Source organism: Acinonyx jubatus, chromosome C1, assembly GCF_027475565.1.
Source record: "Acinonyx jubatus isolate Ajub_Pintada_27869175 chromosome C1, VMU_Ajub_asm_v1.0, whole genome shotgun sequence".
In the NCBI taxonomy this organism is placed as follows: Eukaryota; Metazoa; Chordata; class Mammalia; order Carnivora; family Felidae; genus Acinonyx; species Acinonyx jubatus.
In genome coordinates this window covers 95,263,304-95,765,731 of record NC_069381.1, presented here as the reverse complement: position 1 = coordinate 95,765,731, position 502,428 = coordinate 95,263,304, and the positions used below count along the sequence as shown (strand labels likewise).

Below are 502,428 nucleotides of genomic sequence, written 5' to 3'. Positions count from 1 at the left end.
TGATACATGCACAGCAAAGATGTTCACTGTAATATGTCTAATTGTGAAAAAAGGGCACACAGCATGTTGAATAATATGGAAATGGTTTACTTACCTATGTAAGGCATTATACAACTACTCATAACTACATTTTGAATAGTACTTAATGATACAAAGAAACGTTTAAGATTAAGAAAGTAAAATGTGGGATTAAAGTAAAATGTGGGATTAAAACTATATCCACTGTTACCCCAATTTTGAAAAATAGTATATATTTAATATGTTTATACATACAAAAAAGGACTAGAACAATTGATGTACATGGAGGAGTTACAATTGACTTTTTATGTTTTTCAGTGACTTCCAAAATTTCATTTTATACACGGAACAATTTCTTTAGAGAACCAGAGGCTAAGAGAACCAACATCCGAAATACCCATATGTGGTAGACACTGAGCTAAGAATTTTACCACTTATATTTTTGGGTTCGAGCCTTGCATCGGGCTCTGTGCTGACAGCTCAGAGCCTAGAGCCTGCTTCGGATTCTGTCTCCCTCTCTCTCTGCCCTCGCCAGCCCCCCCCCCCACCCCCCACGCTCTGCTCTCAAAAATGAATAAACATTAAAAAAAAAAAAAGAATTTTACCCATTATCTAACCTCCAGAGCCATCAGGAGAGGGAGGCATCTCAGTCCTTGTTTTACAGATGAGGAACTGAGGCTCCACTATTTAGGCCTGGTTTCTTTTTACCCCGGGGTGCCCTGGATTCAAGCCAAGGACAATGCCTTGTTTCCTGCTGCCCCACAAGCCTCACCTGCTGCAGCTCCTAGTGGGCGCACCGGAGGCTTATAGTGACAAAACAGGGCCGTGTACAGCTTGCCCAAGAGCAAGGCCTTATTTTACTTTATAAACACTTCATATCTTCTTCCCAAAGTAGAAAACCTTTTTATTCCTGGGCAAGAAACAACCTTTATTGCGAGGCTTCGTTCTGAAGTAGTTTTTATTCGTGTGCCCAGCTCTACATGCCTGTACCCAGTCTCAGAGCCTATGGTGTCTGCTGTCCTGCTTATTGGTTTGGCACGTTGTCAGGCTGGGAGCAGAAGGACAGGGCAGAGCTGCACACCCCCAGCCCTTCCACCAGCTGGCTCCTTGGTCTCTGCCCTGGATACTAAAACAAACAGGCTGTGTGCTCTGGCTCCCTACTCAACCCAAGGGGGCGGGGGGCGGGGAGAGCAGCAAATATCCCAGCTATGTGAACAATCAGGAATATCTGGCAGCACATTTGATCTTTTGTAACTTTATTTTGGCTAAATAGTCAGGGCCTCCAGGAGGCTGGGAGGCCATCATACCCTACGTGCACCGTTCAGCTGGGTTCCAGGTATGGCCTTGGCGAAGGGTGCCCACTACGCCAGCTGGCTCTGTTCCAGAGAAGTCTCTAGTAACACTAACTGCAGACTCTCATAGAGGCAGGGGCGAGTTTTTCTCTACCATTCCAGGATTCTTCACTGCTTCCTGTTCCCTCCCGGAGGCAAAGACAGGAAGTCACTTGGACAGGGTCACAGCAAGTTAGTGACATTCGAGATTGTATCATGCTGCCTGGATCACCACTTTACCCTCCAACAATTCCTAACTTAAAAAATGGAATTTTTATCTGGGGAGAAGGGTAACAAGACTTGGGAATGGCACATGGTGCACAAAATAATAATGGGAGTGACCCGGTCCTTTCTGATTCAGACTGCATCTCTTACTGCACCCATGTCAGAGGACTGCATGTTCAAAAAAGTTGCAGAAATACTGAGTTCAACAGATTAAGTTACTGTAAGACTTCTCAGAACCTTTAGTATGCTCATGTATGCTGTGCAGAGGGTATATTGAAAAGCATTGTTTTATTTTCAGAGACAGAGAATGTGAACAGGGGAGGGGCAGAGAGAAGGGAGAGAGATTTTCAAGCAGGCTCCATGCCATTAGCACAGAGCCCCGTGTGGGGCTGGAGCCCACGAAACTGTGAGACTATGACCTGAGCTGAAATAGAGTTAGATGCTCAATCGACTTAGCCACCTAGGCGCCCCTGAAAAGTGTTTCTTAAACGTAGCCAACCATGAAACTAATGGCTCCATGGGCACTAGGATTCCAATGAACACACTTTGTGAGCTACTGCTCCGGGGTGAGCCCACGGGGATCCTGTGAAGATGGAAAAGTAAGGCCTAGGGGTGCCTGGGTGGCTCAGTTGGTTAAGCGTCTGACTTCCGCTCAGGTCACGATCTCGTGATCTGTGAGTTCGAGCCCCGCGTCGGGCTCTGTGCTGACAGCTCGGAGCCTGGAGCCTGTTTCAGATTCTGTCTCCCCGGCTCTCTCTGTCCCTCCCCCGCTCGTGCTCCATCTATCTCTCAAAAATGAATAAATGTAAAAAAAAATATTTTTAGAAAAGTAAGGCCCAAAACAAAGTCTCTCCAGCAGCCATGGGTCACTATCTTTACAACCACGGTGTTGGATCAAACGAAGGTGTCATTCTCCTCCCTGTACCTCAGCAAGTGTTTATGGTATTTTTCCACTTGCTGGTCAAAGCCCCTGGAAGAGAACTGGGCCTGGAAAAAGTTCACTGGAGTCAGAAGGTATTTCAGTGCCAGGCCCCTGAACTCAGGAGCCAGGAGAGGGGCTGCCTCGCTGCTGTGAGTCAGGGGACAATCCTGGCCCGTCCAAGTGCTCTGGTTCCCTGTGGCTGCTAAGCCATCATGGTTTCCCCTGGGGACCGAGTGGGGCCACACACCAATTTCCTCCCCAGTTTCTAGAGACATAAATTCCTCATCTGTAGACCGTAAGTGCACTGACACATTCAAGGGGGCAGTCAGTACAGTCACCATCTTCTGGGACTCTGAGAAAGGGACTGCCCCATCCCACTCTTTGCTGCAGAGGTCCGGAAGCAACGGTTTTTTGATCTGCAAAGGACGGTGGGAAGCCTGCTTCTCGAGGTGCCCAGAAAGGTTGTCATTCTTGGCCTCCTGCGAGTCCATGTCACCTTGAGATTGATCAGCAGTTTCCGGAAAGGAGTCAAACACGACACCCTGGGTTCTCGGCCTCTTTAGTCTCCTTTCTAACAACAGGCAGAGCAAGCTTGGTTTTCTTGAGGAGGAATTCATATACTGCTGCACAGAGTGCGGGACCAGGGGCACAGAGAGCCTGGGGCTCAGGCTGTCCTGAAAGTAGTCCCTGCAGGGCTGCCGACCAACAATGGGCACCACCTGGCAAGGCTTCAGTGCTGCCACAAAGGCCCGGAGCTCTGAGTAGGAGGAGTGGTCTGAGTAAGGGATGATGTGGATGTCGGGGTGGGAGCTGTGGGTTTTCCGGCTTGTGGGAAGGATGGCAATGGTAGGGTGGGTCTGGTTCCAATGTAGCATGGCAGAACGGCAGACCTCCATGTGGTCCACGGCATGGATGCGGCCGGCCTTCTCCTCCACCGTGAACACGTCTGCCAGGCCCAGAAGCTGCACCAACTCCAGGCGCCGAGGACTCAATACCACCCAGGTCTGAAACTCTAGGGCCAGCTGCTCCAGCAGCGACTCTTTTCCCAGGCTATAGAGTCCTGAACGATGTCAAAGGGAATGGGAAAAGCAAGGGATGAAAGAGAAAGAAGATACTGGAGAATCCTAATAAATCAACCAAATGTTTAACAAAAACACACAAAACTAACAGGGCAATCAGGGAGTGTATCAGGGAGGAGGTGGCATTTGAGCTGAGATACATAGAGGATGGAGGAGGGCTTCACACAGGATCCACTCACTCATTCAGTTCAACAAAGGACAGCATCTACCTGGTGTTAGGCACTATGAAAACAAGCACAAGCCTCAGTCCTCAAGGAGTGTAATCTACATGGGGACCCAGACACAGTGTGGTCAAGAGCAATGTTAGAAGCATGCACACACTATTATGAGAGCATAGGAAAGTATCTACCAGTTGATTACAGGGAAGGTTTCCTGAAAATGGCCACTGAGCGGTCCTAAAGGACAGGTGTAAGTTTACCTGGCAGGGGAAGGGGGTGGTTTGGTGTCACTAAAGTGCAGACAAGGAACTTGTAGGAAATGACACAGGAGAGGTAAGCAAGGCTTGTATGATAGAGAGCCTGTATATATTGCTAAGGAGCTTGAACTTAATTCTGTAAGCGAAAGAGAGCTATTAAAGAGTTTGCACCAGGAAAATGGCTAATTTTAATCACAGGAATATTATGATCTGAGGAGGGCTTTAGGGAAAAAAAATGACAGCAGTGTTACTGGATCGCCTGCATGAGGAGATGCTGAAAGCATAAGTACCAGTTAGAAGGCCCCAAAATGTTTTATGCTGTTGTGGAGTCGCTAGAACACACAGTTGGTTTCTCGATGTGTCTGATTTGAAGCTCGGCCATCACTTGAATATCTACGTTCTGATGAATTTCACTTGCTCATATAACAAAGGTTTATTGATTGCCTCCTCAGGCATTAATCTAAGCATCTGAGATATATCCACAAGGAAAGCAAAGAGCCCTGTCATTGTGGAATTCTAGCAGGGGGAGACAAAAAGCAAATACAATAGCATGTAAATTGTGGAATACATTATAAGGTGATGAGTGCAATATTGGCCCTCTCCTATTTAAAAACCTTCAACAGCTTTTTGTCCAAATGTAACCATTTGGATGAAATTACATTTGGGATTACATTTAGGATCAAGTTGAAGCTTACAAGCAAGCACTTCAGCCCCTCCTGCCTTTCCAGCCTCCTCACCCACTACGTGTCCACCATACCGGCTGCTGCCTCTCTGTTCCACAAACAAGACTTCTTCCTACCTCCATCCATGCTCTCAAGGAGTGTGAGTGTGTGTGTGTGTGTGTGTGTGTGTGTGTGTGTGTGTCAAGAGAAGTAGAGAACAAACAATAAGTAATAGCTTGGATTGAAGCATGGATAAGAGTAAGGTGATGAGTGCTATGAAAAAATAAAACGGTTACAGAAGATCAGGAGTTAGGCATGTGAGAGTATGAGAGTAGAGATGGTTGGAAGATTGCAATTTAAATAAGGTGGTCAGGGTAGGTTTCACGGAGAAGGGGACAACTACGAAGACCTAAAAGACACGTGAAACCCTCCCCAAACCCAAGATTCGCTAGCTTTCAGTGAGAGAAAAAGGAAAGGAAATCACTCACCAATCTTTATGTTATGCTGTGGATGCTTTCGAATGAGCTCAATAATCTGGCGGGCAGCTTCTTGTCGGGAGGGAAGAACCCAGGCTGGGTTGCAGTTGGTGTTATCTAGGTATAAGGTATGGATCTGTTTCCCTAGTTTCAGGGCTGGCTCCTTTAGCATGGATGGTGTATACCGAAAGTCACCTGGAAGAATATATGGGGGGCAGAGAGTCAGAGACAAAAGTATAGAAGACGAGCCCCTCCCACTTAAAAAAAATGTTTACTTATTTATTTTGAAAGAAAGAGAGGGAGAGAGAGCAGCAGAGGAGGGGCAGAAAGAGAGGAAGACAGAGAAGCCCAAGCAGGCTCCACACTGTCAGCACCAAGCCCAACACAGGGTTCAAACCCACGGACCGTGAGATCATGACCTGAGCCAAAAACCAAGAGTCGGACACTTAACCAGCTGAGCCACCCAAGTGCCCCAAGCCTCTCTCACTTTCAACAGCTGATGGACATTTGCTTACCAGCCTGTGGAAAAACTGTCAGGGAGTCTGGCACTAATACAGTATAGCTTCTTTTTAGAAATGTCTCCATTCTGCTTCTGTTTTTATTATTCTTTACAAGGTCTGGACCCATAAAGCATGGGAAATCAGTTGAGAAAGGTCACTGTGCTCACATGGGATGAAGCTAGGAGGCCTCCAGACCTCTGAGTTAAGGCTGCTCAAGAAAAGTAGTATCTAGTCTGGGAAGGTGGGAGAGACCCCTTGGGAGGCCCACCTGTGTAGAGGATGGTTCCAAAGTATCCTTCAAAGAGAAACATGACAGAGCCAGGGCAGTGATTGGCATCCAGGAGGGTTACAGTCATGGTCTCTCGCCCAATTTCATCTAGAGGCAGGACATGGCTCTCACCAACCTCCAGGGCTCGGATCCACTTCTTGGATACCTGGGGGGAAAATTGGTCATTCTACTGAACACAAACTCTCCTCGATACTGTCTTGGGTTAGGAATCACCTCTTTACCCAAGTGAGGGAAAGCTGACCACATCCTAAACCACCCTGTAGCAGAAGCTGTAGTAGAGATTCTCCCAAATCCCCACTCTTCCCTCCCGCCCTTTCTACAGTTTAAATGAAAGAGTCCAGAAAACACTCTAGGCAGCGTCTCTCAAACTATCTGATCATAATAATCTCTTGGGGGCACCTGTTAAAATTCTAACCAGATTTCCAGGACCTGCACCAGCTATATCTACTGGATCAGACGGGGGAGGGGGGATAGTGGGGGAGGGGGTATTGGAGAATGTGTATAGTCACCCAGCATATTAGGTGGATTCTTCTGAGACAAGTTTAGGAAATACTGGCCTAGCTTATATGAAAATACAGGTACAGTTTCCTTGGCTGGACCAAAAGATCTCCCCAACTTATAGCTGAAACATCGCAGGTCAGCCAGTCAAGAAACCACACTCCCATTCTGGGCTTAAGGACGTATTTCTGGGTTCAAACAACTCCCGCACTGGTAAAAATCGGTCCTCCTGGTCCCTAACCTACGAGTCTGAGGCTGTGACAGATAGGAAATCCCCACCCAGATGCTCGGCCCACCTCTCAGAGGACTCCAGCACCCCCCCCCCCCACCCCCGTACCTGTAAGTGACGATGCACGAGGTAAGCAGTGATTGGGGAGCAGTAGAGGGGCCGGGCCCAGGTGCTAGACAAACCCACGGTGTGGTCCGAGTGCATGTGGGACAAAAAGAAGAGCCGTGCGGAACCAGCCCGGCGCAGGCTCCAAAAGTCCACCGCGATGGGCGTATGGGGGATCAGGGTCCCGTTCATGGTGGCGGGGCTGGAGGGTCACCAGCGAGATCTTCATGGGCACGGAGCTGCCGCGTGAGGCTCCTGCAACCACGCCCTGAAGAAAGTCACGCTGGGGCAAGAACGCGGACAGAACCCCTAACGGGAAGCCAGCCCAGTAGAGGAATAAGTCCCTAGCGTGGGGAGAAAAAGGAAGTGGCCGTGCTCTTGCGAGTCCTGGGTGGAATCGCAAACCGCCAAAGACTCTCGGCCGAGCGCCACTACTACCCGCGCGCGGGAGCCGGGGCCAAGGCCGGGCGCTCAAAGCGCGCGCTGCTGGGCGGAGACAGGCCGAAGCAGCCGATTTCCGACGGCCCGCAGCGCCTCCACCAGAGGGAGCCGCGCGGCTGCGCCTGGAGGTGAGAGGTGGGGGGAAGGGCGCCCTAAGGTCGGCGTCCGGGCGACGCTAGGCGCTGGCCGCGAGAAGGTGAGTGGCAGCTGCTGTGCGCGGTCGGCCTCAAGGAGGCGGGACTTCCGCAGAAAGCTTGACTGGGCCTATCCTTGGCGGCAACCGCGCGGAGGCGCAAGAAGGGCTGGAACTGGAGAGGGAGGGGTCTGCAGACTGTCGGCGGCCCGGCTGGAAATGGGGCGGAGGGCTTCGAGGTAGCTGGAGAGGTGTCGGGGCGCCGCGATCCGGCCTGCAGGTCCCGGGCAGGAACCACAGAGCCTTGTTCGGGGCTCGCCGGGGCGCGGAGAGGCTTGGTGAGAGTGTGCTGGGGCCTGGGCTGCGGCCCCGGGGAAGCCGAGGCTGGGGCGAGATCACGCCTTTCGCGTCGCCGCTGACTGACCTTTGCTTTACCCAGGTTCCCACGTCAGGGCTGGGAGGAGCCGGCGAGTTACCTAGGGGTGTGCGGGGACTGCCCCGCGACTGTGGACGATGCCGTACCTTGGCTCCGAGGACGTGGTGAAGGAGCTGAAGAAAGCTCTGTGTAACCCTCACATTCAGGCGGATAGGCTGCGCTACCGGAATGTCATCCAGCGAGTGATTAGGTATCCCCTACCGCCCGAACTCCCCGTGGCAGCCCCCATCCCGGCCCTCCACCCCCGGCCGCTCCCAAAGAGTGAATGAACTCAGGGCAGGCTAGGATTTGGGCTTCCTGCTTCTCTGCATGGCCGTCGCAGCCTCCCTTTGTGGGACTTCCTTGACTTCGTTTACTCAGCGGGGTGGTTACGCCCATGTCTTGAACTTACACTGCTGCCTCCCCCAGATCTATAGAATCTAGTACAGAAACCCCTTTGTATCTTCAGACCCACATATCCTGCTGCTTGGCATTCCCACTTGGACATTTCTTCAAAGACTTGCAAAATAGCACCTTACATCCTTCCCCTCTCCCCAAACCTGCTCTTCCACTTATGTTTGGGTTGATTGAATGTCACCATCCAGCTGACCAAGGGAGGGACTCAGTCTTGATGACGCCCGATTTTCACTTCTCAAGTCAGATGGTATAGATACACAGTTCTAAATATCCATCCTCTTTTATTTTTATTTTTTAAAAAAATTTTTTAGTGTTTATTTTTGGGAGAGGGAGAAACAGAGCGTGAGCGGGGGAGGGGCAGAGAGAGGGGGAAACACAGAATCCGAAGCAGGCTCCTGGCTCTGAGCCGTCAGCACAGAGCCCCACGCGGAGCTGGAGCTGGAACTCAAACCGTGAGATCATGACCTGAGATGAAGTCGAAGCTGAATCGACTGAGTCCCCCAAGCTCCCCATCCATCTTCTTTTTAACGAATTTTTGTGTATTTATTTTTTATTGGTCCTGTTCTTCTGGTTTTATTACCAAAGCAATTGCAGTAGCTTGCTAATAGGTTACCTTGCCTCATTTCAAGTAGAATTTTTCTAACATGAATTTGAATGTATATAACTCTTGGCCTGCAATTGTGGTTCACAAACTTAGTATGCACAACAGTCCCTTGCAGTGCTTTAAAAAAAAAAAAAAGAAAAAGAAAAAGAAAAATCAAAGTTTTCATCCAGTCCAGTAATGCTGCTTTCAGTAGGGTGGGATGGAACCCAGGAATATGCGTTTTAAACAGACACCCCATCTGACTCCTGTAGGAAACCATAGTTTGAGAAACTGATCTACAGAATAAAGTCCAAATTTCTTACAGTACCCAAAGAACACCCTAACACAACTACTTGCAGACTCTCAAAAGAATGTAGCATTCTTGCTGATGCCTATGTGCCTTATAGCATCTATCATTACCTGTCTACTACACCTGCCTGACAAATTCCAGCTCATTCAACTAAAGTGTTACTTCTGTGGAAACATTTTATGGTTTCTTGGCAATATTAGACCTCTGATCCCCCACTGCACCTTGTCTGTTACTTCTGTTTTTTGGTTTTTTTTTAATTTTTTTTTTTTAACATTTATTTTTGAGACAGAGAGAGACAAAGCATGAACGGGGGAGGGTCAGAGAGAGGGAGACACAGAATCTGAAGCAGGCTCCAGGCTCTGAGCTGTCAGCACAGAGCCCGACGCGGGGCTCGAACCCACGGACCGTGAGATCATGACCTGAGCCAAAGTCGGCCGCTCAACCGACTGAGCCACCCAGGCGCCCCTGTTACTTCTGTTTTAATACTTACCGATCATATTGTAATTAGTGGTGTTTTTGTCTTGCTCCTTAATACGGTTTGAGTTGCTAGAGATCTGAGACCATGCTTTTTTCGAAATTATGACCCCAGAGCGTACCCCTGGAATGTAGAAGCTGAATTTCACTGGAATGTTCCAGGGATTCAATAACTATTTCTTGAATGAGTAGAAGAAAATTTATTGTAGGCCTATCGTGTGAAGTATTGTGCAATGTGATAGACAAGGTAGACCCGGTTGCTTTCCTCATAATCTAGTTGGATAACCGGGATGTGTATAGGTAAAACACCTGTTGTTATAGGCTGGGGATCATGTATTTTACTTCTTCCTGCTATGTGTGTTGGTTTTAGGCACATGACTCAGGGCTTGGACATGTCTGGTGTTTTCATGGAAATGGTGAAGGCCAGTGCCACCGTAGATATTGTTCAGAAGAAGTTGGTTTATCTGTACATGTGTACCTATGCCCCCCTGAAACCAGATCTGGCTCTCTTGGCCATTAATACGCTGTGCAAAGACTGTTCGGATCCCAATCCAATGGTGCGGGGGCTGGCATTACGGAGCATGTGTAGTCTCAGGTGAGTACCCTCTTCCAGGACTGTTTATCAGTGGTTGATGTATTCGGGAGATCATGGGACAGGTTTTTAATGATGATAATTTATCTGAGCTTCTTAATCATGGGGAACATGCAGTTGTAACCTGAACTCAGGTTTTCAGCCATTGCTTAGGCTTGAAAAACTATGTCCTATGGTTTCCTTAAAGGGAGTTTTCCATCCTCACTCTTGCTGAGATAGTTCGTGCTTTTGGTTAAAGATTTCTAAACAGTTATGTAGACATATAGTTTTGTTGCCCATGCAGTATTAGTCCAAATGAAAAGTCAAGTATGACTTTTTAAGTTTGGCCAGTGGCTTTCTCTAATTTTTTATGACATGATAGATGTACATTCAAACATCTACCAAACCTTCTGTGTTAAGGGCATAGGGCCTGAATTATGTCAAAACTAGTGTTTTAGGATCTGGCTGACTCCAGGATGTGTTGCTTAGGATGCCTGGTGTGCAGGAATACATCCAACAGCCTATTCTCAATGGTCTGCGAGATAAGGCTTCATATGTCAGGAGGGTGGCAGTCCTTGGTTGTGCCAAGATGCATAATCTTCACGGAGACTCGGAAGTGGGTAAGTTTCAGTGTAATCCATCATGATTTATATTTTTTTGTGTCTCCGTTATATGTTTGACTTTGGAAAAGGTCACGTGGCTTTGGTAGGAAATAGTAATGTGGCTGTGTACTTGTTTCTCTTTTTTTCTTTAAGGTTTATTTATTTATTGTGAGAGAGTGAGAGAGGGAGAATGAGTGGGGGAGGGGCAGAGAGCGAGGGAGAAAGAATGCTAAGCAGGCTCTGCACCAACTCAGGGCTCAATCCCATAAACCATGGGATCACAGCCTAAGCCGAGATCAAGAGTCAGTCAGATGCCTAACCGACTGAGCCACACAGGCACCCCTGTATGTGTCTCTAAGTAGAAAGGCTGGCTTGGTATTTTCTGAGATTGGAGAAGTCTTTTCTTTGGAGCCCAGGTGAGATCCTTTGCATTAGCTACTTAGAACAGTCTGGGGATGGCTTTTTTTTGTGCTTTGCATTTTATTATTGCCTTTGTTATTTTTGTAGGGGAGAAGTTCAGCTTTATCTGCCTGGAGCTATTGTCCTGGTTCTATTCCTGTGACTCTGAAACTGTTCTTTATCTGAGATCTTTATGCTCTTTTATAGACGGTGCTCTGGTAAATGAATTATACAGTTTGCTGCGTGACCAGGATCCAATTGTGGTTGTGAACTGCCTGAGGTCTCTAGAGGAAATTCTGAGACAGGAAGGAGGTGTTGTCATCAACAAGCCCATCGCCCACCATCTCTTAAATCGGTTTGGATGCCTCAGTCCTCTTTGTTATGATGAGATCTGCATCCTAGTGGGGTCTTGATATGTTGGATTAAGGGGACGTCTTGAACAACTTCTATAGAGTAGTAAAATTAACAGTAGCTATTAGTTTCCTCATGTTTTATTGAGAGAATATTCTTTTATTTGTCTTAGTTTCTTTTGATCGTATAGAGAGATGGCAGAAATACCCTGTGGAAATAGGTTCTGTCCTCCTCTACGATCATTATGTCCCCCAAACTAAGCCATTTGTGTTGTCTTAAAGAATCTGGATCTAGGTATAGCAATCACGGTCTTTGGCCTTAGATGAGTGAGAATGTGTACTGTGAACTCCTCTTGGAATTTAAAGCCTGTTTTGTGTCCACTTTAAATAGTACCTAAAAAGAATAATTCTGTTATGGCACAATCTGTTTTCAAGAATTCTCTCTTTGTTTTGATGAACAGGTGACAGTTGCACAGAGATGGTCCTCATTTGGTTGCTAAAATAATGCTTTCCTTTTTTGGACAGAATGCCAAAACTGGACCAATGGGGCCAGGCTGAAGTATTGAACTTTCTGCTACGCTACGAACCCCGCAGTGAGGAGGAGCTGTTTGACATTCTCAATCTGTTGGATAGCTTTCTCAAGAGCAGTAGCCCAGGTGTGGTGATGGGAGCCACGAAACTCTTTCTGATCTTGGCAAAAAAATTCCCCCACGTACAAACCGACGTGCTTGTGCAAGTCAAGGGACCTTTGCTGGCCGCCTGTTCTTCAGAGAGCCGCGAGCTCTGCTTTGCTGCCCTCTGTCACGTGCGTCAGATCTTGCATAGTCTGCCGGGTCACTTTAGTAGCCACTACAAAAAGTTTTTTTGCTCTTACTCGGAACCACACTACATCAAGCTGCAGAAGGTGGAGGTGCTGTGTGAGCTGGTGAACGATGAGAACGTGCAGCAGGTGCTAGAGGAGCTCCGGGGCTACTGTACCGATGTGTCAGCCGACTTTGCCCAGGCTGCCATCTTTGCCATAGGTAGGTATCTGCCGCTTTTCCTTTTTGAGCACTCAGGCCAGCCCGAAAGCTGTGGAACCATAGGGAATAAACAGGAACGAATCTTGCGGCAGAGACAAAGTACCATGCACCAAAGAACTGGGAGTCAGTGACCACAGAAGGAGTGGGGGGGGAGGTGTTTTCGTCAACACTGGTGTTGCCGTATCTGCCAGGATAGAGGCTACAGGTAACTCAGACTATAGTACCTAAAATTTACATTGCTGTCCAGAATGCTTTCCCATATATCATCTTAGCACGGTCTTGGGAGGCAGTCAGGAAAAGTGGACAAGGGTTAGCGCTTCATTTTAGAAATGAAGAAACTCAGGCACAAGAAGGTTATTGCCAGAAGGTCACGTAGTTCCTGAAGTGCGACTGGAACCCAGCTCTCCAGACTCAACGTCCTGTGTCAATTGACCAATTGTCTATTGAGCTTCTACTATGGGCTGTGTATCGTGCTCAGTGCAGAGCGGCGCAGAATGAATCCTAAATATCACAGGCTTTTTCATACTACTCTGTGTGGAATTCAAAAAGCCAGAATGACTCACAAAATGAAAGCAGCTGGGGAGCTACGTTTTGTTGGAGGGCTTCAAGCAGAAGAGGAGAAGGAACCGTCCTATGAGAATAAAGATTGGTTATTTTTAGGGGCAAGAGGAGGGAACAAAGAGGAGAGCGTAGAACTCCTGCAGTCAGGAGACTACTGTCGAGGGTTCCCAGCAGGGACACTCCTGTGCAGCTGTGCTGTACCAAGCCGTGGCCTCGTGTCTGGCTGCCACGTGAATACCTGTTACTGAAAGTTTTCAACGTTGTTCGATGGAAAAATCATTTTTACCAAACTTGGGAAGATCAAGCAAGGTGTGATTTTTTTTTTTTTTTTTTTTTTTTTTTTTAAGGTATCTTTGGTCCTCTTATGTTTGGCTGGTGGGAAATTATTTTAGAACGAGGTGCTGGTATGTGACTTACCACTTTTCTGTGCTTTCTGTTCCTCTGTAGGCGGTATTGCCAGGACCTACACAGATCAGTGTGTGCAGATTCTAACAGAGTTGCTGGGGCTTCGACAAGAGCACATCACCACAGGTAATGGCTGGCTACCCTTTGAGCATTTTTTTGTTTTGCTTTTTTTTGTCAATTGCTTGCCCTGTAGTAGTTGCCCCCCAAAAATGCTTGTTGTTCAGTAACATAGAGGTTTAAACTTTTCTTTGCGTTATCGTCTGTTGCCATCAGAGAAGCATAGGGTCCATAGATCTAACAGGTAGGGGGTTTTCAGGTTGCCATGACTCTACAAGGCTGTTCTGTACATAATGAAGGGTTCTAGGATGCTGTGCTTGTTAATTCCCCAGCTTTACCCTCTTACTGCTTTATGGCAGCAGTGGCTTCCAGGGCTGGGACTGGGGTGAGGCAAGCAAGGTACCCAGGATGCAAACATTTAAAGAGGCACTCGCTCTCAGGTTCGTGCAAGTGCTAACCCTGCATGTTTTCTTAAATTTTACACCCCCAGCACCTTGTTTGCCTCACCCTAGTTCCAACACTGGTGGCTCCATTTACACCGTCTTCAGAATATCATTGAACATGACCCCACATTTGCTTTACATTTTACCAAGCGCTTTTGCACATGTTAGCTCATTTAGCCTCCTAGCGATCCAAAAGGAGCAGCATTCATGTAAGAAATTATTGCCCGTGTCAGACATTTCTCAGATAATCGTTGACCACCCCTCCAACACCCATTTTACCGAACTTCATCTAGCAAACTAGTCTGAATATGTGACTTCTCTTAAGATTCCTTCCTGCGTGGAGCCTCTAATCCTGTGCTCTTGTATCCTGAGCTGTGTTGTAGTGGTGGTGCAAACTTTCCGAGACCTGGTTTGGTTGTGTCCTCAGTGTACGGAAGCTGTGTGTCAGGCCCTGCCCGGCTGTGAGGAGAACATTCAAGATAGCGAGGTAGATGGTAATTCTCCTTTACTAACAGGCAGAAGGGGAATGCTTGGGACCCTGCTCTGTGAAATGGAATCTAATTCTTCTTTCTACCCAGTCTGAATGTGGCTATCCTTAGAATTGACTGCCACCTCAGATTCTCTTTTGGGTATAGATAGGGTAGAAGAGATAAAAACAGGAGATTGATCTATGGTTTTTATTAAAGATGCTTTAATATCATCGTTCTCTTGAACAGTTTTGAGTCAGAGGCTTAGACAATGGAGTTTTCAGCTGGAATGAGAATCAGAATCATTTGTGGAATTAACAGATATTTGGGCTTCACCACAGGCCTACCTACTTTGATTTGCACTCTAGGTCAATTACCACTTTCATGAAGTGGGTTAGAGGAGTGTTTCAGTTGCTTCCACCGATACATTAAACCCTAGACTGGGGCGGAGGCCCCCTAACTGAAAAAGCCTTATTACCTAACCAACACGGGCTATGAGAGTCTTGAGTCTCCTTTCGTGTGGTAGCATTTTGTTCGTATTTGTTGTAAAGAGTGGTGTTGGGTGGAGGATCGATGCAGTGCGAGTTGAAGTAAATGTAGGATTATGCTTTTTCCGCTGCCATTGGGCGGGGGTGGGAAGTCGAACCTGCCACCGTGTTTCAGATAGCCGAATGTTGAGCACCTGCTCTTACCCCTTCATTCCCTAGGGGAAACAGGCCCTTATTTGGCTCCTTGGTGTCCATGGGGAGAGAATTCCCAATGCTCCCTATGTGTTGGAAGACTTCGTGGAGAATGTGAAGTCAGAGACGTTTCCAGCTGTGACGATGGAGCTGCTCACTGCGCTGCTGCGCCTTTTCCTCTCCCGGCCCGCCGAGTGCCAGGACACGCTGGGGCGCCTGTTACATTACTGCATAGGTAGGCTCTTCCGAGGGAGTCGCGCTTGCCGTGTCAGATGGTAAATACCCTCACAGCTTACACTGTTGGGTGAGTCATGTCTGGTGCCCAAGAAGACAATGTTAATGATTTTCTGGGGCTTCCTCCCTCCTTCCTTTTGTTTTCCCTGTTGTGGTTGGCACAGGGTAGAAAGAGTGTTTTGGTTTTTGTTTGTAACTAACTCAGTCTCTTGTCTTACCTCAGAGGAAGAAAAGAATATGGCAGTACGAGACCGAGGTCTCTTTTATTACCGCCTTCTCTTAGCTGGCATTGATGAAGTGAAGCAGATCCTCTGTAGCCCTAAATCTGACCCTTCTCTTGGACTTTTGGAAGATCAGGCAGAAAGACCTGTGAATAGCTGGGCCTCGGACTTCAACACGCTGGTGCCAGTCTATGGCAAAGCCCGCTGGGCAACCATCTCTAAATACCAGGGGGCAGAGCGTCGGGGCCCAGAGCTTCCTGACACTGCGTCCTTTGCCACCTCAGGTAAAAATAGTCCTTACTTTAGATCTTATCATGAAAACTCTTTATCTTTTGTAATGACTGGTAGAAAGTAGGGTATCCTAGCTATATCTCAGACTGTTGCCTGAATTGAAGTCTTTGTGAGCAAGAAAGAAGTTCCTAGTTGGTGATTTTAACGATGTATCCAAAGATAAAAGTCACATTGTGTATTTTTGGAAATCTAGATAGAAAACATAGTTCCTATAGATTAAGAAGATCTCTTACAGAAGCTTTCTGACTCTTTTAGGTCCCCTGATTCCTGAAGAGAACAAGGAGAGGGTACAAGAACTCCCTGATTCTGGAGCCCTCGTGCTAGTCCCCAATTGCCAGCTTACTGCTGAGTATTTTGAGAAAACTTGGTTTAGCCTGAAAGTTGCTCATCAGCAGGTGTTCCCTTGGCGGGGAGCAGTCCATCCTGACACTCTCCAGATGGCCCTACAAGTAGTGAACATCCAGACCATCGCAATGAGCAGGGCTGGGGCTCACCCGTGGAAAGCCTATCTCAGTGCTCAGGATGACACTGGGTGTCTGTTCCTAACAGAACTGCTGTTGGAGTCCGAGAACTCGGAAATGCAGATCTCTGTGAAACAAAATGAGCCGAGGACCGAGACACTGAATAGTTTTATTTCTGTATTAGAAACTGTGTTTGGAACAATTGGAGACATAAAATCATAACAGATTCTTGCTGCCTGTCCTAAGTGAGATGAACAGCTATCAGAGTTCCTAGTTTTTCTTATTAGAGTTGCCTGTAAGTCCAGATGATATCCAATGCAATGGAGAATGAGCAGTCTCAGAATCAGGATTCTTATGGTATTGTCCAAAGACTGTTGGCTTATTCCTCTCATACCTATTGGTGGATGACCCCATTTTTTCAGGTGATGTTGAAAAGGTTAATGTTGGTAAGGGGATGGGAACAGGCTAAGGAAAGGATTTGGATTCTTTTCTAATCCGTTTTAGGGATTGTCGTACTCATTAAAGATGCCTGAAGTCTATGGAAACTGGTGAAGTCATCGTTCGTGGAGGTCATCTTTTCTTCCCTGTGTTACTGCAATAAATTCCTCACTGGCCTCATACTCCTAATCGTGCTTTTTAAGGCCAGAGTTCAAAGTCCTTAGTGCAGTATCCAGAGTACCTCTGCCGTGTCACATCTCACTGCTTGCCCAGACGCTGTTCTTGCCAAAGCAAACCACTTGCATTCCTTGAATGCACAAGGCGCTCTCTCACCTCTGTGCTTTGGTACTTGCTTTTATTTCTTAGCTAGAACATTTCCTTACCCTCCTATCTTCTTTCTTTAAGTGAAATCTAGTCTGTCTGTCAGTGTTCCGCTCAGTCATGAGCTCTTTCAGGAAGCGTTCTGTGACCCTCACTGCCTTCATTATGGATCCTGTTCAAGCTGTCAAGGCTTCCAGTGCATGTGTCCCCCTGCTACTGTTGTAACTGTTTTCTGTCACTCTTCCTTGCTTTTAATTTTATTCATACCTACCCACATTTTATACATTAATCGAGGCAACTTATGGCAAGAGCAGATGTAATAAAATGATTTAAAGTACAAATAACCAGTAAATTATAGACAACCAGAGGATCCGCAACAGGGAAAGTAGAAATACCTCTTAAGCCCGGCTTGGTTAGAGATGGGGAGTTACACAAATGTTCAGGCTTAAGGGCCTACATACTTGGTAGAGAGGAGTCTCCAATGTAGCTCTGTAAGTGATTTAGCAGTCAGGCTGAAGAGAAGTAGTTATATAGTTGTCATCAGAGAAGAAGAAACCCTCCAATATTAATTTCTAAAAGAAATTTACACAGTTTCACATGGGTAGCACTGAGTGGTAGGTACAAAATTGTTATGGGAAGTTAGCAATGGGTTTGTCATGACTTAACGGTGTTCTTCAGTGAAAGAGAATGTAACTTTAACATGGAACTTAGGGCATTTCTTCAAGGACGTAAGATAACATGATCCAAATATCATCTAGCTTAATTCAATGACTTCTTCAACCTAGATACATAAATGGACTGCATGCCTTAAAAATTTTTTTTTCACCCCTCACGTCTCTCAACTAGGCTGTTAATAAGAAGAGTATATAACAGACAGTGTTGAATTTTCTGGCAAGGGCCTGGGGTTTGTGCATTGTTCCCCCTGGAAAATTTCCCAGGACAGTGATTTTCTTTCCTTCTATCACCATAGTTGGCCACATGGTGATTACTCAATAACTATTTATTGAATGAGTGGCTGTAAGTAATTAGATTCTGATGATATTTTGGGATTGGTGTTTGAAGTGTGTTTTGTTACATTGTATCAATCAAACACAATCATAATGGAAGTCTATCTAGACTGGGATTTCTCAAAATTGACATTTGGGGCCAGATAATTCTTTATTGTGGAGGGTTTTCCCGTGTCCTGTAGGATGATTGTTAGCAGCATCTTTGGTCTATACCCACTAGATGCCAATAGAACCCCCAGTTGTAACAAAAATATCTGCAGACATTGCCAAAGGTGCCTTGGGGGGACAAAATCACCCCCCATTGAGAATGACTGATCTAGATCATGGGTCCCCAGGGATTAGATGTAGCGTGATCAGAACAGCTTCAGAATTGCATTTTCCATAGTTTGACTTGTTTGGTTAAAACATGAATGTTTGGGGCGCCTGGGTGGCTCAGTGAGTTAAGCGTCAGACTCTTGACTTTGGCTCAGGTCGTGATATCACGGTTTATGGGATCGAGCCCTGTGTCAGGCTCTGCCATGCTAACAGTGCAGAGCCTGCTTGGGATTCTCTCCTCTTCTCTCACTCTGCCCCTCCCCAGCTCACGTGCACTCTCTCTCAAAATAAATAAACTTTAAAATAAATAAATAAACAGGGGCCCCTGGGTGGCTCAGTCAGTTAGGTGTCTGACTTCAGCTCAGGTCATGATCTCACAGTTTGTGAGTTTGAGCCCTGCTCTGGGCTCTGTGCTGACAGCTCAGAGTCTGGAACCTGCTTTGGATTCTGTTTCTCCCTCTCTCTCTCTCTCTCTCTCTCTCTGCCCCTCCCCCACTCGTACTCTGTCTCCCTCTGTCTCAAAAATACACATTAAAAAAATTTTTTTTAATCAATAAAACACTAAAATTTAAAAAAATACATAAAATGTGAATGTTCTTTGGGTACTGAAAGAAATCGAATCAAAGTGTAAAGTGTTGCCCATTTAAAGTGCAAGGGAACAGGATGTAGAGATTGGATAAATCGACTTTTTAAAAAATTACAGACTATAATTGAAATACTGATCTAAAGAAAAGTAGGTATGGCTCAGCAATTGAGTAAATGTTAACTAAAACGATCCCAGATATTGGAGCTTTTAAAAAATTAAGTCCTGGGGTGCCTGGGTGGCTCAGTTGGTTAAGTGTCTGACTTGGACTCAGGTCATGATCTCATGGGATCGTGAGTTTGAGCCCTGCATTGAGCTCTGTGCTTTCAGTGCAGAGCCTGCTTGGAATTCTCTCTCTCCCTCTCTCTGCCCCTCCGCTGTGCACACATGCATTCTCTCTCTCCCTCCCCCTCCCCCCCAATAAATAAATAAATATTTAATTTAGAAAATAAATAAAAGGTTAAGTCCTACTTGGTTGCTTGTCTGTAATGTGTGGGGCAGAACAGAAGATGAAACTTGTTTTTGAGAAAGTGTAATTTTAAAATCTCAGTGAAGAAACGATGTCTAACTGTAGCCTAGGTTTGCTAATTTACGAGCAAAATGACTAAAGCTTAAATATACCATGGAGTTAATTATATTTCTTCTCCCTAGGAGCTCTCTCTAGCCTTGGCAGACATATGTGACACATGTGATGATGTGATACATAAGTAGATGCATATTTTTTAAATCCTTGAGGGTAGTTGATATTGTGCTTTTAGAAAAATGGCCGTCTGATGTCTGCCTTGGTTGGGAAGTAGTATGTAACGCATGGAATGGGTGCCCTCTGATGACCATGGTGCTTTAGAACATTGCAGAGGCAATCATTTGTGTAGTTCCTGACCATAATTTCATTGCCATGGATTAGTGGCTCTTAAATGCCCCCATTTCCCCCAACCCCCTTTTCGGATGGGAGTTCTGGTACAATAATTCTATCCCTTTCTCATATATTGGGTGTTTGGGGGAGGGGAGGCAAATAACGGATTTTCTTAGTTAATAGATTTACACGTTGAGAGGAGCTGCACTTAAGGATCCTCATTCACACGCAGACCTGGTACAGATGACAAGATCCTGGACTTGAGCCCATGATAAAAGGTGATGAGGCTTTTGAGAGAGGGATGTAAAATGTTGTGGCCAGAGCACAAAAGAAGCAAGTGATGTGAAAAATTTCTGGCCTCATTTTTCAGTACTAACTGGGAGTACAGTATTTGAAGTGCAACAGTCAAGGGTAGATGGGCAGTGGGAGAAAGGATGGGATGATTCTTTGGGAAGGTGCTACAATAAAGGCTCAAGGAGAAATGCACAAAGCAGGAAACTTCACCACACCCTTGTCCAGGAGAGGATATTCTCCATTTCTGTAGCCTTATGACATTGATTATGCAAGATAATGCAAAGGATAGATAAGATCATGCAAAGATTAGATTCCAAAGATGGTATTTGCCCATAAGCATATCAGTTGTGAAATGAATTACTGTGGGAAAGGTTTATTATTTGAGGTAAGACAGGACTTGGTTTTAAATTTCTATTCTGCCACCTACTGATGCCACTTACCTTGGGTAAGCTATTTAACACCAGCTGATGGTATCTTATAAACCCTTTTTTTGTTTTCTTTATGTTATTTTGGAAGTATGCCAAATTAATTTGTTGGAATCCTTAAATTTTCAGTGGCTGGCTCTAGTGTGAAAGGAGGTTGGCTCAGGATTCTCTCTGAAGGACTTTCTTAGAAGTCTCAATCTTACTTAGTAGAAACCGAAGTTTCGGCCCTAGCGATAGAGGACAAAAACATAATTTGTGTTTCTAGTCCAGGGCCTCCTGGGTGACTCTGTCGGCTGAGTGTCCAATTCTTGATTTCAACTCAGGTCATGATCTCGTGGGCTCATGGGTTTGAGCCCCAAGTAGGGCTCAGTGCTGACAGCTGAGAGCCTGCTTGGGATTCTCTCTATCTCCTCCCTCTCTGCTCCACCCCCTCTCAAAATAAATAAATAAACATAAAAAAAAGAAAAGAAAAGAAAAGAAAACAGATGACTGGCTCTTAGTGTTTTGCAAGAACTTTCACTCTGAACAACTGACTCACTGTTTATGCTTGAATCCCCTATCAGTCTACCAATCAGAATACCCTTGAAGGGCTGATAGGTTTGAGTGCTGACACCCACAGCCCAAAACTAGGTGTGACTGCATTAAGAAGGCAGGTCACTGTGGGTAAGTGTCTAATCACGAGATCTCCTAAAACAGTGATGGAATCTAACCCTGTTAGGAAAATCCTACTTAATTCTGTTAGTGAATCTCAGATCCCTTTTACCCTAGTCCTTAGGCCTTGGGCTAACAGGAAGACCTTTAACATTTACTACATTTCAGAAATTGCTGGTTCATCCTATGTAACATCATCTTATTTAATCCTCATAGTTTCTCTGTGAAATACTTTGTATTGTCTCCATTCATAATTTCTCAAATGCCCAAGTTTTTTTTCCACCTTCTCAGTTTTTATGTATCCTATTTCCTCCTGGAATGGTCTTATTTTTCTTCTTTGCCTCATAATCCCTACTTGTCCCTCAGAGCTCATCTCAGATATTACTACTTCAAGGAAGCCTTTCTAACCCCCTAGGTTTGATTCCCTATTGCACATTGTAATCACACACCGTATCTCAATAAGCACAAGAAATTATGTGATCAGTCACGTAATATCTGTCATACATGCTAAAGTGTAAGCTCCTTGAGGACGGGAACTGTGTCATTTTTCTGTTATTTCTAGTGCTAGGTATGGTTCCCTACCCTTAGATACTCAGCAATTTGGGGTGCCTGGGTGGCTCAGTTGTTTAAGCGACTGACTTTGGCTCAGGCTGTGCTCTCACGGTTTGTGAGTTCGAGACCCTCACTGGGCTCTTTGCTGTCAGTGCAGAGCCCTTTCTGAGCCTGCTTCAGATCCTCTGTCTCCCTCTCTCTCTGCCCCACCCCTGATCGTGTGCATGTGAGAGTGTGCTCTCTCTCTCTCTTAAAATAAATAAACATGTAAAAAAAGATACTCAGTAAGTTAAATGTATGATTATGGCAAACAAATGCCATATGTCAGGCATTGAATGCTTATCTATTATAACTTCAGAACCTTCTTTCTTTAACTTATGCCATACACAGAACCTAACAGGAAGTATTTCTAAATGAAATTGCCCAAGAAAGCTCTTCCTCAACTCTATTTCAGTCCTAAATTGGCTAACAATACAAGTTATTAATTAATCTTAGATACTGGCTAGGGTGTGGTTCTGAGAAAAGGAACTGAAAGCCTTCGAAAAGTCTCCTGAGTTCTGTATGAGCCATCCGGAGGAGTCCCACATTTCTGAGCAGCGAGTTTTGAAGGAAATTGGTAGGGCAGGCTCTTGGATTACATGTCCCCTTAGGAAACTTTACAAGAGGTGGACACACCTGGCTTACCAGTATTTCTGACTTACTGCTGAGCTGAAAACTGCTTGTTTTGTGGAGAAGCAAAAACTCTGCAGCAACCATCTAAAATGAAGAGCCCCCGAACTTTTGAGGAGCAAACGCAATGCATTGTGGACTCTTTACTCACAGACTTCTTGAGCCCCACAGTGCAGGTTGCTAACCGGGACCTACGTTGTGCAGATGAAACAGATTCAGGTAAGGCTCCTGGCCTGAGGTGGTGATGGTAGGTCAATGAGAGAATCTGGGTAGACTTCCTTATTTCCTCTGAAGTTTCAAAAGGCAAACTAAGCTTTCAGCAATACCTGAAAATCAGTAGTCTCCATGGAAGAGAAAGATATTCTCAGTGAAGGGAGATTTTCTGATTCTCGGTGTTGACAGAATATTGAAGGTGCTCTTGGGAGAGAACAGTGCCCAATGTTGTTTAAAAGTCAAGAACTTTCTCCACTGCCCAGATTCCTGGGAGTTGCCATTCCTTCAAGCTCTGTAACAAATGTGAATGTGTTCCCTCTGTCTTAGGAGAGTCGAGCTCTTTTGACGTGGCCATCATTGCTGGTCGCCTTCGGATGTTGGGTGACCAGTTCAATGGAGAAATGGAAGATTCTGTCAAAAACATCATTTCAGAAACCATTCAGGGACAGGTGAAGTTGCTGCTTTTTTCTATTTTAGATGCTCTTTTCTTACTTCTCTTACATGACTGTGACTAGAAATATCCTGGTGAAAGATTTGGGGGCTTATCTTCATCCAAAGAGATACAGCAGGAATTCTCCAGCTGCTAGTTCTTCAGGAGTTCATCAGAGCCCAAGTGGTAGTGACATTGTTTCCATTTGTTTTCATCAGAGCTGTGCTTAAGTAGCATAGAGCACATCTGTAGCATTTTGTCCCTGGTAAAGCACTTTAGTCTCTAATATACTTGTTTTAATATTTATTTTGCTGAGAGTGGGTGTCTTCCCCTCCCCCATCCCCAGAAGGCCCAGCAACAAAACTATGTACAGGAATGATAGTCGACAAGTATGCTGCACTGAGGGGTAAGTACTTACAGCAACCCACTTGGGCATATCTGGCTTTTCATCAGAATGATGATTATTGGCAATAGCACTTGGATTCTGTATCGGATGTAAAGACCATCGGCAATGTTCTGGAAGATGTTGCTGATTAATATCAATAATGGCAGGTAATATTAACTCATCACTTAACACGTGCCAGACAGTATTCTAAATGCTTTGCACTTACCTCATTTAAGCCTGATACCACTCTATGAGGTCGTGTAGAAACTATTATCCATAAGTGCAACCTCTCCTCATGTGCATGTAATGCTGTGAGAGCAAACATCTCACCTCTTTGTTCACTGAAGTATTCACACAACCTAGAATAGCACCTTGTATGCGGGAGATCCCCGATAAGTATTTTCTGACTTGATATCCATTTAAGCAGATACGGGAACTGAGAGATAGGGAAACAAGAAATTAGGTTACTCCGTGAGTGTTGAAGTTAGGATTTGAACCACACTCTTCACCATTATGCTTTATTCTTCTTACTGAATATAGCTTGGATGGTACGCCTATTCAGGCAGAACCAGACTTGTTACTCCTAATTGCTTGCACTAAAGCTTTCCTAATGTAGCTAAGAGATGAACTTACTTTTTTTTTTAATTAAAAAAAAGTTTTTTGTAACAGTCCCAAACTCATAGGAAAGTTGTGCATATCGTACAAAGAATTTCCCTCTTGAATCATTTGCGAGTAGGTGGCTGATAGGATGTTCCATCATCCGCTAATACTTCTATGTTTCCTTCAAACAAGGCTGTGCTTTTATATATAACCATGATCTAAACCATCAAAACCAGGAAACTAGTACTGACACATTTTCATCTTATCCTCAGATTCCATTCAAATTGTTCCAGTTGTCCCAATGATGTCACTTACAACAAAAAGATCTAGGCCAGAATCAGATATTGCATTTAGTTGTGATGTCTCTTTAGTATCCTTTAATCTGAAATAGTTCCTCAATCTTTCTGTGATTTTTCATGACCATGACACTTGAAGATTATGAGTCAGTAATTTTGTAGAAGGTCCCTAAATTTGGGGTTTTTCAATGTTTCCTCTTGCGTAGATTCAGGATATGTACCTTTGCAGTAAGATCACAAAAGTGTTGCAGTGTTCTTCTCGTCGTACCTATTAAGTGGCACAAATTTCACTTTGTCCCATTACTGATGTTAACTTAATCACTTAAGATGGTGTCTGCAAGGCTTCTCTACAGCAGTTATATCTACTGCAGTTAATATGGTTAAATTTGCATAGGGAGGTATTTTGAAACCATGTAAATATCTAGTATCTCATCAACATTTCAATCTATTCATGTATTTTTTTCTTTTTTTTTACTCTTTCATGTATTTATTTTTTATATCAACATGGACTCATGAATTCCTATCTGTTACTAGTAATCTGTTACCACCATTATTTATTTGGATGTTCAAATTGTCCTAGTTTTGGCCAGTGGGAGTCCTTTCAATCTGGACTGTGTCTTTTTGGCATGTCCTGTCGCTCTGCGAGTACTTCCTTAATTTCTGACATATCTCTTGTATTTCCAGGCCCCAGCCTGAAATCAGCCATTGTCCAGGGAGCTCTGGTTGGTTTTAATGGAGAATGGTATTTGGAAACCAAGATCTAGGTACTCATGTGGATGGCCCTCCCAACTTGTTTGGACTCTGACACCCTGCTCTGACTCCCATGGGCCCCCCTACACTACACCACAGTACATCTTGCTTTGCCCCATCTAATGACTTTTGTTTTTTTGTTTTTTAATTTTTTTGTAACATTTATTTATTTTTGAGAGACAGAGCATGAGCTGGAGAGGGGCAGAGAGAGAGGGAGATACAGAATCCAAAGCAGGCCTCAGGCTCTGAGCTGTCAGCACAGAGCCGGACATGGGGCTCGAACTCACAAACTACAAGATCATGACCTGAGCTGAAGTCCGACGCTTAACCGACTAAGCCACCCACGCGCCCCATCCCATCTAATGACTTTTGGATCAATTTTGGGGGGGGGGAAGGAAAGAGGGAGAGAAAAAACAAATCTTTTTTTTTTTTTTTACTTCAGAATTTTCCAGACTTCAGTCATTCAAGCAGTACCTTCACAATTTGACTATTAAGTACTATCACGTACTTAATATTGTCCTTTCAAATCATTTTGTTGTTCTTTAAATCATTTTGCTCATCCTAAATAATGACACCTGAAATCATCGGTTTGATGGGCTACTTATGTTTTCTCTATACCCATTACAATAAATAACAAAATCATAAAATAGGAAAAGTTTGGCCTTCTACTCCTTAGATTATCTTAGATACAACCAGTGGTGCATTTGCTATTCTCTCCTATAGGAAACACTTGCTTTACTGGATTCCTGCACCTACAGCTCCTTGTAGACTTTTTTTTTTTCGATACTTCGCTGATATCCCATGTCTCTCCCCAGGCAGGAACTATACTGCAGGACACAGTAAAATCTCTCAGCCAGGCCTGGTGTGCTCAGGATTCCAGCTTAGTTTATGAGAGAGCCTTTCTGGCAGTGTCCGTGAAGCTTCTTGAATGTGTGGCCCGCATGGCTCCTGGAATAGCAAGACAGGTGGCTATCCCCATAGTAAACCTGATCAACGGGAACAGTGCCGTCCGGGAGTTTGTCCAGGGCCAGGGAGGTTGGGTAAGTATGTTGGGGCCCTGGCTCTGATAGGCATTTGCATTGTTTTTGTACTCATACCTGGGACTCCCAATTCCTGATTCTTTGTAAGTTGGAAACCAGGTAGAAAAACAGATCTCGCTACTTTGCTGAAAAGAGCAGTAAAAAGGGGAACAGTCAGAAGCTCAGGACTATGGGTGTTGGACTTCAGAGACACTTTGCCTAAAATGTTGACTACTAACTCTGCAAAGCTAAATCTCACTTTCTATATATAACTGCCTAGCAAGTATACTGGTGATAGAATGCTAATCTCAGCCTGGCTTCACTCTGCTCCCTGCTGAATTTCTGGGTCTCCTCTCCCTAACATTTTTGGATGTATGTTGAAGAAATTCAGAACCATCCCCCTATTGTCTAACAAAAACGATGTCCAGAGGAGGCATTCTAAGGTCATGTCTTAGGAATCATTAGACCCTCTGCTCTCATAGAGCACTCCTCTTCATTTCCAGCATCAGCAGAAGCCTTAGTGAGAGCCGCATTTCTTGAAGGTATCTGCAGATTATTCGTGGTTTCTTTGGGAAGCTCCTGAAAACCATCCCTTTGACTGTAGGCTATCCATTGTTCTTCCTAGGAGAATCTGGAGAGCTGAAGAAGAGGTGGGAGCTGTTTGCCAGCCTGAACATCACTGCCCCTGTGACTGCTCAGGTGATTGATTTCTGGCAGTTAAAGCAGACAACCAAATCCAAAACTGCTTTCTTTTGAACAGAACCTAATTTAGCTGAATAATTTCTTTTCTACTGATTGCTACAGTTGGGAGAAGCCCTTGGAGGTCTACAGAGATTTTGTGCTTTGTGTTTTTATGTGGGTTTTAATGAGGTACCATTTAAGCAAAGACCTCTAGACACAAAGTAACGACTTGTTAGGAGCGGAATTGGAAGCATTAGAGCCTTAGAGCCGGGCTTGGCTGGAGATCTTTTGGGAAAGGGAGCACACAGTAAACTTCCTTCAGATTTCCTCTGGTCCTTTGGGAAGGATCTTGTCTGCTCATTTTGCAATCTAAAGGACTTCAGGGAGATTTCAATTCTTTAAGTTGAGAATTTCTTTTGAATTCATAACCTGAGTCTTGTGTTAATTTCACCAAAGCAGAATTATTTTATGCATTTTTAGGTTGAAAGCAAAAAATAGCAGTTTCTGCATCTGCCCTCCTACCAGAAAGGCCAACAAAAGATAAAACAGTGAGTGCATTTTTACTGCCACAGGATGCAGGAAGTGCTGGCCTACATCTAGGACAGAGGGGCCATCCCAGCTTAGATGAAACTAGCTGCATACCACAGTGTTTTTCAAACCAAAAAGGGGCCTACATACCACTTGTGGACCTTATAAATTGCTGATTTCCAGCCCCCATCCCTAGAGATTCTGATTCTGTAGGGGTGGGCTGGGACCTAGGATGCTACCAGTTCCATAGGGGATTCTTATGTACATACAGAATTGAGACCCATCATTTTAGAGCAAGGATTGGCCATATCCTGCCTGCTCCTTTTTCTGTAAATTCTTTTATTGGATTGCAGCTACACTCACTTGTTTACATATTGTCTATGACTGTTTTAGTACCACAACGTCAGAGTTGAGAAGTTACAGCAGATACCATATGGCCTGTAAAATATATTTACTATCTGGCTCTTGACAGAAAAGTGTGTAGACCCTTGCTTTAAAGCTAAATGAACATCTCTCCTTGAATAATTTAAATTCTGTGGCAATCCTGATAATTCCTGCCAAACACAATTGTACATAGGATTACTCTGTTTTTTAGATTTTCGAGTGTTCTGTTGGTTCTGGCATAGTCCACACTTTCTTGAGAACTTTAGCAAATCAGAAAGCTCTGTGACTCCTGAGTAGTCAGTCAGTAGAGGGTATATATTTTCCCTGGCCCTACCATAAGTGATTGGAAGTGATTGGAAATGAGGCATACAGTATCCATGTTATGAATATCTTGAAATAGTCCTTAATAATCTCATAGATTCATAGGCAATCATCAAGACTCCTTAAGTCCCAAAACCAGACTACTTACCTGACTGTCAAGAAGAAAAGCATTGCTATATCTATTTTGTTTTTTGGGGTTTTTTTTTTTTTGTTTTTTTGGTTTTTTTTTGCTATATCTATTTTGAAGAGAGGCATTAATGGTTTGGTTACAGTTTGGCTAAAGTGTAACCACATCCCCTCCTTTCAGCCAGCCAGCTATCTGTTTCCCCTCAATGCACAGAATTAAAGATGTAGCGCTGGGACTATATCTTGACTTTTTCAAATTGTGTGATTTCCTCAATTCTTGGAGAAATCACAGTAGGTTTGTAATCCCAAATGAGATTTCATATTTCTTTTAAGTAGCAATTAGCTTTTTTTTTTGCTACCAGTTGAAGACACTTGATGTACTTCTTTGTCCCTTACATTACTGTAAATTCAACAGGGTGGGTTTTGTGGTATTTTACTTCTTAGGTGAAATCACTATTTTCACATTGACCAATGCTGTTTTGTTCATGAAATAAAATTGTGTCTATGTATTTGAACTAATTCTCAGCAAATCCAATTTAATTGATTGATACAGAAACAGATTGGGGGTTGTCCTGGGCAGGGGGTGGGAGGTGGGGGAAATGGGTAAAGGTGGTCAAAGGGTATAAATTTCCAGTTATAAGATGAGAAAGGTCTGGGAGAATAATGTACATCATGGTGACTATAGTTAACAATACCATATCCTGTATTTAGAAGTTGCTAAAGAGTAGATTTTTAAAGTTCTTACCACACCCATACACACAAAGCACTTTATTTATTTATCTGTCCTATGTTTATGTATTTATTAAAAAAAAATTCTTTTTTCTACACCCAGCATGGGGCTTGAACTCACAACCCTGAGACTGACAGTTGTATGTTTCACCAACTGAGCCAGCCAGGTGCCCCAAAACACACATTGTTTAACTAGGTGAGATGACAGATGTGTTAACTAACCTTACTGTGGTAATCATTTTGAAATACATACATGTGTCAAATCATTGCCCTGTACACCTTAAACGTATACAATGTTACAACGTCAATTCTCTCTCAGTAAAGCTGAAAAATACACGATAAAGGTCAGAGGCCAGCAGCCTCCTCTTTGTCTTTTCTCTTCCCTCTTAGCTTCGCTAGCTCCCCATTTTATCCTATACTGTCAGCAAGACATCCGAATAGGAATCTGTTGCCAAGTATACAGCAGTATCTGGAGACTGAGGATACAGTGCTTCTGGGGATTATACCAAGTAAATGGATGAAGCAGCTCTGGCTTAGGTGTTGTGTTCGTTCTTAGGCACCCTCTCCTGGGAGAGCTGAAGTGTTTGGGTGGCAGGAAGAAGGCACTGTAGCCCAGAGATGAAGAATACATTCAGGTTCTCTGATGTTCACAATGTAGTTTCACCAAGACTAATCATGTGACATTGGGCAAGTAATCCAAATTCCCCTGAGCCTTTGTTTCCACACCTTTTTTTTATATAAATTTTTAAAAAACATTTATTTATTTTTGAGAGATAGAGAGACAGAGCATGAGCAGGGGAGGGGCAGAGAGAGAGGGAGACACAGAATGCGGAGCAGGCTGCGGGCTCCGAGCTGTCAGCACCAAGCCCGACGTGGGGCTCGAACTCATGGACTGTGAGATCATGACCTGAGCCGAAGTCGGACGCTTAACCGACTGAGCCACCCAGGCACCCCTGGACTATTTTAAACACCGCACCATGAACAGTTTGGGGCTGCTGTCACAGTTCATAAAGTTTTGGCTTAAGCCAATCTTCTGGCTTTACCTCTCGCCTCAGTGTGATTCCTAAGATTCCTAAGTCTGACGGACTTATTTCCCTTCTTCCTAAATCCATATCCACGAGCTCCAATTCTTTGTATCTATATACCTTTTTTATCCCTATACTGCCTCAGATTGCTGTCCAGCTAGCTCAAAACCTCAGTCATGTTTCCCCTTTTCCCTGCCTCCAGCCCTACTCACCTAGACTTTCTCACTTATTCCTTGCTTTTTGTCCGGATTCTTTCTATGAGAGTTTGTTACCCCATGCCTGGACTTTTGGTAAAGTCTCTTAGGCTATTAACTGATTGTTCTGTTCCAGGCTTGCCCATTCCCATCTGTCCTAATACGGCCACCAGATTGACCAAAGCTGTGGTTTCCTTGTCTAGTCTTCTGAGTCATTTTCAGATATAATCATTTTGAAATTTTACATACTACTGAAGTAGATTATGAGACTTTTAAAAAAATTTATCAGAGGGGCCATTTCTTCAAAAAAAAAAAAAAGAAAGAAAGAAAGAAAGGAAAGAAACATTGCTTTGATTGCCATTTTCTTAAGATCTTCCAGCAGAACTTTTGAAGGTGATTGGATATGTTCATTGTTTTGATTGTACTGATGGCTTCTTGGGTGTATATACATTTCAAACTTCTCAAGCCACACACTCTGAAGTGTGTAGTTTGTTGTATGTCAGTACTACCTCAGTAAAGTCGTTATATTTTTAATTTTTTTTAATGTTTATTAATTATTTTTGAGAGAGAGGGAAACAGAGTGCGAGTGGAGGAGGGGCAGAGAGGGAGGGAGACACAGAATCCAAAGCAGGCTCCAGGCTCTGAGCTGTCAGCACAAAGCCCCACACAGGGCTCAAACCCACAGACCATGAGATCATGACCTGAGCCGAAGTCGGATGCTTAACCGACTGAGCCACTCAGGCGCCCCCTCAATAAAGTTGTTATTAAAAAAAAAATAAAACCTTCCCCAGTTTTCCATCGCCCATCAAATAAAGCCTGACTTTTTAGCCTGGCATTCAAATTCCCTCAGGGTCCGTCTCCAACTGCCCTTTCTAGCCTTGTGGATCAAGACTCTTCTCTACATGACCAATCATCCAGTCGGACTGAGAGCCACTCACTAAGCTATCCTCCTCCTGCTGTTCTCTGTTTTATATTGCTTCTCCTCAGGCTCTTCGACATATTCAAGACCCAGCTCAAAGGTCGCTTCCTCAATGAAGGCTACCCAGAAAACCCAAATACAAAGTGATCTTTGCCTTCTCAACATTCTGTTTGCATATTCCCACAAATGGCCTTAAGTTATAGTTATTTGTGTACTTCCCTCCCCTACTAGAAAAAGATCCTTGAATGAAGACAACTTGTTGTACACATCTGTAGCACCCCTCCTCCCCATTCTCTTGCGTACCTATGGACCTCATAAATATTCATTAAAAGAATAAATGAATTAAAAAAAAGAATAAATGAATAGACTCAATACTGAGTCAACAAATGAAAGATAAGATTTCAAGTTTGATTACGTTTTGAACACGATGCCAGGTCTCACCAAGAGTCCCAACTCTGTTTTAATAGAAGGAAAATTGGGTCAATTGCAAATTATCAGTTGTCGTTAGCCTCCTGAGGGTTGTACTTCCGAAACCAAAGGCAGAGCGTGATTCCCTGTGGATGGCTGGAAGCTGACTATGAAGTTCACAGCGGGTGAACCGAAGAGACTGATGAGGTCTCAGAAAGCTGTAGCGATGAGAAGCCATCATGACCAGGAGATGCATGGGGGACTTTCCTGCTGTGGGTGATGTGTGCAACAAGCCTCGTCAGAGGCATTTTATCAGCCTCTACTATGTCCATTTATAGAAGGGGAAATGGGTCTATTCTGGGAGATAAAGGGGTCGTTTTTTTCCTGGCCATTGTAGCAGCACAGAGCTGGGCTCTGCCTCAGTGGTGGCAGCATCATTCCTTCCATAACAGTGGCCCGGCTGCTCAGGCAGCAGCTCTCAGGTACATGCTCTTTTCCAGGTTCTGGGACCCCTCCCTGTAGGGAAGGCCCATCTGCTCCTGGCACAGCGAAAAGTGCCTGGCCAGAGACAGGCATGGTCTATGCCAGGCAGGAGACCTGGAGTACTTGACGGAGAGAGTAACCAAGTCAGGGTGGACCCCTCACCAACACCTAACCACATTATGTAGTGTGCTTGATCACAACAGGTGTAATTTAGGTGTGCTTAAGAGCACGTTAAGCACTGTGGGTCCCGCAAATGTATGTGGAAGGCACTACCGTGGCCTTTGATACATTTAAAACTACAGGGGGTGGCTTATGTGTCTTCTTTCGAATAAACTCTTTTCAATAAACTTGTGGGAGGCAAGAAACCTGTGGAGAAACAAAGCAAACTTCCACAGCTGAAAATAAAGACTTCGACCGAAAGGAGGCAGACTAAGAAAGTCGTGCTGAGATGGAGTTAGGGGCGGGTGTTGTGAAGAAAAGAGTAACTAAGCTTTACAGCTTTATTTTCATCTTGGCGAACATTAGGGGAAAGGTGAGAAGTAGCAAAAGAGGTGGCAGTAAAATGAGTAAGGCCTGTGGTTGATGTGGCTAGATAGTTTGGGTGGGGGGGACCCACCCAAGCCCAGGAGGGGCTTGGTGACAAGCTGAGGAATCTGGACGTGCGTGCAGTAGACCATCGGTAACTACTTCGGTTCTTTAGCATTTAAGTGGAGTTTTAAGACCTTTCACCCACGCTTGGTTCCTAGGAGACGCGAGCATGGGGTACAACTAAGAGCCTGTTGCTGATGGAATTCACATGTGCAGAAAGGGGGGCGGGGGTCAGCATGGGAATGGAAGAGACTGGTTGAATCTACAAGACATTGAGGAGAAATGACAAGCAGGCCTTGGTGACCACCAGGATGCTCACAAAGAACTGTGTGTTTCACGGATACTACACGGAGCCCATATCAAATCAATGACCCTAGTGAAACCGAAGCAAAGATTGTTAAGTGGCTTCCCCAGGGTAAAACAGGCCTCCCCATAGAGAGAGAAGGATGTTGTGAGAAACCTGAGTGTATTTCTTATTAACTGATAATACTTGTCCTAATGATCTCCTCTGATATTCTCTTTGGTTAAAGTTTCTTTCTTTTCTTTTTTTTTTTTTTTTTGTCATGGAATTCCAACCTCCGTGACGCTGATGTCGGACATTATACAGGCACGCTCCCCTCTTGCCAGTGCAGGTGACTACGAGGGGCACTCCTCTATGCTGTCATCCACCTTCTGAATAAACAGCAGAACCACAGGAGGCAGCAGTGAGGTGTTCCTTCCTGGCTCTTCTTCAGGTGCTCATTCACTTTTACTTTCCACTAGAACTCACCCCGGCGGGTCCTGACAAAGTGCTCATGGGTCTTTCACTTCATGGAATTGTTGTGTTCACTTAGGGCTTAGGCCGGACCGGTTTAAATGTTTCACCATAAATTCGTCAATTCTTTTACGTATTTGCCAGTCTTTGCTGTAGAACATGTTCCCCCTCCCCAGTTGTTGATCTTCCCACAAGATATAAATGAGTCATCAGAATCTATATCAAAAAGCATGATGCTCCTGTTGCCTTCCCGTATCGACAGAAGGAAGTGTGAAAAATTAAGTAGCAGCTTAGATTTGTTAAAATAAAACTGTTAATAAAAGTTTTTTTTGTTTTCTCCTTCGGTTGTGTTTGTCGTTTGCTTGAGTGGTCTACTCAGGAAATGGTCTTTCAGCGAAGTGGGTTTTTGAGGTTTGGTTATTTCACGATGTTTCTGTATCTTTTGGTTTTAGTGTGGAACAGACTCCCAAGAATTGCTGCTTGCTTTTGAAAAGAAATCTGCAGTTCGGCTCAGACGCTATTTTTAGATTTTTATATTTGAGGTAAAAGGAGGGGCAACTCAGCGAGTTTTTCTTTATCTCGTAGCCATCACTATGTTAGCTCTCCCTAAGAAGAGAATAAAGTTAGAGATCATTCTGAAATATGAGTTTGAGAAATATAGATTTAAAACTTATTTTATTAGGTATCTTTTTGTTTATTAATTAGTAAAGTTCTAGTTTTGTTGGAAGTAATTACATTCTAAGGGGACAGAGGGATTGTGAAACTATCTCTTTTACTTGTTAAAATACAGAAAATCATTTTTCTTTTAGGGTTATGCTTTGCTACTCTGCAAATTAACCGGTTAGTTTGGAACGTTTTTTATTTTAATGAGTAATTACAGCCATGTCTTAGTCCTGAGATGCTTTATTAACCAGTTTAAGGGTGTTTTTTCACTCTATTCTGGCTTGTTTGCTCTCGTATATCCAGCCCTACCATAATACTTAGCATTTAGTGGGTACTCAATAAATTTGTTAAACAAATTAATGGATTTTTGCTTTTTTCTAATTTAAAAAATGGTATAATAATGTTTAAAGAATTTTACAAAGCATCCTTAGGGGCACCTGGGTGGCTCAGTCGGTTAAGTGTCTGACTCTTGATCTGAGCTCAAGTCTTGATCAGGGTTGTGAGTTCGAGCCCTGCATTGGACTCCGTTGGCCATGAAGCCTACTTAAAAAAAAAAAAAATCCTTAATTCTAGCACTCACACAGTTCATTCTTTTCGGTGCCATTTAGTCTTCATTTAATCATGTACATACTTTCACGTGGTTTTAGTTATTGTGAATTTTCGATTTTGTACTTTTAAAGTTTTTCCCCTGTAAGTCTTAAGATAGCCAAGTAAAACATTGCATTATTTAGTACAACAAAAAAGTCTCCTTTAATGCTAGATGGGGACTGAGGAATACTATCCTGTTCTCAACAACTACTGTTTCACATGCAGAATCCCTCAAAGACCTTTCTTTTCCTGTTGCGAGGCTCAATAAAATGGATGTAGCTTAGTAGTGCCTCGAATTTCCTAAAGAGAGTTTAAATAATCCAAAACAGAAAAGATTGCTAATAGAGGAAGTTCTAATGGCACATTTCCCAGTTTTCTTCAGGATTATTTCAGACTAATTTTGCTAACAATTTTTTATGGAACTTCTGTCTTCAAACAGAGATGATATACTGATTTTGAGTTGCTCTCACTCCGCATGAGACATCTTAGGTAGGTTTGTACCCACTGAGGAAAGGATTTACGCAAGCTGAGATGTGGAAGCTTTCTCTCGAACAGCTTGTCTGTCAGGGACAAAATGCCACACGCACAGCGTGGCTTCCTGAAGCAATGGCCTTTTCCAAGGCACTAGTTGGATAGTAGAATGCCTTCTCTAGAAATGGTTCTTCAGCCTTTCGGCCCTGAAAGTTATACTGCTGCCAGCAAGGTGGCTGATTTTACTCTTTTTCTGTTCCTTATAGTTTACTAGCATTGCCTACAGGGGATATTGTGCCAACTTCCTGGTCAGGTGCTCCTCATGGGGGCCACTGTCCTCCTGGATCTTATACAGACCAATACTCAGTCCTGAAATCAACAGCACTTCCCTTAGTAGAGGTCAGCACTTCCCCAGCCCACGGAGAGACACATACTGTCAGAAGCAGCTGACTTTGCTTCATCCAAAAGAGAGTTTGAGGTGTATATGGCAGACATAAGATTGCTGAATAAAAAAGCCTTCTCTGATGAACAGTAATTTTCCACAGATTGCATGGACAAGAAACTTTGGGGGAGAATAGTGCAGGCAGAAGGTGTCTTAATTCCAAACGGTGTCTGTCTCCCTTTCGGACCGTAACTGAACTTGGCTGAGTTCATTTGGGACAGGAGGAAACAGAAAGAATCGACAGGGCCTTTGTGTTCATTGAGGAAATGGGGAGAGGCAGACCCCATTCCTAAGACCTGTAATTCTGCCTTTTCTCTAGGAAGCAAGAAAAAGGATGAATTTGACTTAAAGATGATGGAGTGGAACGGTGTCAGAGCTAAGCAGGCCATGTGTTATGCTCTGGTTAGCCTCTTGTTTGTTAGCACTTGAACTGTAACCAGGTTCCTTCCTCGAGAAGGAAGGCGCTAGGGCCCTGGAGTGATGATGGCTTTGTTGTGTGACCACAGAGGCTGGTTGCGTACTAATTTCCTCTAGGGCTTGTGATGAAGTCAGTTAACCACAGCCTTCAACATGCTCTGCTCTGGAGGCAGCAGTGGCTTCTTGGTGGTATCTCGGCCATGACATCCACTTGACATGCCCTCTCTTAACCCACTGGTAGACAGTTTCTCTTGCCCTGCAGCATGGACCAAAGAGAAATTCTGCAGAAGTTCCTGGATGAGGCCCAAAACAAGAAATCTAACAAAGAGGAGTTTGCCAATGAATTTCTGGTGAGTCCTACGTGTGACACTCTCAGAGTGGTTACACAGACTGTTTAACTGACTAGGATGGTCCAACTCTCCTAGACCACACTGCTCTTGGGATAAAGTGAGTATCAGGCCTTGCAGCAGGGGAAGAAAGGAGGAAGGTGACCTAAAAGTTTGACTTTTTTGAGCGGTTTGTGTGTTTTAAGTATTCTGTCCAAAACCCTGTTTTAAATACTGTGTTTGCTGGTTCTTGGAGTTTGACCAAGATTCCCACGGAGGACATACATAATTCCAGGTGTATAAACATTCCTATTAATTGAACATCTGGAGTCCCTAGGTATCCGAGTTGTGGTTTTTGCTTCAAATGACTACTTTTAATTAACATTAAGAGGAAAGAAACCAAGATTAGCTTCTCATGGAGCATTATGTTTTTAGCCTCCCCACGGAATCCCACTCGGGTGACAAAGGCTCTTGAGGAGCACCGAAACTGCCTGCTGCCATATTTCTTTATTGTTTCTTTTCCTTTTCTTCTAAGGAGAAAAATGAGAACGCGTGTTTTTGCTGTTAAATAACAGGGTCTTTGGAAGCTTCTCTTGCGTGGAGGGGTAGAATGGGATGAGGAGCAGAGACAAGTGAGGGATGTGGGGAAATACAGGTGCCAGCTGGCCTAGGGCCGACTGGATCTGATCTGCCAGGGGAACCCTGCATCTCCTCTGAGGGGACTGTGGTGATGGGTGTTGAGCCCTGGGCAGGCCTCGCTCATCCTGTACCCAGCACGTCCGATGACATAGGATATCTGATGGCATTATGTATTTTGGAATGCTTCCTTCCAGCTGGTGTTTCAGGGCTTTAAGAACTTGAAGGCTTAGCTCTTCAGCTGTGAAAGAGCGGGAAGAACAAGGGAGTTGAAGCAGAAAACCTGAAATCAAATCACGATTCTCTTGTCCACCAAATTATCAGCTCTTTGATCTGTTCCTTCGTTTCCCCAAGTCTTTGTTTCCTAACTTCCAAAATGGGGATGATCATTCGTGGCCTACCTGTCCTCACAGGTTGTCGTGATGATTAAATATCAATGAGAATTAAATGCGCTCCTTCATTCCGTAATATGTAGTGAGCACCCACCGTGTATCAAGTTCAGTTCTAGGCACTGAGGGTATAGCCATGAACAAGACAAGGCCTCTGTGCTCATGGAGCTAACATTCTGGTTCCGGAGGGCAGATGTGAAAACACTCTGTAAAGTTTGGAGTGATTAGATATCATGACAGTGATTCTATGTTAAGACAGAAGCCCCTGTGTCAACTCAACTTGGATAATATTGTGGCATTGTGAAAAATGTGCTCTCGGTGCCACTGGCCAGGCAGTGTGAGTCCCTCTAAGTGGAGCCACCGGGGAGGGAGGTTAAGGGGGAGGTCCTGGCCTGTCTTTATAATCTCCCACCAAGTTATAGCAGCCACCTCACCTCCTGTTTTCTCTGCCTCTAGCCTTGCCCCACCTTCAATCAATGTTCCATTCAGCAGCCAAGTGATCTTCTAATAATACAAATCTGGTCATTTTTCCCTGCTTAAAAACACTGTATAGTTTGTGTTTTTTTCCAGCTGTTTGAAATTGTAAAATATAAGACACATTTAGAAAATTACATAGAGCATGTGTCAGTATAATTATGAAGCAACCACCGCAGAGGTCAAGGAATGGAACATTTTCGGACCCCGGAAAACCTCTATATATGGCTTCTCCATCAGGTTCCTTACCCCCACCCCCCTACCCCCATCCCCACCCCCACCCCCGCCCTGCCCTGACCAAGGAATAATCACTATCCTGACTTTTATATTAATCACTTCCTTGCTTTTCTAGCTCTTGGTTTTAAGGACCTTGTTTTTGGGTGGTGATTAAGTAGAACCTCACTGTTCACTGACTCATGTCCTCCAGTGGAAAAACAGAGTCTTGCCCTCAGCCCCACCTAAAGGTTCAGCTGAGATACCAGAGACATTCATTTTTGGGGGAGTTGGGTAGTGGTGAATGGGTTATTTGCTTGCTTCGACAAGGTAAATACTGTCTTTAAATTGAAGGGCTTTTCATCTGGTCATTTCCCCCTTCCTACCTTAAGCCCCTTAATGTAGTTTCCCAGGATTGGATGTTTTTGAGGTTGGATCCCTGATTCTGTGACCCAAGGCCACTGCTAGCCTAAATGGTGGTTCCTTTGTGGGAATTATCGAAAGTCATCTCTGGTTCCAGGTAGACAATCTGTGCCCCCTGCCCCCTGCCAGGTCAGTGGCTCGGATTTTGGTCCACACTTCCCCCTTGGCTGTGTATCTCTGGGCAGAGCACATAGCCTTGCTATGACAGCTGAAGCCAACACCATGCTGTGTGAGTCTTTTCCTGAGCCAACACTAAATCCAATCACATTTCTGTAGTGGAAACTGCCAAGACCATTCCTATAAGGTTTTCATGCATTCATCCACGTGTTTACTGAGCGCTTACTATGTGCAAAGCATTATGCTAGATGCTGCACTATGCAATGCAGTGCTCCATGCTTTGGTGGGGTTTATCTCCTAAGACATCAGAGGATGTCTTAGAGAGGCAAACATTAAACAGCTGATTACTCTAGGAAATATTTAATTGTGATAATCTTGGTGGGGTGTCAAGGAAGCATCATATTCATTATCATATTTACTACTCATTAAAAAGAAAACATAACCCATGACATAGTTATGTTCTCTATGATGAGGAATGTCCTCTCAGAGGAGGAAACTGAGGCTCTGAGAGGTTAAGTGATTGGCCTAAGCTCACTCAGCTGTTCAGCCATAGACATGAAACTGAATCCAGATCTATCATTTCAGAGACTGGGAAATTAATCCTTGCGCAATAAGTGTCTTGCTTCAGCCAATAACACCGAACCCCTCAAAGGGTCTAGCCTGAGGGTAAGTCCCCAGTTAGTAGAGTTTCTACACAGCAGAGACAGAAGTATGCAGCCACACTACTGAAAATTTCTTTTTTTTTTAATTCTTAATAATTCCTCTATATTTGTAAATGTTTATTTATTTCGAGAGGAGAGAATGAGAGACAGAGAGAAAGAGAGAGGGGGCCAGCTGTGTGTGAGTGGGGGAGAGGCAGAGAGCGAGGGACAGAGAGAATCCCAAGCAGGCTCTGGCACTGTTAGCGGAAAGCTGGACTCAAGGCTCGATTCCATGAACCATGAGATCATGACCTGAGCCAAAATCAAGAGTCAGACACTTAACCGACTGACCCACGTGTGTGCCCCTAAAAAATTTCTTAAGCATAATTAAAAAAAAAACACCTTATTGTTGTTACTCTTATGAAACAATATTATTGCAAGTTAAAAGAAAATAAATTCACCATAGTACCAATATCCCAACAAATACAGTCTTTTTGGTGTAGAAATCCTAGTTCTTGTCCACTTATATACTGCCTTTTACATTGTTGTAATTATAGCATAGATACAATTTTGTATTCTCATATTTTCACATAACATTACACAAAAACTATCATTGTTAATTAAAACCTATATTTACAGCTTCTGATGCAGCATGGTGTAATGGAAGCATAATACTCTGAATAATAGCTAATACTTCTGTAGCTCTTAAAGAAATTGTTGTAAACACTTTTATGTATCACCTCATTTAAACCATTGAGGAAGGTACTGTTATTATTTCCATTTCATAGAGGAGGAAACTGAGACAGAGAGGTCAACTGACTTGCTGAGGGCCAGGTAGCTAGTAAGTGGTGGAACAGAGGTTCACATTCAAGTGGCCTGCTCCACCATCTATATTTGTAACAACTGTGGAATCATATACACCTTAGTTTGAATTCAGGTTCTATCTTTAGCTGTGTGACCTTGAACAAAGTCGTTAAAAAGTGGGAACAAATAAATAGTCACATTGCAGAATTGCTGTGAAGAAAATGGAGAAAATAAATGAAATGCCTGACATGTAGTAGGCACCCAAGTAATTTAATTTTTTCATACACTGGACATTTAGATTATTTCTAATTTGTCATAATTATTGACATAACATGCAACAAGTATGTTTGTCCATGTGATTTTCCCCTTCTTTTGGTTTATATCCTGGGCTAGATCCACAAAGGTGTCATTACTGGGTCAAAGAGTATTAGCATCTAATTGGCTAAGTATAGCCAAATGTATTTTTCAAAGAGCTCTTCTAATTTGCAAAGTCTGAATTTATCATCTTCTCTACCACCTTCCTAGTCTTAGTAACTATAAAAGAAAATAAATAAATCTTTTTGACTGCCTACTGTATGTTAGGCAATAAGTGGTTTACCATATATGATCTTAATCACTACAACAACCCCAAGAGGAAAATATTATCTTCATTTAACCCATAAAATGGCAAGGCCAGGATTGAAACTTGTGTGATTCCAAAACTTCTTAACCTGTACACTGCATCATAGCATGCTTTTTTTTCCTTCTGATTTAATTAGTGTAAAATAAGACTTTGTTATGTTAATTTTCAGAGCCTCAAAAATATTCAGCATTCTTTTCATTTTCTTTCTTTCTTTTTAATTGAAGTATTGCGAACACACGGTGTTACATTAGTTTTAGGTGAACAATGTACTGATTCCACAGCTCCATACTCCACAGTTATTTTCAACCTGCATTTTCTCATACAACTTTTCTGTTCATCCACTTTCAACAATAGCTAACACACGGAACTGTGTTCCAGCTTCTGTGCTGATGTGTTTCACAAACAAAACCTCATTTACTTCCTGAAGAATCCTTTACAATGGCTAACAAAGTCCTGTGTGGACCAGCCCTCAAGTGTTTCTCCAGTTCTTACAGCCTATTGAGTTTCTTGTCCTTGTCATGCTTCTTCTGCCACAGGGCCTTTGCACACATGCTGTTGCCTCTCCTTAAATATTCCCCCATATTCCTCTTTACCTAGTTAATTAACACTTCATAATTTTTCAGATCTCAATTTGGCGACCATTTCCTCAGAGAAGCCTCTCTTGACCTTCCCAATAGATCAAATACATAACACATTCTCATTAGCACCATCATTTTTTTAAAAAAATTTTTTTTAACGTCTTTTTTATTTATTTTTGAGACAGAACAGGGCAGGGGCAGAGAGAGAGGGAGACACAGAATCGGAAGCAGGCTCCAGGCTCCGAGCCATCAGCCCAGAGCCCGACGCGGGGCTCGAACTCACGGACCGTGAGATCGTGACATGAGCTGAAGTCAGACGCTTAACCGACTGAGCCACCCAGGCGCCCCATCACCGTCATTTTTTTTAAGTTCCTTTTTTTGCCCCCAGCCTCATAGCATTTTTCATAGTTCAATTTGACATCTATTAGTGTGTTTATTTGATTAATGTCTGCTCTCCCATTAGACTGAAGCTCTACAAAGGCGAGGCTCACATTTGGTTCCACTTGTCTTGGTGTCCTCAGTGACCGGCACTGGCACACGTTTGGCAAGTAGTAGACCCTGAGGAACAGAGAGGTTAAACAACTTGCCTCAGGTCATGCCCTGCATTAAGTGGTGGAACTTGGATTTGAAATAAAGCTATCTGTTGAGCCTGTGCTAGTAGCCCTTCCTCCGATCCCTGACTCTAGTGCCCCCAATTTGTGCATTAGTCTTAACCTTTTAAACTTAAAAAAATGATAGACTATCACAAATGCACAGAAAAGTACTTTAAACACACATATGCAATTTAACAACTAGTGATAAAGCAGGCATCCATACGAGCTCCGCTCAAATAGAGAAACAGAACATTGCCTACACCTCAGAAATCCCTTGGGTGTCCTGGACCGCATCTCCCTCACCCCCCACTGCCAACCCCTGCCAGAGTGGAGGTAGGTGTTGCCCTGAAATGGTGATGATTTTTATTTATTTTTTATCCCCTTCACCTATTTCGCCTATCCCCCTCCTCCCCTCCCCTCTGGCAACCACGAGTTTCTCTTTATATTTACGAGTCTGTTTCTCTTTTCGTTGCTGTTTGTTGTTTTGTCTTTTAAGATTCCACATCTAAGTGAAATCATATTTGCCTTTCTCTGCGGAATTATTTTCTTTCTTTTTCTGAATAGCTTTAAAATATATATATATATGTGTGTGTGTGTATATATATATATATGTATATATATATATACACATATATATACGCATATATATATACACATATATATATATATATACGTGTATATATATATATTGAACAGTAGGGATTAATTTTACCTGTTTTGGAACTCTATGTAATGAAATCATGTTATATGTATTTGGCTTTTTTAAAGGCCTTTTTTTCTTTCACTCTACATTATATTTATAAAATCCATCCATTTTGTTGGATGTAGCCAGGTCTTGATTTTTTTTTTCTAGTACTTTTTATGAATTCCATCAAGGTCGAATAAATGCAATTACCAAACTGTTGGGATCACAGAGTGCATTGAGCGAGGTCACGTACTCATTTAAGAACTGCCTTGGATCACCACCATCCAGTGTCTTGGCTTTAGTTTTGCAAGTCTGAAAATTCAATTTTGTTACTATGCCCAGAGTTGATCATCAGGATTAGGCATACATAAGAAATCCACCAGAAACAAGATTGCCAATGTATTAATTTTTCAAGGAGACAAATCACTGTGAGAATAGAAGTTTGCATTGACTGACAGCATATCCTATAGTTTGGAGAAAAACTTATGTGAGAAGCCAACCATAATCAGAAAGTTGCCTGCTGAGCAGAATGATTTTGGTGGCCTCAGCTGTGATGATTCAGACAATATTTTTATAGGTAGCCACCTCCTTGTCTGAACCCTCAGGAGTGGCCACCACTCTTTCCTGGACAATTCTAGGGACAACAGTGACAGTGTTGGGCATCTTACTGGTCTTTTAGGCTTAATGAGGACCATCCACTTCCATTAGCCCATTCTTTATCAGATAGATTACAGTTAATAGGCATTTCCTTTGGCCAGTTACTGCAACTGATTGTGGTTTTATGATATGTACACTCCAGCCATTATATTAAATATGGGTCAAGGCTTGGTTATATATATCACATGCTGGTCAATTTGCTGCGTGTCTTTGTTTAAAACTCCTTTGATGTACCTTTCCTTTACTACATTGGAGGTAGTTGAAGCATCTTCATTTAGAAAGCATGTGTAAAGGGGCATCTGGGTGGCTCAGTCAGTTGATGTCTGACTGTTGATTTTGGTTCAGGTCATGATCTCACAGTTGGTGAGTTTGAGCCCCACATTGGGCTCTGTGCCGATAGCGTGGAGCCTGCTTGGGATTCTGTCTCCCTCTCTGTCTCTCCTCACCCCTCTTTCTCTCTCTCAAAAATAAATAAATGAACATTAAAAAAAATACAACCAATAACATTTAACCTATCAGATGGATCTATACTTAAAACATTATAGTCCTAATGTTGGTCAGAGTTCAGAAATATGCATTGGTGTTGTAACCTTTCTGGAGGCAAAATTTGTATATCATATCTCGTATATATTTGATAATATGGATCAAAAGCCTTTAAAGTGGGCAAATTCTGGGTGCACCTGGGTGGCTCAGTCGGCTAAGCATCCGGCTTCAGCTCAGGTCATGATCTTGCAGTTCGTGGGTTCAAGCCCCACGTCAGGCTCTGTGCTGACAGCTTGGAGCCTGGAGCCTGCTTCGGATTCTGTGTCTCCTTCTCGCTCTGCCCCCCTCCCACTCGCACTCTCTCTCTCTGTCTCTCAAAAATAATTAAACATTAAAAAAAATTTTAAGTGGGAAAATTCTTTGACCACTCCTGAGAATTCATCTGAAGGAAATAAGGAAAGATATTTTTATAGGTTTTGGCTACCTATAAAAATATTGTTTAGAACGATGGTTTAGGAAGATCGGAAGCAACTTAAAGGTGCAATAATATAAAGGAACAGGTTAAGTAATTTATATTACACTCCATAGTATGGAATACTCTGCCATCATTTAAAACGTTTAACACAAATTCATGAGTAAAAAGAGCAAGTTGAAAACCCCCATATACAGTGTGATCCCGTCTTTATCACACAGGTAGATAAAACATTGGAATGTAATATAAAATCTTAAGAATGATTAAGTCTGGGTAGAGCGGGATATTAGGTGATTTTTAGAATTTTTTTTAACTTTTCTGTATTCTAAAATTTCTTCAATGAATATGCCATTACTTTTTTATTTAAGAAATCTGTATTTAAAATTTTGCTTTAGTGCTTGATTCCATTTGAAACATGAAAAAAAGGGGGGGGGATGAATTTTATGTCTCTTAGGGATAAGGTATATTTGCAGAAAAGGTAAATACTATATTCATCAAATACAAAGACGTATTTATTAAATATGAAGGATTCAATGAGTCCTAACAGAAAGAACATACCCAGTTCTAAAGGCCACGACAATGTTGGTTTGGAATACACTAGAAGTCAGACTGATACAGTAACAACTTCTGGAGACTGATCATAGACCAGAGAAGGCATGGATACATTAGAACTGAATATATCCTACTTCTATATTTACTTGTATATAAATAAATACACTCATGAACATAGTTCCTCCTGTAGGAGCCAGTGCACAAACATGTGTTGAATTGAAATTGATGAGGTTTTGGGGTGATGGGGGATTCTTGGGGTCTGGAGCCGAAGTCAAGAAAGAATTCTTGAGATGTCTTTGGGGCAAAAAGGTGATTTTATTAAAGCATGGGGACAGGATCCGTGGGCAGAAAGAGCTGTGCTGGGGCTGTGAGGAATGACTGGTTTTACACTATGGAGCTGGGGGAGGTGAAGTCACAAGGGAAGCCTCCAGAAGGACTTTCATAAGCTAAAGAAGGACTTTCCTAAGATACCTGAGGCCTTGCTATTGTCACGCTAAGGTTGTTTTCCCTCCACTAAGGCATTAACATTAGGACGGTAGGGGGTTCCTGCAGAAAAGTTCTGCTCTGTATTTGCCTCAAGTATTTGCCAATGGGCTGCAGGTTATAAGGACATTGAATTTTACTTGCCGTTTCCTTCTTGCCTTCGTTCCCCACATCACTATGGAGGGGAGGGTGATGTTGGGGCTCCGGGAAACAGTCTACAGTCTTCTGGAGATTAAGCTATTGACAAGATTGCTTTTTTCTTGTAATTTACTAAGATATTTGTAAACTGGTGGAGACCCATGTCCTGTAGGACTGGGACCTATATCAGTTGGCCATTTGTCTTTCCTTTCCTTTGTCCTTGGGCAGCCAGGAGTGCCTGAGGAATATCACACACGTTCCACCTGGGGGGGGGGGGGGTGCACTAGCTTGCACTTTGTCCTCAGCCCGCCCCCTGCTCCCTCATCAAAATGATTCATTTATGTGAAACAGCCTATCCCTTGAACACACTTATCAGCATTTTTTCACTTTTGTGCACATTAAGTTGAATTTTTTTTTTTTTTGCTACTACTGATGTGGTTTTGGAGTGGTGGTGGGGGTTCAGAGCTGACGGCCACGAAAGAACTCTTGAGATGTCTTTGGTGCAAAAAAGTGATTTTATTAAAGCATGGGGACAGGGCCCGTGGACAGAAAGAGCTACCCTGGGATTGTGAGGAGTGACTGATTATATACTTGGGAGTTGGGGGAGGTAAAGGCAAGGGGAAGTTTCCAAAGGTATTTTCATCTGCTAGGATCCCGGAGGCCTTGCTATTGTCAGGTTAAGATTGTTTCTCCCTCTAGCAAAGCATGCACATTAAGACGGTAGGAGGCTTCTAGAGAAATGTTCCACTGTGCCCGCCTCAAGTATTTGTCCATGGGCTGCTGGTAATAAGGAAATTTAATTTTATTCACCATTTCCTTCTGTCTTTGTTTCCCACATCACTACCACCAGAATAAATATATCGCATCACTTCTAATTTCTCTCAACTCTATACCCAGCCTCTCACTCCACATTTTCAGTTATTCCCAGGATTTTTTTTAAATCACACTTTTTGTCATAGCCTCACATTTTAAGTATCTAAAGTTGATCTCCTTGGTTTACTCACCCCACTTTGGCTATTGCTTATCTACCTGCTCACTTACCTGACTATTGGACAGCAGCCAAATCCCCACATGTTTGGCTGGCGAACTGGAGCGGATTGGAGGCTTGGAATAGATCATACTGACTTGTAGTTGTAGGCATTGGGGAACTACCTTGAGAGACAGCCCAACCTGATTCCCCCTCTCTCATCTAGCACAGCGGGGGGTGGGGGCGCAGATTTGATTTATCCGGCTCTGAAATGTAACTTATGCTATGTCTTCTATATCATGAGGAAGTCCTCCAAGGCAAAGATATTCTGGTCTTGTGCTTTCTTTTTCTTTTTCTTTCTGTTCTCTTTTGGAAGTGACCCTAATCCATTTATTAGTAATTAACTTACTAGTCAATGAGAAGTACCTGAAAATGGCTCCGTCCTGATTTCTACTTTTACGGCCAGGACCTCAGTTTTCCTGTCTTGAAAGGAAAAGGATAGTATAGACCATAAACCAAATGCACTTACTATAAGCTTATCAAGCTTACACAGAATCTGGTTGGTCATGTGTTTCAACCAATCAGGGCCCAGGAGGGATGCTGGCCCTGTTTCTTGTTCTCTCAGCAACTTTCCCCCGATTTCTTTTATTACTGTGAATGCATATCCCAGCGTTGCGGTTGGCAGAGAAATGCGTTCTGCCTTTGACCAACCCTTTCTCCCTCAACTTCCACCCACCCCCATGGCCATACGTTCTCTTTTATACCCTTTTGCTGTCTACTCTCAAGGCTCCTCCTTTTCTGGTGAGGTGGATCAGTTCTTCCGTCCTACTTCCGCTCTGTTTTGTTCTCTGTTGGGGGTTTCGAGCCCCTGGGTCTGGTAGGGAGAGTAGGGGAATTAAAAAAGGCCTTCACAGTGGTCTGAGCTCAAGGTAAGATATCTAAAAACAAAACAAAACAAAAAACAAACAAAAAACAACAACGACAAAACCCAACTTTCACACTTACCAAATTAGCCATTCCATAGGCATTTCCTATGTGATGTTTTGCTAAAAGAGCATGGTCTCCTTAAGTCATCCAGGAGGATGACTGCCGGAGGAGGAATGAGTGGGAAGAAAAAGTCATCCTGTTCCATTGTTGAAGGCTGCAGTCGAAGGAGCGAAACTAGCACAGGCTGATGAACGCACGTGCGCATGTGTGCACGCAAATACACAATGTCTCACACACACAATCTTTATCTGTGACATTTCACCAAATTAACAGAGGCGCATCTTACCAAGAAAAGGGCTTTTTGCTTATAGCATTCTCCCTAGAAAACATTCCACAAGCAGGCAAAACAAAACAAGTAGAAACAGTGTAACAGGCACTGTCGATGCACAAGCTCGGTTCTGGAGATTTCGAAAAGGAGCAGTTCTGGGACTTGACATCTTTTCAGCAGCTCTGGAATCAGTGGCAGCCTGAAAGTGAGCATTCTTTTAAAAAAAATTTTTTTTTTAACGTTTATTTATTTTTGAGACAGAGAGAGACAGAGCATGAAGGGGGGAGGGGCAGAGAGAGAAGGAGACACAGAATCAGAAGCAGGCTCCAGGCTCTGAGCCACCAGCCATCAGCCCAGAGCCTGACACGGGGCTCAAACTCATGGACCGCAAGATCGTGACCTGAGCTGAAGTCGGATGCTCAACTGACTGCGCCACCCAGGCGCCCCGAAAGCGAGCATTCTTTAGTGGATAAGAGCAGAGAGAGCTGAAAGAGTTGGTGTAACTTGAGTGGAAATTAAAAAAAAAAATTTTTTTTTTTTTTTTTTTTTGAGAACTTGCACATGTGGGGTGGAGGGGCAGAAGGAGAGGGAGAGAATCTTAAGCAGGCTCCCCGCTGGGTGTGGGGGGCTCTGCAGGGCTTGATCTCATGACTGTGAATTTAACTAAGGACATGCCACAGGCACATGGGAGACTATAAAAGATTTCCACTCAGGGTGCCTGGGTGGCTCAGTCAGTTAAGCGTCCGATTCTTGATTTCAGCTCAGCTCATGATCTCACAGTTGTGTAAGATTGTTGTTTGAGGGGTCAGCTTGCAGTTTGGGTCATATATATATATAAAAAAAAAAAGACTGCTTCTGGGACTGAAACTTTTGAAATTTTGCTATATAGAGAGAGATTTTATTTGGCTTAAGCTCCATTTCTACTTAAAATAGCCCTATAGTAGCCGTAGAGAAGGTAAACTTTTAATGTTTGACATTTGTGTGGAGCATATAGTTTGTTTTCAAAATGACATTGGCTTTTAAAATATTCACTAGTTTCACCTCTAGGTTTTAGCTATTTGTGGCTCAGCTGCAGTTAAGTGTGATCTTTTCACTTCTCCAAACTGAAGTCTGCTGACCTTATACTCAGGGGCTCTGTCCTGAATTGGAGGTAGTTCTAGAAGATGCTACAAGGGCAAAAGCGGACTGTTTGGGCAAAAGAGAAGGAAAGGTCTCTACAGAGAGAGCTTCTTACCTTTTTTCTCTAGGAAGATTTAATTTTTGGAATTTTATTACAGTGGCTGAAAAGACAATCCACTAAGTACAAGGCAGACAAAACCTATCCTACAACTGTGGCTGAGAGACCCAAGAATATCAAGAAAAACAGATACAAGGATATCTTGCCCTGTAAGTTTTTGTTTCTCCCTATAAATTTGTACCTTCTCCCAAATTCAGTCAAATTTTTACCCATTGCCTGCTGTTCCCAATCCTGGTACAGTGATTTGACAAATGAGTTTGTACTATATACAACCACAAAAGAATATTTACTCACTCGCTCACTCACTCACTCATCAAACACTTTTGCACAGCCACTATTCACAGTGCTAGTTTCTGACTTACGGTAAGTCCTCTGACTAAGTCCTTTTAGTTCTAATATGTCCATCATTTGTATTATAGATGATCATAGCTTAGTAGAGCTGTCTCTGATAACCTCGGATGAAGATTCCAACTACATCAATGCCAACTTCATTAAGGTACACCCCATATTCTATAGTTTTCTAGGTACCTTAAAAGGGGTCGGGATACTAGACCATATTTCTTTAGGTACCTAAGAAAGAGGTGGAGGGGATTCTAAACAAGAAGAAAAGGATATTATCTGTAGTCATCCCATGTAATTTCTGTTCCCCTTTAGGGAGTTTATGGACCCAAAGCTTATATAGCCACCCAGGGACCTTTGTCTACAACTCTCCTGGACTTCTGGAGGATGATTTGGGAATACAGTGTCCTGGTAAGGGCAGAAATGCTTTTGTTACTATATTCTCTAGTTTTTAGAGATGGAGGGAGGAGGGTATCAGGGTATGTGACTGAGGTGTCCTTTGTATTAAAATCAGTGCCTTTTTGGGTCAGTCGCTAGAATTTCAGTGTTCAGGCACATTTTTGTCAAAATCACAAAGTCACCTTTACTCAAGGAAATGAAAGTTCTCATCTTGACAGGCTCATTTGTTAACAAGAATTTACCAATTTGAATAGAGAAAAGGGAAGTAAAGACAGAAAGAAGGGTAGGAGCAATATTTTAAAATTTATCAAGATTTCTGTTTTCTTTTTTGTTCAATAACAAGAAAAAAAAAAAAAACAAAACAGAAAGAACAATGACTCTGGGACCCGTGTGTTAACTGCTTTTTCTAACTGTATCAACGCTCAGGTTTCTATTTCATCCCCTCAGATCATTGTTATGGCGTGCATGGAGTTTGAGATGGGGAAGGTGAGTTAAAGGAAAGAGAAGGGGGAAACTTGGTTGCAGAACTTGCCTTAAGTGTGCCTACGTAAAAATTATTCTGGGATGCCTGCGTGGCTCAGTCAGTTAAGTGTCCGACTTCGGCTCAGGTCATGATCTCATGGTCCGTGAGTTTGAGCCCTGAGTCAGGCTCTGTGCTGACAGCTCAGAGCCTGGAGCCTGCTTCAGATTCTGTGTCTCCCTCTCTCTCCGCCCCTCCCCCACTTGCGCTCTGTCTCTCTCTCTCAAAAATAAATAAACATTAAAAAAAATTATTCTCATCTTGCTAGCTTTCAGTTTGGGAATGCCTAATGACTCTCAAGTATTTTTTATTTACCTCTAAGAACTCCTTTTGTCCATTTGCCCAGGCTCTATATTTTTAAGTAAAAAGAAGGTATGCTTTTAAAGTAACAATTCATCTTCCCATTTTTATTAATCAAGCATCTTAAATGGCAGTCAGCACTTCTAACCCTGTGCTGTCCAACAACATGACATCCACTAGCTGCATGTGGCTATCAAGCAGTTGAAACATAGCTAACGTACCCAAGGAACTATTTAATTTAATTTAACTTTATTTTATTATTTTAATGAGTTTAAATTTAAAAACTCAGTTTTCCAATTCAGTGATTGGAGAACTTTAAGCATGATTTGAACAACTTAGGTATGTGAATCTTTTTCACCTATAAATTTTATGAACTCTAAATGGAAATTAAATGTTCCGATGAAAATTTAGTGGATTAATTGAGATGTACTGTAAATATAAAATGCACACCAGGGTCTGAAGACTGAGATAAGAAATGTCAAATATCTAATATCTGTTTTATCCGGATTACATGTGTTTTGATCGGGCTAAGATATATTATTAAAATCAATTTCATTTTTGACTTTTGAACGTGGCTATTAGAAAACTTAAAATTGAGTGTGTAGCTTACATCTTGTTTCCATTGGAGAGCACCTATCTTACCTACTGTTGACATTCACAGTTCAGTTAAAACCAAGGAATTTGGGGTTTCACTTTGCTCGTGCCGCTTTGTTTTAGTAGAGGTGATTTCTGTTAATCCTTTCGAAATAGAGCAGTCCCCTCCTTATTCGCGTGGGATATGCTCCAAGACCCCCAGTGAATGCCTGACACCAACAACAGTAACGAACTGTACACGCACCATATTTTTTCCTATACGTACATACCTATGGTGAAGTTTAACTTGTCAACTAGGCATGTTAGGAGATTAACAACAATAATAAAATAGGACAATTGAAGCAATATACTATAAGTTGTGTGAATGTGGTCTCTTTCTTTCTCAAAATATCTTATTGTACTGTACTCACCCTTCTTCTGATGATGATGTGAGATGATCAGATGCTGACACAAAGGAAATGACGTAGGTGTTTGTGATGTAGGGTTAGGCTACTACAATACTTAGTATTGCCAACAATACATCCCAGACGTTAGGTACCCGAAAGGCTGAAACTGGTAACTGTAACCATGGAAAGCAAAGCTGTGAACGAGGGGGGGACTACTGTGCTGAAAATGCCAGATCCCTATTTCTACTTTTTCAGACTTCTAGGAAGTCTGTAATTTATATATCCTTTAGTGTTTTCCCCGTCCTTGGAGATTCCAGACCACCATGATGTTGGGGGCAAAGCCCAAGGGGGTAGGACATTGCTAACGTAAGGTGAAGGACACAGAACCTGTGTCTCTCTCATTGAGAGTGGGTTTTGTTACCTACGAGAGACTAGAATATATGGAGGGAAATCATTACATTCTGTTTTGCGTAACAGAAAAAGTGTGAGCGCTACTGGACTGAGCCAGGAGAGCCACAACTGCAAGTTGGCCCTTTCTCCATATCCTGTGTAAGTATGATGGCTGCTTCCATTGCGGCTGAGCAAATGCTCCAGGATCTACTTTATAGAGACTAGTTTTTGAATATTAGTCTTTGAAGTAACTACTATTTTAATTTACTTCTTAGGAAGCTGAAAATAGAAAATCTGATTACATAATCAGGACTCTAAAAGCCAAGTTCAATAGTGTAAGTATAGAACAGGAGTGGTAAACTCAAGAGCCTACAGAGACAGAGGTAAAAACATGTATGTGGGGCGCTTGGGGTGGCTCAGTGGGTTAAGCATCTGACTTTGCCTCAGGTCATGATCTCACAGTTGGTGTATTCAAGCCCCAAATGGGTCTCTGTGCTGACAGCTCAGAGTCTGGAGCCTGCTTTGGATTCTGTGTCTCCCTCTCTCTCTGCCCTTCCCCTGCTCATGCTCTGTCTCTCTCTATCTCTCAAAAATAAATAATCACTAAAAAAAATAATAAATAAATTAAAAAAAACATATGAGGGGTGCCTGGGTGGCTTAGTCGGTTGCGCATCCGACTTCGGCCAGGGTCATGATCTCATGGTTCATGGGTTCAAGGCCCACATCGGGTTCTGTGCTGACAGCTCGGAGCCTGGAGCCTGCTTTGGATTCTGTGTCTCCCTCTCTTTCTGCCCCTCTCCTGCTCATGTTCTGTCTGTCTCTCTCAAAAATAAAATAAACATCTAAATAAATAAATAAATAAATAAATAAATAAAAACATACGTATGTGTCTCAGGCTGGGCATAAGACAATGGGGAGTAGTTGGGCCTTTGATGTATATGCAAAAGAGACCTTTGGTGTAATCTCTGCTCCCCAATCTATTACACACGATGGCACACATATGAAATGATAATATCTGTAGGATGAATAGAGGCTGTGCAGTGAGTAGAGACTGGGAATTGAGAGCTCACGCTGCCCAGTCTCTCTAAGGCAAAGGGGTTTAATATACCAGCATGTCTGTGACCCACCTGAAATACACCAGTTGTAATATCTATTTCCTCTTGTGTGTGAGTGGGGCAGATAGGGACAGACCAATAGTCAGTGACCTGAAATCACTTTTAATTGTTCTCAGAAGGCATGTGGGCACCAGAGGCCTATAGGAAAGGAAGCAGCATAAATTGCCAACAGGACAGAGATGCTACTTAGGAGGTCAGAGTAATCTTGTGCTAGAATGAGGTGGGGTCCTAACGCTGAACCCTCCTTTTATTCTGGCTATTTTTTTTTTTTATAGGAAACTCGAACTCTCTACCAGTTTCATTACAGGAATTGGCCAGACCATGATGTGCCTTCATCCATAGACCCTATTCTTGAGCTCATCTGGGATATGCGTTCTTACCAAGAGGATGACCATGTTCCCGTGTGCATTCATTGCAGGTATGATGCTGTTCTTTGAACTTTCTACCCAAAACCAACCACATGTCGTAGCCTGGCCAGGACTCCTGCTGAAACTGAAGGAAGACTGACTTTGTTGGAATGTAAGCTGGTACAGGCATGTAGCATATAGGCTCTTGATACTAGTCTCATTTTCTCCAGTTGATTAGAAAGGAATGAAGCTGAGACATGAAAGTGATAGGAAGAGAAAGGTCGGTAGCAGAAACAGACCATAATACAGTCAACCTGAGCATTAAAGTAGTATTTTCTGACAAGTTACTCGAGAACAGTGCCGCTCCAGACACCCTTGTGGGTGAGAAGTGGCCGAGGATCTGTCCCGAGGCTCAGTGTGTGCATGTGGCAACCAAGAGACGTGCTCTGGGAAATGGGGGGTTTAGAACGTTTTGTTGCCTCTCGGTTACTTCTTCCTCAATCTGCTGGTGAAATTTCCCAGCTACTGTCAAACAATGCAGTCTCTGCAACTGTATGTGCCACTGTGATCTTTCCTTTCAGTGCCGGTTGTGGAAGGACTGGTGTTATCTGCGCTATCGATTATACCTGGATGTTGCTAAAAGACGGGGTGAGTTTCTCTCCGCAGGCGCTTCCCGTTTGCCTACCCTGTTACATGCAGACTTAGGAATTGTTTGGTTCTTCCAAACACCTATTTCCATGACTCCTATTTTCTAGAATATTCACTTGTAGACTCACTTTGTCAGATGATTAAATCAGTCCCTAAGTTGGTGGTCCTCGAAGTGTGGTTCCCAGAGAAGCAGCATCAGCATCACCTGAGAACTTGTTAGAAATGTAAAATCTTGGGCCCTACCTTGGGTGAACGGAAGCAGAAACTGGAGGTGGGGGCCCAGCAAGCTCTCCAGGTGCTTCTGATGCTTCTGAAGTGTTTGAGAATCACAGCCCCAAATTACACAGGTACCCTTCCTTTATCCAAATGGCTGTAATGGATGGACTCAATCTACCCCAATCAAGCCTTGTGTTCCAATCTATAAATCATTAAAAAAATTTTTTTTAAATGTTTTGTTTATTTTTGAAAGAGAGAGAGAGAACACGTGGAGGAAGGGCAGAGAGAGGGAGACACAGATTCCTAAGCAGGCTCCAGGCCCTGTCAGCACAGAGCCCGACGCGGGGCTCGAACTCACAAACTGTGAGATCATGACCTGAGCTGAAGTCAGTGCCTAATGGACTGAGCCACCTAGGTGCCCCTAGAAATCATTTTCTTAAAGTCTAATAATAGGAAGTGAGAAGTGTGAAATATGGGCTTTAAACCTATCTGCCAACTTCTTTTATTTCATAAAATTCTCATATTTGCTCACCTACCCAGGCTCCACCTTCATTATATGTTTAACTTCAGACATCTGGTCACCCCATGTGAAATCATTCTCAAGAGTTTCTTCAGTCTTTTCTGGGGAAAACACCAGGCTCTAAATCATGACACAAGTGAAGAGAAATCTCATTCATTTTAAAGACGCATTCTTTTTCTGATATGATCTTGTGTTAGGACAACAGATGCCATGGGGGTAACAAGACCGTGAGAAATAATTTATTAGCAAAGCTAGGAACAAAGGAATAAGATATTGTTTCTCTTTATTTGATAGATCATTCCTGAGAACTTCAGTATTTTTAGTTTGATCCAGGAAATGCGAACACAAAGGCCTTCATTTGTTCAAACTCAGGTATGCAACTATTGTGAATGGATGGTAACATGTGTCTGGGTCTTCCTACCTCTCTCGGTTTCATAGTAAGGCATCCCCAAATAGCTGATTTTTAGCTATAACACCAATTTACTACTAAGTGCATGAGTCCATTTGCATTTCCTCAAACTCTGAATATATCAATATTTTTCCTACATCCCTGGCTTGGGTCACATTCCTCTCATTCCTTGTATTCTACTGTCTGTGCAAAAAATATGAAGAAACTCAGTAACTTTATGTTTCTTACAAGGGATGTTGAAAAAATTCAACAAGCTCTTTGACGTACTCAAGATATAATACCTGGGTCAGGTTAACTTGCTGGTTTGTAGTAGTGATTCATTTCTGAAACCAGAGAAAATCAGAGACTTGTAATTTCTACTTCAGGAAGTGGTAACAGAATCTGGGGAATGCATTTTATATACTCATTTTTTGATTTAATTAAAAATAAAAATAAAATCAACCATAATCCTATCACCTAGAGGTAGCCACGATTATTATTGTTCTATAGTCTCTCCTGATCCTTATTGTGTACAAACTTAAAAAACATAATTACAATCATACTATACATATGATTATATATATGTATCACAAGATACATGTATTATATATATGGATCACATATATACGGATCACATGTATACGATCACAATATTATATGCATCACAATACATTATATGTATATATATGTATGTATGTACATATGTATATATGTATCACGATATTTTAATCCACCCCAAATTACTCATGCCCCTTCATTCCATTCAGATGCTCTTCCTCGGTTTTGTCCTCTCCTCTCCCACTTAAGCTCCGCCTCCTCGATGAAACATTCCCAGCACAGATCTCTCACTCTCTACGATGTTAATTTCACCCAGATTTCCACGCCAATCGTTTTACCCACATTTCTAAATAAATGGTCTCCATCTTTAAGATGGAGTTTGGCATTCCTCATTCCTTATTCACCAAGTGTTTACTGATATTTATTAAGCAACAGACACTTTCACACAATTTGTTACAACTAATTTTTGCTGCTTAAGTAGCAAGATCTTCAAGTGTTTAAAGCACTTACAAAGTGAACTTGCACGTAGATTTGGAGGTAAAATAATTGACAGCGACAGTTTAGATATTTTCATCTAGCATTTGTGAATGGGAGGGAAAAAATGAAGAGCTATTATAATATAAGCCTTCTGTTTGGCCCACACAGGTTTTCCACTAATAGCTAGTGGAAAAAAACTTTTTTTTTCATGTGTTGACTGTAGGTGTTTCCATATTCAGCTTGTAAGGGAAAAAGTTTCTGTGAAATGTAAGCATTGGCTGGTTTAGTGCTACCAGACTTCAAAGAAGGCTGATCCCTGTAAATGTATAAAGATTCCAGGAGGTTGCATCCTAGTTGTCTAATATCACACTGTGAAACTGCATCAAGAAATACAACCATACCCCATTTCAGAGAAAGTTAATTTCAGGCCTACTTGTAAGAGTTGGAAGACAGCCGAAACGATTTTAAGTTAGCCTTCCCATGCTGGCACTATCAGCAACTAGCTGAACAAATACCTTACCAGTTGTAGCTGCTTTTTCTGACACCACGCTAACCAGGAAATAACCACTGTAACCAGCTGGGTGCTTCCTGTCTGATTTTTCTCTCTTCTAAAAAAAATAGAAGAGTGTACCAATGGATGTGTTGGGTGATAGACTCTATTGTTCTCCTGCTAAAATTGTAATTGGCAAAGGTTGTGCTTTATTTGTATGGAGTTGTGTAAAGTGTCAGGGGAAACCCTGTTTAGGCTCTTTCAGATGAAAAGTAGATACAAAATCAAGTGCTTGATCAAGTATGGCGGCAGAAAACTCCCCACAAATCTTGTAATTGTGGTGGTCTCATTTTCTATGGTGAAATCCTTTTACAAGCACAAATTTCCAAACCCTTCAGTGCTCTACGTCGCTTCAGTATCTCTGCTAGAACGTTTCAGCAGCTTGATCCAAGTGCACTAAACTAAGAGTCAGAAGATTCAAGTTCTAATTCAAGTCTGGACCTTACTTTTGAATGACCTTGCACAGTGTGAACAGGAATAACAGGCTACCTACTTTACAGATCAATTGTGAGGGTCAAGTTTGAGAATACATATTGAAGCCATCTATCTACCCATCAACCACAATTCTATCTAACTTTTTCTGGAAAAGATGAAGGTAACTGACAAAAAAAAAATGCATCCAGGATCCAACACAACTTTTAAAATGTAAGCAAGGAAAATAGAATTGCAGGGATGATGGTGGAGAGAAAGATAAGTGAGAAGGTGGAGTAGAACATAAAACATGCTGGAAGGCCCTTCCTTGTATATTTAGAGGTAGACGATCAAATATTTAGCTGCATTTAGCAGCCTAAAAGCGCTTTGCAATCCGAAATGGGCCACACAAACATAAGGGCACTAAAATTAAACTACTGTTGATGATCTTCAGATCTGCTACACTAAGATTTGACTGATGTGCATACTCCCAAACTCTGGTTCTGTATTTCACCAAGTTTTTTGTTTGTTTTCCCTTGTTCCGGTTTGTGATGCTCTGCAGGAACAGTATGAACTGGTCTACAAGGCTGTATTAGAACTATTTAAGAGACAGATGGATGTCATCAGGGGTAAAAAGTCAGGAACAGAGGTAAACATTAAACTTGATATTTTGTCTCTCTTTCTTTTTCATATTTGATTTTGGTCAAGGGATCTCAGATCAGTTGTCGAACTTACCTAATGATCCATTGTCACAAGTAAATGGGACATGGGGTGCGTGGGGCTACGCTGCCGATCTCCTGTGGAGAAGGACAAATTAATTGAAGTACTCCAATGTAGAAAATGAATCTCTTGGTTCACCTATGGTATACGATTTTCAGCGAAATTTAGAAACCATAGGAGTGAGTGACAGGGCAAGTGTATATTCTCTTTCCACGTAAATAGCTGTGTCGCCAGTTAAAAGTGAGAGTGACAACCCTAAAGTGAATTCAGAGTTGAGTACTGATGTGAATTCTCAGGTTCTTCTAGCTGCGTTTTGATTGCGTATGCCTCATCAAATTTTGTCAATATTTTAGAGCATGTAGAGGATTTTCAACTGAAGGTCTTAGGTATTAAAAACAATTATGATTTAACCAAATTCCAGTTAAGAAATATTGAGCATTCTAGGATATGCTATTTTGATCTCATCATGAAAACTGAGAAGTCAAGTACTTGTTCTATATAGTCACAAAGTATTAGGTTCTGAACAAACTTTAGGAAGACAAAATTACTGTTTTACCTTGCAAGGGTATATTTAGTTACATATACATATTAACTTAATTTTTAATATTAAAATTTTTTTTCAACATTTATTTATTTTTGAGAGAGAGAGAGAGAGAGAGAGAGCACATGTACACACAAGTGGGGGAGGGGCACAGAGAGAAGGAGACACAGAATCTGAAGCCAGCTCCAGGCTCTGAGCTGTTTGCATACAGCCTGATGTGGGGCTCAAACCCACGAACCGTGAGATCATGACTTGAGCCAAAGTTGGAAGCTTAACCGATTGAACCACCCAGACACCCCTGGATTCTTAATCTGAAAATATTCACTGAGGACCTACTGTTATCACAGTATTAAGGATACAAAGTATGTAAGACATGATTCTGATGGTAACTCCTGTCAGTTGAACGCTGAATCATGGGGAAAGGAAAGAAAGCCAGAAAAACTGTTGAGGCTTGAAATGGACTAAGTAATCCTATTGTTAGTGTCAACTTCAAGGAAAAACAATGTGGTAGAAGGACATGGAAATAAGAATATAGTTTTGTTAGAAATTGCTACTTGTATCCTGTTTATGTCTACTTCATTGGCTAGTATTCCCAGGTTAAATGATAGAGGCGATTATGGACAACCGAATTTTAATGGAAAAGATTCTCATGTTTCACTATATAAAGTGTGATGCTGACTTGGAGACATTTGTTTGTTTGTTTATACCTCTTAATCTATTTCACCCTTTCTGCCACAAGCCTCCCTTCTGGCAACCACCAGTTTCTTCTCTATAGTTAAGAGTCTGTTTTTTGCTTGTTTATTTTGCTTTTTAGATTCCCCATATCAGTGAAAGCATAAGGTATTTGTCTTTCTCTGTGTGACTTATTTCACTTAGCATAATACTCTCTAGATCTGTCCATGTTGTTGTGAATGGCAAGATTTCATTCTTTTTTGTGGCTAATATTCCATTATACATATATATATAGTAATATATGTATTATTGCATGTAGCTGTCCAGTTTACACACACACACACACACACACACACACACACACACACACACACACACATATATATCACTTCTTTATTCAGCTATGGATAGACACTTGGGCTGCTTCCGTAATTTGGCTATTGCAAATAAAGCTGCCATAAACATAGGCATGCATATATCCCTTCGAATTAGCGTTTTTATATTCTTCGGGTAAATACCCAGTAGTGTGATTACGCGATCAAATGGTAGTTCTATTTTTAATTTTTTAAGGAACCTTCATACTGTTTTCCATAGTGGCCACACCAATTTATATTCCCACCAACAATGCACAAGGGTTCCCTTTTTGCCACAACCTCTCCAACACATGTTGTTTCTTGTGTTTTTGATAGTAGCCATTCTGACAGGTGTGAGGTGACATCTCATTGTGGTTTTGATTTGCATCTCCCTGATGATTAGTGATGTTGAGCATCTTTCACATGCCTGTTGACCATCTGCATGTCTTCTTTGGGAAAATGTGTATTCACATCCTCTGCCCATTTTCTAATCTGATTTTTTTTTTGTATTGAGTGTATAAATTCTTTATATATTTTGGATATTAACCCCTTATGGATATATCATGTACAAATATCTTTTCCCATTCAGTAGGTTGACTTTTTATTTTGTTGATGATTTCCTTTGCTGTGCAAAAGCTTTTCATTGTAGTGTAGTCCCAGTAGTTTTATTTTTACTTTTGTTTCCCTTGCCTGAGGAGACATATCCATAAATATTTTGCTAAGGCCAATGTCCAAGAGATTACTGTAAGAGATTACCTATGTTTTATTTTAGGAGTTTTATGATTTCAAGACTTGCATTTAGGTCTTTAATCCATTTTTACTTTATTTTCTTATATGGTATAAGAGAGTGGTCCGGTTTAATTCTTTTGCATGTAGCTGTCCAGTTTTCCCAACACCATTTACTGCAAAGACTGTCATTCCCCATTGTATATTCTTTTCACCTTTGTCACAGATTAGTTGACTATATAAATGTGGGTCTGTTTTTGGGATCTCTGTCTGTTCCATTGATCTATGCATCTATTTTTGTGTCAGTACCATACTGTTTTGATGAATATAGTTTGTAATATATCTTAAAATCTGGGATTGTGACACCTCTAGCTTTTTTCTTCTTTCTCAAGATTGGCTTTGACTATTTGAGGTCTTTTGTAGTTCCATACAAATTTTAGGATTATTTGTTCTAGTTCTACCAATTGCTATTGGTATTTTGACAGGGGCTGCATTGAATCTGTAGATTGTTTTGGGTTGTATGAACCCAAGTGTTAACAGTATAAACTCGTCCAATTCATGAGCATGGTATATCTTTCCATTTGTTGTTGACATCTTCAATTCCTTTAACTAATGTCTTATAGGTATAGGTCTTTTACCTCCTTGGTTAAATTTATTCCTAGGCATTTTATCCTTTTTTGGTGCAATTATACATTTGACTGTTATTTTTTAATTGTTTAAAGAGAGTATTTATTAATTTCTATTTTACTAGGAAATTTTTAGAGAAAGAATGTTGAAGTCTCTCAATTGCATATTTTTGCACTCGTGGAGTGATCACATGGATTTTCTCCTTTAACCTATTAATACAGTCATATCATTGGATTTGGTGGTATCAAACCATCCCTGTACTCTTAGAATGGACCCTTCTTGAACAAAAGATATTCTTTTAATGTGTTGCTAGAGTATGCGGACTAATATTTTATTTAGGTTCCAGAAAATGACAATACTCAAATTTAGCCCAGTAGCAGTGTCATGGCTCCAGGTGAGTTGCCTGAAGTGGGCCTTTAGTCAGTAGATGGGAACATAGGAACACAGCTCAAACTCCCATAGAGGGAATTGGTTAAAGTTAACTAAAGAGGATTTCTGTTTCTGGGAAGATCAAGTGGACATACTTTTCCCTCCTATTCCTCCCACTAAGTGCAACTGGAAACAACTGACATTATAAATAAAACAACTCTAAGAAGGCTCTGAAAGATAGAAAGAAGTCAGACTAGCAAGGGACTTTGGGACCTGAGGAAAGACATGATGATAAGTTCCTTGGGTTTTCTTTTGCCTTATTTTTGCAGACTTGGAACTGAAAGTCAACAACCTGGAAATGCCAATGGTACAGACAAACAAAACAAAACAAAACAAAACAACAACAAAAGCCTGCTCTGTCTAGGCAAAGGATCAGTAAAGGGGCAGTCCAGCAAGATAGAAAACGTTTAGATAATCATTACTCTCCTTTAGTCAACACCACAGAAAATAATGGCCCCTAACCCCACCCATGTCAGCAAAGGCTGAGTGGGGTACTAGATTCCCATCTTTCTTTCTTTCTTTCTTTCTTTCTTTCTTTCTTTCTTTCTTTCTTTCTTTCTTTCTGGTTTGTTTATTTATTTTGAGAAAGAGAGCGAGCACAAGCAGGTGAGGAGCAGAGAGAAGGAGAGACAGAATCCCAAGGAGGCTCCACACTGTCAGCGCAGAGCGCCATGCGGGGCTTGAACTCAGGAACCATGAGATCGTGACCGGAGCTGAGATCAAGAGTCAGATGCTTAACCGACTAAGCCACTCGGGCACCCCCTAGATTCTCACCTTTCTAAAACCGTAGTAAAGTGCTGAAGTGGTGTCAGAGAAGATCAGGTAAAGAGCAAAGACTTTCATCCCCATTGGCCTCCATGAGAGCTTCCTGCAGTGTCAGTGGAGACCACATGGGGAGCCTCTCCTGATGTGTTTCTGCTTGGGTGTCAACAGAGGCTCAGCGAGCAGACTAGGGGAGGTCGATTCTATGTGGCAATAACAAGGCAGTAATGAGGCAGCACCTTTCCTTTCCCCTGTCAGAATGGAGTTAAAAATAGAAGAACCCAGTTAAAAGAGGCTTAACTAAGATCCAGAGCCTCATAACGATACAGAAATGTCTAGGGTTCGATTGAAAATTACATGTCATACCAAGAATCTGGGAAGACCTCAAACCAAATGAATGAAAGACAATCAATAGATGACAATACTGAGATGATAGAGATGTTAGAATTATCTGACAAAGATTTTAGAGCAGCCACTGTAAAAATGCTTCAATGAGCAATTACAAACATGCTTGAAAAGATTTTAAAAATGGAAAATCTTGGGGCGCCTTGGTGACCTTTTGCTTAAGCGTCCGACTTTGGCTCAGGTCATGATCTCACTGTGTGGTCGAGCTCCACATTGGGCTCTGTGCTGACAGCAAGGAGCCTGGAGCCTGCTTCGGATTCTGTGTCTCCCTCTCTCTGTCCCTCCCCTGTTTGCTCTCTCTCTCTCTCTCAAAAACAAACATTAAAAAAAATAATAAACATTAACAATTTTTGAAAAAAAGAAAAAGGAAAGTCTCAGCAAAGAATTAATAAAAGGGTTCAGCAAAGAAACAGAAGATATAAAGAGGAACCAAATGGGAATTTTAGAACTGAAAAAGGTAGTAACTGAAACAAAATAGCTTAGTAGATAGGCTCAAAAGCAGAATTCAGGGTACCTACAGAAAAAAAGAACTAATGAACTAGAAAATAGAACAATAGGAATTTCCCAGTCTCAACATCAGAAATAAAATAGACTGGAAAAGAGAACAAACAGAGCCTTAGGGAATTAAGGGACTATAACAAAAAAAACTAGCACTTGTGTCAGCAGAGTTCAAGAAGGAGAGGGGAAAAAAGTCAAGGCAAAAAAAGAACTTAAAGACTCATCACATTTGGGCTGCCTGGGTGGCTTAGTTGGTTGAGCGTCTGACTCTTGATTTCGGCTCAGGTCATGATCCCAAGTGTCATGGGATCAAGTCCCGTGCTGGGCTCTGCACTGAGTACAGAGCCTGCTTGGGATTCTCTCTTTCTCTCCCTCTGCCCCTCTCCCCTGCTCATACTCTCTCTCCCTATCAAAACAACAACAACAACAAAAGATGCATCATAATGAAGCTGCTGAAAGCTAAAAAGAAAACTTCTATGAAGCAGCCAGAGAAAAATGATCTTCACTATAGGGGGAAAACAATTATAATGATAGCAAATTTGTCATCAGAAACCATAGAGGCCAGATGGAAGCGACATATATTTCTCCAGTGCAGAAAGAAAATAATTGGCAACTCAGAAACTCACACCCAGTGAAAATACCCCTCAGGAATGAAGAAGAAATCAAGACATACTCAGATGGAAAAATAAACAAACAACAACCACCAAAAAACTAAGAGAATTTGTCTGGGAGACCTTGCATATAAAAAAAAAAAAAATGGCAAAGGAAGTTTTCTAAACAGAAAGGAAATGATGAAAGAAGGAAGGACATGATATGCAAAATCATGAGTAGATGTAATAGGTTTAATTTCTCTTCTTGAGCTTTCTAAATTGTTGGATGATTGATGCAAAAATTATACAGTCTTATGTGGTTCCAAATGTATTAGAGGAAGTATTTAAGCCAATATAAACAGGGAAAGGTTACGGACGTAAAGGAGGTGAGGTTTCTGTACTTGAACTAGTGAAATGATAACACCTATAGTCTGTGATAGGTTATGTGTATATAATGTAATACCTAGAGCCACCACTACAGAAGCTGTACAAAGACATACCTTAAAAAACACTATAGGTAAATCAAAACGAAATTCTAAAAAATGCAGGAAAAAGAAAAGAGAAATGAAAAACAGAACAGAAAACAAGAAATAAAATGGCGGACTTAAGCCCTAACATGTCAATAATTATGCTAAATGTAAATGGCATAAGTATACCAATTAAGAGAAAGGTTGGGGGGTGCCTGGGTGGCTCAGTTGATTAAGCATCCGACTCTTGATTTCGGCTCAGGTCATGATCCCAGGGTCATGGGATCAAGCCTGGTGTCGGACTCCGTGCTGAGCATGGAGCCTGCTTAGGATTCTCTCTCTCTCTCTCTCTCTCTCTCTCCCCCTCCCCCTGTGCCCCTCTTCCCTGCTTGTGCACTCTCTCTCTCTTTAAAAAAAAAAAAAAGGAGAGAGAGACAGATTGGCAGAGTGTATTGAAAACATAACGACTATATGTGTCTATAAGAAACATGCTGCAAATATACAGGTTGGTTTAAAGACTGGAAAAAAAAGATACATCATGTATTCATATAAACAGGAATGAAGGAAATCAGTAGAGTAACTATATTAATACCAGATACAGTAGACTTCAGAGCAAGAAAATTATCACAGGCAGGAAGGGACAATGTATAATGGTAAAAAAATCAATCCACCAATAAGTCATACATACATAGCAGTCCTAAGTGTGTACGGACCAAACAGAGCTACAAAATTTGTGAAGCAAAAATTGACAGAACTGAAAGGAGAAATAGACAAGTCTGACAACAGTAGAAGACTACAGTACCCTTCTCTTAAGAATTGATACAAAAACTCAATAGAAAATCAGCAAGAATACAGGATAACTTAACAACGCCATCAGTCAACAGGATCAAATTGATATTGATAGAGCACTCGAATCAACAACACAAGAATACACACTTTTTTCAAGTGCTGATGGAACATATACCAAGATCAATCATATTCTGGGCCATAAAACAAGCTCAAACATTTAAAAGAATTTAAATCATACAGAATGTATTCTCTGTCCACAGTGGAATCAAACTAGAAGTCAATTAGCAGAAAGATAACAGGAGAAGATTCAAACACTTATAAACTAAACTACATTTTTCTAAATTATCCATTGAGTGAAAGAGGAAGTTTCAGGGGAAATTTAAAAAAAAACACATTGAACTGAATAAAAATGAAAATACAACATATTGAAATTTGTGGGACGGAGCTACAGCAGTATTAAGAGGGAAGCTTATAGCACTCTGAATACAAACATTTGAAGACAGTAAGTCTCAAATCAATAATCTGACTTCCCACTTTAAGAATCTAAAGGGGGGGGGGCGGGAAGAGTAAAAAAAAAAAAAACCCAAAGAAAACAGAAGGAAAGAAATAATGATTGGAAATTGATGAAGTGAAAACAGAAAAATAGTGGAGAAAAGAGCTGAAATGATCAATAAAATTGACAAACCTCTATGATGGCTGATTTTTTTTTTAAGAAGAAAATAAAAATGACCAATATCAGGAGTGAAATGGGATAGGCCTACAGGCTCTGCAGACATCAGAAGGATAATAAAGGATAATAAATACAAATGAACCTGACCACTTAGACAAAATGGATTACTTCCTCAAAAAGAAAAACCAAACTATCACAGCCTACTCAACATGAAATAGATCATTTGAATAGCCCCATCACAGTTAAGGAACCTGAAGTCATAATTTTAAAACTCCCAAAAAAGAAATCTCCAGGCCCACATAATTTCACTTGAGTATTCTACCAAATGTTTAGGGAAGAATTACCACCAATTTTACACAATCTGTACCAGAAAATAGAAGAGAAGGAAACACTTTCCCCATTCATATTTTCTATTGTGGTAAGATATATAATTTTATCACTATGGAAAAAATTACCATTTTAACCATTTAAAAAAAATTTTTTTTAACGTTTATTTATTTTGGGGACAGAGAGAGACAGAGCATGAACGGGGGAGGGGCAGAGAGAGAGAGGGAGACACAGAATCGGAAACAGGCTCCAGGCTCCGAGCCATCAGCCCAGAGCCCGACGCGGGTCTCGAACTCACGGACCACGAGATCGTGACCTGAGCTGAAGTCGGACGCTTAACCGACTGAGCCACCCAGGCGCCCCCATTTTAACCATTTTTAAGCGTACAATGCAGTGGCTTTAAGTATCCTCCCTATGTGTGTGACCATCACTCCTATTTATTGCTAGAAGTTTTTCATCATCCTAAACAGAAACTCTCCACGGTCCCCACCCCAACCCCTAGCAACTTCTATTCTACTTTTTGTTTCTATAAACTTGCTTATTCTAGGTACATCAGGTAAGTGGAATTGTGTATTTATTCTTTTATATCTGGCTTATTTCATGTGGCATGTTCTTAAGGTTCATCTATTTTTTTTTTAGCACGCATCAGACTTTCATTCCTTTTTATGGGTTTACAATATTCAATTGTGTGTACATTCCACATTTTGCTTATTCACTCATCCACCAATTGACATTTGGATTGTTTCCCCCTTTTGGCTACTGGGAATAATGCTGCTGTAAAAATTGATGTGCCAATATGTGTTGAAGTCCCTAATTTAAATTATTTGGGGTATATACCCAGAAGAATCCAGGAATTGCTGGATTCTACAATAATTTTAGGTTTTGTTTTTAAAGGTACTACCAAACTAATTTTTTACAGTGGTTGCAAATTTTATATCCCCACTAGCAATGCACAAGAGTCCCAATTTCTCTACATCTTTGCCAACACTTGGCATTTTCTGTTTTGTTTTGTTTTGTTTAGATAATAGCCATCCTAATGGATGTGAAATAGTATCTTATGGTTTGATTTGCATTTCCCTCATAACTAGTGATGTTGAGCATCATCTTGTGTTCTTATCGGTCATTGGTATATCTTTTTTGTACAAATGTATATCCAAATCCTTTGCCTACTTTTTTTTTTCAAAATTTTCAAATTGTGGTAAAATACACATAAATTCACCACCTGAACTCATTCTAGGTGTATAATTGAGTGATACTATGAACATTCATTTTGTTGTGCAGTTATGACCATCATCTCTTCCCCGAACTCTTTTTATCTTGAAAAACTGAAACTTTATACCTATTAAATAATAGCTCTCCATTCCTTCCTCCCCCCTACCCTCTCCACTGCCTTTAGTAACCACAATTCTACCATATCTGTGAATTTTACTGCTAGGTACCGCTTATCAGTGAGATCACACGATATTCGCCCTTTGGGTTTGGCTTATTTCACTTAGCATAATGTCCTCGAGGTTCATCACTATCATAACGTATCAGAATTTCCTTCCTTTTTAAGGCTGAATAATATTCCATTGTATGCCACGTTTTGTTTCTCCATTCATCCATTGGTGAACAGGTGGTTTACTTCCACCTTTTGGCTATTGTAAATAATACTGCTAAAAGTATGAGTGTATACAGATCGTTTTGTGCCCTGTTTTCAGTTCTTTGGGGTATATATGCAGAAATGGAAATGCTGGATCATATAATCCTAATTTAATTTTTTCATATAATTCTAGTTTAATTTTTTGAGGTACTGCCATACTAATTTTTACAGCAGTGCACCATTTTACATTCCCACCAGCAATGTCCAAGGGTTCCAATTTCTCCACATCCTCATCAATACTTGTTATTTTGTTTATGGTAGCCATTCTAATGGGTATAAAGTAATATCTCATTGTTGTTCTGGTTTGAATTTTCCTGATTAGCGATGCTGAATATTGCTTCATGTGCTCACTGGCCATTTGTATACTGTCTTTGGAAAAATGTCTGTCAAGTCCTTTGCCAACTTTTGAATTGGGTTTTTGTTGCTGTTGAGTTTTAGGAGTTCTCTATATATTCTGGATATTAATCCCATGCCAGATATGTGACTTGCAAATATTGTCTCTCATTCTGTGTGCTGCCCTTTTACACTGTTGATTATGTACTTTGATGCATAAATGTTCTTAATCTGTTCATAAAGTTCAATCTTTCTATTTATTATTACTGCTAGTACCTTTGGTGTCATGTCCAGAAATCATTACCAAATCCAATGTCACGAAGCTTTCTGTGATTTCTTCTAAGAGTTTTATAGTTTTTGTTCTTATGTTCAAGTATTTGATCCATTCTGAGTTAATTTTTATATTATGTTGTAAGGTAAGAGTCAAACTTCATTCTTTTGGGGGCACTTGGGTGGCTCAGTCAGTTAAGTGTCCGACTTGGGCTCAGATCATGATCTCACGGTTCATGGGTTTGAGCCCCACATTGGGATCTGCGCTGACAGCTCAGAGCCTGGAGCCTGCTTTGGATTCTGTGTCTCCCTCTCTTTCTGTCCCTCCCCTACTCACAATCTATCTCTCAAAAATAAATAAATGTTAAAAAAATGTTTAGGGGTGCCTGGGTGGCTCATTCAGTTAAGCATCGACTTCAGCTCAGGTCATGATCTCATGGTTTGTGGATTCGAGCCCTGCGTTGGGCTCTGTGTTGACAGCTCTGAGCCTGGAGCCTGCTTCAAATTCTGTGTTTCCATCTCTCTCCACCCCTCCCCCACTCACGCTCTGTCTCTCTTTCTCTCTCTCTCAAAAATAAACATAAAAAAATTAATTAAAAAATGTTTAAAAACTTCATTCTTTTGCATGTGGATATCCAGTTGTCCCAGAGCCATTTGCTGAATAGAGTCTTTTCTCCATTGAATGGTCTTGGCACCCTCACCAAAAACCAGTTTCCCACATATGTGAATTTATTGCTATGCTTTCTATTTTATTCCATTGGTCTTTATGACTGTTCTATGCCAGTACCATGCTGTTTTATTACTGTACCTTTGTAGTATATTAAAAAAATTTTTTTAAACATTTTTATTTATTTTTGAGACAGAGAGAGACAGTGCAAGTGGGGAGGGGCAGATAGAGAGGGAGACACAGAATCCGAAGCAGGCTCCAGGCTCTGAGCTGTCAACACTGAGCTCGATGGGGAGCTTGAACCCACAAACCATGAGATCATGACCTGAGCTGAAGTCGGGTGCTCAACATACTGAGCCACCCAGGCGCCCGTCTTTATAGTACATTTAAAAAAAGTAAGCTCAATCAATGCTCAACGTGGGGCTTGAACTCATGACCCCAAGATGAAGAGTTACATACTCTACTGACTGAGCCAGCCAGGTGCTCCTGTAGTATATTCTGAAATCAGGAAATAGGCGTCCTCCGAATTTGCTCTTCCTTTTCAAGATTGGTTTGGCGATTCAGGGTCCCTTGAGATTCCATATGAATTTTCGCCTGGATTTTTGTATTTTTTGCAAAACACCATTGGGATTTTTATAGGAATCTAATGGAATCTGTAGCTCACCTTGGGTAATATTATTATTGTAGCAATATTATGTCTTCCTATGAACAAGGGATGTCTTTCATTTATGTCTTATTTAGTTTCTGTCAGCAATGTTTTGTGGTTTTTAGTATACAAGTCTTTCATCTCCTTGATTAAATTTATTCCTAAGCCTTTTATGACGCTAATATAATCAGAACTGTGTTCTGAATTTTCTTTTCAGATTGTTTATTACTAGTGTATAGAAAGGCAAGTGGTTTGGGTGTGATGATTCAACCTTACTGAATTTGTTGATTATTTCTAGGTTTCTGTGTGCATGTGTGGAATCTTTCAACATATGAGATTATATCATCTGCAAATGAAAATAATGTTACTTCCTCCTTTCCAGTTTTGGCACCTTTTGTTTTTCTCTTGCCTAATTGTTCTGGCTAGAATTTTAAGTACTAAGTTGAATAGAAGTGGTAAAAATTGGCATCCTTGTCTTATTCCTCATCTTAGGGAAAAGCTTTTAGTTTTTCACCATTGAATATAATGTTAGCTGTGGGTTTTTCATATATGGTCTTTATCATGTTGAGGACACTCTCTATTATTCCTAGATTGTTGAGTGTTTTTATCATGAATTTTGTCAAATGCTTTTCTTCTGCATCAACTGACATGATCAGATGGGGGTTTTCCCCTTTATTTTATTAATTTGGTGTATTATCTGGGTTGATTTTTGTATGTTGAACAATCCTTGCGTTCTGGGACTAAATCCCACTTGGTCATGCTATATAATCCTTTTAATATGATGCTGAATTCAGTTTGCTAGTATTTGGTTGAGGACTTTGCATCAATAATCATAAAAGATATTGATCTGTAGTTTTCTTTTTCTTGTAGTATCTTTGTGTGGCTTTGGTATCAGCGTAAACACTAGCCTCATAGAATGACTTAGCAAGTGTTCTCACCTATTCAGTTTTTTGGAGGAGTTTGCATTAATTCTTCATTAAATGTTTGGTGGAATTCAATAATGAAACCATCTGGTCTTGGACTTTTCTTTGTCAGAAGGTCTTTTGATTGATTACTGATTCTATCTACTTACCAGTTGTAGGTCTATTTAGATGTCTCTATTTCTTCTGGAGTCAGTTTTGGTTGATCATGTGTTTCGAGGAATTTGTCCATTTCATCCAGGTTATACAATTTGTCAGTGTACAATTGTTCATACTATTGTCTTGTGATATTTTTTATTTCTGTAAAATTGGTAGAATGTATCTAGTTATATTTCTGTAATTTGAGATTTTAGTAATTTGAGTCTTCCCTCTTTTTTTCCTTAGTCTAACTAAGGTTTGCCCCTCTTATTGATCTTTTCAAAGGATCAATTTTTGGTTTTGTTGATTGTATCCACTGTTTTCTTAGTCTCTATTTCATTTATCTCTGCTCTAATCTTTAATATTTCTTTCCTTCTGCTTTCTTTGGGTTTAGTTTGTTTTTTTTCTAGTTCCTTAGGTATGAAGTTATTGATTTGAGGTCTTTCTCCTCCCCCTCCTCCTCCTTCTCCTCCTTCTCCTTTTTTGAAAGAGGGAAGGGCAGAGGGAGAGAGAGAATCTCAAGTAGGATCCACACCCAGCACAGAGCCCAATGTGGGGCTCGATTTCACAACTGTGAAATCCTACATGACCTGAGCAGAAATCAAGAGTCAGACACTTAACTGACTGAGCCACCCAAGTACCTCAAGATCTTTCTTCTTTTTAAGAATGGGTGTCTATAGCTATAAATTCCCTCTGAATATCACTTTTACTGTATCTTATACATTTTGGTATGCTGTGTTTTCATTCATTTCTAAGCATCTTCTAATTTCTGTTGTAATTTCTTTTTTGACCCATTAGTTGTTTAATTTATAGACATTTGTGAATTTTCCAGTTTTCCTTCTGCTATTAATTTTTAGTTTCAATCCATTATAATTGGAAAAGGTACTTTGTATGATGGCAATCTTTTAAAACGTATTAAGACTTGTTTTGTGGCCTACCATATGGTATATCCTGGAAAGTGTTCCATATAAATTTGGGAAGAATATGTATGTTGTTAGGTGGACTGTTATATATGTGCTGTTAGATCTAATTGACTTATGGTGTTATTCACATCTGCCCTCTATTTCCTTATTGATCCTCTGTCTGATGTATCCATTACTGAAAGTGGGGTATTAATGTCTCTAATCAGTTTACTAGGCTTGCTGTAACAAGTATCACAAACTGAGGAGGGCTTAAAACAAATTTATTTTCTCATGGTTCTGGAGGAGGAAGTCCAAAATCAAGGTGCCAGCAAGGCCCTGCTTTCTCTCATAGCTCTAGAGAGCCTTCCTTGTTTCTTTTTAGTTTCTGGAGTTTGCCAGCAATCTTTGGCATCCATTGGCTTGTGGGTACATTGCTCCAGTCTCTGTCTCCCTCATCACATGACATTCTCCCTGTATGTCTCTGAGTCTCTGCTATATGTTTTTATAAGGGCACAAGTCATTATGATAGGGCTCACCCTAATCCATCTTGACTAATAATATCTGCAAAGACTCTATTTCCAAATAAGGTCACATTCACAGATGTCAGGGGTTGGACTTCAACATCTCTTTTTGGGAGTCATAATTAAGCCCATAATAGGTGGAATCTGATGATTGCCAATGACATTTAAAAATATATTTAAACATCTCTAAAATCAGGATATATTTCACAAATTGATGGTATCTAAGATTCTGTGTGACACATTTCATAATGTGATAATGGCTATGAAGGAAAAAAGATCGAGAGAGGATGACGAGTGTGTGGGAGTATGATTTGGGGTTGAGTGGTCAGAGAAGACTTTCTTATGCAGGTGACATTTAAGTAGAGAATCATTACTTAGAAAGAGCCAGACATGCAAAATCTGGAGCCAAGAGTATTTCAATTAGAGGGAATAGTAAGTGGAAAAGCCTTGAATTGGAAACAAGTTTGGTACACTTAAAGAATGGCAAGAAAACCAGTATAGCTGGAGAATAGTAAGGAAGAAAGAGGTAAAAATAAGTCTGAGGGCCTAATGAGCACTTATTAACATTAAGAGTTAAGAAGATGTAATTTCTGAAGATAGGGTGTTCTTGAGAGTGAAGTTACTCCCAAAGACATTTTAAAACTCCCATATTTGATGCTATAAGAAACCCTTTCTAGTTTCTATAACACTATTATTCCCTTTTTTTGGATCCCTTTGACCTCAGTTTGTGAACAAGTTCTTGTTAGGTTCAATATTTTAGAAACTCAATATTTTGGAAATCTCTTATGTGAATTATTTAAATACTTTATGCTTTCTGAAAACTAACTTCTCAACTTTATGAATTTAAAATACCTCATTGCTGAGGTGCCTGGGTGGCTCTGTCGGTTAAACGTCCGTCTTTGGCTCAGGTCATGATCTTGTGGTTCATGAATTTGAGCCTGATGGGTTGGTGAGTTTGAACCCCATATAGGGCTCGCTGCTGTCCGTGCTTCGGATCCTCGGTCCCCCTCTCTGTGTGCCCCTCCCCCACTCGCATGCTCACTCTCTCAAAAATAAATAAAACTTTAAAAAAATAAAATATCTCATTGCCATTTCTTCACCAACAACCAATGTCTTATTTTTCTTGAAGATTCAAGCAAAGTATTCAGTTCTTGAGCAAAATCCCACCCTAGAAGCAGAGTCTTATTCTAATTTACCAAAAAGGTGAGTACAATTTTACACACCTCAGCGTTATCTAATTGTTTGGGGGAGTACAAATCTCATGCTTAGAACTCATTGTGATGCTGGGAAGAGGCCTCTTTGGGGTGCTGCGGTACCATCATTGCTTTCTTTTTGTTTCAGTGGCATAAAAGAAGCAAAAATGGTGAAGCAACAGAATAAACAAAAGATAAGGCTGAAAAGTGCAGACGCTTCTTCCTTTGGCCCCAGGACTCCTGAAATAAGTGAAAAGGAAGGGTTAGTTTTACACCCTGCTGAACAGAGCAGTTCGTTTGACATTTTGGAGCTAAATTGTGGTTGTAACAAAAATGCTGACACAACCGTGAAATGGGAGCCAAAGGCATTTCCAATAGTTGGGGAGCCTCTTCAGAAACATCAGAGTCTAGACTGGAGCCCTGTTTTGTTTAATTCCAAACCTGCAAATGTAGCAGGGGGATATTTCAACTCAAAGGGGCCGATAATGCGGACCAAATCAACTTCCTTTGAACTGATGCAGCAAAGAGACACCAAGGAGCTGGATATCAAGGAGAGTGTTTTGTGTTTGAAACCTCAACCGCACAACTCTCCTCTTGGGCGGGCTCAAAAAGCGATGCACGTTTCTTCAGCAGAACTGAATTATTCACTGCCATCTGACTCTCGGCGCCAAACGGGCAATGCCTCTAATGCAAAGCAGCAGGACTCTAGTGCTGTTCAGGTGCATTCTTACATGTCCTTGGAAGATCCTTTTTTTTCATCATTGTCACCAAGTAGCACTGGTTCTAAGATGTCTCTTGATTTACCTGAGAGGTCAGATGGAACCGCTTTACCTCGTTCTCCACTGCCCGCGTCCTCCACAACCCTCTTCTCTTGCTACAATTCACATGATTCTTTAGCACTGAGTTCTCCAACTGGTCACCCTCCACCCCTGGACCAAGAGACAGCAGTAGTCGGTAAAGTATTTCTGAAAGTGTGTATAACATTTTAGATTTCACTTTGTTTCTATAGAAGATTTGGTTTCTTCTCATCCCTGCACACCCCTCCCCTCGTCTTTCTCTGCTTCTTTCTCCTTCTTCCTTCTCCTCCTCAAAGAAGTAAGTTCCAGAAGTGTTTTAATGATGCGGTAAGTTAAAAAAAGGCAATAACAAACATGTAATGGTTGATGAAACAGGCAGCAGAGGAGGCAGTCGGATCTATGCCAGTCAGAGTGCCTGTAAAGAAGGCAATCCTTATTTCTTGAAATGTGTGTGAGAGGTCCACAATTTACCCTTAATATGCAGAAACAACTTCCAAAGGAACAGCAGAAAGGATTTGATCAACAGCACCACGTGGTCACTGGGGATTCTTATTACACTTTTGCTTTTTCTGTCTTTCTTTTTTAAAAAAAAATTTTGAGACAGACACAGAGCGTGAGCAGGCGAGGCGCAGAGAGGCGGGGAGACATGGAATCTGAAGCAGGCTCCAGGTTCTGAGCTGTCAGCACAGAGCCTGACGCGGGGCTCGAACTCACAAACTGCAAGATCGTGACCTGAGCTGAAGTCGGTCACTTAACCAACTGAGCCACCCAGGCGCCCCTCTTTTTTTTTTTTTTTTTTTTAGTATATTTATTTGTTTTGAGAGAGAGTGCAAGTTGGGTGGGGCAAAGAGAGAGAGACAGAGAATCCCAAGCAGGTTCGGCACTGACAGTGTGGACTCTATTGTGGGGCTCCAATTCACAAACTGTGAGGTCATGACCTGAGCTGAAACCAAGAATCGGACACCCAGGCACCCCAAACATTTTCATTTTTTTAAAAAAGATTTTATTTTTTTTAAGTAATCTCTACACCCAACATGGGGCTTGAATGCACAACCCCGAGATCAAGAGTCTCATGTTCCACTGACTGAGCCAGCCAGGTGCCCCCACTTGGGATATTTATTGCACAATCATGTGGCTACACTGAGTTAAATAGCTAAGAACTGAATTCTCTTACGTAGGAGTTGGAAGAGGAGGACCTGATTTCTTGCTGTTCTTGTGTAATAACTTAGTAGATGAGAATGTGTAGTTAGTATCCTGTGTAGGCCTTTAATCTTATATACACCTTTACGTTCATACTTTCTCACTTTTTTAATTCTAGATTTTTGCAAATTCATATTATTTTTGTTTTATTGAGTGGTTTGAAAGTAGAAGTAAATATCCTGTTAGAGATGACTAGAATAGCTTGATATGAAAGAATGTGAAGAAAAGAGCAAGTGTGACTCTACAGGTATATAATCAGAAATTTATAAATAACATTTTACGTGAATAGGAAGTAGAGAAAGCTTTTTTTCCTATAACATTATTTATTATATAGTTTCTTAATAGATGTGTGTATATGGTATATGTAGCTTTGTAACAAAAATGTTTTATCTGGATTTAGTTCCTTCTCTGATTATTTTATATACTTTGATCTTGTTTTATAATTTAAAGGATTTTGTTTTGTTTTGTTTTATTTTGTTTTAAGATACCCACAGTATCTTAGACTTCTCTGAGTACCATCAGTAAAAACAAATCTTAGCTTTAGGGATTGTAGTGGCATTGACATGTGTGCCACCTGGTGGCAGTTTCTTGTAATAGCATTTGAATTTTTCTATACAAATTCTGAATTTTTCTACAGAAAAATAGAAAACGCTGTTACACCATCGTTTTGTAAAAAGGAAAAAAAAATCCTTATTCTTTATTGTAGAATAAAGAACGGATACTAACACATTTATAACTCTACCTACTCTGTCACTGAATCCTTGGCATGTTTCAAAGTGCTATATCATCCTTTATTGTATATTCTATGTAAAACAAAAGGGTTGTATAGAAAACAATTCAAAACTCCATGAATCAATATAACGTTTTATATTTTCTTGACTGGTACTCAGTGACTCAATCAAAATATTTTTGGGCTTTTAAAAAAATTGTAAATTTTGAAGCAACAGCAAAACCTCCTGGGTTTGCAACTTAAATAAAATGGGAGAATTTATCTTGCTATCTCCTTCAGTAAACACATACCAGCTCAACTGTTGTAGCGATGTTTGATGGAATTTACATTGCGATTAGAACGTAAGAATTTCCTTTGGATTTTTCTAATTAAAAATTATGATTCTATTTCTGACATTTTGGATAGCAACTTCTCCAAGGATAGATGATGACATTCCCCCTCCACTTCCGGAACGGACACCTGAATCTTTTATTGTGGTGGAGGAAGCCGGTGAGTACGGTTGAGTTAAGTGTAAAATAAAGTGTGGATTAACTAGATTACCTCTCAGGTCCTGTTGATGGTCTGTGTGCTATTGCTAAGTAACATTTGCTTTCTAAAAGAATGACAACACTCCTAAGAATTGGACCATATTTACTTTCTTTCAGGAGAATTTCCACGGACTGTTCCCAAATCCTTATCTTCAGCTGTGAAGGTAATAATTGGAACATCATTAGAATGCAGTGGAACATCTGAGTCAAAGAAATCTGATGACTCTGTGAGACTTAGACCAACTAAGGTCGATAACTTTTTTTTTTCTACTCATTTGGATTCAACAGACTGTAGTCCTACTTCCTGTATTTTTAGCACCTATCCACTCAGTAAGCACTAAGCAGTACTACTTGTAAAGCAACGTGCTAGAGGATGTGGGAATAAAAAGATGTATGCGACACAATTATGGGGCGCCTGGGTGGCTCAGTTAAGTGTCCAACTCTTGATTTCGGCTCAAGCCATGATTTCACGGGTTAGTTCGAGCCCCATGTTGGGATCCATGCTGACAGCGCGGAGCCTATTTGGGATTCTCTCTCCCTCTGTCTCTGCCCACCCCCACAAATAAATAAATTAGCATTAAAACAAAGACACAATTATTGCCCTTAAGAAACTTACAGGTTGGAAGTGACTAAGGATGACTTAGTGAAAGAGGAAATATTTGAGCTGGTTCCCGAAGGACAGTTAAAGCAAAAATAAATGTTTCGTAAGTAGGTAGCTTGTTCCTAGTAGTCATTTGGTAGGCTGTATTATGTTAGCTGTGATATCATAGGGTAGAGAATAATTTTTTGAATGACACGTCCTTATTACTTAAGGTAAAGTTTTTGGAATAATGCTCCCCACTTCTGGAAGAAAAACCTACACTTCAGTAATCTGTTGTGCATTTATATATTCTATGAACCAACTACCTTAAAATTTCAGAGATCAGAGAAGTAATTAACTAAACAAACATTTCAAAGTGCCTACAACTGCAATGCTGGCAGGCAAATATTCTCTATCTTTTTAATTATACTTTGAATTTGTTAGTAATTATTATTGTTAATAATCTGTCCACATGTAATAGTCTTTATCTTAACAACTCCTAGAGCCAAAACAATCACTCCTTTTCTAATGTCATGAAGTAGTTTCAATTTCAACAATTTACCTCCCGTTAAATTTCCTGGGAAACGTGCTGAATAGGAAGGAAATACATTTAAAAAAAGGATCAATTTAAGACCAATTACTGTGACATATAAAAATCACTGTAAGGTTTGGAAGGGGATACTTGCAAATGATATATTCGATCAGGGGTTAATATCCAAGATATATAAAAAACTTACACAACTCAACACCAAAAAAACCTCAAATAATCTAATTTAAAAATGGGCAGAAGACATGAATAGACATTTTCCCAAAGAAACATAGAGATGGCCAACAGACACATGAAAAGATGCCCAACATCACTAACCAGCAGGGAAATGCAAATCAAAATCGCAATGAGCTATCACCTCACACTAGTCAGACTGGCTAAAATAAAAAACACAAGAAACAAGTATTAGTGAGGATATAGAAAAAAAGGAACCCTCCTGCCCTGCTGGTGGAAATGCAAACTGGTGCAGCCACTGTGGAAGACAATATGGAGGCTCCTCAAAAAGTTAAAAATAGAATTTCCATATGATCTAGTAATTCCACTACTGGGTATTTACCCAAAGAATATGAAAATGCTAATTCAAAACGATATATGCACCCTTATGTTTACTGCAGCATTATTTACAATAGCCAAGATATGGAAACAACCCAAGTGTCCACCCATAGATGAATGGATAAAGAAGATCTCTCTCTCTCTCTCTCTCACACACACACACACACACACACACACACACACACACACACACACAGGAATATTATTTAGCTATAAAAAAGAATGAGATCTTGCCATTTGTGACAAAAAAGAGGGTATAATGCTCAGTGACATAATACAGAGAAAGACATATGATTTCACTTATATATGGACTTTAAGAAGCAAAACAAACAAGGAAAAAAGAGACAAACAGAAAAACAGACTCATAACTATGGAGAACAAACTGGTGGTTGCCAGAGGGGAGGAAAGTGGGGAGATGGGTGAAATCAGTGAAGGGAATTAAGAGTATACTTATCTTGATGAGCACTGAGTAATGTGTAAACTGTTGAATCATTATATTGTGCACCTGAGACTAATATAACTCTGTATGTTAATTACACCTGAGGTTTAAAAAAGACTAAAACATTTTTAAAAAATTCATAAGCTTGCTTTGAAAAAAAGAAAAAGAACAAAGAAACTTACAAAAAGAAAATAGAGCACTGTAAGAGTTAAGGATGCCTTTTCATAATTCAGTGAGTGCATTTATAAATTTGTAAAATAGGATCAACATTTCGTAACTGTCTCTGGAGGTATATGAAATATGATTTCAAAAATGTCTTTTATGGCTTTGAGTTTGTAAATTTGTGTATCTATCCTTCTTTCACTTTTCCTTTCTTTCTTTTTTTTAGAGTGTAAAACTGCGGAGTCCCCAGTCAGGTAAAAAAAATTTCCCTTGGCTTCAGATGACATTTAGCCCTAAGAATTTATACTATAGGAATGACTCATTAAGTTTAGAGTAATTCACCTCAGGAGATGACATAGTTCCCATAATAGCTACCACTATTTATTGATTTATTTCTGATTTTCCCAGGCTAGGAGTTTTGTTTTGTCAAGGGCAAGGTAAACACAGGGTTTTAGAATTCTGTTCCTTCATATATATTCCTCAGAAAAAAAACAAAACCTCTTTCAGATAGAATCTCTTAAAGCTTTGAAGCATTTCTGTTTTATAGGTTTTACCATTGTTAGAAATGTGATTCTTTAGATCTTTAACTTGCTGTGCTTTTCCAGTACTTTCTTGAGCTTCGCTTGTTTCATACATCAAATAACAACATCCACAGCTAACATTTATTGGGCATTGATAGGTAGTTTATATACATTATAAGACGTGGTAGTTGCCCTTAACATATTTATTCATATGAACATATTATTTAAATATGCATAGGTTGTTTAACATTGAGATTAATGAGCACGGGCTCTGGAGTCGGAGAGGCTTTAGTTCAAATCCTTGGCCTACCAGTAGTTATCAAGATGCATAACCTTGGTTAAATTATATACTTCTTTATTGATTTTTCTCATTTATAAAATGAGGATAAAAGGACTCATTTCTTAGAGGATTTTTGTAAGAGTTAAGTGAGATAATGCAGGAAGAGCTTTTAACACAGTGGTTGTCAAATAGTAAGCTCTCATTAAATGTTACCTATTATCATTTTTATTAGATAATTACTAAATAAGCAATTCCTAAGTAAGTTCAGTATGCTTTATACAGTGTTAGAATAGGCAGGGTATATAAAAAAGGGTACTGTTTAATGTTTATATGCAAATTGGGTAGACAAAATTGATACTTGGAACCATTAACTGATAATCTGTGTGGCACTGATTATAATCACCAGGAGTCTGGAAAAAGGGGAGGTATCACTGGAGTGGTTAGGAAAGGCTTCACTGAGTAGAAAAAAGAAACTTAAGAATATGGTTAGAGGAAAAAGGAGGGGATCAGGGTAACATTCCAGGAGCAGGGATTGGGATAACATTGATTTCAAAGGTAGCAATAAGCATTATGAGCATAGAGAAATGGTGAGTAGGTTAATTTAATTGCACTAGAGGATCTATTTGGGAAATATGGAAATAAATTTGGATGGATAAAATGTGGAAAGATTGTAAAGGATTTTATTTAATTCTGAAGGAATTTTTTAATTAAAATTTTTTAATGTTTATTTATTTTTGAGAGAGAGAGAGAGAGAGAGAGAGAGAGAGACAGAGTGCGAGCAGGGGAGGGGCAGAGAGAGAGGAACACACAGAATCCGAAGCAGGCTCCAGGCTCTGAGCTGTCTGCACAGAGCCTGATGTGGGCTCACCGGCCTTGAGACCATGACTTGAGCCACAGTCAGCTGCTCAACCGACTGAGCCACCCAGGCGCTCCAATTCTGAAGGTTTTTTTTAAATGTTTATTTATTTTTAAGACAGAGAGAGATAGAGCATGGACAGGGGAGGGTCAGAGAGAGAGGGAGACACAGAATCTGAAATAGGCTCCAGGCTCTGAGCTGTCGGCACAGAGCCTGACGTAGGGCTCGAACCCACAAACTGTGAGATCATGACCTGAGCCGAAGTCGGATGTTTAACCGACTGAGCCACCCAGGCATCCCCCAGTTTTGAAGGATTTTAAAGTTAGACAGATGAAATATCCAAGTCAAGGAAACCTATACAGAGGGAAAGCCGATTCATGGTAGCCAATCTAATCCAGGAAGAATGGGGAGTGACTGCTAAATTGGTACAGAGTTTCTTTTTAGGGTGATGAAAGTGGTCTGGAAATAGATAGTGGTAATGATTGCATAGCACTGTAAATGCACTGTCATTAATGGCAAATTTTGTTATGCGTATTCTATCATACACACATAGAGCTAGGCAGAAGAATTTCAGTTTAATGCGACAAGTAATAAGCATTGTAGGTTCTTCATCAGGGTAGAAATAAGATGAAAATGGTATTTTAGGAAGATATTTGGCAGGATATCATTCACTGAAAGTTCGTTTTAGTTCTCAGTGTGTTCCCTAATGGCAATCTGGAAGATGATAAGCGACTTCAGGGTAGTTATCAAATATTTATTAAGTGCCTACTATATGCTAGGGATTGCACTAGGAGCTGGAAATAAGCAGTGTACTTTATTTTGCATATCATCCAGCATATAAAAATAAACAAGAGAACTTGATTTAGAGACAAATCCTAAGGCTAAAGAACCCAAAGACTAGAGACAGGTAAAACTCTAGCCTTGAACCACATTTTCATTTTCAAAAGACACTACTATACGGGGCGCCTGGGTGGCTCAGTCGGTTAAGCGGCCGACTTTGGCTCAGGTCATGATCTTGCGGTCTGTGAGTTCGAGACCCGCGATGGGCTCTGTGCTGACTGCTCAGAGCCAGGAGCCTGTTTCAGATTCTGTGTGTCCCTCTCTCTCTCTGACCCTCACCCGTTCATGCTCTGTCTCTCTCTGTCTCAAAAATAAATAAACGTTAAAAAAATTTAAAAAAAAAGACACTACTATAATTATACTCAGTACTGTATGATATTATACACCATTTGTATCTTTAAGCCTCACTTTGTGGGAAAATAGCTCTATTATTTAAAATTCTTTACATCATGGAAAATCTCAAACACATTTTAAACATACCATAATAGCATTATCACACCAATGGAATGAACAATAATTCCTTAATATTAATCTAATATCCAGATTTTATTCAATTTTCTCAAATTGTCTCAAAAATGTTTTTTTTACAGTTGGTTCATTTGAATATGGATTCAAAGACTACACACTGCATTTGGTTTATAGATTCGTTAAGTCTTTTAAAATCTGTAACAGTTTTCCTTCCTTTTTATATTTTCTCATGCCATTTATTTGTAGAAGAGCATGGGTCATTTGTCAAAGACTGCAGATATTCCAGATTTCCCTGTTTGTATTCTCATGGTTTTATATAGCATGCTACTCTATCCCCAGGATTCTATGTAAAATGGTAGGTAGAACTAGAAGCTTGATTAATTTTAAGTTCAATTTCTTTGGAAGAATACTGTTCTCTCCCCCCCCCTTTTTAAAAAATGTTTATTATTTTTGAGAGAGAGACAGCATGGGGGAGAGGAAGAAAGAGGGGGGAGGGAAAGGGGAAGGGGGAGGGCAGAAGGTGGAGGGAGGGGAAGGCGGGGGGGGGGGGGACAGAGTATCTGAAGAGGGCTCTGTGCTGACAGCAGAGAACCTGATGCATGGCTCAAACTCATGAACGATGAGATCATGACCTAAGCCTAAGTTGGATGCTTAACCAGTTGAACCATCCAGGTGCCCCTGGAAAAATACTTTTCTACGTGAGCTAAAAGTTTTTCATGAATCATAGTCTCCTTGGCTAAAAAACTAGAAGAACAAAATTCTTGAGGTTCCAGTTATTGTTTGGTCATTTTTTATTTGCTTGTTGTGGGTTCATATTGAAAAGTTGGAAAAGTTATACAACACCAAAAAGGGATTTTGACTTATAACTTTTGATTGATGGATTTGTTTTGTTTTGTTTGTATTCTCTTATCACAGATCTACATCAAGATCGGTCTTCTCCTCCCCCACCTCCACTCCCTGAAAGAACCCTGGAGTCCTTCCTTCTTGCTGACGAAGATTGTAAGTGGATGAACATTCCTCTCAAAAAAGCTATAAAAATGAGACTTCTAACAGATTAACAATAAAATGGACCTAAATTGAAAAGGCATAAAGAATGGTTAAACAAGAGAAAAATAATACATTAAAAAAAACCCCAAAATGTATTGTAAAAATAATGCATAAAAAAGCAAAGCTAAGAATTACCGAATATATACCTATACATAGCCCAAAGGCTTAAAAAGCTATGTAACAAAACATTTTTTTTAAGGTATGCAGGCTCAGTCTATACGGACCTATTCTACTAGCTGTCCTAACACCATGGAAAATTCAACATCTTCAAAGCAGACATTGAAGACTCCTGGAAAAAGTTTCACAAGGACTAAGGTAAAGAAGATGGGAGTTTTAAGAAACATGCCAGAGGCTTTCCATTTCTGACGGTGTTCATACCCTCCACCTTTCCCCGGCTGCCAGAATCAAGAGGGAAACTAGATTATTTATAAGAGAAGCTGATTTGGGGGGCGCCTGGGTGGCGCAGTCGGTTAAGCGTCCGACTTCAGCCAGGTCACGATCTCTCGGTCCGGGAGTTCGAGCCCCGCGTCGGGCTCTGGGCTGATGGCTCAGAGCCTGGAGCCTGTTTCCGATTCTGTATCTCCCTCTCTCTCTGCCCCTCCCCCGTTCATGCTCTGTCTCTCTCTGTCCCAAAAATAAATAAACGTTGAAAAAAAAAATTAAAAAAAAAATAAAAAAAGAGCAGCTGATTTGGAAAGACAAGACTGATAATCATTAGGGGAACTGATTAAATAAATCATAAATCAAAGTATATGCATATAATGAAATACTATATAGCTAAAAAAAAGAATGAGGACTCTGTCAGTGTATTTATATATAATTTATTAACTTTTCTTTAAAAGGTAGAAAATACGGTCTATATTTGTAATATGTGTTCATAAGAGACTCTGGAAAGATACATAAGGAACTAACAATAATGTTTATCTGTGGGGGGAGTGTTAGAAACTGGGTGGATGGAGAACCAAGATGGGAGCATTTTTTACTACCATATTTTGAATCATAAATGAATGACTTATTTTCAAAAATTTAAACAGAAATTGTCCAAAAAATAATGTATTAAATATGTATTATATAGAAGAATACAGTTTCATTATGTATTAGGAAAACAGAAATATCATAAAGGATATCTACCTGCCATTGAAAAGACTACAGGTAATCTACAGGTAATCTATCTGAGAAACAACATGAAAATATAAAAAGAACAAAATACCATGGAACAGATTAAAATAAACATGCTGAGGCAATGTGAAGAAAAGAAGAAATCTGGGCAGGTTCCTGGAATAGATAAGTTAGAGACTTCACCCTCAAGGAGGCTGAGTGGGTTTTCTGAGTGGAGGGAGAAGGAAGTGGTATGGTAACAGTATGGAGTGGACCTTAGTAAATTTAGTTGGGGATACGTTTAGCAAAAGTTCTCGGCTAGAATGGGAATGGCTGTGTATCACAGCTATCTTCAGAAGCCATTGAGGATTCTGGAACGGTCCTAATAAAGAAGAGAAGTGGAAACTCCCATCTTTTTCCTCTGATATTTTGAGAACATTCTTTCGAAATACATAGGGGGATTCTTATGGAGGTGGGAAAAATGGCAAGACAAAATCAAGTGGAGGCTTTGCACTGAATTCAAATAACAAGGTGGAAAAATAATTTTGTGTGTTTTGAAGGCTATTTTTAAGGAAATTAATCCTTTTGACTGCCGTCTGTATTTCTACTTGATTAAAGTATTTCGGATTTCACAGGAAAACAAGAGAAGGCTAACGTTTCCCTTTTCATTTTTGTAGAGCTTGAAAATTTTGAGAAACATGAAAAAGAGTAAGTTTCTTTATACTTGTTTTTTAGAATACATACACCGCTTCCACAATTGTGTAGTTTCCCCTTATATAACCACTCTGGGAAAAAATTAACATTATTGTTCCTATACAGGGCCTTGCTGGGGCCCTGCGTATCAGACCAATCACCTCTAGGCCTTGTACTGTGCTAGGCTCTACAATGGTAATATTGGAAGGGAGTAAGGAGGGGGGAGGGGTTTCTGTTTAACAAACAGGAATAATAATACGGTATTTGGCACTTTCTACCCATCCTAAGATGCTGTCATGCAAGTGTGTTATTTAAAATTCCTAGCAGTCTAACCTCAGATGTATTTTCTTTGAAAATAGTCACAGCAAAGCATATTGTGAAACAAATGTGTTGATTTAACGAAACAAGCAAAGTATTGACACATTACCATTTTTGCCAAGTATTATTAGCAGTAAAAGTCTGTTGCTTATTTTTTTTTTTTTTGCTATATTGTAATGAAAACAAAACTGAAAAACTCCTGAAACTGTGGGAAACTGATTATCTTAGAAATCCTTATTTACAACTAAAAGTACATAAAGCATTGTGATATACTTTTTATAAATTTGATCCACTTGGTCAATCATCAAGGACCCAACAGCTATTTGGTATTATACCGGTGTTAGAGGGAGGGACAAAGAGCACTGAGAAAACATGATTTATGGTATCGCCTACATAAGAAGGCTTATAGCTGAATCTAACCCATTTCTTCTGAGTTTTTACTCTACTTCCCTGTCAATAGACTTGTGCTCACCTGCTTTCATTGACACCACACCTGATCTTGGAAGTGAACAGATTTCTCACCTACGATGGCTAAAATATGATTGGGAAATATACTCTTTCCTCTAATGTGAGTCAAAAGAGAATTTAAACATTTCGGAGGAAATTGTAGTATAAAACAGGGGAAATAAAATAGCCCAAAGCAAAGAAGTGACGGACTTGAATAGCTAGCCAGTTTGAAGAGCTCAGCTTACGAAACACCCAATTTTCTTTCTTAAAAAAAAAAAAAAAAAGAAAAGAAAAGAAACTCTTTATATAGCTCCAACCCTATCTTGGAGATATCAAACAAAGACACAGACACTTCAGGTAAATTTAGGTTGGCATAGATTCAATATGTGGTGAGATACTCAGAGACTCTGAGTATTATTTCTGAGTAAGACCTCCCAGATCATTCTCTAGGTCTAGGCTAATTTCAATTTCTCAGCTGCCTTTATCCTCTGGTCTTTTGTCCTTAAATGAAGAACTGGCCCTTAAAATATCTGACCCTTAAAACTGATCCTGAAGCTTGAGATGTATCTGCCTGTACTTGGGAAAAATGTCCTCTTCCCCTTCCAGATGGTTTATGACTCTTGAATTCCAGATGTTGTCCCTTTAGCCTGGATCTCCAACTGGTCTGTAGTTAAAGCGGGTTCTAATTTTGATAAAGTAAGGATTCTTCACCTGTTGTTTTAAGCCAGCATTTAAACATAGTATCCATGCATTCGCTGAATATTCATTGAGTGCCTATTAAGTGCTAGGCATTCTGTAAGGCACTGGGTATATGATGGTATATAGGTATTGGGCTATCCCTCTGTGGAACTTAAGTCCAATTAGGGATTCAGACATTAAACAAGTAAATTCACAGATACATGCATAATAATGCATGGTGATAGATGCTGTGCAGGAAACCAAGAGGGTAATTATGAGAGAGAATAACAAAGGGGATCTATTTTAGAACGAGTGGTCCAGGAGGCCCTTTCTAAGTAATGATTAAACCTGAGACATGAAGGAGCAGCCAGCCAGGAGAAAAGTGGGGAGAGGACCCCTCCAGATAGAGGGAGTAGCAAACGTAGAAGCTCTCGAGCATGGGTTTGGTGTGTTGTAGGAACTGAGAGGAAGCCATCATAGCTGCAGGGTATTATGAGGAGAGAGCAATAAAGTGTGGTGACTGACAAGATGGTGGTGGTGGGGGAGACGGTAGTTAAACCCTTATGGGTCATGTTAAGTAGTTTAGAGTTTATTGTAAGTGCAATGGTTGAAGAGCTTTAAGCGGAGATGTTACATGAGCTGGCTTTTTTTCTCTTTTTTATAAAGTTTATTATTTTGAGAGAGAGAGAGAGAGTGCATAGGCGTGTGTGTGCATGGGCGAGCACAAGTAGGGGAAGGGCAGAGAGATCGGGGGAGAAACAGAATCCCAAGCAGGCTTGGTGCCACCATTGCGGAGGTCAAACCCACCAACTGTGAGATCATGACCTGAGCCGAGATCAAGACTCCCACCCCCAACCGACTGAGCCACCCAGGTGCCCCACATGATCTGTTTTTTAAAAAGATCTTTCTGGCTGCGGTGTGGAGAGTGAATCATAGGGTGACAAGAATTAAAGCTATCAACCATGATGCCTGATGCCTACTTTTGGTGGGAAACTTTTAATTACTCAGATACCCTTCAGTTGCAAGTGATAGAAAACCCAACTTAAGCCAGCTGAAGCAGAAGAGGGGAATTCGTTGGCCTGTAACCAAGAGCTCAAATGATATAATCAGGACCCAATCTCATTCCATATCTCCACCTTTGTTTTACTCTGTGTTAGCTCATTCATAGGCAGGCTTTTACCATGTGGTTTCAGGCTTATGATGGAAAAAATGAGCTGTTTCCTGGTTGCTCAAGCAATAGTCTGATGACTAGTGCTGCTGATTGGGCCTGACTGTGTTGGTTTGGTTAATTTGTCCAACCTTGAACCAATTATTGCCAGTGTATTCTGATTAAGCAGAATCAGAATGGACACTGACCAGTAAGGAATGAGGTCAGACCTAACTGCTATGATCATGGCAATGTACCAACTGAAAATTAGCCCTAGTCATAGGTCAGTTCCTTGATCTAATGGTAGAATCAACTTCACCAGAAGTATGGAAGCTGAAAATTGGGCTGGGGTGGTTTCCTAAAGAAAAACTCAAGTTCTGTTATCAGAAGAAGGAAGAATTAACGCTGGGCAGGCCAGCATAAATGTATCTGTGACATGATACAATTCTACTGAAGCTGCCATAGGAAAAAACCAAGATATTTCATTAAATGAAAAAAGTAATTTGGGGCACTTGGGTGGCTCAGTCCGCTGAGCGTCTGACTTCAGCTAAGGTCATGATCTCACGGTTCGTGAGTTCCAGCCCCGCGTCGGGCTCTGTGCTGACAGCTCAGAGGCTGGAGCCTGCTTCGCATTCTGTGTCTCCCTCTCTCTCTGCCCCTACCCTGCACACGCTCTGTCTCTCTCTCTCTCTCTCAAAAATAAAGAAACATGAAAAAAAATTTAAAACAAAAGAAAAAAGTAAATTATAGGATAATCAGTCTTGTTTATATAATAGCCTAATAACAAAACTAAGTACTTACAAGTATATCAAGTTCAACCACATGGCATGCCATTTTCCAAAAACAAAAAGCAAACAAACAAAAAAAAAACCAAATTGTGGCAAGCCAGTATGCAAAGCAGCAATTCCCTTTGATATATTTATTTGCAGAATCTTTCATCTCCTGTTATAAAAAAAGACAATACTCCCTCCTTTTGGCGTAATTGTTTTCTTTCTGAAGGATGTATACAGCTCTCAGCTCATATGCATTATGGTGATGATTGATATGTCCTCAACTTTCTTACCTTCATGCACATCTTATGCGTGTCTCTCTCCTCAGCGCCTAGCCCAATGCTTGGCACATAAAAGATATTCAATAAATATATATTTTATTATTTTTTTAAAATTTTTTTTCAACGTTTTTATTTATTTTTGGGACAGAGAGAGACAGAGCATGAACGGGGGAGGGGCAGAGAGAGAGGGAGACACAGAATCGGAAACAGGCTCCAGTCTCTGAGCCATCAGCCCAGAGCCTGACGTGGGGCTCGAACTCCCGGACCGGGAGATCGTGACCTGGCTGAAGTCGGACGCTTAACCGACTGCGCCACCTAGGCGCCCCTATAAATATATATTTTAATAGAATCTGATTAAAATTCATTATGTCCCGCAGGGCCTCATACTCAAGTACCTCCAGGGAGAGGGAGGTTTTTCTCAAATTGTAACATTAGCCATGTGTTTACAAACATAGATGCAGTCCTCACGCTGCATACTGAAAATGTTGAAAACCAAAAAAGGGTGACTTTTTAATAATTTCTCCCTAATCATATGTTGTTTTTACACAAAGTTTTATAGAAAGTTTATACAAACCTGAAATTATTTTTTTTTGCACTGCTAGATAGTGCACGTGCAAAATGTGGATGATGTGAAAATTGGAGTGTTTTTAAAATTGGGCAGAAATTGATACATGAATATATTAGGGTGCTGGGAAGAGAAACATTTTTTATTTTATTTTATTTTTTTAGTGTCTTATTTATTCTTGAGAGAGAGAGAGACAGAGCACAAGCAGGGGAGGGGCAGAGAGAGAGGGAGACACAGAATCCAAAGCAGGCTCCAGGCTCTGAGCTGTCAGCGCAAAGCCCAATGCGGGCCCGAACTCACGAACCGTGAAATCATGACCTGAGCCAAAGTCGGTCGCTTAACTGACTGAGCCACCCAGATGCCCCGAGAAACATATTTTTAAGCCTATCTATTAGTAGCTAACGTAGCGAAACAAAGCGATATAATAATGTTTTGGGGAGATTCTGGGCCTCTATAATGGGAAAAAGGTAGGCTGGAGAGTGAAGATATTCCAGGAGTAAAGGATGCTATAAGAAAAACCATAGATGAAGTGATGAAGTCATGTGGAAAACAAATGATTTAAAAGTGTCTTAAGAGTGATGAGTGCAAAGTAAAATGAAATCAAAAGCCACAATTTGAATCCCCCCAAAGCTGTTTCACAATGTAATGGATGTTATTCCTGAATACTCTGGTGATTTTCTTTAGTGTTGGGCTTTACTATACAATCTGTTTGCAAAGAAAAGATACCCCCCCACACACACACACACAAAAGAGTTAACCCATTTGTAAGTAAGCATCTGTATTTTGTGGTATTTTATAGTAATATGTTAATTTGGGAGTCTTAATTACTTTGGAGGAAATATTTCAAGTTACGTGTTCTGATAAACAGTAATCAGAGTTTGTCTTCATCTTTTCCCTTACATTTTTTTCTTTTGATTCTAGGTGTCTCTAATTCTTCTCCAGCAAACAAGCCTGCAGACTCTGTTCAGTCAAATCGCTCCAGCTCCTTTCTGAATTTTGGTATGCGTGTTATTTTCCAGCACAGTTAAAAAAAAAAATGTTTATCTTGTAGTATGAACTTTAAATAGGATTCAAGGTTGATATATAGGTCCTCATATCTATATTTTTTTCCATGCAATTTATCTTTTTATTTTTGACCTTAGCTACCTCTTAACATCTTACCTAGGATGGAATTGCCTAGGATAGCAGAAAATAAAGCTAGGTAACCACATGATTATGTTGCCATGTAGTAAATGAATGTGTGACTAGCCAAATGAAGAAATTCTGAGATGCTATGAGACTCTAGTTCATATCTAATCAAAGTTATAAAAAATACATGAGTGTGGTCATAAGAACAACACTTGCTATCTAATTTTATAGAACTCGTTCTATAGTAGGGGCTGAAGCACAATCCTGACAGTTTAAAGGAATTGTTTGCCCCTCTGTCCCTAACTATAAACTATAAACTTAAAATGATAATTTTATGGGGTGCCTGGGTGGCTCAGTCGGTTAAGTGTCTGACTTCAGCTCAGGTCATGATCTCACGGTTCATGGGTTTGAGCCCCACGTCAGGCTCTGTGCTGACAGCTCAGAGCCTGGAGCCTGCTTGGATTCTGTGTCTCCCTCTCTCTCTGCCCCTCCCCAGCTTGCACTCCTCTGTCTCTTAAAAATAAACATTAAAAAAAAAAGAAAAAATGATAATTTTATATTATTTTAAGCATCCTTTTATTCTATATGACAAATTCATGATACTATGTAAGATAGTATCACATATACTATAAATATTTGTAAGGAATGTAGTAATTAGTGTAGGCTATAATTACTAAAAATTATTACCCAAAAAGCAGACCTCCCTCCCCCTCCCCCAGGAAAGGATCTGGGAGCCCCCATCGTACCCTGGGACAAGACCTTGAGAACTGTTGCTGTGTGGTATTGTCCTTATTTGTATGGTCAGAATTGGGTTGCTGCCACATCCAGATTGCAGGTAGCAAGAAGATAAGAGAAAAATATCTAAGAGGTGAGATCTCCTCTTCTGGTCTTGAGGTATCGGCCTGGAAGTGGCAACATCGTGTCAGCTCACATTAGCTTGAGAATTTGGACATATGCTACATCTAAATTGCAAGAGTAGCTGGGAAAAGTAGTAACACTGGGTGGGCAGTTGCTGAAATACAATTCTATTCCTGAAGAACCAAGGAAAGGTTCTGGTAGACAGGTAGCAATCCCTGGCCACACCTGGATTATGGTCTCCATTTCACCTTGGCAAAATATCAACTAGAATCTCTGGATACATTTTTTGGGCTGAAAAATTTTATTTGGGGGCACCTGGGTGGCTCAGTTGGTTTGACTCTTGGTTTCAGCTCAGGTCATGATCTCACAGTTTGGGGTTTGAGCCCTACATCGGGTTCTGTACTGACAGCTTGGAGCCTGCTTGGGATCCCCTCTCTCCCTCTCTCTACCGCCTCCCCCACTAGCGCCCTCTCTCTCTTTCAAAAATAAACATTAAAATCTTTATCTAGATTATATTGTCTAAGGTTTAAAATGTTAGAGAAAAAGAAGTTACTATTTTTTTTTAATTTTTTTTAACGTTTATTTATTTTTGAGACAGAGACAGACAAAGCATGAACAGGGGAGTGGCAGAGAGAGAGGGAGACACAGAATCTGAAACAGGCTCCAGGCTCTGAGCTGTCAGCACAGAGTTCAAGCGGGGCTTGAACTCACGGACCGTGAGATCATGACCTGAGGCGAAGTCAGACGCTTAACCGACCAAGCCACCCAGGCGCCCCAAAGAAGTTACTATTCTTATGAAATCATTTAGTTAAAAAATTCATACAGATTATCATATACCCCATGAAAAAACATACAAAACTTTGCCTGGAACACAAATGTTCCCTTCCTTCCTTCCTTTCTCTCCATCAGTGATACCACTTGAGTAACTCATGACCCATCTAACTTTACAACAATCTGTGATCTAATATGAAGATAAAATATTGAAGAGCTGCCTCCATAATATATTTCTTCTCAAATATGCTTAGATTTGAATATTTACTTACTTAAAAAGCACAACTCTTTCACTGGCTCTTTTTTTTAATTTGTGTTTTTTAACATTTATTTATTGTTTTGAGAGACATAGAGAGACAGAGCACAAGTTGGGGAGGGGCAGAGAGAGGAGACACAGAAGCCAAAGCAGGCTCCAGGCTCCGAGCTGTCAGCACAGAGTGCGACGCGGGGCTCAAACCCACGAACCACGAGATCATGACCTGAGCCGAAGTTAGATGCTTACTTAACTAAGCCACCCAGGCGCCCCCTTTTTTCTTTTTAATGAAGGAAGCAATATAAATTGTAGTAATAATTTACATACAAAAGTTTTTAATTTTGAATAAAAATTCTGTTTATAAGCATTTTTATTTTTTCTGAATTGGCCTACATGCAAAAAAGGGTAGCTTGCTGGGGCACCTGGGTGGCTCAGTTGGTTAAGTGTCCAACTTTGGCTCAGGTCATGATCTCACCATTTCTGAGTTCAAGCCCCATGTTGGGCTCTGTGCTGACAGCTCAGAGCCTGGAGCCTGCTTGGGATTCTGTGTGTGTGTGTCTCTCTCTCTCTCTCTGCCCTTCCCCCGCTCATGCTCTGTCTCTCAAAAATAAAATAAACAGTAAAAAAAAAAAAAAAAAAAAAAAGGTAACTTGCTATTGTTCTAAACTATTCAGAATTGATCAGTGAAAAAGACTGAATGCAGGTATTTCTTTCAGGTTTCAGATACTTGGTACTTACATATTATGTTCTTACTTCTATTCTCAGTTTACTTGGGTTGCAGTCAAGCTACCTGGACTGAATGGATGAGTTTGTGACTATTTGTGTGAAGCTATTTAACCTGAAATATTCCTTCTATTTTTTTTATCACTCAGAGGAGTAAAATGTATATGAACTTGGCTGTGTGCCTCTCCCCAATTTTTTTTATCATCACCATTATTAAATTTAATATTAGTAGTTTTCTTGTTTTTATCTTCTTTTCTTCTCTTCCATACTCACCTTTTCTTCCCTAGTTCTGGTATGGTTTTTGGTTTTTTTTTTTTTTTTTGTGGTTCTGATTGAAGCAACACTTGAGTGTTTATGATGTGCCATGCATTGTGCTGGATGCTTTAAGAAATATCTCATCTGACCTTTTCATCAGTTCTGTAAGGTGTACAATACCCACAATTTTGGAAGATGATGGAATTAAAGGTTTAGGAACATTTTTAGTTTTCCATGTTCTGTTCTCCCCTTGCATTTCAAAGCTTTCATTGTTCAATTTGAGTGCCTAAAGTTGTTAATTTTCAGAGTGCCTTGAAAATATACCTTCATCACAGAAAAGTCCTATGTTGCTAAAGTGATAAAGAACCGATGTTATCAACCTGCAAATCTTTTTGAAAGGATCCAGAAACAATTTTCATTGGTTCTGCACAATTTCCTTGTCCTCCTCCTTTTGAGGAGAGAGAGGGGGCAGAGAGGAATGTTTGAAGGAGACAGATAAATAAAAGTGATTACTTTAGCTTTTCACGATTGTTTATTAGTTTATTTTCCTAAGCTTTTCAAACAATATCTTAGTAAATTGAGGGCTTCCTGGGCCGAAGTAGAAATATACCTGAGTTTTTTTATTTTTTGTTTTTTTTTTGGGGGGGGCACAAGTGAGCGAGGAGCAGAGAGAGAGAGAATCCCACAAGGGGCAGAGAGAGAGAGAAAGAGAGAGAGAAAAGTGGGGCTTGTGTTCACCTGAGGGGGGGTTCGTGCTCACCAGATGTGGGACTTGAACTCACGAACTGTGAGATCATGACCTCAGCCGAAATCAGATGCTTAATGACTGAGCCACAAAGGTACCTGAAATATGAGTGAGTTTAATATAATAATTTTGTAAAGCAATAGTGCTTATTTTTCTGAAATTGAAATTTCCCAGGTTTTTTTTTTTTTTATGTGTGGTAGGTGAAAAGATGTAGACATAAGATATTACTCAAAAAAACTAAACAATTCAAAAATGGGCAAAGGACTTGAAAAGACATATTTCTGGAAAAAGATGAATGGCCAACAGGTGTGTGCAAAGATGCTAGATATCACTAATCATCAGGGAAATGCAGAGCAAAACCATAGTGAGATATCACTTCACGTGTGTCAGAATGGCCATTATCAAAGAGACAACAGACAAATGTTTGCTAGGCTGTGGAGAAAGGAGAATCCCATACATTGTTGTATGAATGTGAACTGGCGTAGCCATTACGGAAAACAGTATGGAAGTTCCTCAAAACATTGAAAATAGATCTATTACAGGATCTGGTAATCCTACTTCTGGGTATCTATCTAAAATAAGTGAAATCCTTACCTCAGAAGAGGTATCTGCACCTCATGTTCACTGCACTGTTATTTACGATACACAAGACATGGGAACAACCTAAGTTTCCACTTGACAGATGAATGGATAAGGAACATGTGTTATATATACATTTCATATATATATATATATATATATAGATAGATAGATAGATATAGATATATGCATATTATTCAGCCATAAAAAAGAAGGAAATCCTGTTTGAGACAACATGAATGAGACTTGGGGGTATTACATGAAATGAGATAAGTCAGAGAAAGACAAATACTGTATGTATCACTTACATGTGGAATCTAAAAAAGCTAAACTCACAGAAATATACAGTAGAATGGTGGTTGCCAGGGGCTGGGGGAAATGAAGAGATGTTGGCCAAAAGGTACAAACTTCCAGCTGTAAGATGAGTAAGTTCTGGGGGTCTAACATACAGCATGGTAATTATACAGTACTGTATTCTATACTTGAAAGTTTAGAGTAAATCATAAATGTAATCACCACAAAAAATGGTACTTATATGAGATGGAGGTCTTACCCAGCCTTAATGTGCTAATCATTTCATAATATATACATGTATCAAATTATCATGTTGTATACCCTAAATTGAACATGTTACATGTCAATAATATGTCAGTAAAACTGGGGGAAAAAAAGGGAGCCTGGTGGCTCAGTCGGTTAAGTATCTGACTTCGGCTCAGGTCATGATCTCATGGTTTTTGGGTTTAAGCCCCGCATGGGGTTCTCTGCTGTCAGTGTGGAGCCCACTTTGGATCGTCTGTCACCCTCTCTGCCCCTCCTCCACTCTCTCTCTCAAAAATAAACACACATTAAAAAGAAACTTGGAAGAAAAGGATATTACAATCGATCCTTGAACAATTTGGGGAATAGGTATGCCCCCCTGACCCCCATGTAGTTGAAAATCTGCAAAACTTAAAATTTCCCAAAACTTAACTAATAGCCTACTGTTGACCTGAAGTTTTATGCTTATCTTATATCTATCTATCTATCTATCTATCTATCTATCTATCTATCTATCTATCTAGATATCATATGCTGTATTCTTACAGTAAGCTAATGTTCAAGGGTCAACTGTATATGCTGAGTTACTAAAGATTGTTATAACCAGGGTTCTTCATCTAATTATTACCATGAGTAAATTTATAAGTGTTCTACAAATTTAAAATGTTATTAGTATTGTTATCATTTATGCACTAACTTAATTACTGTGCCTTTATAATCTATTATTAATTGATCAAAGATGCTGCCTAACGTTTTGAAAAAAAAATCCATGTACTTGCATACATTATAACATGCTCTAAAATCTAAGTATTCATTTCTATATACTAAAAGACTTTTCCATTTTATTTTTGTTCCCAGGGTTTGCAAATCGTTTTTCAAAACCTAAAGGACCAAGGAAACCACCAGCGACTTGGAATATTTAACGCAACTTTGGAATATAGCTGCAAGTGCATCTGGAAATAAAACTACTGGAATACTGCTAGCTAAAATAAGTGTTCCATATTTATAATTTCAACAATGAAGACACTGTAATGTTTAATAGCAATATTAGAAAAGCCATATTCAAAGAAGTGCCAGAAGTTTTACATTTTCATCTCATTTGCATTGGGTTGGAAACTGGAAATAAGTTTGTCACTTGGGATTATGTAGAGAATGCTGGATGAGAAAGTTTTAGAATGGACTTATTTTTCATTTTGGAAGTTATTTTTATTCTACTTAAGTAGAAACTTCAAAATATTTGTAAGAATTGGATCTCAACTGAATGTCTGCATTGCCAGATTTTACAATAGCAAGTGTTTCACAAAATCTGACTTGTGGTTGTGGCACAAAATGATACAAAATGACTGCTTGTGACAATAACTATTCCCTGGGAGTTATTTTTGCCTAAATGGAGTATACCTTGCACATCTTCCCAAAGGTGGAAAACCAGAGTAGTAAGAAAAGGAAACGTTATAATTAAGAGAATAAATAATAATGAAAATAATTTCATAATATATTTCAATAATGAAAATAATAAAAGAATAATGAAAATCATTTTTGTATTTGGATATACCAACTAACAGGATGTTCAACTACATTTCTGGTAAATTTTAGCCAAAGTTCTTCAATTACCAAATCTAGAAGAATAATCAACAAAATCGTTATCTTTTGGTAGCATTTTCTTCATTTCAAAGGTCCTGTATAAACATGTGCAACTTACATCCAACCAATCAGAGGTACTACTAGTTTAAAAAATTTTATTGGGGTGGGGGGGAAGGTGAGGGAGGGGCAGGGAGAAAGACGGAGAGGGAGAGGGTGGGAGGGAGAGAGAGAGGGAGAGAGAGGGAGAGAATATTTAAGTAGGCTCCTGCTGTCACCGGGCTCTGTCTCACAACACTGAGATCAGGACCTGAGAGGAAATCAATAGTCCCACGCTTAACCAATTGAGCTATCCAGGGCCCCTAAAAATTTTTCTACAAAATATTTTAAGAAAATCTGATTTTTCAAATCTAATTTTATGTAACAAGTAAGTTAGTGGGTAATTATTCTTACAAAAGATTACCGAGTTCCCCTCATGATTGAACTTTTTTTTGAAACTTAGAAAAGTTTAACTTTCAGAACCTAAAATACTCAAACAGCATTTGTTCTTTAATGTCTTTCATTACAAAGCCAGATGATAGCGCAAATTGATGAAATGTTAACTGTCTATTGAAGTACATTGCACGCAATAGGTGCACAATAAACTGTTTTGTCTTTAAGCTAACTTTACTGCAGTGTTCATTTAGCTGAATCCTCCAGGCACTACTGGCATTTCTGAGTACTTCATTGTAATCAATTATTTCCAAATATCTTTATCAAGGACCAAATATAGGAAGAGAATCTTAGGGAAAATCTAAAGTGCCGATGAAGTTGTGGATGAATTTCTGGGCAGCAACATTGGTGCACAGTGACGATTTTTGGACAGGTCTGCGGTAGACACATTTCTCAAATTTATGCAATCTTATACGTGGGACATGAAAAAAAAATCTTCAAGAAGTTTAAAAACATGGGTTTTCCACCTAGGGACGGATTCAAAATAAATGACGGCCTCTACCTTTCCAGGCATTAGAGGAGATGTGGCTCTAAGGCGAGGTGCGGCGGCGCTCACCAGGCTCCCGGGCAGTTCTCGCACCTGCCTTGTTACGCGGGTACCTGCAACCATGGCAATGCCCACGAAGAGGTTAAAACATGTCTTCACTGCAGCCCGATTAGATTCTAAACCCAAATCGCCCTCGTTTTACGTATGACCAAGTTCCCCTTTCCTCTTCATTTCGTCGCTTGTCCAAGGATAAGAGGCCGGGGATTCCTCACAAAGGTTTTGAGAGGAACGAATATGAAATTGATAAGTACCTATGGAGCCCACCGACTCCGTGTATAATGACCAAGGGGGCACACACAGACGATAATGGGAACGCGCAGACAGACTTGAAAGCCACTAACATTGTTTCGGCCGTTAAGGCGGTTGGCGGCAACTCTCCGCCCAGCGGCGGTTGCGTCGCAGCCCGAAGCGTGACTCGGCGCACGCTCTCTTTCCGCTCCTGCACTCCCAGAGCCAGGGACGCGGCGGGAGCGCGGGGGAACTACCGCTCCCATGAGGCTCTGCGAGGCCCTGGGTGCTTTAAAATAGAGCTCACTCGGGGAGGCCTGCGGAGAAGCGCTGGGAACTGTCGCTTCCGGCATGTTCAGCTCCGGAGGAAGAACGGCCGAGAAGTGGAGGGCGGGGAAGAGACTCCAATGCCCAGCGGGCCGTGCGCGGGCGGCGCTTGCGCGATACGCGGACGGGGGGGCGGTCGGGCCATTTAAATGTGTGTTTGTGGGTGAAATGGCTGCGCAGGTCGGAGCGGTGCGCGTAGTACGGGCGGTGGCGGCGCAGGAGGAGCCGGACAAAGAAGGGAAGGAGAAACCCCATGCTGGGGTCTCGCCGCGGGGAGTGAAGCGGCAGCGCCGAGCGAGCAGTGGGGGTTCTCAGGAGAAGCGGGGGCGGCCGAGCCAGGACCCCCCTCTCGCTCCCCCTCACCGGCGGCGTCGCAGCCGCCAACATCCCGGGCCGCTGCCGCCAACGAATGCAGCCCCAACCGTCCCAGGCCCTGTTGAGCCTCTGCTCCTGCCGCCTCCGCCGCCACCTTCGCTGGCACCCGCCGGGCCCGCTGTCGCTGCCCCGCTCCCGGCCCCAGGCACATCGGCCCTCTTCACCTTCTCTCCTTTGACGGTGAGCGCGGCCGGGCCCAAGCATAAGGGCCACAAGGAGCGGCACAAGCACCATCACCACCGCGGCTCCGATGGTGACCCCAGCTCCTGCGTTCCGGGCGATCTCAAGCACAAGGACAAGCAGGAAAACGGGGAGAGAACTGGAGGGGTGCCTCTGATCAAGGCCCCCAAGAGAGGTGAGAGCAGGCGAACTACCCCGAGCTCGGGTTCTAGGTCTCCCTTAGGTCCGATATCCCGCCCCTTTAGCGCTGAAAGACGCCAAACCCCTGCTTACCTCCTGCTGCTCTACTCCCTTAAGCCCACTGGGGTGGACCCTGGATTTCAAACCGTTGACACAGCCTGACCTACTTGAGTCTTCTCGTTTCGAGGCCGAGCTGTCAGTTACTAACCCCCTTACCCGGCTCTCCCTTCCCCACCCCCGCCCTTCACCCCCAGCCTTTACCAACGTTTGTTTTCAAATTCGCCAGGGTTTCCGCGCCGCGCGGTCCTTGGCGTGGGATTAGTAGCTGGGGTATTAAAAACTGCTTTTCTAAAGTAAAGGCTTGTCGCTAAAATCCTTTCTTCTTGTTTTATTTTGTGGAAATCTTTAATATAAACTCTCCTCGGCTCCAAAATATTCACGGGTATGGTGTGGGGCTTTAATGAGTTTGAATTCTTAACACAGGTTCCTCGACTCAGGTTGCTTTAGTTTCTGCAAGGTAAAATATCAAACGTAGTTTATAGTGGTTCTTTTTTATCCGGAGGTGAAATAATTTTTAATTTTATATTAATACTTCTCGATAGAGGGATGGGGAAGGTTTTCTGTCTTTTATGATCCTAGGAAATAGGACCAACCGTGCCTCTCAAAAGTGAGAAAAGTGAGAAACGTGCTGTAATGGATCGTTAGAAGGAAGAATTCCCGTTGCGATTTATTCTTTCTGGCACACAAAAAAATTGACAATTTATTTAATTCCAAGAGCCCACACTAAAGTCAAGAATACCGAACCCAGGAAATGTAGGACTACCTAATTAAATGTGGAATCTAGAGAAATTAGGTTTACTAATATTGGTGTCTTCCTGTTCCCAAGTACATGGAACATTTATTTGTATTCTCCGCAGAAAGGAGGGGGTATGAAATTTGAGTATACCGTGTGTTTGTATATGATTTCATATAGCTTGTTAGTTGTATTTCCTCAAGAAGATTTTAAGATGCTTATATAGTCGCATTGGGCCAGATGGGGTATTACATGTTAATGAACAAGTCTTTCAATGTAAAGTTTTCTGAGTCTTGGATTTCTTCCACGTACTTGGTCTTGACTCAAGTTTTTTGTGGTTCTGCGTACAAATAGTGCAGTGTTTTGCAAATAATTGCTCAAAAAATACTTACTGAATTAAATCTTTCTAACTTTGGTGGTATCCAGGTGTTATTATCAGGAATAAAACTTGTGCCAAGCTGACAGGAGTGCCAGTTTCCACCACCAATATGTGATGATCTTGTTCTCTTTTATTTCTCACCTCATTTCTTCTATGTGTGTGTTTTAACCACACAGATTTGGAGGGAATCTTAGAGATCATCCAATTTAAATTTGTATTGTGGAAGAGGAAACTGGCCCAAAGTAGTGAGGCGACTTGTCTAATTAAGTTACAGTTAATTAGTAGCAAGTACAAACATTAAAAATTTTTTTCTTTTAATGAATCATTGGCACCACAGGAAGTAGAACCCAGATCTCTTGAATCCCAGCGTCTTCCCCTAGCTGCATGTTGTTCCTTTCTTTTTTTATGCTATTTACTTTTCCCCTTTCCTTGCTTACTCCTTCCCTTTGCCTTGGAATCAGAATGACAGTAGCCAGCACCATCAAAAGTTTCTGACCTAGCCCCTTTTTATGGAGGGATGGTGGTAATTACATGTATAATAAACAACAGGGCGCTTCTCTGAGGACTCACAGGCCCTGTGTTCTTTAAAAAACAGACAAAAACAAACCTTTAACTCAGTGTTGCCTGACAGAACTTTCTCTAGTGATGGAAATGTTCTGTATTTGTACTTGCTGTACAGTATGGTAGCCACTGGGCATATGCGGCTCTTGAAACAAGTTTTGAAGGCTTTTATGTGGCTGGTATGATTGAGGAATCTCATTTTAAATTTTATTTAATTCTGATTAACTTATTGGACAATGCAGCTTGAAGCATTTGTAGTTTGCCAATATGTGAAGAGGTGGGTTAAGGCTAAGATCGGGTAATTTAAACATCTTACCTTTTTTTTGTTAATTGAAACAGTAGGCATGTAATGTTATATTAGTTTCAGGTGTACAACACGATTCCTTATTTGTATATATTGCAGAAGGATTACCATAATAAGTCTAGTTTAAACATTTTAACTTTCTTAAAAAAATGTTTATTTTTGAGAGAAAGTGCCATGCAAGGGCACAGGGAGGGGCATAGAGAGAGAAAGAGAGAGAGGGAGAGGGAGAGAGAATTCCAAGCAGGCTCCGCTCTGTCTGGGCAGAGCCTGGCTTGGGGCTTGAACTCAGGAATGGTAAGATCATGACCTCAGCTGAAATCAAGAGTGGGATGCTTAACCGACTGAGCCACCCAGACGCCCCTAAACGTTTTAACTTTTGAATGAGGGACTGTTGTATTATATATTCTGCAGGGAAAGGGCTGTGTGGCCATATACACTGGAATGTAGGAAAAAGTATATCTTGTAGCCTTCTAGATACAAGATATACACTGGCATTTTAAAAGTTCTGAGAACCTTACAGAAAACAAACTGATTTACCCTTGTTTAATCCAGGCTTTTGCACACACTTTGATCGATACCTTTTTTTTTTTTTTTTTTTTTTTTTGGCTGAACATCTTTAGATTTGTTACAGTGGTGTGGAGGAGGCATGCCTCTGGAGTCAATCTAAGTTTAACTTGTGGCTCTATTACTTACTGTTTGATCCTGGGCAAATTACTTTAACCTCTTTCAGTTTCCTGTCTGTACAAAGGGGTTGTAGTACTTCTTTTTACAAGGTTATGTAGATTAAATGGGGCAATATGTGGAAAGTACTTAAAACAGTATCTGGCTGATATTAGACACATTTAAAACTGCCTTTTATCATACTTGGTCCTTGAAACAAGTCTAAGATTAATAAGAAGAGTGGCTAGACCCTGGCTATTCACAGAGCTAGGTCTTCCCTCCCTTATTCTCAGATTTTCAGAAACTCTGACTTTTTATTTTGAGGTAATTATATATTCACCAGAAATTGCAAAAATAGTACAGAGAAGTTTTTACCCTTCATTAGTTTTTCCAAATGGTTATGTGTTACATAACTATTGTATAATATCAACACCAGGAAATTGACAGTGGTGCAATGGTGTGTGTATAATTGTGCCATTTTATCACCTGTAGATTAGTTTAACCACTACTGCAATCAAGATCCACAACTATTCCATCACCACAAAGATCCCCCCTTGTGGTAATCTCTTGAAAGTCTTAGACACCTATGTTTCTCTCCCTTCCCTAACTCCTAGCAACCACCAGTCTGTTCTCAATAATTTCATCATTTTGAGAATGTTATAAAGGGAATAATACAGTGTGTGATCTTTTAAAGTCCCCCCCCCCCCCCCCCCCACTTAGCATGGTGTTCTTCAGATCCGTTCAAGTTTTATGTATCAATAGCTCACTCCTTTTCATTGCGCAGTCGTATTCTATGTTATGGATATACCACAGTTTAACCATTCACCTACTAAGGTGACATTTTGATGGTTTCCAGCTTGTGTATTAGAATAAAGCTTCTGTGAATGTTCACATTCAGGTTTTTGTGTGGATGTAAATTTTCATTTCTCGAGGAATGCAATTGCTAGGTCATGTAGTAAATGTATGTTTAGTTTTTTTTTTTTTTTAAGCTGTTACCAAACTATTTTCTAAAATATCTGTACAATTTTACATTCTTACCAGCAGCGTATGAAAATTCCACTTTGTTCACATCCTTGCCAGTATCTGGTATTGTTACTATTTTTCTTTTATTTATTCTAATAGATGTGTAGTAATACTTCATCATGGACTTAAGCTGCATTTCCCTAGTGGCTAGTGATATTTAACATCTTTTTTTGTCATCATTTGCTGGCCATATATCTTCATCAGTAAGATGTCTTTTGTCTTTTGCTCATTTTCTAATTGAATTGGTTTTTACTGAATTTTTTTGAGAATTCTTTGTATATTACAGGTATGAGTCCTTTGTCAGATATATGGTTTGCAAATATTTCCTCCCACTTTTGTTGCTTGTCTTTCCCTCCTTTAACAGGGAGGTTAGTAGTTAGAGCCAAAGTAAATTTTGTGAGGTCTAATTTACTGATTTTTCCCCCCTTTTATGGATCATGCTTTTGATGTCATGTCTTGGTCTCAAGACTCAGGTCTCAAAGATTTTCTTCTATTTTTTTTTCCTCTTAAAATTGTAATTTTTAATGTGCATCTCTGATTCACTTAAGTTAGTTTTGTGTAAGGTGTGAGGTGTTTAGGTCCAGGTTCATATTTTTTGCCTATGGATATCGAATTTTTCCAGCACCTTTGTTGAAGACTATTCTTCTATTGGATGGCTTTTACACATTTTTAAAATATCAGTTCTACTACCTGTTTTTGTATGACTTGTCAAATAAAGATGGTTTTTACATTTTATTTTTTATTTATTTTTTAAATATTTATTCATTTTGAGAGAGTGCGAGAGCGAGCACACACGCAAAAGGGGCAGAGACAGAAGGAGACAGAGAATCCTAAGCAGGCTCTGAGCTGTCAGCACGGAGTCTGACATGGGGCTCAAACCCATGAACCAGAAGATGGTGATCTGAGCCACATCGAGAGTCGCTTGCTTAACTGACTGAGTCACCCAGACGCCCCTGGTTTTTACACTTAAAATGGTTGAAGAAAATCCCTGATGTGGAAATCATGAGAAATTTAAATTCAGTGTCCAGAAATAAAGTTTTTTTGTGACATTACTCCACTCATTCAAATGTATCATCTGTGGTAGTTTTTGCACTACAGTTTGCCAATCTCAGAGATAGATCATTCAGCTGAAAGACGTTCCTTCACACCAGCCCAACTGTACTGAATCCAACTTCATGTATAAGTTAATCACAAATTTCAGATTCCAGATGTTTGGAGTTGCTTATATATAGTTGAAACAACAATTTCTCATCTCTAAGATGGGAACTAAAGTGAGATTTGAAGAGGTGAAGTGACATGCTTAAGATTTTCTAGTTAGTAAGTGATAGAACTGAATCTAGGACCCCCTTTTTTGTTTTGTTTTTGTTTAAGTTTTTTATTTTAGAGGGCATGCAAGCAGAAGAGAGGGGTGGAGGGAGAGAGAGATTCTCAAGCAGGCATCATGCTGAGCTTGGAGCCCTGTTGGGCTTGATCCCACAATTCTGGGACCATGACCTGAGCTGAAATTAAGAGTGGACCCTTAACTGAGCCTCCCAGGTGTCCCTAGGACCCTTTTTTTTTTGATTTGTGGTCAGCTTCGCTTTTCACTAAGCCCATTTGGATTGTTAAGTTAATAAAGAGATATTAAAATGTTTTTTTATTTCTTGTAAACAACAGGTTCAAGTTTTGGTTCAACTGATAGTTATCTTGGTATTTTGAAACCTGAATTATTTTTCTTCTTTTATCGCTCATAAAACAGAACAAACTTGCTCAAAGATTATTTTAAATTCTTGTTTAGTAAATTTATGTTTTTAATAATATTTCAATATTTTGTTAAAAAAAAAAAGGCAAGGGGGGAGTCCATCCCCCTGGCTCTTTTCTTTAGTGTCATTAAATGACAGGATTGCTCTTTTGTATTCACTTGTGAGTCAGCCTTCCTTTCTCACGTTTTTTTCATCTTTGACCAACTGCCCAATTTCTATCACAGGGAGTGTCCCCAAGTCAGACAACTAATTGAAATTTTCTGTGATGTCAGAAAGCTGTTGGCAGGAATTTAAAATCCAAGTTCTGTTTGGTGATAGGAGTGAGGAATTATTTGGGGATTGATTATACAGAGAAGTAAAATAAATAGGTAGTCTCATTTATCAGAGCAACAACTTCAGGGACTGATATCTTCCTTACCCACCTAGAGAGGGGATGGGGAAAGTCTATAAGGTATGACATTTTTGCATAACATAAATAATGCCATCTTTGTGATCATGCAGAATTATCATGTAATGGGCACTCAGTAAAATATTTGTTGAATGACATAATGCTCCCTTTATTGGAGATTCTTTTAGGTCCTTGTCCATTAATTGTAACCAGGTAAGTTGATCATCTCACAGGAGGTGTTGTAGAGAGGGGTTGATTGAGAAGGCAGAAAGGAAGAGTGTAGTATAGTAGTGTATGGGAAAAGTTTGAGTTTTGGGATCCGACAAGATGAGCATTTGAATGTTGGTTGTCACCCACTAGTTCTGGGACCTACGATAACAGAACATCTTATATCAAGCTGTTTTCTTCTCCATAAAATGGACTTAATATCTACTTCGCTGATTTTGTGTGAGGATTAAAATGAGATCACATATATGATACCTAATAGATCCTTGGTGAATAATTATTTTCTTCCCTCTTTCAGAGGTTTTTGTCCTTTTATTGGGTTCTTTTAGAATACACTACATTGTATTGTAGGTCGATAATTTCTACCTCTAATTTTGATATCCCAGAGATAATTGCCAATTATTTCAAGGAATCTTATCAAATATCATTGGGAAAATGATAATGATGGTGACACTTACTGTGTTTTCAGTAGTGTGATGATGGTCTTATATTTATTGTCTTTTTTAATCCTTACAATAGCTCTGTGAGGTAGATACTAGAATTAACATCGTAAGATGAGAAAATTGAAGTTTAAAGAGACTTAAGAGCTTGTCCAGAGCCCTTAAGCAGTAAGCACTAGGGCTGGGACATTAAGCTGGGTCTCTAACTGTAAAGCACCTGCTCTTCTAGCACTGTGTACTGCCTCTGTCGTTCAACTATTTTGGGGTAATAATAGTTAACGTGTATTGAGTATTTGTTATGTTCTAGGACTATTCTAAGTACTTTATGTCCTTTGTTTCATTTACTGTGCACACTGATTTTATGAGGAGGTACTGTTACTTTCCCCCATTTTACCAATGAGGAACAAGGTGCAAAGAAATTAAGTTGTGAAAGGTAATATTTTGAGCGGAAGGTCTAGGGGCAGGGATTCAAATCCAGCCAGCCACTCTTAAGCAGCATAATGTAAAGGGATGGGGGTGGTGGTGGTAAAGTAAGGCAGTGTTATAAACATACAATGATCTTTTTAGTCAGGTTTTTATATGAAATGGGAAGTACCCCTAGTAAGACAACAAAGTTTATTTTCAGAAAACTTTAGCCTTTTTTTTTATTATGAGTAATAAAATCTAAAAAATTGTACTTGCTTTGAAAATGTATATCCACCATGATTTTTAAGAATTGAGGATATTACATTTTTTTCAGTTCTAGGTATAATTCAAGGGTAAGAATGGTGATAGTAGTTTAAGTTTTGTAATATTTGGAAAGCTAAATATTTTTGCATTAATGAACTTTTTCAATAGTGATGTTAAATGAGGCTATTTGATAGTTGATAATTTTAGCACCTATGAGGATTTTATTGATAGTGTCATGTATTAATCTAGTTATAGTTATAATGACATTTTTTAAGGCAGCAGTTTGTCTCTCAGATAAATGTATCTTCCTTTGTAGACTTACATACTTCTCTTTATATTTACTCTCATAGTCTGATATATGAAAGCTTTCCTTAATCACAGATAATAGAGTAGCTTGGCTCTTTTTCTGTAAAAGAACTGTTGATAAATTTGAGCTTTTGCACTAGAGGGGAATACTCAAAATGTTATTTCCTGAATATGTTCTCTGTTGGAAAGCTAAAGCAATCAACTCAGGAATGGAAAGATTGTGAAAACTTTAGACATTGGTACTTTTTAAAATTGAGATATAACTGACATGTAACATTGTGTAAGGTGTACAGCATATTGATTTGATACATTTATATTGCAAAGACATTGAATTTTAATGTTTTTATTTCAAGGCAGGACAACCTTGACATTCTTACAGTGCAGCAAGGGGTATCTTACTGTAATAACCTTTAACAAGTTTGTATATGTATGTCATTTTCAATTAGTTGTCATCACAATTATTCAAAAGTAAATTTTGTTTATTCATTGAAATTCATTACCTAGTATGACACAAGTAGGCTCCCATTTCTCTATAAGCAAAGGTGAGCTCTCTATATGCAGCCTTAGATTAAGAATAAAACTTTGAAAAACAGGATTAGCGAGGAGAAGGATTGAAATTTATTTCATATTTAAACTTTTATTATGTTGAAATATGAGATTACAATCAATTTAAGGTCTTTTTCATTTCCCTGTACAGTGGTGTTTTTGATGGGCCATGTTGAAATGTGTTTGGAATAAAACCCACAGAGACTTGGCCATGTTAGAAATACCATTGGTAAGCTGATAGTAATATAGAAAATGTGTTACAATCAAGGCAGCACCTTCTTGGTGTTAATTTCAGTGGCAGATCTAGGTCACAATTCATTTCCTGCATACCAAATACCTCCTCTGAAGCTTAAAATAACAGGATCTATTCAAAGATCTTTTCTTTTCTTTTCTTTTCTTTTCTTTTCTTTTCTTTTCTTTTCTTTCTTTTCTTTTCTTTCTTTCCCCATGAAATTGCTAAAACATTTAGCAGAGGGTAATTAGAGGACACTTTGAAAATTGGTCTAACATTTATATTTAATGGCATTAACATTTAGTTGCTTGGGAGAATTGCCTAAATTACCAATTTTTAATGCGGGAAAAGTGTTTAGATTAATTTTATTTGTAAGAAATAGAAATGACTAAGTGTTTTAACAAATTGTCAAATATTTAGTTGTATATAGAGTAAAAGATGGACTGCTTTTTCTCTTGGCAATTTAAGCAATCCGATTACATGTATAATTTTGGTATATCATCTCAGTTTCATTACAAGTGATGTTTGCAAATGAAGGGTTTTCTTTTTGTTTAAAAACAGATATTAAACAGAATGCAAGTCATTTGGTATCTATACACTAAAGTTTTTGACTTACATTTTCTTTAGAAGTTTTTATAACTTGTAATAGTTGGCGATTTGGAATAATTTTGTATAGAGTACTGCAACTATCATATTTGCATATTATACCAAATAAATTATTTACTGTAAATTTTGTTGAACTTTTTCTTCCCAGGTGTAGCGATAGGATTAATTGGAGTATCTGTCTTAACACTGAATTACTTGAATTGTGTCAGAAATACTGTTGTTGGGTGGACAAATTCTATAGTAAATACCACATCGAGCTTGAAAGGTTGGTCAGGACTATTTAATCCTAAAGATTTCTTGCTAGATATCTTTAACATCTAGTAAATGAGAGATGCTATTTTATTTTGGTTTTGTCAATCCATGATGATCCCTTAAAAATTAAAGATGAATTTTTAGTTTTAAAAGTAATATATGTTTATGGTAGGAAATTAGAAAATACAGATAAGCAAAAAAGACATATTGTTAATTCTTCCAGTCTAGATAACTACCATTAACACTTTGGTATGTATTTCTTCAGATATTCTTCTGTGTTGTATATGTGCAAAACATACAGATTTTTTCCTGTCTTTAGGTCCTTTGCCTCTCCCTGGTATATTTTCCCCTAGAAAACATGCCTGGCTTGTTTTATTACTTAGGACTCACCCTAAATATCACCTCCCAAAGAGAAGTTTCCTCTGCATCTAGAGTAGCTTACTGATACTTTGTTTTTCTTGTCAAACTAGATTGTAAAGTTGAAGAGAGTGGAGATTAGATTGTGTCTGTCTTAGCACCATATCCCCAGTGCCCAGAAATGTCCTGGCACTTAGTGGGTACTTAATACATGTGTGTATGTTTACTATAAACATGGAGTCAGATTATACACATGTTAGATGCTCTGGAAAGAAAGGTAAGATCTATATTTCTTAGATTGTTTATAGTCTAGAGGAGAGGTAGAAGATTAGATATGTGATAACACAGAATGCGGTTAAGAGCTGTGATAGGGAAGTACGGCGCTAACGAAGCACTTGGTAGGAGTAGCTGTCCAGATTGGGTAGAGATGAATTTGTTAGAGAATGCTTCCTGGAAGATTGGCAGTGTAAGCATTTTATAACCTTGTAATCCATCAGTTATTTCATCTATAATATAACTTACAATGGGTGGGTAGTATTTTGTCAGTATGTAATTACCAGAGTTTAATCAATATCCTAGTACTTAGAATAGACATTTAGGGGAGTCCCTAAATAACTGTCGTGGATATTTTTGTGTATCTTCAGTTATTTTCTCAGGTAATTTTTCCTTGGGAGTGGATTCTGGGTCTGAGAATTAAAACTGAAAAGGCTTTTGGTGTATATACCCATTTTGGTGGGTGCCAAATTGCCCTTCGTGAAATTTGTACTGGTTTATCCTTCCAGCAACAGTATATGAAAATGCCGAAAAAAGAAAACTTTATGCCAGTTTGGTAGGCAGAATGGTGTCTTACAGCTTAATTTGCCTTTGTTTGATTTGCCTGTATGTGTCATGGCAAAATATGACAGGCTTCAGTTTAGATTTTACAGTGGTTACTGAACGGATATTCCATATAGTATGGCATATGTGAAATTACTTGGATATTTCCTTTACTTTTGATTGCAAGTCAAATTATATGCTTACATTCCCATTATCTACTTTTTAGCATAGTTTTCAACCCAGAATATAATTGTATTTTAAGATCTTTGTCTCATTCATTTTACAAACATGGCAAATTCAGAGAAACAGAATAGGCCATTTAATTTGAGATCAAGTACCTTAAGAAGTTTGTATGTTAACACTAGGCCTAGCAACTAACTTCTTTTTAATTATTGTGGCCAGAAACACCAGATGAAAATGGTAAAACCCAGAGAGCTGATGATTTTGTCTTGAAGAAAATAAAGAAGAAAAAGAAAAAGAAACACCGAGAAGATATGCGAGGAAGACGCCTTAAAATGTACAATAAGGAAGTACAAACCGTCTGTGCTGGCCTGACCCGCATCAGTAAGGAAATCCTCACCCAAGGACAAATAAATAGCACTTCAGGAGTAAATAAGGAGTCCTTCAGGTATCTGAAAGATGAACAGCTGTGCCGATTAAATTTGGGCATGCAAGAATATCGGGTACCCCAGGGAGTACAAACACCTTTTATGACTCACCAGGAACATTCTATTCGTAGAAATTTCTTAAAAACAGGTACTAAATTTAGCAACTTTATTCATGAGGAACACCAGTCCAATGGTGGTGCACTTGTCCTTCATGCTTACATGGATGAACTCTCATTTTTGTCTCCAATGGAGATGGAGAGATTTTCTGAGGAGTTTCTTGCTTTGACATTCAGTGAAAATGAGAAAAATGCTGCTTACTATGCTTTAGCAATAGTGCATGGAGCGGCTGCTTATCTCCCAGACTTCCTGGACTACTTTGCTTTTAATTTCCCCAACACTCCTGTGAAAATGGAGATTCTGGGCAAGAAAGATATCGAAACAACCACCATTTCAAATTTTCACACTCAGGTAAGATAAAATCGCTGTTAAATTATTTAGTAAATACAGTATCTTGACAGTATTAACCTCATTCTGTTTTGTTTGCACATACCAGCACACTTGATAAAAATTCACGGTGGTAAAGGGGATTCACATTGTTTATTGCTTTCATCGAAAAGTCTTAATTGCTGAAGTTCTTGGGGATGTGGCTTGTTACTGGGTCTAAGAAATGCTTTATATATGTTGTACATAATTACGAGTCTTTATGGAAAACCAGCTTGAATTTGTGAATCCAGTCTTTCACAAACCAGGTAATGTTAGGGTGGAGGATGTGATTTAGATTTGGTAGCATCTAGGTAACTTTAGTTAAGACTGGCTTACGGCATGATACAACACATGAGGGCATTGACCTATTTATTTGCCAGGTTTTTGCTGTTTTTGTTTCTCTTCTTTCAGTAACTTGTTGGCAGTCTATCCCAGAAACATATCCCATTTATATGACTTGGAAGTGTCACTAGGAAGACCGCCATAGCCTCTGCTCCTTCTGCCTATGCACTGTTGTAGGTGAAGACATTTTCTAAAGCCTTGCTTGGGCAGCTAGGCTTAAGTCAGCAGGGAAATCTCTCCTTCCTAACAGTGGTTTTTAACTGAACATTTTTTTGAATGAAGTTATTTTAGGGTATAGAAAGAAGTAAATAACATGTCCTAGTTATTTTCTTAACTTCCTTTTCTCATAAGAATTGTGAATATGAATGGTCAGCTATAAGTTTGTATCATAGATGTAAATTCTATGCAAGTTTAGTGGAGAATATTTGGCTTTTTAGAGCTTTATGATTATATAACCTGTTTTTTCAGGTTATCTAATAATTTGCGGCCATTCTTTTCCTTAAGACTTTTTTTTTAGTTAAATAGACTGTTGCATAATAAGACTCTCAGCTGCCTGCCTGCATTAGAGTGGTTTCAAGCCACTTGGATTTATTTGAAACCTCCTCTAACTTGAATCTTTTTAATGATTCTTCCCATCCTTGCCTCCAGTGAGGGGAGTATCCAGTTTAGATTCATGAGCTTCAGAATTTCTCTAATTGAAGTTCTCTCTGCAGTAGAGAGAGCAGGAGCAGCCAATCTGGAGAGGTCGCAAGATGGGGCTGCCCAAGATGTTGGAACACGATGTGCAATAAAGGGCTTCGTCTTGGATTTTGGCCTTGTTACCACAATCAGGTACCGAAGTGCTGACTTTTGTAGTAGATTTTCTTTTTACTTTTACTTTTTTTTTTTTTAAAGGAGTTTTGCCCTTTGAAGGTTAAGAATCCTATTTTTATAAATATTGTAGAGAAGGGACTGAAAACCGTTTTCCTGATATAGGCCATAATCCCCATAAGTCCCTATTTAACAAAGAAAGATACTGCTGAGAGCAGAATTAACATGCTTCATCACTTTTTTAGTTTAGAAAATGCAGCAAATTTTCTCTTACTGATAGACCAACAAGCATATTTGAGAAAGAGGCCAGAAATTTGGGTGAAAAAGTCTTGGCTTTGTAATGGTAACTTTTTAACTTTCATGTTAGTTTATAGTGGATCAAGCTTGTCAGTAGTACCCAGTCTAAATAGTTAATGAAAAAAAGTATCTCTAAATATTCCCTGCTGATTTTTGTCCTCCAATTTTTTAAAAATGGAGCTGAAATTTAAATGACTGTACCAACAACTTACCTTGAGATTTACTTTGGACTTATAAAATAACAACTTCTTAAGAACATACCAGATTATTATTAAATTAGGTATCATTAAGCACTTCAACCACATAAGAATATTGAGGACTACTGAATAAGTCTTGTGCAGTGGTAATCCTGGAACTTAATTCTATTTGTGAATTCTCAGTCATTGGAGGAGAAATATGGGGTGGCTTTGGGAGACTGAAGTAGTCCATGAAACTTGAAATTTGCACCTGTCAAATCTTTGGCAGATGTTAGGATGGCAGCTAACCCAGTAGTTGAAATGAATCCAGCAGTTCATGGTTTATAGAAATCTTTTCACATTCACATGTGAATATTTGAAATGACCTATGGTATAGGTAAGCAGTTTAATCTCTGTTTTCCTCTGAAGAAACTGAGGCTTTGTTACCCAAGTTCACGTAGCTAGTAAGTAGAAGTGAGGGTACTAACCTAGGCCACTTGAAAAATATGCCTATCATTTTACCATAATTCTTTATTTCAGCCGTTGGAGAAGAGACGAGTGCTTTTATTTGTCTAACACTGTAGTTAGTGAAATTAAAATATCCCAGTTTAACACAATATTCAAAAAGCTATTAATTTTTAATCAGTACCTTTAGGTTGTTGGGAATTAAGTGAATACCTTAAATATTTTGGACTTCTTTGTTTAATAAAGTCTTGAGAAGTTCTGTGAAGCCTCTTAAATTGAAGATACTTTTTTGTTATCTTAGACAGTTTTTGGAAGTTATATAGTTTAAATATGTAGCCATAATAATTATTTATGACTATTATTTCAAGATAGTTTATTCAGCAAGCATTTATTGAGAGCATACCATGTACTGGACATTCTGTTCTTAAAAGGACTAATTGATGAGCTCATTCTAGTGGAGGAGATGTATAGACCAAAATTATAATACAGTTTGCTAAGTACTAGAATAGAGGTATGCATAGGGGAAACCTTGTGATACGGGGAGCACAGTTTGTGGTATTACCTAACAGACTTAAGGTGATTAGAAAAGGCATTTTAAAGCATGTGATGCTTGAGTAGAGTCTTGAAAGAAGATTAGTACTTAGCTTAATAAGGGCATTTTAAGCAAAGAGAAAAACAGCCTAGGCAAACACACAGAGGCATTAGAGAATGTGGTACTTTCAGGGAGCTTGACATGGCAAGAACACATGTTGACCATTGAGGGGGGGTGGTGGGAGTTAAGACAAGAGAGACAAGATCAGGATTGTGAGGAGTTTTATGTGATATGCCTAAAGAAAGTTAGCACTTTTTTCTAAAGGTAATGGTGAATCACTGGTGAATTTTCATAGGGGAATGCTATCGAGTTATGTTTGCCAAGATTACACAGTAATGTCTTCACATGGGATTGAGGAAGAGAATGAGATTGGAAGGTAGAAGACTTGTTAGATGACTATGATAACCAGATCAGAAATGATTGATGTCTAAACTGATATTGATATTGAGAGGAAGGAATGAAATTTGAGAAATAATTAGAAGATGAGATGAATTGCATTTGGTGAGGGAGGATAGAGTCTTAAATATGGTTTGGATAAGTGGGCAGATGGTGGTTCTGGTCACAAAGTTAATACAGACTTGAAAAAGCTAGTTTTTAGGGGTGGAAGCAGTTGATGAGTTCAGGTTGAGATATTTTGTGTTGGAGGTACCTGGGAAGACTAAAGGTTATAGATGTCTATTAGGTAGTTGAATATATGGATCTAAGATTGGGAGACGTGTGTAGGCTGGGGATGGAGCGGTTGGATCCATTAGCATATAGCTGATCCAGGGACAGCCTTAGAATGGAAAAGAGAAGAAGCTGAGAATGAAATCCTGTGATGCACCCACATGTAAGTATGAGGAACGTGGAAAAGAGGTCAAAAAGAAGGAGCGGTAGAAGGAAGATTTAGGATACAAGTTTTCTGGGTTTCAAGAATGATGGAGAATTAAGTATCGCGAGATAAGGATGAGAAAATGTCAAGTTGCTCAATTAGGAATCTTCTTGGAAACCAGTGCTTGTCAAGACCAATGCTTTGCAAACCATGGCCTAATATTGTAAATGATGGGGCTTTTTGCTCTGTGTACGAATTTGGCATCACCAGGGAGCTTTCTAGAACTGCAGACTCTCAGATTCCTGCCCACATCTTCTGAATCAGAATCTGCATTTTTGCAGGTGATTTATAGACCCATTAAGGTTTGGGAAGCACTACTTTAGAAGTTATCTGCACTAGTTTGAGGAAGTAAAATGTAGGTTTGTTTTGTGCAAGAATAATTCTAGCTCCTGTTATTTTTATATTTTTAAATTATTGTAGTGGCAAAGTGAGGATGCACATAAAGGTGTTTTTTCTTTTCATATTCTATCAAACTCATATTCTAACACCAAAGGAGGTAAGTTCATGATAAGTACCTAGTGCAACACCAAACTGATCCTCAAATTTGATTACTTAACTCTCAGCAGTTGATACAGGATAACTTTGTAAATTTGTTTCTAATCTGAAGAACTACATGTGTATTGACACAGCATGGTATTTTTATAATTCTGTAGGATTATTCAGATCTAATTAAGTTTTTTTTTTTTTAAGTTTATTTTGAGAGAGAGAGCATGTGTGTGTGTGCACAGAAGAGCGAGGGAGAGAGAATCCCAAGTGGGCTCTGTGCTGACACAGAACCCGCCACAGGACTTGAACTCCTGAACCATGAGATGATGACCTGAGCCAAAATCAAGAGTTGGACACTTAACAAACTGAGCCACAGGTGCCCCAGATCTAATTAAGTTTTAGTCATTGGCTAAATAACAATTTGATCAAAAAGTTTGTGGAATCTTTTAGTGAATGGAGAAAAATTAGTGTCCACTTAGAATATGTTTCTCCCTAAAATATATATGTTTTAGGAATAAGTATAATTCATGATTTTTTTGCTTTGGTGTTATATCTTATAATTATTGGCTTTTTAAAAAACTTAAAAAAATTTTTTTTAGTGTTTATTCATTTTTGAGAGACAGTGCAAGCAGGGGAGGGGCGGAGAGAGAGGGAGACACAGAATCCGAAGCAGGTTCCAGGCTCCGAGCTGTCAGCACGGAACCTGATGTGGGGCTCGAACTCACAAACTTTGAGATGGTGACCCGAGCCAAAGTTTGGACGCTCAACCGACTCAGCCACCTAGGCACCCCTTTAAAAACTTTTTTAAGGTTTTAAACTTGAAGTGTTTTGGTTCTGTAATAAATATATAATCCTTGGCTCCCCTCCTTATAAAAATCCTATGGCAGTTGATAAACTGATTGAAAATTAGAATAGTCTTCTAGTCATCTTATGGACCAACAGGATTGTAGAGTAGGTGGGCGCCATTTCCAAGCGTTCATTTTATAGATGAGGAAGGTCACATTTTGATTGTGACCTTTCCCAAGGATGAATAGTGGTAGATCTTCAAAGAAGAATTGTTTTTTCTTCTGTCACTGAATGGAATTAAATCCCACAGGTGAGGGTAAGCAAGTTTTATGTGTATATAAAATGCAGATTTTGATTTTGTAGGTCTGGGTGGGGCTTTATAGTCTGCATTTCTGATGGGTTTCCAGATGTTTCTGATTTTGCTGGTCACAGACCAGCAAGGCTATAGATTGTAAATTCTGTACATGAATTGCAAGCCAAAGCAGCAACAACAAAACACTAAAAATATAGTGAAGTTAAATCAAGAGTTGTTTTAAATATCGCCATCTGAGACTATTTTCATCTTAGATCAACTAAGTAATCGAAGGGTGTGTATGAAGGAGGATGTGTATATGTATGTGTGGAGGAGAGAGGCACTTGATTTAAAAAGCAACATATCTTCCATAGTAAGATTTTGTTTTATCTGGCAAATGTGCATATGTTCAGTTCTACTTAAAAATTTTTTTCTGTATACATACAATATTGAAGTCTATTATTGAGGATCATAGCTCTTTATTTAGGTGGTGGTAGAAGTTCTTATAAATATTACCTTTATTACTCTAAAATGGTAATGTCTCTTTTCCAGAGAAAATCAACAAATGTTATTTCTCCATTGTGGGTTGTTGCAAGGCCTAAAATGGGCTTTTTAGGTGCTCCTCATCTTTGATTACTATAGTTAACATTTTATGGTGAATTGGTAGTACTAATTAATAGAGTCAAACTAGTAGAGTGCTTTGTAGCTTGGTAAATAACTGAGAAACTCTTTACGATCTACACATCAGTGTGTTATATAAAAGGAGAAATAAATATTTTAAGTAGCTGGCTTTATAAAATAAACCAGCATAGGAATGGTAGGTTTGGTTCTTTTTTTCCCCTCTCATTCTAAGTACAGCTTATAATTAACTCATTTTGACTCACACTGCTTTTTCACTGTATGTTTTAAAGTGGGAATGCCTTTCCATTCACAGGTCACAAGGTTAGGAAGATTGCCGGCTAGCTTTTTTTTTCTGTTTTTTAAACAATCAGCTTAAACAGTCTTCTTCCTAAAACAGGAGTTTTGTAGAGTAATTAACCCCTGCCCTCAGTGCGTGGTGGGATGATGGGGGAGGTCCATATAGTGTATTTCTAGCTTGGTGTTCTTCTGAGGTTTGGGTAATTTAAAAAAGTTTTTTAAAATTTTTTAAAAGTTTGTTTATTTATTTTGAGAGAGAGAGAGGGAGAGAGAGAATCCCAAGCAGGCTCCTCACCGTCAGCATAGAGCCCAACGCAGGGCTGCAACTCCTAAACTGCGAGATTGTGACCTGAGCTGAAATCAAGAGTCAGACACTTAAAAGACTGAGCCACCCAGGCACCCCAAGTTTTGTTTTGTTTTCTTTTGTTTTTAAAGAATTTCTTTTTTCTTTTTTTAAAATTTTTTAATGTTTATTTACTTTTGAGAGAGAGAAAGAGACAGAGCACAAGTAGGGGAGAGCCAGAGAGAGAAGGAGACACAGAATCCAGAGCAGGCTCCAGGCTCAGAGCTGTCACCACAGAGCCTGATGCGGGGCTCGACCCATGAATGGTGAGCTGAAGTTGGATGCAGAACCGACTGAGCCACCCAGACGCCCCTGAAGAATTTAATTTTTAGATCAGTTTTAGGTTCACAGCAAAATTGAGGACAAGGTACAGAGATGTCCCATATACTCTCTGCCCCCATATTTGCACAGCCTGCTCCACTGTCAACATCCACCTCCCCATCCCTGTGGTATATTAGTTAGCAGGTGTTGAACCTACATTGACTGATCATAATCACTCAAAGTCCATAGTTTACATTATAGTTAACTCTTGGTGTTGTACATTCTGTGGGTTTGGACAAATGTATAATGACATGTATCCATCATTATGTTAGCATACAGAGTATTTTTGCATCCTAAAAATCTTCTGTGCTCTGCCTCTTCATTCTTTTCCTTCCTCTCCCAACCTCTGGCAAGCACTTACCATTTACGGTCTCCATAGTTTTGCCTTTTCCAGAATGTTATATAATTGGGATCCTGGTATGTAGCCTTTTCAGATTGGCTTTTTTTCACTTAATAATATGCATTTAAGGCTCCTCCATGTCTTTTTCATGGATTGATAGCTTTTTTTTTTTTTGAATAATATTCTCCTGTCTGAATATACTAAAGTGTATCCATTCACCTATTAAAGGACATCTTGGTTGCTTTCAAGTTTTGGCAATTATGAATAAAGCTGCTGTCTTCCAAGTTTTTAACTGATTTATGACTGTCTTAAAAAGTATATGTATTTGGAGCACAGTTGGGCTTATGTCACTCTCAGCAATTGATAGAGGATAACTTTGTGAAGTTAAGTTTTTAATCTAAAGGACTATATAATCTATTGACAGAACAATATGTATATCAAATATAATTGCTTAAACTTTTATAGGTATTATATAAATTTTTTTTTTAATGCATGAGAAGCGAACTTTTCTTACAGGCATTTTCTCCCTTGATTACACAATCCTTCTCCCCTCCCCACTTTGCCTTCTGATTTTTACTAAAGGTTGAGTTTTCTCTGTCATTATGTCTCTTGCTTCCAAAAGTAGTCTTACTTTTTACTGTTCTTTGGTCTCTATTTATCTCCCTCCAATCCTCCTACTACTCCTCTACTCAACTTGTTCTTTGCTTTCGAGTGCCATTTCCAGGCTAGAGTTTTTCAAGCATGCCAGATTCTAGGAATAATCTGGAGTTGCTAGTTCCAGATACATATTTAGAATGTCAGGTTCCTCTCCTGGAAATTCTGATTCATTAGGTCTGGAGTGAGGCCTGAGATAAATACTTCAAGTGATTCAGTTCCTATGAACAGGCAAGTTTAAGAAACGTTTAAACTATATACCATCTACCATTAATTACTCTGTTTTCCTTCATTTGACATGTAGATGTCATCCTTTTAGAATTTCAGAGAAATCATAAACCAAGGACTGTTAGAGATAATCTTGTCTAACATAGTGCAGATATTTTAGAAAATCATTTTGGGGTTGATAATTATTTATGAGCTTGTCTCTTCTTAAGGTTTCATAAGCCTGCCAGTGGACCATCATCATTGTCTGGAAAGCTTGCTTATTTTCTTTGGTCCACTTGCTTACTAGTTCATGAAGACTATTCAGACTTTTTATCTGCATACATCTTTTCTGCTTTCCCTTTCCCTCCTATTAAAATAGAAGAGATATCCCGCCTTATCAAAAGCTAATCTTTCACCTGTGTTCTAGATTCTATTCCTCACTTTGCTTAGGATTGTCACAAAATATATATAATAAAATTAATATTTAACTACTTTTAAGTATGTAATTCATTGGCATTAAGTGCTTTCACAGTGGTATACAACCATCGCCATTATTCATTTCTAGAACTTATTCATCATCCCAAATAGAAACTACTCATTTGCTTAGGATGTTTACCCACCTCCACCTCCTTAATCTTCTCCCCCTCCATTCTCATATAATGTGTGAATTATATTAGGTGAATTCTTTGTTTCCTTCATTTATAATAAAATACTAAGCTTTCTTTCTCCTGAAAAATAAATCCTTCTGAATTTGTGGTTTATTATTTCTCTGCATCTTGTAATATTTTGCTACATATGTATGAACATATAAACTACATATAACTATTTTTTGTGATTTAACACTTAGTATTTTGCATTGTTTTGGTTCAATATTGCTTTAGAGAATTATGTTGATACATCTAACTCTAATTCATTTTAACCACTATATTTGCTATTTTGTTGTATGATTATATCACTATTTATTCTCCTGTTTTGTACATTTAGGTTGTTTACGGTTTTGTAATATTATCATGTTGCAGTAAGAATATATGTAGAGGTAGGTGTCCTGTATACATCTGATGTGTCCTATACATGTATGCCCTGAAATTTGTTTGCCTTTTTCTCCCGTCCTGGGATTCCGTGACTATTCTGTTGACTGAATTTAGTGACTCCAATAAGATCTCACATGTCTGAAGTCTTTATTATACCATTACATTTTTTGGTAGTTCAGATAGGTGTGGAATTCTAGGTTGGAGATCATTTTCTTGAGATTTACAAAGGCATAACTCCAATGTCTTTAAGCTTCTGGTGCTGCTATTGAGAAATCCAGTATTGTAATGATTCCTGATATTTTTAGGTGTCTTGTTTTTTTCTCTTTGGAAACATTTTAAAACCTCTTTACTGCAGAGTTTCAGAATATGGAGGATAATGTGCCATAAGATGGTTTTTATTTTCATATTGGGTTTTGTGTTTTAATTTATTGTGAACTATTTCAGACATACATAGAGGTGTAAAGAATAATAAACACCTGTGCTCTTACCACTTGGCCCAGAAATAAAATGTTACTAATACAATCGAAGGCCACTTCCAACCCACGTGATTTTCTCAGATTTCATTGTGTGTGAGCCTTTTTGTATTCACTCTGTTGAGTATTTAGGCCTTCTCAATATGGAAATACGTATCCTTTTGTTTGGGTAAGTTTTCTTGTATTATTTTTGTTACTTTCCTTACCTCAGTCTTCGCTGTTCTTTTTTCCTGAAACTTTTATTAGTTGAACGTTAGGCCTCTTGATTGAATCTCTAAATTTTTCCTATCACTCCTTTTATTTTTCTTCGTCATTTTTGTCTACTTTCTGGGGAGATTTAACTATCTTCTTTTCCTCCTATTGATTTATTTCAGCTGTGATGTTTTGAATTTAAGACCTTGTCCTTTTTTTAATTTGAATAACTTTTTGTTTCATGGATCCAGTATCGTCTTTCATCTATTCAATGGTATTAATCATGCTTGTTTTGAAATTTTCTTGTAGTTTGTTTCATCAAGTTCTTTTTTGTTTGTTTTAATCTTCTGTTTATGTTAGATATTTTCTTTAAATGTCTGGTGATCTGTTGATGTTTAAACATGAGTCAGTACAAAACTAGTTGGAAACTGTGAACACATAGGTGGGATTTGCCGCTGATGACTGGGTAGAGAATCTGGCCATATCGTTATAAGAAAAGCTCCAAATGTCAATATTTAGAGATCTTTTCTCTGGGGCTTTTAATTTGTACAGCTAAGAATCCAGGGGATTACTTACCAGTGGAGTAGAGTAGTTTATACCTGTTTGCCAGAATTTTTGGAGCTGAACTATGGAAATGGGTAGGTGAGTTCATTGTTTAATATATGGAATTTAACCTTAATTGTCTGTTGTCAGTATAATGGCCCAGTGCCATGCTTGTACCTGGTATCTTTGTTTCCATAGTCTCTTTGGTTCACTTTCTCCGCAAAATAAGATAAGAAAAGAATATGGGATGGGGTGAGGAGCAGGGAACATAGGTGGAGTGGAGGGATCTAACTAATTCTTTTACAAATATTAAACCCATTTAGCTCCATGCTTTGTTTCCCACCTTCTACTTAGGCTTTCCATGATTCTTTAGCATAAACTGACTTTTTGGTTGTCTTCTATGTAGGTACTCGGTATTGAAAGTTCTCAGTCTGCTAATTCCCCTGTATACTTTTCCCCTTATAAAAAATGATGTGCTAATGTATCTGTCAGTTTTTACTTGTGTTCTCTTTGAGCTTCTGGGATTTATAGCCCTTAGCTTTTATTCTCACTTCAGTGGGTTTTAATAAGGAATAGACATAAATCTTTTGTTTTGTGTGCCATGTTTGAATAGCAGTCCTCTTCACCTTTTCACCTTTACCAGATTCTTCCCATTAACATCAAACCATCACACAAAAGAAAACTTAAATAGAAAGATATATTATGTTCTTAGATTAAGAAGAGCCAACATCAAAATTACGAAAAAGAAAAGCAGTGATGGAGGAGTGCTCTACCAGATACCAATACGTTCTAGAGATTTATGATTATGGGGTGCTTGGGTGCTCAGTCTAAGCATTCGACTCTTGATTTTGGCTCAGGTCATGATCTCACAGTTTGTGAGTTTGAGCTGCATCAGGGTCTGCACTGCCAGTGTGGAGCCTACTTGGGATTCTCTTTCTGCTCCTCCTCTGTGCATGTGCGTGCACGTGTGCTCGCTCTCTCTCTCAAAAAATAAACTTAAGTAAAGATTTAATGATTAAATAAGTATTAGTTTATGAATATTATTCGGTGAAACAGAAAAGTAAGTCTAGAAATAGGCCCAGGTATATACAGGCTTCTGATATATAAAAGTGACAGTATCTCAAATCACTGATGGCAGAAAGATGATCATGTTGGGACATCAGGGTATTTATTTAGAATTCATCTTAGTATCCATATCACTGGTACCAAGATAAATTCCAAATGGGATCAAAGATTTAAATGTAGAAAATGTAGACCTAAATGTAATAGAAGAAAACATGGAAGAATTCTTTCATAACTTTGGAGTTCAAAAGGTCTTTCTAACTATGACCAAAACAAAACAAAAATCACTGTAGACACAGTCAAAAGACAAGTTATGAAAAGTTGTATACAGTTCATATCACTGATAGAAGATTAACCTTCCTAAACCATTAAGAGTTTTAGAAATAGGTAAGAGAAATAAATACTAGCAACCCAATTTAAAAATAAGCAAGCATTGTCAATGGGTAGTTCACAGAAAAAGAAATACAAAGGGCCCTTTATTTTTTTTTTTTTAATTTTTTTTAATGTTTATTTATTTCTGAGGCAGAGAGAGACAGAGCATGAGTGGGGGAGTGTCAGAGAGAGAGGGAGACACAGAATCAGAAGCAGGCTCCAGGCTCTGAGCTGGCAGCACAGAGCCCGACGCGGGGCTCGAACTCACAAACTGTGAGATCATGACCTGAGCCGAAGTCGGTCGCTCAACTGACTGAGCCACCCAGGCATCCCCTACAAAGGGCCCTTTAATCTCTTGTTTTAAAAGATCTATAGCTTCATTCCTAAGAGAGTGAAATTAACACTACTAAGATGGTAGTTCTTACCAAATTAATAAAAATCTAAAAGCTTGATAACATTCTTAATAGTGAGGTCGTAGGGCAACACATACTTTCTTAGAGTGCCAGGGGGAATGAAAGTTTATACACTCCTATTGAGGTTTGCATGGTCTTTCTGTTTAAAAAATTCTCTCTTGATCTTATTTCCTCCTCTCTACCAGCCTTTTTTATTTTCACAGCCTAACTTCTTGAGTTGTTTACACCTGCTGTCCTCATTTTCTCATCTCTCCTCAGGCTACTGGGTTTTGTTTCTGCCCTCATAATTTATCTGAAAAACCTCTCGTGTTAAGGTCACCAATGGGCATTTAAAAACAATTTTTTTTAATGTTTTATTTATTTTTTAGAGGGAGACAGCAAGCAAGGGAGGGGCAGAGAGAGAAGGAGACACAGAATCCAAAGCAGGCTCCAGGCTCTGAGCTGTCAGCACAGAGCCCGACGTGGGGCTGAGCTCATGAACTGTGAGATCATGACCTGAGCTGAAGTTGGACGCTTAACCTGTGTGCCCCTCCATTTTTCATCTTCATCTTACTGAAGTCTCAACAACATTTTGACCAAACCTCTTCAAATATTTTCTTATTTTGACTTTCATTATTTTGTGCTGTCTTGGTTTTCTTCTTCTCTGACCATTTGACAACTCCTTTATGTTCTTTTTTTTGTCAGCTTTTTTTTTTTTAATTGTATCTTTCCAAGACCCCTACTCTTTGAATTCTTTATATTTTCTGTGCCAGTGATAAGATTTATATTCTCAGTCTAAATCACTTGATTTCAGACCCAGCTTCCCTCTTGACATACCCACTTGGGCATTTTAGAGGTATTTGGTATTAGTTCCTATTGCTCCTGTAACAAATTACCATAAACATAATGCCTTAAAACAATACAAATTTATAGCTTTTTACAGTTCTGAAGGCTCTGAAGGAGAATCTGGGTTTTGTTTGTTTGTTTTTTGCTTATTTTAGCTTCTAGTAGTCTTCTGTATTACCTGGTTCGTGGCCTCTTCCTCCATCTTCAAAGTGCATCATTCCACTCTCAGGTTCCATCATCACATTGTCTTCTTTTCTCTGCAGTCAATTCTCCCTGTGCTTCCTTATAAGAAATAAGGACGCCTGTGGTTATATTTAGGGCTCACCTGGGTAGACTAGGCTACTCTCCCCATTTCAGGATTCTTAATTTATTTACAGCTGCAAAGTTCTTTTGCCATATAAGGTAACGTTCACAGGTTCCAGGGATTAGGACCTGGATATCTTTGGAACCCATTATTCAGCCCACCACACATTTGAAGCTCCTCATGTTCAAGACTGAAGACCTCACCTTCCCACCCAAAGAGTGGTTTCTCTATTGGTTTGCAAAGGGCAGAGCTGGGGAGACATCTTTGACAGTCACTTCTTTGCTGTGTCATATCTAGTGTGTCTCCAAGTTCTGACAATTTTATGTCCTGAATATTTTTTCAGATCCTTTTTCTTTACTTTTTTCTAATCAGCTCCACTGTTACTAGTTTAGTTTATTGTTTATTTGGAATAGTACAGAAGCGTAACTGGTTTCTTTCAGTAACCCTCTGAGAAAATGAAACAGAAACAAAAACGCCAAGCCCCCTCTGCCCTGAAAAGATAAATCGATAACTTTCCTGTTACTACTTTAGATCCTTCAGTGATTTCCCAAAGCCTTTAGTGTAGGCTTCAAGGCTCTGCATAATCCAGCTATAGCTCATTTGTCCAGTCTCATCTTTATTTTTTTCTTTTCCTTTCTGTGTTTAGCATTATTAGCTTTCTTCATTGGAAAGGGCGACTCTTAAGGGATTTTGTTGTTGCCTTTAAACTTGTTTTACAGATTTTAGCTCAATGTGACTTTGAGGAACACTTTGTTCTCTAGATCAGGATCCTTTGTTCTCTTTCTCAGTGTATTTATTCGTTCTATTCTGACGACTTGTCACAGTTTATAATTAGATATTTGTTTAGATTACTGTTTGCCTCTCCCTATTAGACTGTAAACTTCCAGGGGCCAAGAGTGGGTCTGGTTTGCTATATCTATATTTAGGACAGTGTCTGACATGTAATAAACAGTAAACTTTTATTCAATGAGTGATACCAATTTTCCTATAATTCCTGTTTTTTATTTATATGAGTCCACTCTTCTACTTCAGTCTTCTTAAGTTAAATACTTTTTTTAATGTTTATTTGAGAGAGAGAGAGAGAATGTGTGCATGTGCGTGCAAGTCGGGGAGGGGCAGAGAGAGAGGGAGACACAGAATCTGAAGCAGGTTCCGGCCTCTGAGCTGTCTGCACAGAGCTTGTCACAGTGCTTGAACCCATAAACCACGAGATCATGACCTGAGCCCAAGTCGGTCACTTAACCGACTGAGCCGCCCAGGCGTCCTAGTTACAGATTTTTAAAAGCTCAGAGCAGGAGCTAATACTCTGGATGTCATCTGTTTAGTACAGAGTATTATCTCCCTTAGTATGCAAAGTAAGGGCGTATGTTGTGGGTTTGGTTCCAGACCACCATAATAAAGCAAGGGAAATTAATGTTTTGATTTCCCAGTGTATATAAAAGTTATGTTTGCACTGTACTGTAGTCTGTTAAGTATGTAATAGCAATATGTCTAAAGAAACAATGTACATACTTTAAAAATACTCTATTGCCAAAAAATGCTAACTGCCGTCATCTGTGCTTTCGGCAAGTCGTAATCTTTTTGCTGGCAATGGGTCTTGATGTGGATGGCTGCTGATTGATCAGAGTAGTAGTTGCTGAAGGTTGGGTGGCTGGCAATTTCTTGAGACAGCAGTGAAGTTTGCCACATTGATTGACTCTCTCTTTCACAAACAATATCTTTGTGCCATGTGATGCTGTTTGATAGCATTTTACCCACAGTAGAACTTCTGTCAAAATTGGAGTCTAACTTCGCAAACCCTGCTGCTGCTTTATCAACTAAGTTTCTGGAACATTCTAAATCCTTGTCATCATTTTGACAGTCTGCACAGCATCTTCACCAGTAGCAGATTCCATCTTAAGAAACCACTGTCTTTGCTCATCCATCAGAAGCAGCTCCTCATCCGTTCAAGTTTGATCATGAGATTGCAGCCATTCAGTCCCATCTTCAGGCTCCGCTTCTCATTCTGGTTCACTTGCTGTTTCCACCACATCCATAGCTACTTCCTCCACTGAAATCTGGAACCCCTCAAAATCATCCATGAGGACTGGATTCAACTTATTCCAAATTCCTGTTAATATTGTATTTATACCTTTTCGTATGAATCACTAATCTTCCTTTTTTTTAAATTTATTTTGAGAGAGAGCATGTGCACGTGAGCAAGCAGGGGAGGGGCAAAGAGACAGAGAAGCCCCATCAGGCTCCATGCTGTCAGTGTAGAGCACGACGGGGGGCTTGATCTCATGAATCTTGAGATCATGACCTGAGCTGAAATCAAGAGTCAGATGCTTAACTGACTGAGCCGCCCAAACACCTCATGAATGTTCTTAATGGCATCTAGCAATGGTGAGGCCTTTCCAGGCTTTCCATTTACTTTGCCCAGGTCCATCAGAGGAATCACTATCTGTGGTGGCTACATAGCCTTACAAAATGTTTTTTTTTTTTTTTTTAAATAATAAGACTTAAAAATTGAAATGACTCCTTGATCCATGGACTGCAGAATAGATGTTGTGTTAGAAGGCATGAAAACAATATTTATATCATTGTACATCTCCATTAGAGAACTCTTGGGTAGCCAGGTACATTGTCAGTGAGCAGTAATATTTTGAAAGGTATCTTTTTTTCTGAGCAGTAGGTCTCAACAGTGGGCTTAAAATATTCAGTAAACCATTGTAAGCAGATGTGCTGTCATCCAGGCTTTGTGTTTCATTTATAGAGCACAGGCAGAATAGATTTAGGGTAGTTTTCAAGGGCCCTACGATTTTTGGAATGGTAAATGAGCTTTGGTTTCAACTTAGAGTCACCAGCTGCATTACCCTCTCATAAGAGAGTCAGCCTATCCCTTGAAGCTTAGAAGCCAGTCACTGACTTCTCTAGCTATGAGAGTCCTAGATGGCAGCTTCTTTCAATATAAGGCTATTTTGTCTACATCGAAAATCTGTTATTTACTGTAGCCACCTTCATTAATTGTCTTTGCTGGATCTTCTGGATAAACTTGCTGCATCTTCTACATCAGCACTTGCTGCTTCTTTTTCCTTAAATCTCATGAACCAGCCTCCTCCTGCAGCTTCCTTAAGTCTCTTATCCTTCACAGAATTGATAAGAGTTGGCCTTTGCTCTGAGTTAGGCTGTGGCTTAAAGGAATGTTGTCTGGTTTGATCTTTTATCCAGACCACTACAACTTCCATTGTATCAGCAGTAAAGCTCTCTTCCTTATCATTTGTGTGTTGCACTGTAGCAGCACTTTTAATTTCCTTCCAAAAATTTTCCTTTATTCACAACTTGGCTGTTTGGTATAAGAGGCCTAATTTTTGGCCTGTCTTGGTTTTTGACCTGCCTTCCTAACTGAGCTTAATAATGTCTAGCTCTTGAGGGTGCTTAGGTGGCTCAGTTGGTTGAGTGTCCGACTTTGGCTCAGGTCATGAACTCACAGTTCTGTGGGTTTGAACTGTTGGGCTCTGTGCTGACAGCATGGAGCCTGCTTCAAATTCTGTCCTGTCTCTCTCTCTGCCCCTTCCCTGCTCAACACGGTCTCTCTCTCTCAAAAAAACCATTAAAATAATAATAATCTCTTGCTCTTGATTTAAAATGAGAGACCTGTGACCCTTCCTTTCACTTAAACACTTAAAGGCCATTGTAGAGTCATTAAATGAACTAATTGTAGTTTTGTTGTGTCTGGGGAATAAGGCCTAAGCCTGAGGAGAAGAGAGAGGGATGGGGGCAATAGCTGATCAGTAAAGCAGAACACACACAATATAGATTGTTAACTGTCTTGTGTGGTGTGGTTTGTAGTGCCTCAAAACAATTATAGTAATGACATCAAAGAGCATTGATCACAGATCATCATAACAAATAAAATAATAAAGAAAAAGTTTGAAATACTGTGAGAATTACAAAAAATTTGCTTACAAAGTGAGCAAATGTTAGAAAAGTGGTGCTGATAGGCTTACTCTTGGCAGGGTTGCCTTAGACCTTCAATTTGTAAAAAGTCAATTATCTATGAAGCATAATATCTGTGAAATGCAGTAAAGTGCAGTACAATAAAATGATGTGTGCTAGTATACAAGATCTAAGACATAGGCTAAACCACCATAACAAAGAGATGTCGCATACAGTGGCTGGAGCAAAATAAAAGTTTCTCTGGAGTCATAAATCCAGAGGTTAAGCAACTTTGTTCTGTTACATTATGTCATCCAGGATTCTCCTTTCCTTTTAAGTTTTGCCAGTCCCTTTGGTTGTGTTGTCTGCATAGTTGAACCTGGCTCTCAAGACAGAAAGAGGAAGTAGAGAGCTGCTTACTTATAAAGGCATGCTCTGGAAATTACATATGTAACTTGTACTAAGATCTCATTGACCAGAACTTAGTTCCAGGCCACACTTGGCTGCCGAGGAGCCTAGCTCATTGGCTATATGCCCAGGAAGTTCTTTTTCTAAAAAAGAAGGGTAGAATTAGTAGTTTGTTTGGCATAGGTGTCACACAGTTGGTACATGTTGAATTTCTGGTCATAAATGCTGTCCATCTTCTAACTTGTGCACTTAATTATTTAAATGCTTTATAAACATTAGCATTTATGAACATTTTTACATCAGTGGTACACCGTTCATCAGCTTTACTACTTTTTTTTTTTTTTTTTTTTGGCCACAGTTTAATGGCTGGTTTTTACATCCTTTCTAGCCACAGGATAAATTATAAGTTTATAATATTACATTTTTTATATAAAAAATAATTCAAATCCCTATTTTTAGGTTTACTTCCTTTCTCTTTCCAAATAGGAAAGGATGCTTATATTTATTCATGTCACATATTAATTATCCTAGGTGTTTGCATTTTAAGTTGTCTTCAAGTTCATTGCTGTTGATTTAATGGGATTAAATTAGGTAAACTTCAAACACTGTGATATAAAAATATTCAGTCTTACTTTGTGTGTAATGTGAATTCCTTCAATTAATAATGCATTAAGAGTTGCATAATCTCCAAGCTATCAAAAGTGGCACATAGCAGTGTGCTTTTTCAGGATTAGTCTTGAGTTCTGTAAGCTTTAAATTGTAATGTGTCTTTAGCGTAGTTCTTAACATAAAATGCCCCTATTCTGTATATTTGAAAGCCTTTCTTGGTAAAGGAATTTCTAATAATTGGGAATAGTTGGTGGGGGTGTTGTAGGGAGACTGATATTTATTACTCCTGAAAGCATGCAATTCCTAGAACTGGTACTGAAGGTTAGTAAATCTCCGTTAGTTGTTTTAGGGTGCCTGGCTAAGAAAAGTTAGAATAATGCTTAGAAAGCTTCCCTACTTCTCCTTTATCTGCATCCCGTGATCATCTTCTTTCCCAATCTGCCCCCTCTGACTTTTCATAGCATGATGATCATTCATACAAATGATGGGAAGGTAACTCATACAAATACATATGGAAAGTAATTTTGTCCTGGGAAGTTGCTGCTTAATGATCATATAAGGTGATTTTCGGAAAGATTTGTAAGGAGTTAAGAAATCCCCGATATTTGAGAATAGGATCTAAGCCCTTTTTTTGTTGTTGTTGTTTGTATTGTGTATGTATAGGCGTGCTATTAAATTGTCTACAGGAAAAAATAGTGGGTTCTGAAAATGTTGCTAAAGAACTAATAGTAAAGAACTGTGTAAAAAATGCTAGATGGTCTGGGGCGCCTGGGTGGCTCAGTTGGTTGAGCATCCGACTTCAGCTCAGGTCATGATCTCGCAGTACAAGGGTTCGAGCCCCATGTTGGATTCTGTGCTGACAGCTCAGAGCCTGGAACCTGCTTCAAATCTGTGTCTCCCTCTCTCTCTGCCCCTCCCCCCCTCACACTGTCTCTCTCAAAAATAAACAAACATTAAAAAAGTTAAAAAAAAAACTAGATGGTCATTTATGCCTTGTATTGAGGCAAAAGGATATTTAAAACAATCCCAATTGATTCTTAGTTTTTTTTTTTAATGTTCAATAGTGACCTGCCTTATAAAGGTACAGCTGTATATTAGGCCTTTCAATCTAATCTGCACCATAACTAAGATAAGTGAATGTTTGGTTACTGATCCAAGGTGGAAATTCTGCTTAGAATTCAGCATTTTTAGTTTAGTCATTTGTATGCATGGATCTGTCTTTATCCTTGAGAAACATTTTACTTATTTATTTCTTTGTTTATTTTTAAGTTTATTTGTTTATTTTGAGAGAGAGGGTGCAGGGAAGGGGCAGAGAGAGAGAATCCCAAGCAGGCTCTGCACTATTAGTGGGCTCGAATCCATGAACTGTGAGATCATGACCTGAGCTGAAACCAGGTTGGACACTTAACCAACTGAGCCACGTAGGTGCCCTGAGAAACATTCATTTTAAATTGGAGGTGGGAAGGGGCACCTGGCTGGCCTTAGTTGGTTAAGTGTCTGACTTGGTTTCACCTCAGGTCATGATCTCATAGTTAGTGGGTTCGAGCCTCACATTGGGCTCTGTGCTGACAGGTCAGAGCCTGGAGCCTGCTTTGGATTCTGTGTCTTCCTCTCTCTCTGCCTAAGAAAATACAAGAAGTGACATAGAAGAATAATATCAGATTGTATCAAATCAATTGGTAGATTCCGTTAAAATTTTTTTTAAAGTTTAAAATTCCAATTAGTTATCATACAGTGTAATACTAGTTTCAGGTGTACTAGTAGATTCCATTTGAATGCTTGGATTCTCTGGGCTGCAAATTGGTATAAAATATGCCCTAAATTCACTAGAGAGTTGATGTAAAGAAAAGTCTCTGTGTTTCAGAAAAGGAAAAGATGAAGGGTGATCAGGAAGGTTTCCAGAAAAAAAGAACTGATCTTTGAAAGATAAGATTTGGGTTGATAGAAAAGAGGACATTCCAAGTATGGCATATTTAAGAGAAAAATCATTGTAGGTAGAAGTAAGTTTGGCATAAGTTGGGTGGACAAAAAGATCAGTTTGCCTAGGGTAGAGGATCTTACATGCAAGTAACTGGGAGGGAGATTGGGTTTGATAACAGCCTGGTATCTTGCCTGATATGAAGGTTTTCACTAGGGAATACAAAATGGATGTGGAAGATTAATCTGACGGTGGTCTCTCTCTCTCTCTCTCTCTCTCTCTCTCTTTTTTTTTTTAAATTTTCTCTGCCCTGCCAGTTTTTTTATTTGCCGATTTTTTTTTTCCAAAATAAATATCAGTTTAGAGTGTTTTCAAAGTATAAAAAGTCATTCTCAGAGAAGTTTAAGTGTATCTTAATGTCTTCAATGTTTCTTTGAGATGTTGGGATCATAGACTAACTTGCACTTTGAAATTTCTGTTTGTGGCACTTACCATATTAAATGTGTTTGTCAGTGTGCGAGAGCATCTTTCTGTAACTATGGGCTTTATCCAAGGTACAGAATGTTGAGTTCATAGTATGTAAAAGAAATAGCAACATTGGAAACAATACTGTTTTATAATTCTTTAATTATATTATAGCGTACTTCAGTCCTTTATCCTCCCTCTTTCGTTTTATCTCAGGTCAACAGGACATACTGCTGTGGCACCTACCGAGCAGGTCCCATGCGGCAGATAAGTCTTGTTGGAGCAGTAGATGAAGAAGTTGGTGATTATTTCCCAGAGTTCCTTGATATGTTAGAAGAATCACCATTTCTGAAAGTGAGTGTTAATTCCAATTATTAGAGTTCTGATCATTATTTAAGTGGACACTTTCTGTGAAAAAAATGTTAAGTTAATTTTGTCTAGTAAAATTACATTTTATCCAGTGTTTTGAATAGGAATGTTTAAAAAATTGGTTCAGAATAATTAACTTCAATGATTCTTTTTTACATATAAATTACTATCTAATATAGCATTTATTCATATACAAAATCAACTTCCTAGAGCTTTATTTTGGGTGGTAGTGGGATTAACTTGTAAATAGTCAAAAAGATTTTTTTTAACGTGACTCATTTATCTGACTTCTAGATGACTTTGCCCTGGGGTACACTTTCCAGCCTCCGACTCCAGTGTAGGTCCCAGAGTGATGATGGGCCTATCATGTGGGTTAGGCCAGGAGAGCAGATGATCCCTACAGCAGATATGCCAAAGTCACCCTTCAAAAGACGACGGTAAACATTTATTTTTCCCAAATAAGCAAAAGCACTTTTTAAAAATTTGGTTGCTAATAAAAATGATTGAGACCTGAACACAGTTTGAAAACCATTTTAAGAGCTATCTTAAATAAATCTTTAGTGGTCAGTTTCTTAGTCCAGCCTTCTCATTAGTCACCAGAGTGAGGCATCCTTCTAAAAAACAACTCTACTTTTTGCCTGTTTTCTTAAAACCTGGGTCCTAACTGCTTACAAGGTGAAAGTCCAAACTTCTTTGTGTGGTCTACAAGGATCTTTCATAATCTGGCCCCAAAAGTTCTTCTAGCTAGATCAGTTTATAGTTACTCCAGCCATGCAGAGTTCACTTTGCAAACTGTGGTCTTTGACAACTCTGTGCTTTTGCACTGTTCTTTTTATTTGGAATGGCTTCTCCCCCATTTTCCTTTCTCCCTGACAGGCGCTTAATAAGTTTTCAAAACTAAACTTAGATGTCACTTCCTTTGTGAAGCATAGACAATTAATTGTTCCCTTCTCTGTGCTCACACATCATTCTTCATTAATGATCTGTTTACATGTTTTTGGTTTTTGCTAAATTTTGAGCTCTGAGGACAGTGACTGTTTTATTCTTCTCAATCTCCATGGCACATGAGCAGGTGATCAGTCTTTGCTGAATGAAACCAGTAATGTATATCTCCTATAGTAATTCATACTGGGCTAACATATTTTGTGTTTCAGACACTTAAAACAAATGTAGATTAACTTATTCTGGTACTGTGAAAAATCTAATGAGACTGAAAATGATTCATATTTGTTTCGACTATGGAAATAGCAACCCCAGATAAGTACCCAGAAGTGCATTTTAATAGACTAGTGTAGACCTTACCTTAAAGCTCCCAGGGGAATGATGCTAAAGCTAAGTATGGAATAACCTTAGGTACTTGAGATACTGTGCGAAAGTACTTTGTAAAAACTATATGTGAATGCAAGGTGATGAAATGGTAGAACGTGGAGTAAACTAAAACTTCTGCACGTTGCTAGACCACAGCAGGTTTTGTACATCATGATGATGAGTCTTGAAATTCTAAATTCTTAAGTACTGTATGTATACAGTACTGTGATCTTTCCACAAAGGAAGCGACCACTGTTTGTTTCTTGATTATTACAAACTTTTAGAAAAATCAGATAATAGTAAAAAAACAAAGGCAAAATATACCCATAATCCCACCCATTGAGGCATATCAGCCTTTCAGATTTTAGTTTGTGTTATACTCATAAACTTTATACACAAATGAGCTTATTCTTTATGTGATGTTTACTTTTAAACTTGGTTTTTTTAATCCCTTAAGTTTATGTGTTCTATTAGATGCACTTATATCATCATTTCTAAATGACTACTTTGTTCTCACTGAGTGGTTGTATCAGGATTTATTTAACCAGTTCTTTTTTAGTGTAAATTTTGTGACAAACATGACAGTGGTATGCTGGAGCCAGCTCACAGGGCCATTATTAGCCTCCCTGTTCCACATAGAATGAGGTCACATTAGTTGCTTGAAATTGGCCATGTTGGGAGTATTTATACCACAGAAATAAGCAAATCAGCTACAGTCAGCCGTCTTCCCCCCAAACCGTTTGTTTGGAAATGTATAACACATCACTGATTGTGGGGTACCTGCTGGCTGGCTTGTTGGCTGACTACATGGATGGCTGGTTGGTAGGGAGACACAGAATCCAAAACAGGCTCCAGGCTCTGAGCTGTCAGCACAGAGCCTGACGCGGGGCTCAAACTCACAGACCGTGAGATCATGACCTGAACTGAAGTCGGACACTTAACTGACTGAGCCACCCAGGTGCCCCATTAACATTTTTTTAAATTTTGTTGATCTGATTGGGCAGAAATGTCTCATTTTAATTAGTTTTTCTTTGAGGGTTTGTGTTTCTTTTGTGATTCCTTTTTCATTTTACCCATATTTCTACTAGGCTGTTTTTTATTTAAAATTCTCTGTAGGACTATTAACTATTTTTTTTAATGTTGCACATTTTCCTCATTCTTTTTTAGCTTCAGTTTTATCTTTACTCAACCCCTCCCCCACCAACCCTCCCATTTATTTTTCCTTACAGAGATTTTTATATGTTGTCAGATCTGTCTTTTCCTCTGAGGTTTCTATCCTACTGGCAGGCTTAGAAATGCCTTTTCTCATTATTATAAAATATTCATCTATATTTTCTCCTAGTACTTTTGTGATTTCAGTATTTACATGTTTTACTTACATGGTATTGATTTCAGGACAGAGGGAGAGATTGATCAATTTTTCCAAGTAGTTAGGCACCTGTACCAACATCATTTGCTTAATAATTTATTTTTTCTCCACTAAGATGAGGGGCTATCAAATTTTATTTTTATTGGGGTTAAATATTCTTAAGCAAAGTATCCAAAGGCACTTTGAACTAGAGTGAATAATTCAGAACTTAAAACGCTAACGTCATCTTTTTGTGTTAATGAGAATGCTCTATTGCTGAAAATAGTGAAATCACTGTGAGAAGTGTCGGGTGATCAAGGGCACTGCTAATGAAGATGGCCTTTGAATTTATGGACTTTGAAGAAATACATGCACAGGGTTTTAAAAAATCAAATAGTACGGTAGGGTTTGTAATGAAAAATCCTGGCCACCTTTCCCTCCAGATGCAGATACCTTTTTACCAGAGGCAAAAACCATTTCTGTTTTTAATGTCTTTTGTTTTAAGACTTTGGCAGGAAATTTGCCAATTTCTTGGTATGACAGATTAGGACTCCTTCCCTTCACTTTGTCTCCCATTAGTTAAATGACTCTCTACTTTCTTCCTCCTCCTTTCTACTTTTTGTCAGCTGTGCTTATGCATTGTTGAGGTTAATTCATATTGTGCTTTAAAGCCATAATTAGGTTTTATATGCTTTATCAATAGGTGTATTCTAGGATTTGAAAACCAGTAAATGCCATTTATATTATGGGAAGGTAAGTTTATGCAGACCCAACCAATAGGCTAAAAAGTTACATTCTAAAGTTCCAATGTTACTTATTACTCAAAGGGGTAATATACAAAAGAATCTTTCCTATATTTCACCTAGATACTGAAAATCATGCTACATTTTAAATAGTTTCATGTTTGGACTGTGTTTTTTTTTTTTGTTTGTTTTGTTTTGTTTTTAATCTGTTTTCCCTGCAGTTTCTGATTGCCCCTCTTTTGAAGGGGGACATACACTTTTCTTGACCATATCCCTAATATCTTCTATTCTCTTTTTTGCTCCAAATACATTTCTTTCTTCTAGAATCACCCTTTCTCTATGGCTTTGACTTTGGCTATGGTTTTTTTTTTTTATATAGTTGTTTTTGTTTTTTGTTTTTTTGAGAATGTTGATAGTTACCTTGCTTTCTGTGCTTTTATCATATCCTCAAGAATCCAAAACTTTAATCATACTGTATGCTCTAACACATAACTTTTTTACCTGGAAGTCTTTTGGAGCTCTGTGTTCTCTTCAATGCGAAAAGCTTTTTTCACAGTTATCAACGTAGGACCTCCCACTTCATGCATTTCTGTATTAACCTACAGTTGTCTTCTTGGGTTTATTTCCTTCTTTTGATTTAGCACATTCTCAAGTAACATTCTAAGAAAAGGAAGAAAAGGAATATTCTCAGAAATATTCTGAGTCATGATATGTCTGAAAATTCCTTTTTTTCTCATGAAATAGGATTGATAGCTTAACTGGATTTCAGAGGATGTATTTTCCCTTAAAACTTGTAGCTTACTACAGTGTTTTCTGGTATCTAATATTGTTTATGAGAAGTCTTAATGCCAATGTAATTTTTTTTTTTTATAGGTAACCTATTTTCCTCTCTGAAAGCTTAGTTTCACAATGATACATCTTTGGGTCTTTCATTCTTATTATTATATTTAATCTTTCTTGTGATTTGATAGGTCCTAGAAAGATACTCCTTTCATTTCTGGGAATTTTTCTTGCTTAACTGCTTTGGCAATCTCTTCATTTTCTGTTACTTCTTTCTGAAACTACTGTTGACGGAGTAATAGATCTCCCAGTTTGATTATCCTCATATTTCTTATTATCTGTTTGCTTTTGATTTGGGGGTATGCACTCGACTTTTTTCTTTGGAATTCTTACATTTTAGCATTGTTTATTTTGGTCTTTGTCAGGCTGCTACAGGCTGTCTTCACATATTTGGTGATTTGTGGTTGACACATTCATATTTAGAAATAAAGCATTGGGCTTACCGGACGTTCTATTTATACTTCAGTGAGGCTTATCACTAGGTAGGCTTCACTTTAGAGTTAATAGGCATAGAATTGGACATGAAAGGGTATGGCCACATGCCAGAGGATTACATTAGTTCTATGAATATGGTAAGTTTAGTGTGTTTAGAGAACATGAAGGGTTTTTTTGTTTCTGTTTTTCTGAAAGTTTATCAGGATGCTTTTGGCTACAAGCAGCAAAAATTTGATTCAAACTGGTTCATAAAATATTATCTTATGTATTAAGAAGTCTAGAGAGCTTGGCTCTTGGCACCAAATATATATATATGGTCAGTGATTCAGTACTTTCATCAAGGAATTGGGTCTTTTTCTCTGCTGTCATATTCTTTGCCTGGGCTTTGTACTCACAGTGGCTTTCTTTATGGTTGCTGGATGATTATTGTGGTCTAGGTATCACATATGGATCTAGTTATATGCAATAGAAGAAAAAAAGCATCTTTTCTTCTGTCATACAAGCTAGGAAACTTCCCAGAAGTCTCCTTAGCAAATTTCCTCTCTTACTGCTGGCCAGAGTCAGTTTGTGTCCATTTTTTTTTTTCAATATATGGAATTTATTGTCAAATTGGTTTCCATACAACACCCAGTGCTCATCCCAACAGTTGCCCTCCTCAATACCCATCACCCACCCTCTCCTCCCTCCCACCCCCCATCAAGCCTCAGTTTGTTCTCAGTTTTTAAGAGTCTCTTATGCTTTGGCTCTCTCCCACTCTAACCTCTTTTTTTTTTTTTTTTCCTTCCCCTCCCCCATGGGTTTCTGTTAAGTTTCTCAGTATCCACATAAGAGTGAAAACATATGGTATCTGTCTTTCTCTGTATGGCTTATTTCACTTAGCATCACACTCTCCAGTTCCATCCACGTTGCTACAAAAGGCCATATTTCATTTTTTCTCATTGCCACGTAGCTCTCCATTGTGTATATAAACCACAATTTCTTTATCCATTCATCAGTTGATGGACATTTAGGCTCTTTCCATAATTTGGCTATTCTTGAGAGTGCTGCTATAAACATTGGGGTACAAGTGCCCCTATGCATCAGTACTCCTGTATCCCTTGGGTAAATTCCTAGCAGTGCTACTTCTGGGTCATAGGGTAGGTCTATTTTTAATTTTCTGAGGAACCTCCACACTGCTTTCCAGAGCGGCTGCACCAATTTGCATTCCCACCAACAGTGCAAGAGGGTTCCCATTTCTCCACATCCTCTCCAGCATCTATAGTCTCCTGATTTGTTCATTTTGGCCACTCTGACTGGGGTGAGGTGATATCTGAGTGTGGTTTTGATTTGTATTTCCCTGATGAGGAGCGACGTTGAGCATCTTTTCATGTGTGTTTGTGTCCATTTTTAAATCAGTTACTGGCAAGGGGAATGCGTTTGCCACAGTTTGTCAGGATTCATCAGGATCTACCTTTGAAACTTGTAAATGAGGTCACTTATGGGGCAGGAGCAGATACCTAATGAGAATCAGAGTTCTGTCAGGGAAATAAATAGGATAGATGGATGCTGAGTGGATCAATCATAGCATGGGGGTAGATGCCAGACCTCATTTCTACTCACAGGGGTGGTGGGTGCCTGGTTTATTTGCAGAATTTCACTTTAATTCCCCCTTTCTCAGTCTTACTACATTTCTGTCTGTCAACATCATGATAATGGGCTTTTTTTTTTTTTTCTTTTTTTTTTCTTTTTTGCACCTATTAGTCTTCAAGGTCTTTTGGGCAGGCCAGCTGCCTTTTTAGTTGCTATTCTCTTCTAGTGTATTCCAGGCCTGTGGCTTTCTCTGCTCAGTTTTACTAGACACTTTTAATCATTTTCCATCTTCCAGAAATTTGTTGATATTGTTCATGCACTAATTCATTTCCTTTGTTAGTTCTTATTCATTCCTTTACTATCACCTTTAGATTATTATATTTAGAAATTCTTGAGCACATGAAAAAGCAGAAGATAATATACTAAAGTCTCATGTAGTCAATGTCAGCAGTTATCAACTCACAGCCAGTTATGTTTCATCTGTATTCTTATCCATTCGCCCATCTCCTCTCTCCCACCCCTACCATATTAGTTTGAAGCCTTTTACTTTCATTTTAATGTGGAAGGAGATCATGTACATGCTCAGTTTTCCATCTTGAATCAAGTCTGTTTTGAGAATTAAGATGACTGAGGGTGAAGAAACATACAGCCTTGAACTTTGAATTGTGTTTCCTATTGCTTGAAAACTAAATTTTGTAAATTGTAACACTACATTTGAGCCAAATAAAAAGTATAGCCTCTACATTATCATGACATCCCAAGAGAAGAAGGTAATGACATTGAGCATTACGGTATAGTGTGTTAAATGTTAATGATCAAAATCATGGAACCCTTATCAGTTCTGATCTTATTTAAAATTTGGTATTTTAGCAGACTTTTTCACCTTACTGCTATTAATACTTTCCTCCCCTCCCCCCTTTACTTCACAACCAAATCAACTCCAGATCAATGAATGAAATTAAAAATCTCCAGTACCTACCTCGGACCAGTGAACCCCGTGAAGTCCTCTTTGAAGATAGGACAAGAGCTCATGCTGACCATGTAGGTCAGGGGTTTGACTGGCAGAGTACGGCTGCTGTTGGGGTTTTGAAAGCTGTACAGTTTGGTGAATGGTAAGTTAATGAAACTCAGCTATAAGGTTGGTTAATGCTGTCTGAGAAAATGTGGACTCCATTTAAAAGTTTGGGGACTAATTTTTTTTTAGAAATTGTGGTAAAATACCCATAACATGAAATTAAAATGAAAAATCTTTGCCATTTTAAGTGTACATTTCAGTGGTGTTAAGTATATTTACATTGTTGCAAAGCAGATTTTGAGAGCTTTTTTGTCTTGCAAAACTGTAACTCTGAAACCAGTAAACCTTAACCCCTTTTCTCCTCTCTCCCCAGCTCCTGGTAGCCTTCATTGTACTTACTGTTTCTATGAATTTGACTACTTTAAATACCTCGTATAAGTGGAATCACACAGTAGTTCTTTTGTGACTGGCTTATTTTAGTTAGCATAATATCTTCAAGGTTCATCCATATTATATCATGTGTCATAATTTCCTTCCTTTTTAACGCTGAGTAGTATTACATTATATGTATATGGCACATTTTGTTTATCTGGTTTCACTCATCAGCGGACACTTGGGTTGCTTCCACCTTTTGGCTGCTCTGAAAAAACATCTCTTCATGTCTCTCCTTTCAGTCTTTTGGGTATATCCCCGGAAGTGGAATTGCTGGATCATTTGATAATTCTATTTTTAATTTTTGGAGGAACTGCTATACTATTTTCCACAGTGGCTGCACCCTTTTACATTCAGTTGGAATCCAAAGCTCAGAGCATGGAATTTAGTTTGTCTAAAAACTGTTTTGTTTTGTTTTTCATATCTATAACTTCAGGGCCTTCAGTATTACTATAGAGTTTGACCTTTTTTGGAAGCATAGTTCAATCACAGCTTGACAGTAAGTATTTCAAGTTAAAGATCATTCTGTCACCCCCCCCCCCCCCCCTCCAGTTTGAAAACTAGAAGGTGTGATAGTTATGTGGCTGGTATGTTTTCTCTCCACCGTGTTCCATCCTGATGACGACATTACAGGGTGGTGAAAGGATGCAGTTGCAACTAGTTTAGAATGAAACTGTTTTTAGTCACTGCTGTTTTTTGTAACAACTAATCTAATTTTCATTTTTTTAAACAGCTTTATTTATTTTTTAAATGTTGGTTAAAGAAGCAAATGTATATTCCTGTGTGTCTATTTCTGTGCTAGTAGGAGCATTTCCAGGAATAGGAGAACTGAAATTTGTCATCATTTTCCGTTATGAGATGCAGGTTTCTAAAACTTAATTTTGTTTATCTTAGGAGTGACCAGCCTCGCATAACCAAAGATGTGATTTGTTTTCATGCTGAGGATTTTACTGATGTTGTACAGAGACTTCAGTTAGACCTTCATGAACCTCCAGTTTCCCAGGTGAAACTTTTGCTTTTTTATTACCTTTTGAGTGAGATAACAGAAATAAGGATCTGTACCCAGTTTATTTTGCATTTGATCTTATAGTTGGATACATGGGATGGTAAATTTAATTTCAAGTGCTATTAAAAGCTGTGTGTGGAGAGTGTCAAAAATCATTAACACAGAGCTTCCCAAATAGAATGCTTGAGATCCCTTTAATCTTTGGGATACCCGGTTGGCCCAGATGGCCAGAGGGTCCGGACTGCTCAGTTCTGGCTGTAAAGAGTCTCAGCTGAGGACCCCTTGGAGTACTGTGTGCCCTCATCTATAAAAGGCAACATATAAATGTTGTCCTTAGTTGTGGCAAAGAATATGTTATTGATACTTAGCTGCACTTTGAAATAGTTGTTTAAATGATTCCTTAGGCTATCCTGACTTGAACCTGTACTTTGTTATCAGAGAGGTAGTAAAATATGAGGAAAAATGTTTCCCAAGCATTACAGGAAATTTTAGAAAGTTGTCTGATACTTAGTATTGCCTGCCTTTAATTTGGCCCTACTACTGTTTTCCTGTGCTAATTCTAATACTTTGTTTGACTGAATTACTACACTACATATTTTGAAGTCTCATATAACTTTTCTTTTTTCTGCAGTGTGTACAGTGGGTGGATGAAGCTAAACTAAACCAAATGAGGCGGGAAGGCATTCGTTATGCTAGAATTCAGCTGTGTGACAATGATATTTACTTCATCCCTAGAAATGTCATTCATCAGTTCAAAACAGTGTCAGCAGTGTGCAGCTTAGCTTGGCATATAAGGCTTAAACAGTACCACCCTGTTGTGGAAGCCACTCAAAACACAGAAAGCGGTTCTAGCATGGACTGTGATTTAACTGGAAAGCGAGAATTAGAAGTTGACTCCCAGTGTGTGAGGGTAAAAACTGAATCTGAAGAGACATGCAGAGAGATGCAGCTTTTGACGACTGCTTCATCGTCCTTCCCTTCATCAGAACTTAATCTACAGCAAGATCAGATGACTCCACCTATTCCAGTTTTAAAGGTGGAAAGTAGACTGGACTCTGACCAGCAACACAATCTACAGGAACATTCGAGCACTCCTGTGTGATATGTACATATTCAAACACATTTTTTAACTTTTTTAAATTTTGATGTGAAGTTATAGTTTTATAACTGGCTTAAGTTAAGTTTTATTGGAGAAATCTTGCCTATAATTCTATAAAGAGAAATGACATTCCACAAATGTCAAGCATATCTTTTTTACACAGATTATGCAAAGTTAAGAGTTGTATCTTATCCCGTTAGTACAGTATGTAATAGTGGGTCTGCTGCTACTTTCTGTTTTAAGGTGTGAGGTAACAATTCAATCTCTTCTTCAAATCAAACTGAGAATTCTCTGGAATAACAGATTCTTATTTGGTAAATTATTCACTTCCCTTAATTTTATCTTGCCTCGTCTCTTGCCATATTTGCTGTTTTTATGATAGAAGGTCAGATTTATGCTTTAGTACTTGTGTCTTTATGGCACAGCTTCAATTTTCTACAGTAAAAATGGCATAGGTTGCAGGAAAGTGTTCCTGCATCTTGTACGTGGGCAAGTAAGTTCCAACCATAAAGAACAGGTAGTTTCTAAGGAAAATCCAGTGGCTCTCTGGTTTCTTAACAAAAGAGAAAGCACAGCACTTTCTGATCCAAACTGTCTTTTTTTTTGTATCTGTTATTTAAAGCCCAGTGGATATTTCAATTAAAAATATCTAAAGATGAATAGTCCTTGGTCATTCATTATCCATGGTTCATTAATCTCTTCTAGAAACATGGTTAACTATGGAAGATAATTGGGTAAAAGAGATAATGTTGACATGATACTCTATCGTTCTGCTACCTAGCATCCTCACACTTTGTGTGGATACTTTTGCTTCTTAAACTGATCATGAGTATCAAACCTAGAGAATGATATCAGTCTTTCTGATGAGGCTGCCATATTTTGTGCATGAAACTTAGGAAAAACTTTTTTTGTCACTTGGCTTCAATCTTTTCATGATAAAGATCTGTTGAGACACTTTGATTCACAGTTTTAACTGGTGAATACTTGGGTTTATTTACTATTACTGTGTGTTGCTACGGTCTAACAACGATTATGGCACTAGACTTCATCCTAGAGTTTCAGGTAACCTAATGCTTAGTGCCTGAGTATTTAAAATTTTTTTTTCAAACAGGCACAGTTCATATAGCTAGTGTAGTCTTAACTTTCTATTATTTTAGAATGTTAACATGATACACATTTCACTTTCTCTTAGTTAATAATACAATAGGCCTTTTGTTCATTAAAGGAAGAGTATTCCCCACACCTAAGACCAGATTCTTGTATCTACCTGGTTATAGTGCAATTTGGAGATTTTTTTCCTGGAGGGTGAGATTTGGAATATTTACATTAACATAGGCAAAAAAAAAAAAAAAGATGCTGCTTTATTATGTCTGTCACCATGAAAACTTAGCTGCATCTTTTGAAATATCAAATATGAATTTTCTCTAAAATATTCTGAAATAGGCTAAATCTTATATAAATATTACTTTGTGCAATATTGTTGTGTAGTTTAAATGCATATTAGCAAAGTATAGAGGTCACTGTGTAAACCGATAGAAAAGTAACCATCAGCAAATACTGCAGTGATTAGTTAGAATCTGTATTATTCCTTATATATATGTATATGTATGTATTCTCTGTTACAAAGGATGAAGACAAATAGAGAAACATTTCAATGTAAACCATTTATGAATTGGAAGTGATGTTGGTTTTAGTTATCTTTGTAAATAAGGTAATTAGAATGGTATGAAAAGTAATGTGATTATTGCAGGGGTGTTTTAAAATCTTGGGTATAAATTCTAGGGTGAATTCTAGTTTATCAAGACTAGTTTTTAAAGGGACCTGCCTTTGAGGGTGTTTTTGTTATTTTGGAGGGGGGAGGGGTTAATCACAAAAGTATGTGGATTTAGGTTTTCTCTGTTTTTGTTTTTCTGTCCAGAAGAATTTCATAGAGCTTTACTAGGCTGTGCAAAGTAGAATTCTTCTCAGGCAACATTTGCTTTTTAAAATAATCATGAAGAACAAGGTTGTTAAAGCAAAAACTTTTTTTTTTTTTTTTTTTAAATTTTTCTTGTCTTCCAAGATCCGATTTCCCCATCTCCCACTTGCCATCCAGCAGATGCCATCTGTCATCTAAGCTGGTCATTACTAATAAACAAGGAGACTGTCTCCTGACAGCCAGCACTGTGTATAATCACTCAGGAACCAGCGGATCTGCAAAGACCTACAATCAAAAGCAAATCCCCATTTTCCTTTTCCAAAACATTCTACCCTCACCTCCAATATAAACACGTGAAAAGAGTATACAAATGTTTAAAATCATGTACTAATAAATTCATTGTATGTTAGAATTGCAATAGAATGGAGAGAGAAACATTTAGCTAGTCATGTATCTGGAAACTGAATGTCCTATGTGAGTATTAGATTTAATAGCATGCTTTAAAGACTGATGAATATAAAAGCTCAAGTTTTGAGTTTATTACTGCTTTCAAAGTTGTATCCTAGTTTAGTGATACAAATGATTGCAACTTTTCTAAATCTTGAAATTACTTGGTTTGGTGGAGTGAGGCATGGAGCAATCTGGCGTCTTCTGATTTGTAAAGTAGTGATGGCAGTGAAGTTGTAACTGAAATTTAAGCTGATCTTCCTTTTTGGTATATTATCTGTTGTGCCAACTCTTTGAGATTACTTGCAGAACGTGGCTGTAAGTTTGAGTATTTTGTGGAGCAGAGGGATATTTTAAAAATGTGCTTATGGAAAGGACCCGATAAACGAATATTCCTAACTTAGTAACTAGAATGATTTTATGGTATTCATAAATAAGGATAAAAGTCTTCCCCCTGCCCCAGAAGTCATTCTGTAATTACCAATATATGTTAGGAGTAGGATTATGATTCAAAGAGGTATCCCAAATTCATAAAGCAATAATAATAAAAACCTACATATTAGTTTTCCCCTCCAAATTTTTAACTCTTTAAAAATGAATCCCTAAGCTTAATTGTACTTTCAATTTGCTTATTCAGTACTTAGGATTTGTTTCACTTAACTTTATTATTTTTAATTAAAATCTTGAAAGGTGCCCTTTCCCCTTGGAGACAGTTGGAATATCAGTTGACTAACATTACAAGCTCTTGTAGGGGGAAAATGGAGCTTGTTAAATAAAATCCTTTACCAAACCTTAGGAAAAGATGTCTTGCAACATCTTGCATCAGTCTTAATAGGCATAAAGTTCACACTTAATGCCTGGAGAAACTTTTGCTTATTGCCTTTCCCTCTATAAATAGTGTCTAGAATGAAAACTAATTTAGAAACAAGACTCAAAGATTCAAGAAAACCCTTAGTGAATATATTCTTGATCATTAATATTAGCCCATTATATTTTCATCTGTATTTGCCATTAAAAATTTATTTGCATTTATACTTTTAGGATAATTGAGTTTGTGTCTTTCTAATAAATCTATTTTATCATTGCTACAGGTTAAAAAAAAGAGCCTTTCACTAGTACATGGCAGAAGTTCATATTTCTGCTAAGTTTTTTTTTTTTTTAAACAAGTGTAGCTGTATTTATTGGTCATGCAGTAAGTAGAGGAAATGTACAAGACAAATGTTTTTCTTTACCACATAAGGGACCTATGCTCATCCTGAAAGTTTGTTGCTTTAAAAGCAAGTATCTCCATAAATATTATGGCCTTCCATTTTCTTCATAAATTTTTTATGATCCACTTGTGCATGTAGTTGAGACCACTGTCTCTTAATATAGCACTTTTCAATTCTCTAAAGAAATACTTATGTACTACTTCTATCACATGTTGTAAATTTTCATGTAATAGTGTTTTCTGTGACTAAACTCCATTTTGATTGGCAGCTAAGACTTTTTTTCCTGTGGCTTTAATTTATCTAAGAGGTCTTTGCATATAGATGAAATGTATAATTTGCCTGGCGGACTATTTGCGTTGTGTGGCCTTAGTTTGTTTATTGACATTAACGAGTGTTTTAAAAAGGTTTTTAATGAATAGTCTTAAATCTAAATTTGTGTGAATAATAATCCTTTTAACACAGTGCTTTTTTGTAGCTGTCTAAGTGTGTTAAATTGTTAAGCTATTTCTTTGTAAAATAGGACAATGGAATGCATAGAGGTTTTTTTTTTCCCTGTAAAGTATTTTTTTAATAAACAAAAGTCTGATTTGTCCTTTACTTATGTTTCATGAGAAAATGAATAGTACGTGTGAATTCTAGATACCTGAAACCTGTTTTTAAAGTATTAATCCTCCCACCTTGTTATGTCCCCATTAGTTTCTAGTATTTTAGAAAAAGTCTTGTGACCTTCCTAAAAGAAAAGGTCATAGATAATGAGAAAATGCTGTCACATTGAGGTGCAGCTAGTTTGGGGGAAGAAAAGCTACACTTGGCATTTGTGGTAGTTGTGCCTTCTGATGCTTAAATTGGGTTTTTATCTACTTGAGGACAGCCAAATTGTTCATCTGGCTGTGCCCGTATTTTTCAAAGTACATGCGTGCAGTGTTAATGAAGATGGTGAGCAGACATTTTGGACATCGTTGATGTATTAAGTGATACAATGCAGTGGATCTTCTTCCTCCAGATTTTGTGTGAACTTCTTTTTGAAATACTTGTCCTAAGCCCTGATAGATAGACCTTGGTTGGGAAGGGAACTAATGGTTTTTCAGTAAGTGCTGTGGGCCATTTAATATTCACAGCCTTTAGTATTTACTAGGTAGATAACAAATACAGGTGAGAAAACAGGCTTGTTAGGTTGAATAAATTGCTGAAGATCACACAGTGCTTTAATTGGAACAGGGATTTGAATGCAGTTCTTGGTTTAAAGCCTATGCAGTGTTCAGTGGCAGTCTTAGCACTGAAAAGTTTGTAAGATGATTTGCCCCTTCCTACTATTCCCTAATGCAACTTCAGTTCTTTCATGAATTCCCCAAAAAGTCTCTGTGCGCTAAGCAACGAAGTAAAATATTTTTGTTATTAATGTAATTTAGGACTTAAATATTTAAAGATGACTTTATCATTTGTCACTTTTTTTTTTTTTAAGTTGGCCATTTGTTCCGAAACCCAGCAGAATTATGTTTAAGAAAGGGGGAAAGCTGTCAGGAAACAAACCAGAAAGGGAACCACAGCCTATGCGTGCCGTATAAAAATCAAGCCTGGATGAAATAATTTTTAATTAGTTCTGTAGGAGTTATTTATACTTTTTAGTGGATTTTCCTTAGCAGTAGAATGGGATAACTTCACCTTACCCCGATTTAATAGGCAAGAAATGTTTGTAAAACATTTAGAACCTCACTTCTCAGGCTTTCTGAAGTGGAAGCCGATGTGACCATTATCTGTCATTAGCTTTACCTGACTCTGCTGGGGCAAGCAAGGACACTGCTTCAAGTGGGGTGGGAACGGCCGTTAGGGGTCAGTGTTCCACTAATGGCCAAAAAGCCCTGCACTATAGAGGAGGAAAGCAGCTCAAAACCTTAGGAAGGTATCCTTAGATACTCCTTTTAGCGCGCAGCCATTCCTTTCTCCTGACCCCTATCAGCCTGCTCGAACTCTTAGCCTAGAGACAGTTCTTCCCGCCGCCACCCTCCCCTACCCTAATTTGGGAAACGTGCCCTGGAACTGCGCCAAGCCTTGGCCCTCCTCTTCCCTCAGTCTCGAGCACCCGCAAAGTTTAAATCTCAGAGCTGCTGAGAGTTAAGGGTGACAAGCAGCCCACCGCGCCCTTCGTCCGGGGACGGCGTAAATGCAAGAAAACTGCGTTCATCCAGCCCAGACTGAGAACCTATGTGCCAGGCGCCTGCCAGGCTCCAACCGCACTGAACCCACAGCCCTTTAGGGAAGACCGACAGTAAATAATGGAGCACAAAGAAACCTGTAAGACAAAGAGAAGTGTTACAAAGGAATGAACGGGCAGCTCTTAGGACATTTGGACCGACCTCCTTCAGGTCGACGTCTGGGCAAGTCGTTTCTCAGGAAGTGACCTGACGCGTGATCTGAGTGAGGGTCGTGTGGCTCCCCAGTCCCTGCGTCCGGGAGCCCGGCGGAGGCCCCCGGGGCCAGGCCCGGGCGGGGGCGGAGCCACTTTCGTGCAAAACCCGGAAAGCGGAAGCCGCAGCGGGGCTGCACCGTGGTCTGCGGCGCTGCCCTCGCCCAGCTCGCGGCCGGCTGAGTCACGGCCCGCCCGCCAGCCGGGCCTCGCAGGACGCCCGCCCGCCCTTCGCCCCGCAGCGCCTGCCTCCCGCGCCGGGGTGGGGGGGGGGGGCCCTCCGCTCCGCACCCGAAGAGCCGGGCGCCGAGCCTCCGGCCGTTGCCGCAGCCCCTGGCGGCCAGCGAAGCCCTCCTTCACGTCTCATCCCCGTCCTTTCCCAGTTGATTCCTGGCTTATTTGGGGGTCGGTCCGGTGACCCTGAAGGTCGCGCTTGGAGGGCGCCGGGGCTGCGGCAGCAGACTGCCCTCCTCCCGGCGCGGGCGGCCGGCTGCCCCCGAAGCCCGCGCGGCCGCCGCGGTCTCCATGGTAACGGCCGCGCCGGCGTCTGCGCCCCGGAGGGAAGATGCGGCCTGCGGCGCCCGCCGCCTCTCCCCCGGCCTCATGGCGGGCCCGGGGCCACTGAGGAGGAAGGTCCCGGCCGCCGGACTGCGGGGCAGCGGGCAGCAGGTGAGAGCCGGACGCCGGGGAGCGGAGGAGGGGGTGCGGGCCAACTCCAGCCACCTGCCCTCCCCTCCCCTCCCCTGCAGCCTTGAACACACTCGCACCAAATATCGCAGAGACGCTTCTCCCGGCGCCACTGCACCAGAGGTTTTTGGTTTGCTTCTGTTTTTGTCTTTTTTTCCTGGCAACCAGCCGGAGAAGGAGACAGTCAGCAGCTCATGGAGACGCCGAGAGAAGCGATTTTTGAGTTCTACCCAAACTGGGAGAGTACCTTTCCGCAACCGGACTCACCGACTGCTTTTCCTTCGTTTTCAGTGAAATCCCATTCTCTGGCTGGAGACACAGATGGCCTCAAATGAGAGAGATGCTATATCGTGGTACCAAAAGAAGGTAATATCAACCTTTTTTTTTTTTTTTTTTTTTATTTGTAAAGCAGACTTCCTGCAAAATGCCCCCGCAAAGAATCCCCCGTTAGCTTTCCCTAAGCTCGGTAGTGCCGGCAATTCCAGCACGGTGTCTCTCTCCCAACATCAACGGACAAACCGAGGCGCAAGGTCATTAGGTCTTTTAGGCTCTGTTCCCGGTCCCCGAATAGGACTCTCAAGTCCCCTCCCTTCTCCAGGCCGCATACACCGTGCCCCAGCAACGCTCTGAAAGTTTGCTTCTGATCAAACTGCTGTGTTTTTTTTAGACGTGAAATTTGTATCTTCACAGCTCAGATTGGTACTGGCAACAGTCTTACTGAGCTGTCCGTTACCTTTTTATTCCTCTCTAGTTTTCCTACTGATGTTTTCCTTAAGAAGTGGAAATATCTTGTAAGGTAATGCTTAATTTGAAATATTTTGGACAGTACTTTTTAACTTACTTTTCGATCCAGCTACTTTAGACTTGAGTGCAACAGTCCTTTAAATAACTTACTCTAACCTCTGAGAAGCATAAACATTCCCCAGATATTGTATTGATGCTTAGTAGTTTCGTGACTTTTGTGACATTTGACCTAAATAACAGGATTTCCTTTGCATCATTCAAATAGCCTGCTCCCTATTTCAGATTGGAGCATATGATCAGCAGATATGGGAAAAGTCAATCGAACAGACTCAGATTAAGGTAAATTGATTTCTTTGATTCTAGCTTTGTTTTACTGAATTAATGTGGAGAGTGGTTTGCACTTTTTATAAAATCTGCACTTATCCACCAAGTCTGGCATTCTTTATTCTTTGAAGTCTAGAAGGAAGACAAAACACTGCAAGCAGAATGATAAATGACAGTTGACATTTGACCTCAATATCAGGGAAATAGGAGTGTGGTTGGTCTGTGATGAATTAGAAAGCAAATGTCCCCTACAAAGGGGGCTGTGGCTGCTTAACTCTCGTCAGTTTTATTCTGTGGCAATGCAGGCCAAGGACTGCCAGAGCCTCAGGAAGATGCTTTTTTATGCGAAATATCCAGACTTTTTTCAGAGCATCTTCCCTCCCCCCTGCCTTTCCGCCTCCTCCTCCACTTCCTCTTCCACCGTCTTCTCCCTCTTCTTCCTTTCTTTCTCCTTTTTCTCTTCCCGTGCAAGCTACATCACATCCATTTGTGGCCTGAATCACTTTTTCAATTACCGGTTTAGAGTGTGGTCTTAAGTTTTTCAGGTTCTTAAACTTTTTTCTACCCTGCTCTTAGAACTGAGCAGATTCATGGGGTTATTTCATGTTAACCAACCAAAAACTGATGTGTGATTCAGAATGCCAGTTTATTAACTTATAATAGGGGAGGGGAGGGTTAAATAATCTAATGCTCCAGAGTCAGGGTTGTGGTGTCAGTATGTACTGGGACAGGTGGGAGGTTGGTGCAAATTAGTCACGGGAGGGTTGCTTGGTAGCCAAATGTTATTGAATAGTCTTGAGAGATGTGGAAAAGCCTAAACCATCCCAGCCCCTAAAAGAATGTCTCTCCCTATTGACTTTAATACTTAGATCTACAGATTCAGGGTCTTACTTCCTTGGAAAGTGCTGAATAATGGCTGGCAGATTCTTCTTTTTGGACCTTGCTATTTTAAACATTTGTTGCAGATCCTTTATTAACACTTAAAAAATACATGTATGTGTGGGTGTAATACAATTTAATAGTTTTGTTTATAAGTCACATTGATTGCCCTGGGATGTTTAAATCTCTGGTGAAATACATTTAACCAACACTTGTAGGGTGCATAACAGGCCAGTCAACTACAAAGCTGTTAGAACTACATGGTACATGGCAAACTTTTACAGTTTTGTGCTGTCCTTGATTTTTTTTTTTTTATATTAAAGGGACATGGGGAAGGATGAATAAACTCCCACATTATATTTTGTAACTCTCTAAAATCCTGGCCTGTTAGTCTTTTGTGAGTTGCTGTAAAGTACTGATAGTAAGATGTAATGAAAAGAGCACAGAACTGGGAGCGAGATCCTCTTTTAGTGATCTCTAGCCTTGTGATCTTGAACAGCGCTGTAGTGTCTCTGGGTTTTGGTTTCTGTATCGTTAAAAAGATTTTATTGACTGCCTTCCCCTACCCAACTAAAGATTTTCTCAACTCTCATTTCCGTGCCATTTTATGCAGACCTTCCTTTTAGTATACCAAATCAAAAGTATTTGTTAACCTGTGCATCTTCATAGGCCTCAAAGCAGGAATTGTGTTTGCATCCCATTTTTAGAACCTCTTGATTCTTACTAGGACCTCAGTATCTGTTGCTCAGTGTAATTAACGCTGTCTATTATATATGTTGTTATTCATTGTTCTGTCACAAGGTAATCTACCTAACAACTCCTTAATGTATACTTTGAATTTAGCAGCAGTGGAAAGGATCAAATTAAAGACAACTCTAAAAATTTACTAAGCTAATGTACCAACATGTTCTAGGCTTTGAGAGTACAGTCAACAAGATATATATGAATTTCAGTCTAGTGGTGGTGGGAGAAGAGCCAAGGTATCTTTTCAAATATGTTTTCGTCTCAGACAAAAATGGACCAAAATATAGGACACAAAGTATTTAATGCAATTTAAAAATAGATTACACAAATATAAATATTTTTGGCAAAAAAATTAAAAAAAGAAAATTAAATAATAATATTGACATCAGATCACAGTACAATAAAATTAGAAATTACACAATACACGTATAATTCAAGAGGCAAGAATGTACAATAGGGAAAAGGCAGTCTCTTCAACAAATGGTCTGGGAAAACTGAACAGCTACACGCAAAAGAATGAAATTGGACTATTTTCTTTTTTTTTTTTTTTTAATTTTTTTAATGTTTATGTTTGAGACCGAGACAGAGCATGAACAGGGGAGGGTCAGAGAGAGAGGGAGACACAGAATCTGAAACAGGCTCCGGGCTCCGAGCTGTCAGCACAGAGCCCGATGCGGGGCTTGAACCCACGGACCGCGAGATCATGACCTGGGCCGAAGTCGGACGCTCAACCGACTGAGCCACCCAGGTGCCCCTGGACTATTTTCTTATACACAAAAATGAACTCAAAATGCATTAAAGACCTGAATGTGAGACCTGAAAACGTTAAGACTCCTAGAAGAAAACATAGCCAGTAATTTCTTTGGCATTGGCCTTAGAAATTCTAGACCTGTCTCCTCAGGCAAGGGAAACAAAAACAAATTTAAACGATTGAATCAGCATCAAAATAAAAGACTTTTACACAGCAAAGGAAACCATCAACAAAACAAAAAGGCAATCTGCTCAATGGGAGAAGATATTTGCAAATGATCTATCCAATAGGGGTTAACGTCCAAAGAACTCTTACAAGTCAAGACCAAAGAAGCAAATAATTGATTAAAAATGGGCAGAGGATCTGAAAAGACACTTTTCCAAAGAGGACATAAAAGTGGCCAACAGAAGCATGAACAGAAGCTTAACATTTCACCAGGAAAATGCAAATCCAAACCACAGTGAGATACCACCTCACACCAGTCAGAATGGCTAAAATAAAAAACACAAGACCCAGCAAGTACTGATGAAGATATGAAGAAAAAGGAACCTCGTTCACTGTTGATAGGAACGTAAATTGGTGTGGCCACTGTGGAAAACAGTACGCAGATTGCTCAAAAAATTAAAAATAGAATCACTACATGATCCAGTAATTTCACTACTGGGTATTTACCCAAAGAAAACAAAAACATTAATTTGAAAAATTGCATGCACCCTTGTGTTTATTGAAGCACCACTGACAATAGCCAAGATATAGAAGCAACCTAAATGTCCATCAATAGATGAATGGATTATATATATATATATAACATATATATATAGTGGATGGTCCAAGGTGGATGGACCTGGAGAGTATAATACTAAGTGAAATGAGTCAGAAAAAGAAAGACAAACACCACATGATTTCACTCATGTGGATTTTAGGAAACAAAAAAGGAGACCAAAGAGACTCTTAAATACAGAGAATAAACTGGTAGTTGCCAGAGGGGAGGTGGGTGGCAGGTGGGTGAAATAGATCAAGGGGATTAAGAGGATGCTTAGTGTGATAAGTAACATACAGAATTGTTGAATCATTACATTGTAACCTGAAACTGTATGTTAATTATACCTCAATAAAAAAGTAGTAAAACAGATTAAAAGGTTATTACCACTGAAAAGAGAAAAATTTGCAAATGTGGGAACATGGCAATAAAAATAGTGATTATTTCAGTTAAAAAAAACTTCAAAATTATAGAAGATGTAAATTAAAAAAAATCTTAACTTGGGTTATGAAAAGTGTATGAACTCTTCTGCAAACGTTTTCTGAGCTACTGTGTTTAAGGATTTTGCTAGGTGCTGAGCATAAGAGGAAAAGTACTTATGAACAGAAGTATAGTATTTGTTTAAGAGAAGAGCAAGTAGCCCTATCTGGTTGGAGTATAAGGTATATAGATGAGATGATAGGCCATAAATCAGTTTGGAGCTGACTTGAATGCTTTACTAAGAAATTTTCATACTATTCTGTAGAAAACAGAAAATTTTTCATGGTTTTCGAATAGAGGAGCCACATCGTGTTTGTGTTTTTGAAGAATAGACGTTACAACAAAATCTATGGAATGTTTCTGAAGTAATACTTGATAAAATTATATTACTCTAAAAATGTATATATGAACAAAAAAATGTCTAGATTGACTAGGAAGAGTTATAGAGATTCAAGTTAAAATATGAAGAATCTAGAGAAACAAAACAGTAATTCCAAGAAGGGAAAGAAATACCAAAAATAAAACAAAGGCAGTCATTATGTATTCTTCAATTGCTAAATATTTGTTGAGCACCTACCTACCATATGTCAGGTAGTAGACTAGGTACTAATGTCTACATAATGATGAGCAAAAACGCTCAGTATTTTTCTTTGCATGGAGCTTAAAGTGGGAGAGGAACAATAAAAATCCTCTTAGTGAATAAAAATTTGTAATAAATGCTAAGAAGGACAGCTGTTCTCTACAAACTATTATACTTACGACAAGGGAAATGGACTTAGTCAAGGTGGTCAGAGAAGCCTTCGCTAAGGAATTGATACTTCAAATGAGATCTGAAGGATGAATAGCAATTAATTAAGTCAAGAACAGATATACTACAGAAACCTACAGAAACTCTTTCAGAAAACAGGAGGAAGTACACTTCTCAACTCATTTTATGAGCCGTATTATCCTGATTCTAAAGCCAGACAAAGACATCACAAGAAAATTCATTGTGAACGTAGGTGTGAAATATTTAAGAAAAGATTAGCAAACCAAATTCAACAACATATAAAATGGACTATCTACTGGGAACAAGTGGGGTTTATCCTAGGAATGAACATTGGTTTAACATTTGAAAATAAATTAATATACCATATTAATTGAATAAAGGACAAAACTGCATGATCTCATTAGAGACAGAAAAAGCATTGGACAGAATTTAATGCCCATTAACAATAAACTAGAAATAAAAAGTCATTTCCTCTAAAAAAAAAAAAAAAAAAAAGTAATTTGCTCCTAAAATCAGGAACAAAGCAAGGAAGTCTGCTCTCACCACAGCTATTTAACATTGCTAACCAGTGCTGTAAGGGAAGGAAAAGAAATAAAAAGCATTGAGATAGAAAAGAAAAAATTGCCTTCATTCCTGATATGTACCCATATTTAGGAAATCCTAAGGCACCTACAAAAAATTACTAACATTAGCAAATGAGTATAGCAAGGTCTTTAGAATCCAGGTCAATAAACAGAAGTCATGTATTTTTAAAAACCAGCAATGACTAATCCAAAAGTGAAATTAAGAAAAGGATTCATTCAAATAGCTAAAAAAGAATACAGTACTTAGGAATAAGTTTAACATAGAAAGTATAAGACCTGTCCACTGAAAGCTACAAAACATTGCTAAGAGAAATTAAAGATCTAAATAAATAGAGTAACATTTCACGTTCATGATCTGAAAGACTCAATATTGTTAAGTTTATTGTTAAGGTGGCAATTCTCTGCAAATGCGTCTACAGATTCAATATAATCCTTTCAAAATTCCAATAGCCTTTTTTTTTTCTTTTTTGGTAGAAATTGATGAGCTAAGTCTAAAATCAATAAAGAATGCAGAGGTCTTAGAATATTCAAAACAAGTTTAAAAATAAGAAAGACTTGGAGTACTTACATTACTGGATCTCAAAATTTACTATAAAGCTATAGTAATCCAGGAAATATAGTATTGGCATGAGTAATAAATAGATCAGTGCAACAGGATAGAGTATCTAGAAATAAATCCTTATGGTTTTGATAAGTTGGTTTTTGACAAAGATGCCAAAGCATTTCAAGGGAGAAATGATAGTGTTGTCAACAAATTGCACTGGAACAATTGGATATCCACATGTATAAAAATGAGCTTTGATTTTTACCTCACACCACACACAAAAACCAATTAAAATGGACCATACACTTAACTGTAAAATCTAAAGTATAGATTTTCTAGAAGAAAAGATAGAAGATCTTTGTGACCTTGGAATAGGACAGATTTCTTAAAAACATATCTATAGAGGAAAGATTGATAAGTTGGGCTTCATAAAAATTTAAAATTTATCTTCAGAATATCCCATTGAAAAATGAAAGCAAGCCATATGCTGGGAGAAAATATTATACATATATATAACGTGTGTGTGTGTGTATATAATACAGTGTTTGTATAATATATAAAGAACTCTTACAACTCAGTAAGAAAACTACAACTCATCAAAAAACCCAATATAAAAATGGGCAAAATACTTGAGTAGATATTTCACCAAAGAAAGCATATGAATGGTTAATGAGCACAAGAAAAGATGCTCAACATTATTAGTCATTAGGGAAGTACAAATTAAAACCATAGGGAGATACTACCATTAACTTGTTAGACTGGCATGCAGGAATTAGAATGCTTGTACAATGCTGGTGGAAATGGAAAGTGGAAAATAGTTTGGTGGTTTCTTAAAAAATTAAACCTGTACTTCACATATGACCTAGCATTTCCATTTCCACTCCTGGGGATCTATCCAGGAAAAATAAAAACATACGAGCACATGCAAATGTTCATAGCAGTACTGTTCATAATCGCCAAAAACTAGAAAAAATTCCAAATGTCTATCAGTTGGTAGGTGGATAAACAAATGTGTTTTATCTATGCAATGGGATACAACTCAGTTAAAACTATTAATATAGGGAAGCCTGGGTGGCTCAGTTGGTTAAGTGTCATGGTTTGTGAGATCGAGCCCAGCATAGGGTTCTGTGCTATCAGTGCAGAGCCTCCTTAGGATTCTCTCTCTCCCTCTCTCTCAGTGCCTCTCCCCTGCTCACACACTCACGTGTGCATGTGTGTTCTTTCTCTGTCTCTCTCTCAAAATAACCCCCCAAAACTATTAATACATGTTACAACATAGATGAACCTCAAAAATGTTATGCTATGTGAAAGGAACCAGACACAAAAGACTATATATTGTGTAATTCAGTTTATGTGAAATTTCTACAAGAGGCAAATCTATAGATTAGAAAGCAGATTAGTGGTTGCCTGTGGCTGGGGGATAGGAACAGAGACTTATTGCCATTCTTGCTTTTGAGTTGATGGAAATGTTCTTAAGCTTGAATGTGATGATAGTTGCACAACTATATAAATACACTAGAAATCTAAGTTCGTTAATTACTAAAAACTACACACCTAAAAATGGGTGAGTTTTATAATATGTGAATTATATCTCAATATAGCTATTTTCTTAAGTCACACCAATAGAAAAAAATAGGAGAAATCATAATGTTATACACAAGAATTTCATACATATTCCCAATGACAATTGTCTTCTAAAATTTCTTAATTGGGAGAATATATTGAATTTAAGGTCTAACATTATTTTCAGTGATGAAGCTCACCTTAGTCACTCCCATATCCCTTGGGATATATTTGCTAAGATGAGCATTCTAATTAATATTGGTTTTTCTTTTTATTTATTTTTTATTTAAAAATTTAAAAAAATTTAATGTTTATTTCTGAGAGAGCGATAGTGCATACGTGCATACAAGTGGGGGAGGGGCAGAGAGAAAGGGAGATGCAATTCGAAATAGGCTCCAGGCTCTGAGCTGTCAATACAGAGCCCCACAAGGGGCTTGAACCCATGAACTGTGAGGTCATGACCTGAGCTGAAGTCGGGCGCTTAACTGACTGAGCCACCCAGGTGCACTTATTTTTTTTTTAATGTTTATTTATTTTTGACAGAGAGAGAGAGAGAGAGAGAGAGACAGAGCATGAGTGGGGGAGGGGCAGAGAGAGAGGGAGACACAGAATCCGAAACAGGCTCCAGCCTCTGAGCTGTCAGCACAGAGCCTGACGCGGGGCTCGAACTCACAGACCACTAGATCATGACCTGAGCCGAAGTCGGACACTCAACCGACTGAGCCACCCAGGCACCCCCAGGTGCACTTATTTAAAATTTTTTTTAAGTTTTAATTTAAATTCTATTTAGTTAACATATATAATATTAGTTTCAGGTGTACAATACAGTGACTCAACACTCTCATACATCATCCAGTGCTCATCACAAGCACCCTCCTTAATCCCTGATTTAACCCATCCCTTCACCCACCTCCCCACTGTTAACCATCAGTTTGTTCTGTATAGTTAAGAGTCTATTTCTTGGTTTATCTCTCTCTCTCTTTTTTTTCCCTTTGTTCATCTGTTTTGTTTTCTCAAAGTCTACATGACTTCATGACTACCGTGAAATCATATGGTGTTTGTCTTTCTTTGACATATTTCACCTAGCATAATATTCTCTAGCTCCATCAATGTTGTTGCAGATAGCAAGATTTCATTCTTTTATAGGGCTGAGTAATATTCCATTGTATATATATACACATCATGCCACATCTTCTTTATCCATTCATCAGTTGATGGACACTTGGGCTGTTTCCATGATTTGGCTATTGTACGTAATGCTACTATCAATATCAGGGTGCATGTATCTCTTTGCATTATTTTTTTTATTTAAAAAAATTTTTTTTAATGTTTATTTTTGAGAGAGAGAGACAGAGAGAGACAGAGTGCAAGCAGGAGAGGGATAGAGAGAGAGGGAGACACAGAATCTGAAGCAGGCTCTAGGCTCTGAGCTGTTAGCACAGAGCCTGACACGGGGCACAAACCCGTGAACTGCGAGATTATGACCTGAGCCGAAGTCGGATGCTTTAACCAACTGAGCCACCCAGGTGCCCCTGCGTTATTATTTTATTCTTTGGTTTTTTTTCCTAATTAATATTAGAATAATGAAACTCAGTGTTTGAAAATGATATGATTTTATACCTAGAATATTTTTATTTTTATGCCTACAAAATTTTAAAAGGCTAATAATCATAAACACAAAAGTGACTTCAACTGTGTTTGTAATGTTTTATTTCTTAAGCTGGATGGTAGGGACATGACAGATGAGATTCCTGATTGAAGATGATGATTTAAATATGTGCCATGATCCCCATCTGATTTCTTCTGACATCCCTCTAAAATTACAATGAATAAGGGGCACCTGGGTGGCTCAGTCAGTTAAGTGCCCAACTTCAGCTCAGGTCATGATCTCATGGTTCATGGGTTCGAGCTCTGCATCGGGCTCTGTGCTGACAGCGCGGAGCCTGGAGCCTCCTTCAGAGGTTCTCTGCCTCTCCCCCGCTTGTACTCTGTCTCTCTCTCAAAAATAAACAAACATTAAAAAAAAATTTTTTTTTAATTATAATGAATAGGAAAAAGATATCGGCCCTCAAGGTTTAAAAGAATGGGAGAGAAGACTATAAGTCAGAGCTATTAACACAATTTTGAAAGTTGGAAAGTGAAGAAAGTAAAAATATAAGTGTCTGTAATAGGGAATGCCAGTAGGAAACGAGTGAGCTTTCTGTTGAAAACTCCTCTATTTAATTTCTAAAAGACTTAGGAATTAATGAGGTGGAACTGGATTGTTTGAGCTTATTTATAAGTGTCAGTCGATCTGTCCCCAGATCATTTTCCTTATTCTACATGGTCACGTAGATACCCTTATCTTCCCCTGACAGAAGGTTGGATTGAAGCTTGCTTTCTGGAGAGGCTGAGCCAGAGAAGTTCTGGATTCTGGAACACCAGACACAAAGTTAGAGTGGTGTGAAATACTGCACTAATAATGGAGATTAAGTAGAAATCTGGTGGCCAGGTTTATAATCTCCAACAGAAGACTGGGATTGCCTTTTGCAGAAACTGGCCAGCTAAGAAGACCTAAACATACTGGAAATGAAATGGCTGTTTATGGTGAGGCCTGCTGTTTAACAAGCTTCACTCTTTGCACACTGAGCTCACATTCAGCATGTTAGTGCCTCACTTTTTTTTTTTTTTAATGTTTATTTATTTTTGAGAGAGAAAGAGAAAGAGAACAGGAGGGGTAGAGACAGAGGGAGACAGAAGATCCAAAGCAGGCTCTGTGCTGAGAGTGGACAGCCTGATGCAGGACTTGAACCCACAAACCTCAAGATCATGACCTGAACTGAAGTTGGATGCTTAACTGACTGAGCCCCCCCAGGCGTCCGTTACTTTTAAATGTAAATGGATAGTTGAAGATCATCAAATATTTGAGACCTAAAGAAAAAGAAGGAAAGAGATAAAAGAAATGACAAAGGAATCCTAAGAATGCTATTTTTAAAGATATAATTAATATATATAAAGAACTGTATACTTAAAAAAAAAGAAAAAGAAAAAATGGACTGAGGATGAAAAAGTAAGAGAACCAGAAAGCAAAAGTAACCAATAAGCTTAGTAGAAAAGTTGGAAGGTAAAGTTGCAGCTATTTCTCTGAAAAATTATACAAAAAAAAACCAAACAAACCAAAAAACAAGGAAAAAGACAATAGAGGGGAGCCTGGGTGGCTTAGTTAAGCATCTGACTTCATCTCACATCATGATCTAGCAGTTTGTGAGTTTGAGCCCCACATCGGGCTCTTTGCTGACAACTTGGAACCTGGAACCTGCTTCAGATTCTGTGTCTCCCTCTCTCTCTGCCCCTCTCCCACTCATACTCTTTCTCTCTCTATCTCTAAAATAAATAAATGTTAAAAAAATTAAAAAAAAAAAGAAGAAAATAGGAAAGTGAGTACAGTTCATAATGGAAGCCTGACAGCTAATAGATAGATGTTCCAGAAAAAAGGAAAGACATGGAGGGGAAGAAATTATCAAATAAATAATACCTTTCCCAGAACTTAAATACACACATTTCCAAATTGGAAGAATTTTTAAAAATATCTATATTAGTTATAGGTATATTACACACTGATTTGACGTTTGTATAAATTATAAAATGCACCATGATAAGTGCAGTTAGCATTTGTCACCATAAAAGTATGATATTCTTGACTGTATTCACTATGCTGTACTTGACATCCCCGTGACTTACTCATTTTATAACTGGAAGTTTGTACCTTTTAATCCCCCTCACCTGTTTTGCCCAGCCCCAATCCTCCTTTCCTCTGGCAACCCCCATTTATCCTCTGTATTTGTAAGTCTCTTTTTGTAATTTGTTTGTCCATTTGTTCTTTAGATTCTACACATAAGTGAAGTCATGTATTTTTTGTCTGACTTAACTGCACTTAGCTCTAGGTCCATCCATGTTGCCCTAAATGGCAGTATTTCATTCTTTTTTTTTTTTTTTAATGGCTCACTAATATTCCATTGTATGTATTTACCATATCTTTATTCATGCAGCTATCAGTGGACACTTAGGTTGCTTCCATATCTAGGCTGTTCTCAGTAACACTGTAGCAAACATAGGGTTGCATATATCTTTTTTTGAATTAGTGTTTTTGTTTTCTTCAGGTATACACCCAGAAATAGAATTGCTGGATTAGATGGAATTTCTCCTAAGTTTCTGAGGAACCTCTATACTGTTTTCTGTAGTAGTAGTGGCCGCACCAGTTTGCATTCCCACAAACATTGCACAAGGGTTCCCTATCTCCACAACTTTGCCAACACCTATTATTTCGTCTTTTTGATACTAGCCATTCTGACGGGTGTGAGATGACATCTCATTGTGGTTTTGATTTGCTTCCCTGGTAATCAGTGATTTTGAACATCTTTTCATGTGTCTATTGGCCATCTGTGTATGTATTTGGAAAAATGCCTATTTAGTTTCTCTGCCCATTTTTTAATTGGATTTTATTTAGTTTTTTGGTATTGAATTCTGTGATTATTTATATATTTTGGATATTATTCCCTTATTGAATATATTATTTGCAGATATTGTCTCCCATTCAGTAAATTGCTTTTTCATTTTGTTGATGGTTTCCTTCACTGAGCAAAAGCTTTTTATTTTGGTGTAGTCCCCCTGTTTATATTTGCTTTTGTTGTCCATGCCCAAGGAGACATATTAATAAGTATGTTGCTAAGACCAGTGTCTAAGAGTTTACCACTTATGTTTTCTTTTACGAGTTTTATGGTTTCAGGTCGTATATTTAGGTCTTTAATGCATTTTGAGTTTATCTTTGGATGTGGTGGAAGAAAGTGGTCGAGTTAAATTCTTTTTCCTGTAGCTGTCCAGTTTTCCCTAACCATTTATTGAAGAGACTCTTTTTCTCATTGTGTAGTCTTGCTTCCTTTGTTGTAGATGAATTGACCATACAAGTGTGGGTTTATTTCTAGGCCCTCTATTCTGTTCCATTGATCTATGGTTTGTTTTTGTGCCAGAACCATACTGTTTTCATGACTATAGCTCTGTAGTATACTTTGAAATCTGGTATTCTGATACCTCCAGCTTTGGTTTTCTTCTCAAGGTTGCTTAGGCTATTTGAGGTCTTTTGGGGCTCCATACAAATTTTAGGATTAGTTTTTTCAGGTTCTGTGAAAAATGCTATTGCTATTTTGATTGGGATTGCCCTGAATCCATAGATTGCTTTGGATAGTATGGACATCTTAACAGTACTATCCCAATTCGTGAGCCATGGCATATCTGTTCATTTATTTGTGTCATCCTCAGTTTCTTTAATCAGTGGCTTAAAAGTTTTTGAATACAGGTCTTTCACCTCCTTGGTTAAATTTGTTCCTAGGTATTTTATTCTTTTTGATGAAATCAACAGTGAGTTTGTTTTAAAATTTCTCTTTCTGTAGTAGTTATTGGTAGAGAGAAATGCAACAAATTTTTGTATATTAACTTTATGCCCTACAACTTTACTGAATTCATTTATTCTAATAGTTTTGGGCAGAGTCTAGGATTTTCTAGATATAATATGTAATCTTCAAATAAGGATGGTTTTACTCCTTCCTTACCAATTTGGATGCCTTTTATTTCTTTTTCTTGTCTGATTGCCACAGCTAGGAGGTCCAGTCAGTACTGTGTTGAATAAAAGTGGTGAGAGGGGACATCCTTGTCTTGTTCCTGATCTTAGAAGGAAAGCTTTCAGCTTTTTACTGCTGATATGATATGAGCTGTGGGTTTGTCGTAGATGGCCTTTCTTATGTTGCTGAAAGGATCTTTTGAGCGATTAACACCTTTACTAAGGAGCAGTATCATATTTCAGAACTTAATTAAAGTCTACCTTGTTTCTCCTGTGAGTCTCTTTTACTATTCTCACACCAAACACTTTGCTGTGTCACCAACCATGTGGAAGTTTTCCCCAACACCATGCACTTCTCCCTGAAACCACCCAGGAGTCCTACAATCTAACTCAGCTCTGACACTGTCTACCTGGAGATAGTGTCAGCTCCCACACGTTAAAGGCTCAGTCCCACTTTGGATACCAGTCGTAAGTAGTAGGTCCCCAGGTTCCCCACAACTTTCTGTCCTACTTGGCTACAAATCAGGTTCCCATGATCTGCTCCTCAGGTTTGATTAATTTGCTAGGGTGGCTTACAGAACTCAGAAACACTTACTTAGATTCACAAGTTTACTAAAGGATATCATAACGGATGCAGATGAACAGCCAGATAAAGAGATACAGAGGGCAAGGTCTGGGAGGATCCAGAGCATAGGAGCTTCTGTGCCTGTGGAGTTGGGGTGCATCACCTTCCTGGTGTGGATGTGTACAACAACCTGGATGCGCTTTGAACCCCATACTATGGGGGTTTTCATGCTGAGTTTATTAACCAAGTATAAGGCACCACCTGAAGATATATTCAGGTCTTCAGAGTTTCAAAACCTTATGTCCCCTTTCAGAAAGCATGGGAAGACATGTAGTGTATTGGAATGAAATGAGTAACCCATAAAAGGGGAATCCATAGTACCAGGAAACAGGATAGCCAGCACAGAGAGAGGTTAAGGGAATTCCAGGATAATTAAGAGGTGTCCCAGGTTGGCAGTTTATATCAGGCCTAGAAAGCAATGAGACCAGAAAGAAGCAAGAGGACAGAAAACTGTGATACAGACATCTTCCAGGGGGAAAGAAAGAAACTGGTATTTGTTGTGTTTTAGCATATTTGGAGCAGATTTGTAACACTTATAGGGAGTTACAAGATGAATTAGTAATGTATATGCAGAAAATTAAGTGAGTGAGAAAATGAGGCTTGCCATATATGGCCTTTATTATGTTGAGGTACATTCCCTCTATACCCACTTTGTTGAGAGTTTTTATCATAAATGGATGTTGAATTTTGTCAACATGCTTTTTTTTTTGCATCTGTTGAGATGATAGGATCATTTTGATCTTTAATTTTGTCAATGTCATATATTACATTGATTTGTGCATGTTGAACCATCCTTGCATCCCTGGAATAAATCCCACTTGGTTGTGGTGTATGATCCTTTTGATTTATTGTTGAATTCAGTTTGCTAATATTTTTTCTGAGAATTTTTGTATCTGTGTTTATCAGGGATATTGGCCTATTATTTTCTTGTAGTGTCCTTGTCTGTGTTAGTATTACGGTAATGCTGGCCTCATAAAATGAGTTTGGAAGCATTCCCACCTCTTCTAATTTTTGAAAGAGTTTGAGAAGGATTGGTATTAATTCTTTGAATGTTTGGTAGGTAGAATTTACTAGTGAAGCCATCTGGCACAGGAATTTTTTTTTAATGTATAATATTTTTTAAGTTTATTTATTTTGAGAGAGAGAGAGCATGAGTAGGGGAAGGGCAGAGAGAGGGAGAGAGAGAGAATCCCAAGCAGGCTCCATGCCATCAGCATAGAGCCTGATGTGGGGCTTGAACTCATGAACTGTGAGATCATGACTTGAGCCGAAACCCAAGAGTCGGATGCTCAACTGACCAAGCCACCCCGGTGCCCCTACAGGAATTTTTTTTGACTGGGAGGATTTTGATTACTGATTCAGTCTTCTTACTATTAATCAGTCTGTTCAAATTTTCTATTTCTTCCTGATTCAGTTTTGGGAGGTTGTGTTTCTAGGAGTTTATCCTTTTAGGCTGCCCAATTTGTTGGTATATAATTGTTCATGTTAGTTTTTTGGTTTTTTTTTGTTTTTTTTGATCCTTTTTTCTTATGGTATCTGTTGTAACATCTCCTCTTTCATTTCTGGTTCTGTTTATTTGAGTCCTCTCACCCCTGCCCCCACCTTGGTAAGTCTAAAGGTTTATTTTGTTTATCTTTTAAAAGAAACTAGCTCTGGGTTTATTGGTCTTCTCTATTATCTTTTTAGTCTCTATTTCATTTATTTCTGCTCTGATATTTGCTGGTTTCCTTCTACTAACTTTGAGCTTGCTTGTTCCTCTTTTCTAGTTTCTTGAGATGTAAAGTTAAAGTGTTAATTTGTTAGGGTTCTTTACTAATGTAGGTTGGCATTTATTACTATGAACTTCCCTCTTAGGATTGCTTTTGTTTCATCCCCTAAGTTTTGGTATGTTGTATTTTTATTTTCATTTGTTCTCAAAGTTTTAAATATCTCTTTTGACTTCTTCTTTGACTCATTGGTTATTAGCACGTTGTTTAATCTCCACATACATAATTTCATTCTTCTTAAATTTTATTAGACTTGTGGCCTAATATGATCTATCCTGGAGAATTTTTTATGTACACTGGATAATGTATATTCTGTTGCTTGTGGATGGGATGTCCTGCACATATCTGTTAAGTCCATCGTATCTAATGTGTCTTTTGAGGCCAGTGTTTCCTCATTACCTTTAATTTTTATTCCATTTATTTAAACTAATAGAAAAATCCAGTTAACCCATTTCTCCCACCCTTACCCCCAGCTCTTGCAACCACCAATCTGTTTTGTGTATCTATGAGCTTGGTTTGTTTGTATTGTTTTGTTTATTTATTTGTATTTACTTATTTTTATTAAAAAAATTTAAAAAAATGTTTAATTATTTTTGAGAGAGTGCAAACCAGGGATGGGCAGAAAGGGAGACAGAATCTAAAGCAGCCTCAGGCTCTGAGCTGTCAGCACAGAGCTTGACGTGGGGCTTGAACTCACAAGCAGTGATATCATGACCTGAGCTGAAGTCGGACGCTTAACCAACTGAGCCACCCAGGCGCCCGTGTTTTGTTTTTTTTAGATTCCACATTTAAGATAGATCAGAAGTTATTTGTCTTTCTCTGACTTATTTCACTTAGCATAATGCCCTAAGGTCCATCCGTGTTGTTGCAAAAGGCAAGATCTCACAGCCCACAGCTAACATTATTCTCAATGGTGAAGAGCTGGAAGCTTTTCCTCTAAGACCAGGAACAAGACCGGATGCCCATTTTTTTCACTTTTACTCAACATAGTATTGGAAGTCCCAGCCGGAACAATTAGGCAAGAGAAAGAAATACAAGGCATCCAAATCAGAAAGGAAGAAGTAAAACTGTTACTTTTTGCTGATGATATTATATCATATTTAGAAAACCCTAAAGATTCCACCAAAGACAATGATAATAAATGAATTCAATAAAGTTGCAGGATACAAAATCAATACATAGAAATCTGTTGCATTTCTCTATACTAAGAACAATCACAACAAGAAAAAAACACAATGAGAATATACCATTTGTAAATATTGATGCACCCAATGTAGGAGCACCCATATATATAAAGCAAATATAAATAGACTGAAAGGGAGAAATAGACAACGATACAGTAATCATTGGGAGCTTCAGTACCCTACTTTCAGCAATGGATATATCATCCAGAGAGAAAAATCATCAAGGAAACATTGGACTTGAATAGACCGTATAGAACTAACAGACATCGAAAGAACATTCTGTCCAACAGCAGCAGCAGTGCACATTCTCTTCAAGCACACATGGAAACTTCCCCAGGATAGATCATACGTTAGGTCATAAAACAAGTCTTAACAAATTTAAGAAGATTGAATATATTTCAGGTACCTTTTCTGACCACAGTGGTATTAAATTAGAAATCAATAACAGGAGGAAAACTAGAAGATTCACAAATATGTGGAAATTAAACAGTGTACTCTTGATCAACTGATAGGTCAAAGAAGAAATCAAATGAAATGAAACAATGAAAATGAAAAATTTTATAAATTAACAATGAAGTATTCAAAAAGAAATTAAGAAAACAATTCCATTTACAATAGCATCAAAAGAATAAAATATTTAGGAATACATTTAACCATAGAGGTGACAGATCTATACACTGAAAACTATGAAACATTGATGAAAGACACTGAAGAAGACACAACTAAATGGAAAGATATCTCATGTTCATGGATTGGAAGAATTAATATTGTTAAAATATCCGTATTACCCAAAGGGATCTACCAATTAAAACAATCTATCAAAATTCTCATGGCGTTTTTTGCAGATGGAGAAAAACCAAGCCTAAGATTCATATGGAACTCCAAATAGCTAAAACAGGCATTAATTAAGAGCAAAGCTGGAGGCATCACACTTTCTGATTTCAAGTTTTATTACAAAGCTGTAGTAATCAAAACACTATGATACTGGCATAAAAGACACCTGAATAAATGGGACAAAAGAGAGACCTCAGAAATAAAACCATGTGTACATAGTCAGCTAATCTTTGGCTAAGGTGCTAAAAACATATAATGGGAAAAGGAGTCTCTTCAATAATGATGCTGGGAAAACAGCTGGATATGCTGGATAGGTATATCCATGCAGAAGAATGCAATTGGACCTTTATTTTATACCATACATAAAAATCAACTCAAGATGAATTAAAGACTTAAATGTAAGTCTTTATAACTTCTAGAAGAAAGCAGGGGAAAACTTCCTTGACATTGGTCTTGGCAATGAGTTTTTTGGATTTGACAACAAAAATAAGGCAACAAAATCAAAAGTAACAAGTAGGACTACATCAAACTAAAATGTTTTTGCCTAGCAAAGGAAGCAATCAACAAAGCATAAAGGCAACCTGTGGAATGGGAGAAAATATTTGTAAACCATATATCTGATAAGGGGTTAATATTCAAAATATACAAGGAACTCCTACAACTCAATAGTTAGAAACAAGTAATGCAATTAAAAACAAAGGACCTGAACAGATATTTTTCCAAAGAAGATATATTTACCAATGGCTTTATGAACAGGTGTTTAGCATCACGAGTCATCAGGGAAATGTAAATCAAACCCACAATGAGATATCACCTCCTACCTGCCAGGATGACTCTTATCAGAAAGTCAAAACCTGGGTAGCTCAGTCGGTTAAGCATCCGACTCTTGGTTTTCGCTCAGGTCATGATCTCGTGCATGGTTCATGAGTTCAAGCCCTGCACCGGGTTCTGCGCTGATAGTACAAAGCCTGCTTGGAATTCTCTCCCCCTCTTCCTCTCTCTCTCTCTGCCCCTCCCCCTCTCTCTATCTCTCAAAATAAATAAGTAACCTTAAAAAAAAATAAAGTCAAAAAATAGTTAAGTGTTGGTGAGAATGTAGAGAATAGGTAACTTTTATGTACTGTTGGTGGGAATGTAAATTGGTATAGCCATTATGGAAAACGTTATGGAGGCTTTTCAAAAAATTAAAAATAGAACTACCATTTGATCCAGATATCCCTTTTCAGGGTATTTGTCCAAAGGAAATAAAATCATTATCTTGAAGAGATCTCTGCACCCCCATGTTCATGGTATTATTCATAGTAGCCAAGCTATGAAAACAACCTAAGTGTTCATTGATGGATGAATTAATAAGGAAAATGTGTTATGTATTTGTGTGTGTGTGTATAATGGAATATTACTCAATCTTAAAAAAAAAAAAAGGAAATCCTGCCATTTGCAGTAACATGGATGAACCTGAAGAGCATTATGCAAAGTGTAACAGGCCAAACACAGAAAGCAAATACTGCACAATCTCACATGTGGAATGTAAACAAGTTAGACTCATAGAAACAGAGTAGAATAGTCACCAGGTGTTAAGAGATAGAGGAAATGGAGAGATGTTGGTCAGAAGGTACAAACTTTTACTCATAAGGTAAATAAGTTCCAGAGAGCTAACATACAGTATGATGACTATAGTTAATAATACTGTATTATATACTTGAATTGGAAATCAAGCATTCCTAGCATACAAAAAAAAAAAAATGGCAACTATGTGAGGTGATTGGATATGTTAATTAGCTTGATTCACAATGTCAATGTATATGGAAATGTCACATTGTACACCTTAAATATATACAATTTTTGTCAATTATACCTCAGTTAAGGGAGGGGGAAAAAAAATGAGGCAGTTACAATTACAGGACAAACAAAATTTCTAAGAAAAGAGATGTCATCATTGATTACTTGGCTTAGCCAGTAACAATATTTATGTAATCACATCACTCTAAACATCAATCACTGATTTAATTAAAACTGGGGTAAAACTGTATCTGGGGGGAAACTATAGTTTGCGAGGGCATGGGTATGTGTGTTCGGCGGTACAATAATCATCATTAATACCTAGCATGTAGTATGTGCCTGGCATTATCCTAAGCACCACCTACGCACTCCTGATCTTTCCTTACTGCAATCCTATAGAAGTAGATGTATTATTCTCGCTTTACAGGCTAAGAAAGCTGTCTCTTCATCTACAATGGTAAGAAATGAATGGATAGTACCTAAAGTCGATGAAAGCGCTGTACACATCTTATTTAGAAATAAGAAAGAATAATGAGGAATTAGGAATTAGGGGTAAGGAAGGGTATTTTTTTTATTAGCCTCATAATATAAGTATTGCAGTAAAGATTTAATTTAGAAGAATTTACTGTCCAAAAAAGAGAAAATGAACTTCCTTGGGTAATAAGATAGATGTATATATGTAATACATTTGAGATAAATGGATAGTTTGATAGACATAGAGGTATATGAATGGTTATGAATATGCCATTGTCTTTTATTTATACCAGTCCAGTAGCAAAACCCCTCAAATCTCATCAACATTTAGGCATGAACTTTGGAGTTCACTAGACTTAAATGTGTATTATCTTATCTTTGTTTTCCTAATTATTCAGTTCCCTACCTGTTAAAACATTGTTATGTCTCCACCTATTGTCATGGGACTTGCAGTGCCTTCCTGTGGGAGGAGAATCCTTCCCTGCCCCACAGATTTCCAGCTTGGCAAGTGGGGTGTGAGCAGAATGTGACCTTCCTTCCTTTGACCCAGTCCTGTCCTTTCTCATGCCTTCTCCATCCTGTGAGAAGCCGGAGTGCCAAAGCTGGGGTTTGAATTCTTCTGTGGCTTCGTCTTCCCACTGACCCCACATTTTCGATTACCAAGACCTCTGGATTCTGTCTTCTAAAACTTTTGACGATGAATACTTTTCCCAATTTATGTTTCTAATTCCCTGGACTGATCTGTTTGCACTCGTCTGTCTGCACGCTGCTGCCTGCAGGCCAAATCCGCGGGAGCACTGCACTGCGGACCTCTGTGTTTTACATATTTATTGTCCGTGCCTTGGTCAGCTGTAGTGCAATTGTGGCTGAGGTCAGTAGTTGCCACAGAGATGGTGGAGTCCGCAAGGCCTACAATGCCGTCTGGCCTTTTACAGATAGGTTATCCACTCTTCATCTAAATTACTGGAACAGCCTTTTTTTTTTTTTTTTTTTTAAAACTCCGTTCTCTCTGCCCAGTGTCTCCTCAGCCCTCACATCACAGAAACCGTCTGGTTACTTTGTTCCTGTTTTAACATAAATGGTATTGTTTTTCTCCTATTTAAAGCTGTTTCCTGACTTCCTGGTACCCTTATAAAATACATACACACTCTTAACAAGTTATAATCTTCACAGCCTGGGTTCTTACCTTTCCTGCTTCTGTCTTGCCTTACCTTTACCTCTTTTCACTTCCACTCTCCTTTGGCTTTCTTGAACTTTCCTAAGTTTTTGTCATGCTATCTCTTATTTCTGGGTCTTCTCTTATGCTTACCTTTATTCTCCCTTGTGCTATGCCCCTTGTCTGTCTTTCCAGAGTCTCACACATCCTTAGGTCTCAGGTCAGATATTATTTTCTTTTGGAAATCTTTCTTTGAGTTCTAAATCTGATCGAGTGGCCCTTCGTGCATGTTCCAGTAGTGCTGTACTTGCCTTGTCGTTGTTTCGTTGTTCATCATCTGCCCTTAAATCGGGGGACTTCCTTCTGTGGCTGACTATAAAGTAATTTGATTCTCTCACGGGCAACAAGATGGAAATTTTAACACACTAAAAGATGGAGATGTGTTATCGGGTTTCAACTTGTCTTTTTTTTCCTGTTGAATACATTAATGGTCCGACAATATTGCAGCAATGCCAGTACTTTTGTCCCTCTGCCTAAAAGGAGGAGCTCCACTGGTCAGGTGGTTCTGATCCTTGGTGGGGTTGCACAGTTATGTTGGGGGCAGCGGGTGGAGAGGCTGTAGCAGGGGCTGGGCAGAGAATTTCCAGAGCACCTTTCTGGCAACTAGGGCAGGGCTGTCCTGCTTCTCTACTGCGATCTTTCTCCCGGGTTCTTAGGGTAGAGATGGCGTCCACTAAGGAAATTCACTCACATCTCCCAGAGCTTAATCCCACTGAACCTTCCAGAGGCAAGCAGTCTCGCTTGATCTCAAAAGATCCTCTCCCTACATTGATTTGGAATGCATTTTGTACCAGTTAATGAGGGGCAGGATATGTCGTGGTTTGGAAGGAAAATGACTGGGGTAGAATCTCTGTGCCTGGTCTCCTCCTCAGTAAAGCAAGGGTAATCAGAGGTACCTGTCTCACAGGACAGTTCTGAGGATTAAATGAGTTAAACAAGTTAATGTAAGTATATGTAAAGTGCTTAGAATAGAGCTTGGTGCATGTTTCCTCTTACTGTATTATACTATGGAAAGTGTAGGATAAAGCAGAAAAATCCTATACTATGGAATGTGTAGGATAAAGCAGAAAAATCCTAAAAGCATGGCACGTGTTTTTTTATTCTTCCTCTGCATAAACAAGTACAGAGGATTGTGGTAGCTTTCTCATGTCTCTCAAGAACAGGGGTCATAAGTTTATTAATGACTTCTCTCCCTTTAGGACAGAAAAAATGGTAAGGGAGGTTCAGGAGGCATTTTCCTGAGCAACCCTCATACGTTGGCTTTATCGTCTAATTCTATAGTGTACACTTTTTGAAGATAGAGCTATGTTTTGACTTATTGCTGTATACCTAGCTCAGGTGGAGTATCTGGCACGTAAAGGCACATGTTGAATATTTGTTGACTAAGTGAACGAATGAATGTATTTCTGTTGCTAAGGGAGTTTTTCGTAGTTTGGTAATTGCCTCCAGTTAATGCTAATTCTAATTCTATAATGTTAAAGGTGAAAAGTCTAAAAAGCAAAGGAAGCAGAAAAATTAATTTGCCTCTAAAGTTAAGGCACTTAAAGCTTCTTTAGTTGGAATTGTACTGATGCAAACGTCCACAGGGTCTTTGTCCGTTAGAATACAATGCAGTGATGTTTTTCCTTTTGAAATTTTAATTTCTGCTTTTGAATATAGCCAAGATAATTATTATTCCCATGGATATTATGTAGATTTCAAAAATTAGTGCATGTGTTTTTTAAAGGATTGTTTCTCTGAAATGTCTAACTTTCAAAATTTGATTTCTTCCAAGATTTAATTTCATTACATTTAAGGTTTTAGAACATTCTTCTGTAAAATCTATAGTTTGTAGTTGAACTATATAGAAACATAGGATCCACTTGTTTGGGTGGATGGAACTAGAGGGTATTAACCTAACCATAATAAGTCAGAGAAAGACAGATACCATATGATTTCACTCATGTGGAGTTTAAGGTACAAAACAGATGAACATAGGGAAGGGAAACAAAAATAATACAAAAACAGGGAGGGGGACAAAACATGAGAGACTCTTAAATATGGAGAACAAACTGAGGGTTGCTAGAGGGGTTGTGGGTGGGGGCATGGGCTAAATGGGCAAGGGGCATTAAGGAGGACACTTGTTGGGATGAGCACTGGGTGTTATATGTAGGGGATGAATCACTGGATTCTACTCCCAAAATCATCATTGCACTATATGCTAACTAAATTAATTAATTAATTTAAAAAGTAGAAACATTGCATCCCCCCCCAAAAAAGATGACTACATTTATTTAGTTAAACAGAGCTGAAGATCAATACTGGCTCAATGTCTAAAATTGGGAAATAGCAAATGGCTGTAACCTTTAATTTTTACTTTAATTTTAAAGGTTAAATACCTAATTTTTAAAACTTGTTTAGCATTTATATATGTTGATTATGAAATTAAAATCCATCTTTTAAAAGTTTTGAAGTAGTGAAATAAAACTTTTAGGCAAACCAGGAGTTTAAAACACAAAAGATAATTCACAAACTTACTTTTGATTCATAATATACAGCAAGGTTATTAGGGTTTTTAAGCCCTGAGTTTTTCCTGTAAAAAACTGTTGTCTATATGTTAATAAAATTGAGTAAATGCCATCCCTTTGGAGCAATAATGATTAATTTAAGAAACATTAGAAACTTGGAGATGTAGCAAGTACTCTAAAAGTTCATGCATTTTTATCTTTTAGGAGAAATGAATATATGTCTAATAACATCACAAATTAAGCTGCTTTAATTTGAGGTGGTAGATGATAAAGGCCCTGAAAGGATTCTTTCTTCATGCCCTGAAAAAAAGTTTAAGACTAGATTTTTGGTTAAATGTGGTAGATTAGCCATACACATTTATAATCTCTCCCTTCTGAATCACCACTAAGTTACATGAAAGGAATCCATAAAGGGGTTGTATAGAATGGGTACCTCCCCAAAGTCAAGGAAAAAGATTGAGGAGGAAGGTCTCAGCAAATGAGAAATCTACACATATTTGGAAGATAAAAAATGAATGGAAGAGAGTGTCAGGAGGGCATAGGAGAATGCCAGTTGGCCTGCAAAGCTCCCCAGAGAGGCTTAGGACTTGAATGCATTTTTAGCCACAGGGCTAAAAATAGGGGATTAAATGACCTTTGTATACAGAGAGGTTGGACCTCCAGTCTCATCAATCCCTTAAAGACAGGCAACAGTGCCCCTTATGAAGGAGACCACTGGTATTCTGAGAAAATTCATTGGAGAGGGTCTGTGGACAGCGAAGAGCAGGGAAGAATCATACTAAAACCAGAATTGTGACTCCACCCCCCCCCCCCCCCTCCGCCCCACGTTGGTTTAGTCTCAGAACTTCCACCACAGAAATCTGTAGCCTTCCTATCCCTCCAGATATGGACATTTGGTGATTCCCTCTAGCTGGTTGATTACACTGAAGTGAAACCCCAAATCTATAAGCTATGCTCATATACACAGAGCTTCCAATAAGTTTTAAAGAATTTCTAGACATATCAGATAAAGAGTTAGTATCCAAAATCTATAAAGAGTTTACCAAACTCAGTACCTGAAAAACAAATAATCCGGTGAAGAAATGGGCAGACGACATGAATAGACACTTTCCAAAGAAGACATCCAGATGCCCAACAGATACATGAAAAGATGCTCAACATTGCTCATCATCAGGGAAATACAAATCAAAACCACACTGAGATACCACTTCACACCGGTCAGAGTGGCTAAAATTAACAACCCAGGAAATAGATGTTGGCGAGGATGTGGAGAAATGGGAACCCTCTTGCACTGTTGGTGGGAATGCAAACTGGTGCAACTGCTCTGGAAAACAGAATGGAGGTTCCTCAAAGAATTAAAAATAGAACTACCTTATGACCCAACAATAGCAGTACTAGGAATTTATCCAAAGGATAGAGGAGTGCTGATTCATAGGGGCACATGTACCCTAATGTTTACAGCAGCACTGTCAACAATAGCCAAATTATGGAAAGAGCCTAAATGTCCATCAACTGAGGAATGGATAAAGAAGATGTGGTTTATATATATAGTGGAATACTACATGGCAATGAGAAAGAATGAAATCTTGCCATTTGCAGAAATGTGGATGGAACTGGAGGGTATTATGCTAAGTGAAATAAATCAGGCAGAGAAAGATATCATATATTTTCACTCGTGGAACTGGAGAAACTTAACAGAAGACCATGGGGGAAGGGAAGGGGAAAAAATAGTTTCAAACAGAGAGGGAGGCAAATCACAAGAGACTCTTATAAGAGAACAAAGAGAACATAAGAGAACAAACTAAGGGTTGATTGGGGGTGCTGGGGAGAGGGGAAAACGGTTGATGGGCATTGAGGAGGGCACTTGTTGGGATGAGCACTGGGTGTTGTATGTAAGCAATGAATCATGGGAATCTATTCCCAAAGCCAAGAGCACACTGTATACACCGTATATTAGCTAACTTGACAATAAATTATATTAAAAAAAATTTCTGTTGAAGTAAAACGTGTTCAGGAAATATGGATATACTTATATGTATATAACAGAATTTTCAATGTACAGATTGAGGAATTTCCACAAACTGAACATAACTGTGCAACAAGCACTAAGATCAAGAGATGGATAATTAGCAGTACCATAGAAGCTTCCCTCACATACTGTTCCAGTCACTGCTACCAGCAGAGGTAGACCAGTATCCCAACTGCTAGTGCTATAGATTAACTTTACCTTTTTGAACTTTATATAAATGAAATTATACAGTACATACATTTTTTAATCTAATGTGTTCTGTTCAGTGTTATGTTTGTGAGATTCATTCATGTCGTTGTATAATTATAGTTTATTTAGCACAACACTACAATTACCCATTCTGCTATTGATGGGCAACATGAGTGTTGATGGGTAGTTTCCATTTTGGGGCTCTTACAAATAATTCTTCTATGAACATTTTATACACATTATTTGGTGAAATACATACACATTTGTCTTGGGTATAAACCTTGAAGTAGAATACTTAGTCCATCAGGTTTTCAGCACCTCATTCTAGTATATAAGGAAACAGCCAATGTTTATTAGATATTTGACTAAATCCCCAAAGTAAAAGAGAATAGAAAGGAATGAACCCAAAGAGTCAAAATGAAAAATTTAAGAGAAATTTGAGGAAATTTCTGGAAAGCAGAATAAAAAGACAAAAGAGGTAGAAAATAGAAGAGAAAGTTAAGTCTTAGAGGGAAGAAATATGAAAATAAATTATAGGAAAACTTCCTTAAAGCTGAAAGACATTGATTTCCGTATAGAAGGGATTTTCAGCACAATAGATGTAAAAGACTCCTATCAAGGCACATCATTCTGAACTTTCTGAACACCATGAATTAAAGTGGAGGTTCAGAGGAAAGAAACAATTCATGCTCAAAGGATCAGGAATCAGAGTTTGCAACAGCAACATTGGAAGCTAGAAAACAGAACAATATCTTAATTCCTGAAGGAAAATTGTTAACAACTTTGAATTCTACACCTAGTGTAACCTTTAATTAGGCATAAGGGTAGACTGAATTCATTTTCAGACATGTAAGGATTAAAAAAGTTATCTTCTGTCACCCCTTTCTCAGGAAGCATGTGAAGGATGTGCTTCAGGAAGACAGATGTAGGAGCTAGAGATTCACCGCAGAGGTGAAGGGGGTTGTCAGTGAGAGTGAGAAGTCCTGCATTACAGTCAGCTGTGCAGCAGGCCTGGAGAGCAACTAATCTGATTACAACATGAAGATAGAAGGTTCTGGGAAGGGTCTTTCCAAAAAAAAAAATTTTTTTTTAAGAAATAAAAGACTTTGATTAATTTTCTGGCATTTGAGTATTTGAAAATGATAAATATTTTAACCGACCATGAATAAAAATATAAAATATAGCTTACAGGGAATAGTATTTCATGATGATCATATTATAACTATTGATTACTGATTTATCAAAAATGAATATAACTATATTGTAAGGATATATGTTTCAGGGGTGGAAGTTAGGATGTGAGGATTAGCTGTATAAGAGAACTAAATTCTTACATGCTGTATTAGGAATTGGTAAAATATTTTTCAAATCAATAAATGAAATAATGGCAGTATAAACATATTATTTAGAAGTATGGAAGTAAATACCAAGAGAAAGTTAAAAAAAAAAAAAAGATGAAAGTTATTTGTTTTTGATGAGAGGAGGGGCGGGGGGTAATGAGGGGGCTGCTATTTTGTACTTACTGATCCTTTGGCATTTTTGGATTTTTTTTTTTATTTATTTAAAAAAAATTTCTTTTCTTCTTTTTTTTTTTTTTAAAAAAAAACCATTACTAGGCTCCACACCCAATGTGGGGCTTGAACTTGCGACCTCAAGATTAAGAGTCACATGCTGTACGCCTGAGCCAGCCAGGTGGCCCTATTGTTGGATCATTTTAAAAAGTAGTAAAAGTATATTTTTTGCATTACTTGATAAACTAAAAACTAAAACATTAATGATAAGTTCTTTTGAGGAACATTAGGATTAAAGTGTCCCCGTTAAAAGGGAGTCAGATATAAAGAAAAAAAAATGTGAGTTTACCTTTTGTATTTAAAAGAGCTTTTTAGCCTTATCTCTGGTTTTGTTTTGTTTTATTCTAGGGCTTCAAAAACAAACCAAAAAAGATGGGTCACATAAAACCAGACTTGATTGATGTGGACTTAATCAGAGGTGAGTTCCAACTTTGGCTCATTTCTTATGTATATTATTATATTATTTCATAGTGGTGCTAGATATTATCTTCCCTTTATGATGGTACTTTAATCTCCAAAAGGAATATTCTTCCCTCATTCAGGCCTTAGGATTTTTTCCCCTTTGCTTTGGTACTGTGTAGCTATATAAATTACATGGTGTCCATAAGGGTAAAAAAGGGATGAACTTGGAAATTGCTGTTGTGTAATTGAGAAAAATATACTGTATAACATTCATGTAAGCCTGATTTATTTTGAGCTCCTGTCCTAGTGATTGAGGCAAGGAGTTATATTTAATGAACATCTGAGAAGATTCTTTTTATTTTTTTTATTATTGTTTTTTTTAAATGTTTTTATTTATTTTTGAGACAGAGACAGACAGAGCATGAGCAGGGGAGGGGAAGAGAGAGAGGGAGACAGAGAATCTGAAGCAGGCTCCAGGCTCTGAGCTGTCAGCACAGAGCCCGACGCAGGGCTTGAACTCACAGACCGTGAGATCATGACCTGAGCCGAAGTCGGACGCTCAACCGACTGAGCCACCCAGGCGCCCCGAGAGGATTCTTTTTAACTGAACTGGTTATGTGTTGATTTTTACTCTCTGCTGTTTTTAATATAGTGTTACAAGGAAGCATTACTATAGTATATGTAAATGTTTGATGTTTTGTTTTATTGTATATTTGAAGGCTCAACATTTGCCAAAGCCAAACCTGAAATTCCATGGACATCTCTGACTCGAAAGGGGCTTGTTCGAGTTGTCTTTTTCCCGTTGTTCAGCAATTGGTGGATTCAGGTTACCTCTTTAAGAATCTTTGTTTGGCTGCTACTGCTTTACCTCATGCAAGGTAATTGGAGGGGTGGAATAAATTATGACAGGTTTTTTTGTTTTGTTTTGTTTTTTTGCTGCTTTTGCTATTAAATAATGCAGACCTTACTGTTCTTAGTTTTACCCTTCCTTCAAGAGTTTAAAGTACCAAGAAATGAAGGAATGTACACCATTTGGGGATCATCTTCGATTTATTAGCTCACAGAGAGCAAACATGATTGTCTAACTCTCTTCTCTTGAATTTCTTTCTACCCGTCTTGCTGGCCAGGCCTTTTCAATCTTTTCTTCTGTGTGACCTTTGAATATTGGATTACCTCAAGATTGATCCTGGATTCTCTTCTCTAGGTACTCTTGTCAAGCCCCATTGCTTTAAAATAGCTGATCAACTGGTGATTCTCAAATTTATATCTCCCGGCCAGATCTCTCTGCTGAACTTCAGACTTATAAATCCAACTGCGTGCTTTTAGGCATTTCTGTATAGAGATTTAACAGGTATCTTGAACCTAATCCTGTCCAAAATGGACCTCTGGATTTTTTTTTTTCATCATAGTCCACGACGCTAGCATTACTTTGCCTAGACCCCTGGAATAATGTCTACTCTGAGCCTTCTTTCTACCAACCATTATTTTTACAGCAACTAGACAAATCTTTTACAGTAGAATTCATATCATGTCATTTTCCTGGCTAAAACTCTTGAGAGATTTCTCATTGCCCTTGGAGTAAAAATCCAGACTCCTCACCACGGCTTCAGTGCCCTACGTGGTCTGTTCCCTGCTGACTTCTTAGAGGTTGTGTCTTACTGCTCTCCTCCTTGCTTGCTGTAGGCATACTGGCCCTTTTTCTGTGCTTCATACAGAACTCTGCATTCTGTTTGAAGGCTATCTTTTTTCTCATCTTTAGGATCTGAACTCAGATGGAACTTTCATAGAGAGGGCAGCCCTATCTGTACCTTCTAATTTTTTTTTTTTTTTAACGTTTATTTATTTTTGAGACAGAGAGACAGAGCATGAACAGGGGAGGGGCAGAGAGAGGGGGAGACACAGAATCTGAAATGGGCTCCAGGCTCTGAGCTGTCAGCACAGAGCCTGACGCGGGGCTCGAACTCACGAACCGTGAGATCATGACCTGAGCCGAAGTCGGACGCTTAACTAACTGAGCCACCCAGGTGCCCTTGAATTTTTTTTTTTTTAATGCTTATTCATTTTTGAGAGAGACGAGTGCAAGGGGGGAGGGCAGAGAGAGAAGGAGACAGAATCTGAGGCAGGCTTCAGGCTCCGAGCTGTCAGCACCAAGCCCGACGTAGGGCTAGAACCCACGAACCTCGAGATCATGTTCTCGGACGCTCAACCAACTGAGCCACGCAGGTGCCCCATGTACCTTCTAAATAGTCCTACCATTCCCCAGGAATCTATTTGAATTTCTTTTTCTTTTTATTTATTTTTATCTTTTAATGTTTTTATTTATTTTTGAGACAGAGAGAGACAGAGCATGAGCAGGGGAGGGGCAGAGAAAGAGAGAGAGGAAGACACAGAATCCGAAGCAGGCTCCAGGGTCTGAACTGTCAGTACTCACGGAGATCATGACCTGAGCTGAAGTCAGACGCTTAACCGACTGAGCCACCCAGGCGCCCCTCTATTTTAATTTCTGTATTCCACAACTACCTGATGTTGACGTTTCTCTTCTACATTCAGGGACCCAGCACATTCTCTTTAGCACTATACGTCCACTGCCTACCAGGAATACTTTCTGAAAGGGGACCATGTATATACTATGGTTATACCTAAGCAAAAAAGACATGAATTAGAACAGAGTAGGTGAAGGTTGGGTTAGGGTGGAAGGATTTGGGGTGATTTTTATTTTATCTGTGTCAGTTTTTTTGAATTAACTTATAGTGGGAAAGATAAATCTATGAATTTATAGATCTGTAAGTTCAGTTTTCTAAAGTTGTGACAATGCTGTCCAATAGAATTTCGATGATGCTAGAAGTGTTCTATGTCTCACTACCCAGTGCAGTAGCTGTTAGTCATGTGTGGTTTTTGTGAGTACTCGCAATGTGGTTAGTGTGACTAAGGAACTGAATTTTAATTTTATTTAATTGTAAATAAATAGCTGTCATTTTAATGGCTGCGTAATATTCCATCATATGAATACACTGTCATTTAAAATGATCATTTTCATGTCTATGTGAGTCTCTCATATGGATTTACCATAAATACTTTTTATAGCTACTTAGTATTCCATTATATAAAAGTATCATAATTTAAATAACTGTTTCCATATTATGAACATTTAGATTATTCCTGGGTTTTTATCCCTATTAATAATGCCATCATGAACAAAATTTTCCATATTTTATATTATTTCCTTAGAATTTATTCCCTGAAATAGAATTAAGAGATTGAAGAATGTAAACATTTTAAGGCTTTTAGTACATAAAATGAAATTGCTGGGGGCACACTTCTTTTTGGAAAGTAGTGGATTAGAGTGCCTGTCTTAGCACAATCTATCATTATTATAATTTTAAAAAATGTTACCTAATTGAATGTACAAAAAAAATTGTGTGTTACTCATACAGTTTGCATTTTTTTGGTTGCTTGTAAAAATGAACTTGTAAATGTTTTTCCACATGTTAGTTATTGAAGAATTTAAATTATATATATATTAATTTTCATATATGCCATGGTCTATTTCTAAACTACATATTCTGCCCCATCAGCTTATCTGGGTATTCTCTATCTGTACCACATTTCTTTAATTATTATTGTTGTTTAATATGTAGTAACATTGAATAGTATTCCTTTTCAGCATTTCTCAGATGTTTTTACTTGCTTACTTTTTCCAAATAATTTAGAATTATTTTATCCTAATCAAAACGAAAAACTAATTTGGAATTAGACTGTAACTTCCCCCTTCCCATGAAGATTTTGATATATTTAGGGGGAATGGGGAGAAAATTGATATATTTCACCTTTTAATCAAGTCTTCTGTTACATCTCTATTTATTAAAGCTTTGTAGGATTTTTAGTTCTTAGATCTTCCTAAAGTTTTTTTAATTTATTTTTTTTTAACGTTTATTTATTTTTGAGACAGAGAGAGACAGAGCATGAACGGGGGAGGGTCAGAGAGAGAGGGAGACACAGAATCGGAAACAGGCTCCAGGCTCTGAGCTGTCAGCACAGAGCCCGACACGGGGCTCGAACTCACATACCCCGAGATCGTGACCTGAGCCGAAGTCGGCCGCTTAACCGACTGAGCCACCCAGGCGCCCCTTCCTAAGGTTTTTTAGGAAGATTTTTTAATCCAGTAAAATATATATAACATATACTTTACCATCTTCACCGTTTTTACATATACAGTCGGTGGCATTAAGTCCATTTACATTGTTAGGCAACCATCACTGCCGTCCATCTCCAGAACTTTTTTCATCTTTCCAAACTGAGACATAGAACAGTAATTCCCCAGTTCCTCCCCTCTTGGGCTCCAGGCAACCATTCTACTTTCTCTCTGAACTCTACTTTCACAGTTCCTCTGTGACTACCTAGAGTAGTCTCGGTCCCTCATGTAAGTAGAACATTGCAGTATTTGTCCTCTTGAGCCTGGCTTATTTCACTTAGCATAATGTTTTCAAGGTTCATCCATATGTAGCACATGTATTTCCTTCCTTTTGAAGGGTAAGTAAGAATCCATTATGTGTATATCCCATATTTCATTTAAATATTCATCCATCAATGGACACTGGGTACTTCTACATTAAAGTAAAATATTTATGTGTTTATTTTTGTTGTTGCTGCTGCAGATATGATACTTTTTATTTTATAAATTTCAACTGGTTAGTGCTGTTACATTTGAAGGCTATTTATGTTTAAAATTGTTATAACCGGCCTCTTTATTAAACTGTCATTAATTTGAATAGTTTTTCAGTGCTCCTCTCAGATTTTCTTATTATACAACCATGTTTTTGGCAAATAATGAAAATCTGGTCTCATTTTTCATGCATTTCATTTACTATTATTGAATTAGTCAACATTTTCAGAGCAGCGTTTAGGTGATAACAGTAAGAATGGTCATCCTTGTTTTGGTCTTGATTCAGAATGTCTTCATTAGTATGATGTGTGTTCACTTACTCTTTAGTATATAAGGGACATATTTTTATATTCCTGTAATTTCAGAAGAGATTGGCATTTAAGGTAGCACAAATCAGGAACAAATGTTAATTTTTGTGGAATGCTTTTTCACAATAGGAATTGGCCAAACTCAGTGGTTAAAGGTACAGTCCTTCACAAGACTGTCCTCACTTCAGACACCAGCCTCACTTTGGGAGTCCCCAGTGCTACCCTAACTTCTGACCCCCGGGCTACAGTTTTGAGGGTCCCCCACTCATTCCTGCATGTTTGATAATTCACTCCCAGAACTCAGGAAGGTGTTATACTTACAATTACAGTTTTGTAATATTAAGAGTATATTATTATACAAATTAGAAGAGATGCATAGTGTGAGAGGATTTAAAACAGGAAGTTTTCATCATCCTCAGGGATATGGTACCCGTTCTGCCATGATGGGTAGCAAAGCTGACAGACTAGTGTCGATCAGGGATGCTCACCCAAGCTTTGGTATCCATAATTTTTATTGGGGACTTATTATGTAGGTATAACTGATTGAGTAATTGATCAAGTGGCCAACTCAGTCTTCAGCCTTTGTTCCCTCCCCACCCCTTCCCAGAGGTCAGGCTGATACAATGTGCCTCAGAGCCTCAACCCTCTAATCACATGGTTGGTCTTTCTGGCATGGCTACCCCATCTGCAGTCACCTCATTGGCGTAAACTATCAGGTATGGTCCAAGGGGCCCACTGTGAATAACCAAGGTACTTCCATCACTTGAAAAATTCCAAGGATTCAGAGGTTACCTCCCAGGAATCAGGGACAAAGGCCTTTTACATAATTGTCAGTTGAGATGATTTGTGTATATATATAACCCAAATTATGTTATTAAATTATTGGATTAAATCAGTTCAGTAAACAAACATGTAAGTGCCTACAATGTGTGCACAAGTAGCGTTCTGTCTGGGCTCTGAGATACATTTTTCGCTCCAGCATAAACCCTGCATGGTCTTGGTGAATTATTCTTTGTTTTATTGTCAAATTTACTTTGATAGTATTTCAGTTATTCATTCAACAGATAATAAGTGCCTCTTATGTGCTGCATACTGATCTAGCTATAGCAGTGAACCCAAGAGACAAAAAAATCCCTTCATTCATGGTGCCTGCTTTTTAGTAGTAAATTTATATCCATATTCATAAGCCAGCAAGATCTGTAGTTTATTGTTTTGGTGCTGTCATTTTTATGTTTGGGTGATAGGCTGTTGGAGCATGAAATGAATTTGGTAGCTTTTTCTCCACATAGGAATAGTTTATATAGCACAAGAATTATCTTTTTTTTTTTGTAATGTTTATTTATTTACTTTTGAGAAAGGGAGTGAGAGAGAGCGTGAGCAGAGGAGGGGCAGAGACAGAGAGGGAGACAGAGAATTCCAAGCAGACTCTGCATTGTACACATAGAGCCTGATGGCGGGGCTCAAACTCACAAACCATGAGATTGTGACCTGAGCCAAAATCAAGAGTCAGACACTTAGCTGACTGACCCACCCTGGTGCTCTATTATAATTATTTTTTTATTTGAGAGAGAGAGAGAGAGAGCAAGCATGCACAAGGTGGGGAGAGGGGTGGAGGGAGGGAAGGAGAGAGAGAGCGAGAGAGAGAGAGAGAGACAGAGAGAGAAAATATCTTAAGCAGGCTCCATGCTCAGCACAGAGCCGATGTGGGACTTGATCTCATGACCCTGGGATCGTGACCTGAGTCAAAATCAAGAGTGGGATGCTCAACTGACTAAGCCACATAGGCGCATCTAAGAATTAATTTTACATGAAAGTCTGAAAGAACTCACCTATTAAATTGTATCTGGAATATTTTGGGTGTAGTTTTTGATATTTTTCTGTTTCTTTCACCATCTGTTTCTTTGGACAGTTCATATTGCATAGAGCAGTTCATAGCATAGTAATTAAGAGTAAGGACTCGAGCCCAGTTGGCTGGGTTCAGATCCCAGCTTTGCTAATTGCTACCTGTATAATTGTGGGAAATTATTAGAAAATACTGATCCTCAGAGCAGAACAGCACTTCATAAGGTATGTGTCACACAGCATCTAGCTATTTCTTGGTAGAAAGCCTTTTGAAATATCCAGATTATTGTCAGAAAGGCAAATCCTTCAAACACATCATTCTCTTTCTCTGTGACCTGAGACTTCAGGTTTTCACTCAGCTGATGTGTTGATGGATCGTATTGTTGGAAGTTATGTGCTTTTACCTTATACTTTTAAAATTGATAGGTTTTTGGCTGCCACCTGGAGCGGGGGGGGGGGGGGGCGGAGAGCGCGGGGTGGGTGGCAGCGGTGCTGGTGGTGACTCCGCCACAGAGCAGGAGGGCCAGGGCAACATGCTCACTCTGTCCCCGGTGAGCGGCGTGTGCAGGGAAGGCGCTCAGGGTGGTGACTGTGGCCGGGGCTGCGGTGTCCCCTGAGTGGCAGCGACAGCCTTGGCAGTGCCCCCCAGCAAAAGCCGGTTCCTTTCCTGTTGGGGAGCGTGGGGCTGGGGCCCAGGGGACCCTGGGCCACAGAGAGCAGGAAGAGGATGGACTGCCCGGCCCTCCCCCCCACCCCATGGAAGAAGGAGGAAGTGATCCGAAAATCTGGACTCAGTGCCAGCAAGATTGATGTCAACTACTTCAGTCCAAGTGGTAAGAAGTTCAGAAGCAAACCTTGGTTGGCAAGGTACCTGGGAAATATTGTTGACCTCTGCAGTTTTGACTTCAGGACTGGAAAGATGATGCCTGGTAAATTACAGAAGAATGAACAGAGACTGTGGAATGATTCTCTCAATCAAAATAAATTGTATATTGTGTCGCCTTTATGCTCTAGCTGTGCTGGACTACTCTAATACTTCACCATGGCATGTGCTTTCAAGATTCTGCTTGCTCAGGTGCTATTTCCTCTGCTTGGAATGTGCTTCCCCCCTTCCTCTCCATCTGGTGGACTCCTACTCATCCAACGCCCAGCTCCATTGTCTCCACCTCTGTAAAGCCTGCTCCTGCATTCATCAGGCAGAACAAGCCCCTTCTTCCATAATGCCTCCCTGGTGCTTTGCCATTGTATTTATGATTGTTTGCTTCAGCTAGACCCTGAACTCCATAAGGGCAGGGACTGTCCTTCCTTCTTCCTCCCTCCCTCCCTCCCTCCCTCCCTCCCTCCCTTCCTCCCTTCCTTCCTTCCTTCCTTCCTTCCTTCCTTCCTTCCTTCCCTAGCACATAGTAAGTGCTTAATGTTTGCTTCGTTTGTTTGATTTAATATCCACCTTGTTCCAGAAATGTATAGTGCTCATAAATATTGAATACAAGCAGCAAGGGAAAGAAGAAGAAGGGAAGACAGATCAGGTTCGCAGCAGACCTGACCACAGAAACTCTGCGGGCCAGAAAGGAGTGGCAGGATGTATTCAACGTGCTGAATCAGAAAAATATGCAGCCAAGAGTTCTTTATCCAGCAAGGCTGTCATTCAAAATGGAAGGAGAGATAAAGAGTTTCTCAGACAAACAAAAACTAAAGGAGTTTGTGAGCACTAAACCATCCCTGCAAGAAATTTTAAGTTGGACTCTTTGAGTGGAGAAAAGATGAAACAAAACAAAAAAGACCAAAAGCAACAAAGATTAGAAAGGACCAGAGAACATTACCAGAAACTCCAATTCTACAGGCAACACAATAGCACTAAATTCATCTTTCAGTACTAACTCTAAATGTCAATGGACTAAATGCTCCAATCAAAAGACATAGGGTATCAGGATGGGTAAGAAAACAAGCCCCATCTGTATGCTGCTTACAAGAGACCCATTTTAGACCTAAAGATATCTACAGATTGAAAGTAGGGGATAGAGAACCATTTATCATGCTAATGGTCGCCAAAAGAAAGCCAGAATAACCATACTTATATCAGACGAACTAGATTTTAAAATAAAGACTGCAATAAGAGATGAAGAAGGGCATTATATCAAAATTAAGGGGTCTATCCACTAAGAAGATCTAACAATTGTAAATATTTATGTCCTCAACAAGAAAGCACCCAAATATATAAATCAATCACAAACATAAACTCATTAATAATAACACCATGATAGTAGGGGACTTCAACACCCCACTTATGGCAATGGACAGACCATCTAAGCAGAAAATCAACAAGGAATCAATGGCTTTGAATGATACATTGGACTGGATGGACTTAACATATATTCAGAACATTTCATCCTAAAGCAGCAGAATACACATCCTTCTCTAGTGCACATGGAAAATTCTCCAGACTAGATCACATAGGGGGATACAAGTTGGCCCTCGGCAACTACAAAAAGATTGAGATCATACCTTGCATATTTCCCTACCACAGCACTATGAAACTCGAAATCTATCACAGGAAAAAACTTGGAAAGACCATGAATACTTGGAGATTAAGGAACATACTACTAAAGAATAAATGGGTTAACCAAGAAATTAAAGAGAAGATGAAAAAAATACATGGAAGCCATTGAAAATGAAAACACGACAGCCCAAAACCTCTGGGATGCAGCAAAGGCAGTCATAAGAGGGAAGTATATAGCAATCCAGACCTTCCTAAAGAAGGAAGAAAGGTCTCAAATAACAACCTAACCTTACACCTTAAAGAGCTGGAAAAAGAACAGCAAAGAGAGCCCAAAACCAGCAGAAATGGGAAATAATAAATATGAGAGAGGAGGGCTCACAGCCAACCCTGCAGAAATACAAACAATAATAAGAGAATATTATGAGCAATTATATGCCAATAATTTGGGGAATCTGGAAGAAATGGACAAATTCCTAGAAACATAAACTACCAAAACTGAAACAGGAAGAAATAGAAAATTTGAACAGAGCCATAACCAGTAAAGAAATTGATTCAGTAATCAAAAATCTCCCAACAAACAAGAGTCCAAGGCTGGATGGCTTTCCAGGGAAATTCTACCAAACATTTAAAGAAGAGTTAACACCTATTCTTCTGAAACTGTTCCAAAAAATAGAAATGGAAGGGAATCTTCCAAACTCATTCTATGAGGTCAGCATTACCTTGATTCTGAAAACAAAGACCCCACTAAAGAGAACTATAGACCAATTTCTCTAATGAACATGGATGCAAAAATTCTGAACAAGATACTAGCCAACCAGATCCAACAACACGTTAAAAGAAATCCCACCACGATCAAGTGGGATTTATTCCTGGGGTGCAGGGCTAGTTCAATATCTGCAAGTCAATCATTGTGATATATCACATTAATACCAGAAAGGATAAGAACCACATGATCCTCTCAATAGATGCAGAGAAAGCATTTGACAAAATATAGCATCCTTTCTTGATAAAAACCCTCAAGAAAGTAGGGCTAGAAGGATCAGACCTCAAGATCATAAAAGCCATATACGACAGACCCACCACTAATATCATCTTTAATGGGGAAAAACTGAGACTTTTCCCCCTAAGGTCAGGAAAGAGACACGGATGTCCACTGTCGCCACTGTTATTCAACATAGTGCTGGAAGTCCTAGCCTCAGCAATTAGACAACACAAAGAAATAAAAGGCATCTAAATCAGCAAGGAGGAAGTCAAACTGTCACTCTTCAGAGATGACATGATCATCTATGTGGAAAACCCAAAAGACTCCACCAAAAAACTGCTAGAACTGATCCATGAATTCAGCAAAGTCACAGGATATAAAATCAATGTACAGAAATAGGTTGCATTTCTATACACTAATAATGAAACACCAGAAGGAGAAATGCAAGAATTGATCCCATTTACAATTGCACCAAAACCCATAAAATATATAAGAATAAACCTAATCAAAGAGGTGAAAACACTGAAAACTATAGAAAGCTTATGAAAGAAATTGAAGAACCCCCCCTCCCCCCCACACACACAATGGAAAAACATTCCATGCTCATGTATTGGAAGAACAAATGTTGCTAAAATGTCAATATTGCCCAAAGCAATCTACATATTCAATTCAATTCCTATCAAAATAACAGCATTCTTCACAGAGCTAAAACAAACAATCCTAAAATTTGTATGGCACCAGAAAAGACCCCGAATAGCCAAAGCAATCCTGAAAAAGAAAACCAAAGCTGGAGGCATCACAATTCTGGACTTCAAGCTGTATTACAAAGCTATAATCATCAAGACAGTATGGTACTGGCACAAAAACAGACACATAGATCAATGGAACAGGTAAAGAGCCCAGAAACAGACCCATATTTATATGGTGAACCAATCCATGACAAAGGTAGAAAGCATATACAATGGAAAAAGACAGTCTCTTCAGCAAATGGCACTGGGAAAACTGGACAGCATGAAAGCTCTTTGTGCAGAAGAATGAAACTGGACCACTTTCTTACACCATACACATAAATAAATTCAAAATGAATGAAAGACCTAAACATAAGACAGGAAGCCATCAAAATCCTAGAGGAGAAAACAGACAACAGGCTCTTTGACTTCAGCCACAGTAACTTCTTACTTGACATGTGTCCAGAGCCAAGGGAAACAAAAGCAAAAATGAACTATTGGGACTTCATCAAGATAAAAAGCTTCTGGACAGGAAAGGAAACAATCAGCAAAACTAAAAGGTAACCAATGGAATGGAGAAGATAGTTGCAAATGAAATATCAGATAAAGGGTTAGTATCCAAAATCTATTAAGAACTAATCAAACTCAACACCCAGAAACCAAATAATCCAGTGAAGAAACAAAGACATGAATAGACGCTTTTCCAAAGAAGGCATCCAGATGGCTGACAGACACATGAAAAAATGTTCCACATTACTCACCATCAGGGAAATACAAATCAAAACCACACTGAGATACCACCTCACACCAGTCAGAGTGGCTAAAATTAACAACTTAGGCAACAACAGATGTTGGTGTGGATGTGGAGAAAGAGGAACTCTTTTGCACTGCTGGTGGGAATGCAAACTGGTGCAGCCACTCTGTAAAAGAGTATGGAGATTCCTCAAAAAATTAAAAATAAAACTACCCTATGACCCAGCCATTGCACTACTAGGTATTTATCCAAGGGATATAGGAGTGCTGATTCAAAGGGGCACATGCACCCCAATATTAGCACTATTGACAGTAGCCAAAGTATGGAAAGAGCCCACATATCCATCGACTGATGAATGGATAAAGAAGATGTAGTGTGTGTGTATGTATATATATGTGTATATACACACAATCGAATATTACTCAGTGATCAAAAAGAATGAAATCTTGCCATCTGCAATAAAATGGATGGAACTAGAGTGTATTACGCTAAGTGAAGTAAGTCAGAGAAAGATAAATATCATATGACTTCACTCATGTGGAATTTCAGATACAAAACAGATGAACATAAAGGAAGAGAAGCAAACATATAAAAACAGAGAGGGAGACAAACCATAAGAGACTCTTAAATACAGAGAACAAACTGAGGATAGCTGGTGGGGTGTCGGGTAGGGGGATGGGCTAAATGGGCAAGGGGCATTAAGGAGGACACTTGTTGGGATGAGCACTGGGTGTTTACATGTAAGAGATGAATCACTAAATTCTATTCCTGAAATCATTATTACCCTATATGTTAACTAACTTGGATGTAAATTTACAAAAACAAAAAAATTAAATTGGTAGATTTTTGTAGCAATAGTTTGTACAATTGCTAAGATTAGGCATAAAGAATGAGCCGTGATGTTTTACATTTTGAAATCTCTTCTTTTCAGTTATAGCACTCGTGTTATATTTTATGATGCCTATTGTGAATGTAAGCGAAGTACTTGGACCCTTGTGCCTTATGTTACTCATGGGAACTGTCCACTGTCAAATTGTGTCTACTCAGATAACAAGGCCATCGGGAAACAATGGAAATCGGAGAAGAAGGTAAGATAAGAAATTGCACTTGTAGTTGTGTTTTCTGAGAGAGGCCTTGAACAGACTTAGAAAATCTTTGATGAAATTAATAAAAAATCTTCTGGTTTACAATTTTTTTAAAATTATTTTTTGGCTTAAAAAAAAAAAAGAATGCTTTTCTTTTCGTTCTTCTTCCAGATGCTAAGAAACCTTGTCATGACCTATTTAATCCCAGGTGGGATTTTGTCATTCAGTAAAGTTGTTTAAAAGGAAAAATTTGATACTGCAATAGTTATACTCTTAAAATTTACTTCAGTGATTTTGAAAAAAAATTTTTTGACATTCAGTCTCAATCAAAATTTGGTGAAAATTCACTATGTAAACAAGGATGTTAGTACATTGGGCTAGTGCTAGTAAAATTTGTACTTTTTTCCAGTTGTATGTAAAGAATGGATTTCTAAGTGCTCTAACCTTTTAACAGAGATTAATTTCTCTTTTCTATACATTGAATTCACTTTGTTTTTATTGGTTATATGCCATCTGTGAGTTTTGGAACTGTTATAAAGGCTTTTAAGGTAAATGTTAGGTATATTACCTTCCAAAAGTTACATTATCTTTTCTCAGAATATCTGTAAATTTTTGTTTTCCTAAGCAATTACCAAATAAGATTTTTTTTTCATTTGGTGCAATGAATTTGAACATATTTATTCTTATTTTTGAATGTTATTTTCAAGCCATTTTTTTTTTTTTGCAAAGAGAGGATTCCTTGCAATTAATGATTTCTAAGGAAATCCCGTGGTGTATCTTGGTGATTTAGATATGTATTTTAACTGCTTAGGGTATCAATACAAAGTGATCAGTTGCTGTTATTTTGTGTTCTCTGATTAAATGTGTCAGATGGATAGATTTCTGACATCCATATTTAAAGGCATTGTTCTTTGTGCTAGTGGTGTTGAATGTACATGGAAAGACTCTTGGTCATACACGTGAAAAATTTTTTTCTAGTAATATTTTTGATATCAGTTCAATTTCTTTAAATATTAAACAAAATGATAGCATAGGACTTTGGTTTGGAACCTGGTTTTGCCCTTAGGTCAGAAACATTCTTGCATGATTTTATCCTCATTACAAGAAGTTCACTATACTTAATTTCAGGTAGTAACCCATTGCTATCATTTTTTGTAGGGATATTTTGGGTAGAAACATACAAGTTCTTGAATAATCTGAAGTTGTTGAAATACTTTTTTTTTTTTTGTAGAAAATTACGAAAAACTGTAAATGGTGACGGGAGCCGAGAAAATGGAAGTAACTCCTCTGATAAAGTCAGAGGAGTAGAAACTTTGGAATCTATACCCTTTATTGGTGGATTTTGGGACAGTCTCTTTGGCAACAGGTGAGAAGGCTTATGTTGGAATTTTTACTTGATTTTGTATTCACATTAGTGTTAACATAGTATATTATCTGATTGGGAGTATACAGTGTAAGCATATTATAATTGTGGTATGATTTTTAAGGATTCTAGAAGGATTTGTTTACTCCAGGTGTCCCCACTGTCATGTTACCCATGAGTCCAGTATTCTACCATAAAAGTTCATTCTGTTTGATTTTTAACAGAATTATAGACCACAAGATTATAGAAATATAAATACTTGGAAAGGGTAAATATTTTAAGCCGTATCAGCTGACAGCTTGAGGGGAAAAAAAGAATTTTAAAAAGATCAGATATTTTTCAGTGTGGAAGCTGATACCTCTTTAGAAATGGGATGCAGGAGGCTGGTGTTGATGGGCTATAGGACAGAAAGGGAAGTGGATCCAAAACATATTCTATCTTCTTCATGATTTTGCAGGTCAGGACAACATTAGTATGACTTGAAGAAATACTTATTTTGTCATATATTAATGATTATGACTCAAAAACAAAGTTCTTTTGCAGTTCCTTTTTTTTTTTTTAAATGTTTATTTATTTTTCAGAGAGAGACAACACACACAGAGTGTGGGTAGGGGAAGGGCAGAGAGGGAGACACAGAATCCGAAGCAGGCTCCAGGCTCTGAGCTGTCAGCACAGAGCCCGATGCAGGGCTCGAACTCATGGACCGTGAGATCATGACCTGAGCCAAAGTCGGACACTTAACTGACTGAGCCATCCAGGTGCCCCTTGCGGTTCCTTTTTTTGAAGATGAAGTACACATTTCCCCCACTTTCCGAAAGCAGAGTGTTCTTTGAAACCTTTCATGGGTCAAAATGGAATAAAGTGAGGAAGCAATTACCATTAATTTCTGTAGAAAAACTTTTGAGCCTTCTCAGAACCACCCCCCCCCCCCAAAATAGCCTCTCTTAGGCTTTTCTGATACCTTAGGACACATCTTGCTAGTGGATTGAGATGAAGCACAGATGCTCACAGACACAGTTCGAAGCTCTGGCAGCTTGATGCTGAGATGCTGAGTGTAGTTCCCAGGGATGGGGCCCTCAGGGGCCACTCTTGCGGCTGGCCGGCAGCTTGTAGGCGCGCTGCTCCCATAATGGCTCGCGGTGAAACAAATACTGAGTGCTAGTTTCACTTTACGCCTTTGTTCGCAAAAGCAAAAATCCTCCTCAGGTTTCTTTTGGTTAACACGACAGGTGTTAATGTAAGTCTTCCATAAAAGCTAAGTGGCACAATGTGGACTGTAGAAAAGCGGGGGGACGCTTGTATATTCCCCTACTTTGCTAAAGACAGGTTACACTTTTCAGTTGAAGTGTTGGGTTCTTTGTGTTGAACATTGTGCTGGGCACTGGGCATCCCCTTTCTCAGTGATTTTGTCTAAATAGGAAGATACGAGTATGATACAGTCACAGCAATGTAAAAATACTATAAGTGATTACGTGCTGACGAAAGGCCATGTAGTTGAGCAGACAGAGTAATTCAGGGGTGAAGTAATCAGCAGGAGTCATGAAGGAGCCAAGAATTGCTGGGCTTTGAGGGACAGGTGAGGGGAAGACATTCTAGGAAGTGGCATAAACGGGTGATGTGAGGTAGGCATTGGCACTGTGTTTGAGAGGGAAAGTGGAGAAGACTGAAGCTACCTGCTTGCAAAACTGAAAAGAGGAGGCTTACTCTCAAAATTAATTGTGATGAGTCTTTGGAGACTAGCGATACCTGTATTCTGGCTTCCTACACCCTTAGGCAAGCTAGAAGCCTGAAAAATAGGATTTCTGCATTTTCTTGATTTCCAGAATAATACACAGTTGGCCTGTGGTTAAAGGTACCTGTTGACTAGAAGCCTTACTAATAGCATAGTTAATAAGCATATATTGTGTGTGTCGTATGTATTATATACTGTATTCTTACAATAAAGTAAGGTAAAGAAAAAGTAATGTTATTAAGAAAATGATAAGGAAGAGAAAATACATTTATAATACTGTACTGTATTTTTTGAAAAGTCCATGAATAAGTGGAACCTGTAGTTTAAACCTGTGTTGTTCAAGGGTCAGGTGTATTACATTCTTCAGAAGAAAGTGATTTCATGAAAGATAGTTCATGCTAGTAATCTTTGTTTTCCTTTTCTAAAATTAGGATTAAAAGAGTGAAATTAATATGTAACAAAGGAACTGAAACTGATAATGACCCAAGTTGTCTGCATCCTATCATTAAGAAGAGACAATGTCGACCAGAGATTAGAATGTGGCAAACAAAAGAGAAAGCAAAATTTTCAGATGGAGAAAAGTGCCATAGGGTAAGATTTAGATGAGTATATATAGCAAAATCTTTTCTTTCCTGCATAAAATGTTCCTATTCTTAGACTCTGCTAGAGGTATCAAATAGATACTAACAGGTTTGTGTAATTTGTCTTAACAAATAAGTGAAATGTAAAACCACAGGACATGAAAAGGAGAGTAACACGCGAAGACTGTAGTTTATTCTTTTAATTTCTGGGACTAGACCTTGTTATTTGATAGGCTACTGACCCAGCCTTAGGAGTAGGCTGGTCGATTTCATCAACGGATCTGTGTGTAGAGGCTCCTGTGTCATATTCCAGAGATGCAATGATAATATAGTAGGGTTTGGGAAGCTATTTTCTAGCTTTAGCACAGATGTTTTATCTCTAAAACTACATTTTATAGTCTTGAAATATCTTCTCACTTGTTAGACTGTGGCATTTAGTAATTACAAAAATAGCTAATCTGTTTGAGTCATTACTGCAACCAGACACTATTCTAAGTGCTTTACGTGTAGTAAGTCATCTAATTGTTTCGGTAGCTCTGTGAGATAGGTGCTTTTATTATCATCCCTTTTCCTCTGAGGAAAAGGAGCCCCAGAGATTCAGTTACTTGCCTCAGGTTACGTGGCCAGAAAGTTGAAGGGCTCTGATTCAGACTCACGCCTGCGCTTCTAACCTCTCTACATAATACTGCCTCACCGTTTAGGCTGCTTAGTGCCAAGAGAGTTTTCTTTATTGACACCAAGTAAGATATAGGTTTGTTCAGTTTTGGGTTACCTTTACCATTTCTTAGTTTTTACCTGTCTTTTTGTTTTTACACATGCCGCTTACTAGAGTATTTTGGGCTGTCCCCTGGGGAGAAATTGCTGTTCTCTTTGTAGGAGGCTTTTAGGCATCTGGGTAATGGGATTTCAGATGATCTGTCAAGCGAGGAGGACGGTGAAGCCCGGACACAGATGATGATGTTGCGCAGGAGTGTGGAAGGGGCCTCAAGTGACAACGGCTGTGAAGTTAAGAATAGAAAGTCAATACTTTCTAGGCACCTAAACACTCAGGTAATTTTTAGTTTGTAAAAGTATAGGCATTAACTCCTAAATCATTGAATACTAACAAGATATTTGACATGTTTTCCTATTGTTTACTGGCTTGATTTTTGGCAGGTAAAGAAAACCACCACCAAGTGGTGTCACATTGCACGGGATTCAGATAGTCTGGCTGAATCAGAGTTTGAATCGGCAGCTTTCAGTCAGGTATTGTATCCTTCTGAGAGGTCATTGTTCAGGGTGTATTCCTGAGTGTGATAAGTTTACCCACTGCTTTTTTTATTGATCGTCCTGACGTAGTGGTTCTATTTTCCTGGCCTCCCCTGCCGTCAGTTGTCTGTCTACCTCTCTGGCTGCTCACCCCCACGAAGAGAAGGAGCTCTGTTTCATTTTGACTCTGATCTTGAAAGTATCATAGATGATCTGATGCTTTGCAGGCAAGAGCTTCCTCAATCCCCAGATGACAAGAAGGCTCCCTCATATTTACTTGGAATATAGAGTTTATTCTTAAGTATCATTCCTTTGTAAGTGGCACTGATGCTGATGAAGATAAATTTTTGAGAAAGGACCCCTGAGAGACGAGCAGCAAATCTCATCATGCAGCTAATAGGATATTGTATATTTGGAATATTATAATTCAGAGGGGGACGGGGCAGATGGTGGTAGGTGGTTTTTGTTTTGATTGACGAGGCAGTTGGGGGCGTGGGAAAACATTCGTGTTTCTGTTTATGCTGCAGGCGAGCTGCACCGCGCAGCCTCTGCTCAGCCTGACTGTCCTTTCCGTGGTTGGCCGGGCCCTGGGACACGACTAGATCTGCAGTCACGCTCACCGTATTTAGAGTAGGGGACACTTTGGGAATGTCAGAAGGCTCTGCCACACCTTTCCAGGGTAGGCCCTCCGGAAGGGCTTGCAGAGGTCACTGTCATCCAGGGCATTCCAGTCAAACAGCCTGATGATTTGGCAGTCAGTTCTTAGAGGGAGTCCTTTTACAGCCCTGCTTGTTAGAGAGTCACACAGGGTTTAACATTTATATCTTAAAATGTATTATTGTTATGTGAAGCCTTATGAACAGGTGAATATTTGGGGGTAGGTTTACGGGAGCTTGCCAGCCATCACCACAGATAACTTGCTTTAATTTTGTTTCAGATATATGATTGTTTTTAAAAATGAATGAAAAATAGATAGTTTTTTTCTGTTTCCCTTTAAAGGGCTCTAGGTCTGGCATGAGTGGTGGCTCTCGAAGCCTGACCATGTCTAGAAGAGACTCAGAAAGCACCCGCCATGACTCAGAGACCGAGGATATGCTATGGGATGACCTGCTGCATGGCCCAGAGTGCCGGTCATCTGTCACCAGTGACAGTGAGGGGGCCCATGTGAACACCCTCCATTCAGGGACCAAACGTGATCCCAAAGAAGATGTTTTTCAGCAGGTCTGTAAAGGTGACGGTAGCCAATATTTACTGTATACCTACACATGCCAGGGGCCGTATTATCTCATTTGGCTTTACAATAATTGAACGAGGTAGATACTATTATTATCTCTAATGTAGAGATGAGGAAATCGAGCATAATTTGTAAGTGAAGATGTTGGAATTAGAACTCAGGGGCAGGTACTCTGGAATTGCCCTAACATGAATTGTTCTTCATAACACTTTTTCTCATTATTTTCCTTAGAATGATCCTTAATGTTCATTTTACGTGAGCAGAGTGTTGTTTGAATGGTATATCAACCTCATATTTTCAGCGACATCGCAGAGTTATGTGTGAATTACTAAGAAATGGCATTACTTGCTTCTCTAGTAATGTATAAACCAAGTGGTGCTTTTAATTTTAGGTCTTATATTAATATCATAAAATCAGAGAACCTGGAATTGGAGATTCCTTAGAAGGTATTTGAACCTTCCAACCAATGTAGGAATTCTTACATGGTAATCATCGTTACTCCTTCTTGGGACTATTGTGATATATCTAATGAGATAATATAAAGTGCTTAGCACAATGTCTGGCAAAGGGTAAGCACCGAATAAATGTTAGCATTATTATTAGTATCGCCATCAGATTATCAGTGGCCTCTGTGTAAGTACTTCTGGAGCCAGAGTGATTGTTAACTTCATGAGAGAGCTTTCTCCACTGCTGGATAGATTGAATGGTTAAGAAGTGATTCTCAAGTCAACATTTCAGATGTTTGGTGACAATGATCATGATTCTGCCTTTTTTTGTTGTTCTTTAGGCTAAATATTTCCACAGTGATCTACAAATACTGGATTCTGGATATTCATTTGTTTAATCATTGAATTTTCTTGATTCTAGGATACCATTGATTTAGGTTACACATTTTCATAAAAAAATCCTGCTTCATTAAATGTATACAATTTTTTAAAACTAACCAGAAACAACATACATTTTCTTATTAAAGCTTTAAGCTTCTTTCAATTTTGCTGTCAAAGTTTGAATCTAAATATTCTTTACATTTAGTCTGAAGATTCATCTAAATTACATTAGCCCTCAGTAGTTATACATGACATCCTGATAATCTTGGCCTCCTTTGCACTTTTGGGATTTTCAGTATAATTTTAAGGCATATATAAGCATAATTAGGTAACATGAAACCATATCAAAAGGAATTCATCATTTCCCAATTACCCTATCTATCCTGTTCTTCCTTTATCCCCATATTTTTGAATGCCACCACTGACCGCCTAAGGCAGAAACCTTGGGGTAGTTCTTTTTTTTTTTTTTTTTTAAGTTTATTTACTTTTTTTGTTTTTTTTTAAGTTTATTTACTTTTGAGAGAGACAGAGACAGCGTGAGTCGGGGAGGAGCAGAGAGAGAGGGCGAGAGAAAGAATCCCAAGCGGACTCTGTGCCACCAGCACAGAACCCAATGTGGGGCTCAAACTCACGGACCCATGAAATCATGACCTGAGCCAAAACCAAGAGTTGGATGCCTAACCGACTCAACCACCCAGGTGCCCCATCCTTGGAGTGGTTCTTGACCCCACCCTCTCTAGTGTGTTTCTAATATGTCCTCTTGACTCCACTGAATATCTGTGTCTGTCTACTTGTGTCTCCCCTGCTTGGGGTGGACCGTCATTGGCTGCTATCTGGATCATTATAGCAGCTTCTGTGGGCCTGCTCCCTTTGCTTTTCCATGCTGCAGCTGGAATGATGCCATTCCCCTTAAAATCCTTTAATTGCTTTCCCTCCTCCATTGGGGTTATTTGCTTGTTTGTTTGTTTGTTTCTTTCTTATGTTTATTTATTTATTTTGAGATTGAGAGCATGAGCAGGGGAGGGGCAGAGAGAGAGGGAGAGAAAGAGTATCCTGAGCGGGCTCCCCACCATCAGCGCAGAGCCCGACCTGGGGCTCAAACCCACGAACCATGAGATCGTGACCCGAGCCAAAACCAAGAGTCGGACACTTAACCTACTGAGCCACCAGGCACCCCTGTCCTCTTGAGCTTTTTATGCTTTTCTGTGTCCTGATTAGACCAGAGAAAGGCTTAACTCCTCAGTTATTCAGGCAACTTGTAAGGCCTATTAGCAGCTCTCCTAGCTAATTTCCTGCTACCTCCAGTATAGTCATGCTGCTCTAGAAATACTTTCCTTCTTAACATGCCATGAATACACCAAGCTTATCCTCACTTCCACACATTTAGAGAGGGAAGCCAGGCCACCTTGGAGATCATGGAATCCTACTTTCCGTCATTACAGAAGACATTTAGCCTCTCTCTAGGTAAGAAAATGTCTTAGTGAGGAAAAAAGGACCAGAGATCAGCATGGTGGAGGTTTGTCATTGGTATTGAGCTCTGTGAAGGAGAGAATAGAATGATGAGGTCTAACACTGGCAAATGTGGCCTGGGAGCTGGACAATGGGGAGAAAATCCAACTGAGGGAAGAAAGAAGGGTGGATGAAAATAGTTTTATATTTTTCTTTTTAGAACCACTTATTCTGGCTTCAGAACTCAAGTCCTGCCTCTGATCGAGTTAGTGCAATAATCTGGGAAGGGAATGAGTGCAAAAAGATGGATATGTCTGTGTTGGAAATAAGTGGCATCATCATGAGCAGGGTAAGATTTCATAAGTTTTCAGATTTTTTGAAAAACCTGTTTATGATCAGCTGTTCATTGGCTCTATTCAGTGATCAAAGCACTGACTCTGCTTTTGAAATACGAATATATATATTTTTTTAATTTTTGTGGTTAGTGTCTTTACTTGGTAGTATATTTTTTTTTGTTACAAAGTTCTCTGAACATGATCAGTTATTCAGGTATACTCTATGAATGTTCCTTATCTAAGCCTAATTTTTAATAAAATCTAAGAGTCATAAATCTATACGTCATTTTTCTTTGTACTTCTTTTAGATTCGAAACAGATTTCGTTTTTAATAATCTAAATAGTAGTCGATAAAAACTGCTTCATAACTCCATTTAACTGTGTAATAACGACGCGACGTTTTAAATTAATTCCCAGGTTAATGCGTATCAGCAAGGAGTAGGTTATCAGATGCTGGGAAATGTCGTCACCATTGGATTAGCATTTTTCCCTTTTTTACATCGACTTTTCCATGAGAAGAGTTTTGACCAGCTAAAGTCTATTTCAGCTGAGGAGATCATGACTCTCTTTTGTGGGGCACCACCTGTTACACCTATTATTATTTTGTCTATGATTAATTTTTTTGAACGATTGTGTCTTACTTGGATTTTTTTTTTCATGATGTGTGTGGCGGAAAGAACATATAAACAGGTCAGTAGAAAATTAAGTTTCTCACCTCTGCTTTTGTGTATGATATTCCACCGAGTTGTTTTTGTTCTATTGATTTGTTCTCTCCAGAAGTTAATGTGGACAATGAAAGATTGATGAGCAAACTTTTGGTGTTTGTGGGTTTAACACTTGTGATATCGATTAATCACAAATAACATGTTGTAATCTGAGATTTCGCTGACCTCACGGGTAGGAATAAGTGGCTTAGGCAGAGAGTGAGCCTAGCTGACTGCACAGCACCTGTGTCTCAATACTGCACTTGTTTGCCCATAACATATGTAGTAATTCTCAAAGTGAAACTGTTTCTGTAGGCAATGGTTAAGTGAGAAATAAATGCATTGAATTTCGGTAAGAATGAAGAATTGGAGACTTGATATGTCTTCATGTCCAAAAGAATGTGATTTTGAATGGAAATTTAATTTGGAACTAAACCAGAATTCAGATAAACAATTTTGTTTGTGAGGTCGGGGATTCACAAAGGTCTCCAAAGAATATTCCTTGAGAATGTCAAGTGTACCATATTACAAAGGCATATGTACAAAGACATTACTATAGAATATGATTTGGAAGTAACAGGATAATGAGCTATTAGCTTAGTCTAAGTGATCACTGATTAGAATTTCATCTGTTTATTATTTTTTATATGCTTCCAATATATGGGAATATTATTTACAATCATATAAACATATACTCAGAGACAAACATGTCTATTTTACTTTGTGATTTTTTTAAACCTCCTCTAGAGATTTTTATTTGCAAAACTCTTCAGCCATATTACTTCTGCCAGGAAGGCTAGGAAATATGAAATACCTCATTTCAGACTTAAAAAGGTGGAGAACATTAAGATATGGTTATCACTGCGCTCCTTTCTCAAGGTGAGTTTCATTTGACGATGGAATATGTGCAGGAATATGCAGAAAGCATGCTCACTGCAATTTCTGGCAGCAGATACTCAATGGGTAGTGTAGTTCTGTGAACCAGACAGATCATATCAGTGGCTGACAGACAGACGTGCTGGACAGCAAGATGGAAATGATCTATCTGCTAAGCTGTTAGAGGTGAGTAAATGAGAGCTTAGGAAGGGAAAAGAAAATCTAAATTCCTAGGGCAGAGCGATAAGTTGAAAATTGCATCTTTTTCTGACTTTTTGGAAAATATTTTAGCTGAAAATACATTCGTGAATAACTCACAGCCTTAACTTGGAACAGCATGAATTTCAATGCTTAAAATTAAACGTGTCCGAACTATGTTAAAATACTGGGCTAGAAACTTCTTATAAACATTTATTTTCACATTAATGTTGTAAAACTCAGAATGTGAATGATTTGAGGGCCACTGTTGTCTCTAAGTGTAATCTTAAATATTAACCTATATGTCTCACTCCACAGAGACGGGGTCCACAGCGCTCAGTTGATGTCGTCGTATCTTCAGTCTTCTTACTGACACTTTCCATTGCTTTCATTTGTTGTGCCCAGGTAAACATTTCATATCTGTTGTAATGAAAAGTGGAAATTCTAATAAGGTTCACTATCTGTTTTAGGTGTGTGTGTGTGTGTGTGTGTGTGTGCGTGCATGTGTGTGTGTGTATGACAGAAATTTATTTCTCAGGATCAAGGCACCAGCATGCTATTTTGAATACTTAATTTTACTTGCTTTTGAAATTAGAATAAAATAATTCTGAATCCTTTAAGATGCTAAGATGACTCTAATTTTAGTTGGCAGTTTTTGATAATAAAGCTACCATACCACGAGGGTTACAAAATAGTGATTTTTCTAACACCATCTTTCCTTCCACATCTGTTAGTTGTCACTCTGTGGTTGACCTTTCCCTTGTTTCTTCTTGGTTTCATTATGGACTCATATATTCTGATTTTTACCCAATAGATTATGACCTATTTGGGTAAATCTATTGGGTATAATCTATTTACTCTATTTGTTCTGATGTCTAAATTGTCCCAGATTTGGCCAGTGGGAGACCCTTGAAGCCCCTTCCTGCATACTTTTGATGGGTCCCTGTACCTTTTTTTTTGGGTAAGGGGGTACTTCTGTGCTTTCTTCATTACAAGAAGTTATAGCCGTAGCTTGTAGTGTTCCATTTATTGAGTTCTAACTTAATTCTACTGTGTTCAGAGAACGTATTCTGAATGTCTTTACTCTGAAATTTGTAGAGGCTTGCTTTATTATCTGGCATATGGTCAGTTTCATTAAATCTCCATCAGCACTTTGAAAGAACTTGTATTCTGTTGTCTTGGGGAGCAATGTCCTCGCTAGGTAAATTAGTCCAAGTTTATTTGTTCCATTGCGGCATCTTCTATATCCTTACTCATGTTTTTTTCGTCTGCTTATTCTGTCGACCATTGACAGAGGCGTGTTCACGTCTACTGTGATGTTGGATCCAAGACCTGAGCTGAGATCAAGAGTCAGATGCTTACCCAACTGAGCCACCCAGGCACCCCTCTTTAGTCTTTTTTAACCTGGAAAAGTGTCAGGCTTAATCTTTCATGACCTTTTGAAATGTCTCTGTTTCTAATGTTTCTTAACTTAAAGTCTGCTCTATTTGATATTAATTTAACCACACCAGCTGTCTTTTGATTCGTTTTTGCATATTATATCTTTGTCCACCCTTTCATTTATTTTGTCTTCATATTTGAGTCCTGGCTTCTGTAATCAGCATATCCTTTTTTTGGTTGTTTGTTCCTTAATCCAGCTTCACAGTCTTAGTGTTTTAGATTGTCTGGCTCATTTACATTTAATGTAATTACCACAGATACAAATACTGTTTATTTCTTATTTGGTCTACCTGTTAAATTTTCTTTCTCTCTCCTTTCTTGGCATCTTTTATGAATCAAGTATTCTGTAATATTCCATTCAATCCTCTTTGTTAACGTGTTATATGTTCTTTCACTACTTGTTATATGTACTTTTACCTCAGAGATTGCAACATACATCCTTAGCTTATTATAGTCTAATAAATTATTAATTTCTGCTTCCTTGATAATGCTAGGACCTTAGAACACTTTATCTCATTTATCCATTCACCCATTATTAGTATCCTTACTTAAAGTTTTACATATATTTTCTTGTATTTATTTGACTTATTTCTTTAAGTAGGCTCCACACCCAATGTGAGGCTCAAATTACAACCCTGAAATCAAGAGTTGCATGCTCTACTGACTGAGCTAGCCAGGCACCCCAAATTTTACATATGTTTTAAACCCACAAGATATAATGATTATTTTTTGTATTCAGTTATTCATTTATATTTACCTACACATTTACCCTTTTCATTGCTTTTCATTAGTTCTTGCATTTCTGTGTTTTTTTCTGGGATTTTTTTCTTCCTGTTTGAAGAATCTGGTTATGAATTCTGTTCTAGTATGTTTGAAAATGTCTTTTATCGCTTTCTTGTTTAAAGGATGTTTTCACTGAGTATGCATTTCTAGGTTGCCAGTTACTTTCAATACTTTTGGGATTCTGTTACCTTTTGATTTCCATGTTTTATCTTGAGAAGTCAGCTGTTAGTTTTATTTGCTGCTCTTTTAAAGGTAATGTCCTTTTTCTGTGGTGTTTTTTTTTTATTTTTTTTCTTTCAATTTTTAAAATTTACTTATTCTGAAAGACAGAGAACATGCGTGGGAGTGGCAGAGTGAGAGAATCCCAAGCATGCCCCGCACCATCAGTGCAGAGCCCAATGTGGGGCTCGAACTCATGAACCATGAGATCATGAGCTGAGCTGAAACCAAGAGCTGGACGATTAACCAGCTGAGCCACCCATGCACCCCTTCTCTGGCTGGTTTTAAGAGTTTTTCTTTGTGTTTGATTTTTTGGCTGTGGTTTGTGTGTTGTATATTGCCGCACAACAATCCACCCTGCTGAAGAGGTGGGCCTAGGTTGCTACTAACTGTTACTTTCCTACTAGTTATAACTGATTGGCAGGGGTAAACACCTGACCCAGACTAAGCCAAAGGTATTTAGAAATTTAGAAATTAGAATTTAGAAATTTTAGAAATTAGGACTGAAAACCTGAGATATCACTGGTGGCCTTTGGAGAAGAGAGGGTCAGTAGGGGTCAGTGGGGCCAGTAGGGTGTTATGGGAAACCAAAGCTGGAGCGAGCCAAACTTGCAGGGAGCAGTAAACAAGGGTCATGCAAAGCAACAGAATTAACTAAGAGGAGTGGAGATGGGAGCCCAAATGGCCCTTGAGGAAGAGAGACAGAGAGGAGAGCTGCGCTGTGACTCCCTGGTTTCAAAAGGCCAGCATTTGGTTTCTGTGAGGATTCTCTGTATATTTTCCAGGGTGTTCCACTTTACCTCAGGCTGGCTTGAGTAAATTTTGAGGCAAACAAAAAACACAACTTTTACTAGCAAACTTGACCCGTAATAATAGGCATTTGATAAATGGTAGCTGCTGCTGCTGTTGTTACTTGGATCCTAAAATGGAGTAAAGAATTGATCCTCAGGGTTTTCAAGTCATACCAGTAGGATGGGCCACATGTCTTAGGAAGGCCGACTAGTGATAATGTGAATTTAACACTGAAAAATGGTCACCATATAATTGTGAGTGGGCACAGGAGTGGTTAAAAGGCTGGAAATGTGTTTGTCTGATTTTACTTCTATGTTTTCCTCCTTTGCTACTTCCTCCTTTGCTGTCTGGAAAAAGTCTAGGAAACCTAGAGAAATAGGTAGGAATTAAATAGATAAGGCTTTATATGAGTATTAAAATTCTGCTTTGAGTATAAAATATTGGTAACTTGTAAATCTTTTTAAGTTGCTAGAGTAAAGGAGTAATTATAGATTTTGAGACAAATGAAAAACCTAACTTTTTGTCGGTTCTTTGTATAGGTTCTGCAAGGGCATAAAACTTTCCTGAATGATGCTTATAATTGGGAGTTTTTGATCTGGGAAACAGCTTTACTACTTTTCTTATTGCGTCTGGCCTCATTGGGGTCTGAAACCAATAAGAAATACAGCAATGTTTCAATATTACTTACGGAACAGGTAACGACTGGTTCTTGTTAATTTAGTTCTGTGGTTAGAGATGGCATAAGATTTGTGCAGAAGATTCAGGGTTGAGTCTAGATTTAGCACTTTCTAGCTATATGACCTTACAGGTGACTTTGCTACTGTGTAATTATTTCCTCCTTATAAAATGAGGGTTTATAATCTTCCCCACCAGCTCCCAGGATTGTAAGAATTAAGATCTAATGGATTGAAAGTAGTTTGTATATTTTAAAGGTATCTTTATTCGTGATAATGGAGCATGCTTTAAGTCTCATATTCTGCATCAAGTATTAGATCTTTATAGTACTTGTCATTTAAGCATGTTTTTAATAAGCTCTTGAATTTCTTCTGTATCAGCCATACATTCAAAGTTTAGAAAATACTTTCTCTTTAGTATGGGAATAGATATTAAGACTGGGAAATGTTTCTTATAAAGATAGAGTAGTATAAAGGGTTTTTTGTTGTTTTTTTTTTTTGGTTTTGGTTTTGATTTCATGGTTATCCATAAATTTTACATAAATACATTTGGTATCATTAGATTTTCTTCTTTTGCCTAAGAATTATAGTGGGAGAATATTTCCTATAGGAGAAAAAATAAAGAATTAACAAGTTAAAAGCAGCTATCTTCTTATGTTTCATTAATGTTTAATGAGGATGTTATATTATGTGGGTGTCACCAAAATGAGTAGGTAGAGCTTTTGAACTTAAAAAAGTTCACATGTTAACTGTTAAGTTATAATTAACATTACACTTTTCATTGTTTTGATAGTTAAATTGCTTCATATTTACTTTTTTTAAATTTTTTTTAATGTCTATTTTTGAGACAGAGACAGAGCATGAACGGGGGAGGGTCAGAGAGAGAGGGAGACACAGAATCCGAAGCAGGCTCCAGGCTCTGAGCTGTCAGCACAGAGCCAGATGCAGGGCTCGAACTCACGGACTGTGAGATCATGACCTGAGCCGAAGTCGGACGCTTAACCGACTGAGCCACCCAGGCGCCCCTACTTTTTTTTTTATTCACGAACTGGCTTTTCTTTGTCAGTTGTGACTGCATGGGCTGGAGAGTAGGGTATGTGCCATATGTGTTTTGTAGAAATAACTGCAGGAATTTTCAAATTTATTTTATTTGAAAATATTACTTTCGAATCTGCCAAACTTAGTGCAGTATATCTATCTTTTTCTGTGACATTTGCCTTGATCTCTCTTTTTTTCCTTAGATTAATTTATATCTTAAGATGGAAAAAAAGCCTAATAAGAAAGAACAGCTCACTCTAGTAAATAATGTATTAAAGCTGTCCACCAAGTTATTGAAAGTAAGTAATATCCTGTGATCTACTTTCACTAGCACTTAAATGAAATCAATGCTGTACTTATTGGAGAAGACCCTCGTAACAGATGGCTGCTGGGCTGTGTACATTCACAATGTCAAGTTGATAGTTTTGGGTTCCTGACTACGTAAGAAAAAATTTCCCATCTTGTTACCCAGGTTCTGATGATTGCTGATGTCTGTCTCATTTTTCAAATTATATTTAAAAAAAAAAATTCACAACATACTGCTTGAACCCACCTTTAAACACTTAGCTAGTGGAAAGTAGGTGAGAGTCCATTATAGGTCTTTTGAAAGCAGCTGTTGAACATGAAGGAAGGCCTTACACACTCATCCGTACCCAAGACCTAAAAACCAGCCCAGAAATCACTGGTGGCCATCAATAGGCCATGTATTTCATCTCCATTCTTTCATGTTTTTTGTAGGAGCTGGACACACCGTTTAGACTCTATGGACTGACAATGAATCCCTTAATCTACAATATCACACGAGTAGTTATCCTTTCTGCTGTCTCAGGTGTTATAAGTGATCTTCTAGGATTTAATATAAGAGTAAGTGTGACTAGTACTCTGTGGCATCTGCTTTAGTCTTACTAAATATAATAATCCTTGCTCTTCACCCTGTGAGTGTGTGTGTGTGTGTGTGTGTGTGTGTGTGTGTGTGTGTGTGTGCGCGCGCGCGCGCGCATCTGTGATTGAGAGAGAGACAGACAGACTAGGGGACTGGTGTGGAAATAACTCTTCAGGTAAAGAAATACACGTTTTGATGGCGGTGCACGGGCTAAGTTCTTAGCTTAAATTTTCTCATTTGACACAAGTACAATAGACTGCCCTTGAACAAAAAATCAAGTTTGAATCTCATGTTAATCTAACAGCATGGGCTGAGGAAGGGTCTGCCTCTGAGAGGCAGAATGAGTGCATACCCAAAACCCGTGAACTGCAGTATGTCATTTTTGACCCTAGAAATTGTTAGATGGTTTTTCCTCTATGGTGTTCTAGAGTTGCTACTGTTCTTATGTAAAGGGTTCTTGGTTCATAGTCATATAAGTGGACCTGTAAACCCCAACTGTTTGTCTTAAAACTAACTTATTTTGGTGATTTTCTTTTCTTAGCTGTGGAAAATTAAGTCATAAGCTGAGTCATGTGCCTGGACTCTCCCCTTGTTGGCACCGGTACTTACCCATTAAGGAAGGAGACGGCTGCAGAAACCCTGAGATACCTACCTGCTTGTTCACACACAGAGGTGCCCTCAGCTCTGCCTAGTCTTATGAATGGTGTTTTCAGAGGAACAAATCCTTTTCCAACTGGGCATGCATGCCAAAAACTGTGTTTTCATGGTTTTCAAACAATATGAATAGTCAGGAGACTATTGTGTGTTATGGTAACATAAGGGCAACTTTCTAAGCTAGGAAATTGATTTTGGGCATTTCAGTGCTGTGACATATTTACTACAAGTAGTCTTTTGGGTTACTAATGGTAGATGCCCAAAGCATGAAGAAACTATCCTCTATTGGAAGTGGCAAATTCAGTACTTTTTATTAAGTCTATACAATTGGAGATTTCTTTTCTCTAACAAAGATCAAATTTAAACTATTTTAGGTTGAACCCAAATAAAATAACTTTATTGGAGAATTTCAGTTTCTAGGCTTTTTTTGTTGTGGCAGAGAAAAAAAAACCTTTTAAATTGTGAGTTTCTGCTCAGCTACAGAGAAATTTTAATGAGTTCACAATTCTGAAGTTAATCCTAGTAACTGTGTAGTTGTTGATGAAAGAGTCATGCATATAACATGCCATGTAATTGAGCACGAGAAAGTTTAAGTGTGTGCAGTCCTTCATGTCCATCATACAACATGGTTTCCACACAAATCGTCTGAGCTGTTTCCTATCACAGTACTACGTGATAGCATTAATGGTTTGTTGTACAGCTTTCTTCTTCTTTTTTAAAGTTTATTTTTATTTATTTTGTGAGACAGATAGAGAGCCAGCAGGGGAGGGGCAGAGAAAGAGGGAGACAGAATCCCAAGCAGGCTCTGCAGTGTCAGTGCAGAGCCCAGTGTGGGGCTTGAACTCATCAACTGTGAGATCATGACCTGAGCCAAAATCAAGAGTCAGACGCTCAACTGACTGAGCCATCCAGGCGCCCCTGTTGTACAACTTAACATAGCCAACCCTCAGCACACTTTCAGGTCCGTGGTGTCTGTACTCAGCCAAGCTATGCCTTTGATGATTTGGATTCTCTATCAGCGTCCCCTGTTACATACACGTGTCTACATATGTTGGTGAAAATTCTCATAGTCTACATATAATTCTTGCTTTTTAAGTTTATCTGCTTTGAAGAATTTCTTGAGGCAAATTGAAAGTCTGAACATTTTAAGGATGAGAATTTATTAATTTTTCTTTTATCTTTTTTTAAATTATTTTTTTAACGTTTATTTATTTTTGAGAGAGACAGAGACAGGGTGCCAGCTGGGAAGGGGCAGAGAGAGGCAGACACAGAATTGGAAGCCGGCTCCAGGCTCTGAGCTGTCATCACAGAGCCCAGTGTGGGGTTCGAACTCACAAACTGCGAGATCATGACCTGAGCTGAAGTCAGCCGCTTACCTGACTGAGCCACCCAGCGCCCCAATTTTATCTTATTTTTAATTGAAATACAGTTAGCATACAGTGCTATTTGTAGGCATGCATTATAATGTTTCAACAATTTTAGACATTACTCAATGCTCACCACATGATAAGTGTACTTTTAATCCCTTTTGTGAATTTTTAAAAGGAAATAATTTAGAAACTTAGTTATTACATGTAAAGAATGTAACCACACAAAATCAGTATACCAGTTACACATATTCTAATGTGCAGGAAGATTTTTGAAGTTTAAAGATGAATTTCTCAAGAGTCCCCAGGGATTGAGGTGAGACCTCTCTGGTTTTATATCCTTAGCTCTGCCACTGATTAGCTTCATAATGTAAGACAAATTCCTTAACCTCTTTGCATCTCAATTTATCTGTTGAATGGGGATAACTACCACCTAATAGAGTTTTTAAGGTTGAATGAGATTATCATGTAAGGTACTTAGTACAACATAATAGTACGCAGCACTTTATAAATCCATGACAAACCTTTGTTGTTACTATTTAAAACCTTTTAAAAATCTTTCACCAATAGATTCCTGTGAAGACAGAAACATAGGAAGCAAGGTTGCTGAACTAGGAGGGATTACCAAAAATTTGCCATTTTAAATGCCTCATGAGAGTTATAATTACTTTTAAAGGTACCCCCCCCCCCCATAATAGTGATTTGCCTGTAGAAGGAACTGTTTTGTAAAGGCACTTCAGTGTTTCATCAAATGGCTCATAGAAGTCATGCTTTTACTATTTTCTATAAGGAACAATAGCAACTGTGTCAATGCAAGATTGAGCTCAGTGCAAATTTCAGATGAAGAATGCTTATGCCTGTATCTTTCTCTCCTACAAAAAAGTGCTATTTGGTTTTTATTTGCATTTTTACACAGTGAATTCTTTAGTTTAAATGCAGTATTTAGAATAGTTTACTCTTGTGGGTTTCAGTTACAGTTTTGATAGTGTATAATTGATTTACATTACTTTTCAGGTAGATAAAATTATATGTAAGTATAGTTGTTCATGTCAGGAACAGGAATCATTCTTGATTCCTTCCTCTTCCTCACACCTCACATCCAGGCACCAAGTCTTCAAATAATTATCTTCTAGATATTTTTCTAATCAGTCTACCATTCTTCATACCCACTTCTACCAGCCCAATCAATGTTATCCTGTTTTTTGAACAAGTTTATGCTCCTTTGCTCTTACATATGTGTGGCCCCCTGGCCCCCAAGCTCAATCTGTTCTTAACAAAGTTAATGTGTTTTTCCTAAAATGCAAGTCTCACCATTCAGAGTCTATTAGTGGCTTTACTATTACTTTGAAGACAAAAATCCAAAATACTTTCAGCAATGTGTACAGCCCCACCTTGTTGAGAAAGATTTTTGACTCTATGTTCAAAAGATATTTTGGCTGGGTATAAAATTCTAGTTTTTTAAAAAGTTTATGTATTTTGAGAAAGACGGAGAGAGAGTGAGTAGGGGGTGGGGGCGGTGGGGCAGAGAGAGGGGAAGAATCTTAAGCAGGCTCTGTGCCATCAGTGCAGATCCTGACATGGGGCTCAAACCTATGAAACCATGAGATCATGAACTGAGAGGAAATCAAGACTCAGATGCTTAACTGACTGAGCCACCCAGTGCCCCTAAAATTCTGGTTTTAAAAGTGTTGTTTGCTCTACTGCTCTCTGGATTGTGTTGTTCCTGAAAAGAACTCTTGTCATTCTTATCTTTGTTCCTTTGTAATTTTTTAAAACCTCTGCTGCTTTTAATTTAAGGTTTTCATCATCAAATTTGTGCAGTTTCATTACAATATGCATTGGTGTGGTGTTCTTCATGATTTTTGTGCTTGGGGTTTGTTGCACTTATTGGATGTGTGTATATTTATATAGTTTAATTTTCGCTATTATTTCTTAAAATAAAATTTCTATACTCCATGCTCTCCTACCTCCTTCTGGGACTCCCAGTTTATAAGCATATTACTATGCTTGAAGTTGACCCACAGCTTACTAATGTTTTATACGTTTCCCAGTCTTTTTTCTCTGTCTTTAATTTGGATAGTTTCTGTTGCCTTGCCTTCAAGTTCACTAACTTATTCTTCACTAATTTGCTGTTAATCTTACCTAATGTATTTTTGCCTATGGAAATTTTTTTTTTAATCTTTCATGCCTCTCCTTAATATGCTATTTCTTTTCTCTACCTTGCTTAATATATTTATAATAGAAATAGTAAAAAAGGACATTAAAAGAGTTATCTGTGTCATTTTGGGGTTTGTTTTCAATGATTGATTTTTCTTATTTTGGGTCATATTTTCCTCTTCTTTGCATGCCTGCTAATTTTTTATTGGGAGTGAATTTTATACTGTTGGGTGTTGGATTTTTGTGTATATGTGTGTGTTGTTTTTACATTCTTTTAAATATTCTTGAGCTTGTTTTGGAATATGGTTAAGTTACTTGGAAACCGTTTGATCATTTCAAGGCTTTTAAGCTTTGTGAGTTGGGCCAGAGCAGCCTTTAATCCAAGGCTACTTTTTCCCCTATGGAAGCAGTATCCTCCTGAGTATTCTACCCAGTTCCCTGTTTAATAGGTGAGATTTTTCCAGTTTGACTGTGGGAACACAAACTCTTCCCAGCTCAAAATTTGCCTGCCTGTTTCTTTTGGTAGTTCTTTCCCTGTTGTTCAGTATTTCCCAAAAAGTATTGTGCTGGTCAATACTTACCCAAAGACTTGAAAAGAACTCTCTGCACATTATTTTGGTATTCTCCTCTCGATGCAGCTGTCTTTCCTCTGGTACTCTGCCCTGCAAATTCCAGCCGTCTTGGCTTTTGCAAATTCTTGACTGTGTCTCCTGAACATAACGAGGCTGCTTGATTTGGTTTAGGTTCCCCCTTCCTGCCCCACAACCTAGAAACTGCCTCTAAGGAGGAATCTGGGGCATTCATGGGGCTCAACTCATTTAATTCCTCTATCCTGTTTTATCTGTTGTCTAACATCAAAAACCCGTATTTCATATATATGTGTATGAAAAATATATATGTGCATATATATGAAATATATATATATATATTTTTTCCTTTTTTCCCCCCAGTTTTTTAAGTTGTTTCCATCTTAGTAAATGGAACAAAATTTACTCAGTTTCTCAGGGTTTATTCTTGGGGTTCCTCTCTTTGCCTCCATATCTAATCCACCACCAAACTGTGTCAGTTCTACCTTTCCACTGCTAGTAGGTTAAGCCTCCTTCACTTTCACTTGAGTTGACATGCTAACCCTTTCCACTCTTGTCTCATACAGTTGGTTCTCCGTAGCCACATGAATATGTTTAAAAATATGGAAACTATATACTTAGGTTATTCCTACGTAAGCCCTTCCTGGCTTTCCCTATGGTGGCCTCCAAGGTCCTTCATTATCAGGCTTGCCTCCTTTTGCAACTTCGCTCCTCAATACTGTACAATCACACTGGCCTCCTTCTGTTCCTCCATTATACCAAATTCTTTCTTCTATCACATTTGTGCCCAGAATACATTTTCTTATGTTCTCCCCTGAATGGCTGCTCAGCTGTCTGTTCCTCTGATGACCCTAATGTAGCTCCCTGTCTTTCCTTGTTATCAGTTATATGGCCCTATTCATTTAGTTCAGGGTGCTTGTTACAATCTGATTATCTTGTTTATTGTAACTGCAGAAAAGTCCTTTATTTCTTTTTAAAAAATTATTTGCTTTTAATTGAAGTATAGTTGATATACAATATTATATTAGTTCCAGATATATTAGTTCCAGATAGTGATTTAGCATTTACATATATTACAGATGGTCACCATAAGTGTAGTTGCCATCTGTCACCATACAAAGTTACTTTGTGCTCTTATTATATATATATAGTGTTATTATTACTATATATATACTATATATTATAGTACATTATAGTATTATTGACTATTCCCTATGCTGTACTTTACATTGCTGTGACTTATTTATTTTATAACTGGGAGTTTGTATGTCTTAATCCCCTTTGCCTATTTCACTTATCTTCTTATTACCCTCATTTCTGGCAACCACCACTTTGTTCTCTGTATTTATGAGTCTGTTTCTGTTTTGTTTGTTTTATCTTTTAGACTCCACACCTCAATGAAATCATATATTTGTGTTTATCTTATTTCACTTAGCATAACCCCCTTGAAGTCTATCCATGTCACAAATGGCAGGATTTGATTCTTTTTTCCCCCTTTTTTATAGCTTAGTAATATTCCAGTTTGTGTGTGTGTGCGTGTGTGCGCGCGCGCGTGCACGCACACATGCGTGCACACAATATCTTCCTTGTTCATTCATCTGTCATTGGGTACTTAGGTTGCTTCCATATCTTGGGTATTGTAAATAATGCTTCAGTAAAAAGATGGGAGCATGTATCTTGTCAAATTAGTGTTTTTGTTTTCTTTGGGTAAATACCCAGTAGTAGAATTACTGGATCGTATGATATTTGTATTTCTAATTAATTAATTAATTAACTCATTTTTTAACATGAAATTTGTTGTCAAATCGGTTTCCATACAACACCCAGTGCTCATCCCAACAGGTGCCCTCCTCAATGCCCATCACCCACTTTCCCTTCCCTCCCACCCCCCATCAACCCTCAGTTTATTCTCAGTTTTTAAAGAGTCTCTTATGGTTTGGCTCCCTCCCTCTCTTTTTTTTTTTTTTTTTTTTTATCTTCCCCTCCATGATGGTCTTCTGTTAAGTTTCTCAGGATCCACCTAAGAGTGAAAACATATGGTATCTGTCTTTCTCTGTATGACTTACTTCACTTAGCATAACACTCTCTAGTTCCATCCACGTTGCTACAAAAGGCCATATTTCATTCTTTCTCATTGCCAAGTAGTATTCCATTGTATATATAAACCACATCTTCTTTATCCATTCATCAGTTGATGGACATTTAGGCTTTTTCCATAATTTGACTATTGTTGAAAGTGCTGCTATGTATTTCTAATTTTTTGAGGAACCTCCATGCTCTTTTCCATAGTGGCTGTATCAAATTTACAATTCTGACAATAGACCAATAGTGCATGAGGGTCCCCTTTTATCTGCATCCTCACCAACACTTGTTATTTCTTGTGTTTTTGATACTGGCCATTCTGACAGATGTGAGGTGATATCTCACTTGTGCTTTTTTTTTTTTTTTTTTTAATTTCCCTGATGATTATTGACAACATCTTTTCACATGTCTCTTAGCCATCTGTATGTCGTCTTTGGAAAAATGTGTATTCAGATCCTCTATCCATTTTTAAATTGCATTGTTTGTTTTCTTGGCATTGGGTTGTATGAGTTTTTAAATATATTTTGGATATTAATCCTTACTAAATATATTTTTGCAAATATCTTCTCCCATTCTGTATGTCTCTTTTTTTGTTGTTGATGGTTTTCTTAGCTGTGAAAAAGCTTTTTATTTTGATAGAGTCCTGCTTGTTTAGTTTTGCTTTTTTTGCCCTTGTCTGAGGAGATAGATTAAATACTGCTAAGACCAATGTCCAAGAGTATTACTGCCTGTATTTTTTTTTAGGCGTTTTACAATTTGGGGTCTCACGTTTATTTTTGTATATAGTGTAGAAAATGGTCCAGTTTCATTCTTTTGCATGTGGCTGTCCAGTTTTCCCAACACCATTTTTTAAAATGTTTATTCATTTTTGAGAGACAGACACAGAGTGTGAGTGGGGGAGGGGCAGAGAGAGAGGGAGACACAAAATCTGAAGCAGGCTCCAGGCTCTGAGTGCACGGGGCTTGAACCCATGAACTGCAAGATCATGACCTGAGTTGAAGACAGACACTTAACCAACTGAGCCATCCAGGCCCCCCCAGCCCAACACCATTTGTTGAACAGATGGTCTTTTCCCCATTGTGTGTTTTTGCCTACTTTGTCTTAGATTAATTGACCATATAAGTGCTGGTTTATTTTGGGGCTCTCTATTCTGTTCCATTGATTTGTGTGTCAATATTTGTTCCAGTTCCATAGTGTTTTCATGACTATAGCTCTGAGGTATAGTTTGAAATCTGGTATTCTGATACCTCTGGCTTTGGTCTTCTGTGAAAACTGCTATTGGTATTTTGATAGGGATTGCATTAAATTTGTAGATTTTTTGGGTAGTGTGGATGGACATTTTAACAATATTCTTTAGTACATGAGCATGGCGTATTTTTTTTATTTGTGTCGTCTTCAATTTCTTTAATAGCTTACAGTTTTCAGAGTACAGGTCTTTCACCTCCTTGGTTAAATTTATTCCTAGGTATTTTATTTTTGATACAATTGTAAATGACATTGTTTTCTTAATTTCTTTTTCTGGTGGTTCACTAATAGTGTATAGAAATGCAACAGATTTCTGTGTAACTTTGCATCTTACAACTTGACTCATTTATTAGTTCTAATAATTTTTAGTGGAATCTTTAGGGTTTTCTATATCTAGTATCATGTCATCTGCAAGTGACAGTTTTACTTTTTTCTTACCAATTAGGATGACTTTTATTTCTTTTTCTTGTCAGATTGCTGTGGATAGGACTTCTAGTACTATGTTAAATAAAAGTGGTAAGAGTGGACATCCTGGTCTTTTTCCTGATATTAGAGGAAAAGCTTTTAGCTTTTTACCTTTGAGTGTGATATTAGCTGTGTTGTTTTTTTTTTTTTTTCCAATATATGGCATTTATTATGTTGAGGTATGTTCCCTTTATCCCCATATTGTTGACAGTTTTTATCATGAATGGATGCTGAATTTTGTCATGCTTTTTCTACCATCTGTTGAGATGGTTATATGATTTTTATCATTTTTTGTTGATTTGGTGTTTCATGTTGACTGATTTGTGGATATCGAACCATCCTTGCATACTTGGAATAAATCTCACTTGATCATGGTGAATGATCTTTTTAATGGTGTTGTTGAATTCAATTTTCTATTACAGTAAAACCTTGGTTTGCCAGCATAATTCATTCTGGAAACATACTTGTAATCCAAAGCACTCATATATCAAAGCAAATGTCCCCATAATAATTAATGAAAACTCAGATGATTCGTTCTGTAACCCCAAAATATTCATATAAAAATTATTTCAATACTGTAATATAATACAAAATAATAAAATACAACACACAAAGAAAAATGAACAAATTAACCTGCAGTTACCTTTTAAAACCTTCATGGCTGGTATGAGGTAGACAAGAGAGGAGGGTTATTGTGTAGGATGACTTTCACTAGCACTAATGAATCATTGCTATCTTTTGGCTCAATGGAATCTTTTTCTGCATGGGGGCCATTGTATATGTTCACACAGATATTAACTACAGTACGGTATAAACTCTTGTCATATACTGCATTTAATGTAACTGGCAATTACATTAGGGTCTGTGTCTGCAGGCAGCCTAACCTAGAATGAAGCAAAGCATTTGTAAGCTTATTCTTGTATGGGAAAGCAAAGGACTGTCCATAGGTGCTCTGAAGTGACAAGAAAATACACTAGTGCCAGTTGTGGGCACTTCCCAATGTTCTGAAAAATCACTGATTTCTGCCAGACACCATGGCCTGAGACCAAGCATCCGAGTATGGGAGATGATCACCCACAATCTGATAGAGAGAAACCATTGGCTCAGGTGTGATCATGTGATGTTTGGTATTATGTACTACTCATATTGCAAAATATCGCTCGTGTATCAAGCTAAAATTTATTAGAACTGTTTACTCATCTTGTGGAATACTCACAGAACAAGTTATTCGCAATCCAAGGTTTTACTCTATTTTGTTCATGACTTTTTGCATCTTGTTCATCAAGGATATTGGCCTGTAATTTTCTTTTTTCATAGTGTCTTTGTTTTGGTATCAGGTTAATGCTGGCCTTGTAGAATGAATTTGGTAGCATTCCTTCCTCTTCAATTTTTTTGGAAGAGTTTGAAGATATCTATTAACTTTTCTTTGTATGTTTGGTAGAATTCATTTGTGAAGCCAGCTGGTCCTAAACTTACATTTGTTAGGAATATTTTTGATAACTGACTCAAATTCATTACTAGTAATTGGTCTGTTCAGATTATCTTTTTCTTTCCTTTTTAGTTTTGGAAGATTGTGTGCTTTGGGGCTCCTGGGTGCTGGCTCAGTCGGTTAAGTGTCCAACTTCACCTCAGGTAATGATCTTGTGGTTTGTGAGTTCAAGCCCCACGTCGGGCTCTGTGCTGACAGCTCAGAGCCTGCAGCCTGCTTCAGATTCTGTGTCTCTCTCTGTCTCTGTTCCTCCCCCACTTGTGCTCTGTCTCTCTCTCATAAATAAACATTTTTTTAAGTTAAAAAAAACTGTAAGGTTTTATGTTTCTAGGTATTTACCTATTTCTTATAGGTTGTTCAATTTGTTGGAATATAATTTTTTGTAGTCTCTTATAATGCTTTGTATTTCTGTGGTGTCAGCTGTAACTTCTTTTTCATTTCTGATTTTGAGTCTTTTTTTCTTTATGAGTGTCTAACGTTTTATCAATTTTGTTTATCTTTCCAAAGAACTAGCTTTTAGCTTCATTGATCTTTTCTATTCTTTTTTTTTAGTTTCTATTTTTTCTGCTCCGATCTTTTTGTTTTTTTAGTTTTTTAAAAATATTTATTTAATATATGAAATTTATTGTCAAATTGGTTTCCATACAACACCGAGTGCTCATCCCAAAAGATGCCCTCTTCAATACCCATCACCCACCCTCTCCTCCCTCCCACCCCCCATCAACCTCAGTTCTCAGTTTTTAAGAATCTCTTATGCTTTGGCTCTCTCCCACTCTAACCTCTTTTTTTTTTTCCCCCTTCCCCTCTCCCATGGGTTTCTGTTAAGTTTCTCAGTATCCACATAAGAGTGAAAACATATGGTATCTGTCTTTCTCTGTATAGCTTATTTCACTTAGCATAACACTCTCCAGTTCTATCCACGTTGCTACAAAGGGCCATATCTCATTCTTTCTCATTGCCACATAGTACTCCATTGTGTATATAAACCACAATTTCTTTACCCATTCATAAGTTGATGGACATTTTGGCTCTTTCCATAATTTGGCTATTGTTCAGAGTGCTGCTATAAACATTGGGGTGCAAGTGCCCCTATGCATCAGCACTCCTGTATCCCTTGGGTAAATTCCTAACAGTGCTACTGCTGGGTCATAGGGTAGGTCTATTTTTAATTTTTTGAGGAACCTCCACACTGTTTTTCGGAGCGGCTGCACCAGTTTGCATTCCCACCAACAGTGCAAGAGGATTCCCATTTCTCCACATCCTCTCCAGCATCTATAGTCTCCTGATTTGTTCGTTTTGGACACTCTGACTGGCGTGAGGTGATATCTGAGTGTGATTTTGATTTGTATTTCCCTGATGAGGAGTGACATTGAGCATCTTTTCATGTGCCTGTTGGCCATCTGGATGTCTTCTTTAAAGAAGTGTCTATTCATGTCTTTTGCCCATTTCTTCACTGGATTATTTGTTTTTTGGGTGTGGAGTTTGGTGAGCTCTATAGATTTTGGATACTAGCCCTTTGTCCGATATGTCATTTGCAAATATCTTTTCCCATTCTGTTGGTTGCCTTTTAGTTTTGTTGATTGTTTCCTTTGCTGTGCAGAAGCTTTTTATCTTCATGAGGTCCCAATGTTCATTTTTGCTTTTAATTCCCTTGCCTTTGGGGATGTGTCAAGTAAGAAATTTCTGTGGCTGAGGTCGGAGAGGTTTTTTTTTTTACCTGCTTTCTCCTCTAGGGTTTTGATGGTTTCCTGTCTCACATTCAGGTCCTTTATCCATTTTGAGTTTATTTTTGTGAGTGGTGTAAGAAAGTGGTCTAGTTTCATTCTTCTGCATGTTGCTGTCCAGTTCTCCCAGCACCATTTGTTAAAGAGACTGTCTTTTTTCCATCGGCTATTCTTTCCTGCTTTGTCAGATTAGTTGGCCATACTTTTGTGGGTCTAGTTCTGGGGTTTCTATTCTATTCCATTGGTCTATGTGTCTGTTTTTGTGCCAATACCATGCTGTCTTGATGATTACAGCTTTGTAGTAGATGATAAAGTCTGGGATTGTGATGCCTCCTGCTTTGGTCTTCTTCTTCAAAATTACTTTGGCTATTCTGGGCTTTTTGTGGTTCCATATGAATTTTAGGATTGCTTGTTCTAGCTTCGAGAAGAATGCTGGTGCAATTTTGATTGGAATTGCATTGAATGTGTAGATAGCTTTGGGTAGTATTGACATTTTAACAATATTTATTATTCCAATCCATGAGCACAGAATATTTTTCCATTTCTTTATATCTTCTTCAATTTCCTTCATAAGCTTTCTATAGTTTTCAGCATACAGATCTTTTACATCTTTGGTTAGATTTATTCCTAGATTTTTTATGCTTCTTGGTGCAATTGTGAATGGGATCAGTTTCTTTATTTGTCTTTCTGTTGCTTCATTATTAGTGTATGACAATGCAACTGATTTCTGTACATTGATTTTCTATCCTGCAACTTTGCTGAATACAAATACATGTATCAGTTCTAGCAGACTTTTGGTGGAGTCTGTTGGATTTTCCATGTATAATATCATGTCATCTGCGAAAAGTGAAAGCTTAACTTCATCTTTGCCAGTTTTGTTGCCTTTGATTTCCTTTTGTTGTCTGATTGCTGATGCTAGAACTTCCAACACTATGTGAAACAACAGCGGTGAGAGTGGACATCCCTGTCGTGTTCCTGATCTCAGGGATCCCCATTGAGGATGATGTTAGCTGTGGGCTTTTCATAAATGGCTTTTATGATGTTTAAGTATGTTCCTTCTATCCCGACTTTCTCGAGGGTTTTTATTAAGAAAGGATGCTGAATTTTGTCAAATGCTTTTTCTGCATCGATTGACAGGATCATATGGTTCTTATCTTTTCTTTTATAAAGTGATGTATCACAATGATTGATTTGCGAATGCTGAACCAGCCCTGCAGCCCAGGAATGAATCCCACTTGATCATGGTGAATAATTCTTTTTATATGCTGTTGAATTCGATTTGCTAGTATCTTATTGAGAATTTTTGCATCCATATTCATCAGAGATGCTTGCCTGTAGTTCTGTTTTTTTACTGGGTCTCTGTCTGGTTTAGGAATTAAAGTAATACTGGCTTCATAGAATGAGTCTGGAAGTTTTCCTTCCCTTTCTATTTTTTGGAATAGCTTGAGAAGAATAGGTATTATCTCTGCTTTAAATGTTTGGTAGAACTCCCCAGGGAAGCTATCTGGTCCTGGACTCTTATTTGTTGGGAGATTATTGATAACTGGTTCAGTTTTTTCGCTGGTTATGGGTCTGTTCAAGTTTTCTATTCCTGTTTGAGTTTTGGAAGTATGTGGGTGTTTAGGAATTTGTCCATTTCTTCCAGGTTGTCCAGTTTGTTGGCATATAATTTTTCATAGTATTCCCTGATAACTGCTTGTATCTCTGAGGGATTGGTTGTAATAATTCCATTTTCATTCATGATTTTATCTATTTGGGTTATCTCCCTTTTCTTTTTGAGAAGCCTGGCTAGAGGTTTATCAATTTTGTTTATTTTTTCAAAAAACCAACTCTTGGTTTCATTGATCTGCTCTACAGTATGTTTAGATTCTATATTGTTTATTTCTGTTCTGGTCTTTATTATTTCTCTTCTTTTGCTGGGTTTAGGGTGTCTTTGCTGTTCTGCTTCTAGTTCCTTTAGGTGTGCTGTTAGATTTTGTACTTGGGACTTTTCTTGTTTCTTGAGATAGGCCTGGATTGCAGTGTATTTTCCTCTCAGGACTGCCTTCGCTACATCCCAAAGCATTTGGGTTGTTGTGTTTTCATTTTCATTTGTTTCCATATATTTTTAAATTTCTTCTCTAATTGCCTGGTTGACCCAGTCATTCTTTAGTAGGGTGTTCTTTAACCTCCATGCTTTTGGAGGTTTTCCAGACTTTTTCCTGTGGTTGATTTCAAGCTTCATAGCATTGTGGTCTGAAAGTGTGCATGGTACAATCTCAGTTCTTGTATACTTATGAAGGGCCGTTTTGTGACCCAGTATGTGATCTATCTTGGAGAATGTTCCATGTGCACTCGAGAAGAAAGTATATTCTGTTGCTTTGGGATGCAGAGTTCTAAATATATCTGTCAAAACCATCTGATCCAATGTATCATTCAGGGCCCTTGTTTCTTTATTGATCCTGTGTCTAGATGATCTATCCATTACTGTAAGTGGAGTATTAAAGTCCCCTGCAATTGCCACATTCTTATCAATAAGGTTGCTTATGTTTGTGATTGTTTTATATATTTGGGGGCTCCCGTATTCAGAGCATAGACATTTATAATCGTTAGTTCTTCTTGATGGATGGACCCTGTAATTATTATATAATGCCTTTCTTCATCTCTTGTTACAGCCTTTAATTTAAAGTCTAGTTGTCTGATCTAAGTGTGGCTACTCCAGCTTTCTTTTGACTTCCAGTAGCATGATAAATAGTTCTCCATCCCCTCACTTTCAATCTGAAGGTGTCCTCAGGTGTAAAATGAGTCTCTTGTAGACAGAAAATAGATGGGTCTTGTTTTTTTTATCCATTCTGATACCCTGTGTCTTTTGGTTGGTGCATTTAGTCCATTTACATTCAGTGTTATTATAGAAACATATGGGTTTAGAATCATTGTGATGTCTGTAGATTTCATGCTTGTAGTGATGTCTCTGGTACTTTGTCTAACAGGATCCCCCTTAGGATCTCTTGTAGGGCTGGTTTAGTGGTGGTGATTTCCTTCAGTTTTTATTTGTTTGGGAAGACCTTTATTTCTCTTTCTATTCTAAATGACAGATTGCTGGATAAAGGATTCTCGGCTGCATATTTTTTATGTTCATCACCTTGAAGATTTCCTGCCTTTCCTTTCTGGCCTGCCAAGTTTCAGTAGAGAGATCCGTCACGAGTCTTATCGATCTCCCTCTATATGTTAGAGCACGTTTATCCCTAGCTGCTTTCAGAATTTTCTCTTTATCCTTGTATTTTGGCAGTTTCGCTATGATATGTTGTGCAGAAGATCGATTCAAGTTATGTCTGAAGGGAGTTTTCTGTGCCTCTTGGATTTCAATGCCTTTTTCCTTCCCCAGATCAGGGAAGTTCTCAGCTATGATTTTTTCAAGTACACCTTCAGCACCTTTCCCTCTCTCTTCCTCCTCTGGAATACCAATTATGCGTAGATTATTTCTCTTTAGTGCATCACTTGGTTCTCTAATTTTCCCCTTATAGTCCTGGATTTTTTTATCTCTCTTTTTCTCAGCCTCCTCTTTTTCCATAATTTTATCTTCTAATTCACCTATTCTCTCCTCTGCCTCTTCAGTCCGAGGTGTGGTCGCCTCCATTTTATTTTGCAGCTCATTTATAGCGTTTTTTAGCTCCTCCTGGCTGTTTCTTAGTCCCTTGATCTCTGTAGCAATAGATTCTCTGCTGTCCTCTATACTGTTTTCAAGCCCAGCGATTAATGTTATGACTATTATTTTAAATTCACTTTTCTGTTATACTGTTTAAATCGTGTTTGATCAGTTTGTTAGCTGTCGCTACTTCCTGGAGTTTCTTTTGAGGGGAATTCTTCCGTTTCGTCATTTTGGATAGTCCCTGGAGTGGTGTAGAACTGCAGGGCACTTCCCCTGTGCTCTCTTGAATAACTTGCGTTGGTGGGTGGGGCCGCAGTCCAACCTGAATCTGCCCCGAGCCCACTGCTGGGGCCACAGTCAGACTGATGTGTGCCTTCCCTTCCCCTCTCGTAGGGGCGAGATTCACTGTGGGGTGGCATGGCCCGTCTGGGCTGCTTGCACCCTGCCAGGCTTGTGGTGCTGGGGATCTGGCGTATTACCTGGGGTGGATAGGCAGGGTGCACAGGAGCGGGAGGGGTAGGCTCAGCTCGCTTTTCCTTCGGAGATCCACTTTGGGAGGGGCCCTGCAGCACCAGGAGGGAGTCAGACCCACCAGAGGGATGGATCTGCAGAAGCACAGAGTTGGGTGTTTGTGCGGTGCAAGCAAGTTCCCTGACAGTAACTGGTTCCCTTTGGGATTTTGGCTGGCGGATGGGTGAGGGAGATGGTGCTGGCGAGCGCCTTCGTTCCCCGTTAAGCTGAGCTCTGTCGTCCGGGGCTCAACAACTCTCCCTCCCGTTGTCCTCCAGCCCTCCCGCTCTCCAAGCAGAGCTATTAGCTTATAACCTTCCAGATGTTAAGTCCCGCTTGCTGTCCGAACACACTCTGTGTGGCTGCATCGCTTTTGCAAGCCAGACTCAGGGGCTCTGCTTTGCTGGTGGGCTGCCCCACTGCCCTGGCTCCCTCCCGCCAGTCTGTGTAGCACGCACCGCCTCGCCGCCCTTCCTACCCTCTTCCGTGGGCCTCTTGTCTAGCTTGGCTCCGGAGAATCTGTTCTGCTAGTTTTCTGGGTTATTTAGGCAGGTGTGGGTGGAATCTAAGTGATCAGCAGGACCCGGTGAGCCCAGCGTCCTCCTATGCTGCCATCTTCTCCCCTGCTCCAATCTTTATCATTTCCTTCCTTCTCCTGACTTTGAGCTTTGTTCTTCTGTTTCTCTTTAAGTAAAAGATTAGATTGGGATTTTTTCTTATTTCTTGAGATAGGCCTATATTGCTATAAACTACCTTCTTAAATGTAAGTGGGGTGTCCCCTACTATTATTGTATTACCGTTAGTTTGTCCCTTTATATCTGTTAGCATTTGCTTTATATATTTAGGTGCTGCTATATTGGGTGCATAGATATTTACAATTGTTACATCCTCTTGTAGGATTCATACCTTTTTACATTATGTAATATCCTTCTTTGTCTCTTGTATTAGTCTTTGTTTTAAAGTTTATTTGGTCTAATATAAGTATTGCTACCCAGCTTTTTTTCATTTCATTTGCATGGAGTATCTTTTTTCACCTGTTCACTTTTAGTCTGTGTGTGCCCTTAGATCATGTGTGTCCTTAGGTCTGAAGTGACTATCTTCTAGGCAACATATAGATGGGTCTTTTCTTTTTAAAATCTATTCAGTCACCCAATGTCTTTTGATTAGAACATTTAGTCCATTTACACTTAAAGTAATTATTGATAGCTATGTACTTACTTCCATTTTATTACTTGTTGCATGGTTGTTTTGTAGTTTATCTCTGTTCTTTTTTTGCTCTCGTTTCTTGTGATTTGATGATTTTCCTTAGTGTTAGGCTTGTATTTCTTTCTCTCTCTCTCTCTTTTTTTGTATTTACTATCGGTTTTTGGTTTGTGGTTGCCATGGGGTTCATATATAACATCCTATGTACACAGCAGCCTATTTTAAGTTGATGTTTGCTTAAGTTCAAATATATCCTACAAGTACTACATTTTGGAGCACCTGGGTGGCTCAATTGGTTGAGCATCTGACTCCATTTCAGCTCAAGTCATGATCCCAGGGTTGTGAGATTGAGCCCTGCATTGGCCTCTATGCTGAGTGTGGAGCCCGCTTAAGAGTCTCTCTCTCTCTCTCTCTCTCTCTCTCTCTCTGCTGCTCTCCCCACTCCTGCTCTCTCTCTCTCTAAAAAATTTTAAAAAATAACTGCAATATTAAAAAAAAACATAAAAGTACTGCATTTTTACTCCCCTTCTCCATGTTTTACGTATTTTGTGTTACATTTTACATCTTTTAATTTTGTGTATCCCTGAACTAATTATTGACATAATTGATTTCACTACTTTTGTCTTTTATTCTCATTTTGGCTTTATAAGTGATTGATCTACTACCTTTACTATATGTTTGCTTTCACCGGTTAATATTTTTTTCATAAATGTTTACTAATGTTTTGGCCTTTTCCACTTAAAGAAGTCCTTTTAACATTTCTTGTAAGGCCAGTTGGTGGCAATAAACTCCCTTGACTTTTGTTTGTCTGGGAAACTCTCTCTTCAATTCTGAATGATGACCTTTCTGGGTAGAATATGGTTGGCATTTTTTGCCTTTCAGCACTTTGAATATATCATGCTACCACCTTTTGGCCTGCAAAGTTTCTGCTGAAAAGATCAGCTGATAACCTGGTGGGGTTTCCCTTGTAGATAACTGGCTGCTTTTCTTTTAAGGTTTTATTTTAGTCACCTAATGCTCATCACAGCAAGTGTACCCATCTTCCATCCCTTCCCCTTTGGTAGCCATCAGTTTGTTCTCTATAGTTAAGAGACTGTTTCTTGGTTTGTCTCCCTTTTTCCTCCCTTTGCTTGTTTTTTTTGTTTCTTAAATTCCACCATATGAATGAAATCATATGATCTTTATATTTCCCTGGCTGATTTATTTCATATGGCATTATATGTACTCTCTAGCTCATCCATGTCATTGCAAATAGCAATATTTCATTCTTTTTTATGGTTGAATAATATTCCACTGTTTGTATATAGCATATTTTTTTTTATACATTCATTGATCGTTGGACACTTGGGTTGCTTCCATACCTTGGCTATTGCAAGTAGGTGTATAAACCTTGGGATAAACAAAGTGTGTATCCCTTTGAATTAGTGTTTTGATATTCTTTGGGTAAAACCCCAGTAGTGTGATTGCTGGATCATAGGGTAGTTCTATTTTTAGTGTTTTGAGGAATGTCCATACTGTTTGCCACAATGCCTGTACCAGTTTGCATTCCTCCCAACAGTGCAGAAGGGTTCCTTTTTCTCCACATCCTCACCAAAACCTCTTGTTTCTTGCGTTGTTGATTTTTGCCATTCTGACAGGTGTGAGGTGTTATCTCATTGTGGTTTTGATTTCCATTTCCCTGATGATAAGTGATGATGATCTTTTCATGTATGTGTTGGCTATCTGTGTGTCTTCTTTGGAGAATGTCTGTTCATGTCTTCACATTTTTAATTGGATTATTTGTTTTTTGGGTGTTGTGTTTTATAAGTTCTTTATATATTTTGTATACTAACCTTTAATTGGCTCTCTTATTTACAAATATTTTCTCTCATCTGTAGATTGTCTTTTAGATTTGATTGTTTCCTTCACTGTACAGAAACTTTTTATTTTGATATAGTCCCAATGGTTTCTTTCTTTCTTTCTTTCTTTTTTTTTTTTTTTTTTTTGCTTTTGTTTCCCTTGCCTCAGGAGATATATCTAGAAAGATGCTGCTGCAGCTGATGTCAAAGAATTTACTCCCTGTGTTTTCTTCTAGGATTTTTATGGTTTCAGGTCTCATGTTTAAGTCTTTAATCCATTTTGAATTAATGTTTGTGTATGGTATAATAAAGTGGTCCAGTTTCATTCTTTTGCATGTACTATCCAGTTTCCCAACACCATTTGTTGAAGAGACTTTCTTTTTCTCATTGGATATTGTTTCCTGCTTTGTCAAAGATTAATTCACCATATGACTTTGGGTTTATTTCTGGGTTTTCTATTCTGTTCTGTTGATTTATGTGTTTGTTTTTGTGCCAGTACCATACTGTTTTGATCACTGTAGCTTTGTAATATAATTGAATCCTGGAATTGTGATGCCTCCAGTTTTTCTTTTCTCTTTCAAGATTGCTTAGGCTATTTGGGGTCTTTTGTGGTTCCATACAAATTTTAGGATTGTTTGTTCTAGTTCTGTGAAAAATGCTGTTGGTGTTTTGATAGGGGTTGCATTAAATGTGTAGATTGCTCTGGATAGTGTAGATTTTAACAATATTTCTTCTTCCAGTTTATAAGCATGGAATGTCTTTCCATTTTTTTTGTATCTTCAATTCTTTCATCAGTGTTTTATAGTTTACAGAGTATAAGTCTTTCACCTCTTTGTTTAGGTTCATTCCTAGTTATCTTATTTGGTGCAGTTGTAAATGTGATTGTTTTCTCAGTTTCTCTTCCTGCTGCTTCATTAGTAGTGTACAGAAAAAACATATTTCTGTACATTGATTTTGTATCCTGTGACTTTACTGAATTCACTGATCAGTTCTAGCATTTTTTGTGGAGTCTTTTGGGTTTTCTCAATAGATTATCATATCATCTGCAGATAGTGGAAGTTTTACTTGTTCCTTACCAATTTGGATGCCTTTTATTTCTTTTTGTTGTCTAACTGCTATGGCTAGGACTTCCAGTACTATATTAAATAAAAGTGGTGAAAGTAGATATCCCTGTCTTGTTCCTGACCTGAGGGTAAAGGCTGTCAGTTTGTCCTCATTGAGGGTGATGTTAGCTGTGGGTTTTTCATAGATGGCCTTTATCATGTTGAGGTATGTTCCCTCTAAACTATTTTGTGGAGGGTTTTTATCATGAATGAATGTTATATTTTTTCAAATGCTTCTTCTGCATTTATTGAAATGATCATATGGTTCTTATCCTTTCTCTTACTGATATGACATATAACAGTGATTGATTTGCAAATATTGGACCACTCTTGCAACCCAAGAATCTGTCTCCCTTGATCGTGGTGAATTTTTTTAACGTATCGTTGGATTTGGTTTGCTAGTATTTTGTTAAGGATTTTTACATTTGTGTTCATCATAGATATTGGCCTGTAGTGTTCTTTTTTTGTGGTGTCTTTGTTTGGCTTTGGTATCAGAGTCATGCTGGCCTCATAGAATGAATTTGGAAGTTTTCCTTCTTTTTCTACTTTTTGGAATAGTTTGAAAAGAATGGGTCTTACCTCTTTAAATGTATGGTAGAATTAGCCTGTGAAGCCATCTAGTCTTGGACTTTTGTTCAGGTGGGAGGTTTTTGATGACTGATTCAATTTCTTTGCTAGTAATTGGTCTGCTCAAATTTCCTATTTTTTTCCTGTTTCAGTTGTGGTAGGCTATATGTTTCTAGGAATTTATCAATTTCTTCTAGGTTATCTAATTTGTTGGCATATAGTTTTTGATAATATTCTCTCAATTATTTATATTTCTGTGTTTGTTTTGTTATTTCTGCTCTCAGTTATGATTTTATTTCGGTCCTTTCTTTGTTTTTCTTGGTAAGTCTGGCTGGAAGTTTATCAATTTTACTGATTTTTTTTTTTTTCAAAGAATCAGTTCCTGGTTTCATTGATTTGTTCTATTGTTTCTGTATCACTTATTCCTGTTCTGACCTTTATTATTTCCTTACTGTTGTTTTAGGCTTTGTTTGTTGCTCTTCTTGTGGCAGGCCTGGATTTCTATAAACTTTTGCTTTTGCTACATCCCAAAGGTTTTGAACCATTGTGTTTCATTTTCATTTGTTTCCCATGTACCTTTTTAAAAAAATTAATTAATTTATGTTTTAATTTACATCCAAATTAGTTAACATATAGTGCAACAATGATTTCAGGAGTAGATTCCTTAATGCCCCTTACCCATTTAGCCCATCCCCCCTCCCACACTCCCTCCAGTAACCCTCAGTTTGTTCTCCATATTTATGAGTCTCTTCTGTTTTGTCCCCCTCCCTGTTTTTATATTATTTTTGTTTCCCTTCCCTTCTCTTCATCTGTTTTGGCTCGTTATGTTTTGGCTCGTAAAGTCCTCATATGAGTGAAGTCATATGATTGTTGTCTTTCTCTGACTAATTTCACTTAGCATAATACCCTCCAGTTCCATCTACATAGTTGCAAATGGCAAGATTTCATTCTTTTTGATTGCCGAGTAATACTCCATCGTATATATATACCACATCTTCTTTATCCATTCATCCATCAATGAACATTTGGGCTCTTTCCATACTTTGGCTATTGTTGATAGTGCTGCTATAAACATTGGGGTGTATGTGTCCCTTTGAAATAGCACACATGTATCCCTTGGATAAATACCTAGTAGTGCAAATGCTGGGTTGTAGGGTAGTTCTATTTTTAGTTTTTTGAGGAACCTCCATACTGTTTTCCAGAGTGACTGCACTAGCTTGCATTCCCATCCCATGTACTTTTTAATTTCTTCTTTTCCTAGTTGACCCATTCATTTGTTTAGTAGCATGTCATTTAATCTCCATGTATTTGTGGTCTTTCCAGATTTTTCTTGTGGTTGGCTTCTAGTTTCTTAGCATTGTGGTCAGAAAAGATGCATGGTATGACTTTGTTTCATTCATTCGTTCATTCATTCATTCATTCATTCGTTTAAATCCAAGTTAACACACAGTGTAATAATGATTTCAGGAATAGAATTTAGTGATTCATCATTTACATATAACACCCAGTGCTCATCCTAGCAAGTATCCTCCTTAATGCCCCTTGCCCATTTAGTCCATCCCCCTGCCCCCCACAACAGCCCTGTAGCAACCCTCAGTTTGTTCTCTTGTATTTAAGAGTCTCTTATGGTTTGTCTTTCTTTCTCTGTTTTTATATTATTTTTGCTCAGTTTGTATCTTAAATTTCACATAAGAGTGAAATCATATGATAGTTGTCTTTTTCTGACTGGTTTTGCTTAGCATAATACACTCTAGTTCCATCCATGTTGTTGCAAATGGCAAGATTTCATTCTTTTTTATTGCCGAGTAATATTTCACTGTGTGTGTGTGTGTGTGTGTGTGTGTGTGTGTGTGTGTGTGTAGCTAACATGGTATGACTTTGATCTTTTTGAATTTTTGAGGTTTTGTGGCCTAATACGTGACCTGTTGTGGAGAATGTTCCATGTGTACTTGAGAAGGATGTGTATGTTGCTGTTTTAGGATGGAATGTTCTGAATATATCTGTTAAATCCATCTGGTTCAAGGTGTCATTAAAAGCCATTGTTTTCTGTTTACATCATGTCCATTGTTGTAGGTGGGGTATTAAACTTCCCTACTATTATTGTGTTATTATTGATTAGTTCCTTTATGTTTCTTAGTAACTATTTTATGTATTTGGGTGCTTTCATGTTGGGTGCATAAGTATTTACAATTGTTTTATCTTCTTGTTGGATTGTCCCCTTTATTATTATATAGTGCCGTCTTTGTCTCTTATAGTCTTTGTTTTAAAGTCTATTTTGTCCGTAGGTCACCTGGGTGGCTCATTTGGTTAAGCATCCAACTTTGGCTCAGGTCATGTACTCACGGGTCATGAGTTCAAGCCCCACATTGGGCTGTCTGCTGTCTGCATGGATCCTGCTTGAGATCCTCTGTCTCCCTCTCTCTGCTCCTTCCCCACATGCTCACACTCTCTCTCTCTCAAAAATAAACATTAAAAAAAATTGTAAGGGGTGCCTGGGTGGCTCAGTAGGTTAAGCATCTGACTTTGGCTCATGTCATGATCTTACAGTTTGTGGGTTTGAGCCCTGCATTGGGCTCACTGCTATCAGCACAGAGCCTACTTTGGATCCTCTGTTCCCTCCTCTCTCTGCCCCTCTCCCACTCATATTCACTCCCTCTCCTGCTCTCTCTTTTCTCTCAAAAATAAATAAAACATTTAAAACAGTCTATTTTGTCCAATGTAAGTATTGCTACTCCAGCTTTCTTCTGATATCCATTAGGATGATAAAGATTTCTCCATCACCTCACTTTCAATCTATAGGTGTCTGTAGGTCTAAAATGAGTGTCTTATGGGCAGCATATAGATCAGTCTCGTTTTTTTTATCCATTCTGTCACCCTGTGTCTTTGGTTGCAGCATTTGGTCCATTTACATTCAAAGTAATTATTGATAAGTACGTATTTGTTGTCATTTTGTTTTTTGGTTGTTTCTGAAGGTTTTCACTGATCCTTTCTTATGTTTCTTTCTTTTATGTTTTGCTGGTTTTCTTTAGTGATAGATATATTTGGATTTCTTTCTCTTTATTCATTGCATGTTTATTACTGGGTTTTCATATATGGTTACCATTAGGTTTGTATGTAATATCTTCTATATTAAGTTGCTGGTCATTTAAGTTTGAACGCATTCTTCTCTCCCCACATGTTAGGTATATGATGCCATATTTTACATCCTTTTATTTTGTAGTTACTTGACGGGTTTTTTTTTTTTTACTGAAATACTCATTTTTACTAATTTTGTGTTTTTGACCTCATACTGTCATTTCTGGTCCTTCCACTCAAAGAGTACCCTTTAGTATTTGTTGCAGAACTGGTTTACTAGTCATGAACTCCTTAAGATTTTTGTCTATCCAGGAAACTTTTTATGTCTCCTTCTGAATGGTGCCTTGTTGGATAGAGTATTCTTGGCTTCCAGTTTTTCCAATTCAGCACTTTGCCTGTAATCTTGCCACTCCTTTCTGGTTTGGAAAGTTTCTGCTAAAAAAAATCCACTGAATCTTTTGGGACTTCACTTGTAAGTTATTAACTTCTTTTGTCTTGTTGCTTTTAGTATTTTTTTCTTTATTATTTTGTCATTTTAATTACATTATGTCTTGGTGTGGATCTTCCTTTTTAAAATTTTGTTGGGCGTTCTCTGTGCATCCTAGATCAGGATATCTGTTTCCTTCTCTAGATTAGGTGAGTTTTCAGCAATTATTTCTTCAAATAAATTCTTTGCCCCCCCCCCTTATTTTCTCTCTTCTTCTAAGACTCTTATAATATGAATGTTATTATGTTTGATGAAGTCACTGAGTGACTCATTTTGTATATTTGTGTAATTCTTTTTCTCTCATTTTTGTTCAGTTTGATTACTTTCCATTACTCTGTCTTCTAGGTCATTAATTTGTTCCTCTGTTTCTTCCATCCTGTTCATTCCATCATGCATTTTTCTCACTTTGTTTTTTGAGCTCTGTATCTCTGTTATATTCCTCATCTCTGTTAATAGTCTGACTGATGCCCACCACTCTTTTCTCAAGTCCAGAGAGTATCTTTATGATCACTGCTTTAAATGCTCTATCAGGCATGTTTTATGTATGTTTCACTTATATCTCAGGCCATGATCTTGTGCTCTTCTTTCATTTGGGACAGATTCCTGTGTCTTCTCATTTTATGTGAGTCTCTGTGCCTATTTCTGCATGTTAGCAATGTCAGCTACATCTCATGTTCTTTTTTCTTTTTAATGTTTTTATTTATTTTTGAGAGACAGAGCAGGAGTAGAGGAGGGGCAGAGAGAGGGGGACACAGAATCTGAAGCAGGCTCCAGGCTCCAAGCCATCAGCATAGAGCCCGATGCGGGGCTGAAACTCATAAACCATGAGATCATGACCTTTAGTCGAAGTTGGATGCTCAACTGACTGAGCCACCCAGGCGCCCCAGCTACATCTCATGTTCTTGAGAGTAAAGGCTTAATGAGGAAGAGGTCCTATAGTACCTTGCATTGTATTGTATCCTGTACCCCAAGACCTGGTGCTTCTGAGAGTATCTCTAACATGTACTGTGTGTGCTCTGTTATTGTATTCTTGCCACTTTATCCTTCAGGCCAATTGTCTGCAAAGGCTGTCTTGGGCTTTTATGGGCAGTGTTTGATCCCCTTAATGTGGCGAGTTTTAACTAGGTGTACTCTGGCCTGCTTGTGAAATGAGAGTTGTTGCCGCCACCACCAGAACCAAGGCTCCACAAACCTCCCAGTTGGGGAGACATGGTGTGGGCAGGGGTTTGGGCCAGCGTTCTGAGGGAGGGGGCTGCTGTGCTGTGACTGAGGCACATGTGACTAGTAGGGGCGGTTCCACAAAAGCTTGAGGGGCTTGGACTAAGTAAGTCAGGTAGTGAGTGTCATAGCTCTCCTGGTTCCTGCCCTATGCAGGTGTGGAGGAGGGAAATGGCACCTGCCAGTTCCTTTGTTCCCAGAGGGATCTCTCCATGAATGCTGCCTCTCTGAGATGAGTGAGTAGCTTCCCCATTGTGTGCCTCAGATGCTTTTCAGATCGCTGTTTTCACACTGCCTGTCCACTGGCTGTTTGCTCTGGCTTTTTTCCAAGAGCAGTCCCAATGTCCTCTGAACTCTTCCCAAGCCAAGCACACAACCTTTAAAACTCCAAGCTTTAAGCCCTGCTGGTTGCAAGAATTCATGAAATTTGGTCCCTCTCACTTTCCAAGCTAATAGCAATGGGGATTTGTTTTCCCCATGCACTCCCCTGTGTGCTAGTTTGTCTCTTGTCCTTCTTCACGACCATGGCAGCCACAATCTGTTTTTCTCCCAAGCCAACTCTCTGTTCTTCCTGCCTTCTTCAGTGTGGTCTCTTCTCTACCTTTAGTTGTGGTTTGTTCTGCCAGTCTTCAGATTGATTTCTGGGGTATTTAGGATAATATGATAGTTATCTCGTTGTATTTGTGGGATGAGGTGAACCGAGCCTCATCAGGGTCGGGAGTGGGGTCCTCCTGCTCCACCACCATCTTCCTTTCCTCTCTTGTCGCTTTTAAGGTTCCCTCTTTAATTTTTGATATTTTAAGTATTATTTGTCTTGGCGTGGACTTCTTTGTGTTCATCAGTTTGGGGCCTCTCTGTGGATCCTGGACCAGGACATCCATTTCCTTCTCCAAGTTAGGGAGTTTTCAGGTATTATTTCTTTAAATGTTTCTGCTCCTTTTTCTCTCTTCTTCTGGGATTCCTATAATGTGAATGTTAGTGTGCTTGATGTTGTCTTAGAAGTCTCTTAACCTACCCTCATTTTTAAAATTTTTTTATGCTGTTCAACTTGATTTCCACTACTCTGTTGTCCAGATTGCTGATACGTTCTTCTGCACCCTCTAATCTGTTGATTCCCTCTATTATATTTTTCATTTGTTATATTCTTCAGCTCTGATTGGTTCCTTTTTATATTTTCTATCTCTTTGTTGAAGTTCTGATTTCATCCACTCTTCACTCAAATCCAGAGATCATCTTTATGACCATTACTTTGGACTCTTTATCAGTTAGATTGCTTACCTGGTTTTCATTTAGCCTTTTTCCTAAGGTTTTGTCTTGTTCATTCATTTCGAACGTATTCCTATCTCCCAATTTTGTCTGACTCTATTTGTTTCTATGTATTAGGTAGTCCAGCTTTGTATCCTGATCTTGAAGGTAGTGGCCTTACATAGAACGTATCCTCTGAGGCCTAGTAGCTCAATCCCCCTGGTTGCCAGAACCAGGTGCTCCAAGGGTGTTTCCAGTGTGGGCTGCATGTGCCCTCTTACTGTGATGAGGTTGCAATGGTTGCAGGCATGCAGGTGGGTGGGGCTGCCCTCTCCTACCAGGCTGGCTGCAGGCAACGATTGTGGGTGTGCTAGTGGGTGGGACTGGCACCTCCTTCCTCCCTAGGACAAAATTTGCTTTGGATGAGTGCCGGTCCTGGCTGGGACTCCCTGCTGGGTGTGGCAGGGCTGTATTTGCTTTGGCGGGGTGCCAGCCAGGATGCACACGTTGGGTGGGGCAGGTCTGCAGGTGAATGCTCCGGTGGGGGTGGTGGTGCCAACCAGGCAGATGGAGTGCGTCAGGGCTGGTGCCTGCCAGTGCTGGGCCAGCTAGGCTGAGGAGGGCAAAAAAAATGGTGTCTGCCAGTACTTCCATTCCAGAGAAGTTTCCTACAGATCCCTGCTCCTCTAGCACATGCTTTAAAATTGGGCAGTAAATCTTTAAGTATAACCTAGACACTTTACAAACTGCTGCCCCTGTGCTGGTTCTGAGCAAATGAAATTGTAAGGGCCCTTTAAGAGCAGAGTCTTTGTTTCCTGTAGCCCTTTAGCTGTCCCCTAGTTAAGGCCTGCTGATTTTCAAAGTTCCTAGAGTTCCAAAGCCAGAAGTTATGGGAGGCTCATCTTCCCAGGACAGATTCCCAGGGCTGGGGCAGGGGTGCCTGATGTGGGGCTTGGACCCCTCCCTTTCCTTGAAGACATCTGTGCCCATGCTCTCCCTCCCCCACCTGTGGGTCACCCCGCCGGGGTTTGGTTCCTGATGGGGCATCTCTTCCCCTCCTACCCTTCTCGATGTGGTTCTTTCTTTCTCTCTCTAGCTGTGGAAGAGAGATTTTGTGAGTCTTCGGGTCATTTTCAGAGTGAGTTGCACCATATGTAGTTGCAGCCTTGGTGTGTCCATGGGAGGAAGGGAGGATCTTCCCAGTCCACGGCATTCCCTCTCTCCTTCTCTCATTTTTTGTCCACTCCTAGGTCCCCAGAATGCAAACCAGTACCTGCTGCCATAATTAGGTGCTCCATATAAATGTTTAGATGGAAGGAGTAGACCTCAAGTAACTTCACCTTCATGCAGCTTTCTTCCATTAGGGTGGAAGAGTTGTAACTTCATGGCTCTCCTACCCTCAGGGATTCATTGATCTGTGTATAATTTCTAGAAACTTGGGCTTTTGTTTTGATCCCCAAAAAGGAGAGAGATCTAATACACTTTGGTAATATTTGGCTGTTACCGAGAAACCGAGATGTAAAAACAGGACTAGATTAGGCCGTTTATACATTTAATAGGAATAGCAGTAACCATAGTAAGGTTGAGAAAAACCTGTTCCCTTAGTAATCTGTATCGGGAAAAACTATCCTTCTTAAAATTGCTATGGAGATGTAACCTGAAATTTCCTAAATGCACATTATAGCTAACGTTTAATATAAGCTAAACTCTTTGTATAGTTGAATAACCAAATTCTTGCCTAATTGGTGTATGGTTTTCTTTACTGTCAGAGAGGTACAAAAATTCTAAATACCACAGGGCCCCACAAAGTATAAGCTTATATGTCTTTGTATTTTTGGTTCATTGTATTTAGAGGCAAGTGACTTGTGCACGGTAAAAATAACATCCTTCCAAATTACTTACTTTTGAAATGTTTTAGAGCTACACCTTCCTAGTGGGCCAAATGGGTCTCATTCCCAACATGGTGTGTGATTTGGGATTATTGAGAAGTAAATTCATTCAACTGAATCTCATGTGCACACGTACTGACTAGTTTACTCATCTAATGAAGTTTGAATTTCACAAATGTGCAGTAATTCTATACCTTTCCTGCAGCATGCCTGAGCTTATAAACTGTGATAAGGTATTACTCAAGGTAACAAATGATTGTTTATTCAGGACAAAATAAGCCTCTTGATTTGTGTATTTGCTAATAATAGTGCTGCCTGACTTTAATGCAAACACTGTAAAATAGACAAATTCCCAAAGGGTTCTCTGTCAAAATTATAGGTTTAGGCTAAACTAAAGCACTTGGCTATGTTTTCATATTTTTAATGTATCTGAGAGAAAGATTCAGAGTTCTCGAGTGGTCAGAATCCCACTCTTCACAGAAGGCTGGCTCGCTTGCGCAGCAACAATGAAAACAGATCCAAGTCATTGGATCTCTTAAACGAATTCAGTTAACTACAGCAAAGATTGCAGAGTTCATGTAATAACCACGGCATGCTTTAAACAGATCACTATACTGCTGGTAAACCTTAATAACATGACCAGTGAAGAGCTGTCTAAATAAATAAATCTGTTATTGTTTAAAAAACCTAGAGAGTTTCTAGGAATCGGAGCATGCTAGGATGATGTCAGAAGTTGCTCTCATGTATCCACACCAGACTGAAACATCACGTTTTGTTTTGGGGACAAAAGTCACATCACATTTTGGGGACAAAAGTCCCCATTTCTACCAGTGTTCTGTAGTTCCGGGGGCACACTATGGATTAAACTTCAGCTTAAACACATCTTTGTGGAGGTGATTAGTCAAATTGTTACACAGTTCAATTTGAATATTCCTTGCTTTCATAAAACCATATTCTCTGAATGCTGGTCATACTAAAATGCACAGAAAAAGACCAGTCTTTTTCTCTCCCTGACAGTATAAAAGATTTTGGGGGATAGACAGCAAATTATTTATGCAAAGCTATTTTCTTTACAATGACGAGGCACAGTGGTATTTATCTCAAGCCCATTTCAAGGTTTACATACGGATAAAAGGCAGCCATACAGGTAAAATCATCATTATGAGTCTCCCTGATTTGTAGCATTTTGAATGTTCATTACTCGGGGGGAACACAATCTATTTGAAGACTCAGACTGTGATGGGAATCCACTCCACAAAGAGAAAGCAATATTAAATAAACCCGACAGTAAAAGAAACGCAGACCATAAACAGTTTTTTGGTTTTTTTTTTTAATATCTATATAAAAAATAACGAGCGATTTACAGATCTTTCTCTAATCAGAACCTCAAGTGTATATATAAAGGTACTGTACAATATATAAACATTTACAACCAGTACATCCATATTTTGCTTAGCATTCCAAGGCCACATTGCTAAGTCAGTATATAATCAGTACAGTGACAGGTTACTTAGGAAGGAAAGAGCCACGTCAGACTGACAACAGAGGACATCAAAGTTATGTCACAGTTTACAATAAAAATAGGATCTTTATCACTAATTGTGGACTATTGGGAAAATAAATCATTTCTGTGGTACTAAATTCTTAGCATTTATCAAGCCTCCTAATTTTTCTCTATTCAAGTAGTTACAATAGATGGGTAAATATAGTTCTGGATGAAAGGGGATTTCAAACTCTCACTCTGGGAAGCGTGTCTCAGCTACAGGGGCAGATTCTGTTGTTACATTAAAGACTTTCACAGTCGAACTCTAAGAGGAAACGACCTGGACATAACGTGTTTCACAATAACAAGATGAACCCAGGTGACAGAACAGGGGTGTTCAAATACCCCATAAAATGGTTTTGTTCTGAGATTGTTCCTTTATTTATAGTCGCTACTGAATGCTGCTTCAGGGGACTGAAAAACCTGGGTCTGTCTTACGGAGTTAAGAACGGTCTCTACCTCCCAACAAACATCTTTCACTAGACTTTTAGAAAGAACTCCGAAAATGTGTACAAGCTAAGCAAATGTTTAGTCTCCCTTTCTTGCTTTTTAAATAAGTTAATGTAGCTAGAAATTAAAATACGATCTAGCACGTTCTGTCTACCGCCATGTCTATCCTCTTGCCGAGCAGGGCTCACGCAGGTTCTGCCTCTGAACACCTGAACTTGTATGGCTGTTTCGTGATGGAGTCCCTCACAATCTGTCTGGTTTTTGGACTCTCCAGATATATACTATGTATTAACAATTAATGAATTAGTAGTAGGTCCAACCCAAATATCCAGAAACAGAAATGTGGTGGCTCTTCTCTGAACAGCCGTGAGCACTATTTCCACAGGCTGCTTTCTGGTTTCATAACGAAATAACCGAAGGAAAGGGGTGACCTGAGACGCTAAGACTGCATCAGGGCTGGGTCACACAGCAGGTGAGCTCTCCAGTGCTGAAAGTACGGTCTCATTTTGAACATTCAATTGTTAAGTGGTATCTTGAAAGTTACTCAGAATACCTTATGCAGCCGAATTAAAATCCGGAAGAAAGTGTCGATATTTGACTACATTTTGTTTTTCTTTTCAGTAGTGATGTTTTGGAGTTTCATTTTTAAACCGGGCCTGGGCCATCACCAGTAGCTGTTAGAAGAGGCAACCGCCATCTTTAATGACGAGCTAACAATCCCTCTTCTGCAAGGACTCAAATATTTCTCTCTGTAAACATGCAGCATGCTATTGAGGATATCAACTTCCAAGCCAAACCTAGTTTTTTCGTTACTGTGGAATTATCTGAGACAGATACAACACATGTGATACAGTAGATAACTTGGCACAGATATAAAGTGAGTTGTGACCACACTGTGTGCACATCAGCATGGACACTCACGGCGACGGGCCGGGGCACCCGAGCCGGGCATGTCGGATGAGCGCGCGGGAGGGCAGCCAGCCGGGGGACGGTTGGTTCTTAGCGGTCCTGAAGGCCCTTCATGCAGCCTGGGTAACTTGATGTTCAAAGTAAAATGTGTGTGTTTCAGAATTGCTGAAAAAAAAAATGACTTTTGTTTTTGAAAAATGCTGCTTTTTAGAAAGGAAAAATTACGACTTGTTTTTCTTTGTTTTACACCAAAGGTCACAGCCGTTTCTCGGCCACACCAGTAGTGCCTGTGGCTTTATTTGCACTTGGCACCTTCCAGGGCCCTGGAGTGATTGGTGTTTTCCTAACGGGAGAAGCGCTCTCAGGTTGGAACCCCCCACCCTCTCTGTTTTTGTCGGCTGCCTCTTGTTCTTTTCCTCGGGGGTCTTCCATTTTGTTTAAAACCATCCTTTCTTCAGGGTCCTGCTTCAGCTTTTCTGATTTTTTGACATTTTCTCCTGTTTTCTCCTTGCTAGAACTTGTCTCTCCCACGGTGGCCTTCTTTCCTTCTTCCTGCTCAGACTCTGGTCTACTAGCAGTGTTACTAGTCTTTTTGGGCGGAAGAGACTTTTCATCCGTTCTCTTGCTTCTTTTCTCTGGGGACCTTGTCCTGTTTGTCCCAGACTGGCTCTGCTTTGTGTCTTTCCTGGCAGCACCTGATCCTTCCCTGCCGTGCGAGATCTGCTCAGCACCGTCCCTAGCGCGGCCCCCTCCTCTCTGACTCTCAGACTCTAGTCCTCTGGCTTCAGTATTTGGTCGGCCTTTGCTGCCTTCAGTCTTTTGCTGCTTCTTTGGGCTTGAAGATCGTCCCCTGCTTTTTCCAGAGTGATCCTGCCCAGAACCTGCCCTGGTGCCGGTCTGACCACTTTTACTGTCCCCTTTCCTGGGGCTGAGGGACCGATCTCTGGGTCTTCTCTTGGGGTCAGTGGTGGGAGGACTGGGAATCTTGTCCGAACGTTCTTCTGCATGTCGGCTGGCCGGCTTCCTGGGACTAGCAGATCTACCTCTTTGTGTAACGCCAGTTTCTACTTTTAAGAGATTTTTCTTGTCACCATGCCCATGACTGCCGGGTGGATCCCTTTTGTTCACATTTTTCTGGAGAAAAGAGTGCTGCTTTTTATCAGGCTGATTTTCATTTAAAGTGCTTTTCTTTTCAGGCACACCGCCCTTTAATTCCTCTGTCTGTTCACATATCTGAGCTCTCATTAAAGATTCTTCAGTTACTGGCATGGGGGACCCCTCAAATACGGAAGCAGAATGTGACGCTGGGGGAAATGGTGACTGCTCATCATAAATCACATTTGAAGACGAAGGATTATTATTAATATCCCAATCACCTACAAAAAGTGATTTGAGGGGAACATTATTAAATTTTAGAATTACAACAAATAGGGACAGCAAGTTTTGAACTTTGACAGCCATTCGAATTGTACTGACTGTTTAAATAGCCTGAGTATATTTCATAAATAAAATCTATGTATGTTACCATCTCTATAAAGTTAGATTACATAGACAGCTGTACTTGTGCACGAAGGGTGGGTTGTTTAAATGTACCCAAAATAACAGTAGTCATTTTTCCAGTTTATAATTAATTACATAATATATGATACATAAAGTCTTCCTAAGTAGTAAAGCCCAATAAAAAACTTAGAAGAAATAAATAATAAAATTGGACCGAATTACTTGGTCCAAGAAGCTTACTAATTTGGCTGTCATCAAAGGATAGAGCTTATGGATATGCCAAAATCACTAATCAAGGACACCCGACTGAGGTAACCAGAATGAGGTTCGTGGGCATTTACAAATAATTTTCTTGCATTAAGCTGTCAAATTTAATGTCAAAAGGAAACTGAAAAGTGCAGAAGATAGAAAGAGATGTATTTAATAGCATCATTTTTAATTAAAAAGAAAAAAAAAAAGAATGAAGTGATTTACAAGACATGCAAATTTACCAAGTCTTTTTAAGGAAAGACCAAGAAAAGCCCTGAAAGCCTTAATGTTGCTCAGGTTTCACGTAGGAGCACAGACCGGAAGGAGCCAAACCTGAAGAAGGAAGAGAAAAGGCCTAGGACTATGTAAAAAAAAAAAAAAAAAAAAAAAAAATCACAGCGCAGTTAGCAAAGATGTCATTGGGAACGTATGGTTTACAAGCAGATGGTGGAAGGTAATAACAGAGAATTATAGGCTGGAAGGGGACCGCAGGAGGTCACGTCTATACTTGTCCCTCAGAAGCTCTACGGGGTCGGGCGGGGGTGCAGAAACTAGAAGGGACAAGTCCTGGTGGTGCGGTACTGTATCTAGGCTAGTGCTCTCAGTTAAAACATGATGTTCAAATCCTGTGTGGTATTTCAAAAACCTACAACGAAACCAAGGAACCTGAAGCCCAGTGCAGGAGAACAGACAGTCCCATCCACCTCCCTGACGCCAGGTAGGGTCAGAGCAACTTGTTCTCCACAAGGGACCAGAGAAGCCTAAAGTCCTTCTACTCTTCATTGAGAGAAACTTCTCTTCCATTAAGGGAGTAGATCTTACAATGAGGAAGTAAGTGGCATTTGAAGAGATTTCAGACGTTTTTCACGACATTTAAATCACTTGCCTTTGACAGCAACATGCAGAAGGTTGAAACTAGACCACTTTCTCACACCATTCACAAAAATTAAATCACTTGCCTCTGACGTCCTTGTTTTTTTTTACAAGCACGTTTCTCTATAAAAGCAACTTACAAGTTTTCTGTTGAGATTGCTTAACATATTCCATCCCAACACAAATCACGCCTGAAGCCACTTACTTGGTAATATTCTAATAACCCTGCTGTGTAAGTAGCTTTCGATGGTTCTGGTGTTTACCTTTGAACTAGCCAGCAAAATATCTAGCCCCTTCAAACAGACATTCTTTTTTCTGTCGTCGCCCCCTCCATAACTTTTCAGCTCCAGGTGAGAGCCTTTCCTTACCGTGGTCAGGTATGAGGCCAGTCCCTGGCCTCAAAAGTAGAAGAACTTTATTCCCACCAGCCTGAATGAGTTCAATCGCTCGAGTATGCGTGATACCTTGTGTAGGTTCCCCATTGATTTCAACGATCTGGTCACCAACCTAGAGAGGGAACATTCACAGGAACAACATGAAACTATGCATCCTCCTTCGATTCTGCTCTGTCCACTCGACAGCCGCTCAACCTTACTGACTCATTTATAAACCGTCTAACTTGTACACGGTGCTGTGTCATTGCTAAAGCTGATGGGCGGACGGATGACCACAGTGGGAAGAGACAGCGTCCAGCTTTATTTGCTCTGTAGAAATCCTACAGGAGAAAGTCGCATGTGAGGAGGAAAGAGGATCCGGGCACCTTGAAATCACAAATGAGATCTGGAGTTTTCAGCCAAAAGAGAAGTGCCAGAGGAGGTGAGGTCTCTATGATCCACATGATGCCACAGGGCTGGGTCTGAATGGCCCACCAGGAAGGGTACTTTCCAAGAGGAGTTGAATCTGGAATTTATGTTCTAAAACCCGGGTTGGTGGCTCCTCACCGTGGAAGCCTTTCCTGGCCTCCACGGAGAACTGCCCCCTCCCCTTCATGTTGCCAGCACAGCCTGTAGATGTATGAGGCACTAGATGAATGAAATGTTCGGAGATAAAACCTTCAGCTTGGAGAATGTATCCATATGAATACTGATTTAAAACCAGTAACGGGCGTATGCTCGTGACTTCAGTGTAAAATAATTTCCTTAGGTAACGTAAAACCAGGGACCAGAATGAGATGCCTCAGTACCTCTGCTATTTACTAGAAATGCTGTCTAGGTATTTCAAAAGAAAAGGGGGAAACATGGATACGGCAAGTGTCACTTTTGATAAAAAGGACCTGATAAAAGATACCGATGGTAGTGATTTTAAAATATATTTCGGCAGCACCCGGGTGACTTAGTCAAGTGTCTGACTCCTGATTTCAGCGTATAGTTGGTAAGATTGAGCCCCAAGTTGGGGTCTGTGCTGACAGCATGGAGCCTGCTTGGATTTTCTCACTCTGCCCCTCCCCAACTCATGTGCACATGCTCTCTCTCAAAATAAATAAAATGTTTCAAGGTGACAAGCAGAGGCTTGTTTGGCTTTAAAAGAGATAACCGACTGAGTCACCCAGGCACCCCTCGGTTTAAGTGTCCAATTTCAGTTCAGGTCATGATCTCGTGGTTTGTGAGTTTGAGCCCCACATCAGGCTCCATATTGACAGCTCAGAGCCTGGAGCCTGCTTCGCATTCTGTGTCTCCCTCTCTCTCTCTGCCCCTCCCCTACCCTGTCTCTCTCTCAAAAATAGACATTAAAAAAATCAAAACAGCGAACAATGGAAAACTACTGACATTCCAAACAGCTTACGAAAATTTGTAAGAGCTTACGAAAACAATCCAGAAATAACAACAGAAGGTGACTCAATAATTATTTAACAGAAGCTGGTAGGAAAGTCTGTAGCCACATATATAGCGAAGCCCAGTGGCCAGGAAGCAGGGCCTTGGAGTCATAATGTCTGTGGTTCACCCCTGGCTCCACCTCCAGCCAGCGGAGGGTCTCATTTTCCTCTCTGTGAAATGGGGACAATATTAGTACCCACCTCCTGGGGTCCGGGCGGGGATTTAATGAGATAAAACCTGGTGACACACCAAACACAAGCAGATGTTCCTTTTCAAGTTATCTACTTCCTGGTTTTCCCCAAAAGGACCTCAAGTGCATCAGGAGGAAGATCTACCCGAGCCTGTCCCCCACTGTATACACCGTAAAACATGTCAACTATGAAAAAGAAAACAGATTAAAAGGTTTTGTTGCATATTTATGGAAAAAAAAAAAAAAGGAATCTCTTGAATAATTGGAGGGCATGACAAGTGGACTTAACATAGGAGAAAAAACTTAAAAAAAAACTAACCAAAATAAGATAATAAACATAATAAGATGGAAAAAAGTAATAAACAGAATAAAAATACTTATATCCAGAATATATGAGTGAGATAAAAGCTAATACCCAGATTTCCCTTAATAATAAGTGATTGAAGAAAAATAATTTGTATGAGGAAATAAATACAAATGACAAGTGACAAATCAGTCCTGCTGATTAATGAGACAAATGGAAATTAAGGTAGACAGTATTTGGAGCGTGCTTTGGGCGTATCTTGTAAAACATGACTGAGGTTTCCCTTAATTGCAGTCACATTCTTTGGCTTAACTTCAGTGTCCTAAGCTGCATATTTCTGATTCTTTCGGTACAACGAATAAATTGCAATAAAGCTTGTAATTGAACAGATTTGCCACCAGGTGTCATTTTTGTTTAACTTTAAAACTACATTGCGGGAAGGAGACTAGAACCCCATGACTTTCAAATTTGTGGCAGACGGGCCCTCAGAGCAGGGAAGAGTCCTCGACTGGTCTATACAAAGCCACAGACAAAAAATGGCACTTGTCAGAGGGAAACGTGAACATTCTTTGAAAATTCTGTTGCTTAAAATGAAGAATGCATCTTTTGATAGAACAAATAACAGTTCAAGTTTGTGTTACTGAAAAATGAAATTATGGGGGACAGAGGAGAGGAGAGAGAAAGCAAAGAAAGGAACAAAGGAGAATAGGAGAACCAAAGGAAGAAGTAGGAAGAGGGGACAGAGAAAAATTATGCTCCTCAAAAAAGTTACTCTGTCAACCACAGCCACTACAGTTTATATTAAAATTACACAATGTTTCTAGCACATTGCTTACATTCTCTTAGAAGGCGCTGAGAACCTCTATACTTCCCTGAACAATCTAATCCAGACAGGCATGAGCCGTGGCCTGACGTGAAAACACCCGGGCTGGGCTCACAGGACCAAAGATCTGGGCCACACCACGGCCATCACAGGCTGAGTGAGGCCAGCAAGGGACTTAGTCTCCCAGAGCCTCAGTTTTACATCTATAAGTGGGGAAAATGCCACCTACCTTAAAGGGTTTTTGTGGGGCTAAAACTAAGTGAAAACACATGTTACCTGGAAGACGACAGACGACATTCTCTAAATCTGATTCTGTCCTGCAGTAAAGATCTAACTAAATCTGACACTATTCCCGAATGTGAGACTTTCCCACTCAGCTGATCTCATTGCCTTTACCCAGAACACCTTTTTCTGTCCTCCTCAGATCTCGACCAGATTTACGGATGGCTTAGGACTCACTAAACGTACAGATGCCCCTGACTCTCAGCGTTTTTCCATCTATATCACAGGCTCCCATTTTCTTTTTTTCCTGAATGACACTATTACATTGCCTGCTAACTACTTCACCTATCTCATGTCCTGTCTACCCAGTAATAAGTTTTGGGAGCTGATTTTGAAAAAACAATTCTCTCATTAGTATTTGTCATCCATTCTACACTTCCAACAAATGTATACAGAGCATCTAGTATGAATATTCAGGCCCCAGATCAGGACTGAAGATACTGGAGGGGTGCCTGGGTGGCTCAGTTGGTTGAGTGTCTGACTCTTGATTTCGGCTCAGGTCATGATCCCAGGATCGTGGGATCAAGCCCCGTGTCGGGCTCTTCACTGGGCAAGGAGCCTGCTTGAGATTCTCCCTCCCCCCACCCCCCTTTCTCTGTCTCTGCCCCGCTCTCCTGCTTGCCCTCTCTCTCTCTAAAAATAAAAGGACTGAAGATACTGAAATAAATACTAGGCACAGGACACAAAGTACAGATATCAGCCTAACAAAGAGAGGGAGGAGAGAAGGGAGGCAGGAGGATGGGGCAGAAAGGGATGCCCAGGTCGCCCTGCAGTGTGAGTTTGCTGGAGATAAACTCTCATCATTTGGGCGGTGGCACCAGAGTAAGCTGTCATTAGTACAAAGCAGCCATGATCCTTAGCAAGTCAAGATTTTGATAATTTAGTAGCCAGAGAAAGAATTCTTCTCTGAAAAGCTGATTTCTTAGAGTTTGCAACAAACCTGGGCATGGTAGTAATAGCTCCCTTTCAAACATCAGATCTTACTTTTGAAACGAGAGTTGATTTAACCCTGAAAGTCCAAAGCTCCCATTCATTTGTAAAGAATGACATGTTTTAGAAACAGACTTTGTCTGCTTTAAGGCCTGCTTGCCTTTTATTTGTTTTGTGAGATTAGTGCATCTGAGGGTTATATTTGGAACCAACTTTTGAAAATTATATCTTAGTTTTTGGGGCTCCTGGGTGGCTCAGTCATGATCTCGCAGTTGGCGAGTTCGAGCCCCGCATCGGGCTCTGTGCTGACAGCTCAGAGCCTGGAGCCTGCTTCAGATTCTGTGTCTCCCTCTCTCTCTGCCCCTCCCCTGCTCATGCTCTGTCTCTCTCTGTCTCAAAAATAAACATTGAAAAAATTTTTTAAAACACTTTAAAAATTACATCCTAGTTTTTTGTTTGATTGGTTTTTTTGTGACAATACAATGGGAGATTTTTTTAAAAAACCAGCAGATTTAAAGTATACCCAGATTTAAAAAAAAAAAAAGAGAGGGAAGAAAAAAGACCAAGCTCTCTCTACTGAAATCCTAACCCACTTTCTAATGCCACCCATTCTCCACTCATATGAAATCTCCACTCATAGCCACTCATACTCCCCGCCTTTTGACCTTGTGCACAGGTCTGGTCATTTGAAGAGGGGTGGGGTCTTATTTGGTTTAGGGCTACCCCTTCTCCCAGTTCATTCAGTTCTCACTCATAAAGCTTTGGGTAAAGCAGACACTTGACACATGTTTACAAAATGAGTCATGGGAACAGGGCAGTGATGTGGAAAATTCAGAACTGCAATCATTATTAGAATATACCATCTGATTAAAAAAAAATTATCTTCCCAGATGCCAACTGGTGGCAGAGGGAGGAAGTCCAAAGTTCTCTTGAGTAGTAGGGGGGAGGCTGTCTGGAATTTAAAATTTAATGTACATTAAATGTAAAATCTAACGTATAACGGGATGCCAGTGGGCTATTTTTTTAAAAAATTGAAGCCAGCACACGTCCCCTCTATAAGATTCCTCTTTAAGTAATGTTCAGAGAAAGAGGGAAAATACCTTATGTGCAGACCCATAAACAATCTGGTCTGCAGATGCCCTGTCCAAAGCTAGTGTTTCAGAATTGAGGGCAACTATGATGGATCACGACCCATGCGAATTCTAGTCTTTCAGATCATAGTAAAGGTTCGGAGAGTCATGCTTTTTGATCTCTGGCTACCTCTGTAGGGTAGCTAGGAGGAAAAAAAAAATCCTGGGCCTATTATTTCTGGAAAGAAGTTGAAGATTCTGTTTTATCCTGGCTTTTCCAAGACTTTTAATAAGATGAAAAGGATATTTTATTTATGAGTCCATTTGCCCTCAAATGTGGATGATGTCAGTAAAAAGTAAATTTCCTTACGGACCAAAGTCAAGACGGTGAGGACAGCGTCACCGAGCTACAGCCTAGCACTCTCGAGGGAGGACACGGAATCGCCAGGGGTCAGAGCGTCAAACCAGGAGCGGCTGCTCTCAGGTTCTGTGATGGAAAAACCTGGCTGCTTAGCTCTGGGGGGTTTCCGCACTCCCTTTGATCAACTGTTTTCAGTAGTTCCCAGTCTGGAGCCAGAAGCAAAGGCTGTGGACGGAAGCGAACTCACGTGGATCCTGCCGTCTTTGATGGCGGGGCCCTCCTCAGCCAGACGCAGGATGAACAGCCCCATGTTGTACTCCTTCCCCCCGCGGAGGCTGAACCCAAATCCCCGGGGGCCTCGCTCTAGCTCCACTGGGTAACAGCCAAGGCTCTGGGAGAGAAAGAGTGTAAGGAAAACAAGTTTTTGTGGACTGCTTTAGTGACAGTTTGAAGAAAGACTACCTTTGTCGCTGGAAGACAGCATTTATACAGTCCGTGTGCATTTCTAGATCATAAGAAAGGAATGGGAGTTTGGGTTGAAGAGCTACCTAATTTTTTACAAATGCAGCCCAAGTTAATGTGAAGATTATATGTTTTTTCCCCACTATTTGGTCAATGGGCAACAGAACTATCAGAGAAAAGAGTTTGGAGAAATGCTTCCTTTAAGGAGATTATGACTAATTTTCCTGAAAAAAGAAAAAAAAAACAAAACCCAAACCCAAACCCTACTTTGATGAACTCAAACCCTGCTATTTCTAAGTACCTGACTGGGGGTGCTTATTTCTCCAACGTCAGGGTAAGCTTTTTTACCCTTTACACTCTCTCAGGGAAGCTAAGGGAATGCCAAACACATAGCAAGACATTTGGGGGACGAATGTATCCGAACTGATTTGCAAGACAAATTCACCAGTGTTGGGCCACCGGGTGGCTCAATCGGTTGAGCGTCGGACTCTTGATTTTGCCCTAGGTCGTGATCTCACGGTTCGTGAGATCGGGCCTCATGTCGGGCTCTGCGCTGACAGTGCTGAGCCTGCCTGGGGTTCTCTCTCTCTCTCTGCCCCTTCCCTGCATGTGCTCACATGCACATTCTCTCTCTCAAAATAAATAAAAACAATAAAAGGCTTTCCCTAGGTTCTTTAAAAAGAAAAACTCACCAGTGTCAGCGGTTTAGCCACTGAAAAGAACAGTTTGCACCTGGGGGGTAGCTGCTTACCTGATTGTGCCGGCTGCCTACGACGGAAATCATGGCGGCGTCAGGCTGGGCAAGGTGCTTGTGGTCAGACCATGAGTGTCGGTAAGAGGTGGAGACGTCTTTCCCGATTTCGCCTTCTACGGCACCTCTACGAACAGAGAAATCCAGTCACTCCCGGGACGGAGAGAATGAAAACACTCTGAAAGCCAAGGCAGGTTAGTCTCTTTTCAAAGCTGAGCTTGCCACTCTCCCGACTGGCCGCCGGAAAGGCAGACTGCGTCGAGAGCCAGAGACGCTAGGTGCGTCTGGCGGTCAACAGCCGCATCAGCTCTGTCCACATCCCACGTTGGTTTGGTCTGGTTTTTATTTTGAGGGCGTCTCGGTGCAGTTTTTATCAAGGAAAGCTGCACTCAAGCAGCTGAACCAGAGGGCAGAGGAGCTGACCCTGCCGGGGAGAAATAGCTCTCCGCAGCGCCGATGCCCGCGGAGATGCTGAATTTGTGACAACCTCGCTTTTGTTTCGTGGCTAATATTTTCAACAAAAGAGGTGAGGAAGTGCCTACAGGTACCGCTCGGGCAGGCTGAGAAGACAGCAATGCGTGTGGGTCTGGGGTTCCCTGCCAAAATCAGGGGGACCGAGCGTGGCGGAGCCAGAGGCAGCTGTCGCTTCTTTCTCTCCAGTCCCCGCTTGTCGGGCATGATGGGATGACTGTGTTGAGCCCTGGGATGAGGCTGGAGGAGGGATGAGGTACCGAGGGAGCGGGGGGACCTGGGAAGGTATCTGAGGGCGGAAAACACGAGAGTTCTCATTCTGACCTCACCCGGGGGGGGGGGGGGGCGGGAGTGGGGGTGCGTACGGAAGAAGGGGGAAATGAGAGGGAAGAGCCCACACCTGGGGAGAGCAGCCTCACCTGTCCCCAGGTACGTGGTTGGCCTGTGACTGTCCCATGGGTCTGTGCTGCAGGGCGGGGCTTTGCCGGGCGGAGTTTGTTCCTGACGGCGGGCCATGATGCTCTGTTCAAATGAGGAAACGGGAAACATGACCCTTTGTACATAAAGACGTGGAGGCCAAGTGCTCTACGGGAGTGAGACCATCACAGAGGGTTCCGGACCCTAGTGACTTCGGCACGAGCAGCACTACGGCCGGCTCTCTGGAACTGGGATGTTACCATTTCCTCCCTGTGGCTGTGATCACTGCCTAGGTGTGAAGAGAACAGGAGCCCTATTCTTACCGCACACACTTGCCTCTTCCGCCTTGTTTTGGTCATCCGCACAACAAGGAAATCGGAAGTGTACATACTCAACAACAGCATCGAGAAGACGGAGCTCCAGGAGCCATCCGGCAGCCCATTCTATGGGCTTCTGGAGCGCACGCCCCGCACCCGGCAAACGCCGGGTCTCAGGAGTGCTGGACACAGCAGCCAGTCTGTGAACCGCACGCACGCCTCTAACCCGCATCGTTCACAGAGGAGCAACTGCTCTGCCTGGCACAAATACCAAAGACACACTTATAGAATCATCCCGAGTGTCGACAAATATCGACAAAGGCTTCACTGCTTCTGTTTTCTGAGAGCACAAATACAGGGGACAAAACTGAACATTTCTTTATCATCACCAGTGGCTCCACACCTGCTGCTGTTCCTTGAAGGCAGTTCTCATGACCAAGCATGGGAACCACCTGCCTCTGGGTGGCAGATCATGGGAGATGACAGGTAGGGGAGACTCAGTCCTATCCGTCAAGCTGAAACTTCCGAATGCTTATCTTGTCCATATGTTAAACATAGGATATTAAAAAAATTTTTTTAACGTTTATTTATTTTTGAGAAGAGAGAGACAGAGCATGAGTGGGGGAGGAGAGAGAAAGAGGGAGACACAGAATCTGAAACAGGCTCCAGGCTCTGAGCTGTCAGCACAGAGCCCGACGCGGGGCTCGAACTCACAGACTGTGAGATCATGACCTGAGCCAAAGTCACATGCTTAACCGACTGAGCCCCCCAGGCTCCCCTAAACATAGGATATTGAAAATACCAGAGAGAGGGACCATAGCTTAGTGAATTAGGCCATGAACTCTGCAGCAAGACTGACAGGGGTTAAGCCTCTTATTATTTACTAGCTGTGTGTTCTTGAGGAAATTACTCACATTCCCTGTGCTTCTAATCACCTCACCCATAAAAGGAATTATAGCTACCTCATGGGGTTATCGTTATCCAACAAGCTTATAAATGTACATGCTTCAGACAGTGCCTGGCATCTACCCATTATGTATATGTTTCTATTATGATGAACATTATCATAATCCTCAAAATGATGAAATCTTATTTGAGGTTATATTTTTTTTAAAGTGCACATTCTGAAATTTTTCCTTACTTGTTAAAAATGTTCAACACTTTAAAGTCAAGTGCTCCAGAAAGGAAGAGTGGAGTGTGAACTTTTTTGGGGGAATATGGGGGGAAATGGAAATCTGTTGCTCTTTTTATTTGAGAAAGAGACAGAGAGAGAGAAATGGAAATCTGTTGCTCCTACTTTATTTTTATTTGAGAGAGGGAAGGGAAGGGAAGGGAAGGGAAGGGAAGGGAAGGGAGAAGGGAGGGAGGGAGGGAGGGAGTGAGAGAGAGAGAGAGAAAGAAGGAAGGAAAGAAAGAAGGAAGGAAGGAAGGAAGGAAGGAAGGAAGGAAGGAGAGAGAGAAAGAGAGAGAGAAAGAGAAAGAAAGAAAGAAAGAGAAAGAAAAGAAAAGAAAAGAAAAGAAAAGAAAAGAAAAGAAAAGAAAAGAAAAGAAAAGAAAAGAAAAGAAAAGAAAAAAGAAAGAAAGAAAGAAAAGCAGTGCTCACCCAAAGCAGGGCTTGAGCTCACCTGATTCAGGACTTGAACTCATGAACTGTAAGATCATCATCTCAGCCAAAATCAGATGCTTAACTAACTGAGCCACCCAGGTGCCACTGGTTGCTCTTTTAAATTGCTATCATGGGGGCGCCTGGGTGGCTCAGTCGGTTAAGCATCCGACTTTGGCTCAGGTCATGATGTCAGTTTGTGAGTTCAAGCCCCACGTCAGGCTCTGTGCTGACAGCTCAGAGCCTGGAGCCTGCTTCGGATTCTGTGTTTCCCTCTCTCCCTGTCCCTCCCCCACTCACAGTCTGTCCCTGTCTGTCTCTCAAAAATGAATAGACATTAAAAAAAAAAATTATAGAAATTACTATCATGAATTTTATTTTCCTCTTTAGCTTAACAAGTTACTTATGCTGGCCCTCCTTGCTGGTCTCCTTGCTACCAATCCTACCTGCAATCCACATCCTGGATCCCAGCCCTAACATATAGACTGAAACCCGCCTCTGCCTTACTTAAAAACCTGTGGTAACTATTTATTGCTCATAAGATACTGTCCAAACTTATCACCTGGGCACATCTGCCTTCCCACTGAAGCTCCTCTTCAAAGTGTCACCTTCTCTGAAATCTCACCTGTGGTTCCCTTCAGCACAGTCTTCATAGCATTTACCGCATCCTTTCAGAGCGAGCCCAATACCGGCCTCTCTTGCTAGAGCATGCACTCCTCGAGCGCAGGGATCACACCTCATGTATGTTTCTATTCCTGCACCCACAAGAAATCCCCAGATGTCCTTCCACTTTGGCTTACAGGGTACATCAATGTCAAGTTACGTGCCTCTAACCTTGAGTGCCCATTCTGTAGCTGAATTCTTGTCTGTCATTGTACATTCGTGGCCACCGTTTTAAAGGGAACGGAAACTGATGGGAGAAATTACTTCTATGGACAGGATGACTGGGAGACGCTTGTACCTTAGTAGAAGTCCAATTTAGATAACTTTTTGGCTTCGCTAGCTTGGCCAAAATGACAGGTGTTTAACTTCAGGACAGTACAAATAAGCTGATCAATTTCAGTTTTTTCCTCTACCCTTCCCCCTTCGGTGAGAGATGTCACTGCAGCACAAGGAACCACACACTGGTGCTTCCTCTTTCAGTCACGTGTTCTTTCCTTGTCCTCTTCCTGGTTAAATAAAACTTTCCATCACTGGTATTTTTTCCAGCGTTAGTCCTTCAACCCATGTTGCATGGCTTCTCCGATTTACTTCTGTGTTAAGAGCCGTTCCACTTCACAAAGTTAAATATTTATTCCATGATGCCAAACAGGCTTATGTTCTCTCTCCATTTTATCTGAAAGTTCTTCAGATAGTAAAGCAATGGGTTAAGCAGATCACTCCCTCAGTGAGGATTAAATTTTTGCGGGAGTCTCTGTATGTAATTATTTAAGGAGAAAGTGTATTATCAGACGAAAAAACACAAAATCCCGTAGTTAAACTATGGATACAGACATTACAATGGATCGTGACTCATCCTCTGCAAGAATAAATGAGAACTGTGTAAGAGTACCTCCTCAAACTCCAGTAAGGGGCACAAATGATGGAGACATCCTAGGCTCTTAGGTGGGGTAGCTTAATAGTTAAAGGTATAAATTCCCTCGAAGTTAATATATATCCAATATATCCGAATAAAACACGCAGTTGGGTTTCTTAATAATTTGCTCTAAAATTTTACATGGAAGAGTTTCATGAATATCTCGTCCATTTGGAGTGTGTGTAGGGGGCGGGTGGATAAAAGCTTGCCGTAACAGACAAGATATTGGGACCTACCACAAAGCTACAGATTTGTTAAAAAGTGTGTGTGGATATACATACGTGCACACACACACACACATTAAAACACGTATTATGTATATTACTGTCAGGAAATACATATGTAAATTGACCCAAGAACAGATAAATCAATAGCACAGAACAGCCAGGAGACTCATGTTGGAAGGGGATGCAAACACACAGGAACGGTGGCTGCATAGATCAATGAGGAAAAGAAGTGTTATCTGATAGCTGGTGCTATAAAAGCCCGCTCAGTGTAAGAATAAAAAAATAAAGCTGGATCCCTCCTAAAACTACAAATAAAAGGGAGGCTCCAGATGCATTAAAGAACTGAATGTAAAATCATAAATCTAGCAGACGATGATATAAGAGAAAATCCCTGTGACATGGGGTGGGTAAGGAGAACATGTCTTAAATGAAACTTCAAAAGCCTAAGTCATAAGGAAAAAATTGGCCAATGTGATTGTATCTAAATTAAGAATCTCTGTACAGTGGAGGGCACGATGGTAAAGTTAACATACAGATGACAGGAAAAGATCTTTGTACTTTCTAAAATTAAATTGCACTGGGATGCCTGGGTGGCTCAGCTGGTTAAGTGTCGGACTCTTGATTTCAGTTCAGATCATGATCTCACGGTCGTGAGATCAAGCCCCACGTTGGGCTCTGCACCAAGCAAGGAGACTGCTTAGGATTCTCTCTCTCTCTCTCTCTCTCTCTCTCTCTTTCTCTGTCCCTCCCTCATTTGAGCATGCACCCTCTCAAAAAATTTTTTTAAACTAAATTGGACTAATACCTATCCCAAGGAATCTCTAAATGTCAATAAGAAAAAGACTGAAATCCCACAAGAAAAATGAGTAAAGGAGGGGCAGTTGGGTGGCTCAGTCGGTTACGCATCCGACCCTTGATTTCGGCTCCAGTCATGACCTCATGGTTCATGAGAACGAGCCCTTCGTTGGGTTCTGCACTGACGGCATGGAGCCCGCTTGGGATTCTCTCTCTCTCTCTCTCTCTCTCTCTCTCTCTCTCTCTCTCTCTTTCTCTCTCTCTGCCCCTCCCCTGCTTGCACTCTCTCTCTCTCTCAAAATAAACATTAAAAAAAAAAAAAGAAAAATGAGTAACAGATATGAAGAGGCAACTCACAAGAAAAAAAAGCCCCAAAACAAGCATTTGAGGAGATGCTTAAATTAATGGGTAATGAAAGAAATGCAAATTAAACACGAATGAGAGGACACTTCCCACACTGAGGCTGGTTTGAAAGCAGGCTCACGCCAGGCACTGGCGGACACATAAAGGTGTCGGAAGCTTCCATGGCCTGCTGGTGGGGGTGAAGGTGCAACAATTATGGAGGACAGTCGGTCAGTACCTGGTCACATTAGGCACATATTAGGTACGTATATGCGGGTGTATCCAGAGAGTTTGTGATAATGAGGACCGGAGACAAAGTGGTTGTCTGTGAGGGAGGGGCAGGTGATATGTGGTAAATATACATTACGGAAAATGGTCAGGTAGTTAAAAACAGTGGATTATGTTCATCCAGCAACATGGATAAATCTTAAAATCACACGGTGCTGTGATACCAGAAGCATAAGCAACCAGACCAAACATAGATAATTTAGACATCATCGACACTGAACTTCTGGGCATCAAGAAGGTATGAAGAAAGTGGAAAGACAACGTGCAAAATGGGAGACAAGACTTGCAAGCATCTATCTGTTAAGGATCTAATATCAGAATATATAAAGAAGTCTTCTAATTCAACAACAAAGAAGACAATTCAAAACTGAGGAAGAGATTTGAAGAGACACTTCTCCAAAAAAGATATATGAATGGCCAAGAGCACACGAAAAGATGCTCAACATCGTTAGGCATCAGGGAAACAAAAATCAAAACTATAATGAGACACTATGTCACTCAGGAAAAAAGATATGGCAGCTAAATGCCACAGGATCTGGATTGGATCCTGGAACAATAAAGTGAGAATTTTTTGAGAATTTGGAGAAGAAAACCAACATAAAATCTGTAACATGATGCTATTTATGTGACTGAAAAATAAATGCCGGGGCACCTGGGTGGCTCAGTTGGTTAAGCATTCGACGCTTGATTTTGGATCAGGTCATGATTCCAGGGTCAAGCCCCGCGTTGGGCTCTGTGCTGAGTATGGAGCCTGCTTAAGATATTCTCTCTCTCCCTCTCTCTCTCTCTCTCTCTCTCTGTCCCTCCCCCACTTGCACACTCTCTTTAAAATGAATGAATGAATGAATGAATGCCAACACACACACACAGATATGTATTTTAAAAATAAAACGAGGCACATACAACACAATGGAATGGTTGGCCAGTGGGAGTAGGGAGAGAAATGACACGGAAAGTGGAGATGCATGGGACCAAACAGATAATTAAATGGAAAACAAAACCAAGTATTCGTGGTGACACTACCAGAGCCATCCTAACAGAGTCCTCGGTAGCCTTTGGTAACTTGGGTCACTCTTAAAAATGGAACAGACAGGGGCGCCTGGGTGGCTCAGTCGGTTAAGTGGCTGACTTCGGCTCGGGTCATGATCTCGCGGTCCGTGGGTTCGAGCCCCGCGTTGGGCTCTGTGCTGACAGCTCAGAGCCTGGAGCCTCTTTCAGATTCTGTGTCTCCCTCTCTCTGACCCTCCCCAGTTCATGCTCTGTCTCTCCCTGTCTCAAAAATAAATAAACGTTAAAAAAAAAAAAATTACAAAAAAAAAAAGGAACAGACAAGACGTGACACAGAAGTAGAAATCAATGTTAAGGAATAACACAACTTAAAGATTTCTTTAAAATGAGCAAGGACAGCCAGATACAAGGCGTTTATGTCCCGTCCTTGAGCACAAGTCAGCACGGTAGGGGCCGAGGTGGTGGAACTGTGGGCTAGAGCAGGACTCTTGAGCTACAAATATGCTGGGGCGTGTCATACCAGACATGACACATGGCTTGGGAACTTAGGTAACCATTTCCTTGGCAAAATAAGCTTAAACATCAAATGGTATCTGGTAAGAGGGGACAAAAAGAATGGAAGGAACTGTCTTTTTTGGTAACTGTCTTATCTATTAACAGTGAATGGCTTATGGACAGTAGGGGACAGCAGGGGACAGCAGGGGAACGGTATCAGAGAGGAAGTAATGTAGCTGTAGGTGCTGATCCAAACGTGTGATCTCTGAAAACAGCTTTAGGGCTATAAATACTCATTTGACTCTTCGGTGCAGTTGATAGATCTTATACTGAACACAACGAGAAACTTGGAAGACTAACAAACTCCATGGATGGGATTTTTATGGACAGAAGAGACAGTTTCTACTTTTTTTTTTCCTTAGAAAAAGAAGAGATTTTGAATACTTCCATAGTTTAATAAAACTTGAGTATACAATAAAATAAGGTGTAACCACTGAAATGTGATTTTACCTGTCAAACGTGATTGTCTTTAACAGGCTTTGCTGACACATGAAATAGACTTTAAAGTATACGCTGCTAAGGAGTGTCCTTTCTATTTTTTCCTTTCTATTTTTCCTAAACACTGATCAGCATTATATAGAAAATCTTGGGTACGTCCCCAAGCATTTGGACCAGTGTCAAAGTTAATTTTTAAGAAAAATGACTGAGCAATTGTGGATAACCTCTCTAAGGAAACACTATCAACAGTCAAGGGTAATTTTGGAAAACAAAAAAAATTAAACTAAGAGAAAGAAGCGGTCTGTTCCCAAGTCATCTATTTCAAGGCTCGTCAACGTGTGGTTCCTGGGTCAGTTGCAATAAGATGCCGATAGACACTGAGAGTCAGCATTTAGAAAAGGTTATAATGACTGGACGGAATAATTTTATGCCTGTTTTTTTAAAATTATTTTTTATTAAAAAATTTTTTTTAATGTTTATTTATTTTTGAGAGAGACAGAGAGTGGAGCGGGGCAGAGGCAGAGAGAGAGGGAGACACAGAATCTGAAGCAGGTTCCAGGCTCTGAGCTGTCAGCACAGAGCCCAACGTGGGGCTCGAACCCACAAACTATAAGATCTTGACCTGAGCCAAAGTCGGACACTCAACCGACTGAGCCACCCGGGCGCCCTGTTTTTGTTTTTATTTTTCATTTAATTTGTATGTATTTCACACCAATGCCTTCTGTGTTGGCCTTAGAGAAAAGTCACTGGTCCTTTTTACAGACGGTTAGAGAAACAGTGACCGCAGTACCGCGAACTCCATTACTTCTAGGTGCTTCTCTCACTGCTGCATGCCATGTGTGCTGATAGAAGCGTACTACACACGTCATTCTCCAAACAAGCCTAAAATGTAATTTCCTTGTGACACCGAGGCCTGCTTTTCTTTGTGGGTCACAGAACACATTTAAGGCTAAAAAGCGGGCTCTCGAGATCGCAGTAAAGATACCAGAGCGAAGGCACAGAGATAAAGAAATCTGACCAAAATCACATTAAGTAACAAAAGGCCTTCAAAAAAATTTTTATTGAGCACTTATGACGTGCCTAGCATCGTTTTAGGCCCTTGGGGCTCAGCACTGAATATGACAAAATCTCTAGCTTTGGGAATTTATGCCTTTACATTCTGGTGGGGGAGAGGACAATGAACAAATAGACCACGGGTTCAATAATCTCAGAGAAAAGTGTGGCGAAGCAGAGGGAGCAGGGCGAGGGGTGAGGGGCCTGGGGCAGGTGGGGCAGGGTTATTTTGGATCCTGTGGTTAGGGAAGGTACAGCAGCTGACAGCACAGAGCTGGGGCCGGTCTACTGACTCAAACACTGCTTCTGTCACTGGTGTTGTGACCGTGGGCAAGTGATCCAAGTGCTCAGGGGCTCAGTTTCCTCAGCCATGGAACCGGAAAATAATTGTGCCTACCTAGGATTAGTGTACTGAATGAGATAACAGACGTAAAGTATTTAGGGTAACACCTACCACATCGTTAAGTGCTTACTAAATTATTACTTAGGTGGGAAGGTCTGAGCAGAGACCTGGATGTGGGGGTCAGTCAGGCAAAGATGGGGTGAAATGGCATAGTTACCATTAGATGAGCACCTTAGGGTACTTACGCAGACTAGGTACATTTTCACCTCAGATTTTCACAATGATCCTGAAACAGATATCATCATCCCATTCTATAGATTAAAAAAAGAAAAACAAAACTGCAGGGTAGAAATGTTAAGTGGCTTGTTTAAGGTCATACAACTACCTAATAGGTGTCTGTCTGTCAAAGGCCTTACTTCTTCTTTGGGTTTATACTGCCTCTTCTAGATCCTGGCAAAGAAGGGAAAATCTCCTGACTTTTACTCTGTTCATTTGTTCATTCACTGAATCATCCGTTCACTCATCCGTTTAACTCGTTCCTTCACTCAAAAAACATTTACTGAGCACCTACTAAGTATCATAGTCAACTGACGATGTTTTGTCTTCAAAGAGCAGAGCATTTCCACAGGGAGACAGTCACAGGGAACGACGCTCAATGAAGTGCAGGGATACGGAGTGCCGTGGGATTCACGGAAGGAAGCCCACATGCACAGAGGCCAAAGAGGCCTCGCTCAAGAGTGGATCTGGAAAGAACACTGGCGGGTAAATTGAAAAGGCAAGCTGGGAGCAAAATCATAAAACACTTTCTGTGCAGAGACCAGGGAAGCACTCGGGCTTCCGCAGAAGAGGTTTTTAGGGGAAAGGAGCAGCAGAGTCTGGGACAGAGGCTGGGCAGAGCATGGAACGCTACAGAAAAGGGAAATGGGCAGGGGCGGGGATGTTGCGGGGTCCGAGGACTAGAAAAGGCTTCTGAGGGCAGCTTGGAGAGCTCACGTCCACGTGGAAAGGCCCCTCTGGGACCTGGGGCAGGAGGAGATTCGAGTACTGCCTCCACTATGAACGAATGTACGAGAGAGGGGGCAGCAGGAAGAGAGAAGAACGGAAGAATCAAGAATGACAAGACAGACCCCAAGACTGACTACATTAGAGGATCATGGGGGACAGCAGGGCATGAATACACATTACACTACGAGGGATTTTAACGTGAAAGACTAACCCTTCCTAATTCTGCTACTTTGGGCTTCTCCTCGTTAGTTTTGCAAACTCAGGAAAAATGAGATGTGCGTTACGTAACTGTGTTACCTTGTAATTCATAAACAGAGCCCATGAACTGGTGCTATTCAAAATGGTTCCTAATTAGGAACTCTTAATGACCAGAAGGCAGCTTTAAAGGGAGGCAAGACACTGAATGCATTTTCTGCCCTATTTACTGGCTGTTCCGACGTAGCCCGCTTCCCATTTAGACGGCAGCTGCCCAGAACAAAGCCCGGCCCCGAGGACAGGCACTCTGCGGCACGGACCTCACATGAAAGGCTTGATAGCAACAGCGACTTTCTTTGAATCTTTAGAGGATTTCCTCTCGCTCAAGCAAGCAGAAACTTAAGACATCATTTTAAGAAAACGAGATCTGAAAAGTATTCCCGATCTCTTTCACTTCTGGGTGCTTGCTTCTCCGGCACACAAATAGACGGCCACCGCTCACTAGCTAGCTGGGTTATTTTTCCTGAGCTACTGACAACTTTTTAATAAACTGTCTTTTAAATTCATTAAATGGAAGAGGCAAAATAGGAGACTCCAGGGTATATAAATGGTTCTATCACTGCAGTGAGTCTGGCAATGCTCGAAGAAGCCTTCAGCAGGCTCTGTGCTGCTCAGAGAGTTTGCTGGAAGCAAATTTACCGGTTCCTTACCCTCCTCAGCAATGACCGTTAGTGTGACGGTGACACCAGCATCTTTGATCAGCTGAACGATGCTATCATGGGACAGTTCAACAATAGACTGCCCGTTCACTGCAGAGATGTGATCTCCAATTTTCAGTTTTCCACAGCGATCGGCTGGACTTCCTTCTATGACTCGGCCAATTTTATGAGGAATTACTATGGGAAAAAATGTCCAGGTTTTTCAATTAGTTTAGTGTTGGATTTATCACCATCATTTAAAAAGTCAACATAATAACATCAAAAACATTCTTTAAGGGGCGCCTGGGTGGCTCGGTCGGTGAAGCACCTGACTTCAGCTCAGGTCACGATCTCACGGTCTGTGGGTTCGAGCCCCACATCTGGCTCTGTGCTGACGGCTCAGAGCCTGGAGTCTGTTTGAGATTCTGTGTCTCCCTCTCTCTCTGCCTCTCCTCCACTTGTGCTCTCTCTCTCTCTCTCTCTCTCTCTCTCTCTCTCTCAAAAATAAAGAAACATTAAAAAAACTCAAAAACCAACAACATTCTTTAAAAGTAGAGCAAAAAGGTATCACATGATCATCCTATGCACCCGCAATTACTTCCATATCAGCTTCCACCTCTGGTGCACATGCACAGATACTCTTACATAGCTGCAGTCCGAGCGTACAGACCTCTAGGCTATTTTCCACTTACCATAAGCCTTTCTCCAATTTTCATATTGCCATCCTGATAATCCTGTGTAAAGGCTACTGACCTCACTGATACTATCTCGTGAATCTGATGTTCCTTGCTTCGTGTTGGCCACATTCAGGCCATCTCAGAAACGGCCACGGTGAGACCATCTTTGATTCTGTGGAAGGGGCATTTACTCCCACAGGGAACCGTGTGAATAAATGCAGTTCAAATTCAAGTTTAGGACTCCGAAGTTACTGCTCAGAAATCCAGGCACAGTGAAATGACTGCCTGTTAAAACAAATCCTACCTAGTTCTATAGCAAAATTAGTTTCTTTTGTTTATACCTTCAGATTTTTTTTTTTTTAATTAGAAAAGCTGAGGGGAATCGTAACATGAAATGTTTAACATTAAGATTATTTGGTTCATGGATAAAATCCTACCCTCAGTGTACAAAGCAGAGTCTAAGACATTTGCAAAGACATGCCGTGCAGTTCTATTAGCTCATGAAGCTGAAGGCTTTCCTAGATGATTAAGACACTTTGCTGTTATTAGGGCTTAAAACAAGTTCTCAGACGTTCAGGACATCTTGTCAAAATATCTTTCGCCCCTCTTAATAAGAGGCATTTGTATTAAGAAACAGATGTTCCTTCCATGTTCCTTGAGCATTTCCTCACTGGGGTCAGTAAATCTGTCGGCCATTTGCCTCCTGCTGACTATGGACTATTATGAAGAAGGAGAATTAATATTTAAAATGGCACTCTGAGTGTGTTTCATTTCCATAATAAAATGGGCTCCTTACCAGTATTTGAGTCACGGGTAGGTGTATGTCAGGGACATTTTAAGAGCCGTTCATTTGAACTAGAAGTTATTCTTAGCCATGCTTTCTGTCCCCACGGACAGTGCTGTTCACTCCTCAGCTCTTCTAGGATTACACACAGGGAGAGATTTTATCCCAAAACAGAGGAAGGCAATGTTGGAAGCAACCGCCTTTCAGCTCTGAATTATTATCAAGCACTTACACCATTTGCCTTAAAACAAAGTAACTAGAAAAGTGCCAGGGCAGTGTGGGCCACGTCCTGTGCCCACGTCCTGTGCCAGGCCATGTGAGCGATTCACTGAGAACACAGGTGGCACTTCAGAAATGCCCGGTGAACCAGACAGTGGCCCTGTGGTGACCTTCCAACTCAGTACCTTAGTTATCCTCCTCCTTAGAAAAGACCTACTTGTACACACTGTTCATTCTAGATGCCCCGAGAAGAAAATCATTCAGCCCCTTGGCAAAACATCCAACGGAATGAATCTCTGAAGTCTCAGTGACTCCTTTTGAGCACATGTGAGCAATGTGCTCAAAGGGAATTGAAAAATCTTGGTACAGAATTTCCTGAAGGGTTAGTTATCTGGATGAGGGAAGGTAAGATCGGTCGGATTGTTCTAGTCTTGGCATTTACAGCAGTACTATCAAAACAGTTAAAAATAGCAAAGAGACTGATAGGTCGCTTCTGAACACTCTCTGAATGGACTGGGAAATTTTCAAGGTAACCCCGCAGAGTACACATCTTGAGTCCTGCCCTGCTTTTGTTGGTATACAAAGTCCATAGGCATTTGCCATAAGACCAATTTAATCATCTTCGTTCATCTTCGGCCTAAATCTGACTCCCAAACTGCCTTGTCCAGCTGCGGAGATCACTTGGGTGCTCTTAAAACACTCCTTTCAGGAAAAGAAAGGACAGTAGCTGGAAATGTCCCCTCTCAAAGAACCCTTTGCGACCGGAACTGAAAAGTGTACGATAAGAAAGACAAACACTAAAACCTGTGAACTACTGGCGAGGCAGAAACTAGCCAAGTCCTTTTCATCTTAAATAGATGTCTTTTCTCGGTGCTCCATTCATTTAGCATTTACACAAGCTGGGTCCAGGGCAGCAAGGGTGCCAGACCCAGATCTCTGATCTTCGAAAAAGTCATCGGCAGAGAATCTCAGAATTTCATAACTGGTGTCAGAAATGCTACCGGGAACTCTACTTGTGATAAATGTCACCAGAAAACACATTTAATCAGAAGGAAGAAATAATCTTTCCTGAACAGAATACCAATCTATACCAAGACAAGGTCCATAAAGAATGATCCGTTCTGACAGGTTTCCTGCCTTTTCACCTGTGCTAACTCTGGTCTCAACACACCTTTTTCTCTGTGATGCAGTCCGCAGCCACTGCTCAGTCTTTGTGAGTGAAAGCTCCTCACCCAAGCCTCCCCCCAGGCTCCCCTTCCATCTATAAGAGATGAATGGGAGTCCAGGAAGAATGCTTGCAGGGCTCAGCATTCTGTGGGATTATTAACTAGCGTTTCAATGAAATTACCAATTCGGGTTTTGTGCCAATGACTGAACATCTCAAGTACTTTACATGAAGTTCATGGACACCCGAAGCCTAATTTACCATTCAGGTTGGTAATTAATGAGCTGCAAACACTCATTTCCTACACGAGCTGCTGCCTCAATCTTACATTTTAATTGGGCTTTCTTTCCCATCTCATTACTCAAGTATTGATAAACTTTTTAAAATTTCTTTAAAAAAAAAATCAAGAGAGAGTAGACTAACAACTTTATGAATAACATGACAGTGACAACAGCAGCAGAAGCTACAACAAGCAACAGCAGCCAACATTTCTTGACGGTCCGGGCTAAGGGCCTCGCACGCATTACCTCCTTTGATCCTCAAACCCCCACGAGACGAGAAGTGTTACCGTCATCCTCATCGTAACAGAGGAAATTGGAGCTCTTGGAGGGTAAGTAATTTGCCCAGGATCAGACAGCTATTAAAAGACACAGCGGAATCTGAATCCAAGTTTGCCTGATTACAGAGCCCAACACTTACAGACCCTATCTTACACAGATATCTCCCTCTGTGAGACACAAAACCATCAAGATAGTAAGAAACAACTAAAATGAATAGGTGTAAAAATAGTTGAAAAATTTAAATGTAAACAGATACACACAAATAAAAAGAATTACTTAATGTACATTAAAATGCAATATAAATTTTAAATACAAACTAAATAAAAATGTTAAACATATTTAAGGAATGCGACCTATTTTACTGATTTCTTCTGTATCGCTTTGTTTCATGGTGGACACTAGCCTCCTCCCCTTCCCCTAACTTCTGCAGTCCTAGAAAAGGAGTATGTTCGGTAGAAAAAGCAGTTAGCAGCTATGACACCGAGCAGCAATCTTGCACTATTTTTGTTCATCTGAATGCGTGGGATCATTGTATGGCATTAGAATAAGAATATGGTTCTCTGAAATGGTTATTTGGTTTGGGAAATACTGGTTTCCAGTGATGCAACATAAAATCCCCCCAAACCTGCTTTCTTTCATTTTTCTAACACAGGCCACATAATCATCCTCAGAGCATCAGTGACAGTTCCGAGTGTTACCATGGCAACTGCTTGTGGAAAAGGAAACTAGTATCAGTGAGCAGTGACCTGATACTATAGTAATAACTCATCCATGCCACAGAATCTTCTTCCTTTACACACTTGCATTAATTTTAGCAAGATTTTTGCAAATTGGTTTGGCCCACAACACTGCTGAAAGGGTTTCCTTCTTTTTCAATGATTTTAGTGGCCGTCTAGTCTAAGAGGATCTCACTACTCAAGATATACTCAAATCCACTGGCAGAGAGAGGGGCACATTTTCCTGTGCTCAAAGCTTTTTATCATTTGACTTGGAAAAATAGTTACCCAGACAAGTCTGACAGAAAAAACTCTCAAGGGTCTGGTTCTCATCTTATATTCATTTGGATCTTCTAACTGTATTTAAAGATGATTATTTCTTAGAAACAACATTTAATATGCTGAATCTTAACAACCCTGAACATATTAGAGGTAATTCCTCCTTTGTTGAAGGAATTAGTATATACATGCACCCTTCCCAGATGACAATATTCTGTTAAACTGGGTTCAGGATATTTAGATTAATTTTTAAAGTTCTGACAAAATTTTTACTTTTCAGTGAAGCATATATAAAAGATAAGCATGCCTCTTGTCACTCAAGAAGGTTCCTTTATAGCTGGAATATGGCCATTGTTATTAAATAATACAAAAGGACCATTTAAGACATATTTGGGTCAAGATTCTTCTATTAATCTATTTTGCTTCTTCTCAACTGCTTCTAGCATTTAATTCACTTCTGCAAACACAGCTTCTCCCGATTTAAAAAACCCTACGCCTCCTTATATTAAAAAACTCAGCATTGTCCTTTCACTGAATCTACTAGGGCACGCCCCTAATATACCGCCACAATACAATCTTGGCGCAAAGTGTGCTGCTAAGACTTATTTTATGGAATCTGAGATGACAGACTCACCTGCAGCCTGGAAGTTTGGTTCAGACTAGCCGGTGTTGAAAATAAAATATTCATCGTTCTTAAAAAGGTAAGTCTCTAAGGCAATTCATACATGATTCCTAATTAGTTTCACAAAGCCCACAGGGAGACTCAGAACACCGCAATTGCAAGGAGGGACAATCGGAGATAGCAGCCCTTACCTCCTGGAGGGGGTTTGTTTTTGGAGGTGAGGATGACGAAGCCAAATCCTTCATTTTCTTTTCGGTGCAAGACTACATCGTAGGCCTCCTGTGGAGCAGGCCTGGCTGGGACCTCTGCTCGGTTCAGGCGGGGAGAGCCATTCTGGGTTGAAAGGAAGGCTTGAGAGTTGTCATCCTCAGGTTGTTTCTCTATAATAAACATGACCGAGTATTTCTAGAACATCATAATTTTTGTCAACTTAAGTGTTTTTGTGCTACGATTCTCACAGGAAAATGTGGTTTCAAATAAATCTAGGATAGAAAAGCAACCTCCCCATGTGAGCTCTGGCCATCTTAGATGAGACTCAGATTGAGTCTGTCTGACATCTTAAACACTTTTAAAGTGTGTACCCGGAAGAATTATATGTTTTCTCATTTCAAAGGAAGCTTTTCAAAGCTTTCATCAAAGTTCCTGGTAAACCAATTCTTCTTGAAACTGTTTTCATTCCAGCAAGATTTTGACCAGTAAAATTTTAACAAAAGTTGGTAATGAAAACTGACACAGTAAACTTCCTTTTAAAATCAACTGTAGGGGCGCCTGGGTGGCTCAGTCGGTTAAGCGTCCGACTTCAGCTCAGGTCATGATCTCGCGGTCCGTGAGTTCGAGCCCTGCGTCGGGCTCTGTGCTGACCGCTCAGAGCCTGGAGCCTGTTTCAGATTCTGTGTCTCCCTCTCTCTCTGACCCTCCCCCGTTCATTCTCTGTCTCAAAAATAAATAAACATTAAAAAAAATTTCTTTTTTAAATAAAATCAACCTGTAAATATGACTTCGTGCTGTGACTACCACTTGTGATGTTGGGGAGGCCAGTGCATCAGGGCAGAGGTGCCCCCCGTTATCAGCTGAGAAGTGAGCTGTCAACATAGGATTTGTCTTATGCAATGTGTCTTCAACTTCAGTTTCCTGATGGATGAGATCAGATGCGCTAACCATCAGCAGCCCTACTCCTCCCCCATCCAGCAGATAACAGGCCGTCCGCACGAACAGCCAATTCTCCAAGGCAGAGAACAGGTCATACGAATCCCCAGCAAATGGGGAGTTAACGTATACCTTTCTCTCCTACCCAATTACATCATCAGAATTCAAGAAAGAATGACATAACTTAGTCCTGATTAAAAAAAGGGCAAATTTTGTGCCATAATTTGATACAAACCATCATTAACCATCACGAGACACTGCCATTAAGGAATATCCATTTTACAAGGGCTCTTCTGCCTCAAAATCTACATGATTCAGAGAGGACGTTTTAGAATTTCAGCAAAGTGCCACGAACGTCCAATCATTAATGAAACATAAAGGGGCTTTTGGTTTGTTTTTGTTGCATAATGTATGGTTACAATGAATTAGCTAAACGCCTCCAGTAATATCAAACCACTAGAAAACGTCTTCATGAGGCTTCCCAGGACAGAGCCAACCTCTCGTACAACATCACATTTTTTTTTACTACATGTGGTTATGTTCTGACTCCAGCATCACTGCAACACTGCATGAAAACCTGTATGCCTCTCCAAATGTCCGATGTTTATGAAAACAGGCCTTTACCTTGGATGTTGCAATCAAAAACACAGTGCCTCATTTTTTAAGAGTAAAGCAAATATTCATCAGGTCAACAATCATTCACTGATGTCTACTCTGCCGGGAAGGCACTCTTTTATGTGCTGGGGATACAGGAGTTAACTAAATGGATAAATATCCCTACCTCTACGAGGCTTACATTCTTATGCTACCGGGTAGTCTTTTTAAAATTTTAAAAAGTGGCAAGAATTCACTTCTCAACATTCCGATGTGATATTCACAAAGCTATTGATGAGAAAAATGCACTTAGAGCCTCGTGTCATGGTTTAGACCCCAGACTCTATAATTAAACTCCTGTCTTAATCCTGGCCCTACTGTTCACCAGCTATGTGTCTCCCAACCTTTCTGTGGGTAATTCTAAAACTGAATAATGACAGTATTTATATCACAGTGTTATAAAGACTAATTAAAAGAATCCATAGGTCTGAGATATAGTAAGCAACTCAATAAATGTTTTTTAATGTTAAATTACATTATATTATAACTTCTCAAGTAGAAGCAATCTATCCTCTGAATATTTAGGAATTCATCAGGATCCAAAATCTTTTGACATTCAGCTAATGGGATATCTTGGTATGACTAAAACACTGTATCTAAGAGAACAGATTTAAGCCGGTGCTCCCATCTACAATACCACGTTGGCAAAATCTGCCAACACATTAACATAAGCTCAATATGGAGGCCCAAAATTTATTTGTTTTTTGATAATAGTCTTTCTGGATCCTTTTGACCTTACATGGCCTTCCACAATGAGGCCCTGGATCATACTAAATGGATTATCTCAGACAGTATTAAACCTAATAAAGGAACCTGCAAAACTACATAGAAAATGGGCTAAGTCTCTTTGTTTCTTTTTGAACCTATCAGAGCAGGAACAGGTTCACATACCACCATAGAAGATCTTTCTTCTGACGGTTAATAGCACGTGGCCATTTCGAGCAGCCGTCGTCATGAGGTCTAAGACTTGTTTGTGTGACTTCCCTTTAACAGGAATCCCATCGATGCACATCAGTTCATCAGCTGCACGGAGCCGGCCATCTTTCTCAGCTGCGCCCAGAGGAATGATGGCCCCAATGTATATCTGATAAGATAACAAAGTGTAGGTTGGTCTCTACAGTCAACTAAGAGCTACTATGATCCTCAATAGCTATGTTAAGGACTTCCTGACTCAGTACTATGCAAACGAACATATTTTTGCAGTTCAACTATGAACATTCATAGAAGGGGGTTATCTTAGAAAGTGACCATTCTACAAAATGGCACTTCAGATAACCACACTACGTGATCTCTTCTCGATCTTTGGGGTTGAATAAAAACAAGATAGAAAATGCAAAGCTGTTTAATAACTTAAAAAGTACCACTGTCAGTTCCATCAATACAACAAAACAAATACATTAAACTCAGAAAATGCACTCGTGCAGAGTAGCTCCTAAAAAGTAAAAAAAAAAAAAAAAAAAGATATTGAATGCCATCAGCTAAGATTTTCTACACGCTGTTCACAGCAACTGGGATCATTCTTAAGATATTCCCATCACATATCGTGATCAATACAAATTCAGTATATACAGCAGAGAAACATTTCTTATTCCTAAGTCTCAAAGCAGTAAATATCTTAGGGAACAGAGTGGTCTGAGGTCTACTTACATCTAGGTAAACAGATTTGGCTCATTTTGCTTGCTGGCAATTAAAATCCTGAATTATTAGGCTAGTTTCAGAGCTGTTAACACCTGACATTTAAGAAAAGGATTTGTCCCAAGTTGTTTGAGACAAATTCTTAAAATACCTTAATCAACTCTATGGGTATTAACAAAATAGGAACCATTAAAATCAAATCACATCTTCCACCAAGAACAATCAAGGTATATCTGCCCTATATAGGTTGACGTGCTTTAAGCTTTGTCTCTGGCGATTAACTATCACCAATATGACTAATTAGAACACATTTATAATACATAAATCAAATGTTCTATCCAGAAATGGAAAGAAGCATGTCATTTTAAAAGATTATATTGTTCCTCACCTAACTTCCAAGCACAGTAAGAATGTCTTTCTTACATTATACAGAAAAAACACAAATCTGTTCTCAAACTCCACAAAGCACATTACTTCTTTGTCATTCAAACTAAGGGCCAAACTTAAAAGAACAGAACCCATTACATTTGTTCTCTAAACCTGAGGTGAGAATCGTGTCTAAAGTTCTAGGTTTTAAAGGCTTTATAAACATAACCCTTCTGCTTTCTGGACAGAAACACGATTTATTTTATTTTTCCCTAGTTTTATAGGTAGAACGGATGGAATGGTATGCAAGGTACTGAGCTTGAAAATGTCAACCCACTAATGAGGGTAGGTGACACGATGTACGCAGCCTCAGGCCAACTATTTACAGAGCGTTCATTCAAAGGACAGACTGATTGTGGCAAGCAGGATGCTAGATTATAGGTTTCTGAGAGAAGGCAAAGGTCTTAACTTTTGTTTAACAGAGGCAGGGGGAAATAAAAATTGAAAATAATGAACTGCAGCACATAGTGAAATACAGAAATTAATTACTGCCAACTTTCCAGCTGACATATTCAGTTCTTGCCTCAGCCACACCAAGGTCCCCGAGAAACCATGACACTAAGAAAAATGCAGTTCCTCCTCACGTTAATGACACGGATAGAGAAAACAAAATCTTATCTAAAAAAATCAAATAAAGCAAACACTATATTCTTCCAAACAGCTACTTAAAGATTCATAGGAACGGCCAAATTCCAAAATATCTGAACTTACAGACTGGTCCGGCCCCTCGCCTCCCAGTACCCGGAAGCCAAACCCTGACTCCTGCTTCCGAAGAAAAACATCCAAGTCTTTGGTGTTTGGTGCTAAGGAAAACCAGAAAATATAAAGAAAATGAAATACTTGCATTTATTTTAAAAAGGTTAAAATAAAACAATGCACTTATGTAGCAGGATACTATGATAGAGTTCGATAAACTGTAACCTCAGAACTTTCTGGTATGTGAAAACTTACACAAGAGCATACCACTATTGCAAAAAAAAAAAAAAAAATCAATCGTAAGTATTTTTTTCCAGCTCTAAAGAAAACTGTGCATCGAGATAGCTCGGGAACATTTACCCCTACCTTCCATGTACTCAGCTTTACTCTGCCATTAAGTCCTAATGCCTTCCAAATCAATGTTATGATATTAAATTCAGCATCATCCAATTTAAGTTTGATGTTTGAGAGGTGCAAATTATGTACATTAACATCTGGGCAAATCCTAGGAAAAGAGAGCCCATAAAATGCCTTAATTCTACTCCTGAACTAATACCGTTGTTTCAGAAAAGCATCCCATATTCACTTAGCTTAATGGTGCAAAATGATATTATTTTAAAAGAAAATGACTGCTAATACCTATTATCAGCCCCATTTTCTGGCTGGGAAAACTGAGGCCTAGGTACGTGGCCCAGTGTCAGCAAATAAATGGCACAGCTGAGATCTCGACTTAGCTTGATTTCTAGGGTCCAGGCTCTTAACTCACACTATTCTGCCCCCAAAGGGTAGGTCCCATTCACCAGAATATTAAGTCAGGGAAATCTACTTCATGACTAAAATAATTTGATTGTCAAGAAAATATTCGTGTTATTCACAAAGTAAGAAGCGTTTTCTAGAAATATGTTGGGGAACTATATAAAAACAGAGATACCGCATGGGGTAAATCTTGATAATGTTCCTTAGAAGCAGTCTCTTTTGAGAAATAATTTCTATCAGAATTACAGAACTTTAGAGATAAAACTCTTGAGCCCAACTCAGTTACTTTATATGGAAGGCCCAAAGGGACTGAGTAGTTCATATCAATACTAAGAATGTATCAGGCTATGAATGGGAAGTGAGAAGAAAAGGATTCTCCATAGTTATACTAATTTAAATTATTGCTTTGCTGTGCTGTGCTTACATCTGGTTTTCATCTTTCTAAATACGGCCTGGGCCTATTCAGGAGAAAGATTTACAGTTAGTTAAATTATTATGAAGTCAATTATATACGATATTTCCACCTGTGTACATCATTTCTAAGGTAGATTTAGATCTGCTTCTTAAAAACAAATTAAAAAAATTAAACCTACTTAATCTGCAATTTTACTTTGGAAAAGATTTATCATTTTAAGTAAATCAGCACAAAAATGAACTTCTGCCTTATGCACTCTCTCTGCGTACCCCTCTCAGCTGGGTTCCTCTGACCGCATCTACCCTGGTTTCCTCCATAGGCTGCACACGCTCTGATTCACCACCTCTCATACTCCTGCCAGGAACATCTCTTTGAAACACAAGTCCACGATGATCATCCCGGCAGTGAAACTATTCCGTAGCTCTCTATCGTTTCTGTGATGGACTCCAGCTCCCTCAGAACGGCCGACTCCGTCCTCCCCAACCTGTTCCTGCTCCCCTCTGCTCTCCCGTGCCAGCTGCACCCAGCCAAACCGGGCCACTGGCAGGACCCAGGCCATGCAAGGTCAATGTGCAAAGGTTGCTCCTGCTTCCTTTCCCTTTTCATCTGCCTCATGAACACCTCTTCGTCTTTGAAGACTTGTTTCAGGCTTAACCTCCTATCTGAAGCAGTATCTGACACTTCCTACTACCCACAGTGGTAAAATTGATTGTTTCCTTCTTCAGAGCCGTGTGAGGCTGGTTTGTACTTATTTATTTCCCATGTAGGTTTAATTATCATTTTTGGTTGCACAGCCTATGGACCCTGTTTATCTCTGTATTCCCATCACCTACTGTGTGTTAGGTAGATCGTAGGCACTTAATCCCTGGTTTTGGAAAAAAGTGAGTGAATGAGTGTTGAATACAAATGGAAGAAACCCAGAGTCATATGAACATGGGGATGAAGGAATAACTTTTCAACATGGTTTGGGAAGGTCCCAGTTTTTTAGAAAATTCAAATTTATTTTGTCGCATGCTCTCCTGAAATATTCCACAACTACTTACGTTTATCTTCATATAAAGTCTTAGATTTCAGGTAGACCTCAGAAGGATCCAATTTCGGGGATCCTGACCTGATAATGCTGGGTGGAAAAGGCATAGGCTGGGGAATGGGCTCATTTATGGCCTCCAAACTTCCTGAATTTTCCTTTTTATCTGTTTTCTGAAATGGAAAAGGGCCTTACTTAGTATGTGTTTAAAACCAGATGGTTGATTAGTTCATCAAACTATTGTGTGACCCGGGTATGTCAACTGATTATAGGTGAGCAGGTGGCAGGGTCAAAGCCACAGCATATTTGCAGTCTTGTCAGAATTCACCTGCATAGCCGTGTGTGCTTGGTTAAAACATATTTTACTTAAATTAGAAAAAGTTTATAATGATGTCAACGGAAGGGCCTGCATTAGTCCTACATTTACATGACCTTGCCCTTTTCTCCACCACCAAGACACAAGCTGACTTTGAGAAGATGAACACAGGGACGCAACGCAGCACTGCTGGGCGGGAGGGAGGACCTTCGTGAAGGTCTGGATCGGCCCCACCGCCCCACTCCCTCCATTTAATTCCCCGTGAAGATATCTGAGATACCATGCTTTCTGAGAAAATGGAATAGGAAGTGTTAACTCTAGCTCGGGTTACAAAGAGGACACTACGAATCCCCTGCGTGGCCGATTCAAATACGTGAAGGAGAAACGCACCACGCCGGGCAATCCAGCAAGGGAAAACGGGAGCATGTTTTCCTATTTTTTCCAATCTGACAAAACTTTCCCAGAATAACAGCCAGGCAAAATGATTCAATAAAATTTTAAAGATGAGATCCAATACACAGCCGAAGAAAATAAATATGGTTTTGAGAACAGCTGGTTATTCTGAATTATCGCTTGTGGGGGGCGGGGGGGGAGGGAGAGGGGCAGGGGGAGATTATAGATGTTTGCGAAAAAATAATGCTGAGGAGGATGGAGCACCGGGGGCAGCTTATGAGGGAGTGGTATGAGGACAGTCGCTACGAGTGTTGTTCCCGGGGGCACCCTTCACTGACCCAGACCTGGTCGGACAGCAAGAAGAGGAGGGCGGCCTCCTCCCCCCTCCCCGACACGTCCCAGGATTCTGTCAGAGCAGGCACAAGGTCATCAGTTAGAAAGCATTGGGGTCACCCTGGCTGCTCTTGGCGTCTATTATGAAACAGACTGGCAGCACAGAAGTTAAAAAACAATGACTAGGGGAACCAGAGAAACCTAGGAGAACACAGTGCAATTTTAACTAAATAGGCAGAAAGCATTTCTGTTCACACCGGCTGTTAAGTGGTACAGTCTATAAAAATGCAGAATGTTTCTGTCCTTTTGATCCATGAAACAGCAAATTTGTAGAGGGTCCTATTCGGTGGACTAGAATTAATGCATTTTCTCTCTGATGGTCCTTCCTTTAAGCCTGTGCTTTCTGGTTATGGAAGACCATCTTTCATTGGGAGATGACAGGCTCCCAATCGAGCAAACTAGAACTAAATTAGGTTTTAATACGTAATTGTCTTTATATCCACACCCATATAATTGTGTGTATTCTGGCCGCTACATGTCTGCACCTAGCACATTTTCTTTCCTGGCACTGTTTGCTGTGCCCTTTTTTAGGTCTTATTTGCGATACAGGTCCTTAAATAGGCTACTCAGTTATTCAGAAGAACGCCAAAGAAAATGCTGTTTCAAGTCTGACAGCCTTTCACTTTGATAACAGGCAGATTGGGCACCGAGGCCCCAATTACTCTAGAAAGTCTTGTTTAGTCCATTGTAAGAAGGTTCTCTCAACGTGGGTATTTATGGTCCCCGTGAAATGACATGAAACTCCCACTTCTCTTTGGGCACCAGGGAAGAAGCAACAGTTTTTATTATCTGCCCTAACATTCAGCCCCTCCTTACCCTTGCTCCTCTGAGACGCAAAGAAAACAGAAGGACCCCTAAGTAGGCACTTTAGTGTGTTCACGTTTCACCATTTAGAGGACAGGGCTGTTGGGAGTATGGGCCTCGAGTTTTCCTTCAACAGAAATACTTCACCGGGAAAGCACACCTCCTCTCTAACTCACACGCTTCCCCAGAGCTTCTGATACAAGCCCAGGGCAGAATGCCTCCTCACTTCTCCCAGTCGATAATCACCACCACAGAGGGCTGCTCTTAACGGAGGGGAACGTGGCATCTCCTTTGCTGTGTTGGGAAGAAGGATTTGAGGACCACTGTATACTCACCATCTTGGCAGTTTTAGTTGGTGAAGGAGGACCTTAAAAAAAATGAGCCAAATTTTAAAAACAGAAGAAGCATTCCCAGATCACAAGTACTGCTCATGTCTATGATAAAACTAGCTTCAACTTTTAGTGGGCTAGTAAATTCTATGGCCAACACCCTCTATGTGCCAGGCATTGTACATTATTATCTCATTTCATTTTTCTGACAATCCTAGGCATAAATGTTACTACAGATCAGGTAAACAAAGACTCAAATAAATTATATTACTTCCTTATAGCACAGAACCAACACGTAGCAAGGGAGGAAACTGACATCAGTCCTATCTGACACCAAACCCTGGTCTCTTTGTTGTATTTGTCGGAACCCTGGATAACTCTCCAGCACTCACAGGGGGATCTTCCCCCAAGCTCTGAGCACATTCTACAGTATCACCCAGAGAAGAAACAAAAATAGTTCAAAGAAATGAGAATAGTGAAAAACATCCCAATGAAGTTCAACTGCTCATTTGCCTCAAAAATGAAAACTAAAAGCCAGAGAGAGAAGTGCGAAGGGCTAAATTTTATTCTTTCAAATACTAGTCGTTCATAGGTATGGATTTACGAAAGCCCATCAAAATCCAACTTTATGATTAGTCCTCGGAACTGGATTTATGTCTGCGAGCAGTTCAAGTCAGCTGATGACCTTGGAAAATAAAAATTATATTTCTCTCACATGAGTACTGTGGGATTTAATTAACATTTACGGACAGATACTAAAGCTTAAGATAAAAGCCTTATGAGCACCAGCTATCATGATTGCTTTTACAGAACAGATTAATACACCATCCAACATTTTGCGTATTCACAGAGACGCTAGCTCTTTGAAAACATCTTCGGTACATTACAGAGGTCCAGATGAAGTACCACTGGTTGAAAGCGTCTATTTCTATTACTGTCATCAACAGAGAAGATGCAATGAAGAGGACACGTTTCATTTGAAGCAGCATAATGCTGCGACTCTCTCTCATCACGAAAGCCGTAAATCAGATTTTAAAGAGAATACGGAGGGAAGAAAATCCATCACGGACACGAATGAAACCACTAATCACTGGAAAAACTGCTGAAGATAACGGCTTACGGAAGCAGGCAGACGGAACCTTAAGGAAAATGCACACTAATTACCAGTTAAATCGGCTGGGAAAAGAGGGATTCTGCCCTGGAAGGAAGGACGATTAACAGACATAAATGCATGAACAATGAAGTGTTTTCCTTGTGCTTTTACTCACCTCCTCTCAAGATAAGCAATGGTACATCTGCACCTACTGGAAACTGCTTTAGCACCTCTACCACTTGGAGATGTGTTAAATTCTGCACATTTTGATGGTAAATTTCCTTAATTATATCCCCCTTCTGTAGGCCTTGACACCACTGACTATCCAATATCATTTTGACCTTCTGTCCTGTTGGGCTGTCAGCAATTGCAAACCCAAAGCCTTTAGGGCCCTTAATCAGAGGGATAGTCACTAGTTCAGGCTGGGAGCTGCCTGATGATGCCATCGATGCTCTCTGCTCGCTCGGGTCTGATGGTCCATTGAGACGGTCACTGATCAAGGCGTGTCCCGGTTTTCCATTCTGGTCCTGAACCACTGCTCCTGACTTAAAATCCTGAGTATTCACACAAGTCTCTCCCTTGGTTAATGACTGTCCGTTGATGACAGGCATAGCAGCAACAATGTCCACAACAGGATCTTCATTGTCGTCAGGGAGTGGATACCCACGACATAAAGTGAGGTTTACATACTGATTGACAGGTACCAATTGAAACATCTGGACAACATCTGCATGGGTGTGACCAAGGACACAGTTGCCATTGATATCTACAATAACATCACCTGCGAAGACACAATCGTGTTCAAAACATTAAAGCCACCAAAGTAAGTTAATTTTCTGTTGGAGGAGGAACAAAAATCAATTTATCATCTAAATCTGAATTCTGGAACCCTCTTGCTATTCATTAACTGCTGAAAAGACAGATTTTGAACACAGACACGTACGTCATTCTCCCTTCTGTGGTTCTTCTCTGAAAAGAATACAAATGTATAAAACCTTAATTATCTCTGCAGCAGAGTTATGACCTCAAGCTCAAGGGAATCATTTGGAAAATAACTGTAGATTCACACTGTCACTGTTAGTATATCCTCTGAGTCATACCTAAGCAGTCACACAAAGCTAGGCATGGAGTAGATATTCAGCACGTGGAAGAGGAGGAAATAATTCCATCAGCTATTCGTACAAACAGGCGATCTTTAAATACCACCTTATTTCTTCATTTTAAGAGGCCATTAATTACAAGGTGCTTACAAATTCTTCCTAGCTTGAATAATGTAGGCCTGAAGAGGAGAATAATGTAAAGTTATGAATCACTTTGCCTTTAGCATCCCTTCTTTTCATAGAGATTTTCAATTTATTGTACTCAGACTTCAAAAGGAGAAACACGCGACAAGAAAACTCAACCCAAGTGAAGAACGTATTATTTGACACTGAAAAGTCAGCTAAACTAATTCTTGTAAAATTCGGTTTTGCTTTCCTGATATACAACATTACTCCGACCACTTTGTTCTAGAATCATTGCTACTTGACATTCATCAGCAGGGAGGTTTTTTTAATGTAGCCTTAACTTTTAAAATCTGTCCTCTAATGTCTCATCCATTTGCTGTTTTTATTTGAATGTGATTATTTAAAAGGTTATTGCCAAGTAAAGATGCTTTAATTTGTTCTGATTGCACGTAGGCTTTGAAACATCAACACGAATGGTATTTAAAAACAAATGTGAGTGTGCAGAAATTTGTTTCATAATCTGTGAAGACACAGAAATAATTAGACTAATAAGAAACAAAGTTCTGACTTTTCCTCCCCTGGTAAAAGTTTCCAGAATGTCCACAGAAGTATTGTATTGCTATGCAAATTAGACATCAGTTTTAGACATATCTGCATCTATATTAAGAAACAGCATATACAAGAGCTACAAAATGTTTTGTGGACAAAATATTACAGAAGTCAAGACTGGGGCGCCTGGGTGGCTCAGTCGGTTGAGCGTCCGACCTCAGCTCAGGTCACGATCTCGCGGTCCGTGAGTTCGAGCCCCGCGTCAGGCTCTGGGCTGATGGCTCGGAGCCTGGAGCCTGCTTCCGATTCTGTGTCTCCCTCTCTCTCTGCCCCTTCCCCGTTCATGCTCTGTCTCTCTCTGTCTCAAAAATAAATAAATGTTAAAAAAAAATAAAAAAAAAAAGTCAAGACTGAAAGCTTAAAAATTTTTACTATTAATTTTAATCTCTAGAGTTTGTTACTCTCATAAATAAAGAGCGAAAATAATTTTCCTTATAAACGTAACTTTTGATTATTTTAAGTTTTCTTGTTTTAAGTCTCTGTCACTTAAATGGGAAAGCATAATATGAGAGATGTCATATCCTAATTGAAAACAAGTTGATATATGCCATCAAAAGTACTATGACTACTGAACTGTCCAAACGGGGGACTCACTTGCATGGTATATGAAATATCAGAAAAGTCCAGCAAAACGGCACAAGAAGCAACCTCAGTGACACAGTAAAATCTTTCCGGAAAAAGGTGCTTACACCTCCCCCACAATTGTAACTGGTCTTGAACTTCCTCTAACCCCCTCAGCCATAAAAACTGCCAGCCATATAAAAATATCTAACAATTACCCAGTAAAGACTTTGAGAAAACTATACAAAAGACAAATTTACACAGCCCTGTAAAAACGGTAATTTCACGTCTGTAATTCTTAACACGGGAGTTTAATTTTACTAACAACCAATAAGACTGAGGAAGCAAAAACCAAACCAAACAAAACTTGGGGAAAATTTGTGGGACATCATTTGTTTGATAATCACTATAAACATCACAATGGATCATTTTCCCCAAAGATTACAGGTAAATATTAAATAGTTCCAAAAGTACCCTACATCATCAAAGAAAAACAACCGGTTTTCTGAGATGATTAACAAATCTTTATCTTAGCACGAAGAGCTGTCTCAAGGTGATACAAATTACTCCAAAAATTAATACATTTCATGTTTTTTCCAAGTTTGCACTTACTTGTAAAAAATGGCCCTCTCTCAAAATTACTACGCACTTAAAGGATAAACTATTTTAATTTATTTTTTTTTCAACGTTTATTTATTTTTGGGACAGAGAGAGACAGAGCATGAACGGGGAAGGGGCAGAGAGAGAGGGAAACACAGAATCGGAAACAGGCTCCAGGCTCCGAGCCATCAGCCCAGAGCCTGACGCGGGGCTCGAACTCACGGACCGCGAGATCGTGACCTGGCTGAAGTCGGACGCTTAACCGACTGCGCCACCCAGGTGCCCCCGGATAAACTATTTTAATACAGGAATTTTCCTACCCTGTTGTATAATTTAGTTCTCTCTCTCTCTCTCAACTATATAGATGTAGTATACACATGTAGTTAGAACATATGCAAAATATATGTAAGTTTTATAAATGTATGTATAAACAAAACCTTTTCACTATAGTCTTTGTTGACAGTATCATTACTCTTCAAATAATTGTGAAAAATTTGCTACCTGGTGCAATTTTCCCATCCTGAGCTGCAGGACCATCTTTCAGCACATTTTTCACTTGTAGGAACTCATCAGGCCTATCTCCACCAATAATGGTAAAACCAAATCCCATTGTGCTTTTCTTCAGTGATGCTCGAATAAGGATGCCTTTCAGCTGTGATGGATCTCGAGTAAAGTGGGATTTTTCCACATCTGTACCAAAATGAGAAATGGGTTTGAGAGTGAAAATACTTACAATGAAGATGGCCCTCAAAGTCAAACTTTCAAGACAGTCTATATAAGTAGAAGAAATCATAAAAGAAAGCACATTAGAGAGAATCTAATACTATGAAGCAGAATTTAAATTAGTAAACTATAAATCACTTGGAAAAAAAAAAAAACCTTAGCCAATGGTTCATTTCTCTTTTATAGGACTCTTCTATGTTATATGAAAGGTAAAAACACCTACTTTATCACCCCCTCATTGCCCAATTTGTTTGTCCTTTTTCTCATCCCAAAGAGTCCTTCATATGAAGTCCAAATGAGACACCCGAGGGACCACCTTTATTATTAAATTCCTTAAAGTCTTGGACATCATTCAGCCATACATTTCATTTAAAAAAGCATCTACTGAGCTCTACTGAGAAAACACTGTTCTAGGAAGATGAAGGCAACTGTCACAAACTTATGAAAAAGAATATACTGGGAGCTTTTTATAATTCACAACTCAGGCTTTCTGTAGCCTTCAATTCGTATCTGATGTGAAGGCATCAATCCCTGACCTACCAGTAAGTAGCTTCACATTTCTTTCCCTTTTATTCATGTTTAGTAAATACTTTAGGAAGAAAACAAACACAGCTCCATTAAAAAGCCTATTTTTAGAGGTTTCCTCAGATGATCCTAAAACTAAAAGTGATCCATATTTGCAAATAGCACCACCCTTCTCTCTCCCCTCCTCTCCTTGACCACGGCTGTCATTAGGGCACTTTGAGAACCGTGAAAGGGTCAAATTGTGCAGAGTAAGAGCTTACGAGGTGTTGTTTAAATGAACTTTTGAAATGATAGTCTAACATTTTCTGTCAAATATTTAATAGTTTATTGAGATAAAACCACATATGGTAGAACTCGGCCATTTAAAGTGTACCAGTCAATGCTGTACCCCCGTCACCACCACCTGATTTTAGGAAATCCCCCCACCCAAAGAAAACCCCATGCCTGTCGCGGCCACTCCCCATTTCTCCCTAACCTGTGCTCACACCCTAGTGTTTGGCAATCACTAATCTACTTTCTGTCTACAGCTTTACCCAAACTGGACGTTTCATATAAATGGACTCATATAATATGCGGTCTTTTGAATGATTTCTTTCACTGGGCATAATGTTTTTGAGGTTCGTCGGTAAGTTTTAGCATGTGCTGGTACTTTATTCCCTTTTTATTGCCAAATAACAGTCCATTGCAGGGATATATTATATTTTACTTCCCCATTTTTCAGTTGATGGACATCTGGGTTGTTTCCACATTTTGGCCATTATGAACAATGTTGTTATGACCGCTCATGTACCAGGTTTTGTGTGGGTACATATTTTCAGTCCTCTCATGTATATACGAGGACTGAAGTGTAGCCATTGCCATAAACATAGAGTAACTTTGTTTAACATTTTGAAAAACTGCCCAACTTGTCCAAAGATCCTGCACCATTTTATACTTCCACCATCACGCAGGAGGGCTCCGAATTCCCTGCTGTGTTGCTAACACTCGTTACTGTGGGCTTTTTGATTCTAGCCACTCCAGTGGGCATGAGTGGGATCTCACCGTGGTGTAGATGCTCATTTCCTTAGTGACTTAAATCAACAAAGGTGACTAGCTTCATACACGGCTCGCCCTCAGCACTAGCGTCCAGCCCAGACCCATTTGTATGTGGCTGCTGCGGCCCCTCTTAAAAAGGCTTCGAAGAGACATGCGTTAAAGCTCGTTGTCAGTTAGAAAAGAGTAATCTTTGTAGCTGCCCCATAGGGTAGCACAGATTGTGCAGTGTGCAACCAGCTCCCTCAAGAGACAGGGCTGCCCTGAAAGTACTGACAAAGGCAGGCTTGGGGTGGGAGTAGGTCTACTTTATTTGACATGTTCTTCCTAGGGTTGCTGATCTCTTACAAGTGAAAGCACTTGACATGAAAGAAGGAAAGGAAAGGGAAAAGGAAAAGGGAAGGAGAAAGAAAGAAAGAAAGAAAGAAAGAAAGAAAGAAAGAAGGAAAGAAAGAAAGAAAGAAAGAAAGAAAGAAAGAAAGAAAGAAAGAAAGAAAGAAAGAAAAGGAAGAAAGAAAAGGGGAAGGGGAGGGGAAGAGGAAGGGGGGGAAGGGGGAGGGGAAGGGGAAGGGAGAGGGGAAGGAGAGGGGAGGGGAGAGGTACCTAATTCATGGGATTGTTATAGGGATTGAACTAGGTAAAGCATCAAAAGCACGGGCAACAAGGCCTGACAAACAGTAAGCGCTCAATAAATGCAGATGACCACAAACACATACATGCTGTCTAAAGAAGGAGGTTCCTGGCTTACAAACGTGAATACTTCTCCATGTGGCAAGCATATCGTTGGAATGGATGCATCAAACAACTGCAAGATGCTATCAAGGCATCTGAAGAGGGACTGTAATATTAATAACCTTGCAGAGATATTGAGTCTTAGATGAGAAGATGTACACAAAGCATCCAATCGAGTACCTGACCCAGTATCTCCAATGAACGGTAGCCATCATTCTTCCAGAACTTCTATCGCTTCTAGGAAGCTTTTCTTGCCCTTCTCATAGTCAGATTTAATTTTTCTCTCCTTTGTTCCAACTCTCTCCTTTGTTTATGTCTGTTATCATACTGTACTAAAATTCGGTGTCTAGTTCCCTGCGTAAACTGTGAACTCCTGAAAGACAAAGGCTGAGTCATTCTTCTTCTTTTAATGCCCAGCTCATAGGAGAGAGCCTGGTTATCTAAATTAATAGCACGCGCATGGTCCCTGCCCTCAAGGAGCTTAGAGTTTAATGAGGGAGAAAAAAAATCTCCCTTGACATGTGCTATGAACACATGGGCACTCACAAACTGTATATTATAATACAAAGAACTCTGAATTTAAACTCCGTAAAACTAGGTGCAAATTCGGGCTTGACACTCACTGTGCTTCTAAGCAAAAGGCTTATCTCTACTAATGTCTCTCCTGTGCAATGGGGATTCATGTTTCCCTCCAGTTAGTATCCTCTGTTTACCCTCTTTCAGTCAAAGCTATAAAAACAGTTGACTATACCCATCGTCTCTGCTTCATCACCCACCATTCCCTCTTCCTTCTGCTGCATTTTTACTTCTTTTCCACTTGCTCTTGCTAGAGTGACAGATGACCTCCATATTGTCAACCTCAGCATACACTTTTCAATTTCCACCTTTCTTGACTTTTCAGCAACATGGGACACACTCAACTTCTTTTGGAAACTCATTTCTTCTCCTGGCTGCCTCCACCTATGGCCGCATCTCTTGTTACTACCCCACAAATCTCTCATGTGCTAGCTATTCCTATCTGTTCTTTGGCCCCTAGACCACCATTTCACGCACCTATGGTTTTATACATTCTGTTCCTTTTAACTCTTCCTGACACTTAAAGATCCACTTCTAAAGTGTCCTCTGCTTTGAAAGCTCCTCTGTGTCCTTGACCTGCTCCACCAAAGGAGAGGCGAGCACTCCCTCCTTTATGCCTATTAATACATCTCTATTAATACAACATGTATATCTCTATTAATAACAAGGAAAGTATTGGCCACCATCTGCCGGATACCATTGTAAGCACTTTATACATACTAATTTGCATGCTTAGAAACACCTTCAGAGGTAAGTGTTATTCTTATTTCTATTTTATGGATAAAGACACAGGGGCACAAAGAGTTTAGGGAACTTATCCAAGGTTACACAGCTGGGATTCATACCTGATCTGTCGTCTGCACATTTAGCTGCTATCTGAGGATGGCACCTAACACCATATGTGGCAACCATTAATTTCCTATATTAGAATGTGAACTTTTTGTTTTTGTAATGTTTATTCATTTTTTAGAGAGAGAGAGCATGAGCGATGGAGGGACAGAGAGAAAGGGGGATAGAGGATCTGAAGCAGGCTCTGTGCTGACAGTGAGCCCGATGTAGGGCTTGCACTCACCAACTGTGAGATCATAACCTGAGCTGAAATCTGATGCTCGCTCAACTGACTGAGCCACCCAGGCGTCCCCAGAATGTGAATTCTTGAGGGCAAGACCTAATCATTTTTGAGTAACATGTGACTGGCAAAGCACTGGGCATACAGCAGGTGCTCAAAAATATTTGTTAAACTAAAAATGCTTACTAAATCAAATGGAAAACTTAAGGGACGAGACTATGTTTTTGAAGAGTAGCTGTAAGAAACAAGTGCTTCTTGGGGCGCCTGGGTGGCTCTGTCAGTTAAACAGCCAGCTCTTGGTTTTGGCTCGGGTCATGGTCTCTCCGTTCTTGAGTTCCAGCCCTGCATCAGGCTCTGCACTGACAGCAGGGAGTCGGCTTGGGATTCTCTCTCTCCCTTTCTCTCTGCCCTCCACTGTTTGTGCACACACACACTCTCTCTCTGAAAATAAATGAATAAACTTAAAAAACAAAAAAGAAAGTGCTTCTCTCATTGGCAACAGAAGTGGGGAGTCTACTTGATTATTATAATATGACTGTGTAGACAGAACCCTGGTTATTAACTACAGACGGAGCAGGGGGAAGGGATGGGGAGGGATGAGTAGAATGTAAGAAATTCCTGGGCAGCTTTTTCAAAATACACATGGCTAGGCTCATCAAAATATCAGGACATTTTAAAAATGTCCCCCAGGGGCTCAGACAGTTAAGCGTCTGACTTTGGCTCAAGTCATGATCTCACAGTTCGTGGGTTCAAGTCCCTCACTGCGCTCTGTGCTGACAGCTCAGAGCCTGGAGCCTGCTTCGGATTCTGTGTCTCCCTCTCCCTCTGCCCATCCCCCACTTGCATTCTGTCTTTCTCTTTCAAAAATGAACGTTAAAAAAAAATTTTTTTTTAAATGTTCGCCAAATGATTTTGAATTACTAATATCCTACCATTCCACCTGAAAATCAATGATACAGGCAAATAATTTGGTGGATTTATTCATATCAGTTCATTAAGAATCCCAGATGGTTACAGACCTCAGACCTAAGCGTTAACTTGGGAGAAGCTCACCATGAATTAGAGATCTCATACTGTCCTGGCCTGAAACCCTGGGAAACAATACAATCTTCACACAGCAACCTCAAACCCGTAACAAAGCCATGCAACATCTTCCACCAACAATTTCACACTTTCCATATAAGCAGCATAGAAGTAGCAGGACTCTCAAAATGTTGAGATGTTTTATTAAGATAATTCCCACGTTTACAGTGATAACAATGAGACATTCTGTGTTGAACTTCAAAGCCCCAACAATAAAAAGTTCAAGCTCGCTTTCATTAAGTCAATAAATAAATTTCACAAGGTATTCTTGGGAGAAAGGATTGAGGAAAAAGTTCTACCTGGTTTTGAAGGCCCGGTATCAGCCTGTCCTAACTGCTTTTTCCGTTTGGCTTCCTCCACTGGATTTTCAAACTGGGTTTTCTGGTTAAGGTGACTGTAAAATGTGGAAAAATAAGCATTTCAGTTTAAGAAGAAAGAATTATGTTATTTTTAAATAGATGCTTATTCCATTCCATCCCCATATGGTTAAGGGGCAAACACGTATCTGTAGACTACGGAACTTAGAGAAGCTGAAAGACGGTAGATGGTTTTGGCAACTAAAGAAGGGCCCATGGAAGACACCTAGGGTGAAAGCTGCTGAAGGATTCACTACAGCTTCTGAATCAAGGAACCCCACAGAGCCAATGACAGTTTTCAAAACTGTAGGAGAAGCCCTCACATTTAATGCAATCAGAATGGTTGGCAATGGATCAGTTCATTTTCTAAAAAGCAGTTAATGGTAGGAGGATTTTAATTCAAGTTTTGTTAAAATGAAGCAGCTATAAAGCCGCTTTTGGAAAAATCTGAGTATAGCAGCTTTCTAGAATCTTACTGTTATTTTTCCAACTGACTCACCCACATCAATTTAGCAGAGCAACTAAGAGAGAGATTTGCTTGTATCAATTTGTATCACAGAACTTTGCCACACTTAAATTTTGTCATAATTATGTAATAATTAATATAATTAGGTAATTACATATAAATTTGACTGGTATTTCTGATTTAGGAACATTCACGACTGCTGTGGAAAGCGCACAGCCACGGGGAGACCAAGGGAGAGCGGCTGGCCAACAGCAGTCAATGCATGGCCGGCAAAAGTACATTTCCCTGGGGCGGGGGGGGGGGGGGTGGGGGGTGGGGGGGGGAGCAGAGCACCGTTTTGTCTGGCAAAGTCAGTCAAGTGGAAGCTGGGTGAGAACACAACTACTGTACAAAAGTTGTTTCAACAGGTTTCATACAGAAGCAGTGGGGTTTACATTCTAGCACTTCCACGGTACAAATATATTTCAGCCAAATGATACACATTTTCCGGTAGAATCCATTTTAACAAGAAGTAGCATTAGCAACTACCAACGATTAAACAGCAAATCATGAGACTCTCAGATTATGACTGCTTTTCGATAGGCTGGATATTACAAAATTTGCACAGAAACAGTTATACAACTTGGATAATTACTTTGCCATCTGTGAGCATCAATGGTGCTGATGGAAGAGGACAGCAGGGACCCGTCAGGTATGCTGACTTTATGTCATTCAGGCTTCTAGGACATTATTAACTCTGCAACAGATGTAGTTACTTCGTTTCAGAGTCTAAATATGGCAAGTTCTACCTGAAATTCTTTGGGTGGTGGTTTCACTAAAAGTAAACTTCACTAAAAGTAGGGTTCTGTTTCCTATCGAGGGGGACCCCTGGTCAGTGAGTTAACTGTTAAACCCTCTGGGAACATGAAGATCTTTGGTGTTAACTCAAGTACTGTTTTCAACATTATTTGTTGGGTACTGACATGTCACAGATTCTTGAAAAAATAAAACCACCAAAAGTGACACTCAGAAAAGAATGAACCTGTTTAGAATGAACCCTGGCCTGCGTTAACATCATCAGCTGGAATGACTCATTTTGCCAGCTAGGCATTAAAACATAAGAAGTAGCAATTTGTATTTATACTCTTCATAATGTTGTGGGAAAGGAAGGTAGGAGTACTCAACTGAATAATCCCTTTCCTGAAAATTCTTTGACAAAAGGATGTAAGATTCTAGCGAAGGGAGTAATTGCACCTGTCACCTTAAACTACTTAGATTAAAATGCTACCCAAATAACAAAACAAAACAAAAAAGTAAAAAAACAAACAAACAAAAAAACCACCCTCCTTTTCTTTTGGTTACTTATAGCCACAATATTGTTAAGATATAACAGATTTTGTTTTCCATATAACTAGCTATGGGGAATAAGAGAGAAGAATATCACAGATTACCAGAAAAATTAAAGAAGGGGAGCAAAGAAGCATGATTATATAGATACCCTGGAATCTCATCCGTATTAAAACTTTGTGTATAATAGGTAGATTTAAAAAACTCATCTCAACAAACAAAATCTGTATTCTTTCATGAAGAATTTGAGATATTAAAGCAGATGAGTACTTTGACTTGGAAACCTACGAGCATCAAGACATTGAACGCAACACTATGAAACAACGTTTCTAAGTACGTAAGCATTCTTCTAGAAGGCCTGCCATTAGATTTCTGGAACAATTTTATTTGCAAAAATAAATTAATCCATTTCAGAATCGCATCCCCGAAAATAAATACTTGCAGAGAAGAAGTGCCATTGCAGTTGGTGTTACTACTACAAGGCTCCTGCCAAGAGCAATCATTGTGCCATCTGGTTTGACAAACTGAGAGAGCCAAAGAGTAGCCGTTCAAGTAACAGCTTTTTATCTCCATCAGTAAACTCACTGCAGATGACTATGGTCGGGATTCAAAACCTAACTAATCTGGGAATCAAGCCACACTCCACGGCTCAGCTGACTCCATACTCATGTGCATCTTGAGTACAGCCTGCTCTTTCTTAATCTAATAAATTACCCTCCCGTAAAATGAGCTGGTTCTGGGACCAATCATACAAAATCATGTTGCTGCTGCTTTTGCTTCTAATTCAGGCTATTTCACATGCTCTGTGACAACTAGGAACAGGTCACTTCAGGGTTCGCCCTGAGGTTGCTTCAATGTTGTATCTTTGCTTAATGAGAACCAGATCATTTAGCCCAAGATTTTATAACAGGCAAACGACTTTCACCTCTTGACCATGTATTCAGATTTACTTGGAATGGACAATAAAAGAATGAGAATCATTATTGCAGAAATTTGTTCAGCAGTGTCAATGGCAATTAATAGTTTATTGAAGCCAAATGTAAATAGACCAAACAGCTAGGGGGAAACATCCCACAAAACCTTTCAGTTGGCCTTCAAATAGTCCTTTGACTCGAGAAGCGGTGGTTTCTTTAACTAAATATGCTTTAGGGAAAAAAACCAAACAAACGAAAGAGCCGCTGTGTACTTTTCACACCATAATATCAGCGAGATATTAAATCACACAACAAAAATAAAATTAGCATCGCCATCCGAAGGAACCAAAGTATCGACATCGTGAAGTTCTCTATCTACAGGTCAAAGTGAGTCGTTTTCTTAGGGTACAGGTTAGAGTTTAAGAAATCATTGCAAATATCTAATCACAGTGACTCATATAACAATCTACACATTAGAATAAAGACTAGACGTACACTCGAAACCACTGTAATCTTGTGTGTCAACTATATTTGATTTAAAAAAAAAGAGGAGAAATACAACAGGAGTCAGAGATACTGACTTTAGGGATAAATACTAGGAAAGGGCGTTTGTTTACGCCACAAAGTGATGAAACAGTAATCGGCAATTATAAAACTAGAAGATTCTCCTCTTTGCTATTTTTTCAGGTAATGATATTCTGCCTTCACCACCTCGGCAGTAGACTGAGACTTCTACCTACTGGGAGGTATATATGCCTACGGCTATAGGGAGGTACATAGCAACATTTCTGACATGATTATTTGCCGGAGGTCAAAATTCTACCTATAGCATCTGGAAAGAAAGCCATCCCAACGGTCATAACAGGGGAGCAATTGGCTAAATTAAGAAAAGGGAAAGAAACACTGCATGTTGATGTTATCCTGATTTCTGTGACTAACACAGGCAGGTGTTTGTGCTCAGCTCCTACATGGAGTTATGTTTAAATTTAACCATAGCAGCTGTGTAAGAGGCAACTTTCTTCCCCTCAAAAGAATACTAAGCTTCCCTGGATTAGTTCCTTATGAGACAGTACACTCCTAATCCTGTACTCCCCAACTTTGGATCGTTACGGCACGCTGCCCTTTCCCTGTCTTCGCGACCAGATAGCTGTAGTGTTGGAAGTGACCTTAACGTTTCATCTAGTCCGTGCCCTCACGTCACTGTTTCCTATATACTACTTTTCTCCTTAAAGGCTGCAAGAACACTTGCAGCTATTCGTCAGCCTGGCAACTGCCCTCTTACTCTATTTACTTCAAAGCCAACTTTTGGGGAGCCCAGAACCACGGAGATAAATGCTCGCTGCCCCTCCTTCTAATTCCCCTAGTGGAAAGCCTTGAAAGCTGGATTGCAGAAGCATGAAGTGTTGTATTCTGTATTCCCTAAAGCTGTATAACGAGGGAAAAACATTTGGGAGAATAGGAACTGCGGTAACAAACTTACTCGACATAGTACGTCCCATACTGAGGGTCCTCTATTTTCTCCCAGCCATAAGGAAGTTCTGTAAATTAAAAAGAGAAATGGAGTAAAATGCCAGATTCCAAACCAGCAGAAAAGAATTCACCACGAGTGAACTGAAGTGTCTTTTATTTCATGACGCTAACATTTGGGAGACCGACAGAAAGCTGAGGACTCACTTTCAAAGAACAAACACAGTTTGAGTCAGAGTGGCTTCTTCAATAGCTAGTGAGTGTCTCAGCAGGTAATTAGAAGCCCAGAACAAAAGAGGACATTCAACTCAAAAGCGTTGACATGAGTCCTAAGCCATAAAAATGTCAATTATTTAAAAAATCATCTGGTATGGATCTTTCATTTAAACAGCTTTATAATGGGGCACCTGGGTGGCTCAGTGGGGTGAGTGCTCAACTCTTAAACTGGCTCAGGTCATGATCTCATGGCTCGTGGGTTCGACTGACAGTGTGGAGACTCTCTCTCTCTCTACCCTCCATCCCCCCCACAAATTGAATAAATAAACTTAAAAAAAAATAAACAGCTTATAATGCTGATGCAAGTCACACCCTATAGTTCAATACAAGCAGCAGCTACGTGTTCAGTTTTTCACTATTATACATACGACTTGTCAATGATTTCTACTATTCTGACCCACTTCTCCCCCTAAAAAAAGTCCAGCCTTGGATTTTTGCCATTTCAGGTGGGCAATCTAGATTTCCTTAAAATCTAAGAAAAATACCTACTTTCTCTTGCATTAATTTGAGTTTCTGAATGAAAATGTAAAATAACCACCACAGCTCCTTGTGTAGGATCCGTATTTGTGTCTGGTAACAAAGGAATATCTTATGCAGGATTATTATGTGTTATTTAGCCCAGGTAACTAATAAAATATAACCAGAAAAACCAAAGGTAGCTGAATTTCTCATAGTTAAAAAAAAAAATAAAAAATTCCAGTCTTTCCAATAGAGACCGAAACTGTCAAGAAAAAATCCTCTTTTCCTTTCCACTGTTTTCCTAGTTAAAGCTTCTGAAGAATCATTTTATTAGTGAGACGCAGATTTAGTTGGCAGGAATGTTCCTAGCAGGTGGTTTTAATGCTAGCAGTTTATACGTAGGAGCCCAGCAAGAGGGAGTTTTTTTAAAAACCCAGTTATACACTATGATGATCCATACTTTTATTGTCAATTTCTTTGAGAATGTTCTTCTGCCAGGCCAAAACACACACATGTGTGTGTACACACACACACACACACGATGTATGCTAGACAGCAAATAGGCTTAGAATATATCCAAAGATTTATTAATTCTTTATCACTTAGCTGCAGTTTTGATGCATGGACTTTGTAAGGAAAAATTTCACTGTAAGGAACCTGACAAGCTATCCAGACTATTATGCTAATAAAATCATTTCACATTCAGAATAAAAGGAGAGAATAGATGACTAGCCACTGGATGAAAAGCTCTGAATCACCTTCATCCCCTTTCTCCCTCCTATTTTTCTGCCTGTGTATATATATTGATTGGTGGTTTTGAAGCTTGGTGAGTTTTTGTGGTTCTCCTTTGAAGGACCTGGCTGAAATGTCTGAGGTGGAAAAGATGAGAATCGTTGAAAACGGCTGTATGAAAACAGAATAAAACAGCCGAGAAGAACTAGACACACTTCAGTTCGCTTTGATCTTCCACAGCTATGCAGCAAATAACTGTCAATTAAGTAGGTACGATAGTTTATACCAGGCAACTGTTACATGGGTAGGAGTATTTGCTGGCTTATTCTGTAAAAAATAAAAAAAGGTCTTTCATAATATTACCAAAGCATTACCATTAAGGATCTTCCATGAAAAAGATTTTTTTTCTTTAATAGGAAGTTTCTTGAAATAGCACGGGAACTGAATGGTGCTGAGTCAGGACGGGTGCTATTACTGCACCATGGCTGGATTTATGCTTTGTCTTTAGAAAAGTTTGCAGAATTGCAAGAACTGTAGACAGAGCTGAAACATTCCACTTGGTATCTAAACAACTTGCCAAAAAAATGTATTAATACTTAATACGGGTACAAGATCGACATAAATAGATTTCATTGTTAATCTGGAGTTGATTCAGCATTTTAATTAGCAACTAACAGATAAAGCACAGCCCTTTCTTTAGGAGAGTAAACAAACTGATACTTTATCTCCTGGGTTACTTACTTAAAAATTTTTTTATGTTTATTTTTGAGAGAGACAGAGACAGAGACAGAGGGAGAGTGAGGGTGCCAGCAGGGGAGGGGAAGAGTGACAGGGAGACAAAGAATCCCAAGTAGGATCCACACTGTCAGCTCACAGCCCGATGTAGGGCTTGAACACATGAACTGTGAGATCATGACCTGAGCCGAGACCAAGAGTTGGACATTTAACTGACTGAGCCACCTAGGCGCCCCTGACTTACTTTTTTATTATTTATTTGTTTTTATTTTGAGAGAGAGAGAGAGAGAGAGAGAGAGAGAACATGAGTAAGCAGGGGAGAGGGGCGGAGGGAGACAATATCTTTTTTGAAAAATTTTTTAGATGTTTATTTATTTTTGAGAGAGAGAGAGACAGACAGACACACGGAGCGTAAGTGTGAGAGGGGCAGACAGAGAGGGAGACACAGAATCTGAAGCAGGATCCAGGCTCCGAGCTGTCAGCACAGAGCCCGACGTGGGGCTCGAACTCACAAACTGCGAGATCGTGACCTGAGCCAAAGTCAAATGCTTAACTGACTGAGCAACCCAGATACCCTGAGAGAGAGAATCTTAAGTAGGCTCCATGCTCAGCATGAAGCCCAGCGCAGGACTCAATCCCACGACCCTGGGATCATGACCTGAGCCAAAATCAAGAGTTGAACGCTCAACCGACTGAGCTACCCAGGCACACTTCTGGGGCTACTTTTAGTTATGGTTTTAAACCTTTACTACTGATACCTTTAGCCAGTTTTCTGCAGAGCAGTTTAATGCAGATAAAGGAGCAGTTATTACTTGCCCATTTAAAATAAAGTTAATAAAAGCAAAATTAAAACACTTAGCGATTTTATACACTATCCACTGGCTCAATTAATTCACTGACTTCCTCTTTTCCCTTTCCCTCTCTTCCTCTTTCCTTCTTCCTTATGCAAAAATAATTAGAAACACAACCCAGTTCTTGACCTCAAAAAGTTCACAGTCTAAGCAGAGAAGGAGAGAAGAGAAATTACATAATCAAGATAAACACTAGCTTTTTGGGGGTGTGCAGTGGAAGGATACCAATTGGCTCATAAGAGTAGCTACCAGGAAAGTCTTCTAAAAGAGGGTGATGTTTGGGCAGTCTTTAAGGATGATTTGGAAATGGGGAGAATGGGGTCATTCCAACAGATCAAAGAGCACTGAGGGGTTAAGAATGGGTGGCATTTTCAGTAATTACAAATAATTTGACAGGACTGGAGTGAAGGCTGTGTGCAAGGTGTTTATCCTATAAGCAAGCATCAAACCACATTTCTTGAGGGCCATGTTAAGGATTCTGATCTTTATTTAGATAACAATGGAACAAAATTAAGTTCATATTTGAGAAAGATTATGGGGCCGCAGTAACAGAGGATGGAATCGATGGAGTGGAGAATAAAGACAGACAAATTAGAAAATGGTTAATAGCCTAGAGAAGGAGCCATGAAGGCTGGAACTAAGGCAGTGGTAGAAGGAATGGAGAGAGAGAATGTTTAATACAAGGCAAAGTAACAGGATTCAGAGACTAACATGAGATCGAAGGAGGAAAAGACAGGAGGCGGCCAAGATGATGCCCAGGTTATTGGCTCTTCTGGCATGAGACCGATAACATTAACAAATATTTATTGAATACCTACCATGAGAATAGCTGTGGGAATAGGAGAGAGGTATTAATTTCCATTTAGAGGCATTTAGGGGAGAAATTATATGTAAAAACTGCCTAGTACATTCCCCAGCACCAATGGACACTCAAGAGATGGCAGGTGTTTATTTACTTATTTAATTTTTTTTAAATATGAAATTTATTGTCAAATTGGTTTCCATACAACACCCAGTGCTCATCCCAACAGGTGCCCTCCTCAATGCCCATCACCCACTTTCCCCTCCCTCTCACCCCCCCTGCAACCCTCAGCTTATTCTCAGTTTTTAAGAGTCTCTTATGGTTTGCCTCCCTCCCTCTCTAACTTTTCTTTTCCTCTTCCCCTCCCCCATGTCTATCTCTTAAGTTTCTCAGGATCCACCTAAGAGTGAAAACATATGGTATCTGTCTTTCTCTGTATGACTTATTTCACTTAGAATAACACTCTCTAGTTCCATCCACGTTGCTACAAAAGGCCATATGTCATTCTTTCTCATCGCCAAGTAGTATTCCATTGTATATATAAACTGCAATTTCTTTATCCATTCATCAGTTGATGGACATTTAGGCTCTTGCCATAATTTGGCTATTGTTGAAAGTGCTGCTATAAACATTGGGGTTCAAGTGCCCCTATGCATCAGCACTCCTGTAGCCCTTGGGTAAATTCCTAGCAGCGCTATTGCTGGGTCATAGGGTACATCTATTTTTAATTTTTTGAGGAATCTCCACACTGTTTTCCAGAGTGGCAGCAACAGCTCCCATTCCCACCAACAGTGCAAGAGGGCTCCAATTTCTCCACATCCTCTCCAGCATCTATAGTCTCCTGATTTGTTCATTTTAGCCACTCTGACTGCTGTGAGGTGATATCTGAGTGTGGTTTTGATTTGTATTTCCCTGATGAGGAGTGACATTGAGCATCTTTTCATGTGCCTGTTGGCCCTCTGGATGTCTTCTTTAGAGAAGTGTCTATTCATGTCTTTTGCCCATTTCTTCACTGGATTGTTTTCGGGTGTGGAGTTTGGTGAGTTCTTTGTAGATTTTGGATACTAGCCCTTTGTCTGATATGTCATTTGCAAATATCTTTTCCTATTCCATTAGTTGCCTTTTAGTTTTGTTGATTGTTTCCTTTGCAGTGCAGAAGCTTTTTATCTTCATGAGGTCTCAATAGTTCATTTTTGCTTTTAATTCCCTTGCCTTTGGAGATGTGCCGAGTAAGAAATTGCTGCAGCTGAGGTCAGAGAGGTTTTTTCCTGCTTTCTCCTCTAGGGTTTTGATGGTTTCCTGTCTCACATTCAGGTCCTCCATCCATTTTGAGTTTATTTTTGTGAATGGTGTAAGAAAGTGGTCTAGTTTCATTCTTCTGCATGTTGCTGTCCAGTTCTCCCAGCACCATTTGTTAAAGAGACTGTCTTTTTTCCATTGGATATTCTTTCCTGCTTTGTCAAAGATGAACTGGCCATACTTTTGTGGGTTCATTTCTGGAGTCTCTATTCTATTCCATTGGTCTATGTGTCTGTTTTTGTGCCAATACCATGCTGTCTTGATGATTACAGCTTTGTAGTAAAGGCTAAAGTCTGGGATTGTGATGCCTCCCGCTTTGGTCTTCTTCAAAATTACTTTGGCTATTCGGGGTCTTTTGTGGTTCCATACAAATTTTAGGATAGCTTGTTCTAGCTTCGAGAAGAATGCTGGTGCGATTTTGATTGGGATCGCACTGAATGTGTAGATTCTCTTGTGTAGTATCGACATTTTAACAATATTTATTATTCCAATCCATGAGCACAGAATGTTTTTCCATTTCTTTGTATTCTTCAACTTCCTTCATAAGCTTTCTATAGTTTTCAGCATACAGATCTTTTACATCTTTGGTTAGGTTTATTCCTAGGTATTTTATGGTTCTTGGTGCAATTGTGAATGGATCACTTTCTTTGTCTTTGTGTTGCTTCATTATTAGTGTAGAAGAATGCAACTGATTTCTGTACATTAATTTTGTTTCCTGTGACTTTGCTGAATTCATGTATCAGTTCTAGCAGACTTTTGGTGGAGTCTGTCAGGTCTTCCACGTATAATATCATGTCATCTGCAAAAAGTGAAAGATTGACTTCATCTTTGCCAAGATTTCCTTTGCCTTTGATTTCCTTTTGTTGTCTGATTGCTGATGCTAGAACTTCCAACACTATGTTAAGTAACATCCCTGTCGTGTACCTGATCTCAGGGGGAAGCTCTCAGTTTTTCCCCATTGAGGATGACATTAGCTGTGGGCTTTTCGTAAATGGCTTTTATGATGTTTAAGTATGTTCCTTCTATCCTGACTTTCTCGAGGGTTTTTATTAAGAAAGGATGCTGAATTTTGTCAAATGCTTTTTCTGCATCAATTGACAGGATCATAGGTTCTTATCTTTTCTTTTATTAATGTGATGTATCACAATGATTGATTTGCGAATGCTGAACCAGCCCTGCAGCCCAGGAATGAATCCCACTTGATCATGGTGAATAATTCTTTTTATATGCTGTTGAATTCGATTTGCTAGTATCTTGTTGAGATTTTTTTGCATCCATATTCATCAGAGATGCTGGCCTGTAGTTCTCTTTTTTTACTGGGTCTCTGTCTGGTTTAGGAATCAAAGTAATACTGGCTTCATAGAATGAATCTGGAAGTTTTCCTTCCCCTTCTATTTTTTGGAACAGCTTGAGAAGGATAGGTATTATCTCTGCTTTAAATGTCTGGTAGAATTCCTCAGGGAAGCTATCTGGTCCTAGACTCTTATTTGTTGGGAGATTATTGATAACTGATTCAATTTTTTCGCTGGTCATGGGTCTGTTCAAGTTTTCTATTTCTTCCTGTTTGAATTTTGGTAGTGGGTGGGTGCTTACGAATTTGTCCATTTCTTCCAGGTTGTCCAGTGTGTTGGCATATAATTTTTCATAGTATTCCCTGATAACTGCTTGTATCTCTGAGGGATTGGTTGTAATAATTCCATTTTCATTCATGATTTTATCTATTTGGGTCATCTTCCTTTTCTTTTTGAGAAGCCTGGCTAGAGGTTTATCAATTTTGTTTATTTTTTCAAAAAACCAACTCTTGGTTTCATTGATCTGCTCTACAGTTTTTGAGATTCTATATTGTTCATTTCTGCTCTGATCTTTATGATTTCTCTTCTTCTGCTGGGTTTAGGGTGTCTTTGCTGTTCTGCTTCTAGTTCCTTTAGGTGTGCTGTTAGATTTTGTACTTGGGACTTTTCTTGTTTCTTGAGATAGGCCTGGATTGCAGTGTATTTTCCTCTCAGGACTGCCTTCGCTACATCCCAAAGCGTTTGGGTTGTTGTATTTTCATTTTCATTTGTTTCCATATATTTTTAAATTTCTTCTCTAATTGCCTGGTTGACCCAGTCATTCTTTAGTAGGGTGTTCTTTAACCTCCATGCTTTTGGAGGTTTTCCAGACTTTTTCCTGTGGTTGATTTCAAGCTTCATAGCATTGTGGTCTGAAAGTGTGCATGGTACAATCTCAGTTCTTGTATACTTATGAAGGGCCGTTTTGTGACCCAGTATGTGATCTATCTTGGAGAATGTTCCATGTGCACTCGAGAAGAAAGTATATTCTGTTGCTTTGGGATGCAGAGTTCTAAATATATCTGTCAAAACCATCTGATCCAATGTATCATTCAGGGCCCTTGTTTCTTTATTGATCCTGTGTCTAGATGATCTATCCATTACTGTAAGTGGGGTATTAGAGCCCCCTGCAATTACCACATTCTTATCAATAAGGTTGCTTATGTTTGTGATTGTTTTATGTATTTGGGGGCTCCCGTATTCGGCACATAGACATGTATAATTGTTAGCTCTTCCTGATGGATAGACCCTGTAATTATTATATAGTGCCCTTCTTCATCTCTTGTTACAGCCTTTAAAGTCTAGTTTGTCTGATATAAGTATGGCTACTCCACCTTTCTTTTGACTTCCAGTAGCATGATAAATAGTTCTCCATCCCCTCACTTTCAATCTGAAGGTGTCCTCAGGTGTAAAATGAGTCTCTTGTAGACAGCAAATAGATGGGTCTTGGTTTTTTATCCATTCTGATACCCTATGTCTTTTGATTGGAGCATTTAGTCCATTTACATCCAGTGTTATTACTGAAAGATATGGGTTTAGAATCATTGTGATGTCTGTAGGTTTCATGCTTGTGGTGATGCCTCTGGTACTTTGTGGTCCTTGCAACATTTCACTTACAGAATCCCCCTTAGGATCTCTTGTAGGGCTGGTTTAGTGGTGATGAATTCCTTCAGTTTTTGTTTGCTTGGGAAAACTTTTATCTCTCCTTCTATTCTGAATGACAGACTTGCTGGATGAAGGATTCTCGGCTGCATATTTTTTCTGTTCATCACATTGAAGGTTTCCTGCCATTCCTTTCTGGCTTGCCAAGTTTCAGTAGATAGGTCTGCTACTACTCTTATGTGTCTACCTTTGTAAGTTAGGGACTGTTTACCCCTAGTTGCTTTCAAAATTTTCTCTTTATCCTTGTATTTTGCCAGCTCACTATGATATGTCGTGCAGAAGATCGATTCAAGTTATGTCTGAAGGGAGTTCTCTGTGCCTCTTGGACTTCAATGCCTTTTTGTTTCCCCAGATCAGGGAAGTTCTCAGCTATGATTTGTTCAAGTATACCTTCAGCCCCTTTTTCTCTCTTCTTCTTCTGGAATTCCTATGATACGGATATTGTCCCATTTGATTGAATCACTTAATTCTCTAATTCTCCCCTCATACTCCTGGATTTTTTTTATCTCTCTTTTTCTCAGCCTCCTCTTTTTCCATAATTTTATCTTCTAATTCACCTATTCTCTCCTCTGCTTCTTCAATCTGTGCTATGGCCGCCTCCATTTTATTTTGCACCTCGCTTATAGCATTTTTTAGCTCCTCATGACTATTTCTTAGTCCCTTGATCTCTGTAGCAATAGATTCTCTGCTGTCCTCTATGCTTTTTTTCAGGATGGTGGGTGTTTAAAAGTCAGAATTGATAGAACAAAAATGAAGAAGATATGGTGAGGAAAAAGTTAAGGATGGTAACTGGTTTGGGGTCATGGACATGACATCAGTGTTGAGGGCAGGAAGGGAGGGTACACAGAAGATTCAGCTCAATTTGGGAGGGAACACATTTGAGGGGCCTATGGAACATCCTGGCAGAAATATCTCACCATCTCAGGGAAACAGGGACCTGGTCCTCAAAAGAGAAACACAGAAGAGAAGGATTTGGGAGATACTGCATTTAAAAGCCACGACAGTGGACAAGATTACCTGGATATATTGTGAGAAGAAAAAGGTAGAGAACAGAACATCAGGAGTATAAGCCACTTAAGGAGCAGATGGAGAAAGTAACAACTGTCAGGGGGAAGAATATCAAAAAAGACAGGGGAGCAGAGCATGGTCAATACTAATAAATGCTCTGGAAAGCTGTCGTTCAAAAGAGGCTGAAAAGAGACGTTCAAATTTGGCAGTCAGAAGTTACTGGTGACCTTAAGACAAGCACTTTCACTGAAAAGGCAGGGGGAAGAAGTCAGCATATTGTAGTAGTAAAGAGGAAGACAGAAGGTGGAGTCCTTAAGAAGATATAACTTCTTGTTGTTGTAAAAAGGATAGTTGAGAACTGGAAGAAGGGAGGGTCAAGAGAAAATGAGTTCATTTACTTTTGAGATAGGAAAGACCTAACCCTATTTTTCTGGATTAGAAGCCAAAGCATTCTCCCCAAAAGCTGATTCAAAAGGAAAAGCCATTTCTGGCATATCAAGCAGCTGGTTGGTCCTAAGGCCCATGAATTTATCTTTCTCTCCTGTTCCCGCAATAAGATTTTTCTTATTTCAATACACGAATTGCAACTGTTTTCTCACTGTGGAGCTGATACTTCTCTTTTATCTTTCTTGAAGCTCCAAAATAACATCAACATTCAATACTTTTTATAGCTTTTGGTAAAAATTTAATCTCTCTTTCATCCTAAGAGGAAAGGGGTGAATTGAGTATAAAGCAGATTCCTGATGTTGTATTTTTAAGATAACTTTTTAACCTAAACAACTAATTATTTTAGTTGAATGAAGATAGATAAGTACAGCAATTAAACTGTTAGAGCCTAAATACATGGCTGCATTCTGGAGGTCAGAAAACTAGGAAGGAAAAGGGCAAGTTTTAGAAACTAAGGTTTTTCTAGAAGACCTTAAACCTTTAGCTGAATGCAAACAATAAACATCTTAAACTGCAAAAATTTACATTTAAGATATCATTATTACTATTTCCCCTCATTCAGCATCTGGTCTGCAAGGCACGATGGAGAATACCAATGTAAGTCAGATGTAGTGTAGCTGGAAATACTGTATTGTGGGGCGGTTTCCCCCATTCAGGGGGATGCACAGTGGAAGTGCTAATGGTTGGCTGAGCATCAAACAAACAGGCTCAGGGTTCCAAACTGTGGGATTCCCGCAGGTAAGTACAGGTGATGTTAGGAAGGCATATCTAGTTGTGGGGATGGAAAGTACCTTCCATCAAAAAGTTTTGAGGGGCGCCTGGGTAGCTCAGTTGGTTAAGTATCCAACTCTTGATTTCAGCCCAGATCAAGGTCTCACAGTTGTGAGATCAAGCCCTGCATCAGGCTCTGCGCTGAGCATAAAACCTGCTTGAGATATTCTCTCTCTCTCTGCTCCTTCCCTGCTCACATGTGCACTCTCCCTCTCTTTAAAAAAAAAAAGTTTCGAACATTCCTACTATACTAAATGCAACTGTGGTTGATCTTAAGAAAGATATAATTAGGAGGACCATATAATGTATTGCCCACTTTTGAGAGTAAAAGGGGACACTATTATTATCATTAATTATTCTGGAAAAATTAAAAGGAATAATTAAAAAGGAATAAGTGGAGTTATTAGTTCCTGGGCCAACCAAGACATATTGTCAGTCTTAATGTAAAGAGCATCAGGGGGCGAGACTCATTCATTTTTTTCAAATTTCCATAGAAGGGGGAAAGAAAGGGAGAAACGTTTCCAGTGTCTCTGAGCCCCTTAACTTTCTTCTCCAAGGAAGAAAGACTGTCTTATCTGACTGGTGAGTTTCAGAGAATGGATTCAGTATGCTTGGCTCAGGACTTGAGTTCCCTGGCTGTTTTGCACGTCAGCCTGCCTGCAGAGGGTGCAGTCTGGTCTGATTTGCCACGCCTACCCTAGGGGAAGAGGCCCCAGCTGTACAGAAGACAGAGATTGAGGGCTGAAGGCTGCCTCCTGCAGGGGTAAAACACCAGTAAGCCCATACAGATGCAGAGCTAAAGTCAGGTTCACTCATCAGCTAGCATTTTAACCCATCTGATTCCTTGGTCTTATTTCGGCATTGACTCCAACCTGGCGAATGAAGACAGACTTTCTATTTATGTCTTGCACCCAGAACTTCATAGAGATTAAAAAATATTTTCAAGGAGACCAAAATAATCTGGAAGACAGAGTAACTTCTTTCCTTCCTTTCCTCCTCTCCTCCTTCCAAACATGTAAGTCCCTACTGAAGGGATATACAAATGAAGAAGACAAAATCACTGCTCTTATAGAATGTATGTATCTAGTTATACTGCAATGGAATACGTGCTACAATGGAAAGGTGCCCATGGTACTGTTGAGCACAGAGAAGAGAACACCTAATTCTGACCTGCAGAGAATGACAAGAGGAGGCTACGACGAAATTATGCTTTAGAACTGAGCTTGGAAGGATCAGTAGGTATGAGCCAGGTGAACACAGGGAGCAAGGCTTGTTCCTGACCAAAGAGATGGACATGTGGCAAAGGCAAAGACAACAACTATGTCATATTTATGACATGAAATTACTTTGGAAAAAACGAAAATACTTTTAAAAAAGAAATGTAGAATATGGGTCAACTGTAAAAAATCTTCAATATTTTCACCAAAGAGTTTAGATTTTATTCTGTGACTGTAAGAGCCATTACAGATTTCTGAGGAAGGGACAGGTATAAGGCAGTTGTATTTTAGAAGAATTTGTAGCCCATGTAGCCAAAGGTTTTTGATCATGTAGCCTTATCAGCCAAACATGTCGAATGTACTTCCAAGATGTGTTTATTCATAAATATATATGTACTGCTCTAATATGTACATAATAAAGGGGCACCTGGGTGGCTCAGTTGGTTAAGCGTCCAACTTCAGCACAGGTCATGATCTCACAGTTCATGGGTTCAAAACCCCACATCGGGCTCTGTGCTGAGAGCTCGGAACCTGGAGCCTGCTTCAGATTCTGTGTCTCCTTCTCTCTCTGCCCCTCCCCTGCTCGCACTCTATCTCTTTCTCTCTCAAAAATAAATAAATATTAAAAAAAAATCTTTAAAAGATATGTACATAATAAAGCATACAAAAGACAAATTTAAAAAGGAGATGAAGACTAAATAAATAATCATTGTGATTTTATCTCCATGTGGCTTAAAAAAGCTCACATATGAAGTATATGAAGTATCAGCTCTGTTTACTTACTGGTCACTTGGGCTTGCATATTGGTATTATCTTCAACAGGCAGTATCTATGCGAATCCTTAAGTCACATTTCAATTTTTATGAATTAAAAACTATATAACCTAGCTTACGTATCCACTTAACTGGGCACAAGCAATGTGTAAAACTTCACAGTGCCCTGACAACTTCTGCTATGTCCATTTTTCCCTCAAGACACTCTGGGTACTATATGTAATAATCTACAGACAGAATGAGAAAGAATGCATTGCCAGTCTGTGTATAAAATAGTAGAGAAACTTATTTTTCCCCCCAGTAGGCACATAATGAAAAATAAGCTCTAACATTGTCCTCTTGTAGACCAATAGACAATCTGAGCACCACCGTTTTGGAGAGCACTCGTGTTAACGATATATTGGAGAGGGAGATATAACTGGAGAAAAAGACCAAGAGTAATCCAAGTTTGTGGTGACTGGAAGGATGAAGGTATAAAATAAAAGAAAACATAGAAAAAGCATACGGATAGACAGTTATGTAAAAAAACCAACAGAGCAAAACGTTCATGGTAATATCTCAGTGATGGGTAAATTACTGTAAAATTCTTTCCGTTTTTCTATACAGTGGAAAATTTTCATAATAATGTATTGGCAAAATATTGAACAAAGAAAGAGGAGCAGGGATTGGAAACAATATAGGGAATACAGCAAGAGGTGAGGAAGAAGCAAATAGAACTCTGAACCTCTGGCCCAGATGATTATGAGCAAGGTGCCTGTGACAGAAAGAGGGATGGGGTGACTTTAGGAGAAAGATGTTCAGTTAAGTTTTAAATATGTGTATTAGAGGGGTGCCTGGGTGGCTCAGTTGGTTAAGCGTCCCACTTCGGCTCAGGTCATGATCTCACGGTTCGTGGGTTTGAGCCCTGCATTGGGCTCTGTGATGACAGCTCAGAGCCTGGAGCCTGTTTCAGATTCTGTGTCTCCCTCTCTCTCTGCCCCTCCCCCACTCACACTCTGTCTCCCTCTGTCTCAAAAATAAACATTAAAAAAAGGTTTTTTTAATATGTTTATTAGAAGTGCTACTTACGCAATTTTTAAAAAAAGTCTCAAATGCAGTAGGAAATACAGAAACAGAAGCCAAAACAGGACAATACTAGAGAGTCAATAAGGGGGCCAGCCAGCTATTGTAAATTAATGGTTAAATCTATGAAAAGAAATACATCGTACAAGGGAAAAGAGAAAAAGGCATAGAACTGCGCTGCAACAATCAGTGGGCAGGAAAAGGAAACGGAGACGAGCAATAGAGACATGCCCAAGAAGACTAAATACCGCATTTCTGAGCTTTAAAAAGTAAAATTCTCTGGGCTTATATATTCTAGTTTACCTTTACAGGAGATGATTTCACCAGATGGAACTTACTGACGAAAGCCTTTAGACAAGGGAGGTATGTCATAAGAAATGATTTAGGGGCGCCTGGGTTGGCTCAGTTGGTTGAGCGTCCGACTTCAGCTCGGGTCATGATCTCGCAGTTTGTGAGACTGAGCCCCATGCCAGGCTCTGTGCTGACAGAGCCTGCTTGGGATTCTCTTTCTCTCCCTCTCTCTGTCCCTCCCCAGCTCATGTGCTTGCACCCACTGTCTCGAGCTCTCTCTCTCAAACATTACAAAAATAAATAAAACAAATAATTTACATACAACAAAATACAGAGATCTTAAATGCTCAATTATAAAAGAGTTTTGGCAACTGCCATATGCCTTCCTAACTACTGCCTCAAACAAGGTGGAGAATATATTCATTACTCCAGAGAATTATTTCGATTCACCCACTTCCCGGTTCCCCACCTCATTTTCCAACTTCTTGCAGCAAAGATGAGTCTGCCTGTTCTCAGACTTTAATTAACGGATAATTGAGTACCCGTTCTTTTGTTCTGGCTTATTCTATTCAACGTTTCTGAGATTCATCCATGTTGTTGAGTGGTATCAACAGTTTTTTCTTTTTATTGATGAGTAGTATTTCACTGCATGAATAGACCAAAAATTGTTTATCCATTCTTCTGTTGATGGATATTTCGGATGTTTCCAGGTCTGTGTTATTATGAATAAGGCTGTCGTGATCATTCAGGTGAAGTCTTTTTGGGAACATATGTTTTCATTTCTCTTGAGACAATGCCCTATGGGCAACTGCCAAAAGTTCTCCAAAGTGTTCACATAATTTTACATCTCCACCAACTAGTGAAAGTTCCAGGTGCTCTACAATCTCACCAATCTTTGGTACCCTTCAGTGTATTGGGCTCTAGCCCTTCCAGGGTGTGAATGGCCTCTCACTGTAGTGATGACTAATGATGATAAGCACCTTTTCATGTCCTTATGGTCTATTCTCTTGTCTTCTTTGGTCAAGTGTCCAAGTTCTTTGGCCATTTTAAAAAAACCTTATTGAGGTACAGTTTGCATATTATAAAATTAATCTGTTTTGAATATTCAATTCAATGAGTTTTAATAATTAACTGAGTTGTGAAACCATCACCATAATTCAGTTTAAGAAGATTTCCATCACCCCAGTAAGATCCCTCATGCTGGGGGTGCCTGGGTGGCTCAGTCCGTTAAGTATCTTACTCTTTATTTTGGCTCAGGTCACGATCTCACAGTTCACGAGATTGAGCCCCGTGTCAGGCTCTGTGCTGACAGTGTGGAGGCTGCTTGGGATTCTTTCTCTCTTCCTCTGCCCCTCCCCCGCTCACTCACTCTCTCAAAATAAACATTTAAAAGGAGGGAAAAAAAAGATCCCTCATACTCTTAATCTCTTAATCCCTTAATCTCTATTCCCATCCTCACTGCTGGGCAACCACCAGTAATCTACTTTCTGCCTCTATAGCTTTGCTTATTCCAGACATTTCATATAAATGGAATCATGCAGTAGTTGGGCTTTTGTATCTAGTTTCTGTCACCCAGAATAACACTTTGAGGTTTGCTCATGTTGTAGTATGTATATGATTTCATTCCTTTTTATTGCCGAATAGTATTCTATTACATGATTACACCAGATTTTATCTATCCATTCATTGGCTGATGGACATGTGAATTGTTTCCTCTTTTGGGCTTTTATGAATAATGCTTCTCTGAATATTTACAGGCAAGTCTTTGTGGGCATATGTTTTCATTCCTTTTGGGTAGGTACCTAGAAGCGGAATTGTGAGGAGATATGGTAAATTTATATTTAATATTTTAAGAAACTGCCAAACTGCTTTCCAAAGCAGTTGTACCGTTTTACATCTGCCCAGCACCTTATAAGGGTTACCATTTCTTCTCATCCTCACCAACGTTTGTTATTATCTGTTTTTTTCTGATTATAGTCATTCTAGTGGATAAAGTGGTATATCACTGTGGTTTTAATTTGCATCTCCCTAATGACTAATGATGTTAAGTATATTTCTAGTGGTTATTGAACATTTGTGTATCTTCTTTGGTGAAATGCCTACTTAAACATTTTGCTCATTTTAAGGGTTCCTGGGTGGCTCAGTTGGTTGAGCATTTGGACTTCGGCTGAGGTCCATGATTTCGTGGTTCGTGGGTTTGAGCCCCATGTTGGGCTCTGACAGCTCAGACCCTGGAGCCTGCTTTGGATTCTGTATCTCCTCTCTCTCTGCCCCTCCCCCATTTGCGCTCTATTAAAAAAAAATTTTTTTTAAATAATTAAAAAAAATAAGTATTTTGCTCATTTTTAATTTTGGGTTTTTGTCTTATTAATGAGTTATAACTGTTCTTTATAGATTCAGGATACAATTCCTTTGTCAGATACATATTGCAAAACCTGGGGCTTTGACTATTCATTTTCTTAATGGTGTCTTTTGATGAATAAAAATTTTAAATTTTTATTAAGTCCTACTTATCAAGTTTTACTTTTTGTCTTTTTTTAAGTAGGCACCATACCCAGCATGAAGCCCAACACAGGGCCTGAACTCATGACACTACGATCAAAACCTGAGTTGAGATCAAGAGCTGGACATTTAACTGACTGAGCCACCCATGTGTCCCTCAAGTTCTTCTTTTATGGCTCATGTTTTTTGTGGTCTGTATAAGAAATCTTTGCTAATCCCAAAGTTATGAAAATATTCTCCTAAATTTTCCTCTAAAAGCTTCATGGTTCTAGCTTTTATGATTGGGTCTTTGATTCATCTGAAAGTGATTTTTGTGTATGGAGTCAGGTATAGTTGAAGTTCATTTTTCCTCATGAATATACAGTTTTCCCAGCACCACTTGATAAAGATCCTCCTCTTATATTGAATTGATTGGCACCTGGGATGCAGTTTAAGTGATCACATATTGTGCATCTATTTCTGAATGCTCTGCTCTGTTCCAATGGTCTGCTTGTCTATCCTGTGTCAATACCACACAGCCTTGATTATTGAGCTTTATACTAACTCTTCAAATCTGGTTGCCTACGTCCCTTACCTCTGCCCTTTTTAAGACTATTTGGCTAACTGGGGCCTTGTATTTCTATATGTATTTTAGAACTGGCCTGTCAATTTCTTTAAGACAGACTTACAGGATTTTTATTGGGATTGTATGGAATCTAGATACCATTTAGGGAAAATGAACATCATTAACAATACTGTGTCATTCAGTCTATGAACACAGTGTATCTCCTTAATTATTTAAGTCTTCATTAAGTTCTTGCAGGGATGTTTTGTAGTTTTCAGTTTCTCTCGTGCGTCTTTCAGTAGGTTTGTACATCTTTAGTAGATTTGCTCCAAGGTAATTTTTCTTTATATCATTGCAAACAATTTTAAAATAATTCCATTTTTCAATTGGTTGTTCCTAGAAAAACTTTTAATATTGCAATCATGCTGAATGAAATGTGTAACTTTTTTTTTTTTATTTTTTTCAACGTTTATTTATTTTTGGGACAGAGAGAGACAGAGCATGAACGGGGGAGGCGCAGAGAGAGAGGGAGACACAGAATCGGAAACAGGCTCCAGGCTCCAAGCCATCAGCCCAGAACCTGACGCGGGGCTCGAACTCACGGACCGCGAGATCGTGACCTGGCTGAAGTCGGACGCTTAACCGACTGCGCCACCCAGGCGCCCCTGTAACTTTTTTTTTTAATAGACTGGAGTTCAATCTATAGGAGGACTATCTGAACCTCATTCTTAGCCATTCATCTTTTTTTTAATGTTTATTTATTTTTGAAGGAGAGAGAGATAGAGCATGAGCAGGGGAGGGGCAGAGAGAAGAGAGAGACACAGAATCTGAAACAGGTTCCAGGCTCTGAGCTGTCAGCACAGAGCCTAACATGGGGCTCGAACCCATGAGCCATGAGATCATGACCTGAACCCAAGTCAGATGCTTAACTGACTGAGCCGCCCAGGCACCCCATAGCACCTTTATTTTTTTAACCAAGGTAATAATAGGTACCTTTTAGGTAATAAAGGTAATTACCTTTTAGGTAAAAAAGGCACCTTTATTTTTTTAACCAAGGTAAAAAATTTCTGATGCAGTGATATAAAATGAATGCAAATTTTATTCATCCTCACTCTATATTCAAGAAGGGATAGCAAACAATTTTGGTTGGGGTAAATTCTATATTTATGTATAAGACTAGACTATTAGACACTGTGTAATACACATAAGACAGGCAAGCATTATTATCTAAGAATTCTTAGAGAAATCTTTCTACTAAGCAGTAAAAATTGTGTGTGGGCAGGAGTGGCAGGTTGGGGTACATTAGAGACTTTCATTGAGTTGCTACTGACAGTCTAAATGAAAGATTAGCCGAGGCACGTGGGTGGCTCAGTCGGTTAAGCATCTGATTTCAGCTCAGGTTTCCTAAGTTCGAGCCCCACATCAGGCTCTGTGCTGACAGCTTGGAGACTGGAGCCTGCTTCTGATTCTGTGTCTCCCTCTCTCTGCCCCTCCCCTGCTCAGGCTCCCTCTCAAAAAAATAAACATTAAAAAAAAAATTTAAAAAACTGAATGAAAGAGTAGCCATAAATAATAGCATATCTGTCCTAGTGATACTAAATTAAATATATTTTTGAAGGTTCAACAGCCATGATGAAGCTACCCTGTGGTGGAGAATGTATCTAATTTATGAAAATACTTGTTTAGAAATTTTAAAATTTGTCTTTAAAACAAATGTAAAACAAAGGGCGATGTATTTTTATTAAGACTTTCAAAAAAGATTTCACTGTATAATCCTCAAAAAGAGAGAAATAAAGTCTCTCATAAAATTAGATGCAATGACATAATTATCAGGGTCAGCTGAGTATGATATCCACCCACTGGTTATGTGCTTCTGCACATTATGGTTTTTAGGGTTTTGGAAAAGTCACTAAGCAAGAAGAACAACGCGGGATTAAGAGGATAAGTACAGTATAAAAGATTTCTGAATCTCTACCTCCATCTTCACAGTCTTCAGGGGCTTTGGCTTTCTTACAAAGACGAGGATCCAACCAGGTGGTTGTCTTCGTATTGTGGCTGCAGAATAAAGATTTCAGTTAGAAACAGTAAAATAAAGAGGGAGAAAAGTATTTCAAAAGCAAAGATCAAAAGTGACTAAAAGGTATGATGTTTGCACATTTATCTCTCCGCCAGGCTCTGTTTGTACACCTCGGATTCGATAATCCTACTTTCTCAGTCTGCTACTTTGAAATTGCCATAAAGGGAAGGTAATGCCAGAGGTACTAATTTGAGAAAGACGACTGTAGGGAAGGGGTGAAATTCCAAGTACAGGCTACCAGATGCTTATTTAAGCAGTCAGAAATGTTTCAAAGGGTGGGGACATAGCCCCATCCTGTGCATTATCCATCCAGTCGAAAAAGCTGCACTAAAACCCTTGTTTGGTGCTGGCTGAATTCCTCCCTCCCTCCCTTCAAAAGAACACCGTATTTCTTGAGTACCTGTGATGTGTGGGCACTGTGCTGAGAGCTGGGAAGATAGTGATGAACAGACAGATTCGCTGCCCTCAAAAGGGCTCTTTAAAATAAGAGTTTAACAAAATAAAAAGTTTCCAAGCATCTTTCTGCGACATGCAAGTAAAAATGATGGGTATAGGGGCGCCTGGGTGGCGCAGTCAGTTAAGCGTCCAACTTCAGCCAGGTCACGATCTCGCAGTCCGTGAGTTCGAGCCCCGCGTCAGGCTCTGGGCTGATGGCTCAGAGCCTGGAGCCTGTTTCCGATTCTGTGTCTCCCTCTCTCTCTGCCCCTCCCCTGTTCATGCTCTGTCTCTCTCTGTCCCAAAAATAAATAAACGTTGGAAAAAAACAAAATGATGGGTATAGTTAGTTAAACTCTACTCTACAAAACAAAGTTTTCATCGGTATGGATCATACGCTGAATAGAAAAAAGAAAGCAGGAACCAAAAGACTCCCCCCATCTATCCCTCACACACATTCCTTTTTAGAAAGCAGGCCACAGACGCTTTCCAAGAGCAATGCCACCATTCAGCAGATACTAATTCTAAACCCAAACCATCGCACTGCTGTGTAGACAAACAGTGTTATAGTTTAAACATCTGAAATAGGCGGATATTAAAGAAAGAAATAACTGGAGGAAATTATACGGGAAGACAACAAAATGTAAATTGAAGTTATTATCAAAGTAGTATGAGAATATCATTCCTTGATGTCTTTATAATGAGATAAACTCCCTAATCTGTATGTTAATTACTCTTAGGAAATTAAGCCAACGGTTTCAGGGAATTAATCATATCTTCTATGCCTTTCCTAACTCCTGAGCTAACCAGGGCTGTGTACAACCCCTTCTTACACATTGCCAGGTATGACAGCAGCTGGTAGACTGTGGTAGAAACACTTGGGTGTGCTGAATAATGGATAATCGAATCAGAGAAACTGGGGTTGTTTCTAGAAAGACTGTGTTACCCATTCTGTCAAAGAGATGGTTTCTCCACACTCAAGCCAGTTAAATAGATTTTAGCAACATGAAAAGGATCAGGACTCCAAAGAGGCTTAGCAGCATGTAGATTGTTAGGGAAAAAAAAAATCATGCATGTATCTTGCTAGACCAAAGTCACAACTGTTACTTGAGAAAAGCTTAACACTTTGGTTCCAAGGACCCCAAATGTTTATTGCTAAGTTAGCAAATGTAGGCAATCTCCTAGGACTTTACCCAGTATTTCCCAAGGTGAAGAAATGCCTGTAGGAGCTATCCCTAAAATATGACAGCTAAAAGCTACAGACCTAGATTAATATTCTTTTCTTACAGATGCATGATTTAATAGCAGCAGTAAGACAGATCAAATACATTAGCTATAGCAAACAAAAGAGCTTTGTGTAGCAGCAAATAATATTTGGCTATCTTGCGGTTATGAACCCTTAATCAGATATGTGGTTTGCAAATATTTTCTCGTATCCTGCAGGTTGCTTTTTCACTCGTTGATTGCTTCCCTTTGCTGCATAGTTTTTAAGTTTGATGAAGTCCCATTCGTCTACTTCTGCTTTTGTTGTCTGCAGTTTTTGTGTCATATCCAAGAGGTCCTTGCCAAAGTCAATGCCATGAAACCTTGCCCCTGTGTCTTCTAGGAGTTTTATAGTTTCGGGTCTTATATTTAGGTCTTTAATGTATTTTAATAATATTCAACCATAAAGGCATTTCTTTTATAAATTCTCTCCCCTCTCTGTAATCTACTACTTTATCCCCATTTGCAGGATAAAGTACTGTCAGATTCAAGGTCTCATACGCTGCTTCTAAAGATACTCTAGCCTCTTCTAATGACTCTACAACTTACTTGGGGATTTATTTCTAAAATCATAATGAAAGTCCAAAGTTTAAATTACCCTTGAAAAACCCCTTAAATTATCCACAGAGAAGAATATACCTGATTTTTTCTATTCTGCATAATCCTTGTCATTAACGTTTATGTAAGTGTATAATGTAAGTAATAATGCACCATATTGGTAAAAACAATACAATACACACAAAATCTACATGTTTTAAATACTAAAATCTCCTTGGTAAAGCAAGATGCTCATTCTATGGGAAGGATGTGGAATTTGGGACCAAATGAAGAAACAGATTCAAGTCTCCCACTCCTAATTCATTTTTAAGTACATGGTCCTTGACTGCAGTATCCAGCCCTCAATATTTTAACTGTTACTTAACTGTTATACTCTATAACTTCACTGCATTCATATTCTACCTCTGGGCAAATTATTTTAAAGATGAGAATGACAGCTGCGTTAGAACATAAAAATGCTTCACAATGAAACTTCCAAAAAATCATTTATTCATACTGATGATATAAAAATCATTTATTATATTATTCTCTGGTCTAAACCATATAAAATTTTAGGTTGATCAAATACATGTGGTTCTATATCTCTATAAATATATTTTATATTAATAGTGCTTTCTCATAAATTAGGCTTTATCAATTTATATTGTACCAACTAGTCTGAGGATCAGTGATGGTTCCCTCCTATATTATTCAACTACACTGCCTGAATGCATCTAGAACTGAAAATATTAAGCTCAGATAATAAATATGTCCTCCCTCCAGATGATGGTAACTCTTGAAATGCTCATTAAGTTAAGTTAGCCAATCTACCAAAAGTTTAAAAAACAGCCAGGCAAAATACTCTTCATTCCTACATTTTTCATTATTCGTGACAAACCTGTTTTTAATCCTCTTGTTTTTAAAAAACCAGAAGTCAAATACACTATTCCTTTATCCAAGTCAAATAAAAATGAAATATCATCCAGGGAAATCATCAGATTTAGGATCAACTGTTCCTTGTATGAAAAAAAATATATTTTTTTAATGTTTATTTATTTTTGAGAGAGACAGAGCAGGAGTTGGGAGGGGCAGACAGAGAAGGAGACACAGAATCTGAAGCAGGCTCCAGGCTCCGAGCTGTCAGCACAGAGCCCAATAGGGGGCCTGAACTCACAAACCGGGAGATCATGATCTGAGCTGAAGTCAGATGCTCAACTGGCTGAACCACCCAGGCGCCCCAATCTTTTTAAAGAAATATAAAAGAAATGGAAGCCTTGTGAAATGAGAATTTAACAATGTTAAGACAAGCCTCACAGTGACGGGGCATGTTAGAAGAGATACAGACATTTGCTTACTCAATGAAGTAGATCATCCCCGTGTCGGTGTAGGCCATTTCCCAGTTTTTGGGCAGTGGTTCCAGGTTCTCATCTCTCATCATATAATTTCTGAAGTCCATGGAGCTATTTGTTTGGTTATAACTCGGGACAGTCTTCATCCAATCAGAGGACTCAGAATGCCTCTCTCTGTTTTCTGCCATTCAAAACAGAACAGTGTGCAAAGTAGGTAAAGTTACATTCTCTTCAGACAGCTCTCTGCACTTCTGACAAAATGCCAAACATTCACCGCAAATTTCCTTGTATAATATGTCCATGTTCGGCTGTAAAATTTTTGAAGTGACAAACATACTAAATTTTTTTCATTTGCTAAGTGACATTAACCCAGGATAGCATCTCTGATGTCGTCTGGGAAAGAAGCAAAAAATAACACTGGAATCAATTCAGTACATAGTGAATACATATCTGTCACAGTACTATCAGCAACAGCAGCTGCAGTGGCTCTTATGCTGTCCTTTTATAATTCCAGGCTCTAGTTTAACTCATAATCTTCACAGCAACCCTGTTTATTATTTACTAATTCTAATAATTTATCAATATTAATTATATTTATTATACTATTTATCCCTCCTATTCTGTTTTACAGATTATAGATGAGGACACTAAGGCACAGTGAGGTTTCAGTCAAGGTCAAGCAGCTAACGATAGCAAAGTTGGGTTTCACAGCAATAGCACTGCTAGGAATTTACCCAAGGGATACAGGAGTGCTGATGCATAGGGGCACTTGTACCCCAATGTTTATAGCAGCACTCTCAACAATAGCCAAATTATGGTAAGAGCCTAAATGTCCATCAACTGATGAATGGGGAAGAAATTGTGGTTTATATACACAATGAAGTACTACGTGGTAATGAGAAAGAATGAAATATGGCCTTTTGTAGCAACGTGGATGGAACTGGAAAGTGTGATGCTAAGTGAAATAAGCCATACAGAGAAAGACAGATACCACGTTTTCACTCTTAGGTGGATCCTGAGAAACTTAAGAGAAACCCATGGGGGAGGGGAAGGAAAAAAAAAGAGGTTAGAGTGGGAGAGAGCCAAAGCATAAGAGACTCTTAAAAACTGAGAACAAACTGAGGGTTGATGGGGGGTGGGAGGGAGGGCAGGGTGGGTGATGAGTATTGAGGAGGGCACCTTTTGGGATGAGCACTGGGTGTTGCATGGAAACCAATTTGACAATAAATTTCATATATTGAAAAAAAAAAAGAAGAGTATTTGACAAACTGCAAAAACAAAAACAAAAACAAAGTTGGGTTTCAAATCTAAGTGGTTCACGCTCTTAACAGCTATACCAATCTGTCTCATACACATTTAACACAGGTCTTTAAAATAATACTAGTTTTTTTTTTAATTACACTCAACCGAGTTCCTATTGCTAAATGTAATTCTGTTGGTAATATTAAAGTCCTTTTAGAGTCCCAGAGTCCATAACGTAAGTAAGAATAAAATTTGGTTACTGTCTAGGGAATTCACAATTCATGCACTTAAACCTCATTTCTAGACTTATGAGATAACAACTCCAAACTGCAGGCAATGCCTTGGAATCAAGAATCTTAGAAGAGCCTTTAGGTATCATTACATGTAGTACTTCTACTCCAACTGTCCTTTATCCAAACGAGTTCTATAATCCATTAATACTACCTACCACCTTTCACTGTCCCTCATCGTATCTTCATTGCCCTACTCATGTAACTGAAATTCCATGATCAAGCATGATAATCGCTCCCTTGCAAACAAACACTACTGATTCCTTTGCCTCAACCTTACTTCATCATACATGCCCAGCTGAACAATAATAACTCTGCTTAAATCTTTCCCCCTGCTCTACAGCAGCACATGTAGCTGAATACAGGCAACACTAACTAGTTCACTTTTGATTTATGACCACTAAGCTCAAGAGGGCATTTAACGATGTATGATAATCACAGGAAATTTTAGTCCATTCACTCTGCCACTCTCCCAGATAACCATTTCATACCCTCCTTCTCCTTAAATCTACCATTACTTCTCCCTTATCCCTAATCTCATTTGGATGACTTTGTTTCCTGCACACAGCTAAATCCAATGATCAATTCTCAGTGACCATCTTATGTGAGCTATCAGTGGCATCTGAGAGTTTATCATTCTCTTTCCCTGGCTTCCAGGACACTCTACCCTCCTGGTGTACTTTCTATCTCACTGGCTTTTCTCAGTCTCCCCGAGCTCCATGTATTAGAGGCCTTTTCAGGGTTCAGTCTTTGGACCTTTTCTCTTCTCTTTCTATACTTACTCTCTTGTGGATCTCATTCAGTGTCATTACTCTACAATGACAGCTCTACACGCCGTATGCTGATGATGTCCGCATATGCATCTTCAGACCAGCCATAGACCTTTAAATCCAAGCTCAAACATGACATTTCCATCTGGCTGTCTAGTGAGCATCTCAAGCTCAAATACCCCAGTGTGAGCCCCTAACACCCTTTGCCAACCCAAACTGACTCCTCTTTAAATCTACCTCATCTCAATAAATGCAACTCCATTCTTCCAGATATTCAATCTAAAACCCATGAAATGATCTTTGTTCTCTTGGGCCTCATATCCAGTCTGTCGGCAAATGTTACTCATTTGTAAGTGGCTCAGGCCACTTCCTACCTGTCACGCTTTAATCAGGTTCAAACCAATATTTCTCACTTAAATTACAACCTCTTAACTAGCATCGCTGTTCATGCCCATGCCCTCCTACTGCCTGTTTTCTTTAATTTAATTTAATTCTATTTTATTTCATTTCTTTAGAGGGTGAGAGCAGGGGAGGGGCAGAGGGAGTGGGAGAGAGTGAATCCCAAGAAGGCTCCCTGCTCAGTGTGGAGTCTGATGCAGGGCTCGCTCTCACAACCGTGAGATCATGACCTGGGCCAAAATCAAAAGTCAGACACTTAAGCAACTGAGCCACCCAGACGCATCATCCTACTGCCTATTTTCAATGCGAAGCAAGAATGAGTTTACTAAAATCTGTTTTATCCAGTTATGCTTCTACTCAAATCCCTAAGTGGTTTCTCATCTCAAAATAAAAAGCAAATTCTTTTTTTAAAAAAGCCAAATTCTTCCAATGACCTATAAGATCGTATGTAATACACGTTTCCACATCCCCCAACCATTATCTGACTGACTTCACTGCTTACTATTTTATTCCCTTCCATCACTCGCATCCAACACATATAATGCACTGTCCACACTGTATCCAACTATATTGGTCTTCTTGCCTTTGTCGGAATATTCCAGGTATACTCCCACCTCAGGGTATTTGTATTAAGAATTCCCTCTGGCTGGGATGTTTTTCTCCCAGATATTTTGAGCTTACACCCCCACTTCTTTCAAAGTCCTCTTCTCAGTGAGATCTTTTCTGCCGCTCTATTTAAAACCACAAACTTTGGTCACCACTATCTTTTATCCTTTTCCCCCTCTGCTTTTTCTCTTTAGCACTCTCTAATATATGCTATTCATCTATGTTGGATAATTCTGTCTCTTCCCACTAGAAGGCAAAGTTCATAAAGACAGGGGCTTTTGTCTGTTTTGTTCGGTATTTTATTTCTAGCTGTTAGAAAAATGCCTAGCACTTAGCCTAGCAGGTGCTCAATAAATATTTGTTGAATGCATAGTTTTAATAAAACACAGGATTCATTCTCCAGGCAAAAAAAAAAAAAAAGTGACAGAAATTAAAACTCACTCAATGTGGAAATCAATCTGAAAGAGAGTTACATTCCTGGGATAGAAGTATTTTGCAGAAAGGCAAAAGCAAATCTATGATCTCTAATACTTTTCTGATTATGGTTCAAAGTGACTGTGGAAAGGAGTTTGCTTAATAGCCAATGACTTGAAAATACTGTTCATATAGTAAACACCTTAGAAAAAAAATGTTAGCATTATTACATAACATATGTCATCCTACATGGGTATATCAGCATTCTTACATTAATTCTTCAGCAATATATAAAATAATATACAACATTGTTTTGGGGGGGGGCGCCTAGGTGGCTCAGTCGGTTGAACGTCTGACTCTTGATTTCAGATCAGGTCAGGATCTCACGCGGTTCACAAGATCGAGCCCCATGTCGCGCTCTGCATTGACACTGCAGCGCCTGCTTGGGATTCTCTCCCTCTCTCTATGCCCCTTCCCCATTTGTGCTAAGTAAATAAATAAACTTTAAAATAAGTTAAACAAAATAATGTACATATTGGTATATACACAAATAAATCTTTACCTAGTCTCTCTCTACTTACCTCCCCTCAAATTGTCAATTTTTTAAGGCAGGAGTTCTAGTTCCCAATCGCAACACACAAATGCACATTTCTGCAACTTTCAGTAAGTGAACAACTACGGTTAGTATTAATTCAGAAAAGACCAAGGCTTTTTCGTCATGACTTTTATTGTTTTTTCATTAAAATATTCTGAATATTTTCTCTTACAAAGAAGTGTATAATCCAGGGGAAGTGTCCTATGGTATCCACATACAAGTGATAGTATACAAACTGCCTCCCACTCTTGGATATACTCCCTTTATTTACTATTGAAAAAAAAATTTTTTTTAATGTTTATTTATTTTTGAAGGAGAGAGAGAGCATGAGCGGGGAGGGTCGGAGAGAGGGAGACACAGAATCCGAAGCAGGCTCCAGACTGAGCTGTCAGCACAGAGCCTGCTGCGGGGCTCGAACCCACAGACCATGAGATCATAACCTGAGCCGAAGTCAGACACTTAATTGACTGAGCCACCCAAGCGCCCCAAACATTACCATCAAAAAGTTAGTAACATCTGGTTTAACAACTGGCTTCCATGACAAGCATAAAACGATGAAGGTTACAGACAGGCTTCTCTCTAGAGGAACTGCAGTGGTCACCAAAAGGCTCTTCATTAGAAGTAAAAACAGGGGGCGCCTGGGTGGCTCAGTCAGTTAAGTGTTCGACTTCGGCTCAGGTCACGATCTCACGATTTGTGAGTTCGAGCCCCTCATCGGGCTCTGTGCTGACAGCTCAGAGCCCGGAGCCTGCTTCGGATTCTGTCTCCTTCTCTCTCCGCCCCTCCCCAACTTGTGCTCTGTCTCTCTGTGTCTCTCAAAAAATAAATAAACGTAAAGGAGTAAAAACAGAACATTTCTCCCCCTCAAATTAAGAACACAGAAGTTCCTATATTGGGATAGGTTCATGGTCTCTAATCCCAGTCTCAAACATTTAAAAATGTTAACAGACTTAATTTTGTGGGAGAGCAATGCTCCCCTTAGAGTATGATAAGTTCCCTTAACATCCGCTAAAGAATTAGACATGAATTCACCTAAACCTTTTTAGACCTGTTTTCAGTCTCTACACCCAAATATACTGGGGTCATTAATGTCAAACATATTATGTGGCATAACTACATGAGATGTTAGGACAATAAAACAGAACTCACACTCTGGAGGACACAAATGAATATATTAAGACAGTCAATACAATATATGCAGCAAATTTTAGTAGATGATGGGTAAAAACATCAGAGGCTTTGGGAAAATAATATGGTAATGGGTTCTGCAAATTTGGGGATGTGATCAAATTCATTCGTTTACTGGGTATCAATAAAATACTTTTTTAGTTCCTACTTTGTGCCAGGCACGGTTCATGGTGCAAGGGATACAACAATGATGCATGCAAACCTTCCAGCCCTTATGAAGCTCATATTCTAGTGTTTTGAATAAAAATATTGTAATAAATAGCACTAAAATTAGTTCTGCTGTAATTCTGTGGCTTCCCACTTCTACTCTCAATTAGCAGGGTAAGAATCTCCTAAGCAACCACATTAGTTAGGGGTGCTCAAAAGATTCTCCACCACTAAATATCTGTTGGTTTTGCATTTAATGAAAAATAAGAGAGTCAGGTTTGGAAATTTTCTTTGGGTGATTAAGAATTTAAATTCAACATATTGCTAACAAATCTTTCAGGTAATTTTTACTGGCATGTTTCTGACCCCCTGCATTTTTAGTTGAAGGCTGAGTCTTAAAACTACATTTTGTTTTTATCCCATAAAGTAGGACTCACGCCAACAGGATTCCCATATCTTGGAGCCTCAAATATTTCAAGTCGCAGGGTAATGGCATATCATGTTATTAGTAATGACAGCTTATTATTGACTTATCCAAACTTCCACTTGGTACAACTCACTTCAGCCTATTAGATGGCTGCCAGATGGTTCCATACACAACCTTTTAGAAAAAAATTAGAATTGCATCACCTGCTCTACACAGACTTTCCGATAGATTTTACTACTTCTAATTCAGTATCACGTTAAAGTCAATACGGAAGATCAGTTAGAAGTGACTCATCTATTTACAAACCCGCATTTCCGCTGCCGTTAATAGCTTCCTTGTCCTCATCTTCTTCCTCTTCAGGAAGAGAGCTGTCCATTCTCTCCATCTTGCTGACAGATGTGGTTCGCTTTCTTTGGGATTCTGTGTCAAACTCATTATCAAAGAGGACCTGATCAACTGGATCTGGCTGGAAAGGGCTGGGTTCTGCTGGAGGTTTGGGAGTTCCATAGAAGTTTCCTGAAATGGACAAAGTAATAGCAGCTGAAAGAACTGATGTTGAATTGAGAGTCAGAACTACATGATCCAGCGTATGTCTCTGCCCTGATATCTCATACTGAGGCTTCTAATTGATCACCATTGGCCAAAAGGAAGCCAAAACACTTCTTCTTAGGAGTGGAGGAGGGAGAAAGAACAGAAAGACCTAATTTTTCAAAAGCCCTTTACCATGTATTTTCTAACATTATCTAACTTAAAGAAAAAAAAATTTTAATGTTATTTTTGAGACAGTGAGAGAGAGAGAGAGAGAGCACGAGCAAAGGAGGGGCAGAGGAAGAGGGAGACATAGAATCTGAAACAGGCGCCAGGCTCTGAGCTGTCAGCACAGAACCTGACATGAGACCCGAACTCACAAACCACGAGATTTTGACCTGAGCCCAAGTCAGACACTTAACCGACTGAGCCACCCAGGCACTCCTAACATTATCTAACTTTTTAATACTGTTTGTACTAAGGATAGGAAGTTGACTTCATGTACATAGTTTATTTATTCCTACAGGGCTGGCTTTGCATGGGATCTAAATTAGGGCCTCGTTTGTGAATTTAAATGCATCAATGCTCTTGTGTAAGACTAATTGGCATAAGAAGTGGGAGTAAAGGAAGAGAAAACTAACTCAAATAATTTTGTTCTGATGTGCAACATAATGAACTATTTTGGTAAAACGAGGAAATATGTGGGTAAAGGATAAAGCTGAGAACTAACCAGTGTGTGTTGAAATGTAGGCTGTTTATGTAAAAGTAATTTTTAGGTTCTCTGAGCATTCTAATTATATTATTTTATTTGACAATTTATTGAACAGAGACATTATTAGCATAATTCAATATTGGCTTACTCTCAGGAAAGAAAGAAATACTTTAATATTCTAAGTCTTGAGGATCAGGAATTTTTGCAGTAAATATAAATGTTCCAGAGTAGAATGAAAACAACTGAGTATCTTAATTTGTCATGCAATTCCCAGTAGGCGGGCAAATACAATGGAAAACCACTCAAAAGGTCTAACTACATGAATAGTTTGTGGCTCCTGCTAGTTTTGACCTTTTATCAGCCACCATGCCAATGCTCTAGGAAGATAAATATGGTTAGGGAATAAAATACTCACTGTATATATTTTAAAAATCACATCTTCTAATCAAATTCCTGGGCTCTTAAGCAGGCAATTATTATTTTTTTTTAGTTTTTTAAGAATGTTTATTTATTATTGGGAGACAGAGAGAGACAAAGCATGAGCATGGGAGGGGCAGAGAGAGGGGGAGACACAGAATTCAAAGCAGGCTCCAGGCTCTGAGCTGTCAGCACAGAACCCGATGCAGGGCTCAAGCCCACAAACCGTGAGATCATGACCTGAGTTGAAGTTGGACACTTAACCAACTGAGCCAGCCAGGCGTTCTTTAAGCAGGCAATTATGACACTCATCACATAAAGTAAATGAATGGGGTATATAATGAATTATTTGTCCTAGATGAAAAAAGCATAGGTTGTTCACCATAAAACCGAGGCAAATCTACAAATAAGTTTACCTTCAGTAGTGTGTGCCTTGAGGAGAAAGCATTAAGATAAATTCTTTGGAAATCTGACTTAGAGTGGTAATTGTCATTAAAATATTCAAGACAAAACAATGAAATCAAACCAAAACACTTATCAACTACCTCTTATCTCTCCCACTCAATAACTCCCTTGCTTCCAAATCCATGTTTGAAATGGTGTTATTCCTATCATGTAGATGGATGCAAAGATTCATATTAAAAGGCTCAGAGGAGGTCTCTGCGAACTTTCTGGGCCACGAGTAATAAAGCAAAGACTCAACGAACAGGCCAGCTCACGCTTCTCTGGGGCAGAGGGCACAGAAACATCCCAAAGAGAAGTCTGGTGGAGGAGAAGGAGGATGCCCCAGGATTTCAATTTCTCCTGCACAGTGTCCCCCAATCATGCTGCCCAGGAATTTGGACATGCCGTGGCAAAAATCAAAACTCCACTTCTCTAAGGACGGTAGTTGTAGTAAAAATGCTAGACACACATGTTACTGTGTAGACTTAGTAATTACTACCCCACCCAAGGAAGTTTAACTGTCTTCCTGGGTGAAATCAGACAAATTTGCGATATTGAGATTGCTACCCATGATCATGAAGATTTTAGGACTTCATAATAAATTCTGGCAGTTGCCTTATTTAAACATGATTATTGGACTTAGATTAAAAAAGAAAACTAGTGTTGCTCATAAGGAAATTAGATCTATTTTTCTTGAGTGGTTGGTAAATAGCAAGATTTCAGATACAGCAAGGCGTAAAAATGACTACATTTGTGAATCCTACTATAGTTATTATCAGAGAAAGGTTTTCAGCTTTTTGAAGCTGTTTTGGAAGGTTTCCGCCCCCCGTCTTTTTTCTTTTCTGAAGGTTTTTAAAAATTTTTCAAATGGAATTATCAACTATTAAATATTTTAAATACACACAAAAACACAGACAAGTGTATTAGAAGTATCCTTATTTACTTAACTTGCCTTTCAGGTCTCCCTTTTATCCCTCTTTAAGGACTTGCATATATGGTCACATATTCAATTAAAGCCCTAACTTCCTGTCTCAGTCCTTCCCGTGCTCTCCTTGAGCTGTCCTGAAGTTGGTATGTGTTATTCCCCTGCACACTATGTACAACTAGGATGCATGTACATGCACACATAATATATAGATACCAATGTTTCTGTAAAAGCTTCATAAAGGTTTTTATCACATTTCGTATCTTTTTAAAAATAAATGGTATACTGTATGTATTCTTTTGCATCTTTCTTTTTATACAATTGTATTTCTAGGACTTATTCCTGTTCATACATGTAGATTCAAGTCTATTTAACTGCTGTATAATAGTCCATTTTCATGAAAAATTAAAGCGCATCTCATTAACTCCCCTACTCAAACACAGTTGTTTCCATTCTCTCACTGTTTCAAATTAATGCTATAATGACCATTCCGGCATGTGACTACATACGCACAGAGGTAAGGATTTCTCTAGTGCAGGCATCTAAAGAGGGAACTGCTGGGTTCAGAGTTAAGTGCATCTTCAAATTTACCAGCTATTACCAAGATGCTCCCCAAAAGGGGATTATATCATTTTATACTCTTGCCAGCAGTATATGGGAGTTTCCACTTCCCACAATTATCAGACTTTAAGATTTTTGTCAATCTGATGGATGTGAAATGGAGCATTTCAATTTGCATTTCCTTTGAATTCAGCACACAGCAATTAGTAATATGTAATATGCCACACTGCCAGATCCCATGTTGTTATACTTAACAGAGGGAAATAAAGGAGAATGTCTTTGTGATGTAAGGGCGGAGAAGGACTTCTTTTTTTTTTCATGTTTCTTTATTTTGAGAGAGAGAGAGTGCACGTGTGAGCAAGCACAGGGGAGGGGCAGAGACAGGGAAAGAGAGGGAGAATCCCAAGCAGGCTCTGTGCTGTCCGCACAGAAGCTGATACAGAGCTCGAGCTCATGATCATGACCTGAGCCAAGATCAAAAGAGTTTGAAGCTCAACTGACTGAGTCACCCAGGCGTCCCCAGAGGAATTCTTAAAACTTCTAAAGCACAGATCCTAAGAGAAACAGTGATAAATCTCATACATAAAAATTAAGGATTTCTGGAAGACTGGGTGGCACAGTGAGTTAAGCATCCGACTGTTGATTTCAGTTCAGCTCACGATCTCACAGTTCTTGGGTCTGAGCCCCACAATAGGCTCTGCGCTATCAGCAGGGAGCCTGCTTGGGGTTCTCTCTCCTTCTGCCCCTCTTCCATTCTCTAAAAAGCGACCTGACTTTGGCTCAGGTCATGATCTCGCAGTCTGTGCGTTCAAGCCCCGCGTTGGGCTCTGTGCTGACCGCTCAGAGCCTGGAGCCTGTTTCAGATTCTGTGTCTCCCTCTCCCTCTGACCCTCCCCCGGTCATGCTCTGTCTCTCTCTGTCTCAAAAATAAATAAACGTTAAAAAAAATTAAAAAAAAATTAAGGATTTCTGTTTAATGAAGCAACACAGGACAAGCTTATCAGGTGCCAGAATGGGAGAAAACCTCTATAACCAATAAGGAATTAATTCTAAATAAATATCTAAATATCTAAGAAATGTCTGCAAACGGAGATCTCACTTGAAAAAAACAAACGAAAAGGCAATTACTAATAGGCATATGAAGAGACGCTCAAACTCTCTGACTACCAGAGAAACTTGAATTTAAAGGAGATAGCACTTCCACAACCATCAGACTGGCAAAATTCTGAAGCCGGATGGTGAGGAAGTGGAGTCCTTACTGATGCTGCTGCAGGAACCGACCGGCGATGCAGGGGCAGAGCTACCTCAACCCCTTTACCAGAGCGAGTACAGACAGCCCCTAAAACCCCACAGTTCTGCCCCTGGGTACGTATGCCACAGACACACTCACACAGGTCTAGGAAAAAGGGTGTCACAGCTTTATCCGTGGTGGCGGGGGAGATTGGAAGCAATCTGGAAGTCAATCACTGGGGAGAGGGGTTAAGTAAAATGCCGTGGATTCACAACCTGGAGTACTGTGCGGTGGTGAAGACAGCAATGAATTAGCAACATGGGTGAACCCAGAAAACATAGAAACAACTGAAAACCGTTAAAAACTGAATGAGATCTAGAATAATAAAGAGTAAATGCATGCAAATAATAAATGCACGCACACGAGGTGCACAATACACATTTTGCAAGAATGCATACAAACAAAAGCATACATATTAAACACATCAGTCTGGTTGCCACTAAGAGGGAGGTGAATGAGAACAGGCTATTTGCATAAAAATATAAAACGGCAGTGGTCACTTTCTCTCAGAAGCCTTCACAGGCCACCTTATCTTTGATATTCTTACTATTTTCTTTAAATCTCTTGTTTTTTTGGGGTGCCTGGGTGGCTCAGTCGGTTAAGCAGCCGACTTCGGCTCAGGTCATGATCTCGCGGTCCGTGAGTTCGAGCCCCACGTCGGGCTCTGGGCTGACAGCTCAGAGCCTGGAACCTGTTTCAGATTCTGTGTCTCCCTCTCTCTGACCCTCCCCTGTTCATGCTCTGTCTCTCCCGGTCTCAAAAATAAATAAAACGTTAAAAAAAAAAATCTCTTGTTTTTGTTTCCTTCATAACATCTCCTTCTGATGTTTGATTTTGTTTGTTTTACTAACTTCATATTTAGATATGGGATTTATTAAGGCAGTATCATTTCAATATTGTTCACTACAGTATCACTATTCCCTCTTACACTGCTTGGCATATAGTGGGTACTTAATAAATGGGTTGCTGAGGGGTGCCTGGGTGGCTCAAGTCAGTTAAGCCTCCGACTCTTGATTTCAGCTCAAGTCACGATCTCATGGTTCATGGGATCGAGCCCTGCACTGGGTTCTGCGCTGACAGCAAGGAGCTTGCTTGGGATTCTGTCTCTCTCTGCCTCCTCTGCTAGTGCTTTCTCAAAATAATCAAATAAACTTAAAATTAAAAAAAAATGGGTTGCTGAATGAATGAATGAATGAACGAATGAATGAATGAGTTGTGGGAGCTAAGCTCAGAACCCGTAGCTGCAGCAAACTAAGCAGGCAAAAGCAAATCACAGAAGACTCCGAAGAGGATTCACAAGCAGAGCTGTGCCGGAGGAAGGCTAGCACGACAGCAATGGGCAGGTGGGGAGCACGGAGGGAAGAAGGTGAACAAATGACATGAACCATAGTAGCCCAGACGCAAGCCAGTCCAAGGCCCACAAGGAAGTGTGAGAGTGAAAAGAAAGGCACTGGAAAAGCTGCTACAGACAAAGAAATGGCTAGATTTGGTAGGAGACACGTGGGAATAGGAGAGAGAGGAGGAAGCAAATGACGACTCCACTGTTTTGAGCCCAGGGTGCAGCTAAAGAGAGAAATTACGAATTACTCTTTTGGATACACACGAATGCATGTTTGGATACGCTGAACTCAAGGTCAGTGTTTATTGAACACCATTTCTAGACACTAAGGATACTTCTGAATAAGAAAGACATGATGCTGCCTTCATCGAGCTTGTGAAAAAGGCAACCATGACAGCTTGATGAAGCAATGATGAGGGAGTACGGGAAACCATGGAGCGGACAAGCTTGCCAGGGGAGAGCGGAGGCTAAGGGGGAACAAAGGACGGAACGTGGCTTCATTTAAAAACTGAAACTGATCTTAAGTCTCTGCTTCCTAGAATCAAGTGGGTAGAGAAGAGATAAGAAAAGAAAATCAATTATTCTATTTTTGTTCTTTCCCCCCCAATCTATTTTCTCTCTTCTCCAAGAGAGCCAAGCTGTAGACTTTTTAGAGTACACAGTATTTGGATTCCCAACCACAAACAGAGAGCAATCAACAAACACATGTTGAGTTCACACGATGAATATGAATTTCTATGAAATATGCAAACTGGCCAGTTTGAATGATTTCAGTACATTCTTCACAATCAGCTTCATAATATGATGGAATGCTTCTGCTTATTATTTAATCCCATTTTAGTTAGCAAATGACAAAGAGCCTGACCAAAAGAAAAATTTCCCAAAGACCAACAGAAATTTTTTTTTACAAAAATGGTATTTTACTGATCAAATTCCCTTTGAAATAATTCTAGTCAGTTTTCTAATAATTCAGATAGTTTTCTTGGTTGCTGCCATTGTCAGTATTTGGGGACATACCATCATACGTTCCACTTTCTAATAATGCGCCACTCTCTTCCAGTGCTTTGAACTGTTCAACAGAAATGAAATTATAGTCCACCCCGGGTACTTCCCCATCCCTGGGGGCCCTTGTAGTGCCTAAGGAAAAAAACAAGAAAAAAAATAGGTTGTAAACTGCTTTTAAACTTACAAAATATTGAGAATAGAAAATACAGTCTATAGAGAACACATGGGAGAAACACACTACTGAATATATGGTACCTTCTAGAATGACGATCAGAAAATTTTAGATTTAACATTTTTTGGTGACAGTAGGAAAATAATGTAGAATGACTAAATACACTTTAACAAAATCTACAGATAGCTATGAAATTTGAACCACAAAGACTAAAAAAAGTTTTAGTGTCAAAGGAAGCTTAACTTTCTAAGACACAATTCTTTTTTTTTTTTTTTTAAGTTTATTTATTTTCGGAGAGAGAGAGAGTGTGTGCGCAAGTGAGCTCAGGGGAAGGGCAGAGAGAGAGAGGGAGAAAGAGAATCCCAAGCAGGCTCCGTGCTCTTAGCACAGAGCCCAAAGGAGGGCTTGATCTCACAAACTGTGAGATCATGACTGCGCCTAAACCAAGAGTTGGATGCTTAACCAACTGAGGCACACAGGCGCCCCCAACAGTTAATTCTTTTACTTCAATTATCACTACTTAACATCTGAAGGAAAGATAAATCTATCAATGACAGATTCATATTTCATATTTTGAGGGACATGGTATTCTTTTTTGTTTTTAATTGAAGTAAAGTTGACATACAGTATTAGTCTCAGGTGTATACAGACTTCATTTTCATCAAGCTACATTTGTTTCTTCCCTGGAATAAATGTAAGCTAACCTTCTACTTCCTAGCGTCATGAAGGACAATAAAAAGAGAGACACAATTTTTAAAGGTTCTTTTAATAAACTCTAGTTTAAAAACTTGGACAAATTTTAATTATGAAATTATTTTAGATTAATGAATAAAAGGCTTAAGATAGGTATTCACATATTACACCTTAGCCATTATTAAGTCATTTCAAACACTTCAGAAATACACTGTTTAATGAAATATACTATGGCAATACAATACTAAATTTCTGTCTATTAAAGAATTCATGCTAAAGCAAAATATTTCAGATCAAAAGTATAAATTCAAGTTATGGCAGCACTGCTACCTTTGACTGAATTTTACTGAATATGAATTAAATTGAAAATTTATTATCAGTTCTAGATACTAGAAAAATTATTTCAAACAGTAGAGAATACAAAAAAGAGATCTAAGTATTTAGCCAGGAAACAGAGTTAGGATATTGTGGCAAATCCTGTGTAAGAATGCCTTCCCAAACCTCTTCCTCCACTTCTGCTCCCTATTCATTAATGGCGCTCCAAGCCAGAAACTGGCAAGTCCGCCATCTTAGGTTCTTCTCTCTATTCCACATCTAGTCAACAAATCCGGTTGATTCCATCTCTTGAATATCTCTAGGATTTATATACTTTAATTCATTCTCACACTGACCTAATTCATATCACTATCTATGGTCTCCTAGGTTCAACCCTTGCTCTCCCTGGCTACTCTCCTTACCCAGACTGTAGCCAGTGACTTCTCTAAAACAATCATCTGGGCAAAAATCCTCTAAATCAATCAAAGGTTTCCCATGATCTTTAGCACTCAAGTCCACACTCTACCTTTCCAGGTTCTGTATTGCCTCACTCCTTTCATATTCCAGGCTTTAAACATAAGAGGGTTTTTTTTCCCCCAGTTCTTTTAATGTTTCTTGCATTTGCTCACCTCCATAAGGCCTTTGTCCAAGCCATTCTTTTCTCTGGAAGACTTCCTCTTCCCTTTCCCACTCTTACCTCAGCTAATTCCTGGCTTAGAAAGTTTCTTTAGTGGGGCGCCTGGGTTGCTCAGTCAGTTAAACCACTGACTTCAGCTCAGGTCATGACCTCACGGTTTGTGGGTTCAAGGCCCATATCACTGTCAGTGCAGAGCCTGCTTTGGATCCTCTGCTCCCTCTCTTTCTGCCCCTACCCTCCCATTCCCCATGTGTGTGTGCGCATGCTCTCTCTCTCTCTCTCTCCCTCTCTCTCAAAAATAAACATTAAAAAAAAAAAGTTTCTTCAAGAAACCTTCCTGGGGTATGGAACATGAAGGAATCACATCTAAGTGGTTCAAAGTAATAGCCCCAAGTCTTAGCACAGTGAAAGAATCATGGTAGGTACTCAATATAGACAGTTGTCAAGTAAATTACATGAAATTTTACACAAATATAATTAGCAGTGTCTAGAAATATGCTATTATTATAATTCACGGGAAATTATTAATTGCTCTTACTTTTTAGTTGCATTACATTCTATAACATGAAAAAACTCCATAAAGATGTTAATAAACCATTAATGGTAACAATCTCAGAAAATAACAATTAAGCCAACACTGTAAGCAACAAAGACTGTATTCAACAAATTTCGCCCCTCATCCTTACCCAACTTCTTATAAAAATGAGCATTTCTTTATGTGCTTTATGTCACAGAGGATACAAAATCTGGAAAACATAACTTTCTTTCTTGTTAAATATTTTTTTGTCAAATTTGTTTTTTCATATATATTGACTAAACTACATCGTTAGATTCCCCAAAAAGCTAATAGCTCTTAGCTCCATATAAAGTAAAAGTTAACATTGGAAAATAAATTTAATGATTAAATTTAAAATTTATAGTGATCTGTGATAGATGAAAAACGTGGCCACAATATTTTGTACCTCCTTCCATCAAGAGATGGGGCAGCCTCCTGCCTCATTTCTGAAATCTAGACTGGATCTATGGTTTGCTTTCAGTAATTTAAGGTGGAGGATGTGATTTTGTACAATTTCAGGAGTCTAGGCTTTCATCTTTGCCTTATTAGAATGGTTCCACCACCAAGAATGGAAGTGTAGTCTAGACTATGATAAGAGAGCCTCACTCAAGAAACAGCACCAGGGTTCCAGACATGTGAGTGAGGCCATCTTAACACCTACAATCTGCGTGGAGGTGCGAATGACTGCAGCCACAAGAGTTGTCCCAGTTGAGTCCATCCGACTCATGGAATCATGAGAAATAATGCATGATGGTTATTTCAAGTCATTAAGTGCTGGGCTGGTTTGTTATTTGGGAACGGCTAATTAAAATATTATCCAAATAAACTCTACTATAACACATAATGATTATATAAAACTCGACTTAAGAGAAAACCATATTACAGTTAACACTATAAAAACAGCACTGATCCAAGGGGCAGGAGTTACTCTATATTTTAGTCTAGAATTGTTATTAACAGTAGAATTTTAAACAAGCACTGAATCCTTCTGGGCCTCCTTCTCTTTCTGCAAAGTGGTGTTGAGCAAGATGATGTTCATGATTCTTTCCATTAGTAGATATGAAATGTTATGTGTGACATATACGTTTCCAAGACTTAAAAAGTAGCTTTAATGTTAATTCTCTTAACAAATATGGATTATTACAAATTTTCACATCCTATCCCCAAAAATGTATAATCCCACACACATAAAAAGTTCTCTCCCTTTCTCTATGTTACCTCATTGTCTTCAGCATTCCAGAAAATTTATCTTTATATTCTCCTGATACTCTATATATTTAATGTAAAACTTTCTGTATTGCCTCCAGTCACCACTATAATTCTTTTTACGTAAAACTTCCTCTGAATCGTATTTACACACAGTCTCCAACTCCTCTCCTCTCACTCTCTCTTGAGCCCATTCCAATCAGATCACTGCCCCACACACTCCGCTGAGACAATCCGCTGTATTCATCAGGAGTCTCCACTTTGCTTCACCCAATGCTCGAGTCTCAGTCCTCATATCACCTGACCTTGTGTCAACATTTGATAAAACTGACCATTCCACTCTTTTGCTTTATTCTGAAACCTATAGAAAGTTTCATAAAACATATATGTAAAGTTTAACAAGTAGTAATGTATCAAATCCATCCAAGCGAAGAAAGAGAATATCACCAGGACACCAAAAGCCCTCTTGAATGCCTCCAATCATAATTCTCTCCTTCCCCTCACCCCCAAAGGTACCCACCATCTTGATATCTGTGATGATGATTCCCTTTCTTCTTTCAAATGTTTACCAACTATGTAATGCATTCCTAAGCAACATAGCTTAATTTTGCCTATTTTATAACTTCATATGAATAGAATCATGCCATATGCATCCTTTTAGGTCCACATTAACATGTGCCAAGTTTTTAAACTTCTGCCGACATGTAAAGGCATCTCACTGTGTGTTTAATGTACAACTGGGTTTTTGAGATTATACGTTCTTTTTCAAATATTTACTAGCCATAGATATTTCTTCAGTTGTGAAGTGACTGTTCAAGGCTTTTGCCACTTCTCTATTGCCTTGCCTGTCTTCTAAAATTTGATGTGTATTTCTTTACACTCTGGATACGACAGTGCATCATCAAATCTCAGTAATCAACGGCTTCTAAAATGCACCACTATCTTATCACTAAAAAAGAAAACAAAATGACAATTAAAATTGAAAGACACCACCTACCGAAAGCTACAATCCAACTGGAGAGAGGTTAAAGTGTGAAATAGCTGTATCTTAGCACTGAGGAAGCACTGCCATCCTGTCACATACAGCATCGCAAAGGGGAAGTTTCTGCAAATATGTGAAATGTGCCTCCTAGAAACAGTGCTCTACGCAAAACTGTGTTCCCCAAATAGTAGATAGAGGTTATGGAGAAAATAGGGTCAGAGTTGACTTCTCAAAACCTAGCGCAACTTCGTTACCCAGAGCACTAGCAAAACCAATAACCCCCCCTAATTAAAAATATTAATACAATTTAAAAGATTTTAAATTCCTAAGAAAAATATCAGACTAAGTAAAATTCTTTGTCTTCAGAAAATGACTTAAAAAAAAAGAAATGAATAGATAGCTTGACAGGAAGGGTATGAAGAGGGCTGAGGCTACTGAATAATGAAGATAAGATCAGGCAAAATGTGCAATAAATGATTTTAAGATAAAGCACATGTTCAAATTGAGAAGAGGCCAAATCAAGGTGAACGGGCATCACGTATGGTGCATACAACATTCAACTATGTTTGTATATTCCTTCTACTTGCCGCTACTTGATGACACAAAACATTAGCTTGCTGGAGGAAATGGAAAGAACCAATATTACTTCCATTAAATTGATATCATTATCCCACCTACTTACCAATCATCTATGAACTTGGTTATTATAGAAACCAATGTTGTAGCAGAACAGACAGTATCTTCTCCTACCCTGTGATTTTTTTCATCTTTTTTAATGGTCTTTTAATGATAATAGTTTTTCATTTTATTGTAGTTAAATTTATCAATCCTCTCCTTTATAGCTAATGCTTCCGTGCCTCGTTGAAGAAATCCTTCCAAAGGCCATGGAGATATTCTATATTCTTTGTTAAAAGCATCACAACTTTGCTTTTTACACCTAATAGTTTAATGCACTAAAATAGATCTTTCTTGACTTGATGGGAGATAGTGGTCAGGCTTCTGATTTCTTCCAGAAGGCTATTCAACACAATTTATTGAAAAGTCAATTATTTTTCCCTTTGATCAGGCATATTACTTCTGTCACAGAAATCTTATACAGAAACATCTACATAAAACTAGGTGTGTGACTGGATTTTCTATTATATCCCATTTACCCACTGATCATTCCTGCACCATTATCACAGTGCTGTAATTATTATATTTTCATGATAAATCTTGATATTTAGGAGAGCAGGTTCACCTATTCTGTTTTTTTCCATTTATAGCCCTTCCATATAAAATCTGGAATCAGAGAAAGAGGTTAAAAATGCTGGAATTTTTATGGGATTAGAATGAATCTATTAATCAATTTGAGGAGACCTGTTATCTTCACCATAGTGAATCTTTAATCCAGGAACAAGAAATCTGTCAGTATATTTACATCTTCTTCCTGGTCCCTTAGTTTTACCTCATAGAAGTCTTTACGCTTCTTTTGAGATTAATTTCTAGGTATTTCAAATACCTATATGCTATTATAAATATTTTTTGTAAACTTCCATTTTCTAATTATTGAGAATACAGAAAGAATACAATTGTGAGAATCTACTTGGTCACTTTATTTGGATATAATTGACCTACAATCAAAATTCACTAATTCTAACAGTACAATTCTGTGAGTGTGGGGACCCATCACCCCTAAAAGTTTTCTTGTGCCTCTTTGCAGTCCCCACCCTGTGGCAGCCACTGATCTGGTGTCACTGTAGTTTTGTCTTTAATGGAATCTCATAGAAACAGAATCATACATTAATTTGATTCCAGTAGTGGGTTGTATCTGGCTTCTTTCACTTAGCAGGAGGCTTTTGAGATCTATCCTTGTTGTGATTCAATGTACTTTTATTGCCTAAGTGGTATTCTATTGAATACACCAAAATTTGATTATGCATTTCCCATTGACGGGTATTTGGGTTGGTTCCAGATTTTGGACATTCTAAATAAAGAAGCTATAAAGTTACAAGTCTTTGGGCAGACATATATTTAAATTTATGTTGGGTTGATATCTAGGAAATGCTGGGTCGTATGGTAAGTCTATGCTTAACTTGAAAAGAAAATGCCCTAAAGTTAGTATACGTTGCAGTCTCACCAACTCATATATGAGAGCTGCAGTTGATTTACATTAGGGTTTTCATGTAAGAATTCCTTCTTGAAGTTTCTTGGCAAATTTACTTTTTCAAAAGCCCAAGAAAAATCAGTTGGTAGGGAAAATGCGAAAACAAAGTATTACAATTCTCCTGTGAGAATTAAAGCTTAATCATTGGACAGACACATTACTGATTTGAAGGAATCTAAGGATATCAACTGAAATCAAGAGCAAAAAATACTGAAAAGTGAAACCAAACGGTAAAGTTAGCATTTCCACAGCAGCACATGGGAGAGCAGCAGTCACAATGCACTCGTCAGTCTTACTTGCAGCTGTTCCCTGGGCTACAAGTGTGAGGTCAAGGCCCTGTCTGCTAACAGTGAGTCTTTCTTGCAAATACAGTATTAGTGAGATTAAATGCGTCTATACTTTATATAAATCCTATGACTGGTATTCCCCCAAAAAATCACAGGTTTTGAAAGCAAAACAAGTCCTTAAGTTGGCAGTTCTGACATGGGATTCTATGTAATCATTTAACCTTGAAGGAAGATCTGAATATTATTTGAATACTATCCAACAATGTCCTTTGGCCTTTTCCACTGCTTGAGTATGTGTTATGAGTTTCAGTGCTTTGTAAGTAATAGAAGAAATGCGTAGAGAAGTGAACATTGTTGTGGAACACTCCAAACCTGAAATCAGAAACTGGTCTAAAATCTAAGGTAGAAGCAATATGGATTTCAATGGCAAAACCAACATCAGGGCAAGGAGACAACATATTTTCACCATTAAAAAAGAAAACAAGCTTATTCAAATGACCACTAACTAGCGCCTAACAATTTGAAGAGCATCGATGCAATATGGAAAAATTTTCTATACCGGAATATTTGCAACCAAGCAAAGTCAGAACTATCGGCTAATACAATTGATACTTGTGTGCTTTATAATTTCATTTTAGGAGTGAAAATTTCAAATATTATATATGTGCAGTACTCTTCCAAATTTTAACTGATTTTTATTTGGCATTTATTTTGTGTTAATGTTCCCATCTTTTAATGTCTTCTATTAGCAAATGTCTGTATCAGGTAGAGAGAAGTGTTGAAAAGTGTTACCATAATCTTGTTATATAAGTTTATAATAATAACAAACCACTTGATTTTTAAAGTGGTTGGTACACTCAGGAGAATCGATCCATACCACGGTGTTTGTGGCCATCATTCCTGCTATAATGGTCAAGGGCAGCAGTCATGTGGGTTCCCACGGTGCTTGGTTCAGCTAACTCTTCATCATAACGAACCGCAGTTTATACGGGGATCAAACTGTGATGCCACTTCTTGTCATGAACTGTGAGCACCCGGCTTTCCACTGGAAAGAACATGGCACTGTGCTCATGGCCCAAGAACACAACCAAATCTAAAATCCCTTCTTGGCAGGTCTGTGTCCTGGGACCACTACCAGCACTGATTCTGTATTAGCCAGGATCCAGACAGGAGAGAAACATGGCAACTTGAACAAGGCCAGCTTAATATAACCAATTATTAACTATTTACAAGGAATTAACTAAGAGGAAATAAAAGAGCACCCTAAAGCTGAGGGAGAATACTCCAGTGGGGAACAAACTTGGAAGGGAAGAACGCTCCCAAACTCTGGGATTCAGACCTGTGTGGAGAAGGTGTGGTAGCAGTGATGGATCTGGTTCACAGTTGGTGGGTCAAGGCTGATGGACAGGGAACAACCTGGTGGAGTACTGATGAAATTAGCCAGCAAGCTGCCTGTGGTGGGGGGTGTTTTGAACCTAACAAAACCATCTGGGACCCTGGCTGGACTTGCCAGAAACCCAGTAGAAAACCACTTACAGGGGATATTGTTGAAATGTGGGGAGCCACTGGGGTGCCCATCAAACTCATCAGGAAACTGCAAGGAAATCAGCAGGTGCACTGGTAGAACTCATGAAGCACCATGAATGGGAGTTGAATTTTGTCAAATGTTTTATCTGCATCTATTTGAAAAGATCATATTTTGTTTTGTTTTGTTTTGTTTTGTTTTCCAGTCTATTACTATACTAGTTTCATATGTTATCCCAACCTTGCATTCCTGGGACAAATACCACTTGGTCATAATGTATTGTCCTTTTTACATATTGCTATATATTGATTTGCTAAAATATTTTAAGGAGTTTTAAGTCTATGTTCACGAAAAGCTGTGTCTAATGTTATTTTCTTCGAATGTCTTTGTCTGGTTGTAGAATTGAATGAGTTGAGAAATTCCCTCCTCCTGTATCTTCTCAAAGAATCTGTGTAGAATTTGTATTATTTCTTTAAATATCGGGAACAATTCACCTGTACCATCTGGACCTGATGCTTTCTTAGAGGGAAAGTTACAAACTACAAATTCAATTCCTTTAATAAACTTAGAAGTTATTCAGTTATCTCTTTCTTCTTGAGTGAGCACTTGTAGTTTTTGCCTTCTGAGGAATTTTTCCATTTCATCTGAGTTGGTGAGTTTACTGTCACAAAGTTGTTCAAACTATTCCTGATTGTTCACTTAACATCTGTAGGATTTTTAATGATGCTATCTCTTTCACTCCTGATGCTGTTATAGTGTGTTCGCTCTCGTCACCTGAACAGTATGGCTAGAAGTATACCAGTTTTATTGATCAGAAAGAACCAGCTTTAGGTTTCATTGATTTTTCTTTATTTTCTGGTTTATCAGTTTCTGCTTTTGTCTTTATTATTTCCTTCCTTCTACTTAATTTGGGTTTACTTTGCTCTTCTTTTGCTAAATTCTTAAAGTAGAAGTTTAGATCATTGATTGACATATTTATTATTTTCCAAGTATTTAGCACTATAAATTTCCCTCTAAACACTGTTGTAACAGCAGCATTGGTATGTTGGGTTTGATTATGTTTTGAGATGCTGACGTAATATTTTGTAATTTTCCTTGTGGCTTTAACTCACAGGTTATTTAGAAGTGTGCTAATTTCCAAATATTCAGAGATTTTCCAGATGATTTTCTGTTCAGTGCTTTCTTGCAATCCCTTTATGATCACAGGATATATTTTGTATAATTTAAATCCTTTTAAATTTATTGAATCTTGTTTTATGGCCTGGAGTGTGGTCTTTATTTGTAAATGTCCTATGTGCACTAGAAAAGAATGTATAGTCCTCTGTTGTTGGGAAGCATGTTCTAGTAAATAGCAATTAGGTCAAGTCGGTTCAAAGTGTTATCCATGTCAGAATCACCTTAGTGATTTTTTGCTTACTTTCCCTAAAGAGGGTGTTGAAATCTTGAACTCTAATTAAGAAGTAGTCTATTTCCTTCCAGTTCTATCACTGTGGTATCATTTTCATCCCATCTGTAGCATTTCCTTTACTGTTTCTTATAGTGCAAGTCTGCTGGTAACAAATTCCCTCACCATTTTTTATTTATTTATTTTTGGTCTGAAAAATTCTTTATTTCTCTTAAGGATGTAGAAATCTTTTGTTGTATGTAGCAATCTAGGTTGGCAGTTTTTCCTTTCAGCATGTTGAAAATGACATTTGATTGACTTCCGGCTTGTATTGGTTTCTGTTGACAAGTCTGCAGTCATTCTTTATTCCCTTGTATTTAATGCATCTTTTTTCTGTCTTTCACATTTTCTCTATCACTGGTTTTCAGCAATTAGATTATGATACAGTTAGATGTGTTTTTTTTACGTTTCTTCTGTTTGGGGTTTGTTGAGATCCATAGTTCTGCGGATTTATAGTTTTCGTCAAATTAAAAATTTTTTCAGCCTATTTCATCACATATCTTGTTTGTTTCCTCCCCATCTCTGCTTTGACAGTATGCATCATTCAATATGAACAGATCACAGTCCTGTTCTGCCTATAATCCTATTTCTGAAAATAGCTGTTATATATATCTTGACCAATTTCTAGTTGTTTACAGTAAGAAGGTAATCCAGTACCAGTTAGTCATTCATGGTGGAAGTAGAAATGTCTCTCTCTGGTTACTTAAAAAAAATAGTTTATGTCTTTAGTCTTTTTCCTCTCTGTTTCAGTTTGATTCATTTACGTTGCTATGTCTTCAAGTTCACTGATTTTTCTCTTCTGTAGCTTCTACCCTGCTATCAAGCCTATCCACTGATTTTCTAAGGTTCCATTTAGTTCTTTTAAAAAAATATTCCATTTTCTCTTAATTTTATTCACATGGCTCTTTAAATCCTTGATCATATTTATGACTAAATGTGTGGTATGGTTGTACGTGTTTATATTTGTTTTGTTTTTTTTCTATCAGCTGACTTTTGATTGTGGGCCATATTTTCTTCTCATCTAATAATTTTTATTAGACACTGGGCATTTAAATATTATGCTATTCAGTGTCAAGATTTTGTTGTCTTCCTTTAAAGAGTGTTGATAATCCCCCTTTCCTCCCTCCCTCCCTCCCTTCTTTTCTTTCTGCCAACAGTTAAGTCATATGCATATCTGCTTGATATTTTGGGGCTTGCTTAATTAAACTTTGTTAAAGTGGGTTCCAAGGAGCTTACACCAATTTTAGTCCTACTAGCAAGCCATAACCTTTACGAGGTCTCTTCACTCAGGTGGGTTAGAACTCAGATTCTCCCAGCCCTATGTAAGCTCTGGAAACTGCTAGCCTTACAGTTCCCAGAGAGTCTTTGCCTGGCCATGTGGAGTCTCATCCTATACATTCTCAGCTTGGTCTTCAGCAACAGACTCAAGGGGACACCTGTGCAGATTATTTGAGCTCCTTTTCTTTCTAGCTCTCTCTTCTCTGACACTGTCCTGCAAATCTCAGGCACTTCAGACTTCTTGAGCTCAGATTTCTGTCCCTTCAACTCAGAATCCTCTGTACTCTGCTTGGGCTCTCCCTCCCTGTGCTGTGGCCCGGAAAGTGCCTCTAGGCAGAAGACCGAGGAACCATAGGACTCCTTCGTGTATAGTCTCCTTTCTCTTAGGAATCACAGTCTTGTCCTTTCTACGGTGCAGTGTCTGATAATGGAGAAGTCTTTCTTTCTCTTATTAATTTTTTTGCTCAAATTGTTTCAGGTTTTGTCAGTGGGCACCCCTTCTAGATGACTTTTTTTGAAAATGTGCTTCTGATACGTCACCATAGTTTTTCAGGCATTTACATACTTTCTGGTTCAATTAGATGTTCCAAGCACATCTTATCCTTTCCTTGTCCCAGACCTGGAATCAGAATTGTCCCCACGAATATTTAGTATCTTTTAGTAAAGAATGGTAATTACAGACTTTTTGGTGTGTTAACGGTTACCGATATATCACTGCATTCTTGGAGGAGTTATGGACACTTCAGTGGGTAGGTTAATAGGTCCTGTTAGGATCTGAAAAGGCTGCAGCTGTTTGGGTCTAATGAATTAAAACTGAATAAACTATAGCTCCTTTCTAGGACAAAACCACACACTGAGGGAAAATTGCAAAACTAGGACAGTACAAGTACACTTAAAAGAAGATCCAAGTGGAAGTGCAGAGTACAGCAGAAAGTACAAGTACGTATTTTTATTAACTTGTTTTAACAAGGGAAGAGGGAGCTCAAGAGCTATGAATGCTACCCTGAGACACCCATGCAGGCAAAATACCAAATTACTTAGAAGGGAATAAAAATCAGGTTGTTTTCAGACTTTCAAAGAGCAATGCTTTATGCCATAAGACAAATAACTGACTAACAGAGCCAAGATAGTCAAGGAAAGAAAATATGAGCCAAATATTTCATACACATCCAAACAAACTTAAAAGTATAAAGGCCACAGGCCAACTACGATGATCCTCTGACTCCTTCCTCGGAAATCTCATGGAGAAGAAGCTTTAGAAAACCAAAGTTATTGAAGAAACAACAACGTAAGAATTGGCAGTTAGATTCAGTGCGTATTTGCTCACAGGATAAAGAATAAATGATGAGTGTAAAGGTGAGAGTACCGTAGGCAATGGCTGTTTGCTTTGTTAATATAGACATAGATCAAGTATCAAAAAATGGTGAAAATGAGGAAAGCATATGAAAAGCTTGCTGAATTTGTTTGTTTGTAGTAAGAAGATATTATTTCAAGTCACGTGATGGGAGGGAGGAAGAAGCAATAACTAGATCATTTAATATTGCTCACAGTTGGGACAAAAACAAAAAGAAGGAAGGAGGAATAGGGTGTTACATAAAAATATTAAGGTAGCCATTAGAATAAGGATACAAACCTTTCTAAAAAGAGAGAGAGGATATAAAATAGACTACTTGGTGAAAGGTTTTATATAAAAGATGTGTATATGGGTAAAACAGAAAGCCGTGACAAAACAGAGACTAAAGACCTCGATCCCATCAATAAATATACACAAAGTTTCACACTGGCTACAAAGTCTCCACCACTATTCGTACAACGAAGAGCTTCAGAAAGGTGGAAGAATAAAAAGACAGACAAAGATATACCAGGCAAATGCAAAGAAAAAGAGGCAGGAGTTGCGATTCTGAAATCTGACAAGGCAGATTTATAGGAGGAAATCGCAGATAAGGAGTTGGATTTAAAAGCAAAAACCAGAACAGTTTATACCACGCTAAAGAGTCTGGACTTGTACTCACTGCGAGACTTTGAAGGATAAACTGTAGATGGACAGCTGTAGATGGACAGGAGTCGAGTCAAACGTACACTTTAAAGACAGACCAGGTGGAGGGGTTGTGGGTGGAAGGCGAGGCTGCAGCTCGAATGGGGAAGGGGACAGACACTGAAGGCTACTCCAGGACAGGAGGTTTGCATTCATGTTCTCATTTTAATTCTAATAACTACGTAAGGTTATCTCTTGTTACTCACATTTTACATATGGACATTCTGAGGCTCAGGAAAATCAAGTAACTTGTCCAAGGATCTAGATTTTTTACCTAGCTCTTTGCCACTACATAATTCTATTTGTTTTAAAAGAAAAAAAAGTCCAAGCAAGAAAGGGTGAGGGTCTAAGGTAGTACAGAGGATCGATACTGAAGGAACGTGATTAGAAAGGCTTGGTGATGGACTGGACACTGTGTAAGAGTAAATAACAAGAAAAAGAAATAAAGAAATTTCAGAGCCATTCAGAGAGCTACTGTCTACAAGGAGTTACAAATACATTGAAAAAGAAAACAAACTAGAACATCATTTTAGGACTTTTTATTGTTTACTGCTTGTTCTTCCTCAACTTGCTCTAAAACCAAAACGTAAGCATACGTGATGTCTTGTTATGTGATAAACACACACACACACACACACACACACACACACACACACACACGCATCATTATAACAAGAACCAGGTCCTATGAAAACTATGGCAACTGGAATAGATATACAAACATCTAGATAAAACTTCAAAATGGATTACCACAAAGACGCCACAGCGTGCTACTTTTTTTTTCTTTGAAGGAGGGGCAGATCTTAAAGTTAGTAATGTCCTAATAATTAATACAAAAATGTTTGTCCTCAGTGTACAAGGCATTGAGAGCAAAAAAAAAAAAGTCTTCTTACTGACTAAACTCTAGGAACTGATTTATAACAGAAAATCAGGTTAGCAAAATGTACCTGTGTTAATCCTAAACTCTTAAAGCCTAATGACTTTTTTAAAAAGTTACAATATAGAATCTTCTAGCTTTTCTATTTTAAAAGCACAAGTCCTGCATGACCTCTGAAAACGTTTCTCCTTATCCAGTATTTGTTTCAATCTAGTGTTCCAACTTAGTCTTCCCAATTTCATATGAGATACTCTACTGAATTATTTCTACATGTTTGATTAATTAAATAAGGATATATCGGCCTCCTTTCCTTTTTGTTCCATCTCATACTTACATGGAATGGTTCTCAAGTAGAGATTATCTCTGATCACTTGCTGCAATTTGTGGTCAATTGATCCTTTCTGAAACTGAAGACTCAGGTAATGTCGCAAATCTTTATTAATGACTTTGCCTACAAAAAAAAAAAAAAAAACACAGAAGAAAAAACACAGAACTGTTAGATCTCCAGTTAGATACTGATGCCAGTGACTGACTGCTCTTAAAGCTTTTAGCTATAAACAGGAAAAAAAAAACCAGAGTATTTTACTAAAAACAAAGTTTTGCTAAAAACAAACTATTATAGTACTAAAATATACATACCTGTAATATATAATGTGGGCATAATTTTACAGTAGTAGGGGAGGGAGAAGGTATAGGTTAGAGAATATGACAAATGCCCAAAGTAAGTTCCATCTTTGGCTTTAAATACCATCTACATAGAGGTAACTTCTAGGTTCTTACGTCTCGATTCTTGACCTAGGTCCACCCAGCTCCAAAGCCACCAAACTCATTCATGTATATTACAGATATGTTTGAAAGTCAAATAAGCACCTCAAATCTTCACCTGAAAACAGAACTCTTAATTCCACCCTCCCCCAAGTTTTCCTCGTCTTAGCAAATAATAGCACTGTCAACCCAGCAGAACAAACCCAAAAGCTAGAAATCAGAAGTTTCCGATTTCTCCTTTTCACTTCTATCCTCCAGATCCACTCCATTAGCAACTTTTGTCATTTCTACCTCCAAAACATATCCCATACTGTCCACTTCTCTCCATTCCCATCACCTCCACCCTAATCTGAGCCAGCATCATTTCCCATCTGGAATTCTGTAACAGCCTTCTAATAGACTCCCTGCATCCATTCTTGCCTCCTTCCTGTTCCCACCATTTGCACAGAAGCCAGAGTGAGATTACAAACATAAACCAGATAATCACCAGTCTGTTTAGCCTACCCACCACCACCCCACCCCCATGACTACTTATTGCACTTGGAATAAAATCCAAACTTCCACGTGTTCTAGCTTTAGCCATCTCTGACCCAAAACCATTCATGCCAACCCCTCACCAACCATGCTTCCACCTGCACTGGTCAGCCAAATGGGCTCTACCTCAGAACCTTCTGCTTATCTGAACAGGCATTTTCTGTCCATTCACTTGACTCTTAGATCCAATATGAATAAATAAGAGAATGACGGATTTTTTTTTTTCTTATTTGTGGGGAAAATGGGAGCTAAACAGAGGACTGTTAGAGCTCTCAGAGAAACGTTAAGCAGAAAAACGGAGGACTGCAGGAATCTGATTGCAGTGAATTTATAGTAAAGGTTGAACTTGAAATGAAAATCAAAGCAATCCAAACACTGTTCATTAGATAAGGCTTCACATGATTACCAAAGAGCAATGTTACGACAGAATGGATTACTGTACTGAGTAAGAAATGACTGGGTGATTAAAATACACTCTTTGTTTATTTGGAACAGCTTAATTATGACAAGGTTAGATAAGGCAAAAGGTTACCGCATATCAGTTAATTTTTTCAACTATTATTCCATAATGTAACATTTCTAATCCTCCCCCCCCCCGCTTTTTGGTCTTTTCTCACAGGTATAAACAAGCAAAACCAAATGAGATGGTGTTAATATAAGCAGAAAACCAGGATGCTGCTAAAGTGTAGAGATAACATTCGGATCCTAAACTAATAAACACAAACCAGAAAGTCCCTGTTTTGCCTTGCCAAAAACAGATGCTGAGGAAGGGAGACAGGTCTGTGATCAAAGAAGGAAGCCTGACAGATATTTACAGGGATAACACAGAAGAATCCCTGGTCCCAGAAGTTGCTTCTTCCGGGCATTCCGGAGCTCCACCCACCTGAGTTCCATTCAGATGGAATCATATTACGCCATTTCGCATTTTCATCACGGTAGTTGCTCATTACTGGGTGAAAGAAAAACCTAATTCCTAATCAGTACTGTACAGTCTCATTTCTTATTGAACAAAAACATACCCAATAATGAGTTTATTAAGTATTTTATAAATAGGTAAGGTGTGTTCCAAATGCTTTGTAATAAATATTACCCAAAACCTTTGATGGATTGTTTTATAGGTGCTGAGAAGTCTTAGTGATATTTGCAGGCGTTTAGAGTTTATGAATTGAGAGAGAATGCATCATTGTTTTATTCCCATTTAAGATATTATAGTACAGGCTCCAATATCTAAAAGCCTGCTATCCGACATATTTTCATGAATACACTCTACTTGGATAAAGGATAATGCCTCTGTAATTCAAACAGACAATCTGAGTCAAAACTTTTTCTTTAACTCAGATTTTGGTTTTTTTTTTTTAATTTGAAACTTTATTGCAATATATGGTATAGCTCACAGAGGTAACTATAAAATGCTAAGAACTCAGATTGGATTTTAATCTATTTAAAACAGATTTAATCCATTAAATTAGATATGATGAAAGACAGAGCCATAATAAAAATCACAGACCACAAGTTACAGCATACAGGGATTTCTTAAGGTGGATATTGAAGTTAAAACACCACATTTTCTGTTTCAAGGACCTACGAGATCTTAAGACTGAGAGGCCAGGTAAAGCAGAAAGAACTAGATTCCGAGAATCGTACCCAGGATTATCAGGGCTGGAACTGAACTCTCAATTATCACCCGCAACCCCTGCGGAGATTCTGGATGCAACAGGGAGATAAAGAGTTGCAAAGGAAAGGGTGAAGGACAGTTTCACAAATGTGATCTTTTATTTAAAATGTGCGAGCCATTCAAAAAAGTTATCAGCACCTTCAAAGTTGGAGACAAAATATTGCAAATATCACTGAAATGTCAATTATAAAAGATTAACAACTCATATGGGTTGGCATTCTTTAAGATTAATAATTAATAGTAAAATACATTGGATGTAGTGGTCATCATGGACATCCTTGCCTCAAGAAACCAAAGGAACATCTGTAAGGGGACAGAATATTATAGCTCCTTCTTTGACTGGATTCCAGGGAATTTGCTTTAAAAAAAATAGAACACAAATATCCGGAGTAGGCAGATGACTATGGAATTACTAGAAGGCCAACAGAAACGTTAACTCACAGAAACACGGCTGAGTATATCTATATTATCAGGCTGTAAAGAAACTTCTGTCTTTTATTTAGGCAGAGTTTCACAGAAACTTGACATTTCAAGGGTATAAAAAAAACACTGACTTGGGGTTAATACAGTTGTCACTCAACAAGTAAGAGAAAAGATTCTTCATAATTTAGGCAGCCACTCAGCCCACCCAGGCAGCCTTTCGCTTTAAGTGTTACGATTATTCCCCGACTTCTAAGTGATTTATAAGTTTATTCGCGGAACTTAAAAATAGATCTATATACCTTACAAATACAGCTCAGGTGTGGAAAAGTCTGTAACCGAAATGTCCATCATATGAATAAATCCAGGCACTCAAGTTTCAAAATACAAATCTTTAGTCAAAAGAACTCCTAAGTATAAATCCATACTTTCTGAATATATTCAAATTAATATTCATAAGCAGTTCTCTCAGAGGAATCCGTGTATGGAGACACAGGTTATTAGTTAGATAAACCCCATGGTTGTGGCCATGGAACCAGCTGTAAATCAATCTAATTGTCAAAATCTCACTGCCTTTTCCGTAATGATAGTCTAAGAGACTTTGTCAACCACTTGCTAAAGTCAAGGTATTACATGACTGTACTATTCTCTAATCCAGTAGTAATTACAGAATCGGGGGGAAAAATGAGATTGGTTTGGCATATCTCGTTCGTATAAATTCACGCTGATTCATGGTCACCATCCTATTCTTTTCTAAACACTTAAATTATTTTATATTTTTTCAATCTCCTCAATTTAGCCAGTTTCAGGTTAAGGAAGTGGACTTGGCTTTTCACAATCCATTTCATGCCTTTTTGGAAACTGGAACATTTGCCTCTCTTCAGTCTCCTGGTACTTTCCACATTCCCCATGATTTCATAAAGAATACTGACAATAACCCGGAGATAAAATCTTCAGTGCCTTCAACTCCCGGGAGGCGATTCAGTTGAGTTTTGAAAATGTACATTCGTTTAAAGTGAATGGAACTTTTACTACCTCCTCATTTTTTTTAAATTTAATTTCTCCCATTTCAGGCTGTTTGTTTTCCTTTAACTGTTGGAAGAGTAATTCTGCTAGTTCCAGATTATGGAAGCGAAGTAAGAATGGTAAATGTCGGATTTCTGCCTGCAAACAGCTAACATTAACAACATCTTCCGACGAAGCAAGCCTACTTCCTTTTTCCTTCCTGTTGTTCTTGCTCCAGACATCACCTTAAAAGCATTCCGTGCTCTCTGAAGTATCTTAGCTACTTTTGAGCTCTGGCCTGTAGAGAAGAAAATTCTTAAATGTTCATTTCTTACAGTCTACTTAGCTCTGTATTAATGTGATCATGTGCTTCTTCCATTTGTCAGCATATACATCTTTTAAGAATTTTTTATAAGTTTATTTATCTTGAAAGAGAGTAAGCATGAGCAGGGGAGAGGCAGAGAGAGAGGGAGAGAAAGAATCAGAAGCAGGCTCTGTGCACTGTCAGCATGGAGCCCTAGGTGGGGCTTGATCTCATGAACCATGAGACCATGACCTGAGCTGAAATCAAGTTCACAGCTTAACCGACTGAGCCACTCGGGTGTCCCAATCATATACATCTTTTAAAAACTGTGAGCTGCTCAGTGCATTCTGTGTACCCATAAGAATTCCTCACATAACTCTTCTTTTAGAAATCTCTAGTCTTAGAACCGCACCTAGAGATGCTATAAACTTTTAAAAATCTGTTTTCCTCAAAGGCAAAAAGTATGGGCATAACCACATCCTGGTTCTCTTCCTTACTATGGTGACTGTATGACAGTCAAGTGACTTCCCCCAATCAACCATTCAATCTAACTACCTCAATACAACTAACGTTACCATTAGTCCTTTCCCATTAGACCTGGCAGTGTATTTTATTGTTCCCTCCACCTCGTGAGCTCTACAGAAGTAGGAGAAAGCTCCATGAAAGTGGTAAGAAGATCTACATAAGCTCCAAAGGGGCTCCAAATCTATATACTCCATATCGGCTCCTTGGTTAAGGCAGGGTGCTCCTAAAACAAAATAAATCAAGCGGTAGTCTTTTTGTTTGTGAAACTGCAAATGGTATTTGAACAAGACTTTTCTAGAAAGTCAACCTACATATTTCATAGTAAAATATATTTTATGACATAGAAGTCATTCAAAATTATCTTACACAGTTGTTAAACACAGAAGTTTGTCAGCTGAGGGCCAAGCCTTGGTTTGTTTTTACAGATTAATACCTGTATCTAGCATACAGAATGAGTGAATCAGTTTACTTTTGTATTTTTGATTTTTCATTTGACCCTCTCTATCCTTGAATACATGAAATTTTAGAAGAGAATCCTCATCTGAAAAAGCACTCTTTAATAGTCTCTATACAACTTTATCCTAAACTGTGTTTCTTAAACCATGAAACTGATTTTGACACTCAAAATACTAAATTTTCATTGAAGCAACATGCTCTGTAAGTGTTTAAAAGTAGGTTTAATTACAGTTTATACCCTAATTCCTCAAATTCTGTTCTTTATTTATTAATATTTTTAAATGGATTCACAAAATGCTATCTGGCTATCCCGAAATGCAAAATAAGGCTAAATTAACCATTCAAATCTATTGTGTTCTAGCACCACTGGGGATAACAAGTCCAAGCAGGAAGAAAGCTCAAAACCCTTCTGCTCTTTCTGGGGGGAAGATGTAAGAATGAGAAGAGAATGGGAAATAGAGAACACTGACCACTAGAACTGCTATTTTAGAAATGCATATTACATGCTGTGTGTTTTCACTCTTCAAGCAAACCTTTGAGGTAGGTGTTCCTGTTATTTCCACTTTACAGAGAAGGAGCTGAGGTATAAGGAGATTAAGCAACTTGGCCAAGGTCACATCACTAAATGTAGCAAACCTGGAATCTGAACCCAGTCAATTTGGCTCCAGAATCTACACTGGAGCCCCATGCTACAATGCCTGTCCCCCACACCTATCCATCTATCTATCTGTATCTTTTGATGAATCTCTCCCCTTGTAGAGGCTTATGAGAGTACAAACGAATGAGAGCTCCCTCTTAAGAGCCTACACTTCCTTGAAAGGGCCATAACTATTGTGTAGACGAGTATGCACTGAGTCCAGAGTGGCAGGCACTTGTGGGTAAAGCAGTGAATGAGAGGGCACCCAATGAAACTTGAAGTTTCGCAGGGAAGATGAACATTAAAGAAGACATTGGGGGTTTTTTTTGTTTATTTTTATTTATTTTTTAATGTTTATTTATTTGGAGGGGCAAGGAGAAAGGGGGATAGGGGATTCGATGAGGGCTGTGCTGAAAGCAGGAGACTGACGTGGGACTCGAACTCACAAATGGCGAGATCATGACCTGATCTGAAGTTGGACGCTTAACCGACTGAGCCACCCAGGCATCCCAGAAGGCAGCATTTCAAACACAAGGGCATCATGAAAGATCAGTACAGAACACTGTGCGAATCTCCAATCTAGATGCCAAGTCTGGGCAGTCTGGGAAGACATCCCTAAGTAAGTTACACTGGAGCTGAAACCTGAAGGATAGATAAACAGGAACCAGCTAGGCCAAAAAAAAAAGGTGTGTGTTGGGGGGGTGGGCAGGGGAGTTGAGGGAGTAGGACATGCAAAGACACTTTACTCAAGGTGGGAAGGAACACAGTGCTCAGAGGAACTAAGAGAAATCCAGTGTAGCTGGTTCTTAGAAAGTGAGGAAGAGTTCACACAGGCTGAGACAAGAGCTCCAGGGACCAGTGAGTTGACTAGCACCTTACAACAATAAGAACATCAACTGACTTACATATAACACCAAGGCCCTTAATAACTGCTATAAGCTAACAACTATAGATATGTTCCTACTGGTCACCTCTATTTTCTATATTTCAAATGCCATCTCATTTTTCTGTTCCGTCCTCTATCTGTAAGAGCATCTTCACTGTTATCAAGTTGGAAGACCCATCTGTAAATATTTTTTAAGTTTATTTTATTTATTTTGAGATAGAGGGAGTATAAGCAGGGGAAGGGCAGAAAGAGAGAGGGAGGGAGAATCCCAAGCAGTCTCTGCACTGTCAGCGCAGAGCCCAATGTAGGGCTTGAACTCACGAACCGTGAGATCATGACCTGAGCCGAGACCAAGAGTTGGACACTTAGGCTACTGAGACACCCAGGTGCCCCTGAGATCTCTGTAAATCTGGAAATGCCTCTGTCATTACAGGCAAATAGGACCTTAATGAATTTAAAAAAAATAATTTATATAATTAAATTCTTACTCAGTCCCAACTCTGAAAAGCATGAAATACTCTGGAATCCCTTGAGCCATTTCAGTTTTTACAACTGGTCAGTGTCCCATACTCTCACGAGACACAATGAAGAAACGCAGACTGAAGCAGTCAAATAACGCTGCCATTTTCTGCAGACTATTCCTGCCACCTCAACAGTCAGGAGAAAAGCCTCCTGCTCACGGAGGTCACGTTCAGTGTTCATTTTTTCCCAGCTTTATGGAGATATCATTGACATATAACACAGGTAAGTTTAAGATATACAAACAATGTGATGAGTTGATACACATAAATGTTGTGAAATCGTTACCACAATAAGGTTACTTAGCACCTGCATCTCCCCCCCCCAGCCCCGCCCCTAGTAATACTTACCATTGTTTTGTGTGTGTGATAAGTTTTAAGATCTATTCTCTTAACTTTCAAGTTTACAGTACAGTACCAATAGTTACAGTTACCCTGTTAGGTGCAGTCACGATAGCTACAGTCACCGTGTTATTTACAGTTGCCCAGAACTTACTCATCTTACAGCTGGACGTTTGTACCCATTGACCAACATCTCTCCATTTCCCCTTCCTGCGGCCCCTGGCAACCACCATTCTATTTCTAGGAGTCTGACTTTCTTAGGTTCCACAAATAAGAGAACATAGAGTATTTGTCTTTCTCTGTCAGAAATCACATTTTTTGCCTATATTACAAATTATGGCAATAGTACATTGTTAAAATGGGAGTGTCCATTCTCCACTGGTTCCTGGAAGCAGCCATCAAAAATACATGGATCAGATTTCATCTCACTGCCCTGGGTCCTACATCGCTGGCAGTTTGAGGCCAAGTCTGCTGTTATGCACCTGGTTCTTGCCCTGTACACCCTAGACAAGTTTCCTTTTCTCCCTCCCTTTTTTTTCCTTCCTTCCTTCCTTCCTTCCTTCCTTCCTTCCTTCCTTCCTTCCTTCCTTCCCACCTTCCCTCCTTTCAGTATTATTGTTTTTAATGCATTTACAATCAGAAGAACCGAGAGCATAGCTAAAGAAACAATTCTTTGGTTTACATTGCTTGTTATGTCTGAAAAAATCTCTGAACTGTACCAAACTAAATATATTTTTCCTAAAAGCCTAATACTGCTCATTACATGTAGAATTCAATGTTAATGCAGCATTGAAATTGCTTCATTATATTCAAATTATGTATAAGTAAAACACATTATCATGCCTTTTCTTAAAGTTTTTATGGCTTTTATTTGTTTAAATAAAGCAAGTATTTCAATGTAGGATACATTTGCAATAATAAGCATTTCCCACCCCACTCCCCCCCCCCAAAAAAAGAAAACTCTGCTGCAAGGCCAGGGATCTGAATTAAAAGTTAAAGGGTTGGTGCCCCAGAGGAAAATGCTGCTGTACCTTTGTGTGTTCTTACTCCTGAGGCAACTACACCAGTCCTGTTGACACCCTGCCCTACCCTTCCAACCTCCACCTCCAGTTTCGGCTTTGTCTACTCTACCTGGCACCCCCTGGGGGTTGTGTACGTATAAATAACTGTCAGAGCAAAAGGCGCGCGTGCTGGCCACTCGTCCACCTGCTCTTTGAAGCCCAGACCCGAGGGGAACTCTGAAGTCCGCAGTAAGAAGCTCTTGTTTTCATCTCTCCTCCCTGCTGGTTCTTGCTACAGAACAGTGGGGTACGCTTGGCATCCCTCACCAGGTCTTAAGCCTGGGGGAAGTCACGGACTATGTGTTGTTCCTCTCCATTCTCCACAATGCCTAGCACAGTGCTGAGTACATACTTCTCTTAAACACACCACGCTGACGCTTTAAATAATGTGGCTGCTACACTGATAGACTTTTAAATGGAATTCATTGCAGAAAAATACTTTTCCTGTAATTCTCAAAGAAATCCTTTCAGTAAGCAGCATCATTAAAAATAATGTTTTCAGAGGCGCCTGGGCGGCGCAGTCAGTTAAGCGAACAACTTTTTGTTTCGGCTCAGGTCATGAGCTCACGGTTTGTGAGTTCAAGCCCTGGGTCAGGGTCTGCTGGTAGTGTGCAGCCTGCTTAGAATTCTGTCTCTCCCTCTCTCTCTCTGCCCCCGTCGTGCTGTCTCTGTCTCTCTCAAAATAAATAAAGCTTTAAAAAACGTTAAAAAAAAAAAACATAATGTTTTCAGTATAAAAAATGTGGCCAAATGCTCATGATATAGCTTAAATGGGAAAAGCAGATCATGACACAGATATTCATTGTGACCTCAAACTGAAACAATCACAGGATATGCAAAATAAAAAACTAAGGGACGTATATAAGACAAACTGATAAATACTTAATAATACTTATGAGTATTACTGCAGGGTCTAATTGTTGGCTAATTTTTAAATTTTTTTTTAATGTTTATTTTTGAAAGAGAGAAAGACAGCATGAGTTGGGGAGGGGCAGAGAGAGAGGGAGACACAGAATCTGAAGCAGGTTCCAGGCTCTGTGCTGTCAGCACAGAGCCCTAAGCGGGGCTCAAACTTACAAACTGCGAGATCTTGACCTGCGGCAAAGCTGGGTGCTTAACTGGTGCCCCTATTGGGTAATTTTTTAAAATGTTTTCTTTAAAAACTATTTTCCGCATGGTTTTTGTACATTCAAATTCTACAGTGAAAAACCTAGGTCCATAATGAGAAAAAATTTTTAGAAACTCGAGACTCTATTTTCAAAACCTGTGCCTTTCAAAGGTCAGGAGCAGAAAAGGAAGCCTGACTCGGTGGACCATTACGAGAAAAAATGTGCCAAAGTTCCATGTGGCTGCTGAAACTGTTTGTGTAGGTTTTCCCTTAATCATTTGTTTTTAATCAGTATTATTCTCACCATAGTGGGTTAAACTGCAACCATTTTGCATTTACCTGAAGCTCAATTGATAAACAAGCTATAGAACTAAAACCTACATTAAGTGAGGAAGTCAGATAAGTAAGGGGAAGTAAGGGAAGGAAGATAGAAGTCAACACTCTGGGAAAGACACAACAAATTCACAATTTTCCCTTAAGAAGCCATATATCAGGAAGAACAAAGTAAAATGAACCTTCCTAGGAGAACAGAGTGGGAAAAAATAAAGAATAAATCATCAAAAGTGGGTCCTTTTCTTTTGGAAGCCTTTATTTGATGGGATCATGTAGATTTAGTACTTAAAGAAAAACAGTATTTGTAAAGTGCTGTCCTGTGGCTATTTACAATTTTTTCTTTGTGACACTCATGTCAGGAATCATTAGTAAACCTGTCATAACGCCAGATAACCAGTGCCTGGTTGGCACACCAGTATCTGTGTCATAGTATTAATGCTTCATCCTTTTGACAAGAGGGTACAAAGCCATCTATTGTGCCCTGTCATTTTTCCCTGAAAACAGAATAAGTGGGTTCAGTAGTCTTTGCAAATCAAAGTTATGTGCATCAACAGAATGTCCACGACTGGAGATGGAAAATCTGCTCTGTAACTAAAGTTTCATTACAACAGCTGATCGAGACAGCTGAAAGGGGATACAGACGTGATTGATTAGAAGTATAACCAAAACAGTGACCATTAGAGAATTCCCACTGTATTTTTAAGATACATGATTATGTAAACAATCTCAACCTTTGGGTTCAGAGGGCAGGCTAATAATCAATCACTATTAAAAAAGCAATTTAAGGGGCGCCTGGGTGGCTTGGTCGGTTAAGTGTCCGACTTCGGCTCAGGTCATGATCTCACAGTCCGTGAGTTCAAGTCCCGCATCGGGCTCTGTGCTGACAGCTCAGAGCCTGGAGCCTGTTTCGGATTCTGTGTCTCCCTCTCTCTCTGCCCCTCCCCTGTTCATGCTCTGTCTCCCTCTGTCTCAAAAATAAATAAACGTTAAAAAAAATTTTTTTAAAATAAAAATAAAAAATAAAGCAATTTTCCTCTGATAGCTTTTAAATATATGAATTTATACTGATCCTTAGAAATTTTCTCAAGTAGATGGTTAAAGGTCCTACAAATTCTAATATACAACAAAAGTGATCTGACTCTAGTGAGAATCAACATTCATTAAACAAAATTATTTAAGTGTTTCCCATTTGCGTCTCTAATCTCTATGTTTAATCAGCTATATAGTTTAAAAGATTTTTAAAGTGACCCTTACAAAATATGGTTATGAAAAATGTCAAAATTCCAAAGAAACATTTTGGGGGATAAATGGCCACTTCTAAGTGTGTCCCTCTATTCATATCTCTCCACTAAAAATCCTCTCCCCCACTCACCCTACCTAAAACGCTGAGTGAATCAGGACCTTCCAGAAAAGGTCAACATAAATGAAGTGTCAGAAGATCTCCAGTCTCCCATATCCCATTAAAGGATGAGAAGGAAAAAAAGAAGAAAGAAATCAGCACCCTTAATCTAAACCAATGGCAAGAAATCTATTCCAAAAGACCATGGAATTTCTATAAATTTCAACATCAATTAGTCAAAAATAAGAATCTGCACTGTAAGAAGCACAATCAAGGGCACTAAATGTCATTATCTAGCTTGATAGTTCTGAATTTCGGTTTAAGTACTGAAAGAGTTTTCTGGGTCATGGCAATATAAGTCACTTTTACAAAAAGAAGACCTCTCTAAGATAGAACAAAATGAGGAATAATCAAAAATAGAAGGAAAAAACACTGTATTGTAAGCCTGAAACTAATGTAACACTGTATATTAATTATACTAGAATTAATTTTAAGTTGAATAAGCTATGGATATCCATTAGAATAAAAGCCATGAAGCTATCAAGAAGAAATTAGAAAGACTCTATAAAAAATTAATCTTAAAAAAAAATGAAAAAAGCTACTTTCTGTCCATTCAACATTAAACTTTAAAGGATACAAAACAATCTGGACTAAATTGAGAAAATATCAAAAGCAGATATGCAATGCTCTTAGCTTGTGAGCCCAACACATTCTGCAGAGTCTGAGTAGAAAACATTCAGAAGGGCCCCCAACAGCATCCCCAGCTCACAGGGTCTCTCATAACAGGGCTGAAGGAAGAAGGTGTTGACCAAGCACGGCCATTTTTCTTTTGTCCTAGGATCTTAAGTGGCAAGTATAATGGCAGTAGGCAAACCCACTTCAGAGCTGCAGACCTGAGTGGCCTTGAGAGTGGAATGATACCATGTTGACCTCCAAAACACAACATGTATGAGCTGCTGTTCCTCCCCATTCCTAACAACAGGAGACAGAAAGTTCTGAGAGAAACAGTGACCAAGGTCCCAAAATGTGGCTGCCTTCTGCTCTGGCTCCCTCCCTATATCCTACACCTCACCAGACATCTGATGCTACAGAGGACAGATGCTTCTACATCAAGTTGGAGAGTTCCTGTGCTAATGGGAAGAGCCAAGAGGAACCCAGGGACATAAGAAAGGTACTGATGAAATAGCACTGATGGGCTTTAAGCAGAGAAGTAACAAGAGCAGATGGTCATATTAAAAGGTAACTGGAGAAATATACAGGGGAAGGAGCCAAAAATAGCTACGGGGCATGCAGTGAAAAGGTGAGGGTCACTGTCCAGGTGAGAGGGGATTCAGATCAGTGTTGGAGAAGAAAAACAGATGAATTTGAGATTCACTGTGTACACCCACCCATATGAAGAGTTTTTCAATGCCAAACACTGTCCTTCAAAGGAGGTGTCTTATATTTGAACCTTGCAAAGTCTCAGATTACAGAATGATCTACAAAGTATTTTATTTAAAAAAAAATACAAAGTATTGTCTGGAGAAGACATGTTAGCCAGAACCAACAACAACTGTGTGCAGAGATAATCTGATACAACTGCTAAGAGAGGTGGGGCTGAGGAGGATAAAAATGGGGGGTGGGGGGGGGATAAAGTGAGAAGATTTAGTAATTATTCCTTGGGGTATTACTTCACAGTTGCATGTGGTAGATGTTACTGTCAAGCAATCTTTCAATGATCACTTGAAAAAAGTGACTCAGTCCATACTTAGGTTATGAGATCATAAATATATGTCAACAGAAAAAGTAAGGGAAAAAATTCTACCCTAATTCTACTTGTGGCTGGGACAGCATTATACACAGATTTAAAAAACACAGTATCTCAAGCAAGTTGGAGGGAAGGGAGGAGGAGGTGTTCTGGAAAACCATGTTACGTGACTCATCCCCGTGCTGACAAAACACTCAAGATGCATGGTGAAGAGCTGGAACAAAATTTTTACACGAAATAGTGGGAAAAATATTTCTAAATTTTAAATATATGTAACAAGGGGCGCCTGGGTGACCTAGTCAGTTGAGCGGCCGACTTCGGCTCAGGTCACGATCTCATGGTTCGTGAGTTCAAGCTCTGCAACGGGCTCTGCTGAGAGCTCAGAGCCTGGAGCCTGCTTCAGATTCTGTGTCTCCCTCTCTCTCTCTGCCTCTTCCCCCTCTCAATCTCTGTAAAAAATAAAACATATATATTGGGGCGCCTAGGTGGCTCAGTCGGTTAAGTGTCTGACTTCGGCTCAGGTCATGATCTCATGGTTTGTGAGTTCAAGCTCTGCATCGGGCTTGGTGCTGACAGCTCAGAGCCTGGAGCTTGCTTCGGATTCTGTGTCTCCCTCTCTCTCTCTGCTCCTCCCCTACTAGTGCTCTGTCTCTCTTTTTTTTTTTTTTTTCTGTCTCGGTCTTTGAAAAATAAATGTTAAAAAAATTTTTTTAACACAATAAACATATATACATATTTAATATGTAGATATTATATTTTATATACATAGATATTAAAAGTAGAAATTTGATTCTAGCCCTAAAAGTTTAGATTCCTATTGCCTAACCAACGGATATTTTTTTAAAAGTGTCTTTAAGAAAACCGTGGGATAGCTTAACTCCAGGGTCTCCTAATATTTGGATTTATGTGATATTGTGACTAGAACCCCTAAGCCTTGGCGATCTACTTGATGAGAAGAGTGAGGGAAAAAGAGACCAAAAAAGATCACTTCAGGTCTCTAACTTGAATCATCAGGTGAGTTTGAGTTCCACTAAAAAAAAAAAAAAAAAAAAAAAAAGTAGAAAGGGGAAGGAATGGTTTTGGGAATTGAAGCAAGGAATTAAGTTATGATTTGGGGCATGTCATTTGAGATGATAGCGAGGCAGACACCATCTGGTGTGGGGCAATGAGAAACCCAGGCACTACTGATGTGGAAGGTTGCTACAACCTTTCTCAAGGGCACTGTGGCAATATCTGTGCTATGTATTTGTGTATCTTCTGATGGAAGAGCTCTACTAAAGCTCCATTCACACATAAACGTAAACAAAAGTACCAGATGAGTGTTCGCTGCAGCCTTATCTACAAGGAATTTAAAAGTCCAACTATAGGCAATCGGTGAGTAAATCATAAACCAAACACCTCTTCAAACACTGATGTATAATAGAATCCAACCACATTGTTGAGTAAAAAGAGGAAGCTACAGAACAACATTCAGTGCAAGGTATCACTTTTGAACTAGGTACACATTTTTTATGTGCCTGTCTGTAAAACTATATTCTAAAATGTGCTCACATCTGAATGGTGAGATGTTAAATGATTTTTACCCTCATCTTTGTACTTTTCTATGTTGTTTGAGAGGTTGATTTAAAAAAACCGCAAAGCATACCATTTTTTAGAAGTCTATGAAGTTTTTTTCCCCCTTTTTCTTAAGTGTTTAAGAATTAGAGCACAATATAATCTTGGAGGTAAGCAATAAAAACAGGAGAAGACCACCCTGGCTGAGTACAGCTGGCTTTCAAATTTCAGGGCTGCATAAGTAGAAACACATTGTCAGGGTTGGAGCACCATCCCAGGCTTGAGACCAAACAATTAGGCTAGAGAAGTTAGTCCGTACAGACTTATGCCTGTAATTTGATTATTCAAATGAATAGGGTGACTGGGTGTTTAACGGGTCACTCCCAGAACTGGTTTCTGAACCCTGACCCAGGGATTGAGTATGATATCGTGATTTAGGACCAGTTATTGTAAGACCACATCTTAAAGATTAGTAAATTACACAGAAAACAGACTGGAGAAAAACAATTAGATAGCCTGACTACAATAAAAGTATTTCCCATAAGAAAGATAAAAAAAAAAATAGAAAGATAGGAGAGAGGTCAGCCTCTCCCTTAAAGCAAATAAACCCAAAAGACAAGAGGGTGATAAAAGAAAACACCAAGCACTGTGTTAGTGTTGAGGCTATAAAAATCACAAGGTAGTACCTGCCCTGATGTTATGGTGTCACAGACCGGGATAAACAAATAACTACAAAACTCAGCTAAGCAACATGTGGAAGGTACACAAGAGTATGCAGCCAGAGGAAATAAATAATTGTCTTTGATGGGGAAAGCCAGTTAATCTAGGCTGGGCAGATGGATGGGGAGAATGGAAAAGGAAGCACGGTAGGCATTCCCGGCATGGGAAGAACATGCCAGCGGCATGGGAGTAAAAAGCAGAGAGAGGCAGTAGATTATACAACTGGTGACACACGTGGGACACTCGGGTAACGGAAGGCTTTGCTTAGGACACTAAAGTGTTGGAACATTACTCTGTAGTGAAGAAGACACTAAAAATTTTACCAAGGGAGCACAACATAGCCGGACGTGTTTTAGATGGATCATTCTGGCAACAATGTGGACTCAAGAGACGAGAGAATAGCTGAAGGGCACTGAGACCCAGCAAAGAACAAATTTAGCCGCAAACTAATTAATACTGGCACCAGAAGTGGTTATAGAAGAATGAGCGCAGCAGAAAATTGGATTGGGGAACTAGGAGGCCGACTTAAGAAACATGCACTGAACATAAGCAACGAACCAAGACATGAAGTGAATGCTTGTACATTTGCAGAGTGCTAGAATTCAAACTTCAAATTACAGGAGTCCCTGAAGGAGAAAAAAAATGAATAATTAATAAACAAGGAGTGTAGTTGAAAACCTGAAAAATTTAAAAGAAAGGAGACTGGTAATAGAAAGGGTCACCATTGTCTCAAGAAAAAGGAAAACAGCAACAGCACCAAAAAGACACAAATTTAAATTCGTTTAGTTTTTTGTGGGGGTGGGGAGAGCTCTAAGCTTCCCAAAGAAAGGATAGATATTTAAAGAGTCAGAATCAAGGGGCGCCGGGGTGGCTCAGTCAGTTAAGCATCGACTTGGGCTCAGGTCATGATCTCATGGTTTCCGAGTTCCAGCCCCGCACTGGGCTCTGTGCTGACCGCTCAGAGCCTGGAGCCGGTTTCGGATTCTGTGTCTCCTCTCTCTGCCCCTCCCCCAGTCACACTCTCTAGCATGCGCTCTCTCTCTCTCTCTCTCTCAAAAATAAACACTAAAAAATTTTTTAATAAAATAAAAATAAAGAGTCAAAATCAAGAAAGATTAAGGTGACAACTCCCTGATGAAAGACAGGATGTGATTTGCTTGGCAACAAAGACTCTTCCAGAACTGTGGGGTGGCAGTTAAAAAAATATTTTTTTCACCTAACCGTCTTTTCTTCAGAGAACAATGAAAGGAGAAACCCAGAAGTCTAGGTCTGAAAGTAAAAGAAAACCTTGTAATTTAGAGCTGCTGCTGGCAAAAGCTACATCATACTGCTACTGTGATGAAAAGACAAACAGGTAACATGACACATGAAGAAGAAAACAAGAGACCAAAGCAAGGTAACTCGACCAATAAACAACGGAAGCAGGCACAATCCACAAACTACCTTATTTTTCCCGGTGGAAAGTCAAAAATTACTGCTTTACAGAAAAACATAAATTGATCACAATCAGGTTGGAAAAAGTCTGTGGTAAGTTCAATACTAACATCAATTCTTTGTGGCTCCTCAAAAACCTATGAGTATACATATCACCTTGTTACCAACATTTCAGGCACTTTCATAATACACACAGCAGGAATTAATGTTTCACTACTTCCCAAGAAATAATATGATTCATCTGTGCCTTAACCTCAGTAAATTTCACATACACTTTGTTAAAGTTTAAATCTAAAACTAAAACCGAGTTCATTTCTGATGCTCTTGAAAATACTACCTATCCTATTTAAGAAAAGGACCAGCAGATGACAAAAACCAACACCGAAAAGAAAATTATTCTTTTAAAAAAAATTTTTTTTAATGTTTGTTTATTTTTGAGAGAGAGAGAGAGAGAGAGAGAGCATGAGCGGCAGAGAGGGCGACACAGAATCCAAAGCAGGCTCCACACAGCACAGAGCCAGACATGGGGCTCAAACCCACGAACTGCAAGATAATGACCTAAGCCAAACTCAGACACTTAACTGAGTGGGACACTGAGCTGGGACACTAAGTGGGACACTTAACTGAGTCAGACACTGACTGAGCCACCCAGGTGCCCAAAGAAAATTATTCTCATTTATCAAGGGCTTTTAAAGAGTCAGATATCATTAATTTAGATGAGATCTTATAAGACAAATTGGCAAAATATTAAATACTTGTTAGTGATAAGATCGTACCTTAAATTTTTGTCATAAATGTTGTTACTATTTTTACAATTAAAAACAATAAAACTAGAAAAAGCCAAAACACAAATATTTAGCTATACCGTTTATAACTATGAAGACAGAAACATATACATTAATAATGACTGAAAGGGAATTTGCAGACATGAAAACATGTTCAGTTCTGTTTCTGGGAAGCTGTGTATGTTTATAATATAAAAATTTAATGAAAACCTGACATACAAAAAGATTCATAGTTGGCCCTGTAAAAATGAAATATACCATTTTTCTTATACAAGAGTGAATAATAGTTAAGTAGTAAGGCTATATATATGTGATAACTATTTTTACTAAATTATCTAGTCAATTCAATTAATAATGGTGAAGAAACCAATCGAACTGATTTTGTTAAGTTAATGATTTCTAATTATTTTAGCCATAATTACATATTTGTCATCAATCAATGGTATATGCATTCAAAAATTTTAAATAACTCTACATCAGTGGTTTAAATATTTTTGTAAAAACAGAATTCTATCTTCAAAAACATTTATGAGGAATTCCTTGTATAAAAATAGATAAGACTGTAGAGTCCAATTTGAAATGCACTGCTTTCCCAATTATAGATTTACCAGACTAATACATATGTGATTGTTTTAGTTCCTCGAGAGGGCCTCACTATGCTCTCTGAAAGGGGGAAACAGATTTCTATTAATAACATGTTATGTATTAAAGCTTCCCATAAGCACAGTTAATTTAGTCTAAGATTGTAGCTGCTCTTTTCCCCCTATAGAACTTCTGTTTAACTACAGAATTCTTTTTTTATAAACTGAAAAGGGAGGGAAGCCACTAGAAAAAAAAAAAAATTGGCAAAAGAAATGATTCAAGTACAGGAAAAGAAATGCAATGGCCTTTAAACTACTAAAAAGATACTCAACTTCCCTCATACCAAGATAAATGCTAATTAAAACACTGAGCATTTTTTACCCATCGGACTGATGAAACACTCAACACCGTTGCTGAGGTTGTGAAAAAACGGGCATTTTTATACGTTGTTGGTGGGTGCGGTGGCATACCAAGAGTGGGATGGTGGAAAGAGACCATGCCAGGTGCCCACAATAAGAAAGAACATTGTCTATAGAGATTTTACAAACCAAAACTTAAAGTAGACTTGCTTATCATCATGTGCCAGCAATTTTTTTTTAAAATACAAGCAATGAAACATTCCCTAAAATAATCTTTTGTTGTTCCTAATTCTAAATAATTGCTGTGGTTGCTGTTGTGTGTTAAAAACATTATGCAAGCTCAAATTAGACATTTGTATTACTTATTTCTTAAACACTGAATTACATATGGAAGTTGATTTGGAGAACTCCCAGTTTAGCCTCTGATATACATGGGCTCAATGCTACATATTCATTTCAGAAATTAAGTCTGTAACGTTTTGAAATGGTTCCACTTTAGTACAGTTTGTCTTGAGCCCTATGATATACTACATATTCCGGTATTTAAACAATAGATTCCAAATAAACAAGGACAGCTGTATGCTATTTCTCCTTTCTAGGTTATCTTTTTTTTTCCTGGTAGGAAGTTTTAGATGAGTTAATCAGGCCCAAAAATACTTCCAGACAGCTGGAATCAGCGTCGCACAATGAACAATAAAACACAAAGCTTTAAAAACAGTTATTTAAAGACCAGTGCACGGAAACTGTGGTTAAGGTCATTAACTACACAACAACAAAATGTAAGGAAATGGACATTTCAAAGAAAAAAGAATCACATTTTGAAGAATGGTAGGAGAGACAACAAAGATGTTGCTATTACTAGAAGAAATCAAAAGGGGCAATGTTTATTTGAATGCCTGTTTACACACTAGCGGATCAAGTTTGCAATCATTAAGTCATTTTCTCTGACACTGCAGAACAAGAAAAACTTCAGGAGTTGGTTTGTTTTTTTTTTAAATTTTTTTTAATGTTTATTTTTTATTTTTGAGAGAGAGAGAGAGACAGACAGACAGACAGAGAGAGCAGGGCAGGGGCAGAGAGAGAGAGAGACAGACACAGAATCCAAAGCAGGCTCCAGGCTCTGAGCTGTCAGCACAGAGCCTGACGCGGGGCTGGAACCCACAAACTGTGAGATCATGACCTGAGCCGAAGTCGGATGTTCAACCGACTGAGCCACACCCAGGTGCCCCCCTTTTTTTTTAATCAAATGTAATAGAAATTTAAGATGAATTTTCTGGCAGAGATACTTTAGTATAAACATTTTCTATAATATTCCATTTATTTTATTTTTAATTTACTTTTACTAGCATGATTATATATTCAAATGTTCAATAAAATAATTTGTTTCCATTTTGTTTCTACCATTATTATAGTTCATTTCATGGTTATTACTGAAAATAATTTTATCATATAGAAGAGGGATGTATTCAAAATTACCTGCTCCAGGCATCAAATATACCAGGTTTGCCGCTGCGGAGTATAAAATGATACAACCAGGGCGTAAGAAAAACAAAAACAAAACAAAACCAGGGACAGTTAGAGTTATAGTTACATAATAACAAACAGAAACACCGGGGGGCTAAGCCAGAAATTAATAAAAATGGTTACCTACCATGGAAGTGGTGAAAGAGGTAAGGTAGGGGGTAGAGACAGAAAATGGAAGTAAAATTCTAACTCTACTTTTTAATATAGTTTGACTTCTGAACCATTCAAATGTTTTTATACATTCAAGAGAATAAAACTAAGTAAAAAAAAATCTAAATAGGCAAACCTTAACGCTGAAAACAAGTGGAAATAAACCAATTTAACTGCATATCAGGTTGGTAACGTAACCACATGAAGACAAAAAATATTTCAAGTCACTTTTGAATATAGTACTCTGGCATAAATACTGGGACATAGTCTAAGGATAACAAAATTACAAAGAAGTCTTCAAGTTCACGTGACGGTTGAAGTATTAATATTAGTTCATGTAGTTTTGAACCTATTTTATTTGTACTGTTAGATAAAACAAATAGGTAGTTATGGAAATGATATTAGGAACCCAAGGTATTTGGTGGAAGACAGAAAACACCACAGTGGATTGTGGTATTAAATCTGCACAGATATCAACATGAAACCATGGCTTTAAAAATATACATGCATATACAAACATAACTAGGAAGGTAGTATATATACAAGACCTAATTATATCCACTACAGGTAATGGCATCCCAATAGCAATGAACATCTCTAATGATCAGATCTGGGTTTTTTTTTTTTTTAAGTTTATTTATTTTGAGGGAGGGAGAGAGAGAGAGAATGAATGAATGAATGAATGAGGGGAGGGGGAGGTAGAGAGAGAGGGGGAGAGAGAGAGAGAGAGAGAGAGAGAGAGAGAGAGAGAGAGAGAGAATGAGAGAATCCTAAACAGGCTCCGCACTTTCAGCACAGAGCCCCAAGTGGGGCTCAAATTCACGAACCATGAGATCATGACCTGAGCCAAAACCAAGAGTTAGACATTTAACCAACTGAGCCACCTGGGCACCCCATCTAATGCTCAGATCTTGCTTTCTAAATACCCTCTCCATTAAAAGGAACCAAGGCTCCAGCAGGGAAAGTATAAGTGAGCCTAGGTCATTATGATTTTCTGAAAAGTAAGGAAAAAAACTAATGAAAGGCTGTCAAAAAAGCATATGAGCCAGCTTTGAGAGGCTCTCACCAGCCTCTTGAGAGAATGTGAACACCAAAAAGAATAACAGCTATAACTGTTTATAACAAATTGAATAAATAAAAAATCCGTGAGTAAATAATGATACTCTAAAAAGAGAGGGGGCGGGGGGAAGAGCACATGTGTAACCAGTGGTAGAGACTATAACACCAATCCCCTATCCTCAAAACTTCACATTAAAAGAAGTAAGGATTTATTCTGCCTTTCGGGGAAAGAACTGATGTTCATTTCCAGCAGAAAAGGAAAAGTTCCTTACATTAGTGAACATGTAGAAGAAATGACAGATTTAGCTATGAAATAATTGGTTCAGGCGAGAATCATCGACAGATGATAAGCCATTTGGTATGAAATTATTACCTCACAGATTACTTGCTAATTTCAGATGGGAAAAGTATACTGTGACACAGAAAAGATCAAATTGAGTATTGTTAATAGTCTAACAATCTGACGTCCTCCTAATGCAATACAATATTAAGTTTACAGTACCACCTGTAATGTGTCCATATTCTAGTCCAAAATTTTAATCTGAATAGAATCAAGCCGTTAGACTTATGTTCCAGTTTACAGGAATTATAAAGGATAGAGGAACAAGATAAATGATACTACAAAGAAACAATCAAATAGAGAAATTAGAATATTCTGGTTTCTTTTTTTTTTTTCTTCAACATTTATTCATTTTTGAGAGACAGAGAGACAGAGTGCGAGCTGGGGAGGGGCAGAGAGAGAGGGAGAACACAGTCCAATGCAGGCTCCAGGCTCAGAGCTGTCGGCACAGAGCCCGAAGCGGGGCTCAAACTCAGGAGCTCTGAGATCATGACCTGAGCCACCCAGGCGCCTCGAATATTCTGGTTTCTTAAAAAGTCAGTGCTCCCTTGCAAAACAACACAAAACCAGAAGAAGTATGAAGATGTTCTAGAAAAAAAGAGAGAGGTATAACATCCAAAGGCAACATAAGATCCTGGAATGAATTCTGCCCAGGAAGGAAAAAAAAAAATCTTTATAAAACACTGAGATAATCAGGAAATCAGAATATGGCTTGAATAGTAAGGGATATTAAGAAATTATTGTTAGAAAAACACAGCTGCCAAAACAGAAAGGCTAGGTTTTATTTTTTTTATTTTTAATGTTTTTATCTCCCAAAAATTTCTCAAGAGAAGAATCAAGTGAAGGTGAGGTATGGAGAAATGCAAGATGAAAGCAGACATCACGAAAGTAGAAAAAGATTAAATAATGTGAATAATTATGAAATATGAGGGAAAGAGAAGGGTGCAATTCAGAAGTCTGTCATATCATGTAAGGAAACATTCAGCTGCAGCTTTAACAGCGAACCAATTCTTGGTCAAACTCTGTAGGGGCACTGCTGTTGAAAGTAATGCCTATAAGCCTGGTATTCTAGGACTGAGCCTCAAAATTTGAAATAATAACAATATAATCTCACATCAGTATAATAATAATTTCCAATTAGTGCATTTAAGTTCCTTAAAAGCACTAGAGTAATAATTTATTTCTTTATTTTTCATGGTCTGTATTAAAAAGTAAGGTAAAGGTATTCAATAAATTATTTAAAAAAATTTTTTTTTAACATTTATTCATTTTTTGAGAGACAGAGACAGTGTGAGTGAGGGAAGGACAGAGAGAGAGGGAGACGCAGAACCCGAAGCAGGCTCCAGGCTCTGAGCTGTCAGCACAGAGCCTGACACAGGGCTCGAACTCACGAACCGTGAGATCATGACCTGAGCAGAAGTCGGATGCTTAACTGACTGAGCCACCCAGGTGCCCCTCAATAAATTATTTGTGATTATTTTGTTCAGATATCAAAAAAATTAAACATATATAGTTATAAAATTTTAAAATACTATTGCTACTAAATCTAAAAGTCAGAGTTAAAACTACCATATATGTGTGTGTGTGTGTGTGTGTGTGTGTGTTCCATATATATATATATTTCTACTAATGTTATTTGTATACTAAAAGAAACATACTATTTAAAAAGTTAAATTGTTAGAAAGATTTAGAAGGTTAAATTACCAGAAAGGTTTATTCCTACTTTAAGAAATCTCTTCTCCTATATTATATTGAAAACTAAAAATGGATATCTTGATTAGCTATTATGTGGCAGCAAAGAAGCAGAAGATATTCCTAGTTCCCCCAAATGGTTGGAGAAACAATAGTATGGAGGATAGGATATGTTAATTTTATAATGCTGACCTCTAGGTTACATTTTAAAAATATACACCAAAAATATTTGGTGATATTTTCTTCTTCACTGGAATTTGAAAAATCAGTAAAACATGACTCAGAACTTAATAGATCTTTGATAAGTCAAAATTTCTAAAGAGAGAAAAAAAATACTAGACAAACTAGTATTGCTCATAAGTTTTCTCAAAAATTCTCTAAAAAATCGTAATTTCTTGCTTTTGTCTCATATTTATGGTCACTTAAGAGCAACTTGTTATGAGAAAACATCTTAATATAGTTTAATCTCTTATAGCTAGCAATCTCAGACTATAATAAAATTGACTACCACTGAAATATCAAAGAAAAAGAAATTATCATTAATTTTCCTGTGGTAATGGTATTACAAAAGGAAATGCATGCTAAATAGTTGGGAATATTTTAGGAATGCAGCATCATGAAATTTGCAGTTTGCCTTGGAAAGGTTTGGCTAAACACTCAGAGGTGAAGAGTATGGAATCTAGGTGATGGTTATATGGGTGTTCATTGTCCTATTATTCTCAAGTTCATTGCAGCTTTGAAAATCTTCATAAGAAGCAGTTGAAAAAACAGAAAATTCTTTAGTAAATACAGTATTAATTAATCCTAGCAATATGTATTTCACCAGAACCCATAATTCACAAAAAAAGTTAAGAACTCATTCTAAGTTCCCTGCCATTCTGACATTAGAAATCAGTCTTTCATCTTTAATTTCCCTCAGTCAGAAGCAAAAGAACAGTCAGCAGCATCTTCCCCAGGCTAGCCAAATGGCTGCCCTAGAGATGCAGCTTTTCTCAGCGAAGGAATTTTCTTCTACCTGACTGCCACTTGACCTCAGCTCAATATCCTCTAACGCCCAAATTCATGTAAATACAGTTGTAATGAAAGCTGAAAGTCATTTTCTAAACCCTCTGCTTGGCACCAAGATTTATACCCTGGCTTTTAACTTAAATAACATAATATAACACAGCCTTTATAACCCTTCCTCCCTATTTATCATGCTCTTCTTTTGGGGGTGGGGGGGATGTCTCATCTACCCGTAGAACTTCTCTAACCATCACTTGTGTGCTAATAATTCCCTAGATGATACCTACTTCCAAACTCTTCAGCCTACTGAATGTTCTTACCTGGGTTTCCCAAAAGTTCGTCAAAACCAGCAAGTCCAAATGTGAATTCAATTCATCACCCCTCCTCCACTACCAAAAACTACATAACTTGCCATAGAGGCCAAACTAGGTCATCAATCTTGGCTCTTTTCAAGTCAATAGTAACAAATTGCAACAGTGAGTTACAGTAACTAATACACAGTACTGTGTACCTAGCACCGTCCTATGCACTGTACTTATATTAATTAATCCTCACAACATTCTTCTGAGGTAAATATTGTGTTTCTCTTCATATTACAGATGAGGAAATGAGGCACTGAGCGGTTTAGGAATTTGCCAAAGTTTACAAAGCTATTAAGTGGTAGAGAGTTAGCATTTGAACTTCAATGCTTTGGCTCTAGAGTCTGTTTCCGTTAATGTTACCCTTCCCCCTCCATCACCAAATACTACTGATTTCATCTAAATAGTTCTCAAACTCCGTCCTCTCCATTTTAATGACAACTACCCTGGATCCAGGTCGCTATCCTCTTTTGCCTAGTTAAACCAACAGCTTCCTAAATGGACTCCTGGCCACCAGCTTTGTGGTCCAGTGTAGCCAGGGTGATTTTCCTAAAATACAAATCTCATTATATCACACCTCTGCTTTCATGCAGAACCTTCCAGGGGCTTCCAAGTGAACTAAGACTAGCAGTCAAATCCTTTACTATGGTTGGTGTGGCCTCCAGTTTTCCTCTTTAGCCTCAGCTCCTCTGTAGTTCCCTCTCCACACTCCATACCCACTGTAATTCTTACATTCCTCAGAATGTTCTTCTCCTAGGGTTTTGTGGGTGATGCTCTCTGTCTCTCCGGAGCACTCTTCCTCCAACCACTGGTCTGGCTATTTCTTGCACACCTTTTAGATCTACATTCATGTGTTTACATGGACATCGTTTCTTTAAAGAAGTCCCTCAATCTCCCAATTGTAAGTTCACTGCCTCTCTTATTTGATTCCCAAGGAACAAATATACGTGCACACGTGCCTTATCACACTGTACTGTAACTGCCCAATTACTTGTCTGTCTCACTCCCTGAACTGCACCCATTAGAAGAACAGGGACATCGTAGCAAAAGCTCAATAAATACTGAAGAACAAGATGCAACAGAGCTTAAAGCCTTTGTCAAATAAAACAACCATCTTGATCTAATCATTTTCTTCTTCATAAATCTCATAAACCTCATCTTCGGGAATATTCTAATCTAGCCACTTATTTTTAATGATCTTCTGCATCATTCAAATTATTTCCATTAGTCACTTACCTTCTCCAAACTTTAAACTGTAATAGTTAAGCGAAGACTAGAGAGAGAGAGAACACAGTTGAACAACATCTATCTTTTAATCTCTATATGCAGCTTTCAAAAGAACCCTTTTACAAAGCAATTGCCCCAGACTCTTCAAAAATGTCAATGTCATGAAAGGACAAAAAGAAAAAGAAAAAAAGCAGGAAGACTGATCTAAATTAATAGACTGAAGAGTCAGGACAAGTAAAGCAAATGAGATTCTTCTTTGGATCCTAGGTTTTTTAAAAAGGGAGAAAGAAAAAAAAAAGGAAAAAAGCTCTAAAGGATATTTTTGAAATAACAGGGGAAATCTGAACATAGCCTGCATATTAAGCACTTTTATTGTCTCATTCTTACACTTCTTGAGTGTGCAAATGATATTGTGGTTATGTAGGAAAATGTCCTTCTTCTTAGGAGATACATGCTGATATATCTGGAGTATCATAATGTGTGCATCTAGCTTACTTTATTTTTGTAAGAGAAAGATTGAGTAGAGCAGGGGAGGGGCAGAGAGAGAGGGGGAGACAGAGAATCTGAAGCAGGCTCCAGGCTCTGAGCTGTCAGCACAGAGCCCGATGTGCATCTTGAACTCACGAACTATGAGATCATGACCTGAGCCAAAGTCGGACGCTTAACCGACTGAGCCACTCAGGTGCCCCTCGAGTAATTTACTTTAAAATATTACATAGGGGCACCTGGGTGGCTCAGTCGGTTAAGCGTCCGACTTCGGCTCAGGTCATGATCTCACAGTTCATGAGCTCAAGCCCCGCATTAGGCTCTATGCTGTCAGCACCCACATGGATCCTCTGTTCCTCTTTCTCTCTGCCGTTCCCCTGTTCATTCTCTCACTCTCTCTCGATACATAAACTTTAAAAAATTTAAAAAATATTACCCACACATATACACATACACACACATGAAAGAGATAAAGCAAATTTGGCATAGGTTAAAGATTAAGCCAAAAGTATATGGACACTCAATAGCTCTTCTTTTCCCGTTTTGTAGGTCTGAACTTAAAAAAAAAAAAGTTGGGGGAAAAGGGCTATCATTTTTTGAGTGGCTAAAGTGGGCTGGACACCAGCCTAAGATATTTACATGTATGAAATTAATTCTCACAAAACCCCTTGTGCGTCTTACCTTCGAATTAGTATTCTTACCCACATTTGATAGTTGAGTAGCCTGAGGCACTGAGAGGTTAAGTAGCTTAAAAAGTCACACAACTAGTTGTATCACTGAGGTGAGGGGGGAAAAAAAGCACAGCCTCTAAGAGGACAGAAGGTGAAAAGAAACACACAAGTAACTATAAAGACAACGCAGCACGGCTGGAACTCAGAGGGGAGGAAGAGTTAGCAAAGTCCCTGATACAGCACGCATGCCTCCTGGTTTTCCATCCCGTGTTCTTTTGCGGAGCTGTGGACAGGACAGAAGAATCTGATACCAGGTTAGAAGACAGCCTGGAACAGCCATCTTTGTGGAGTAGAGACTAGATGAAACTTCCAAGCCTATTACGTTAAAATGGTCAAATCCAAAGGGGCAATGAAGACACATGAAAGAAAGCAAAATTGATTAAGAACTTGGTAATTCAGGAACAGAAGTGAGAATAAAAAGACACACTGGATGGATGTGACAGGAAACAATGACGACTGATTTCTTTTCATATAAGATTTTGCATAAAATCAAAATGTGACTACTATTAGTACTGGATGTTAAGGTTAACACTAGGTGGGGGCACCTGGGTGGCTCAGTCTGTTAAGTGCTCAACTCTTGATTTTGGTTCAGGTCATGATCATGTGGTCATGAAGTTGAGCTGAGGCCCAAGTCAGGCTCCACAATGGGTGGGGAGCCTGGCTGAGATCCTCTCTCTCCCTCTGCCCCTACCCCCCCATCCCCACCTTTCTCTTAAAAAAAAAAAAAAAAAAAAAAAAAACTAGCATTAAATGCAAAATTTTTCTTAAAGCTGGCTACTAAAATGTTTGAGGTATAAGCACGCAGAGCATATGTAGGCTCCAGCACAGTGATTTATCACAGCCAAGAATTATATAATTAAACACCCACCCCACCCCCTTATCTAACACAAAAATCCAGAAACCTGAACAGGACACTAAAGAAATTCTTTAAAAAAAAAAAAAAAAAAAAGCCTTAAGACTACACAGTAGTGTTGGGGCACCTGGGTGGCTCCGTCGGTTGGGCGACCGACTTCAGCTCAGGTCATGATCTCACAGTTCATGAGTTCAAGCCCCGCGTCAGGCTCTGCACTGACAGCTCAGAGCCTGGAGCCTGCTTCTGATTCTGTGTCTCCCGCTCTCTCTGCCCCTCCCCCACTCATGCTCTGTCTCTGTCTCAGAAATAAACATTAAAAAAAATTTTTTTTTAAAAGACTACATAGTAGTGTCTACAGAATATACACAGACACTTATAAATAATAGCATAAGAAAGTATATTTTAAAACATCTAAAATAGTTTAATAAACAAAATGATATCCCCTATGTTAATTTATAAACACTTATGGTTTACATTTCTATCACGTCTGCTAGAATTTGGGCTTCTTCAAGGTGGGAACCATGCCTGGTTCATTTCTATAACCCTAGTATCTAAAGCAGAGATAGGTATATGGTATGCAGTCAAACGTTGCTGATTTTATATGCTTATAGAGCTTACACTCGGAGAACTGAGAAAAATAAAGTCTCAGTATATTCATTCATATTGTGATCATTTTGTAACATGCATTTTAACATTTCTGCTAAAAAAATAAACATCAAATCCCAAAGTTAATATGCTTGAAGTATTAAAGTCCGAACTGACCATGTTTATTCATTTCAAACCACAGATACTAGCTATCATAAAACAGGCATGAATTTATCATCCTCTTCCAAAGCTGTAACAATTATGACAAACTTTACCCATAGTCATTCAAGTTCTATAGCATGTGTGCCGAAACCAGTTAACACAACAGAAATGAGACTGCTATCCTTAGAAAGACCTACTGGCAAGACTGGTCCTTGGCTGGCCTCTGGGAACGTGGATTTAGGGAGGGTGCCCACCATTCCCTGGTAAGAGTGTCTCATTGTGCCTGTTTGTGAAAACAATGTGGTTCAGGATGAACATGTGCTTTCGCTCTGGCAGTCTAGAATTCTGGTCCGTGCTAGGCAGACGATACCTATGTGACCAGCCCCCATAAAAACTGGGCACTGCCTCTGATGGGCTTCCCCAGTAGGCAATATCTCACATATGTTGTCATAACTCAAGGCTGGAAGAATTAAGGGCATCCCATGTGACTCCAGTGGGATCATGAACCTGGTTTCCTCAGACTTTGTGCCATGGGCCTTTTCCTACTGCAGGAATAAATCATAGCTATGAGTAGGACTGTATGCTGCGTCTTTAAGTCCTAGCAAATCACCGAATCTGCGAGCGGTTTTGGAGACCCCTGACACAAGCAAGCTCTATCAGATAGTAGTCCCATTGTTTGGTGATAATGAACATTATCAAACATTTAACACATTTCCATAAAAAGTCATAACAAAAAGAAATTTAATAGAAGCCATTAAGATTTTGCCTTCAGACTGTGTTTTACAATAATTACTTCTATCCAGTGGTTAATACAGGCTTCCCTCACGGGATAAGGAAGTAAAAAGATAATTAATTATGAGAAATTCAATCAAACTTTAAGCTATGAACCAAGTCTCAAGCCTCCAAAGTAACGGAATTATTCTTAAGAAATCTCCTTTCGATCCCAACCCAACTTCAAGAAGTTTATATAAACCCCAAAGGGCATATATCTAGAATGGGTTTCTGGAGCGCAGAGATTACATTTTGAAAGAAACATTCCTGAGGCTTTTGTTTCTGTTTGCATAGACAGGATTAGGGTGATGTCGGAAATCATCAACACTCTCCCCCCCTCCCCCACTTTTTTTTTTCCTCCTAAAATGATGTGTGGCTCACAGTAATGGGAGAAACAAACTGTTGCTGATTCCTTGGAAGAAATAAAATTTGGAGACAGAATATATTCAACAATTGTTTAGCTGCCTCCTGCATTCTATATTTCAATTTATAAATAAGCATTGACATTCATTTAATAAGATAACAAGCACTCTTTGTACCAAATAATAAATAAAATTCTAAATAAACTTAATTACTTTTTAAATTAAAATGGTTAGATTTAAGATCCCTTTAGAGACAATATACAATACGCATTTTTATCTATCACAGGAAAATGTATTTGACCTAACAAGCTTCACAGCAATTTTACTTGGAAATAATTCTGCTAGCTATGAGAAAGATTAGGTGCTTTGTCAAAACTCTAAATCACAGTATGAACACAGGCAACTTAATATGTAGGAATAGGGATTTGCAGTTCTGATTGTGGGTGAAATGCTTCAATATCTAATCAAAAAGCTAAGTTTAAGATCCAAATAATTATGCTTTTATTGTACAATATATAAACGTGTAAGAAAAAACACAGCAAGGTTCCTTTTTGATAGGATTTTAAGTACTCTGCTTTCCCCAACTACCAAACTAAAATCAAGTATGAGGCCAATCATAATGTTCAGTGGGAAGCCGTTGCTTTTATAAGTAAAAAATATCTGGTTACTACTGTTGAACGTATAAAGCCATACTCTTAAGAAATATCAACGCACAGGGAACCAGTCAAGTTGAACACAGTGGATGGAAACTAGCCAAAAATCTAAAACTCCATTCATTCACTTATTCAGACAACATGAATGAACCATTACGGGGGTGATCTTTGCCCTCTGGGAGCAATGTGAGAGGTGTATGTCTTTGGTGTTCTTTCAGGAGCCGGGAAGATGGACTTGGGAGTACACAAGAGGAAGCGGTCAAATGTTGGAAGTACCGAAGGATGTGAAAGCAGAAGAAAATTTTCCATGCACCATTAAACTGCATAGAACCATTAAAGGGTTAAGAGAAAGGGAATTAGAAGGATCAAATTTCTGTTGCAGATATCCATCATGGACCTAAAATACACTGGGAGGAATCAGACAGCTGTGATTTTGAGTCCGGCCTCTGTCATTTATTTACTAGCTAGGTAAGTAGCCCTGAGCAATTTACTTAGGTCTGGGCCCTGACTTTCCTTATCTGTAAATGAAGATAATATCTATTCTACACGGTTGTTTAAGGATTAAATGAGATAATGAGATAATCATGTAAATGGTCTGGCATACTGGCACAGAGAATGCATTCAAAAAAGGTCAGATCACTTCTGGAGGTCACATACAGGTAAAAAAACAAACAACTTTAGTTAAACTGTGAAATTTAATTGCTTTTTAATGTAACGAACTTCTTGACTGACTTTAGACAAACGTTTGAGAAGAGACCATAAAATTTATATCCTAGTTTTCATTCGCTCTTTCTTTTTATTCAAAACTCTCCATCAAGCCTTGCTACTACCACTTTACAGGTTAAACAACAAATGTCATGTCAAAAAACCCAAACATTCCCAAACATTACTCGTATCATTCAGATATCACAACAGAACGATAAACATCCGCGGCCTGTGGGAATCTGTCACAATGAGATCACAACTTTTCTTGCCATTTTTACCAAAAGAAATGGTTTTCTCAAAACTTCGCATGGTTTCGTTTTACCACTGTGACGGTCTACTGAAGAAAAACTTGGATTCAGAGCCCCAAATCAACATCTACCTGAAAAACTCTATTGTAACCAGACCAGATTTACTTATAATGATGCATAATAGACACTCACAAATACAGGCAAAGGTTGGCAATTAGGGCACTGACCTAGAACTACTAGATGTCAGAATTTATAGGAGACTTCCTCTCTTACTTGTTCCTCAGATTTTACATTTTAGCATTATGCTTTGCCATCTTTCATATCATGGAGGTAAATTCTATGTTTGGCATTTGGATCTGTGGTTTAAGAAAACGACAGTGGGAATACAAATGCTTTGTGCACCATCATTAAGCAGACCGCTCGGAAGAGGACAGAATGAAGAGAACAAGCTTTAAAAATTTTCAACATTATGCCCCCAAAGCATATTTTCATTCCCCTTCCTTACAGATGTAACAAACAGAATTTTCCGAGGAAACACAGTTAAAAGAACAAAGAGAACTGGGGATGGCTTCGTAGAGAGTAATTCTCTCCCAAATTTTCAAACAGAGCACTCAAAATTATTTACATCTTTAAATGTTTGTTGCAGTAATAGAGTTAATTATGCTCTCTCCAACGCCTGCAATTTACAATTAAAGCCAAATAAAGACAGATCTTAACATTTCATTTTTAAGTCTTTGAGTTGTCAGAATAGAAGATTAATGTGTTTAAACATCTGCAAAGGAGGACTTTGATTTAAAAATCGAACACTTGACACACAGGAAGACTTTTCTTTATGATGAATCCCTTAATCCCACAAAGACAGACAAATCATTTTTACCCATTCTGTCTTGCCCTAAGAATCATTATTTTATTGATCTTAAATTTGAGATCATCTTTTGCCATTTAAGTATTTTCAAATTAAAGTTTATAATTTAAAACTTAAACTTTTAAATGTACTTAAAGTATAAATGGCTTCCAACTTTAAAGAGAAATAGAGAAGACTAAAGGGGAAGTTTTTTATTTTTTTTTAATTTATCATGCATATAAAACAAGGCCAGAAAATTCAAGCCAGGAATGTCACTCTCCTACAGTTGTGTGAGGTGGCTCCGGGGAGGGTGTAATGGAGATAATTATGTGCAACGCTACTATAACTTTATTTTTTTAATGTTTATTTATCTTGAGAGCATGCCTGTGCACACACAAGCAGGGGAAGGGGAGAGAGAGGCAGAGAGAAACTCAAGCAGGCTCAGCACCGCCAGCACAGAGCCCTAGGTGGGGCTCAGTCTCATGAACCCTGAGATCGTGACCCGAGCCGAAATCAAGAGTCAGACGCTTAACCCACTGAGCTACCCAGGTGCCCACTCAATGCTACTGTAACTTTAAAACTCATGGGGCACCTCGGTGGCTCAGTCGGTTAAGTATCTGACTCTGAATTTCAGCTCAGGTCACGACCTCAGGGTTGGCGAGTCAGACCCCAGCGCGGGGCTCTGTGCTTACAGCTTGGAGCCTGGAGCCTGCTTCGGATTCTAAATCCCTCTCTTTCTGTCCCTCCCCAGCTGTGTGCATGCACTCTCTCTCTCTCTCTCCCCAAAATAAACATTAAAAACAATAAATAATTAAAAATAAAAATATATAATCATACTGCTTTTACAGTTCCAATGTGCTGCACCCTGAGAGCAATGCTCCTGAAAGGTAAACCATTTAAGTTACAGCCTAATACCAGCTTCATTAATTTTCCTAAAACTATCTAGCCACTTATAATTCCCCAATAACAATTCTTTCAGATTCCTGATTCAATCTTTCCATTGTATTGTACAAAGACCCTGAGGTGCAGAGAACACGAAGGACTTGGGCAAGGTCACCTAGAAGGCGAATACATGACTTGCTTACAAAATTATTTTCATTCTGCTTCCTATTACTATGTAATATATGACTACCTAATATAAATTCTGATACTGGGCTATAGGGGCCTAAAACTAAAGAAAATATTTGGAACAGACCAACAACAACAAAACAAATAAAACTACCCTAACTTGACTTCAGATAAGAGAATATCCCTACAATTTAGCAAAAACTCGGGAGGTGGTAAGTGGGGATGGTACTACCAATTTTGCTATTAAAATAATCTAAACTAAACTCCGGGCACCTGAGTGGCTCAGTCAGTTAAGTGTCCAACTTCAGCTCAGGTCATGATCTCACGGTTCATGAGTTCAAGCCCCGAGTCAGGCTCTGTGCTGACAGCTCAGAGCCTGGAACCTGCTTCAGATTCTGTCTCCCTCTGTCTTGGCTCCTCCCCTGCTCACACTCTGTCTCTCTCTCAAAAGAAATAAAGATTAAAAAATAAACAAATAAATAAAATAATCTAACCTCTCAGCCTTCCATTCGTTTAGACACATACTGAGTGTCCAGTCTGTGCCAAGCCTGTGATAGGTGAACACAACTGGTTCTCACGTCCATGGCAACAGGGAAAAGCTATCCCTTGGAGGTCTTTAACAGTTGACCTTCAGGCTGTATGCTACGAGATGGCTTCCTTTTTTCCTTCAGTACTATTTGTGACATTCAATTTAACTTGACTGTACTTTGGGTCTTTTTTTTTTTTTTTGTGGGTGGGAGGGGACTATATTATAAGTATTTGTTTGATGAATGCAATTATTCAATGTAGTGATATGCCAAATTTTTATGCAGTGATAAGCAAATTTTTATGCAGATAGGACATAAAAATGTAATCAACCTGTAATTACCTTGTGGAGGCAGAAAAGACACCTGCCATTTCATGAACCAGAATCCTCTGAACTAATCACCTAGAGACATAAAAATGAAAAGTACACACCTATAACATTTGCAGAGCAAATACTTAAGTTCGGTCAAACTTATGTTTAAATTTGAAACTGATTTGTTGCTGACTAAAAGAAGGGAAACAACAAAATCAGATGATATAAAGCAAAACTGATATTTTTCCCCCTTGAAGCATGGACACACTAAATCAATCCACCTGCTTCAACTGCCAAACTTCTAAGTTATCAACATTTGGTACTTAAGAGTTTGTCTGATTAAAAATGACTATCCCGTCATTCTTTCCCAACTTGTGCTCATATATGATCACTCTCCTTCATATTACCAAGTAAATTTTAACAAGGTTTTATAGATCATACTTTAAGAATGCCTTCCCTCACCTACAACTGAATTACCAGAATATTCAGAACAGGTGCTACTCTGCAAGAATGTGATAGAAAGGGGACACTATACTCCTTAGACATTTTTACAGCTGAAACAAATTCTTTGGGGGTGAAAAAGTGCTTAAACTGTGTATCTGCACTCAATTCAACATCGAAAAGCATATGGAACACCTACTATATGTCAGGCACCACAATGAACACAGGAGGGAGAATTTACAAAATGATGATTAGTCTATACCTTTAGAGAGTCCCTAATCTAGTGGGGAAGATGTAAACAATCATAACTTACTATATTAATGTTATAACATATTTGGACACATGTTGTAAGGATGCAGAGTCCTAAAGAAATCATAGGGCATTTGAATAGACAAAATGAGGGAATGACACTCAGGGAAAACAGTGCATGTGGAGGTGGAATCCTAGAGGCAAGTTCAGAAAAGAGCAAGCTGTTCAATACGGCTTCAGTATGATGTCAGGAGGGAAGATCACAGGGCAGATTATGAAACTAGCAAATTAGGCTGAGGCCAGAGATTTGAGGGACTTCTATGTCACGCTAGAGCTTAGAACTTTTCCTCAACACGATTCAAGACATTGAAGGTCTCCAGCATGAGTATGGCAGGACCAAGACTTCACGTTCAGCAAAATAATCTGGCAACAGCATGAAAGAAAAACAGCTGAAGTATGGAGAAACTTCAGGAAGAGATTCCAATTATTTATTTTTTGTCTTGGTGAAAGACAAAGTGGTTGGCAGAAGGGAGAGATTCAAGAATAATAAAGACCCAACAGATATTTGGTGATTGGTGTCATGTGAACATTTACAAACTTGAGGTCATGTGGGTAGATAATAGTCTCTCAAATGTAAAAGAAAACAAGGTTAGTCAAGACCTAGGATTAACTTTGGATGACACCTCTGTGTATCTTTGAAGCTTATTGTTCTGTGTAACGTTTAGAAGCATCTTATCAAATACTAAGTTCCTGTTAAGTAAGTTACAATACCAATTGTAAGCAGTTACAATACCAATAATATGCAAGGGATTATGGTTTGGAGGTATTAAAAAAAAAAAACAAAACTTGGGGCACCTGGGTGGCTCAGTCAGTTGAACCTCCGACTTTGGCTCAGCTCGTGATCTCCCTGTTCGTGAGTTCGAGCCCCACATAGGGCTCTGTGCTGACAGCTCAGAGCCTGGAGCCCGCTTTGAATTCTGTGATTCCCTCTGTCTCTGTCCCTCCCCTGCTCACGCTCTATCGATCTCAAAAATAAACATTAAAGAAAAAAAAAAAAACATCTTAATAATTGCCTCTTTTTAATCTATTGAGAAAAAAATGGGGGCCACAAACTGATGAACAATAATACAGAAAATACTATTCATAGGCAACCCTCAATACTTATTTTTATGATTTAGTAAGCATTCTCAGGCCACAGAGAATGTGTACATCCATGACATCATTTACGTGAAAAGATAATTGAAGACCTTTCATTAGTGATGACTTAAATGGAAACTTTCTCCTAATTTCAGCTGAGAGAATCCATAATAGGGCAAAAATAACCATGGAGCCACTCACTGTAGGATTGAGAAATAGGTTTCTTAAATAATGGGGTTTTTTTTCTTTCTTTTTCTTTTTTTTCTTTTCTTTTTTTGGGGGTGGGGTGGGCTGGTTTTGTTGTTGTTTCAGGTTGGGGAAAAAATTTCTAGACCTCAAAACGGTAATTTAAGAGTAAACAAACCCCTATATCAACGTGTTTTGGTAAAAATGCAAACATCACAGCAAACTCCTCGAAAGGACCCTCTTGCTTAACACTAGTGCCGCCTAAGTGAAAATGGAATGGTTTCTAAATAATACCCTAATACTCACTTTGTGTGATTTCCTCCCACTCATTGTTAGGAGAAAAAAAAAAATCAAGAAAAATATTTTCTCCACATAATTGATGCATAATCGTTTTCCTGTTTTGAAACAGCAATGGCAACATCCAACAAAGAAAGGTTCCTGAAGGTTTCTGAAAACATCAATCATTTGCTCGGTGGGGAGGAGTGATGTAGGATAAGCACAGATCAATACAGCTTCCATGTTTCCCCCTGCTCAGACTCCACTCTTCCATTAGGGAGTGTTTCCTGCACACAGGAAAATGTGACATAGGTACATTTAGTGCAACAAGGAGAAACACTCTTAGGAGAGGCAGGGAGGGGGAAGCATATCAGCACTCACACTCTCCCATCTCCCAAATGGTTCTCGGTCTGGTTCTTTTCTGTCGTTGTCACACCTCCTCCACAGTTATCACAAACAAGCTTGGCTGACTAGGAACTGTGTAAATTGCCCCTAAGCAAGTTCAGCTAAACAAGGTGAGTTGTGATCGCTTCAGAGTGCATTTATTTACCACTTCAATGGACCTTTGAGCCTGTGAGGAACACAGTGGAAAAATGAACCAGGCCTGCAAACACAGCCTGGACTCCTGCCCTCTGACCACAGAGATTAGGAACATAAGGAAACCTGGAAAGAGAGGTTCTCACCCTTAATATTCCATCTTTCAATCACTTTACAGAATCTACCTTTTTCCCTTTAATAAAATACTTAGATGTTACATTTCCCATGTTTACACACCATGTTTCTTTCCTCTTAAAATCTTTTTTTGAATTTCCACTTCTTCATAAATTAGCAGGGATTAAGAGAAAGACTTGCTTGGAAATTTAAATTCTAATTAATCTTCGTGGTGGACAGTGACAGTTGCCATTTTGGTTTGCTCAAGCTCCCAATACCTTTCCTTCTAGTAATGCAATCTGGCCCCATGGAAATCAGAAGCAAAACATCCCAGGTTTCGCCAGTCGTATCTTTTCTCTTGGCAGTACTGAGGGTTCAGAAAAGCCAGGGATCCTCAATAGGGCCGACAGGTAAATACTGGGAGATCAGACCTCTCTCTTTCCCTTGGGATGGCTAAGTAAAAACAGCCAGTAGTCGTGTTTCCCTGTCTCCTAATAAGCCTGTCTTTCTTTAGAAGATAAAAATGATACCGTGTTACAAAGAGAAATTTGTCTCTTCATTTACTCATTCATTTAACATTTACGAAACATCTGCTCTGGCTAAGTGTTGAGCTGGGCAGCGCGGACATGAAAACAAAGCAGTCTGACGGCTATATTTTGTGAATCAAAAATCAACACATTATCAGTTGGAAGATTTTTGTGTAATTCCTTGATGTAAGAGGTCATCTGAGAGACACTGTTTTTATGTAAGCTGGCGGAAACAGAAGATTTTATAAAACCTATTGCTGAGCTCTTGCAAAGGCAAAGCAGATTATGGAAAAATATATGGCAGAAAATACAGATACACGCTAAGAGGTCAGCTATGGTTTTTGCTGGCATCTAATATTACCATTATAATGGACTCTCACATTTAGATTTTCAGTCTTGACTTCCCCCTCCATTCTCCATTCTCATGCCTAATTGCCTGGTAAGGTGGGCCCTCCTCTTTCTTCTTCCTACTCCTGCTGCCTTATGATCAGTCCCCAAAACACGCTACCCCTCTAGTAATGCATTCTGCTATGTCATTACACACTAATACATTCACATGAATGTATCAATGTGCAGGCAGACATACATATATAAGCCTACACAGGGCTTCTTTTTTTGTCATTGTTCTACAAAAGAATAGGAGGTATGAATACATTCTTCTGTACGTACTTCTTTCCTCGTTCAACAATACCTCACAGAGAGTCCCTGTAAGTTCATATAATGCTGTTTTTGAATGCAATACAATAGTTTATATTATGATATACTCTAATTTATTTATCCATTCCACTACTAACAGGAATTGTTTTTCATTTTTGATATCATAACAGCGCTGAAGTGAAATTTCTCGTACTGACGAGTGTTTTTTGTCCTTGGAGACAGATTCCCTGAAGTGCAACAATTAGGGCACACATAGAATATGTGTGTTTTCATTTTAATAGATACTACTTGACTGCCTTCCTAAAAACGCGGTAACAGCTCATACTTCCATTAGCAATGTATGTAAATAACTCCCCACAGTGCCAATCCCAAGTAACAGGTGTTTTTGATCATTTTAATTTTTGCCAATCTTATGGGTGTAAAGTATTAGTTTGGTATTATTTTCATGTGCATTTCATTGGCTGCTCTTAAGACTGACCATCTTTTGAGATGTTATTGAGCATCTGAATTTGCTTTTCTGAAATTGCCTATTCCTATTCTTTCTCCGTTTTCCTAGGCTGTTTGTGTTTTTACCAAAGCGTAAGAGCTCTTTGCATATTATACATACAGACTCTTTTATCTGACACCCCTATTGCAAATATTTTCCAAATATAAATATTTATGTTCTATTTGTGATTTAAGTTTAAACGTCTATATCGCCAAAATTGTTTTTTCTTCATGTCCAACATCTAGATTTCCTGTGTAATCAAAAAGGTTCTCTAGAGGATGAATTCTGCTTAAATATCAAAGTTCCTTCCTCTCCACATAAAAAATGAGAAATCTTCCTTAAACTACTTTGTTAAAAGCCATCTCCCTTGCCTCTTTTAGATCTAGTTCTTTGGACGCTCTAGTTACCATGCCGTAAAATCTTGACATTCTAATTATTAAAGTAAATAGACTTCTCACACAAATTTGAAGATAAAAAAGATAGTAGATGTCACCTTAAACTTTCTATCCGTTACAGGGACTCTTTCTTCAACATCACTGTCAGAGAATAATCGAACCTCTGCTTGCTCATTTCTAGTGATGAGCTAGACCTTACCATTGCATTTTCCAGAAGTTTCTATTAATTTCATTCTTAGTGTTCTATATTTGTCACATTCCTATTAAAATAACCAAACTAAGTAAATACAGAAGAGGATGGAAATTGGACTCAGTGATGTTCTTAGTACCTGAAGATTACTCAGTTCCTTCTTCCCTTCCTTCCAATGAATATTTACTTTATGCCAAATATTAGAAATACAAAGATAAGGAAAACACAACTTCTGACCTTAAGGTCATGGAAACATAGTATTTAATGTACATACGCATATATGTGAATATATACATGTATTGTATAGAGAGGTCAAATACTGTGTAGTGAAAATGCTACTCAAGATCTATTTTAAGGATTTCTGGTGCATGTATTAGGTAATAACTGGAATAACTGTAAATTATAGAAGTTAAACAAGCTGAAGATTGAAAAAGACATTTACGGTATTGAGAAAATTAAAATTTAGCACTGTTTTCTTGAATCTGGTTCAATTAATTAAGCTCTAATTACATCGTATTACCTAGATAGTATAATATTTGGGTCAGGCAAAATAATGCATTTTATAAGAGATTTAAGAAGCCGCAGGCAATAAATCACGTCTTGAAGAGTAATCTAGCTTAGATAAAAATTAATTTTAAAAAATGTTTCCAGCCTGCAGATTTACTTGCTCATTAAGGGCCAGGTTTTCTTTGGTAATCAGTATTATCCCAAGACTGAGCAAAACTTTGGAAAACTACAAACACAAACATTTAAATATCTTAAAAATTTAAACAACTAAAAATTGTTTCAATGTGATAAAAATAGGGAAAAACTTCCCAATAAAAGGAAACCATGATATTAATAAGTCAATAATATTAAGAAATTAATAAGTCAAATAGATAAAGTACTAACAAAATACACAAGAAGCTGAATATTATGGCTTATTCTGTCAAGGCAGAGGTTTGCTCCTTCTGTGAAATTCTTTTTAATGTTTTTATTTATTTTTGAGAAAGAGAGAGACAGAGCATGAGTAGGGGAGGGGCAGAGAGAGGGGGAGACACAGAATCTGAAGTGGGCTCCAGGATCGGAGCTGTCAGCAAAGAGCTGGACACCGGGCTCGAACTCACAGAATGTGAGATCATGACCTGAGCTGAAGTCAGATGCTCAACTGACTAAGCCACCCAGGCACCCCGCCTTCCGTGAAATTCTAAGAAATTTTGCAGATCCTTACTTGGGTTTGGAGAGTAATTTGCTTACTGATTTACTCAATGTTGACAGTCACATTTCACAAACATGTAGGACTTCACAGGCAGTAAGCTACTGTAAGCACTTATCCATCCATCCATCCATCCATCCATCCATCAGTTGGCACACCCAATTCCTAATTCTAACCTCAAACTCAGAAACATGCACCCTCATCTAGAACAAAAACACAAGGTAATTCTATTTATATTGACCAGAAATCTTATTCTTGGCAAAGACAAATTTTAACAAATTTCAAACTGGAGTATTATCTACCTGAAAACACATTTACTCTTCAACATTAAAGTCAAAATATTTGAAAATCCTAAATAGCATTAATAACAGGCAAAAAAGTAGCAACTGATGGGGCACTTGGGTGGCTCAGTCGGTTAAGCGTCCGACTCTTGGTTTCGGCTCAGGTCATGATCTCACAGTTCATGAGCTCAAGCCCTGTAGTGGGCTCTGAGCTGACACCGTAAAGCCTACATGGGATTTTCTCTCTCTCCCCACTGTCTGCCCCTCTGCTGCTCACATGCTCTCTTTCTCAAAAATAAATAAACTTTTTTAAAAAGTAGCAAATTGAAACTTTATCAGACTATGAGGCTAAAATAATATTCGGGTAAAGGTAAGCAAAAAGTTGGGGCGCCTGGGTGGCTCAGTTGCTTGAGCATCTGACTTCGGCTCAGGTCATGATCTCACGGTTCCTAAGTCTGAGCCCCACATCGAGCTCGTTGCTGTCCGTGCAGAGCCTGCTTTGGATCCTCCGTCTGCCCCTCCCCCATTCCCACCCCTTCTCTCAAAAATAAAACGTTAAAAAATTAAAAAAAAAAAAAAAAGGTAAACAAAAAGCTGAAAAAAAGATTTTAAAAGATTTTTAAGAGATTTAAATTTAAACTTTAGAAGATTTAAAAGCTTCAAAACCATTAATCAGGTCTATCTAGTATATTAAAGAAATCCTGGAATATCTTACAGGACAGCACAACTATTTGCCAAGGCAAAGACCTCTATGAATAACAGCAGGTCTAATGAGGTCTGTCATTTTGATTCACAATCATAATACAGCTGTCTTATTATGGCACAGTTAGCTGAACTCTGTTGTGTTTCCATATTTTCTCTGATGATTAATTATACTTTATTATCAGTATTGTTTATATCTGTCTGTTACTCTCCAAGCTCCTAGAGATAAGACTTTATTATTCCTAATAAGAAACACAATCTTTAGTCCTAAATGATCATTCAGTTTGTTGTATTAATGACATTGCACAAATATAGGATCTTAATCAGTTATTTCATACTCTGTGTATCTTACCTTCATAGAATTATAAAGTTACAAGTTCAAGTATGCATTATAAACCAGCATTAAAAGAAACGTACCATATCCTCAAAAACTAAACTAAAACACAACACCACACCCTTTGGAACTCTACCAACTAAGTCTTCTTGAATTCCAAAAAAGCATGTGGAGCCTGCTCTATCAAGTGTTACATTTATAGAAGAGCCTGGTAAATGGGTTTTAAAAATCTTTAGATCCTCTATGATTTCCTTAGTCCTTGTATTTAGTATTGTGTCTAATCAATTAACAGTTATACTGGCTCCCAACTTTGTTTGCCTCTCTTGAAGTAAATGGAGCATCTGCCTGCAGACAATATAGTCTGAGAGGTATTTTATAAAAATTAATTCCAGGGCTCTTGGGTGGCTCAGTTGGTTAACATCCAACTTTGGCTCAGGTCATAATCTCGCGGTTCATGGGTTCGAGCCCCACATGGGGCTCTGTGCTGACAGCTCAGAGACTGGAGCCTGCTTCAGATTCTGTGTCTCCCTCTCTCTCTGTTCCTCCCCTGCTCACACTCTGTCTCTCTCTCTCTCACTCAAAAATAAAGATTAAAAAAAAATTTTTTTTTAATTAATTACTGTGAAAACCTAGAAAAGATCAAGTACAACAAAAAGCTATAGTGTTTTTAAAATACACAGGGTTTTTTTGATCATTTTTCTGGTTTGGTTTTGTTTTAATGTATGGTCTTATTTGGAGGATATATTTAAGCTAGCACAGCAGATCTGGAATCAGGCATTCTTACAAATAACAAAAACAAGTAAACAATCTAGCTAGTTTAAACCATTATTAACAAAACTCATTAATTTTTATTAAGTATATAAAAGTACTCACATCAGCTCTCACTAAAGAGCCTTCAGCTGGGCAATCAAAATTCAAAAGGGAAAAGACCCCTAACTAAAATAGAGTTGTTTGTGGACATGGTAACTGAGTTGTCAATGAGTCAGGCATAAAATGTAAATGAATAGTACTCATGAACCCTTCCACTGGAAATGATCTAAGTTTCTGCCAAATTTCATACTCTAGAGAAAGATACTTTGACACATCATTTAACATGTACGGAGCATTGCTAATTTCGAGATTGTGATTTTTTTTTTTTATGAGCATTTTCACCTTAATCAAATGACCAAACTTAACACCAATAATGAGACAAACTGATTTTCTGATGTATTCTTGCCAAAAATGTTTAATCCAAAACTAATTGTGAAGAAACACTTAGATGAATCCAAATTGGGGAAACCTTTGCAAAACAACTGGCCTAGAACCTAAAGGTGTTATGCCAAGGGAGACCCAAAAAAGGTTGGGGAACGATTCTAATTTAAAGGAGACCAAAGAGGATGATAACTAAATGCAATATGTGACCTTTGATTGGGGTGAGTCAGCTATAAAGGATTTTATTGGGACATCTGGGAAAATTTAAATACAGACTCTATATTACATCAAGTGTTATATCTATTAAATTCTCCAGTGTGATAATTATATCATGCGTACATAGAAGCCCTTGTTCTTGGGAATGTAATACATGCTGAAGTATTTAGGGGGAAAACGTAATGAAGTATTTAGAGAAGAACTGCCATGATGTCTGGATGTGTTCTCAAATGGTCTGGCGGGGGGGGAAGGATTTATATACAGAAATAAAATAAATGTGGCAAAATGTATTCAACTGATAAACTCAGCACATGAGTATTGACTGTTCTCTTCTTTAAAATGTGAAATTCTCAAATGTTGAAAGGCTTTCACAATAAAAAGCTGGGAGGGAAAATAATCAAATGAAAATTCTAGAACTGAAAAAGAAAATAACTAAAACTAAGAACTTAATAGATTGGGTTCATGGGCAGGTTTGACAGACCAGAGGGGGAAAAACTAGTGAACTGTAAGGTGAATCAGAAAAAAATTATCCAGACTAAAACACAGAAAAAAGGTAAGAAAATATGGCAATGAATGTATGAACATATGAGACATGGTAAAAAGGTCCCGGAGAAGAGAAAGAGGCTGTAGCAGGTGCAACATATGAAGATACAGCAGCTGAGAATTTCCCAAAACTGACCTTAGACAGCAAGCCATGGATTCACGAAGCGACATGGACACAAAAAGGATAAACAATACAAAAGAAGGCACACTTAGACACAGCATGGTAAAAATTGCTCAAAGGAGGAGGAGAAACTCAAAAGCAGCAGAGTTGCTCTTCAGGAGAGCAACTTTCACTTCTCGGTGGAAAAGAGAAGTCGGAAGACAATTGACAAAAACATTTTAAGAGCTGGAAAAAAATAATGCCCTACCAAAATTCTATACCTAGTAAATATACCCTTCAAAAATGAAGGTGGCAGGAGCAGGGGGGTTTGTGTCTGGGTGGCTCAGTAGGTTCAGTATCTGACTTCAGCTCAGGTCATGATCTTGCAGTTGGTGATTCGAGCCACACGTTGGGCTCGCTGTTGTCAACATAGAGCCTGCTTTGGACCCTCTGTCCCCCTCTCTCTCTGCCTCTTCCTCACTTGCACACTCCCCCTCTCTCAGAAAATAAACATTTTTTTAAGAAAATGGACGTGGAACATTTCTGAACAACTGGAACACTTCTCAACAAATATAAACCAAGGGACTTTATCATCAGAATTGCACCGAAGGGAATACTGAAAGGAGTTCTTTCAGCAAGCAAAGAAGAATCCCATACAATAACAATGCAGATCAATGGAAAGGGCGAAAATGTGGGTAAATCTCAATGAACACATAAAACAACAAGAATCGTGTCCTGAGTTTAAAATATACAGAGAATCTAAGAACAGCCCAAAAGCAAAAGGGTAATAAATGGAGTGGAGGTGTTCCAAAATCATTACATCATCCAGGAATTCCGTGATAATCAGATCAAGCAAAAAAATGTGTATTTTAACTTGTAGGAAGTCACTAAAAGAACAGTAAATCAATATGTAACTAACAAGTTAATAGGATAAAATGAGATAATAAAAAATGAAGGCAAGAAAGAAAAGAAAATGGCATAGACCAGGTAGAATAAAAAACAAAAGAAAGACTGAAACCAAAATGTTATTATATTAAATGCCAACGGACTACATACTCAATTAAAAGAAAGTCTGTTTTACTGGCTCAAAACCAAAAGTATATGCCACCAACAAAAAAGCACCTTAATTCTAAGGATGCAGAGAAGCTAAGAGCTAAGGGCTGAAAAACATACCGTGCAACATCATCCAAATGAACTGGATACATATGCTTCTGTGCAAATATTTTATCTACTATAATAATAATAAAACTTACAGATCACTTATTGAGGTCACTAGGCCCCAAAATGGCCTCCAGTGATCACTGCCTCCTGGTATGCACCTTGTGAAGTGTGCCCATATCCTACACGAGGTAGGGCTGACCCGCGTAACCACTGGAATACTGTAAAAATGACAGGGTGTGGTTTCTACCACATCGTGGCTTATGCCTTGCTCTCTGTGGCATCACTTGCTCTGGGGACAGCCAGAGGGACAGTCAACAGCCCGATGAAGAGGAGAACCACATAGTGAAGAACTGAGGCCTCCTGCCAAGAACAGCTGGCATCAATCTGCCAGCCATAAGAGTAAGTGAGCCATCTTGAATGCATCTCGCCCAACCCTAATAAAGCCTTCAGATGACTGCAGCCCTGGCTGACACCTTGACCGCCACCTCACAAGAGACTCTGAGCCAGCAAGCCACTCCTAAATTCCTCATGTACAGGAGGACTGTGAGACAAAAATGTTTATTATTGTCTTAAGCCACTTTATCTTGGGATAATATGTTATGCTGCAACAGATAACTAATACATTTACTATGTGACAGGACCTGCCACTTCAACTTTGATTAATTCTTTTTATGTAGAACAATCCACAGAGGCAGAAACTGTTATCAGTTTACAGATAAGAATGTTGAGGCACGCCAAAGTTCAGCAACCTGTTCGAAGTCACCATAGTGGAAATGGCATTTGAACCCAAACAATCTTCCACCTGAAGCTATTTTTTATTTTTTATTTTTTTATTTTTAAATATTACACTCTACTACACTACTTTCACATGCCAGGCACTGCTCCAGGTAGTAAACAGACAAAAGCCTACTGGGGTACAGACTAAAATAAATTAATGTAAATCACGATGTCAGAGAGATAAGTGCTATGAATTACAACAGAGCGAGCTAAGGATATAGGCATGACAGGAGAGAATGCAGTACTAGGCAGATAAGGTAGTCAAGTAAGATTTGAGATGATATTTGAGTTGATATCTGAATGAAATGAGAGAGGAATTCTGTGGGATGGTTATGTGGATATCTACAAGTGTTTCAGGCTAGAGAAAATAAGAGGAGAGGCCTTAAGGCTACAGTGTTCTTAGTAATATTCAAGAAAACTAAGGCTGGAACTCAGAAAGCATGGGAGAAAGTGATAGAAGCTATGGTCAAAGAGGAAGTCAGGCCAGACCTTGTAAGGATTTGTAAGCCACAGTAGGAACTATGTTATTTTATCCAAAGGGTTGTGAGAGGGCATTGAAGAATTCCGAGCAGGGAAGTGAGACAATCGGTTAATGTTTTTAAAAGAAAGAGTTTTAAAATCTCTGTGGGGAAGAGACTTTAAAGAGGCAAGAGTAGACATGGGGGAAACCATTAGGAGGCCATCAGAAGTCCACCTCTAGGAGAAAGGTAAGTCAATTTCGGTACGTAGAGGCAGTGAAAAGTTGTCAGATGTGAGATATTCTGAAGTTAGTAACCCACTGAATTTGCTGGCAGATTAGATGTGGAATGCGAGAGAAAGAGAAGTTGGAGATAACTTGAAGAGTTTTGGCCTAAACAACTCAACAAATGGAGCCGCCATTTATAATAGAGGGAAATGCTTGGAAAGAAATAGGTTGGGTAGAAAGATGATAGCCAGGAGTCCTGTTTTAGACGTATGCTGGCGGGATGCCTATAAAACAAGGCAGAGGTGGCAAGTATGGAGTTTAACGAAGTTGAGCCTGGAGACAGAAATTCGAGAATCATGAAAGGAGTTCCAAGGTATCAAATTTTTTTTTTTTGTATATTTAAAAAATTTTCTGCATCGTTGTTACCTATTACATCACATAATACCATCTTATCCATTTTCAAGTGCATAGTTCAGTAATGTTACATATATTCACACTGTTTTGAAACTGATCTCCAGAACAGTTTCATCTTGCAAGAGTAAAACTCTATACCCAGTAAACAAGCCCCCATTTGCCCCTTCCCATCGCTGCTGCAACCTCTATTCTCCTTTCTGTCACTCTGAATTTGGCTACTTTAGACAACTCACGTAAGTGGAATCACAGCGGCTTTGTCTGTGACTGGCTTTTATTGCACTTCGCATGTCCTCAAGGTTCATCAGATTATAGCACGTGTTGTCATTTCCTTCCTTTCCAAGGCTGAACAGCAGTCTATCAGAGTATGTACCACATTTTATCAATCTATTCATCTGCTAAGGGACAAATGTGCTGCTGCTTAGCTATTGTGGATGCTGCTGTGAGTATGTATGGGTGTGCAAATATCTTTTTAAGGACTTGCTTTCAATTTTTTTGGGTATATACCCTGAAAGAGGATTGCTGGACATTGCATTTCAATGTGTTTTTTTTTTTTAATGTTTATTCATTATTGAGAGACAGAGAGAGACAGAGCATGAGCATGGGAGGGGCAGAGAGAGAGGGAGACACAGAATCTGAAGCAGGCTCCAGTCTCTGAGCTGTCAGCACAGAGCCTGACGCGGGGCTTGAACCCACAGACCGTGAGATCATGAGCTGAGCCAAAGTTGGATGCTTAACCAACTGAGCCACCCAGGCACCCCTCAATATTTAATTTTTTAAGGAACTGTCATTACTGCTTCCCATAGCTGCCACACCACTTTACTTTCCCACGCACAGTACAGAAAGGTTCCAATTTCTCCACATCCGCACCAACACTTGTTATTTTCTGTTTTTGTTTTTTTTAATTTTTTTTTTCAACGTTTATTTATTTTTTGGGACAGAGAGAAACAGAGCATGAACGGGGGAGGGGCAGAGAGAGAGGGAGACACAGAATCGGAAACTGGCTCCAGGCTCTGAGCCATCAGCCCAGAGCCCGACGCGGGGCTCGAACTCACAGACCGCGAGATCGTGACCTGGCTGAAGTCGGACGCTTCACCGACTGCGCCACCCAGGCGCCCCTGTTTTTGATTTTTTAATAATAGCCATCTGAATGGGTGTGAAGTGGCTACTGTATTAGATTTAATAATATGTTCATAGGTGAATGTGTGTAAACACGTGATTATATGCACCAAACATATAATACATGTTTGTTACACAACAAACACAAGAACCTGGTAACAGTAACTACCCACTAGACAGGGAACTGGGAAGTGATGAGGTATGAGAAACTTTTTTCTGTTCAGTACTATATGTCTGAATTGCCAACTAAGTACTACAAAATTTTAATTTTTCTAGATTTTTACTGGTTGTAATAAAGTTCTTTTAATTTTCCCAGTGTGCCAACCACTTTTCTTTTCATTTGCTTGTTATGCCTTTCCCCATCAAAAACTTTCTAAAAATTTTTTTTAAGTTTATTTATCTTGAGAGAGAGGGAGACAGGGAGAGGGAGAAAGTGTTAGCAGGGTAGGGAGAAAGAGAGAGAGAGAGAGAGAGAGAGAGAATATCCCAAGCAGGTTCCATGCTGTCACCGCAGAGCCCAATCTCACAAACTGTGAGATCATGACCTGAGCTGAAATCAAGAGTCAGACGTTTAACCAACTGAGCCACCCAGGCGCCCCTGCCTTTCCCCATTTTAATGAGTTCTTTTATAAAGCAAAAGTATATTCAGAACAATCCTTCCTAATAGTAAATGAAGCACTGACTTTTCTAGATTAGATCTAATGAAAAGTTTAAATAATTTAGTAATGGTCAGTTAAAATGCTAGCCACAAACGAGCAAGAAAAACAGCAATAAAACATTTGGTGTGGTGAATTATCAGGATCAAAAATTAAGGAAGATTTTTTTCAAGGAAACAAGTCTACTCTCTCATCATTATTTTACCATTTCTGTAACTGTTTTACTCTTTACAAAGAGCGAATTCTTTTGTTCAACAGTTGGGGACTATTTTAATAAATCATGCCACAAGCACTCAGTGTCATGTTCCTATTAAAAATGAAGTTTATCAAATATGTAGTATAAAATGAAAAAAAAATTTATAATTGGAAGCAGAAAACAATTTATATTTGGCAAAATCAAATATAAATATACAGACAATACAGAAAAGACGATGGAAAGAAAGTAGAATAAAATATAAGCAGGTATTACCGCTCAATGAGGTGGCTATAGATGATATTTTTCTTTTTAATTTCTACATCCCTACACTTAAATTAATTTTAATTTTTTTTGATGTTTATTTTTGAGACGGAGACAGAGTGCAAGTGGGGGAGGGGCAGAGAGAGAGGGAGACAGAACCCGAAACAGTCTCCAGGCTCTGAACTGTCAGCACAGAGCCCAATGCGGGACTTGAACCCCCGAACCATGAGATCATGACCTGAGTTGAAGTCAGACGCTTAACTGACTGAGCCACCCAGGCACCCCCTTAAATTTATTTTAATATATTCTTCTCATTAAAAATTGTAATGGTTATTTGTATTTGCACTGTATCACTTACATGAGTTTCTCTCTATTTTTGTTCAGTTAACCTGAGTTATGCATGCCCTGTGCTTATTAATGCAGTTAATTCCAGTTAAAATTGTTATATAAACAGGAAAACTACAGTAGAAACCCTGGGTTTCTGTTAATAAATATTTACAACCTGATGAAGCCTATCTGTTCTCTTCTTACCACCCAGCCCATTTCTTCTATTTCTGAATTTCCATTACATTTTTTTATATATATATCTTACTATTCACATACACTTTACTTTCATTCATTGCTTTGTTACAACTTCCTTCTCCCCTTGAACTTTCCAATTTCCTAGAACGCCCAGCACAATGTTGCATATTTAGTAGACAGTTAATATCTGTTAAATTATTGAAACCATAGAATTTTAGAGTTAGAAGAGAACTTGACAAAAACCTCCCACTACATTCTCAAGACTTTTGGAGAATCCACGTTTTTATCTTCACAAAAATATGTAAATTATAAGAAAACATCAACGGTACACAGAGTCTAGGATCTCACATCATTTACTGATAGTTCTGATGCCTAAAACTATATTGAAAATTCACAGCTTGAATTCTCTCTGGCTTTGAACTGTACTCCAAGGCATTCATTTAGAATTTGCCATGGTTTTCACATGATAAATATTTAAAATTCTTTTCAAAGTAATTTTCCTATTTTCAAAGTAATAAATGCCCTTTCAAAATCATTTGCTATTTCAGAAGCTGAAAGTGGGGAAATTTGAATATGAACTATTTAACACATAATAGTATTGTATCAATGTTAAACTTCCCAAGTGGGATACACGCTAAAATATTTCTAAGTGAAATGTCTGCAACCAACTGTCAAATAATTCAGGGAGAAAAAAAAAAACCCTGTACTTTTATCTATATAGATATATACACATACACTTACATACGCTGGTTAATATTTTGCTACATTTGTGCAATCACTATCAGTGAATGTGGGTGAAGGGATACATAAGTGTTTGTTGTACTATTCTTGCAACTATGCTGAGGTTTAATGTTTTTCAAAATAAAAAGAAAAGTATACACATTCAAATTCCACCCCACCCCCAACAATATTCATTTCATGCCTTCAGATCTTTAGATAACTTCAAATAACAAAGCTTTGAGGCACTGGTACTTTTATTTAGTAGCAGAGTAGAATTTATCTAAACATTCCTAAGAAGAAATAACATCAGAAGTCAGTTAGTTACCTAGGGATAGATCTCATATGTAAATATCAGTACCAGCTTGCTTTTGTACCAAAATGGCATGTACATGTTAAAATATGAGGCACATTTAAATTTTCCAGTAATCTTCTAAAAAATTTTTTTTCAACGTTTATTTATTTTTGGGACAGAGAGAGACAGAGCATGAACGGGCGAGGGGCAGAGAGAGAGGGAGACACAGAATCGGAAACAGGCTCCAGGCTCTGAGCCATCAGCCCAGAGCCCGACGCGGGGCTCGAACTCACGGACCGCGAGATCGTGACCTGGCTGAAGTCGGACGCTTAACCGACTGCGCCACCCAGGCGCCCCTCCATCAATCTTTTAAAAGATAGGGAAAGTATAAGAAAAGTATACTAGATATTCCTATTTCTGATATTGACAAAGCAATTCAGAAGAGGCTTCATGTTTATAACCAAGCTGTCAGTTCGCAAATACATTTTCTTTTCTATACAAATTATAAGATTCAAGTCAAAGTAAGATCCCCAGGTACAGTTAAAAAATGAGTTGAACAATTTGAACTAAACACGTAACTCTCAAACATCTTAACAATTAGAAGATAATTTTCAAAAGACAACAAGAGAGCTTTCATGTGTATGAAAAGGAAACTGAAACCCTCGATGGTTCAACATCATAATCATAATCACCATCACTGTCACCGTCAATATTAAAGCCTTTCTCTCTTGTCTCCTGAGCATCACAATTAAAATAGAGAATTGGAATATTGTTATTTAGATAATATTAGTTACACTGAAGTTTTAGTCTTAGAGACTAATTTCATCTCTTCCCGAATTCTAAACTAAATTCCATGGGATTGCAATCATATTTAAAGAGATGCAGGGAGAAAAAAGAAATGAGAGTTTCTAAATTATTTAGTATTGCCAAAGCCAAGTTATACTTTATGTTCAATTTAGAAATATATAAACATTAGAAATGCTGTCATAGGCAGAATGCACTCCCAAAGATGTCCCTGCCCTAAGCCCCCCTCCTCAACCTGGGAATATGCTTCTTTACAAGACAAAAGGGATTTTGCAGATGTGATTAAGAGTATGAACTTTGAGATGCTGAGATTACCCCTGAAAATCCCAATGGGCCCAATCTAATCACAAATCCATAAAAGGAATTTAACTTGCTAAATCTGAGAGAAAGGAGCCTGGAGGAGGAGGAGAATTTCAGAGCCTGAGGAGGACTCAATCTGCTATCGCTGGCTTTGAAAATGAAGGGGGCACAAGCTACGGGATGTGGGTGGCCTCTAGAAGCTGGGAATGGCCCTCTCAGTTGACACCTAGCAAGACAATGGGATCTCAGTCCCATAATCTCAAGCAACTGAATTCTGCCAACACCTGAGTAAGCAGGAAGTACATTTTCTCCTCGAGTCTCCAGAAAGGACAGCCCCAGGCTGGACTTCTGAACTTTCAAACTGAAAGATAATAAATGCCTGTTGTTTAAGCCACTAAATCTGTGGTAATTTGCTACAGGAACAGATGAAAACTAAATATATATAAAGAATTAAGTTTGGGGCGCCTGGGTGGCTCAGTCGGTTAAGCATCAGACTCCTGATTTTGGCTCAGGGCATCATCTCACAGTTCATGGGATCAAGTCCCATATCGGGCTCTGTGCTGACAGGGCGAAGCCTACTTGGGATTACCTCTCTCCCTCTCTGTCCCTCCCCTGCTCATGTGCTCTCGCTCTTTCTCTCAAAATAAATAAATAAACTTAAAAAAAATTAAGTTTATTTTACAGATGGTTAATGAGATTCTACGGAAAATACTGGGCTTAATCTGGGAAAGAAAACAGGAATGAGAGATTTGGGTTACATAGAAAATTGAGGAGTTTGCCAATCACAGTAACAAAATGGATACCCATGCACTCTCTTCTTCCTCTCTCTCTCTCTCTCTCCCCTCTCTCTCTCTCTTCCTCTCGAGGAAACTGCCTTAAGTTAAAGAGTTAAACATCAAGGTAGAAGCTTACTTCTCCTTTTGACAAATCTACAGCTAAAAAATATAGTCCTCATTAATTCAGACCTGCAAGTTTTATAAAAACGATTTTAACTGTTAACCTAATGGAACTTAACTGTTGTGGAACTCAGCCATTTGTTTCTTTCAATATGTGGTATTCATTATTCTAAAATGATACCTCTACCAGACCAACCAAAATACAAGGGAATAGACTTAGATGGTGAACTACGAAGGCAGAGCTAATGAGGCTTATAAGTTTTGGGGGAAAAGTAAGTAGAGATCTTCTAAAAAGTATCTCTAAATTCCTGTGTATTCTTTGCTAAGATGCACATTCTAGAAAGTAATATTCATTACTAACTAGGAAATTACCGCAGGAAACCAGGAAAATTGAAAACAAAACAAAAACAAGCAAGCAATTAGGAAGAATACTGTCAGAAAAGGGAAGGAAAGGAGACACGTAGTATTACTTAAGTAATATGGGATGAGTGATAATACCAAACCAGATGTCAGTAGATGAAGAACTTGCTTTCAGATTCCGATTTTATTGAAAAGTAGCATATTGGGAATCGAGTCTCCTGCTCCTGGCTTCCTTGGGCCAGGTACTTCTGGCTATACTTCCAACTTCAAAGATATCATCTATCATTCTTAGGATGATAAAAGGTTTGCTACTGATGGATTCAAAAGCATAGAGAGTGGGACCTTCTGCGTCTGTATGCAAGAGCCAGAGATGCATTAAGAAAGTGGATGAGGGGCACCTGGGTGGCTCCGTTGGTTAAGCGTCCGACTTCGGCTCAGGTCATGATCTCGCAGTTCCTGAGTTCAAGCCCCACGTCGGGCTGTGTGCTGACAGCTCAGAGCCTGGAGCCTGCTTCCAATTCTGTGTCTCTCTCTGTTCTTCTCTTGCTCACACTCTGTCTGTCTCTCTCTCAAAAATAAAGATTAAAAAAAAATTGTTTAAAAAAAATAAATAAACATTCAAAGAAACTGGATGAGAGGGATAAAGGCTCATCTATGAAATCAGTCTTTTCCAACTCTCTTCACCTCCCAGGTCTTTTATGAATGTAATGCTCCAAAAAGTCTTTGAACCATTCTCTTTATCTACATTTACTCTCTTAAACTGTTTGGTTTTTGGTTTTTTTTAATGTTTATTTATTTAGAGAGAGAGGGAGAGAACAAGTTGGGGAGTGGCAGGGACACAGCGGCAGTGAGAATCCCAAGCAGGCTCTGTGTAAAGTTCTCCTCGGGGCTCCATCTCATGACCATGAAATCACATCTGTGAGATCACAAACTCAGCTGATATCAAGAGTCGGAAGCTTAACCAACTGAGCCACCCAAGCACCCCTACTCTCTTAATTATTTTAAAAAGAAAAATTTTTTTTAATGTGTATTTATTCTCGAGAGAGAGAGACAGACAGAGACAGAGTGTGAGTGGGGGAGGGTCAGAGAGAGAGACACACGCAGAATCCGAAGCAGGCTCCAGGCTCTGAGCTGTCGGCACAGAGCCCGACGCGGGGCTCGAACTCACGAACCGTGAGGTCATGACCTGAGCCGAAGTCCGACGCTTAACCCACTGAGCCACCCAGATGCCCCTACTCTCTTAATCATTTAAAATGCCATTTATAAACTAGAAGCTACCAAACTAGTGTCTTTAGCCCAACCATTTACCCTGAACCCAAAGTTCACACATATAACTTCCTACTCCGCACCTTCACACAGATTAAACAGGTATCTTTTTTTTTTTTTTTTAAGTTTATTTATTTATTTTGAAAGAGAGAAAGAGCACAAGCGGGAGAGAAACAGAGAGAGAGAGGAGGCGAGAGAGAATCCCAAGAAGGCTCTGCACCGTCAGCACAGAGCCTGATGCGGGGCTCAAACTCACAAACCATATCATGACCTGAGCTGAAATCAAGAGTCAGACGCTTAACTGATTAAGCCACCTGGGCTCCCCTAAACAGGTATCTTAAATTTAAAATACTCTGAGGTAAATTCCTGATCATCTCCCTCAAAATTATTCAACTTTCTTATCTTTGTTCATGACAGCACTATCTTTCCAGTTGCTTGGGTCTAATTAAACTCTCAGGCATGTGTGGTAGGAACGCCATGATCTTTGGGAGTCCAACAGACCTTGGGTTCAAATTCCAGCTCTTCCACTTATCTTCTGAATGACCTATCCTAAGCCATTAAAACTCTCTGCATCCCAGTCCTGAGGTTTGAAGGAGAAAACATAGATAAAGCACTTAAGCACAATGTCTAACATACAATAGATGATGAAAAAATGAGAATTGTTCACATAGCAGAGGCTGGTAATCTTTCAGTACTCATGCTTCTCTTTCTTTTAAAAGTAGAACACCCTACATTTCCAGGCTTCAAGGGCAGATAGATGTGCCCATGTGACTGAGTTCTAGCCAAAGGGATAAGAGGATGAAATGTTGTATGTAACTCCCAGATCATATATTTTTTAAAAGTTGCTCATCTCCCACCTGTTCTTGCCCTAGTCACACAGACTAGAATATGAATGTGGTGGTGATTCGGATTCCTCTTTGCTGACAAGAGCAACACCTTCCTTAGGGGACACTGGGACAAGATAAAAGATCAAGATCCCTGGATGGCAGTGTGGAACAGAACTGGTCACCCAAATGCTCACCAACACAGACACTTACAAGCAAAAGAGAAAAAACAATTTTCTGCAAGCAAAATGATAATGCCTACAAGTAAATTCATTTTCACTACCTAGAATCCATCTGACTCCTTCGACAGTATATTTTTCAGGCTGAATTTTCCAGAATACCCTAACAAATGTATGAATCCTCAAAAGATATGTCACTACTGAAAAGAATAATGTGAACGGCGGGGGGGGGGGGGGGGGGGGGGGGACAGCATATATGGGAATTTGTGGCAGTACGTTAAAAATGAAAAGGAATGTATCTTTTCCCTTGATTATTATACCCTGCTGTTTCATGACTATTCATTTGATAAGATTTGTTCAATATAATAGCATAGTGGATTTTCAGTTAGATATAAAATAAAACTTTCGGTGGGAAATGTTAATAGAAAGCTGAGAAGAAATAAACTGACATCCTTGCTTTTTCACTTTCCCTCAAAGGTAAAGTATCATAGGTCTGTCACTGAGCAGAGATTTTCTTTATTCATACAAGAAGGAAGTTGATTCCTGGGACTGGTATATAAGCGACGATTTCGTTTTTCTGTTTTCCCAGAAGCCAAATGACAATTTTTACTTAACAACCTACCAGTGACAACACTTTATGCTTTTCCATGAGCTGAAAAAAATGTCACTAAAACACAAATATAAGAGCTCATACTGAATGGACAGCAACAGACTTTGATTGCAGAACTTGAATAAATCTTAAAGTAATTAAAAGCAGATCACAAGTCCTATGTAAACTTCCTTCATTCCAGGAAAGCAAAGGAATCTAAACATCATAAAGTCTTCCAAGTCTAGTGTTCCCAAGATTTATTCACACCAATCCTTTCATACTTTGAGAGTAATCAAATAATCACGGGTGACCAAATTATCTACTTTACACATCCTTAACGTAGGGGTTAAAAGTACAAACTATGAGGCCAGACTGCCTGATTTCAAGTCATGGCTACGCTGGTTAATGTTTTTTGTGATTTAGAGCAAGTTACCTAATTTCTCTGCCTCAGTTTCCTGTAAATGGGATTATTAACAAAACCTGCCTCACTGATGAGCCATGGATGCTGTTTTGAGGACTTAATGATTTAATTGTAGAAAGTGCTCTGGAAAAGTGCTATTGCTATGATCTTTTTAGATCTCTTCTTTCTTCCATCGATGTGCAGGTGCGTGTGTTTATTTATCAAAATATACTATGAAATAGACATACACCTGAAGACCTGCAAAGTCACTTTCTTTAATTCATCTGAAGTTTCAATCCTTCAAAAGGCTTAGGGTTAAAATTTCTAGAGACAACTTATTTCATTCATTCAACAACTGAGTTACTGGGCACCTACTTTATGGCAAGTGTGGTAATGGCTGTGATAAAATGAAAAGAGAAGATGCTTGCCTACAAAGGAGCTCACTGCCAGAGCAGCACTGTCCAAGAGAAATATAATGTGAGCCCCAAGGGCCGCCTGGGTGGCTCAGTCGGTTAAGTGTCCGACTTCAGCTCAGGTAAGGATCTTGCAGTTCTTGAGTTTGGGCCCTGTGTCAGGCTCTGTGCTAACACTCAGAGCCTGGAGCCTGCTTCAGATTCTGTGTCTCCCTCTTTCTGCCCTCCTCTACTCACTCACTCTCTCTCTCTCAAAAATAAACAAACATAAAAAAATAAATAAGAAATACAATGTGAGCCCCAAATGTGTGCCAAATGTAGAATTCTAAATTTTCTGGTGGCTACCTAAAAAAAAAAAAAGGGAAAATGAAATAGATGAGATTATTTTTTTTTTTTCATTTTATTTTTTTTCAATATATGAAATTTATTGTCCAATTGGTTTCCATACAACACCCAGTGCTCATCCCAAAAGGTGCCCTCCTCAATACCCATCACCCACCCTCCCCTCCCTCCCACCCCCCATCAACCCTCAGTTTGTTCTCACTTTTTAAGAGTCTATTATGCTTTGGCTTAGATGAGATTATTTTAAATAATGTATTTAATCCAATATGTTAAAACTGTATCATTTCAATAGATAATATTTAAAATTATTAATGGCATTCTCTTTTTTTGTACTGTCTCCAAAATTCAGAGTGTATTTTACACTTACAAGCACATTTCAATTCAGATCCTAAACTTTTATTGGAAATACTGACCTTTACCCATGTCTTCCCATATTCATCCTATTAGCACACTTCAAAGGCTATGAACTATGCTGTCTTAACAGAGTAGCTACTAGCCACAAGTGGTATTAATTTATATTAAACAAAGTTAAAATTCAGTTCTTCAGTTGCAATAGCCACATTTTAAGTACTCACTAGCCACTTATGGCTAGGAACTACTCTTTTGGATGCTACAGGTCTAGGGTACAGCAGTTATATTTTAAAAATTTCTACAGCAGAAGTATCTGCAAAGTATAGCAGGAATATTTAAGAAGTAGCTCCAAAAGAAACACATGGCAGGGCACCTGGGTGGCTCAGTCAGTTAAGCGTCCAATTCTTGGTTTTGGCTCAGGTCATGATCTCATGGTTTAGGAGTCTGAGCCCCACATCAGGCTCCGTGCTGACAGTGCGGAGCCTGCTTGACATTCTCTCTGTCCCTCTCCCTCTCTCTCTGCCCTTCCCCCACTCACTCTGTCTCTCTCAAAAATAAATAGAGTTTAAAAAAAAAGAAAAAACACATTGTAGAGGAAGTGAACTGTCAGCAGAAATGTAAAGGACAAGCAGGAACTTGCTAGACAGGCAAATTAGGAGACAATACTACAGGTAAAAGGTACAAAACCATGAGAAAAGGCCCAGGAAATTCAGAGGGTTTATTAGCAAAACTTTAAATACATCAAGATTACTGAAGACATGGAACTGGCCCAGGTCTTGGGCAGGGACCAAATCTAAAGTGTTTTACAGCCCATGATATAACGCTGCAGGATACTAAAGATTTGCTGGAGGGAGCCTTTTCTCCCTAAATTCGTGGTGAAATTAAAGAACTGAGTGTTGAAATGAGAAGAAAAGGGAGAGAATCAAAGAAGCTAAATAAATGTTAAAATACAAAACTTATGAGCATAAACATATAAAATGATACCTTGGCAAACAATACACCCCAAATAAGTTTAACTAACCATTTTATCTTAACATCAAAGAACTTTTATATAGTCAACTTTAAACATTTTTGAAATCCTGCTTCTTTGGAGACTTTTAGGAACTAGGTTTGGAAGTCAGTCTGAAGGGACTTTTGACAACAATGCTACATCATTTCTGCATCCAACAATCTCATTTAGTGAAAGCCAACCATGAAAGTTTAAAGAGCCAAAAGACATCTGTATTGTTTAACTGCCACTAAGTTCCCGGAATATCACTCAGAATTGTTCCAGAAAGTCATATTGTCTAAGCAGGCTTACGATATTGAGCTATCACATACAACACAAAAGATTAAGATTTTAACACAAAATAAGTAAAATAAAGAATTAAGATGAAAAGTTGTAAAGAAAATGTTTTGATTCCCTTAAATCACAAAATAATCAAGTCGGCACAAGCACATATCCCAAACAACTGAGTGTTTTCTAATAATCATATGCCAAATCTAAGGCAGATAAGACAACTTGTGACGTGATCAGAGCCAAGTTCACTGGATATAACCCTTACACCCTGGAGAAATATTATTTTTTAAGGAAACAAAACAGTATCCAAAACAGTATTTTAAGTTCTGACTGCTCCAAACTGGCCCATTCAATGGATATTTAGTAAATTAGTTTCTACAGTAAAGGTTTTCAAGACTTTTCCTCAATTTTAATTATTTATAAACAATACAAAATGTAAAATGTATTTCACAATCTTTGTTCTTCATAATCCGAAGCAATATTCACATAAGACAATAATAGCTAAACTCAAATTTGAGACTATCCTAAATGAAATGCTATTTCAGTTCATCTTATCATTTAGACAGCAATTATTATAGTTCAGACAAGCCCCATATGATATGGAAATCTTGTCAGCAGGTACATTTCACTTAAAGTATTAAGTATATCCGAGAAAACAGATTTAAGATTTCATTTTCCCTGTTGATTTGCATCATAAAATCAGACAAGCAGGCCAGTGTTCAATGTTTTAGTCTGTAATACACAAAAAGCAAGTAAAAATTCTACTTTTTTTTTTTTTATCACAAAAGGAAGAGGGGCTGAGGGAGGGAAAAACTGAACAGAGGCTGCTCAGTTTAGGTAACAACATAAACATTGGGGGTTCCTGGCTCACACCCCCAATTCTAGGTGCTCTCCCCATTCCTCTCAATCCCCTAAAGTGGATTAAAAGAAACCTTCACCAACTACCTACTATTTCTCTGCTTCCTCTTCATTGCAAGTGGAGGAAATTGGCCTCTACTTTGTCTACTTCCTCACTTCACTACAAACGGGCTTTTGGTCCCATCACTTCAGTGAAACAGCTCTTCTCAAGGTCATCAATAACCCTCATTTTTTTTTTGAAGTCAATAAAGTTCTCTGACTTCCCCACTTTTCAAAATCATTTCTCAGCATCCTTTGATCCAATTGATTACTTCCTCCTTAAAACGCTCTGCTCTAAAAATCACAGGGTCCTACCTCACTGTTTATACCTTCTCAGTAGCTTTTCTTCCTTCATCAAACTTCTAAAAAGCCTAGTAAGCCAGGGGTCTATTTCTGGCTCTTTCCTCTTTTCATTTTATACTCCTTTCCCAGGTGACCCCATCTAGGCTCACGGCTTCAAATACCATATATGTGCTGATGACTCTCAGACGAAATCTCTAGCCTGGATCTCCCTAGAGTTCCAGCCTCACAGAGATAACCACTCACTACTCCACATCACCACTAGGATGTCTAAAAAGTTCAAAACTAACACTTGATACTACCATCAGGGTCTGCTGGACCCAAGTTTTGTTTCTTAATTTCTTTTTTGAACAGTTCTATTTGTAAGGATTGAAATTTCATGACTTTATTTTTCCTTCAGGTCTTCCAAAGAGCAACAAGAAAATTTACTTTAAAAATTAATAAAAGTCATTTTTTTCCATACAATTTCCATATAGCTACAATGGACCCTTTTATAAATTTAAGATATATTATGGGACCTCAGTGTTTTTCCTGTATCTTGAAATCTTTGCTAGTTCATCATCCTGTCAATTTTTGCATCATTACTTATCAATTATTTCCAACTATACTAAAAAAATTAAGAGAATGGAAGAATAATGGAATTGCCGAGAAGGAATTGTACCATCCTTCAGCTTTCTTATTGCATTACCCAAAAAGTATTGCCTCATCTTTCAAAAAGAAGTCTGGAAATACCATCCTTGTATTCATTTTGGGTTTCAGTGGACATAGTTGCGAATTCAGAATATTTCATTACCCACCCATAATGGCAAAGAGAAGATCAATGTAGAAAATACTTCATAATTATTACATGGTGATTGTGAACAGGCAGGTCATAGTAAAATTTCAGATAATGAATCTGCAAACAACAATAATTCTAGATGAATTTTCTCAAATCTAAAAAGCAATGAGTCTACGATATATGTTTTAAGGACAAAAAGAAATATAGGATTCATAGTCAATGCAATAAGGACTTTATCATTTGGTATGTTACAAGAATGTGGATTATCCCATTTACCTAAGAGGATGTGTGGTGGTATTCTTTCATCTTTTATGATGCTTTTACAGCAAAATTTACTTGATAAAACTCATAGGTGCATAAATGCTACAGGCAGGTATTTATAGCTGTACAGAAGAGAAGGAAACCAATGATGTGGAAATGAAAAAAAAATCATTGGATAGATCATTCTAACTGGTAATTTATAAATCTTTAAAAAATAAAAATGCTTTTCAATTGATAATGGTCATCTTTTTTTAAAAAACAAAATCATCAGCCATCGAAACTTTCAAAACTATTACCTCTGACAAACACAAGAACCAGAAGTAATGATAAGCCAAAGCATATTAGAAATGTATTTGAAATCTGAAATTAGTATGTAATTCAATGTATATGTTCCAGGTTTATCAATGGCAGTTGATGAGCAGTTAATTGTATCCAAGGACTTTTCTCGTTGGGTATGTATATGCCCTCACAACCAAGAAACAAAATAAAACTTTGATTCCCAGCAAGCTATTTTGTGGATATCGACAAACTGATTGTAAACTTTATGTGGAGAGGCACAAGATTCAGAACAGCCAACATAATATTGAAAGACAAGAACAAACTGATCAACTTCAAGACTTTTAAAGTTACAGTAATTAAATCAGTGTGTTATTGATAAAAGAACACACAAGTAGATCAATGGAACAGAGAGCCCAGAGATATACCCACATAAATATAATCAACTGATCCCTGGTGAAAGAGCAAAGGCAACACAATGAAGATGGTGTTTTTCAACAAATGGTGCTGGAATAAATGGACATCGACATGAAAAAAATGAAACTAGACACGTACCTTACACTCTTAACAAAAACTAACTTAAAATGAATCACAGAGCTAAATGCAAAATGCAAAACTGTAAAACTTCTAGAAGATAACATAAGGAAAAAAAAATCTAGATGGATCTTGGGTTTAGGGATGACTTCGAAGGCCCAACCCATGAAAGGACTGATTAAACTGAAGAACTGACTTCATTAAATTACAGATTTCTGCTCTGTGAAACACACTGTCGAGATGATGAGAAGACAAGCCACAGAGTGGGAGAAAATATTTGCAAAAGACCATTAACCAAACTATACAAAGAACTTTTAAAACTCAACAACAAAAAAATGAGCCAAAGGCCTAACAGCTATCTCACCAAGGAAGATACACAGACAGCAAATAAGCATCTGAAAAGATGTCCAACATCATATGTCACTGGAGAGACACAAATTAAAAGTGAGATACCACTGGGGCGCCTGGGTGGCTCAGTCGGTTGAGTGTCCGATTTTGGCTCAGGTCATGATCTCACGGTCTGTGGGTTCGAGCCCCACGTCGGGCTCTGTGCTGACAGCTCAGAGTCTGGAGCTGCTTCAGATGCTATGTCTCCTTCTCTCTCTGCTCCCCCCTGCCCACTCTCACTTTGTCTTGCTCTGTCTCTCAAAAATAAATAAATGTAAAAAAAAAAATTTTTTTTAAAGTGAGATACCACTATATACCTATTAGAAAAGCCAAAATCCAGAACACTGCCAACACCAAAAGCTGGTGAGGATGTGGATCAACAGGAATTCTTATTCATTGTGATGGTGGGAATGTAACAGGGCACAGCCACTTTAGAAGACGGTTTGAAGGTTTCTTACAAAATTAAACATCCTCTTAAACCATAGAATCCAGCACCATACTCCTTGATATTTACCTAACGGAGTTAAAGACTTATGCCCACACAAAACCCAGGACATAAATGTTTATAGCAGCTTTATTCATAATTGCCAAAACTTGGAAGCAACCAAGATGACCTTCAGTAGGTGAATCGATCAACTGTGGCACATCTAGATAATGGAATATTATTCAGCACTAAAAGAAATGAGCTATCAAGCCGTAAAAAGATACAGAGGAGTCTGAGCCTGGATAGCTCTGTCAGTTGAGCATCTGACTCTTGATTTTTGGCTCAGGTCATGATCCCAGGGTCATGGGATTGAGCCCTGTGCCAGGCTCCACACTGTATATGGAGCCTGCTTGAGATTCTCCCTCTCCCCCCTCTCCACCTTTCTCCCACTCTCTAAAATAAGGGGGGAAAAATTAAAAAAAAAAAAAAAAAGATATGGAGGAACCTCAAGTGCATATTGCCAAGTGAAAGAAGCCAACCTAAAAGGCTACACAGTGTATGATTCCAACTATATGACATTCTGGAAAAGGCAAAACTATAGAAGACAGTAAAAACATTAGTGGTTGCCAGGGGTTCTGGGGGAAGGAAAAATGAACAGACACTGCACAGAATATTTTTAGGGCAGTGAAAATACTCTGTATATGCTGGAATGGTGGATACATGCCATTATATACTTGTCCAAACCTATAATATGTACAACACCAAGAGTGAACCCTAAGGTAAACTATAGATTTTGAGTAATAATATGTCAGTGTGTATTCATCAGTTGTAACAAAGGTACCAGTCTGTGGGGGATGTTGATAATGGAGGAGGCTATGCACGAGTGGGGGCAGGGGGTATGTAAATTAGCTCTGCACTTTCCTCTCAGTTTTACTATGAACCTGAAACTGCTGGGTAAAAGAAGTATTTTTTAAACCCTGAGAAGTATTTTTTAAACGCTATGTTTAAATTTTTATTAAAATTTCTAATAAAGTTGTTTTTATTATTCCTGTATATGTACTTCTGTGCATTATTTGTAAAATAAGTTAAAAATACAAAGATTGAAAGTAAAAAGGGTACAATGGATTCAGACGGTAAATGACGATGACTATTTTCCTTGCTATGCCCAGAGAGGGTGTTCTCAACCCACCCTTCCACATCCAACTTCAGGACTTGCCCAATTCGGCCAACAGCACCGCCATGTACTTTAATTACTGGCACCAAAAAACCTGGGTCATCCTTGCCTCCTTCCTTCTTACAACTCCAGTCTCGTCAATCTCCGCTGGCTTCATTGCTTGAATCTCCACTGCTACCACAGTGATTTAAGCCACCACCATCTTCCCCCGACCCTAGCACCAGCGTCCTACCTGGTCTTCATGCTTGTTTCTGCTGTCCTCTTGTCTGTAATCTGTTCCACATGGATTATAAACGTTTCCCTTTGACAAACCCTCTACACATTTTCCATCACATTGTTAAAAATCCAAACTCCTTGCTATGGCTAACCAGTCTCCATGGGACCTGGCCCCTGGCTCCTTCTCCAAACTTGTCTCTTATTACTCTTCCCCCTTGGTTCACTGTCCTTGAACAGAGTTTACTGTCACCTAGTAGTTCTTTCTGCTAGGAATGTTCTTGTAGATGGCCTCTCATGGTTTCCTCATCTTCACCCTTCAGGTCTCAACTCAATTCATCTTGTCAGTGCAGCTTTCTCTGACTCTCGCTAAACAGCTCATGCCATACCCCATGACCTTCACAGTCTACCAAAACCTATTTTATCTTCTCCATATTATTAGTATTATCTTATTGATAATGAAAATGATCTTATTTATGTACGTGTTTATTATCTATCTACCCTCCCCTCCCCCACAATCTTCTTACGGATAGAAATCATCTCGTTCACCGCTCCATTCTGACCACTTAATACGGACTCAATAAATACTGGTCACTTAATCGACAAAGGGAATCCGTGAAAGTTACCGTATACTCCTTGCTGAGGACAAGATGAGAAATCTATGGGTCAGCACACCCATTACCAGCACATTCCTTACTGAATAAGGTACAGAAATGTTTGTGTATCAATCCAGGATTGTCATACAGTCTCAGACTCAAACAATCTGACAAACAGTATCAAAATGTCTAATCTGTGTGGGTCAAATAGGAAACTGCAGACATGTAAGAGTATAACATCTCTGCCCTCCTCCAAATTCATCTCCCTGAAGAAAAGTCTATTTATAAATATCAAGCAGAGGAAAAACTGCTGAATTTTGATCTCTTTCAACATTCATGTTGGTTTAGTTCCACTGAAAAGAGAAAATATGGCTCAGAACAATGTACGAGTTGGTGAGGCTCTTTCTTCCCCAACTCGTGACTGCACACTACCAAGTCAATCTACAGCAAACACAATCCAGTAAGCACACGGGGACTTAGAAAGCTTTTGGATGAATCGGCTCAAAAACATCTGTATTATCAGAAGAACAACCCATAGCACATGCTCTACTGTCTGTGACTAAGTGACATGGTCATTATTTTAATTCTCAACATATTAGTTGTTACAAATATCTAGGTATTTCAAAAAAAGAAATAATATTAGTGTGCCGAAAATATTCAAGACATCTCCTTTGAACTTTTGATTGAAAAGCAATGTAAAACAATACTTCTATGAAGCGTATTCATAAAAGGTGATGCATTCATCAAAACCCATCAACGACGGCAGCATTTTATGCTTCCCAGAATTAGTGAAACAAGAACGGACAGAAGTATAAGCATATAAAACTAGTTACATCCAAACAGCGAGGGTAGGTGAAACTTATAAATCTGTAACCCGATTACCAATACTACCTTGAAATTAAAAACTATAAAACAAACTGCATTTTAGCAGCTTCCAGCCAGTGAACTCACAAGGGTAGGCAGTGTGCTAAGTGAGGGAGGGGCAAGTCTTGCACTAACACCATAAAGGCCTGTGACCCAATGAGTTGAGTTTGACAGTTCTTGCTACAAGTGAAAACAAAAACAAAACTGCATCTTGGATCATGAAAACAACTTACTGTATCTTTTGTTTTACTCCTCACTTTTCAGTAAAAACACACTTTCTTGGAAGCACACCTTTCTTTTTTAAGATAGGGCCCAAAGGAACAAGGGCTGTGTCTTCTGCATCTGTCTTTTTTTTTTATGCCTTTTAAAAAAAATTCTAAGTCCACCTATATACAGGACAAACCCACTGCCATCTATAAAATGTAATGTATCAAATTCTACTTTCTCTCCTGACTTACATTTATAATTTGAAACTAAATTCTGGGTCACAACCCGCATTAAATTCCTCAATCAGTTAGACAAAAGAAAAGTATGTCCAGATTCCTACTCAGATTACATCCATTCTTAGTCATTTGAAACTTTTTTTTCCCTCCCACCCAGCTGCTAAGATAAGCTCCCCAGGCTTGCCATCCTTCTCCTAGTGTTAACCTCTTCCTTGCCAAATTCTGGGTTCCAGGGCTATAGGGATTTTGAAAAAGGAATAAAGACTGAAGGAAATAAAGGCATTAATCTCTATTTATAGAGAGAAACTAAAAGCAAGTCTCCCGGCAGCCCCAAGTCAAAGGATTCAGGTTAGAAGGGTCACAGACTTTCAAAACAAAAAGGAACTTTTAGTGATCAGTCTACCAAACCTCCTTTTACAAACAAGGAAACAGAAAATACTACATATCAAAATAATTCCCTAACTGAAAAATTCCTTAAAATTCCACATTCTAGATGCAAAGTAGCTACTGGAAAATGCAAAGAACAGAAATTTTACAATAACTTGTTTCAGAAACATATCCCACTCTTCATCTGTCTAGGGGGCTTCACTGTGAATTTTATTTCTATGTAGCGCAAGTGAAAGCATTCATTCATTCCATAAACATATGTTGAGTGCCTACTATGTGAAAATAGCAGGGGTGGGAGGAAGTACAAAAATCCCCAGCCCTCAGTGAGCTTACATACTAGAGAAGGAAAGGAGAAAGTCAATAAACAAAAGAAATAGGCAATAAGTGAAACATAGGGGCGCCTGGGTGGCTCAGTCGGTTGAGCGTCCGACTTCAGCTCAGGTCATGATCTCACAGCTTGTGAGTTCAAGCCCCATGTCGGGCTCTGTGCTGACAGCTCAGAGCCTGGAGCCTGTTTCAGATTCTGTGTCTCCCTCTCTCTCTGTCCCAACCCACTTGCATTGTCTCTGTCTCTCTCAAAAATAAATAAACATTAAAAAAAAATTTTTTTTTAAATAAGTGAAACATAGCATGTAAGCTGGTAATAAGTGCTATGAAGAAAAACAAAGCAGAGAACAGAAATAGGGAGTAGGGTTGGGGGCTGGCAGTGACTTAAAGACAGCAATTGGGGAAGGCTCCCTGACTGAGAAGGTAACATGTGAGTAAAGACATGAAGGAGGTAAGGGAACAGCCACACAGATGTCTAGAGGAAAAATATTACAGGGAAGGCAAGGTCAAAGTCTCTGAAGTAAGGGCCTGCCTGGGACGCTCATGGAAAGGCAAGGAAGGTAATACAGTTGGAATGCGTGAGGCGGAGAGCAGCTGGAGATGAGTTCTTAAAACTTAAAATTCTCGGGGCGCCTGGGTGGCGCAGTCGGGTTAAGCGTCCTACTTCAGCCAGGTCACGATCTCGCGGTCCGGGAGTTCGAGCCCCGCGTCAGGCTCTGGGCTGATGGCTCGGAGCCTGGAGCCTGTTTCCGATTCTGTGTCTCCCTCTCTCTCTGCCCCTCCCCCGTTCATGCTCTGTCTCTGTCCCAAAAATAAATAAACGTTGAAAAAAAAAATTAAAAAAAAAAACCTTAAAATTATCTAAATCTTGAAGCTCTTATCACACACACAAATTCTATAATTATGTACAGTGATCGATATTAGCTAGACTTATTGTAGAAATACCAGGAAGCCAGATCTTGTACGTTCCTGTAGGCCACTGGAAGGACTCGGGTAAGATAGACTTACTCTAAATAAAATGAATGTCATAAAAGGTATTGAACAGGAGAATGATGTGACCAGACCTAGGTTTTAACATGATGACTCCAGCTACTGATGTACCGAAGACAGGAGTAGCATCTCAAGACCAGCTGAAAGTCTAGAACAATGATCTAAACCGAAGACCACAGGGGCTTAGACTAGTGGGGTATCACTGGAATAACAAAAAGTCATTAAATTCTGGATACTTTCTGAAAGTCTTGCCAATAGGATGTGCTGACGAACTGGATGTGGTAGATGAGAAAAACCTACAAACATACAATATATCATGATCCATACAATACAGACATGTATATATAATAAACTGCATTCATTTGAAGTGTACAATTCAAAGAATTTTGACAGATGTATTTATCTATGAAACTACTGCCACCATCAAGAAACAGATCATTTCTTTCACCCCCAAAAGATTTCTCACACTCCTTTTTCACTCCCTAGCAAGCACTGATGTGCTGCTCTCTGGCACTATAAATTAGTTAGCAGTTTTTAGAACTGTGTGTAAATGGAATCTTAACAGTATAAAAGTCTTTAGAGGGGCGCCTGGGTGGCTCAGTCGGTTAAGCGTCTGACTTCGGCTCAGGTCACGATTTCGAGGTCCGTGAGTTTGAGCCCCGCGTCAGGCTCTGTGCTGCCCGCCCAGAGCCTGGAGCCTGCTTCCGATTCTGTGTCTCCCTCTCTCTCTGCCCCTCCCCCGTTCATGCTCTGTCTCTCTCTGTCTCAAAAATAAATAAAACGTTAAAAAAAAAAAGTCTTTAGAGCCTGGCATCTTTCATTCAACACAATAATTCTGAGATTTATCTATACTGTTGCATGCCTCACTGGATGATTGATGATTCCCTTGTATTCCTGAGTAGTGGTATATCCCCTATATAGTTATACCACATTTTGTAACACATTCGCCCATTGATGAACGTTTGGGCTGTTTGCAGTTTGGGTCTGTGATATTGTGGGATGAGAAATACGTATTTGGGGGCACCTGGGTGACTCAGATGGTTATGCATCAGACTCTTAAATTTCAGCTCAGGTCACGATCTTCTGGTTTGTGGGATCAAGCCCCATGTTGGGCTCTGCGCTGACAGAGTGGAGCCTGCTTGGGATTCTCTCTCTGCCCCCTTGCCCTTCCCCTCCATTCTCTCTCTAAAAATAAATAAATAAACTTAAAAAAAAAAAAAAAAGAAATACAGGGGTGCATGGGTGGCTAAGTTGGTTACGTGTCCAACTTCAGCTCCGGTCATGATCTTGCAGTTTGTGAGGTCAAGCTCTGTGTCAGGCTCTGTGCTGAAAGCCTGCTTCAGATTCTGTGTCTCCCTTTCTCTCGCCCTACCCGACTCGTGTGCTGTCTCTCTCTCAAAAATAAACATTAAATTTTTTTTAAGAAAATTTATTTTAAAAAAATACATATTTTCAAGCCACGAAAGCATCATTAAGGGTCCATCAATGGATAAAATGGATGAAGGAAAGGTGATGTATATATACAACGGAATATTATTCAGCCATTAAAAAGGAAATCTTGCCACTTGTGACAACATGGATGGACCCTGAGGGCATTATGCTAAGTAAACTAAACCAGACAAAGACAAAAACCATATAATCTCACTTATGTGTCAAATCTAAACAAAGAAACAAATCCAACTCAGAGAGAGCAGACTGGTAGTTGCCAGAGGCAAGGGTAAAGAGATGGGAAAAATGGATGAAGGAGGTCCAAAGGTACAAATTTCCAGTTATAAAATAAATAAATCATGAGGATGTAATGTGCAGCATGAGGACTACAGTTAATAATACTGTATTGCAGGCCGCCTGGGTGGCTCAGTCGGTTGAGCATCCGACTTCGGTTCAGGGCATGATCTCGCGGTTTGTGGGTTCGACGCGGGGCCCTGTGACGGGCTCTGTGCTGGCAGCTCAGAGCCTGGAGCCTGCTTTGGATCCTGTGTTTCTCTCTTTCTCTGCCCTTCCCCCAATCATTCTTTGTCTCTCTGTCTCTCTCTCTCTGTCTCTCTCTCTCTCTCAAAAAGAAACATTAAAATAAATTTTTTTTTAAATAATACTGCATTGCAGGCCACCTGGGTGGCTTGGTCGGTTGAGCTCCCAACTTCATTCAGCTCAGGTCACAATCTCATGATTTGTGAGTTCAAGTCCCGTATCAGACTCTCTGCCATCAGCATGAAGCCCGCTTTGGATCCTGTGTTTCCCTCTCTCTCTACCCCTCCCCCATTCATGCTTTGTCTGTCTGTCTGTCTCTCTCTCTCTCTCTCAAAAAGAAACATTAAATTTTTTTAAATAATACTGTATTGCGGGCCACCTGGGTGGCTTGGTCGGTAAGTGTCCGACTTTGGCCCATGTCATGATCTCGGGTTCCCCTGCATCAGACTGTCCGCTGTCAGCACAGAGCCTGCTTCAGATGCTCTGTCCCCCTCTCTTTGTGACCCTCCCCCACTCACACGTGCTCTCTCTCAAAAATAAGCATTAAAAAAAATAATACTGTATTCCATATTTGATTTTTTTTTAATGTTTACTTATTTTTGAAGGAGAGAGAGACAGAGTGTGAGTGGGGGAGGGGCAGAGCGAGAGGGAGACACAGAATCCGAAGCAACCTCCGGGCTCCGAGCTGTCAGCACAGAGCCTGACGCGGGGGCCCCGCGTTGAACCCACAAACTGCACGATCATGACCTGAGCTGAAGTCTGATGCTCAACTGACTGAGCCACCCAGGCGCCCCTGTACTGCATATTTGAAAGCTGCTAAAAGTAAATCTTAAAGTTCTTATCACAGACAAATTCTATAATTATGTACAGTGATCGATATTAGCTAGACTTATTGTAGCGATCATTTTACAATGTATACACATATCAAACCGTTATGTTGCGCACCTGAGGCTAACATTATGTCAACTATACCTCAATTAAAATATACATATTTTGGTCTTCCTCTGGTTCCTGGCACAAAGCTCCTAAAACCCTTGGAATCTTTTGAGCAATCATGGTGACAGGAACATCTTTTGTTATTCATAATAAGCCCCCTTTCAACCACACCTGACTTCATATTAATTAAATGGCTGCCATGGGCTCCTTGACACCTACAGATTGGGGGCCATTGCCAGAGGAACCAACTATGTAACTAAAGGGTGGAAACTACCAGCCCTACCCCTGACCTTGGGGGATGGAGACTGAGTTGGACCACCAACGGCCGATGATTTAATCAATCATGCCTACATAATGGAGGCATCACAAAAACCCTAGGTTATGGGGTTTGGAAGGATTTCCAGGTTGGTGAACATATCCTCGTGCCAGCAGGGTGGTGCACCCCAAACTCCTGGAGAAATGAAGCTTCTGCACATGGGATTCCCAGATCTCTCACACGTCTTCATCTGACTGCTCATGTGTATTCTTTATAATATACTTTATAATAAACCAGTAAGTAAATAAAGCATTTCATTGAGTTTTATAAGCCATTATATGGCAACCTCTGGAATCCGAGGAGGGGGTTAAAAACTCTCAATCTGAGGGGCGCCGGGGTGGCTCAGTCGGTTAAGCGGCTGACTTCAGCTCAGGTCATGATCTCCCAGTTCATGGGTTCAAGCCCCACGTCAGGCTCAGTGCTGACAGCTCAGAGCCTGGAGCTTGCTTTGGATTCTGTGTGTGTCTCTCTCTTTGCCCCTCCCCCACTCATGTGCTTGCTCTCTCGCTCTCTCTCTGTCAAAAATAAAAATAAACATTAAAAAAAATTTAAAAACTCTCAATTTGTAGCCAAGTTGAGCTGAAGTGTGGGTAACCTGGGAACCCACTACTTGTGACTGGCATCTTTAGTAGGGGGCAGGCTCATAGGACTGAACCTCTAACCTGAGGGTCTGTGCTAACTTGTAGACAGCATCAGAACTGAATTAAATTGCAGGACACCCATCGGGTATCTGCAGACAATGAGAGAACTGCTTGATGTGGAAAATCCACATTTGGTATCAGAAGTGTTGTGAGCAAAAAACAGATCTTCGTAGTAATGGGTTAACATGGACAAAGCTGATAGACACATTTGCAGACCAGTTTTTGAGCGAACATAGGTTTTCATTTCTCTTGGGTAAATATCTAGGAATGAAATAGCTGGATAGTGTGATTAGGTGTATGTTTAACTTTTTAAAAGAAACGGCTGAGGAGTTTTCTAAAATGGTTGTAACATTTCACATTTCTACCAGCAGCTGATAAGAATTCCACATCTTTGCCAACACTTGGTATTATCAGGCTTTTAACACAGCCATTCTAATGGGTATATATAGGTAGTATCTCACTGTGGTTTTAATTTGTATTTGTCTGATGATTAATGATATCAATCACCTTTTCATGTGTTTATTAACCATTCACATATCTTTTGTTTTAAGAAGTTAATTGCCGAACTTAAGTTTCTTTGCATTTTATCTTATTTTATTTTTCTGCCATACTGCCAGCTTTTAAGTTTCATTTTAAAAGCATGTATTAATTTCTTACATACAGTGAAAGGTCTTTCTGGGCTTATTCAGATGTGTTTAATTATTCTTCAGTATTATACCATTTAAATTGTTTTAATAAAAAATGGTATTTGGTAATGTTACTTCCTCCAAATTACTTTTCACTGAAATCTGTCTTTATTTTTATCATTTATTTATTCTTCCTGTAAACTTAAATTTTCTGGTCAAATTTCAAAAGAAATTCGGGATTCTGTCACAAATAAGGTTAACCAACTTTGGAAGCACACGTTTTTATTTGGTCATCACATTCAGGATCATAGTAAGACTACTTTCCATTTAAATCTTCTTTTTTATCTTTCAGTAAAATTTTATAATTTTCTTTATTGATTAGTCTTCTTTTTTTCAATTAAGGTATTCTTTGATCCAATAGTAAATGGAACATTTTCCACTATATTACCTTATTATGTTATAGAAAAGTCACTAACTTTACCTTTTATCCAACTCTCACATGAATTCATATCTAAGTGTTTCACTTTCTCTTTTGTTTCAAGGTATAAGCATCCCGCCTACAAATAATGTGAACTGTATCTCTTTTTCCATCAATCTTGCTTCCAATTCTGTTACGTTTTATTATGTTGTCTTGAACTTGGCAATAACAAAAACAAAACAAAAAGTTAACTAATGGTGGTATTACAGAATCTTTATTTTACTCTCTTTTCACAGAAATGTCTCAGGCATTTCATTAAATAGCATGATATTGGCTATTGGTTTGGGTAGAAATTCTTTTTTTTTTTTTTTTTTATTTTAACTAAAGTAATCTTCATCCTATTAAAGACATACCGTAAGGAACAAATATCGAGTTTTATCAGACTCTTCTGGCATCAGTTGAGATAATCATGTAGTTTTTAATATTTGAGCCCCTATCCATACATTTTTTTTATTTTTTTTTAATGTTTCTTATTTATTTTTGAGACAGAGAGAGACAGAGCATGAACGGGGGAGGGGCAGAGAGAGAGGGAGACACAGAATCGGAAGCAGGCTCCAGGCTCTGAGCCGTCAGCCCAGAGCCTGACGCGGGGCTCGAACTCACGGACCGTGAGATCGTGACCTGAGCCAAAGTCGGACGCTTAACCGACTGAGCCACCCAGGCGCCCCCCTATCCATACATTTTATTCAACAGAGAAATTCTATCCGATTATGACATTGTTCTTTTCATACCCTGTTGAATGTGATTTGCCAGAATTTCATATTGGCTTCCCATAACTGAACGAGGTCTATAACAACTACTATTTTGGTGCTTTGTCTAATTTGTTATTGGCACAGAATGAACTGCGTAGCTGTCCATTTGTATGTAGGTATACTATGAAACAGTTTAACACAGAAAATGATTTCCTGGAGAGCCTGGAAGAACGTGTCCATAAAACTATTTAGGTTTTTGTTTTGTTGGTTTTGAGGAAATGGGTTTGTAGTTCTCATAATTAAAGAAATGGAAAAGCTATTGGACTGTACAAGTATCTATTCACCTAGCAAGTATTTATTGAGTACCCATCTAGGCAGCAGGCCCTAGAGTTTCAATAGTGGGCAAAACAGCCATCAGTGCTACCCTCAGAGAGGCTGGGGGAAAAGAGACACAAATAGTCAGAATCATTGTTAACAGTATTAAGTATATGAAGAAAAGGTATAGGGAACTACAAACACATATGGCATAAATACCCAAACTAAGTCTGTGAAGACCAAGAGATAGTTTCCTCACGGACGTGAAATTTTTGAGTTGAAACTTAAAGATACATAGAAATTAACTGTTCAAAACAAGGGAAACCGCATTCTGGGCAAAATAAATAGGAGGTACAAAGGTCCTACAGTGAAAGAAGACTGTGCATGAGACAAACAGAAACATCAGTCAGCCCAGGGCGCAGGAACCAAAGGAGTAAGGCCACAGGGCTGGAGAGGCAGGCAGACGTCAAAGGATTCGAAGGCAAGCAGAAGGTATTTTTACCTTAAGATCAATGGAAGCTAGTTAAGGGAACTTCAAATAGAGGAGCACAATCATATTCTTCTACTTCGCTCGTTGATTTTTATGCTTTACATTTGCTAGGAAATTTTAGATTTCATCAAGATGTCTAAGAATAGTACCATAAAACTTGCAAAGCAGTCTCATAATTTTTTAGATCTCTTCCCAATTTATAGTATTCCTTTTTAGTCTGTAAAGTCATTTCCTTTTTATTTTATTTTTTATTTTTTTGGATTTGCTACAGGTTCTCCTGTATCTTATTGAGATTTTGTAAGAAATCCATTCTTGGCCCCTACTTTCACTTGCTCAGTAAGGAACGAACAAAGTAAAAATTCCTGCCATCTTCTTTGGGGGTAGTGAGGAAAACGACCTCTTTGTGTCCTCGAGCAAAAGTTCTTCACTAAATCTTTCTCATCTTGGGTTTTCTTTTGTCCTGTTCTCTTTGTTTCTCCCTCATCTACATTAACCTCCTTATTTTTAGTTCTGTGCCATTTTGCTGAATTGGCAGATCACCCTCCAGCCTGTATAATCCTACTCAAATCAACAGAAGAAAAAAAAATACACAACACAACTACTGCCTTTGTGACTCTCCTATTGTCATTGTTAAGCTATTACAGCAGTGCTTCTAAGAGACTGTCCTGTATCAGAAGTCACTGCAACAGGCTTCGGTGTACCTTTAAAGATTAAAGAAAAAAGAGGGGCACCTAGGTGGCTCAGTCAGTTAAGCATCAGGTCATGATCTCACAGCTCTTGGGCTCGAGCCCTCCATAGGGCTCTGTGCTGACAGCTAAGAGCCTGGAACCTTCTTGGGATTTTGTGTCTCCCACTCTCTGCCCCTCACCCGCTCACATTCTGTCTCTCTGAAAAATCAACAAACATTAAAAAAAATTTTTAAAGAAAAAAGAGAGTACCTTTATGGTCAAGGTAAAACTCACAGTACTGCATCTGCATTATAACGTCTTTTAATTTTTTTTTTAATGTTTATTTATTTTTGAGAGAGAGAGCATGAGCAGGGGAGGAGCAGAGAGAGAGGGAGACACAGAATCTGAAACAGGCTCCAGGCTCTGAGCTGTCAGCACAGAGCCCAACGCGGGGCTCGAACTCACAAACCGTGAGATCATGACCTGAGCCAAAGCCGGACGCTCAACCGACTGAGCCACCCAGGCGCCCCAACATCATAACGTCTCTTAATAGTATCTGAGAAGAGGTCAAGGAATTAAAAAATAACATTTTCAGAGGACAGTGAGATTTCAGTGTGTGTGAATGTGTATGCCCAGAAACTAATCCAGCAGAATTAACACATCAATACTTGGGTAATGTAATGTCCAAATGGAACAGTTACAGAGAGATCTTTTGGAGAGGTTATCAATCCTCCAAACAGACTTCAGATTACAATTTTGCAATGAGGCAGTCAACTGCCCTAAAAGCCAAAATGAAGTGATGCCAAGTGACTTCACTGCACTTTAATTCCCAAACAGAATCCCTTACAGCTACACACTCTGACCACCTAAAAATTGCACCAGATCTCCAGGATTGGAACATTACTTCAGTTAGTGCTAACTATACTCAGTTTACCTCCTGTCTCTCTCATTCCTTCCGCTCTCATCCCTTCCCTGTAAGGGGAAGTTGGGAGAAGCAAGCAAGGTCCTCTCTTTGCAGGAAAATGAGAAATCAACAGTTTCTAGTTCTGCTCAGGAAAAAAAGGCACGGTGAGCTCTCTCTCCTTTCTGTAAGCAAAGACTATCCCTCCAGAGCAAAAAATGATTTCAGTATGTCTGTAATTGGCTATTCTTATGAAATGGAAGAATACTTCAGAATCCCTATTGTGAGCTAAGAAAGTAATCCTGGAGAAATATTCATTATCTATCCATTCTCATTTCTATTTAACCAGTTGGGGGACTGAGAATGGGGGATGGTCAGAGAGAAAAAACTACTCTGTACAGACACACTACTCTGGCAGTTAAGATCAGGTTTATTTCTACTATGTGCTTCTGTTCTCATAGAAAATGTACAGAAATAGAGAAGAAAATGCTAGAGAACAAAAAGCACCCACAATCCCACGATACAAAGGAAATATTATCTGGGATGGTTTTCTCCTGCTCATGCTATATATTCCCCAATCCCCAGGGGAATACAGCTGCTTGAATGTACTGCCCACCGCCACCTCAAAAACACCTCTTTAAATGATGTCTATTTCTTTACAAGGGGCAAAAATCTCAAGTGAAACACTGTTCCTGTAGTGATCTTCACTATAACACTTTCAGGAACACTGGTATCAAAAAGTGAGCCTTATGGAACCTCATAAATGAAAGAGGGAAATTTTTTGAAGGCATATAATACTGTACACAACTTTTAAAGACTTAAAAATCTACAGAGTTTTGGCTATTCTCTAAAAAAAAATATACATTACAAAAAGTATTTCAAGAAGATAAAGAATATCTGAAGAGACCCAAAGCCAGAGATTGGAAAAAGTAAGTCGCTTATCTATATACCCTCAGAGTCATTTAGGATGAGCTCATTTTTAGAGGTGAAAGCCTAAAATAATCCTTATATAAAGTCAATCAGTTCATTCTATAGACTGACCTAATCCTGATAACAAAACTTAATAAAAATAGCCTCTCTAAATACAAAAGCTAAACCAATTTCACTTATGCAGATACACTTTTCTTTACAAAGAAAAAAAATCTGGGGCACCTGGGTGGCTCAGTCGGTTAAGCCACTGACTTCGGCTCAGGTCATGATCTCGCAGTCCATGAGTTCGAGCCCCGCATCGGGCTCTGTGCTGACAGCCCAGAGCCTGGAGCCTGTTTCGGATTCTGTGTCTCCCTCTTTCTCTCTCCTCCCCTGCTCATGCTCTGTCTCTCTCTTCTCAAAAAATAAATAAACGTTAAAAAATTTAAAAAAAAAAATCAGCAAATTGTATGTAGATATTAACTAAATTGATTGAAAGGAATAATATATTTGTAAATAATTCACCCAGAATTTCCAAGTTATTCTGGATGGATATCCTTCCAATTGTTCAGAAAGTATAACCCCAAAATGTTACAATGATGAAAAATGAAATCCAACCCCATTATCTTCTAGATAGGTTACCTGGTCTTTTCTTAATATTAGGGGACTTAAGGATTGAAGCCTACACACACACACACACACACACACACACACACACACACACACACCCTAAATGTAATACAATACTTCCAAAGTATTCATTTCCTGCCCCAACACGGACTAAATGAGGGTACTCATGACTCACACCTTATCTGCCATGCTACTGTGATGTCGTTCGCATCCATCACTCACCATCACTCCCTCCTTACCCATTTTATTTGGCCCAGGCACCTATGTCAGCACCAATCCATTAACATCCAATATGTCACATTATTGCCACCTGCTGCTGCAAAATGTTCTTCTTCTTTTAAGCAACTAACGTAACATTTAAAAATGCATTTGGGGGCACCAGGGTGGCTCAGTGGGTTAAGTGTCCGACTTCAGCTCAGGTCATGATCTCACCGCTTGTGAGTTCGAGCCCCGCATCAGGTTCTGTGCTGACAGCTCAAGGCCTGGAGCCTGCTTCCGATTCTGTATCTCCCTCTCTCTCTGCTCCTCCCCCACTTGCATTCTGTCTCTCTCTTTTAAAAATAAACATTAAAAATTTTTTACAAATGCATTTGGGGCACCTGGGTGGCTCAGTTGGTTGGGGATCCAACTTCGGCTCAGGTCATGATCTCACAGCTTGTGGGTTGGAGCCCCACATCGGGCTCTGTGCTGACAGCTCAGAGCCTGGAGCCTGCTTGGGATTCTGTGTCTCCCTCTCTCTTTGCCCTTCCCCCACTCATGCTCTGTCTCAAAAATAAATAAACAGGAAAAAAAAAATGCACTTGGATTGGGGCACCTGGCTGGCTCAGTCAGTAGGGCGTGCGACTCTCAATCTCAGGGTTGGGAGTTCAAGCCCCACATTGGGCATAAAGATTACTTAATAAATAATAATTAACAAAATGTATTTGGATCATGATACTGTAAATCATTACTTTAAAAGAAATGAGGGCTACCTATCTATATGAAGAAACATCATAGTAATCTGAGCAGGCATGTCACAGTAACCTAAGGGCTAGGACATTAGTTTGCAAGACATCATCCCTACCAACAGATGAGGGAAAGAACACAGATGTACTACCATACACAGATTATTAATCAGTTAAAACAACTTTTCCCACCCGTTATATAAGAGAACACTGACAATTCTACTCTTTCAACCTCAGGGACACTGGTGCCAAGTAATGTTAAAGGAGAAGAATGGGCGGAGATCGGCCAGTCACTTCAACTCCCAGGCAGCAGCTTGGGTAAAGAAAGGATCTTTACTACAGTGATCACGCTACACCATGCACAAGGCCTATTCTAACATTAAAACCTAATCCTGGGGCGCCTGGGTGGCTCGGTCAGTTAGGCATCTGACTCTTGATTTCGGCTCAGGTCATGATCTCATGGTTTGTGAGATCAAGCCCTGCACTGGGCTCTGCACAGACAGGGTGGAGCCTGCTTTGGGTTCTCTCCCTCCCCTCTCTTCTCTCTGCCCTTCCCCGGCTCATGCTGTCTCTCAAAAGTAAATAAGCAACAACAACCCAAACCCTGAATCCTTATTCTTATACACATCCTCAAGAAGTATTTGAGAATATTAGTCAAATTAGCTGTATATGCTCACATAGAAAATCAACAAAAAGCCCAACTATGATTTTCAGTACAGAGAATCATTCACAATGCTCTAATTGCCTTTTCTCCACACCACTGCCTCAAAAGAAGCTTCTTGGCTGTATTTCAGTCCAACTGAAGAAAATGATTAAATGCATTATTTGCTCATTCTTTACCAGTATTTGTCTACTTAAAATATAGTGAATACTACCAAAACTAGCACCAGACTTATCTCCTATTATAGCTTATTTTCATTTTTAGTCACTTAAAGTTCCAATACCCATTTATGCGAACCTACCAAAATGCTACATTTGCATATTTTAAAAGGAAAGACTTAAAAGGCTATTTTCAACTACACTTCTAACCCTATTAGAATCAGTGTAAATAGGGGCGCCTGGGTGGCTCAGTCAGCTAAGCAGCCGACTTCGGCTCAGGTCACGATCTCACGGTCTGTGAGTTCGAGCCCCACGTCGGGCTCTGTGCTGACAGTTCAGAGCCTGGAGCCCGTTTCGGATTCTGTGTCTCCCTCTCTCTGACCCTCCCCCGTTTATGCTGTGTCTCTCTCTGTCTCAAAAATAAACGTTAAAAAATTAAAAAAAAAAAAAAAAAAAAAAAGAATCCGTGTAAATATACTGACAAGAGAATTGTCCTTTCACAATCAACATACACAAAGAAAGAAAAAGTAAGTGTTCTGTGAGCTTAAGCACTTTGTCTTAAATATTTAAAAATAGTAGTTCTCACATTTATTTAGGTGATGGAGTACCAGAACCATTTATGAAACATTTACATGTGTAATTTTTTAAAGAATATTTAATTTTAAGTATCTGGAGCTGGTATGATTAATAGGTTTCAATTCTTTAATAATAGTTCTAGAAGAAAATGTAAATTGAACCCATTTTCTGAAAACTGGAAACTAATTACTTCATTAATTCATCGTCATAAGCGAACTCACTCATCTTAGCAATCGTTTCTCCCTCTGCCTCCCCCAGAATGGCTATCCACAAAAGACACACAATACCAAGTGTTGGTGAGGATATGGAGAAACTGGACTCCTCATACACTGCACTGCCGGCGGGAACACAAGGTGCTGCGGCCACTTTGGAAAACGGTCTGGCAGGTTCTCAAATGGCTAAACACAGATGTACCACAGTGCTCAGCAATTCTGCTGCTAGGTATAGATCCAAGAGAACAGAAAACACATACTCACATACAAACTTGTATGACAGCGTCATGCGTAATAGTCAAGAAGGAGAACTGGTCACTTTCCTCCTGTATCATACTGTAGATTCCTTGAGTCTGGGGGCTAATATCTTTGCACTCCTCACAATGCTGTGGACACAAATGTCCATCAACTGGTGAATGGATGAACACAATGTGAAAGCCACACAGCGGAACATGATCCCACCCTGAAAAGGAATGAAGAGCTGATACTTTGCTCAGCCAATGCATGAACCTTGGAAACACGCTAAGTGGAAGAAGCCCAGACAGAAAAGGCCACATGTTGTAGAAACCCACACGAAATGCCCAGAAGAGGTCAACCGATAGGGACAAACAGATTACTGGTTGCCAGGGACTCGGCAAAGATAAGAACGGCAAGTTCTTGCTAGGGAACATCAGTCTCTTTGTGGGGTGGTAAAAAGTCTCCTGGAATTATAGGTCGGTGATAGCCACACAACTCTGTGGATGTACTAAAAGCACTGAATCGCACACTAGTAAAAGGTAAATTTTACTATATATAATTATAGCTCAATTTTTTAAAGTATCAAACAAACATACAAAAAGTACAGGTGGTAACACTTACAGAGACACTAAATGAAGCCTCTTTTAAATACTTTATCTATCATGAAACTTGCTCACCCATATGCCTGGTAAGTATGTGTTTATGACGTAAACATTTTTACTAAAAGTAACGTCACAACTAGTAACCCATAACTTTCACCACGTTTCAATGGACCCATCAAAAGTTTAGATTAAAAAAGACTTAAAAAGAAGTGCTGCAAATGAAAACAAAACCAAGTATGGGATTAAACCGATTACCCACACTGTTCCCTTAGGGTGGTTCACGAATCACTGGTAAATTTTGAGCACCGTCAAAGATCCCGATTCCAGACTGACTTACACAAGGCAAATGTCATAACTTTTTGACACCGATTTCTACCAACGAGTCACTGACTGTTTGTTTTTATTCTGTACCACAATAAATGTCTAAAACCTAATATTGAAGCTTTTGCCAGGTCTCAATTCTATCAATTCCCTTCTGGAAAAAAAAAAAAAAAATTTCTACAGGAACTCAGAACAACTGCATGTAATAACTTAAGATCTTACTAACTCAAATTAATATTACTGGAGGACTGTATGAATTATTACTACATTAAAATAATAATGTGTGAATTATTAATATACTAAAATAATCTTACTATTCCTACTACACAGAACAATTCACTTCAATCCTAGCAAAGTATACTGAATTGCCAAGCCAGCATCTGCCTTGGTCCAAAGTCAACAACTATTCTCCAAGCAGTTATTTCCACAGTATTGTGAGGAATACAAAGATATTAACCCCCAGATCCAAGGAATCTATAGTATAATACAGGAGGAAAGTGAGCAGGTAATATAAACTGGGGACAGACTATAAATGTTGAGAATCTTACAGTTTAACCTATATGAGGAAACCATTAAGGGATGTGAATCATCGACTCCTATGTTAGGCAAGCAGAGTACAGGTACAGGAAGACCAGCCGGGAGACTCACACAACAGTCCGGATGATAAGGATGGAGAATCTAAATTAAATAATGGCAGGGAAGGACAGATGAGGAAAGGCTCCTGCGTCTTATTTATAAGGTAGAACCAACGGGATTTGGGTGGCTGCATAGAGAGGAGGCAATGTCACTTAGAAGTTAAGGCTTGCTAGGATTTGAAAACACATTCCTGGGTTAGAGGTTTGGCCCTGACCCATTTCAGCTGTTGATGTCGGGCAAGGACTTCATGTCTACGGGTTTCCGTTTCCTCTGTAAAATGGAGATAATAATAGTGTCTACATGTCATAGGGTTGTTGTAAGGATTGAATACATGTAAAGCCTGCTACATAGAATGACAAGGTTAACCATAATCTCACAGACCATGACAGGAAATACAGGAAGAACTGTAAATGGGGATAAGCATGGAGATTAGCTAAGTATACTAGACTTCTGCTTGGGCCCCACAGACAGAATCTGTAAGTCTAGAGAATGGTGAATGCCACAACAGGATTTGTGGAAGTAAATTAAAATATAACAAAAAATTTCCAGCTATGAAAAGCCTTGAACACCATGCTACAGGATTTGGACTTAATAAAAAACCTACTGTCTCCTAAATATAGAGTTCGGAGTTTATCTACTGTATCGTGCTATTTATTTCCTAGGTGAGAAAACTAAGACGCGCAAAATGAAGAGACATCCCAAAAGTCACACCACTCATTGATATACATAGTATAAGCATGTTAATAGATTAAACGCTGGCTCTCTACTCCTCCCCATTCAACAGACAGCCGCATCTTCTGACGCCAATACCAGCCAAGTCCCCAAGACATGATGGTGAAGGCTGGAGTAAACAGATTTGGCTGTCCAGGGCGCCTGTTCACCTGGGCTGCTTTTAACCCTGGCAAAGTAGATATGTCACCACCAATTATCCCTTCATTCTCCTCAACTATATGGTCTACCTATTCCAGTATGATTCCAGCCATGGCAAATTCAATGGCACAGTCAAAGCTGAGAATGGCCAAACTTTTCCCCAACAGACAGCCCATCTCCTCTTCCAGGAGTGAGATCACACCAACATCAAATAGGGTGATGCTGGTGCTGAGTATGCGGTCGAGTCTTCACCACCATGGAGAAGGCTGGGGCTCACTTGAAGGGTGGGCCCAAGAGGGTCACCATCTCTGCCCCTTCTCCTGATGCTCCCATGTTTGTGATGGGCATGAACCACGAGAAGTATGGTAACTCTCTCAAGATTGTCAGCAATGCCTCTTGCACCACTAACAGCGTGGCTCCTCTGGCCAAGGCAATCTTGATAACTTTGGCAACATGGAAGGACTCATGACTCATGACTCCATGCCATCACTGCCACCCAGAAGACCATGGACGGCCACTCTGGAAAGCCGTGGCATGACAGCTCAGGGGCCACCCAGATCATCATCCCTGCTTCTACTGGCACTGCCACGGTGTAAGAAAGGTCATCCGTGAACTTAACAGGAAGCTCACAGGCATGGCCTTCTGTGTCCCTACCCCCAATGTGTCAGTCATGGATCTGAACTTCTACCTAGAAAAAGCTGCCAAACACCACGACATCAGCAAAGAGGGGAAGCAGGCACTAGAGGGCTCCTTTAAGGGCATCCTGGACTACACTGAGGACCAGGTTGTCACCTGCAACTTTAATAAGTGACACTTACTCTTCCACCTCTGATGCTGAGGCTGCATTGCTCTCAATGACTACTTTGTCAAGTTCCTTTCCAGATATGACAAATAAATTTGGCTCAGCTACCAGGTGGTGGGCCTTATGGTCCACATGGCCTCCAAGGAATAAGAGCCCCCTGGACCACCAGCCCCAGCAACAGCAAGAGGTAAAGAGAGGCCCTCAGCTGCTGGGGAGTCCTTGCACCAACTCATCCCCCAACACAGTGAGACTCTCCCGACCTCCACAGTTTCTAGCCCAGACCCCCTTGAAGAAGGGGAGGGGCTTGGGGAGTCCTACCTTGCCAAGTACCATCAATGAAGTATATTGTCCACAGCCAAAAAAAAAAAAAAAAATTAAATCTATTCATACTCTTCATTTGCTTAACAAAACTGAATCCTTAAATGAAACTTCCTTCTCTCTCCATCGTTATGGTAATGGAAAATTTGAAAGTACTGGCATAAAAATTAAAAGGATTTAATGTAATAAAGTAATGATGTTTATAACATAGGTTTTCAACAAATATCATTAAATCTCTTCTTTAAAAAATAAGCAAGTACAGAATTTTAGGAAAAATTATTTCACTGATGATATGATCAATTTTTATTTATCTTATTTTGAAATTAAAAGAATTTTTAGTATAGTTGACAAATTGTATGTTTTATTCTTTTTAAGTTTATTTATTTTTGAGAGACAGAGAAAGCGAGTGGGGGAGGGGCAGAGAGAGTGGGAGAGAGAATCCCAAACAGACCCCTACTTTAAGCACAGAGCTGATGTGGGACTCGAACTCCCAAACCGCAAGGTCAGGATCTAAGCCAAAACCAAGAGTCGGATGCTTAACCAACTGAGCCACCCAGGTACCCCAAGACATGACAAATTTTAAATATGAAAATGTGTCTTGAATGGTAATTTTAAAATTGTTTTAGTCAAGTAAATATATTTCCTAAAATACATGTTACAGAACTGTAACATTTGTTTTATTTTGAGAAATATAGTTACAGAGACAGTAACAGTTATAAGAAGCTTTCTTTCTGTAGTCCTAAGACCCCAGTACACAAAGACACTGTATGAATTAATGGAGTATCTAGAAGACTCTGTTGTAAATCTCTAAATGCCAATAATGACCACTACTTTTTTCTCTTTCCTTTTTCTTTTTATAATTTACTCCTTTCAGTGCATGCAGCCTTCCTTCTGGGTCCACTTCCGTACTAAGCTTCATATGCTTCTGCCAGAATGGTGCTTACCCAGACCAAAGCTTCTCTCTCAGTACTCAACAAGGCACCATTACTATATTCTGTACATAAAACATTTCAACTCTAATCAGAAGCAAAGCTATATGGGCAAAAAATAAGACCAGCCAATGGGCAAAAGTTTTTGTAGACATCATAACCAGAACAATATAATAAATTATATGCGATGTCAAGGCCCTCAGAATCCTAGCTTTTAGTTTAAAAATAAGTTATATTTTATAAAGAAGCTTGAATGCTTTAATGAAAGAATCTTCCAGATCCGTGGTATCATAAGAACTATCTTCATTTAGTTCTTGAATCAGAGTAAAAATATGTTTTTAATTTACTGCACACCATTAACATAAGAATAGGAATACCAAAGTTTATGAACTCTTTTGCAACCTAATTTAATCATACCCACACATGAATAAATGTTTGATTATTCTTGTTTTCATTTCAGACAAATTATATTGGACTTGATGTCCATAAAATTTTAAGATATTTCATTTTACTTCTAAGAAAACCCCATGTTGTGGTTTGCAACATCTCTCATTACTGAGGGAGAAAATTGCTGAGCCAAAAGAAACTAATTACAAAGAGATGAGGCAGTATAAAGAAATAATCTATGGGTATAAATTTTCAATTGTTGGTCCTGTAAGGGAAAATGGAACAGATTATTTTAAGTACTCAACAGTGAACTTTTAGCCTAAGTAGGCCATCCTCCTGACTACCATCTATTCAAGCAAAGGAGGAGGACTTTTAGGACAAGAAAGCCTGCCTTTTCTTACCGAAGACCACGACAGGAAGGGTCAGCAGCACTTTACTTTGCATTTAAATGGTCCTACAACTAAACTGGGCCAAGAAGCATCCTGATAGAAAAACTGTTAAAAACTGATCGATTTTACCTGAAAGAATTCAAACAAGAACTGAACAAAAACAAAAAAACCCGTTTCATAACAGACATGAAGTGCCAATTGGAAATTCTATTTACATACACCCAAGTGAAATTTACTTTATTGAAATAACATTTTTCACTAATTCCAAGTGCCAAGACATGTAATGCTAATCTGAGAATGCAGACTCTATGAGTTAACCAATTATTTTTTGGGAGTGACCTTGGTATGACTTACCACAACAAAATCAACTTTTCAGTAACACAGATGGTAGACCAGACACTGCCAATGTTTTAAGCTTGGAAAATGCTTTTAATTTTTTTTTTATTTCCCCATGCTGTGCTTACTGCTTTACATATGTCTCTGACTGCCAAAGAATTGTTAACTAATCGGCATGAGATTCATTTTGTTAGTACACAGCTGGGTACTTTAGTCATATAACATCTGCTTCTCAACCTATCTTCTGCCTTTGCTTCATCTACCTCAAAACGGTTTCTAAAAGTTGTCACATTAAAGCATATATGCCTCCCAATATTTGGAAGTTGAACCCGATCATCATCGCTATGTGTATTATTATTTTCCAAAATTATCAGTGGCTTCTGAATAACTAAAAACCATTCAGCAAACCTAAGTTGTGGAAAATCTGGCATTAACATCAATTTGTAAAACATAGTGGAGCCAAAGAATGAAGCTTAATAAGAGTCATGCAATAAACAGAGGTGCCTGGGTGGCTCAGTCGGTTGGGCGGCCAACTTCCGCTCAGGTCATGATCTCATGGTTCATGGGTTTGAGCCCTGTGTCGGGCTCTGTGCTGACAGCTCGGAGCCTGGAGCCTGCTTCGGAATCTGTGACTCCCCCTCTCTCTCTGCCCGCTTCCCAGCTCATGCTCTGTCTCTGTCTCTCAAAAAATAAATAAACGTTAAAAAAAAAAAATTTTTTTTTTAAAGTCATGCAATAAACAGACATTATTCTTTGCATATATATCTCTAAGCTCTCTGAGTGAAGCTCTAATGGAAAAACAACTGAAGCTTCAAAATGTGAATATTAAAAAGAAAAAATTATATGATGTACACACAGGAAAGAACATTCTGCATTCTGCATTCAAGGCTCAGATCTTCTGTACACTTTACTTTTTAACATAGAGGGACTAATTAACCAGTCCCTGAGTCACTTCAGATGAGTGATACTCCAGCAGCCTACCAACACACAGAAAGGTGAGGCTCAAACATAGACATTCAACTCACGTTGCACACTATTCCAAGTGTTTGTTTTCAAATGGGTTGGAAGTCAATGAATATCTCTGTATAGGAATAACGTATGAGGGTAGTTAGATCTCAGGTCAGGCTCCAAAATGTGAATGAAGTAGAGACCTAATGACGGTATATAATACAAACACCCTTCCTACCACTGTCTGTAGAGCAAACTCTGCTCTAGAAATGAGCAGAATGAGCACGACAGACACGTCCCCCCTCACCTGCAAAGCAGAAGGAGCTCCACAGTCCAGTTTCCCTTTCCTCCCCCATCAGCCAAAAACCAACAGGATGAGCAGGTGGAAGGAGGTCTAATAATTGTAAAAAATTCCAACACCAAGAAGCTGGGTGGTAGGAGGCAGAACTAAAGAAGATCCTGTTGTTCTGAGTCCGATGAGGGGGGCAGGGGAAGTCCCAAACATAAGATACTAAGGGAGAAGTAGTGACTTTGGGAACACCACCAACTTCGGGCTGTGGAAGCTGAAGCTTTTGGTCTCTCTCAAAAAACAGCAACACCTCAAACCACCCAAAGGACTCCAATGACGCTATAAGGTTGTGTTGCTGTCTGTCTAGGGGTAATTGTCGTCCATCTGGCTTTTGTTGTTTGGTGTGTTGGCTGGGGGAGGTGGGCGGTGGGGGTAAGGGACGCAGTCAGAAGCTGTAGCAGCTTTTTGTAAGAGTGGATAAGCCAACGAGATCAGAAAAATGACTGAAAAGCTGTTTTGCGAAACGTTAGCACCTAGATAATTCTAGAAGGACAAGAAGAACATAGCGGATCTGCTCTTGGCCTTACCTTGAGAGGGATTAAAAGTGAGCACACTCACTTGTTCACTGCCTCAGCCTAATGAGGTGACAAGCACACCTGGTGACTGTTTTCGGTGCTCTGTCCTCACGCATAGCAGCAACCCAACTACTGGCGGAACGTAGGACAGTTTTATGGGAGGGACCGGTGTGCTCGTCCCTTGTGGAGGTGAAAGATGAAGAATGATTACTGGTCTGAGGCCCATCCCATCCCCCCATGTCACAGTCGTCCTCATAGCTGGGGTCATGGCGGGGCTGTGGCTAGGAGAGCAGTTAGCTATTACTGTGGTCCACGCCTCCTCGCTTTCTCCAGCTCTTGACATGATGCGGGAGACTTCAGAGATACCCTGCCACTATGAGAAAAAGAAACTTAAGTCACTGAAGACGATTCGCCAGACTTATGTGAAGCCATTTAAAATCTTTCTTTGCTTGAACCTTTGTTAGTCGGTCTTTCTTTTGCCCATAGCTAAATATAGCGCGATCCGATACGACTGCCATCTATAAAGCAGCACCATAAAACCCTCTTTCTACATTATTTTGATTCTCGCTGCAATCGCCTGAAGTAGGCAGTGTTATTAGCCACATTTTTCAAAAGGGAAAACAGATTTATGGAGATGATCAAACTTGCCAACAGTTGGTGAAATGGCAAATTAGAATTTAAACCCAGATCTGTCTGAGGTCCAAGTCCATGTTCTTTCTGCTACCTTGATGCCCACCATCAACTGCTCCATCCTTATGACTGAGGAAGCAGCGAGGTCAAAGGAAATCGCCAGAGACTAGAGTCAAACCAGGCCTGGGTTTAAATCCTGACTCTACTACTTACTAACTATATATCACTGGGCAAATCAACTTCAGTTTTCTGAAGTATAAAATGGAGAGAATAACATGTCCTTCCAAAATTGTTGCGGCAATTGAATTCATTCGGGTGTTTCCAAAATAACTAAGCATGTTCCCTGGCATATGAGATGTTCAAACTTCAGTTTCCCTTCCCCCTCTCCGTTCTATCATTTAAGTGCTCTGCGCAAAGCATGGAGAGAGAGAGAAAGAGAGAAAAGAGTCCATTTGTGTTCTCACAAAGCTCATGGCCTAGGGAGGTGACAAATAATGCCATACAGTCATCTTAGAGGCTTACGTACGATGCTGGGAAACACAGAAGAGGAGAGATCAAGAAGTGACTGGAGGAAATGACCTCTGAACAGGCTTAAAGGAGCTTGCCCAGCCATGAGAAAGGGCGGGGCAACAAGCACAAGAGTGCTCTAGGCAGAGGGAACAGTCTGTGCAAAGCCACAGAGGGAAGAGAAAACAAGATATACTTCAGCAACTACAAGTCATTCAATATAACTGGGGCTCATCGAAGAGTGACCAGAGAAGGGGCTCGAGAGTTAGGCAAGGAACAGACTACAAAAATCCTTATACAGGGGCACCTGGGTGGCTCAGTTGAGCGTCTGACTTTGACTCAGGTCATGATCTCCCAGTTCATGAGATCAAGCCACCACCCACCCCTCCTTCACGCTCTCTGCTCTCAGAACAGAGCGTGGTTTGGATTCCTTCTCTCCCTCTCTCTCTGCCCAACCCCACCCCACTCTCACAAACGTACGTACTCCCTCAAAAATAAATAAATATTTTAAAAATATTAAAAAAAAAAGTCCTTATATAAAAAAGGATGATTGCCAGTGAAGGTCGAGGGGGTATACTGAAGAAAGATCCCCCCCACCCCGCCGCAAAAGTCGTATACAAAGAGAAAGTAAGGAGACAAGCCTCTGAGCTTCTGAACTATTAACCATGCCACTCTAAATACAAGTTACAAAAAAAAAAAAAAAAAGATTAATTCTATACATTTTTGGACTGAAAAAGTAAGTGAATATATGGAATACATATGTATTCAATATATACAAAGGTAGTAAACAGATAGTCCTGCCAGTGGCAGACCTGGTTAAATAAGTGAATGAAAAATCAAGTAATCTCTAAATTCTTCCTTCTTTTCCTGTCTACTACCTGAGGGGGAAAAAAATCTGAAAAACACAAATTAATTTCAAGATAATGAGATGGGCGAGAAAGAGAAAGAAGGGAGGAAAGCAAGGGTCTAGAAAAATCAAGTTATTTAGCTAGTTATGAATGAAGGAAGTAGTAATCCACTTAAAATGGAACAGATGCTTGCTCTAATTCCAACTCTACTATTCTTATTAAACATTAATAAATAAGGACAAGTTGAATTTCAAGCTTGTAAAGATTAAAAAAGAAATATTAAAATTTAAGCAATACTAACATTAAGCAATAGTTATGTAAAGTTACATTAAAAAAAAAAAAAAGTATTGTAAAAAGTAGGCCAAGCATGGGACTGGGGAGAAAAAACATCAAAGGAATTAGATTTCTAAGACTGTTACTTTTCATTTCTTTATTTTACTTTTTTAAATGTTTATTTTTGACAGAGAGACAGAGACAGAGAGACAGAGTGCAAATGGGGTAGGGGCAGAGAGAGAGGGAGACACAGAATCTGAAGCAGGCTCTAGGCTCTGAGCTCAAACTTCTGAAGGGTGAGATCATGACCAGAGCCAAAGTCAGATGCTTAATGGACTGAGCAACCCAGCACCCCCCCCCCCTTAATTACTTTATTTTAAAACAGCCTTAAAATATTTGCTACAATATTGTTTTTATTCTTATTTGAATTCTTTGTCAATGCTATGTTCAAATGACTACAGATGCATCCTCACAAAAACCTGGAATGTCTTAGGGGGAAAAGGAAGACCTTTTCTTTTTGTGTATTACATACACACCCACACAAGTTACTTCACTCTGGGAGTAGAGACTGAATAAAACATAGTATGTAATTCATCTAGTCAAAGTAACTACCAGACTGATAATAATCAGTACCTTTCCAAGGAGCAGTTTGGAGTGCAGACCTGCAGCACAACAAAATGGGCTTTCCACTGCTTTTTAAATAAAAATTTTTTTAAAAAAGATTCAGAATTTTAAGAGTGACCTTGCTTTAATATAACTTGTACAACTACAATTCCGCCCCCAAAGTGTTTCAACAAAACAACAGCAACAACAACAACAAAAGGATGTTTATTAAAGGACTACCACAAAGGGGGAAAAGTACTGTTTCACATTCCCTTTGAAGTAGTAACATTATTACCCAGATCAACAGTTAAGTAACATCTTTTCCATTTTAAGTAAATGAAAAAGTTACCACCACTCCCTAATAGCCTAGCTTTTCATTTTGAATATTTTAAACCTCCTTGCTAACCTATGGATTAATTCATTAATCACTTGTAAATAAAAACACAGAATAAAAATAACTTAGGCTTTAAATATACGAGCTGCTGTGTAGAATCTTTACCCTTCTTATAAACCAACTGGCCATGAGAGAAATCTGCTTTTAACTCATTAAGGTTTTCATGTCCTAATTTGGTTCTCTACACATAACAAAATTTAATACAGAAGGCAATTACATGATTTCACTTAAATAAAAGTACATATTTTGCCAACATGCTGGAATTACAGAGAGCTTTAATGAGAAGAAAATTATTGCTTTTTAGACTTTTTTCTGATCAAACTATAATTTCTGTAAATCTACAAAATAGTTTACATTATTCTATAAGAATTCTAATTATTCATCATTTTGAATTGCTCAGATATTAAATAATTCATCTGACATCAGCTGTCACAAAATGCACATGTTTATATGCATGCTTTTCAACAAGCATTATTTCCAAACACTTAATTCAATCCCCACACTCACTGTGACAAATATGAGGCACTTAAAGATTTATGGGGCTCTTGGGTGGCTCAGTCAGTTAAGCATCCAGCTCTTGATTTTGGCTCAGGTCAGGGTCCCGGAGTTGTGAGACTGAGCCCCGTGTGGGGCTGGCGTGCTGATATGGGATTCTCTCCCTCTCTTTTTGCCCTTCCCCTGCTCTTTCTGAATTACTTTTTCAAAGAACTAAAAAGACACTGGAAGATGCAGAGTGATAACCAGGTGCTATTTGCATTTCCAAAATCCATGACTTAAGAAAGATCAATCCAAAATATCAGAACATCATTTGCTACGTGTCACGGAATGGTTAAGTGGGATGCCAGAAAAAGTTAAAATCCCATGGAGTTTTTCTTTGCTCTCCTTTTTCCACCCGGTGAATATTTATATTCTAGCCTTCTGTAATATTTCAAACCTTAGATATTTAAATATAAAGACCTCCCTCCACACATCAACTACGTTTAATTCCTCTCTGTAACACCAGCACCTTGCACAGTGGCTGACGAATGGTAAGCACTCAAAAAATGTTTATTAAATAAATGGGTGAGTGACTGAACCAAGAATGAAAGAATAAATAACTAAATGATATGACTATCTAATAACATGTTACAGAGAATCATACCATTAATTCTTTTCAGGTAATAAATCACTCCTCTAAATTGTCCTTAATTTCTGAAGGCCTCCATTTACAAAATTCATATGCACATTCTCAAATGTTTCAAGTAGGCTGGCAACTGTGAAAATAGAGACACTTCCAAATTTACACATTAATATTTTTGAGAGTCAAGTGGAAGGAAAGAGAGAAAGTGAGTATCACTGTAATTCAGAATGAAAATAAGCTATTATAATTATTATACTGAAGGTCAGAATTTATTTAGCTATTTAAAAGTCAGTCAAGAATAATCATTTTGGGTGAAACTCAATGAAACAGAAAACCAAAGAGGCTATTACCATGAACAAATGCTTATTAAATGCCCATTATGTATAGGGCACTATCATAACACTAAAAGCTCATTTTCCTTGAGGAAGAAGAATTTAGAACTTCAAACCTGTGTTCTAAAATGTGTAAGACATGCTGTCCTTGGAAATTCAGCACCAAGAATTTTACAAGTGAATATCCAAGAAGAGAGTGAACTACTTATCAAAATAGTATGTGAATTTCAATGTCAGTAGGCTTGGTTTTCAAAACATACATGTCGCATAACACCAACTACTGCAGCTATGAAAATCAAAAGTGATGCAGTAAATGCCTTAAAGATAAAACTTCACAAGAATAAAACACAGAAGACTTATGGGTGAAAAATGGTTTGGAGACAGGGGCGCCTGGGTGGCTCCCAAGGTTAAGTGTCTGACTTTGGCTCAGGTCAGGATCTCACAGTTCATGAGTTTGAGCCCTGCGTCGGGCTCTGTGCTGACAGCTCAGAGCCTGGAGCCTGTTTCGGATTCTGTGTCTCCCTCTCCCTCTGCCCCTACTCCACTCATACGCTCACTCGCTTTCTCTCTCTTTCACAAGTAAATAAGCATTAAAAAATTTTTAAATGGTTTGGAGACATAATGGTAAAACAAAACCTAATACACTAATCTTACTTAAAAAAAAAACAGTATTATTAAAAATACTTTTGTAGTATGTATGTAGTATGTAGTATGAATGCAAGAACTTTCCTTCCTTGTCCGTTTTGTTTACTTCTACCATAGCACTGTGCCTGACAGAGTAGGTATACAATAAATATTTGTTGAATGAAAATGGAAAAATGTCAATAAGGCAGGACCCTGGTCTTCAAACACCTTACTAAGGAGATATTGAATTACTAATCACAACTCAGCATTAACCAGTGCTAAAATAGAGTATGTCAGAGAAACATAGAGTATAGAGCATACTGTCAGGAAATGCCTCCAAGAGGTGAGCGAACCTGAAAGAGAGCCGAATTAACTAAGAAAATGAGGGAAGAAAGTCATACTATTGTTTTCATTCCATAAACATTTAGAAAACATGACTGAAAGTACCGGTAGGTGAAAAATCAGAGGGCCTATTCAGGGACATGCAAGCAGAACAGAATGGCTAAATTAGGGGCATATTGGGGAGGTATAATGAAACATGAAAATTTATTGTCATTGATAAAATATATTATACTCTACAAAGGCAAAGACCTCTTTTTTTTTTTTTTTTTTTACTACTTGTGGGAGGCTATAACTTATCTCCTCCTTTTATTCACACCTCTTGAAATGTGATTTTATAGCTCTTTCCGTTAAAAAAAAAAAAAAAAAAAAAGGAGTCCTTTATTCCATCTGTTGGATTTCAGCCAACCTTGTGACTTGCTTTTGCTAACAGAATATAGCAAAAGCAACAGTGTGCTAGTTCCAAATGTAAGCTTCAAAAATCTTGTATGCTTCCACTCTCTCTTGGAACACTGTTGCTGCCATGAAAAGCCTAGTCTAGCCTATTGAATGATGGGAGATACACAGCCCAGTCAATTCCCTTTGCCTTAGACCAGGGATCAGCAAACTCTTTCTGTAAGGGACAGACAGTGAACACTTTAGCTTTTAAGGGCCATATAGAATCTGTCACATATTCCTCTTTTTTTTTTTTAGTTTACAATCTTTATATCTTCAAAAATATAAACAACATTCTTAGCTTAGGGACCATGCAAAGATTTCCAACCCCTGCCTTAGATGACGCCCAACCAACTCCCAGAAGCACAACTGTCTAGCTGACTATAAATGCATGACAGCCCAGCCAAGACCAAAAGGACCTCACTCACAACAAGCCCAGTACAAATTGTCGACCGAGAATCACGAACTAAATAAATGGTTGTTTCTTGCCACTATGTTCTGAGGGGCGAGTTAATCATTAAAAGCTTACAGATATACTACTCCAGCTGTAATGCCTACAACAGTACCGGCCACTTAGTAGAGACATTCACTAAATACCCAGGAAATAAAATAATGAATCGGTAGAATTACAGGAGTCAGAACATGACATTTTATGCCAGGTTTTGCAAACTCAAAGGTCCACAGGAGCTAGACAAGTAAGTTATCAGTACAGAGAACAGATTTGAAAGCAGTGGAAGGGACACCACACCAAGAGGCTAGGAAAACACCTGGGAGGCCACAGACAGTCTAGGTGAGGACAAAGGCAGTAGGAATGGAAAGGGAAAACAAGGAACAAAGTCAAAACTACCTGAGGTAGAAGCAAAAGATTTTCGGCAGAGACTGTCCAACTGGATGAGAATTCAAGATCTAAGTATATGTCGTCTGCAAGTAACATACTTTAGATTCAAAGAAATATACTTTTGCATAAATGGTGCTGGGGCAATGGGATACCCACTTGCAAAAAGATGGGTTTGAATCTTTCTTACTCCATACACAAAAATTGACTCAGATCACAGACCTAAATGTAAGAACTAAATTCTAAAACTCTTACAGGAAAATATAGGAGTACATCTTTGAGATCTTGAATTAGCCAATGATTTCTTAAATATGGCACCAAAAGCACAGGATAAAAGACAAAATTGATAAACTGAACTTAATGCAAACTAAAGTCTTTTGTACTTCAAGACACCATTCAATGGCTAGAATCAACAACACAAGAAACAACAGGTGTTGACAAGGATGCAGAGAAAGGAGAACCCTCTTGCACTGTTGGTGGGAATGCAAACTGATATAGCCGCTCTGGAGAACAGTATGAAGGTTCCTCAGAAAGCTAAAATAGGGGCATCTGGGTGGCTCAGTCGGCTGAACATCTGACTTCGGCTCAGGTTATGAGCTCACAGTTCATGAGTTTGAGCATCACATCGAGCTTGCTGCTGTCAGACTGCCAGCACAGAGCCCACTTTGGATCCTCCATCTCCCACTCTCTACCCCTCCCCTGCTTGTGCTCTACCAAAAATAAGCATACATTAAAAAAAAAAAAAAAAAGCTAAAAATAGAACTACCCTATGATCCAGAAATTGCACTATTAGGTATTTACCCAAGGGATACAAAAATACAGATTTGAAGGGATACATGCACCCCATGTTTACAGCAGCATTATCAACAATAACCAAATTATGGAGCGAGCCCAAATGTCCATCGACTGATGAATGGATAAAGAAAATGTGGTGTATATATATGCAACGGAATATTACTCAGCCATCAAAAGGAATGAAATCTTGCCATTTGCAATGGCGTGGATGGAGCTAGAATGTATTATGCTAAGTGAAATAAGTCCATCAGAGAAAGACAAATACCGTATGATTTCACTCACATGTGAAATCTCAGAAACAAAGCAGATGAACATATGGGAAGGGGAGAGGGGAGAGAAGAAAGGGAAACAAATCACAAGAGACTCCTAACAATAGAGAACAGAGTTGATGGAGGGAGGTGGGTGATGGGTATCAAGGAGGGCACTCATTGCGATGAGCACTGGGTGATGAATGCAACAGATCACTGAATTCTCCTTTGAAACCAAAACTGCAGTACATATTAACTGACTAAAATTTAAATTAAAAGAAAAAATCACCATTCAAGAGAGTAAAAAGGCAGATTAGGCAAATCCATAGATAGAAGGTAAGTGGCTGCCAGGGGCTAGAGGGAGTGAGGAATGGGGAATAGCTCTTAGCAGATATTGGGTTTCTTGTGGGTAATGAAAATATTCTGAAATTACCTAGCAGCAATGGTTGCACCACCTCGTGAATATACCAAAACCTACTGAATTGTGCACTTTAAATTGTGCACATATTATGGTATGTGAATTACATCTCAAGTTATTTTAAGAGTTAAAAAATAACCCACAGACTAGGAGAAAAAAATTTTAAATCGTACATTTAATAAGAGACTTGTATCTAGAATATACAGAGAACTCATATGGCTCAATAATAAAAAGACAACTAACTCAATTTTTACACGGGCAATAGCTAATAAGGTCATGAGAAGATGCTCAACGTCATTAATCATGAAGGATGTACAAATTAAAACCAAATGAAATGCCATTTCTTACCCACTAGAAGAGCTGTAACCAAAAAGACAATATCAAATAATGAGACTGTAGAGAAAGGAGAACCTTTGTACACTGCTGGTGGGAATACAAAATGGTGTAGCCACTTTGGAAATCAGTTTGGCCCCCTCTTTAAAAAGTTACACAAAGATTTACTGTATGACCCAGCAATTCTACACTTAGGTAACCATCCAGAGAAATGAAAACATATGTTTTCACACAAAGACCCATATACATACAAGTGTTCACCCAAGTATTACTCACAACAGTCCAAACCTAGAAACATCCCAAATGCCCATCAACTGCTGACTGAATTAAAAAAACTCTGACATATCCACACAATGGAATGCTACTCAGCAATGAAAAGGAACAATGCGGGGCACAGTTCCGGGGACTGCAGTGGCTCAGTTGGTTAAGCATCCAACTGCGGCTCAGGTCATGATCTCAAATCTCAGGTCCGTGAGTTCGAGTCCCACGTCGGGCTCTGTGCTGACCGCTCAGGACCTAGAGCCTGTTTCGGATTCTTTGTCTCCCTCTCTCTGCCCCTCCCCCTGCTCACACTCTATCTCGGCCTCTCAAAAATAAACATTAAAAAAATATATATTTAGAAAAAATAAAAAGGAACAACGTACTGATACGAAATGCACCATGAATGAACTCAAAAACAATACGCTCAGTGAAGGAAGTCAGACAGAAAAAACACATATTGTATGATTCTATTCACATAAAATGTTCAAAAAAAGGGGGCAAATCTAGAGATAAGTAGATTCTAGTTGCCTGGGAGTGAGGATGAAAATGAGGAGCAGCTGTAAATGGGTGTGAGTGAAGTTTCTTTTCAAGGTGACGGAAAGGTTATAAAATTAGATGTGGTGATGGTGCTACCATTCTATAAATACACTAAAATTTATTGAATTGTACCCTTTAAACAGGTGAATTTTATGACATGTAAATCATAATCTCCATAAAGCGGTTTAAAAAAAAAAAAGAATCAGCAGGATTCAGTGACTGATTAGCAGTGGTGAAAAAGTGGGAGAAATCTAAAAACAAAAACCCCACATGTTTAGCTTCAACAATGGGTGTGGATGGGAGTGCCGTTTACTGAAAAGGCAGAGTGAAAAGGAGAGGAACAGGTTTATTGGGGGAAAATAATGAATCTGGTTTCGGGCATACTGAAGATTATGGGCTGACGTAAAGGCATCCAACGGAAGATGACAAAAAAGCAGTATGAGAAACAGATTTAAGAGTCAACAAATGTGGGGGCGCCTGGGTGGCTCAGTCGGTTGAGCGTCCCACTTCGGCTCAGGTCATGATCTCGTGGTCTGTGACTTCCAGCCCCGCGTCGGGCTCTGTGCTGACAGCTCAGAGCCTGGAGCCTGCTTCGGATTCTGTGTCTCCCTCTCTCTCTGCCTCTCCCCCACTCATGCTCTGTCTCTGTCTCTGAAATAAATAAACATTAAAAAAAAAAAAAAAAACTAAAAAAAGAAAAGAGTCAACAAGTGCGTTCTGAATCACCACAATGTACCAGGAACTACATTCGGCCCTGGAAATACAGTAGCTGACCAGGAAGACATAGTCCCTGCTTTCATGAAGCTCATATTCAGTGGGGATAAAAATTAAAAAAGAGAAGCCTTCTGGGATATATTCATATGCAACTAAGAAGAATCAACAAAGTGATAGTTTAGACACTGGTGTGACTGATATCTTCAAGGAAGGATGAAGAGCACAGAAAGGAGAAAGGAAGCCAAGGATCTGGACAGAGATTTAATGACTGTACATACAGGAAGCTGAGCCATGAAGATGACAGACAACCAGCCAGAAAGAGAAGAGGAAATACCTATGGCTGACAGAGTAAAGTTCAAGAAAGAGGAAGTAGTAGTTAAAGTATAAAGTATCAGGGGCGCCTGGGTGGCTCAGTTGGTGAAGCATCTGACTTCAGCTCAGGGGTCACGATCTCACAGTACTTGAGTTCAAGCCCCACGTTGGGCTCTGTGCTGACATGTCGCTCAGAGCCTGGACCCTGCTTCGGATTCTGTGTGTGTGTCTCTCTCTCTGTCCCTCCCTGATCATGCTTTCTCTCTCTCTCTCAAAAATAAATAAAAACATTAAAAGAAAAAGTATGTATACGTATGTATATGTAATGTATATATAATACATTTGAGCACCTATTACGTGCCAGTGACTTTGGCTTTTATTCTGAGTGAAAGGCAAGAGCCACTGCAGAGCTCTGAAGGGAGGAACGACATGATTTGACTGAACATTTTTAAAGGTCACTAGGGCAGGGCTGGGAGACCAGTTAGGTGGCTCCTGCAGTAAACCAAGCAAGGGATGATGGTGACAGCAGTGGAGAAAGTGAGCAAGGGTCAGATTCCGAATAAATTGTAAGGTAGAGCCAACAGGACTTCCTGATGTATTGCATGTGAGCTTTGAGAGAAACAAGTCAGTCAGACAAGACTAAGATTTTGGCTTAGACAACAGGAACTGCATCAAATGAAAAGAGGACAGTTGCACAAGGAAACACGTGGGGGAGGCAGAGGTCAGGAGTTTGTTTACAGACACATTCCTCTTGCAATGCCTCGTAGAGATCGGAGTGAAGATGTCTGATGATCACCTGAATAAAAGAGTATGGAGTTCAGGAGAGAGGTATGGACATTAAGAAGCCAGAAATGAAGGAACCAGCAAAGCAGAGTGATAAGGAACAATAAATATAAAGGAAGAAAACCAAGAGAAGCACTATCCCCCAAACCAAGATTAGAAAACATGATCATGGAAGAAAGAGTGTTTTACTATATATACCTGGGGTTCTCAACCAGGGGTGATTCTGTTCCCTTCAAGGGACATTTGGCAATACGTGGAAGTGTTTTTGATAGTCTGACTGGAGAAGGCAGGCTGTGCTAGTGGCATCCAGTTGGGAGAGGCCAGACATAATGCTGAATATACTATAATGAGAAGGACAATCACCACCCACCCCCGCCGCCCTTCTGCTGAAATTCAAACCTCTTTGCAGATGGTGACTCAACTTCTATGTGATTAGATTTCTAAATAATTGTTATTACTTCTGTTTTTGGCATAATAAGAAGTGAAAGCTCTTCTGTTAAAGTGCAACTGTTATCCTCAACCATGTACATAAAGATATAACCACAGAAGAACACAAAGGAATATACCATAACATTTGAACCCACAGTTCTCAGGTAGTTTATTATCGCCTACATGTTTGTATTTTCCAAATTTTTTTATGAGTATGTTACACTTTGAGAATTAGGGAAATTTCATACTTCGTTTTAAAGCATAATGGTCACTAAACAGGAATGCATGGGAATTAAAGCTGTATAGCCTCTTATGTAACAGGATTCTGAATTCCAGTGAAAGAGCATACATTAGAAGGAAATCATTCTGCAAAGTAAATCCTGAAGTTTTAGGTTATTTCCTAATAGCTGCGGATTTAGAGAAAATAAATCACATGTTAATCCTTTCAAATGTTATGAACTGTACCAGAAAATTCAGTGTTCTATTAAATGATTTAAGAGTACAGTCCTAAATGAAGATAAAACAAAAAATATCCTAGAAATCAAAAACCAGCCAGAACTGGATCTGACCACAGGTGCTTCTCTGATAATTTACAGACCCAGGAGCACCTGGAGGTAGACCCACAATCTAGTCCCAAAAGTGCCAACTGGTCAGCCCCATGCCCTATCTCCTGCAGGCTCTTCATTGAAGGAAAAATACAGATGGCCACTAATAGGAAGTCATGCTTATCCTCACTGAAAATCAAGGATTGCAAATTAAAACCATAAATATACCATTTTATGGCCACTGGGATCGAAGATATTCCAATCGTGGAGGAAAATGTGCAGCAACAAAACTCATATATACATTATTAGTGTGGGAGGAATTTGTTCTATTTACCATTGCAATCCTTTCCTGTTACAAGTATTACAATATCTTCTATTTTCTGACTTGCCTTTTCACTTACTTTACAGTATATCTCCTAACAAACAGAAGTTCCTAATTTTAAGGTAGCCAAATTTACTGATTTTTGTTCCTTTATGATAAACATAAAATCCTTCTTTAAAAACAAAAAATCCTTCCCTATCGTGAAGTCACAAAAACATGCCTCTATATTGAAAAATTGAGAATTGGGTGCAGCTCATTTAAGTAAAAGGAGCAGTGTAGCATAGAAGTTAAGAGGACAGACACTGGAGACAGACTGTGACCCTGGGCAAATGACCTCGTTTCTCTGTTCTTGCCTCAGTTTCTTCACATAAAAAATGGTGATAATAATAGCCCCTATAATTAAAGATAAATGCGGTGGTCAAAGGAGTAAATGTGTGTAAAGTGTCAGAACAAGGTCAAGCATATAATAAGCACCGCAGAAGTGTTAGCTGTTTTTACTAAGGTTTTACTCTACTTGAATTTGATTTTATATAGGGTATGATGTAGAGATCCCGTTTCATTTTTTCCCATATAAGTAGCTAATTATTCCAGCAATATATAGTGAATGGTCTATCCTGTTCCCACTAATGTGCAGCGTGACTCTGACATTTCAAGTTTCCATGAAGGTCTACTTCTGTGCCTCCATTCTGCTTCACCGGTCTATTTATCTCTGTGCTGCTGCCATAATGCCAAATTACAAGTTCTTGACAGTAATTATTACACCACACAGTATAGATCTAGCCCCCACCCCAACTTGTTCTTCTTCAAGTTTCTGGGATAACCTGGCCTTTGCAAATTTTAAAATAAGATTTTACATTGTGTTTTTAAAACCTATTGGAATTTTGAATGAAACTGCATGAATTTATAAATCAATTTGTTAAGATATTGACTGAATTTTGTTACTCAGTCTCCCTATCCATCATAAACATGATCTTTCTCTCTATTTATTCATGACTATTTTCATTCAATAAAATCTAACTATAGTCCCTATAAAGGTCTTATACATTTCATATGTAGATACGTACTTGTGTCTACAAATCTTTTTGGGGTATAAATATTATCTTTTTAAAATATACTTTCTGGTTTCTGATTTAAATGCCATTCATTTTGTCATCACTCTATCTCCAACAACAAAACTAGTAATTGTTCTGCAAACTCCTTGGAGTTTTCTGTGTAGACAATGCTATCTTCTACAAATAGTGACCATTTTGTTTCCTCCTTTCTAATTATTAAATCCTTAGATGAAAGAACTCTTCCATTTATTTGTCTTGTCTCATTAAGTTGGCTAGAATTTCCAACTAAAAAAATCTTCAATAACTTACAACTTATTTATATATTTATGATTTATAATTTCCAGTATAAGGTAGAAAGTGATGGTAGGCATCTTTGTTATGTCTATGATGTAAAGAAAAAAAAAAGAATGTTTCTACTACTTTATTATTGAGTCTCTTGCTCTAGGTTTTTAGTGGATTTCAAAGGTTAAGAAAGTTTCTATTCCAAGTTTGCTAGGGATTTTTACCATTAATGGAGACTGGTAAATTGTATCAAATACATTTTTTGTATCTACTGAGATGTTACAATACCTTTGCATTCCTGTCTGGTCATGAAAATACAACTAAGCTGGGTTTATCTTTCTTATATAACATTGCTTACTTTGCTAATATATTGGGAATTCTGAACCTACATTCATAAGTGAAACAGACTAGTAATTTTCCTCTCTCATACTGTCCTTATTTGGTTTAGTGTTCAAGAAATACTAACTTCACAGAATAGATTTTTGTTTTGTTTCAACTCTCTGTATACCACTAGAATTACCATGCCTTCAACGTCTGAAGCCCTCTCTGAGCCTATTTTCTTTTAAAGATCTCAGACTAATCACTTATTTCTTCACTCAAACTTCTGTTTTTCAATTTCTTCTTCAGCCAATTTTGATAATATACATTCTTTTAGGAACTTGTCTATTTCATTTAAATTTTCAAAATTTGCAGCATAAAGATGTTCACAGAATTCTCTTTAATATCTAATCTGTATTAAAATTAATAAAATTAATAAAATAATTTTCGATTTGCTAGGTTTTATCTCATTAACTTCGGCTCTTGTTTTTATTATTTCCTTCTTTCTACTTTGTTAAATTTATTTTTTTTCAATATATGAAATTTATTGTCAAATTGGTTTCCATGCAACACCCGGTGCTCATCCCAAAAGGTGCCCTCCTCAATACCCATCACCCACCCTCCCCTCCCTCCCACCCCCCATCAACCCTCAGTTTGTTCTCACTTTTTAAGAGTCTATTATGCTTTGGCTCTCTCCCACTCTAACCTCTTATATTTTTTTAATATATTTATTTATATTTGAGAGCACACAAGCAGGGGAGGGGCAGAGAGAAGGAGACAGAGGATCCAAAGTGGGGCTCAAACTCACAAATCGCACGATCATAGGGAAATTTGTTGAGACTTTTTGACCTTAAGCAGGAGCTGGCAAACTAAGACTTGTAGGCCAAATCCAGCCAGTCACCTATATTTGTGAATAAAATTTTTTTGGAATACAGCCCCACACATATGTTTACATATTGTTGGTGGCTGTTTCACTCTACAATGGCAGAGCTAAACAGTTGCCAATAAGTTGCAAATAGTTGCCCCCAAAAATCCCCATATGACCCACAAAGCAGAAAATGCTTAGGATTTGAGAGTTTACCAAAAGTTTGCAAACCCCCAGCCTAAAATGAAGCCTGGCCGATTTTCACAAATGCTCAATATGTGCTTGAAAAAAAAGGGTGGGGTTGGGAACAGGGTTCTACATATATTCACCAAGTCAAATTTGTTAATGTTCTATCATTTACAATTTCACTTTTTTTTGTCTGCTAAATCTAAAATTACTAAGAGGTATGTGAAAATTTTCTGCTGTGATGATGGATTTGTCAAAATTTTCTTACAGTTCAGTCTATTCTTTTCTTTGTAGTTGGGAGTTAGGCTATTAATGGTTCATACAAACCTAGAAACAGCTTTCTAGCAAAAACCAACATCTTATGATATAGAGCTCTCTCAGATGCTAATAGTATTTTCCCATAAAATACATTTGGTCTGATAATACCATTACTACACAAGAAATATTTTGGTTAGTATTTGCTGTTTTCCCCCACGGTTTTCAATCTTTTTCTGTCCTCATCCTTCAGGTCTTCTCTTAACTAGATTATTTCCCTTTTCAGTTTGACCTTTTTTTTCCTTTTTTCCAGCTAAAAGACAATGTCTATTAATACTTAGATTACCAATATTTTAGATTTATTTCTACCGTTTTATCTTATGCTTTCTGTTTTGCCCACATTTCTTCTCTTTCCTCCCTTTAGTTACATTGACCAGTGTTTTCCACATTGCATGTTTTTTCTTTCCTCATTTAGAAGATATCTTGTTTTCATTCTTCTGGATATTAAGCTTTAACTTCTGTATTTACAATATGAAATTTAGCTTCTTCCCAAATAATGTAAGGGCCTTAAGATGTTTTAATCTGGTTGTCTCCTTCCCACTCACATCAAACTGTAGTACAGTACTTTATGACTACCTTAATACTGAGGTGTTTAAACTCCATAAATTAGATGTTGTTTCACATCATTCATGTATATTTAGATTTATCCTAATATCTGCCATCTTATTTCGTTATGCTCCTACTTACATCTCAAACCTCCTTTATTTATTTATTTATTTATTTATTTATTTATTTATTTTAGTGTTTATTTTGAGAGAGACAGTGCAAGTAGGGGAAGGGCAGAGAGAGAGGGAGACACAGAATCCAAAGCAGGCTCCAGGCTCTGAGCTGTCAGCACAGAGCCCGATGCAGGGCTCAAACTCATGAACCGTGCGTGATACATGACCTGAGCTGAAGAAGGATGCGCAACCAACTAAGCCACCCAGGTGCCCCGCTTTGCCTTCTTCTGGAGGGTAAGGACATTTTTCCACTTTAGACTTGCTCACCCTTTCCCTAAAGTAGTCTCCAATCTGACTTCCCAAACTGCGGAAGCCCTGATTTTAGTCCCTAGCACCTCTGTGCTCTAAAGTTACAGGTCACCTAGGTCCATATAATATTGTCCCCAGGTTATCCAGTGGGCTTCAAAGCCATCTCACTTCCCTGATATACTGCCTGTTCCTTTTTACAGACTCATCCCTTCATTTAAAATGACTTTGTTGGTGGTCTTTTCTCTTTCAATCACGCCTGTTTTAAATGTAAAACATTTATACAACTGAAAGGTTCAGACAGTTATACTGTCAGAAAAAGAAATCCAATGAATCCTTTAACTGTTCAGCCTGAAATCTGATGACTGTTTTGTTGACTACCCCACTTAATGCCATAGCCATACCAAGTTTTTAAGCATTTTCTAGCTTAAAAGAACTGTGTAGAAGTTACTTTAGGATAATCTATCCCAACAGGAAAATTCCTTTGGAACAAGAATTTAATAAATCCATTCACTCAGGTGGTGATGAAATCAAAGATTTAAATGTGGCAATATTTGTATTAGAACATTTAACCAGATAATTGGCCTTGTGTGAATGTAATTTAGGAACTATTTAAAAGACATGAGATGATTTACTTAAATAACGTTCTATTCAAATCAGGGCAATTCACTTTCTCATCATAGATTATGCAGCACGAGTTACACCAAACTCTATAGCACTTTTATTGTAATTGTGTCTCCACACACCTATCTCTTTTTCGTATTTTTAAGAAACGTTACAAAGCCAAAATGCCCTGTATTACTTTGTATAATATTATCCATCTTAACCAAAAAGTCAAGGAGCTGGTACATAGATGGTTATTATTATTCTTGAAACTGTATATATACAATTACATAAAAGAAAAGCAGTAAGAGAGAGAGAGAGAGAGAGAGATGGAAGAATGAGATGGAGAAAGACTTCTCACATGCTCAGCTGCATTCTTGTCATGTGACATCCTGGTATCTTTATAATTTCCTTCTTCATTTTCTAATGTTATGTGCTGAATTGTGTTCCCCAAAACTTTTACAGTGAAGTCCTAACCCTCACTACCGCAAAATGTAACTGGATTTGGAGACAGGGTCTTTAAAGGGGTGATTAAGTTAAAATGAAGTCATTAGAGTGAGCCCTAGTCCAGTATAACTGGTGTCATAAGGAGAGGAGATTGGGACACAGACAGGTACCAAAAAAAAAAAAAAAAAAAAAAAAGACCACGTGAAGATATAGGAAGAAGATGGCCATCTATATGCCAAAGAGAGAAACCAACCCTGCCCATACCTTGATTTTGGACATCCAGCCTTCCAGATTTGTGAGAAAATACATTTCTATTGTTTAATACAAAATTAAAAAAAAGTTAAAATCTCCATTTACAGTATCACAGGGGCTAACCTATGAACCGTAAGCGTTAATAGTCCACATGGGATCAGAGTTCTGCTAAGCAAAGTACCTTTTATCTTATTCAAATATTTCATAGCTACTATATGTCAAGCCCTGTACTACATAATAGAAATAGTATAGAGAAGTATGTAATTTCCACAACCAGCAACTACTCGAACCTTTTCTCCGGTCCCAACACCTTCTTAGGCTCTAGTCTGAAAAAATAAGAGGAAATAAGAAGATGTATTTATTCTTTATTTCTTATGCTGTATCGTATGTTTAAAATCATGCCTATTCTGTGGCTTACATCTATGGCTTGAGCAGTTGATAGTCACAAGTATCCCGAAAAGCCTATGCCACCTCATAGTCTATTTTATAATTTTGCAGGGTTGCATATAATGAATGGTAGGAACAAGGAGGCTGATGGTTCAGGACCAGTCATTTAACTAGGAAAAGAATCAAGGCAACTAACTACCCAAGCTCCGTATCTCAATATGGCTTTTTCTTGCTATCATTTATGCAGCTAACATAGTTAACAGTAATAACTACGAAAAAAATGCTAGTGAAAACTGACAAGGGGATTCTAAAATTTACATGCAAATTTAAAGGATTAATAGCCAAGAATAAAGTTGGAGTACTTCGATAACAGTTATCGACACATTATAAAAGTACAGTAATTGAGACAGCATGTTGCTAGAGCAAGGACAGACGACAGAGCAAATGAACAGAATAGAGCTGCACTGTCCCATACAGTAGTCGCCACACACATGTGACCACTGAGCACTGGAAATGTGGTTAGTGCAACTCAGGAACCGAATTAATATATATTTTTTTTATTTTAACGAATTTAAAATCAGACTTAAGAAACTTAAGTACGGTGTGGACCGACTTAGGTACACGAATCTACTTAAGTGTAAATTTTATGAAATCTGAATACAGATCAGGTATGTATGATGACAATTTTACGTGTGAGTTGAGATGTGCTATAAATATAAAATATATCAAAGACAGTACAAAAAATAAAATATCTCAATAATTCCATGTTGATTACATATTGGTACTATTTTGTTTTACTGGTTTATTATTTAAATAAATTTCATCAGTTTCTTTTTACCTTTTTTTAATGGGGCTACTAGAAAATTTATAGTTACATACATGTCTCACGTTTGTGACTTGCATTCTACTTCTAATGAACAGCCCTGGTATAGTGTGTCCAGAAAAAGACTCACTCATATATACCTGATTTATAGAAAAGATTACATTGCAAGTGAAATAGGGAAAGGATGGTCTTTTCAATAAATGGAGCTGAGTGAGTAAACTGAAGGGAAAAAGGAATCTTGAGCCTTCACATAATAAAAATCAATTGCTGTTGGATTGTATATCTAAACAAGAAAGCCAAAATAATAAACCTGGTGGAAGAAAACAGAGTGTCTTCATTACCTTGGGTTAGGCAAAGATTTCTAGGAGATTCCTCTCTTTTTTTAATGTTTATTTTTGAGAAAGAAATAGAGAACGCACACACGAGTGGGGGAGGGGCAGAGAGACAGAGAGAGACACAGGGAGAGAGATGGAATCCGAAGCAGGGTCCAGGCTCCGAGCTCAGCACAGACCCTGATGTGGGGCTCAAACCCATGAACCGCAAGATCATGACCTGAGCCAAAGTCAGACACTTTAGGAAAAATCTTGTCCTACCCTGACAATGGCCCCGCAAGACAGCCTGCATAAGTGCCACAGCCCAGATTCCCCAAAGTCTAGGCTATCCTGCTTTAAGTCTCATCCAACCTCATATTGTGTTTGATCATCTATTGCCAATTACTCCAAACAGTGGCTTCACACACAATTCCTCTCATGGGTTTTCTAGGTTCACCAGGCGTTTCTAGCTCAGGGTTCCCCCATGAGGTTGCAGTCATGTGATGGCTGGGGCAGGAGTCATCTGAAGGCTCAACTGGGCTAGAGGTTCAAGATGACTTCCTTGACCTGTTGGCAGGTGGTGTGGGCTGGGAGCTCAGCTGGGGCTGTGGGTTCCTCACAGCTAAAGGCCGGATTGCAAGGACCGTCTTGGAAGTAAGGCTTCAAATGCCTCAGCCTTCAAAGCCATCCAGGCACCCCTAGGCAAAGATTTCTAAACAGGCTCTAAAGTATTAATAATTTTTTTTAATTGTTAAATTAAACTACACTAAAACTAAGAACTTCTGCTCATCAACAGACACCACTAAGAGAATAAAAAGCCAAGTCAGAGTGAGGAAAAATGGCATTTGAAGGGGGAAGCACATGAAAGAGAGAGTGTGCGAGATACGTGCACGCGTGCGCACACACACACACACAGCATATCCACTGTATATACACGAACACCTTAATACTTTTTAAAAGATCTTATTTTTAAGTAATCTCTACACCAAATGTGGGGCTCGAACTCACAACTCCAAGACCAAGAGTCTCCTGCTCCACCAACTGAGCCAGCCAGGCACCCTAATACCTTAATATCTGACCATTGTTCTCCTGTTAATATGTTCTACTTAAGCAAAATTTCAAGCAACTGAATGTTACCCATTCAAGAAACAAAAATTTTAGCCAAATTTTATTTTATATATATATGTAATATAATATGTATATTACATATATATATATTCTTGTTATATATATTCCTATTTATTCTTTTTTTTTTAATGTTTATTTATTATTGAGAGACAGAGAGACAGAGCATGAGCATGGAAGGGGCAGAGAGAAGGGGAGACACAGAATCTGAAGCAGGCTCCAGGCTCTGAGCTGTCATCACAGAGCCCGACGCGGGGCCCAAACCCACAAACCATGAGATCATGACCTGAGCCGAAGTCGGATGCCTAACCAACTGAGCCACCCAGGTGCCCCCTATTTATTCATTTTATAAATATATATTATATGTCCTATTATAAATATATATATACACACACACACACACACACACACACACACACACACACATTTTTTTTCCTGGTTGTGAAAGTAAAGATAATGCACAGAAAACCAACCTTTACACAGACCACGTAAGGTCACTGTTGGAGTCAGTATATAAAAAGACATCCTCAAACAAAAGGTATCCTCTAAAAAAGTTACCTTCAAATTAAAATTAATATTTAAAAACATAATTAGGACTTATAGTCCAGACAAGATGGCTTAGACTGCTTTCTCCCTACTCCTTCCTCAAAGCACAATTATAAATCCTACAAATAATGCAGGAGACATCCAGAAAAAAACTTGGCAAGATCTCAAAAGGAAGACACACTGGTTTGGGATCCTAGGACTACAGGAGCAATACAGAGGCAGGGCTTATGTGCCTTCCCTTCCATTCAACAGAAGAAGGTGACCTAACCCTGGCATGTCCCAATCCCCAATCTAGCAGAGAAGCCAGTCCAGGAAGGCCTCTCCAATGACACTAGCTGAGCTCACCACCAAAGGCAAGGAGGTACGACTGGAAGTCCCACTAACAAGCAGCAGCCAGGGGTAACAATCTTCTTCCTCTCAAGATCTGAGATTTCCCTGCCCTACTGAGAAATAACAGGGAAACCAGATAGCACTAGAAAGATCGATTCTGCCACAAGTGACCAGCCTGGGGGCCCTCTTTGGTCTCAGAGGCCTGAAACTCCCCTCTTCCATACAGAGATATAAGGTGGCCCAGCCTGAGAAAAGCCCTTTCACTTCCTCAGGCAGCACCAATGGGGACCAGGAGGAGCCACAGAGGCACCAGATAAACTAAGCAGATCAAAATGACACCACAAACATTCAGAAAATTAAGCCCTCATTGGAATCATGTCCCATAAGGTATAGCATGACATCCTGCCTCCTCTCAACAGAATGACTATCTGTTGAAACACAAGATTTATATAGGATTCAGAGTCTCTAACATAAAATGCCCAGAATGCAATAAAAAATCACTTATCATACCAAGAAATAAGAATATCACAACCTGAATAAGAAAAGACAATCAATGGCCATCAACACAAAGATGAATCAATACTGGAATTATCAAACAGCAACTGTGAAGCAGTGGTTATAAAAATGCTTCAACAATCAATTCCGTACTCTCTTGAAGTAAATGAAAAGATAAAAACCTCAGGGGAAAAAAAAGCAGCTAGAAAAAGAAACCAAATGGAATTACAGAATTGAAAAATACATTAACAGGAATAAAAAAAAATATTCTCTAAAGAGGCTCAATAGTAGAGATGACAGAGGACAGAATCAGTAAAGCTGAGCAAAGTATGGTAGAATTTAACCCATCTGAGTAAGAAAGAAAATAGACTGAACACAAATGAACAAAGCCTCAGAAACCTGTTGGACCCTAATAAAAGAATCAACAATAGTTGCATCATCAGAGTCCCAGAAAGAGGCGAGAAAAGAGAATGGAATTGAAAAGGTACTCAAAGAAATAATGGCTAGAAACTCCCCCAAACTGGCAAAACACAACATACAGAAGTAAGAAACTGGGCAGACACTGAAAAGGATAAACCCAAGAACATCCACAGCAAAACACAAAATTAAACTTCTGAAAACTAAAGAAAGAAAAAAATCTGGAAAGTAGCCAGAGAAAAACAATGCATTATCTACAGAGGAACACCTCATCCAAAACTATGGAAGCAAGAAGTAACAATCATTTTTCAAGCAATTAAAGAAAAAAAATTGCTTACCACAAGTTCTATATCTAGAGAAACTATCCTTCAGGAATGAAGAGGAAAGAAAGACATCAAACGAAGGATTTCTAGAAGAATTTGTCACTGGCAGACATACCCTTAAAGAATGGCTTAAGAAGGTTCTTAAAACAGAAAGGAAATGATAAAAAAAGAAATAAAGGAATCTTGGAGCACCAAGAAGAAAGAATAACAGAAAGAGCAGAAATATGGGTACATACAATAAACTCTCCTTCTCATGAGTTTTATAGATTATACCTGAAGATGGAAACAAAAATTATAATACCATCTGGTGTCTAATATTTAAAAGTGGGAAAAATAAAGAAACCTAAATGGAAGTAAGGTTTTCATACTTTACTCAAAGTGGTAGAATGTTGATCCAGGGAACTGAGAATATACACCAGTCTACTTTTAATCACGGCGGGGGAGGGGGGAGGGGAGGGGAGCAGAAGGGAGCGGGATATGTTCCAAGCGGATGCCTGAAACTACGGAGAGTTCCAAACTCATATAGACCTATTCTATATATACACACCTATGATAAAGTTTAATTTATAAATTAGGCACCGTAACAGATTAACAACAATAACTAAGAATAAAATAGAGCATATGACAGTACAGTGTCCTGTATTCATTCTTTTTGTGATAAAATGCCTACTTGATGGCATGAAGTGAAATGAATGACAGGCATTGTGATAAAGCTTTAGTCAACTATTTGACCTTCTGACACTATGTCAGGAGAAGGATCATCTGCTTCCGGACTTGAGGTGACTGCAGGTAAATGAAACTAAGGAAAGTGAAACTGTAGACAAGGGGGGACTACTGTGTGTGTGTGTGTGTGTGTGTGTGTGTGTGTGTACGTGTGTCTGAGAGAGAGACTTTCTCTTTCTCACTATAAAAACTAATCACAATACAAATAATAAAATGGCAGACTGAAGCACTCACCTATAAATAATTACTATAGACTAAACTGCATTCCCCCCAAATTCATACAGATCTGAAGCCCTAACCTCCAAGGTAACTACATTTGGAGAAATGGCCTTTAGGAGGTAATTAAAGTCACATGAGGTCAAGCTGATCCAACAGGATTAGTATCCTTATAAGAAGAGATAAGAGCTCTATTGTCTCTCCACTCACAAAGAACATGTGAGCATGTAGAATGATGGTAGCCACCTGCAAACCAGGACAAGGGGCTTCAGAATGAAACGTGCCTTGCCAACACCTTGATCTTGGACTTCTCAGTCTCCAGAATTGTGAGAAAATAAATGTCTACTACTTAAGTCAACTAGCCTGTAGCATTTTGTTATGGCAGGCTGAGCAGACTAAGGCAATCACCTTAAAAGCAAGTGATGCAAATACTAATCAAGACAGAGACTGATAGCATGCTTTAAAGAAAAAAAAAACAAAACAAAACCAAAAAACACAGACACCTGGGTGGCTCAGTTGGTTAAGCGCCCAACTTCGGCTCAAGTCATGATCTCATGGTTTGTGGGTTCGAGCCCCATGTCAGGCTGTGTACTGACAGTTTGGAGCCTGGAGCCTGCTTCAGATTCTGTGTCTCCCTCTCTCCCTGCCCCTCCCCCACTCACACTCCGTGTGTGTGTGTGTGTGTGTGTGTGTGTGTGTGTGTGTGTGTCAAAAATGAATAAACATTAAAAAAAAAAAAAAAGTGGCCCAAATACAAGCTGTTTACAAAAAACTCAATCCAATTTCAACAACAGAATAGGTTGCAAGTAAAGGGACAGAAAAGGGTATGCTATGCAAATGTTAATTTAAGAAAGCAGGAGTGATATCAATATCTGATAAAGTACACTTGAAAACAAAGAAAATTACAAAGGACAAATAGGGATATTATAAAATAAAAGGATCAATCTACCAGGAAAACATAGTGAACCCTAAAGTGTATGCACCAAAAAACAGAACCTCAAAATATAGGAAGCAAAACCTGACAAACCTGAAAGGGGAAATAAACAAATCCACAATTAATAGTTGGAAATTTCAATACTCCCCTCAGCAACTAACAGAACTACTAGAAAGAAAATCAGCAAAGATGTAGAAGATCTAAACAAAAGTAATCAACAGGATCTCTTTGATATAAACAGAACACCCCAACCAACAGCAGAATACCCAATTTTTTTTCAAGTACCTATAGATTCACTGAGAGAGATAACAGCCCTGGGCTATAAAAGAAACCTTCACAAATTTTTAAAAATTGAAATCCTATATACTATATTCTTTTATCACAATGGAATCAACTAGAAACCAATAAAAGAGGGGCACCTGGGTGGCTCAGTCAGTTGAGTATCCAAGTTTGGCTCAAGTCATGATGTCACGATTCGTGAGTTCGAGCCCCACATTGAGCCTGCTGCTGTCAGCATGGAGCCTGCTTCAGATCCCCTGTCCCCCTCTCTCTGCCCCTCCCCCATTCATGCTCTCTTTCTCAAAAATAAACATTTTTTTAAAAATACACAAAACTTAATGAAAATGAAAGTACAACACACCAAAATATGTGGGATGCAGCTAAAGCAGTACTGACAGGGAAATGTATGGCACTAAATACCTACATTAAAAATAAGGAAAGGTCTCAAATAATCTAAGTTATTACCTCAAGAAACTAGAAAAAAAATAATAAACCCAAAGCAAGCAGAAAGAAGGAAATAAAGATAAAAGCAAATCAATGATAGTGGGAGAGGCCAAAAGGGAAAATTAAACAAAGAGCTGGTTCTTTGAAAACATATCATTGAAATTGGTTAACCTCTATCTACAAAGACTAATAGACGGAAGTCATAAATCACCAATATCAGGAATGAAATAGGAGATATCACTATAGGTCCAGCAGCCATTAAAAGAATAAGTAAATATTAACAAATTTACTACCTTATACTTATAGATTCAATAACTTAAAAGAAAATGAAAATTCTCCAAAAACCACTCAAATAAGATGAAATAGATAATCTGAATAATCCTATAAACCTTAAGGAAATTAAAATTGTAGTTTAAAAACTAAAAAAAGAAATCTCCATGCTTAGAAGATTTCACTGGAGAATTTTATAAACATTTAAGGAAAAATTAAAACCAGTTTTTTGCAACCTGTCAATCTCTTCTATAAGACAGAAGAGGAAGGAACATTTCCCAACTCATTTTATAAGGCCAACTGCTACCTTTTCATTTTTGTTCACACTAAAACTGGGGCATGAATGTTCAAACTATTACTACATGCATCAACTCGAGATGAACATCCAGGAGATTATGCTGAATGAAAGAAAAGCCAATCCCCAGAAGTTACACATGGCATTTACATAACATTTACGAAATGACAAAATTGTAGAAATGGAAACCAGATTAGCAGTTGCTGGAGTTAGGAAGATGGAGGGCGAGAAGGAAGTTGTAAGGCAAGTGTGCTTGTAAGGGGCAACTGAAAGGATCCCCGTGAAGGAACAGTCCTACAGCTTGTCTATGAGGGTGAATACACAAACCTACACAAATGATAAAACTGTACAGAAGTAAACACATACACACACACATACACACAAGTACAAGTAAAACTGGATAAGACTGATGGACTGTATTAATGTTAATATCCTGGTTGTGATACTCTACTGTAATTTGCACAACATGCTACCATTGGGGAAAGTTGGGGAAAAGATACATGGGATCTCCATTATTTCTTAGAACTATATGTGGATTTAGAGTTACATCAATAAAAATTTCAAGGACACATAAAACAGTAATTGCTATCTAAGTTTACACCCTTACAGTCAAAAGGGTAAAGACAGAGCTGGGCAGGGTGGGGTTTACCTACCGCTGTCAAGTCAGTTTACACTAATGGTAAGAAGGAAGATTCCAAAAACAACATGATTTCTTTGGGAGCGCACAGTACACACCCAGGTCACCAAATCCTAGATCAGACAATCAGTAGGCAAAACCAAACCCAAACACACACAGATTGAAAAACCAAAAAACAAAAACACAACAGCCAAGGTAGTTATAGACCATAGAGTATAATGAGAACAAAACAAGAGTAGACCAGAAATACACAAAACAAAGAACCTTAAGTAGTCACAGAGTCCTAGCCCCTTACATCTGGTTGATTGCATGCAGATACTGTCCACTTCTGATTTCCTTCCTAAAATAACCAGAACTCTGAGATCCACTCAACTAAAATAATTATTGGCACCCATTATTATAATGGCAGTACAGGTCCCTATTCTTTAAAGATTGGTTACTTCCTACCTGCTGTGGATAAATTAAAAAAAGCGAAGTTTGTTTAAATGCTATATTAAGAGTATGGCCCAAGTGCTCAGTACAAGCTTGACACATAACATTTACTAAATAGAAATGAGGTATAGAATAATTTACCAATGAATCAATAAAAGTCAGTGGACCTTTGTCCCGTAAAAAGATACACTCACAGAAATTTTACATGCAGCTTCAGAGGATTCCTGAAGGCCCTAGAGCCCAGATTTTGCGAAACTTTGGTTTAGAGTCTCCATCTTGAGGAACATACTCCAGAAATTTAGGTCATTTGCTCCCCCCCCGCTTTTTTTTTTTGAGACAGAGATAGAGAGTGTGTGTGTGCATGTGACAGGAGAGGGGCAGAGGGAGAGGGAAAATCTTAAGTGGGCTCCACAGTGGGATGTCACAACCATAAGACCAAGACCTGAGCGGAAATCAAGAGTCAATGCTTAACCAGCTCAGCCACCCAGGCGTCCCTTCCTTCCTTTTTTCCTTCCTTCACTTATTTGAGAGAGAGAGAGAGAGAGAGAGAGAGAGAGAGAGAGAGAGAGCTAGCGCACATACGCAGGACTACAAGTGAGGGAGGGGTCAACTGCCTCTTTAAAGAAGAGGGTCAGGTAAGGTAATTTCTCAAAGTCCTCTCCAACGTTATTATTTAATGATTCATACCCTGGTCAAACCCCTGATGGGATTACCTCTTTCACTGTCAAATAAATGGCACAGATTTTTAACTGAACATTTGATTTATTTAACAGAATCTTTAAACATACCTACCATCTGGGACAGGTTTTGAAATATAAGTTGGAAGCTACAGAAACCATGGAAATCTTTTGTGGATTGTTAGTAAAGTCAAAAGATCATTAAGTAGAAAACACAAAGCACACTAGCCTCAGGGGGAAAAAGGTCAAAACCACGATGCTGCACTATGCCAGACTGGTTAGAAAATATGTTCAATTCAGTTCAGTTACAGCAAAAATATATCTCAAAGCAAATGCTGTAGCCTTCTCCAAAAACAAAAAAAGTTTTAATCTAGAAAACTCATTAAAAATATATGGAGGAAATGAATTTGGTACATAATACATCAAGAGATGTCTAAGAGCTCATAAACTTTTCCAGGTCTCCCAAAGCAATCTTTATTGACCATCAGCATAAAAGGCACTCCCCAGTGTACGGACCTTTGACTTGGATTCCTTGAGCTGCAGTGTAGCTTTTTGAGTAGACCTGAAAGTGAATTACTAATAGAGACTAGATCTTCCAGAGAAACTGTAAAATGCCCAACATGGATCAACTGACTCTATCCTTACTGAATTCCTCACCCAAAGCCTTCACGATGGCCTACTGAATTCCAAAAACTTCTCTTCTATCTGGAAAACTGCAGGATTATTCAAACTCCCTTCCATATAACTTTTTAGAAATGTCATCTATTCTGTTTTTTTTTTTAAGTCTGTTTTTCTTTCACCTGGATGAAAGAAATGGAGTTATGAAAATAAGTGACAATATATTTAATCCACAAGAATGTTTACCAAATAGAATTGGGTCACTATCTTGGCAGTGAGTTTCTAAATCTATAGCCCTTGTGTTCAATCTCTTTTTTTGGCCCTTCATTTGCTGCAATGTTGAAAGGGTGACAATAAAGCAGTGAAGCAACTAACGAGCCAGAATAGAATTCCTTAAGGCAGGGGCCATGTTTCATGTCCGAATGCTAATAGGCTGGGCTGTGCTCACAGAACCACTCGGTCTCAGGGCTAGCAAGGGTCGAAGGCTTGCCACAGTCCAGCCAAAGCTGAGATTCCTTTGCAGCAACTCCAGTAAGAGGACCTTCCTCCTCTGCTTGACACTGCCAGCGTCTGGGACACGCTGCTGCTTTCTGAGACTGCCCACTCCATTCTCACAGCTCTGGCTGTTAGAAAGTTCTCTTACAGTGGGTACAAATCTGTCTCTCTGCAACTTCCACCCACGAGTTCTAATTCTATCCCTTGGGACCACACAGAAAAAGCCTAATCCTTCTTCCATCTTCCACATGTCAGCCCTTCAAATATTTGAAGAGAGTTATCAAGTTTCCTATGATCGTTGTGGTAGGCTGAATACATCCTAATCCCCAGAACCTCCAAGAATATTATTTCATATAGCAAAAAAGGACTTTGCAGATGTGATATATTAAGGATCCAGAGACAGAGAGGTTAGCCTGGATTCTCCTGGTGGACCCAAGGTAATCAACAAGGTCCTTGTAAGAGGGAAGTAGGAGGGTCAGAGTGAGCGACGTGAACAAGGCAGCAGAGGCTGGAGTGATATACTCTGAAGATGAAGGGGCTAGAAGCCTAGGAATGCAGGCAGCCTCTGGAAGCTGAAAAAGGCAAGAAATTAGATTTCTCCCCACAGCATACAGAAGGAATGCAGCCCTGCATACCCATGTAGACTTGTGACCTCTGAAACTGTATGGTAATACACCTGTGCTCCTTTATGCCACTAAATCTATGGAATTCATTGCAGCATCAATAGGAAACTAATAGACTCATTCTCCTTCCAAACTGACAGATGTCTTCAACCTCTCTTTAAATGACCCACAGTTTGAAGGCTTACCCTTTGGGATACTCCCAATCTTTCTTTTGTCTAAAACCCCATGTGTTTTCTTCATCCTTCCCTTGCAACCTCTTCTCCTGGCCCAAAATAGCTTTAAATTTTCCCTCCCGCAATGATGCCTACAAGCTCTATCCCTTTGATCCACTGGTCCTCACCACGCACATTCTCAGAGTAACTGCTCAATAAACAAGTATTAGGTTGAAATGAAAGAACTGTTCAGAAATCCCAACAGTTTTGATCTTCTAAAAGATTAAAAGGCCTTATACTTCCTCTTCTCTCAACCCAAACTGAGTAATAATAATATAATTTAACCTTCAGAATCCCCAATTTCTTTCCCATCTATAAGTATTTAAGGCATTAGGTTGAGGACTTCTCAATTGAGACTTTCAGTCATACGACTCCTTGATTCATAAAACTACTGTGGAACCTGAAGGTAAAAGTAAAAGATCCCTAATATTATGCATAGGACTAACGTTCCCTACTACCGAGTCCCCTAAACTCTACATTTATTTTTAATTATCATGCAAACAGTAGAATTTATCACAAAAAATCATTTAAACCAAAGGATAGCACTAGTTAAGCCAAATGTTTTTACAAAATGTCTAAATGGTTACAGAATAGCTTTAGCTGCCAACATTCATTTCTTCCAGCAAAATAATGATGCAGCAAAAAAAAAATAATACGTGAAATGTCTAACAAATGCGCAAGTGGCAATGTAATAAGCACTGTACCAACAGAATGCTTTTTGTATTTTCGAAGGTGATTCTTACTCCCCTCCATCCACGGAGGCTGAAGCTTAGTGCACTCCAATCATTCTACTCTAGAACGGTAGGAGATGGTAAATGATTCACTATAATACTTTCTCACTGAGCTTCTATGCAGAAGGGCAAACAGGTTTCTAGTTACCCTAATCAAGCATATGCTTCCTTAAATCACTGAGCCCAAGACCTACATTACAGACAGTGGGAAATTCAAATGTCTGTTAGACACGGTCCCCAGCTTCAACTTGCTTTCAGTCTTACACAAGAAAATGGCATATTTATAAATAAAAGGAAGAAAAAGAGGAATAAAGACAAGGCAATATAACAAATGGGTAGCACAGACAGTCAAGTGCCATAAAAGAGTTGAAGGGAGAGTGCTCAACGGACTAGAAGGGTCAGATGTTGAAAGTGGGGTGTGACCTGGGGGGAACTCAGACAGAAACAGAAAAGAACATACCAGACTAGTGAAACAGCACAAATAATAGCAAGGTGGCAAAAAGACATATTCAGACCAGCAACCAAATCAGAATGGCACGAAAAGTGCGTTGGAAACAAATCACAGAGCCAAATAAGTAAATAAGTCACCCATCATAGTACATTACATGCGTCCACACTCAAACTTTTTAAAAAATTTTTTAATGTTTATTTTTGAGAGAGAGAGAGAGAGAGAGAGACAGAACGCTAGTGGGGGAGGGGTAGAGAGAGAGACCCAGAATCTGAAGCAGGCTCCAAGCTCTGAGCGGTCAGCACAGAGCCCGACGCGGGGCTTGAACTTGAGGACCATGGGATCATGACCTGAGCCGAAGTCGGACGCTCAACCGACTGAGCCACCCTGGCGCCCCCACACTCAAACTTGTTCAATAGATTGTAAATAAAGGTCTTGAATGCTAGACAGACAAGCTTTTATCTTCTGTGGTCAACAGGGAACCACTGAGGTCTCTGGGTGAGAGAATGACTTACATAAAACTGAATTAGCAGTGGTTTACAAGATAAAAGGGAAAAGCAAAACACAGAAATCAAAGAGCCCCATTTTTGAGGTGAGAAAAGCCCAGACAAGAAAGGAGATATGAAACTAAGTGGATGGGAATATAAAAAAGTATTACAGAGAATGAGCTGACACAACTTGGTAATCACTTTTTCCTTTTTTCAAGAGGAGAGGTTTAAAGAGTCTAATATTATTCTAAAGTATTTAAGTCTGGATGAGAAGGAAAAACGCATTCAGACCTTGTTTTCTGAGTACCTACTAGGCCAGTCACTGAGCCAGGTGGCAGGGATAAGATAATGATCCTGACAATGAATTAAGTCAGTGAGGCACTAACAGGGCACCACGAGTAACCATCGTATTAGCAGTGTGACCAACACTGTGGATGACTAAAGTAAAGCATGTATGACAAGCACATGGCCCCAAAACCGAGTGCAGGAGAGGAAATCGATTTTAGGAAGGAAATCAAACAGGGAAGGAGGTGGAGCAAGAAGCAGAAACTTGGAAGGACACATATATATTAGTCTCCTTCTTAAATTACTCAGTTAAATATAAGCTACCAGAAATCAGTAAATTCCCCCAATTTAAGACTCCAGATATTTACTCCTATAATAATTTGTTTGGTTGAAACCCCAAATTTTTGTTTTAATCAAGTATATGACATAAAAATTACATGCTTGAAAGATCACCAACCTATAAAGGGGCACTAGAGAATTTTATGTGTGATGGAAATATTCTCAATTTTGATCGTGACCATGATTATATGACTGACATATATTATATGATTATATTTACTTTCGGTAAATCATATCCTAATAAATCTGACCAAAAAAATCACCAATTATTTTATTACTAAGTTCTATGGTAATAATTCAAAGGTGATTCAATAGTTACTTCATGTTATATTAGAAACAAAGTATCTGCCAATATCTTTACTGTTTATAGTACTATATACCTATACTATAAACACATACATTTTCTTAATATGTAATTTTATCATTTTTATTTGAATGAAACTCCATGCATTCCATTCTGAATTTAAGAAACAAGTCTTTTTTTTTTTTTTTTAAGTTCATCTATTTATTTTGAGAGAGAGAGAGCATGCACAAGTAGGGGAGGAACAGAGAGAGAGAAAGGGAGAGAGAATCCCAAGCAGGCCCCACACAGCCAGTGCACAGCCCAATGTGGGGCTCGAACTCATGAACCATGAGATAATGACCTGAGCCAAAATCAAGAGTCGGATGCTTAACTGACTGAGTCCCCCAGGCGCCCCGAGAAACAAGTCTTAATGTAACTCACGTTCAAGATCTAACCTGAGGTTCTCATTCATATCCTATCATAACAAATTTAAATTGTAAATCATATTCCTCCTTCAACCAGCTGTCCTTCACATTCTCTTTTCTTCTGTATCTCAACATCCGTCACCTTTGATACCTGGTATCTCTTCCTTACCACGGGATCAGTTCTACCTGTCCTGGGAAATAGGACTCTTCCTTTCAAGATTTCCACACTAATCTCTACCCTCTCTAATCTGTCCTACACACCTGTGCCAGATTAAGCATATATTATTTTATTAATTAGATAAACCTCAGCTCAAAAACATCTGGCTATTCTCACTGACTTTAGGATAAAATACAAACCTCTCTCACTAGCGTTCAAATCCTCCATAATCTAACCTTATCCTACACACACAATTCTATCCAGAAAGTAGAAAACGAACTGACATAAAAATTATTAGAAAGACAAGATACTGGGAAAGAGGGTAAAGAGATAACATACCAGAAGTTTTAACACTTACAAGAAGTACAAGGAGTACTCTGGAGTAAGGAACAAACCCATTTCATTGGTAGAGGAGGGAATAATTGGAGGTGAGGCTGGAAAAGCAGGCTGGTCCATACCTGTAAGGCTTCCGTGCTAACCGGAGGATTTCAGTAGGCAACAAGAGATCACAGATGTTTTTGAACACAGGAATGATGTAACAAAAGTGATGCTCAAGGAAATTAATCTGGGGCTGGAGCACAGAACATAATGGCAAAGATGAAACGAAAAAAGATTAAGGAAGATCACAGTGGATGTAAACAGTCTGAGCATAAAATGCAAAGGATTTGAATAGCATCAGGAATTCAGGAAACAAGGAGAAACGATCATTCTCTATTGCTGGTATACACAAACCTCCGCAAATAACCAGTGATGGGGGTTCCATCAGGCACATGTGTGCAGGTGGATCGGTAGGATTTGATTAAAAGTAAAATAAATTATTCAATCTATAAAGTAAAGGGCCTGGGTAATTAAAAACAAAAACACAAAACCAATTCCTTTACATTTAAATGAATTTTGGGCAGAAAGACCATTTGAGTTATAATTGCTTAGTTTTGTTATTGGTAGTACTGTGTTCCTGAAAAGATTACTAGCTAAGCATTTACAAAAAGGCTACCCAAAAACACTAGGGAAAAGGATGTACAATTAACAATTGCTTGTTTCTGAAAATGCAAGGATTGCTTCAGATTTTCATTATTTCGTCTAGTAATACATTCACCCCAAATACTTACAATAAGTATGTGAAACTTACAATAAGTTCATCTTATTAAGAAAATATACCAAATTTCACCTAACAATTGGAATTGTTACAAATATGAAAGAAACTCTTAAGTCTTAATTACAGCATCTAGCAGCATCTTACACGTAAACATCATTTACTTTATTTAAACCTGCTTTTGCAATATATGTTAACTTGGATTGAAATAAGATAATTCACAGAACTACTGTATTACTATTACTAAATGTAAATATTTTTATTTGCAAATATCTATTTTTATTTTTATATGGACATAAACAGAAGAGAAAATTCAACTTCATCCTTTACAAGTTAATTTTTGTTCAAGATTCAGAGAGGAAACCAAGGAACAAATCAATTCCCTTCAAAGAAGTTAGAAATCAGTTTCTAACAAAATTTATAGCTCATTTAATTCATCAGTTTTTCAAGAATCATTGTGAATTAAAAAGACACTTTCAGATACTATTTCAGGTTACAGGACACATGAAAGTCAGTCTTTATTTACAAATTAGCCTTCTGACAAAAGATATAATAGAGGTGCATAATTATACTATCAGAAGTCATCAGTGAAAATACAAGGTTCAGAAACAATAATTTAAAAACAAGGCATTTTGTAGTTACTAAAACGGAGATTGTGTGTCGATGTCAAAGCCTACCGCTTTCCACTAGATTAAGGTCAATGTGCCCAAACAGCTCAGCTTTAATACTGAAACACTGCCACTCAACAGAGATTAAGTTTCTAAGAATAGGTTGTCTATTACAGCTTTTATATTTGTCAAGGTCGTGTTTTTAAACATTTTGGCAATTTATTGGTGGCTTACCCCAGGACTGGTTTTGGATTTTAATTTACTTACTGCCTCAAAACTTAAGACTGATTCAGTTGTTTAAAATGGAAATATCAACAACTTTGGTTGTACAGCCAAGATTACTTCCGCTTTTACACAAGGTCCATCTGACTATGGCTAAAGGAGGGCAGAAAGTGGGAAGTGAGGAGGTAAGTGCCAGATATCCAAATTAGAGATGTTTACATTCAGAGTAAAAGGACCCCATCTTCCGTTGATCAAAGCAATTTTACCCATGGCAAAATTTTAGGCAGAAGACAGAACACAACCAATCACCAATAGATACTTTTGGCATCCTCACTGGGCTATTTAGCGACCAAGGCAGGGCTAACCACCTGGTATATGGTGATCATTTATCTACATGATAGTTACTGCTGTGAGGTGAGGGCTGAAGTTTTCCTGCATTGTTAAATAATTTAGTAAACAATCCAAAACAATGGATGACTTTTACAACCAAAAGAAGAATCTCTTTTGGGCTAAAAGATCTGACATTTGTCTAAAAAAGAAAATAAAACTCCAAAGATATGAAGACAGAATGGTACAATGAAAAAGTATTAGGTAACAGTTATCAAGATGTCCAAAAACGTTCATATTTTTTTTACCAGGTAATCTCATGTCTAGGAATGTCACAGACAAAATAAAATAGTAAAAGAAAAAGTAATGTTAATGATTGCTTCTGGGTCATTTCTTTTTGTCCTGATTCTTTATATTCTATGAAACTTTTGAATGCAGAACCGTGGCAGGGCGGGAATTCAAATTTAGGACCAATAACCAAAATCCACGCTCTAGACTCCTTTGTAACAGAAAGAGAGGCTTGTCAACCCCACAAAGAGGACTGTCACCCGGAAAAGATAAAGCAGACTTACATTTCAGTTCTTACAAAATAAACTCAAACTACAGGGCGCTCCCCCCATTTATTTGGAACAACCCACCATTCCAGAAAGCAATCTGGTAAGACAACAGAAGGGGGAAGGTAGCCCGCAGGCAACAGAAACACAAGTGCCTGAAGAAATGCAATGTTGAAAGAGGAACTAGCAACCACAGGTACCTTCCTTATACTTTCCAGAGTCAGTTAAATCAGGCAGATTTGAGGAAAAGTTCTTAACAGCACTGCTTGAAATTCTATTATTTCGAGTCATACAGGACATGAAGGGGAAAATGTCTCTGAGCATGTCTGGCTGGGATAGTTCCTCACATCAGTTTAGTGTTACTTCGTATAGATTAATCAGAGAACTTTCCTGACACTTCTCTACTATATGATGGGAAAATGCCAAGTGGTAGGGAGTGCCAGCCAGGAAGACGGTACGGAGACTAGACAGTCAAAAGACCGTGAGTATACAGACACGGGGGGGGAAAAAACCCACCAGGAAGTAAAAATGAAGATGAGAGCAGAGAAAATGGTGTGTGGGATCAGGGTGGTACCAAATACTAATTTCACTAATTTTCACTAATTTCACTTTATAATCTTACCTTTGCCCTAAGCCCTGTCTCTCCCTAACACCAGGGATGCTGGTGTTGAAGTCTTATCCCAGACATCCTACTTGATTTTGACCAAACCGGTACCAATGATGACCAACCTTTCCTGTGTTAAGTGTAAAAATCTCGGGAATAGTTCATGGGGACAAATCAGATGTCAAAGAAAAAATTCATAACATGAATTTTATTCTTTATAAAACAAGGTACACAATTCAGTTTATGGGAACTATATAAATAATATCACATCTCCTTCCCTTACTGGACTCGGTTTCCAAAACTTAAGTTTAAAAAAAAAAAAAAAAAGACATAACTTTTTTAATTCAACTAGGTCTGGCTGTCTTTTAGCCCCTCCCCCCACCCAACACCCTTCCAGCAACCCTCAGTTTGTTCTCTGTACTTTAAGAGTCTCTTATGGTTTGTCTCCCTCTGTTTTTATCTTATTTTTCCTTCCCTTCCACTATGTTCATCTGTTGAATTTCTCAGATTCCACATGAGTGAAATCGTATTCTTTCTCTGACTTCTTTCACTTAGCATAATACAATCTAGTTCCATACGTGTTGTTGCAAATGGCAAGATTTCATTCTTTTTGAGCGTCAAGTGATATTCCATTGTAGGTATATATATGTATACTATAGCTTCTTTTATCCATTCATCTGCCAATGGACATTTGGGCTCCTTCCATACTTTGGCTATTGTCGATAGTGCTGCTATAAACATGGGGGTGCATGTGTCCCTTTGAAACAGCACACCTGTATCCCGTGGATAAATGCCTAGTAGTACAATTGCTGGGTCGTAGGGTGGTTCTCTTTTTAGTTTTTTGAGGAACCTCCATACCGTTTTCCAGAGTGGCTGCACCAGTTTGCATTCTCGCCCTCTATACTTTTCTAATTATGACTGACAAGGAGCTAAGTTCCATCTGCTTCTCTTTTTCCTAAACAAATCAGGGAGAGTAAACTGTTCCTCTAGGACCTTCCACCAAGGTGAAGCTCTTCTTGGTCAAAGGTACAGAACTGCTTTCCAGTCTAGAAAGTGTTTTTATTGATTAATGCAAATCTGAGCACTTTCCTCAGCGTTGGTAATAGACCAATTCTAACACCACGGTCTGCTGGATGGAGTCTCAGTTACCGAGCTAAAGAGCTATAAAATTAATAATGTATTATGGCAAAGTACAGAACCATTTCAGTATCCTGGAGCTGCAAAGTATACAAATAAAATTTGTAACAGATTAATCCTAAAAAAATCTCTGAAGGAAATAAGTTTAAGACAGAATTTTGAAGAAGTAGGGCAAACACTTTAGTTTGGCTGTAACGGAGTATCTGCGCTGGGGAATAATGAGAAATGAGTTTGGAAAGATAAGAGCAAGAGACTTGCTGGAGGATATTAAATGTTAGAACAGACAGCAACCACAGTACGGGAAGAACACAACGCTCTACTGGGTTAATTTCCTTAAAACTCAACTATCAGAAGTCAATAAATTGTGAAAATGTTTATTCTACAAGGAAGCACAAAAATAACATCAATCTAAGACAATTAAGTGTCACTTTTGAAGATAAACATGTCTCATACTCCTATAACAACTCAAATCACTATTTACTTCCAAGCTTGATACTGACTTCACTGATAACCTAGCTAGTTAATTCCATCAGCTAGAGACTAAAATGGCCTATTTTCACTCCTTAGAAAACAAGGTGCTCACACAAAGCAAATGAAAAACCTGCAGCCTATGTAATATGCATATAAATTTGCCACAGAGGCTGAAATTTTACCTAGATTAAATAAACCTTCTTACCTTTTAAACTACAGCTTTTATTGCATTTTTAAACAAACATACAGCAAACGATAGAGGGAGATTTGAGGAAATTGAAACAAAACTGAAAGGCTAAATTCCTTGAAAGGAAATGAATCATTCCCTGTTGTATCTTGGCCTGGCGTGAGGCTTAGAGCATAGTAGGCATGCACGGAACATTTGCTAATTAAATGCAAAAGCTTTGCCAACAAGAGGATTAATGCTTGGAAGAATCCCAAGCTACATTCCTGGACCAACTATCAGAAAACGTTCTCAGTTCTACATTATACTGTACTTTCCAACAAGTCCTAAGCGATACGCTCACTTTGTAATCCAATCAAACGCAACAGTAGTACCACATCCTTTGCATCTGGTCTTTGAAATTTGGGTCCAAGAGATTTTTAGCACATACGCCAGTTGGCAGCAAAACTTGTCCGGTCCCCAAAATTCATTTTTGTTCTTATATATATGTTAAAATAAAATCAAATTAGAGTCTGAGACTGATGATAACCTGCATGGTAATCCTAGATCCGCCAACATTTCGCTACACGACCTCGAGCATCTCACCTCAGTTTTCTCGTCTGTAAAATGAGAAAAATGGAGATTTTAAAAACCTGCCTTGGGAAAACGTACTGATGACTACAACTGACTTTGAAAGGTGTAAGAAACAGGACTGACAGATGGGTATGGGGATGGGTTAACATATAATAAAGGAAGGAGAGTAAAGAGTTAAGAAAGTAATCTCGATGGCAGATATACCTCCTCCACAGAAAACCTCTTCACTAGTCCCAATCTCCCATCTTTCCTATTCCTGGAAATGGCACCACCACACACCCTCACCTCAAAGCTCAAAGCAAAAAACTCCAAGTTACCCTGAAGGCCGTTCCTTCCCTCACCTGCAAACAATCAGCCAAGTCCCATTAGGTCCTCTTTCAAGACCTCTCTCAAGTCCATCCCCTTAGCTTCAGCATCCCTACTTGTATGCTGGATCAAGCCGACCTTCACCTCCTTCCCTTCTTCCACTCCTGCTCCTCCCAAATCACGAACAGTGACTTTTTGAAATGTATGCCAATCATTCTCCGGCTCTACACATTCTGGTGACACTATGAATGTAAATGAAATCCAAACCCTTAACATGGCTTACGGACCCCCACGGGCCTCTGCCGACTTCTTCGACCTCAGCCCTATTGCTTGTTCCCCTCCTTTACCAGGGACCAGTCACACTGGCCTTTCCAGTCCTATGACGCACCCAGTTCTTACATTAACACCTTTGTACTTAATAATTCCCTCTGACAGCAAGGTTTCTTCTCAAAAATTTCACTCGGCAGACTCCTTCCTTCCAGTCATTCAACTTGTGGCTTACCTGTCCCCACCTTGGGGAGGCCTTTCCTGACCACCCAATCTCAACAATACACTCTCTATCTCATCATCCTGATCTATGCTTTTCAGAAGGGTAGAGTACATCGCTTATGAACACAGACCCTGCCTAGATTCAGGGTCCAGCTCTGTACTTTCCTTAACTGTGTGACCTAGGGTAAGTTACTTAGCTTCTCTGTGCCTAGGGTTTCTCAGATTGAACACAGAGATAAAACAGTTTCATAGGGTCCTTGCGAGACTAAATAAATATGAAGGAGAACACTTAAAAGCAATGTCTGGCATATAGTAAGAGCTACTGAAGTCTTTGCTACTGCAACAACTATTATTGTGGCATTAGTTTATATTTTCTTATTTATTATCTACCTCCCCAACTGCAATGCTAACTCCGTAAGAGAGCTTATTTGCTTTATGGCCATATGCTCAATGCTTAGAATACGGTCAAGCACTTAGCAGATGTTCAGTAAATTTCTGCCAAATGAAAACATTATTATGCTCTTACATTTGACTGTGGTACTAGTTCACTTGCCCTCAGAATGGTACACACGAAGGCAAAGGTGGGGAACGTGAGCAAGGAAACCCATGTAAGGAAGTGACTTATTACCTACTCTACAATGTTGTAGTCCTTCAGCCTGAGGGAATTTATACAGTAATTAGCTTTTGTTATCGATCATATTAATTGCTGAAATAAAAAATATATTTGATTACACCTAGCATATTAATCCACAATTTAAGAGGTTATAAAGAAGGTGGTAATTCCATTGCACTGAGATGTTTCTCTTTTTTCCATACAGAGATGTCTCTTAAATAGCAGGGATATATTTATCATTATAAAATGGTAGTTTCCTAAAGCTACTGTAACGAAGTACCACAAATTAGGTGGCTCAAAACAATGGAAATCTATTCTCTCACAGCTCTGGAGGCTAGAAGTCCACAGACAAGGTCCCATCAGGGCCACACTCTCTCCAAGATCCTGGGTCGAGTCTCTGTCTCTTTTAGCTTCTGGGGGTAGCCCTCAATCTTTAGTGGCCCTGGCCAGCAGGTGCAGCCCTTCAAAGCGCTGCCTCCACAGTCACGTGGTCGGGCAGCATCCTCCCCCTCAGGTGTCTCTTCTCTGAAGAACCCACCCTACCCTACTCAGGAGGACTTCACTTTTTCTTTAGTGTTTTATTTATTTGAGAGAGAGAGAGAGAGAGAAAGTGTGCACATGCACGCATGCTTGAATGGGGGGAGGGGCAAAGAGAGGGAGACACAGAATCTGAATCAGGCTCCAGGCTCTCAGCTGTCAGCACAAAGCCCAACATGGGGCTTGAACTCAGGAACCGTGAGATCATGACCTGAGCCGAAATCGGATGCTTAACTGACTGAGGCACCCAGGCGCCCCAGGAGGACTTCATCTTAACCAATCATGTCTGCGATGACCATACTTCTAAACTGCAGTCCTGGAGGTAGGACTTCAACATACCTTTCGGGGGCACACAATTCCAACCTAGGTATACACTGCATTATTACCTAAAGTTGCAGTTTTCAGCTCATGAAGGTATTATTTGTCTTTAAGGCAGACCCACGTATATTTCTGAATTTTGATACTTAATAAGAAAAGCCATATTCATTACTGGTCCCAGTTCTCCAGGATAACTCCTAGTTATCTCTATGGTTGAATTAACAGCATTATAATTATGAGAAATGTAATTAGGTCAGTGATTTAAAACAGTAAACATTCTAAACCTGTTACAAACAAGGGTCATGAATAAAGTAATAATAATGATTTTTCTGGGCCATTTTAAAACAGTAGGGAAAAACATCCTGCCCAATTGCATCTAACACAATATTTTTCAACATTATGAGATATGCAGGATTATATTCACTTTACAGATGAAGTCTGAGGCTTCTAAGTAATCTGTCCAAGGTAACAGATGATAAGTGGTAGAACTGAGATCCCACCACAGATTGATTCCAAGCCCACATTTTAAAGTCCTACAACTCAACTGTGCTTTGGCCACAGTTTTATGTAAAATTCCATCAAACTTTACTAAAAATCTGTTTGGATTTGGCCAAAAGATGGTCTGGAGGTTGTAATTTCACCTCTAGGAACCTAAAAAAAAGACAACTGGCCCTAAACTGTGGTGTGTAAAGTAAACATGCACCAAGCCCTGTGTTTCTATTTAGTTCCATTATTTTGAAAAACCAATAGACAACAAGGACAACAGAAATGGAGATACTCTTGTTCCCCCTAGTGAAAAGCTTCCTAGAGCAGCCTGAGGTGAAAAATCAGGACAAGAAAGGTTTGGCTAAGTGGTATGTGAGGACCACTTACCACACACACACTAACACAACTGTTCTTTCAGAAATTATTGTTATGAGCAGGAAGCCAATTAACAGCTCAGCAAGGCCGCACGATTGTTTAAAGAGAGGGACTCCATAAAAGCACAAAGAAGAAATTCTGACCCTATCACCTCAAGTACTCAGGCCCCCAAGGTTAGAAAATGGCCACAGAAGAGCTGTGAAGTTTTTTGTTTCTTTTAACGTGTATTTATTTTTGAAGCAGAGAGAGACACCGTGCGAGCGGGGGAGAAGGGGCAGAGGGAGAGGGAGACACAGAAACCCGAAGCAGGCTCCAGGCTCTGAGCTGTCAGCACAGAGACTGATGCAGGGCTTGGACTCGAGGACCACGGGATCATGACCTGAGCTGAAGTCAGACACTTAACCGACTGAGCCACCCAGGGCCCCTGAGCTGTGAGCTTTTAATATTGTTTGCATAGATGTTCTCTAATCACCACCAGTGCCAGTGATAGAGAAAAAGTAGTATCTTAGGAGGTGAAAAGTTTGCAAACTGCAGGTAATAAGACAAATTATACCTATTCCCATTTACTATTTTGGGGGGATGATAAAATATTTCTATATTGTTTACTTATAGTAAGAAGTTCCTTAATACTGATAAAGTGATAGAATGCTAACAAGAATTTCAACAGCAGACTAACTGCCATAGTTAGGCAACTTTTTATGCTTTCAATGAGTAAGAAATGATCTTAAGAGATTATCTATTGGCCTTTCAAAGATACATTTCCAATCACTACTTTTTTTAATGTTTATTTTTGAGAGAGAGAGAGAGAGAGAGAGAGAGAGAGAGAGAGTATTGAGTGGAGGAGGGGCAGAGAGAGAGAGGGAAATACAGAATCTGAAGCAGGCCCCAGGCTCTGAACCACAAACTGTCAGATCATGACCTGAGCTGAAGTCGGACACTCAAGCAACAGAGCCACCCAGGTAGGTGCCCGTCCAATCACTATTTTTTTTAAGATGACTTTTTAAAAGACAGGGTTTGTTTACTATGTGCAGTCCAGTTTGAACCTCTAAAACAAGGACATCAAATAAAATATTACCTAGAGACCAGGTTTCTGGAATGCTTCCAACTCCAGAAATAGAAAAAACATACACACACATGTTCTGGGGGTACAGGGCAGCTCCCGACTATCTAGGCAAGGACAAACATAAAAGAAAATACATGAAGGCCACCCTAGGTTTCCACCTGACCCCCTGAGATCGGACAACCCACGTGGGGAAGTGAATGCACGCTGCGATTGGCGGGCAGGATCTCTCCAAGGTCAGTTTTTTCTTTGGAAAGCAGAGACGCATGGGAGAAGCAATCAGAGTACAGAGAAAACAAAACTGGAGAGATGAGCAGAGAGGGAGCAGCTGATCAAAGGCAGCCGAGGAGGCTGAGGCAGTGAGCTACAAGAGAAGCCAGAGAGACCACCTGTGCCCCAAGACTCTCTCTAGCCTTTGAGGCTTAGGGCATTTACACAGTAACATGCTACTCCGTGTACAAGTAACTCTACCAGTCTGTGCACGGTTTACACATGAAAAACGCCACAGAATGAAATATATACATTTACAGTAGCCATCCCTCAGTGGAGATTTCAATCTTCTAATACGAAATGTACCTGGGGCAGGGATGTGGACCAAAAACTACAAGGTACAAATGCTCCTCTCCGGAAATAACCACACATCACACTGCTCCTGCCCCTCTTGACCTTCTTTACCTCAATCTTCATCCCACAAAACCTGAACCCATACTTTCAACACACGGTCTCCTCTTCATGAGAAAAGGCACATAATTGTAAATAAATAAAATACCATAGAATTCCAAAGTGTTCTATTAAGGTTGATAACACAGAGGAATTCAAAATTTCACACAATTCCAAGAACAGGGAATAAAATAGGTAGGGCTGCACCTCCTAGAGGTTAGAGCCGTAGGATGACTCCAGAATGATCCTGGACCTTGGGAAGTGGAGTTTGTGGTCCTTCCCTCCTGCGGTCTACTATGAACACCCCTCAGGCCCACAGCATGCATCATTTCTTCTGCTCACTCATACTTTCTTCTCCCATAACATTAGTTGGTACATAGTTTAGCATGGCCTTTCCAACCTTGACTCTCCCTCCCCATACTATTATATAGCATTTCCACCACTCAGAGATAATAAATGTAAAGAAACCCAAGAGCACAGATGGTAGTAAAATGTATTAAAATAAAATAGGGCGTGGAGTCAAGGGAGAAGAGGGGGGAGCAGAGTGGGGGAGAAGAAAAGGAAGGAAGAAAGAAAAAAGAAAGAAAAAAAAGGAAAAAGGAGTCAATCTTCTCATAGAAACAGTGGAGTGGTGGTTGCCAGGGGCTGGGATACAGGAAAAGGGGAGAGGTTGGCAAACAGTGCAAACTTTAGATTCTCAGACCTTAGTCATGTTACAGCCGAATGTATAACATGATGATTACAGTGGATAATTCTATACTGCATAACTGAAATTTACTAACTTAAGTGTTTTCATCAAAATAAAGACAGTAAACATGTGAAGGGCGGATATGTTCATTCAACTGTGGGGGTCCTTTCACAGCGTGTATGTATATCAAATCCTCACATTGTATGCTTTAAATATATTACAATTTTGTCAATTATACTTCAATAAAGCTGAGAATAAGGAAATCATTAGTTTTGAGTATTAAATACCTTTGTTTTTAACATAATTTGCTTAACTGTAATTTTATGCAACTTAATGTTGTTAAATGGCTGTCCTGGACAACTCACTCACACAATTCCTGAAAATTTAACCATCAGTCTTGCAAAAGAGTACGGCCAACTCCACTGCACCACTGCAAAACCCCTCAGCTGAAATCCCTACTCCTAACTGGAAATTCTTTCCTTTCTGTCTGAGTTCACATCCCCAGGAAAGATTCTCACTGGCTCCATTCATCTTTCTAGGCCACGGAAATCACAGGTTGCTGACCAGCCTATGAATCTGTTGCTTCACTTGAGGTGCTCTCCTTGCCCTGGATGCCTACGGCTTGTAGGGGAGGTGGAGATCAAGTGATATAAAACACAGATATCTCAGCAGCAGGGGCAGGAGGTGGGACAGACGTGAGCTAGTACAAAGACAGAGATGTTAAGATCCATCAGCCCTGTGATCATTCCAACGAAGGCCCTTTCAAAAAAAGGAGCTCACAGAAATGACAATGAGTTATCAGGAAAGGGTTAAAGTGTATCTAAATACGATCTTTAAAAAGATGTGTGGGGATCATCAGCTGGCATGCAGCATTCACCTGCTTATAGTATGCCTTCCTGAAATGCAGAGGCTGGAAAACGAAAAACTGTTATTTTCCAGGTTCCTTTACAACTAGTATTCGGAATGAAAATTTGGTTCCACCATGAAGACGTAGGACACAAAACACGGAAGGCAGAAGCAAGGCAGAGCTCCACCAGCCTGTGGCTTTTAGCTGTCTTCAGCTAGCAAAGAAGGTCACAGGCGTATCAGCGTCCAGGCTCCAGCTTCAAGGGTATTGGGGAGCCTCTAGTCAACAGCTCAGAGGCATCAAGAAGTTGCCACGGCACCGGCCAGACACCACATTCCAGACTTCAAGCAGCTATGATGGCAACAGCAGTGGCTGCTATGGTCCCCTTCGTCACACAGGCAGTGGTTTCTCTTGCCTTAGTCGCAGTAGCAGCCTCCTGATTGCCACTTTCCTGACAGTGGCAGATGGGACAGCTCCCATGGCAGGTTGTTCCAAGGTGTCCTAGAAGTCGCTCCCAGATTCCTGGCCTGAGCCCAGCTCTCTAGCCCTTTCAAAGATTCCCTAAGCAACTAATTCCCTGTATTGCATCCCTTTCTGTTTCCTGCACTTTACCCCGGCCAATACTGCAAGAATATATGGTAGATTGACAGCAGGTACCCATGCTATTCTTTCACAGACACACCAAGGGCCCAAGCAAGATGCCACCGTTCCCATAAGTCACACCTAATAAAGACAGTCTCCCCAGCGCTGCCACCCAGACGCCCTTCTTCAGTGTTGTCGCAGCCAGGTGGGTATTTTCTCTGCTGGGCCAGGTCTCTGTGGGCCGAGACATCTACTTGTCCTGTACTCAGCAGGAGCATCTCAGTCACGTCAACCATCATCCCAGCCAGGCAAGCTCAAGGATCCTGAGCCAGAAGAGCCCCTGACGGTTCCTCTACCACATCCCTGAGCAGTCCCAAGCCTAAGAACTCCTTTTCCTCCACTGCATCCCCTTGTCAGGCCGAGGGAAAAAAACAGAAGTGGAGCCGGCTCTAACTCGGACTCGTACTATCACCCCACCGAGAAGGGCAAGAAGAGAAACCCGAGTCTGCCATACAGGGCACCCATTCAGAAGGACTCCAGTGAAAGCCTTGTGGAGGATCTTTCTGAGAGGAGAAATAATTTTTCAAGGCTAAAAACAACTAACAACAACCAATACTCAAACATACAGCTGTTACACCGGCCAAAAATTGCCTGGCTATGTAGATCTTAACCACAGACTCCATTACTCCATGCATTATGTAAGGCTCCAAATGCCCTGGAAAACTGTGACATTATATGTAACGATTAAAATTCTTTCTTGTGCTCCAGCTCCTTCTCTACCGCAACAACACTCGTTGCATGCGGATGGCATGACAGACCGAGTCTGGCCTGTGACACTGAATTCCAAAATCAGGCAGATCTCATAAAGAGACAGAAGATGTTTAACAGGTTACTTCTTTTTTTCTCCCCCACCAACTTCACTAAACTTTCCTACAGAAAAATAAAAGCAACCCGAGTTCTAGTCCCTGCTCTGCCAGCTTTGTGCTACGACTCCTGAGCAGAGTTACGTGCCATTGCTAAGCCTCAATTTATTTACCTGTAGACTAAGGGTATTAGTTGGATTGCTATGGTTCCTTCCAGCTGAATGGCTGACTTTAAGCCCAAATAGAAAACATAACAGCACAAACACTTAAAGAATAAGAGGTGCCAATACCTCACGACCTGCTTTCACTGCCTCTTCAATGGAACCACCTTAGCGTGTAGTTCCTGAAGCCTGGAAGCAGAGAGATCTACTTGAATACAATGAGTTATTCTTCTATCTAGCTTAGCTGAATTTTATTTAAAAGCAAAGTATGCTTTGAACACAGTCTGCATGTTTATAAAAAAATCCCGAGTTCCAAAATTTATTCAGGTGTACAGTCATCAGAGCATTTTTTAGGCCACCTGGCTCAAGAGGCGTGTGTTAACAAACACCTTCCTGGTGAGTGAATTACAGAGTGAGTGGACACGAAACATGAGAACAAGGTATTATTTGCAGCATCAGGTATACAATTTTCACAAGTATATTTATGCTAAGAGTATCCAGGCCTTTACATAGAACTGCTGAGAACAGTATCTTACAACAGCAGCAAGAATTAATGCTAACTTTCTGTCTGATTGGTAACTCTTGGGAATAACTACTTCATCACGCAGTTTGGCTATACGGATTAAACTGCACTGCCACAAACTTTGTTTAGAAACAGAAGCAACGAAGCTTTTATTTTAAGTACTTGCCCAATGTTTTACTGAATTTAACACCCACTCGAACAATTCAAAATCGTGGGGGTTTTTCCTTTTAATAGAGAAAAAGGAAGTACGGCAGATTCTCCAGACACAATGAAATAATTTTCTATCTGGAAAGTGAAGAGGAAAGACTCAAAGCTGCTTCAGGTCAGGGGCGCCTGGGTGGCTCAGTCGGTTAAGCGTCCGACTTCAGCTCAGGTCATGATCTCACGGTTCGTGGGTTCAAGCCCCGTGTCAGGTTCTGCGCTGACAGCTCGGAGCCTGGAGCCTGCTTCCGATTGTGTCTCCCTCTCTCTCTGCCCCTCCCCCACTCACTGTGTCTCTCTCAAAAATAAATGAACATTAAAAAAAGTTTAAAAAAAAAGTTATTTCAGTTCACAGTCCTCCTCGTGAGTCTGAGACCTTCAGTGTGTTCATCCTTCTGCACCTTAGTTTTCTCACGTGTAAAAGAGAGAGGATAACACCTGACTCATAGAGAATGACAACACACAAAGTTCTTTCCAGGAATATATGTATGCCAACACACACAACCTTATAAACCCGATGAGGTGGGTGTATAACATACAGACATACGATGTTACTCGGTACTCGGCAGCTAGTATTCTTGCAACAAGTCCCCAAGTCAGAATATTCCTATTAGACCCAGGGCAAGGTTGTCGCCCTAGAGGTGGCACCAAAGGAAGGCTGATAGGTCATTTCATTCACCAGCATTTCACTATGAGATAGCTCTAGTTAGCAATTCTAACTCTATTAAAAGGAAACTAAATTTTTAAGGAGTATGGACATTCCAACTTAAAACACTGAAACTAGTGAAAAGTATCCGTAGCTAAAATTAATAATATTTTAACAAAATGTTCTTTTGCCCAAAGCTATAGAGATGGGTTAAGATACAGTTCTGTGAGCAGAAGTAAGGAAATTGTATTATTTTAACAGATTTCATGGCTTAATCAATCAATATATGGGATTAATACTGAACTCTGGTAATAGACTTCTGCAGTAGAAGCAGTGATTTTCCAAATATGGTCTAAAGACGTCCCAAGATGGACATAAACTAATCTGAAAATACAAAATCATGCTATGATTCTTGATAAATCACACCCAATTCCGTGAATACTGGTTTTGATGTACAGAATATTTACCATTAGTTTGGCAATGTTCAACATTCACGAAAGATACAAACTACCAGACCACGATGAGCCAAACTGCAAAACTCCTACTGTTCATGGCAACTGAAGGTTGATATTAACATTATTTTTATGGTACCAAGTTGAAGATATTTATATGGTAATCAAGAAGGTAAAAATAGTGTGCAAAGATATTTGGATTATCCACCCCTCTTCCAATTTTCAGCTTCCACTCCAAATACCCCCAGTGGAGGTTGCAAAAACAAAGGTAGTTTGATTTTATCTTACAATGTCTGCAAGTAACTTTTTAGGCGATTAAACAGATACCACAGTACACGCTTAAGTGTAAGAGTGTTTCAAAGAGTCAGTGAAGTAGTAGGCTCGTTATGTTTGACTTCTTTGAGATCATGGTTGAAAGGTATTGTTAGGAAACGCTTAGAAATACAATAAAAATGCATCCTTAAATTTATATTTAAGACCATTGTCTTAAAAGCAAAATATCCTGGAAAGCAATTATTTTAGAATTTCATGTTCAAATGGTACAATAATCTTAAGTTTTAAAAATTCCATTAACTAGATTAATAATCATTTTCTCGGGGTGCCTGGATGGCTCAGTCGGTTAAGTGTCTGACTTCAGCTCAGGTCACGATCTCATGGTTTGTGAGTTCGAGCCCCGCGTCGGGCTCTGGGCTGATGGCTCAGAGCCTGGAGCCTGCTTCCGATTCTGTGTCACCCTCTCTCTCTGCCCCTCCCCTGTTCATGCTCTGTCTCTCTCTGTCTCAAAAATAAATAAATGTTAAAAAAAAATTTTTTTTAAAGATTATTAAAAAAAAAAAACCATTTTCTCACTGCCAAAGATAATTAAACGATCCTCCAAAGTATCCCATCCACCTAAGAACAAGCAGCACTGTTCAGAGAATCTTGATGTTAAAAAGAAAAAAAAAAAAGAAAAGAAAAACGAAAAACTACAACCAGTACTTTTAAATGCACACATTAAAAAAAATGAGACGTTGAGGCACCTGGGTGGTTCAGTCTGTTGAGCGTCCAACTTGGCTCAGGTCATGATCCCATGGTTCATGGGTTGGAGCCTGGTTGTTGGGCTCTGTGCTGACAGCTCAGAGCCTGGAGCCTGTTTCAGATTCTCTCTCTCTCTCTCTCTCTCTCTCTCTCAAAAATAAACTTAAAAAAATTTTTTAAATTAGGATGTTGACCTCTTAAAGCCCATTTAGATAAAAGCAACTTTTAAATCAAAAACTTCAAAAATTGTAATATTTAAATAAACTATTTGAGTAAAATGAGTGCCTCAGTTTGGGTCTAGAGTCTATCTGGTTTTTAAAAAACGATAGCTTGATGACAACTGGGTACTGCTGTTGGTTTCAAAGTAGGAGAGATTAAATCTTTTAAAAGAGGCCAGCATCCCGTCTTTTGAGGAACTATCCATCCCTTACCTCCTGGGGTTCTAGAACAGTTATTAATCACACTGTGCTTTCTATTCCCAGCTGCAGCAGTAGACATCTCACACAGGCCTGACCAATCAGGGTACCATGCTGCCCTCTCTCTACAACTGGTCCAAGGGATGGGCACAAAGTCCCTGCATGAGATTTGTTACTGGATTCCAGAACAAAGATGAGAAGCTTTAAGGACTCTGTGTGACTTGGGGGTTCAGAACCATCTTTCTTGCTACACGGAGATCTGAGTTGAAAAAGAAGCCAACGCAGAGGAAAAGAGCCAAGTAATAGTCCCAACGACCATCACTTGAGAGCATGAATTTAGCTGTTATAGCTAGCCGTAGGCGTGCATTTTCATGTATATAAGCCAATAAATTTCTTAGCCTAAATTAACCTCAGTAGTTTCTGTCACTTGCTAAAGAATCCTTACAAACACAGAAATTGACATGTGAATTAGGATTTTATTTTTCCCTTCCTGATGAGATCTGACCTACCTATTACCGGATACCTGTTGCAAACTGGATAACCATATCCAAAGAGTAACAGATCTCCAAGGCTACTCCATTAAAGGGGATTTTTAAAAATTATTTTATTAGAGGAAAAAAATGCCAATTTCACTTAATTCTATTTGACTAAGGTCAGAAATAAAGCATTTACTAGTAAATGCTTCTTTTTTCCCTCCCTTTCAGAGTATTTTCATTCTATCAAACTATTTCTGTGAAATGTCCATCATGTGCAGTAAAATCCCACTTTTTCATAGTCACATGTAATTCCTAATCAGAACAACAATGACAAACAGGGTACCCTCTCACAAACTTCCTGAAAGCAAGAAAAATAATTATGTGTTTAAAATTATCTCCACAATGAAAAAGCAAAGAGCCAAAGATGCTAGAAAGTTTTAATTAAGTAAGTCAGTTACTGTTCATAATGCATGCCCAAAACAAGAGGGACAGCCTCCAAATAGAATAGATGCTCATTTCAATAAATCTGAAGCAACATTTCCTTCCAATTTGCATTCCATAATACTTTAAAAGCCCTGAACCACAAATACATTATCACAAAAAAGTTTGGGGCACTCAGGTGGCTCCCCAGAAAAATGTAGTCCAAGCATCCCCACCATGGGATGGCTGAAATTAGTGGGGAGGGAGGCAGAATTGCTCCTGGGAACCAATGCAATGCAGATGCATCAGAACACATTGCGACGGGGGGGGGGGGGGGGGGGGGGGGGGGGTGGAGATATAATGGTATGACCCTCTTCTCTGGAAGTCAGTTAACTGTGACTGTAACAAAAGAGAAGGGGGAGTTAAGGTGGAAACCTATTTCCAGTTCCCTTTTTACTAGACTAGGAAATTGCATTTTCCTATAAAATCGGCTAGGCTTCCAAGGTAACACAAGAAAGCCTATTACCATAAAGCACAGTACTACCGGTAATATTTCAGCCACATTATGGGTTAAATAAAAATACTCATTACATTATGAGTTGAATAAGGCTGAAGGTAGAAATAGCATTAAGCACTTTACCAACATTATTCTACAAGAAAAACATTTCAAGCTCCAATTAAAAAAAAAAAAACACCTTATAAGAAGATTCATATTAGAACTACCTACACACTTAAACAATTAGTATGATTCTCCATTTTCCAATTATTCTATAATGTCGTTTTTGTGCAGTTATACAAAGTAAGCTTTTATACACATACTCGCACACTGTTGAGACAGACTATATTGTAGACCTATCTGTATTGAATATTCTTGCCCCATGTTTTTCTCTTCTGCTTCTTACATACTACTAAAAGGATACTAATTGCACTCAACGAAAATATATCCATCTTTCAAAGCTAGAGTAAGTTCAAAATTCTTTACAATTCTCTCCCCAGGTAGCAAAGGCAGAAAATAAGACCAGGTGGCAAAGACCCTAACAAGCCACAAAAAGGAAATGTTCTTTCACATTTAACATGTACACATTTAACTCCTACAAATTCACTATGCACACCCAGATGGGGATAATTTCTTAAAATTAAGAAATAGGTGTTGTTTTTTATTTTTTTTTTTTATCGTTTATTTATTTTTGAAGGAGAAAGAGACAGAGGCAGAGCATGAGCAGAGGAAGAGAAGAGAGAGGGAGACAGAATCCAAAGCAGGCTCCAGGCTCTGAGCTGTCAGCACCATATGCGGGCTAGAACTCACAAACTGAGATCATGCATGACCTGAGCCGAAGTCAGATGCTTAACCGACTGAGCCACCGAGGCGTGCCAGAAATAGGTTTTATTTAAAGAGACACAACACACCAAAACAACTCTTTAATGCGAGCCAACTATTTCATCCGGTGCTCAACCAAAACACAGCAACTGGTTTCAGTGTAAGTGGAAACAAGACATATAGTACCTATCCTACAAATGGCACAATACTATGTATAAAATACGCTGTAAATAAAACATAGATACAGTATATTTTGAAAGCAATTTAACTAAGGGCTTTTCGAAAGATAACTGTGTCTATATTTTATTTCCCTCTTTTTGGAATGACTTGAGAACCCGAATTCTAACATGCAAACCCGCACCGCTTTTTAGAAGTGTGCTTGGCAACCCATTAGTGTAGCTTCCACCAAAATTCATACTCAAACTTACCTAAAGAGTTTTATTTAGGTACTAGGGGAAAAGTGGAAAAGGGAAAACGCTTCCTACAGATAGTCCTTACCAGTGGAATCTTAAACTCCCATAAAAGTGTGAGCTTCTCGGAAGACAGAGGCCATTTCTGATTCACTTTTATATTTCATATTTTTATATCACCAGCCCTGGTTCACACGGAGTACCGCCACCAAATGTCTGTTGAGGGAATGAATGTGTGCCAGTAATTGATCCTTTGTTTTCTCTTTATAAAGTAAAATAAGCACCTTTCCAGGGAAACATTCTGAATAATATTTGTTCAAGGAAAAAAAGAGCAACTCTTCCCCACAAACACGTCTCTCACAACACTCGCCACCGAGCCACTGAAAACTTTACCCTCAGGAGCAGTTTTAAATAAAGGGCATTTTTTTCCCCTCTATGCCAAAATGTAGTATTACAAGGAAATTATTGCTTGAAAGTTCAGAAGAGAACCAAAACTGACTAATTAATTAAAGGAGTCACCATTCTAGTCTTCCATACCAAAACACGTATCCTTTATCAAATTACGAACAACTGAAAATTGACGTGGAAACTGGCAGAGTTTGAAATTGGTACCAAATACTGAAGTGGCTCATAAAAATGAAATTCTCCTACAACATACTCCCCAAACCCCTAAGCGCTCACAAAATTTATAAAGCACTTAGGGGTTATATAGCAAAGATATTATATGAAACTATTCACCTGAGAAGGGTATACACTGACTTTGTAAGTCAGATACTAGAGCAAATGCAGATTTATCATCAACTTACATAAATTAGAGACCAGGAAACACACACACACACACACACACACACACACACACACACACACACACACACACTGAAATTTGTCTCTTATATTAAGAGGTTTTATAAAACACATCCCAGGATCTCAGAGGAAAAACAATTTCTATTCCCCAGGAACACAGTTCCGTTCTACGAAAACCAGTTTTAGCATTAAGCTGAATGAAATAAAAATGATCTGAAAACTGAAAGGGGCCAAATATTAAGTGTTTCTTCTGCGTCTATGGCAAAAGCCCATTATTCACATGAATTAAAGGTGTCAATGAAGAGTCCAGAACCTGAAGTTACTTCAATTACTTGTGACCAATTTTAGACCCCCAAAAAAATGCTACCAAAATTTGAGAAAACAGGAAAGTTTCCAATTTAAGGTTTATCAAAATGTAATGCTATGTTCCCTAGTTTCTGTTGTTAAAAAAAAATTTTTTTTTGTATTGGAAACCTAGGAGGCTAGCAATTAAACTCTAACTTCTCTCACTCTCCCCTTCTTCAAATAGGACAACCACCCAAACAAAACTCACAAGCCCAAAATCCCCTCTAAACTAAAAAAACAAAAAGATGCAAAAGTGAAAAGAAAGGGAGGTAGGGTTATTGATGACTGGCATAGCACAAACATCCTTACTTAAAAGCTTCTAGTAGTGTGTCCCCACCCATGGGGAATGTATTTCTAGGAATGTGCTCATTTTAACAAAATTCCCCTATAAAGCAGACACTCAAAGAGTCAATGGCAAAGACTTTTACCTATGATTAACTGGCATTAAACAAGATGTTTCAAATTAGTCTTTGTTTAAACAATAACATTGATCCTCATGATTTTCTTCTCTAGATACAGTAACAGACATAAGGTAGTTGAAAGTAGAGTGTGCATAATAATGCAGTAGACAAGGATTTCATGTACTTACTATATCAATACTTAATCTCTGAAATAAAAGCCACATAATCCGCAACCACTGAAATAGGTGTTTAAATGTATATGAAGAAGTGACTATTCCCTAAAACTCTGTACATTCACAGTCTGGAGAAATTGAGAACCAAATTAACTACTTCTATCGTTAATCAGAATAGAAATTGCTTAAAAATATGCTCTGAAATAAATTCAAAGAAACTAATCCTGCTTACAGGACTAGATCATGAAACAATTTCATCATAGGTCTAAAGTTCAACTTCCTTTACTACTGTGAAACTACAAAGTTCAAATTCAAGTGAAAACTTCTCTCTTTGCAGAGGAAAAAAAAAAAAAAAAAAGACAGGGCTGTAATTAAGAAACAGGTGACCAGCTGGGCCAAGGAATGGGTGAAACTAAAGACTGTCTTAGAAGCAGAAACGCACTCACCACTAAGAACTATGTGAATACTAAATACGAGTAGGATTCCAGTAAGAAATTCCCTAATTCTTTCAAGAAATGCCTAGGATTAGGAAGCATATTTAAAGAGTTTATTTTATTATAATCTTTAATGGAATTTGCAAGTAAAAAAAAAGTAAGCCCCAAATCAAAGCTAAAGATGGTCACTGCTAGAAAGAACCTCAAGTCACCCAGGTGTTGGTGCTGGCTTTGGCTGGGCTCCCCTTAGCATGTACTAGACACACACACACGGAAGGATCCATACACATCCTTTTGCCATGGACTTTGTCAGAAGACAATGAACGTGAGATCATCCCCCACTAATATTACATCTCACAAAAATGGTTACGTTTATTCTTGTACTGTGCTAGTTTCTAAACGGTATGTTATGAATATAGTTCTGTAAGACAAGAGACAGTGCTAAGTACACTTTACAATTCCTTATTAAATTGGAAAATCCATTTCTCTCTCAGAGTTTAAATAAAATGGGAAAAAAAAACCGTGCAGAGCAAGTTCCTTTTTAAATGTCCTCACTCCGTATTTTCATACTTTTCAAATTTAATCCTAACAATATAAAATTTTTGTCTCCATTGGAGATGGTATTTATTCTGGTTTTAATCACACCCAAAGTTCTAGGAATTACCTCTTTTGGCTCTTTAATTTCTTTAATTTAATTTTGAAATCTTGTACTTAACCTGCAAAAATCTTGCTATTTTATGACAAATGTTTTAGCATAGCCATTCAAGAAAACTATTTAATCTAATGCTTAACATGAGCCCATTAGAAACCTAAAGATACTATTCTTGGAGAAATTAAAATCTTTAAATTACAACTTGCTTAGAAACAAGAATAACTCAGATGACACATAGTGGTATCCTTTAGAAATTACTGAAGCAGAGCAGATCTTTAAAAAAAATAAATGTAGTGTTCAGAACCTTTATAATTAATGATCAGAAAATATGCTCAACCCATTAATATAAATTATTCCCCTTTTTTGGCCAAACATTTGAAGTAGGACAGTGCCTGAGGTTGTCAAGAGGGCAGAATTTTATTACTGTAAAACTGTCAACTACGTTCTGGGGCATATGATGTTCAACCAACACAGCTAATCCGTATTACTGAATACACTCTAAATTCTGATTTATTTTCTCAAATTTGATATAAACTTTGAGAAAATATACAGCATGCAGACCAAACCAATACTCCCAGTCTATAAAAGAATCACAGTAATTTGAGAATACATCAACTTCCTCCCATTAAATCTTAAACTATTTTTGAAAATAACAGTTATACTCTCATTCGTGCCCCAACTAATCAAAACAAAACACAAGGCAATGATGCAGATGTTCTCATTATTCCCTGACTCATGGGATTTGAACTAAATGACATCTAGATTAGTAAATATGTGTTATATAGTATTTTGCATATTACAGACAGTGCTCGACTCCCTAGATTACAGCCATTACAGACCCCAAAACCTTCCCTCCCCCTTTGACCTATGACTCTAAAAGTTTGAGTTAAGAATTTCTGAATTTGCAAAACTATACAGAAGATGTTTCAAGTCTGCCAAAGTTATTCAAATTAACAATAAAAAAGAAAACCATACATAAACCATAAGCTTTAAATGAACATGATGAGGTAGATCACACGAAGAAAATCTTCATTTAAGATTACAGGGACATGTGAGTGTGTGTGTGTGTGTATGTGTGTATACACCCACAATACTCACATACGTCTACTGCACCACAAACCATCAGTCCCCATTAAGCCCAAGGACTATGAAAGAGAGATTTCCAAAGTGAGCTGCTGAGAAAGAAAAAACAATGGGAGAGGGAGAGAACATATTAAAATTTTCTCCCGAATTTTCTAGCATTTTGCAGTCAAGGGATGGACTGATTCCTCTAGCCCAAGTCACAATTAAACAGCCCATTATATTCTGATGCACTATATATTCAGTGGGGCACGCTCAGCAAAACTAGTTTGATTTCTAACAACGTTGTGATCATAATTCTCTCTCCCGCAAGCATCTCAAAAAACAGAACCACGTTCTAACCAATGCCGAAAGGAACAATGCCGTGAATAACAAATACAGAAGGACTATTGCATCCTATCGGGTTTCACTGTACGCAGTCTGATCAATGCTTTGAAACCTAAACGTAATGTGCTTGGCAGCAGATTTTACTCGCATGAAACACACCAGGGCAACAGGGGTCCATCTCACCCACCACGTCAACAAAATCGGTGTAAAATCAAAGATTTACAAGAGATGTGACTCGAAAGAGGCACCTAGGTCTTCTTTAGAAACCCAGACTATTCAACAGCTCCCCGCAAGAACACACTGCTGGGCCACATACCACATTCTGTACTGCATCGATACCCAGACACCTGAAACCACCTGGACCGAGTGAGTTAGGCTGTCAGCTCCAAGGTGTTGCTAGTGCAGAAGAAACACTGAAGCAGCTGAGCCCTCCTAGGTACGTACACTAGGTAGTAACGCCGGCACCAAGTGCCTCAGTAGTAGAAAGCCTCTTTCCCTATTAGAAAACGCGTAAGACTGTTCCAAAAAACATGCTACAATCAGGAGGACCTTCTTCACAAAGGAGAACGGAAAAGGCTGGTTTTCCCTCTAGTCAAAAACTCTCGGTAGGAGACAGGGCTACAGGTTTAGGAAACCCAAATTGCTTCTGGTTGCAAATCTATGACAGCTTGCAGAGCAGCCTGGCCAAGCCAGAGCTCAGTTTTCCCATCGGCAAAACGGGAATCACCATCGCCGCCCCTCCCCCTCGCCAGCTAGTCCGGAGCAACCACGGAGTCTAAGATTCCCCAGGGCGATAAGCGGTGGGGAGTGGCTGTCGCTCCAAGGACGCCCACCCCGACTCCCCCCCCCACCCAGACCCCGCAACAGAAAAGGCAGGGCCGGCGTACCTGGCTTCACAGTCTTGAGACGGATGGGTTCTCGGAAGTGGCGGATGACAGCCAGGGTGTCCCGGTTGGTGAGCCCGCTGACAGGCGTCCCGTTCACCTCCAGCAGCACATCCCCCGGGCTGGGCGCCTTGCCCGAGACGACGCAGCAGGTGCCCCCGCCGGGCTCCTCCCGGAGCCGCCCCAGGTAGGGGAACTCACCGCGCTCCGCGCCGCCCCGGATCTCCGCGCCCAAGTCGCCCGGGGGCCCGGCCCAGGACACCGCGCACTCCTGCACCTTGCTGAGCCAGTGCTTCTTCTTCTTCAGCGTCTTCGACATCCCGAACCCCGCTGCACCATGGGGGAGACCCCGCGCGGGCGGCGGGGGCGCCGCTCCGGCCCCCTCTCAGCCTGGGGGCCCGGCGGCCCGTGCAGCCCGGCGAGGGGGCCTCGCCGCTCCGGCGCCCCCACCCCCCCGACCGCAGCCCGCTGGGGCCGGGCTGCTCCCAGCCCCGAGACGCCCCTTGGACGCCCCTCCCGGCTGCGCTCCCCGGAGCTGCCGGGCTGCGCGAGGGCCACCCCGGGCGAGGCTGAAGAAAGGAGAGGGGAACTGTCCCCGGGCGGCTCCAGAGGGGTTTCGGGCGGGGTCACGGCCGCCGGCTGGCCCCCGGGCTCCGCGGCGGGAAAGGCAGAAGCAGGGGGGCGGGGAGGTGAAGGGGGAAGAGCCGGAACGGGAAAAATCCGTCGGGGGCGCGCAGAAGCGCGCGTAGACCCGTCGCAGGATCGATCGTGGCCGCTGCGGAGCTGGAGCGCGGAGACCAACGCCTGCCCAAGCTGCCAGGAAACTGCCGCTTTCAAACCCGCCGCAACCTCCTCCGCCTCCCTCTTCCCTTCCCCCCGCCCTCGCCCATCCCTCACCCAGAGCCCCGCCCCCCTCTGCCGCGCGGCGCCCGGCGCGCTGCCGTCACAGGCCGGGCGCTTGGGAACCAGCCCCGGCACTCGACTCCCTCGCCGGGGATTGGCCCCCAGCGGGCAGGGGGCGGACCCTCGGCGAGAGCGAGGACCACCGATTGGTTAGTGGGAGTGAAGGAGGCGGGCACTCGGATGAGTGAAGTTTGAAGAGGGTGGAAAAAAGAAGTTTGGAGAGGGAGGGAGGGCGAAGGGAGGGGCAGGGGAATGGAACCCGCAACACATCGCAGGGCCGAGAGAGGCCCTCTCCGTGTGTCGGCTGGTGCCAGGCGAAAACTCGGTTGGGAAGAGCGGAAAGAACTCCGAGGTGGAGGCGTGGCTGGAGAGCGGGGCGGAGTTGGGGGTGGAGCCCGGGAGCACTTCCAAGAGAGGGTGTACTTGACTGGAGAGACACAGAGAGCAGAGTCCGCTGCCCGAAGTGGCGGGGGATCCAGGGTGGTCACAACCGATCACTTGCGCTCAGTGGATGTTTCTTGTTCGTTCATTCACTCATTCAACAAATCTTATTGGACGCCCATGATGGAAAGTAAAATAGAGTCCTAGACACTGCTGTGTGGCATCGGGCAAATTAGACACCCTCTCTGAGCCGCTGCATCTTTGGCTGAAAAGTGGAGACAATTATACCACTCCAAATTATTGTGAAGATTACATGAGGCGCATGTAAAACATCTGCATAGTGCCTCACAGAAGGTGGGTGCTTACTGTTTGTAGCTAGTGATGTTGACTTTATGCCAGAAATTACGCTAGGTACTGGGGTGCAAGGATGAAGAAAACAGGCCCTGCTCTCAAGGAGGTCATAGGCTAATGAGAGAGATTGCCCGAGATGAAGTAGGGTGATGTGGAGGTAGAAAGTGGGATTAGAACTAACAGCGTTGCATTGGAGTCCTGCATGCTATTTACTGGCTGTTTGACCCTGGCCAAATCTCAGCGTCAAGCTTATTCATCTGTAAGGAGGTGGAAAGAGAACTAACATTAAATAAAGAACATTAAATAAAGAACATTAAACAAAGAATAAAGGTCCACTCCAGCGCTAATTTTTCAAGAACTCTTGAGCTTTCTCTCTTCCCTCACTTGCCTTACACTCTCCCCACTCGTTTTGTCTTTTAGAAATCCTTTTCATCCTCAGCCCAAATAACATCTCTTCCAGGTAGCCTTCTTTGATTTTTTTTTCATCAAAGTAGAGTTTTCTCTGCGCTAGGATACTTTTACTTTTTCAACGTGGCTCCACACTATGTAGTCTCCTATATCCCTTTAATGGTTGAGGAAAGCCCTTATTTACACTATGAATAACTCCACAGAATCTCACGTGTCAGATAGACTAGGCGAAGTTTCAACAACTGCAGTGATTTTGTTCACACCATTGTATCGGTCAGAGCCTAGCAGGAAACAAATGGTACTTTACAAAGGGTAGGCAGGGTGTGGGGAGCCACAGGGAAGTGTGGAAGCCTGGGACTGCAAGCTGATAGATCTGTAGAAGCAAGGGGAAGGAACCAAAATTCAGCACAAAAAGGGCAGCCAGACAGGAGCCTGTGACCTTCAGTCAAGGGATGCAGTGAGCCTAAGTAAAAACCCAAGGAGGAAGCTGGGGGATTTATAGCTCACTCACCTCTCTCTCCGTCTCCTGCTGGTACATCCCAGTGGCCAAATCCAACCAGAAGCCCAGAAGCCTGAGGGCAAAAAAGTCCTTTGATGCAGTCCATCTCACACAAAGAGGAAACCATGCATCTGTAGAGAAAAGGGGGAAAATATCCAGCACAGATATGTGGATTGCTCCGATTTATCCAGATCTGAGACAAAGCTGGAGTATTTTTTTCTGAATTATCACCTACAGTAACAGATTCCTGGATGAAATCTTGATAATCTCCACATCATCTGCTTTCACATCACCTCCAAGAAAACGTCTTTTCCTGCCCAGACTGTGTCCATTAGGATACTATTGGCCAGAAAGAAAGTATCTGACTAACAGCTTGACGTATGAGGTCATTTATTATATCTTTAACACAAGGTTCAGAGGTTAAATAGTCTCAGCATTAGTTCAGCAGCACAATCATGTCACTAAGGACCCAAGTTCTTTTTGTGCCTGGTGTCTACCACTATATGCTTTTTTGGCTTCTATCTCCAGGCTTGTCACCTCTTGATTGCAATGTGGCTGCCACAGCTCCAGATGGCACATCCTCAGAGGTATGAGCAGGAAGGGAAGGAAAAGCAGTGCTGTTCCCATTTTTATGAAGGAGAAAACTCCTTCCCAGACTGCCTGCCCCTGCCCCCACCCACTAGAATCTCTCTTATTGGCTAGAAAATGGTCACATGCCTACCCTAGATCAGTGGCAAAAAGAAAATGGGATTGCCACAGTTCATTAAATTGATCATAAGTCACCCCAAACAGAGGAGAAAGAATAGGTATCAAGTAGGCACCCAATGGTACCTGCCACATTCCTCAATCAATAATAAATTATCTTGACTCTTGGGCAGAAAACTGCAATGATTAGGAGCTTGAGGTCTAGAGTCAGACTGCAAATCCCAGTTTTTCTACTTCCTGGCTCTGTGATCTCAAGTAAGCTATTCAACTATTTAACCTTACCTAAACTCCATTTCCTCATCCAGGAAAGGGGTATGATAACAGTGCTCACCTGAGTGGTTGTGAGAACTGAATGGAGCTGTTTGAGTCAAGGAAGCACTTAACATATGGTCTAGCATAAAAGCCAACATTCATAGCTAAATAGTTATATTTGTGACAAGGCTAAGAGCATTGTTCATCACCTCTGGAATTTTTTTAAGTATTAAATTCACCCATCTTAGTAAGCCTAGCTTCTGCTTTTTAAATATTCTAGAAGTAAGCTGCCCACTCCAATGAATTCATTCTGGTAGGATACTACTTTGGAAATTACCACACAATTAAAAGAGTCACGTTCTAAGCGTCTCTCTGTAAAATGGCACCTAACCAAATACTCAAATTGTACCTATGTTCATTACTGTTTCCAAAAATCTAACAGTTGGCCTAATAGTTATGATTTCCATGGGGAATATTAATAAGCCAAGTAATATGGAAACCGGTTTAACAAAAAATAAAGGATACAGTTGAATTTGATAATCTCCAAGGTTTCTTTGAGCTACTTCTAACCATCCATAAAATAAACACAGATACATTTCAAGATGCATACCTCATGCGTTAGGTCCCAAGATGGCTGGAGAGGCACCAAGTAACACAAGTATCACAATGCTAAAAACTGAAAAGAGGGACATGGGTTTCTCCTTTCCCCATTTCTTTATTTTTTGGAGACCAAGGAAACCTCTCCCCAAAGGCTCCCAGGAAGACTTTCCCTTCAGCTCATTGGGCGACATTGTCCAAATGCCCTTTCCTAAACCAACGGTGCAAAGACTAATGGAACACCCAAAAAGACAGCCAGCATCTTAGAAACTGCATGCCTGCACAGTATCTCAACAAAACTCAGGGGTGGGGGGGGGAGCACCTCTTAACAAATATGAAGGGGGGAAGATCGGCATTTAGGTAAACAATCCACAGTGTCCTCCACAAATAGACTGTACTGATTTGCTTCAAAGATATATTTTTTTCGGACAAGGTGGGGAATTTGTTTCGTTGGATACTATCGTGCAGAGTGTTCTTAATGAGAATTAAATAGACCCTTCTGCTTAGAAAATTTCAGGATGGCAGGTATAAATTCCCAGTTTTTCTGAAATGACCCACGCTTACTTTCTCCTTTGTACAATCAGAGGTGTCTCATATGGTGGCACAGTTCGTGTGCCTACAGTTTCAGGGCCATCACTCACATCGGCGTCCATGTGAACAGTGTCCATGGACTTGTGCCTGGCTTTGTGCCAAAGCAAGGCAAGTATAGGGAGAAACGTTCGGTTTCATTTATTTTTGTATGCTCACTTGTTTCTTTCATGAAAACTTGAATCTCTAGTAATCGTAAGTCAAATCATTATTTAGACGAAGCCATTCTCAAGTATCCTGGTGGCAGAGGGTGAGGAAGAACTGGAGTACGCCGATAAAACAAATATTTGCCTTCTATGCAGAATATAAGAACATTCATCCTGTTTTTCTTCCCACAGATGATAGTAAAAATTATCTTGAATTTTAAAAATTCTGATCAACAAAATCGTTCACTGGCTTAGAAAATGTCCATATTTACTGTATTATGGAAAGGATATATGTAATGTAGTCTAACATTAACAGCCTAACCAAATTCAGTATTAATGTTCTATTGTATCTTTACATTTTATTAGCATTTTTATTTGCCTAGGTCTATGGGCTAATTTGTATGCTAATGCTAAAATATGCTCAATTACAAAAGCAGTAACATGGAAGATTTTATTTCAGTTAAACTAATTTATTGTCTGAAATATGTATTACTTACTACGTTTCATGCATTAATGTGCATTTTTGCCCATGGGTGCACTTACCTGCAAATGACCAAATGAATCCAGTGCAAACTCAGAGAACAATAGGAACATTCAAACCCAAGCGCAGTGCCAACATGCTTTGAAAGAGGGGTTACTTAAGCAGTCAGATGTCAAGTTCGTCTAACAAAGCAGGACAAAGAGAACATTGAATAAAATAGAAAATACCAAAATACCTATCTTTCAGCTTTCAGCTAAAATACAATCTCCTACTCAAGGCCAGCCTTGGTTTCCTATAGCTGGATGTCAGCTCTTGCTTCTCCAGAACTAATAGCATGTTATTTCTGTTTTCTTTCCCAGTAGACCCCAAGATTCTTGAGAGCAGGGTCTCTCTGACTCATTTGTGTATTCCTCATTGGTCTGCGTACTCTGTTCTTTAGTATAGTTAGCACACATTCATTCAAAAAAACAAAGTACCCATTATAAACAGGCATTGTTTTTTAGGTGTTGGTTTACAGCAATGAAGAAACCTACAAGGTCACTTGTTTCCTGGGGAAGATGACAGTGTAGGGGAGGAAGAGGTTTTCTTCTACCCTGTTAGGGTCCCTGGCTGAGTCTGAAACTCCATCTAACAAAGACACATTAACAGAAGAAAAGCATACAAATTTATTTAATACAAATTTGATGTGACACAGGAGACTCTGTAAGGAAATAAAGATCAGAATAAATGATTAAACCTGAGTGTTTTTGAGGCTATTAATGAAGAATTGAAAGTCAGGGAAAGATGTGATAGGGCAAAGAATATGAGCTGAGAGTAGTAAACCCGGGAAACTTAGCCAAGCCTGTTTGCTCAGATTCTATCCCTCCATCTTGGATATACAGAGGCTCCTTTTTTTCCTCCAGGTCTGGAGAGGGCACCTCTCCTATGCAGGTCTTATGACCCACTTCAGAGAAGAAGGGCAGGGAGAAGGTCAGAGAGACCTGCCTGCTTCTCCTATTTTCTCAAACTGCTTCAGTTTAAGCTACTCAGTATGCCAAGCTGCCATATTTTGGGGTATCACATCTTGAACCCCGTCAACAGTAAACCAAAGCAAGTAAGTGATCAAAATAACTTCCAGTAGTAATGGTACTGTAATTAAAATAGAAGATGAATCAGAATCAAATAATGGCTATTTAGGAGAAGACACAGGCTACATCAGAAGTCGTGGAGAAAGTCTGCTTGAGAAGGTGACAGTTTAGCTGAGACTTGACTGACAAGGAAGAGGGAGCCAAGTGACAACTGGAGACCTGAACATTCCAGGCCAACAGTGAGACCTGAGGTGACATGAAGTTTTTAGGAGAGGAGTGGCAGAATCTGATTTACATTTTGGATGGATAATTCGGATTGCTCCATAGAGAAGGAGGAGGGTGATGATAGAATTTGAGAAGCCAGACAGAAATCTGGTACAGGAGCCCACTGAGAAAGCCTGATGGCATGGACCAGGGTAGAAACAACGAAGATGAAAATTTATCGAATGTACTGTGGAAATCAGAAGTTATAGTTTTAATTTCCTAGGGTGATCATAGTTAAAGCAGTATGTTACAATTGTATTTAATAAGAAGCTGTGTGGAATGTAATTGCTTTGTTGAAATGTCCCTTCACAGGAAGATAAGAGGGAGGAATTTACAAAATAAAAAGTGGGGAAAATACTTAATTAAGTTTAGATGTATACAGGTTCTTTCTTTTGTCGTATTTATTGGTATTTATTGAATAGCGTGCCCAGAGAGGTGGAATGCTAATTTCAAGGTTTTTCTCTGAACTCTTAAAGTAACATCCACTCAAAGTATATGCTGACCTTGAAGTTTGTGAAACGATGTACTGTTCTTTTAATCTACAGGATGTGTTGTTATAAGAAGTAGAATTTGTTTCTTGACTAATAAAGGAACTCACAAACTTTGTTTTAAAAGAGTTTTACTACCGTATAAAATCGTTAGTTTCGTTGACCAGCTAGAAAACTTCAAGCCCCTGGGTCTTCTCATTGCAGACTGGAAGCAAATAAACAGTCCTTTCATGGATTCCAACACAAAGAAAGCATGATGTGAAACTGCCTTTCTTCAACAGAAGGAAAATGCTCATTTACTTGGCTAAACTTAGGTGAAGTGTTTCCAAACGCACACTCGCAAATTTCACAGTAAAAATGATTGGAAACACACCACATAATAAAATAAACACACCCCCTTCAAAGTCTGGGTGCTGTGGACTTTGCTTATCCTTAACAGGGATATCTAAATAAAGTCTGTATTTTCCATTCAAAAATGGAGAGTGACCTTGTTGGATTTCGAGTGAAGGAGAGAAGGAGCTGGATTTTCTTGCAGAAGCAGGGCAACATTCTAGATAAAAAGGGTTCCGAGGAGGTGCTTCTGTGCTTTAGAACCTAAAGTTAATCTTGGCACATTTAAACATATAACACCTCCTGAAAGTTTTCATCACAAGGAAAGAAGATTGTAACTGTGTGTGGTGCTGGATGTTAACTATACTTACTTATTGTGGTGATCATTTTGCAATACATGTAAATATCAAATCATGTTGTACACCTGCAACTAATGTTATATGACAGTTATATTGCAAGGAAATAAACATAAATGAATCCTGTCCATTCACAGTTTGATAGGCATAAATAGGACAAAGAGAGTAAATGGTTACATCAACAACAAACCTTCAGAACCATGAATACAAATCATGATGTGGTTAATTTTTCAAGGAAATCTTTTCAACTTGGTGGTGTTTGAGAATGTGGAGATTAAAACTTTCAAATTGCAAACTACTGTGGATTCAATCGTATCCCCCCCCAAATTTGTATGTTGATATCCTACCCCCCCAGCCGTATATGGATATAGAACCTATAAAGGAGGGAATTAAGGTTAAGTAAGGTCACAAGTGTGAGCCCCGTCCTACTTCAATACGATCGATGGCCTCTTGAGAAGAGAGATCTCCCCTTTGCTTCCCCACAGCAAGAAGGAGACAGCCTGCAAGCCAGGAAGAGAGAAGAGAACCCTCACCAAAACCCGACCATGGTGGCACCCGGATCTCAGACTTCTAGCTCCTAGAACCACGAGAACATTAATGTCTGTTATTTAAGCCACTGGTCTAGCGTTATCGTGTATTTCGTTATAGCAGCAGAGCTGGTAAGACGCATGCACAGTGATCCTTTAAAAAATAAATCGGATCATGTCACTCCTTGCTCAGTACCAGTTGTATCCCTATTTTACTCAGAGTAAAAGCCATTGTTCCTACAATGCCCAGCTGGCCCACCATCATCTAGTTACCTCTATGATCTCTTCCTGGTGCCCCCTACCTGCCCACTTGACTCCACTCCAGCTGCACTGGCCTTCTTGCAATTCTCTCAACATGCCAGACATACTCTTGCCTCAGCTCTCCCCCTGCCTAGAACACTCTCTTCCACCAGATATCTGTGTGGCTCATGCTCTCACCTCCATTTGACATTGGCTCAAATGTCACTTCTCAGTGCACTCTAGTTTACCTTCTTATCTAAAAATGCAACATCCCCTCAACTCCTAGACCTCCTTACTCTGTTCTATCTTTGCTATCCTTTGTCCGCAGCTTTTATCCCTTGCTTATAGACATAATAATTATACAGTATATTATTTTTTTGTCCATCTCTGCCTTTGAATGTAAGTCCCAGGAGGACAGAAATCTTTGTTTTGTTCACTAATTTACCCCTGGTGCCTAGAATAGCACCCAGCTTATAGTAGGATCTCGATAAAGACTGGTCTGTTCAAGTGCTTTCCCTTCAAAGTTCTTTCAGATATATTAACTTTACTAGATAATTTAATCTTCATAATAATTTTAAAATAGTTCAATTTTTGTCATAATCCTATGAGGCAGCTATCGTCATATGCCCAGTATACTAGTGAGTCAGAAAGGTTACTCTAGTCCCCACACGTTTCTCCACAATAGGTGGGAGTCAAAACTTGAACTCAGATATTCTTACTCCATATCTAGCCTTCTTTCCTTTGCCATGGTGATCATCTTAAGACATTTTCACAGTGAAACAAAATGTCAAAACATTCCAATGAAGAAATTGTGGTCTCTATTACAACTGCATCAGAATGATTAAGATGAAAAGACTGACCCTCTTAAGTATTAGCAAAAACATGTAGACTTGTGGACATTCTCACACACTGCCAATGAGAATGTAAATTGGTTCAACCACTTTGGTAAACTGACTGTTTCTACTAAGTTAGTAAATGCATACACTAGGATCCATCAATTCTACTCCTGGGTATATACCCAACAGAAATGAGTACTTATGTCCTCCAAAAAGTCTATACAAGAATTATTCAGAATAGCCCCAGACTGGAAACAACCCAAATGTCCATTAAGATTAGAATGGCTACATAAGTCTTGGATATTCTTAGAATACGACACAGTAATGTAAGAATAAAACTAACCTGCACACAGAAAAATGGATGAATGTCACAGCCATAATTTGAAGCAAAAGAAGCTAGACAAAAAATGTGTATTAACAGATTCCACTGATACAAATTTCAATAATAGGTCAAACTAATATATGGTAATTAAAGTCAGAATTATGATTACCTTTGAGAGAGCATTGACTGAAGACAACACAGAAGACCTTCTGAGGTCCTGGCAATGTTCTATATCTTAATATGGGTAGTGCTTTAAAGGGTGTCAACATATGTAGAAATCAATCTAGCTGTATACTTAAGATTATATACTTTATGACCCAGCAGTAGCACTGCTAGGAATTTACCCAAGGGATACAGGAGTGCTGATGCATAGGAGCACTTGTACCCCAATGTTTATGCAGCACTTTCAACAATAGCCAAACTATGGAAAGAGCCTAAATGTCCATCAACTGATGAATGGATAAAGAAATTGTGGTTTATATACACAATGGAATACTACTTGGCAATGAGAAAGAATGAAACATGGCCTTTTGTAGCAACATGGATGGAACTGGAGAGTGTTATGCTAAGTGAAATAAGACATACAGAGAAAGACAGATACCATATGTTTTCACATTTATGTGGATCCTGAGAAACTTAACAGAAGACCATGGGGGAGCGGAAGGAAAAAAAAAAGTTAGAGAGGGAGAGAGCCAAACCATAAGAGACTCTTAAAAACTGAGAATAAACTGAGGGTTGATGGGGGGTTGGATGGAGGGAGGGTGGGTGATGGGCATTGAGGAGGGCACCTGTTGGGATGAGCACTGGGTGTTGTATGAAAACCAACTTGATGATAAATTTCATATTAAAAAAAATATTATACACTTTACCAAGTTACATATCAATAAATAAGTTTTTAAAAATGAACACTTTCTATCAATGAGGAAATGATAGATTATTCAATAAATGGTTAGAGAACAAATGACTGGCCATCTGAAAATATTTGATTCTTGATGCCTGCGATATTCCTTACTTGACAACAAATTTCAGATGATCAAATATTTAAACATAAAAATATCCAAATAGTACTAGAATAAAAATGGTAAAATTGTTCTATAATATTGGAGGAGGAAGGCTTTTCTTATCAAGACACCAATAGGATAAGGGTGCCTGGGTGGCTCAGTTAGTTAAACATCAAACTCTTGATTTGGGCTCAGGTCATAAACTCATGGTTTGTGGGATCGAGCCCCATGTCAGGTTCTGTACTGATAGCAGGGAGCCTGCTTGGGATTCTCTCTTTCTCTCTCTCTCTCCCCCTCCCCCACCCCATGCACGGACTCACTCTCAAAATAAACAAACTTTTTGGGTGCCTGGGTGGTTCAGTTAGTTAAGCAGCCAACTTTAGCTCAGGTCATGATCTCATGGCTTGTGAGTTCGAGCCCCACGTCAGGCTCTGTGCTGACAGTTCAGAGCCTGGAGCCTGCTTCAAATTCGGTGTCTCCCTCTCTCTCTGCCTGTCCCCTGCTTGTTCTCTCTCTCTCTCTCTCTCTCTCTCTCAAAAATGAATAAACATTTTTAAAAAATTTTTAAAAATTGGTATACCTCATGGTGAGTAATAGGCCAGCATCAAAAATTTTTAATTTTCAATGCAGTTACTCTATTAGGAAATTTCAGACTTCCTGTACTAGCAAGTATATTGCAGATGCATGTTGGAGAAGATATCTAGAATAGAGGCTGGTTAAATGAATTATGATGTATTCATTCAACAGAATACTGTGCAGGAGGAGGTAGAGCTTTGTATGCTGATGTGGGAAGATCCTTAAGATAGATATTTAAAAATAATTTTTTTAATGTTTTATTTATTTTTGAAAGAGAGAGAGAGACAGAGCATGAGAGGGGAAGAGGCAGAGAGGCAGAAAGGCAGAGAGGGAGACACACACACAGAATGTGAAGCAGGCTCCAGGCTCTGAGCTATCAGCACAGAGCCTGACACGGGGCTCAAACTCATGAACTGGCAGATCATGACCTGAGCTGCAGTCAAACACTCAACTGACTGAGCCACCCAAGCACCCCAAGGTAGATTTTTTTAAGTACAGATATGTTTGCTTTTATTTGGATTTAAGAAGGGGATGTGGTGGATATTTGCAAACACGTATATATGGCTATGTTCTCTGGAGAATCTCCAAGAAATTAGTGGCTGTAGTTGTCTCTGGGCATTGTGACTAGAAGACTGAAAGGGGAAATTGCTTTCTACTAAATACCCCTTTGCGCTATGAATTATTTTTACCAAGTACATTTGAGCCTCAAACAATACAGGTTTGAACTGTGCAGATTCACTTATATGCAGATTTATTTTGATAAATAAATGCAGATTTATTTTGATAAATACAGTAAACTGCTATAAGTGTATTTTCTCTTACAATTTTAAGTTTCTATTTAAATTCCAGTTAGTTACCATACAGTGCAATATTAGTTCAGATGTACAATATAATGATTCAGCACTTCCATACATCACCCTGTGTTCATCACAAGTGCACTCCTAAATCCCCATTACCTATTTAACCCAGCCCTCACCCCCTCCCTTCTGGGAACCCTCAGTTTGTTCTCTATAGTTCAGAGTCTGTTTCTTGATTTGCTTCTCTTTTTCTTTCCCCTATGAGCATTTGTTTCGTGTCTTCAATTCCACATATAAGTGAAATCATATGATATTTGTCTTTCTCGGACTTATTTCCCTTAGCATAATACACTCTAGCTCCTCCACATCATTGCAAATGGCAAGATTTTATTCTTTTTCATGGCTGAGTAACATTCCATTGTGTGTGTGTGTGTGTGTGTGTGTGTGTGTGTGTGTGTGTATGATGTATTCATTCAACAGATATATATACACAGATATATATATATACATACACATCTTCATCCATTCATCAGTTGATGGACATTTCGGCCATTTCCATAATTTGGCTATTGTTGTAATGCTGCTATAAATATCAGGGTGCATATGGGGCCCCAGGGTGGCTCAGTTGGTTGAGCGTCTGACTTCAGCTCAGGTCATGATCTCGCAGTTGGCGAGTTCAAGCCTCACATCGGGCTCTGTGCTGACAGCTCAGAACCTGGAGCCTTCTTCGGATTCTGTGTCTCCCTCTCTGCCCTTCTCCCACTCATGCTCTCTCTCTCTCTCTCTCTCTCTCTAAGAATATAAACATTGAAAAAAAATTTTAAATATCAAGGTGTATATGTCCCTTCGAATTAGTATTTTTGTATTCTTTGGGCATGATTTTCTTAACATTTTTTTCTCTAGCTTACTTTTTTGTAAGAATACAGTATATAATACATGTAATATAGAGAAGATGTATTAGACAACTGGCATTGGTCAAGGCATCTAGTCAATAGTAGGCTATCAGTAGTTAAGTTTTGGGGGAGGCAAAAGCTATATACAGATTTTTGACTGCACAGGGGTTTAGGCTGTTCAGGCATCTACTCCACGTGTATTAACTGGAAAAAAAGACAAAAATAAAAACTATTCAAAGAAAAGGAGGAAGTGGAGCAAAAAGGCGCAGGATTACAGGGAGGGGAAGGAGGAGGAGAAGGTGGCAGTTGAAAAATAGTCGAGGACTGCCCTTCTGCATGCCCCACATGGTCTAGCCCAGTGTCTTACAGAGCGTGCTGAATAAATAAAACTCCCAAATCTACTCTACTGGTCTGGAATCTCATCCAAGCACAGGTTCGGTATTTTCAGCTCAGATTAATCTTTTAAAACCAGACTACTTAGGGCATGAGATACTTGGCCTAGGGAATTCTGTGGTTTAAGAAGTTAAAACCTTACCTAATGCTCACTATCTTTAGAGGAGGTGAAAATGAATCAATGTTGGTGAAAATTACACACACCTATGTGTGTGTGTGTGTGTGTGTGTATGTGCCCTTTATATATGCCTTTTATATGTATTTGTATACATAAAACTATAATGCAATGTATGTGTATATACAACACTAACATGTTACTTATCTGAAGCTAAAGATGGACAGGTTAGAAGCCACTAGGACAGTTCAACAATTCTGTATAGGTGCCAGTTTTGTGCCTCTAATGATTTTGAATAAAAAAACAAATAGCTTTGTTTTCTGTGTAATTGCAGTTTAATTAGAAGCCGAAAAAAAAATTTTTACATTACTAGAATAAGACCTATTGACAGAAATTTCATCACTGTTCATTCTTGGAGAGACTTAGGGTTCAGCTGACCTCTAGACTGGGGTTTTCTACAGAAAGTTTTCTAGCCCATGTTGATCTTGATCCAGGAGGTTAATGTGTACCAAAAGGAAGTTATTTTGAAGCAAATTTAAGTGGTTTTACAGAATATTTATAGAACAATAGCCGAGGTAAACAGGCAGTAAAACTTGAGAAATTCTTAAGAATTTCGTTTTGAATGTCTCAATGTCAAATTGGCTGGTTTTTAGACAGAAAGACAAATACTATATGATCTCACATATATATGGAATCTAAAAAAAAAAAAACAAACAAGCTCATAGAAACAACAGGTTGGTGGTTGCCAGGGGCAGGGAGGGGGTAAATGGTTGAAGGTAAAGGTACAAACTTCCAGTTAGAAGATAAGAATGTTCTAGGGATGTAACGTAGAACATGGCAAGTGTAATTAACAATACTGTACTCTAAATTTGAAAGTTGCTAAGAGAGTGGGTCTTAAAAGTTCTCATCACAAGAGAAAACAGTTTGTAACTATGTGAGTTAATTAATGTTAACCAAACTCACTGTGCTAATCATTTCATGCTACATACTCGTATCAAATGAATAGATCATACACCTTAAACTGATAGGATGTTATGTGTCAATCATATCTCTAACTGGAAAAAAAACACTTGAAGGCTTGGAGGTTTTAAAGTAACTTTTTGCTTAAGCTCATTTGGGTAAAACTCCGGTAAGATTTACTGGAGCACGAGAGAAAACTGGATACATACATACTTATTTGATTTGTTTTTTTAATATCTAAGAAACAAGTGAAAGAAAGCTCAGAATCTATTGGCCTTGTCGGCTAGTTCTAAATGCTTGCCACAATTATCTAGAAAAGGGAGTAAAACACAAAACAATAGGCTCTGAGGACCTTAAAAACTAACCAGTTGTTTGGGATATCCTGAGTCGGAGAGTGTTTACCCATTCCCTTAACAATCACTACAGCAAGGATGCATTACATTAAGAACAATTCTGAGTAGTGAGATTGAGACACCAAAAAGCCATAGTTATCAGAGAGATTCATAGGCTCATAACATTTTAGATGTGGATGAGTTAAAAAATCACCCACTGCCTGGCAATGCAGGGTAATACACTTGAGCTGTTTTCAACAATATAAATTGAAATACTTATTTTGGATTAATCCCTACCTAACTGAACAATTAAACATATGATAACAATAGTTTTCCATCCCCTCTACTGACTAAGGCTCTACAATACAAGGGAATTTTACCATGATGGGCTTTCTTAGCTTATCAGCCCACCCCTCTTTTTTGATCCGACAATGCACATGGAGGGACAAATATTCTACTTTTCAACTTATCTTTGTAGAAGTTCATGTATTTTAATTTAAAGTATTAGGAAACATGTGGGGTAGAAAATGGAAGAAATTTCAAGTTTGATTTTCATTTGGATCCTAGTCTTGACCACCCATAATGTGTGAGCCAGAATGGGGGGGGGGGAGGCTAGTTTTTAGAAGATTTGGTAAAAATAAACAAAGTGTTCACCTAGCATAAGAATCTTCTCGGTGATTAAAAAAAACTACACAAAATAACTGACAGGCATAATTGCTGATGGTTAAAAACAATGGGGTTATACTTTTGATTACCAAAATTATTACCTTTCATGGCTGTAGAGGTAGAATGCGGTGAACTCAGGATAGCTGAATGAAGGACAAGCTTATTCAAGGGACCAGAACTTCTAATTCTACAAGAGTGTGATGCTAGGACCTTTGGGGAAACTCATGCTCCCTGTACTCAGCTAAAAAAGAGGCATGCTCTCACTCCTTCCATCACCACACAGCAGAAACAAGTATTGCAGAGGATTATGACCTGTGGAGGCACATTCACCCAACTTTTTTCAGTTTTCAATCATCCCTTACAGGCTGAACTGCATGCTCTCGATTACTTTTCCTGGATTTCAGCAAAATGCTTATATAACAGCTTGGCCTTTTCACAAAAATTAGGTTCTGTGCTGGGACAAGTTGCTAGTTGTATCTAGAGTCCTCAACTGTGAAATCCCAAAATACATCATTGTAAAGGTCTCGAGTGTTCATTCAGATTACAAATTGTGACATCTCTACAGACTCCAGTCTTGACTGAAATGTAGGCTGTCCAGTGTAGCTGGAGCATCGGTTCTAAGGAGACAAGGTAGGAGAAGGAATTCTGGAAAGAATGTTGGAAAACCTTAAATGTCAAGTGGCCCAAGTTATACTCAACAAGCGTGGAAAGCCCTCGTGGATCAGAAAATAGGATGATGATGTAATCAAAGTGGTGCTTTTAGGCCATGGAAGACAGAAGTTGAAGGAGAAGAAATTAGTTTTAAAGATTTGCATATGTAGTGCAGAATGTCAAAAAAAAAGCATTACAACATGTTATTAATAGTAGTTCAGTAATTATCCCTGAGTGATAAAATTATCAGTGATAATTTTATCTGATAAAATTATCAGAATTTTTATTTGACTCATTTGTATTGTCTAATTTTATGGAGGATATATAGGGGTCACTTTGCATTAAAGAAGGTCTGGGGGCACCTGGGTGGCTCAGTTGGTTAAGTGTCTGACTTTAATTTTTTAGGTTTATTTACCTATTTTGAAAGGGAGAAAAGAGAGCACGAATAGGGTAGGGGCAGAGAGAGAAGGAGAAAAAACTCCAAGCAGGCTCTGTGCTGCCAGTGCAGAGCCCAGCTTGGGGCTCAATGCAGGGCTCGACCTCACAAACCCCGAAATTATGACCTGAATCAAGATCAAGAGTTGGTGGCTCAACCAACTGAGCCCCCCAGGTGCCCCCGGTTTCTGACTCTTGACTAGTTCAGGTCTTGATCTCAGGGTATTATGTTCAAGCCCCACATTGGGCTCTGAGTTGTGGGTGAAGCCTACTAACAAAAAAAAAAAAAAAAAAAAGAAAAGAAAAAAAGTCTAAATTATGCATTTATTTTATAATGAAGAAATTCCAACAAAACCAAAAAATAAAGTGAACCCCACACATGTGTCACCCAGATTAAACAATTACTGAGATTTTGCTATATTTTCTCCATCTCTCTTTTTGCTTTCTTTTTCATTCCTTTACCAGTATCTTGCCCTTGGTGGCCCCTGTGTCTTTCTGACCTGACCCATTAGTTCTTGATAGCTTCCTTGCTTTCCAGCACAGCAAGATGTCCCTGACTCCTCTTAATTTCCTGCCACAGGCCTGGAATCAGCTTATCTTTCGAGGTACACAGTTTCATTTCAGCAGGTTAGGAAAAAAAAAAATGTTTTAAGAAATAAAGGTAGAAGGCAAACAGCCAACTTCATACAGAAGTGATTTCTGGATAGTTGTCGGTGCTACGATTCTGGGACTTGTGGAGAAAATATTAGAAGTAGCAGAAGTAGAGGAGAGTATGCAAACATTCTGAAGTGAATCTGCTTTTAAAAGCAAAGCGCATGTGTCAGCATTAAAAACTTGCCCCTAGTAGGTAACTGTTCAATTTAGGAAAAACTCAGCTTCTTTGTGATCTTTGAAGTAAAAATTTCAAGCCAGCTCTTACTGGATCGAATGTAGCATCTTTGATACTAGCCCCTTCATTTTGTTTTCATAAATCTGAGCGAAATGCTAAGTAACATCTAACACCTTCTCCTTTCTGCTTCAGGGGAGTCTTCGTCTCCAGCCTAAACAGATAAAGTACCATTGCTCTGTTCACACCATGGGAGGAAAGCTTTTAACCTTTAAAAAAAAAAAAAAAAAAAAAGAATCACTGCTTTAATTTTTTTTTATGTTTATTTTTGGGACAGACAGAGTGTGAGCAGGGGAGGGGCAGAGAGAGGAAGACACAGAATCTGAAGCAGGCTCCAGGCTCTGAGCTGTCAGCACAGAGCCCGATGCAGGGCTCGAACCCACAAGCCGTGAGATCATGACCTGAGCCTAAGTCGGATGCTTAAACGACTGAGCCACCCAGGCAGCCCTAAGGCAGCATTAACATTTTCCTCCCCACCGCAAGTGAAGAATGCAAAGCTGTATCTCTGTGTGTGTGTGTGGGGGGGGGGGGGGGAGGGTTGGGAGGGGTGTTGAAATAACAGCTAAGACATAAGGAAGGTTTGTTCAGTCCTTACATGCATTAGCTCTTTTAATCTTGACAACAATCCTATGAAGTAGGCACTAATTACCTTCATTTTTATAGATAAAGACACTGAGAAATAAAGGGGAATAAATGAAGAGCCCAAGACCACTCAGCCATGACTTTTATGGAGCCAGAATTTGAATCCAGACACTCTGACAACAAACTCACTGGCCTGGGGAGGGCAGGAGTTCCCTTCCCCCAAACAACTGGAAAAATCCCACGTCTCAAAACCCCTGCTGGAGAGAAATTACTCCGCATAGGAGTAAAAACACCAGAACCGTTCACTTTGAACACAAGAGCACAAGGTGCCCATGGTCACCATTATGTTGTTCTGGCTAACCCAGTAACAACACGTTCAGTTGACAGATGTATCATTATTACTCAGGAAAGAACTAAAAAATGTGTGTATAGAACGTTCACTATCATTACAGGGGCGCTTTTCACATGGTGTTATGCAAGCTCCTTGCCCGCAGGGACGCTATCTTCATTTTTATAGCTCAGACAGTTAATCCTGGCACATAGGAGGTAAAAAGTATATTAAACAAATAATTTTTTAATGAATTAAAATGGATAAAGAGCTCTGGGTATCGCACATTGCCCCACAACAGTTAGGGATCTTGCCCAAACCTGAAATCTTTCGAAAGTGAAAGATACTTAGTACCGTTACACCAGGACAACGAACACGTCTCATCTGAGCAGTTTTGCGGCATAAAAACACAACGAAGCAAATCAACAGAGTGTCTCAAGGCAAGGTAACTTATCAATGTGTTAGTGTACCATGTTTAGAAGAATAAAGGCCGATTTGTAGTATAAATTTGTCAGGCAGATCCGCAGCTCTTTCCCCTTTCCCTGTTTTTATGACCCATTAGTGAAAACTTTTCTTGCCATTTTTTTAAGCCCTTTATTTATGCTGTTCTGTTCTCAACAACGTGTCTGCAGATACCTGCCTTACATTTAGTCTTGGTTCTTAGCTTAAGGTTTAAAATAAACTATAAATACTTTGCGGTGTGCTCACAGTCAAACTCTAGGAGCCCTTTCCGTACTTAATTCTAATGTTAAAGGATTAAACTTTGGGCTCATTTACATATCTTAGGGGAGGCAAAATGTTATAGGCAATTCAGAGAAGTATCTATTCTTTCTAGTAAAAAACAAAACAGAACTGTAATCTTTCAATCCCCGTCTCTGTGACCAGAAAAAAAAAAAAAAAATCAGTATTTCTGGTGTCTATGAATTCTAGCATTTTGGGAATGGTGGTAGTGGGAGAAATCTGGTTGTTTACATCCTTATAAATGATTAAGCTTTCCTGTTTTGCCAACTCAGCCTTTTAAGTCTCCTAGGAGCTAGAGCAAGGATATAATATCGTCTGTGGTGTTATTTGCAAACATAAAAGGAAACGACCGTGTGGCTCATAGACACCACTTATATTCCGTTGTAGACTAGGAAGCAGGAAACATAAGCATAGTAGTTATAGATTTAAATGGTCTGCCTGTTGTTCCATAAAACACTTGTTTCATTTACTCCTCTAAGTCGGTGCAATTCAGCTCAGCTACTGTGAAGCAGAAAATATTATCAATTAGAGCCACAGTATGCTGGTCCTGAATCACAGGGCTTCAGTACCCTGGTGTGTTATGATACCCGAAGCTATACCCTGCTTCCCGCCCCAGCACACACATCACAGCAGGGCTGGATGTGTTCAGGGGCTAGATGTGCACTGAAAATTAATAGAGAGCAAAACCCAAAGTTGAGAAACAAAAGTTTCTTAATAAGTGGAAAGATCTGGAAAGTAGTTACAATAAAAACAGAAGATTGATATATGCCCCACAATTCTGGCTAAGGCTGGATCTCTACATTGGCCAAATTGAGGGTGACTAACAGGTCAGGCAGGCCCTCACATCAAAGTCAGGATGTCTGGAATGGAGATTTTCTTCCTTTTCTGCCACCGGGCTCCAGCTGTTCCGTCAATGGCAAGACCCACCCCCGGGGGCAAAGGCCAGAGACTGAAGTCATTATAACTGAAGGCCAATCCCCTTCCATCTGCTCAGCAATCAGCGGGCAAGTACCGTGGACCATTTCTGCTTCTAGATAGTTCTCATATCCATCACTCATTTCTCATCTCCATTGCCTCACTCTGGTACACGGATTCATTGGCGGACCATGACAACCGCTCTCCAGCTGGTTCCCCCAGGAGCCCATCATCCCCCACTTCCAGTCTGTCCTACCCGCTCTCCAAGCGGCTCAGGATTCTTCCTGAAATTCCCCTTTCCCTGGCTTCCACAGGGAGGCTCAGCAGGCCCATGGACTCCGAAGCCCTCCATCATCTAGGTTTCCTCCATCCACCTCAATCATATCCTAACCGTTCCAAATCTGTATTCTGTCATCTGGACCAGGTCTTTTCTACACAAGGCCACAAACAAACTCTAGGCACTCCCAGCTGTTCCCTGGCCTCCTTGCCCCACATACCCTCCTTTTCCCCCCCCTGTCTGTAACAATGTAGCAGCAAGTTCAAGCCCTAGCTCCAACCCTTGCTTTCTCTGAATTATACTGTTTGACCAACATTTGCCTTTTTTTTTTTTTTTTAAATCAACAGCAGAGCACTGTGCTATCATTGTGGGTGGTCCCTTCAGCCTGGAATGGGGGAGGCAGAGGGAGGGTGACAGTGCTTGAGGGCAGGCTTCCATGTCAGATGTTCTCTTTTAGGAACATGATGTTGGTCTAGAACCTGTGTCGAACAGATGAATGGACAAAGAAGTGGTCTGTATATACAATGGAATATTACTCAGCCATAAAAAAGATCTTGCCATTTGCAACAATACAGATGTACCTAGAGGGTACTGTGCTAAGTGAAATAAGTCAGACAGAGAAAAACAAATACCATAGGATCTCACTTTTGTGTGGAATCTAAAAAACAAAGCAAATGAACCCAGAAAAGAGACTCTTAAATGCAGAGAGCAAACTACCGGGTGCCAGAGGGGAGGTGGGTGGGGCAATGGGCGAAATAGGCGATGAAATAAATAAGTTATAAAAATAAATAAGCCACAGAGGACTTCCAGTTATAAAATAAGTAAGTCATAGATGAAAAGTACAGTCAAGAGAATATAGCCGATAATATTAACATTGTGCGGTGACTACACTTAATTACATTGTGCTTGGTGACTACACTTACTGTGGTAAGCACGGAGTAGAGAATTGCTAAATCAGTGTTGTATGCATGAAATATCACATTGTATGTTAATTCTACTCAGATTAAGAAAAAGAATATGGGGGCGCCTGGGTGGCTCAGTCGGTTAAGCGTCCGACTTTGGCTTCAGGTCATGATCTCGCGGTCCGTGAGTTCGAGCCCCGCGTTGGGCTCTGTGCTGACCGCTCAGAGCCTTGAACCTGTTTCAGATTCTGAGTCTCCCTCCCTCTCTGACCCTCCCCCGTTCATGCTCTGTCTCTCTCTGTCTCAAAAATAAACGTTAAAAAAAAAAATTAAAAAAAAAAAGAAAAAGAATATGGTCTTGGGTTACTTTTCTCACCCTCAGCTTATTAATCTATAAAATGAGGGTAACAGCAGGACCTACCTCATGGAAGTGTTGAGAGAATAAAAGAGACAATCCAAATGAAGTGGTCCATGCTGTGCCCGATATGTCAAGTGCCCAATAAATGTTATTACTCAGGAGACATTTGCCAAGTCCAGGCTCAAAGCCCCTCCAGAGGTGTGCTATCCAGCGGAAGAGACAGGCTCTTGTGTGTGCACATGCAGGGCAGGAGAGGAGTCCGGGAGGACAAAGCATAGAGGCATCATTAGCCAAGTAACTAAGGAACCCAGGAGAAAGGTCAGGTTAATGAAGGAAAGAGGATGTGGTTGGTTTGGGAAATGCTCAGATCGAAGTCCCAGTAGGACACCAATGGAGTGGTGCTTGTCACATGTATTTGGTTTACCCTGCTTCCCATCCTCCCCCACTCTGACCTAGACTCTAGGAGGACTCATCTGAGAGATTACATATATAGCCTCCTATGCCCTCTTGCTTCTGTTTGAGTTTGGCCAATGCACAGCCAAACAGAAGGAGGCAAGACAGAGAAAGTCTGGGTATTTATTTCCCTGGTTTCTTTCCAGTGAGGCCACCTTAGGCTGCCAGAGTCCCTTGGTAGAAGGGCACTGTTCTCTCAAGGGAGCCTGCTCTCTGCTTCTAGGTTCTGGTAACCTCTCCTCATCCTTATCCCTTTGGATTTAGGGCTGGTGAAAGCCCAGCTCCCTTTAGCCTCTTGTGGTTCCCCTATCCCCAAACCTTTGTAAATAGTCTCTTTGTAAATAAACCCTTCTGGAATTGTCCCAACTTAAAAACATTTTTTTAGTGTTTATTTCTGAGAGAGAGAGAGAGTGAGCGAGCAAGAGACAATGAGTGGG

The 502,428-nt window shown here is 39.3% G+C and overlaps 7 protein-coding genes, 1 long non-coding RNA gene and 2 pseudogenes across 20 annotated transcripts; 7 read left to right on the top strand and 3 right to left on the bottom strand.

The window, feature by feature from the left end:
- Positions 1–2,353: 2,353 nt before the first annotated feature.
- DCLRE1B (DNA cross-link repair 1B) lies at positions 2,354–6,948 on the bottom strand. Its single transcript, XM_015066121.3, has 4 exons — positions 6,753–6,948; positions 5,897–6,062; positions 5,141–5,323; positions 2,354–3,556 (listed from the first exon to the last, which is right to left on the bottom strand). Exons 1-4 carry the CDS (start codon positions 6,939–6,941, stop codon positions 2,469–2,471), a joined length of 1,626 nt encoding a protein of 541 aa, XP_014921607.1. The 5' UTR covers positions 6,942–6,948; the 3' UTR covers positions 2,354–2,468.
- Positions 6,949–7,455: 507 nt separating this feature from the next.
- AP4B1 (adaptor related protein complex 4 subunit beta 1) lies at positions 7,456–16,831 on the top strand. Of its 2 annotated transcripts, XM_027058304.2 has the most exons (11): positions 7,456–7,661; positions 7,763–7,949; positions 9,893–10,117; positions 10,583–10,713; positions 11,302–11,449; positions 11,970–12,466; positions 13,475–13,558; positions 14,316–14,419; positions 15,107–15,314; positions 15,537–15,818; positions 16,081–16,831. In XM_027058304.2, the coding sequence occupies exons 2-11, from the start codon at positions 7,837–7,839 to the stop codon at positions 16,506–16,508; spliced, it is 2,220 nt and encodes a 739-aa protein (XP_026914105.1). In that variant the 5' UTR covers positions 7,456–7,661; positions 7,763–7,836; the 3' UTR covers positions 16,509–16,831. The 2 variants fall into 2 exon arrangements, with proteins under 2 accessions (XP_026914105.1, XP_026914108.1); XM_027058307.2 differs by lacking the exons at positions 9,893–10,117; positions 10,583–10,713; positions 11,302–11,449 and having other exon boundaries at positions 7,477–7,661.
- A 229-nt stretch (positions 16,832–17,060) lies between these two features.
- Positions 17,061–33,170, top strand: BCL2L15 (BCL2 like 15). 3 transcript variants are annotated; one of them, XR_008295146.1, is made up of 6 exons: positions 17,061–22,613; positions 22,935–23,056; positions 25,884–26,108; positions 26,713–26,786; positions 28,960–29,052; positions 33,081–33,162. XR_008295146.1 is itself a non-coding variant. In XM_015066123.3 (4 exons), the coding sequence occupies exons 1-4, from the start codon at positions 22,487–22,489 to the stop codon at positions 26,728–26,730; spliced, it is 492 nt and encodes a 163-aa protein (XP_014921609.1). In that variant the 5' UTR covers positions 17,061–22,486; the 3' UTR covers positions 26,731–28,646. The 3 variants fall into 3 exon arrangements, 1 of the variants encoding a protein (XP_014921609.1); XR_003419905.2 differs by lacking the exon at positions 28,960–29,052 and having other exon boundaries at positions 33,081–33,170; XM_015066123.3 differs by lacking the exons at positions 28,960–29,052; positions 33,081–33,162 and having other exon boundaries at positions 26,713–28,646.
- Positions 33,171–35,926: 2,756 nt separating this feature from the next.
- On the top strand, positions 35,927–95,656 carry PTPN22 (protein tyrosine phosphatase non-receptor type 22). 2 transcript variants are annotated; one of them, XM_027058310.2, is made up of 21 exons: positions 35,928–36,158; positions 48,594–48,702; positions 48,973–49,049; positions 49,208–49,303; positions 49,739–49,777; positions 51,569–51,640; positions 51,757–51,816; positions 52,872–53,014; positions 53,525–53,591; positions 54,622–54,699; positions 57,274–57,360; positions 72,456–72,529; positions 72,668–73,473; positions 75,652–75,735; positions 75,891–75,937; positions 78,280–78,307; positions 81,934–82,017; positions 82,265–82,380; positions 83,841–83,871; positions 88,984–89,061; positions 94,770–95,656. In XM_027058310.2, the coding sequence occupies exons 1-21, from the start codon at positions 36,072–36,074 to the stop codon at positions 94,832–94,834; spliced, it is 2,328 nt and encodes a 775-aa protein (XP_026914111.2). In that variant the 5' UTR covers positions 35,928–36,071; the 3' UTR covers positions 94,835–95,656. The 2 variants fall into 2 exon arrangements, with proteins under 2 accessions (XP_053070603.1, XP_026914111.2); XM_053214628.1 differs by lacking the exon at positions 49,739–49,777 and having other exon boundaries at positions 35,927–36,158.
- LOC113599183 (uncharacterized) lies at positions 45,503–98,029 on the bottom strand. Its single transcript, XR_008295145.1, has 4 exons — positions 97,912–98,029; positions 57,447–57,508; positions 46,826–46,935; positions 45,503–45,874 (listed from the first exon to the last, which is right to left on the bottom strand). It is a non-coding gene; the product is annotated as an uncharacterized LOC113599183 (long non-coding RNA).
- Positions 97,080–143,978, top strand: RSBN1 (round spermatid basic protein 1). The gene is made up of 7 exons (XM_027058312.2): positions 97,080–97,813; positions 108,520–109,193; positions 129,858–129,995; positions 130,305–130,447; positions 137,198–137,365; positions 138,595–138,703; positions 139,338–143,978. Exons 1-7 carry the CDS (start codon positions 97,108–97,110, stop codon positions 139,806–139,808), a joined length of 2,409 nt encoding a protein of 802 aa, XP_026914113.1. The 5' UTR covers positions 97,080–97,107; the 3' UTR covers positions 139,809–143,978.
- A 2,338-nt stretch (positions 143,979–146,316) lies between these two features.
- Positions 146,317–235,359, top strand: PHTF1 (putative homeodomain transcription factor 1). Of its 8 annotated transcripts, XR_008295143.1 has the most exons (22): positions 146,317–146,454; positions 146,764–146,838; positions 147,499–147,555; positions 166,823–166,852; positions 174,730–174,799; positions 175,503–175,661; positions 187,489–187,645; positions 188,874–189,008; positions 191,169–191,328; positions 192,195–192,368; positions 192,474–192,563; positions 193,566–193,787; positions 196,297–196,425; positions 196,829–197,101; positions 197,863–197,994; positions 198,508–198,594; positions 201,963–202,118; positions 203,339–203,434; positions 203,874–203,999; positions 204,560–204,690; positions 214,137–214,207; positions 235,169–235,359. XR_008295143.1 is itself a non-coding variant. In XM_053214629.1 (20 exons), the coding sequence occupies exons 2-20, from the start codon at positions 146,794–146,796 to the stop codon at positions 204,578–204,580; spliced, it is 2,319 nt and encodes a 772-aa protein (XP_053070604.1). In that variant the 5' UTR covers positions 146,317–146,454; positions 146,764–146,793; the 3' UTR covers positions 204,581–205,080. The 8 variants fall into 8 exon arrangements, 5 of the variants coding, with proteins under 5 accessions (XP_053070604.1, XP_053070605.1, XP_053070606.1 ...); XR_008295142.1 differs by lacking the exon at positions 214,137–214,207; XR_008295141.1 differs by lacking the exon at positions 214,137–214,207 and having other exon boundaries at positions 235,166–235,359.
- LOC113599184 (methyl-CpG-binding domain protein 2-like) lies at positions 181,384–182,899 on the top strand (annotated as a pseudogene).
- Positions 235,360–235,681: 322 nt separating the features above from the next.
- On the bottom strand, positions 235,682–480,308 carry MAGI3 (membrane associated guanylate kinase, WW and PDZ domain containing 3). 2 transcript variants are annotated; one of them, XM_027058315.2, is made up of 22 exons: positions 479,993–480,308; positions 334,974–335,090; positions 320,499–320,618; positions 313,571–313,780; positions 307,193–307,367; positions 303,501–303,580; positions 284,777–284,834; positions 280,534–280,628; positions 274,996–275,184; positions 271,674–272,279; positions 270,412–270,443; positions 268,187–268,343; positions 265,988–266,079; positions 264,107–264,299; positions 261,607–261,795; positions 256,406–256,591; positions 245,953–246,055; positions 245,063–245,189; positions 244,097–244,240; positions 238,444–238,582; positions 237,445–237,535; positions 236,692–236,829 (listed from the first exon to the last, which is right to left on the bottom strand). In XM_027058315.2, exons 1-21 carry the CDS (start codon positions 480,306–480,308, stop codon positions 237,486–237,488), a joined length of 3,378 nt encoding a protein of 1,125 aa, XP_026914116.2. In that variant the 3' UTR covers positions 236,692–236,829; positions 237,445–237,485. The 2 variants fall into 2 exon arrangements, with proteins under 2 accessions (XP_026914114.2, XP_026914116.2); XM_027058313.2 differs by lacking the exon at positions 237,445–237,535 and having other exon boundaries at positions 235,682–236,829.
- On the top strand, positions 417,723–418,419 carry LOC128313957 (glyceraldehyde-3-phosphate dehydrogenase-like; annotated as a pseudogene).
- Positions 480,309–502,428: the final 22,120 nt, after the last annotated feature.

Bases quoted from the DNA above. Each gene is read 5' to 3' on its own strand.
- DCLRE1B (XM_015066121.3), bottom strand. From the start codon at position 6,941: ATGAACGGGACCCTGATCCCCCATACGCCCATCGCGGTGGACTTTTGG. The intron at 6,063-6,752 runs GTACGGGGGTGG...TTTTCCCCCCAG, and splicing joins TCGTGCATCGTCACTTACAG to GTATCCAAGAAGTGGATCCG. The intron at 5,324-5,896 runs GTGGGCCTCCCA...ATATTCTTCCAG, and splicing joins TGGAACCATCCTCTACACAG to GTGACTTTCGGTATACACCA.
- AP4B1 (XM_027058304.2), top strand. From the start codon at position 7,837: ATGCCGTACCTTGGCTCCGAGGACGTGGTGAAGGAGCTGAAGAAAGCT. The intron at 10,714-11,301 runs GTAAGTTTCAGT...GCTCTTTTATAG, and splicing joins TCACGGAGACTCGGAAGTGG to ACGGTGCTCTGGTAAATGAA. The intron at 13,559-14,315 runs GTAATGGCTGGC...GCTGTGTTGTAG, and splicing joins ACAAGAGCACATCACCACAG to TGGTGGTGCAAACTTTCCGA.
- BCL2L15 (XM_015066123.3), top strand. From the start codon at position 22,487: ATGAAGAGCCCCCGAACTTTTGAGGAGCAAACGCAATGCATTGTGGAC. The intron at 22,614-22,934 runs GTAAGGCTCCTG...CCTCTGTCTTAG, and splicing joins TGCAGATGAAACAGATTCAG to GAGAGTCGAGCTCTTTTGAC. The intron at 23,057-25,883 runs GTGAAGTTGCTG...GTCTCTCCCCAG, and splicing joins CAGAAACCATTCAGGGACAG to GCAGGAACTATACTGCAGGA.
- PTPN22 (XM_027058310.2), top strand. From the start codon at position 36,072: ATGGACCAAAGAGAAATTCTGCAGAAGTTCCTGGATGAGGCCCAAAAC. The intron at 72,530-72,667 runs GTGAGTACAATT...TTTTTGTTTCAG, and splicing joins TATTCTAATTTACCAAAAAG to TGGCATAAAAGAAGCAAAAA. The intron at 73,474-75,651 runs GTAAAGTATTTC...CATTTTGGATAG, and splicing joins CCAAGAGACAGCAGTAGTCG to CAACTTCTCCAAGGATAGAT.
- RSBN1 (XM_027058312.2), top strand. From the start codon at position 97,108: ATGTTCAGCTCCGGAGGAAGAACGGCCGAGAAGTGGAGGGCGGGGAAG. The intron at 130,448-137,197 runs GTAAACATTTAT...AATCAACTCCAG, and splicing joins TCACCCTTCAAAAGACGACG to ATCAATGAATGAAATTAAAA. The intron at 138,704-139,337 runs GTGAAACTTTTG...TTTTTTCTGCAG, and splicing joins ATGAACCTCCAGTTTCCCAG to TGTGTACAGTGGGTGGATGA.
- PHTF1 (XM_053214629.1), top strand. From the start codon at position 146,794: ATGGCCTCAAATGAGAGAGATGCTATATCGTGGTACCAAAAGAAG. The intron at 147,556-166,822 runs GTAAATTGATTT...CTCGCTTTACAG, and splicing joins TCGAACAGACTCAGATTAAG to GCTAAGAAAGCTGTCTCTTC. The intron at 203,435-203,873 runs GTAAGTAATATC...TGTTTTTTGTAG, and splicing joins TGTCCACCAAGTTATTGAAA to GAGCTGGACACACCGTTTAG.
- MAGI3 (XM_027058313.2), bottom strand. From the start codon at position 480,308: ATGTCGAAGACGCTGAAGAAGAAGAAGCACTGGCTCAGCAAGGTGCAG. The intron at 303,581-307,192 runs GTAAGCAAATGT...TTTATTCTGCAG, and splicing joins GGGATGATCTACTTCATTGA to CCACAATACGAAGACAACCA. The intron at 272,280-274,995 runs GTAGCAAATTTT...GTGTCTTCGCAG, and splicing joins GGATGGGAAAATTGCACCAG to GTGATGTTATTGTAGATATC.